The sequence below is a fragment of the Theobroma cacao genome, chromosome 4, assembly GCF_053813885.1.
Source record: "Theobroma cacao isolate CCN51 chromosome 4, ASM5381388v1, whole genome shotgun sequence".
Taxonomy (NCBI): Eukaryota; Viridiplantae; Streptophyta; class Magnoliopsida; order Malvales; family Malvaceae; genus Theobroma; species Theobroma cacao.
The window spans coordinates 37,450,508-38,012,979 of NC_142642.1; the positions used below are offsets into that span (position 1 = coordinate 37,450,508).

Genomic DNA, 562,472 nt, shown 5'->3' on the forward strand with positions numbered 1-562,472 from the left:
CATGAAGCAAAGGATATGCTTAAACATTGTTTTGTGGGTAAAAAAGATCTTTTTGTTTTTATTATTTTTGGGTTTTTGCTAATGCATGCGTGCGAACTCCTTCCATGATGGGTTTTCTTTTTAAATTCTATTAATTAAATCTTGAGCTTCGGGTCATTCATTCCTTCTAGTTGTGTATATGTCATCCCCTGGATTATTAATGTATTTAATTATCTTTTTTTAATATCGTAGTGTTAGTATAACAATGCTTATGTCATAGATCACATGTTACTAAAAGATAGATTAATCTTGAACTTATAAATAAAAGTTTTTCTCTACTTAATTCATATGTCTTTTACGTAAAAAATTATTCAATTTAATGAAGTACGTAAAATATCACCGATTTCACGTTAATAAAAAATGAAATGAGTCATAATCTTATAAATAGTCTTATTTCATCTAACAAACTTGTTTTTTTATATTGAAAACTTAAATAAGTGACACTTGCATATACTAAAATCTAGTACTTTTTTCATTATTATTAGTACTTAAAAAATATTATTCCAGTTCATGCGAAAGTCTATTTGAGTTGAATTACACAAAGGCAACAATTTTCTTAAAATTATTATTATGTAATATTCTTTTATTTGTTTCCTAGTAAACTTATTACCTAATTACTTCCACTCAAGGAAGAAACCAAGAAAAGACTCATGATTTCTATCATGGATTCATAGAAAGGGTTTATGATTTGCCGGATATCCCATCGGAATTCCTATCCTATCGATACTGATTTTTTAACTGATAGAAGAAGATTATATGCCGACGACAAAGTGTGGTCTTATTCAAATCATTTAAAAGTGGGAATGATATTCCATTAAGACTAATAACTACTTGAACCCTATTTTCTTGATGTAATTTGCTTCCTCTCATTGGAAAATGCTTTCCCATCTTTAACTAACCACCACCTTTTCTTTTCTTTTTTTTTAATGTTCAATGTGTACTTCAACATGCTTCTTGCTATGTGCAAATAGAAATTCAAAAGCATAAAGACAAATGGTTTTTCAAATTCCATCTTCTAAAAGTATGCTTCCAGAAAAAGTTTGTCACATTTTCAATCAATTCGGTTTATGAAATTTAGCTTATAAAAATATTTTTTCAGTATTAATTGCTTTGGGCCGACATGAAGGACAAAGTAATTAAGTGATAGGAAAATGTTTTCTTGATTTTATTTTATTGAGAAGTGGGATTTGAATTTGACTTTTTTAATAAAATAATATATTTATTAAATTATATATTTGAGATAAATAGAATATCGAGTTCATGAATTCTAAGAATCGTTAAGTTACATAGTGTTATGGGATATGTTTTTACCATCAACTCATCACCACCAACCAAATTGGGCAATCAACTATGGTTGCAGCTGATGTTGCCACTTATTTTTACTAGTGATCTAATTATCCACTGCTTTTTGTCATTGTCTACTCATCTACCATTTACGGAATAGATTATCTTTAATGGTATTACCGACTTATAAATGCTTTGGACCTTATCTGTAATAAATTCATACTAATTACTTTATCTTTTACCATCCATTCAACCATCTTAAAACATTATAAAACAAAAACCATTATTTTTATTCAAATGACATCTTCATGGTACCACTTAACCTAAACTCAAGTAACGCAAGAACTAAGCCTAATTCTACCTTTTGAATTTTGATATGAAAAGAGCAATAATGAACCACACCTACTCTAAATTCAATCAAGTTTAAAGCAAAATTTACTGCATACCAGACTCCTTGCAAGCAACATGCAGACCAAAGATCAAAGACAATAAGAGTATTGAAGATGCTTGCTACCAGAGAGCAGAGCCAACTGCTGACAGGGTAGGAACAGGTCTAGGGGATGGCAAAGTAAGTTTCTTAACTTACATTATTTATCACATCAGCTCTCAACTTTCAGTTTGTTTTTTTTTGTTTTTCTTTTTTCTTTTTTGCATATAAAATTTTATGATAAGATAATAAAAACAGGCAAATGGCAAAAATCTTTGGCGTTTGAGGGGTGTCAGATTTCCTTAAACAGTTAAAATGTGCAGAGCTGCCACTAAAACCCCTGTCCCTCCTAGGGTGGAAAAGTCCAATGTCATTGGCAAAAGTTTAGGTCTTTATTTACAAAATCTTTATCAGACTCCTCTGCTCTTGACATGTGTAAATGGGTCCAGCCTGAGCCAGCCACGAGTGCTAGTAGTTGAGAAAGTGATGGTCTGTTGGTGCATATTGTTTTTATCTGTTTTTTGCCTCTGCTTGTGTTCTTCCTTTTCAGTTCACCATAAACAAAGTTATACTCCCATCTCAAGAGAAGGAAAAAATGAGAACAATCACCCCCCACCCTCTTATTTTAGCAATCAATATCTTGACCATCATAAAGAGCTAATGGTAGAAGAGACCTAAACAAAACATTTGTGGGTGATAAATTTAAAAATTTGAAGCATGGTCGAGAATTTGATCAATAATTGATGTATGTATTCATTCGTTAAGAAAGTTAAATTCAATTTTTATTAAATAAAATAAAATTTTAATATGACATTTTATCTCATTAAAACCATGATTTTCAATTTAAAAAAAAAATTGAAATGTTTTTTGAGCATATCATTGGGGGGAGCCATCAACATGTTTATGATTGACGTAAAACACCTTTTATAAGTGGTGGTGCAGCAGGGGATGTAGGCAGGCAAGCCCATTCTAGCAGCTCCTTGAATAGCTGACTTGGGCCACCTCAAGAGGACCCAGTTTTAAAGGTAAGGGGAGTTAAAATTGGCTTTAAATGCTTTTCATTATTACCTCCCCAAAAGGGTTTTAATTATTAGCCAAAGCCTGTGAAAATGTTGCTCACTAGGACCCATTGAGGTCTGCATCCACCCAAATATTTTTACCAAATTTTTTAATTGGTATAAGCAAAATCTATTTATTTTGGATAATTAAAATTGTAATCGTTTCCCTCTATCAATAGTAGTGAAAAGTTAATAGAATCTCTTATAATTTGCAAATAAGATGTGTCTAGAAACTTAAATTGAAAGTAATTTTTTTTTCTTGCAAAATTTGGAAAAGGAAAGTTTTGATTAAAGAATCTTTACCTATTGCCTTGTCATAAAGATATAAGCCTATTATTCAGTACACCCATCATACTCTAGTGATCAAAAGAAAGAAAATATGATCCCCACAAATGTGTATAGCATGGCATTGGTACTATGGAGACTGTTATTTTGCCCAAGATACATGCACTAGGAGAACCAAACAATGATTTTTTTGTCTTTTTCAGCATAATTGGGGGTAATGGCATCTCTGTCCTTCGAACACAATCTTTCCCAAAACCTTGAGCAGATACAATCAAAAAGGCAAAAGCCGCCACCACCACCACCACCACCAACCTTCCATCATTCACTTCAAAAGCAAAGCTCAAAAAACATAAGGTACTTTCACATCCCCCACCCCTTAATCACCTATACGCTCCTCTATGAAAAGCCCACAATGGCATTTCTATCTCCAAAAGATTGATAAGTTCAATAACAAGATAAGCTTACTATTACTAGAAAAAAGAGAAAATAAAATTAGTTAATTCATTTAATATGTTTATGTATTTCAAGATTGTAATTCATCTACCCTTCAATCTTTGGTCATTATTGAGTCATATTGGGACCCACAAAGCATCATGAATCCATGGGCTAATCAGCAGGGGGCCCATCCATTGTGCAATCCTTTCAAAACCCACCTTAGGTTCCGTCCGTAAACAGTGAAAACGGGGCTAATAGCCTAGTTATTTTGTACCCTTCACAAGCTAAGCTGACTACATTTTGTATTTGATTTTTGTTACTTTTGACCAAGAATATGCCGTCTTTCACCAAAACAATCTGTCGATGCTGTTACTTGAAAACGATATTCAAAGACATTCAATGTTTTTCGAATGCAAAACAAGGAGGTGGAGGAAGGAAAGGGTTTGATTTTGCTTTGTCGTTTTAGGTTCAAAATCCTCAATCATGCATGGAGGAGAAGGTAAAAATTGTTACATCATTTTCGCCAAAAAGTATTTTGCTTAAAGGAGGGCAAAAAAAACCAAAAACCCAAAGCTAAAGAAAAAAGGGTTTCACTTTCACATTGATAAATTCATTGGAGATGACAAAAGGTGATTGTTGTTGGGACCAATAGACACCAAAAGAAGTGAGAGTTTCATGATGTGTTAAAGGCCAAACATCATCCTTTCGCTCTCTTTTTCCTTTGACTGCTGCCTATGCCTTATGCATATGCGTGCCTGACATTGCAGTATCTGCTTCACTACAACCTTTTCCATCCACCTATATTTTATTTATAGTTTATGAATCTTTTCGGGGTTTAAACTTTACGTATCCCACCACATCATGGTTTTAAGGTTAATACTAGTTTATTTTATTTTAACCTATTTGTCCCTAAGCCTCTCCCTATCCTTTCTAGGTCTACCCTAAACTTAAAAACATTAATTTAACCGTTAGGGTTTGAATACTGACATTACCCTTTCTCTTTCGGTGTGTACCAACGAATGTGAAGGGATAGGACGTTGGGGTACTTTAGACCTGAACTGGCCTAGCCTTTTTAATAAACTCGCCCTTTTTTGTATGCACAAATAGTAATTATAATAATCATTATTACTAAAGGTTAAATAATCGTAAACATGGTCAAATTTTGCCTTACCCTACTCGATACTCCTAATTATTTTAAAAATATGGGTGAAAGACCAGAATTGGAATTGGAAGGAATGGTTAGTAAGTTACTATTGAATTCAACAATGGGATGCACTCTTTTGGCAGTCAATTAGGGTGGAAAAGTTGTGTTTGAAATGATCATGAAATCATCATTGCATGAATATTTGTTGGTGGGTTCCCTTCTTCTTCTTCTTCTCTACCCCTTTTTTCCCATATCAACTTCAAATTATTGGTTGATGCAATCATATCCATATATGACTCTATCTCTGCCTCATTATTATTCTTCACCCCTTTTTAATTTTTTCGTTATCGTTAATTGGTTTCCAACAAGAAAGTACAAGGATTGGTGCCCAATTCTACCTACGATCATAATGTGGGGACAATAATGAATTTATTTGCTTGTTTTTAATAAACAATTGAGAGATCTAATAAGGGTTAATTGAAAAGATTATTTCATTAATAAACATATTTTCTTATCTTAAAAATAAGATCTCAGATACATACACATCAAAATTGATTTTTTTTTTATGATTAAATTAATAATTTAATGATAATCACGTTTTGCAATGATAAGAGGACCAACTTTATTGAGAAGACATAGATACCTTTATCAATTAAGGTTCAAAATACTTATGATTGAATCAAGAAAAATTGATAAAACTTGGCCAAAGTTAACTACTTTTGTCTCGATCAAAATTTTGTTTACTCCATTTAACCTAACCCAAAATATGGGTCATTTGTTTTTAACATATGAAGAACTTCAAAGCCCAAATCAGGGATTCCATTGGGCTTACATTCAGAAGATGATTAAAAACAGAAGGCCAAGTTCCAGCCCGGTATAGCCCTATATGCTTTTAGTGGTCATTGTCTCTCCATTTCTCATTTTTTCTCCGTAAGCCTCGGAATTCAATCACCCATTTACGCAGGTTCATTTGCTGATGAATTCTTCAAACCCTATCTTCACACACCCAACCTTAAATTATTTATCAAAATGCAAGACATTTTACTCTCTCAAGCAAGTCCATGCCCAAATGATAACAACTGGCCTCACTCTCCACACTTACCCTCTCAGCAAACTGCTCTACGTATCTGCCACCCTAGCCTTGTCCCATGCCCTCGCTATCTTTAACCAAATCCCAAACCCAACAATTTTTCTCTTCAACACTCTCATTTCATCAATTATAACCAACCAAAGAAGTCACACCCATCTGGCCTTTTCCCTCTATGAAAGAATTCTTTGTTACGAAACAGTTAAACCCAATTCCCACACTTACCCATCTCTCTTCAAGGCTTGTGGCTCTCACCCTTGGCTGCACCATGGTCTAGCCCTCCATGCCCATGTCTTAAAATTCCTTGAACCCACATATGATAATTTTGTTCACGCCTCATTACTTAATTTCTATGCCAATTATGGTAAATTGGGTGTGGCTAGATATATGTTTGATCATATTAGCAACCCAGATTTAGCCACGTGGAACTCCATTTTATCTGCATATGCACGTAGTGATAGTTCTAGTTATTATGTTAGTAATAATAGTAATATAACCAGTGAGGACTCTAGTTTATCATTAGAGGCATTATATTTATTCAATGAGATGCAACATTCTTTAGTTAAGCCAAATGAAGTTACCCTGGCAGCTTTAATCAGTGCTTGTGCAAATTTAGGCGCTCTTACCCAAGGTACATGGGCACATGTTTATGTATTAAAGTACAGTATCAAGGTAAATTACTACGTGGGTACTGCTTTAATAGATATGTACTCAAAGTGTGGGTGTTTGGGCTTGGCATATCAGCTATTTGATCAATTGCCTGAAAGGGACGTATTATGTTACAATGCAATGATTGGAGGGTTTGGTATTCATGGTTATGGTCAGAGGGCACTTGAACTTTATGAGAAAATGAAGTTTCAAGGGTTAGTTCCTGATGATGTGACATTTATTGTTATAATGTGTGCTTGTTCACATGTTGGGTTGGTCGAGGAGGGTTGCAAGATTTTTGATTCTATAAAGGAGGTTTATGGGAAGGAGCCAAGACTTGAGCATTATGGCTGCTTGGTTGATCTTTTAGGTAGAGCTGGGAGGGTTCAGGAGGCTGAGGAAAAGCTCAGGGAAATGCCCATGAAACCAAATGCAATTTTGTGGAGGTCTTTACTTGGGGCAGCACGGGTTTATGGGAATTTGGAGCTTGGGGAAGTTGCATTGAAGCAGTTAATAGAGTTGGAGCCGGAAATTAGTGGGAACTATGTGCTTTTATCAAATATGTATGCCAGCATTGATAGATGGGAAGATGCTAAGAGAGTGAGGAAATTAATGAAAGATCATGGGATTAACAAAATACCAGGAAGTAGCTTGGTTGAGGTTAACGGTGCCATGCATGAATTCCTCACTGGAGACAAGAGACATCCTTGTACGTCAGAGATCTATTCGAAGCTCGAAGAGGTTGGCAGAAGACTACAGCAATATGGCCATAATCCAAGAACCAAAGAAGTGTTGTTTGACATAGATGAGGAGGAAAAAGAAGATGCCCTTACTTATCATAGTGAAAGGTTAGCGATTGCATTTGCTCTGATTGCTTCTGATTCAACTGCCCCTATCCGGATCATTAAAAATCTTCGGGTTTGTATTGATTGCCATGAAAGTACTAAGCTTATTTCAGTAATATATGGAAGAGAGATTGTAGTAAGAGACCGAAACCGGTTTCATCATTTTAAAGAGGGAACTTGTTCTTGTTTGGATTATTGGTGACAATCTAATTAATTCTCTGATTATAATTGGTCGTTGCTAACATGGTGTGCCGGGGACTGTAACATGTCAATTTTTTTCATTTTTGATATTTCATGTCATCCTTAACAAATAGGCCATTGAGTGTTGCAGAAGATTTTCATTTTTTTTTTGCTGTTGCATTGAGATAGCATATGATCATATTAATTGATTTGTGTATAGGATAGGGATATACCTATAGGTCATATGTAGTTAGATTAGAGGTTGAACTTAATGAGTTTATTTTAATTTAAATTAATATAGAGTTATAGTGTTTTGGTTAAAATAATTATTTTTATAAGACGAGTTGAGAGATTCTTATAAATAATTGAGAACTCCAGGTTAGCAATTAAACCCATTGAAATAAGTTAAGGAAGAGAGGTAAGATTTAGAGGAATTATGAGAGATATTGTAATCTTAGACTTGTTTAATTTGATTTTCACCCAAATTATTATTACTTTGATTTTTTTTAGTTTAAATTGTGTTAATTAGTTTTACTTAATTAATTTAGTTATTTGATTTTGATTGTTTGGATAAAATTAAATTATTCTAATTTTAGTACTTAGTAAAATTTTAAATTAATTTTTTAGGAGATCGATACTCTACTTACTTTTATATTATTTTTTCGATACGTATACTTACGTACACGTATATAATATAAGAATAAGAAAGCAATGTGAGCACTAATTATAATCTCATGAATTGCACATTTTGTCACATTGAAAAAAAATCTTATCTAATCGTGTGGGTACATATCTCTTTTTTAATAGCTTAAACAATATTTAAATTAATTAATTAGTTATTTAAACATACGAATGAATGCTTAAGTTGGATGATTTGTAGATCCAAATGATTAAAACCCCGGAAGGGGCCAGCTTCCAGTGGGCTGGGTTTGTTCACTCAACGTGGGCTTCCTATTGCTTTCCTTTCTTTCTATGTCCAAAGCATGGGTTTCGTCAGTACTTGGCTCGCGTGTTCTGGACAAGTCACAAATATGAAAAAATTATACATCAAGACAATGATTTATGAACAAATTGTTTTAAGAGAAAGAAAAGGAAAGTTCAGGGACTAAGAAGGTTCAACTTCCAACCAACTTGAACCCTAGTAAGTAATTATACTGTGGAAATTGGAGAGCAGAGCATTTCAATGATTTCGTTTTCACTTGTCGTTTGTCTTTGGAGACCACTGCTTCACCGATTCCATTGGCCTATTATAGCAATTGGCCTATTATAGTTCATTTTGCTTACACTTTGCACCAACATCAAGCTTTTTACCTCAATGTAAGAAAATAAATAAATAAGAGTTTGAATGGAACCTGAGTTTTCTTTAATTTACTAAAGAACCTAGCATCACCAAGATTCTTTTTTTTTTTAAAAAAAATAAAGATTCCAACAAAATCACCAAGACAAAAAATTACCAAACCCACCTCTTGACAAAATCAGTTTTTAGTAGTGTAGGAATATTATTGAAAGCTCAAAAATATCTTTCAGTATCAGAGTTCTATGAGGTCTTTACATTCAAACAGTGGCTCTAAGATTTGCACGTATTATTCACCTTTCCCTTGCAAGTGCTGAACATTGTTGTCTTTGGCCAAAAAAAGAAACCAATATTCTTCTCCGCAGCTCAATGAAAACAGGCACTGTTTGGCTTAAGGCCTTGAGTTTCTCTATTGCAACCAGAACACAATTCAACAATTCTATCAGCCCTCTCCAAACCACCTTTACGCCTGAGTGCATTCCTTTCTTGGACTATGTAGAGTACGCAGCTTCACAAGTCCAAAGATTCCCGCTCTTGGCCACCCATGTGCCTTACACATGCTTGCCTAAGTCTGTAATTGATTCAGGTTGTAAAATTGTTTATCGTGGCAGAGATCCGAAGGATAACTTTGTTTCTCAATGGCACTTCCTGTGATAGGCTACAGGAAACAATATCAAAGAGCTCAAGGAGGGAGACCTCATATCAGTGGAACAGGCCTTTGAGTTGTATTGCAAAGAAATCTCCCTATGGACCTTATCAGGAGCATGTATTGGGATACTGGCACGCAAGCTTAGAACATCCTGAGAAGATATTGTTCCTTAAATATGAAGACATGCGGAAGGAGACTGAATCATACGCAAAAAACTAGCTGAACCCTTGGGGTGCCCTTTTTCCTTGGAGGAAGAAAGAGGGGGGCAAACTACAAGAAATTAAACAGTTTTGTGCTTTGAGAATTTGAGCAATGTGGAGGTTAACAAGGCCGGAATACATCAGGCGAAGGACAGGTTAATTGAAAACAATGCATATTTTAGAAAGGGAAAAGTTGGAGATTGGAGAAATTATTTAACTGTTGAGATGGGAGAACATCTTGATAAAATTATGAAGCAGAAGAGTGGATCCGAGTTTACTTTTTCTCTCACCTAAAAAAAATAATTGGTCACACAATTTGATTTTGTTAGTTGGCGTTATAACTAACTAACTGTAAGTTCCAATGATTAAAGTTACTGTTGTGTGTGTATATATATATATATATATGTGTGTGTGTGAGCACGGCGGAGCGTCTCTTTGTAATGGATTTTGAAATTTTTTATATATTATATATATTTTAATAATTTTTAAAATAATTTTTATTAAATAATTAATATAATTAAAAAAATAATAAAATGACCTTACAAATCTCATTCAATTTTACTCGAATTTTTATTTTAATTTTTTTAGTTTCTCCACCTATCTTTCTTCTTTTTCTTTTGTGTCCTTATATTTTGAAATTATAAAGAGGTAAAGTTTTTATTTATATTATTATTTTTTTTTTTCAATTCTATTCTATTTGCTCATATATTTTAAATTTCTATAGATTTTCTTTTTTAAATTTCTACAAATAATCAACTATATTCTGTTTTTTGTTACATAAGTTATATCTGCTACTTGTTATAGGTTTTTTTTTTGATATATGGATTTTATTTTTAATAATTTTGATTTTTAAAAATTAAAAAATTATTGTATATGTAATTCTCAAATATAAGTTCTAATGTTGCATTATTGGTTATTGTTTAAAATTTCACTAATATATTATTTTTTATTAATCCTAATTATATAAGAAAAAATTACCTTGAGTATATGTTTTTAATGTGCTTTACGTTTTATATTTAGTTGAAAGGAAATTATCTTGAGTATACGAAGAATTTATTAATTCTGTATATCGTATTTAATTATTTATATTTTATGTATTATAGTTTAATATTTAGTATTATAAACTTAAATATAATAAAATAAGAACATTGGATGTTGACTACATTAATTTTTTAGTCACTTATATTGAGAAAGACAAAACTTCAAAACAAAATGGATGATAAGTTTCTTACAAATAATTTAGTTGTTCATATTAATAAAGATATTGCCATCGTTGAACAAAACTTTTTTAGAACACTATTATAAGTTTTTTTCTTTTTATTTTTTATTTACATATTATATAAAATTATTATCTATTATAAATTTTTTTATTATTAATGGCTAAGTTTAATATATTAGTTTTAAAAAATTTTAATTATTATTTTTTTTAACCTTTAGCCTTCTTAATAAAAATTGGCTAGCTCCGCCCTTATGTGTGAGTATGTGTGCGTGTATATGTGTATGTAAGGACTTGATATGGTTTCAATCATGCCTGACCAAGCTCTCCAAGCGTTCATCGATCATGGCAAAATATCAAGGACAATTGACACAAATGTGTCTGAAGCTGAAGGCATCTATTGCGCATTTGAGAAGTTAGGGATTGACTGGGGCTATGTAGACTCAAAGCTCGAAGATGAGGGAGTTGAGGCTTTCAAGAAAAGCTTGACAGCCTTCTTGACACCTTGCAAGAGAAGGCAAACTCTCTTAAATTGGCTAGCCTGTAAAGCCCTTGTGATATGCTTGTTTTGCTATATAGCAAACCATTATTCTCCTAGTTATAGAGCTTGGGCACTTGATTTCCCCAGTTCAACATCATTATCAAATGGATTCATCTTTCCCCGCTCTTAAAAACAAATTGTGTCTAATATCTCTCAAGAACCCCTAAAACAAATACAAAGATATAGTATTCTTGCGCAGTTTGCTTGAATTTTCTATTGTTGAAACTACAAAAGGGTTTACTTTGGTTTGCTGTTGTGTTTTTTGTGTCCATATGCCTTTTGGGGTTTTTACGATATTGAATTGTTGAGTCATTTTAGGTTGGGAGTGTGTGAGCTTTGCTTTGATTGGTAAATTGAGATTCAACTTTAGGAGATTCCTACAGTTTTGAGGTGTGGTTTTGTTCAGGAAAAGGATGGGAATGGTGGATCCTACAGTATCATGATTTCTTATTTTACTTTATTTTTTTGGATGGTGGATCTTGGGGTTTTCAAAGGCGATGAATATTGATTTTGCTTTTCTATAGTGATTGCAGTCAGCATGATGAATGTGCTAACTAGATGTTTTCTGGTGATGACTTACTTCGAAATTTGTGTTGCAATGTAGATGCTTGTGTTGATGAGTTGGATTGGATTGGTTAAGATAATGGGCTCAGGGAGAAGGAATAGATAAAGCATGTTTGATGGGTTTTATGGTGATTCGCAGTTTTGTTGTGTCTAGAATTGAGATGATTGTTAAACACGTTTGGTGGGGAGTTTGTTTCTTTTTATGGGATTTTGAGTTGGAATTGTTCAAGAAATAGTTTGTAAAAAAGAAAATATTTTGTTTTGCACAAGGGGAGTGAGCAAGGCCCTCCCGATACGAATATATATTGTCTTGCCTTGGAGGGTTATGGAATTTAGTAACCTCTCTTTTATGAAATGCATAATTTTATGGCTTATAAAAAGAAACAAAACTCATATCGAGGCTCCTGGTTCTTTCCTTTCTTCTTGGAAGGAGCCATGTATGCTCGAGATAACTTCGGGGCTCGACCTAATGATATTTTCCTGTGTAGTTCAATGAAAAGCAGCATAGTTTGGCATAAGGCCTGGAGTTATGCTGTTGTAACCAAAACCCAGTTTGACTTCCACTAGCCCCCTTTAAACCACCCTTGCCTCACTGTTACATTCCTTTCTTGGAAAATGATTAATTCTCAATTGTACCATGGCCAAGATTCTCACTCTTTGCCACACATCTCCTTTACTCTTGCTTGCCTAAATCTATAACAGCTTCAGGTTGTAAAATTGTCTAAATATTTAGAGATCCAAAGAATACCTTGTTTCTCTGTGGCACTTTTTACGAAACGCAACACAAGATACAACACTAGAACCTATATAGAGGGAGACCTCACTTTCATGGAAGAGTTGTTTGAGTTGTTCCATAAAGAAATCTCTAGTTATGTATCTTACTAAGAACATGTTTTAGGGCATAGGAAAGCAAGCTTAGATCGTCGAGATAGGATGCTCTGCTTGAGATATGACGACTTGATGAAGAACACTAAAGTATGTTTAAGAAAACTTGTGAGTTCTTGGGGTATCCTTTTTCCCTGGAGGAAGAAAAGGAAGGCACAATGTAAAAAATTATGGAATTCAGTAGTTTTGACAGTTTAAACAATTTGGAGGTCAATAAGACCAAAAAACGCATCATTTGTGATGGGTTAATAGTTAATTGCAAAATTTAATTTAGAAAAGGTAAGATTGGAGAATGGAAAAATTAAGTTACAATACCAGAAATGGGAAAGTGTCTTGACAACATCATGGAATGAAGCTAAGTGGATCCAAATTGACCTTTCATGCTTCTTAATCAATAGTTTACACACAAATTTCTCATCAAAATTTTTTGACTTGAAAATTATGAGACAAATACAAATATTTAATGATGTGAGTTATAATCTCTGGAATTTCCTCTGATTAATTTCTTCACTTTGTCTTCAAGAGTCATGAGCTTAGACTTAGTCTTGATCACGAACTAAATGTGATATCTTCGCTTCAAGGATCTTTACGACTTGATCTTGATCACGAATATTTAACATCTTTGCTTCAAGGGTCTTGACAACTTAATCTTGATCATAAACTTCGCTTGATATCTTGATCACGAACTTCGCTGTCGCTTGATCTTGATCACGAACTTCACTGTCGCTTGATCTTGATCACGAACTTCACTGCTGCTTAATCTTGATCACGAACTTCGCTACCGCTTCATCTTCACTTCATAAATCTGCTACTCTTCTTAATTTCTGAAATACTCTCAATTTTCAAATGTCTCTCAATCTTCGAATGCCTCCGAATGAATGAAAATGGCTTGGAGGAGCTCCTTATTTATAATGCTAGGTGGGAGACTTTGATGAGAATGTAATCTTTCTGAATTATCTCTAAATTATTTTAATTTATTTAGAGATAAATTATGATGACTCATTGAAAGTCTTTTGATTGGTCGGACTTTGAGTTCTTAAATTTTGATTGACCGAAGCTAGGTATTATTTATAAATTATCTTAATTTATTTAGAGAGAAATTAAATAATTAAATTTAATTTTTATCTCTAATTAGCATAATTATTAGAGATAAATTAAATGACCAATAATTAAATTTTGATTAGTCAAAAATATAAATATTATCTCTAAATTATTTTAATTTATTTAGAGACAATCTATATTACCAATAATTAAATTTTGATTGGTACAATTTAAATATGATCTTCAAATTATCTCAAGAGATAAATATATGACACATAGGTGAGTTGGTTCAATCATGTATCTTTGAAATAATCCAATCAATATATTAATTATTTTATAATTAATAATATGATTATGGTGTTATCAAATTCACATGACGATATGTAATTGGCTCATAATTTTTCTTGTTCTACAAATGGCCCCTTAAGACTTGTTCACATATGATTTTGAATGTGGCAAGTGGACAAGTCTTGAAAATAGTTCCTAAGATTTCTTAGAATCCTAATATGCCTTGGTATACTTGCAATCCAAGTCAAATTTGAATTATGCTTACTCATAGGTAAGAGAATTATGATATTGGAAGATGTATATTACAATAAGGCTATTTGAAGAAGTATAGTGCAATAAAACTATTTGAGGAAATATATTGCAATTAGTATTACTTTCTTTAATCAACAAGGACTCTTGCTAGTAGAAAAATTATAAGACAAATACAAATATTTGATGATGTGAGTTATAATCTTTGGAATTTTCTCTGATTAATTTATTCACTTTATCTTCAAGAGTCACGAACTTAGACTTAGTCTTGATCACGAACTAAACCTGATATCTTCACTTCAACAATCTTTTACTCTTCTTGATCTCTAAAATACTTTCAATCTTCGAATGTCTCCCAATCTTTGAATGCTTTCGAATGAATGAAAATGGCATGGAGGAACTCCTATTTATAATGCTAGGTGGGAGACTTTGACGAAAATGTAATTTTTTTTAATTATCTCTAAATTATTTTAATTTATTTAAAGATAAATTATGATTACTCATTAAAAGTCTTTTAATTGGTCAGACTTTGAGTACTTGAATTTTAATTGGTCGAAGTTGGGTATTATCTCTAAATTATCTTAATTTATTTAAAGACAAATTAAATAGTTAAATTTGATTTTTATCTCTAAATTAGCATAATTATTAGAGATAAATTAAATGATCAATAATTAAATTTTGATTGGTCAAAAATATGAATATTAACTTTAAATTATCTTGATTTATTTAGTGAAAAATTATATGACCACTAATTAAATTTTAATTGGGCTAATTTAAATATTATCTTCAAATTATCTCAAGAGATAAATATATGATACATAGGTAAGTTGATTCAACCATGTATCTTTGAAATAATCCAAGCAATTTATTAATGATTTTCTAATTAATAATATGGTTATGATGTTATCAAATTCACAGACAGCACGTAATCGATTCGTAAGTTTTCTCTTTCTACAAATAGTTTTCAATACTTTCTATGTTTTCAATTTTAATATGCTGTCGAAGTCCTAAGGTTCATCCGTATCAACAATTATGCGTGAACGATGGTTTAGGGTCACTCACGAGCTGCTCTATACGGATAAGTTTAGATCAGTTAATAGGTCAGATTTTAGAGTAATCTTGTAATTTGTAATTTAATAAATGATTCACGATTTAAAATTTTTTTGGGTCAATATTTTTAAGATGATTTAGCATCCTAGTGATTGATCCATTCGTTTTGAATCAAAGACTGGACTATAAGAACAATTTTTGAATTGATTTTAAACATATAAAATGATTCGAAAATTAATTCAAAATGATCCGAGCTTATATAATCAATCTAAATAAACTTTAAAATTAATTAATAACTTAACCCTGATTCTGATCCGGAGGGTTATGAAAGAACTAGCTTTGGCTGGATCAGCATCCAATGTACAACAACCCAAATTGAAGGACAGATCGTACAATGGGTCCTTGGCGTCCTCATGGCTGATCAACAACCACTCAATTCACCAGTCACCACAACAATTGAGCTCATCGATTTCCCTGAACAGCGAAAAGAAAAGAAGACAAAAGAGGGAATTGTTTAACTACTACCACCCACATTTCCAACGTTGGTGAATGCACTTGTGCAAATTTGTACGTTTCACTACGAGCCACGACTATAGCTGAGATCTTTCTGCCAAAGTATGCCATTCCACACGTTTGTTAGGGAGGTGCACATCCAACAGGGCATCTCCATCAATGCACTACCTCAGGAATATTGGATCGGTTAATAGATCGATCTTAGAGTAGTTTTATGATTTGTCATTTAATGAATGGTTAATGATTTAAAATTTTTTTTGGTCAATATTTTTAAAATGATCCACTATCTTAAGACTGATCCATCCATCTTGGATCAAAGATTGGATTATGAGATCGAACTTTTGAATTGATTTTTAAACTATGTACATTTTGAATCCTACTTTTACCTGAGAAAAAAAAAGTATGCCATTACCCGTATGGTTTCATGGTTAGTCATTGAAGCGGAAAACCTCATCATATGGGTCAAACAGACCAATTAAACAGATGTTAATCAAACAAGATTTGGTGACATTTTCAATTGCAGGTTTAAAAAAGCCCCTCTTGTTTAATATAATCAACAGAAAATCTTTCCCATTTTTATCTATTAATATTATATAAATATAGTAATACAAGCTCTGTTTTCATGCATTGCACCCCATTACAAAATCACAGCTGTTTGCGTGCCTAACAGTAATGCCATGAACAACGCAAAATACACGTCACCTAGATGGTTCACCTACCATATGGATCCAGTCGAACTCTAATAGGATTATGATTCAATTCTTTTAATTTGTTCGAATCTAAATCTGATCGATTTTATTAAAAATTTTGATAATTTGAATTTGAAATTACCTACATCAGAAAGGATCTAAATGAAAATGATTTGAATGAGAAATAAGAAAAAAGCTATTAATTAGTCAAAATTTAGTTCTTAAAATAGATTTTAGTGTCATGAGTTTATATTTTTAATCCAAAAAATATGACTGTTAAATAGAAGAAGACCTTTATTTATAAATCAAAGACTCATCTTATCTCTTATTGCGGGATCAAGAAAAGATTCGAGTCTACTTCGACTTTGATAACTCTTATGAGGCCTATATTAATGAAAATTTAGGTATTAGTCACTTGTCATGACTATTAGAGGGAGGAAGATCCTTGTTTATAAACCTAAGGCTCACCTTATCTTATATTAATGTGTGATTCGTGATATTCTGAAAACATGGGCCCTTGCCTAATCAATGTAAAAAAAACATTTATTTATAAACTTAAGACTCACCCTATCTCTTACTAATATGAAATCTGTTTTCTCTATGGGTAAAGAGTCGGTGCAACGAGATTGTTGTACAATTTGGTGGAGTAGAATGTCATGATCTCATATAAGATATAGGATGGATCTTGGTTTATAAATAAGATAGCATTTGATATAAAGATTGTGCTCTCACATTGCCTACAACGTGTCAAATTAAAGTACCCTGTAACCCTTATTTTGAAATAAGCCAACGCAATTTAAGATTGTAATGCAATCACATTATAGTTAAGAGATGTAATTTAATTACACTATAAAACTAATGTACTCTCATATTGCAACTTACCATGTAATACTGTTAAATTTGAGTTGACATTTTTACACTTTTTCATTTGAAAAATCCCTTTTAATATTACCTTGCTTTCTTTTTTTTTTTTGAAAGAGATGCTTTCATTCTATCACGAAATATCAATATACAATATAAATAAAATAATTTAACTAACCAAGACCTCTCATATTGTAAAGTACCTATGGCTTAACCGTGCCATCCTAATGTCAATATTTATCTTGATATGTTGACAATGTCACTACGAATTGCAGCTTGAATTGACACCGGTATAGTGGATAGTTCCTTTCAAAAAATTTGAGACATACCCAGCTCTTGAATTGTCCTTGCAATCTCGTGAGCCACCGCATTAGCTGTCCTCCTGCAGTGCTTGATTATCGAGCAGTTTATTTGACTTAAAGCTGAGCAACAGTCTGCAATAATATGCCCCACCACTCCATTGAATTGTTGGTCCTTTATCCACTTGACTACTTGCTCACAGTCAAGCTCAATTTCTGAAATCTGAACCTGTTCTAGCTGACATATCTCCAGTGCCCTTAACAAGGCTTTGAGTTCGGCTACCGCTGCACTAGAGTAGCGTGCTATCTTTGACCCTCCTGTAATTAAAAGCTCCCCATTACAGTCTCTCACAATGAACCCTGCCCCTACATATTTATCTCCATTTTCAACAAAAGTGGCTGCATCACAATTCAACTTGACGTGAGCTGGAGGTCGCCATTTAAGCTCTGTAGATACATATGGTTGTGTAACCCCGACTAGTGAGAGCTACAGCCGACCTATATTGACAGCACATATCATAGCCCAATTCCACACATTCATTCGGTTCCTTCCTCTCTTGCTTAAAAATTGTTAGATTTCTTCCTTTCCAGATTGCCCACAAAACATTCATAATCTCCTCGACGGCATCCTTGGCAAGGTGTTGTAACAGCATATTTACCCATTCTCCTGTTGAAGAGAATTATAGCGAAATATTTCTAAAACCCCATTTTGAGTACAGCCAAGCAGCTCTAGCAAACGGGCATTCACAGAAAATATGAAAATCAGTCCCTATCTCATTTTCACAAAATGGACAATCAGACTCAACATTAATTCTTCTCCGAATCAAAGCCGCTCTAGTAGGGAGACAGTCAGACATTACTTTCCATATAAATAGAATTATTTTCCTTGGTAAGTTAAGTGACCATAATTTTCTCCAATTGGAAACTGCATTATTGGTCGATCCTGACGCGTGATTATTTTCCACCCCAGAACAAAATAATTGGTATCCCAATCGGACCTTGTATTCACCATCCGAACTATTAATCCATACCAATTGATCCGCTAGTCGTCTGATACTTAAAAGCAATGAAAGAATAAGGTCTCTTTCATATGGAAGAAAACATTCGCTGATTTTCACCTCGTCCCATATCATTTGGTCGACCAAAATAAAATCACTTACCTTTGTTGAGTTTGACACCATATTACTACATGCAACCACCAACCTAGGTGTCTCATAAGGGATCCAATTGTTCCTTTTAACCAAAATCGTCCTTCCATCACCAACTCTCCAATAAGGTCCTCTGTAAATAAGTTCTTGACTTTCCCGTAAGCTTATCCACAAGTAACTTGGATTAGATTCTAGTGGAGCTTCCATGAATGACGATCTAGGAAAATATCGAGCCTTCAAAACCTTAAATGCAAGAGTAGGCTTCTCCATTTGCAAACGCCATCCCTATTTAGCTAACATGGCAATATTAAATTTTCGAGTGTCTCTAAAACCCAACCCTCTAGAGTGCTTTGAAGTGCACATAGTTTACCAGTTCTTCCAATGGATCTTCGAATTACTTTCACTCCCTCCCCACCATAACCTTGCAATAACAGAATCAATTTCTTTACATAAGCTATCCGGTAACTTAAAGCAACTCATAACATAAGTCGGAATTGCTTGTGCCACTGCCTTGATCAACACTTCTCTGCCAGCTATCGAGAGTAACTTATTCTTTTAATTGGAGATTCGTTTCATAACTCTCTCCTTAACATAATTGAAAATTTGTTTTCTCGAACCTCTACAAATCAGAGGCATTCCAAGATACTTTCCTCCCCAATAGTTACGTTGTACGCCAAGAATTTGACACACAACGTCTACATCAGTGGGACTAGTATTTCTACTAAATAACACCGTAGACTTCTCAAAATTTATTTTTTGGCCCGATGCATGCTCATACCACAAAAACAGATTTTTAAGACTCCTAGCCTCCTGGCCTCTTGCTTTTCCGAATATCATACTGTCATCTGCAAAGAACAAATGAGTAATATTTGGTCCACTCCTATTCACCTTTAATCCAGTAATGTTTTTACTCTCTTTCGCAGCTGTCAGTAAACTAGATAGAGCCTCAGAGATAATAACGAAAATAAACGGAGACATTGGGTCACCTTGCCTCAAACCTCTGGACGGAATTATTCTCTCCCCTGGTACCCCATTGAGTAGGACAGAGTAAGTAACAGTTGAAACACACCTCATAGTCATATCTATGAATCTCTCAGAAAACCCAAGTTTCCATAGCATACCTTGTACAAAGGACCATTCCACTCGATCATATGCTTTGCTCATGTCTAACTTAAGGGCAAAGTCACCCACACGTCCCTGTCTCTTGTTATGCAGAAAGTGTATCACCTCATGCGCTACAATCACATTATCAGTGATTAATCTACCAAGAATAAAGGCACTCTGATTCTCTGCTATGATATCAGGCAATATAGGCTTCAACCTATTAGTTAGTACCTTAGATGCTATTTTATACAGTACGTTGCATAAACTAATGGGTCTGAATTGGCTAACTAGCTCAAGGTTATCAACTTTTGGGACAAGAACTAAATAAGTGTGGTTAACATCATTATTAATTCAGCCTTCAAGGAAATCCACCACAAATCGATAAATACTTACCCCCAAGACATCCCAATACCTCTGGTAGAATAAAGTTGGCAATCCATCCGGTCATGGGGCTTTTAATGGATGCATTTGAAAGAGTGCAGATTTAACCTCCTCAAGTGTAAAATCAGTAAGCAGGCCCTCATTCATGTCCATTGTCACTTTCGGTTGAATAAAAGCTAACACTTCTTCAACCATCGAAGGATTGGACGTTGTAAATAACTGCGAGAAAAAATTGTTTACCTCTGTGTAGATATCCTTTTGTGAATCCACCCATTCACCATTACTTTTCTTCATAGCCCAGATAGTATTTTTCTTTTTCCTCTCAGATGGTCTCTGGTGAAAAAAATTTGAATATTTATCACTTTCCTTGAGCCAATCAGCCCTGGAACGCTGCTTCCACATTATTTCCTCTTCCTTGGCTAGCTCTCTCAACTCTCTCTGCAAGGCTTTAATAGTTTTGGTTCTGTCAACAGTGGCCTCATCTTTGTGAACATCCTGTAGCTTTCTTTGCTTTTTTTTTTATTCTGTCATGCATTTCTTTCAACGGATTGGGCTTTAATAATTTCTTTCAATTGAAGATGCATCTGGTGTTCTCCATTCATCTGAAATAATCTGTTTACAATAATCATCATTCAGCCAAGTTGCCTCAAAATGAAAACAACGCTTCCATTGTACTTTTTTCTGAAAGTAAAGATCAAGCCTCAGTGCCAAATAATCTGATGCTCCTAGAGCTTCAGTGAAAACAACCACACGTGGGAATTTAGAAGCCCATTCATCATTAGCAAGAACTCTATCCAACCGGCACTGTATATGCACATCCTCTTCTCTATTATTCCACCATGTAAATCTAGGGCCCCTATAACCCAAGTCTCTCAATCCACAATCCTCACAAGCTTCCCTAAAAGCCTTCATTTGAGACACTTCTGTCTGCTTCGCCAGATTTTTCACTATCATAAAATATCTCATTAAAGTCACCTAAGCAAACCCAAGGGCCCAGGACCTGCGTCTTCAAAGTCCGCAGCAAACTCCAACTTAATGCTCTCTCAGAGTTATTTGGGTAACCATAAAATCCAGTCAACCGTCATGCTTCACCCTTCAACGTGATCTCTGTATCAATGTGGTGCAAAGAAAAAGACTTCACTGTCAAACTGTACCTTTATTCCACAACATTGCTAATCCTCCCGATCTACCTACAACATCCACCAAAAAGCAATAATAATAACCAAACTGCAGCCTTAGTCTTTCCATCTCAGACTTATGTCTCTTAGTTTCCATTAAAAATAAAATTTCGAGATTTAAACTCCTCAAGTACTTAAGGAGCATCTGAATTGTGCAAAGGTTCCCGAGCCCTCGACAATTCCAACTCACCATTCTCATTTGTCTAGGCGGTGCAGGTCATCCTGACCCTCTGGCACTGCCGTTTCAATAAGTAAACCTGGACCCATCTTACAACGTTTCTCCACCTTTTTCTTTTTTCCTTCCGACCCCATTGCCTTTCGCTTCCTATTTATCTGATTCCCTGCAGTTGAAAGACAAACCAAGCCTGCCCTTACCTCCACGTTTACTAACTGTTGTAGAAATTGACCAAGAATCAATAAAGATAAAACTCAAAAAAATTAAGTAAACAGAAAAATACAAGAATTTACGTGATTCGATCTCTTGTCTACGTCCACGGAGTGAAACTGTTTTTCTATTATTGAAAATTTAAAATACAATAAATTGACCTTTATGGTTCTTCGAATCAATCCAAGATCCCTTGCACACTCTTTTTCAATAACCTCCCAAGAACACTTACCCAAACCACTCTCGTTTCACTTAGAGCAAAAGACAGACAGAGTTATAAAGTGTTGCCTCTCTAGAGCTCTCAAAGCACTACTTGCAATTCTAAAGCCTAAAAATCTACTTTTATAGTATAAAAGTACAAAGTAAAATGTGATTAGGATTCGATGTGAAATAAAAAGTTTAAAACCATACAACTACTCAATGTTGTACACAAACAAAAAATCCTAATCAAATAAGATCTAGAATTCTAGTCAACCTAAAACTCAACAAATCTCCACCTTTGACTTGAATTCAAACTCCTTAAACCTTTTCCCTTAGTCGCACCTAATTGTAATTTTCTAACTTCACCTACTTTCCAACACCTTGAACAACTTTTCAAGCATAAGACTTTCTAAATCATTGGCCTTTATAATTATCACGATTACATATACCGAATCAAGCATGGTCCAACACTCGATTCTACAAAACGGCCAATGCACTTGTGTAGGCGTCAAGTCAATGGTACTAGTTGACTTCGAAAAGGGACCTCGATGACCCTTCCAATTCACTACTGGCAAGATTTTTTGTCCTTTCACCATCATCTACACCATGGGAATCTTTCATCACCTCCTCAACAAATGAAATCTCACTTTGGTAGCTACCATCCCCTGTGCACTGTTCCCATCCTTTCGAGGCCTCACATTCTAGACGATACAAGCCATTATGCAAATTCCCCCTCATCAAGACCATGTCACCTTGTGTGACTTTTACCACTCCATCACAAGCAGAATATCCATACCCTTTGGAGTCTAACAGGCTCAATGATATTAGATTCTTACGCATTTTTGGGACATAGGCCACACCACCCAAAGAGAGCACAACCCCATCAAACATTTTGATTTTCACCACTGCAAGACCCATAACCTTCACTATTGACTTATTACCCAAAGTCAAATTCCCAGCCATCCCTTCTTGAAGTAAATCAAAACAATCTTTTTGATAACATATGTGAGTAGCAGAAGCAGAATCTAAATACCAATCAAAATTTGCATCCATATCTTCTGAGATTGTAAGGACATCACAATCATTACCTTTAGCAACGAAAGCACACTCACCTTTGTTCTCGTTACTTTCATCATCTTTTGTAGGACAATCCCTTTTAATATGTCCAACTCTTTGCATTGAAAGCACTGAACATTATTGGATCTAGACTTGCCACCCTTAAATCCCTTACCTACGAGCCTCAGTTACTAATGCCAAGCCACTTGGATCTCTATCCCCTTCCTTACTCTTCTTTCGGGCTTCACGAGACATTAATGTTGCTTGTGCTTGTTCTAACGTTATTGTATCCATCCCACATATAAGAGATTTCAAAAATACCTCATAGAAGTCTAGAAGCGAAGCCAGGAACAATAGTGCCTTTTCCTCTTCCTCCACCTTCACATCAACCTTCTTCAACTGATCAATGATTTCATCAAATTCATTCATATGCTTCATGAGGTCTCCATTCTCTTCCATCTTTAAGCGATACAACTTTCGTCTAAGCTGTAACTTGTTAGAAAGACTTTTCGCTAAGTAAATTTTCTCGAACTTTGCTCATAATCTTGGAGCAGAATCCTCATCAATAACATAGTTAAACACATTATCTCCAATACAAAGCCGAATAGTGCTCACACACATTTGCTCCAACTCTGCCCATTTAACATCCTTCATGTTATCTGGTTGCCCTTCCTCCTATCCTAGCAAGGAGCGCATTAAATCTTGTTGCATAAGGAGGTCTTTCATCCTTCTCTGCCATTGCGTGAAACTAGTATTCCCACTAAACTTCTCAATTGAAAAATTCGTAGAACTAGTAACTTTTGACATCATTGTTGAATCTTGAATTTACCAAACCCGAAGCTCTGATACCAGTTTGTTGTGAAAATTACCCAAGAATCAACAAAGATAAAACCCAGAGAAATTAAGTAAACAAAAAAATACAAGAATTTTCGTGGTTCGACCTCTTACCTACGTCTACAGAGTGAAACTGTTATTCTATTATTGAGAATTTAAAGTACAATAAATTGACCTTTATGGTTCTTCAAATCAATCCAAGATCCCTTGCACACTCTTTCTCAATAACCTCCCAAGAACACTCACCCAAACCACTCTCGCTCCACCTTGAACAAAAGACAGAGTTACAAAGTGTTCCCTTTTTAAAACTCTCAAAACACTACTTACAATTTTGAAGTCTAAAAATTCATTTTTATAATATAAAGTCCAAAGCAGAATGTGATTAGGATTTGATGTGAAATAAGAAGTTTAAAACCATACAACTACTCAATATTATACACAAACAAAAAATTTTAATCAAATAAGATCTAGAATTCTAGTCAACCTAAATCTCAACACTGACCCTTCTTCCTGAATCTGTTCATGAAAACTATACTTCATATTGCCTAGTTCTATATTCGGTTGCATTGCATCAGACATTCCTCTCTGGGCTTCATTCTTCTCTCCATTATTTATTACATCAGTTTGGAGCATTATTTTCCCAGAGATCTTTCCCTGAGTTAAACCTAACTTCTCCTGTTCAGCAACTTTTGATGTTCCATCATCCGCATTATCCCTATTAGCCTCCTCCACCTCCTGCTCACATTTTTCAGTATCCATCTGCCTCACCGGGTCTTCCGTTGGCTCCAAGCGTTTGTCATTTAACACCCCATCTCCAAAACCACCCATGGGCCCTGAGTTTTCATTACTACTTTCTGCGATTTTTGGCTCAGCATTCAGAATTTCATTTAGTGTTTTTGTTGTAATCCTGCACCCTGCTTGTTGAACCCGAGATTGATCAGACATGAAATTATCAGCCCTATTCTTCTCTTTACTGCTAGATTTCCCATCATGCTCTGCTTCTGTAATTATCACTCTTTGAGTCTTCCTCCGTAACGGTGCTACTAGAAAAGGTCCATATTGGTTTGAGACTTCCTTGCCTTCTTCATCAAAGCAAGGGCTGCGGCAATCCTTCTCATTGTGTCCCAATACTCCACAACGATAACAAAACCGTGGTAATCTTTCATACTGGATATTTATCCATTTGAGTTGATTGTTATCACATGCTAACACAATTCCCCGTCTCAGAGGTTTTTTAAAATCCAATAATACCCTTAACCTCAGGAAGCAGTCCCTTAAATCTTCTTTTTCACCGTCAACAGCCACATATTGACCTACCAGATTCCCGATGGCTTTAGCTGTTTCTCCCGTCATGAGTTTTAGCGGGACGCCAGTAACTTGGATCCAGAATTCCTCCTTTGTAAAGTCGATCTCCTCTGGATCCATCAGATCTTCTTCAAACTCCTTTAAAGCCAGTAGACTTCTGTCAAAGCACCAAGGTTTACCCTTTATAACCCTCTCATAATGACCTTTCATCGAAAAAGCAAAGAGAAATTTATTATCCCCAATGACGTTGACTATTAATTGTCCCTGCAATCGCCACGCAGCACCCATTGTTTTACTCAAGGCTTCTCTGTTGACCGCTTTTGACTCCCATACTAAACGGACCAGGCAGAATTCTTTACCACGCCTAGTAGATCGTTCCCCATCCGACTTTATTTGCAAAGGACAAGCTTCTTCTTCTGATAGTCTAAAATTCCTCCACTTTGAATGTATGTCATCCATGACATCAGGGGATTCCTCAAGAAAAGAAATGATCTCGAAAGTGATGAAGCCAAATCTGGAAAGTCTCCTTTGGCGGCTACCTTGAGTTTCAAGAGTTTACTCCCATAAACCTAGTTTAGGGAGAGAATTGCCTTTGTGAATTCATTACCTCGCTTTTTTTATTTGACATTTTCAAGTGTTGTTGTGACATAGATAAAGGAAGTATTGTATAGTGGATTAATATAATAAATTAATTTTTAATGAATTTAAATATAGTTGCGATAAATATAATCATGTGTAACATTTACAATTCATATAAGTAAACAGACATATCAATCAATAAAATTTCAAAACTTAATTTCAATCACTTTAAAAATTAAAAAAGTTAGAAATAATTTTAAATTTTTTAAAAAATCTATAAAATTTCAAAAACATAAATAATTTTTAATTATTTAAAAAATTCTCAAAAAATGAAAAATATAAATAATTTTTCTTTTTAAGAAATTATAAGGGATAAGAAAATCCATAAAAAAATATATTCAGAATTTTTAAAAAAATTAAAGATATTGTTTTAAATGCTCATAATTTTTAAAATTATAAAAATTATTTCCTCTCTATAATTTTTAATGAACTTCTAATAATAAAAAATATTTCTTTTTTACTTTCAGATTTTTTCAAAAAATCTCTTTTTTTTTTAATTTTTTTCAAAAATAATTATTTTCATTTTTAATTTTTTAGGAATTTTTCAAATAATAATAATAATAACAATATATTTTAAAATTTTCAAAATTGCTATCAAATTTAAAATTACTTTCTAATTAATATTAATATGGATTTGCCTAGTCTGATGTTTGGTTATTTGTTGAAAATTTTATTTAATAGATGAAATCATATAAAAAATTTACAATAAAAAAAATACAAGCATATTAAATTTTCATTTTAATATGTTGGGGTAATTCTAGATATTAACATTATATTCCAAATAAATTGTTTGTAAACTAAAAGCTGTAATGTTATCTTATCAACATTTTAATCAGCACTTTCCTTAATATACCAAATGTTATAATATTATCTTATAAATAATCACATTACTTAATTCAAATAACTCAAATATCTAAAACAAAAAAGACTTGACTTTAAATGGTTCAATGTGAACCACTCAATTTAGACCTTGCATAAATGCATGATTGTTTTGGTCAGATCCAATTTTCGATTACCTACAAGTCAATTACCAACAAGTCAATTACCAACTTGACTTGAAGATCCAACGTGAACCACTCAATTACCAACTTGACTTGAAGATCCAACGTGAACCACTCAATTACCAACAAGTCAATACCAACTTGACTTGAAGATCCAACGTGAACCACTCAATTACCAACAATGTGATTGCATTTTAAGGCACCATATGTAACTTAAGGATCTTCTCCCATTTATCAAATATGTCCTTGAAAACATGAGTCTTTGACATTACCTTGAACCTAAATAACTCATATTTAATTCAAATAACTCAAATATCTAAAACAAAAAAGACTTGACTTTAAATGGTCCAACGTGAACCACTCAATTTAGACCTTGCATAAATGCATGATTGTTTTGGTCAGATCCAATTTTCGATTACCTACAAGTCAATTACCAACTTGACTTGAAGATCCAACGTGAACCACTCAATTACCAACAAGTCAATACCAACTTGACTTGAAGATCCAACGTGAACCACTCAATTACCAACAATGTGATTGCATTTTAAGGCACCATATGTAACTTAAGGATCTTCTTCCATTTATCAAATATGTCCTTGAAAACATGAGTCTTTGACATTACCTTGAACCTAAATAACTCATATTTAATTCAAATAACTCAAATATCTAAAACAAAAAAGACTTGACTTTAAATGGTCCAACGTGAACCACTCAATTTAGACCTTGCATAAATGCATGATTGTTTTGGTCAGATCCAATTTTCGATTACCTACAAGTCAATTACCAACAAGTCAATTACCAACTTGACTTGAAGATCCAACGTGAACCACTCAATTACCAACAAGTCAATACCAACTTGACTTGAAGATCCAACGTGAACCACTCAATTACCAACAATGTGATTGCATTTTAAGGCACCATATGTAACTTAAGGATCTTCTTCCATTTATCAAATATGTCCTTGAAAACATGAGTCTTTGACATTACCTTGAACCTAAATAACTCATATTTAATTCAAATAACTCAAATATCTAAAACAAAAAAGACTTGACTTTAAATGGTCCAACGTGAACCACTCAATTTAGACCTTGCATAAATGCATGATTGTTTTGGTCAGATCCAATTTTCGATTACCTACAAGTCAATTACCAACAAGTCAATTACCAACTTGACTTGAAGATCCAACGTGAACCACTCAATTACCAACAAGTCAATACCAACTTGACTTGAAGATCCAACGTGAACCACTAAATTACCAACAATGTGATTGCATTTTAAGGCACCATATGTAACTTAAGGATCTTCTTCCATTTATCAAATATGTCCTTGAAAACATGAGTCTTTGACATTACCTTGAACCTAAATAACTCATATTTAATTCAAATAACTCAAATATCTAAAACAAAAAAAACTTGACTTTAAATGGTCCAATGTGAACCACTCAATTTAGACCTTGCATAAATGCATGATTGTTTTGGTCAGATCCAATTTTCGATTACCTACAAGTCAATTACCAACTTGACTTGAAGATCCAACGTGAACCACTCAATTACCAACAAGTCAATACCAACTTGACTTGAAGATCCAACGTGAACCACTCAATTACCAACAATGTGATTGCATTTTAAGGCACCATATGTAACTTAAGGATCTTCTTCCATTTATCAAATATGTCCTTGAAAACATGAGTCTTTGACATTACCTTGAACCTAAATAACTCATATTTAATTCAAATAACTCAAATATCTAAAACAAAAAAAACTTGACTTTAAATGGTCCAATGTGAACCACTCAATTTAGACCTTGCATAAATGCATGATTGTTTTGGTCAGATTCAATTTTCGATTACCTACAAGTCAATTACCAACAAGTCAATTACCAACTTGACTTGAAGATCCAACGTGAACCACTCAATTACCAACAAGTCAATACCAACTTGACTTGAAGATCCAACGTGAACCACTCAATTACCAACAATGTGATTGCATTTTAAGGCACCATATGTAACTTAAAGATCTTCTTCCATTTATCAAATATGTCCTTGAAAACATGAGTCTTTGACATTACCTTGAACCTAAATAACTCATATTTAATTCAAATAACTCAAATATCTAAAACAAAAAAGACTTGACTTTAAATGGTCCAACGTGAACCACTCAATTTAGACCTTGCATAAATGCATGATTGTTTTGGTCAGATCCAATTTTCGATTACCTACAAGTCAATTACCAACAAGTCAATTACTAACTTGACTTGAAGATCCAACGTGAACCACTCAATTACCAACAAGTCAACACCAACTTGACTTGAAGATCCAACGTGAACCACTCAATTACCAACAATGTGATTGCATTTTAAGGCACCATATGTAACTTAAGGATCTTCTTCCATTTATCAAAGATGTCCTTGAAAACATGAGTCTTTGACATTACTTTGAACCTAAATAACTCATATTTAATTCAAATAACTCAAATATCTAAAACAAAAAAGACTTGACTTTAAATGGTCCAACGTGAACCACTCAATTTAGACCTTGCATAAATGCATGATTGTTTTGGTCAGATCCAATTTTCGATTACCTACAAGTCAATTACCAACAAGTCAATTACTAACTTGACTTGAAGATCCAACGTGAACCACTCAATTACCAACAAGTCAACACCAACTTGACTTGAAGATCCAACGTGAACCACTCAATTACCAACAATGTGATTGCATTTTAAGGCACCATATGTAACTTAAGGATCTTCTTCCATTTATCAAATATGTCCTTGAAAACATGAGTCTTTGACATTACTTTGAACCTAAATAACTCATATTTAATTCAAATAACTCAAATATCTAAAACAAAAAAGACTTGACTTTAAATGGTCCAACGTGAACCACTCAATTTAGACCTTGCATAAATGCATGATTGTTTAAGTCAGATCCAATTTTCGATTACCTACAAGTCAATTACCAACAAGTCAATTACCAACTTGACTTGAAGATCCAACGTGAACCACTCAATTACCAACAAGTCAATACCAACTTGACTTGAAGATCCAACGTGAACCACTCAATTACCAAGAATGATTGTTTAGGTCAGATCCAATTATCGAGGTATAACAAACCAAATTAAAAGAAGGGCAGAGCCCTTGGATAAAGCCATCCAAGCAAGAGCTTCAAGTCTCAAATTGGAGAGATTTCATAATTTTATAATAATTATAATATAATTAATTATATTAAAAATATAAAAATTGAGATAATTAATAAAATATTTATCTATTCTCTTATGTCTAATAAATATCTATTTCCTCTCACTTCCACATCGATATTAATTCTTAACTATTTATCTCATTTTTCATTAAAAATATGTAAAAGTCAAAGATATTGTAATTAATAAAATGATATATTTTCTCACTTCTTTAATTATATGTTAAATAAATCTCAATTTTTTTTATCACAATTCCAATAAATGTTGTTTCAAGAGAATGAAGTTTTTCAAAACTAAAATTAATAAAATCTTATTTAATATCAACAATGTCTCAAGAAAGATTAAATGAATTAGTTATATTATCAATTGGAAAAGAAATATTAGAAGAACTTGATTATAAAAATTTAATTAGAAATTTTGTATCTCAAAAGTTTGAAGAATAAAATTTTAGTAAAAAAGACTTCATTTAAAAATTTTACTTTAAGCTTTTGAAGTTATTGAGCTTGTTCTGATTAAGACAAATCACAAAATGGGTCCCTGGCAATGACCACTCAACCATTCACGAGACAGGGAAAGCAAAGATAAGAGCTACCACCACTATATTTCCAATGTCGGTGGATGCAATTCTGAAAATTTATAGGTTTATTTTTAATAGAATCATATCCAACAAAAGGCATCTTCAACAATGCAGTACCTCAGAAATATTAATTGCATTCCAATATTGAAGGGAATAAAATGTTAGAGAGGCCCGGGCATAAGCCTTTGGCAGTAGTCTAAATGTCTAATCGACTAATTAATTTTTTTGTCAAAACAATCTTCCAATTTGATGTCAAAATTCTAGTAATTAATAACATTTAAATTTTCTTGAGTTCCAACTGCGTAGTTTTTGTGTTCTTAATTTTCCTCCATAAATTTCTTTTTCTCATCTGCATAAAATCTCTTCATCTATCCGTTTTGAAGATTATATATGGAGAAGAGTTCTTTATAAAGAAAGCATTATAGTATATGTATAAATGAATAAATAAAGGGCAAAGGTATGTTTTATACTTTGTAAGCAAGCTCCAATAAGACCAAAAGCTCCAATTCTTTATAAACAAAGCATGGGTATACTCCATTTCCCATTTCCCATTTCCCATTTCCCATTTCCCATCCAAGTGCTCAACATTTTGTTGATCATCCTTCTCTCTCCAAGACAAAGGTAGCCCCTTCTGCTTCATAGTGTATGCATATTTCTCCTTTACGACATGGAAATCTCCTTCCCTTTTCAAACAAATCTTGCCTCCGATATCTCTTCTGAATCCCGAGAAAAATACCAAAAGCTTATTGCCACTCTTCCTAAAGAAAATGGTTGGACACCCATGCAGCCTCTTTGCCCATACCAAGGATTTTGGTTCTTCCCTATGTTCTTAGAAGGAGTCATGTATACTCAAGATCACTTCCAGGCTCAATCTACCGATATTCTCCTCTGCAGCTCAATGAAAACCGGCACTGCTTGGCTTAAGGCCTTGAGTTTCTCTATTGCAACCAGAACACAATTCAACAATTCCATCAGCCCTCTTCAAACCACCTTTACGCACGAGTGCATTCCGTTCTTGGACTATGGAGAGTACGCAGCTTCGCAAGGCCCAAGATTCCCGCTCTTGGCTACCCATGTGCCTTACACATGCTTGCCTAAGTCTGTAATTGATTCAGGCTGTAAAATTGTTTATATTTGCAGAGATCCGAAGGATAACTTTGTTTCTCTATGGCACTTCGTGCGAACGGCTACACGAAATAATATCAAAGAGCTCAAGGAGGGAGACCTCATTTCAATGGAAGAGGCCTTTGAGTTGTATTGCAAAGGAATCTCTCTCTACGGACCCTATTGGGAACATGTCTGGGGGTACTGGAATGCGAGCTTGGAACATCCTGAGAAGATATTGTTCCTTAAATATGAAGACATGATGAAGGAGACTGAATCATATGCAAAGAGACTAGCTGAATTCTTGGGGTGCCCTTTTTCCTTGGAGGAAGAACGAGGGGGCAAAATACAAGAAATTATACAGTTTTGTAGCTTTGAGAATTTGAGCAATGTTGAGGTCAACAAGACCGGAATACATCAGGCGCAGGGCAGGTTAGTTGAAAACAAAGCATATTTTAGAAAGGGAAAGGTTGGAGATTGGAGAAATTATTTAACTGCTGAGATGGGAGAACATCTTGATAAAATTATGGAGCAGAAATTGAGTGGATCTGGACTGACATTTTCTGTCTCACCTCAAGAATGAAAAAAAAATGATTGATCACACGATTTCATTTTGTTTGACGTTATAATTAATTAGCTGTAAGTCTATAGTAATTAAGGTTACTGTTTGGGGATATATGTTTGTGTGTAAGTACTTGATACGGTTTCAACCATGCCGGACCAAACTCTCCAAGCCTGCATCGATCATGGCAGAGTGCCAAGGACAATTGACACAAATGTGTCTGAAGCCAAGGCATCTATAGAGCACTTGAGAAGTTGGGGCTATGCAGGCTCACAGCTCGAAGATGAGGGAATTGAGGCTTTCAAGAAGAGCTCAAACAGCTTTCTTGACGCCTTGCAAGAGAAGGCTAACTCTCTTAAAAGTGGTTAGCCTGTAAAGCCCTTTTGATAAGCTTGTTTTGCTGTCACACTGCAACTGAATAGAACAAGCGGGCCTTAGTTCCTGCTGTAAAGTTAGTTGGTGAGTGTTTGTAAGACGTTGAATGTTTTGTATTATAAAACGATGATGGTGCTTGTTCATTGAAATTTCGTTGTGTACTTGTTTATGCTTAAAAGAAGAAAAAGAAAATTGTGAAAAATAACTCTCGTGAGAAGATTTTAGAAATAATTGTTTTTACTCAAAGTTAGACATGAGTTGAGTTGACAAAAATATCCTTGAAGATATTTTAAATAAATTAAATTATTTATCATAATTTTTTTTCATTTTCATTGTACTTTTGATTTCTCTCTTTCACCATTCATCTTTCTAATTTTATCGATTTTTCTCTTCAACATTCATTTATTGTTCACTTTCAGGATGCTAAGCGACAGTTTTAATGTGTTTGGGGTGAGTGGTTATTTGAAAATTTTGATTTTTAAGTTTTTTGGATGAAAACTAAAATGAGAAAAATAATTATAAATATTTGAAATAACTTTTAATTGGATCAATTTAGGATCTAGACACCAATAAACTTAAGGAATTTGAAATTAATAAACTTATGGATTCAAAGAAAATTTTTGGAGATTTTTAACTGAAATAGGTATTTTAAATAAAAAAATTATGTTTTGATTTATGAAAACTTAATAAAATGGATGATATTTTATTTTGTAGTTCAATGAAAACCGGTTGCATTGGGCTCAAGTCTTTTGAGTTTTTCCCCTGCAACGAGAGCCCACTTTGTCGATTCCGTGAGCCGTCTCCGGACCACGCTACCCCACGATTGCATTCTGTTAGAATTGAGATTGCTTTTGAACACTTTTAACTGTTCAAGTTTAAATATATGCCTTGTTTGATGCCTTAGTTTTTGGTTGTGATTTATGCAACATAATGGCAGACAATTAAGCATGTTTAGTTGCCTAGTTTACATTCTTCTTTTTGTTCCATAGTTGCCTAGTTTACATAGTGGCATATTTCTATGATCTTTACATTTAAACAGATACTATAAATAATTAAGATTAAGATTTGCATGCATTATTCTCCATTCCCTTGCAAGTGCTGAACATGTTCTTTGGGCAAAAAAAGGAACATTGTTGTCTTATTCATCGTAGCAATTCATTAGCAAACCATTCTTCTTCTAGCTACAGAGCTTGGGCACTTGATTTCCCCAGTTCAACTCCACTATCAAATGGAATCATCCTTCCCCGCCCTCAGAAACAAATTTTTTGTCTAATATCTCTTCGGAACCCCTAAGCAAATACAACGAAATAGTATCAACTCTTCCTTCAGAAAATGGCTATGCTCATACCGAGGCTTTTGGTTCTTTCCTTTCTTCTTGGAAGGAGCCATGTACGCTAGAGATCACTTCGACGCTCGACCCAGCGATATTTTCTTGTGTAGTTCAATGAAAAACGGCATCGCTTGGCATAAGGCCTTGAGTTATGCCATTGTAACCAGAACCCAGTTTGACACTTCTACTAGCCCCCTTCAAACCACCCTTGCCTCACTAAAATGAAAACAGTTCATTCTCAATTGCACCTGTAGACACCCGTTTTTATTTTTAATTCCTTTTTACCTTATTTTATTTTATTTTATTTTTAGTTAAAATTCAATTAAGATGATTAATGAACTGTAAGAGGTCCAACCTTTGTCCAATGCCCAATGTGGTTAAATTAAGCTAAAACAGATCAAACGAGATTAAAATTAAAAATCAGGATTTAAAATCAAATGAACTGAAGAGCAATCTGGAACAAACCAAAAACAACCTGGAAATTGACCAACTGGCCTAAAATTGAAAAGAGACAAGAACGGATTTGCACTAGGCCTCTCCGAGTGCCTTGACACCCTAGAAGAGGCCACCTCGTTGCTCCACTAGTCGGGGAGTGCATCCAACGACTGGCAAAGCAAAAAAAATCGGGGATCTACAAATCCCTATCCCATATAAAACGTAAAAAAAACCCTAAAAAAATTCCCTAGAGAAAGGGGTGCCGGTTTTCAGAAACCATAGCAACCAAAAAAAATTCGCAAACACCTAGCAACCAAATTTCAAAATCCCTAAAAACCTTAGAATATCCTAGAAAACCCTAGAACCAAAAAAACCTATTCTACCAGCCGCATACAATTCTACAACCGGAGACCACAACCAAACACCACAACTAGAAAGCACAAAATCAAAAAGAAAAGCCAAACCCAAAAAACGCTTTAAGACTGAAAGCTAAAATGAACAAAGTGAGGAAAGTTGGCATTTTTTTTGGGTGAGTGTTAGGAAGCTGGGGAAGCTATAAATCGAGATACGGAAGACAACGATCGGTTTTGGGTGGTTTTAGGCTTTCGATCTCCGGTGGAGAAAGAGAGAGAGAGGAGGAAGTGAGGTCCTTCTCGAGAGAAAGAAGAGGGAGTAGCCTCTAGAGAGAGAAAATGAAATTGGAAAATGAGGGAAGAAAGAAAAAAAAAGGTTTTCTACGTTAAGAGCTAAACGGCGTCGTTTTTAGGGAGTAAAAAGGATGTGGTTTTAGCCCAAAACGGCGCAGTTTTGAGAAGGAAGAAGTTCCTGTACAAGTAAACGGTGTGTTTTGGAGACTTGGTGGGCTGCAGCAGCTTGGGTCCTTTTCACAGGCCAACAACTTGGGCTACTCCCTCCCAGCCTACAAAGGTAAAAGCCTTTTCTCTTTTCTTTATGGATTTGTTGTGGTTTGGTTGTTTGGGTTTAACCCATTTCATTTGGTTATAAATGTATTGTTTGATGATGAAAGATCAATTTAAATTATTTTAGCATAACGTTATAAAAATTCTAGATGATAGTTTAGAGTTAGGAAATTATAACAAACATAAGAATATAAAAATAATAATAATTACAGAAAATAATAAAAATATTTTAAATATGTTTAGCTATAAAAAGAACTTGAACTTAAATGAATATTTATTTATAAAAAAATATATAGATTTAGGTAAGTGAAATATATATATATATATATATATATATATAAATAGGAAGTAAATGTCTAGGTAAAATATAGTTATGGTGATAGATTTAGTTAAGGTAAAACTATAAAAAAATAAAATGTTTAATAAAAAATAAAAAATAAATAAAAAGAGACTTAAATAGAAGATATGGAATAGATCTAGTCATAAAAAATAGAATAGACTTTTATAAATGAAAAGGCAATAGAGGAGAAAGAAAATACATATATTTAATCATAAATAAGGTAAGTTAAGTACGTCATAGAAATAAAATACTTAGTTATACAAATTTATATATATATACACGTATATAGGTATATATATAGAAAATAAAAGAATATAACATAGTATAAAATTATAAATACAAAAAAATAATTATTGTTTTAAGGTCAATATCGATGATGGAATGTTCTTTAAAAATACGAAAAGTTGCAATTCCGAATGAACATTTTCTAGGCTAGGGATCTCGTTTAAAACCCCATCAATACGATGGGTGGATTTTAATTTCAAATCCCGATGTTTATTGATTCTAAGCAAACGAAAAACCTATTAACCTAATCAAACAAAAACATAGAAACAAAAAGAAACAATGAAATAATGAAAATAATGAATATAATAATAATAATAAATACAGGAGGAAATAAATGAAATGTATAGCCTTAAAATATATATGGGACTATGAAAAAATGATGATATTCACAATGATAAATAAATAGTAAAAATAAAATTTTCAAAGATAGTAAACTCATAATAATAATGAATATAACTAAAATATTAAAAGCAACTGTATATAATCATAAAAAATAGATTTGTGAGAAAAGATAAAAAAAAGTTAGTCAAAAAGAAAATAGGTTAGGTAATTTAAAAAATTGAATTATAAGAAATATATGCATAAATAATAATAATTTTAAAATAAAATATTTGATTAAAGAAATAGCATTTAAGTATAAGGAAAATATACATAGCAAAATAGATAAATACTTAAATATATAAAAAAATGCAATAAAATAAAATTAGATAAAAATAAAATATTTATTCATGATATATATATATATATAAAGATAAATAATTTTTAAAGAAATAACAAAAGAGTTACGGGAAAGTTAAGAATGAATATTGAAATTATTTAGTCACATTACACATTATTACTGGATTGTTAAATGTTATAGCATGTAGACATATTCTGTACACAAATATAAGCCCTAATGACGGGATTTTCCAAAGGGGCTTGTGTAGGCGAGTTCTTTTGAAAAATTTTCTAAGTGAAAAGATACTTTTTAGTCCCACCAGTAGGATGGGAGGGCTCGGAGAATATCCTTAATAAAAGGCTTATGCTCATATTAGGTTTTGCATTGATGAAAAATATTATTTTCAAATGCAAATGACTACTCTAATGAGCGGATTTACTCATTAAGCTTGTGAAGGCGAGTTTCTCAAGTATTCCTCTAAGTAAGAGAATATCCCTGGATCCCACTAGTATGATGGACGGATTCGGGAAATATTCTTAATAAAAAGTTTTCGTTTGGCACTATCTAGATTTTATGCCATGCATTTCGCGACTGAATCATTTGCACAATGCAATAATAAGTTGTAACCCAATTTAATAAAATAAATAGATGATAATTAGGGAAACATAAGAATAAAGTTACTGGTTTAAAACAACATATGATTAAATGATACCGTTCATGAAACCAACGTCACAAAAGTGCTAATCTTTCCCTGTGTATAACCATACTCCCGAACTTAATTTTGTAACACGTAGACTAGTTTGTTATTCTTTTAATGAACTTAAAATTAATTTAAGACCTCGTCCATTAGAATAGAGTCAATAGGTGTCCAATCGCACCTAGATAAAAAAGGTTGGTGACAACTCCTTAGTTTTCCATGTATAGTGGTCGGATTTTGGACTTGCATGTTACGATAGATGTCAGGGCCAAGATTCCCACTCCTTGACACTTGCTTGCTTAAATCTATAACAGATTTAGGTTGTAAAATCGTTTACATATATGTAGAGATCCAAAGGATACGATTGTTTCTTTGTGAAACTTGTTATGAAAGGTAACACAAGATGCTACCCTAAAACCCATAGAGGGAAACCTCAATTCCATGGAAGAGTTGTTTGAGTTGTTCCACAAAGGAATCTCTAGTTATGGGCCTCATTAAGAACAAGTTTTAGGGTATAGGAAAGCAAGCTTAAATCGTCGAGATAAGATGTTTTTCTTAAGATAGGAAGATTTGATGAAAAACACTAAAATATGTTTAAGAAAACTTACTGAATTCTTGGGGTACCTTTTCTCCTTAAAGGAAGATAAAGAAGGCATAGTGCAAAAAATTATAGAATTCTGTAGTTTTTGTTGAGGAGTATTACTTGCATGGTTGCAACATGTAGATGTCTTTAAACTAACTTTGTATCCTTAGTTTATTTCAGTTTGCTTCGTTGTATTGTATTAAGAGTTAATGCCATCTTCAAGCTGTCCTTTTACGTGGAAGTGCACATGTAATTAAGCTTTACACTTGTTAAACATGCTTACAAGTGTTTCTTATGTAAACAAAATATATAAACCCTATTTTACCTTACATGAATGAGATCAGATCTTAACTTTATGCTCTTTTCTTTTTATTTTACTCTGTCTCATTTATATTAACACGGTATCAGAGCATTCTTAGGATCTTGTTAGACTTGAAAAACAAAAAAATCTTTTTTCTTTCATCTCCAAACCTTTCCATCATGTCTTTACCTTCAACTTCTCATGTGTCTCCACCTATGTTTGATGGCAAAAATTATTAAGTTTGGGCTGTCAAGATGAAGGTTTTTCTCAAAAGTTATGACCTCTAGACAACCATTGAAACTAAAGAGGAACTAGCTACATTGAAAGATAATGTAACCATAAATCAGATTAAGCAGTATTCAGAAGAAGTAGCAAACTGATATATGGCTTTGTTCTTCATTCAAGTTGCTATGTCAGATAAAATATTCAGCAGGATTATGAGTTGCAAAATTGCAAAGAAAGCATGGACCATGCTTGAGGAAGATTATGTAGGCACGACTAAAACTTTGCAAATGCATGCTCAAAATCTTCAAAGAGAGTTTGAATTGATTAAAATGAAAGAGTCACAATCTATTGAAGATTATATTGATCAAGTCAGTTGTTTGGCGAATCAAATGAGGCTGCTTGGAGATGATTAATCAAAGACTCATTTTGTTTAGAAAATTCTCATTAGTTTACCTGAGAAATTTGAAGCAACAATCACTTCAACAAAATAAACTAAAGACCTGTCAGAACTCACAGTGTCAAAGCTGATTAGTGCACGCCAAACCATTGAGCAAAGAAAGTCAGCTTGACTTGAAGCTAATGTTGAGAATGCTTTGGTTGCTTCAACCAAAAGAAAAGTTAATGTAGATTCTCATGGCAAGAAGTTTACCAAAAAACAAATAGAAAAAGTCTTCTCATGCAAGTCATTCTTCTACCAAGAAAAGTACGTTCAAGGTTTGTACTTACTATAAAAAAAAAACCATTCTGAAGATCAGTGTTGGTTCATATCAGATGCTAAGTGTCAAGCTTGTAATAAAATGGGACATGTAGAGAAAGTATTGAAGAAGAAGTCCTTTGCTACAAATAAAGCCCTTCAGATAGCTGAAACTGTTGTTAATCATGAAGATAGTCTATTTATGGCCTTGGAAAACTCAGTAAATGATGTTGATAATCATGAATGGTTACTAGACAGTGGGATTTCTAATCATGTTACTCCAACTGAAGCTATCTTTGTCAACTTAGACAAGTACTACCAGTTAAAGGTCAAAATAGAAAATGGAGTTTAGCTTCCTGCTGTTGGCAAAGATATAGTTCAAGTTCATACATCCAAAGGTCCCAGTTATATATATCTGAAGTTCTCTTAGTACCTTTAATCACTTGTAATCTGTTGAGTGTTGGACAATTAATTGAAAATCATTATGCATTATTGTTTAAAGATAATGCTTGTGTTATATTTGATGCCTCTAGTTCTTATTTAATGACAATACCAATGCAAAAAAGATGTTTCACTATGACCCCTGATCAGCTATGCCTATAAGCAAATGAATCATATTCAAATTTGAGAAATTTGTGGCACAAACACCTTGGTCATCTTTATTACAGAGGTCTCAAACAGGTTAATGATTCTAGTTCTTTAAGGAACTTACCTAAATTGATTGGTGAAGGTTCTGTTTGCAGTGCATGTTTGTATCATAAGCTTTCATGAAAGCTGTTTCCATCTGCAAGTAGCAATAGAGTTAAAAATAAACTTGATTTGGTCCATTCAAATGTAGCAAGACCAATGAAAGTGGAATCTTTGAATGACAACAGATTTTATCTGATTTTTGTTGATGACAGAACTTGTTGGTGCTAGATATACTTTATGAAAGCTAAATCTGAGGTCTTTGAGTTTTTTAAGAGATTTAAAGCTATAATGGAAGTTGAAACAGGCTCCAGAATCACGGTTCTTAGAACAAATAATGGAAGAGAATATGTTTCCAAAGAATTTACTGAGTTTCTTGCAGTTGCGGGTATTTTTCATCAATTTTCTGCACCTTATTCTCCTCAACAAAATGGAGTTAATGAAAGGAATAATAGGACTATTCTTGATATGGCAAGAACTCTGTTGTTCGAAAAGAACCTTTTTACTAAACTTTAGGCTGGAGCTTGTAATTCTACAATATACCTGCAGAATATACTTTCAACTCAAGCATTGGGTGGCAGATTACTATATGAAGTCTGGTTTGATCAAAGACCTTCAATAGAACACTTGAAAGTGTTTGGTTGCATCTGTTATGTACACATTCCAAAAGCCTTAAAAAATAAATTACAATATAAAGCTCAAAAAGCCATCTTTATTGGCTATAACACTCAATCCAAGGCTTACAGAGCCTATTTTCCAAATTCTAGAAGAGTAGTTGTCAACGAAAACCTATCTTTTTATGAAGTTGCAAGTTGGAATTGGAATGTGCAAGACATTTCAGAACCTCAAACTCTAAACAGAAGTCATTCTTTTCCTAAAACTGATGTTGATGTTGATCAAAATATTGATGATGAACTAATCATAGGTACTCGACCTCTTAGTGATATTTATCACAGGAGTTTTGTAGCAATTAAAGAACTTTTTACTTTTATAGATGCAACAAGTCATCCAGAATGGTTAGCTGCTATGAAAAAAGAGTTTCACATGATTAATAAGAGTGGTACATGGTCACTAGTTGATCGACCTCCAAATAGAAATATAATTGGAGAAGTGGATTTACAAAAAGAAATAGAATCTTAATGGTTCTCTCAACAAGTATAAAGCTTGGTTGGTTATGAAAGGCTATAGTCAATAACTTGGTGTAGATTATTAGGAAACATTTGCTCCTATTGCCAAGTATGCTTTGGGATGGAAAGTTTATCCTCTTGATGTAAAATCTGCTTTTCTCAAAGGTTTTCTTGAAGAATAAATCTATGTTGATCAGCTTGAGGGATTTGAAGTTAAGGATGAGCCAGACAAAGTCTACAAGCTTCATAAGGCTTTGTATGGTTTGAAGCAAGCCCCACAATCTTGGTACAAATTGATTGATGCATATCTGATTTCTAAAGGATTTACAAAAAGCAAGAATGAAGCTACATTGTATACACTCAAGTCTAAAAGTCAATCTCCACTGTTTGTTTCACTTTATGTGGATGACTTAATTATTATTGGAGGAGATGATATTACTTTGCAATTGTTCAAGAAGCAAATGCAAAGTGAGTTTGAAATGTCTGACTTAGGATTGATGAGCTTCTTTCTTGGTTTGGAGATTAAGCAATCTACTCTAGGGCTATTGCTGTCTCAATAAAAATATGTCAATGAAGTTCTAAAAAGTTTCCACATGCTTAGTTGCAAACTTACAACTACACCATTAACAGTAAATGAGAAGTTTTCCTTTAATAGTGGAAGCAAGCTAAAAGATCCTTCTCAATTCAAAAGCTTGATTGGAAGCCTCATTTACGTATGCTCATTAAGACTAGATATCATGTATTTTGTGAACTTGCTATCCAGATTCATGAAAAAACCTACTCATCTTCATTTTACAACTAGGAAACGTGTTCTTAAGTATTTGAAGGGCACTCTAAACTTTGGAATTTGTTATACTAGAAATCCAAATTTCTTTCTAACAGTCTACTCTGACAATGATAGGGCAAGAAATGTAAATGATTTCAAGAGTACTTCAAGCTATATCTTTACTCTTGGTATTGGAGTTTTCTCATGGAACTCTCACAAACAATCCATTATTGCTCAATCCACTGTTAAGTTAGGGTATATATCTACTGCTGTTATTTCCAACCAAGCAATTTGGTTGAGAAAATTGCTCACTGATCTGCAGTTTCCTCAAAAACTTCCTACTCCATTATTGGTCAATAATAAATCAGCTATTGCAATCACCAAAAACCCTATCTTCTAGGGCAAGACTAAGCACATTCAAGTGAAATTTCATGTCATAAGAGATGCTAAAAGGTTAGGTGAAGTTAATGTTCAATACTATTACTCTGAACCACAATTAGCTGATATCATGACTAAGACTTTGGGAAAGTCAATATTTGAGTACTTGAGAAGCAAAAATGAATGTGTTGGACGCAAGTATTATGGAGGAGTGTTGAGAAGTAATACCTGCATGGTTGTAGTATGCGGATGTCTTCAAACTAACTTTGTTTCCTCAGTTTATATCAGTTTGTTTCGTTGTACTGTATTAAGAGTTAATGCCATCTTTGAGCTATTCCTTTGCGTGTAAGTGTGCATGTAATTAAGCTTTACACTTGTTAAACATGCTTACAAGTGTTTCTTATGTAAACGAGATATATAAACTCTGTTTTGTTTTACATGAATGAGATCAGATCTTAACTTTATACTCTTTTCTCCTTATTTTACTCTGTCTCATTTACATTAACAATTTTGAGAGTCTAAACAATTTAGAGGTCGATAAAACTGAAAAACGCATCGTTTGTGATGGATTAATAGTTAATTGTAAAAATTAATTTAGAAAGGGCAAGATTAATGAAGAATGGAAAAATTAAGCGACAATATGAGACATGGGAGAACGTCTCGACAACATCATGGAGATGAAGTTGAATGGATCTAGATTGACCTTCCGTGTTTCTTAATCAATAGTTTAAAATAATACATCATTCCAAAGAGTGACTCATCTATTTTGGATCAAAGATTGAATTACAGTATAAGATCAATTTTTAAATTGATTTTAAATTATGTATATTTTGAATATGTAAAATGATTCAAAAAATTAATTCAAATTATTTGAATTTAAATAATAAGTGTAAATCCAATTCTATTGAACTTTAAAAATAATTAATAACTTAAACATGAAATAAACTGTTCCGCTCAATTACCACCTCTGTATAAATGCATGATTCTGATCCGAAGAGAATTGAAAGAAGTTGTTTTGGTTGGATCAACATAAAAAATATAGCAAACCCAAATCGAAGGACATATCATAATAAAATAGGTCCTTGTCGTCTTCTTGACTGATGGATGACCACTCAAATCAGCAGTCACCACTGTAATTGAGCTCATCTGGGTGAATGCACTTCCGCAAATTTGTACGTTTCCCTACGAGCCACGACCGTAGCTGAGATCTTTCGGCAAAATTATAGCATTACACACTGTTTTTCAAAAGATGCATATCCAACAGGGCTTCTCCATCAATTAGGGATGAGTAAACTTGGATTGGACTAATGATTTGATAAAATTGAATATGATTTGAATAAAATGACTAGATTCAATTGGTCTATTAAATTTATTGATCCAAAAAATTTAATTTAATTGATTTATTTGATTGATTTTCAAATTTAAAAATTTTTAGACTAAATCGATCAAAGATCAAATTAATATTACATATATATATTAATATATATTATTTTTAAATTTATATAAATTATATATTTTTATTATTAATTTTTATTCTATATTTTATAATTATCGATGAAGTTTATAAATTTTAATATTAAAATTTACAAAAAATGATAAAATTTATGATGAATATGTTGTAATGTAATTCTTTATAAAAAAGGTGTTAACTAAAATCAAGTATCTACATCAATAAGATTGGAAAATGCATCATTTGTGATGGGGGTTACTAGTTACTTGCAAAATTTAATTTAGAAAGGGTAAAGATTAATGGAGAATGGAAAAATTAAGTGACAATACCAAAAATGGGAGAGAGTCTCAACAACGTCATGGAGTTGAAGCTGAGTGGATCCGGATTGACCTTCCATGTTTCTTCATCAATAGTTTTCAGTACTTTCTATGTTTTCAATTTTAATATGTTGTTGAAGTTGTAAGGTTCATCCATATAAAAAATTACGCACGAGCAATGGCTTAGGGGTCACTCACAGACCGTCTTATATTGATAAGTTTAAATCAATTAATAAATTGATTTTAGAATAGTTTTGTGATTCATGATTTAAAATTGTTTTGAGTTAATACTTTTAAAATGATCTACCATCTCAAAGATGGACTTGTCTATCTTGGATCAAAGATTGAACTACATTATAAGATTAATTTTTGAATTGATTTTAAATTACGTATATTTTGAATATGTAAAATGATTCAAAAAATTAATATAAAATTATATGAATTTAAAAAATGAATGTAAAATCCAATTCAATTGAACTTTAAAAATCATTAATAACTTAAACCTGAAGTAAATTATTCCGCTTAATTGCCACCTCTGTATAAATGCATGATTCTGATCCGGAGAGAATTGAAAGAAGTTGTTATGGTCGGATCAACATTAAAAAGTATAGCAAACCCAAATCGAAGGACATATCATAATGTACTCGGTCCTTGGTGTCCTCATGACTGATCGATGACCACTCAATTCACCAGTCACCACCATAATTGAGCTCATCGATTTCCCTTAACAGCCAACAAGAAAAGAAGACAGAAAAAAGTAGACAAAAGAGAGCATTGTTTACCTACTGCCACCCACGTTTCCAACCTGGGTGAATGCACTTCTAAATTTGTACGTTTCCCTACGAGCCACGACCATAGCTGAGATCTTTCTGCAAAATTATATCAGTACACACTGTTTTTTAAGAGATGCATATCCAACACGGCATCTCCAACAATTAGGGATGAGTAAACTTGAATTGGACTAATGATTCAATTAAATCGAATGTAATTTGAATAAAACGGTTTGATTCAATTGATACATTGAATTTATTGACAAAAAAGTTTAATTTAATTGATTTATTTGATCAGTTCTCAATTTTAAAATTTTTAGACAGAACCTATTTAAGATCAAACTAATATTTTATATATATTATTTTTTAATTTAATTAAATATATTTTTATTACTAATTTTATTTCATATTTTATAATTATCAATGAAATTTATAAATTTTAATATTATACTTTATAAAAAAAGATAAAATTTTAATTTTTTTATCTAAAATTGAACCGATCGAATCAATTAAATATCTTATTGATTCGATTTTTTTTATGTTTAATCAATTTTGATTAATTTTTTAAAAATGTTTAATTTATTTAATCTTTAAATATGACAAATTGAACCGATTAAACTATCCAAATACTCACCTTTACCATCATCTCACTATCTTAGAAATATTAGCTCCATATATTCATGAGAAGGATTTTAGAGAGGCCTAGATATAAGCCTTTGGCAGTCTTTATGTCAAAATTAATTAATGACATGCAAAAGTAGGAATGCGACGTATTCACATCAACCTCACCTCCTCCCTAACAGCGACTCAAAACTATAGAAAATCAAGTCTTTCGCTGCAAATGTGTAGCTTTACACATCACTCGATCCTTTCATTACCCATATGGTTTCATGGTTAATCCAAAAGGGATAAATTATTGAAGCGGAAAAGCTCATCATGTGGGCCTAACCTAACATACCAATTAAACAGGTGTTAATCAAACAAAATTAGGTGACATTTAATTTCAATTTCATGTTTTAAAAATACCCCTCTTGTTTCAATGAATATGATTTTATTTTGTTTAAAGTAAGCAATAGAAAATCTTTCCCATTAATATCTATAGTACTATGTAATATAATATTACAAGCTTTTGTATTCATGCTATGCGTACCAAAGCCATTATAAAAAATTTGTGAGTAATGTCATGAAAAATGGAATGGTTCACCCACCATGGATAGACTCGAATTACAATAGAATTATCATTTTGGTTGTAATTTTGTAAATTATCATGAACAGTTATATTTTATAATTGTAAAATCTGAATATTTAAATCAACTACAAGTGTACGGATTTTATGATCGAAAAGTAAAATTTGATTTCTTCTTTCTCTTTAAATATATTATTTTCGTTTTGATTATTCAACTCTTGTTTTAGTTAATTAATTTATAATCACTTGACCGGTTGCGTAATAACGTAAATATGCTCATGTCAGATTATTTTGTTTCATCTTAATTTTCTAATTTATCAAATGGGATGCTCGGCGGAGGATATCACATCCATTACGCCCCTAAATTAATTTTTTTAAAAAAAGCAAATGGGAAGGCTTAATTAAGTTTAATTACTTGCTAATCATGAGATCATATCGGACGATCTCAAAGCACCGATGCCTCCTCCTAGTTGCAAATTGGTCGATGCCACGTGTCCATGACATAAATGCTGAACGCATCCTTATCTCACAAAGTCATAATCTTAGTACTGCAAATACAACAGTAAGAAGAGAAAATGGGGAATCACAATAATTAAGAAGAAAAATCGTAGGAAACAACTCCGATGAATGTGGCCCTGAAAGGGGGCAAGATTCAAGATCGGGAAAGGTTCAGTTGACACGTGCGAAATTAGACCACTTTTTCACTGTCCCCAATGTAATGGTATTAAGATAACATGGAAAAAGTGTCAATGCCGGATCTTTGAATTCAAAATTGTGAAGATTCCTGGAAAATGCAATGAAAAGCCTGCAGCGTGCACTGCACCCACTTTAAAAATTCGGAAAAAATTAAAAAGCTAATTTTTTTATTTTGTAATTATAATTTTTATATATTAGTAAAAAGGAATATTTTTCTCTCCCTATACATTGTTCGACTATGCATTAAATTAAATGGAGTACAAGTTGGAAAAAAGCTTTGGGAATTACCATTGATGCTATTTTAACAAACTAATTAATATAATCGATACCATTTTAACTTGGTTTTTTGAAAAAGAGATAAATATATCATTTTTGAGTTAAATATTCATGTTTTATTTTTTTCATTTAAAAAAAAAACTGATTTCAATAATTCATTACTTACACGACATGATATTCATTTCCATACGTTAATAGTATATACTAATATTATTACTGTAATATAATATTAAAAATAATTAATAACAAATACTTTCTAATTAAATGATGTTTTTAGGTTAACAAATATTTGAATTTTACTGTTAAATAACCAAAACAGAAACTTTTGACAACTGATAAATGGAAAAATAAATGAATCTATTTAAAGCATGGCAAGATTCTAATGGTGGAAAATTACACTAAAAACTGCCGAAATGGCTGGCCAAATTTGACCTAAAAAAGTACAAAAAAATAAATATTTATTTTATAAAAACAACAAGAAATCAAGCAATGTCCAGGTTCATCCCCCCAACACAACACAACTCAACTCAAACTCAACTTATAAATCCAACATGGATTCCTCCTCACTTGCAAGTTTCACCCACTCGTGATAAACATAAGCATAATCAAAATCATTTCCCTTGTCTTTCTCACTTTCTCATCCAAACAGTTTTTTTTATTCCCGAATTACCCTTCTACCCCACTCCCGTCCCGTTTTCCCATTACTATTATTTAACTCACCAATCAGTCTCCCAAATAACAAAACCAACAAAGGAAGAAGAAGACGAAGAAGAAGAAGAAGAACCAAAACCAAACATTTTGGTTCTCTCTTCCATAATGGCTTCCTCCCTTTTCACCAAAACTTCACTTCCTTCCAAGTCGTTCAACAAGTCCTTGAATGCCCATTCTATCTCTTCCTTCAAACTCCCCGTTTCCCTCTCTTTCAAGCCCCGGACTACCCTCCCTAAACGCTTCTCACTCCGAGCCGGGTTGATCGAGCCCGACGGCGGGAGACTCGTGGACCTCCGCGTGGCGGAGCCAGAGCGGGACTTGAAGAAGAGGGAAGCCGCCTTGCTGCCCAGGGTGAAGCTCACTACGATCGACGTGCAATGGGTGCACGTCTTAAGTGAAGGCTGGGCTAGCCCGCTCACCGGGTTCATGAGAGAATCCGAGTTCCTCCAAACTCTTCATTTTAACTCGCTCCGACTCGACGATGGTTCCTTCGTCAATATGTCGGTGCCGATTGTCTTGGCTATCGATGATTCTCAGAAGGAGAGGATCGGTGAGTCCAACAGAGTCGCTCTCGTTGACTCGGATGATAACCCGCTCGCGATTCTCACCGAGTAAGTTGATAAACTCGTAACATAGTGATCGTGATATAGTAACTCTACTTTTTTTTTTCCTTCAATATTTTCGTTTAGTTTCACACTCTAATTTATATTAGTTTTCTGTTTAGAGGAACCTCTTTTTTTATTTATTTATTTTTATTTATATATAAGTTAATAATTTGAGCTTTAATTTTGGGTTCTGAATTGTTGTTTCATTGATGTGATTATTCTTCTTTTTTCTATTAGTATGCTTGAACTTTCTTAGGAAAAAAGGTTTCTGATTTCTTTATCAAATTAATTTGACTTGCTCCGGCGAAGATTTCTGAAATTCTATGTGTAATTCTTTAGCAGTTTGATAAAACAAGGTTGATTCTTTAATGTTGAAGCTTAAATTTATTGCATTTCAATTTTATGCTGCAAAGGTTTTGTTAAATTGTGTTGCTTTTTGAGAAAAATGAAGCTTAGCATCGACTAGAGGTGAGGAAGGGGATAAAAAGAAAGAAACTGAAATGATGCAACCCTCATGTGATCATTCGCTTCCTTGAATTTCTATATTATGTTTTATTTATTTATTATTTTATTATTTTAGATAATTTATAAAATATTAGAAAAGAATGCTTGGTATCTGGTTTTTTTTTTTTTTTGAAGTGTGGTTAATCCTCATGAGAATGTTGGTAAACAGAATGAAATATGTTTTGTTGAATACATTTAAAAAAAAAGTGGAGGCCACTGTAAAAAAAATTAAAAATGGTGTTCCAACAAAGAGAATTAAGGCTGAATTACGTCAATTTCATACTTCAATGATCCTTGCCTACTATAGCAACTAAGGTTAAAACAATTCATACACAATGTGCTATCTTAGGTTAGAGTCCAGTTCTTTTGCAGTACAGAAGTAGGGTTAATTGTTTTAATGTTAGCTATTATGGTAGGTAAGGTTCATTGAAGTATGAAATCAACATAAATGAGCCTTACTTCTGTTTGTTAATACACCATTTTTAATGCTTTTATGGTGGCCTCCACATTTTTTTTTTGTCTATTTCTTCAAATTTTCTCTGAAGAGAAGCTTATGTTAGAGAGTTTTAAATAAAAGAATAAGGGAAGAAATAAGGTTGGAGTAGAAATGTGGAAGTAGAAGCTGTAAATGTTGATTGAAATTGATTTGTTCATTTAAGGTCATTTTAAGTTCCCGCTCTATTACTGTGCTGTTGTTTATAGTTTTCTGTTTTTCTTTTTTTTTTGGCCCCCTGACTAAATCTCCAATATGAATATTCAACCATTTGAAGGTTTCAAATCTGATATATAGACAAGTGATAGATCACTTTGATATCCTTTTGTGTAACACCAGTTTTCTAGAGAAGAAAGTGCTCCTGCTTCTTGCTGATGTTTATTGAAATTGGGGAAGGGGGGATGGTAATTGGGAGAAGAGGAGGGTGTGGTGCCCTCTGCCATCCGGTAAACCTCATACGATCCTTGGTGAAGGCAGCATTTTCCTACATCCTTAGTACATCTGAAGGAATTTTACAACTTGATGGGAAATTATTTGAACTTAAAAAAATTGTATAATTAAAACTTATTAAAAAATGTGGGTCATCTTATTATTGGCTGGGGATTTCTGCGTGCGAGTTTTCCTATTATAATGAATAAACTTATTGTTTTCCTGCTGACAATAACAGTTGTGTCAATTCTTGGGAGACCATATTTACATTGAAGCATAGAAACAAAGTTCATATAAAATAAACTTTCTTGGGCCTAAACAAGTTGCATGAGATTCCACTTTTCCATCTTGGATATTTTTTGTAGTTCATCGATTATAGGTGTCTTTTTGTTCAATTCAATGGCTATATTGTCTTATTCTTTGCTTTATTACTGGATTGTTTCAGCATTGAGATTTACAAGCACCCCAAGGAAGAAAGGATAGCCAGGACTTGGGGAACTACTGCCCCTGGACTACCATATGTTGAAGAAACTATAACAAATGCTGGAAATTGGCTGATTGGAGGTGACTTGGAGGTTATAGAGCCAATCAAGTACCATGACGGTCTTGATCGTTTTCGGCTGTCACCTGCAGAACTGCGTGAAGAGTTTGAAAGGCGCAATGCTGATGCCGTGTTTGCATTCCAGCTCAGAAATCCTGTTCATAATGGCCATGCTTTGCTAATGACTGATACTCGTCGTCGGCTTCTTGAGATGGGCTTCAAGAATCCCATACTTTTGCTACATCCATTAGGAGGCTACACAAAGGCAGATGATGTTCCTCTTAGCTGGCGAATGAAACAACATGAAAAGGTATTTGAAACAAACTTTTCAATCCATTATCATGTGACTCCATAAGGGATTGCTTTGTTAGGTATGCCATCTGGAGGGGGCCTGAAAGCCTGGCAATCTAGATTTTAATGTTTTTGCAGTTTCTATATCAAACGTTTTCCTTTTTCCGTTTTGGCCATGCATATCTCGCAGACAATAGCAGGAATCTCATTCGCCTAAGTCCACCATTAGATCTTATAAATTCTTAATTGTCTTTTATAATCCTTTCATCTGTTCTCTGACCCTCTCTTTGGTATAGAAAAACTGATAGAAACCTAGGTTCTGCATAGCAGAGTCTTGTGAAAACAGTTTCTCATAAGAAAATGGTTATATCTATGCTATACAAGGTCACATGCAAATGCCAGTCTGCAGGCCTATTATGTGACGGTTTAATTAATGATGAATATGTTTTATCAGGTGCTTGAGGATGGTGTTCTTGATCCTGAAACAACTGTGGTCTCTATATTCCCATCTCCTATGCACTATGCTGGCCCAACTGAAGTGCAGTGGCATGCTAAGTCTCGGATTAATGCTGGGGCCAACTTTTATATTGTTGGTAGAGACCCAGCTGGCATGGGTCACCCTGTTGAGAAGAGAGATTTGTATGATGCTGATCATGGCAAGAAGGTATTGAGCATGGCTCCTGGACTTGAGCGGCTGAACATCCTTCCTTTCAAGGTATAATTAATGCGCATTTGATTGCATTGTTGTTTTCTGGTATAGTGACACTACTTGTGGCATAAAATATGAAATCCCTGTTTAATACTTATGGGTTTTACAGGTTGCTGCGTATGATAGAACCCAGAGAAAAATGGCTTTCTTTGATCCCTCAAGGGCACAGGACTTTCTCTTCATATCAGGCACTAAGGTACTTATCCCTGTGAATATTGTTGGTTGCCTTTTAATGGGCCCCTAGTTAAAGAATCACCAGAAATAGTTGGGAATATAATGTAAATGTGAGAGAGAGCAAATATTTTGATTTCTATAATATTTTCTGTTTTCACACAACTGTATCTGAACGATGCTTGCCTGCCATTTACAGATGAGGACACTTGCAAAGAACAAAGAGAACCCTCCTGATGGATTTATGTGCCCTGGTGGCTGGAAAGTGCTGGTTGAATACTACGACAGCTTGACGCCATCAGACAATGGCAGAATTGCTGAAGCTGTTCCTGCTTAGATGAATTTGCTGTATCATAATGTATTGCCATCTGATTGGGAGAAACCATAACACTATTTGTCTCCATTGTGGGATCCAAATCCTGTAAAGTTTCTCTTAAAGTTTCTCTGTCCAGATCTCTTAATAAATCCGTGGGAGGCACTGGTACGGAGACATGGAAACTTGCCTCCCTGTAATTAGATGCCCAGTATGGCATCTAGCATTGGTGCCCCTGAGCATGAGGGGCACATTGTACTATATAGTGTGGTTGTGTTCTTATGAAGAACATGGATTGTAGGAAATGTTTCAAGGATTCTCATACTTTCTGGAAACCGTAGGCCAATTGCGTCAAGAAAATCTTAACAAAGTGAACACAGAGAGTGATCAGATCACCTGGGAGTTCAACCATACTTTGGCTAGTTGTAAATTTTCCGTTGCATTTTCTTTTTATGGGTGAAAATTGATGATTGTCATTATTAATCCAAAAAGGGCCAAAAGCAGAAACCACGCAATCAGTCTTGCTGCAAAAACCACTAACATACGTAATGAATGCATAAACGACATTCTTTGCTTTTTCTATTTTATCTCTGACTCGAGCGTTGATTCTGGCTTGTTTGATTAACCAGATTTGGCAATAGAGTTTCCATGTACTAAATTTGATCCGGCACCCCACCTGTTTACTTTCCTTGAATCCGCCAATTTATTTTATGTTCGTCACGCAATCTGCCAGCTGAAATTTCAATTTACATTTTTCCATCTAGAGACAAGCTTCTCTATTTACTCCGTTATCATCACTTTGCATTGGCTGTATGTCAGCTAAAAGCAGAAACAGAGTATGTGAAACAAAGGCTGCCGAGTCCGGCAAGGAAGGGATTTAATGGGAACACAAGGACCATGAAATTGCACCAGGTTGTCACAATTAAGTTGTCCTTAAGCAGCAAAACCAAATTCGAAACAGCCCTCAATTGAAAGAATGGTATGATTTCTTTATTGATGTAAAAAGAATTCTCCCTGTCAGCTGCACAGATGGGGATGCTAAAAATATTAAATTAGTTTACAACACAATATGAAAGAATTCTAAAAGAATAACAACAAGCAGCAATTCTGACTTCATGATGTCCTACTTCCTCCATTCGAGATAGCTAAAAAAGGGTTTCTCTGGAACTGGTATGGACTTGACAACCCAACCAATAGGCCAAGACACCACCGCAATTCCAATGCAGGCACCCCATTGGCCCCAATTCAACCTCTCCGTATCTGCAAACTTCTTCAGAAATTCTACCATCACCACTTGAAGAAGAATTGTTATCCCGATGATCCCCATAAACAACTTATTCTTGTGTATGCCCTCAAATACGTTCTTCTTTTCCAGCTTCCTCGCGTTAAATTCGTTGAACACTTGGCAAAGGACAAAAATATTGAAGATCAAGGTATCATTTACCTTCTCTGTTACGCCAAAGATTGATTCACCTCTGAATTGTAAGGTAAGAAGCACTGCTATCTGGAATAAAGCTTGTGCAAGTAGGTTCCTCCACATGATGTTTGTGATGAGTGGCTCTGTTCGACCAACGGGTGGTTTCTCCATCAACTCCTTTGTAGGCCTCTCTGTAGCAAGAGCCAGAGCACCCAATGTGTCCATAATCAAGTTCACCCACAATAACTGGACCGCTGTTAGAGGGACTTCACCTGCTGAAACTGCTGCTACAAAGTTGATACAAAGTGCAGCAACATTCACCGTGAGCTGGAATTGAATGAATTTCTGGATGTTGGTATAGACGCATCTTCCCCACCTCAAGACTGTGGCAACAGAAGCGAAATTATCATCCAAGATGACAATGTCTGAGCTCTCTTTCGCCACTTCAGTTCCCTGAATTCCCATGGACAGTCCTATATCTGCTTCCTTGAGTGCCGGTGCATCATTTGTGCCATCACCAGTGACTGCAACTACATGCCCTTTCTGTTTCAAGCACTGTACCATGAGAAGCTTATCAAAAGGAGAGGATCTTGCCATCACTCGAATTTTGTCAACTTTCTCCATCCTCTCTCGTGGTGTATAATTTCTGAATTCCTCGCCTTCTACCACCACACCACTGGACATGTCGTCACCAGGCCTGAGAATCCCACATTCAGTAGCTATAGCTCTTGCAGTGAAAACATTGTCGCCAGTAATCATTTTGATGTTTACTCCAGCATATTGGCAATCTTCCACAGCTTTCATCACTCCAGGTCTGCATGGATCCTTTATGCCCACCAGTCCTAACAGGGTCAAGCTGTCTTCTTTAACCTTTTTCTGCTCTTTTAGATTTCCGTACTCTTCTTCTGGAACTTGTTTATGGGCAAAAGCAATGCACCTGAGGGTGCTCGCTGCCATTCCTTCAATAATTTGCTCAAATTTCGTCCTTTCGCTATCATTGAGATCTTTCACGATTCCAGAAGCATCATAATAGCTTGAGCACATTGCTAGAATCATCTCTGCGGCTCCTTTCCAGTGAACATGGACAGTGTCATCCCTATTCTTTCCAATCAAAACCCCACTCCTTTTTTTCTGAGAATTGAAGGCTTCAACTTGGAGTATCGCACAACTCTGCTTCATTTTCCCCATATCCATCTTCAGTTCCAGGGCAGCCCAAGAAAGGATTGCCTTTTCTGTAGGACTACCTGAGAACTCGAATTCTGATCCTGAGGAAGCTCTGTAAACACTTCCAGTAGTGTTTAAAGCAACTCCCTGATGGATCAATTCAACAATAAATGGAGAAATTGAAGCTGAACCCTCTTCCATAGATTCTTGGCCGAGCCAAAATTTTGTCACCTTCATTTGGTTAAGAGTGAGAGTGCCTGTTTTGTCGGTGCAAATTGTGGTGGCAGAGCCCATTGTCTCACAGGCAGAAAGCTTTCTAACCATTGCTTGATCTGTCATCATTCTCTTCATCGAATAAGCAAGGGTCAGTGTGACAGCTAGTGGCAGCCCTTCTGGAATTGCAACCACGACGATGGTAACAGCGGCAGCTACGATTCCGACAACAGCATTTATTATATCATCAGCCTTAGTCTTGCTTCCATTGAACTCCCGGTTTCCATTCTCATCTGTTGTATTGCCTGTGAAGTAACGAACCAACAAAACGACAAGAACTAGGAACGCAACTGCTAAGCCAACCTTACCAATTGATGAGGTCAGCTTGTTTAAACGAGCTTGTAAGGGTGTCTGTTCGTTAGTGTCGCGGCTGATTTGGCTCATCATTTGGCCCCACATAGTATTCATTCCAACCGAAGTGACAAGCATCCGAGCGTACCCATCAGCCACCTTGGTCCCTGAATACAAGAATGGATTTTGGCTGCGATTTACCTCGACATGGTCACTTTCGCCGGTCATGCTCGATTCATCTACTTGCAAGGAATGCCCATCTAAGAACAATCCATCAGCAGGAACTTGATCTCCAATCTTTAAGCAAACAATGTCTCCAACAACGATATCAAATATTGAGATTTGTTGGCGCCGACCTCCTCGTACGACATCAATTTGAATATTGTTGCTGACTTTTGATAACTTGTCAAACTGTCTGTTTTGCCTGTAGTTACTTATAGCAGAAACTGCAATGACAAGAAAGACAGCTACGAAAATGCTTCCACCGTCATACCAACCTTCTTTGAGTCCATTTTCTTTGATTCCGAAGCCAAGTGAAAGTGCTGCACATCCTACAAGAATCATTATAGTAAGGTCTTTAAACGCTTCAATGACAAAATGGAAAAAGCTCTTTGTTGGCGGTTTCTTATACGTGTTGGAACCGAACGCTTCATGTCGGCGAGCAATGTCCTCGGTGCTGCCAGAAATGCCGACCTCGGTGTTGGTTCCAAGAGCAGAAGCCACACCATCAACTCCATCAAGTTTCTGCAGCGTATCGAAATTTTTCTCTTTGACTACCTCAATGAGAGTTGTTTGATCAACTTGGAAATGACCGTTTTCTTGTATAACAGCGAGTGAGACATGAGATGGGGGGTGAAGAATAACCTTGGTTTTTGCTTTGGCTGCCGGAGACTTGATGACAAGGGATGAAAAGGTTCTAGAACAATAGATGGTAGTGAAAATGGTGTGCCATTTCTTTTTGGGTTTGCTAAGGGTGGCAGGTACATGGATTATACATTCAATGGCAAGCAAGTTTGATCGGAGAATGGTAGTCATGAATAAAACACCCCGAATAAGGAAAAACGAAGAAGAAGAAGAAAGAAGAGTATGCCAAAAGAAGATGATAGACTATAAAGGAAACGAAAAGGTTTAGTATTTGGTTTACAAATATCTTTGTTGAAATTAAATCTTAGCTGATACTTTGATTACAGTACTTGATCACCAAAACAAAACATAGGCTGATATGGGAGAAGAGGAATGGTGTCGGGGCTTTTATAAATTGAAAAGTGCACGCGTTGATGACACGCTTGTGGGACATAGACGTTTCCTTCTTTTTGGAATGCAAATTCCCTGTCTCCACTTCCTACGCTTGTGGTGCCCCATCTTCGAAACTGTCAAGAAATGAGTTGGAAATTGCCTCCTCTTGTTTTATGCTCACCACCTGATAAAAACACAGGAAAAAAAATAATATATATGTGTGTGTGTGAAGAACAATAATAATGTTCAACTAATGCACAATGATCAAATTAATTATATACTACTAAAATCCTTTAATTTGAACTCTAGATCTGCAATAGCACATTACATCCTAAATATTTTGTTTTAAAGAAAAACGTACGGAAGAGTATGCTGCTAACATCAAAGGTTAATTAATCGAATATCATTATCATTTTCCAATCAATTAGAATAAACTTTGCATTTGATGACTTACTCATGGTGTAATTATTCATTATTAGCGTTTTCTTGACAAGGTCCACACTGCATTGGGTACAACAAACTGATGAAATGGTTTTACTAAATTAATTGTTATATTGAATTATTAGGTATATTAATTTCAGGGAAATTCCATTAAGAAATTAGCTAACCATATGACCAATTGCGCTGAAAATTTAGTGCAATAACTTTGAAGTTGATTCGTGTATGAATAACGAAAAGGGAACAGTTTGGAGTTAGATAGGGAAAACGGATGGAAGCAAAGGGTTAGGAACATAAGGAGAAACAAGCTCCAACGGATGTAAAATTTTCTTATCCTTGCATTTCGCTCTCCACTTTCGTCCTTACTGTACACTTTGGCTACTCAAGTGTAGATTGGCAATTGGCAAAGGGTTTTGAGTTTTGACCACAAGAAGGCTGAAGAAGCCGTCAAGAACAACTTTCTTTCTATAACTTTGTCATCCAAAAGTGAACCAATTCTATTTTAATTCATTTCTGCCCCAAAGAATGAGAATTCTTTCCACGATATCCTCGTCGACCTTTCTCTCGTCGCCTTATACATGATTAATTGGCATGCCATAGAGTAGACGCGGCGAAACGTGATGAAATTCTTCAGGGTCAACTTCATTGGGAAAAGAGATTTTTTTTGTTTTATTTATCGACGTTAATTATATTGACTTGGTCAATGGTCATTCAATATATTAACTTCGCAGGAATATACTTACCAATTCATGGTTCGAGTGAAAAGGTTCTCCTCCCTTGTAAAATATGCATGTAATTTGTAAATCAACTTGGGAACTGGGTTGGGGTGTTGTTCAACATTTGATCATTTTTCCAATACCAGTCAGTCTGGGTCTGGTGCCCGTACAAGGGGTTGATAAATATGGAAAACAGGACATAAAAGGAGACCAACTTGGAGGTGGAACGCACTACAAGGGCACCTTCACAAGGAAAATGACTTCACCACCCTCAACACTCAAAAGTCAACACTCTCAATAGTCAATAGCTATTTCATTTACACTGTGCACAATGAATACAGAGACATTATACTTTCAATTTTCTTTTTTTTTTTGGTTTTACAGGTGAACCTTATCAAAACTCGGTTTGATTGATGTATTTGAATTCTGTCATACGTCTTTGGTTTTTTATTTATTTTTATTCTTTTTTATTCATTTTTGAGAAGGAAAAAAAATAAAAAATAAAAATATAAACCAAATGTAATTTGAATAATCTTACATTGAAGTTATAAATATATTCGAGTTGTGGACAAAAAATAAAACTATTATTCAATTAAAAGGCTAGGTGTTCCATTAATTTCTTTTTTCAATTAAAAACTTTTTCTTATCAATTGTTCCGATTGCTTAATATGAAAATACTTTCAAGGAAGAAAGTTGGAAGGGAACCTGCCAAATTGTAAGTTAAGGGTTAATTTTTGTTCTTTTATATATATATATAAGTATTGAACAGTGGAACGCGTTGTCTTATAGATCACTGCTGTTCTATTCTCTGGATCTTTTCTGAAACTTAAAGGTGAAGTGAAGAAAACAACTTGCCACAACATTTCTTTAAAGCCCCAATAGCAGGACCAAAGTTGGACCACTGTTGTATTGACCAGTATTGCTTTTCACCTAACAGTTGAAAGATGAAAACTAACAGTTTCCTTAACGCGGTGAGGGGATTTGAAAATTAAATATATATAGCTTAATATGAAATATCTTAATACTGATGTCAGGCTCTCCGTGTAGCTCATTAAGCTATTAATGTCTTGGGCTCTAAGACTCCAAAGAACAACAATTTTGATATTGCAATTTTTTTTTATTTATTTTTGGGTATTGAAGTTACAACTTTCATCAATAATTAATTAATTCTGCTACTATGTGGGGAATTATAATAATGTTTAAGTAATGTACAATGTGAAACATTGAAGCTGGCTTTGGGTCGTAAATGGAGGAAGAAGAGCCCAGGCTTCCTTACTAATAATTAATAGAGGGGAAAACGAGTGGCTTTGTTTTATTTAAAAAAAAAAAACCCCTTTCAGACTTCTTTCCAATCTGCAAGGCCAGTAATTTAGAATTATGTACACATTGCTATGATCAGATGGGAAAATAAAAACATTGTTCCGATGGTGAGGAATGCAGGTTTTGACTAATGTGATGTCTATATTTTTATCAACAAATTTGAGTGGAAAGTATCATGCCAGGGCCAGGGAATAATTAGTTCATTCTAGCTGAAAACTTAGTGCAATATTAATTTTCGATTCTTCTTTTTTTTCTTTCCTTTTCTTTTTGAATAGTATAATTAATAATAGATTTTTGAAAGCTAAAAAAAGCAAGTATCTTTATGAACTTTGAATTTTATTCGTGCTTGAATGACAAAAAGGAAACACTCGGAATTAGGCGGGGAAAACAGATGGAAGCTATGAATTAGATTCCACATGAAAATGAGGAGACAAGCTCCAACTGTAATGGTGGGAGTAGCTCAACTTACTCAAATTAATTAGTGCTAGTATTTCCTCTAGGAGGGCACACATTAAATCTGCAGCTGAATAATTCACTATCACCAAGTTTTGTTTCATTTTCTTACCGATGCCTTCTTTTCTCTTAACTGCTCCCTTACTTACTCTACACTTGGGTGGTCAAGTGTAGATAGGTAAAGGGTTTTGAGTTTTGACCCTGAACACAAAAAGATAATTGAGCATGCATTTCGTTGCAACTTGTACTAAAGTTGGATGATGGTATCAAGAGGACAGCTGGGTCAAGGAAGGTTGAAAAAGTCTCAACCTTGCTCCGATCAACCAAAAAGTGGAAGGAATTCTATTTTAATTCATTTCTATCCCCGAAGAAAGAGAATTGTAGGTGTACCCATTTAGCAAAAAATAAGAAAGAGATATGGTATCCTGTTCAAACTTTGTCTCTTAGCCTTACCCATTCTCATTCCTACTAAAATTGAAACCGATTGGCATGTCTCGTTAGAGAAGATGCGGCGACACGTGATGCTATTCTTGACGGACGAGGAAAACACATTTTCAACGTGCACGTCGGTAAGACAGATTTTTGGTTGACTGTTTATTTCCCAAAGTATACTTACCGATTTATGGTTCTATTCAAGGGGTGTCCTCTCTTTTAAATAAATATGTAATTAGAAATTGATATAATATTTAAAAAATTTAAATAAATTTTTATATTTTTATTATATTCAATTAAGTTTTTATATTTTTATTTTGAATCAAATAAATTTTTATATTTTTATTTTAAATTAAATAAGATTTTGTGATTAATGATTGATTTAATCAAAATATATTTATCATTTCATGTCGTATAATGTTAACATGGTATATTAAAATATTATAATTGATATGACATGATATACTAATTTGACATAATAACATAATTATGGTAATATTTTTTATCTTTACATCAATATTAAATTAATGTCATATGAATATAAAATAATAAGTGATATTTTGATTAATAATAATTTATTAATCATTAATTATAAAAATATATTTAATTTAAAATTAAAATATAAAAATTTAATTGTATGTAATAAAAATTAAATATTTATTTAAATTTTTTAAAATAAATTAAAAAAAAATTTAAACCGAATGGCTTTGTAAATCGACTTTGAAACTGGGTCTAAAGCCCATACAAGGGGCCGATCGAATGGAAACAGAAAACATTAGAAGAACAACTCGGACGTGGAATGTACTTCAAGAGCACCTTTACAAGGAAAATGACTTAACCACCATCAAATGTCAATGGTCAACCCTATCAAGTTTACACTCCGAGTCAACATTTTTCGATAGTATAGAAAGACATTATAACTTCAAATTTCATTTGTTTTTTTATAAACGGATGAACCTTTTTAAAACTCCATATGATTGATATGTCATATATTTGTAATTTTAATAATCTTACATTGAAGTTATAAATGGATTCAAGTTGTTGAAAAAATAAAATAATTATTTAATTAAAAGTAAAGAACATTGATATTTTTATTTTTGACTCTAATTCAACGTGTAAGCCTATTAATTTTTAAAATGCAAAATTCGTTCTAAATGTGTAAATAATGTCAATGTCGAAATGTTTAAAATATTTTTTTTTCACTTTTTCTTTATCTCATGTCAGTTAGCGGTGCTCCCTTACACTGGCCACCTCATAGTTGAATTTGACTCGTAAAATGCTAGATTTGACTAGATCTTCACAAGGGACCACGAGATCTAGCCACGCAGCCCAAATCTCGGGATTTGGTGCTCTCCTTGAGAGCAGCATGCGCTTTTTAGGGGAGCGTCACCGATAGCAGCATGGTAGCATTAAGAGCTTTTTTTTTTTTCAGAAAAAAGAGAGAAAATTTAAAAAATTTTAAAAAATAAAAATTTTAAAAATAAAAGATAAAATTATTTTAAAAATATTATTACATCATCAAACTAATTAAAATATTAACGGTTAATTGACGGCAAAACTTATATGTCTAACAAATTTTTTTTTGAGTTGATTATTCATTTTAAAAATTAATAGACTCATATTTAATTATGATAAAAATTTGAAAGCGTTAATGTATTTAACCACTTTGATTTTTTTTTAATTAAAAACTTTTTCTGATTGCTTAATATGAAAACACTTCAAGGAAGAAAGTTGGAAGGGAAGCATGCAAAATTGTAAGTTAAGGCTAAATTTTTGTTATTCTTTTTTCATGGAAGTAAAATAAGATGATTTTATCATAAATTCAATTAAAAACAATAGGACTAATAAAAGATACCATAGTTTCAAATGTTTTTTCCTTGGGCTAATTGGATATCTGAGTGTTTTTCATTCTAGTATTAATCCAATAACTTAGGACCTAGAACCTAACTGAGTCCAATGTTTTTCAACAAAGCCCAGCTAAGCACAACCTGCTATTCAAACCTTTAATGGGTACTATCAGCCCATCATAAACAAAACTACTTTTTTCCCTTTTTTTTTTTTGATGTAAAGTTAATTATTTCAGTAATCTGCACAGATGAAGATGCTAAAAATATAAATTAGTTTACAAGAATTAATGGACTGCTGATCATTTCTAACAATTTACTCAAAAAATTACAAAAAAAAAAAACAATAAGCAGCAATTCTGATTTCATGATGTCCTACTTCCTCCATTTGAGATAGCTAAAAAAGGGTTTCTCTGGAACTGGAATGTACTTGACAACCCAACCAATGGGCCAAGACACGGCCGCAAATCCACTGCAGGCACCCCACTGGCCCCAATTCAACCTCTCCGTATCTGCAAACTTCTTCAGAAATTCAACCATCACCACTTGAAGAAGAATTGTTATCCCGATGATCCCCATAAACAACTTATTCTTGTGTATGCCCTCAAATACGTTCTTCTTTTCCAGCTTCCTAGCGTTAAATTCGTTGAACACTTGGCAAAGGACAAAAATATTGAAGATCAAGGTATCATTTACCTTCTCTGTTACGCCAAAGATTGATTCACCTCTGAATTGTAAGGTAAGAAGCACAGCTATCTGGTATAAAGCTTGTGCAAGTAGGTTCCTCCACATGATATTTGTGATGAGTGGCTTTGTTCGACCAACGGGTGGTTTCTCCATCAACTCCTTTGTAGGCCGCTCTGTAGCAAGAGCCAGAGCACCCAATGTGTCCATAATCAAGTTCACCCACAATAACTGGACCGCTGTTAGAGGAACTTCACCTGCTGAAACTGCTGCTACAAAGTTAATACAAAGTGCAGCAACATTTACCGTGAGCTGGAATTGAATGAATTTCTGGATGTTGGTATAGACGCATCTTCCCCACCTCAAGACTGTGGCAACAGAAGCGAAATTATCATCCAAGATGACAATGTCTGAGCTCTCTTTCGCCACTTCAGTTCCCTGAATTCCCATGGACAGTCCTATATCTGCTTCCTTGAGTGCCGGTGCATCATTTGTGCCATCACCAGTGACTGCAACTACATGCCCTTTCTGTTTCAAGCACTGTACCATAAGAAGCTTATCAAAAGGAGAGGATCTTGCCATCACTCGGATTTTGTCAACTTTCTCCATCCTCTCTCGTGGTGTATAATTTCTGAATTCCTCGCCTTCTACCACCACACCACTGGACATGTCGTCACCAGGCCTGAGAATCCCACATTCAGTAGCTATAGCTCTTGCAGTGAAAACATTGTCGCCGGTAATCATTTTGATGTTTACTCCAGCATATTGGCAATCTTCCACAGCTTTCTTCACTCCAGGTCTGCATGGATCCTTTATGCCCACCAGTCCTAACAGGGTCAAGCTGTCTTCTTTAACCTTTTTCTGCTCTTTTAGATTTCCATACTCTTCTTCTGGAACTTGTTTATGGGCAAAAGCAATGCACCTGAGGGTGCTCGCTGCCATTCCTTGAATAATTTGCTCAAATTTCATCCTTTCGCTATCATTGAGATCTTTCACGATTCCAGAAGCATCGTAGTAGCTTGAGCACATTGCTAGAATCATCTCCGCGGCTCCTTTCCAGTGAACATGGACAGTGTCAGCCCCATTCTTCCCAATCAAAACCCCACTCCTTTTTTTCTGAGAATTGAAGGCTTCAACTTGTAGTATCGCACAACTCTGCTTCATTTTCTCCATATCCATATTCAGTTCCAAGACAGCCCAAGAAAGGATTGCCTTTTCTGTAGGACTACCTGAGAACTCGAATTCTGATCCTGAAGAAGCTCTGTAAACATTTCCAGTTGTGTTTAAAGCAACTCCCTGATGGATCAAGTCAACAACAAATGGAGAAATTGAAGAAGCACCCTCTTCCATAGATTTTTGGCCGAGCCAAAATTTGGTCACTTTCATTTGGTTGAGCGTGAGAGTGCCTGTTTTGTCGGTGCAAATTGTGGTGGCAGAGCCCATTGTCTCACAGGCAGAGAGCTTTCTTACCATTGCTTGATCTGCCATCATTCTCTTCATCGAATAGGCAAGAGTCAGTGTGACAGCTAGTGGCAGTCCTTCTGGAATTGCGACTACAACAATGGTAACAGCGGCAGCTACGATTCCAACAACAGCATTTATTATATCATCGGCCTTTGTCTTGTTTCCATTGAACTCCCGGTTTCCATTCTCATCTGTTGTATTGCCTGTGAAGTAACGAACCAACAAAACGACAAGAACCAGGAACGCAACTGCTAAGCCAACCTTACCAATTGATGAGGTCAGCCTGTTTAAACGAGCTTGTAAGGGCGTCTGTTCGTTAGTGTCCCGGCCGATTTGGCTCATCATTTGGCCCCACATAGTATTCATTCCAACCGAAGTGACAAGCATCCGAGCGTACCCATCAGCCACCTTGGTCCCTGAAAACAAGAACGGATTTTGGCTGCGATTTACCTCGACATGGTCACTTTCCCCGGTCATGCTCGATTCATCAACTTGCAAGGAATGTCCTTCTAAGAACAATCCATCAGCAGGAACTTGGTCTCCAATCTTTAGGCAAACAATGTCTCCAACAACTATATCAAATATTGAGATTTGTTGGCGCCGACCTCCTCGTACAACATCAATCTGAATATTGTTGCTGACTTTTGATAACTTGTCAAACTGTCTGTTTTGCCTATAGTTACTTATAGCAGAAACTGCAATGACAAGAAAGACAGCTACAAAAATGCTTCCACCGTCATACCAACCTTCTTTGAGTCCATGTTCTTTGATTCCGAAGCCAAGTGAAAGTGCTGCACATCCTAAAAGAATCATTATAGTAAGGTCTTTAAAAGCTTCAATGACAAAATGGAAAAAGCTCTTTGTTGGCGGTTTCTTATACGTGTTGGAACCGAATGCTTCATGTCGGTGAGCAATGTCCTCGGTGCTGCCAGAAATGCCGACCTGGGTGTTGGTTCCAAGAGCAGAAGCCACACCATCAACCCCATCAAGTTTCTGCAACCAATCGATTTTTTTCTCTTTGACTACCTCAATGAGAGTTGTTTGATCAACTTGGAAAAGACTGTTTTCTTGTGTAACAGTGAGTGAAACATGAGATGAGGAGCGATGAATATCCTTGGTTTTTGCTTTGGCTGCTGGAGGCTTGATGACAAGGGATGAAAAGGTTCTAGAACAATAAATGGTAGTGAAAATGGTGTGCCATTTCTTTTTGGGTTTGCTAAGGGTGGCAGGTACATGGATTATCCATTCAATGCCAAGCAAGTTTGAGCGGAGAATGGTTGTCATGAATAGAAACACCCCGAATAAGGGAAAACGAAGAAGAAGAAGAAGAAGAAAAAAGAGTATGCAAAAAAAAGATGATAGACTATAAACGAAACGACAATGTGTACTGTTTGGTTCACAGATATCTATTAGCTAGTACTTTGATTGTGATTTGTTCACCAAAAAACGTAACCTGATATCGGAAAAAGAGAAATGCTGTCTGGCTTTATAGGTCTATGCAGCGTATAGTTCCTGCGGTATTCTAATTTCTTTGTCCATTCCACGCGTTGTGTACTGTTTTCCTTAATCTATTGTTCGGAACTTTTCTTAGACTTAAAGAAACGTTTCTCGGAAGTTTACATGCAAATTCCTTGAACCAACTTCCTGAAATCTCTCGCTTCGTATATTTTTGTACGTGGTGTATCCTCATCAAATTCATCTCACATAATTAGGAATTAATCAAATCTTTTTAATTAATTGAAAAACTATTGAATATTAATAAAAAAATAAAAAAAATTTCATAGAAAACAATATTTTCTTTTAAACTTTTTTAGATAAAATAATAAAAAACAATCAATGTACTATCAAAATAATAAAAAATCTCCACTAATAAATCCATCTTATCAGTAACTGCTATAACTATTTTAAAGATTTCATATAAAAAAGAATTACTTCCATACAATTTTACTCTAACATATTTTAAGAAACATCTTTAACAAAATTTTCAGAAACCAATTGGAACTCATCAATTTTTATGCAACAGACAATTGAATAAATTGTAATTGAGAGAATCCAAAAAAAAATTAGCAAAAACAAATTAATTAAATCTGTAAGAGGAAAGTGAAATTTGAATTAAATAGATTTTGACTTGAATTTCTTTATCCAAATATGGTGTCTTTATTTTTTATTATATATAGCTCAATTTAAAATTAAATATTATATAGTTCAATATGAAATATCTTAACTGAGCTCATTAAGCAAATGAAAATCTTGGGCTCTAAGATTCCAAATAGACCAACAATTTGGATATTGCAACTTGTTTTATTTTTGGGTATTGAAAATACAAATTTAATCAATAATAATATGTAGGGAATAATAATAATGTTTAACTAATGCACACATGTGAAGCATTAATGCTGGCTTTGGATTGTAGATGGAGGAAGAAGAGCCCAGGCTTCCTTTCTAATAAATAGAGGGGGAAAATGTGTCGGCTTGATCTTGTGTATTTGTTTGAAAAAAAAAACCGCTTTCAGATTTCTTACCAATCTGTAAAGCTAGTCATATAATAATTTAAAATCATGTACATATTGTTATGATCATAAAAATATTGATTCCCTTGGTGAGGAATGCAGATTTTGACTAATGTGGTAGCATATAGTCTATAGTCTATAGTTTTATCAACGAATTTGAGTGGAAAGTACCATGTTAGAGAATATAAATTAGTATATTTTAGAGCTAGCTGATCAAATTAATTACATAATACTACAAAGCTTAGCACAAATATGAAGTTTAGGGAAGGCACATCATGATCAATTTCTCTGAAAATTTAGTTCAATATTAATATTTAATTTTTTTTGTTTTATAATTGAGAGAAAGAAAATTCGAACTCTATTCTTTATATAAAAAAATTCTGTACCAATTAATGAATTAAACGTTCGGGTGTCATTTTCTTTTTGAATAGTATAATATTCGATTCTTGAAGGCTTAAAAAAAGTAATAAGCTTTTGTGAACTTTGAATTGGATTCGTGTTTGCATGACAAAAAGGAAACACTAGGAACTAGACAGGAAAAACGGGTGGAAGCTAGGAATTAGATTCCACATGAAAATGAGGAGAAAAGCTCCAACTGTAATGGTGGGAGTAGCCCAACTTACACAAAATAATTAGTCCTGGTAATTTAACTATGAGGGCACACATTAAATCTGTGCACCCAGTTCCGCTTATCAATGAATTTGAGTGGAAACTACCATGTTGGAGAATATAAATTAGTACATTTAAGAGCTAGCTGATCAAATTAATTACATAATACCACACAAAGCTTAGCACAAATATGTAGTTTAGGGAAGGCACACCCTGATCAATTCTTCTGAAACTTTAGTTCAACATTAATATCTGATTTTTTTTTTATAATTGAAAAAAAAGACAATTTAAACTTTATTCTTTAAGTAGAGAAATTATATACTAATCAATGAGTCAAATGTTCGAGTTTTTTTTTTAAAGTATAATATTTGATTTTTGAAAGCTAAAAGAAAAGTATCTTCATGAACTTTGAATTTGATTCGTGTTTGAATGACATAAAGGAAACACTAGGAATTAGACAGGAAAAAAGGGTGGAAGCTATGAATTAGATTCCACATGAAGATGAAAAGAAAAGCTCCAATAGTAACGGTGGGAGTAGCCCAACTTACTCAAATTAGTTAGTCCTGGTAATTTAACTATGAGGGAACACATTAAATCTGCAGCTGAATAGTTCACTATCTCCATTTTTTCTTACTATGGCCTTCTGGTTTAGAGTAGATAGGCGAAGGGTTCTGAGTTTCGACCCTGAACATGAAGAGATAGTTGAGCATGCATATTGTTGTAACTTGTACGTAAGTTGGATGATGATATCGATAGGAAGGTTGAAACAGTGATGAAGATCGCAACCTAGTTTCTTCTATCAACCAAAGTTGAAGGAATTCTATTTTAATTCATTTCTATCCCCAAAGAATGGGAATTGTTGGTGTCCCCATTTAACAAACTTTGAAAAAGAGAGATTGTACTTTGTTCAAACTTTCTGGCTTAGCCTTATCCCAAAGTGAAACCGATGGGCATGCCGCGTTAGAGAAGATGCGGCGACACGTGATGGTATTCTTTGCCTACGTACGTTAATTATATTGACTTGGTCAATATTTGCTCTTCCTCGAATATGCTTACCAATTAATGATCTAATCGCAGGGTCTCCTCTCTTTGTAAATCAACTTGGAAAAAAACTGGGTTCAAACATTTGATCATTTTAGCAGTACCAGCCTGGGTCTAAAGCCCAAACAATGGGGTGAGCAAATAGAAACAGAAGATCATACAAGAAACAACTTTGGACGTGGAATGGACTCTAAGGGTACCTTTAGTCCTTTACTATGACATTTTTTGTCTTTAAGCAACACTGCAAACATGGAATAAAGAGACATTATCACTTCAACTCTTCTTCTTCTTCTTTTTTTAACTAGTGAACCATATTAAAACTCTGTTTGACTGATATATTTGATGTCTGTTATATGTTTTTGAATTTTTATTTATTTTTATTCCTTTCTATTCATATTTCTCTGGGCTAATTGGATCTGAGTGTTTTGCATTGCTAGTAATTTTCTAATAACACAGGACCTAAGGCCCAATTGAGTCCAATGTTGTTCAACAAAGCCCAGCTAAGCATAAGCTGCAATGTTAAATGGGTTTTATCAACCCATCATACAATAATCGGAAGTCCAATAATTATTTTAAAATCGGAGGTTGTTTTTTGTGAATAAGTAAACCATAATATCCAAATTCAATTTAATATAGATTTCTAGTCAATGATTAGTTCACACTTCCATCCATTGTGAACTTAAGAGCAATTTCCATTTATTTGTTTATTTTTTGTCACAAGAATACTACTAAACAAGGATGATTAGTTGATTCATGTCACCTAAAAGATATGGAGAGCCATTCTGTTCCAATAGGGTGACCAAAAGCCCCTTAATTTCCGTGCACAAGCTTTACTAATTTACTTTGATTAGAGGGAAATGGCAGAGTCACTACCCCCCAGATGGTACAATCATTTCAATGGCTAATCTTTTGTTAAAGAAGTGATTATGGTGGATATCCACCCACCATCCCTGTCATTCCCCTCAATGAGAAAAAGAAGATGGAAGGGTCCTCTTACTTAGCTTTTGAGCTTGTTCAAAGGTAAAGGTTTATAAAAGCAAATACACAACCATGATGAGTTTAGCATTAAAATATACATGTCCTTAACCACCCTGCTGCAACAAGAACAAGCTTTAAGACCAAGATATCTTTGAAGAACAGACCCACCCTGTTCATGGCCTTATCAGAACAATTATTCCATACCCATTACAGGGTAAAGATTAGTTAGGTCACCTAAAGCTGGCCAATCCCAGATCAACATATTGCTTAAACAAGCCAATAGATATAATCTTCATTTTGGATACCTCCCAATCTGACAATAGACTACTTCATCTGGACCATAAAAGTTACAAAGTTTGCTGGGTTTTTTTAGTTGTCTTTGGATTCTAATCATGTCCCTTTGGCCATCTTTTGATCATAAGGGTCAGCTGTGGACAGCCATGTAGGTCCTTTCTCTATATGCTTTATCAATGTTCAGACTAAAATGAGGAGATGATCTGAGAAAAATAAGGCTTTTTATTATATTTTTCTTAAATGTCTAAGATCAGCCGACCTAAAATCCAACTCATTTATGTTCCAACATGTTTCTGCTTGGCAAAATATAAAAGGTATCCTAAAAAAACACTACAGCAGGCGGCGTTATGTACCTGTTCCTAGGACTAACAAATTGAGAACATGCCATCTAAACACCTCTATTGCATATCTACATGCAGACATGAATGCCTAGAAAGTTTAGACTAACCTATTTGTTCTTCCGAGATTACCTACAATTGGGAATAATCCTATTTAAGAAATCAGCTCAACATTAAATTTTATGTCCAAGACAGTAATAGGTAGATTTGAGTCGCCTACGGTGAACATTAAATAGTTAATGTTGTTCTAACGGATAGCACTCCTATAAAGTTTTATGGTCCCTGAATGTCAATGTCACACACAAAAGATAGGAGAATAAGGCAAATGTTGTGCTACCTTTAGTCAGATATATCAATTAGGCTGACAGGTGACCCGACTCAGGCTTATGCTTTAAGCAATACCAATGAAGTAACCAATTCATCAACTGCTCTAACACCCTGGCAGGCTCACAGAAATCTAGCTGTACTCAAATGTTTATAGTTACTTGCATGTGAATATCATCATCATAATGGTAAGGTTTTTTGGACACCGTTTATCTTGAATCAGGCTCCCTTTAGTTCATATAGTTCAACTGGAAAGCGTCTGGCTATCATAGTGGACTACCCCAAGCATTGATCTAACTGCTTCATTATATTCAGGGCTTGGTGAATTGAACATGGGAAATGAAATGGGGAACAACAACACATCTGGATTGAGAGGTAAGCCTATCAAAATGTGTTTTTGAAAAATGATTGCTGAAAAGTACTACATGTTTTGGCTACTTATAATGCTTGTGTGCTATTTCAGAAGAAGATAATACAACTCAGGTTATATCTCAAAAAGAAGTTGCTTATGCAGATGATTTCAAAGGACAAAATCATGTAGTTCCTACAGCTCAAGATAAGGGTTTTCAAGGAAAAGATACAGGGTTAGCTTCTAGTGATGTAGGCAGAGAAGATCCCAATGTTGACGACCAAAAAACAGAAAATAAAGGTTAGTAAATTCGGCATTTTAATTGCTAAAAATATGTTTTTTTTTTCTATTTACAATTCTGATGGGCTAATGCAGAAGAAGATGACATGAAAACTAAGGGCAAGAAATCTCTGCAAGAAGCTGCTCCAACAGATGATGTCAAGGGACAAAATCATGAAGTTCCTGCATTTGAAGATGCATATAAAAGTGAAAAAGACACAGGTTTGGCTTCTACTAATCTCGAGGGAGCGGCAGAACCTCATGATGACAACCAGAAACAGGATGAGAAAGGTTAGTCAGTACAGCATTTTCTTGCCATTATATAGTTGGCTATTTACAATCCCAATGATTGATAAATTGTTTTTTCTATGTATAATGATGGACTGGCGCAGAAGACCATAGTAACATAATTCCTGAAGCCAAAGAAAAATCCTTGCAAGAAGCTGCTTACACAGAAGAGGCAACAGGACAAGATTGTTTAGTTCCTGCAGCTGAAGATAAAAATATTCATGGAAATGAGACAGATTTAGTTTCGAGTGAACCTGATGGAATAGCATCGCCTCATGTTGACAACCAGAAACAGGATGAGAAAGGTAAAGCATTTTCTTGCCATTATATGCTTGTCTATTTCCAACCCGAATGATTGCTAAAATTTTTTTCTATGTATAATGATGATGGACTGGCGCAGAAGACCATAGTAACATAATTCCTGAAGCTAAGGAAAAATCCTTGCAAGAAGCTGCTTACACAGATGAGGCAACAGGACAAGATTGTTTGGTTCCTGCAGCTGAAAATAAAAATACTCATGGAAATAAGACAGATTTGGTTTTTAGTGAACCTGATGGAATAGCATCTCCTCATGTTGACAACCAGAAAAAGGATAAGAAAGGTTAGTCAGTAAAGCATTTTCTTGCCACTATATAGTTGTCTATTTACAATCCCAATGATTGCTAAAATATGTTTTTCTATGCATGATGATGATGGACTGGCGCAGAAGACAGTAGTAACATAATTCCTGAAGCTAATGAAAAATCCTTGCAAGGAGCTGCTTACTCAGATGAGGCAACAGGACAAGATAATTTAGTTCCTGCAGCTGAAGATAAAAATTCTCATGGAAATGAGCCAGATTTGGTTTCTAGTGAACCTGATGGAATAGCATCTCCTCATGTTGACAACCAGAAGCAGGATGAGAAAGGTTAGTTCATAGCGTATATCTTGCTTGCTGGTATATGATTGTCTATATACAATCGCATAATTTCAGCATCACCACTTGCTACAATATAGCTTTCTACTTATAACATGATGGACTGACGCAGAAGAAGATAGTAGCACAAATCTTGAAGCTGAGGAAAAATCCTTGCAAGAAGTCGCTAGTACAGATGAAACAAAAGCACAAAATCACCTAGTTCCTACAGCTGCAGATAAAAATACTCATGAAATGGAAACAGGGTCGGGTTTTAGTGATCCTGATGTAATGGCATTTCCCTGTGTTGAAAACCAAAAACAGGATGAGAAAGGTTAGTACAAACAGCTTTTGCTTGCCAATATGTTGCAATTCCAATGAACTACTGCAGAAAAACATAAGTTTCAGCATCTCACTTGCTAAATTATGTTGTATATTTATAATGCTGTGGAACTGGTGCAGAAGAAGATATTAACATAAACGATGAAACTAAAGAAAAATCCTCACAAGAAGTTTCTAGCACAGATGTAGCAGAAAGACAAGATGAAAATACTAATGGAAATGAGAACGGGTTGGTTTCCAGTGATTCTGAGCGAACAGCAGATCCTCATGGTGACAATCCAAAACAGGATGAGAAAGGTTAGTAAATGCAGCATTTTATTTGCCTATATGTGGTTGTCTACTTACAATCCTGATAAATGCAGAAGAGGACAACACAAATGCTGAACCTCAGGAAAAACCTCTGGCAAAAGATGATCATGCAGGTGATGTTGAAGAAAAAAATCTAACCATTCCTGCAGCTGAAGGTGAAGATTGTAATAAAACAGGGGCAGAGGCAGAATTGGCTTCTGGTTACCAAATGGCAGTAGTAGATACTCTTCATAACCAGACACTAGAAGGGCGAGGTTAGTAAATTCTCATTCTAGCATGCACTAGTTAAACTCCAATTTATTTCCTTTTGTTTGAGTTGCATATTTGATCTGTTCATCTAGCAACCCCTATAAAACATAATTTAGTCCGTCCATGTTTATAGAACAAGTTAAAACTGAACTTCATCCACTAGCTGAGTGTACAAAAGTTGAAGCAAAACCAAGTGAAGCTGCTGATGAAGGCAGGGAAACCCAACCAGCTTCTTCACCCGAGAACTTGAAAGATCATGAGAAGCAACAAGAATCAAATTTGGAGGAGAATCCATCTGGAATAAGTCATCATTTCGAGAATCAGAACTCCATGATGAAAGGTTAGCACTCTTCTGTTAGTTAGATTTAGAAGATACTGATAAATCATCAATATCTATTTGTTTTAATTTTTTTTTATTTATTAAGAATCAAAATGTTGGTAGAGTTAAATATAACTATAACACAAGAAATCCACCTTAATTCTTTGTTACTTATTTTGCAACAGAGGATGAGGGGACTAGAGATTCAACTTCCAATGCAGCATCTTCTACTTCACATGATTCAGTACCTCAAGAACCTAAAGTTCTAGAGCCTGAACAGTATGAATTGGCCAAAATCCACACTGAGCAACTGGTACAAGCGTGCAATGGGCCACAGAAAAGTGAGCATGTGATCATACCATATTTAACATGTCCAGATCAGGAAAATGGTTTCATTTCAGATCCTAGCATATCAACTGATATGGTCGAGAGTGTTTGTCGTGATTCCAGTTCGAAGATAGAAAAGGAAACGGTTGATTTTTGGGTGAAAGAGATGGCAACCAAAGAAGTGCGCAATGAAGAGAATTTTGAACTTAGGGATGGGGATGAGGCTGGGAACAGTTTAGGAAAAACAACCACCACAATGACGGATTTGCCTAATGAAGTTGAAGCCAAATGCAATGGAGAGTTACCAAGTGAGATGAAGTCAATTCAAATTGATTCCCCTGAATCACAAGCAGAAGTTATTCTGGCAGATGAGACACCGAATTTGCAACTGGAAGTTTCCGAAACTGAAGACAAAGGCATAGTTCCTATTCATAAAGCCATATTGGTAAGGGAAGAATCAGAAAATGGAGATAGCAAGCTTTCTCACTGCCAAATTCAATCTGAAGAGGAGTCAATCGAAAAATCAAATGGCATGGAGTCTGAAGAAGGATCAAACGCTGATGAGCCAAGTGCCTCTCCACCTCAATTTATGATGAATGGTCATGTGAAGGAGGAAACAAGATGTCTGCTCGATACTTCTTGTGATTCTACGAGCAGTAAGGACTCTCAATTTGAGGAGGCAAAGACTGTCGAGAACGGTCTCCTCATTGATGTGCCAATTAACTACCAGAATGGAGCTATTGAGGATCAACAAAAGGACTCACAAAAGAAAGAAATTCACTTGGTCACTGACCATGCAGTGATTTCTGCAGATATTTTTCTCACAGATCAAAAAGACAAAGAAGAATCAGAAGAGAAGAACATTATCGAAGAAATGCTGGAAAAAATTGAAGATTTAAATTCCATTGGAAATGATACATCAAACAGAGAAAGTGGAGAGCAATGTATATCTCATTCATATCCTATAGAACAAGCAGAAGCATTTCTTAGCCCATCTCATTCAAATCAAAACTTGACAGAGAAAAGTGTAATTTCCATGGCTGAATTGGCTGGTGAGAAACCTGTATGGGATCTTTCAAATCGTCCAAAAACAACTCCAGTGACAATGGCAGAGACTAAGCCTTCAGCAAAACAGTGTAGTGAACAACGTGCAATTGGTGAAACACCTGCTATTGCCAATGGTGATTATTACCAACAAGAAAGTGTGGGAAGGCTCAGCACTGAATCAAATTCTGATAACATGGGCATTCATGCTCAAATGCGGAAATCCCCGAGCTTTGATCTTGATCTTCGAATCCATGCGAGAGCAGAGGAATCAGATCAAACCCCTTTGCTGTATCAGGATAAGCCTACAATCGACAGCTTCTCAAGCCAGACCGATGATACTCTTGGAAAACCACTAGCAAACACTGAGCATGGTAAAAATTCATTACATTATGAAGCAATGCCAGTGGAGGAGAAAGTTGTTACATTAGAAAGATGTGATTCTGAGAAGTCAAAAACTCCATTTCTTGGTTTCTTGAGAGAAGAAGAAGAAGAAGCTCATATGTTGATTACTCCAAAGAAACAAGACAACCATTCTGCTGCAAAGAAGGCAACCAAGGTTTCACCTAAGGAAGTCACACCTGCTCCACCAAAAGGTAAAGAAAAGCGCAAGCCTAGGACTTCTCTCTTTGGCACCTGCATGTGTTGTGCAACTGTGATCAATTAAACACTTTTGGAATGCCTTTTTCATGTTCCCAGTTTCATTTTTTCTTTCACTATTTGTTTTGGTTGGGTTGGGGTTTTTATTTTCTTCTTCTTCAATTTCCCAATTCAAGTTTTTTCTCAAATGGAGTTTTGGGTGAGGAGACATCAGCTGTGGCTTAATTAATTCATTTGAGAGATGAAATGATATAGAGTGAAATAACCTTGTAACTATATGACTGGAATTGGTTTTTCTTTCTGTATTTTGTATAGACTTACACTGGCCTGTTGATGTAAGTTCCTGATGGTTGAGAGAATTTGTATGGTCTGGGAAGAAACTTTGTAAGTTAGGCAGCATTTGCTGCCTTTGAATGCAATATTTCTTTTATTTTTTATTTATAATACAGAATTGGAAGTTTTATTTCCTTTGCGATATCATGTTTTTCGTGACGCATATATCGGTCATACTATCACTTTAATATTTGATGTGCATGTAATTAATAATTGATTTATCTATTTATTTTTTTCCCTTTCAAATGTTTTTAATGCAAGAATTTAAAGGACTTGGTCATGAAGAGAATTAATTAGCACTATGAAAGAAACCTCTTATGTTTTTTTTTTTTTTTTCCTTTCTTTGGAGGCAAAGGGCACACAAAAATACAGAGTTAAAAGCTCATTGCAAAAGGCTAAATGTGAATGGGAGAGTGCTGAATAAAGAAGTAGTTGTTTTGCCAAATGGGAAAGGGGCCAAGACGGCCATATTACATACATTTCTGCTTGGAATTTTGTATGGTCAGACCGACCATTGATCCTCAGTCAAAGTCAGAAATTAATTGAGCAACAAGGTTGGAGAAATTTCACATCTATATGCCTCCCTTGCACTCAGATGGAGGAGGAGCTACCATTTAACCAAGCACCTCAAATTATTTTCTTCAAGAAATATGAAATTTTAAGTAATTTTGAAAAATGTATCCCAATACATAAATCTAAAATCGAGATATATATATTATTAAAATTTATGTTATTTACACGTAATATCTATCCCAATACATAAATCTAAAATCGAGATATATATATATATTATTAAAATTTATGTTATTTACACGTAATATCGTTATTTTACGTTTCCAACCGTTTTTAGTTAAACTCAAAATGAAATTTATATCTTATTTATCATTTTTGTGCTATTATAATAAAATTTACATCCAAATATATGCTTTCTATGGAAGAAAGACAGCTTTTGTTTCCTTTTTCCAAATTCACTTAAAATGAAACAATTGAAAATTTTCAACTAGAAATACAAGAATAAAATGGAGAAATATATTTAACAAAAGTTAAAAATGTGAGGTCATTCTAATTAAGCTTTTGGTCATTGGACATCATTTGACTTACTACAACAAAGAGAGTACACAACAAATAATAAGAGGAATTACTTCTTGGGGTAGGGGGGGTGGGGATAGAAACAAAAACGAATTTTGAATACAAAATTAATTAAAATATCTTTAATCAAATCGTTGATGTTGAAGGAGGCTTTTTTGTTTTCATCCAACGGTAGTCATCATTTTGACAAATTCTTCGTAGTTAACCTGACCATCACCGTCCAAATCAGCTTCTTTGATCATCTGCTCCACCTCTTCATCGGTTAACTTCTCACCAAGATTGATCATGACATGCCTCAGCTACACACAATCAAAGAAAATGGAAATTAATTAATTAATTTTTCTAATCTGGTTTAGATTCTTTTCAAACATAATAAAATAATTCAGATGCAAAACCCCAAATGCAATATATATTCATTGCATGCAAAAAAGGAAAAAAAAAAAACATTACAGCCTATCATCTAAATGTATGCCCACATGAAAAGTTACATGGACTAGGTGAAAACATGTGAAATACCCCCATAAAGAATTTCATTTTCTTTTTTGTTTTTTGGGGTTTGTGCAAATTCCAATGTAGAACATTGCAAAATAAAGATACTCAATATCTCTCATTTAACATATGATTTGTCTTGTGTTAACCTTTGGTCATCTTTTCCAATTCTTTTTCTCTCTCTCTATTCCCTCACATGCCAGCTATCATGGATAGTCAATAGCAACGGCCCCCTTTGCTAGTTGTATTTTTCATACTTTTCAATGTGAAAAGCAAAGCTAAAAGATGGAGGGTTGTAAACCCAAGTCAAAGTTTTCAATTGAATGCTTTAAGAGTTTCGGATTGAATCCTTTAATATCAACAATTCTCTCATCGAATAAACCTTGGAAGAAAAAGAGAAAAGTTGGGTTAAATTGTACGACTTGCATTTAAGGGAAAAAGTGTAAATAATGCATGGGAACCTGTTAATTTGGTTAAAAAAAGTGAAGAAAAAGATATCATAATTTACCTCAGTAGCTGAGATGTACCCATTTTGATCCTTGTCAAAAACTTTGAAAGCCTCTTTAAGTTCCTCCTCTGCATCAGTTTCCTGGTTTTTTGACACAGAACAAATATAATCTTTGTCAGTTCCTTCGCTAAATGCTAAACTTTTGTCTCTCGTTTTCCCGATTTCTAGTCATTTCTGTAGCTGCATATAATTAACAGGTAAATTGCTTATAGTATCAATTCATTTACCTTCATTTTCTTGGCCATCAAGTTCAGGAACTCAGCAAACTCAATGGTTCCATTCCCATCAGCGTCAACCTCACTTATCATGTCCTGGAGCTCTTCTTCCGTGGGATTTTGATCCAGGGATCGAATCACCGTGGCCAGTTCTTCCACAGTAATGCAACCTAATAAAACATGCAAAATATCATTAACAATAAGGACTGTAACAAAAAACTAGAATTATGCTGCATTTTAAGCATGAAGTGAAGAATAAACTCACCATCCCCGTCCTTGTCAAAGAGACAGAAGGCTTCTTTGAACTCAACAATTTGTTCTTCAGTTAGTATATCTCCCATGTTCATTTGTTTGGCTGCCTGGAAAGCTAAAGAAAGTTGGGAAGTTTGAGAGAGAGAGAGATGGAAGGAGAGAGAGTATGTGTGTATGTTGTTGAGTATAGCTCAAGCTTAGCTGGGTTTATGTAGAATTCCAATGCGGAGAAGTTTAAAGAAAATTTCTTAGTTAAAATTTTAATTAAAACTAAAAAGAGTTTAATAATCAAAGTCAAATCAACCCTATGACTTAAAATGGTTGTTACAGTGCTAATAGCTTTTCAGATTGCTCCCTCCACTGTCTAGCCGTCCAAGATTATGACCCTTTTTCCATTTCTTTAATTCTTTTTCTGGGTGAGATTAATGAACTAGTTAATTGCACTTCTCTTTGTATATTAGTGAATAAGATATGGGGAATTAAAATTTTAAGACAGCTGTAGGGTTTTAATGTTTAGGAGACAAAACTACAAAAGCATTCAAAGTAAAAGACTGGAGGGAAGTATGGGACTATGGGGAGATGTGTACACTGTTTCCATTACTATTTTTCAACCCCAGAAAGCACGCTGCGTTGCTTGCACGAGCCCATTGAGAGAAGTTTCAAAGGTTTACCCTCTTCTTTTTTCAACACGATAAGAAGAATCAAACGTGCTTTGGCGGTCCCCTTTTCTCCATCTTCTGGATATTTACTTGTCATTTAAGTTTGGGTTTGAGAAAAGATTATGAATGGTGGGATTTTGTCATTGTATAATTTAATGTAAGTAAGGATCTAAGGAAACTTAAGAGCGACAACCGGAGTCAATAAATAAAGAAAGGAGAGGAAACTATAAATGTGCATGGCTGTCCACGCGGTTTGGCTCAGCAAACCTTAGCTTTGAGTACGGTTGTACTCTTTGAAATTTGTGGCAAAGTGAGTAATAGAAAACTTGGGATATAATCTAAATGCTAATAAAATACTCTGCTTGGGCAAGGAGATCGACGCGAAATCAACACGTAAGAAATAAGCAGAGACAGAGACACAGTCTTGGTCGACAGTTTAGACTTTGATTCAACCTTCAAAGCCCATACTAGAAGATATATTAGGCATGGAATTGACTGAGGAAAATTTGCGATTTTTCTGCCTATGCGTTCTGACTAAGTCGCCTTCCGCCGGGTAATCAATTAGCAGGCCTAGCCTTTAAATGTGTGCTTGATTAATGGTCTTGGTCGGTCACGATTTGAAAACCCATTTTCATAGCCCAGTTGAAATTGAATGATCAGACATTCAAACTTGCAGAATGTTCAGGTCTCTGGCCTGTCTGAAGGGGACGGTTTCAGAGGCCCTGGCCACTGACCAAAATCCATGAACAGTATGACAAACAGTACGGGTCCTGTAGTGCAACTCTTCCAACAAAATCTTCAGCTGGTGAGGAGCTTCCCTTCCTGTCAAATATCTAGTGGTTAATATCTCCTTGCAATTACTCTTATTATACTTCTGATATACTTGAATATCAATCAATGAAACCATCATGAGCCATACTGTATATAATTGTAGGTGATTTAACCCTGAACAGAGATGCATCGTCCAGCTGAAAACGAGGAACCCTGTATGTTGCAACTGACTTGTGTAATCAGTGAACTAAAAAAGACTCTTTGAAGGAAAATGCTATGAATGCTATGTGCACTCCAGCATTTCTCAAAAGAAGGTTCCATCATTACTTTTTATATTTTCCTTTATATAAACCCAGCAAAGGTTCACCAGCACAAGAGCAATCAGATCAGACAATGATCCTTATACAATTTCCTGCCCATTTCCTCAGAACATATCTGTATCAGGATACAAAAGAAAAGGTTCCTCCTAGACAATCATTGAAACAGAAAGAGTTGACTTTTTTACAAGCGAAAAATTACATCTCGGGATCAGTTTTTTTTTTTTTTTGTTTTTTGGTGCAACACATACTGCTCTATTAAGGCAAAAGGTAGCTACAAAGTGAGGGTAAAGCTTCAATTTATTCTCCTAATTGGTTATCTCGCATGGCTAGTTACTAAATCTTGCAACGAGAAGCAAACAGATATAACCAGTCAGATAAAGCAGTCACCAGCAGAAGAATTTGATCATCATTTTCCATTTCTCTCATTTCATATAGGCTGGCCCTTTGGTACAATTTGATCTTTGAGCCACATGTAAATGGGAACCAGCACATAGTACGTTGCTGCTATTGCCCCAAGAACAAACCGCAAAAGGAACACAAAAGGATTAACAGGTTTCTGGACATCCTCTGCCTTTGGACCAAGCTGCAACAAGATTCATACCCCATCAGTACTATAGAAGGAACAAAATCTAGTAAAGTTGAAGTTTATAAAATGTATAGAATACTTTTATTGCTAGTTTTTGTTGTTTTCGTTTTCCCTGAGTAACTGAAGAAACTAAATCACACCGAGAATACGACAGAAGGCACTGAAAACATAGAGATGCAAGATGGGCATAACTTAATAAACTAGATGGAAAGAACAAAAAGGATTAAGAAGCAGAGATGAGATAAAAATCAGAACCATGATATCGAATTCCTAAGAAAATGTCTACCAATTCCCTCCTTTAATCAGCAGGGAAGAAGCAAGACTCTTAAATCTGAGAGCAGGAAGATGGAAAAGTGCAGACATATGGTAAAAGGTAGAGCAGAGATCTTAAATTTGAAGATCAAAATGAGCTAATGAGTACAAAAAACCAAAATGTGAAGGAAGTACAGAAGTAGAAGAACAATAGTAGCTTCTTTTAACTTGCTTTTTCTCTCCAAAACCTTCCATGCATAAATCTTAACAAATCCTTTGGCACCAATTTGAAATAAAAGGTGAAAAACAGGCCATCGCACGCTGTTATAAATGGCTAAGATGGTTTAAATAAGCTCAAAGCAAAAACTAGTAACCCCAAGTCTATATTCAGATATCCTCAGAGACAAATTATAAGATCTCAGGATGGGCTTATGAACCTCATAGCCAAAAACTTTCCAAAAAAATAGTTTGAATGATGCAGGATCTTAATTCAAAATGGGGATGAACTTTTACTACTAATTGAAACCAATTCTTCAACAACCATATGAAAGGTATTCTAATCATTTATCAGTTAATCACCCATCCTAAGAAAAATTTTTCCAGGTAAATAACAACAGTACTAAATAGATTATGCAGTATGATTACTTTGAAGAAATAGTAAGCAAGCACAAGGAGTTGAACATTGGACTTTCAACTTTTTTATTTAACTATATAATGTAAACTTGAGGAAACCACATATACTAGCCACAAGAAATTCATTTCCAGATACACAAAAAATATAAAGATGAAAAGTATACTACCTTAAGTGGAGAGTCTCCTGACAATGGCTTCACTCCAGTCACAGAGCAACCCATGATCAAGCCATGTCTCCGGACACCACGATACCATTTCGGACCAATCCTTTTTAGTTTCACATCTTTAAAACCAGCCTTTTTAAACCACTCTATATACTCTTCCTCTTTCGGAAAGAGCATCCACATATCCGCAAAAAAGCGAGACAACCAGAATGTTGGATACACAGGACCTATAATACAGGCTTTCCCTCCTATTTTCAATACCCTGTAAGCTTCCTTGATCCCACGCTGTGGGTCCGGCCAGTACTCAATACTGAGGAACGCAAAAAGAAAGCCACATATAATATCAGAGACAAACCTTACAAAGAACCTAGATTGAACATGCACCAATATATAATTGAACATCTAAAAAACTAAAAATATGAAAAGAATGCCATTGTTTAATGTAACAAATCTCTAAAGCTATATTCCTCAATTTCCCATTCAAAGCGTACAAATGACTATCACTACCAAAAGTGCTCTAAAAGGAACCCAATTTTACAATTCTCCAAAAACTGCTTATAGACATAAAGATTATTTTGCATAACTGAAAAAATTATGGGAAATTTTTAATATAAGAACGGTAAAGGGAGATATTACCTCCCTGCAGACACATATCGATCAGCATAATCAGTAGGAAATGGGAGATCCTCCGCATCACCTTCAATTATCTTGCATTCCTTCAAAGGTTCCTTCTGCTTGGCCTTGGCAAGCTGGTGAGGTGATTGATCAAGAATTGTGACATTCTTGGCATCCACATGCTTCACTATGCCAAGAGTAGTAAACCCAGTTCCGCCCCCAACATCTACCACTGTCAAATTCCTAGCATAAAGATCAGCAGGCTCAAGCGCCTCATCTCGCATATCCTCTGTCCAGTGACCAGGGTTTATGACATGATCATACACTATTGATAAAAACCTATAAAACCAAAACGCTTCTTTCTTGTGTTGTATGAACCTAGGCTGAGAAGCAGGCCTCGAGGATGATACACTGCATCTGGGTGCTAAGATTCTACTCGTTTGATTCTTGCTATAAGATAGTAAACCCTTCTGGGGCAAGCACCTAAAATGAAAATTTGACCCCACGAAGCCTAACCCTGTTGGGGCTGCTCCACCAATGAGCTTGAGATTTTCAGCTCCTGTAAGCATTGAAGAGGCCATGAAATGATACAATTGTGAAAACCCCGATACACCAAAGCCCAAATAGTCTGCTATCTCTCAGAGCATGTGATATTAATAATTCAACAGAAGGAAACCCTACCCCAATTTTATCAAAATACAAACGTTGGAAAGTAAGAAAGAAAGGAAATAAAACTGCCTACAAATGTAAGTGAGAAAGGCTTGTGAGAAACGAAAGGGTACAGAAAAGGAAGGATTAAGAGCTACCCATTTCTGTATTAAACTGGAACCACACGGTATGGTGGTTGTGATACAGTGATTGCTGACTACTCAAAGAATACAGGCAATGGGGGCCTCACATGAAACGACAGCGTGCTTGGCCTTTTCTTTGTCGTCGTCCTCCCGCAGACCCCTTGAATCAAAACGAACCGTATCAAGGGTCAATATCTTTGTCGTTGTCCGCTTCATTATGCTCAACTAATTGGCCATTTTCTTCACCATCAGTCATGTATTTCAAGTGTCTCTTTTTTAATTGTTCTTAATTGTTATCCCTCTTAGCCTCTAAGCTGAATCCAAGTAGCAGAAAGAAAGCATTTGCAACTTAAGAAGCCTCTCTACAAGTCAAAACTTTCTGTCCCACTGCCCCATATCTCTATCACGACTCTGGCATCAAACATTCAACTTCTCTTAAGTTCAGCTACATCATGAATTCAAGGAATCCTTGTGCTAAGTTCAGGACGGAAGCCGCTATGAGAAATATACAAACTTCAGCAATATATGTGTGATAAGGGATGCTATTATTTTTTCTTGTAAACACGAGATTCTGCGCGAGGAACAATTACTACTTATTACATTTTAGGTTGGTATGAAAGATGTACATGCAATACATTTAAATGAACAAACAAATAAAAGATCTATGGTTCAGACATCTCAGATGGCTTCTTAACCTCCCGAAGCTGCACGGAGTTGTCAAAGCAGTGATAGAAACCAAAGTGTGGGAATCTCTCATACCAAGTCTCCTGCTCCACATGGGTGTCCCAGTGCTCCCCACTACTACTCTTGCCATATTTGTGAACCCATCCAGAGCCATTGTGGTGCTCACCCCATGTGCGATTCCAGCGATCACCATGTTGCCCTTGCCACCATGTTTCCCCCTGCTTCACACCATGGCCATTGAGGTCAAAATGTTCATCCCATTTGTCACCCCATTTTGCCCACCCACCGCCTTCACAGCGCTCTGCCCATTTGTCTGTGTATTTCACGCTGCCACCATACCCATCATATTTTTCACCCCACCTGCCAAAGGTGCAAATTAAAAGATGTGATCAAACATGTAAAATCAAACTGGAAGAAAATAACATCTCCATAGATTGATCTTTAAATATGGCAATGTCTTCAAGCGTCCAGTTAAGCTGAGTCAAGAATGATTAGATCAAAAACATTGCTATAGAACTGAGCTCAGTAGCCTCACAAAGAGGATCCAAAAGTAACCCCAAAAATCAATTCCTCTTGCCAACTCTTTACAGGGACAAGGATTTAAGCATTTGAAGAATTTATAGAGGACTTAACAGGTAACAATATCTACACGGATCAACAACTAAGAAAATGCTCTAGTAAGAAAATTATGACCAGTTCAAGATTGCCACCGTAATCAAATTCCAGACTGTAAAAACAGTGCAAGATTATATCTAAACTAGATATGAAGTTTAGTACCTTTCATGCCAAACATGGGCATGACCAGCCTCAAGGGGTGTGTTTGGGTCAATGCTGCACCACTTATGAGCCCATTTCTCAGATTTTCCAGATGCATCATAATGTTCCCACCATTTTTCTTGCCACTCCTCACCTTTTGCATTCTTTCCCCACTTATCAGCAGTTTTTTCAAGATGCACAAGCCCACCATCCTGCACCAATGAACACTTTCAGATTTTTTTCCTATTTTTTTCCTACTAACAAGTTTGCTTCAAACAAGATTCAGAACAAAAATATTTTTACATACTTCATTTTTTAGAACTGCTTTATAAAAAGAACCTAAAACTTATTAATGGCGCAATAATTCAGAGAAAACAACCGAGGGCACAAAAAACCTGTCATCAATAGCCTGTGAACTAGATATGAGATTCTCAAAAAAAGAGGTGTTTGTAAATGAACTAAAAATAGATCAGTAAGAAAATAACTAGCTTACAAAAAATCTAATACTACCTCTTAACCTTATAATAAACGCTCCTTTTTCAGGTTTTGCTTAAGTTATACTTGATGTTGTATCTAAATCCACATTTGAATCATTCACTAAAACCAACCCATGCTAAACTATGAAATCCAAATTTTAGTTATCCAGTTGTGAATGGACATATGAGCTAACCCTATAAGGGATTTGTCTCACATTCAGTTATCTTACTACAAATCTACAATATCCAATCCCAATCAGTCATTGTATGGGGTTCCACATATACTTACATGGAGCCCAGATGGAATTTACACTCATGATTATGAATAGCTGAGATTTCATAGTTGTATCACAATTAATTATAGGTTATCAACCCCTGGAAGGTAAACTGAGAAAAGATGAAAGTGATGAGAAATGTATTAGTGTGCTGCATATATGCATGTTTTACTAACCTGCAACATTGATTCTCTCCAGTATTCGCTCCAAATATTCCCCAATGCATCACGTCCTGATTTCTCAGAACCAAGTTCCTTGTAATCAAACTCATCAGAAGCCTCCCAGAACTTCTCTTGCCACTCAACAGCTTGGTCAGAACTAACACCCCTGATCATTGTCCACCGGCAAATCACACCATCAGGTCTTTGCTCAATTCCTGTTTCTCTCCACCATCTCGTTCCATCTGGATGGACTCCTTGGGTTGATAATTCTTTGGCCTTATGAAGGGCGTCAGCTGCTTCTGCAGCATGTGCTGAAAATTCAACTTCAAGGTCATGCTCATCGTTTACAGAAGTCTTCTCTACAGCAATCTCAGATGCTTTTGTTTTATCAACCTCTATCAGTGATTGAAAAGGAGGAAGATTGCGGGTGGTCTCGTAAGCCTTACTCTCAAAAGGAATTGAGAGAAAACCAACAGACTGATCTTTCTCCAAAACCGGATTGCTCGATATTGGATACTCCAAAGTTTGTTTAGCAGTCTGCAAGCCATCCATATCATCTGAAATCTCATCAGTACTTTGAGGAGGTGTCCAGGACCAAAAATCTGGACCAGGTGTCCCATTCCCAGAATTTCCCGACCTAGTAACAAAAATGCTCCCACTCTGATTTCCTGTTAAAATTAACATTCAATTTCCTATAACATTGCCTCATAAAACTGAACACAAAAAGAGTAAAACAATAATAATTTAACTACAGACTGAACTCTGATGATCATTCCTCCTTTTGGTTCTGGTAAAACCATCAACAGACAACTGCTAAAATAAAAATAACAGACATGTTAATATCTTATTTCGAATACTAGCAATTATAAAAGTGGGTAAAAACTTACTTCTACTTCTAAAGATTGAAAATATGTTGACTTCTGACTATAAAATGTGTACGTGTTGCTTCACATGGAAAAGTATATTTAGCCACATCCTTGATGAGTAAGCTTTGCATCTATTTTCTTTTCCTAGTTAAACATAGTTAATGCTTTCATTTACCGCTCAAAAAAGATAAAAGCTTCTCAGATTCTTTTATTTGCTTCCAAGAAATGTCACTCCCTTTCAAAGAAATTACATCGCCAAATAAAATAAAAGTAATAAAATAACTTTAAACTTAAATCATTTATAAAGAAAAAAGAAAGCAAAATCGACAGAATAAATAACATTTTAAATTTCAAATTTAAAAATTTTAGTTCTCACCCTCTTCTTGCACTGTGATTGTTCTGTCATTTTCGTTCTTGGAATCCTCCTTTTCCGAAGAAGAACCGTTCTCCTTGAGAATCGAGCGAGCCGCCGCAATTGCCGCCGCAGCACGATCGATTACTTGCATTCTCTGAATCCGATCCCTTTCCTCCTTCGAAACTTCCAGAATCTTCTGGAACTCCTCGCTCTTCTTCTCGATAATCTCTTTACTCTCATCATTACCGCCAACGCTATCATCGTCAATCTTAGCCAGATTATTTGCGAGTTTCTGAAACTCGGTTTCTTTCCTTTCCCTGTCCACCGCTTTCCTCCACATATCGAGGTACGAATCACCGCCATCGACGACTCTAACAACCGTCAGGTTTGTCCTGCTTGTTCTTCCTTGATTAACAGTTTTTGGGGCGGAAATGAGCGCATGCTTACGGTTGTTGGAAGGGAGGGGAGGGGAGGCGCGTGGAGTGGCTCGTGAGAGGGAAGCCATTTTTCTGGGAGTTATGGAGAGTGAAGTGGAGTGGAAATGAAATGTGAGACTGAGACCGAAGATACACACGTTGGGACTCTCTTCTGACACTTTTTTGAAGTTAGCGCGTGATTCAGTGAGATTTACTCTCCTCCTCTTCCTTTTTCCTTTCCGGCTTTTTCTCTTTATTAATTTCGTGGCATTGAAGGAAAGTTCGGATGCGGTTTTCCCCGTGGTCGGTTCGCACGCAACGGATTTACCTGTTTTTTAAAACTGTGAAAATGAAATTAGACACATATTTTCGACACGTGGCAGCGGTTGGGATTGCACTTTTATTAACGACAGATTACAATTTCTTTTATTTGGGAAAGAAATTACTAACTACATAATATAACCTATAGTAGTATTTTAGTTTATATGAAAATCGCGTTTATATTATTTGAAAAATAATCATGGATTATATGAGAATTATTAACTGCTTTTAGCCTTTTATCAGAAAAAATTAATTGCACTTAATTTTTTTTTATTTTGATGATATAGTAATTAATTGTTTTTAGCTGATACTAATGTTTTGGGTCGGGCTACTTTTTTTGGCCCAGAACTACACTTTGGTTCAAACAGAGCTATTCCAATTCTAAATCCACGATCACATACCCAAGCCCATATGTCGGAAACTGGGCTTTATTTTTGAGGCCCAGATCTGTCAATTAGCTTCGGAATAGGATGATACACAAAGAAGCATCTGATAATATCTCGGGTGCGAACATTAATTACTATACAGCAATATACTTCATCCAGTTTTTCTCATTTTGCTTTAGGAATTGTGTATCACTTCATTGACCTTGCTTGCATGTGTTGTCGCATGAACATTTATTTATTTTTATTTGAAAAAGAGATTTGAATATGATTGGTTCGACCATCAACATTTCATTTTTAAATACCTTGAAAAGTTGTCACAGAGATTTGAAACTGGGAATAGGCATAGTGTCACTTAACCCGAACCCTTTGTCTTCCATGGAGCGTTACCTTGTTAGTCCGGAGATTGGCAATGATTCGAGCAGATTTTGTAAGACGGAAATCCCTATGTTGGAGATAATGCGGAAAGTGGAATCCAATTTATTACTGCAAAAAGGTGCTTCTATTTTTACAAGAAGTTTAATTTACACCCTATAAAACAAAACGTGGACCTTTAGTTGGCGGAATATCGGGAGGTACAGACGGTGGCGCCACGTAATCCGGGGGAGTTGATGGCTGCGGCACGTGATCAGGCGGTAAGGGAGGATCCACTTGAGGCGGCGGTGGCCTACCAGGTGGGGGGACAGGAATTTCGGGACCACTTGGTGGAGGCCCGAGTGGGGGCTTTGGAAAATCAGGGCCAGGGTCAGGCCTGGGACGACCAAGTGGCGGAGGATCGTTGGTGGTGAATTCCAGCGGGGTGTCGGAAGGGTCCAGATCAGGAGTCTCGGGAATCCTAGGGTCGACATCTGGCGGAACCGAAGGAGGGGTATAGTTTGGCCCTGAAGGAACCTCCCGTGGGGTCCTGAATGGAACTTCCTCTGGTGGCTCACCCTGGATTTTACTTTTAGCTAGTAGCCGCCGCCATGGTGATAGTTCAATGATCAGGATAGCAGCCGCATTGTTGGAATTTGTGGTTCTTCGCGAGATGGGAAATTTAGCTGTGCTTGATTTGAATGAACAAAATGGAAGGGACAGTTTCATGAGGCTGACCGCCATGGACATGTTGTGCTCGAAAGAACAGATACTCTAAAGAAACCTTTCGAGTTTAAGGAACAGAAAATCTAAAGGAAATTGACATGTGTAAGAACGTGGCAGTGTTGATACGTGCATCTCATGCAAGCTTGGGGACGTGGTCCGTGGAGTACGTGGAGGAGGACCAAGCATCCAAGTTCCAAGCCTAGTACACCTCCTGAAGGAATGGAATCGAATTCTTGTACGTGATGCGCGTTGCATGACATGACTATTTCACACTTTTACAAAAAGCAACCTTAGCTAATTGTGAGCTTATTCCCGAAAGAAGGGCTAGAGTTAACTAAGGTTTGTTAATCAAAGTATACCGAAAGCAAAAAAAATCTAGTGAATTAGGCTTTATATTTATTGCCATGAAATCATTGCAATAATAAGTAAATTAAGGGATAAAATACTCCAATTTTATAAGTTTTAAATAAAATTTCAAACGAGTCTATTAATTTTTAAAATAGATATTATGTTCAAAAGTGTAAACACCATTAATAAAAATTATAAAATGATTAAAATACCTTTTTTATTAATTTAAAAATTATTATCATATCTTAGTAGAGTCGATTGGTGCTTTTTATTTTTTTAATTAATAAAAAGTATATATTAATAGTTTTAAAAATAATAAAGAATAAAATTATCATTTTAAAATTATTACGTCATTAAATTAATAAAAACATTAACGATTAACTAATGATTGAACTTATATATCCAACATAATATATTTTTTTAAAATGAAGTGTCTGTTTCGAAAACTAATAAATTAGCTTGAAATTTCGATTAAAACTTAAAGAATAAGGTATTTTACCCTAAATTGAACTTATTAATTTGTACTATCAAATTACTTCATTAATGTTATCAAAAAATTCAAACGACACATATATAAATTATTGCAATGAATGACTATTTAAACTTTGTTCATCAATTTCTTTTCTTAATTTATACAGTGATTACAGACTTGATGGTTGACAGGGTTTAGGGTCACTAGCCTATTAAATTTCTTTAAGCGCTTGAACACTATTGGACATGGTATTTTTCTATCCCTCATGAATTAGGTAATTATTTAAATAAATAAATCATTAAAAATAAGGAAAAATACATTAAAAAGTAATTAAATAATATTTAAATTTACATTATAGCAATAATTATGGTCCCTTCCCTCTTTATTTTTTTATAAATAAAAAATTTAGATCATTTCTCGATTTGTGTATGCCATCCTTAGGCATAAATCATACAATTTTTTTATGTATCGTTTCAATTTTATCAATTATACTCATTGGCACAACCCCTTTCCATAAGTTTCTTTGGACAAGAAATTAACAAGATTTATAAAATACAATTTGAGTGAGAAAGATAAAGGTTTCACATATAATATAGTATAATATAATATATGGGTTTGTAAGTAAAAATAAACAATAACTTTATAATTTTAAGTAGACTATTTAAAACTTGATTCAAACATCGTTTAATTTTGCCAAAATGACTTTGCCTTTGTCAAAGTATAAAAGTTTATTCTTTCCCCAAAAAATAGTATATAAAGACTTTAGGATTAGTAACTTAGCTTCAAGTCATGATGAAACTTACCAAAACAATTGAAATTAGAATATCGATTTTAGAATTGTTCAAACTTCCTACCATTGAATTAGATTAAATTCTACCAAATATTAAATACCGACCACCCGAAATGGAAGTTTTTTTTTTTATGGGAGTTGAATGGGGGAAGGAAAATGATAGGCTGCCACACCGGAACTTTTTGTCATAGCCACGGTGGACGACACAGGATATATCAAGGCGCCCACGTGGCCAACGGAGACAGACGAAGAAGCCAAGTTGGCAAAAGTTAAGGTTGTAGACAGATGACAGCCTTGAAACAGTTTAAAAAAGCACGCGCTTCTAAATTTAAAACGGAACCGCGTGTTCTACACGACGTACGAGGACGGCGACATGTTAACCGTTCCATTAACTTCCATGTGTCCAGCACCGTGGCCCTACCGCCGCCTCTGTCACGCGCCATGTTATCATGTGTTTAAATACGCTCCAAAAGACCGGGGGGGGTCCACATAACACAATATTCTTTTTCCTTTTTCTAAGTACAGTATTTTAAAAAAAAAAAATCTTCCGATTAAAGTTTCCTTTTTAATCTTTTCATGGGGTTCTTTTTGACAAATTTTACTAACATCTTTTCCAGAGAATTATAATTTTTTTGTATTAAAAAAGAAATACTCAAATTCAATTTTTTAAATAAAGAGAAGCATGCATCAATCATTAATTTAAAAATTAACTTTTTTATATTAAATTTATATAGAAACATTTTAAGTTAATTCAAAATCAATAACGATAAACATTTTAAACTATTTTTAATTTGAATGGCATAATTAATATTATTATTATTGCGTATAGACATATGCCCGCATATATTAACATCTTACAACTTATTAATAGAGTCTAAAAAATAATTAAACGATATACACCTTTCCTTAAGTTACAATTCTCTTAAAATCTTAAGATATTTTAACACCATAATAGTATGTTCTTCTTTTCTTTCCTTCTTCCTCTTTTTCTTATTTCACTTTATATGAAAATAATGCTTTTTTATTATATAAAAAAAAACTTTGTTTTTTTATTTGTACTCACAAAGTCGTAATACCAGCTGATCTTCAATAGAAAAGTAATAATTGTTAAACTCAACATCAACTAATATTTTTTGTTTAGATGATACATGAGGTGATTTAATAAACTCTGTAAAAATTGATGTGAAATGAAAAAATATTTCACTCATTATGCATTAATTGTAATGTGATCACGTCATTAAGTTGTGTTTCGTGCCATATTGATAAAAAATATCAATTAATAAGAAGGTTTATCGTTATTAATTTTTTGTTAATATAAAAAATGTGTAATTATAAATCAAAAGATAAGATTTAAATATAATAAAATAAATTTTAAATAAATTTAAAAAGTAAAATTTTAAATGAAATAAAATAGATTAGAGATTTTTTTTAAGCACTTAAACCTTTCTCTTCCTCATCAACAACTTAAGGATGGAAGAGTCATTTACAAAGTCATCTTTGACTGATAACTCAATTTATCATTGCTAATTTGACAACTTCAAAGAAATAATCTAATCAATGTTCCTTTTTGTAACATCAATTATTCATGACTATGGTCTAAAGTCACGTTAATGTTTTCCTTTTTTTTAAAAATTAATTAATAAAAATAAAATAAAAAATTAATTTATTAGTTGGTATATGATTTTTTATTTAAAAAACAAATTTTAAATCTTCATTCTCCAAATTAAAAAAAATATTAATTTCAATTTGATTTTAATATTAAAAAAAGTTATTATGTATTTTCTTATGAACAAATGTTACCTATGTTATTGATTTATATTATAAACAAATACATATGTAATAGATAAAAAAAAGATTGATATAGTATAGTGTAGAAATTAATAGATTTAAATGTAAAATCAATTCCAAATTAAATTGATTTGTTCAAAAAGCAAAAGGAATGAAATCCAATTGATTAGGTGAAAACTTTTCACCTAATATCCTTTAAAAAGTAACTTAAGATTTGGAGTTCATAATTCCAAAATAATCCCAAAACTAGAAGGAATAATGAAGGGACCAAATCCGAGGAGACAACAAGAGCCTACAACTCACACTCGAAAAGTGAAAGTAGGAAACATGGCGTGGGAAAAAACAGGGGATAAAGAAAAAACAGAAAGAGACAAAAATAAATAAATAAATAAAGACACAGAAAATGAGAGAGGAAAATTAAATTTTAAAATTTTAAAAGCCCTCTCTGCTTTTTTGGTTTCCTTCTTTTTCATCTCTTTTTTCCTCTCTAAGGCCCAGAAACAGAAGAGAAAGAAAGAAAGAAAAAACAAAAAAAAAAAAAACTCTGTTTCAATACTCTCAGCCATCCCCACAGATCCATTTGTAAGACAAAAAAAAAAGAAAAAAAGAGGGTACTCTGTTTTTTGTTTTGTTTTGTGTTTTTGTTTTCAAAGAGAGAAGTACTTGGTTGACTAAGTTTAAGCTTTATGGGGTCCGTGAAGATTTCTGGGGCATCCTTATTTGCCTCTCTGCTCTCATGTTTTTTCTGATACAACAAGCTAAAGAGCTATAACTTTTGGCACTTCTTTTTTGTTTCTTCAAAGGTTGTTCTTTGTCCAAAACTAAAGCTTTGGCGTTTTGGGGTTTTTGCTTTTGGGTCAGTTGTTTTTGGATTGTATTGAATTGTGTTATAAAGGAGATGCAATCGGGTCGGTCACAATCCGTGGTGACTCCGATTCCCCAACGGGTTCAATCTTTTCAAGCAGCTGATACTAGAGGGAAGCATAGGATACAAGCTGAACTCAAAAGGCTAGAGCAAGAAGCTAGGTTCTTAGAGGTTAGTAAGAAGATCATCTCTCTTTTCTTATTATTGTTACTTTTGGGTTTTTCTTTTAGCTACTGCAATGTTGGTTTTCTTGTTTGGGGTGTTTGATTTTTAATTGCTTTGGATTGGATTGATAATCTGATTGTCTTTGTGAATTTGAACTGATAAATCTTGAAGTTAGGTTGTGGGTACTGCCAGTATGTTATTTATTGTAGACATACTGCATCAATTGCTTGTTTGTTTTCTCTGTTCAAGTCACCTGAGTTTTTTCTCTTGTTTTGGAATTTTCAAGTTCGATATGGAGCAAACGCCAGACCTTGAATTAAATCCTGTTCGCTTTTGCTATCTAAAGAAATTATTTTCACTTTATTTTTGCTAGACAGGCAGGGATACCCTGGATTCATTTATTTTTGATTGGTCAGGGGTATTAAATCCGGAAAATGGGAAGTGCATAGTATTGCTTTAAATCACCTTCAGTGCAACAGTGGCTTCTTGGTTTGACGATAACGTTAAGCCTTCTGCTATCAAAAGAATTTCTCTTAATTGCAGTAGCCCTTTTCTTCTCTTCCATCAAGTGAGCTTTCTCTGGTTTATTTCAGCAGGACCTTGGTAGACTTGTTTCAAATTGACCATTCAATTGCTTCTTTGTTTACTGGAACCGCTTTTGTTACTGTTCTCAGCTCTGTAGTTGTAATTGTCACTAACCCATGTAGAAGCCCTAATATTTTAAGGCATCTAACTGTAGATTCTTTCTGAGATAGAAGGACTTTAAGAACTTGTAGTTCCTGTTAGGCAGCTAGGTAGGTCTCCATATTCTGAAATTTGATTTTTGAGCCCTTTCTGGCTAATTAAGTTGGTTAATTTATGCTCACTTTCGACGGGTTATTTACAAGTCATCACACTTTCATTTTGGTTTGTCGGTTGTAACCAATAAGATACATGGTTGCTGTAGTTAGTTGTATCTGATTTGTTTGTATTTCCATTTCCGTGTTTTTTTTTTTACTTTTTGGGAACAAAAAATGGTATTCTGCACTTATGATCTATTGGAATAAAATATGCCTTCAGCAAAGAGAAGCTTCACTATTATCTATGCTAACTTGTAATATGGATGTTATTGCTTTGCCATTGCCCTCTTTTATATCCACAGCATGCAGGTTCTTTGTTTGCATACCCCAAGCATGATGGGAAAAAAATTCAATTGTACGTATTGTTTTTTCATGTTATTAAGGCACTTTAATTGTTGTAGGTTTCCTTTCCAAATTCCCTCATACTACAATCACTCCCACTTCTTTGTATGACTTATGTTTCCCTGCTTGTGACTTCACATCTTTGCCTTTCCTGCTGCAGTCAATGTGCCTCTACTGTTATGACATTTTTCTGAACTTTCTCTGGGTCAATTAGAGATTTATTACTTTATGTTTTTCTTTCTTTTACAAATTGGAAGGCAACTTAATTTGTTAATCAAATTAGAGTTGCTTTCGCATACTTTTTTTTTTTTGTTTTATGCTGAGAATCAGTTCCAATATCTGCAACTGTATGCAGTCTTGTATATTGAAAGGTGGAAAATGTTCACGGAACCATCTATGCTTAAGATTAGAACATAAAATGCTATTTTGGTCTATGGGTATCTGATGATTTGATTTAATCCTACTATCAATATTAGAATACTTGCTATTATTATTGACCTTCCATAATGCTCTGTGTACACAGGAGGAGCTGGAGCAGATAGAAAGGATGGAGAAGGCATCAGCTGCATGCAAGGAGTGAGTATGAAGAGTACTTGGTATTCATTTCCACTCTTAGCAGAAAAATTTAGGGCAAAGCTGATTTTAATTTATTTTATTGTGCATGACAGGATGCTGAGTAATGTAGAAAGTAGACCTGATCCACTGCTCCCAGTGTAATGCATCTATTTAACATCCCTATTTTCCATTTTCATTTTTGTGGTAATTCTTCCTAAAATGTTTCTTACAATACCTGAAAATTGTCTTCATCATTGGTTGGCAGAACAAATGGCCCTCTAAATCCCTTGTGGGATCGATGGTTTGAAGGCCCCCAGGACGCCCAAGGTTGCAAATGTTGGATATTGTGATAGTATTGCTGATTTGAAGAGTTGACTGTTATTATCTTTAATTTCGAGAGGCTTCGACTTACAGAGTTGTTGCAAATGTGAGAGCAATAGTGCCATCTCAGATGTTTGTGAGATATTTCATTGTGCAGAAAATGACAATTTTTACAGCAATTTTTTTGAATCCAATTTATAGCAACAATTTCTTCATTGACAATTGTTAGATGAAAAGCTTGATTGTGCAGAAAATGTCAAATTTTTTTTTCAGGCAAATTGAAATGTGTACAATCTACAAATTTTAATAGAAATAGCTCATACAGGAGATGGTACACAAGAGGTGACTCTGCTTCAGTCATCCAAATCCATAATATATGAAGAATGAGCTCTCTTTGATTGATAATCCCCTTCTCAACTTGGTGCTTTCCCAGTAACATGCTGGGCGATCCACCCTAAACCATCATACAACCCGTCTCCAGTAAGTGCACAGCAGGATTGGATGTGCCAATCATGATTTTTTATGCTGTGAAGTGAAAGGGCATCAGTGATCTCAGCAGGCGTCATTGCATCTTTGAGGTCTTGTTTATTTGCAAACACAAGGATAACTGAATGCTGCAGATCCTCATGTCCAAGCAACCGGAAGAGCTCATCCTTCATAATGGTGATCCTGGCCCTATCTGTGCTGTCTATCACCACAATAACCGCATGAGTTCCGCGATAGTATGTTGCCCACGATGTTCTTAGTCTTTCTTGCCCACCAAGATCCCAGACCTGAAGCAAACAGAAATATTTAGGCGCCCAGCAGATTTGTAAAATCTAAATGAAACCATCACATGCACCCTTCTCACCACTTTCTCTACTCTCCTTCACTTTTGCTTAGCACATAATTCAATGAAACAAAATTATAGCTACATTATATCGAGGTTGTGATCTCAAATTCTTTTTTAGAAAACAAAAAAACTTAAGATAAATCTTGCTATCAATGGATTGCTTGAAAATTGGATCTCCATGAAGGACAAGTTGAAAACCAAAGCAAGAACAAGATCTAAGTGACCAGATTAAATTTGTCAAGTCAAAGCTCACTAGCTAAACAGCATTCTGACATTAAGTGATTTCATATTATAGTAATTTGAAAACTAGATGAGAGAGAGAGAGAGAGAGAGAGAGAGAGAGAGAGTAATTCACCTTGGACAATTAAGGCTGCATTTGGTTGCTGCTTTTACTACTTTTTTGCTATTGTCTTTTGTTTTCCTTTTATTGTTTTATGTCTTGCCTTTTGCATTCTATTTATTTTTTTGCAAAATGAGCATATAGCAAATAAGAAAAGCATTAAAACAAATTAACCTAAATTAAATGAAGAAGAAAACCAAGTGTGGAGAAAGATCAAATCCTCCCAACCAACATAATGAACAAAGGCAGTATATGCCTAATTGATGTTATGTAACTCCTCTCAGATCTCTATACTTTCAAGACACATTTTATACATGAAGGAACATTCATGTGCCCTTTCAATACAATCTGCTTACAGCCAAAACATTCTTTTAAAGGGACCTATGATGTAAAAGGGATTAATGTTTACTTCGTATAGGGTACACATAGATTCTAATGAAACCACATAACGCGGCTTTCATTCAGAAAACTATGTAGCATCTTTTTGGAAACAGTAAAAGAAGCGTATAGGTTTGAAAGCAGATGGTACCAAGCCTCTTGGTGCATCATTCATTTATAGATAAACACGCACACATGGATGAACAAAAATGGGTAAAACAGATAAGTGACACATCACTGTCATCCAGCCATAGCCATATTGCATGACTAAATACTGTATCAGCTTCCTACAATAATCCACACCTCCATTGCCAAATATAAACACAAAAATACCTCCTCCAATAGAAAACGACAATAATCTGCTTTCCAAGTTCCCTAAACCATTACGAAGATAATTCCAAACAAAGGCATCCCGACCAAAGATCAGAGCTACCCTTGGCCTAAGATTGTGCATCGAACAAGTTCCAAAAGCTATGTACTAACTAACTTCCCTTCAAAATCAGATATGAGGGTTCGTTTTATAATGCTCATAAAAAATCACATTCAACAAGATATTCACCACGGTTCACAGTAAGCAAAAACTCCAATTTTGGTGGCTATATGATTTCGACATGGAAACTAAACAAAGAATTTCCAAGCTTCAACCTATTTAACTTAACCCTTACAACTTGTCCTTAAATACCAAAAAGCTATAAAAAAGATTCAAACCATTGAACCAATGCGCCAATAGACAAGCCCGCGATAGAAACTAATAGGCCCGTTAAGGGGAACTTGTTGAAACTATAACCCATCAAATTCTTCAAAAAAAAAAAAGAAAAGAAAAAGAAACTATTTCCACAAAATTAAATAAAAAAAGATTAAAAAATGAAAACCCAGAAATTAAATCATCTTGAAATTGGAAATAAAATCTCAAGAAAAAAGGAAGAAGAAGATTACCTCGAAGCGGATGTTTTTATAAACAAGCTCTTCAACGTTGCTACCAACAGTAGGATGAGTCGTAACAACATCTCCAAGGTGAAGCTTGTAAAGCGTCGTCGTTTTGCCTGCATTATCCAACCCCACCACCACAATCTTATATTCCTTAGCGGGAAATAGCATGAACCAAAACTTCGATACGAAAGCTCCCATCTTTATCGACTACCTTCAGAAAAACAAAAAAACATATTTCTTTATATCTTAAATTTGATATAAATCGATCAAATAAACGGATCTAAGAAGAAAATTTTTCATTTTTTCTTTTTACCTCGATTGGGAGATTCGGTTGTGATTATGATAAGAACGACGGTGGTGATGGAGGGGCTAGAGTGGATCGTGAACGAGGAGAACTGGATTCTTTGGGGGAATAGAGAGAAATTCCGATCTGGTTTTTTTTTGTCTCTCTTCTTTTTTGGGGAATGATCGAAGAAAGGAGGAATTTTGTTTGCGGGGAAGAAAGGAAAAAGAAAGGGAGGGGCATTTGCTGTCCTTGACACGGTCGCTGGTGACGTGTATGCCTAGTGCTGATTACGTGGCCACTTCGCCAATTATTTTTAATTATTATTATTTTTTGGATTCGGGTTTTTCAGTGGGCCAGAGAACCGACTATGTTCTAACGATCTGATCCATCCACGTCACCAAGGCCCAAATTATCTCCATTTGGGCATTGGGTACTTTTTTAAGCCCAGCTGTCCAGCTCATTTACAGGTTCACTCCAGTGATTTAATGTAATTGTAAACCTTTAAACAGCCCAGCTCATCTCTTACATCCCCTAATTCAACCAATTACAATTAGCCACGTAATGGAAAAGATTGCACCCGACCTCTTCTTATCACTCCCAATTCACAAACCCCACTACCTACTACCGCGAGTAACACAGTCCTAGTAGATTTTTAACCTTGAAAAATCCTGGAAGCTCTGTTTGGCAAACAGCAGAAAACAACGTTTTGTTTTGTCAGTTGCCTGCTCACTTGGCGACATTTCCCAAGCTCCAAACCGGGTTCTTCTCTTCGGTTTATCCGCCTCTCTCCTTCTCGAATTTGCCTTAAAACTCGATAGAATAAAGGGAAACTCCCATTCACTTGCTCCGTACATTTCCCGCCTCCGGCAACCGTCTTCTTTCCCGGTAACAATGTCGCAGTCCCTCAAATTCTTCACTCCCTCCCGTTCTCCTTATCTCACAATCTCGAAACTTCCGGCAACGTCCTATACCCGGTTCCCGGTAATTAACCTCCCGAGCAAAAAACACTCCATCACGATCACGAAATCTTTATCTTCGGATCTCGATGCCACGTCATCGCAAGTCCTGGCTTCTGGAAACGGCCAGAGCGGAGTTTCGGGGGTGTTATCGGCGGACAACGTGGGGTCGGTTCTTTCTCATGCGCCGTCGGATTCGGGAGCAGCGGCGATCGAAGTGGACGCCGTGACGGAGGCGGAGCTGAAGGAGAATGGATTCCGGAGCACGAGGCGGACGAAGCTTGTCTGCACAATTGGTCCAGCCACGTGCGGGTTCGAGCAGCTGGAAGCGTTGGCTGTGGGAGGAATGAACGTAGCTCGAATCAACATGTGCCACGGCACTCGTGAGTGGCATCAAAGAGTGATCGAACGCGTGAGGAGACTCAACGAAGAGAAAGGCTTCGCCGTCGCTATTATGATGGATACTGAAGGTAGCGAGATTCACATGGGTGATCTTGGTGGCGCTGCCTCCGCCAAAGCTGAGGTAAAAAACGAATTAAAAGGAGAGAATCTTTATAAAAATTGAAACTTTTTTTATTTCATTAATTGTGTAATATTTATCCGCGAATGTAGGATGGTGAAATCTGGACATTTAGTGTTAGAGCTTTCGGATCACCCCGGCCAGAGCGTACAATTAATGTAAATTATGACGGTTTTGCTGAAGGTTCGTAATCTTAATTTTTAGTCAAAAAATAAGTAATTATAAGCAAATTGATTGTTTGGTGATTTAAATAAAGATTGTTTGGTGTTGGTATATAGATGTCAAAGTCGGGGATGAACTTTTGGTTGATGGTGGGATGGTGAGGTTTGAGGTGATTGAGAAGATTGGTCCTGATGTTAAGTGTAGGTGTACTGATCCCGGCTTGTTGCTTCCGCGAGCTAACTTGACTTTCTGGAGGGATGGGAGTCTTGTTCGCGAGCGTAATGCTATGCTTCCTACCATTTCTTCCAAGGTTGTTACTTGTTTCTCTTTTTGGTTTTTTGAATTTAATTACGTGGTATTGAATGATTTAGCTAATGTTAAAGTTAGTTTGATCCAAAGATATTTATAATTTGTCTTTGGTCACATACGGTAACGATGGAATCATACATTAAGAACTACTGATATTATAGGATTTGGCATCTCTTTGAATTATACATGCATTTGTCTGAAGTTCAGTATATTCTACTTGCTGATATTAAATGTTTTAACTTGTTGAATATTGTCTTGCACTTCTTTAAATGCAAGAACAACTTATATGGCACTTTCTTTTTCCATAAAGAATTATAAGGAATTGGCTTACGTGATGTTGCAAAAAGAAGTCCAAGGATATTTAAAAGTTAATAAAAAAAAGTTCATAATTAATCACGAATTTGTTTCAAATGTGGTAGGGTAGCTAATCCAACTCTTTGAACCGCAGCAATAGTGTTTTTTGGGGTCTGCTTTCACTATTTATTCTGTAGGTTCTCATGAGTTCGAAAATGTGATGTTCAGGTATTTAAGCATGTGTCTTTATTCTATGTCTTGATGCATATGTAACATTCATGTAATTACCTTCTTGTTCTGTAGCAATGTTGGTCACCTGCATGGTGGTATATCTGTTTCTGGTGAAGCACTTATCTAGAAAAAAAATGTAATGCCTGGTTGCGTGATCAAGCTTTGTTTTCACTGCAGGATTGGTTGGACATTGATTTTGGGATAGCAGAAGGTGTTGATTTTATTGCAATATCCTTTGTCAAATCTGCAGAAGTGATTAATCATCTTAAAAGCTACATTGCTGCAAGGTCACGTGGTAGGTAAGTGTCATACGTTGCCTTGTACGCTCAGAAGTGTGGATCAATTCTGATATTTTTGAAAGGTTTCTCAGCTTCTACTTTTGACATACATGCATGTGCACTTTCAACAGTTGCAAATTAGAAACTGAGACTGAAACTTAATACTCTTTTACTAACATATATGCTAGTGTTCCAAATAACATGTCTGCTGAAAATGGCATCTCAATATTATGATGCAGTGACATAGCTGTCATTGCAAAGATAGAGAGTATTGACTCATTAAAGAACTTGGAAGACATTATCCAAGCATCAGATGGAGCTATGGTTGCAAGAGGAGACTTGGGTGCTCAGATACCTTTGGAACAGGTTCCATCAGCCCAGCAAAGGATCGTCCAGCTATGCAGGCAGCTAAATAAGCCAGTGATCGTTGCCTCCCAGCTACTTGAATCAATGATTGAATACCCTACACCCACTCGAGCTGAAGTTGCTGATGTTTCTGAAGCGGTGAGGCAGCGAGCTGATGCTTTAATGCTCTCTGGTGAGTCAGCTATGGGGCAATTCCCTGAAAAGGCATTGGCTGTTCTGAGAAGTGTTAGTGTGAGAATAGAGAAGTGGTGGAGGGAGGAAAAACGCCATGAGGCTATGGAACTGCCAGATGTAGGAACTTCATTTGCAGATAGTATCTCAGAAGAGATTTGTAATTCTGCAGCCAAGATGGGTAAGAATCTTTGGTTCTGATACACACACACACCTATGTGTTGGCACAAGCATTCATGTTTAAATTTATATCTGGTGTTTATGTGGCTTCTCTCTTCATTGAATGGCTTTTGCCAAGCGTGGAAAGAATTTTGTGCATCTTGAGACTTTTAAAACTCGGTTCCATGTTCGATATACATGGAATTACTCTTTGAGTATTTGAGGCAAAAATTTCTACTCCCTGGTAAGGTGGGTGTAAGTCATGTAAAGGATCTTTGTAGATCTCTGTCGTCTATTCCTTCTTTTTTTTTTTTTCCTCACGTGATTATGTTTTGGTTGGGGCATTTGGATGATTTGGGCAACTTTCATAAGTTCATTGTTTCAATATGAGAGTATTGCTTTTATTGAGCTTATTTAAAATGTTAATAATTCTTCTTCAGATAACAAATTTAGAAGGCAATCAACGTCAATTATTGGTAGATACTATATAGCTTCATTTTTGAAAGTATCTTGGTGAATTTGTGATAGCCTGTATAGTTTGCTCATTGTCTCCTAAAATCTGGTAGATTGAATAAGCTTTTATAAATGTTTAATTGCAAACAACTTTTGTCCTGGGATTATTATTGGTGATCTTCTCTTCCTCCGCCTCCCCACTTTTCCCCTGATGGTCCCGGTGTTCATTCTGTCTTGTTATCCTCTGTTTCTTCATATTTTTTTCCCAAAAGATGTGATAATAATCTATGGTTTAGATAAGTAGATGACACAATGTCAACCACCAACGAACTGATTGGTTATCCTTTTTCAGCTTTGCCTATGAAACTCAAGAAACAGGAGCTGATATTTCATCGTGAGTTTTCTTTAATTATGGTCTTGATGTGAGTTTGGTTGTGATCTGCAGCTAACAATTTAGAGGTGGATGCCCTTTTTGTTTACACGAAGACAGGCCACATGGCATCTCTTCTATCACGTTGTCGTCCAGATTGCCCGATCTTTGCTTTTACAACCACAACTTCTGTCCGCAGGCGTTTGAACCTACAGTGGGGTCTGATACCCTTCCGTCTGAGCTTCTCGGATGATATGGAAAGCAACCTTAACAAGACTTTCTCCTTACTCAAGGCTAGGGGAATGATCAAATCAGGTGACCTTGTAATTGCTGTCTCAGACATGTTGCAGTCCATCCAAGTCATGAATGTTCCTTGAAAACTCAGTATGATTCAGATTCTGGTCGTTTTTCAACCCTGCCTCTAGACTGTTTTTATCTATTAAACTTCCTGCATCCTTCACTATCAGTTCAACTTGATTACTGTTAGAAAGAAATTTATTGCCAGAGGAAAATGAAGAGCAATCACAATCAGTTCAACTACCGCCCATGCCTCTTAGCAGCAAGGACAGCAGCGAAATCTACATTATAAGGTACATCTCACAGTTTTCTACTTTAGATGTTTCATGGTGTTGTGGTTGGGGCATGCCAGCACAATTTATAATGCATTTATTTCACTTTGATAGTGTTATAAAATGTAGTCCTGAACCTGAAAGGCAGAGCTGTAATTTTCTTCAGTCTGTTTGATTATTGTCTTGGGATTTCAAAGGCAAACGGAGCTCATGTATGTTAGTATTTTTGTTATTCAGCTAGAATTTATGTTTAATAAAACTGTTTGTTTTCAATCTATGTATGCCTAATCAACACTTGCAGTTGCAGGCAGGCTTTTTGTAAAATTCTTACATTTTATCCACTCATTCATCCTTTCCTAGTTGATTTGAATGACTTCACCCATCCACACAATGCTCCAAAGTTGAATATCAAGTAACGTTAAGAGTTGGTATTTGTTAAATATTTGAAGCATTGAAGCCATTGACATTGATCAGAGCTCGACTATTTCAAAGTTCTGAATTAATGGCAACTACCCAGTTACATTTTGGAAACAAGAGAAAGGAAGGATTTCTGGGTAAAGGGGCAAAACTGGGCCGACAAATGGGCAACCATGACAAGTATTAAGGCCTGTATGATTGGCCTTGGGCTTTTAAGTTTGCCACTTGAATTCGCCTTCATTAGATTCGGTTAACAACATAAACTGCTATGTTAGTATAAGTAAATTTTTAAAAAAGTTACAACTCTATTATTAAATCATAATTACAACAAGCTGGTTCTCGGTATAATCATATAATTTTTTATTTTCTCGATTTTCATTTTCTTCAAAAAGTAAAAAAAAAAAAAAAAAAAGGAAGAAGAAGAAATAGAGGTGAAACTAGAAAGTTGAATTTTAGTCCACACTTATATCGCGAACACCAAGCTCACTAGTTTGTTGTATGGGAGAAACTAGAAACTGATTTTTCACTCGAAAACATCACAAGAAAGTAAAAAGTTGGAAGAGTGAAAAGGAAGAAAAAGAAAAAGAAAGTGGTAAGGTACAAACTAAAGAATGACACTTTTGTTGCAGTGCAGTTTTAGATAGAGAGCACGAGTGCTTTGGCAATATATGCAGAGATGGCTTAGATGCTCTCCTTCCCTGCAGGCAGGCAGGGACACTGCCTGCATCTCTGCATTTTGGGTATTTTTCCAGCCTTTTTAATTTGAGGACACCGCTTTTAAACCTCAACATTTGTTCTCTCTTCCTTGTCTCTTTTCCTCGCCACCATCTAATCATTGCTAAAAACCAAGATACTCAATTAATTGGCACACCAGAGACTGACTATAGTAATTTCTCATGTTTCTACTTTTATACCCCATTTCATTTTACTTCCAAATTTTCAATTTAAAAACTACAAAAAATATTAAAAATTTTGTAAAAAAGAAGAAAAAAAAATTATGAATTGTCTCTATTCTAAAAGGAAACTGAGATGGGTATTGGGTAATGACTTGTCTGCTCAAATTAGTTATGTCCATAGCGCAACTTACATGTAGGTGGGCTCAAAGAGCCATCAAACTTCAATTGAATGATTAAATGGACCCACCTTTTTCTTTTTCTTTTTCTTTTGTTTTGATGCTCAGATTTGCCAATACACCTACAAAAAGGGTTTCTGCAGGTTTACTTGAAAGCCTATGCAACACCTGCTGTACTGCTGCAACTGATTTTGTTAACAATTTTGAAAAAAAAAAAAAAAGTTTCATTTAAAAAAAAAAAACATAAATAATTCCTCATAAAGTTTCTATCCATGCATTCTCATGTATTATTATTTAATTACAAAGTGTCATATCATAAGTAATGCAAACGTAAATTTTTGAAAGATAATATTTGATTCACTAAGCCACTATTAAATCGACGACACGTGTGAGGTTTATGCTTAATTATTTGGCCTCTATTTTACTTTTCTTATTTGTGTCTTGTCTTCATCTTGAAAAAAAAGGAAAGAAAAATCCCGAAACACCTCCTAATATTATTTAGAAAATCCAAAACGTTCATAGGTTTTACCCAAATTACCAAAGCTGACTAACCTCTTCGTAAAATCCCGAATTGTCCTCCATTCAGCGACTAATTTACAATGTCAGTGTTACATTCTGCAGGTCTAATTAAAATCATTGTACTTTAAATTTGTAAAATTAGAAATAAAAAAAGGAGACTAAAATGAGAGGGTGTATGTACGTATAAAACAAAATAAAATTGTTTCTATAACATAGAAGTATACAATTGATTTGTGAAAGGATTGATGATGTCTTAAGCATAATGGAATAGATGTGTCACTCAACCTACCCCACAAGTGGGCCAAAACATGTATAATGGAGTCCTCCAACCTTGAATACTATAAGAACAGAACCGTGAAACAGTTAAATTATGCAATTATTTTTGTTACAGTGTGATAAGAAAACAATGTTAGTACAAAGTTCTGTTTGGCCTTGCCCGATTAAAAGAAAAAAAAAAAAAAAGGGGGAAATACCCAAAAGAAGAATCCAAGCACAACAGTCCTAAAAAGAGGGTGGGTTTTGGTGTTGGGAGGACAAAGACATAGCCATCATTTCACATGTAGCTTCCCTTATCTAACACCTTTATGTCCTCATCAGTCATCATCTCCATTATTAATTAAAATGGGAAAAAAAAAATTTCATAGTTTTAGACACCAACTTTGTTGTAATTGATACAAACAAACAGGGTAGTGTTATGATATTATGTTTTCTTGTGTGAAGAAGAGAAGAGAAAAGAATAATGATACAATTAAGCATTTTCCAGCCATGATATTCCTACATTGCCATGAATTTTTGATTATTATCTTCAAGTCAACTATATTAGAAAATAATTTAGCTAATCTCTTTGCCAAATATTAGTGGGTTTGTTCCATAATGAAGGGGAGATTTTAATTAATTTCATGAGGAACCATCAACAATCACGAAATCAGATGATGCATTGTTAAATTTGCTTGCCAACATGCAATCACCATTAATTTTTAATCTTTTGATCCACCAACTCGAATTTTAATATGATTATGAGGGGATTAAGAAAAGATTATCTTTAATCTCCTATGGATGTGCCTAAACAACATAGGCAATAACAAGGCAAGTATAAATATATATATATATATATAAATTTGTGGGTCCTTTGCTTACGGAATCTTAATCTCTAACATATGTAGATTTTTTAAAGGCAAAAACATTACATTAATGATATGATAGTGATACATACATTGACAAAATAATATCTCTTTCTTTCTCCTCCACATTAATTTTATATTACCGGCTGTTTATCACTAGCTTCAACTTTTCAATAAATAGTTAAAGAGAAAAGAGTAATTAACATGGGAGTTGATTTGGATTGCTTTAATTTGTATGTAAAATCAGATCAAACTCGTACATTATGAGACTCGAATTTAAGATTTAAAAATTTCAAAGACTTCATCATCCACGATAATATGGGGTCTTGATTTGCAAGATTATATTATTGTATGGATTTCTTAAGATAAGATGGAGATAGATTTGACTAGGTTATCGAAGAATTTAATGGTATGTTAGGCCAACAAAATGAGGGCTTATGGAGGAGAAGATAAGGGGGGGGGAAAATGGTAGGACTACTTTGTGACGTTTGCCCCCTGTTTGGTTTAATTGGTTGTACAGAGGATGACCCTTTCTTAAATATAGGCCATAGGGAAAGCTTCCTTGGGGTGGTGACCAAGGTTTGGTTTTGTGACATGATGACATCAACATAGCCTACACCCATTACTCTTCATAAGAAAAAGTATAAAATAGACTTGTTTTTGTAATTTTTTTTGTTTATAAATTGATTGGTTGATTAAATTAAAGAGGTGGGTTGGAAATGTATTGGTTTGGTTTAGGGTAGTTTGCTTACAAAGGATACACTAAATTTGCTCCAAATGCAATGCTACATATTAAACCAGGTTCCATTTCTTTATAATGCCTATCTTTATCCTATAATAATGACAGCTCTACTAGTTATTTGTTGAGGGTGGAGCACAGTTTAATCCAACATTGCAAATTGTTGAATGTAGAGTTTTATGAAGCTTCATTTTTTTTTTATGTCAAGAGTAAGATTAATCATGCATAAATTATCTCGATTGATTTATCAAATTCATTAACGTAATTAAATAAAATTGCATTTGATTGTTGTTTTTAATTTTAAATTAAATCGTGCCAAATATAATTACATGACAAAGCTAAAACTCTTTGTTCTTTGAATAGGAAGGATGTATAATTACGTTATAACAAATCATATCTTCCGAGCAAGTCTTTCTAATTAAATCGGGTTATATATTTAACACTTCCCTTAGCTTTTCTTGTAACTATGAATGGATAATTCTATTATCTGTTATACTTCTGCCAGCTTACTAAAAATTGACAAGCTTACATTCGCATGTTGATCACAATCTTTTTCATTACCCAAAAAAGAACATAAATAATACTTTTCCCACCCAACAAATCCATTTCCAATATATCTAACTTCCATTGTATGGTAAATTTGATATTAAATAAATAAGAAAAAACTAAGCTAAATAATAGACTTAGAATGTGGTCATGAGATTTTGTTATTATCACCGAAATTCAAAGCAAGAAATACCTATAGTCATGGCCAATGCAACGACTGATGACTGAAATACTAGCTTGTCCAAGACCCCAAGACTCAGAAAGACTCAGTAATGCCATTGTTTAGGGGTCTAGCAAGAGATTAGAGTCCTCACATCTTCTAAGAGAAACACATGTAGAAGGGAAAGAGAGAGACCTAGTTTTAATTGAAACCCATTCATAAGCCTCCTTCATCTGTAATGAATTGATGCAAAATGACTCATACTTTTTGGCCCACTGTCAAATCACAATAGCCTTTTCCAGACGTTACATGGTTTGGATTCCTAGAAAACAATAATAGGATTGAGTTTGGGTTTACTCCCCTCATTGATTTACCTGATTTAATCTTAGTTTGTCTAAGATTAAACCTTACACTCTTAGAAACAAAAATGGAGTTCAATTTTTCTTCCCCAAACAAATTTAAAAGAGAATTGTTTTGAACCTAACATCCTTTTCTTATTACAACTGAAATATAGGGGTGAAAGGAAGCAGTGAAGCACCCACCCACCCACCTATTAAGCAGAGAGTAAGAAAGGTCAACAAACTTGACAGTAGGAAGCAATAAGATGATTTAAATATATAGACTAGTGAAGATAAAGCAAGTTATGGGACTTTTAAGAGATAAGTTTATGGGGAAAACAAGATCCAAAGTACATTAATAAAGATTTGAGATAAGGATTTTTCCAAGCGAACAGAAACATTCAATTATGAAGGTAGGACCTCCTCATTTCCTTAGTAGCAATTTTCAAAAATATGTGATCACCAAGCCAAAATATTCTTCAAGTCTGCAACTTTTCCCTCAAGTCACAAAAAAGTAATCCTTATTCTCTACTACTATTTGGTAAATTAAAAGGCATTTGAGTTTCCCAAAGCTAAAATTAGTAGCCCATGTTCCAACCCCCCAAAAGAAAAGAGATACAATAATTTCAATAGACATCATGAAAAGAAGTTCACTAAAGGTGAAATCAATTGTCTTTGCCACATTAAAGTTCCAATATTATACTAAAAAAGAAACACAAATCTAATGGATTTGTGACAAATTTCTAATCTATGAAACATGAATTTTTTTTGTTTTTAATTAATTCTTGGGTTTGGGTTTTGGCTTTCTCATCATTTTTTTTTTTTCAAAGCATAAAGGAAAGAAAAAAGATTCAAAAGATAAGTATGGTAGGTTTTGGCCCCATTTGTCTTTGCATGAGGAAAGTGGAAACCAGGGGCTGGTTGTTTTTTTTTTAAAATAAAACTTTTTGATTATGGGTTGCTTGCACTTGAATATAGGGATTGTGTTGGCAAGAGCCCTACAGCTTTCAAAAGTGAAGGAAAGAAACAAAAGGCTTCACATTAATTAACAAGATGCCCTCTCCTTTATACAAATGCAAAGATGATCATTCATTCCCTGCTGTGCAATTTGTATTTTTCTGTGTCATAATTTGCTTTGAACCCATTATAGATTTTTGAACCCTTTGTCTTTTTAATCAACATTTAACCCAATTCAAATCATTCAGAGGTTGGCGTTGGCTACCACAATAAGATAAGGTGATTTGGAGCTTGTACATTCTGTTAAGCAAGTGAGATTTAGGAAAATTATGGGTGAATGAGTCTATTTAGTCTGAAAATTTGTTCTTAACTGGTCTGATGGTAATAAGGAATAGGTCTGCCAAAATGATTAAACTAAATAAAAAAATACCCATGTGTTGAATTGACAAGGCAAAATCCAATCCTCCACTCATTTTGCCTTTGAACTGATCAAGTGGGCAAAGCCCATGCTAATTTTATTATCTGTTGTCGCCTCTAATTCTCAGTCACCCTCACCCACAAATGGAACAGCCCTCCTCTCTTAGGAATTTAAAAGACAACAAAACAGGAAAATTTTGTACACCTAATTATGTCATGTCTTTTATACACACAACATTGAGGATAATGACTAGACATGCGTACACATGAAGACTCAGCTTCCGTTTGTAAGAATCTTGATTCAACTCTTTTCTTCAAGTTTTTTTTAACTCCCCGCTCCTAACGCTCCAAGTGCTTTCAAACTATTCACTGCTCTCTGCTTTCAGATAATTATGGTCCCGATCAGATCTTTCTACTCTGATATTTCTTCCAAACTATGAACTAGGACCACGTATTTTTTTTGCGTCCAAATTTATTTTAAAATTGAATAAAATTATTGACTAAAATCGAGTAAGATCTCGAAATTTAAATACAGAACCGATTAAACACGAGAAATCATTTTAAAAATTTTAAAATCAAATCATTAAATTAATAAAATAAAATCTTATTCTTATCATATAATTATTCTACCAATTTACAAGTCATATACTCATACTTTCTAACTATTTGTTCACAACAAAATAGTCATTGCATTTATTTTTGAACATGAATTCAACTAAATTAGTTGCAGATTTGAGTCACCTATATAGCAGCAAATTGTACTTTCCTACTCCGGTTTCCGCGTGACCAACGCTAAGACTTTTTTTGTACTTTGGACCACTTGTTTTATTCGGTAGAAATTTAATAAGATAATAATCCATTTTTAATTATCTTATATTTATTCCTTGACCATGATTAAAGCATGCCAGTCCACAGAAGCTAAACACTAGGATGGAGAAAGGTATAAATCTAGAAATATGTATTATTATAGAAAATTTACACCAATTACCTTGTTAAGCACGTTAATTGCTATACCAAGTGAAGTAACATTTCACTAATCAAAATTAAAAGTCGGTGTCTTGATGCAAATTCAATACCTTGATTAGTTGATTTTTTTTAAAAAAAATTATTAGACCTGACATATACAAAATTTGTTGTTTTCAATAATACATGATTACCGACATATGTACTTTACTTAATGTATTTTTTATAATATTATGCAGTTTTATTTACTTCTGTAGCCAAGAAAAAATTAAAGGATATTATTAAACATTTCAGTCTCCATCACCAGGAATATTTAAATGTTGCATTAAGTAGAATATTAAGTATTAAGAATTTGAGATTGTTAAATTAAATCACTAGAAGTGAGGTGAATGGGATGAAAGTTCATTTATATATATATATATATTATTTCTTTAAACTTTAAAGTTTAAATAGTTGAAAAATACTCACTCGTAACTTGAACAAGAACGTTGTAGCTCAGGACTTTCGTTCGATGGATGTGGGTTCCCTCTAAACTGATCATTAATAATAAAAACAACATGTCATGATCAAACGGTCCAAACCAATCAAGGATTCAATATTTTATAACTAACAAAAAGAAAAAACTAATTCAACATAAAAAAATTGATTTCGGTAAATTGGATCCTCTTACAGTAGAATACGTGTCACAAAATGTTAGGCGCGCAGTTATCAAGAGGTTGTACCACACTCACACTTTGAACCGCATCCCTTAATTTCTCACCCTCCACGATTTCAAATTTACCATCCTCTATTTCATCGAGTAACGGCAACAGCTCTAAATATCTCCGAAACCGGAGACAATAGTGAAAGGATAATAAGGTAACTTCAAAGTTTACTCTTCCATGTCAAAACACAGAATTGCCACGTCAATAAGGATAAATGATGACAGGTATGATTCCAGGTGGAGTACCAAGTCCAAGTCAGCTTTCAAGCCAAAAAAAAGAAATAAAAAAAAAAACTCTTCGACTTTTCCTATAAAAGGCCTCGGCGAAATTACCCTTCGCCTTCATTCTCCTTATCTTCATCCAGAAAACAACAAAAGAAGAAAAAAAAGAAAATCTCCTCCTGTAATCCTCCAGCTCCCTAATCACCGTCGCCGGAGAAATGTATATTCCGGCGAACAGTTATTTTCTGTCTATACGCAATGTTCGTATCTCCGATTACCGTCGCCACGTCTTCCACGAAAACACCTAACCTTTTTTGGGCTAAAGTAGCTTCTTAAGTTTTGGCTAATGTGCATTAATTTTGTTAAATTTTCCAATCAATTTTTTTGTTTTGGGGAGGTTTGTGTATTTGTGTAAATTCTTTTCCTTGGAGTAAGGGATTTTTGGATGTACATGCAGAAGAAATCAGAGTCATTAATTGATTAGACTCTTTCAGCTCATTTTAGGCTCTAAAGATTTTGATCGTAACTGAACATAGAGCAGCAGGGTTTTAGGGGAAAAAAAGAAAAGAAAAGGGAAGCTCTAACCTTTTTTCTGATGAAGGTTCAGCCGATCGACATCGATTCACAAGCACAAAATGAAACTGTTCCGGTACGAGTCGAACCGGTCAAGCCGGTTCTTAAATCGCGTCTAAAGAGACTCTTCGACCGGCAGTTTCCAAGTGTTCTGAGAATATCAACAGCGGAGAAGCCGAGTATTGGTGAAACTCAGTTTAATACTAGCAAAGATGGAGGGATTGAGTTTGAACCGAGTACGGTTTGTTTGGCTAAATTGGTTCAGAATTTCATCGAAGATAGCCACAACGACAAGCAACCGCCACCGCAGCCGCCTCCAGCTAAATGCGGGCGTAACCGCTGTAATTGCTTTAATGGAAACAGCAACGATAGCTCCGATGATGAGGTTGATGTGTTCGGTGAATCGATCAACGGTGGATCATTGCTTGCCGATGCTTGCGATACACTCAAGGTACAAAAAATTAATAAAAAAAATAAGAAATGTAAGTTCTCTTTTCTGCTTTTTCCACAGATCTTAACATAATTTTGTTGAAAATTTTGAAAAAAAAAAAACAGAGTCTGGTACCATGTGCCAGCGTCGTGGAGAGAAACCTCTTAGCTGATACGGCGATGATCGTTGAAAAGAACAAAAATTGTAAACGAAAAGACGATTTGAGGAAGATCGTAACCGACGGTTTAGTTTCTCTCGATTATAACTCTTCAATTTGCAAATCAAAATGGGACAAGTCTCCATCTTTCCCCGCTGGTAACCTCCTTTTTCTAGATTCTTCCAAAATTGATAATTTTTTTTCCACAAAATTGCAAATTGATTTTTTTGTTAAATTTTAGGTGATTATGAGTATATAGATGTGGTTGTGGAAGGGGAGAGAATGTTGATCGACGTTGATTTTAGATCGGAGTTTGAGATGGCGCGATCGACTGGAGCCTACAAAGCGATCGTCCAATTGCTGCCGTATATCTTCGTCGGTAAACCGGACCGTCTCGATCGTATTGTTTCTATCGTATCGGAAGCGGCTAAGCAGAGCTTGAAAAGGAAAGGAATGCACCTCCCTCCTTGGAGAAAAGCTGAGTACATGCGAGCCAAATGGCTCTCTCAATTCACCAGACCCTCTTCGGCATCCGAAGATGTTTCGGATAAAACTGATTGCAAGGAAACAAACGATTGCAGTGGTTGCGGAGAGCTGGATTTAATTTTCGGCGAGGAAAAAGAGGCCTCGCCGGAGGAAAATTCCGGCGTGAAAGACTTGCCGGTGACTCCGTTGACCACGTGGCAACCGCCGGCGGTCAAACCGAAGAGTGTAGAAAGAGGAACGAAAGTCGTCACGGGATTGGCTTCTCTGCTCAAAGAGAAACCATAAAAAGTTTTGCAATTTTTTTATTTGTTTTTTGTTTTTACAATTTTCACCGGATATAAAAAATATGGATGATATAAAAAATCGTATAATCCTTTTTCTGTTTACTTTCCCTTCGTTTTTTGTTAGCAAGGGTTATTTTCTTTCTTTGTAAGAGGCAGGAAATGTATTACCGTTGTAATAAAAATAGTTAAATAGTTATATAAAAAAAAGTAGTAGTAAAGATTAAAAACACCTGAGAAACAGTGCAGTTCTTGTTTTAATTATATGCAAATTTGGTTGGTGTTGTTTCTTGAGAGGGGAACAAAGGGGTATGAAACTTTCCTTTCTTTAATTTTTTTTCTCATCTTTTTAGGGTACTTACCTTTTTCTTTATTTATTTGTTTGAGAATTTCAATTTTATTGAATTTTTTTTAAGGCTCGACGAGGCGCTTGTTTATGACGGCAGAGAGAGAAGCCTCGTGGCGTCTCAGTCTTCGTGCATAAAAGAAAATTTTTTTAAAAAAAAGCTTCATTAGATTTGCGTGATATTCTCTTTTCTAATTTCTATGATATATATATATATATATATATATTTTATTTTTGAGATATCAAGGGGGCTCGTGAAACTATTCATGGATTTCGCGGCGTACGGGGCCTTCTTTTGAGTTGGTGTGAAAACGAGTATTAGCACGTGTGAAGTTTCCATTGAACGTTGAATGGTAGCATGGCACTCCTTAAAAACAGAGAGAAAGAAGACAATTTTGACCCTCTCCATGACTTTCAAACATCCGACGGCTCAAACCCAATTTGATCAAATCAGACAAGCCGAATGCGGTTCATCAAACTACCGATGAAATCTAACTCTGGTCAATGAAGAAGAATATCTATCTGTTACATTTTGTATTCCTCGCTTGCCTTACGAAGTCGGGGAACTCGGATAAGAATTTCCATTTAAGTAATTATGGAGATATTTTTTTACAACACAATTGGGAATAAAAAATTACTAACGTAAGTATTTTCTTTGAATAAGAGAAATAAAGCTGCATCCCTTATTGAGGCAATACCTGGACCTTAATTTTGGGCCAAGACAGCTGACATTATTCAGCAACAAGGCTCTTTTCCATATTCCTTTTACCAAAAATTAAGAAAAGAAGAATCTTTTTATTGCTTTTTACATTTACTTCTAACAAAAATATATCTCACAATCATTGTGGTGGGCCATTTGTAATCCGTCTGTCTATATATATATATATATATTCTTAAATTATTACATAAATATAATATTATTATCGAATTATTATTTTTCTACTGTATTACTTTATTCTATATCTGAATTATTATTTTATTTTCTTATGAAGTGGGTAGGGTCGGTTGTCTAGCTCTCAGAACTAATGAGGAGTTGTGGGGTCTCTGTTCCTTTTCTTATTTTCGAGTTTGATAAGACTCAGGGTGGGGTCTTCCTTTGCCTTTCCCCCTCTCTCTCTCTCTCAAAGCAAAAACAATAAAAGCAAATTGCCCCAAGTTTGACAATACTAATAATGTCTTCATGAAAGCAACCCTCCACCCACTTCTACTCTCTTTCTCTTCCCAGAAGGATGGTCTCAAGGAAAAAAGATTGCTTCTCGAGTGTAAATTTTGATTTTACTGAGTTTGCCCGTATCACACGAAATCGGAACTAGCTATCCCATTAATAATTTCATCAATTTTGTCTTTCCCACATTTCGCTGCAAAATTCAACAATTTCAGATTCCAACATAATCCTTCAGTCAAAATTATATGTAAATTCATAATAAATTGATTAACATGTTGTTTTCTGATTTGTTTGGAGAAGTTTTCAAAGTCAGTGAGGCTAAGCTTAAGAAGAATGGACTGGACTAACGCGACTAAGAAAATACATTCCTTTGATTTTGTGCTGTTACCTGAAACACAGACGTTGAGGAATGTAACCATCATCATCCCAATCCAAAACAGTGGTTTAAGTGTGTGTGAGAGTTGAGGAAAGGTCTAGTCATCTTTGCCCCATTATCCCAATCGTATGGTTCAACGTGTCCCCCCCTTCACATTTCTTCCTTTATTCAAGCATTTTTTATCCACTGTCACTATGGTCTCTTAAATATTAGGTGACATGTGGTCCTGCTTTGGACCCCTTCCCTCTTTTGCACTTTTTTATTCTTTTGCTCTTCCTCCTCTCTTTTAATTTCCCCTTTTCCCTTTTGTAACGTTATGATCTTTGATGGGTCAAAAATGGGCTTACAATTAGCTGAAGATCATATCGGTAATTCTGCTTGAGATTGAATTGAAAACTTGATGGGCTTCTTTGGCATCAATGCTAGTGGTGATGGAGAACTGGAACCAATTCATATTCCCATGGTCATGGAAATGGAGAATCATATACATATATTTTACACGTTTTGTCTACCTACAACTGGTTCCAATTTGATTATTATGTGACAAATATGTGTGAAAATTATGATTTTATAAAAATTAGTTGACACGGTGTTCATGATATATTTATTCTTTTATATTTTGATAAACGATATCATGTTACGAGAGGTTATATAACACGATTAATGACATATATAAAATTCTTAATGATTTTTTTTTCTGAAAAATTAAAACCCAAAGTTGTAATCCTCTCCTAGACCTCTCCACTAATAGAAGAAGAAAAAAAAAAGGAATGTGGTCCAAAAAGTAGGTTTTTCTTTCTTATTTTGGCCAACCTGCAACCATTGAATGACCTACCAGGCCGGTTTGGATAGGTATTTTCGAGGATAAAAGAGCAATTAATTTGGCCAAAACAGCATTGTGAATGTGGTGATAATTATATTTGATTTTTTGGTGTCAGAAAGGAATTGATTAGTCATATGATATTTTAATTTTTGATCCCTTGAACAAGGAAAAAAAAATAGGAAGGTACTTCAAAGTTTCAAATTTCCTGTTTTAGATGATGTAAACTTCTGCCAATTTGATCATCAATTTAAGTCACTGAGTTAAACTTAATGCAACTATGACAAAGAAAAAAGTGATAAAACCATAATTAATGCTCCATATGAAGAAGGGTTTTAAAGATATTTTCAGGAACAATATCAGAAAGCTAAAGACAGTAGTAAGAGAAAAAAAAAAATTGATGCCATCTATCGACTGACTCGAGACTGATATATGAAATGTAAAAATGCTGCAGTTACTGTTCTGATTTCTGATATTCAGCTATTCATTTGTAGCTGAAGAACCCTAGAAGGGGTGATGGATGGTGCTGTCCCCATAAATGAAATTTACAGAATTCCAGTTAAAAATCAACTCTCACACTAGAAATGATCCAATATAGGCCATGTTTCAAAAGGAGGAACACAAAATTATGATTTGATAAATGGTGGGGATGCAGATTTTGTGAATTTGGCATATTATCTGATTCATAGTTCATTCTACTTTGGCAAAAAAATAAAAAATTTGTTTACATTTGACACGATTTGATGAGGAATATGTAGCAGCCATGGCAGAATATGCTTAAGGCAGAATTTATGTTCACTTTCGATTCAATGGAAGCTAGATTTCCACCTTGGCTGCCATTTTGAAGAAGTCCCCGCTTGTTGTAGTTTGAAGTGCCTAAAGATGGAAATGGATGTTGATATCAGATTGGGCTCTCTCTTTCAATCTACAACGTGCAATTTTTCTATATCAAATATGATCAGGAAGCAGGTATGAAGGATTTCTCCACTAGTCAATTGCAAATGGTAGGTTACTTCAATATGAGTGAATTAAATTCATTTTTTTGAATTGGAAAAAAAGAAAGCATACACATCCATATACCTTTCAGGTGAAACCCAAGTTGGGAGTTTGTGAACAGAAATGGTGTTGTTGATGCTGATATCAAGTTAGCCACAAGTTTCCCATAACTTGGTAAAAATCATGGATTTGAGAATTGAGGTTTCAAGAAAGCTTGACCAGAAAAAAAAAAAATGAATACCCATGATTGATCTAGGACTGAGCTGTCAAGTGATGGCATCAGAAAAGGATATCCTTGTTTTGATTCCAAAATCACTTAAATGCAGTGTCTGGTTAGTTGGTTGGATCAAGCCACCTGTACCCACCAAGAAAACAAGAATCCAACTGCTCTTATTTATTTATTTATTTTCTTAGAGGTTTTAGTTCCATTGACTTCTCAACTATTAAAACTATATATATATATATTTTTAAATTATGTAGTTATAGAGAAGTGATTATAAGAGCATGACAAAGAGGGAAGGTTCCTTCGCAATATTGAAGTCAATGATTAGCTAATGATATTGATTTTCAAAGCAATAAAATATAATTGAATTGAGGAAGGTGTAATATAACAGAGTTTTGCAAATCAAGCAAGCCCCTGGTTTATCTTTCTTTTGAATGACTGTAATCTGAAGCCAGATTGTGTCAACACATATTTAATTTAATGCCAAATCTGCCGGCTGATGCAGGTGGGATATCAAACTATTCTTCTTTTTTCATGATAATGTTGGTTTGGCTTGGATTAACACTGAAGATTTTCTCACGTTTGGGTGGAGATCCTTCGTTGCTTACTGTTTCAAATCTCACGTTTTCATTGCAGCATTACTGCATGTGCATTTACCATTTTCATATGCTGCGAAATTTTGTGTTTCGTTCTCTTTTCTTTTAGGACCAAGCATTCCAATAAGCAATAGAAAGTGAAGAACAGAACTACTGTGTTGAAACCCAGAGGGCTATTTTACAGTATCCCACCATCCAATCTGATGTGGGTTCGGATTTCTTTAAAGAGCGAGGCCATTAAACCAATGGGCCGATGGGCTAGCAACCCTGGTTTGAGTTGAGTGGCACAGGCTTAGGAGTAGAAAATGAAAAGAAAATTAGACATCCTGACACGTGGAGCATTCAGGAAATCATTATTTTCTTTTTTTCAAACTATTAACATAATAAATGTATAACGTACATATGGATCAATTTTTTAAAATTTTTTTTATCTATTCGATACGAGATTGAAATATTTTATTTACTTTTTTTTGAAACATTTAACATAACAATTAAGCTATAAATAATAAATCTTGTTATGTTCGAAAATCTTAAATGACATTGTCTAATTAAATAGTAGATGCATGGTGTTGTTCACCGAACTTTTTTATTTTTTTCGATCGAACATGGTTTTATCAGAAGCATGTGTGTGATTTTCTAACGTCGTGATCCTCAAAATTCTATACTTAATATGGCAAATGGAAGTCAGAACAGCTAAACAAATAAACAAGAAATCAAATTCTATTACCTACATAGTTGCAATTTGCAAAGCGAGCTTTTAATTTTCACCATTATCTTCGACACGTTGCTCGTTACATGGTTTGATCTTTTTAGAAAGCAAAAAATCCATGATAAATTGATGGCTATATTGTTATCAACAAGTAAAACTTGTTAATAAAAACTAACTTTGATGATATCATGAGATCACAGGCAGCATGTGTTTACCTTCTGCAACAAAACTATAAAATGTTGAACACAAACTTGTGGTCAATATGCTATAGACTATGATATACCTCATGTGGATTGGGTCTGCTATGAATAAGTCCTCATGTTTTAGTTAATTTGACCATTACCAAATTTTTATCATATTTTGGTAATTTTATTTTATTTTTTATTTTTTTGGGTAAATACTAGATACCAATTTGTTCCGGCAATAGAGTCTAAGGTTGAGTTTTAATGTTTGTCAAAATTTTCATTTTGAAACTTAATTTATTATTTTGTTCAAAGTAAGATTTAATTTTTTGAATTTTATCAATTTAAGTTAAGGAAAAGAAAGGACAAAATTGAAAAATATAATTAATAAAATTAATGATTGTTAAGTGAAGGTAATTCTTAATAAATATATATATATTTATTAATTTTTATGATGAATCTTTCTTAAATGGGTAAAATTGAAAAAATTGTATTTTAATTTGAATGAAATAATAGGTGAAATCTGTAATGTGAATTTGACAAATGTTAGATCCAAAATGACTATTTAACCCTTAAAGTTGATAAAAAATGTTAAATTATGCAATTAGTTCCTATATTCTAACAAAGTGATAGATTTAATTCTTGTGCAATAATTTACAAAAATTAAGTCCTAATACTTTTTAGAATTGACAATGTCATTCCAATCATTAATAGTATTAAAATTTTTCTGTTATTTATGTTAATATGATAATTTTTTTACTGATGTGGTATTGACTTTTTATCTATTTCACAATACATTTTTCACTACTTTAAATTATAAAGCAACCAAACGCTATATCAACATAGATAACAGAAAATTTTTAACATATTAGATTAACATTGTTAATTTTAAAAAGTGTAAGGATTCAATTTTTACAAGTTATTATATAAAAACTAAATCCATTATCTGATGGAATACATGAACTAATTGTATAATTTGACAATTAAAAAAAAAAGTAATAAATAATGCTTATTTAAGCCCAAATCAATTTGGGCCTTCTTTTCACCCATATTACAGATTAGTCCCAACTCAGAGCTCTCACGTCATTACAATTTTGAGCCTTTTATCGGCCCAAACTAATGATAAGTCCATTACAAGTATTGATTATATGTTGGGCTAGCGGATTCGGGTAAATTACACAAACCCTATAGCGAATCGTCTGAGTCGAAAATAGGAGAGGAAAACAAATGCAGAAGAGAGAGCAGGGCAAATCAGGTGGCGCAGCTGGTGGCACCACCGCGCCACAGGCCAAGAGAGGCAGGCCATTCGGAAGCACCACTGGAAGTGCAGCCTCCGCCTCCACAATTGATTCAGTGGCTCCGTCAACTCTCCTCGGTCCTTCCCTCCAAATCCACAGCTCCTTCGCAGGTGATAAACCCTAAACTCAACATTATAACATAAATGGTAGAATTTGTTAAAAAAAAAAAGCAGCCCATTTACTAATTCATTTATCAGTTTTGCTAATTTGCAGTGATTTGCTTAATATATGTATTTATTTAATTTTAATTAACTTTTAAGCTTGTCATTGCTTTTGTAACTAGACCAAAACAATAAAAGGATAGTTCTAGCACTTCAAAGTGGGTTAAAGAGTGAGTTGACTTGGGCTTTGAACACTCTTACGTTGCTCTCTTTCAAAGAGAAAGATGATATGCGTAAAGACGCCTGCTTAGCGAAAATACCAGGCTTGCTTGATGCGCTTCTCCAAATTGTATGTGTTCTCTATGTCTTTGTAAACGTCTATTTCATGTTATAAATGTAAATTGGTGTGACTTTTCTTTTTTGAATTCTCGGTAGCATTGAAATTTATTAAATTGTCATTGATTTGGTGGTTGTGATGTGGAGCAGATAGATGATTGGCGTGATATATCTCTGCCTAAAGAGCTTAGAAAGGGAACTAGGGCTAGAACGTTGGGTGCGAATTCTGGTGTAACAGGATTTGGCAATGAATATGAGGCTTTGGGATCAAATTCCTTGCTGCCACAGTCAGGGTAGGCTTGAAAATCACTTTTTTAGGGTCATCTTGTTAGTTTGAGGGAGTGGAAAATGAATTTGAATTGTTTTTCGGGTATGGCAGGTTGGGGTCTGGATCCTCTGCTGTAGAAATATCATCACAGAAGAATACGAGTAAACTGCGTCCTTCAGAGTGGTGGTTTGATGAAGATGGTCTCTTTAATCTAGATGATGAGGGGCGAGCAGAAAAACAGCAGTGTGCTGTTGCTGCTTCTAATATTATTCGCAACTTCTCTTTCATGCCTGAGAATGAAATTGTTATGGCTCAACATCGTCATTGCTTGGAAACTGTGTTTCAGTGCATAGAAGATCATATCGTAGGTGAGACAATCCTTCTCTTTTTCTCTCTCATCATGTACATTTTAGTGTGTCTGTATGTCTGTATCCTTCAAAATATGTACTTTTTTTTTGGTTCTGGGATGATGTTGAAGAATTGTAGACTTAGATCATGGTTAGCTCATTGCTCTGACTGGGAATAATCAGGAATCATGTGTCAAAGGTATCATCAGATGCTGCAGTTAAGCAAAGGAAAATTATTGCATTTCTTGAATGGTCTTGAAATTTTTAATGTTGACTTTATCATGTGTAGACCAAAAGTGAATAATCAGGAGCAGTGGAATGGGAACTTTGTGGGCTATATTTCCTGCTATAGAAAATATTTGCATTTTTCTTCTTCTTATTACCCTTTTCCACCTATAAAATATAGTCTCTCTCTTTTTTTTCTTTCAAACTTTCAATCTATGCTTTCTTTTTAATTTTGTTTTCTTGACAGAGGATGAGGAACTTGTCACAAATGCCATTGAGACAATTGTAAATTTGGCTCCCTTGCTTGATCTTCGAATCTTTAGCTCACCAAAGCCATCTTACATTAAAATAACGTGAGAACCCTGATCTACTTCTTGCTTCAGTGCATGTTTTTCTAGTTTCCAACTTCTGGTTGATGATTGAATCCACCATTTTACCAAACAGCGAAAAACGTGCAGTTCAAGCTATCATGGGGATGCTTGGATCTCCGGTCAAAGCCTGGCACTGTGCAGCTGCTGAATTTCTTGGGCGCATGATTATAAATCCTGATAATGAACCACTCCTCCTTCCCTTTGTTCCACAGGTTAATAACATTCCGCTGACAATATTTTCTTACGTAAGAAAATGTCTTTCATGTTATAAATTCTAATAAGAACTTGATGGTGAATTGCAGATGTACAAGCGTTTAGTCGATCTTTTGAGCTTGCAGGCATTTGATGCACAAGCTGCTGCCATTGGTGCACTCTATAACCTTGTGGATGTCAATATGGACTGCAGATTGAAGCTTGCTAGTGAGAGATGGTAATTTTTGTGTTTTTCTGAATGTGGATGATGGGATAACGATGATGCCAGTCATGATAATTCATAGTCATGTTATTATTAAACTTTGCAGCCGAAGTGACTACTTTTTGTGTACATTTCACTAAATTTAGGGCTATTGATCGTATACTGAAAGTGATCAAGACACCACATCCAGTGCCAGAAGTCTGCCGGAAAGCTGCGATGATAATGGAGCACCTTGCATCTGATCCTCAGAACAGGCAATCGCTGCTAGCTTATGAAAATGCATTTGCGGAGATACTCTTTTCGGATGGTAGACATTCTGATACCTTTGCAAGGATTTTGTTCGAACTAACTTCTAAACCAAACAACAAAATGGCAGCAGCTCGGGGAATTTGGGGCATGTAATTGACACCCTGCTCTTTTGGTGGTTTGACTCTAATTTAAGTCACTGTTATATTGGGACATGGCCCCTAAGCACACTTGTACATACTGGCGGAGTCTAGATTTTAACTACCCATTATGTCTGTCCTGTAATTTTGTATTGATCCTGTATTTGTTAGCGCCAATCTAGTGACTGTTTTTTCTGCCTTTTAAATGAGCAAAGACCTCCCCCATTTTTGTATCTGCTCCAGCTCCTGTATTACGAGATGAGTTCACCTTATATCCAGCGTTTTCTTTTTATTTTCAAGAATTATGGTCAATCCGAATAGCCTACGGGGTACTACTTTCTTAAAAATATTTTATCATGCTTAATCGCTTTGTTAGCATCCCTATCTAAATTTAAACGTCAACCAATCTTTCACAGAATTCAAATCAAGCAAAAGGAGAATCGATAATAAGAGGTCAAATTGTCTCCCCGTGCATATGAAACAGAGGGCAATATTTCTATGGACTCCGGGCACACATGGTATTGGTGGGGCAGCAAATTTGTCACGCATCTCCACACACAACGACTTACCTTCAAATATCACTGCTTTTGTCCATAGGGTGGTACATTTCTTTATTTTTAAATTGCATTAGACAACGTCATTCAAACGAAACAAATTGGGGGTTGGTAATTAAAGTAATTAATGATCTTTGTTCTTCGTTGTCTCCACGTACGGAACTAATTAAGATCCTAGCATACTAAACCATGCATGGCAGAAAGTTCTAAAATAGAACGGGTTCAACCTTCGGCACATGGACAGGGAAATCGTCAATTTCATCCATCCAGGGATTCTTCTCCATTGCTGGATTGATCTTTCTTACCGCTCTCCAAACAGCGCTGTTACACTTGAATCATGATCCGAGCCCAATCTGGCATATCCTGTCTCCCTTTTTGACCCTTCCTTTAGCTTCTAAATAAGCCAGTTCATACCACAAAGAAGTGTTTGACGTGTTGCCAAACCTGTAAAGAGTCATCTTGGAAGGCTCCATGTGCCATTCAGTAAGGCCAAGGCTTTTTTGCAACTCATCTAACACTGCTCTCCCTCCAGGGTGGATGCAGAAGTGCTCTAAGGCCAACTTGAAATCAGGAATGTATTGTTTTACCTTGTTGTTGAAGACTTTCCTCGCTAGCAAAGTCGCAAGAAAACGGTGCTGCTCTGACACGGGAAGAACCAATGGCCCTAGCGTAATGATATTCCTTTTCAGGGCTTCCCCTGCAGCCACCACGAGATCTTTTGAGAGCGTGACGCCGATGATTCCCTCTTCATCGTCTTGTTGGAATACACATTTGTAACTTGTGTCTTTAGCCGCTTCATGGGTGCGAAGGGCGTGAACGAGTTCATATTTTGAGCGATGGCGGTCAGATGATAGGTTTGATAGAAGGATTGCAGCTCCACCCACCCTGAACAGGCAATTCGAGAGGAGCATTGATCGATTGTTGCCAAAATACGAGCCATGAGTGATGTTTTGGGTACTGACAACCAAGGCGTAAGAGTTGGGGTGGACCTGTTAAATGAAATGTGAAAACAAAGTCTAAGCGATTTCATCTTTATTCCTACATCAATCACGTTCACGTTTAGATATACCATGCATGTATTTTAACATGTTTAAATTTGCTTAAATTTAAATGATCAGTTCTTTTTGGAGAGGATAAATATAATTATATTTGTACATAATAATAGTAATTATACTGGCAAACCTTTAGGAGTTCTTTGGCAAGGTTTATAGAGATGAGTCCAGCACTACAACCCATTCCACCGAGATTATAGCTTAAAGTGTTTTCTCTAAGCTTGTATCGATTCACAACCATGGCCGAGAGAGATGGAATTGGATTGAACAAAGAACAATTCACCACAAGAATTCTAATATCTCTAGGCTTAATCCTCGTCTTTCCCAACAGCTCATCGATTGCTCCAAACACAGCTGCCTCTGCTTCATTCCTCGCGTCCGTCATAGGCTTTGTAAGTGGAACCTTCATTAAAGATTTTGGGAAATATGTTTTCTGACCCATCCCGGACCTTTCAAGAATTTTCTTTCCAAAGGCCATACTTTCTTCAGTGAATCTCCCACTCCATGCGGATATCTGCATAGCATGTTCTTTACTACAAATTTGAGTTGGGTCAGGCTTGTAACATGCAAAGTTCACTAGGAAAACTTTACTTGGCCGAGTTTTGAAGTAAAGGGTAGCTAAGAAAACAAGAGAAGCCGATATTAGAATTACTGTTACGTGATTGAATCTCTCATTTTCACTATGCTGCATGAAATCTTCAATAGAAAACGTTGGGAAACGAGCAAAGATGACGCCAAAGAGGGCCATGAACGAGAGGTGCAAAACATTGGAAACTAAGTAATGGTAACCAAGCAACAAGTTGGAGTATTTGATTCTTTCTTCTATGACCTGGCTGATCTCGGATTGGGTCAGGTTTACTCTCCGAGTTCGGCTCTCCTACATCCACCATCATAGCTGACAAGAGTTTCGGGCCAAGCCGACTCAAGACATAACCTTATTAGTGAGAAAGGGGAAAAGACCGATATTGATTGCCTTACAAATCTTGGAAACGTGTGAAGTTATTTATAGATAATGAGAAATCTTGAATTTGATATGAGAGATAATTAAAAAATAATTATATATATTAAATTTTATTAATATAATAATAAAAAAATTAAAAATTGAGAAATGACGATCGTCACTGTTTATTATCCTTTTGTTTTGCCTTTATTTATAGGCCTTATAGGTAATGAAAAAAAATATGAAATACAAACAAAGATTGAAAAATGCCCATATTTCCCCTCATTTGAACAAGGCAAATCTAATCAAATCTTGTAGGTATAGCCACTGGTTGTATAAGATTTTGTGGACGGCTACATGCACAATTTAGGCATCAATCATTTCTCTAGTATGAGTTAATTATGTGCCAAATTTTACCGAACTGGTTCAATAAAGGCAACTAGTGAGGTAAGGCCTGGCTGGGGGATGGTAGGGTTGAGTAGACAGGGCCTTCTTCATCCGCACCATCTCTAACTGACGTCGGGACGTTGTAAAGACACTTGGACGTTATGAAAGACCCCAATCGTGGAGAGGTTGAAAACTCCACTAAGGTGAATCACCAATCTTGACAAAGTTGAAAACCCCACTAAAGTGAAAAATAGCCAAAATCCCACTTTGGTTGGCTAGGTCAAAGATATTAAAACCTCTTATTCTTTAAAAAGAGCCAAGAGAAATAAGCACTCATACTTAAGAAAATATTATTTATTAATTCTCAACTCTGAATGTCTTACAACTAAGCTCAATGGTCCTATTTATAGTATTATAGGTCCAAATCCTAATAAAACTCTACTTCTAGTTTATCTAATACAATTAGAATAATTAATAAGAGATTTAAATAAAATAAGTGTTCTATTTCTAAATAGAACATGACTATCCTAATCAAATACTAATTCTTAAAAATATTAAAATAAAAATAAGAAAAGAATCATAATCTAAATAAAATAAAGAAAATAAATCCTAAATAAACTAAATTAGCAAAAACTAAATACAATCCTAGATGCTCATGCGTCATTCTCCTCGGGTCAGAAGAACTCGGCTCTGACTAGTAGGCCTTGACATACTCCATGTTTGGATCCACATACTGTCATAGTCCATACCAACCATTTGAACAATTTATCCATTGTTTTGAAGGTTGTTTTCCATTTATCTCCAAGTTGTATTCGAATTTGATGATATCCTTTCTTCAAATCGATCTTCAAAAACACTCTAGAGCCAATGAACATGTCATCCAATCGAGGGATAGGAAAATCATACTTAATTGTAGTCTTGTTAACAGCATGGTTATCCACAAAGCTTTTCGATAAGTTTCCCGAACTTTGGTTGACCAATTTTATTTGACCATATATGGGTGAAGATACTTCATTCTCCTTGGAGACTAATAAGAGACATAAATGGTTTGGCTCACAGTAAGCTTTGTTTAAGCCAAACATAGTGATGAGTGTTTTATCTTCTTCTTGTCTCTTTGGTCGGTCTTTTGGCTTTAATGGAGTTTACATAATTTTTACTCCATCCTTAATGAAGGAATAAGTATTTTTGTATCCATCATGGTGAGCTTGACGATCATATTGCCATGGACGACCTAACAACAAGTGGCAAGCGTCCATTGGGATAACATTGCACCAGACTTCGTCTTCATACTTATTTTCAATAGAGAATTGAACACAACAGCGCTTTGTTACCTTAACTTCGTTTTCTTTTCTCAGCCATTGTAGCTTGTAAGAATGAGGATGTACTTTAGTTGGAAGTTTCAACTTTTCCACCATGTAGTTGGCAATAACATTCTCATAGCTTCCATTATCAATAATGACATTACAAACCTTCCCTTGGGATGTGCACCTTGTATAGAATATGTTGTGACGAAGCCAACTTTCATCTTTAGTCATTATGGTAGTGTTAAGGTTACGATGAACAATAAGAGCCTCTCCATGGTCAGCAGAAACTTCTTCTATCTCTTCGTCATCATACTCATCATAGACTGGTTCTAATTTTTCCCAATTCACATAATCTTCTTTTTCTACTAAGGAAATAATTCTTCGATTCGGACAATCAGAAGCAATATGCCCAAATCCTTAGCATTTGAAGCACTTTTTGTTGACATTAGAAGTATGAGTAAAAGTAGTCTCTTTATTGTTTGGAGTTTTGGAAGAGTTTACCTTTGGAGGTAGAATAATTGTTGACTTTGACTTTCATGGTTTGAGGTGGATTCTTGTTGTCTAGATGAACTCATTGAGCTTTTTCGTAATTGTTGTTTCTCAACCTTTAATGCTAATTTGATGACATCATTTAGGTTCCAATATGGTTGTAGTTGAACAACATCTGCAATTTCAACATTAAGACCCCCAAGATAATGAGCTATAGTTTGTTCTTCAGGCTCATGAACATCGCACTTCATGAGAAGTTGTTCGAACTCCATTATATATTCTTCCACCGACATTGTTTTTTGCCTCAAGTTATGAAATTTGATAAAAATTTCTTGTCGATAATGCTCAGGAAGGAACTTACGCTTGAGTTCTCGACGCATCTTATCCCATGTTCTGATCTTGTTGCGCCCTTCTCTTTCTCGTTGCCTTTTAAGATTTTCCCACTAAATAGAAGCGTACTTCTTCAATTTAATTGCCACAAGCTTCACATGTTTTTCATCGGGAATATCTTTGAGCTCGAAAACTCTTTCCACTGTGTAGAGCCAGTCAAGGAAGTCATTAGGATGAAGTCTTCCTTCAAACTCAAGAATGTCGACTTTGATTCCCAAATATCTGGTAGCAGTAGTTCTTAGGCGACGTATATGTATTTCTTCTTCAGAGGACGAATTTTGATGAAACGAATTAGTGTCATTCTCTTTATCACTAGAGCTATTATTGTTGATTTGAGCATCACGTCTTGCGAGTTGTTCTTGTAATTCTTGAATTTGCTGACATAGTTTTGTAATCTCAATCTCGTGATCATCTCTTTGACGATTTTGACGTCTTGGCGGCATTTTATTGTATGATGATGATGATGTGGTGATGTAGAGAAAAAAAAAGATGATGATATAACTATAAAGCAATAAATAAAATTATTCGAACAGAGAGTATTGAAACTTGACAGTGAATCTTTATGCAACGAACAATGATCCTCCCGCTCTGATACCAAACTGACGCCGGGGCGTTGTAAAGACACCTGGACATTATGAAAGACACCAATCGTGGCGAGGTTGAAAACCCCACTAAGGTGAATCACCAATCTTGACAAGGTTGAAAACCCCATTAAGGTGAAAAATAGCCAAAATCTCACTTTCGTTGGTTAGGTCAAAGATATTAAAACCTCTTACTATTTAAAAAGAACCTAAAGAAATAAGCACTTCTACTTAAAAAGATATTATTTATTAACTCTCAACTTTGAATGTCTTACAACTAAGCTCAATGATCCTATTTATAGTATTATAGGCCCAAATCCTAATAAAACTCTACTTTTAGTTTATTTAATACAATTAGAATAATTAATAAGATATTTAAATAAAATAGGTGTTCTATTCCTAAATAGAACATGACTATCCTAATCAAATACTAATTCTTAAAAGTATTAAAATAAAAATAAGAAAAAAATCCTAATCTAAATAAAATAAAGAAAATAAATCCTAAATCAATTAAGTTAGCAAAAACTAAATACAATCCTAAACGCTCCTGCGTCACTAACTCAGACCCAAGTCTCTGTTTTCATTTCTATCTTTCTTATTAATCGTTCATTCATTAGTGTAAATGTGGTAAGTGTCCGTAGTTTTCAAATGTTTCATTTCATATCCCTTTATTAACCGCTGTTAATTACTAATTGATTTTTTTCATTTGTGTCTCAGACCTTGAATAGTTCAATGTACTTGTTTATGAATGCAACATATACTAATATTATTCTTGCCATACAAGCAGCTGGTATATATATGAAATTTAATTACATCTTAGGAAATCCCAAGGTCTTTAACCTCGGTAACTCTAATAAATTTGTGGCATAAAAAAATTTCATATCAACTAAATCATATATATATATATAAATATATATAAAAGGATCATTTTATCTATTATCAATTAATTTTAAAGTCATTTTATTTTCAGTGTTTTTGTCAAAATCGTGATATGAAAAATTTCATATCAATTAAATTTGATAATTTTTGAATATATCTACATATATTAAAAGTTGTCCCTAAATAGGGTAATTGTTTGACACCTGCATAGCCTAATTGTTTGACACATGATGGCTTGATTTGGGTTTAATTGTCCCTAAACATGTGTGATATTTTGTTATTTGTTGAAAAGGTTTGTTTGATTTTTTTTACTGATGAGGTTTTGCATGTTTGTTTGATTTTTTTTTTACTAATGAGGTTTTAGGTATTTTGAAAGATGTTGAGGATGATTTTGTTTGTTTATGTTTACTTCAACATATTACTTAATAATATAGATTTTTAAATAAAATATACATTTTATTTCATATTAATTTATTAATTAAAAGAACATATAGCTTCAACATATTGCTTAATAATATAGATTTTGTCTGTTTATAGTGTTATTTTGTTTAGTTTTTCTTCAAGTCAGAATTTGGTTGTTAGGTTTTTTTCTTTCATTCTTATTTTTGGTCTATTTTTGTTTTTTTTTAATGTTTTTGAATTTATGGATTTTAGGTTGCATGTAATTGATTTTTGCTTTTGTTCCTGTTGTGATTTTTTTATTTGTTCTTCATTGATGATTGTATGTTATTTGTTTTATTTTGTTTAATTATCATTATTAATTTTGAAGATATTTTATTTATGTTAATGATCAGGGCGTCTTAAATGAGAGACTATGGAGAGCACGATTTCATGATTTGTTAGAAAGGAAAGAAAAAGAAAAAAGAAAAAGAAAAGTTGAAACAAAATAGACGGGTATTTTTTTTTGTAAGTTTTGAGATTGAATTCTTTATTTAGTTTTTATCTCTTTTTAATTTTTTGTTATTATTTTTTAATATTTTATTTCTTTACTGATAATATTTATAAGTTTGTCTTTTTTTTTCAGAAAAATTGTCATACAAATAAACATTAACTACCCATTGTTTTTAATTTTTTTATGCATGAATTTTTCTGTTTTTTAAGTTGATTTGATTTTTGGATTAATTTTTGGACTATGATTGATTAGTGTTGCTTTATTCTATTGTACAATCTTAGTTTTTATAGGTTTAAGATAACTTCCAATTATAATTGTTTCAAAGGTATTTTATATATTGTTCTTATTTTATTTTTTAATTTCATGATTTTTTATTTTTTCAAATTTTTATTATTTGGGTTCTTTATTATTTTTATTCTTATAATATTGTTGCTTCCATATAGAAACTAGAAGCCTTTCATCCAAGTTTTTAAATTCTTTCTTTGATTTTTATCTTATACGATTAGGTGTATAGTTATACTTTCTATTGTAAACAATAATTTTCTGGCACCTTTACCCAAGTTGTATCAATCATTAACTGTTATTACCTGTTACTCATCTTAACTCATATAAATCATATAAGCTTATTTTTAATTATCTTTTGAGTAAGAATATGTCCTTTACTAGAAAATATTCCTTAATTTACATGTTTTTTATTATTATTTTGCTATATGTTTATCTTTCAACTCATTTGATATTTTTTTTGTAATTACTTTCAGAATATTCAAAAATATCATAGATAAATGTATTTTTACAAAATATAATATTAATCCACCACTCCCTTTATAATTGTATAGTATTAAAATCATATTGATAGAATATTATCAAGTTGCAGATTTGGTGAGTTTTGAGATTTGGTTAGTTTTTCTTTTTTTAAAATTTTTTTTTATTATTCTTTTTATTAATGTTTAATTTCTTTATTGATTGCATTTACAATTTTATCATTTTTTTAGAAAACATTGTCATATAAGTAAATATGAAATACCTATGGTGTTTTTTATGCATGAATTTTCTGTTGTTTAAATTGATGTGGTTTTTGGATTAGTTTTTAAGAATATAATTGATTAATATTGTTTTAATTTTATAAGATTTTTTTGGGTTTCTCTTTCTAGAATTGTTTGTCCTTTCTTATTTAGTGTTTCCGCTTTAGTTTTTCTCTTCATCCCTTTCTTCCTCATTTTCTTTGTTTTTCTTCTTTTGTTTCTTTCTATTTTCTCAACTCATTTATCTTTCAAACCAAATTTCTAATTTTTTTTGTTATATTTGTTATTTTTGTTTTCACTTTAAACTTTTTTACATGTAACTAATATATATATATATATATATATATATATATTTTAATTTTTGAACTTACTTTGTTTTTAATAGGAAAAATAGCACCATTTGTGAATTTTGATATGTGTTTTCAATACCAGAGTAGTCTCCAAGTTAACTTGACAGATAGTCATCAAAATATCTATTGATTTTTGGATATTTATTTTCACAAATTACAATATAATTGCATGTTTGCAAATGATACATAGATTTATTATTTACTTTTAGATAATTATCTTTATTATTAATGTAAATTAATTTTATATTTTATACATACATCGAATAGTTGTATCTTGAAAGCACAACACGGGTTATACTCTAGTTAATATAAAAAGGGTCATTTTACCTATTGTTAATTAGTTTTAAATTAAATGTTTGTTCTAACATTTAACATGGTATTAAAGTATATGTTGTCTTTGTTTGTCAATGTGATATTCAAGCCATACGGTAAGTCCATCATTCCTATATGTGAAGTTCATGTTACATGATAGGATCGTTGTACGTACACATGTGAAAGTATTAAAATAGTGATACGAGAAATCACGCATTAGTTAAAATGAAATATCTTAAACACATAAATATTGTAAAGTGGTGATAAAAGTTATCATATTTGTTATGTTTGATGTAAAAGATGAAAGAAAAAAAAAAAAAGAGAATCGGAGTAGAATTGTAAATAAAATAATTAATTTAGATAAAAGTAGTGTTTTATTTCAAATTTAAGAAGGATTAGATTTGAAAATATACAAATCTATCCAATTTTTCTTCCTCTTATTTTCCTCCTATCAAATGAAAGAAGGAATAGAGAATAGCATATTCTATTTCCTTTTTTCGTTCTTACCAAACACACTAAATCATGGATAGCAAATTGTTTTAATTTAACAGAAAATGGGTTCAACTTTCGGAACATGGACGGGGAAATCGTCAATTTCATCCATCCAGGGATTCATCTCCACGGTTGGACTGATCCTTCTTAACGCTCTCCAAACAGCACTGTTACACTTGAATCCTGATCCGAACCCAATTTGCCATATCCTGTCACCTTTCTTCACCCTTCCTTTAGCTTCCGAATAAGCAAGTTCATACCACAAAGAAGAACTGGAAGTATTCCCAAACCTGTTAAGAGTCATCCTGGAAGGCTCCATGTGCCATTCACTAAGGTGAAGGCTTTTCTGCAACTCATCGAGCACCGCTCTCCCTCCTGCGTGGACGCAGAAATGCTCGAAAGCCAGCTTGAAATTGGGGATGTATGGATTTACCTGTTAAAGAGATAATTAATTTTTTTTAAAAAAGAGATATTTAATTGGTAAAATCAAATCAATGTGGCAAGAGATGATCCAAAGTAATGTCAAAAGAAAAAGTGAGTCACTAATTATAAATTTCAACTTTTATAGCAGTATTTAGTTTTAATGTTACCTTATTTTTAAAGACTTTTTTGGCTAGCAAAGTCGCAAGAAAACGGAGCTGCTCTGACACGGGAAGAACCAATGACCCTAGTGTTGTGATGTTTCTTTTCAAAGCTTCTCCTGCCACTGCCATGAGATCTTTGGACAGTGTGACGCCTACTGTGCCTTCTTCATCTTCTTCTTCGAATACACATCTGTAACTTTTGTCGTTGGAGCCTTCATGGGTGCGAAAAATGTGAACGAGTTCATACTTCGAGCGATGGCGGTCGGACGATAGGTTTGACAGAAGGAGTGCAGCTCCACCAATCCGGAATAGGCAGTTCGCGAGCAGCATTGCCCGATTGTTGCCTAAATACGAGCCGTGAGTGATGTTTTCGGTACTGACAAACAGGGCATAAGTCCTTGGGTGCACCTGTGAAAAGAATGTTGAGATTGTTCTAGTAATAGTAATTAGTATCAAATCAAATAGCTGTACCAACTAAAATATGTTGATATTCCTTTAACATATTTAGTTAGGGGTGTATGAGTGGAGTGATATCCAGAAAGCTTTTATATATAAATAAGAATCAAGAAATAGAAAGTTTTTGTGCATTTGGCAAACCTGCAAGAGTTGTCTGGCAACCTCAACAGAGACAAGTCCTGCACTGCAACCCATCCCACCAAGATTATAACTCAAAATATTCTCTCTAAGCCTGTATCGATTCACAATGGCGGCCGAGAGAGATGGAAGTGGATTGAACAAGCTGCTATTCACCACAACAATTCCTATATCCCTAGGCTTCGTTCCAGTTTTCTCCAACAGCTCATCGATTGCTCCAAATATAGCTGCCTCTGATTCCTTTCTTGCCTCTGACATAGCCTTGCTAAATGGAACCTGCATTAAGGCTTTCGGAAAGTATGTTTTCTGACCTAACCCTGACCTCTCTAAGATTTTCTTTTGGAAGGCTAAACTTTCTTCAGTGAATATCCCAGTGCGTGCGCATGCCTGCAGAACAAGCTCTTTGCTAGACATTTCAGCTGGTTCAGGCTTTTAACATGCAAAGTTCACCAGATAAACTTTTCTTGGGCGGTTTTTGAAGTAAAGGATAGCTGAGAAAACAAGAGAAACTGAGAACATAATTCCTGTCATGTGATTGAAGCTATGGTGGCTACTTAGCTGACTGAAATCTTCAATTGAAAACGTTGGAAAATGAGCTAAGATGATGCCAAACAGGGCCACAGGCAAGAGGTGCGATGCATTGGAAACTAAGTAATGGAAACCAAGCTTAACGTGTTTGAGTTTGATGGAGAGAGAGTTGGGTATGATGTTATTTCTTCTACCAACCTGAACCGGAATCCGATCAGGTTCATTGTCTGAGTTCATCTTCCTCATTATCATCGCCTGAACCACCATCCTTGGAATAGCTTCAGAACCAATTTCCTACTCGAGAAATCACCTTACCAACTTAGAAAAAGTAGGGACACGATATTGAATTTATGCCTTGCAAAAGCTTGGAAATGTGAATAAATTTATATAGCCCTTAGAGACAGAAAGAGAGAGATACAGATCCAGCTAATATACATGTATTCTCATAAAAATTTTGGCATGAAAATACCCTGCTTATGTTGGAGATTGATTCTAAGTTTTTTATTGGTCAAAATATTTGAAAAATCCTGTATCCGAGATATTTTTTTTCAATTTAATCATTATACTCAAAATAGTAATATTTTAAATTTTTTTATTTTAAAAATTATTTTAATTTAATCTTTCTTATATTTTTTATTTAAATTAATCATTACGATAATGACGTCAGTGCCACGCAACACCAGGAGCACAAAAGGCGACAAGACATTGCCATGCCACACTTTGAGTTTAAATGCACATGACGCTTTTATTCTTCAAAACAAAAAGATGTGATCTTGCTGAGGTTCAAACCTAAAACCTTAGAGAGGTGTGACTTTCAATGGATCAGCCCCATGAAAACGCCCATAAATCCCTAAAATAAAGGAAGAAAAACGACGTATATCTTGAAGACGTACGGAGCAGAAGAATCCTTCTTTGCACTAATGGTGTTCGACGCAATGCCTTAATCGAGGGGTCCATCAGCATTTAGAACTGTCATTTAAGGCCCCTCTCCCAACGGCTCTGCATGCCCCTTGAAACATTGTCCGTTCCGTTTGCAAAAGCAGCTGTGTCCTCTTAGGCTCCACACAATGGCAATTATACAGATATTTACCTGCTCAACCCTTTGAATTTATGTCTGTCACTGGTTAATGCTTAAGAGTTGAGCTGGCAGATGGGTTGATGAATGTTTGAATATGGAAGTAGTTTCCACATTCATTGGCATGAGTTTTTCAGTATAACTAAGCATTAAACATGGCCAGCTGCCTCTTATCAGACCCTCTAGCTGATTGCTTCAAGCAAATGTTGTTATTATAGCAAAAGAAAACCTACTTTTTCCTATTCTCAATTATTGTAGGGATTAGAATTTGCAGTAAATAGTGATAAAATTATTGATTTGGAACCTACCTGGCCTGTTCCTCTTTTTTTAACAAAAAGTTCTGAACATAACCAAAATTATGAATATGTAGAATTCATATATCCTAGACAGATTATTATACATGTTGGCCGACATCAATTAGCCTAGACTTAGAAACCCATCGCATTTCAATTATTGGGTGCCTGGAAATGCCTCCAGAAGGTGCCTGAAGCTGTCCCAGCCCATTTTACTGTAGTAGTAGCTAAGGCCGACTATCTTAGAAAATTTTCATAGTCCATCTAGTTGTATAGGGCTGCTAGTCTGTAATGGGCCACTAAGGACCCTTTCAAATTTGTTTGTTTTGAAGGACTGCTTGAATCTTGAGCTGGGGAAGGGGAACCTATAAGCTGTGTATATCCCCCAATCCCCTGTTCAGTTATCCCCTGCTCCTCTTGCTCCAATTTAACAAGGAATTCCTTTTCTTTAAGGAAATTTTGGCCCTACTTCCTATTTTCACTGAAGATAAATGAACAGGATTTGATGCTATTTAACTCTTTTCTTATAGCTTAAAAAATAGAGGGTAGGGAGAGGAGAGAGGACTAAGAAGTTGGCTTCCTAATTCTCATTCCATTGCTCAACTAATTCCTCTTTTCCCATTTTTTTTTAAAGAGTTAAAACTTTGAATATGAATGAAAACCATGCTCATTTGTTTACTTGACCTACCACCATGAAGCATTACTTGATGATAAGAATCTTGAATATAGTAGTAATTTTCAAAATTTGAATTCTATGTTATTTATTGTTCTAGATAAAGAAAATGTTCGTACTTGGTATAGAACTCTTTTAAGTCCTGCAAGAGTTGCAATTTACTAGTACGTGACAGGAGAACTTGATCAAGTAATCAGCATCTTGCCTCCAAACTTCGGAAGCATTCCTACTTACAGTCTGCTAGAACTAGAAAGCCTAGGTAGAGCTATGAAAGGAAAGCATACAGGACCATGAAATTTTACAAGCTTTTGTAACAGGACAAGTTTCAGTGGTGAAGCAAAGCAGGGAGTGCATCCGAACAGTAATAACCTAGGACAAGACTGACGATGAGTTTAACAAAGGGGCCCATGATGATTGATCATGTTCCAACTCCGAGGTTTCTCAAAAGAAAGAGGGGCGTGGGGTGGGGTGGGGGGGGGGGGGGGGGGGGGGGGGGTGGGGGCTGTTCTGTTGATACAACCATGAAAGGTCATTGATGCATCGACGTGGCTTGACCTGGATCTGGCATTCCTCTTTTAAACTTTCGACCTTCAAAGCCCTGGCTTCGTGCTGCACTGCAAATCTGCCATATCATATCCGTAGATTGTCAATCAAAGCCTGACAGCGAGGGCAAACAAACAAACAATCAACTTCTGATCCCCCCGACATCAGAAAATGGGACGCTCTCTTTTGGGTTACCCTCTCGTGTGCTGGGGCCTACTTGACCAATCGGGTTGCATCAGCATGCCACACGTGCACATCCGGATGATGCTTCCTAGCTCCTACTGCTTGTTATTATTAGTATTGATTCTTTCACCATTGGAGATCAAAATCCTGGTTTGGGTTTTCTTTCTCTCTGAAAACAATACTGCTCCCCACGCGCTCCTGCTTGAAGCCTTGAGTTGTGGGTTCAACTTCCGATCAACTGGGGCCACTGCAGGTTCAACCGTGACCCGAACGCCTACCAGGATAATTTGACCCAATTATTGTTTCTTTAATGGAGATTGGGGAGACATTTATCATATAGTTTTAGATAATTGAAAGGTGTATTTACATGAGAGAATTCATTTGCAACTTTCATTTTATTTTCTAATGCTTCTAGTTTGACGATTCTTTTAAAACAAAGAAAATTCAGAGAAATTTCAAAGAGAATTATGGTAAAATGATCATTTCTTCATTAGTGTACTGCAGATATAAAGAAGGAGAAACCTTATCTTCAGATTCTCTGTAACTTTTCTCTTTTACCAGACCAAAAAGGAGGAAGTTGTTTTTTTCTGCATTTTGTCATGCACACTCTTTTCCATCCTTAGACCTTAATAGCATTTTCTCTTACCCACCAAGCATATTTTGTGTGGAAGAAATAGGGTAGAAAGAAAAAGAAGATGACAGCTGCCACATCCTTTCTTACTAACAGTAACAAGAAGTGAAAAATAAGACAAAAAGATATCATTAAAAGTGAAAAATGTATGTTACTTCTTTCTGTTTCTCCCTTAGTGATGAAGAGCAAAACATCCAACTCATTTCCCCTTGTTCATTTCTCCTTGATCCTCTTTTCTTTTTTGGTATTATTGCATCATCCATTCTTTTTCCTTTTTTTTTCCCTGCTAAATGGCATTAACTTCAGTTCATTTCATTCTTTACCTTGAATCTGTAAGTTATGAAGGTGCAATGCCAGATGAAAGAATTTGGTTAAATTCATGTATGAACTATGATTGCGGCAGAAAAAAATTAATGTGTTGCAACTTCAAATCAAGTCAACTTTACAATGAAGCTAGACTCATTTTCAATACAATTCTTTCTTAAGTTTAAATCATGTGCAAGTTCAGTTCACCAGAAGATAAGACCAAAGTTAATTTACCCCCAACGTCTCATCTGCCATCAGCACATAGTTTGGTTTTTAGCAGAAACATCATGACCTTCAAACTCTGACAATTCAATTCAACTTTATCACACTCTCCCTTGTGTTTATTACATTTCCAAAGAATTTATGCACACGTAGCAATTAATTCATGATATCCCAAATGCCTTGCTGTCCCCAATTATAAAAAGAAAAAGAAAAAATCGAAAACAATGGGTTATTGAATTTAGCTTTCAATAACATTATCAAGACATCTACACCGCATGCACATCAGGAATTGAAAGAGAGGGTGGGTGGGGTGGGTATATGTTGTTGGAAAACACACGGTTTGGTCCGGAAAAAATTTATAATTGAATAGATATCAAAGGTGGAGGTGCACAATGCAGCAGAAGAATTGGTGGACCCTTGATTGCCTTCAAAGTGGTCCTAAAACAAAAAGCCAGGTGAGTGAATCCCCACGGATTCAATGCAAAGAAAGGTGCCCTCTCCAACTCGGGCACCCCCCGATTTTGTCTAGTTCAATGCCCTTCAAATTTGGGTGTGGGGGTTCCTTGTGCAAGGGTCTGGTTTCCTTTGTGTGTTGGCACATTGGCCTGTTTTGGGACCACTTATTCTCATCTAAGTTGTATTTGTCATCTTTTTTCTATACTGTCATGGCCAGCTGGGGCACCCTACTGCTTTGAAACTCTCTCTCTCTTTTTTTATTTTTTTTACTCCATTTGAGCTTTAAACCTGACCCTGGTGTCCAATGTCGGTATATTTTTAATTCCAAGTTACTGCTCTTTTCCCTTTGTTTTCTGCTATGAAGTATGGAGTGAAACCGGAGTTTATGATAAAAAGGGGTATCACAGCAATTCAGCACCGACTGACTAAAACAAAGTTTATGTTGAAGATTGATTCAAAGTTTTTTATTGGTAAAAATATTTGCAAAGTCTCTGTATCAGGATTTTTTTAATTTAGTCTCTTTATTTAAAATTATAATATTTTAATCTTTTTATTTTGAAAATTATTTCAATTTAATTCCTTTCACATTTTTTATTTAAATTAACTGTTATAGTACTGATATCAAAGCTGACGTAACACCAATAACATAAAAAGTAACGAGACATTGTCATGTCACACTTTGAGTTTAAATGCAAAACCCAAAACCTTTAGCAAATATGCCAATGTCTTTATCACCACATCCAAGCCTTTACTAATAATTATAATTTGCTTGTGTTTTATTTCTTCTTTTCTTCTCTCTTTTTCTTTCTTTCTTCAAAACTACGTCGTTTTGTAGTATTTTTACACTTTCAAAAACCCTAGCAATAAAAACCCTTTGAAGCCTTTTTCTCCAAAAAAAGAAGGCTCCAAAATTTTGATGTGCTATGTGGCAATCTCTTAGTGTGCCACGTGACATCCTGAACCCAAAGTATAATGTACGTCAACATCAAGTGCTACGTCAGTGCTGATGTCGATATCGTAACAGTTAATTTAAATGAAAAATATGAGAATGATTAAATTGAAGCAATTCTCAAAATGAAGAAATTAAAATATTACGATTTTACGTAAGAGGAATTAAATTGAAGCAATTTTCAAAATGAAGAGATTAAAATATTATGATTTTTAGTAAAAAAAACTAAATTAAAGAAAATACCCTAATACATGAGCTTTTCAAATGTTTTAACTTTTTTTTATTAGATAAAGTCAAATAAATCTTTCACTTGAAAAGTGTAAGATAAGATGTTTTTTAAATTGTTTTGTTTCTAACTTTATCTTTAATTGTTTTCAGATAATTATTGAGTAGATATAATAAGAAAGCCAAGCCAATTATTTCTGTAAGCCTGTAAAAAGCATGTTAGTTTGTATAATAAATTGCAATGAATAGTACATTTTACTAGCTTTTGTCCTTTAGTTCTTTGCTTGTTCCATTATTTGTTCTTCTTTTTCTCAACAGCTTAGTTGAACTCCCTCCACTTGAGTGTAACCCTGGCAAGTACAGCAAAAATTTTCCCATTTGTTTGAGCTAGCCCTGGTCCCTGGGCCATGAAGACTAATTACTTTTCTTATCTCGTAGTCATTCTCACCTTAATTACTCATTCCAAACTAGAAATATTTAAGCCATTACTTTTGAGTAAATTGATGATTATTAGAGAAATTACCCAAATAAGGCATCAAATCATGCCGGTATTATATATTTACTTGTGTTGTAGCTGCACTCCAGCAATGTTTCGCTTCTAAATTGATTGTTGCTTTTAATACCCATATAAGAAACCTTATGAAATGGCGGTACCAATATCACAATGGCGACTTTACCATCAAAATGTTCTACAGTGAATTTGTATTGCTTTGCTAAGCTAGTTATAATAAACTCCATTTAATAACCAATCAATAGTACTTTTTCTTTTAAAACTTAATTAATTTCTGGTTATAGTGGTAGAAATTTTTTTTTTCTTTTTCTGCTCTCTTTTAATAGTTTGATTCCAAGAACCCATATATTCAATGTACCACCTATAATATCCAATTCATCATTAAGCAACATTGATACATTTAACGATATATAAGGGAATTAAGGTTATTTAATACTAATTATATTGACAACAATTTCATTGATCTAATTCAATTTTGACCAATAATTTAGTTATACTAAGGCGTGTAAAATTTAATTAATATATAATGAATAAACAGCGGTTATTGTTAAATATTGACGTAACAGTCCATAATTCATCTTAAGTTTATAAGGAGAGTGTGGTTAATTGTTTTTTTTCAAAATTTATAATTTAGGTTTGAAAATTTGATGATGGATTATTTTGATTAATTAATTTTAAGAGAAATTGGTTACAAATTTACGGAACTATGTGACAGGGAATAGCTCTGTTTCTTCGTCATTGAGGCTTCAATGAGATGGAAATTTTGTCATGGCAGGGGAATCGCTCTGTCTCTATGCATGTGTACAAGTCATATGAATGTAGCAAATGCAGATTAGCTTTTCTATCTTCTTTCTTGAACATATATATAGTGCTGAACTACACTACACTTAGAATCAATGGCAATAAGCCAATAACCACTTTTATTTCTTGCTAAGACAAAAGTAGAAACTTTTCATTGAATTGATCAAGGATTACAAGACGGTGGAGTGAGAAAAGCCTTGACACAGAAACGAAGCCTCAAATAGACTTCTGATTTTGACAGATTAAGTTCATGCATGATGGATGGTAGAAATGTTCGTGAACTTCAATAAACGATGGGTGCCACTTTAGGGACTTGCACAGGAAATTCATCAATTTCATCCGTCCAGGGATTCTTCTCCATGGCAGGACCGATTGCGCTTAGCGCACGCCAAACAGCACTGTTGCACTTGAATCCTGATCCGAACCCAATTTGCCATATCCTGTCACGCTTCTTGATTCTTCCTTTGGCCTCTAAGTAAGCCAATTCATACCACAAAGAACTGCTTGAAGTATTGCCAAACCTGTAGAGAGTCATCCAGGAAGGCTCCATGTGCCACTGAGTGAGGTCCAAGCTATTCTCTAACTCATCTAACACCGCTCTGCCTCCTGCATGAATGCAGAAGTGCTCAAATGCCAACTTGAAATCCGGAATGTATGATTTTATCTTCATTTTAAAAACTTTTCTCGCCACTAATGTTGCCGCAAACAATAGTTGCTCTGACAGGGGAAGGACAAGCGGCCCTAGTGTTGTGATATTTGTTTTGAGGGCTTCTCCAGCGACTGCCATGAGGTCTTTTGACAGCGAAACACCCACATTTTTTAATTCATCTTCTTGCTGGAATACACAATTGTAACTTTTGTTATCGGCACCCTTGTGGGTACGAAGGGTGTGAACAAGTTCATACTTTGAATGGCGACGATCACTCGATCGATTTGATAGGAGAATTGCAGCTCCACCCACTCGAAATAGACAATTTGTAACAAGCATCGATCGATTATTACCGTGGTACCAATTGTATGTGATGTTTTCCGTACTAACCACTAAAGCATATGAGTTGCTATGCACCTGGTACATATAGAATAACTTTTTATGTAATACAAATGCAACTCTCTTTGTTTGATACAAATATATATAGTAATGTTTAATCATAGAGCAAAATGTTTAGGGATCACTAAGTTAAAAATCTAGGTTCTACTTTTACCATTTGATTTTTAGTAATTTAAGTTAGATAAAGAATAAAAACATATACAAATTAAGAGGAATAATAATATGATATTCAAATTAATCTGTCATAAATGCAGCATAGTTCTTTTCAAAAATAAATAAATAAATAAATGCAGCATAGTTTTCTATACACAGGCACTGCACCAGTTTCAATTTTTCATATAATTTCCTATGCCCTAATTAATTGATCCCTTTAATTAGATTTTTAAAATTATTTATGGGGTAAATTAAGTTTATGATGAGCAGAAAAGATTAATTATATCTCATGTGAGTTTAACACCAATTAATTAATAGAGAAAACCGAAACCTGTAAAAGCTGTTTGGCAAGGTCTATTGAGATAAGCCCAGCACTGCAACCCATGCCACCAAGATTATAGCTCAAAATGTTCCCTCTAAGATTGTAGTGATTTACAACGGTAGCTGAGAGGGATGGTGTTGGATTGAACAAACTACTATTCACCACGAGAATCCCTATATCTCTAGGCTTCACCCCAGTTTTCGCTAGGAGCTCATCGATTGCCGCAAACATAACCGTCTCAGTTTCCTTTCTTGCCTCTGCCATACATTGGTTTCTGGGGACCTGCATCAAGGCTTCTGGGCCATATGTCATCTGGCCAAACCCTGACCTTTCTAGGATTTTCCTTTTAAATGCTAAACTTTCTTCCGTGAAACTTCCACTGACTGCTGATAACTGCATGAAAAGTTCTTTACTTACCATTCGAGCCTTCTCGGGCTTGTAACATGCGAAATTCACTAGGTAGATTTTTCGTGGGCGGCTCATGAAGTAAAATGTAGCTAAGAAAGCAATGGAAACAGACAACACACATAATGTTAAATAATTCAACCTAAAATTCTCACTCAACTGAACGAAATCTTCAATCGTAAATGTTGAAAGATGAGTTAATATGATGCAAAAGAAGGGCACAACCATGAGGTACAAAGCACTGGAGACCAAGTAATGGTAACCGAGCTTCACATATTTGAGTTTAACGGAGAGAGAGAAGCTAGATGTTCTCGTTTCAGATAGAGATTGAACCAAGTTTTGTTCATTCTCTGGGGCTCTTCTCTTTTCATTCATCATGGCTGCAAACACTGAACGGAGGCTAATTTCTAAGGTTTTGGGATGGAAAGAGTAAGTTTCCACCGTACCGGCATGAAGAGCAGCTAAGCATTATATATAGTTAGCTAGTAAGCACTCAAAGCTGAAGCAGAAAGCTGAAATATTATCAAAAGATCGTCCTTTAATTCTTTCCATTCTAAAGTATTCAAAATGATTATTGTACCATGTGGGGAGTATATATTTTAGGTCACATAAGTACCACGTTATGTATAATTTAGTTACAATCAAATGATAACAAATGCATAAATCAAGACATTTAACAGAAGTATTATTAGAATGTTGATCATTTGAGTGAGATGTGTGCAAACCCATCTTTAAAAGCCTTGAGTAATGATTTCTTAAGAATTCTTTTGATTTTTGACCCATGGTGTCCAAATTTTTCTCCCTCGTTTAGCCATGAATATTATAAGAAACCGGAGAGATTAAAAACAGATCAAAACTAATATTTGTCCTTGCCAATTGCCATAGTCATCCAACAAAAACCAGTTGTCCTTGTACCAAAATAATCAAATTCTATAAAGTAAGGGGAACTGAATATTATCATAGTTGGATGGTTAATTTGACTTACAAATATAATCATGATCACAAGCAAGATATCAGCCATTATCTGAATTATTGCTCAAAAGATCTTATTAAGCAGCCAAGAAATGTTTGCATTTGACTGAGACTTGTTTAGTAAAGAAATCAGCATACTGAAGCTGTCCCGATCACAAATTAGACCTTGCAAATCCCAAAAAAAAAAAAAAAAAAAAAACCAGATCCAGTTAATTATTATATCAAATTGTGCGCAAATATTGTCCAAAAATTCCATCATCTTTTAGATATGTCATATGTTATCTCGATGATTGCTCGAAAGACCCTGAAGACTTAATTCAATATATTGCAATAATAATTTTTGTAAGCAACAAAAAAACAGGTTTAAGTTCATACAGCAAATGACTTCTTTCTACCATAATTTTTCATTTTGGTTTTGCATAATGTTACAAATATTTTCCAAAACGTTGGCTATTCAACAAACTCATCTAGCACTGATCAATCCACTTCCCAGAGCTGATTTGCTTCTGGATTTTCCATTCTACCAAAAGTTTGAGTAAAGGCATAAAGGCCTAAAATCTTCCTATGTACGTTCTTTGGATGGGGATTCTCTCCCCACAGTGATACTCGTAGCTTTTATTTTTGGCTCAGTCAAAACAGGAGGAAAGTTCATTCTTAACACATAAACAGATAATTGAAAGGAAAAGCAGATAACAGAAACGGCTAAAAGTAGAACATGAGCACGAAAGAAGGCCCGCAAACTGCAAAGCTACGAGCACAAGCTTTTTTTTTTTTTGCTACATAATGTGTTGTTATGCGCTACAAGCACAAGCTTAATAGAGTAGAAATAGAAACCAAAATAGGGTCCAAAGTTTTGAATGTGTAATGCTGAAGCCTGAACGGGTGGCTGGTGAACCGAGAATGTGGGATGAAAGGAAGGAATCTTTGGGTTGCGATAGTATGACTTTGCTTTTTCAAATTCATAACATAAGCAACCTGCCATGAGTTCTCTTGTCCATTGTTTTGTGATAGCACTGATTGATGATGGAGTCTTTATTTTTGGTTTGGAATCCAAAGATTAGAGAAGGCCGTGTTAATGCTTCTGGTTTTAATTTACAGTTAACTGAATATAAATATACTATGACAGAACATAACCTTGAGGCTTGCTGAGTTTTTTTTGGTTAACCAGGAAGCTGCTTTGTGGAATTGTTGCACGACTACGGGTTGATAAGCGGAGACTAGGGTGATGGCTTTGCTTTGTAATGTTCATCTTCTGGTTGCTGTTGGCTTTAATTGTTTCTTTGGCATATTCATAGCTTGTTTCGTGCTAGGACTTGTCCTACTGAGCTGGCTAATTTACTACCACAAAGTGGATAGTTTTTGTACATGTTTTTTTTTTTTAAGTAATGAGCATAGCTTAAAAGCCTTTTCAAAAAAGAAAAACAAAATTTAATAAACTCCAAAGCACGCTCGTTTTAAGTTTTAATTCCCGTTTGTTTTGATAAATGATTTATTGTTTTGACATTTTAAATTCATGCATAATAGGTAGATGGTAGACATAAGTGTATGTCTCAATAAACAATAGGTGCCACTTTAGGGATTTGCACGGGAAATTCATCAATTTCATCCGTCTAGGGATTTTTCTCTGTGGCACTAGCAGGATCAATAGTTCTTAACGCACGCCAAACAGCACTGTTGCACTTGAATCCTTATCCGAACCCAATTTGCCATACCCAAACCGAGATTGAAGTTGATACCGTGAAGGCCCTCCTCAGAGCATCTGTCTAGTCCGTTGATGAAGAAGGTATGGTGAAGCCCAACCCAAATGGCCTTCCACGAATCAAAAGCCTGCAAAGCATCGAATCATCGGCCTGTCTAATAGCAACTCTGCATCAAAAGTGCACAACACATTCTCGACTCCTTAATCCTCATATATCATTCTATACCAAAATAAAGTCATTCCTAACCATCCATTTACTGTGAAAACAATAAGATACTATTAGATCACAATCTAAAGTAAATGCATTCCGCCTAAGTTAGAGAGAGGGATCGGACCATACTGAGGAAAAATAATTAAGCACTAAATATTGAAGGTATCAGCAAACCTTTTTACCCATATTCCTATAGACATACCTAACCCCCTGCAGTTTAAAAATTAAGTTTGCAGCAGATTAAGCTATTATCTTGTCTTCCAATAAGCAAAGATTAGCTTCAGCATAGACAGAAAACGTTAAACAATCAAAGCTACCAATATTTCTTAGAACACCACCTGAAACCTCCGCTCGGTTTCGATGCCATGATCATCTGTAATGTTTCCAGGAGACCAATCCATTTGTAATGTTGTTTCCAGGTTTTAGTTGAGAATGTAACATCCAAATTTCACTTTTTAATTCTGAAAAAAAGAAGAAGAAAGAACAGAGGAAACTTTCATTCGACAGATAGAGGAATGCAAATAAAAACCCTTTTCGTATTTCCGTCTATCAGCCCTATGACAGGTTCCGTTTGTAAAAGAAAGTCCTAGCTAGTTTAATTAGCCGTTTTTTTTTCACTGCAAGCTTACCTTGAGGCCACGGCGTTTGGTTTACAGGAACATAAAATCTCTTTGGGTATGTTTAGTTGGGGGGAATAGAATAGTCATTCATTCTCTATTCTTATTTTTGAAATAAAACTGCATTTGGTTTAATAGAATAGTTATTCTTCAGAATAACCATTCTAAAAAAAATCTGAATAGTCATTATCAAGGCTCCTCGTGGTAATAGCTATTTTAAATTGTTGGGAATAAAAAAAAATTGATTAGATAAATATACCTTTTTATAATTTAATAAATAACCTTATAAAAAAATACTAAATCCATTTTTTCTCTCTCTCTTCCTCACTCCTTCTCTCTCTAAAGCACAAAAGACAAAAATTTTTTTACTTCATTTTCAAAAAAAGGGAAATGAAAATATTTAAATATTATTTAATATATTAATATTATTTCACTATAATAAATATTATAAAGCATATTACTTAATATTATTATTTGAATATAATAAAAGTAATAAAGAATACTATTTAGTATTATTTAAATTTAATGAAAAATATATTTTATCTTTTAATATGAAATATTATTTAATTATAATAAAAGGTTTAATTATCTTCTAATACAAAATATTATTAAATTATAATAAAAATATATTTGTATTTTGATGAAAATATTATTTAATTATAGTAAAGTTATTTTGATTTTATTGCTCAGAATATTTTTATCTTTTAACAAATTAAATTCTTTAATTGTAATAAAGAGTATTTATTTCTCATCATAGTTTTTTTATTATTTAGTTAAAAAATCTTTAAATTTTAATAAAGGGTATTTTTATCATTTACCCATTATTCCTTAATCATTCTTGAAATTATTCCTGCCAACTAAATAATGGAATAAGTAATAATAGCAATTTCTATTTTATTCTATCTCATGAACCAATCAACATAATAGCTATTCTTCCTCTATTATATTATCTTGAAATGACTATTTTATTTTCACTCTATTCTTTCTAGTGAACCAAGCATGCTATCATTACCTTATTCTACTTGTAATCCTTTCAAAGCCAAGGCACATCAATCATCATCACTAGCACTCAATGTGCTCAGCAAAATTATCAAGAATTCATCGTAATAATTTTAATCTGTTGTTGTGTGAGCAGAATTTAGACACGATATCACTTTATCACCGGCAAAGATTGTAACAATTGATTGTACTTCATTGGTTAATCACCATTAAACCCAAAATCAAACAACCTTAATTTAAAATTCTTTAATTCTATAATTAGAAAAAGAAAATTCCAGCGTCATTGCTCCAAGCACATGCAATGGCTGCCATAGCTAAATGGGTTTAGTCTTGATAACCTAATTACTTCCTCTTTTTTCACCTTTTTTTTTTTTCAAATTTCCTCGTCATGTTAATTTTTATAACATCTCAATTATTGAATAAATAATTTAAATATATATATATATATATATATATATATATATATATATATATATATATAACTCATTCTTAATGTTCAAATTTAATTTGAAATTGATATCATAGTTTTCTTTTTTTAAAAGTTTGGGTGGAAGTTGTATTTTTAGATTTTTCACAAGCAAAAGGCTATTTCAGTTAATATTGCTTCAAAATTACCAATAATTATTATTTTACAACTAGTACATTTTATTTTATTAGTTGAAGATTTAAACATAATTGGCATCTATTAGGGGAAATAGCTTTGCCTCTATTGTATCAAGATCAAAAAATAAAAGACACAATATTCAAAAAAGTCTCAAAAATATTTAAGAAAATTCAAATAAGTTCTTATTCTACTATTACGTTCAATCAAAGCCTTAATTTTTATTTTGAGTGAAATAAGCTTTTATGATTAATAGGTGACTAATTACTATTAATCAAAATATCACTTGTTATTTTTATACTCACGAAAGTCTTTGAAATATTCAAGAAAATTCAAAGAAGTTTTTATTCTACTATTTCATTCAGTCAAACCTTTAATTTTTATTTTAAATCAAATAAGTTTTATGATTAATGGGTGACTAATTACCATTAATCAAAATATCATTTGTTATTTTTATACTTACATGGTATTGATGTGAATGATGAAAAATTGCTATCTTGTAAATCTTACAACGTTTCATAAAGTAACAAGCTTAATTATATTAATCTTTGAAAAGATTCATACATACATATATATATATATATATATATATATATATATATATATATATTGTGGTACGTGCTCATGGGCTCACCACATTAATTATTTGTTTAAATCCCTACCTGCTATTCTTAGAATCCAACTAACTAATGGCCACACGCCTATAACTACTTCTGCCATTTTATATATTTTACATACTGAATTCATGTAGGCATATGATAGATAAAAGGTAGCTAGGAACATTGAACTCCTAAATTTTAATACACGACGGATGCCACTTGAGGGACTTGCACAGGAAATTTGTCGATTTCATCCATCCAAGGATTCTTCTCCACGGTTGGATTCACTGTTCTTATTGCACGCCAAACAGCACTGTTGCATTTGAATCCTGATCCGAGCCCGATTTGCCAGACCCTGTCACGCTTCTTGATTCTTCCTTTGGCCTCCGAGTAACCCAGTTCATACCACAAAGAACTGCTTGAAGTATTGCCAAACCTGTATAGAGTCATCCTGGAAGGCTCCATGTGCCATTGAGTGAGGTCCAAGCTTTTCTCTAGTTCATCTAGCAGCCCTCTCCCCCCTGCATGAATGCAGAAGTGCTTAAATGCCAACTTAAAATCTGGAATGTATGGTTTTATCTTCATTTTCAAAACTTTTCTTGCCACTAAATTTGCGAAAAACAGGAGTTGCTCTGAAAGGGGAAGAACCAATGGCCCTAGTCCTGTGATATTTGCTTTGAGGGCTTCCCCAGCTACAGCCGTGAGGTCTTTTGACAGTGAAACACCCACTTCGTTTGCTTCATCTTCTTGCTGCAATATACAATTGTAACTCTTGTCATCCTGACCTTTGTGGGTAAGAAGAGTGTGAACCAGTTCATACTTGGAACGACGGCGATCATATGATCTATTTGAGAGAAGGATTGCAGCTCCACCCACTCGAAATAGGCAATTTGTCACAAGCATCGGTCGATTATTGCCAAAATACCAATTGTATGTGAGGTTCTCCGTACTGACCACTAAAGCATACGAGTTGTGATGCACCTATTGTACATGAGATCAAAATAAAATAAGTTTGGGAATTGTAATAATGTTGAAAACCAATATGGATTTGATTTATTAAAATGCTAAGAGGATGAATGAAATCGTTAAAAAAAAATTAGTATAGTTTGATTTTTATAGCTTAATAGTTATTATGAAGTTTTTATAAAAAAATAATTTTAGAATTAGGCTAAATTTGTTTGATAAATTTACTTTTATAAACTCTTTTTTATATTGACAAAACAATCTATATAAGCTATAACTTTAGTTAAAATTATCATAAAAGGTGTTTAATATATAATTTTTTATTAATTATGAATTCTTTTATTCACAATGGAAAAAAGTTAATTTTATTTTTTTATTTATGTAAAATTTTTTTGAAAATATAAAAATATTTTAATATAATTAATAATAAATCATATAAAAATGAAAATGGATAATGTTAGCATTATTTTTAATAGATGAGGACATTTTTGAAACAATTTTTTTTTAAAAGAAAACTGAAATGTTTATAAGAAAAAAAAAAGAGAAAGCCCCTCTTTGAAGCTCTTATTGAAGTTTTTTTTTCTAAATTTTGTTTTTTAAAAAAAGCTGTTTGTTTTAATAGCTTTTCAAAATTCCTATTAAAAAAAAAATCAAACCAAACAAACACTTACAAATTAACAAATATCCAATGATTAAATATTTTTACTGTTTGTAGTAACGATATACTCATAATTTTCAAAAAAAAAAAAAAAAACTATTTGAGTTATAGTACTTAGTTGATCTAAATTTTTCTTTCAATCTATCTACCTTTTAAAAGTAAAAATTAAGTCAAACTTAAAAAAACTAATTTTTTTTTTTAAAAAACACAATCTCCCTACGTCTAAAGGGAAAATTCAATTTTAGAAACCTGTAAAAGCTGATTGGCAAGGTCTATAGAGATGAGTCCAGCACTGCAACCCATGCCACCGAGATTGTAGCTCAAAATATTCCCTCTAAGCTTGTAGTGATTCACAATGGCGGCTGAGAGGGAGGGTGTTGGATTGAACAAACTGCTGTTCACCACGAGAATTCCGATATCTCTAGGCTTCACACCTGTTTTTGCCAAGAGCTCATCGATTGCTCCGAACATAACGGTCTCTGTTTCCTTCCTTGCCTCTGCCATAGTTCGGTTAGCTGGGACTTGAATCAAGGCTTTTGGAGCATATGTTGTTTGACCGAACCCCGATCTTTCCAAGATTTTCTTTTGAAAGATTAAACTTTCTTCGGTGAAGCGTTCATTTTTTGCAGATAACTGCATGAAAAGTTCTTTACTCACCATTTGAGCTCTTTCAGGCTTGTAACATGCGAAATTCACTAAGTACACGTTTCTTGGGCGGCACATGAAGTACAAGGTAGCGAGGAAAGCAATAGAAATTGACAACAACCATACTGTTACACAATTCAACCTAAGGTTTTCATGCAGCTGAATGAAATCTTCAACTGTAATCGTTGAAAGATGAGTTAAGATAATGCAAAAGAGGGGTATAACCATGAGGTATAAAGCTTTGGAGACCAAGTAATGGTAACCAAGCTTCACATATTTGCGTTTAACAGAGAGAGAGAAGCTGGATGCTCTTGTTTCGGGTAGAGCTTGAACAAAGTTTTGTCCATTCATCATGATTGCAGAGGTTGGAGGCTTTTGGAAAGGTGAAGGAATCAGTAACAAAGTTCCCCGCCTTGCCTTGCCGTTCGAGGTTAAGAAATTTATAGGGTCTTGAGACCGAAAGAAGGGAAATTAAGAACGATAAAGAGTTGACATCTACTAAGCACTCAACCACCAGCTGTACGTAGGTATAAATGGTTGTGTTAGCTCTCCATGACACGAAAGAAAAATCCAATTATTATTGGCATTTCCAAAGCAAAACAATATACAGGTGAAAAATATTCAAAACGAACAAATAAAGGGAATTTATTCTAGAAAAAGTAAAGGGAAACTAATTTTGGTTTCAACAAATTAGAGTTAGAGCTATCTTATGTCCATCTGACCAAACCATGAAAACAGTTTAAATCATCACAAGTATCATATTTTATATATATATCCTTTGAGTAATTGTAACAAATGCTTACAAACACTTGATAAAATTAACCAAAAGTAGCGTGAAGAGTTAAGTGCCGCTGTGAGCTTGGAGGTGCGCACACTGAAAAGGTGAAAGATATTAAGTTGGTTCACTGAGAAATCAGTTGCAGATATTTAATGGATAGGAATCTAAGCAGCTTTGCTTGAGGATTCTCCTCGAGACAGGAAATTTAAGTTGCCGAGTATGGTCGGCCTGTATTGTTCCCAAGCATGGCTGATTGGTCTGCTGAATACAGACAGCACCCATGCAGAGAGGGAGCCGGTTGTACTCTCATCAAATGAATCGGTTCAGAAATTTTCGGAGCCCAACGATAAAGGCCATACCCAAACCGAGATTGAAGTTGATACTGTGAAGGCCCTCCTCAGAGCATCTGTCTACTCCGTTGATGAAGAAGGTATGGTGAAGCCCAACCCAAATGGCCCTCCAGGAATCGAAAGACTGCAAAGCATCGAATCATCGGCCTGTCTAGTAGGAACTCTACATCAAAAGTGTACAACATATTCTCGACTCCTTAATCCTCATATGTCCTTCTATACCAAAACAATGTCATTCCTCTCCTAACCATCCATTTACTGTCAAAACAATAAGATACTATTAGATCACAATCTAAAGTAAATGCATTCCGCCTAAGTTAGAGAGAGGGATCGGACCATACTGAGGAAAAATAATTAAGCACTTAATATCGAAGGTATCAGCAAACTTTTTTACCCATATTCCTATAGACATACCTAACCCTCTGCAGTTTAAAAATTAAGTTTGCAGCAGATTAAGCTATTATCTTGTCTTCAAATAAGCAAAGTTTAGCTTCAGCATAGACAGAAAACGTTAAACAATCAAAGCTACCAATATTTCTTAGATCACCACCTGAAACCTCCGCTCGGTTTCGATGCCATGATCATCTGTAATATTTCCAGGAGACCAATCCACTTGTAATGTTGTTTCCAGGTTTTAGTTGAGAATGTAACATCCAAATTTCACTTTTTAATTCTGAAAAAAAAAAGAAGAAAGAACAGACGAAACATTCATTCGACAGATAGGGGAACGCAAATAAAAACCCTTTTCGTATTTCCGTCTATCATCCCTATGACAGCTTCCGTTTGTAAAAGAAAGTCCTAGCTAGTTTAATTTGCCATTATTTTTCACTGCAAGCTTACCTTGAGGCCATGGCGTTTGGTTTACAGGAACCGAAAATCTCTCACTGCCTTATTCTACTTGTAATCCTTTCAAAGCCGAGACACATCAATCATCATCACTAGCACTCGAAGCGTCCTCAGCAAAACTATCAAGAATTCATCGTAATAATTTTAATTTGCTGTTGTGTGAGCAGAATTTAGATACGATATCACTTTATCACCGGTGAGGATTGCAGCAATTGATTGTACTGCATTGGTTAATCACCATTAAACCCAAAATCAAACAACCTTAATTTAAAATTCTTTAATTCTATAATTAAAAAAAAGAAAATTCCAGCATCATTGCTCCTAGCACATGCAATGGCTACCACAAGTAAATGGGATCAGTCTTGATAACCTAATTACTTCCTCTTCTTTCACCTTTTTTTTTTTATTTTTTCAAATTTCCTCGTCATGTTAATTTTTATAACATCTCAATTATTGAATAAGTAATTTAAACATATATATATATATATATATATATATATATATATATATATGATTGTATAAAACTCATCGTTAATGTTCAAATTTAATTCGAAATTGATATCATAGTTTTCTTTTTTAAAAATTTTGGGTGGAAGTTGCATTTTTAGATTTTTCACAAGAAAAGGCTATTTCAGTTAATATTGCTTCAAAATTACCAACAAATAATTATTTTATTTGTTGAAGATTTAAATATAATTAGCATCTATTAGGGGTAATAACTTTGCCTCTATTGTATTAAGACAAAAAATAAAAGACATAATATTCAAAAAAGTCTAAAAAATATTTAAGAAAATTTGAATAATTTCTTATTTTACTGTTGTGTTCAATCAAACTCTTAATTTTTATTTTGAGTGAAATAAGCTTTTATAATTAATAGATGACTAATTACCATTAATTAAAACATCACTTGTTATTTTTACACTCACGAAAGTCCCTGAAATATTCACGAAAATTCAAATAAGTTCTTATTCTACTATTTCATTTAATCAAACCTTTAATTTTTATTTTGAGTCAAATAAGCTTTTATGATTAATGGGTGACTAATTACCATTAATCAAAATATCATTTGTTATTTTTATACTCACGTGGTATTGATGTGAAGGGTTAAACATGCCACATGAGCATCTCAATATATTATGTTAACATACCATATTATCATCTATTATGACATGTCGGTATATTATGCGGTTTTAAATGATTAGTGGTATTTTGATTAAGTCAAGCATTAATCATAAAAGTTTGTTTTTGTTAGATCATTTGTGAGTTTTTATTAACATAAGAGCTTATTTGACCAAATGAAAAATATAATGACTTGATTGAATGTAATAAAAGTATAAAGATTTATTTGAATTGTACTGAATAATTTAGAGACTTTTGTAAAGATTATACCAAAATAGAATTATTAATTAGCATATTCAAAAAATAAAAATAAAAAATGTAGTGTACGTCCTATGAAAACTATATAAAAGCAAGCGAATGAAATTGTAAGGATAAAATCAATTTTCGTTCCTCCATATATATAATTCTGAAAAATGCAACAAGTAGTGAGAACCTCAAAAAGGTGATCACAATCATAAAAGAGAAAGCATAAAAAAGAAAAGGACTCGGCTGAGAACTTATAAGGCAACGAGCAGAAAGGAAGAAATTAAAAGAGGGTGAGATCAGAGGAGTGACAAAGTGAAGCAATCAAATCTTGAGATCTTGAATTGCAATTATAATGGTAATGCACGCTAACAATTGAACTTTTTCCCCTTCTCACATAAGAAGTCTATGAGTTGTTTGAGCCGAGTAATTTGACAAACATATGTACTACCTCCAAAACCTTATAATTAAATAGCAAACTTAATTATATTAATCTTTGAAAGGGTTCATATATATATATATATATTGTGGTACGTACTCTTGGGCTCACCACATTAATTATTTGTTTATATTCCTAGCTGCTATTCTTAGAATCCAATTAATAATGGACTCACGCCTATAACTACTTTTGCCATTTTATATATTTTACATACTGAATTCATGTAGGCATACGATAGATAAAAGGTAGCTAGGAACATTGAATTCCTAAATTTTCACTAGACATGGATGCCACTTGAGGGACTCGCACAGGAAATTTGTCGATTTCATCCATCCAAGGATTCTTCTCCACGGTTGGATTCACTGTTCTTACTGCACGCCAAACAGCACTGTTGCATTTGAATCCTGATCGGAACCCAATTTGCCAGACCCTGTCACGCTTCGTGATTCTTCCTTTGGCCTCCGAGTAACCCAGTTCATACCACAAAGAACTGCTTGAAGTATTGCCAAACCTGTAGAGAGTCATCCTGGAAGGCTCCATGTGCCATTGAGTGAGGTCCAAGCTTTTCTCTAGTTCATCTAGCACCCCTCTCCCCCCTGCATGAATGCAGAAGTGCTCAAATGCCAACTTAAAATCCGGAATGTATGGTTTTATCTTCATTTTCAGAACTTTTCTTGCCACTAAAGTTGTGAAAAACAGGAGTTGCTCTGACAGCGGAAGAACCAATGGCCCAAGTGTTGTGATATTTGCTTAGAGGGCTTCCCAGCTACTGCCATGAGGTCTTTTGACGGTGAAACACCCACTTTGTTTTCTTCATCATCTTGCTGCAATACACAATTGTAACTCTTATCATCCGCACCTTTGTGAGTACAAAGGGTGTGAATTAGTTCATACTTCGAATGACGTTGATCACTTGATCTGTTTGATAGAAGAATTGCAACTCCACCCACCCGAAATAGACAGTTTGTCACAAGCATTGGTCGATTATTGCCAAAATACCAATTGTATGTGATGTTCTCCGTACTGACCACTAAAGCATACAAGTTGCGATGCACCTATTGTACATGAGATCAAAATAAAATAAGTTTGGGCATTGGAATAATGTTGAGAACCAATATGGATTTGATTTATTAAAATACTAATGAATGAAATCGTTAAAAAAAAGTTACTATCTAATTTAGAACCTGTTTAGTTTGATTTTAATAGCTTAAAAATTATTATGAAGTTTTTATAAAAAATAATTTTAAAATTAAGCTAAATCTGTTTGATAAATTTACTTTTATAAACTTTTTTTTTATAAATAAGTTGTTTGGCAAAACAATCTATATAAGTTTTAATTTTAGTTAAGATTATCATAAAAGGTATTTAATAAATAAATTTTTATTAATTATAAATTCTTTTATTCATAATAAAAAAAGTTAATTTTATTTTATTATTTATGTAAAACAAATTTTTGAAAATATAAAAATATTTTTATATAATATAAAGTTTATAATTAATAATAAATCATATAAAAATGAAAACGGCTAATGTTATCATTATTTTTAATAGTTAACGACATTTTTGAAACAATTTTTTTTAGAGAAAATTGACATGTTTTTAGAAGAAAAAAAGAGAAAGGTCCTCTTTGGGGCTTTTCTTGAAGTTTTTTTCTCTAGATTTTGTTTTAAAAAAAAACTGTTTATTTTAATAACTTTTCAAAATTCTTATTTAACCTGGCTTCTGCTTTTTAAGAGGTAGATAAGTTAAAGGAAAATCAAAACAAACACTTAGAAATTAACAAATATCCAATAATTAAATATTTTTATTATTTGTAGTAAAGATATACTCATAATTAAAAAAAAAAATTTACTGTTTGAGTTCTAGTGCTTGTTTGATCCGATTTTTTCTTTCAATTTATCTATCTCTTAAAGTAGAAATTGAATCAAATAGAATTTTGAGAAGCTCTTAAAAAAAGCTCTTATAAAAAGTAATTTTTTTTTAGAAAACACAATCTCGGGGAAATTCAATTTTAGAAATCTGTAAAAGCTTATTGGCAAGGTCTATAGAGATAAGGCCAGCACTGCAACCCATGCCACCAAGATTGTAGCTCAAACTATTCCCTCTAAGCTTGTAGTGATTCATAATGGCGGCTGAGAGGGATGGTGTTGGATTGAACAAACTGCTGTTCACCACGAGAATTCCGATATCTCTAGACTTCACCCCTGTTTTTGCCAAGAGCTCATCGATTGCTCCGAACATAACGGTCTCTGTTTCCTTCCTTGCCTCTGCCATAGTTCGGTTAGCTGGGACTTGCATCAAGGCTTTTGGAGCATATGTTGTTTGACCGAACCTTGATCTTTCCAAGATTTTCTTTTGAAAGGTTAAACTTTCTTCAGTGAAGTATTCATTTTTTGCAGATAACTGCATGAAAAGTTCTTTACTCACCATTTGAGCTCTTTCAGGCTTGTAACATGCGAAATTCACTAAGTACACGTTTATTGGGCGGCACATGAAGTAAAAGGTAGCTAGGAAAGCAATAGAAATTGACAACAACCATATCGTTACATAATTCAACCTAAGGTTTTCACTCAGCTGAATGAAATCTTCAACTGTAATTGTTGAAAGATGAGTTAAGATGATGCAAAAGAGGGGTATAACCATGAGGTATAAAGCTTTGGAGACCAACTAATGGTAACCAAGCTTCACATATTTGAGTCTAACCCCAAGAGAGAAGGTGGATGTTCTTGTTTCAGTTGGTAGAGCTTGAACCAAGTTTTGTTCACTCTGATCTGGTGCTATTTTCTTTTCATTCATCATGATTGCAGAAAGTTGGAGGCTAATGTTAATGGATGCTTCGTAAGGTTTTGCAAAGTTGATGGAAAATGTAAGTTTTCGCCCTTGCTACTATGAAGCGATGAGGTTAGGAAATTTATAAGGGGCTTGGGAGGTGTAGACACCTGAAAAAGAAAAATAATAAATAAATAAAAATTTTAAAATTATAATAAAAACAAATTAAAATATATAAAAATAATAATAATATAAAATTAAAAAAAAAACCCACTACGCATGATGGGGGTTCTGGCCACCAACTCCAGGGGGTGCCAGAACCCCATCGCCGGGTTGTCCAAATTTTTGGACAACCCGGCTCCTTAAAAACCACCTGCAACCTACAAAAAAAAAAAACAATGAGAACAAAAACAAAAAAAATCCTAGATCTACCAACAACTACCTAGCCACACAAAAAAAAAAAAAAAATCAAAAGGGGGAGCCAAAAATCGAATCGGGGTTTCAACTCGGGATTCGGTTCGGCTTGAGGGAGAGAGATCGGTGAGCGGTGAAGGGAGGGTTGGATCTGTGGAATGCCGACCACCGACAAGGGAAAACCTAAACTCGTTTGGGTCACCACCGACCGAAGAAAGGGGGTGCCCGATCTGTCGTTCGAAAGGGAAGAGGGTTTCAAGAGAAAGAGTGAGGAAGCCGGCGAGAGACTCGGGGAAAAAGAGGACGGGACGTCGACGCCGGCGAAGAAGGGAGGTTCTTTTCTAGAGAGAAGGCAGAGAGGGTGCAACTAGAGAGAGAAAATGAAATTCGAAAATGAGAAGAAAGGCCAAAAACGAGATTTATATACCCGAGGGTCTAAACGACGTCGTTTCAGTGGAGTGAAGAATTCAAAAGGTCGACGCCTAAACGACGTCGTTTGAGGGAGTCCCCAGAGCCCCAAAACGGTGCGTTTAGGAGAAGGCCAGGCGGACCAAGGAAGCAGGCTTGGGATGCCTCCGTGCAGCCCAAACAACTTGGGCCATCATTCTAGCCCAAGCAAGGTGAGGCCTTACCCGTTTATTGTGGATTTGGGCTTATCCAGTTTATTTAATTGTTTGTTAGCTAAAATAAAAATATAAAAATAATAAAAATAAAAATATATAAATAATAGCAATAATGATAATAAGTGAATAAAAAATATTAATATTATAAATATATTTAGAGGCTTGCAAATAATAAAATAATAATAACAATAATAATTCATGATGCGAATATATATATTTAAAAATAATAATAATAAATGAAAAATAAAAAAAATAAAAAATAAAAAATAAATAAAATAAATAATATAATTGGAATAATTATTTGAGTATTACCACCTAAAGGGGGCAAAGAGTTGCCTCTTTTGGGTGGATGTTTTTCGGGTGTGAAGTTCGAGACGGATTTTCACCGAAACGTCGAGATAAATTTGAACTCTAGATTTCAAAACCCATTAAGTCAGATAGTCATTGTTAAAAAATAATATATGTAAGAAAATTTTGTTACATTCGAATTAATTTAAATAAATATTACTAAATAAAGTTAATCCAATCGTTTAAAAATTAATTAATTATTTATTAGATAAGCTTTGTAATCAAGTAAAAAAATTGACCAACAACAAATATGGATTTAAATAGAAAACCAAAAAATAAAGTATATATAAATAAAAAATAATAAATAATAAATAATCCAAAATTTTTAAACACCTAAATCAATAAACGCGTGCACGTAGATATCATCATTTTATACTGTCATAGCACGCCGCATTTATCTTGCAAATGGTGCGGGAATCCCGATGATGGGAATTCCCCGATGAGCTTGTAGAGACGAGTTCTTCTGAGATATCTCTAGGTGAGGAAAATTTCGAGACTTCACCAAAGCGTTGGGATGGTCTTCGAATGATTTTTCAATAAAAGATTACCGACTCCATTACTTAAAATAAACAAGTCATGACATCACTTTACGCTTGCATCATGTGCATACGTAAAACCAAACAAAAAAAAACTCAGTCTGTCAATTTAATAAAAATGTAATTAATAAAGTAGGGATTAAACTAAGAAAAGGCTACATTAAGATAACTTAAGATTAAATGGTACCGTTCGTGGAACGGGCGCCACGGAGGTGCTAACCGTTCTCCGTGCGTAACCGCACTCCCGAACCCATCTCTAAAAAAGGTGGATCAGTTCTCGTTCTTTCGATGGACCTAAAATTAATTTAGGACTTCGTCGATTAAGAATTGGGTTAATAGGTGACCAATCACACCTAGATAAAAAAAAAAGATTGGTGGCGACTCCTAATAGATTTTAATTTTCGCCCGCGTCTGGCGGACGGGTTCCCAGACCCGCACGTCACGACAGATGGCGACTCCACTGGGGATTTCGAGAGTCAAGCCATTAATTAATCATAAGTTATCTTAAGCCTTAAATAATTTACTGTTTTCCCTAGCGTCAATTTTGCATATTTTTGTTTAATGTATTCATTTATTTTGTTATATTTACTTCACTATTTTTAATAATTGCGGGAAATTTAGGATAAGGGAAATGTGAAATTATTGGTCCAAGGTCGGTATATTCCTTTTCACACACTACACATCTTGCATTCATGCATAAGCCTTCCACCCGGGCTTTGTCCTTAATTAGGAGGGAGTTAAGTAGCTACGCTCTCGTGAGGTGATAACCTCTGCACGGGCTAGTGAAGACTCCCACTCAGATCGAACCTAGTCCGTTTGAAGCCTGTAATGGGTGAGGACCGGGGTGCCTTACTAGTCCGTGTGGACGACAATGAGGAGCGATTTGGGAACCTTTAGCTCCATTTTCAACCCAAACTCAACATGTAGAATACCGAGAGTCGCCTTTGCTTAGGTAGAGCTTCACCCGTGAGAATATACCTTTTGACTAGGTACACATGAAGGAATTTTCATAATCCCCTTGTTCTAAAATCTTCTCCGCGAATAATAAAGGTATCAGGTTATTAATTACTTCCATTCATCTTTTGGAATTTTTGTTTATAGTGCTAACTTGAATTTTTTGTCATATGCATATTTGCATCATAATAGGAAAAGTATTTGTCACCTGACAACCATTAACAGAGTAGATCCAGTTGCATTCATGGAGTCATCATGGCCATCCTCAAGTTACGATGGAATTTATCAAGTGACTCAGCATATGGCGAGTGCCCAACAAAGTGAAGGAGATTGCTTGTCAAAGGATCACTTCTCATCACTACCTGATAGGGTCCACCTTGATCTCAAACAGAACGACTTCACCGATTTGCTCAACATATGGGATAAGTGGGGGGCTACCACTCAGGCAAATTTTGATAGGAAATATGGCCACATAGCTCGACTCCTCAAGGTCCAGATAGATGAACAGTTGTTGAAGGCCATTGTGCAATTTTGGGATCCGTCGTATAGATGCTTCGTGTTCAATAAAGTGGATATGGTTCCCACAATCGAAGAGTACTCGACTCTCCTACAAATCGATCTTGATAATTCGGATAAGATATATTGGAGAGGACAGAAGACCGGACACAGGCGAAAGTTAGCCAAAATGATAGGTATTACCCCGGCGGAAGTTGATCAGAATCTAAGGAAAAAAGGGGACAATGAATGTATCCCGTGGAGTTTTCTACGTAGCTATATCATGAAGCATCAGGACACCGAGCAAAGACAGCTTGTGATGGCCTTGGGAATTTACGGGCTAGTGATCTTTCCCAAGGTCTTGGGACATATAGAAGTCAAAATTATAGACTTTTTTGAGCAAGTCATCAACAAGGCCAATCCTTCGCCTTCTATTCTAGCGAAAACTCTCAGATCACTGAATTACTGTCGAAGAAAAGGTGAAGGACGATTTGTGGGATGTGCACAGCTTCTTTCCATCTGGATAGTGAGCCACTTTGAATGCAAGGTCGATAAGTTCAGAAAGCCATTTCATCCGCAAACCGCCCCTATCAGAGAATTTTGCGAGAGTGAATGGCCAGAAAATAGGACTAAGGAACAATGGATCTCTAGACTTCGGGAACTCATGAGTGTGGAAGTAACATGGAGAGCCCCGTGGATGCCGCATCACCTTGTCTTGTACAAATGCGAAAATAAACCTTGGGTACCGTTAATAGGGCCATGGGGAGCCATCAGTTACGCCCCAATTATGGTGAGAAGACAATTTGGGTCAAAGCAGTTTGTGCCGATGACACACCGACTTAATACTTTGGAGTTTGCTTATGGAGAGCCGGGTTTTCTAAAAAGGATTGAAGAGATTGCGTAAGCTTGGAAGAAAATCAGCTGAGTGGATCAAGGGAGGTACACCGATGAAGTGACTATCGGATATCAGATATGGTATGACCAACGAGTTAAGGATGTGGTATATCCGAAAGAAGATGCACTACGTGGCCCAGTTGATCCAGAACCACGAGACGCTTTGCTCGAAAGTGAGTTGGCTCGAAAGAAGTCCGAAGCTGAAAATGCCAATTGGAAGCAACGGTATGAAGACCTCCAAAAAGAGTGTGAGAAAATGAAAAAAGAAGTAAGTGAGCAAAGAAAGAAAGTTCGAAAAATGGAAGGGAAGTATGAGAGCCTGAATGATAAGTTTTCTGCCACAACCAGTGAACTTCAAAGGGAAATACAAGTGAGAGAAAATCGAGGCAATGAACTTCAAACGCACAATGATGGGCTAAGAAGACAAGTGCGATTCCAACAAGAGTCCATCCAATTACTAAGACAGGAGTATGAGGAGCTCGAAGGGGTCATGACGACTTATCAACAGGAATACGAACGCCTCAAGCAACAAAGCACTAGAATTCAAGAATGGGGTGAATCTTACAAACAAGCTTATACAGAGAAATACGACCAGATGGATTACTTGGTTTGGCAAATGAGGGAGGTGGCTTACAAGGCGAGAAGCATGGCTTGGAAGACGGACATATTAAGAAGCCAGATCTTTTCAGTTTGAAAACAAGAGCAACAGTTGATCAAGCATTTAGATGAGGTGTATAGCCATTATAATAAGATTGGCGAATATTTCTAGATGGCTTCTGAGTTGTAATCAAAGACAAATATCTTATGCAATGGATGACTTTGTTGTTGGGTGTCATGTGACGAATACTTTTAGTACATAATCATTCATACATGCATAAATCATCATTTCATGACAATGAGTATTTGCATCTAAAAAATAAAGATAATGGGTTCATTCATGCATCAAATACGCATCTAATTCATGTTTATGATCAATAATAAGGTTCCAAAATAACTCGACCACCTAAGCCAAGTGACCAACGTGTTCATAATACGCGTCAACGAGCAAAGATCATGGAAGAAGAACAAAGAGAGCGAATGGACAGAATGGAAAGAGCTCAGGATGAAATGAGAGAACAGTTAGCAAAGATGATGGAATTGGTGATGAGTTTCTGTAAAGGAAAAAGAGCGATCGAAGAGCCAACTCCGTCAGAAAACCCGCCAGCATAAGACAGTGGAAACCAAAAGGATGATCCATCCTATCCCCTAGGGTTCACTCCACCATATGCCCAAACCTCTCAAAGGGTCCACCCTCAAGTGATGCCATCCGTCTATTACAATGCACCACCCCCGCTAAGCCATCAACCGACTCATGGGCAATTCGGGCCATATTCTGTGATAAATCCTGCTGAACCAATACCCGTCCCAAATTTAGACGATTCGAAAGAGCAAGAGAAACTAAGAAAGGGCTCGTCACAAACAGGAAAAACTGAAAAAGATCAGAAAAAGTACAGTCTGTTGGAAGAGCGTCTTCGTGCTATCGAAGGAGTTGATAGGTTTGGTACCATGGACGCAACCGAGCTATGCTTAGTACCGGATGTATTGATCCCTGCCAAATTCAAGGTTCCGGAGTTTGAAAAATATGACGGAACAAAATGTCCCATGGCACATATTACCATGTATTGTCGGAAGATGGCTGCACAGTCTCACGATGATAAGTTATTGATCCATTTTTTCCAAGATAGCTTGATTGGGTCAGCTGCTCGGTGGTACGTACAGCTAGATCGAAATCGTATTAAGACTTGAAAAGACTTAGCAAGAGCCTTCATAGCTCAATATAAGCATGTGGCTGAATTAGCCCTTGATCGGTTGTCATTACAGACTATGGAAAAGAAGCAAAGCGAGAACTTCAAGGAATATGCCCAAAGGTGGAGAGATACAGCAGCGCAAGTTCAGCCACCTCTCACTGATAAAGAGATGACTGTTTTGTTCATAAATACACTCCGAGCTCTATTCTATGAGCGCTTGATCGGCAATGCCATGAAAAACTTTGCAGATTTGGTCCTATCGGGAGAAATAATAGAAGGAGCTAGCAAAAGTGGAAAAATTGAAGGGCATGAAGTTGCCAGCTCAAAGAAAGGGAGTACGCCCAAGAAGAAAGAAGGGGATGTGCAAGCAGTCGCTCACGACAGCCAACAAGCCCACAACTTTAACCCATATTATCCGTACCCCCCATACCAACCCTTCTATCCGAACATAGGCAACATCACACAAAACCCATATGTGTACCAACCTGTCCCGCAACCAACATTTCAAACCAATGTTCTTCCACAAACTCCACCACCAAGACCGGTAGCTTCAACCAATAATCTTGGTCATGGTCAAAGAGGACCTAAAACTACCTTAGAAAGACCGAAGTTTGATCCTATTCCAATCCCTTACACTACATTGCTGCCACAACTCATAGAAAATTGACTCCTTGCTCGAACCCCTTTAGAACCACTTCTACCACCTTTCCCGAAATGGTATGACCCGAATGCGCATTGTGATTACCATTTTGGAATTCAAGGGTACTCCACCGAGAATTGTACTGCTTTAAAACATAAAGTTCAAGCGCTCATTAAGGCAGGACTTTTAAATTTTGCCAAAAAAGACAGTTTGAGTGTTGATGGGAACCCGTTACCTAATCATGGAAGACCGACTGTGAATGTCATACATAAAGAGATGATTCGAAGGGTGAAAAAGGGTATTGATGAGATTCAAACGCCAATGGATAAAGTGTTTGAGGCGTTGTCCAAGATAAATGCCATCACTCCAGAACCCATCGACACAAAAAAATTGGGGCGTGATCTCGCTTATTCTTGCAAATTTCATATGGGGGCAATTGGGCATTCCATTCAAAATTGTGATAGCTTTCGTCGTAAGTTGCAAGAATTGATGGATTCATCGGTAATTGAGTTTTATGAAGAAGCCGAAGAGAATTTGGTCGGAACCATAAATGGAGACACCCCAGCTGAAGTGGCATCAAGTTCATTCGGGGCAAACAAACCTAAACCTCTCACCATCTTCTATGAAGAAAACAGAAGCCCCGATGAATAATACATCCCCTACTATGATCAGAAGTGGTATTACCATCAAAGTCCCCAGCCCATTCCCTTACAAGAGCGATAAGGCTGTCCCATGGAATTATGAGTGTAATATTTTGGGCACAGCTTCATCCGCCCCCTAAGCATCTTCTGAAGATCTAACCGGTGTAGGGGGTATAATGCGAAGTGGGAGATGTTATTCCCTTGAGATAGCGAAAAGAGTTGGAAAAAGGAAACCAGCACAGGGAGAGGGAGGCCTAAAGAAAATGGATACCTTTTCCAAGGACCAAGTTGACGAATCTGTAGTGGCTCAGAACAATGAGGTCAAAAATCCTGTTACCGAGAAAGAAGCGGGTGAATTTCTCAAGTTTATCAAACACAGTGAATACAGCATGGTAGAACAATTAACCAAGATGCCCGCTCGCATCTCGTTGTTGTCCTTACTGTTGAATTCGAAAGCGCACAGGAACGCACTGCTCAAAGTCTTGAACCAAGCTTATGTGGCACAAGATATATCAGTGGAAAAGTTAGACCACATCGTGGGGAACTTCATTGCCTTTAATGATGAAGAAATACCATCGGGTGGTCGAGAAAGTAACAAAGCGCTGCACATTACCATCAAATGCAAGGACCATGCCGTACCTAGGGTCTTAGTCGATAATGGTTCAACTTTAAATGTCATGTCTCGCTCTACTTTAACCAAGTTGCCAGTAGATGTGTCGTATATGAGAACCAGCCGCATAGTTGTAAGGGCTTTCGACGGAACCACAAGGGAGGTGGTAGGGGACATTGAACTACCGATAAAAATTGGCCCTTGCATTTTTGAGGTCCAATTTCAAGTCATGGACATTGCCCCGTCATACAATTGCTTGTTAGGGCGTCCATGGATTCATATGGCTGGAGCCATACCATCTTCCCTTCATCAAAAAGTTAAATTCATAGCTGAAGGCCAACTGATAAGTGTATGTGCGGAGGAAGACATACTGGCTATTCAACCATTATTTGCTCTCTATGTAGAGGCAACAGAAGAAGTCCCAGAATGCTCTTTCAGATATTTTGAATTTGTTAATGCTACTTATGTGGGGAAAAAAAAGTGATACCGACCCCTCGTTTGTCAGTAGCCACTAAAATGGGAGTTAAGCAGACTGTGGGTAAAGGATGTCGTGCCGGTTTGGGGTTAGGAAAGAATTTACAAGGAATTAACCGTCCTCTGACTCCAATGAAGAATGAAGAAAGGTTTAGTTTGGGGTACAAGCCTACCAAAGAAGAGAGAAGGAAACTGACAGCTCAAAAGAAGATTAAAAGGATGGCTCAACTTGAGGGAAAGGAAGAAGAATTTGGGGAACGGACAATCCCACACCTATATGAGACTTTCGCTCTGCAGGTTCCATTCATCCCGAAGCACCACCAAAGGTCAATCAGGTTCTACGGATATTTGATGAGCTATCAATCCATATGATCAGAGATGAAGAACCTAATGAAAAGATCCCTGTGGTGTATCCAGTACTGCCAGGAGATGAGCTAAGCAATTGGACAGCCACAGAATTGCCCATCATCTTTAAGTTTTCCGAAATGTAATGAACAATTTTATCTAAATGCCTATGCCCAAGGGTGTTAAGAGTAATCTCTTGTTTAAGTAGGGCTTTCTGTTACTTTCATCATTTAAATAAATGACAATGCATAATGTGTTTCATAATTCATCAATCTTTTTGCATATTTCCTTTCATCTATTCTTTTAGCCAATAAATACTTGCCCATACACGCGTCCAACTTTACCTGTTTGTAGGTCTTTAAATAATGAACACGAAGACAATCTAGACAACGATTTGAATATTGATTTTGAGATGATTTCGAACATTGATGAATTGAAAAATGAAGAGGAGGTGGATGACTATAGCTTACCCCCTGATTTGTCGAGAATGTTGGAACAGGAAGAAAATGAGACTTTACCTCATCAGGAACTCACAGAAATGATTAACCTCGGAAATGGGGAAGAGAAGAAAGAAGTTAAGATCGGCACCTCGCTGTCATCCGATGAACGGCAGAAGCTAGAAGAATTACTCCGTGAATATGTGGACGTATTTGCTTGGTCATATCGGGACATGCCAAGTCTTGATACTGACATGGTTGTTCACAAGTTACCTTTGGAACCAGATTGCAAGCCTATTAAACAGAAGTTGAGAAGGATGAAGCCAGAAATGTTGCTGAAGATTAAAGAGGAAGTAAAAAAGCAATTCGATGCTGAATTTTTAGAGGTGGCTAAATACCCTGAATGGGTAGCTAATATAGTTCCAGTTCCTAAGAAGGATGGAAAAGTTCAAATGTGCGTCGATTATAGGGATTTAAACAGAGCGAGTCCGAAGGATAGCTTCCCTTTGCCACATATTGATACTCTTGTGGACAACACAGCAAAACATGCTTTGTTCTCATTTATGGATGGCTTTTCTGGTTACAATCAGATTAAGATGGCACCCGAAGATATGGAAAAAACAACATTCGTAACCATGTGGGGAACGTTTTATTACAAAGTAATGCCATTTGGATTGAAGAATGCAGGCGCCACCTACCAAAGGGCAATGGTAGCTTTGTTCCACGATATGATGCATAAAGAGATAGAGGTATATGTGGATGACATGATTACAAAATCTCATACAGAAAGGGATCATACTGTCAATCTCAAGAAACTGTTCGAGAGATTGCAGAAGTTCCAGCTCAAGTTGAATCCTGCAAAATGCACTTTCGGTGTAACCTCTGAGAAATTGTTGGGGTTCATAGTCAGTGAAAAAGGAATTGAAGTGGACCCGGATAAAATACGAGCTATTCAAGAGCTACCACCTCCCAAAACGTAAAAAGAAGTGAGAGGATTTTTAGGGAGGTTGAATTACATTGCTCGATTTATATCCCAGCTCACCTGCAAATGCGATCCAATCTTCAAGCCGCTTCGAAAACGAGACCCAGGAGAGTGGAATGAAGAATGTCAAATAGCCTTTGATAAAATCAAAGAATATCTCACAAATCCACCGGTGTTGGCGCCACCGATGGTCGAAAAACCTCTTATTTTGTATTTAACCGTGAACAAGAATTCTATGGGATGTGTATTGGGACAACATGACAAAACTGGGAAGAAAGAACGGGCCATATATTGCTTGAGCAAAAAATTCATGGAGTATGAGTCCAAATATTCTACGCTCGAAAAAATGTGTTGTGCGCTAGCATGGACCGCCCAAAGGCTCCGACAGTATATGTTGTATCACACAACATGGTTGGTGGTGAAATTAGATCCCATCAAGTATATTTTTGAAAAACCCTGCCTATCCTGAAGAATAGCTCGATGGCAAGTGCTATTGTCTGAGTATGACATTGTGTATGTGTCCTAAAAATCAATCAAAGGGAGCATCATCGCCGATTTCCTTGCAGATCGAGCTAATGAAGATTATGAATCTGTAAGTTTCGATTTTCTAGATGAAGATTTGATGGCCGTCTTGCATGTAGAAGAGGTTGGTCCCAATGAACTTAATCTATGGAAGGTGTATTTTGATGGAGCATCCAATGCTTTGGGGCACGAAATTAGGGCAGTATTGATTTCTCCAAATGGAAAGTACTATCCAGCCTGTAGACACTAAATTACAAATAAAAAACGGAGTAAAAAATATATATATAATAAAATTTTAAAAAGAATAATAATAATGAAAAAATGAAAAATGAAATTGTAGACACTAAATTACAAATAAAAAACGGAGTAAAAAATATATATAATAAAATTTTAAAAAGAATAATAATAATGAAAAAATGAAAAATGAAAAAAAAAAGGGAGAGAGGTACGACTGGCAGGGTGCGGACGCACCCTGCCAGGCACCTCTCTCACCTGCCAGACGTGAATTTTTCGCGTCTGGCAGGGTAGTGGAATTGCCCCCTGATGCCCGGGGACAAGGCAATGGAGAGTGCCCCCTCAAGAGCCCAGAAATCGGGTATAAAGGGGAGGGGGATCTGAGCAACCCAGAAAAAAAAGAAAATAGCAACAAGGCATCACCTGCAAAGAAAATCCCTAGTCTAACAGCCAAAACAAAAACCCACAATCCAGAAATCAAAAATAGAGATCGAGCAATACCAAAAGAAATCAGAAAATATGGGCACAAAAGGGGGAGAAAGCCCTGGGTTTTGGGGGTGGTTGTGACGCCGGCTTTAGACAAAGGTAGGGAGAGGGTGAACTGATCGGCGGTGAAGGGAGAGATTGGGCTTTGGGCGCCGCTAACGGAGAATGAGGCAGATCCGGTCGCGTAAGGGAACCGGTGACAGTGTAAAAAAATGGAGATCTAGTTTGGGTAAAATAGGGGGGTGCTGCCGGTCTTGGGTGCGACGCCGACGACGTCGGAGTGAATAGAGAGAAGGGAGAGAGAGCCGACGACGTCGGAGTGAATAGAGAGAAGGGAGAGAGAGCCGGTGACGTCGGAGTGAATAGAGAGAAGGGAGAGAGAGCCGGTGACGTCGGAGTGAATAGAGAGAAGGGAGAGAGAGCCGGCGGGTAGAGAGAGAAAGAAAAAAAAGAAAATGAAAGAGAAGGAAGGAAAGGAGGTTTTTATAGCTAGGGTTCAGAGGGCTTAAACGACGTCGTCCAGTAACCCATCCAAAGTCCGCTTTATTCCCTCCAAACGGCATCGTTTTGGGCGCACCAAGGGCTGCTGAACAAGACATCGAAACGGAGCGTTTTGAGAGTGGTCTAAAAGCTTTGGGAAGCAGATCAGTTGGAGGGATCCGGTTATCGTGGGCCATTCTAGCCCATAAAAGGTAAATATTTTCTTTTGATTTGGACTTTGTGGTTGTCTTTGGCCCAATGTTTGATAGATGGATAAATTAGTCATAGTATGTTGTTAGGTAAAATAAAAAAATAAAATACTTTTAAAATGATTAGATGCTAAGAGAAAATAAAAATAATAATAAATAAAAAAGAACAACAATAATAAAGAAGGAAAATATAAAAAATCAAGGAGGATAAAAATAGAATGTTTAATGATATATGAAAAAATGATGATAAAAAATGGTGAGAGTAGATAAAAAATATAAGAATATACCTATATATTTGTTTATATAATAAATAATAATAAATCGAGTGAAATAGCTATTTAACTAAAAAATACCCAAGCATAATACATATAAAGAGATAAATAAGCATTTAATTATTAAAAGATTAATGAATTTATTTAAGTAGTAAATATGGGAAAAAGTATACATTCAATGATAAAAATAGATTTATATAGATTGATAATGTATGTACATATTTGGATTTAGAACGTTTGTTTAAAAAAATACATAAACGTGGAAAAGATGAAATGTGGAACATATTTATGAGATTCATAGTCATGAAAATTTATGTAGAAATAATAAATTAGGGAGAACTAGAATTAAAATATGATGAAACAAAAATGTGGAAAAATCAAATTAGGTAAAAAGGTAGCTCTATATAAATGGAGAAAGAACAAAATAGGAGAAGATAAAGAACTATTTAATATAGATAAGATAACTGCTCAATTTGATGTCGATGATGGGATAATCGATCGAGATGCGAGAAGTCGCAATCCCGAGTTTATGTTCCCTAGGTTCGGAATCCGAATCAAGGCTCCACCAATATGATGGGAGGGCATCGATTTCAAGATTCCGAAATTCTTAGTAAATAAAGAGCTTGATTATACAAAAAAATTACTCGGTAAAATTTACTTGATAAAAATAATAATAAGTAATAAATAATGATAAAGTAATAACAATTCAAACATATGATAAATAATTAATTTACGGAAATATAATATACATGACATTAAATAAATAAATAAATAAATAATAAAAATAACTAATTTAAAATTAAGCATTGAGTATTAAGTGGCATAAACTATAAAAAATGTGCAGATAAAGATAAAAAAATAAAATAATAATAATATACATATGAAGTAAGATCTTAGGCATTAGGTTTGAATAAAAGATTGCTTATGAAAAATATGTAAATAATAAAAATATAAAAAATATATAAAATAAAAAAATAGTATAATAAAAATATATAATTCTTGTTTACTAAAATAACAAAGAATTATAAGCAATTTGTCTAAGTATAAATGGAAAACATAAGAACTTAGAACAAAAAATGTAAAGATAAAGATAAAAAAATAGTAATAATAAGAAATAAGAATAGGAAATATGATAATAAAATATATAATAAAATAAAAATAATTAATGATAATAAAAAATAAATAATTGCATTAGCATAGCATATACATATTGCATCATACATATCATTGCATATCAATATTTTTGTTTTCGAGTTTAAGCCCCGATGATGGGATCTTTCGGGGATCCTGCGAAGGCGGGTATTTCTCGAAAAGTTCCTTAGGTGAAAAGATGTCCTCGGGTCCCACCAGTATGATGGGAGGGCCCGAGTACCATCTTTAATAAAAGGCTTTTGCCCGAATTGGCTTCATTATGCACAAAAATATTATTTTAAAAAGAAAACGTACGATAGCTCCGATGACGGGAATTATTTGTCGAATTTGCAAAGGCGAGTTTCTCGGATAATTCCCTAGGTGAGAGAATATCCCGAGTCCCACCAGTATGATGGGTGGATTCGGAAAATATCCTCGATAAAAGGTTATTTGTCCGGTATTTTTTATCTCACGCCATGCATTTCATCTCGCCACCCATTTACATTCCATTTTAGGTTAAATAGGAGATAAAAATAAAAAAAATAATAATTAAAGAAATTTAGTGAAATTAAAAATTAAAGCCCAATAGGATAATCTAAAAATGGTACCGTTCATGGAACGGGCGTGGGGTGCTAATCCTTCCCCGGGCGTAACCGTACTCCCGAACCTAGATCTAGAAAATTGCAGACCGGTTTAAGGTTCTTTTCGATGGGCTTAAAATTAATTTAAGTTTCCATCGATTAGAATCGAGTCAATAGGTGGCCAATCGCACCTAGTAAAAAAAAAAAGGTTGGTGGCGACTCCTAGTTTAATTTTTTAGTGACTTTTCACATTCACGTCTAGCGGACGGGTTCCCGGACTCGCACGTTACGACACAGCCACGACGAGATTGAATTTCAATTGTACTAACAATATGGCGGAGTATGAGGCGTTGGTAATGGGATTACAAGCAGCAATTGAGATGAAGGCTGACGCGATAGATGTTTACGGAGATTCGGCTTTAGTGATATGTCAAATGAAAGGTGAATGAGAAACTAGAGATCCTAAACTAGTTCCATATAAAAAGCTGGTTACAGAATTAAGCAAACAGTTCAAAGAAATCAGCTTCAACCATTTGCCTCGAGAAGAGAATCAGATTGCTGATGCTTTGGCCACCCTCGCAGCGATGTTCAAAATAAAAGAGGCGGTCGATGTACGCCCTTTTGATTTAGAAGTCCGTGAAGTCTTCGCACACTGCTTGAATGTTGAAGAAAAGGTTGATGGTAAGCCGTGGTATCATGATATCATGTAATACATCAAGCACCAGGCATATCCTGAGAATGTCACGGATAATGACAAGCGAACTCTTCAAAGATTAGCAATGGGTTCTTCCTTAGCGGAGAAGTGCTCTACAAAAAGAGTCGAGATCAAGTACTCTTGAGATGTGTGGATGTTGCAGAAGCCAACAAAATAATGAAAGAAGTCCACAAAGGAACTTGTGGAGCTCATGCTAATGGACATATGTTGGCTAAACAAATTATGAGAGCTGGTTACCATTGGTTGACATTGGAATCAGACTGCATAAACTTTGCTCGAAAATGCCACAAGTGTCAAGTATACGCTGATAAAATCCATGCTCCACCAGCCCCATTGCACGTTTTCACGGCACCTTGGCCATTTTCAATGTGGGGAATGGACGCGATTGGACTTATTACGCCAAAAGCCTCTAATGGACATCGATTCATATTGGTGGCCATTGATTATTTCACGAAATGGGTAGAAGCAGCTTCCTATACCAATGTGACATAAAATGTGGTGTGCAGGTTCATCCAAAAGGAGATCATATGTCGGTATGGGCTTCTAGAAAGGATCATTACGGATAACGCAAGCAATTTGAATGGTGCGATGGTGAAGGATGTTTGTGCTAAATTCAAGATCAAGCATCATAACTCGACAACTTACCGTCCGAAGATGAACGGAGCGGTAGAGGCAGCCAACAAAAATATCAAAAAGATTGTCGAAAAGATGACTGAAGTTTATAAAGACTAGCATGAGAAACTTCCTCTTGCCTTACATGCATATCGAACTTCTGTGCGTACCTCCACCGGGGCAACTCCGTACTCATTAGTATACGGTGCAGAAGCAGTTCTACCTGTTGAAGTAGAAATCCCATCATTGAGGTGTTGATGGAAATAGAATTGAAAGATGCTGAGTGGGTCCGCTCCCGCTACGAACAGTTGAATCTGATTGAGGAGAAAAGGCTTGCGGCTCTTTGTCATGGTCAGATGTACCAACGAAGGATGATGCGAGCATAAGAGAAAAAAGTTCATCCCAGGCAATTCCGAGAAGGAGAGTTGGTTCTTAAGAGAATACTCCCTAATCAAACTGATTTTCGGGAAAAGCGGATGCCGAATTGGGAAGGGCCATACATGGTAAAGAAGGCTTTTTCAGGAGGAGCTTTGATCTTGGCTGACATGGATGGGGGAGATTTGCCTAATCCGATAAATGCGGATGCGGTGAAGAAATACTATGCTTAAAAAAAATAAAAATAATAAAAAAAAAACGGAAGGGGTTCGTGCTGAAAACTCGAAAAGGGCAACTCGTACCTAAAGAATGAGGCTCATGCTGAAAACCCAAAAAGGGCGGCTTGAGGCTGAAAAGCAGGAAGTTAGAATGGAATTTGAGGATGTCAGCCTAAAGGGAACACAAGATGGAGGTAGAAATACACAATGAATGGAGCTCCACAATTTCACAAAATAGGAGAAGCTAGGGAATCTGCAACCTACAGATTTGCTCAAAGCATCAATCAAGGACAATTCTTGAAGTCGAATATCAGATTGTTTTCTCTTAGTGGTCTGAGTGTTCATTATTTAAAGATCTAATGTTTGCCCTGTAAATTCTTTTTGCCTTGAATTATTTGATTTCTTATATATGAAATTCTCCTTCGCCTCTTTATTTTAACCCTTTTGTTATTTACTATCCCATGATTCACATAGTGGTTGTCATAAAAATGAATGATGATTGGTAAAAGAAATAAACTAATTAAGCAAGAAATTACACCCATTGTTCAGCAAAAGACTTAAGGATGAAAAAAGGAATGGCAGAGCCTTGAACCTAAGGCAAAGTCAGATGTCAAAAGAGAAGGTACTTAGGGAAAATCTGGAGTTACCTGAATTCTACAGGAGGAAAGAAAACAAGCAAAGAAGATCGAAAGTTGCAGTGAAAAAATCGGATGAAGCAAGAGAAAGGTCTTGGAACCTTAATGAATCATAAACATGAAAAGCATTTTATCATGTCAATCATGCATACATGCCTAGCCACGCACTCGACAAGAATCAAAATTAATTCATGTCCCAAGCGTCGAAGGTAGAAAGTCACTCGACCTAAATGGTGGAGATTGTAAAACTTTGATGGAAAGATTTGAGTTTTTTTTCATTTTATGTTAATCCAATTAAGTTAGCATTAAAGAATTTAAATTGAACATGTTGTGAGATAGGTCGAGCCTAGATTAAGTCTAGGAACCTCAATTTTATTTAAATCAAACCTGTTATGAGATGGGTCTAGCCTAGATTAAGTCTAGGAATCTCAATTTTGTTTAAATCGAACCTGTTGTGAGATAGGTCGAGCCTAGATTAAGTCTAGGAATTTCAATTTTAAATCAAACCTGTTGTGAGATAGGTCGAGCCTAGATTAAGTTTAGGAATTTCAATTTTGTTTAAATCGAACCTGTTGTAAGATAGGTCGAGCCTAGATTAAGTCTAGGAATTTCAATTTTGTTTAAATCGAACCTGTTGTAAGATAGGTCGAGCCTAGATTAAGTCTAGGAATTTCAATTTTGTTTAAATCAAACCTGTTGTGAGATAGGTCGAGCCAAGATTAAGTTTAGGAATCTTAATCGAATTTGTTCTAACATGGGTCAAGCCCAGATCAAGTCTAGAAATTTTATTTTTTAAAATCGAACTTATTTTGAGATAAGTCGAGTCTAGATCGATTTGATTAAATCAATTGGCTTCGAGATAAGTCAAATGCGGTGTCTACGTCTTTACACTATTCTTGATTCTCAAGAATGTACAAAGAGGGGTAACTGTAGACACCTGAAAAAGAAAAATAATAAATAAATAAAAATTTTAAAATTATAATAAAATAAACTAAAATATATATAAAATAATAATAATATAAAATTAAAAAAAAAGGGATGGCTGGGCGTACGCCCAGCCATCCCTTCCCCCACCCACTACGCATGATAGGGGTTCTGGCCACCAACTCCAGGGGGTGCCAGAACCCCATCACCGGGTTGTCCAAATTTTTGGACAACCCGGCTCCTTAAAGACCACTTGCAACCTGCAAAAAAAAAACAACGAGAACAAAAACAAAAAAAATCATAGATCTACCAGCAACTACCTAGCCACACAAAATAAAAATAAAAAAAAAATCAAAAGGGGGAGCCAAAAATCGAATCAGGGTTTCAACTCGGGATTCGGTTCGGCTTGAGGGAGAGAGATCGGTGAGCGGTGAAGGGAGGGTTGGAGCTGTGGAACATCGGCCACCGGCAAGGGAAAGCCTAAACCCGTTTGGGTCACCGCCGACCGAAGAAAGGGGGTGCCCGATCTGTCGTTCGGAAGGGAAGAGGGTTTCAAGAGAGAGAGTGAGGAAACCGGCGAGAGACTCGGGGAAAGAGAGGACGGGACGCCGGCGTCAGCGAAGAAGGGAGGTTCTTTTTTAGAGAAAAGGCAGAAATGGTGCAGCTCGAGAGAGAAAATGAAATCTGAAAATGAGAAAAAAGGCCAAAAACGAGATTTATATACCCAAGTTTAGGGTCTAAACGACGTCGTTTCAGTGGAGTGAAGAATTCAAAAGGTCGACGCCTAAACGACGTCGTTTAAGGGAGTCCCCAGAGCCCCAAAACGGTGCGTTTAGGAGAAAGCCAGGCGGACCAAGGAAGCAGGATTGGGACGCCTCCGTGCAGCCCAGACAACTTGGGCCATCATTCTAGCCCAAGCAAGGTGAGGCCTTACCCGTTTATTGTGGATTTGGGCTTGCTATTTTGGGCTTATCCAGTTTATTTAATTGTTTGTTTAGCTAAAATAAAAATATAAAAATAATAAGAATAAAAATATATAAATAATAGCAATAACGATAATAAGTGAATAAAAAATATTAATATTATAAATATATTTAGAGGCTTGCAAATAATAAAATAATAATAACAATAATAATTCATGATGCGAATATATATATTTTTAAAAATAATAATAATAAATGAAAAATGAAAAAAATAATAAATAAAAAATAAAAAATAAATAAAATAAATAATATAATTGGAATAATTATTTGAGTATTACCACCTAAAGGGGGCAAAGAGTTGCCTCTTTCAGGTGGATGTTTTTCAGGTGCGAAGTTCGAGACGGATTTTCACCGAAACGTCGGGATAAATCTGAACTCTAGATTTCAAAACCCATTAAGTCAGATAGTCATTGTTAAAAAATAATATATGTAAGAAAATTTTGTTACATTCGAATTAATTTAAATAAATATTACTAAATAAAGTTAATCCAATCGTTTAAAAATTAATTATTTATTTATTAGATAAGCTTTGTAATCAAGTAAAAAAATTGACCAACAACAAATATGGATTTAAATAGAAAACCAAAAAATAAAGTATATATAAATAAAAAATAATAAATAATAAATAATCCAAAATTTTTAAACACCTAAATCAATAAACGCGTGCACGTAGATATCATCGTTTTATACTGTCATAGCACGTCACATTTATCTTGCAAATGGTGCGGGAATCCCGATAATGGGAATTCCCAGAGGAGCTTGTAGAGACGAGTTCTTCCGGGATATCTCTAGGTGAGAAAAATTTCGAGACTTCACCAAAGTGTTGGGATGGTCTTCGAATGATTTTCCAATAAAAGATTACCGACTCCATTACTTAAAATAAACAAGTCATGACATCATTTTACGCTTGCATCATGTGCATACGTAAAACCAAACAAAAAAAAACTCAGTCTGTCAATTTAATAAAAATGTAATTAATAAAGTAGGGATTAAACTAAGAAAAGGCTACATTAAGATAACTTAAGATTAAATGGTACCGTTCGTGGAACGGGCGCCACGGAGGTGCTAACCCTTCTCCGTGCGTAACTGCACTCCCGAACCCATCTCTAAAAAACGTGGATCAGTTCTCGTTCTTTCGACGGACCTAAAATTAATTTAGGATTTCGTCGATTATGAATTGGGTTAATAGGTAACCAATCACACCTAGATAAAAAAAAGAATTGGTGGCGACTCCTAACAGATTTTAATTTTCACCCGCGTCTGGCGGACAGGTTCCCGGACCTGCACGTCACGACAGGAAGGGGACCCAAGGAAAGAAAAAAAAAAAAAGAGTTTGACAAGTACCAATTGGGAACTATTAAGCACTCAACCACCAAGCCATTTATCAAACACGAGGAAAATATTCAGAGTGAAAAACAATAGAAAATTCACTTTTGGAGAAAAAAATATTAATAACTTCATTTTTCAGTACTAAGATTTTGTTATTTGGACGTTAAACAAATATAAATTCAGCTTTGACAATTTGTAGCGTTGAAAATAGACAAGTTCCGTGAGGATACTAACCCTTTCTGTACTTCTTTCTATCAACCCTGTCAGAGGCTCCGTCTGTAAGAGAAAGTCCTAGCTAGCCATTATTTTTCACTGCAAGCTTTACCCCAAAGCCGCAGCTTTCGTGACAAGAGTGTTTGATCAGAACCACCTGCATCAGCCGTTCACAACCTTCCTTTTCCCTTTGCTTCGACCAATCACAGTTCAGCTCCCCCGTTGATGGCTAGAAACGGATTTGTGCAACAATACATTACATCTTCAGACACGCTATACTTATATCTTGGCTAAACAAGACGTTATCCTTCAAGATATGCCAATGAAATGAGCCTTTAATTAATTATAACACGGTTCTATTTTGTACATAATACTTTCGGTAGGTGGAACCTAAGTAATATCATCATTAATATTAGTAGCGGTATATATTTGTTTATTCATAATATTTCATTTGGATTGTATCAAAATGTTGGTTGTGATACGTGCAATTAGATTAGATTTCAATTCCAAATATTTTTTAAAATTTAAAATTAATAATATCTATCAAATCACAAGTTATATTAATTTATAAAGTCGTGTGTCTTGATGTAAACATTAGAGTGATAACAAAAGAAATCATGTCAATCAAATTGAGAATATTGTGCCTTGTTAGTTGATCCTTAAACAGTGATAATTTCAGCTTTGGCAATTTGTACCGCTGAAAATATATAGACAAGTTCCATGTAAATTTCCACGAGGATACTATTAATCATGGAACGGCCAGCTAACTAAGCTAGAAAGCCTAAAATTAAGTTTGCCTTAAATACGTTGGATAGAAGAGAGTCACGGATATCTGACCAAATATATTTCAAAGTTTTCTTTTTTTTTTTTTGGAGAAAAAATTTGATTGAGAAATTAAACAAGCAAAATTTTAAATCCAAAAGAAAGAAAAAAAATTAATAATAAAGAACTCAATATCCTCACTTGAGCTCAAAATTTTATAATAACGTTCATCAAGGTTTATATATTTTAATTTTTTTGGATACGAGATGAGGAATTATATTTATGATAAAATATCAATAAAAATTCATTTTATTAGCAACACTACAAAGAAATTACACCTCATACACTTAAATCCCAACAGGACTTTAGGTATACAAAATATCTAAATGTGCAAAAGTAGGCAACCCATAAGAAATCTTAAATGGCAAAAGATTTAACCCTTCTAATACAACAATAACATCCGAATATTTGGTCTATTAGTTGGTGTATGATATTTCCTGCCTAGAAAATGACACTCGAATTCCCCTTCTCCTAATTTAAAAAAAAAAAAAACCCATCCAACACAACAATAATGTTTTTGAATACAAAATAAAACTCAATAGAAAATAATTATGATGATAGATAAATATATATACATCAATCTCTTTAATAAGATATTGAAAGGATACATATACATACATACATACATATATATATATATATATATATATATATATATATTTAAGGGTTCTTTTCAAAAATACCCCTCATACATAAGGTGTTTTTGAAAATTGCTTTCTCTATAATTTTAACTATTTTTAGCCAAGAAAATTAATTTTAGACAAAATTACCCTTAATGAAACTAACCCATTAGTTTAGGCCCGCGTCTCAAACCGACTCATATTCTTTAAGTTTTTCTCACCAGACCATTCATATCTGGAGTATTTCTTGCTAAAAATAAAAACCTTTAAGTATTTTGAGCATTTTAGAGTGGTTTTTAATATACGAAGAAAAACTTTTAAGCATTTTTAAATATTTTGGAGTGATTTTTGATACATGAAGACAACCTTTGAGCATTTTGATCATTTTTCGTCAAGTAGGTATATTCGTTGATTATGTTGTTAAATAGAATATGGTGTATTGTTTAAAGTTGTTGATTTTGTTAAATGAAATTCAGCAATTTTGGTGGTTTTTAGGCATTGCATAATCAATTTTTGGGCATTGCGTAACTAATTTTTAGGCATTGCATTACTAATTTTTAGGTATTATGAAATTGATTTTTAGATATTGCGTAACTAGATGATATGATTTACGTGACTAGTTGATAGGCATTGCGCGATTGGTTAGTAAGGTATTACGTAACTAGTTTTTAGGCATTGTGTGACTTAGGCATTGCCTAAAAATCAATCACGCAATACCTAAAATCTAATCACATAATGTTTAAAACCAGTAATGTAATGCTTAAAAATTAGTCTCGCGACATCTAAAAATCAGTGACACAATGACTAAAAATTGATAATGCAATATCTAATAACTAATTGATTTGACTGCTCGCAGCCAAGTTTAAGTAACCAAAGTCATACAGTGTTCTAATTTACAGATATGTCTAATTAATTTTAACTCCTCAACTTTGAGATTTTATGAATAAACTAATAAATCTAATAACTTAAAACACATACCTTAATATTATCTCTGCTCTTTGGGATGACGAAATAGACAGTATTTGATAAGAGAGAGAAATCAAGATTTAATTTTGAAATTTTAATCTGGATGGCGAGATAGAAAAAACCGAAATCATTTTAATTTATCTGAAATTATTTAAAAAGCATTGTTGTCAAGTCATATAAAAAATTAATTAAAAATAGTTAAAATTATAATGAATAATATTTTTAAATTGAACTTATAAGAAGGGTTATTTCTCATAATTTTTTTCATATATATCTTGATTGTAGTACATAACCAAAATTAATTCTTTAAATTCCCACCCTACTACTTGAGAATCCAATTAATAGCTATAAGCCTATAACTACTTTTGCCTTTTGATTGAATTCATGCAGGCATGTGATAGATAACAGGTAGCTAGAAACATTGAATTCCTAAGATTTAATAAACGATGGATGTCACTTGAGGGACTTGCACAGGAAATTTGTTGATTTCATCCATCCAAGGATTCTTCTCCACGGTTGGATTCACTGTTCTTACTGCACGCCAAACAGCACTGTTGCATTTAAATCCTGATCCGAACCCAATTTGCCAGACCCTGTCACGCTTCTTTATTCTTCCTTTGGCCTCCGTGTAAGCCAGTTCATACCACAAAGAACTGCTTGAAGTATTGCCAAATCTGTAGAGAGTCATCCTGGAAGGCTGCATATGCCATTGAGTGAGGCCCAAGCTTTTCTCTAATTCATCTAGAACCCCTCTCCCCCCTGCATGAATGCAGAAGTGCTCAAATGCCAACTTAAAATCTGGAATGTATGGTTTTATCTTCATTTTCAAAACTTTTCTTGCCACTAAAGTTGCAAAAAACAGGAGTTGCTCTGACAGGGGAAGAACCAATGGCCCTAGTGTTGTGATATTTGCTTTGAGGGCTTCCCCGGCTACTGCCATAAGGTCTTTTGACAGTGAAACACCCACTTTGTTTACTTCATCTTCTTGCTGCATTACACAATTGTAACTCTTATCATCCGCACCTTTGTGAGTACGAAGGGTGTGAATCAGTTCATACTTTGAATGACGTCGATCAGATGATCTGTTTGATAGAAGAATTGCAGCTCCACCCACCCGAAATAGGCAGTTTGTCACAAGCATCGGTCGATTATTGCCAAAATACCAATTGTATGTGATGTTCTCCGTACTAACCACTAAAGCATATGAGTTGCGATGCACCTATAGTACATGAGATGACATAAAAATAAGTTTGGGAATTGGGATAATGTTGAGAACCAATATAGATTTGATTTATTAAAATTTTCAGAAGATGACTGAAATCATTAAAAAAAAGTTAGGATCTAATTTACTAATTAACAAATATCCAAGAATTAGATATTTTTACTGTTTATGCTTTAATGTATTAAAGTTTAAAAAGACATAAAAAGTATCTATCAACAGTTATTTCTATAAATAAAAGTAATATTACATTCAAATTAATGCAACATATAATATATAGAATTGGCTTCCATGAGCCTTGGTCGGCAAAAAAAATACATTTCAACTACTCCTTTCGTCTCATGTATAATGTCTAATTTGATTTTGTACAAAATTTAAAAATTTTAAATAAAATTTTGACTTTCATTAATTATAATTTTTTAATCAAATTACCTTTGACTTGAAAAATAAATGTAGCTATAAGAAAATAAAGAATGATTTTTTCTTAACTTTTTAAATAAAATATTAATTTGAGACAACTAAAAACATGTAAAAAAGACCCTATTTACGATACATAAGGAATATTAAACAAGAAAAGATAAATCATGACTATTACTTAGCAGTTATAGCAATAAATAAAAGAGACTAAAGTTTATTTGGATTTTTCTTTTTATAGTATTTTGAGCAATAACTCAGATATATTAGGTTTTTAAACGTTGTGAATGACAATTTATGAAATGGAAAATTATGTCTGTATATATAATTTAATATCACCTAATCTCCCTACGTCTAAAGGGGAAATTCAATTTTAGAAACCTGTAAAAGCTGCTTAGCAAGGTCTATAGAGACGAGGCCAGCACTGCAACCCATGCCACCAAGATTGTAGCTCAAAATATTCCCTCTAAGCTTGTAGTGATTCACGATGGCGGCTGAGAGGGAGGGTGTTGGATTGAACAAACTGCTGTTCACCACGAGAATTCCTATATCTCTCGGTTTCACCCCAGTTTTTGCCAAGAGCTCATCGATTGCTCCGAACATAACGGTCTCTGTTTCCTTCCTTGCCTCTGCCATAGTTTGGTTAGCTGGGACTTGCGTCAAGGCTTTTGGAGCATATGTCGTTTGACCGAACCCTGATCTGTCCAAGATTTTCTTTTGAAAGGTTAAACTTTCTTCGGTGAAGCGTTCATTTTTTGCAGATAACTGCATGAAAAGTTCTTTACTCACCATTTGAGCTCTTTCAGGCTTGTAACATGCGAAATTCACTAAGTACACGTTTCTTGGGCCGCACATGAAGTAAAAGGTAGCTAGGAAAACAATAGAAATTGACAACAACCATACTGCTACATAATTCAACCTAAGGTTTTCACTCAGCTGAATGAAATCTTCAACTGTAATTGTTGAAAGATGAGTTAAGATAATGCAAAAGAGGGGTATAACCATGAGGTATAAAGCATTGGAGACCAAGTAATGGTAACCAAGCTTCACATATTTGAGTCTAACAGAGAGAGAGAAGGTGGCTTGAACTAAGTTTTGTTCATTCTGATCTAGGGTTTTTTTCTTTTCGTTCATCATGATTGCAGCAAGTTGGAGGCTAATATTAATGGAGGGTTCGTAAGGTTTTGCAAAGTTGAAGGAAAATGTAACTTCCTCCTCTTGCTCCTTTAAAGAGATGGGAGTAGGAAATTTATAGGGGGCTTGGGAGGGGGAGCCAGGGAAAGAACGAATAAGAGTTTTACATCTACCGGTTGTTAATCAATAAGCACTCAACAACAAGACCAATTATCAGTAAATGTTAGCCCACCCTAAAATAAGAAGCCAATGTTTAGGGACATTTTTAATGAACTTATGCCTGAGGAAAGTATTCAAAATGAAAAACAATTAAGGATAATTAATTTTAGAGAAAAAAATATTTTATAGTTAGTTGATCATTAATCTAGGTTTATTGTCAATTGAAACAAAACCGATGAACCTGGAGACAAGATCTAACTAATATTAAGTTATATTTATTAATATTAATGATTTCATTTTTTATTATCAAGATTTTTTTAATTGAACATTAAACAATGATAATTTCAACTTCAGTAATTTGTACCGTTGAAGATATACAAGTTCCATATGAACTTCCACCAGGTTACTACTATACATGGAAAGACCAGCTAACTAGCTAGAAAGCCTAAATTAAGTTCGGCTTAATACATTGGATAGAAGAAAGAGATCTGACAAATATATTTCAAAGTTTTTCTTTTTTTGAAAAAAAAATATGATTGAGGAATTAAAGAAACCAAATTTTAAATCCAAAAGAAAGCAAAAAAAAAAAAAACCCTTAAAAAACTCAATATACATGTTAAATATCCTCACTTTAACTCACTAAGGTGTATATATTTTAGATTTCACTTTTGTTTTTTTGATACGATACAATGAATTACATTTATGGTAAAATATCAATAAAAAATCATTTTATTAAAGAAAGGCACATTAAAATTGCTATCGGTACAGATTAATTAGCAGCCATGTAAAGAAATTACACCTCATACACTTAAATTCCAACAGGGCTATAGGTATACAAAACATATAATGTGCAAAAGTAGGCAACCAGTCAGAAATCATCCAACCCGTCCAACACATCAATAATGTTATTGAATACAAAATAAAACTCAATAGAAAATTATCATGATGGTAGAGAAATATATATACATCAACAGCACAGATCCAATTGCCCTCCCAGCAAAATATTTATTAGTATCTATTTAGCTAATGACATTTGTTAAGGTGATATTTGAAATATATATATATATATATACAATTATTATTCAATACATTTGCTCTGTTTTAAATACATACTCATATGAAAACAATATATTAAATAAAACCTTAACTAAAGATGTCTACTAACAACCATCAACAAAACCCTAACGTTATTTATTTATTTAGTTTTGATAAATTATTAACTCTTTTGTATAACTTTCAAGTGTGAATATAGGGCAGGCAGATAGAATTTATTGCATCTCAGATCAGTAGGTGGCAAATCCAGCGTACACGCGTCGCAAAGCGCATGCTCTTACAGATCAGCTTGCGAAGGAGGGGGTTACATAAGATCCATGATATATGCTGGTGGTGTTTGATTCGTATGGGGTCCGTTGCTGGTTGTGTTTTTGTTTACTTGTGTAAATGCTGTACGGGGATATTATTTGGATGTGGCTGTGCTGGATTGAGTCAGGGCTGTGTTCTGTTTTGGTCTTTTGATTTTAAGTGAGTGGGAGTGAGGCTGGATAGATCATAGATGTGTGGTTTCATGCCAGTAGCCTGTTTCACTGTGCAGTCAGATAGGGGCTTTTTTGATCTCATACGCTAACTACGCTGTGATTGGGGTTATATCGTCTGATCAAAGTGTAGTGGCTACTTAACTACCATATGAAGTAGTAGTTTTGGTAAAGAACTCTTCGAAAGAAAAAATAATTAGCAACAGAGAGATCACACTTAACAGATTTGCTTATCATTATTTAGATCGACCTTCATTTCAAGCTTCAAGCTGTCAGTCTGAAGACAATAAGCCCTTAGAATATAGTCAATTTAAGGCAAGAAATTCGACAAACTATATCTAGGGTAGCTTTAGACTGGCTTAAAGCCAAACGTAATCTTTTCTGGATCTTGTAACTTGTTCCATATCCCATCTATCAACACTTGTCCAGTGTCTTAATTAAAAAAAAAACTTTGAAGAGTACCATTTTACCTGTATTAGCATTTTATCTCGAGTTACGTTGGGATCATATTATTATTTTGTAATCATGAATAGTTTTTGATAATTTCAAAACGATACTGAGAGTATTTTAATAATAATTGTTGGATTCATAGAAAGATGAGAGGATTCCTTTTAAAACTAATAGTTTCATTAAAGATTCTGAAAATATAAGAGTAAAACTGATAAAATCCCTCAAAAAACCAATGGATACATGCATAACCATCTTCATCTTTTCTTTCAAGCCTAATTGCCTAAACACAAAGCTTAAAACTTTCTCCAAATTCACCTCAGCTGTTAGACCAAAACCTTGAACAAAGCCCAATCAATCCAGTTGACGTGGCAAACACTGGAACCCAAAGGTGGCTCAACATATGATATTTAAATATAAATAAAAAGTATACAAAGATGTAGCCACTCTTTAACCTGACATATGACAAAATGAGAAAGTCCCTTTGAGACTTTTTTTTAAATATGTAATAGATGTTGTTATCTTCAAAAATTGAAGGAAAGCATAAAGATACGTGTTAGAAAGAGTAATTCTAACTACCCTTCAAGAAATACAAAAAATATTTTTTTTTCCATCAAAGATAATTTTTTTTTATGTTTACGGTTAAAGAAACAGAAAAAATTGTAGGAGTCAAGACCAAAAGGAAAAAAAAAAACTATATGAGCGTTATTGGATGAAAATGTGCAAAAAGATGTTAGTGTCTTGGGGTGAATTCACATCATGACAATTTTTAGACATTTTATTTTAATACGTCAAATGTCTTAATTTGTGAATTCATTTTTCAATTTTAATTATTTCTTATTTCATTTTTTAATTGAAAATCATCATCTCTTAAAAAAAATTCTAGTTATCTAATTTTACTATCAACTAAACAAATTATTTTCTCAAATATGAGTTTTTTTTTGAAAAAAAAAGATTTTGATCTAATAGAAAAAAGTTATTGACATTTATTTCTTCATATTTAGTGAAAGATCAGCAGAGAGTGTAGATGAAAAAATTAAAAACCTTTTATCAAGTTTAATTTTTTTTATCTAAAATACGAATGGTATAAGAAACGGGATCAAATGTGGGACAATGGAGATGATTTCAATTCCTTAAAGCCATGCACAAAAATATATATTGCCGTTACAACTTTCCAACTGCCTACCATATGCTAATTAAGCCAACCGTCATATATAACAAGGGAAGAGCCCATACCAGCGTGAGTACAAACCTAACAGATTGAGTTGGTCTTATGAGATAGATCTTGCTGGTTTTTTTTTTTTTTTTTGTTTGTTATCGATTCAATGACGTTACGAGAGTACTTCAACAATTAAAATCAATATTATTTGATTGTTGTACGTGCACCGATATAAATCTCATTTGAAGAGTAGGTCAGACAGTGCTTGTGATAAATGGTAATTACATTGACAAGGACAGGGTTGTTCCCTACTCTAATTAAAAAAATAATAATATTATTTATGTGGACAGAAAGACAGAAAACATTGAAGAATGATTGATACCGGATGTAGGTAGAATTACTTATGTAGATAGAAAGACGTGCTTGTGATAAATGGCGATTAAATTGACAAGGCCAAGGTTGTTTCCTATTCTAATAAAAAAAGTAGTATTACTCATGTAGGTAGAAAGGCAAAAAATATCGGAGACATGATTGATATCGGATCAAGGTAATATTACATATGTATGCAATATAACAAAAAAAAAAAACTGGAGACATGATTGATATCGGATCTATGCAAAAAATATTGGAGATATGACTGATACTGGATTAAGGTAGTATTGCTTATGTACGCAAAAAGGCGTGCTTGTAATAAATGGTGATTAAAGGCGTGCTTGTGATAAATGGTGATTAGATTGACAAGGCCAAGGTTGTTCCCTATTCTAATAGAAAGAAAAAAAAATCGAAGACATGATTGTGTGGGTAGCAAAAAATATTGGAGACATGTCTGATACCGAATTAAGGCAGTATTGCTTATGTAGGAAAAAAGGCGTGCTTGTGATAAATGGTGATTAAATTGACAAGGCAAAGGTTGTTCCCTATTCTAATAGAAAGATAAAAAATATCGAAGACATGATTGTGTGGGTAGCAAAAAATATTGGAGACATGACTAATACTAGATTAAGGTAGTATTGCTTACATAGGAAGAAAGACGTTCTTGTGATAAATGGTGATCAAATTGAGGTCAAAATATTTGAAAAGTTCTTGTGTTTTCTTTAATTTAGTTCATTTACTGAAAATTGTAATATTTTAATCTCTTAACTTTAAAAATTGCTTCAATTTATTCCTCTAAAATTTTTAGTGGCAATGCATGTCACCCTAACACGTTGACATGCACATGACACATTAAGAGGCTGAAAACAAGATGTGCTCTTTCTAAAGTTTGAACCCAAAAATTCTAATAAGTATATCAAAGCCTTGACCACCACACCCAAACCTTTACTTGTAGCTATAATGTGCTTGTGTTTTATTTTTTCTTTTCTTTTCTCTTGTTCTTTCTTTCCTCAAAACTACATCATTTTGAAGTATTTTTACACTTTGAAAAACTCTAGCTATAAAAACCCTTTGAAGCCTTCTTCTCTAAAAAGAAGGTTCCAAAATGAAGTAGTTTTGAGGTAAGAAAAAAAATGAGAAAGAAAAAGAGAAAATGGAAGAAGAAATAAAACACAAGCAAATTTTAATTACAAGTAAGGATTTGGGTATAGTGGTAAAGGCTCTATCATACTTATTAGAGGTCTTGGGCTCGCTCCTCAATAAGAGCACATTTGGTTTTGAATAATAAAAGTGCCATGTGTCAACATCGTGATGTGCCATGTGGCAACCTCTTATTGTGTCATGTGGCATCGCGTTGATGTTAGTACCATAATGATTAATTTAAATGAAAAATGTTAGAAAGACTAAATTGAAGTAATTTCCAAAATCAAGATTAAAATGTTGCGATTATAAGTAAAAGAACTAAATTGAAGAAAATACCTTAGTACAGGGACTTCTCAAGTATTTTGACCTTAAATTGACAAGGCCAAGGTTATTTACCGTTGCTTATGTAGGTAGAAAGGCATGTTTGTGATAAATGGACATTAAAGGCTTGCCTGTGATAAATGGTGATTAAATTGACTAGGCCAAGGTTGTTCCCTGTTCTAATAGGAAGACAAAAAACATCGAAGACATGACTGTGTGGGTAGCAAAAAATATTGAAGACAAGATTGATACTGGATTAAGGTAATATTGCTTATGTAGGTAGAAAGGTGTGCTTGTGATAAATGGTGATTAAATTGACAAGGCCGAGGTTGCTCAAAAATATTGGAGACATGAATGATATGGATAAAGGCAGTATTACTTATGTAAATAGAATAATTGATACCAAGCAAATCTACCTTATCTTAATACATGCTTGATAGGTGGAGGTAAGTTTTTATTTATAAACCTAAAACCCAACCTATCTCTTATTGATATGGGATCCGTGTCGCTTTGATAGCATTAAAGATATATGTTTGATGGTTTTTATAGATCAACAAATCATGTGTTGTTTTATTGATTATTGGTTAATTTACTTTTAGGTATTATTTTGTTGGTTTTAAATTGAATGTTTATCTTAGGTTGTGTTTGGTATATTACCGAGAATATGATTGTTGAGTATATGATTGCTGGGAATGTGATTGCTGAGAATATAACTTTGTAGTGTTTGGTATAATAAGAGAAAGTGATTATTACAGGGAATGTGATTGCTGAAAAAGTTACATTGTAGTGTTTGGTTTGTAAGTATTTTACTGAGCATGTAATATAAATTGACAAAATCACCTTTATGTATAAAAAAACATATAAGTTGAATAAATTTATAATTTTTAATATAAGATTTGACTTTTCAATTTTAAGCAATTAAAACAATAAATAATAACATTAAAAAATAATATAATATTTTTATATTAATTATTTAAATATTAAAATATGTAAAATTATTAATTATTGATATGGGATCCGCGTCGCTTTGATAGCATTAAAGATATATGTTTCATGGTTTTTATAGATCAACAAATCATGTGTTGTTTTATTGAGTATTGGTTAATTTACTTTTAGGTATTATTTTGTTAGTTTTAAATTGAATGTTTATCTTAGGTTGTGTTTGGTATATTACCGAGAATATGATTGTTGGGTATATGATTGCTGGGAATATAACTTTGTAGTGTTTGGTATAATAAGAGAAAGTGATGATTACAGGAAATGAGATTGTTGAAAAGGTTACATTGTAGTGTTTGGTTTGTAAGCATTTTATTGAGAATGTAATATAAATTGACAAAATCACCTTTATGTATAAAAAACATATAAGTTGAATAAATTTATAATTTTTCATATAAGATTTGACTTTTCAATTCTAAGCAATTAAAACAATAAATAATAACATTAAAAATAATATAATATTTTTATATTAATTATTTAAATATTAAAATATATAAATTATTAATTATTGATATGGGATCCGCGTCGCTTTGATAGCATTAAAGATATATGTTTGATGGTTTTTATAGATCAACAAATCATGTGTTGTTTTATTGAGTATTGGTTAATTTACTTTTAGGTATTATTTTATTAGTTTTAAATTGAATGTTTATCTTAGATTGTGTTTGGTATATTACCGAGAATATGATTGTTGGGTATATGATTGCTGAGAATATAACTTTGTAGTGTTTGGTATAATAAGAGAAAGTGATGATTATAGGAAATGTGATTGCTGAAAAAGTTACATTGTAGTGTTTGGTTTGTAAGCATTTTACTGAGAATGTAATATAAATTGACAAAATCACCTTTATGTATAAAAAACATATAAGTTGAATAAATTTATAATTTTTAATATAAGATTTGACTTTTCAATTTTAAGCAATTAAAACAATAAATAATAACATTAAAAAATAATATAATATTTTTATATTAATTATTTAAATATTAAAATATGTAAAATTATTAATTATTGATATGGGATCCGCGTCGCTTTGATAGCATTAAAGATATATGTTTGATGGTTTTTATAGATCAACAAATCATGTGTTGTTTTATTGAGTATTGGTTAATTTACTTTTAGGTACTATTTTGTTGGTTTTAAATTGAATGTTTATCTTAAGTTGTGTTTGGTATATTACCGAGAATATGATTGTTGGGTATATGATGGCTGAGAATGTGATTGTTGGGAATATTACTTTGTAGTGTTTGGTATAATAAGAGAAAGTGATGATTACAAAAAATATGATTGCTGAAAAAGTTATGTTGTAGTGTTTGGTTTGTAAGTATTTTATTGAGAATATAATATAAATTAACAAAATCACCTTTATGTATAAAAAATATATAAGTTGAATAAATTTATAATTTTTAATATAAGATTTGACTTTTCAATTCTAAGCAATTAAAACAATAAATAATAACATTAAAAATAATATAATATTTTTATATTAATTATTTAAATATTAAAATATGTAAAATTATTAATTATTGATATGGGATCCGCGTCGCTTTGATAGCATTAAAGATATATGTTTCATGGTTTTTATAGATCAACAAATCATGTGTTGTTTTATTGAGTATTGGTTAATTTACTTTTAGGTATTATTTTGTTAGTTTTAAATTGAATGTTTATCTTAGGTTGTGTTTGGTATGTTACCGAGAATATGATTGTTGGGTATATGATTGCTGAGAATATAACTTTGTAGTGTTTGGTATAATAAGAGAAAGTGATGATTACAAAGAATATGATTGCTGAAAAAGTTACATTGTAGTGTTTGGTTTGTAAGCATTTTATTGAGAATGTAATATAAATTGACAAAATCACCTTTATGTATAAAAAACATATAAGTTGAATAAATTTATAATTTTTAATATAAGATTTGACTTTTCAATTTTAAGCAATTAAAACAATAAATAATAACATTAAAAAATAATATAATATTTTTATATTAATTATTTAAATATTAAAATATGTAAAATTATTAATTATTGATATGGGATCCGCGTCGCTTTGATAGCATTAAAGATATATGTTTGATGGTTTTTATAGATCAACAAATCATGTGTTGTTTTATTGAGTATTGGTTAATTTACTTTTAGGTACTATTTTGTTAGTTTTAAATTGAATGTTTATCTTAAGTTGTGTTTGGTATATTACCGAGAATATGATTGTTGGGTATATGATTGCTGAGAATGTGATTGCTGGGAATATAACTTTGTAGTGTTTGGTATAATAAGAGAAAGTGATGATTACAAAGAATATGATTGCTGAAAAAGTTATATTGTAGTGTTTAGTTTGTAAGCATTTTATTGAGAATGTAATATAAATTGACAAAATCACCTTTATGTATAAAAAACATATAAGTTGAATAAATTTATAAATTTTAATATAAGATTTGACTTTTCAATTTTAAGCAATTAAAACAATAAATAATAACATTAAAAAATAAAAAAATATTTTTATATTAATTATTTAAATATTAAAATATGTAAAATTATTAATTATTGATATGGGATCCGCGTCGCTTTGATAGCATTAAAGATATATGTTTGATGGTTTTTATAGATCAACAAATCATGTGTTGTTTTATTGAGTATTGGTTAATTTACTTTTAGGTATTATTTTGTTAGTTTTAAATTGAATGTTTATGTTAGGTTGTGTTTGGTATATTACCGAGAATATGATTGCTGGGTATATGATTGTTAAGAATGTGATTACTGAGAATATAACTTTGTAGTGTTTGGTATAATAAAAGAAAGTGATTATTACAGGGAATGTGATTGCTGAAAAAGTTACATTGTAGTGTTTGGTTTGTAAGCATTTTACTGAAAATGTAATATAAATTGACAAAATCATCTTTATGTATAAAAAACATATAAGTTGAATAAATTTATAATTTTTAATATAAGATTTGACTTTTCAATTTTAAGCAATTAAAACAATAAATAATAACATTAAAAAATAAAAAAATATTTTTATATTAATTATTTAAATATTAAAATATGTAAAATTATTAAATATTTATTTTACCTTAAACTTATAAAAATAAAAAATATTATTCAAAAACAAATCTATTGATAGATTGAAAATTCTATAAATAGATCGCATTATCAATCGATAGATTATACTGTCTATCAATGGATAAATAACTACAATCAAATGTTTGAACGTAATCTATGATAAATGTTCTTATCTATGATAGAAATTTAATTTTAAGAGTTCCTAACTCTTTCTTTCTCTTATAATCGTGACACCAAACATATTTTCCTCTCAAATCCTCTCAATTCCTTTGGCAATTTTTCTCGATTCTAAACCATTTAAATGTTTCTCTCTCAAATTTCGACATTAAAAGCATAAATTTTTCTCAAAACACTTTCAAAATTTTTAAAAATTTGAATTAAGGTTTCATAAAACCTAAAGTCTCAATTTCTCCAATTATCAAATTTGGTGGTAAAATTTAACCCAAATGTGCTTGCGACGAGCTACCCCTCCTACGGATAGTAAGAAGAAGGAAAAGAAAGTAATGTGTGAAAAGGAGAAAAAGGCAAGGTGAGAAGAAGGAGAAAAAGGCAAAAAGGAAGAAAGTGCAGAAGGCAAAAAGGAGTAAAGAAGGATCGGGAGGTTAAGAGGGTTGAGTGAGATGGACAATTTAGGAAAGAAAAAATATGTAACTTTTCTTTTGCAGAAAGAAAGTTACTTTCCCTCCATGAGAGAAAGGAATTACATTCCCTTCTCTCATTGCAATGTGATTACAAATGTAAGCACATTACATCATTACATTCCCTTTTTTACCAACCAAACGTTGTTAAGTGATTGCAACCATTTAAATTATAGGGAATGTCTTTCACTTACACCATACCAAACGCTCCCTTATATTTTTAAGATTTTGTCTATTAAAAAAGTGAATATTCAAAGAAAAAATTTGTTATTAAAATAAGTTAGTATAATTCTAATTAATCATTATGATACCGAAAAGTTTTTTTTCTCGATCAAAGAGATTTGTCAAATCTTCTCACTTTTATTGAATGAAACATGAACCTGTTAAGCATCTTATCTTAACCTTCAAAAGAATCAAGCAATTTACCAATCTTAATGGAGTTTCTTTCTCTTTTTTCAGTATGGATGGAAAATTTTCAAAGGAATTAATTCTTTTGTTTTATCAATAAATTAAATAAGGTAATAAAGACGTGCAAGTAGAGGACATAAAACCTAAAAAAACCAACACATATTTTTTAATTAAGAAATTAACTCAAATTTATAAATAAAGATTTTTCTCTATTTAATAAACATATCTTTTAAGTTAAAAATATGAATTTGAGACACTAACACTCTTTTAATTTAAGAAAAAAATAATGTAATATTATTTAAGTAATCTTTTAATGATTTTAAAAATAAAAGGAAAAGTTTAAAATGTTATGAATAAATGAATGTGTCCATTGAATCTCTCAACCCTTCAAGTTTTATTCATAATCAATGTATATATTTATGATGGTTCATCTATATCCACATCTATGTAACCCTATAAATAGGGCTTTTGTACTTGATGAAAAATAGACAATCAATAATAATCAGAAATAGTGAGAAATAAATAAGAAGTTCTTCTCTCATGAGAAATAAATCAAAAGTTTTTTTCTCAATTCTCCTCTAAATTCTTCTCTCAATTATTTTCTTAGTATATCTTTCTTTATATTGTATATCATAAAATTAATTTTCATCTGGCTAGATGAAAATTCATTGGGCTTCAAACTCTAAAACTTTTGTCTCTTACTTCTCAAGATTCAAATATGAAACTATTAAGAAAAAAAAAAAATATATATATATATATATATATATATATATATATGATATTCAAAGCAAACTTCCTTTCCATCTCTTATATATAGATTTTGAATTTCTTTTTTTTTAAGTTACCTTGAGGCTCTTAAATAATATTTTAATATTTGATAAATAGCATCCTTAAAGAACTTATTAGGCCTTCAAGGCATTATTACCCATAAAATGATCTTGAACTGTTTAATAATTTTAAAACATATAAAAGGAAATTAACTGATATTATTATTAAAAAATGGTGTCCCTATCTATCTATCTATCTATCTATATATATATATATAGTTGCTTTCTAGAATTAGCCTTTGAAGATTAATTCAGGCATATAATACCCAAATGGGCCCAATCGTAACAGATATCCAACTTATTATCCGGCCCATTCCCTGATATAACGGGCTGGAGCATGGGCTTGACAAACTTACCTTCTTCAATCTTGGCGGCCTATTTACCTTTTGTTTCTTAAGGTCACAACCTCCTCAACAAAATTAACAATCACTAGAGTACATTTAAGTTGTCAATTCTTTTTTGAACAAAATTACATATATATAGTTATAATTAAGTACAACTTACAATAATCATGAAAATAATGTGTCTTGATAGGAGATATTTTCTTTTATCTTGAAAATTATGTTTTTCTCTTTCAAAAATTTGAACTGGAGACCATCAAAATTTAACTTAGGAGTTCGATATCTTCTTGGGAACCTTCCTCTAGTATTCTTTTACTAGTGCTTATCATGCCTATCAACTTTCAGGGCTGACCACACACAAACAGGGGATATAATTCTTGTGTGCTTGCTTAGTTTAGAGTTTTTTAATTAAGAAAATTCGGGGTTTTATTAACTTTTTAACAATATGCTTTTGTGATCTAAAAGTATTTTCTAAAAATACGAAAATTTTAATTAAATTATGGTTGCTTTAGATCATTACCCTTTAAAAAATAGATTAATTGAAAATTGTCATTGAAGCCTCCTTGGTCTTATTAATTGAAGTGGTTGGGAAGAAGTAATGAATATGATTTTCCTTGATTAGAACGTGATAAAATACATAAAATTAAGGTTGTTGATGATATCACGGAAAGGTTTTGTGATTCTCAAGATCAAATCAAAATCATTCTTATAAAAGAATCCAATAAATTAAGGAGAAGAAGAAGAAAAAGGAAAAGGAAAAGAAACTATGAAGTTGAAAGTCAGGTATTGGTATACCTATATTTTGATTGTTGGTTCAATCAAGGCCAAACAGTTTGATGGATTCAAGTCCCAAGAGGAAGATGCTTGCTTGGGTGCAAAATTTCTTTAACCCAAATTGTTAGATTAGCAACCATGGATTCCTTGCATTGCACCCATTGATCTTCAGCTTGTTTTAGAAATCAATTTCCTTGTTCATTACCATAGCTGGATTGACTTGTCTATAGAGAAATAAAACATATTAAAAGTTGACATTGACATCATCAAAAGATATTGTTCATCAATCAATTGATTAATTGTTTTTGTAGTAAAGTGAAGCCTCAAGTTTCATAATAATTCCAACAACAATTGACAAGATATAGGCAATAAGTTTGATTAAGAAATAAGCAACATTTCATTTGTGTAAAAATTACATTCACCAATCAATTGTTTTTCAACACCAAGAAAAATGAAAAGGAGAAAAAAAGAAAGTAATGGAATGGGGTGTGTTTTCTTTAACTTGGAATTAACATTCAGATTAACACACATTAAGCATGTATAAAATAAATCATAGTACTAATTGTACTAATTAAAGTTTCTCTCTCTCCTTAATGGGAAATTATGGTTTTAGGAAGAAGAGACTGTTGCAACCCTGGGCACATGAACAGGGTACTCATCGATTTCATCAATCCAAGGACTCTTCTCCTTGGCTGGATTGATGGACTTCAAGGCCTTCCAAACAGCACTGTTGCACTTGAATCCTGACCCGAAAGCAATCTGCCATGTTCTATCACCTTTTCTGATTCTCCCTTTGGCCTCAGAGTAAGCTAGTTCGTACCACAAGGAACTGCTTGAAGTGTTTCCAAACCTGTAAAGGGTCATCCTCGATGGCTCCATGTGCCAATCCGTGAGATCAAGGTTTTTCTCGAGCTCATCTAGCACAGCCCTCCCTCCAGCATGAATACAGAAATGCTCGAAAGCCAACTTGAAATCCGGAATGTATGGTTTGATCTTCATTTTGAAGACTTTCCTTGCAACTAAAGTGACAAAAAACAGGAGTTGCTCGGACATGGGAAGAACTAATGGCCCGAGCGTGGTGATATTGGTTTTAAGGGCTTCTCCAGCGACAGCCATGAGGTCTTTCGAGAGCGAAACACCAATTCTTTTGGTGTCATCCTCGCGTTGGAAGACACAGTTGTAGCATTTATCGTCAGCCCCTTTGTGGGTACGTACGGTGTGAATAAGTTGATACTTGGAACGGCGGCGATCGGAGAACCGGTTGGAGAGCAGGATTGCAGCGCCGCCCATGCGGAAGAGGCAGTTTGAGACGAGCATGGATCGGTCGTTGCCGAAATACCAGTTGAGAGTAATGTTCTCCATGCTTACAACTAAGGCATAAGAGTTAGGGTGCACCTGTTGGAACAAAAATATTTTTTCAGTCATTGCAGCAAAGAGCACATCTTCTTATTAATCTTTCTATAATTAAAAGTTATTTTGGAAGTGAAAAAGGAAACTCATTTCCAACGGGTAAAATATGCAGAAGAATTTTTCATTTTATGCTAGCTACCTTGTTATATGCATTGTTTATTCTTAGTTCTAACTTCATTTTCGGGACAAGTTGCGTATGTTCTACTATGATGATAATGCTGGAAACTAGCAAAGTTTACCCTAGTGGGTGGTCCGGACCCTCTGAGCTACAGCTGGAATTTAGTATCACCTTTTCCAATTTAATTGATTATAACAGTAACTGTCTTTTCCTTGAGTCAGTTGGCCTAATAAAATCACCTGCAGCCATCCTTTAATGTGGCTCACCTAATATATACAAAGTACCAGCTCGAGCACATGGGCTCAGCTGGCTGGAGTCATATATAAGATTTCCTTTAACATATGGTACAATTCCTCTATATTGAACCATCCTAGATGAGATTAATTGGTTCATTGATAACCAAAAGTGCAGGAGCCCTTTTTCACACAATGCATCTCATATAATAGCAAGCTAACAACTGAAATAAATAAATAAAAAAGAACATGTGGTTTAAACCTGTCAAAAAAAAAAAGAAAAGAAAAACATGTGGTTTGAAGGGGTAAAAATTTAAAAAGAAACTTACCTGTAGTAGCTGTTTAGCAAGGTCTATAGAAATGAGCCCAGCACTGCAGCCCATTCCACCAAGATTGTAACTCAAAATGTTCCCTCTAAGCTTGTATCTGTTCACAACCATGGCAGAAAGAGATGGTGTAGGGTTGAACAAGCTGCAATTCACCACAAGGATCCCTATATCCTTGGCCTTCACACCAGTTTTAGCCAAAAGCTCATCAATGGCTCCAAACATCACGGTCTCAGCCTCCTTCCTAGCCTCCGCCATACAGGGGTTTGGTGGGACATGCAGCACAGCCTCTGGCAAGTAGGTCTTCTGCCCCAAACCAGACCTCTCAAGGATTTTCTTTTGAAAGGCTAAGTTCTCTTCAGTGAAGCTCCCAGTGAGGCCAGATCTCTCCATGAAGATCTCCCTGGTGCAAGTACGATCAGCTTCAGGCTTGTAACAGGCAAAATCCACTAAGTAGACTTTCCTAGGGCGGCTCATGAAGTAAAGTGTGGCCAAGAAAACTAAAAGACCTGAACATAGGGTTACTGAGACGAGATTGAACTTGAGTTGGTCCCATAGTTGAACAAAGTCAAGGAAAGTAAGCGTGGAAAGATGAGCTGCAGCAATGCCTAGGAGAGGCACTAGCATTAAATACATGGCGTTGGAGATTAGATAATGGTAACCAAGCTTCACATATTTTAGCCTTACTGAAAGAAGAAAGTTTGGGAGATTGTTTGATCTTCTTTCTTCTGATGAAGCCGCCTGGAACCTTACAGGCTCGGCATTCGAGCTTTGCCTACTCTCTGCTGCCATCCGTTTTGCTATAAAACAAACCCAATATGAAGCCTGAACAAAAACCCAGATCAAACAAGTTGCTGAAAATCAAGAAACGAAAGATTTGGTGTAAAGAAACTCGAGAAAAATTGGTAGTTCTTTCGGTTTCGAATATGCTAAGAAAATGAAGGAAAGAGTGGGAAAAGAGTTACCGAGTTGCAAATTGTGGGAGGATGTTGGAGCAATTTAAAGGGGCGAGAGAGAGCGATGGGAGGATGCAACTACCCCAACGAACTTTTAATTGTTAAACCGCCGTGGCATTGAATTTTCCAACCGGGAAAATCAGCCGACCTTTTCCCTCAAATTTTGTTTTTTTTATATTCGTATATATCTGTATGCAACTATACTTTTTTTGGCCTTCTTTTAAGGAACGAATTTCAGCTTTGCCACTCCTATATGGTGCGAATGCATGGGAGAGAAAAAGGGTTGGGGGCTGACACGTCAAATGAATAATATAGTATTTGCATGATATCATTTGTTGGTGAACGACCTAGCTCACCCAAATTAAAAGACAATGTTAGTGTATAAGAAATTCAAATTAAATCATAATCCAAAATTAATTAAGAAAATTTGATAACACTTGATTTTGCCACTTTAGCCAACATCATCAGTACATTCCAACAGTTACGAGCTAATTACATTAAATTTGAAGTACTCATGCTAGCTAGTGTCACAAGTTCATTACGTTTTCCTAAAAAAACTAATTTATTAAGGTGTATAGTATTCACATATCAATATTTCTAACTTTCTTTTTTTATCTAAATCTGCGTTGTTCTTTCGCGGGTTAAATCATCTTGCGTACTCCATCTATTGGAGTGCTTAATGTGATATTGTAACATTCTTTCTCATCTAAATACGCATCACTCTTGTCACGAGCGAAATCATCTTGCCCTCCATCCATTGGAGTGCTTGATGTGAAATCAGAATTGAGTCTAAATTTAGTATGATACCACTTATTACAAAATCATTATCTTCACCCTTAAAAGCTAATCTTTTGAAATTTACAACATCCATGTATATAAGTTCAAGACCCTAAACTTAGCTATCCAATATGAAATTTTGTAACACCAAATAATAAACATTTATATATATGTCATGCACATTATTTGAAACATTACAAATTAACTCAAGCATGATTCTCTTGAGACAAGGCCAACAGCAAAATCATTCACGTGCACCATGCAATGCCACAAAAAAATTAATGCATCGATTTAATTATTCATGTTGGAATTTCAATTTTTGTAGGACTAATTAATTGATAATACTGGTTAACTGCTTGCTGGTTCCCTTATTTATTAGCTTTAGCTTTCATTATTGGTATCATATATGTTTAGGAAACCCGAGCAGACAGCTAATGCATTGTTATCAATGTGGTAGTGCTTTGGGACCAAGTCTAGAAGGAGACTTGGTCCCTAAACACTGCATCTTTAGGTATCAACAGCCAGCCGTTGTAAGCATTAAGGTTATGGTTTTAAATATTTGCCTTCGCTATCCTTTCGAGAATGCCTCAACCTTCTAATTAAAGACTGGTTTGAAGGATTCAATCATCCGTATATTCCTTTATAATCCCATTTAATTTTAAGACCAAAGTTTGTGGATCAGTCTGAAGTGGTTTATATTTGTGTCACTTGTTGCGTTCACTTGCTTTTTCAGCTTTAATTCCATTCAAACTTGACTTCTTGACTCGTAGCTAGCATACGAGCCTTCGATTCTTGTTTACAAAGAATTAATTTAAAATACAATTTAGAAGATTTTTTATTTTGATATATAATTTTTTTCAGTTAATTTATCATTATAGGTATGGGATTTTTTTATTTTGACAGAATATTATTACCGATTTAGTTTTATTCGACAAAATTTTCTACAATTAATTCTATCAAAAATCCGTAGAAAATAGTACCTTTTTTTGAGAGAAAAATTTCATCAAAAATAGTATATTATATTATTTTGTAATGTAATTTACTCATTAAAAAGAAAAATTAAAGTTTAAAGTATTTATTCGTTAACTTTGAGAAATGTTATATGTCATTATGATCTCTCTACTTATACATAAAATTCACATGGACAGAATAATAAAAACTGTGTATTTTTTTTCCTTAAAAAGTTAAGTACAAAATGCAAAATGCATATTAACTTTTGTTGATTCAATAATACAAAGTTATAATAAATGCAGTTCCTCAGTTTGTGAATGGAATACGTCAATGGGCTTTTAATCAAAATCCCCAACCCTCATTGGCTTTGATATTGATATTTTCTTCAATGTGTTTTCTTTTTCCCCACGTTTTCGTGTCCTTTTCTAGTTCATCTTGTTCCAAAACAAGTTATTACGTCTCAAACCCAAACCTTAAACCCAAAAATTAGCAATAATTTAGGCTTATTTCATTAATCTCCTCTGTTTTTGGTGCCTTTAGGTGATAAATTACATGCATAGAACACCTACCCTCCAATGTTTGTACCTTGTTTCATTGATGATATATTTAAGCTTTTATCATAAACAAATTAACCCCAATTTCCGCATTTTATTATTTTTTTTCTTATGCTAAACAAGTAAGGATTTCAATCCTTGTACCATTACTTAAGATTTCGAAAGGTTTTAAACCTGGTTTTGGTGAAGTTAGCTAGCTATGTCTTTAAACAAATTCATTAAACTCTAGTTATATAGATAGGTTTTAGTCTTAGGCTTTGAATATTCACAAAACCTATCTGATGTTAAGTAAACTCCTCACAAACCTATCTGAGTATTGATTAAGGTAATGATCCTCACAAACTCAAATTGAAATTATTTACAATCTCAATTATCTTGTTTGAAAATAAAGTAAAATACATTTGTTGACAGATAATGTGATTATTTTCATATAATTCATGAAAACATTACACTCATTGATAATTTTAACAAGTTTTAGAAGAAAAAAAAATCCCATCAAAAGGAAAACAAAAAAATTTATGAACAGACTGATCAGGTCGGCAGTCCACCAGCCTCACCTCCCAAATAAGAGAAAGGCAATAGAGCAGAAAAATATAATCCAAATGAACACAGAATCGCCCCACTCATTTGCGAGGGTACCCTAACCTTATCCAAGGGTGTTCCTGTATATAAGAAGGATAACAAGTGGCCTTCTTGGGATATCTCGACTAATTACTTCCTATATAAAAAGGGTAGGGTGAGATGGCCGGTTACAGCTATAGTACGTATGAAACAATTTAATATAGTTAGCTTCGCTTTGACTTTCAAACAAAGTCATCTCTAACTCTCAATCTTTCTCAGTCCTCTCTGTCGCCGATCCCATATAACAACGTTGAATTTTCATGTCAAACTTGGAGGCTTTCTTTTTCTTGTCCTTTCTGGTAAAGGGTTATTGGACAACTCAATGCCGTTTCTGTCTTTAATGCTCAAACTTCTAACCAAATACCCACCAAGTTTGCACTGACATTAAGAGCGTATGAATCACATCTGTGCTCTCTACAAGAAAAGATGTTATAATATTATTATATTTTGGTGGTGGTGGTGGTGGAGTGGGGGAGCGTAAGATTTGGCCACGTTATTTGGGAAAAATGGTTGGCAAGAAACAACCCTCACACGAAATCATCTAATGCTCTCTCTGCAATTGCACGGTTCTTCTGCCATTTGCAGTTTTCTTGATTGGAATAGCAAGAATTATTGAGAGCTAGATGGAGAAACCTTTGTCTTTCTTTGAAGCCTTAAGACTGACTATTCCTAAGATTTAATTAACAAATATCAAGGTCCATATCAGTATAGTATTTGATGCTTTGGGTTAACATATATATGCTGGCTGCCTGTATAGATGTTTTTGACTTTTTCTTCTTGGATTCCAACTTCATTATTAGGACCCTTTCTTTATATAAACAGTTTTTTCTTTGACAGGAATACATGTTGGAAACATACAAGAGACATTTCAGGCATAAAACTGAGAAAAACAAGAGATGTTCAAAGACAAACTTAAATACTTTTTATTGGACCTATAGGATGTAAATTCTAGAAAATCATCATACTTTAGATATCCATGTTTGCATACTGAAGTAGGTGCCAACTGCCAATGGACTACTTTTAATGAGGTAATTGAAAGCTTAAAATTTTTTTCTTGTGGTGGAAGATTAATGTGTATCTTCTTAAAGCAACATTTGCATCAGACACCTAGTTTAATGGAGGGTCAGCGTTGGCAGTTGGCGTGAGGGTTCCTGATTCTTCTGTTGTCTAGTCAGGAAATTGGGACTTCATAGCTAATTATATGCTTCATTTTTCATACATGTCTGATAACCTTGTGTTGCATCGAATTAAGTGAGTGTGGGGAAAGATGTTTTAAATTCAAACCATAATATATGTATAATTCCAATCAAATAATTGTGATAAAAGGCCAGAGCTGTAGATTATGAGTTTGAACCATATTATCCTTGAAAAAGAACATCTAATTCCCTCACACGATAGAGTAACAGAAAAATGGTTTCCATTAATGAAGGCAATGGACTAGAAAAGAAGTTAGTAAACCAAACTTTTCATTTAATAGGGAACAATGTCTAAATCAGAGAGTTTTTTTTTTTTTTTGACAGGTTAATCTGCGAGTGCTATGACATTAGTAACTTAATCTCATTAATTTTGTCAATGGACAACGAAAAAAGATAGCATTTCTTTTTTCGCTTGTACATTTCTCTGCATTCTAAAGGAAACTTTTGAACCTCACAAGGCTGAAAACTCAACTTCCTGAGTGCAAGGACGATATGCAACAAATGTGCTATCATCTGAGAAGGAAACTGGATTAAAGCAAGTAATTCCAGTGTATTTGAATGCCTTCTGCTCACTTCTATCAGCCAAGATGATCGTATCAGAGAGTTTGATAGACAGTTCAAGCAAGAAACAAGAGACATGAGACAATTTCTTCCATAACATTAAATGGAACCTTAAATGCGCATTGTCGGTATTGTTGCTAACAAGGCCATGTGGTGTAGCTGGCTGAAAAGCAGGAAAAAGAAAATGATATGGGTAAAGTGCCTTTTTCACTAAACTATCAGGACAACATAACATTTCATAAACTTTTCTTACTTTGACTCTGAGGTTAAAGTTTGTTGTTCATGAAGAATCTGAACTCCCATCTTCAGCTGGGGTTTCATCAAAATGTTGGTCAAGTGTAACCAATGAGCATTAGGAATCAGTTCCTGTAAATTTCATAAACATGATTACGTATCCATGGAAGTGTATGTACAGAAAGATGAACATGTACGAGTTTCAAAGAATATATAGCTATAACAAGACGGTCCATGCCAATAATCTGTCTAACAGGAACTGACAGTTGTAGTTTGGTAGAATTGATGCCAGCATCAAGGTTGTCATGTTACTGTGGAATATTAAAATTTGAAGAAATTGTCTATGATTTTAGGCTAAGAAGGATAAGTTTGCTCCATCTGGAAAATAAAAGTATACATGGTATGATTATATGAAAGTTACCATGCTCAATCTGATTACCAGAACTGGCTTTCCATCTTCAAAAAAATAAAACCAGAGTGATCTTGAGTCATTGGCTGCATTTAACTAAGCTAGGACTTGATTTTATGGACATTGAAATGAGAGTGCAGATGGAAATAATTAAATCAAACAAAACCTATTGATACTTCCAATACATGATCCACATCCAGAATCACATTTAACCCCTTAAATCAAACCATCTGTTCATGTTGATGAGCTTTTGTTTTCCTTTTTTGGTTGAAGAAGCATATGTCCATCTAGTGCTTTTTATGTAGAGGCATCCTGTTTACAATAGCAGAAACTAAAGATCGACAAGATACTTCATTGACACTCTCTTATCAGGGAACATCATTCATTGACTTTAAAGTTTCACACTCCACCTGTGTACTTCTAGCACAACTTGAAAAAGAGAGATAAAAAAAGTGCAAAGCTTAACAAAAAAGGAATCTATAAATACTGACAGGGACTGAAGAAAATTTTACCAATCAAGTTTGTTCTTCGCCTTAAGGCACAGGCAATACTATCGAATAGAAACACAGGCACTGTCTTCTTCCTACCATTTTCTTTTCCTTAATCTCTCTAGTTTGTAGGAACATGAAGTTGGTATAAACCTCAAGATTCCGCTTCCTCTATTTTTGACTTAGATAACATACATTTTCAAACAATTAAGTATTGCATTATAAACAGAGTGCACCAGGTGCACAATGCATTACATAAAGGTAACCTAATATCCCATGACACTTGTTGAGTAAAGGGTTCGGAGACTGCTCTGTGCCCTTATCAAATAATGGTATTCACAAAGAGCATGCCAAAAGCAATTTGCATCACAAAAAATATATATATATACATAAGTACGTGAACCAGATTGGAAAAATTCTCTGGGTTAGAAGAGTCAAAAGCTCACGATAAAGTTGGCTTAAACTTTTCTCTAACCTGATAACATATGTCCCTATCAAAATAATCCTGGAATAATAGATGTTGATGATTTTGAATAACGTTCGAGGAGTGACAAAACTTTTGCAACCTTTCTCCCTGGACGACCATCATCGTTAACATTCCTGCCAGTTAGACCAACCAGAAGGTATCTAGCTTTCGATCCATAGTTTTCCACCATTTCCCTTGACACAAAAACCTTCTCAAGGAGCCCCAGTGCCTCTTCCTTCAGAGAATCTGTTCCCCAACTCAAAATCTCTAACACAGGCTTTATGGCTTCAGCCTCATGCAAGACATTGACTCCTTTTTGCAGACAGCTATCCTGAACCAATGTGGAAACCGTCTGAATTGCTTCATAAGCAGTTGCTTCAACTTCTTCATGTAAGAGTTTTACTAAGTAAGGCAGCGCTTTTGCTTCCAACAGACAAAAAGAATCTTCTACATTGCATATACCACCATGTGCTGGGCATAAAGGAACACGTGATGTTCTAAAACACCAGCAACCAGTTTTTTTGGACACAATAGTGAGTTTAGGACTGCTCATGGATAGATTACCAATGAGAGCTGCTGCTCTTGCCTTTGCTGTTACCGTACCAACTCTGAGGAAACTTACAAGCAAAGGGTAAGCTCCTTGTTGAACCACAATCCGCTGTGACTCAACATTAGTGGGATCTGTAAACCGGAAGAGAGCACTTAAAGCATGTTCTTTTGCTTCCATTGTCCCTGATTTCAAAAGGTTTATGATTGCATGAAGTCCATCCAACTCGATTAATTTCATAGTTAGTGGTACTTCAGATTTTGGGAGGTTGGCTAATAGACCAGCGGCAGCCATCTGGACATCACTATTGTTGCCATTTTCAAGAAACCCCACTAAAGCCTCCAACCTTTTGGGTTTAAGAAGGTATTCCACTACTCCTTGTAGCTCATGCTGAGAAAATAGGAAAAGAAGATTTATAGAAATTTCTCTAACTACTGAGTCAGGATCATCAAGAAGAGGAAGGACCAGAGATACACCATTGGCAGTGAGAACAGCTGTCTTAACCAGCCCAGCTTCAGACTTGCAAATTCCTAAAAGTGCACGTAAAGCAGGCCTTCGGTAATTGTTGGATGAATTAACATTCTGCTGCAAAGCCAACAAATCAATGATGATGGGCTCCATTTCAAGTGGAACCCCTTTTTCATCAACAAAGAATTTAACTCCATCACCTTCAGAAGAAAGTTTCTCAACAATTTCAGAGCATCTGAGTATAAGAATTGCACGTACATGGGGAGAGAACATTAGCTTCAGAACAAGAGGAACTCCACCAGCAGCAGCAATAAGCTCTTTATTAGCACGGCAACCAGATAGTTTAACCAAAACAGATAAGGACAACTCTTTTGATTCAAGATTGCCAGAATCCACCATTGAAAGCAAAGAAGGCATAATGCCTTCCTCACCAAGGAGTTTTAAATTCGAATCAACCAATTCCATAGTAACTAATGCTTTCATCATTGACATCCTTGATGACTCTGGCCCTGAAAGTATTCAGAATGATCAATGTACATAACTGCTTTGTGGTTGACGTATTACGAGAACAGTTTCATTTTAATGAAATGGACATATGTAGCATCTATAGTCACAATAATATCACAGAACAGAGCCAGACAAAACTTTTAGCAATCCAATACAGACAACTACAATTAAGATATATCTCTGGAGTTTGCTGTGACATCCGACAGAAAGGATTAGGCCACAGTATTTGACTTGGGATTTAAGCTATCCCTCCTCCAAGCAGTTGACAAGTGCCTGCTCAATATCCTAGAGATTTCATAAAATAGCTTCAATATAAAATAAACTTTCCCTGTTTATTCATCATTTTTGATGATGGTCTATTCTTGAGCATAAATGTAAATCTCTTTTATATGGTGAAAATATAAGAATTATTACCACAGACTGCAACCTAATAACTAATACAATTCAAATATTTCTTCCTGAAGGGAAGTTTTCATGCTTTCATACATATATCTGAAGCCTTGATGGAAAACATCCCTTGCTCTTTCTATGAGCAAAAGACAGCATTTAGATAACCATGGACTAAATAATCATAACATTGACATAAAAAAGACAAGCTGTTTAAGAAAGCATACATGAAAGGGTTTTCTAACCTTGAACAATGCGATCAATGAGTGGTTTATACCACCCTGACCGGGCAGCTCGAGATATGTTCTCCTCATCAACATCAAAAAGCTTATTTAGTATTTTTTCAGCATATTCTGCTGACTCCCTGACTGGACCCTTTAGAAGAGTAACAAGAAAAAGAATTCCGCTGCATTTCTGAGAGAGTTGGTGGCAAACAGACACATTCCAATTGGATCTATCTTGCAATAACTCATATAGCAGTTCAACTGCAGCCATTGAGATGCTTCGGTCACGTCCTAAACAGGGAACAATGTGATCCAACCCCTGATGCTCAGTCACTTTTTCCTATAAATTTTTTAAACAGCATAGTCAATAATGAAAGAAGTCACCTCCTTGTTCACAAATTAATTCAATGACAATTGAAAAAGAAAAACCAAAAATCTAAATCTAAATGACTAAAAGCAAGGCATGGAGTTCTGCTCAGCGTAGATTAGATTTAGATAACCTCACATAGAGTGAAGCAAATCTAATTAAGTCCAAAGGGATCTTCCAGGTTTGCAATATGTTTTTGGCATTTTGCATGTGTGTATGTAGGCGTGAATGAAAATGTGTCTATGGGTGTTAATGAATGTATGTGCATGCATTTCATGAATGTATATGGATGCAAACATATGTGTACATAAGTATGTATCTTAGACGGTAGACCACGGTCAGGCTCCTTGGGGTCTGCTACATAAAAAGCAAGCACAAAAAGAAACAGTTATAGGAAAGGCATGAAGAGCACAGGGTGCAAAGATAGGGGAAAGCAGAAAAGTAAGAAAGTTGTTAACTGGCAGAAATTAGAATTCCATTATACTACTCCTTAGTTTTACATTAACAATGTATAAACAGCTTACCTTATTTCTTGCATGCCCTTCCACCAGATCTTTTAAAATGATTAAAATCTTCTTCTTGACTTCTCTGTTGTGTGAGCTTCCAAGGATAGAGATTATACTATCAGTAAGCCCTCCTATGGAAATCCAGTCCTTGTTTATAGTGTTTTCTCTGATAAGATCCTGCATTTGGTTCAGGGCCTCCAATGCAGATGAATCGACACCTGATGACAACTTTGCCTCACAAGCTCTGATTTTAAGGCAATAATTCAGTTCTCTCCACTCCTCTATTGATTGTCTGAGTGGAAGGTTAGACCTCAAAGAAGTAACTTCAAGAACATCTCCAGTTTCTGGATCAGTTTTCTGCCCACAATCAAACTGAGCTTCAATAGCAGCTCTCTCACATGTAGTACCAGTGCAAAGGCTTACAGGATCAACCATTACTGTCCCACTTATACGACAAATGAAAGATTTAAGTGGAGGAATGTCTTCTTTTGTTGCATCATATCGTTCTATAACTTGTGCCCTTTGGAAATACTGCTTCTTCATTTCTTCATAATCTCTTGCTGCATCTGCTTGAGAAAGCAGCTCAATAACTTGCTCCAAGAAGAGAACTTCAGCTCTTTCTTTCCTATTGCCAGCTTCTTCTATTTCCCTTCTGAAGCTTGCTAGCTCCTTGCTAATTTCAGATGGCTCAACAGGTACCCCAACTGCCCTTGCAATTTCTTCAAGCATGTCATTTGCAAAACCCTGGTCATGTTTCTGATCCCTAAGACCCTGGTTTAACTTGTCAACAATTTGGAGTTGAGAATGTGAAGTCTCGAATTCTACTCTTTGCATCTCACTCTGTAGCCTATTGACCTGATCAGATATCCCTGAAAGTACTTCAGTATTTGCAATGGACAATGAAGCCAAAGACCTTCCAATATCCCTTGTAACTTCTTGCACCTCATTAACAATGTGCCGGCACTTGACAAGTAAGTAGAAACGGCCTCGATTTTTGTATTTCTCAACCAAGTTATTTGCCTTCTTGACATCTGCTTCCAGAGACTCCAGAGCTAGTCTTGCTGCTTGAGAATCATTTAGTTGTTGAAGCTGCAATTCTTTTAAAACAGGCTCAATATCAAAGAGATGCTTTGCGAGGACCTTGAAACTATCCTTCTCAATTACAACATCCTTTGCAGCCTGAGCTGTTTTAATTACCTGGTTTGTTACCACAGCTAAGATGGTCCCAATCGGTATGAGTTCCATCGCCATTAGAACCAATTATTTTCCCGTTTCTTTAATAATGTTAAAGAAGACTGATTATCGCTCCCCAACTAGAGATCAATTATGGGATTTCATAATGCATCGTTTCTCCCTTTGAACAACCTCCTCTATTTACCCTATGCATTACAATAGTCTGTGTCAGCCAACACAATTAACATAGTCAAATGCTGATTTTATTGAAGAAAGGGAAGATAAATTTATCACAGAGCAAAGCAGCTTAACTTAAACATCAAATTTACAGAAAGAAAAGCCAGTGGATAAAGATTCTTTCAGCATTTTGTTATCACGTTGCTTGCACCACTTAAATTGTAAAAATCCAAAACCCTTTCCCGGTAGCCACTTCCTTAACCAAGGGTAAAGCAAAAGAATAGCTGACATAAGTTTGTTCCCCAGCAGATTCTTGATTATGTACTACAATGATAAGTCAAAGAATTCCCAAAACTATAAAACAATTCACAAAAGCCAGTACTTCAAAAGGGGTGCAAGAAACAAATAGGAACAAGATTTCAAACCCCAAGAATCACAGACACTGAAGTTTCATAATTTGAATTGTCACCCACGAAAGCAAAACCACTCAGCATCAGCTTAAAGAAACCAACAGAAACCAAGAAAGAAACCAAAAGTGAAAAAAAACAAGAGCGAAGCAGCAGGAAGTTAAGTTTTCTCTTACCTCTGAAAAAACGTCCTTGAATATCACCTGCGAAAGAAAAAGTGCTGAGATGAAGCCCTTTTATCTGTGACTGAACCATAACCTAATAACTCACTCAGGAATCTGAAACGAAAACCAAAACCATTTCCATGTTGTACGGAGGGAGACGAGGACTTGGATATCAAGTCAAGCTTTTCAAAGAAAAGAAATGACGTCCAGCCTTGTTTTTTCTTTCCCCTTTTTTATTAACGAGAAATTTCCTGTCAGTTCAGTTTAGTTTCCATCCCATTTGATATTTACAACAAACCCGCTGTGGAAAACATGATGCTTAACTACTTATTCCAGGAAATTTCAGCTCAGAAAAAAAAGAAAAAAAGTCAAGAGTGCTAGAATCTAACTAGAGTATGTTGCTGTCTCAAGTCTGAAGTCTAACTTTTGTTTCTTTCTTTTATATGGTGATGGGAAAACTCAAGTCCCATTGTCATTCCTTCCTTCTTCCTACAGTTGAGTGTCGGCTTTGTTTTTTTTTTTTTTCAAGAATCTATCCAATAGTTGAGTAACCTTTGTTGTATTTTTTTCTTTAATTACTTTTCAATACATACTTATCTATTACTACCAAACTTTTAGAAATGTTCAAAGTCATTGGCTGTGTGGAGCCCTTCATTAAAAAAGATAAAAGAAAGTTGAGCATGAGCATTTCACCAGCCGGCCAAAGCTTGTCCTCTTTTTTTCCTCCCTTCTTTTTCTTGTTTTATTTTTAATTAAATGAGTTTTATTGGTATGAGACAGGCTGTAGGGGTGGTGTCGAAAAGGGCGCCTCAGCGCTGAACCACTTCAAGAGTCGGATCGATTTGCTCGTTCGGGGGCCTCAGGATTACAGATATTTATGTGGAAGGCTTTGAAAAACCTTTTCCAGGCCATTGACAATGAAGAAGTTGGAAATTATCATGGTGTCGCTATATAAATTTAAGTGTCTTGTAATATAATATCTTTAGTTATTATTAATAAAGTTTTACGTTCATGCCTTGAACCCTCCCCTCCTCTTCAAATTCGATATTTTCACGAGGGAACAATTCCTCTTTCAGAACATATGCATGGAACAGGAATTCCTTACCCCATAGCAATAAATGAACATTTGGCCGGGCATAAGGTTCACTACTTCCTTCCATGATCATTACCAAGATCAGAAAGTCTATCACGTGACTTCGCGGCTGCCTTCAAATTCACGCTGGTCTAGCCGCCTAGGTGCCAAGCTGATTTGAGCAGCAGGTTCAAAACCAGGGTGAAATAAGTGTACGAAGCATAAATAGGGCATAGATACATCCAAGTACACAGTAAGAAAGATCTGACAAGGAATTTCCATGGTTAAATTACATCAAGTTTGGTAAAGACACATATGACACAAAATTCTCCAGGCGGTTCAATCATGGGAAATCGACTGCTGCTTGGGGTAGTGAATGGAATCACATGAAAGTCCAGCTCCCTCCTCCTAGCTTTAGTTCTGGGGCCCACGTTCCCTTGTAAATATGGCATGTTATGGGGCGTAGTGCCAGCCATTCTGTGTCAAATATTCCGCAATCTCATGGAAGAAAAGACTACGGAAGGATTGCCTAATGTTGGAATCAATTTGATTTTTTGCAGTGTGGGATTATGTATTGGGTGTTTGGCAACAAATTTGTACTCAATAGTTCACTTAACTAGTGAGCTCATTCTAAGCAAATGCTCATCTGGACCATGCTCATTCATTGTGCTTTGTATAAATATAATTAATGGTGGTTGTTTTGCTTGTCAAAAAAAAAAAGTTTGGTAAAGAAAATAAAGAAATAAGAAAGTGCTCCATCAAATATTTTAACACTTTACCAATAAAAGAATGTGAATTTCCAAGCTGAACAAGCAAAACAACAAATTTAGCTATAAACTTATGCTCCGTAATGTCATACAAACCAGACTTACCGTTTCCTTTTCCATATAAAAAGCACAATGCTTATTGCCGCATATTACATGTTGGTTTGTTGGAATAGTAATAGGTACAATCAAGAAAGCAACGTAGATCACTTATGGCCTAAAGAGCATCAGCGAATATTTTTCTTCCTAGCTAGCTCCCGTGCCATCTCCCTCAATTCCTCTGGTGATGGAGGTCTTGGTCCCTCTGGAGGATATACCACATAGGAGCGCTTCACATCAAAGGAAAACAGATATGATTTAGACTCCAATAATTAATCATCTACTAAAGAAAAAAGAAAAAGGTATAGATCAAAGGTAACACATCCAATCCTTAACAAGCAAAAGAGCCCCAATTCAAGCACTATAGTAACCTTTACAAAAGCATCAATAGCTAGATATAAATTCCAGTAAAAAAACTATAATAGCAAATCACTATTCATGACATTCCAATCTGCAGCCTATCTTGATCAACAGCAGCCACATTCAATGCCACACTATCTCTAGAAGACCTTAACAAGTTATCAATCCAATCATCAAATAGAAAAAGACATTTTACTAGGAAAGAAAAAGGAAGGGATTAAGAGGATCCATGCATAATTTTTAAGGTCAATTAGAAGCTGCGTTAGTATCTTAGACTGTATGCAGAAAATATGGAAAGGCATCTTGTACATGCAAGAATTCTCCCACTATTAAGGATGACATAAAATTTTGAAGCAATGCCATAGTAGGAAATTTTGGCGTCAATAATGGAGCATAAGATGATTTTCACTTCATATTCTTATACTATCTCCATAAGTGGACAACTAAAAGACAAACAAGTTTCTTAGACCAGAAAAGAAAATCTAACTCTAACAATCACATTCGAAAGATAGCTTCCAATCCTTCACGTGCAGATAGACAATATTATAAGCCTCCAACTCACAGGAAAGAGCAAAAATCTTTGAAGCTATACTTAGGGGCTTGCCCAGCTAATCTTTAAGGCTACATTCGTCCACCATAAAAAATTTCTCATAAATTCCCAGGCATGAACTGAAACAACTTTTAAATAGTTCATGGGACTTTAGTGATTGTTTCAGTTATATACAAGTTCAACAACAACAACAAACAAACAAACAAAGCCTTTTCCCACAATGTGTAACTGGAGTTTAGCTACATGTCAGGGATCATTTCACTTATATACAAGTTCATGGCTGAATTTCATTCATGAACTTATATAGCCCCAACTATGCATTTAAATTCAGAGTCCACTTGAAGCAATTTCAATATGATAAGGGGAGCAGGGGAGGAACCCTTACATACTTCCATGTACATTCTCAAGCCTGTAAGCAACCTTTACTTTTTTCCTTATTACCTATGCCAGAATCCAGAATATTAACATAATAAACATAGAGACCATCGATCCCTCCAATAACCAAACTACCCACAAATAAAGTTGCATCATATAACAACACCTCATATTGAACAGCAGCAATAAATATCTGAGCTTTAGCTATACCTCCAGACAAAACAAGCAAAAAAAAATACTAAATTCCTTGTTGCTAGTAAGCTGAACAAGAAACAAACACCCAAATTTCAGGAAACTCAAAGAAGTACCAAACTTTAACCCAATTTCAAGCCTAACCCAGATCGAAATATCTCAGTCCCTCACAAAATTCAATAAATCAAACAAATCCCTCCTACTATAAATACAAAAAAGAAAAAGTATAATAAATTTTAATATTTATAAATAATAAAGAGAAGAGGTAAAAGAGAGTTTACATTTCCCATAACTTTCTGGAGATTCTTGGTGTTGTTGGCGAAAGTGTACATAAGAACAATTGGGATTGTAACATAGAGACCAAATTTGGCGATTTCAAGAATACCCTTTGAAGTGCCTAAAGAAGACATTTCTTTTTCTTTTCCCTTTCTTTTCTTTTTTTCCTGAGAAAATTTGATGGGAATTTGGAAGAAAATTTCTAGTGAACCCTTAAGCAAAACCCCACCTCCAGAAAAGCTGAAAGCTGAGGCTGAAACGCTGATACGTCATATCCTATAATGGGCCGGTTCCTGTAGGAAAGATATTAATGGGGCTCATGAGGTCTCGAAAGTATGGCCCAAAAACACGACTGATTGCCCAGAAATGTTGGGCTTCAAGAGTTAGAGATGCCCATTCGGATCCGAAATTACTGATTTGGGTTCAGCAATTTTTCGGACCTGGTTTTTGACATTTAATCACAAGGAAACCAAATTCCATTCCCCTTGGACAATTGACTTTCAAGTTTGCAGCCCCCTTCACCTGAATCTTGCTTCAATGAACCTTAACGGGTCGAACACCAAATTCCATTCCCCTTGGACAATTGACTTTCAAGTTGTCAACCCCTTCAGCTGAATCTTGCTTCAATGAACCTTAAAGGGTCGAATCAGTAGCGGTGATAAACTACAGTTCGAGTTCTGTTTGAGCAAACCAGCTACTATTTCCACATGATAATCACTGCAATAATAGCGGGCACTTGCATTTGCATCCACAAAAAGAGGACGTCAAAGCAATGTTTTGGGAATGGTTTTAATTTTTCCAAGATCTTTCGTAAATGGATTTGAGCCACTTGTTCTGGGAAAGTTAGCTGCGAAGGAGAGAGGATTGCCGTTGCAACAATGGCTGAGAAATAGGACAGCAAATGTTGTGTGCTGGAAACCGTAGGGGCCATGGCTTGTCCCCCATACTCGCAAAAGCCAGTTGAGATTGGTCAAGTGGCCGTCAACCTATTTCGTCCTTTCGTACAAAGCAATAGACCATCCATTGAATTGAATATACTTCAGTGTGAGTTTAGCTTTGAGTTCAAGATTTTCTAGCTACCTCAATATCCTCACTCTCTTCCCATTCTCATTTAATTTTAGCCCAAGTGTTGTGTGTTGTACATATAGAATCTCGTAAAGTTTCAATCAATATCTTTATATAAGCAAATTTATTATGAGTTTATTGTAAGTAAAAAATAAACGAAGATTCACGCGTAAATAAGATTAGATCAAATCTTGATAAAATAACATATGCTCTATTAAGTGTAAGTAAAATTTTGTACCTTAATCCAAAACGTTAAATTTTAATAATGTATCAATCTCAAACTAGTTTTTATTATCATTTACTTCATTATTTTGTTAATATTGTGGAGTATTCATAAAGATATGTATAAATTCTTTAAAGAAAAAATAAAGTACTTGATCGAATCACTTCAAATCTATTTACTTATCATCTTCATACATCGATTTATCTATTGTTAATTAATACTCCTTATAGAGGTTCCTAACAAAGGTTAATTACTTAGTTAGGCACTCAATACCCTAAGAAAAAACGAGAAAAAAATATGGAAAACAGTCAATCAGGGCCTAGCCTACCTAAAAATGATGATTCACTTTATTTAAAGTAATTATTCCAACGCGTTTGCTTGAGCAAAGGAAGCTGGTATGGAGTAGTTGTAAGAGAAACCATGATATCAAGGTTCTGTTCCAAAGTTAAGACACAGATCTGTTCTTATTGCTGAAGTCTATCCTGTCAAGGGAGTGAAGTTGGCACTTGAGCATAGTTATAAAAAGGTGGAGTTTGAGATAGATTCTACCTTAATCTCTCATAATTAGTAATAACTCTAACTTTAATTATATAATTTGTATAATTATCTTAACAATATCATTTCTTCTTCTCTGTTGATTTTGTTCCATTGTAATTCTATATGAACTCTCTTTTATATCAATAAAAAGTTCTAGAGAGATTTGAATTATTTATTATTCTATGAACGTTCGAGATTGAAGGGGCATCTACCTTCTCGATTGCATCAAACATTTATTTCTAGCTACAATGTTTACCCTGTCCTTTTCTTCAAGGTTAAACTTATGAAAATAAATATTTATTAATAGCATAATAATGGTTTATAATTAATGAAGTATGAACTAATGTTTATGACAATGATTTTCCAAATCTAATACACTCTTTATAGAGGTCCAACGGGGTTAATTTTCATCTAACTACGTCTCTTCATTGGTCCACATGGATAATGCCATCAAATCATGACAAATTAGGAAGAGAAGGGCTATATGGTTTAAATTAAGATCATTATTAAAAATTATTGCTACTAATAAAATATAAATCACCCATTAATGTTTTTTTTTATATAAACTAAGGATCGTTTGTTTAAGATACTTTCACGGTTGAAACATTGCTGTTGACAAGTAAACTAATACATCCAATAGCAACAGTCGTGCTTGATTTGTCAATAGTTTAACACCAATTATAGAATGCTATTGAGCTACCTAATTGGCCATTAGCAAGGAAAGCATCAAATGGGTTTGCTCATAACTCTTATCACCTATTCTTAAACCTTGGGTTGACTTCATGATTCATGACAATTGCTAATTAATTAACCTCAAATTGTAATATATTATATAGATAATAGATATTGGTGTAAAAATTTTTAAAAAGTATTATATTTATGACAAATTATCAAGTTTATGGAAATAATATCACATGAATATGAAATTAAAGTACATATTTCTTTACTTTTATTTTAAAGGTATTCGATAAAAAGTGAGTCAATTAAGTCAAGTAATATCATATTTCTTTTCAAAAAAAAAGAAAAGAAAAACTCAAACTTCTTAAAAATGGGTTTCAGAATCAATTTTGGATATTCTAAAATTTTGATTTTTTTAATTAAAACAAATGGTGTCTTTTCAATTAAAAAAAAATCAACGTTATCTTTCTTCCTTTTACTATGTGCAAAGGCCAAAATTATGTTTTAATTTTACAATTTACAACAGCAAAAAGGGTTTTGTCCTCTTTCTATCTTCATCATTTCCCCCTATTACCTATAACCAATGTTAGATAAACAAATTAGTAATAAGTAAATAAAGCCCTAAAGACATTTGACATTAATAATCAAATTCCTAAAGCAAGTGGCCAGTCCGGCCCCTCCATAAAATTCAAGATATATATATATTTTAAGACCAAAGTATCCATCCTTTACCATCAAAGCCAACAGTTTTACATCAAATTAAGGTTACAGTGACCAATTATTTGATCTTGCCTTCTTAAAGAATTATTTTTAATCAATCTGAGACATCTTTTTCCTTGTTTCTAAACGAAAGTGACAGGGCTATGTTTGTGCAGATTGCTATAATAACTACAGTAAAAGTTGAGAGTCTTCATTTATCAATGAAAAAGATGGAGCTCCTACTGATCTTTGTTGGTGTCGACAACCAGCTTTTGCAATCGACGGTGGAGCTTGGATATTTTATGACTAAGAGAGGTTGGCAATAAGAGGGTTGATTTGGATTTGCCCGAGTGACAAAACCAGTTAAGCAAGCAAGTAGCTGAGATGAAAATTCCTATTTATAAGTCTTTCTTATACGGAGATTTGATTTATTTTTTTTATAATAAAAGATGGTAACAACCCTTAAGCCAAATCTAATTACATGTTATTTGAATACATATAAGATGAGGAAAATAAAAAGAGACATACCTTATTTACATGCAAGCATAAATTTCTCGAAGAAATTTGGTTGTGATGAGAATACATATAATTAACGTTGGTTATAGTATGATTTAAATGTAAAGAGTATGACTAAGATTAGTTACAATGGTTCTATCATTTAAACAATCAAATTAATTACTATAATATCTCTGAAACTACCTAATAAAGTTTTTAAAATGGTCTACTTAATAATTTCTTCTCCAGATAGATACATAACCATAACCTAGATCAAAACACCTTTAAATTCTAACCCAAGGCTCGTGTCGAGTTCATAATAGTAAACTAATGAAATCCACAACCATGTGTTTTGATAAGAAAGTACACAACAATCTTTGTTCTAGTTCCATTTATTTGTTTCACAATAAGAAAGAAAGAAAGAAAATGGAAAAGATGGGAACCTAGGTGCATGGATGTAGAGACAAATTAATACAAATAATTGAGCAAAGGATAGAGTTTATCTTGTTCATAAAACAGAAAGAAAATATCTCAAAGCTTTGGCCAGAAAAGAAGGGATTGCTTTTTTTCTACCCTAACATTTAGCTATAAAAGGAATAATTGTGAAATTAACTTCTTCCTACTTAATTAACATAAAAGCCTAATGTGACTAATCAACATTTACGTTATATATATATATATGATCATGGTAAGGAAAACAATATTAATGAAGAAATTAATGGTAGCATCACTCTAAAATGAATAGAGGACTTGACCTTGGGAATACCATCACCCACAAGAGACTGGAGGAATTGACATGGAAAATCTAATCCCTCTCTAAAGCAAGTGGCGAATCGGGCCCTCTAAGGAAATTCATTATTGTCTCGAAGACAAAGCCATCCCATCTTTCTTAATCAAACATGAAGAACAACAATCCGAAAATCTAACATCAAATTAAAATTAAAGTAGCCAGGTATTTGATCTTTGCCTTTGTTAAATTAAAAAGATATATTATTTATTATTATTATTATCGTCATCAAAATAGACATCAGTTTCCCTATTGTTTTATAAAATGGAAAGTGACAAAGCACGTTTTCTACATATTTGCCATTAATAATAGCAGCATATTGTACGGTCTTGTATGAAAAGTTGGCCGCTCATCCCCTATCTCAATAGTGAAAGCCAAATAGCAAAATTGTTTCTATTCAGATCGGTTCTTGATTTAGCTTTTCTTTATAGTAATGATAAAGGGAAGAAAAGGAATGAAAAGGGAACATGGGATATGGAGAAAAATGCTAAAAAATGTGAAGCAAGAATGCATGATTGTACAGAAAATATTTGTGTGCTTTATCCTGGAAAGAAGGGATTGGTTTTTCTATCATTTTGCACCCAACTAAAGTGATTTTCTTTTATTTTTTATTTATTTATTCTGAGAAGAAATGAAAAAGAAATGTCTAATTGGCACACCTATTATAATAGCATTAAGAATTTGTGAAGCTTCCTCCCCTCCTAACTTAAGATGCCCTGTCCATGATTTTTTTTTTAATTTAAAAAATTTTTATAAGACAAAAAGTAACAGATCGTTATATGGTAACTCCTTTCGAACTTGATAGTATTTAAAAGTTATTTTCGCAAGTTAAGAAATAAATAATAAAAAAAATTAAATAATTATTTTATATATGTGTATATATATATATATATGTACGAGAAGAAATTTGAAAAAGAAGAAAATGAATTTAAATTTTCAATCAAGAAAGAAGTAACAACATTGTTTCAATACTAAATTTGCAATACAAAAATAATAAATTGACATTGTAACATATTTATTATTTGTCCACTTACAAGTTGGCTTTCATGATGAATATATTGAAGGAACCATTTGGGTGACATCTCTCTCCAAATTTGAACTTCAACTTAGAAAACCCTCAACCCTTGAAATGTTCTTCTTTTGCAGAAAAAAACGACTACGACGTTGATCATTAGACGTTTATTTATAAAAAAGAAAATCTCTTATTTATTGGAAGAAAAACACTCTTGTAAACTGTTGAAATGTAGACGTGGAGAGTGGGGGAATGGAGCTATCACCTCATAATTTGCAAGTAGAAGAAATTATTGTTTTGGTGTGCTGCTGGCGCAAGCCAACATGCGAAGCTAAAATTTCGTTGCTGCTGCTGCCTCTAGTTTTCTAACTTATACCGTGGGTCCTGCGCAGCCTTAATAGGTCACCAGCATGCCTCCATGGCGCTTCCACAGCCGTCCAACTCAACCCAATAGCAATGCACCAACCTCCAGCAACATGACAATCTTATGCAACGCGCCCATCCAACCACACGCCATCTTCAGAGCCGTCAACGCCGTTATGCATACTTCACTTTGCTACCCAAGTTTACCAAAAAACCCATCACCCATTTTTTGTTAAATGATGATTAGTCCAATAATATTAGATCATATATATATATTAAAAGATTCGAGGGAGTTTTATATGGAACGTGAAATGTCACTCGTTACTTTGTTCTGGATGATCATGCAGAAGCATGCAAGGACAAGCTGTTGATCAGCTAGCTGTTCACAGTGTGTATCCCGTGAGGCGATGATTCTAAGAAAGAACGTAAAATGGTACAAGGAAACTGCAAAAAGTAGGTGATATATAATGATATTTTCAACAGGTGCTGATGAATTTTGACTAGCAGTAGTCCCAACTTGCAAAGGAAAATGGTCCCTAAAAAATATCTTGTCAAAGAGGAAAAAACAGAAGGGATTAGTGACGGCCAGTTAATACACCAATTTGATTAAGATAAACAGATGCTTTGCATATTCGAGTTTGTCACTCCATTTTCCATAGAAAAAGTCTCCTTGGGAAGAGATTAGAGCCAAATATAATAATAAAAGTTAGAAGATGGGTTAATGGTGGTTCGTTCCCATTTCATTTTCTAAAGCGTAGGGGGTATTCTTTTATATTAATTTCTATGGTGTGGCTTTGGCATCATGGTCTTAATTGTTAGTGGAAGTACTTTTCATTAGTAGTCTTTTGTAATATCAACTGGCTTTTCCATATTGCTTTGTTTCATCTTTGACGCCACTTTGAGAGCAAATTAGAGACGGTTTAGGCCGTGAGATTGGAAACTATATGATCAATAATTTTTATTCCATCTCATCAATCTTTCTGTCTCGGTATTGTACGTACCAAAATAATCCACCTCCCTTTACCAAAATATCTCCTCTCATAATTAAGACTTGGAACAGATTCAATCCAATTTAAGTAAGTATGCATCGAATTTGATTTAACAGGTGATGTTTGTATATCATTTACTTAAAGAAATTTCTTATGTCTTTAAATTTCTCTTATATATATATATATATATATATATATATGAGAATTTCATTAAAAAAAAGATTTATAAAACTTATTTTATAAAATGATAGTAGTGCAAGACTGTATAAGAAAAAACATAAAATTTCATTTGTTTGGTCTGTATATATAAAAACAAAATGAAAGTGGTCCAATTATAATGAGATCAAACAATAGCTGAAGGCAATCACACAAAGTTCCTCATCACATAACAAAACAAGCTTAAGCAAATAGACCTAATCATCCCACCACAACCGGAATAAAATCTTTTACATATATAAATTAATTAACTTGGCTATTACCTATTGCATTCTATAACAAGAAATAATCCTCTCTCGTTGTATAAAAAAAAAAAAACCTCAATATAATTCTACAATTCGATGATTGAAAGATATTTTGAAGGCATGCATTGTTAATAACGTTAGGGAAAAGTCACATACATAGGGGCAAGAGCATGGTTAGGTTGCCTCACCTCGCCGACGGTATGTTTAAAATTTTAGTATTTATTTAGATATATATATGCTATATTAATAATTATATTTATAGATTCTAAGATGAATAAGAGATTAATTAAATAATTCAATATAGTTAAAACAAGAAATGATTTCGTAAAAATAAATCATCCAAACAATGAATTCGGATAGGATTGTGTACCTAAATAAGAAAGCAAAATTAGAGAAGAAATTAAGAATTTTCCAAAAAAAATAAAAAAAAAAGAAACGTATTCCATACAACCGTTGGAGATTTATTAAGGAAAAAACAAGTTCAAAGGAATTTGCTACCTAATAATTATCCACAAAAAAACCACCTAAAATAAATGAAAAAATTGAAGTCCAAATCAAGAAGCAACAAATACGCAAAGCCTAAAGGGCAGTTAAGGAAATCTAAAGAAAGGGGAAAGGCCCAACCGGACCTGAGTCTTTGACAGTGGGAAGCCAACCAAACCAAACTCGCTTTTCCCCCACTATATAACCAAACTCCCCTTCCCAAGTATTCCTTGTTGTGGCAGTCTCTATTTTTGCTTCAGCCTCTCTTTTCCCCACCACCCACCCACCACTTTGCATCACCGTAAACCATGCCATCAGGGGCTCCACAGCCGCCGCCAGCACCAGCACCGTCTCCGCCACCACCACAACAAGCACCACTATTAACACTCATCCGTACTAAAACACCCACCACCATACTCTTAGGTAAGTACCAGTTGGGTCGCTTGTTGGGCCGTGGAAGCTTTGCAAAAGTTCACGAGGCAACATCACTAGAGGACAGCAACAACGTTGTGGCGATTAAGATTATAGACAAGACGAAGACAGTTGACGCTGCCATGGAACCAAGAATAATCCGGGAAGTTGCAGCTATGTGCCGTCTCCAACAGCACCCCAACATTCTTAAAATCCACGAAGTCATGGCGTCAAAGACCAAGATCTACCTCGTCATGGAGCTAGCCTCCGGAGGTGAACTTTTCGCCAAAGTGTTACGCCGTGGCCGCTTAGCTGAACCAGCCGTACGTAGGTACTTTTCCCAACTCATTTCCGCCCTCCATTTCTGCCACCAAAACGGTGTCGCCCACCGTGATGTAAAGCCACAAAACCTTTTACTAGACCAAAATGGTAACCTCAAAGTTTCAGACTTTGGTCTCTCAGCTCTCCCTGAACAACTAAACAACGGGCTTCTACATACAGCTTGTGGAACACCGGCGTATACAGCTCCGGAGGTGGTTCGGAGGAAAGGATACGATGGTCCCAAGGCGGATGCTTGGTCTTGTGGGGTCATTTTATTTGTTTTGCTGGCGGGTTATTTACCCTTCGATGATAGTAACTTGGTGGCTATGTATAAAAAGATTCATCGCAGGGAGTTTCAGTTCCCATCCTGGATATCAAAGCAAGCAAAAGCTATAATATGGCAGCTTTTAGACCCGAATCCTCACGCGAGAATGGGCATAGAAAAGTTAATGGAAACTTCATGGTTTAAGAAAACTTTAACGGCATTTACGTCATCGAACAACCAACAAGAAAGTTTGTTACATGACCGGAAGTTAAAACATGACATGGTTTCTAATGGAGTTAATGCTTTTGATATAATATCTCTGTCTTCAGGGTTGGATTTGTCAGGGCTTTTTGAAGGAGGAAATAATAAGAGGAAGGAAAAGAGGTATACAACTTCGATTGAGTCGCTGGATGGGGTGGTGGAGAGGGTTAGGGAGGTAGGGGAGAGATTGGGGTATAGGGTAGAGAGAGGGAAAAGAGGGGTTGTGGGGTTGGGGAAAGGAAGGGTGGTGTTGGTGGTGGAGATGGTGGAGATTGCAGAGTCGTTTGTTCTGGTGGAGGCGAAGGTGATGGAAGGGTGGCCGGAGTTTGAGGAAGGGCAGTGGTTAGATTTGGAAGCCGGGCTTGGAGACATTTTTGTTTCTTGGGGCAATGATGTTGTAGGTTGATGGTTTTGTTTGTAATACTAATGTACATGGAAATTTTTTCCTTCTTTTTCATTTTTGGTTTATTGTTAGTGTTATTGGGGTTTCTTTTTCTTGGATCTGAATCGATGTAAATAGTGATATTAAAGATTAATTTTTGCAGCTGGATAAAAGTTTCTTTTCGTTAATATCTTGGCCATTTTCATATATTCTCAGAATTTTATGTAGAATTGACTGTTTTGTAGGGGAGCCTTATTGCTATCAATTCCAGAAACAGAAAAATGTTGAAATAAGAAAATTTGATGCAAAAGTGATGTTGATTGCCAATATCGTTCACAGGCAGGAAAAAATCAATGCCACACAATGACACAAGAATACAATAAGCTATGAGAGTTTTCAAAGCTAGATCCTGTTCTTTTGAGTGCGCAGTTGGTGGTGATCACTGTTCACAGTTGTGATTCAGTTCATAGATCTAGGGTAATAAGAGACAAAGGAGAGATCAGATGAGTCAAATTACAGTCCAGGGACAAAACATATCATCTAGTTGTTCACGTAAGAAAAAGAACATGCTCTTGTTGTTCCTGGAAAGTCATGTGCAGATATGGATGCCACAGCACTGAGCAATGTGCTAAGGTGCTGCATATCAAACAGCAACATAGAACAATTACAAGTTGAAATTTTCATGTCATTGAAACCTCTGCAAATTAATTTACAAACCTGTTTGACCCAAAGAGCTGCCTATGAAACGCGTGAACATTGAGAAGTCAACAAATTCCACGCATATGGATGAGATGTGTTTGCAAACAACAAATAGATCAGCCAAACTAGCGGACTTCTTAATTCTTTCATTCATACTAATAACACAACATAATTTACATAATGCTCAATTAAACCTTCCAGCAGAAAACAAGGTGCTACGTATAAAGGAACACTATTTACTCTTCCAGCATCAGCCTAAGTTCTAGAACTTTTCCTCTACTAAATATACAAAATACAAAAGCTAAACACACTGTCATGGACATTAAATTTAACAGTGCATCTCAGCTATACATTTGTGAGGCTTTTGATTAAAGTTTTATCTATCAGTTCATCTCTAGGCTTCAATGATCCGACAATGAACTCAAACCCAAAAAGTCAGTTGCAAGAGAAAGCCTAAGCATAGTTGTCAGCATCGTCTTCGTCCGATCCAACTACTGAGGAAAGGGTGGAAATCCATGCTTGCAAACCACTCTGAGCATCCTTCTTCCATGTTACTTGTAGCCTGTTAACAGCCCGCTTTGGAACTCCACATTTCATGAGAACAAATCCAAGTGATTTGAATGTACTATCATCAGGTTGAATGCAAGCACTCATCATTTCCTTAAAAGTTCCAACTGCCTCCTTGAATCTCCCATCCATGGCATACAGCCCAAGCACATTATTATAACTCAACAAATCAGTTAGAAGTCCCAGGTCTCTCATCTGTTTTGCTATATGAATGGCTTCCTCAAATCTCCCATTTCTTTTATACATACACAGCATCATGGCATATGTAAATTCATTTGCATCTCCCTTTTGCTTTAAGTTCTTGAAAATCGCTTCTGCTTGACTAACCATTGAGCGCTTGCTGTAGAGGTCAATCATACAATTTGAAGAATACACATCAGGGTGGAATCCTGACAACTGAAGTAGTTCATAAACCTCCTGTGCTTCTTTCAAGTAACCAACTTTTGTATAAAGCTTAATCAATGAGTTGTATATAACAGCATTTCCAGGCAATCCAGCACTTTTCATTGCATTAACATAACTGGTAGCTTCTTTAACACTTCCAAGATCAGCAAAAGCATTTATCAATACACCATAGACAACAACATCAGGCTCCACCTTATACTGAATCATCTCGCCATACAGTCCTTCAGCCATTTCCAGTTCTCCTAATTTTACAAAGCTTGAGATCACAGCACAATAAGGGATGCAATCACTTATAAATCCTGCTTCCTGCATCTTCTTCAGGTAGCATTTTGCCACATGTGGTAAGTCTGCACTAGCCAAAATCTGTATGAGAGAATTATAACTGCATTTGTCTGGAACTACACCATGACCCTGCATGCTATCAAATAACCAACATGCTTTTTCAAAACTCTTCCCTATCCCATAAGCTTTAATCATTACATTAAACTCAAGGACAGTAAGCGTCTCCCTTTCTTGGCAACAGACAAAAACTTTTTCAGCTTCAAAAACATGTCCCCGCTCCCCAAATGCATCAATGTTTGCAGAGTAGCCCTCTGAACTCATATTCCCTGCAAGGTGAAACCTCCTGAACCATAACCACGACTTCTCAAGCATCCCAGCTTCTATGTACATTCTGGTCAGAGCAGATTGCGTATATTCATCAATTTCAAGAAGTTGGTCATCCATCTCATTTATGAGGTCTTCAGCTTCACTAACCATTTGCCTTATTGAGTATGCATACAAGAGGGTGCGATAACTCACAAGATCTGGTTCAAGGCAGACCTCCTTCATCTTTGCAAAATAGCCTGCTGCCATCTTTATATCATCATGCTTAGCATGGAGAGAGATGAGAATATTATATGTTCTAGTGTCAGGTAGGCACTGAACCTCCTCCATCTTCTTCATAAGTGAAGCCACTTCTTCTAACTTTCCATGATTACCGCAAATGTGAATCATTGTATTAAAAGTGACAGTAGTTGGAACAATCCCTTCTCTAAGCATCATTTCAAATGTTTCAGAAGCCTCTTGAAGCTGCCCTGCCTTTCCATATGTATCTATCAAAGTGTTATACGTATACGAGCTTAAATGTAAATCACTTCCCACTGCACTGAATGTTTCACTTCCATCATGCTTCAAAGATCCATTCAATGACCACTTCTTGAAAAACTCCTCAGCATTTTGAAACTCACCCGCTTTCTTATACAACTGCACAACGATTCCCATAGTCACCTCATCAGGCTCCATCCCTTGCTTATTCATCTTTCCAAGCCAACAAAGAGCCTGTTGCTTCTTCCCACCTTTACTATAAACATCAATCAAAGTACCATAAGTAGAATTAATCGGTTTGATCCCTCTAAAAGTCATCTCGTTCCATAACCTCTCAACATAACCCCATTTATGAGCTTTCCCAAGAATTCTAAACATAATATTGTAATGAATTACATTCAACTCGTAACACTGTTTTCTCTTAAACCACTCAAAAATCTCTAAAGCCCGTTCCCAACTTGATTGCTCCTTTAAAATTATACTCCTTTCTTTGTTACTTAACTTTTCAGCCCACGGCTTCAATGCCTCATCCAAATCCTTAACGTTATCCAAAGCTCCCAAAATCGCTGGAATACAACCTCCATAGGAAACCCATTTCGTCGAACACTTGGCCTGCATTTTCTCCACCAAATTTTTCCCATTAAATCCACCAAATTTACCTCCTTTATTTACAAATTTGAAACTCTGCCTCTTTTTTTCTCTCCTTTCTCTACCTGGGTTTTTCTCCAAAGTCTGATCACTTGGCTCAGGTTGATTATCAAGAGTTTGTTTTCGAACTCCATGGAATTTCTTGGTTCCTCCTCCATTGGGAGTCTCGAGAAGTCTATGTTGCTTGTTTCTGTTGATGGGTTCGAGTTTTTCTAGTGGAGAAACTGAAACTGAAACTCCTGAAATGTTGGGTGCTGAAGTTTTTGTGGAGCACAAAATGTTGAAGCAACTGGTGTCGAGCTGGAGTTTTGCAAACATTGCTATTTTTGCTCAGACAAAAATGGTATTTTGTGAAAATTGAAGTGAAGTAAGAACGGAGAATTATAGTGGTAACATGTTTTTCTGGGTAACGGGTTTTGATGCTAAAGAGTTTTTCAGTTTAAGGTTTTGGTGTCGGAAGATATCCAAATTGGTGCAGCATATGCATATCTTTGGTAAGTACTTACTTACTTATGAACCATCTACACGGTGGACTTTGGACAGACAGAACTCAGAACTTTTTCTGTCAGTACATTTTTGTTGTGTGTCTTTTCCCCTTTCTATCCTCTAAGAAAAAATGCCCTTTAACTTACAGCCAAGTGATAGAAAATTTCAGAACTCAGACATCTTCCAGACCCAAGATTTCTATCCAGATTTCAAGTTACCATGTTGCTTGAACTTAAAAAAGTTCCTCGTATTAATGGATATGTGCCCTTTAACTCTTAATGGGGTAAAATTTTAATTAAAATTAATATCAAAAGCTTTATTAGCAATAATTTTAAGTAAAGAAATTGTAAGATTTCATTTTTAACAAGTGCCCTATCAGGCTACTGAATTACTAATGCATCCAACACCCTTTTTTCCAGAGGTGCTTAGGTAAAAGATTCTATTAAACTTCATATATTCAAAGCATAAGAATGTCTTTAACATTCAATGCAAAACGATTCTTTCTAGTGCCTTATTTAGTAGTTTGTGACCGTCCGGTCAAAGTGAGCTTCTCTAGTGGATATGGTAGATTTCAGTCGGCCCTGCTTCACACCGGCTGAGGTCATGGCAAGTATTCTATTCTTCTTAAAGAAAACAATAACAAACAGAATATAAAGCCTTAGAAGGAATCCACAAATAGAAGTGAACATGATTATATTATAAGAAAATTCCACAGGTGTTTCTGTATGCAGAAAATGAGGGTACACCTAAAAACAAGAATCATTACATTATTGAATGTCTTGTACGGACAAGCCATCTTAAATAAGATTGCGATGATTAATTTCTTGATTACCAAAGGGCATGATCCCCAAGTAACTATTGGCTAAAGATCAAGGACTTAAGATTCAGACCATACAACAGCTGTGACACAACACAAAAACTTGTTCATTGGCAATACCTCTTGAACCACATACCAATATTAAGAAAGCTTTCGAAGTCAGATTGTGGTCTGCAGAGAAAGAGTATGTATCAGACTTCTACAGTATGATATCACCTTTAGGTTTTCCTTGTGATTAAGTTTAGCAAAATCGTAAGTTTCTTCAGGGCATGTGATTACCTCTCAATTGCATGAATGTCATTGGGAAACATGATAACTTTGGTCTCAACTCCTCTCTCTTTTAATGCCCGTGAATACTGCAAGTTTCATTCGTCAATATCATATGTGGGCACATCACACCAACTTTTAAATCAGAAAAAGAATGTGTGCATGCGGATGAGAGAATCATATTCCAGAAAACTTCAACTTTATCCCCCTTTACTATTATGTGTGATAACTGATAACTCAAGCTCCTACAGCAGTCTGGATATCCAGTATCCACATTAAAAATAAAATTAAATATTCATCATAGTTCATGCTAAAGAAAGGAATGGTAATCTTACTTGCAATCCGTTGGAAACTGGGACACGAAGATCCTGAGCACCTAAAAGAAAGAGGGTTGGAGCTTTAACCTGCCAAGACAAGAAAAAAATGACTTTATACCATCACATTATGGTGCTTACTTGAAGCAGTTAGTTCAAATTATACCTTTTTGAAGAGAAATCAATGCAAATGCTAGGATACCATGCATATGCTACTACAGCCTAAATAACCCTCACTCCTTCATGTTCCTACCAATATACACAACGAATTTGTTGATTCCGTAAACATATATAATATCTAATTTTGCATCAAATGATGCTAAGCTTGAACCAGTGGCAAAGCATGCCATGCTAATTAGTTTGATAGGCACGACTGCCACAGGCATCATAGAAGAAAACTAGTCTTTATTTAAGTACCTTTGAGATATGTGATATAGGCGACTTGTTGTAAAGGTGAGTCAGGTGCTCAGCTGAAGGTGCTTCAGTGTAGATACTTTTTCCATTGCTTCCATAGGATTCAACATAACACCAATCAGGGATATCTGTTATACCAACCATTGATGAAAGATTACAAACTGGATTCCTCACAGCAGCCGCAACAAACTTATCTGGTGCCTGTAGAAAGTGAGTAATTGGTCCAATTCTTAAGCCACTTCCCAATTGTGGAGACATATATGTAATAGCAAAAACATAAAGGTTCCCCGCTAAAGGACATTTGTTGATCACTAGAACACCTTTACGTTACTTTAAGAGAGAGCTCTACCTGGCCAATCAAGTGAGTGGTCAGAAAGCCACCATGAGAACCACCAAGAACAGTTATTTTAGATGGGTTGGCAAGTCCTTTCTCAATGACATAATCTATGGCTGTGAGCACATCATTGACATCCTGCACATGAGTCAAGGAGTGAGGGTTCAAAATTCACATGACAATGCTTTAATTACTCTCAACCAAGATGAGTTAATGGCCTGAACATGTAATAAAACTGATCAAGAATAAGCACCTGAGACCCAATTTTCCCAGGAAGTGATTGCAATGCTTCCTCACCAAATCCCAGTGAACCTCTGAAATAAATTAGCTTGTTAGATGAAAATAAAGGTTATGCCAGCCATTTGATGTTGATAAAATCGTAAAAGCTGATTTTTAAATTTCTTAAGCATGTGAAAGCAGAGATCACAGAGGATCTGCACAGCTATTTTAGTGTCAGCAATTTCATGATGTGCTGTACTAAAAGAAATCAGCACAGCACTCTCACCTTAATAAAGTACCAAATATGATATCAAAGCATATTATGAAGGAAAATTTAAGCAAGCATAGTGAAAATTAAATGGGAAGAAAAGAAGAGAGTTATCTTTAATCAAATACTCAAAGATAAAAACAAATGGATTCTGATCTCAGTTAAACTTTTTCTGAAGAAGTTATGATATATTTTCACTCACCTATAATTTACAATTAATAAGCTGTAACCAATAGAAGAGAGAAATGCCGATGACTTTGAGAAGCTTGACAAGGAGACAGAATGTGGGCCCCCATGAAGCATCACTATTAGTGGATCAGTTCCATCATTTTTCTTGGAAGATACAAATATTGCCTCAAAAGGTTTAGCAGCTCCTGAATCAATTGGACAAATAACATCATCAAAATCTTTTCTTTTTGCCACATTTGAATTTGGAAGTACTATGATTAAGGTTTCCAGAAATGAAGAAAGAGATAAACAGTATTCTTTTATCTGAAAAGAGATCAATCTCCACAGTTGCATTAGATCCAATACTAATCAGAGGGCAACGAAACACCATAGCAAAGAAAACATTTAGTTTAGCCTAGGAATCAATCACAAATATATGATGTCTTATCTTGTGCACTTTTCTTACAAAACATCCTACTCTGTATTGTAATACAAGTGCATTAATCAACTAAAATCAGAGTGTAAATGTTGCAAACATAAAATCATGCTTTTGTCTTTTCCTTTATGGATTTCAATGTGATTGAGGGAGCTTTTGGGAGCAGCTTTCAAGTTTTCATTTAAGTTTTTCCAGTAGTTGCCATCATCAGCACAAGCATCTTTTCGACCGTCACTAGGATAAACTATTTTTTTTTAAAAAATAGTTTAAACAAAGGAACACTTTTACTCTTAGCTGTACTTATTGGAGCATGTTGAGATATATAAAAATCAATGGCATTGAACCAAACAAGTTTACGCTACCTTTTGTTAAGCAATCAGAAACATCCTTAACTGGTATTTGCAGAATGCTAAACTGATGAGATGAAAGCAGAGACATGACCTGTAGCATCATATGTAAACATTTAAATAACAACTCCGGAAGAAATGCAGATCAGATGAACAAAAGCAAGCAAAATAAACCTTCTCAGAACATCTGAAAATGGGGCTCGACACATTTAACCAACGCCATCCGGTGCTATTGTTTGCTTTGTCAACAAGACAGCCGTACTTGATTTGAGGAACATCTATAGGACTGCTACACACTTTGAGATGACAAAAAAAACAACTACAAAGTTTATTTCTCTTTTTCTTTAAAAAAAAGGAGGGAGGGATCATTGGTTAAGAAAAAAAAAAAACATTTTACCAGCAATTACATTGTCCCCATCTAGTGTAAGAACATTCCACGAGAAATCTGAGTCAGCAGGGCTGATACGTAATACTTTGCCACTGTAATATGATAATAACATCATCAGGTAATGAAGCAAGAATATAAAATTCTATGCACATGATAAAAGACATATCACCAATAGTCACCTTATCACATTTACAGAAAGTATCACTTCACAGCTGTGCCAGTAGGAAGATAAAATCATAGTGCATCCATCAGAAAGCCATGGCTTACTAAGAAAACTTGAACAGTAAAGCCCTGGTAAGTGACCATCCTCAGCACAGTTCACAATTGGAATCTGCTAAGATTTGATAGAATGAGAACAGAATAAACAGTCATATGTGATTTTAAGATAGTAGAGAATAAATATAACATATGATTGCAGCATGTAAGTATTTCCATTGATAAAAAAAATCATCATAATGACCCAGTTTAGTTTTGTTATATTCTAAAACAGTAGAATATGGCAAAACCAAGTCCAGCCAAAGAGAAAACAAAGAGGAAAGAAAGAGCACCCACTGAAGAGCATGAGGCTGGGTATTGGGGGTTTTGGGTGCGTTGCTGTTTTAGTTTTTTTTTACTTTTTACCCTTTTCTTAAAATGAAAATTTTTCAATTAGTGCTGCTTATCACATTCAACTTAAGCAGAGAACAAATGGAGAGCTTACCACATCAATGATTTTTGTAGATGAGCATAGCTTGCCACCAGTTGGCCAATCAATTCGTTGAAGAGAATCAGTTGCAGAGTGTGCCCCAGAATCCACTGAGGCTTTTGCAGACAGAAACATGAGGAACTTTCCATCTGGGCTGAGGGAAAACAAACATAATTCAAATCAGCAAGGTCCGAAGAGGTAGCTTGTATGTAAAAAAAGGACTTTTAACAATTTATGCAGCTGCAGACACAAAGGTTCTAGTTAATTAATCAGTATTAAATGGATATAACGCAAACATTGACATTTCGGTAGTTGATGGAAGAATTTCATGGCAAATTAGGCAATTTTGGACAGCCATTCAAGGACTTCCAATCAACAATTTAAACAGTATTCTCTGCAGAGAAGCAACAGATAAAAACATTAAACCAAGAACTGAGTATTCCGCATATAACAGAGTCTTATTTGCACCATAGCAAGAAAAGATGGAACCCAGAAGAGAAAGAGATGGACAGAGTACTCTTCATTCCTAAATTGACCAGTAAAACAAGGGAACAAAAATTATGTACTGATCCACAGCTATCCAAGCAATTAGGAGAAGATAAATTAAAAGTTTAATGGCAATGAAGAATTTAACAAACTCATGTTTTACAAAAAAAGTTGATTTGAACTTAATCAATGCAACATAGATATGACATAGCTGGATGAACGAAAACAGAGTAAGGAAAGGAAGTTTTCCAAGTATGCTAAAGCGTAGAGTAAACATAGATACAACAACAACAAAATAAATCTTTCCCCACTACACAGTGTCAGCTAAGCATAGACATAAATGTTTTATGAAAATTATTCCATGACTTTAAACAAGCACTCTGCTCATGCTATAATGTACAAAATTTAAAAAGATGCTAAATTCAGAATGACGAATAAGAAAGATCATACACCTCAGGCACAAATTGAACAGCATACCTGAATTGTGGAAAGAATGCACTACTTATGCTTTGTGTTAAGTTGACTACTGTCGATTCTTCCGTTGATCTGTCCCCAGAAAATTATACATCATGATTAAAGGTAGCACAGTCAAGTTCCAATGTGAAAATATATGAATGAAGAAAACTTTGAGAAACCAGAAGCCTTTTAGTGAAGCGAGTAACTTACTTGAGATCAAACTCAGCAGCCTCTGATTTATAAAGTGGAGCCTTCACCGCATATAATGCACAGGGTCTGTTATAGCAGTATTTTATACCAAGCTTTCTCGGATCAGCTGACCACCCCACAAAAACCAAATATTGTTCTGTGCCTTCCACTTGTGGAGCCCAAACCACCTGGCCTACACTCAAAGACTTTGCAATTCCTTTAACAGCTTCTACCTTGCCACTGTGATATGCACGAAAGTTCAGTTAGGCTCCTGCCACTGCACAAGAACTCTCTAATATGCTATATCATTTATTAAATTGAAAATGATATGCGAAAACCTGTTAACATTGATCACAAATAATGCAGGCTGCCTTTTTCCTGCATAGCATTCCCCCCATTCCTCCTCCCAATCTCCTTGAGCTTTCCAGCTACTGCATTCCTTATCTTTTATAGCACCTTTCCTGTAACCCTGATCGTCAAAAGAAGGCTTGGAGGGAGATGGCTCCTCAGCAACATAAGCAATAAGAGATTCATCAGAGTTCCAGGAGATTCCCTCAAACCTAAACCATCCAGAAAAGTTCCAACTTTTCTAAGTTTGCAGGGATGATAGCTACCAGTACAATTACAGATAACAATGCTGCTGCGGTTGCAAACCCTACTACAACCATCAGTGATGCTCTTACAATTATTGAATAACAGTTTTAGAGTTTCTACTGCAATTTACATACATGAAGGTGAAAATTCAACCAAGTTACATAAGTATCATTTACTTCTGGATGAATGACAAGGTTAACATGATAGCACCAAATCTTATCATCAGAGAAAAGATGATCGAAAGATTCATTAAGTCATTTACCATCCGTCAGCATAGACTGAGCCATGAACAGACTGGGAAATCATGAACTCCTTCTCCAACTGAGATGAACTCCATATTTCAAATTGCGAGGGAGATTCATTTTCAGGATTTCGAATTACAAGAAGCTTTGAACCTGATGGTGAGGGAGCAAATAAAGACACTCCTGTCATCTCTATGGGAAATGGGGCCCATTGGAAGTTTACATTATTAATACTTTCTTTTGAAATACTACTGGACAGCATAAATTTTCGTTTCTTGTTTGCCAAAAGATTTGGTTGGCTAATTGAAAACATTGCCTGGGAGCCTATTCCTGCAGCAACAGTTTCACAAATAGCATAGGATCAGTAATAGCTCTTTGCTTTTCAAATATAAAGAAGGGTAGTAAGAAAGAGAAAGATAAAGAAACTTTAGCTATCCTACCACTGTCAGACTTAAAAATCCATGCCTTGTCAATGCTGGAGATACTAGTAAATTCTTGAAGTAATTTGGACTGGGAAGCATATTCTTCTTCAGTAGCTTCATCTAGCCCAACTGGCAATTCCTTCACCGAACATGCTTTAGAAGAATCCATGGCCAAAACAGCTGACAGTTTTTTGCTACATGTTGGATGGAAAAGAAAATCAATAAGGAAAGAACTAACAGCAAACTAGGCAGAAACATTGAGAATAAGACTTTGCTTCACATATTATAGCAAAAAAATTGTCAATTGATACAATCTATCTACCAAAAAAATCCCATTACCTCATCATCAGATAATAAGTGGCACTCATATAACATCAAAGAAGCACCCGCTATACTCTACTCTACCATCTTATCCAAAAAGAAACAATAAGATGTATTGATAAGTTTGAAATTTATCATATTAGGCCTCTGTTTCAGAAAGCACAGCATATGAACATTGCAAACCAACAAAATTACTACGTTAAAACAGATAATTTAAGAATGGCATTATAGATGCAAAGGAGAAAAGTGAGAAAAAGATGCAATGGGGAATGCTTTGAAAGAATATGGGAGAAGAATCACGGATGTGAAACACTGGTATCCACTGATATGATTTACATTCCAACTTTGAGTAATCTTAAATTCAATAGAGGCTGGTAATTGAAACCAACAGTAGATAAGCCGCCGTACTTTGACGTTGCATATTGTCCTTTTCCATTATCGTTTCTGCTAAGATATTGCCTCAAATACTTATCTAGTTGGCTCCAACCTAAAATCACAAGCAACTCTCAAGTGCTAAGGTAGTGTTTGGATAGAGATTCTAGGTTCATCCAAAACAACAGTCTCAGAAACAGGCATAGATTAGCAGACCTGAAATGATTCAATTCAATTCAAAAGGAACAAAGAAAATTCCTGGCACTCTGCATAGACTAAGTTGCATTCTTTGCGATCATTCCTTGCAGTAAGTTTGAATTACACTTCTTCGCAACTGCACAGGTCTTGCAGACCCGAAACAATAGAGCTTTTACGCAAAACCGAATTCCCAAAATCAATCTTTCCGAGATATTTCCACTGATTACCCCATCTAAAGGTGCTATAACCATTCAATTAATCAAGATATGATTAGAAGAAGAAACTGATCAGCAACTTTTTAGAATCGAACTGCAATGACAAAAACTAAAATTTATACTTAATAGATCACCCCAACTAATATGAAACAATCAACAAAGAGACTGAACAAAAGATACCCATCTAAAAGTGCTACAACCATTCAATTAATCAAGATATGGTTAGAAGAAGAAACTGATCAGCAACTTTTTAGAATCGAACTGCAATGACAAAAACTAAAATTTATACTTAATAGCTCACCCCAACTAATATGAAACAATCAACAAAGAGACTGAACAAAAGATACCCATCAAACAGTTTACCAGCAAAACAGAAAAAAATAGTTCTTCTCACTGAGGCGCAGGACGAAAATGTAGAGAAAGCAGAGAAACGAAGAGAGGGGGTGAGCTTACGTGTAGTGAGAAATGGGAGTTAAGTGAAAGAGTGAGGGACGACGAAGTTGAATAGACAAAAATGGAGGAGACAATCGAGGAGCAGTTGCCAAGGTCACGGACCAATTAGAGATGGTGCTGACACTGTGAAAGGATGCTAACGCCAAAGTCCTATTCATTTCAAGATTCCCACTTTGACATTTTTAATGTCTTCTACTAATACACTGATTTTTTTTCCTTTTTCTTGTAGAGAAGGAGTAGATGCCCCTGCCAAATATCCAATTCGATGGACAACCATGTAATAGTTCCGCTGTATTAGGATTGGAACAATATGATTAAGGTAATTTTGTTTATTACTATAAATAAATAATTATGATAATCAGCCAAACTTTGTGTGGATACGTATGTCTTTGTCGTTTTGCCATTGGAATATCATATTGCCCAGGGACAGGTATGGGCCCTTAACCATACATATTAGGCCTCTTCACTCCAGCCTTGACGGGGTGGGACGGGCATGGCCTGTCTCGTGCTAATTCGTGTGACGGGGCTAGCTGGAGTACCTCCGCTCAGCTTAGGCCTAAATACGACCCAAGAAAGTGGATAACGAGCCGGGCTTTCTGCATCGTTCATTTAACGCCAATTTAACGAACGCAAACTTACTTGCTGCATGACAGGGAAAATCTGAAAACCCAACCAAATTGCACCAAGTAATCCCAACCAAGATCCCACGTAAAACGTGGCTCAATGTAATTGGTCATTCATGTAACGCACACACCAAGCAGTCGGTTAGAAAGTTCAATCCGTTAAAACGAAAGAAGGCGGGCCTTGCATGCTGGAGCTGAAATCCTAAGGAAGAGGATAAAAATAGAGAAAGAAAAATGTCTGTTCATGCACCACTCTCGGTTGTCTCAGTGAATTCAGTGCCTAAAATCAGATCTAAGAAGATTGAAACTAGAGTTAAGGTTTTCAACCAAAGAGAGGTTTCTTCTGTTCATCTCAAGCTGGTTAGAAACCATGGTGGTAGAAGCCGGTTAACAATATTGAATGCTGCAGGGTTGTCTGAGATTGAACCTGATCTCAATGAAGACCCTATTGACAGATGGGCCACCAACAGTGTCAGCCCTGTAAGTTCAATTCGTCTCTGCTTCTAAAGTGGGATTCTGGATAGTATGAACCTGAGACTTTCAAGAATTTGATTAGATTGTCTTTGTTCATTAGATTTGAACTTGGACCTGTCAGGAGCATTTTTAGCATACGTGTACATGTTTTGGTTGATTCCAATGCTTGTGTTTGCTGATTGTAGGAAGATTTTAAGTATGGGGAATATGATGAGCACCACACATACTTTGAAGGAGATGAGAAAGGTACTTAGATATGTTTTCTTTTTTCTTTCCTTTCATAATATCATCATTCAGATGTGAAGTTTAGTATCTTAAAGAATGAAATTTGATGTTGTTCTTTAACCAATGGGGGTGTAGTTTTCTTGCTATCAATCAAGTTCCTACTTCTAATTGCAGCTTTATTTCAGGAACATTTTGGGGAGCAATTGCAGATGACATTGCCGCTGTAGAACCTCCTACAGGGTTCCAAGGTATCAATTACAAATCTCTAATCCTTGATAACTAACTTGGTAACATAGATTCTTCGTGTCATAGTAAAAAAAGACTAAATTACTGGAGTTGAAGGCCTATATTATTCCTTTTCTTGGACAATTTGTAACTGATTATCTTCAACGATTATGCAGGGCTTATTTCATGGCTCTTCCTTCCTGCAATTGCTGCTGGAATGTTTTTCAATGTTCCTGTAATTCCAAATCTGCCTATAGATTTTCGCTTTTATTTAGAAAAAAATAAAAAATCAGTTGACAGAGCTAAGATTTAGAAGAAAGCAAACTGACCGTAGTCTGTTCATAATGATTGACACGTTCTTCTTTGATGAATTTTAGGGGGAGTACTTGTACATTGGAGCTGCTGTCTTTACGGCTATATTTTGTATAATTGAGATGGATAAACCCGATCAGCCTCATCACTTTGAGCCTCAGATATATAACATGGAGAGGGGAGCTCGTGATAAGCTAATCAATGACTACAATACTATGAGCATATGGGATTTTAATGAGAAATATGGAGATCTCTGGGATTTCACTATCAAGAAGGATGATATAACAAAGAGAACTTCTCCTGAGCAAAGAGAATTGTAATTATTAGCTATTGCTATGTGAGCATGGAAGGTATAGTTTTCTTTTTCGCCATTTTTTTCCTTCTCTTTACTTGTTCTTCACAAGTGCAAATTCTCTGTTTTGTAAAGCTTGTGCCCTTATGCAGTGAGAGCAAAATGTTATCCCAAGTCCCCAACTCCAAACTGAAAGCTTCAATATATATAGTTTAATTTTGGTTCTTCACTAAAATTGACTGCTCAAATTCTGTTTGATAGCAATCTTAGTCTTAAGAGCTAGACTGCCACTGTCCATCATAGAGCTGAGAGTGGTGGAAGTGACTTTTGTTATACTTGCTTAAGAAGGTTAGTAAAATGCCACAGATCAGGATCCATCATTTGTTTTTGAAGTGATAAAGTTCAGAGAATGAAATCAGACGAAACTTTCATGCAAATTCTAGCAACTCGTAACTTTACATGGTAGCATTCAGAATAGTTCTCCAATTCTTTCATTTGCCATGCTCATTCTTGCCTAAATTTCTGCTTTCTTATCCACTGACAAACTTTCTTCATCATCTTCTGCCAGTAATGTTTTATGAAATAGGACCTTGAATGCAGCAGTACTTGAGTTTGTTTTGTAATGTCTAGGTCTCCCTCTTCTTTGAAAGATTTTCTCTAATTCTGGTCCTATTTTGATATGAGGACTTTTATGCCCCATTGCAGACAAAATTTATGTAAGCAGTCACTATTAGTCTTGATTTTGTAAGATGTCACCACCTTTCTTGTAGAACACTGGCATCTCCTGTAGAGACTACTAGAAGCAAGAAGCTGTCAATGCCAAAAATCCAACTCAACTTGGATATGAAAACTTTTCTTGCGTTTCAAATATAGAATTTGAATTTTCAAAAGCACCATCTTTTTCAAGTCTTCCAAAGCTTTATCACAAATTGGATCTTAGGTTATGCGTTCAGGAGTAGTAGTTCATTAGTCATTACCAAAACTTCACCATGACTAAATTAACCATGAACATAGTATTGTCAGCGTCAATGTATTAGTTCTCTGATGTGAGGTAATTAATTGAGATATTTGTTTGATGACTGATTCTCTCCCGACGGCAAGTACCTTATTGGCTACTATTTTTCAGCATTCAGCTCAGAAGTCACGGCCACCCAAAAAAATTATTAGTCAGTTGAATAACTTTCGGTTGAAACTACTACAACCAAAGACTTGACTTGGAGATGCCTAAACATTTCTAGTCTTTCCATTTACCAGATTCGTTTGCTTTCAGATTTGGCAGATTTCACTTTACAGTGAAAAGGGTTAGCATCAAGCCAGCTTGTGCAAAGATTGTTGCTTGCTTCAAATGCTGTAGAATCATCAAGAGTGAACAACTCAAACCTTATCTCATCTTGAATGATCAAACTCAGCATACTAGGTTTTCCATGGCGCAGTCAAAATTTATGACCCAAGCAATTACATTTCTGACGAAAGCAGAGAAATATACATATAAATATCCCTCGTGCTGGCATCTGATTGCCGTATCAATTCTTCAATTCTTGCAGGTGGGAACTCATCCACCATGTTGTAGGACCCAAACCCCTTAGAAAGTAATATTTATTTTCAGGGGCAGCTTGATTGTCAACAAAAGACTACAAGCGTTCCCAGTTTCACTTTCCCTAGTTTCCATACTTGAGGCTATTTGCAGATCATTTATAAACCAACAAGCTGAAGCTCGAAGCCGAAACAAGAAACAGAGCAAAAATGAGAACCAAACCCCACCTCGTCTCTTTCTCTTGTCTGCTTCTATTCTTTCTCTTCCACCGTTCGGTCCGTTCCCAACTCCCACCAAACATCACAGGCTACAATTGCACAGCCAACCAGACCACTTATCCATGCCAAACCTATGCTTTCTACCGAGCCACTGCTCCTGACTTCCTTGACCTGGCTTCCATTGGGGACCTTTTCCATGTCAGTCGTCTCATGATATCAGAACCCAGCAATATTTCCTCCCCATCCTCTCCTCTCATCGCTGATCAGTCCCTCTTTGTCCCCATAACATGTTCGTGCAACCCCACAAACGCAACTTTTGGTAGTCTTTCAGCTGCCAACCTCACTTACACAATCAAAGCTGGTGATACTTACTATATCGTGTCAACCACTAATTTTCAAAATCTCACCACTTACCAATCTGTTGAAGTTTTCAATCCTACTTTCGTCCCTACCCAACTTGACATAGGTGACAAAATTGTCTTTCCAATCTTTTGCAAATGCCCTAATGAAACACAGGTGCAAAATGGAGTGAATTACCTTGTTTCTTATGTGTTTCAGCCTTCTGACAACGTATCATCAGTTGCTTCAAGGTTTGGAGTTCAAACTCAGGCTATAACCAATTTAAATGGCAATAACATTCAGCCCTCGGACACCATATTCATTCCGGTCAATCAACTACCTGTATTATCTCAGCCTGAGGTAGCTCCTGCAGCCTCTCCCGGAAAGACTGAGAGGAAAGGGGTCATTGTAGGATTGGCAATTGGGTTAGGAATTTGCGGAGTGTTGTTGGTTTTGTTCTTTGTGGTGTTGCTTCATAGAGAGGTTTTGTCCAAGAGAAGGGATATGGAAGATGCGGAGAGGCAGAAGCTAAAGTTTAATCGGCCTGGGATGGGGATGAAGGGAATGGAAGTAAATTTGATGGCAGATGTATCAGATTGCTTGGATAAGTACAGGGTGTTCAAAATTGAAGAACTTAGAGAAGCCACTGATTACTTTAGTGAGAGTTGCTTGATTCAAGGATCTGTGTACAAAGGGTCCATTCATGGAGATATCTATGCCATAAAGAAGATGAAGTGGAATGCCTGTGAGGAGCTTAAGATCTTACAGAAGGTATCATTTCCTTGTCTTTTGCAAAATTTTCTAGTTTCTCCAGTGATATTTCAGCTTTTCTAGGTTTATTTTCTGGTGTTACATATTTTTGTTGAGGACTAATCTGTGAAGATTTTCCAAGGAGTCATGTGAAAACAATTCTAATAATATGGGAAATAAGTAGAGATAATGAGTTCTTTGATGGAAGGATTGAAAGCATTCTTAGCAGATAAGGACATCACTAGAAGGACCACATTAACAAATGCTGATAGCAATTGTCTAATTTTCTATTACCAATAAAATAATGGTTAGGTTTAAGTGACCTGTCTATTCATTAGGTTAATTAAGAATTTAAATTGTTTTTAATACTCCCTGGTAAGGAGTTTAAACTTTTTGTATTTGGTTTGGCAATTGGGAGTTGGGAGGCTCGTAAGTGCTTGACTCGAAACATTGAAACGTCAGGCTCACAGGTGAACTCACCCTGGGGGCCCTGCCCCATATATTTAGGTTTGGACAGTATTGTAATCAGCTAAACTAAGAAATGTTCAGAATAAAAACTGAAAAAAAAAAAAAAAAAACCCTTTGATGCCCTGTTGAAATCAAATGAAATCAGTGTCTGATGCCTGATGGTAATAGGATGAAAGAAGCCTAAAAATTATAAAATCATAAACCATAGGAAGGATGACCATCCTATTTATATTCTATAGCTATAACAGTATATTTTAAATTTCCACCTGTGTCCTGCCTGCTTTTTGCTTTGATAATTGGTTTCTGGCTGGTATCATTACCCTTGTTCTTTGGTGGGGAATATTCTTAGATGATTGCATTTTCTTAATGAAATAAAGTCATAGTAGTAGGTAACATAAACCTGAGGAAGGAAGCACATTTTGGTATCATTGCCATGAAGTAGATCCTAAAATTTTGAAATACCAAAGCACTTTGACTTGAAAGAATAATAATTGTTTTTGGATTACACTGATCATTGAATTTAAAGCTTTTCTTTCTTCAAAAAACATTATGTGAGTGGCAAAAATAACTAAATCATGATTCTGGCTCTGTCATCTGAAGGTAAACCATGGAAATCTGGTGAAGTTGGAGGGCTTCTGCATAGACCCTGAAGATACAAATTGCTATCTGGTATACGAGTTCATTGAAAATGGCTCTCTTTACTCTTGGCTTCATGAAAACGAGAATGAAAAACTAAACTGGAAAACAAGGTTAAGGATAGCCGTTGATGTTGCAAATGGTCTGCAATATATCCATGAGCATACAAGGCCACGAGTTGTACATAAAGACATCAAAAGCAGCAACATTCTATTAGACTCCAACATGAGGGCCAAAATCGCGAATTTTGGACTAGCAAAATCAGGCTGCAATGCTATAACAATGCACATTGTTGGCACTCAAGGCTACATTGCACCTGAGTATCTAGCAGATGGGGTGGTCTCAACAAAGATGGATGTTTTCTCTTTTGGGGTGGTTTTGCTTGAGCTTATATCTGGCAGGGAGGCCATTGATCAAGAAGGGAAGCTTCTGCAGGCAAGTGTTAATGGAATTTTGGATGGGAATGAGGAGAGGAAGGTGAAAAAAGTGAGGGAATGGATGGATGGACGTCTGCTGGAGGAGTCTTGCTCAATGGAGAGTGTGATAAGTGTAATGGCTGTTGCCATTGCTTGTTTGAATAAAGACCCTTCAAGGAGGCCTAGCATGGTGGATATTGTTTATGCATTGTCTAAGAGTGATGATTTATTTTTTGATGTATCAGAAGATGGATTATCAGCTCCTCCGGTGGTTGCAAGATAAATTGCTCAAGGTTAAGGACCTCTTCTGTTGTAATATACTATTATACTAAATCATTTTAGAGTAGTAACACTTGGCATCAAACTAGCAGTAGCTGTCCGGCATGTCTGAAACTTGACTCTCTCCAATTAGTATGCCTGTAAGGTTGTAGACTTGTAGTAGATGTAGTTGTACCTTTATAAACTTTTGAAGAGCATGAGTTATATCACAATTTATAAGGTAAAAGGACTGCAAATTTTTATTTTGCTTGAGGGAATTTAGGAGGAAGACAAGGGGTGTGGAGCACATAAACTTGAGAAAATCAAGTCATTTTCGTTTTTGTTAATAAATGCAAAGCAATATTTCACTGCATAAAACCGTAGAGCGTCTATCTACATGTTCTGAATAATAAGTCTTAAGTCTGGAAATTTAGCATTACAGAAGCTTCCTGAAATGCTTAAAACGAAGTTAAACAGTGCAGCTAGTTTTAGAGCTTTCAATTTAGAGGCAGAACTATGGAGGACTGGATTTTTAATCATTGACCTGAACTCAGAAACCACTGTTGTGGCCTAAATAGCAAGTTGAGAACCACGGCCAATTTCTCAACCTTGGGTCAGAATGACTTATCCATCTCCTATATAATAAACAAAATTATAATTGCTAGCATCCTTCTTATTGGGTTTAATGGTTATGGGCCATTGAAGATTTTGATAAAGCTACAACTGCTTCTAATGCGAAACCAAAAGTGGTTACAAATAACAATCATCGGATCAACCCAAGTACATCCTGATCAAAACAAAGTACCAAAACAGTCAAGATGGCAACATCATCTTAAACGTCCTTTTTGTATTGCTAGCAACGTTTGCCTGACAATCATCTAATCTAAGTATGGTAGCGTTGCAATAATTGACTGAGGGGGCCTTACCCACCACACCACCTACAATTGTTCATTAGCCTCCAAATTCTGTTGATGTATATACAAACAAGGCCATATTAAATACTTCATGACTGGACAACAAAGCCCATTCCTTCAAGAAATGTTTTAGCCACTGGTATGATTGTTGCAGAGAAAGCTAGAGGTATTGTAACAGCAAAACCCAGCTCTGATGCTCTAGTGAAGAAACCAGAATATAGCTAATGTCAGTCCATCTCCTGCTTGTGTCACTGGAGTTTTTTAAGTGTACTGTTTTATGTTTTCCAGAATTTGAAGGGAATCATACAGCAGTGTCTTCTTCATCTATTTCATTAGAAATACCTACTTTCTCATGTGGCATGATCATATGGAATGAAAATTTCTAATAGTAATTTGAACCAGTACAATCATTGAAAAGTGAGTGGAAATGGTAGATAAAATGATTTGTGCTGCAAATATTTTATGTTATCTGAATATATCATGAACAAATATCAAAGAGGCCTTATCCTTGCCCATCTTTCTCAGCTCTCACCTAGGGTAAAGGAGCATGACAAGTCACATCTCTGCCCCACTGCTAAGCCATCAAATAATCCAAAGCTCATATATATTTTCATGACTTCAATAGTTGAAGCTAACCCTGGAGAGCAACTGCTTCGTGGTGCAAAATGAAGGTGAAAGACATCCCATTGATGGTTCGGCCAGTGGTCCTATTGCAAGCAGAAAAGTTTCAGCACTATGAAAAAACACAACACAGAGCAAAAGGTTAGATAAAAGCAAAGACCACACGCAGCCAGAGACAGAGAGTGGTGTCTAGGTGGGTTTTGGCTTTGGCATTTGGGGCTATTTCCTTTATTCATCAGGGATCCAGAATAGGTAATTACAAAGTGCCATTGAGCAGGGGCATATGCTCATTGGCTTTGTAGAATTGCATACTCTGTATGAGGATATCAACAGTTTGGACAGGTAACATGCACAGTCACGTGAACATGTTTATTTGATCAATTAAAACTGTACTTTCATTGGAAGACCTCATCGATTTCATGAAAAACCAGCAGGCATAAACAGTAAAATATCCATACATGAACATTGTTGTCCTATCAACCTAACTTGTAAATTAATTTTAACTTTTGCTATAAGTCAAGATTGAGATTAATTTAAAACCAAAAAAAAAAAAGGAAAAGAGAGAAAGAAGACAATTGACAAGTCGGAAATTTTATTTTAAAACAATAAATAAAAACATGTCATTAATTCAGAATAATTAAACTCGGTCTAAAATATATAGCACAAATATCCGAGTTTACACTGAGAAATTTTCTTTAATTAAAAAAAAAAGACAGAATGCAAGTGGGCCAGAAACTGCCTTGGGGCCCAGGGGGCAGTGAGACAGAGAGGGTGGGCCCAGGATCTCTAGAATATCATTAAAATAACAACTTTAGTTTCGTTAGTTTCAGGATTGACTTGCAGTTGCAGGTGCTCCACTTTTAGGTCCCCTTTTTTTAATAAAAAACAATATTTTAAAGGTGTAATTAATTCTCAATAAATTAATATATAATATCATTTTTAAGCTTTTCTATTTACAAGAAATACAAAAATGGACTTTTAATGTTAAGATATTATTGAATTCGTACAAAATTTCCCTTTCATTCTCCTATGAAATTTTATTTCCTAAATTTCTACGTGACCATCACGTCATTGAAGCGGATAAGTGTTCAGCGGTCCATATATAGATAATTTATCTAAACTTTTTCTCTATTAGTCGAAACAAATCTTAATATTAATTTTTTGAAATATATATAAATAAATAAATTTTATATATCTAAATTTATATATATATATATATAATTTTGTTTATCAAGTAACCTTTATTGTTTGAGTCTGTGGCATAATTTATTATTAAATCAATCAAAATACTTATATTCAATAATTTGAAATTTTTTTATTAATGTAAATCAATTTGTATCATAACGTTGCACGGAAAGAGGTATACCATGTTTTCGAGGAAAAAGAGGTTCTGCAATGAAGTTTGTTAAGAAAGAAAGAGAAGGAATTATGAACTTATGCTTCTTTGTAGTACAGCGGTGAAGTGGGCAAGTGGTCCAGATTGGTGCAATGACTTCCCTCAATTGAAAACGACAGCCAACCTTCGATGTTTAGAGGTTCTCTGTTGGCCCATCTGACTCATCACCTGCCATCCTACCCCCTACTGTCCTACCTCTAATCATGTTTTCTTTCCATGGACAAAATCCAAATACATCTCACTCCACTTCTCTTTAGATTCTAATTACTTATTGTTGTCACTTTCTGTCTATTTCTTCCAATCCCATATCAAGAGTTTCTTCACTTTTTTTTTTTGTTTCTTTTTTCTCCCTCACCAAGAGAGAGAGACAGAAGAAAAGATGATTTCTTGTCAGTTGCAGAGCCCTCAGCCTTTGCTCTTGCCTCCAAGAATTTCCAGGCTGACTCAAACTTCTTCAACCAGGTACTTTTTCATGTTCAAGTCTCTATTTTTTCTTTGTTTGAACATTAATTAATTGGACTTATGCATTTGGGTCTTTTATTTTTTTGGAGTTAATGCATTGGTGATCACATGATTTTGGAAGGTTCATTTTTCTCTGAATCTTTATTGTAGATGGACTTAAAAGATTGAAATGAATTGGTCTGTATGGTCATTTACACTTTTAAAGGTTTCGTTTTTGGGGTCCTATATGTGTTTTTGATCTGCCTTTGGACTATGTTTGCCAAGTCAAATCTCCAAAGCATCGGCATTCTATGCACTATCATGGCGATAGTTGTAGCTACAGTTACTCAGCTAGCTGGACAGTGATGGCTGCTGAGCAGTGCGTATTATTCGTCCTATTAAGCCGTGACTGGTTCTCGATCATGCCATTTCTTCTTTTTCCTATTTATATATCAGAGGAGAGGGCTTTTTTATTTGGATTTGGAGTTAATCTAACGGAGTGAACCCTGTTCAAACAAGTGTTGGAACAGCATTGGGCTTAAAAGCATCCACTTTTTCGACTGTGGCAAGTTATCAAAGCTGAAGCGACAGCTAAATGAGATAGGTGTTGATGCAAAGTCTCCTTACAATTGGGTTGACATGTTCTGCATGGATGATGATGATGATGCCACTTCTGCTAGTAATGATTTGAGGTCAAATTGTTTGATCGGAAAGAAGATTGCCTTTTTCTTTCTCTTTCTTCCCCTGTCTTTTTGCTTGATCAATCACATAGCCACACGTTTCTGAAGGAAGACTTGTGGTTTGAGAAATAGCATGTGATGTGAAGAATTGCCTTTACTTATTCAATTTTTGTAGATGGATGTAGAAGAGCTCTGCTATTTGAATGCAATAAATATGCATATGAAGGTATGGAATGTTGTTGCAGAACACAAAGCACAAGAGGCGCAAACAATACAATACTTTTCCAGAAATCAATGCTATGCAGCTTTCGGTGGAAGAATTCTTCATCTTACAATGTACATAACTTTATGATACGCAATAGAGGTGAGTCCTAACCATCTGCATTAAGAGTTTGCCAAATAGATACCTATGTTCAGTTCCTATCAATTAAGTAATTAATCATTATTTATTGATGTTAACTGTGAAACTGTTACTGTTTCTGGATCACTCTTTGTTACTTCTATCAGATGGGGTTAAATAAGTGAATTTGGATTGTTCCATTAAATGAGTCTTCATAACCGGACTAATCATTGTTGTTGATTTGTAGTTGTGCAAGTTAATTCTGACTTGTTTCTTAAGCATGTTATGCGGGTCAATCTATTTTTGACCCCAATAATGTGAAGGTAAACCAAACTGTAAACTTTTGTGCTCGATTCAACTTATGATATGAACAGTTGTTACCCATGTTGGGATCGCTGAGTAGGAAAGAGGGTTAAGAAAATGAAATATGCTTGCTTGTGTTTTACAGGCTCATAGTTACACTTCAAATTATGCTTTCTAATTTATATTTATGAGGATTGGCCGCACTTTGAGTTTCTTTGAAAGTATGTTAGAACCTCTTCTTCTTCCCTTCTTTTTTCTAAAAAATTTAAAAATGTTTTCTCGTATCTCAAAAGAATTGTGATAGCTTTCCTTCTCCAGGAAAATGGAAGGTTACTTGTCAAAGAACAACAAATAAGTTGCATTATGTTTCAGATAGTTCAAATGTCAAATTCTTTAGGATGGACCTGCAAAATAGTTCTCAGGTGAGGCTTAAATCTTGGATGCTAAAAGAGTTGAAATTGATGTTCTATCTTAATGTTATAAATGGATTATGTTCTATCAATTTGTTATCAGGACCTGGATATATGATATATTTCTTTCCAATCAGTGATATCTTCTTCTACACTGATAGTTTGTTGTTATTCAAGTGATATACGCATCTGCTGGTTGGTTGTTTTTTGTCTTTCATCATTTTCTGGAGAGGAGCAGGAGTGAGCCATTTTGGCATATTCATGCTGCCTAATCTTTTGAAAGCCTGTTATTGACTGTAATATGACCAATATAGTTGCAATACCTCATATCAGTGTTGAGATGAGAGAGTATAACAAAAGAGATATTAAATTGTCAGTTAGGAATTGCATTATCGGATTCCTTACTAATTTTGTTTCCATGTTGCATTTATTTTAATTCTTAGACAAAAGTAGCTGGACTGAGGTCTAGCATAGAAGTCAGTCTCTGTTTAATCTGCCTCCCTATATACGGAAATGAGGTTGATGCTTTGTGGAAGCTTCATACATACAATGGCACCTTCCAGCAGGTGAGGAAATTTTAGCAGCTTGGTTATGGTGGTATACAGAAAAGAAGAGATCAGAGGAGAATTCGTGAAAGTCATATTTGGTTGGTTGTGGAGATGAAAGTCTCTGGTTGATATTGATTAAGTGATAGGAATGCTGGAAGAAAGAAGGTCGATGAGCTAATAGAGGAGGAGGACTGGTTGAAGGATGAATTTGATGTGGCACTAAAGCAACACAAGTGGGCAGGATGCATCAGAGAAATTTGTTCTCTGGATGGCATATGATAAAAGGAACCAAGGGAGAATAGATGTGAAACAAAAATAGGAATGCTGAAGCAGAATTTAAATTGCTTTAAGATTAAATGAAAGGAATAGGAGCTTTGTCAGTACATGCTACCAATATGAGTCTGCTTTGACTACAAAATTGTCTTCCTCTTTCCATTAAAAACAAAAAAAATAAAATAAAAAGAAAATCTTCTTCCTCTTTCAGTGAAGAAGGGGGAAAAATGATCTTGGAGGGTAAATCAACTTAGTCAAGCCTTAATCTGGTGCAAGCTTCATTGTGCACAATGATCCCTATTGTTTAATATATTAGTGATGGACTTATGGCTCTGGACATGAACCTAATGGAAATTATAACATAGAGTGGAGGACAAGAAGATGAGAATAACCTATTGTTGAGCTGTGGATGTAAATGAGAGGAAACCAAAAGAAGGGAGATATGCTTGCAACGCAAGACTTTCTTTCTTCCTAAGAAATGATAATGAAGTTTGTTGGCATTGTTTATTACAATATTCTGAACTTCTAAGATAATCGTAATTTTGATGGTTACTAAATTATTTGGTGATGCTCATAATTGCCTTGTTCATTTGGCTGCTGTCAATGTGGTGGAAGCTTGCACTAGTAACTGTTTGCACCTCTAATTTTTCATCTGTGTTAGCACACCTTTCTTTTGCTACAGTATGCTTTGACAGACAATGAGGGGTACACTTTCTGTGCCTGCTATTTCTACATTATCATTATTTTGTCTTGTAGAAACTTGCTGTGTAGTCATTCTTTTTCGTTTCTTGGAACAGGGGATCAGCTATGGCTTATGGTGTCCTTATTTTCTTGATTGTCATCACTGCAGGTGCAGGGTTACCAAGCTAAACTGATCACTGGAACTGTGTCATCATTTTTCTTACTGAGACTGATGCAATTGGATTTTGTCAACACATTAATGAAGATGGTCCAAGACTTTTTTCCACATCTACTTCAGACTTTGGGGGCTACAAGTTTGCCTCTTGCCTGCATGTCTAATTCTTTGAATAAACCAACCCCTCTTAACTTGGATGTGTCCTTGCCTTCAATTCAGGATATTAGATGGAACTTTGCACGGTTACTGTATTTATTCAACATTCAACTGGAGAAAAATGTTGCCACGTAAGTGAAACTTACCATTTATATTTTTCTGGTTTGTAGTGGTCAATTACTATGACTTTTGGCTGGACTTAGTAATCATGCACTATCATTGGTCATTTTCTAGTACAATGACAAGGGTCTGACAGTGATTGGTATAAAACTGCTGGTTCTACAATTAACAATGGTCACTTTGTGCAACAATATCAGGCACTTGATTGTGTATAGATGACACCTTCTTAGGACCTGCTTTACCAAGACTGATGAGTGATCCCTTTTAAGAAGCATGAACTTATTTTCTCAGAGCTTTGACAGGGATCCAAATCTTTTGGAGATATAATACTAGTTTGGCCACCATCTGTTAGTGTAAGCTTTTAGGTCTGTTGGCTATAATGGCATCAAAGCCAGGTTGACTTAATGGTTCCCAAAGATGAAAGCCTGGCAACCCTTGTCATGTTACTATTACTATCTTCACATGGTAAGTGGATTTAGAGCCTGTCTTGGACCACTTCCATGTGCAGAGCCTAGTGGGCTGGCAAGTGAGGGGCTTCTTATAGAGTCAGTTTGGCCTTGACCTATCAGTTTAAGCTTTCAGTCTGATATTTGGCTATTAGTACTGACTGAATAGTAATAAATTATGTTAAAAGCCAATAATGATTCTAATTGTGTATGGATGAATGAAGAAAACAATGCCTTTTCAGTGTCACATTATTCTTCGCTCAAATAAGTCTTAATAAAGAAGCATGTGGAAGGTTGACACTTGAAAATCTTCCTCAGAGCTTCACAAGAGATCTTGTATATGAATTCTGTTTTTTGTATTGCTAATGTAGTTTAAGATCTTGGAAGAACCATAAACATGTAAACTATGTACAATCATAACCAACTTGCTTTTGCTGAATAAAATTTGTCACAGGTTAAAAGTTGTTTATGTTCTATATATCCTGTTTAATATATTTAAATTTTATTCCCTTTGTGAGTCTGCATTGAGTTATAGTTCAGGATATATGTCTTCAGAATTGAGTGATTCACTTGTTTCAAACATTTGTAGGTTTCTTGTGGTTCTCCTTGTAGCATGCTTCTCATTTGTAGTTATTGGTGGTTTACTGTTCTTCAAGTTTAGGTAATGTACAATCAATCTTGATTATTGAATGGTAAATGTACAGTCAATCTTGTTTATATATGATTGTGGCATGTTTATGGTAAATGGGATGTTAGGCTTTGTGAAGTTTTGTTGTGTTTAATTTTTCTGCAATAACTTTTATACTTTGGATTATGTTCCTAAGAAAAATTCGAAAAAAATTACATTTTCCCTTTTGTAGCTTCTCTTTGTTATTTTTTATAATCTGACCAGGATTAAAAAGAAATGAGAAAAGAGAAAAGAAATAAGGTGTCATGCATGTGATACTTTTGCCTTAATGTGGTACTTGAACCAAGAATTTCTTCATCATGTATCATTATTCAGAGCCAAATGATCATTTCTTCTATTCATTTTGTCCTGGATATATCTTGGATTCATCGAAAGTACAAGACAATGTGAAAGGTTGTAGTGTAAGCATATCTTTTTGTCATGGTGAATGTTTGCAACATTAGTTGTTTCTCATTTGTTTATCATTCCCCTTTGGATTGTTTTAGTAATTTTCAGAACCATATTATCTCTCTTTCATACTTCTCTAATCTCTATGCTGTAACTTCGTTAGATAATGACAAATAAATTGTACAGTATTATGTGGAATCAATCATTGTTGATGGATTTACCTATTGTTGGATTTTGCGTTAGACAACCTGCACAACTTGATGAAATCTATATGGCACAAGTCAGATGGTAGTTGGTGGTGATGTAGTACTACTTGTGTTATCTTTAAACTTTTCTTAGAAAAAAAAAAATTCTGCTAGGAATTTGTTGATGGAATAAACCTCTGAAAGCAGGATGTCTGCATGCTACTCACCCACCCTTATTGTGGGTACATGGCCACTGGGTTCAAGCCTTTTGGTCAATGCTTGTTTTGGTTTTATTCTTTTTAGTCCATCATCTTCATACATCATGATTGTATGTTATTTGCTGCCAATCCACCAATCCATAATGCTACTTTTGTTTGCTAATCTGGTAGCTGTGCCTTGAATAACACAGGGGAAATACACAGTCTCTAGAGGACTGCTTCTGGGAGGCTTGGGCATGCCTGTGTTCATCATCTACTCATTTAAAAGTGCGTGGTGTGACATGTATCTAATAATTTGGTTGCTTTAAGATATGATTGCTTTCATGTTGCTTCCATGATTACAAAATCAAATTTGAAAACTTTAGCATCTGAAAAACATATTCATGTGTTGAACTACAGCAAAGAACGCGTATCGAACGTGTTATTGGCTTCATTCTTGCTATATGGGGCATATTATTTTATTCTCGGTTGTTAAGCACAATGACAGAACAGTTCAGAGTAAGTACTTATGACAAGAGCTAGTTTTACCTTTTCCTTTTCTTTTAATAGCTCCTATTATTTGCTTAAGCTACCCTGCATGCCTTGACATTTTGTTTTTGGGTGACAGAACAACATGCAAAAACTCAGGGAAGGTGCACAAATGCAAGTTTTGGAGACTGATCATATCATCATTTGTGGTGTAAACAGTCGTCTGGCTTTCATACTAAAGCAGCTAAATAAGTATCATGAATTTGCTGTTCGTTTAGGAACTGCTACAGCCAGGTAAGTATTATGCCACCATTGGTTTTTTATTTCTGCATGCATAAGTATTATGCCACCATTGGTTTTTTATTTCTGCATGCATAATTATTGGCTTCTATCATTGTACCTTCATTATGTTTTCATAGGAGGCAGAGAATTATTCTTATGTCTGATCTTCCAAGGAAGCAAATGGACAAGCTAGCTGACAATATTGCCAAGGATCTTAACCATATTGATATCCTTACGAGGAGGTATAAGAACTTGGTCCTCTTTCCCCTTCAAAATACAAACTCCAATTATGTTTCCCTTTCATAGCCACTTCCAAGCTTGGATAAATGACGGCCAACAGCCAGTGGATAACGTTTTTAAATCTTCATAAGTATTGATTAGATTGGGAATTGTATTAATAATAGGGCATTCCCTGTTGGTGATGCCTTTAATAGAGTATGCTATGTCGAAAGTGGGAGGAGAAGACCAAAGAAGATGTGCAGAAACTATTGAGGACCTTGCTTTTATTAATCTAATTCAAGATATTTTCCTGAATAGAGCACAGTGTGAAATAACTGACCCCTTGTGTGGGGAGCTTTGTTTTTTGGTTGCTGTTTATAGTATGCATCTTAATTTAAAATCTCAAGACTGTGCAACTCAGTACATAAGTAGTGCACAAGAGAAACTTTAGAGTTGTTATCTCAGTATCCTTTCAATTCTTAAAATGTTTTTTCTCGCTTCTTTGTTTAATTTGTAAACTTTGATCCTCCAAGGTTTTCGTGGGATAGATATAAATTCTGATTGGTTGATTTAGAACTATCTGTGGTCATTATGCTTTGATTCTTAAACATTGTTCTGCTTGTGCAGTTGCAGCCTTAGTTTGACGAAGTCATTTGAAAGAGCAGCAGCCAATAAGGCACGTGCCATTATCATACTGCCCACAAAGGGAGATCAGTAAGACCTCTATCAACTTAATAGGACAATATTCTTTGAACTGTGTTTTTTTTTTTCATTTTTCCTTTCTGCAGGTCTTGTAAAGGCATTTGAAAATGTTAGCTTCTTTGTCATCTTTTCTCAGTGTTACATTATATCATTTTGGAGTACTATGAGAATTGTTATTTTAACTCTTGAGTTCTGTTTGCAAACAACCTTGATGGGTAGATTATTAGTAGTTTCCATAATCAAACTTACACTGCAGTCAGTGACTCTTAAACTCAGACTTTAGGGTCTGGAAAACTAAGGTGGCTGGAAACATTGTTGGATATTGTATTGAGGAATGAAGTCAAGATAATAGAAACAGCAGCTAGTGCAGTTCTGCTTTGCTCATCCTATCTAGTTCTTTGCAAGTTCATTTTTAACAAGTGCATAATACCGACAGTTTTCTTTGGGGGAAGTTTAGTGACAGTGGTTCGTTAACTGTTTAGGTATGAAGTTGATACTGATGCATTTCTCTCTGTACTAGCACTTCAACCTATTCCCGAAATGGAATCTATCCCCACTATTGTTGAGGTATGTGCATCTGCATAACCATAAGATTAATAACATTCTACTGAGTGAACTCAAGTTTAATTTCGCGTTCTTAATGACGCAGGTGTCAAATTCCAGTACATGTGAGCTCTTGAAGTCAATCTCTGGACTGAAAGTGGAGCCAGTAGAAAATGTTGCTTCTAAATTATTTGTTCAATGTTCTCGGCAAAAGGGGCTGATAAAGATCTACAGGCACTTGCTTAATTATCGAAGTATAGTATGACTCCTTGTTGAGAGTTGTTATTATTATGATGCTGGAAAGACAATGAGAGCTTAAAGATTGTAATTCCCTGTTTATAGCCATTCTTTGTCTAAAGTTTAACTTATGGTGATATCATGAAGTTTTTTCCTGTCTTTTGATGAAACAAAACTGAGACACCAGCACTAGGACTTTCCCACTCTTGGATAGTTTGGGATGGTTCTGAATCTGAATACTGGTTAAAGAAGGGTAGTTTTTCTTCTTGCATCAATAAACCAGTTTTGGTTCTTTTCTAGTTTAATAGTACCATTTTAGCTCGACCTACAAAATTTCACCAGTGCTAACAGTTTCTTTCCTTAGGATATTCGCATAAAAGAAATCCTAAAGATCCATTTGTTGGAGTACAGAATTATTTTCAAAATTAGATTCTTGTCCATATCATTATATTTTAGTTTTCTGCTCCCAGAATAATTGGTATCATGTTATTGCAGAAAATGTATTCAATCTTTGCCATTTTCCTAGTCTAACAGGACTGACATATAGACAAATACGACAGGGGTTTCAAGAGGTAATGCTTTTGGCTAAAGTTAGTATTTATCAGTGGAAAGAACTCCCATGCAGTTTCTTTTTGCTGGTTTCTTTTCAGGCAGTTGTTTGTGGTCTTTATCGGAGTGGTAAGATATACTTCCACCCCAGGGATGATGAAATTCTTCAGCAAACTGACAAAGTATGTAGACAATATGACTTTTTGAACTTTTATATTCATATTCCTCCCCCTTTATAAAGTTAAGCTTCGTAATTTTGCATCATGAAATATTATTGTACTAAACTTCAAGTTTCTGCAAATCACTATGTAAAAGAGGGAATAACACTAAATAATTCAGGAATATCCTGCTTTTGGGTAATCCGAATATTGACTTCATTCTGTGATCAGCAGTAGGATGACTGGGTGGTTGGCAGGATTAGTTAGACTACTGAAACATAATCTCCTTTTTTTCTTGGAACAGAAATATATCAGATAGTCTAAACTTTGTACACTTGAAAAACTTATTTAAAATTGTTATGTCTGTATGTCTAAATGCTTGCAACTGTGGAGAGTTTCATAAACTAGTTGTGGCCACTTCTTGGAATGGAGAGATAGTACTGCTTACCAAGATTTTGCTTGGAAAGAACTCCTTTCACTGAAATTTATAGTCCATGCGTTCCTTCCCTGATTATATCTGTATACTTCCTGACTTATTGTGCTTTTATTTGTGTAGGTATTGCTAATTGCACCTATTCACAGGACAGGAAAACAACTTGCACTTTCAGATACTGTAAAAGATGATACGAATACACTCCAAAGTCTGGAAGTTTTCAAAAACAATGCTGATACTCTAAAGCATGCCTTAGAATTGAGAAAAGAACGAATTTTAAATGTTGTCAAACGTCCCAACAAACCGGGATCAAAGGTATGTTTCCCAAAGGGACAAGTGGTGTAAGTGACGGCATCTATCGAACATTCTGAAGTCCACTTATACATTCTTTTGGTCTCAAAGCAGGCATCAGACTGGAGTCTAGGACCCAAAGAATGCATACTTATGCTTGGGTGGCGTCCAGATGTTGTACAAATGATTGAAGAGTATGATAATTATCTTGGCCCTGGAAGCGTGTTGGTATGCTTTCATTTTCTTTCAGGATTTCTACAGTGTCTTCAATTTCAAACATAACCAGTCCCTGTTGTCTTGTCTTGAATTGGGATGTTAAGTGTTATGTACTTCAAAGTTTTCAAGAACATCTGTAATGGAGACAAGCTAGGTGTTTTCCACCACAAGTGCCTAGACATAAACCTGCAAAAATTATTTCTGACTTGAAGGAGATCAGTTGGCTATGGAATTATTTGTGAACTTGAATGAATACCAATAAGTTTTGCATTGAGGTGCATATTGTCAGACTGGATGCTCTTTTTTCCTCCCAACTCAATCATGTCACTTCTTGGACCTCAAATGAAATAGAATCATTATGAATTATTTATACTTGATAGGAAACAACTTTGTTACATTGCATCTGTTGAGTTCAGAATATTTATGTGCTATCCACACTTTACAGGAAATATTATCAGATGTCCCATTAGAAGAAAGGAAGAAAGCAAGCTTCATGTCTGGCCAAGGAAAACTAAAGAATGTCCAGGTTTCCCATAGGGTACTGCCTCATTCGGTTGATGATGTGGAACTTCTCAGAACTTTTTTATTTGGGTGGGGAAGGATGGGAATGCAAAGCCTTTTATCATTTCCTTCTAATCTGTTATATATTTTCATGCATCGCAGATTGGAAACCCCATGAACTATGATACCCTGGAGGAAACAATAACACATATACAAAATTCTGTCAAGAAAAGCAATCATATTCCTTTATCTATTGTTGTGATTTCCGATAGAGAATGGCTTCTTGGAGGTAATGATAATTGATAGACAGTGTTTCTATTGGTACATTCATCCTTTGACTAACTGTTTTCTTTTCAGATCCAAGTAGGGCAGACAAGCAATCTGCATACTCTCTCCTTCTTGCTGAAAATATCTGCAACAAACTTGGAGTGACAGTGAGTTTGGTTCAATATAATCTCGATAGTCTCATGGTCCTGAATTTTAGTATTTGAGTGTTAACCAAGAAAGAGAGTGTTAATATTTGAGATTTAACTAGTCAAGAGCAGCTGTGGTTGTTAATTTTAGGATTATTATTAATTATTATTTTGAAACTTAAGTATTAAGAGTTGATTGTCCTACAGGTGCAAAATCTAGTAGCAGAGATTGGTGACTCAAAATTGGGCAAACAAGTAATATTTTGTTTTCAGTGATTTAGACAGTTTCTTGTTTTATCATCTTTGATTTTCTAAGTTTTTTCACATTGAAATCCTGCAAACCCTGCAGATTACAAGAATCAAGCCATCCCTGACTTATATTGCGGCAGAGGAAGTGACGAGTCTTGTAACAGCTCAAGGTCTTGAAGTTATATTGCTATAGCAGTATTTCTATCGTTGCCATGTGTAATCTTAAGAAATAACAGTATGTGGTGCATGACAGTGGCGGAACACAGTGAACTGAATGAAGTGTGGAAAGACATTTTGAATGCTGAGGGTGATGAAATATATGTTAAGGTAATGTCATTTCTCAGATGCAGTACTTTTATTTTTGAACTTACTGAAAAATGAAGGGGATAACTAGGTGTCTGAGGAGGAGGATAGCCAAGGCCCATTTACCATAAAAGCAATCTGCTTTCTTATAGCATAAAACCAAGTACTCTAGTTCTCATCATGTCACAGGAGAGCGTTGTAGTGTCAAAAGTAGGTCTTTTAGGTAATGAACTCATCATATTTATCACTTAGGCAACGGAATCACATTTTCTTGTGATAATCTGGCATTTCAAGAAAGATACTCATAGAAATTTTTTGTGGTATTGTTTACAGTCAAATTCTGCTGCTACTTGACTATTTTCTTGACAGGATATTAGCCTCTACATGAAAGAGGGTGAGCGCCTTTCATTCTCTGAGCTATCTGAAAGGGCATGTTTGCGACGAGAAGTTGCCATAGGATATATAAAAGACAACAAGAAGGTATAATATACTTTTGTTTGGTTCTAAACAGGTTTGCTTTAATACCTAATCCATTCTTTGGTATTCTGCAGGTTATTAACCCGACTCCCAAGTCAGAACCTCTCTCCCTAGAAATGACAGATTCACTAATTGTTATATCCGAGCTTGAAGGAGAGCAACCCATTGCCGTCTAAAATACCAATAACTCCAGTCACTCTTGTTCCTCTTTGCGCATTTTTTTTCCCAATAATTTTCATGGTTCCAAGGGCATCGGCTTCATAAACTCTTTGCATAGTTAAGTTGAAACTATCGTCTTTAGTTTCATATTAAGGAGTCCTGTGAAACCATCATAGGGATAGAGAGAGATTCGAATTAACCCTATTGAAAGTCTAGATTGTTGTCACAGGAGTCTTTAGTTTCATGGTAATGAGTCCTGTGAAACCAGCATAGGGACAGAGATAGATTCTAGTTTTGGACCTTGATCCTAGTGAAGTCTAGATTGTTGTCATGGGAACTGTTGTATCCATGGATGTTGTAAATTTGTAAGAAAATCAATAGCTTTGTCCTCCCACAACAAAGCAGTTGCTATTTCTTTATCCAAGGAGTAGATTAGCTAAAGAGAGTGGGTTTAGTTCCCCATCAAAGAAACTTTACAGTCATAAGCTAAGATGTGTTTCTCATATCCAATATTTGTGCTAATTCTTGAGGATAGATGATTCAGTTGATGCTTCTCCAAATCTATATTTGCTCATTGTAAAAGCATTAAAAAAAATTCAATCCCAAGGCTATATTATTTTCAAATGGCCAAAGTTTTTTCAAGAAATTTTCAAATAAAAATGTGCTATAATCGAGTCGAGATCCGACGACATGCACAATTTAAAGCTAAAACCATCGAATGAATAATTAAAAAAAATAAATATTTATATATATTGATAATAGTGTTAAACTTTATAAGAATGTTTAGATAATTGATATGTTTTTATAAATTAATTATTTTTTTAAATTTAAAAACTTTATATCAGTTCATAAAAATATTGTTTCAATAATTTAATATTTTTAAGTTTAGATTTAGCTCATTGGTTAATGTATAATCTTTTTACTTGAAGAGTAAGTTTTAAATACTTTTTTCATCAATTAAAAAAAAATTAATGAGTTTTAACGAGTCAAGGAGGGAGCCCAATTCAACTTTTATTTGGCCCATCAAAGGCCCAGTTGACGTTGTTAGGGCAAGAACAAAAATTGAAACCCATCATTTGTTTTAACCCAAAGATGTCATAATTAAAAAAAAAAAAAAGTTAAAAACAAGAAAACGAAAACCCCAAACTCGCCATCTCTCTCTGGACAGTGACAAAAAGAGAAAAAGAAAAAAAGGCATGGCCCACGGTGGCTACGGTAAGCGGCGCGTGGCGGAGAGGAAGCGTGTAGGTCGGCGATCAAAAGGACCTGGCGTAGACAAGAAACCAAAGCCAAAAGCCGTTTCTCTCAAGAACCAGATACGCTCCATTGAACGCATGCTACGAAAGGTATTCTTAATCTCATTTTTTTTTCTCGTTTTTTATTTAATTTTCATTTTAGGGTTGTTAAGTTGTGTAGTAGATTCTCTGAATTGTAGTTTTTTCCCTTTTTTATATATAAAATAAGGATCTTCCACCTGAAGTTAGAGAGGCTCAAGAACGGAAGTTAGAAGGGCTTAAGAAACAACAAGAAATCCATACCCGACTCGCTGTGGAACGAAAATTATTCTTGCGGGACAGAAAGATTAAGTTTTTTGGTAAGAAGTAAGAATTAGTATAATTTGTTTTTAATTGTTGGACTATTATTTAGTTCATTATGAAATGAACCACTAATTTGTTAGTATCTTAATTGTTATTGAAGAGAGAAGAAAGATAGAGAGGAGAATAAGGCGTTTAGAGAAGCTGCAACGTACTTCATCTGGTCAGGCGCAAGACGCGGAGATTGCTGAGCAGCTTTCTAAATTGAAAGAAGATCTTGAATATGTTAGGGTAAGCTTATAGCATATTTAGTGGTAAATTTGCATTCTTTTGATTGAAAATTAGATGGTATTTTTGCTGTTATAATAGGGCAGTGTTGTTTAATCGACTATTTGAACTTGAATTCAGCATATCTCTGCTCATAGAAATTATGCAAAGCTAAAATTTATAATTTATTTCAAATGCAGTTTTTCCCCAAGACTGAGAAATATGTATCTTTATTTACGGGAGGTGATGGTTCAGACGTAGTTGATAGGAGAAATAGATTGCGGAAGCAGATAAAAGCCAACTTAGTTGCTGCTGCTGCCAGTGGGAAAGATTTGGAAGGTACATTCTTTCTTCACCGCAGCTATATAACACTATATGCAGTGACTTGTTTTCCTTGATTACATGGTCTAATGTTAACCTTTCTACAATAAAAGGCCTTCTCATCTTGATTTGAACTGAAACTCACAGAAAGGTAAAATTCAGCAAAGAAAGCTCTTCTGAGTAATGTTGGCACAGTACTGTGACTTTGTGGCTTAAAACTATGTTACATGTTATGGATGTATCATGTTTTCTCTTAATATATGTTGTTTTACCTGCTTAAATTGTATTTTCATGTTCAAAAGGACGTGTCTTCTGTTTGGACTTTCCTTAACAGAGACAGGGAGTGAGGATGACGGGCTATTGGATTTGAGTGATGATGATTTCTTTTTGACTGGAACCTCAAGTGATGAAGCTGATGCGGATGATGAATGGACAGATAAAAGTACCAGGTACGTATTGCATCTGTGAGTTGAACTATGCAACCTGAGCTTTGCTTCATATCCTAATGGGAAGCATGAACTATTAAGTATCTAGTTGATGGGTTTTTGTTCCCTCTTTGGTTTTGTTAGTCACATTTAGGACCAGGATAAGTTACAGATACGAATTGACTGATAAAACTTCCATTAAAACTTCTGTTGACATCAACAAAGACTCATGATTACTGTTGACTTTGTGGTTAGCAGAAGCTGTAGATTCTATTCAGATTTAACTTTGGCCTTTTACTGCAAGCTCTTTGTAGTTGAACAGGCCTGGAATCTTTATTCCCCTCCTTTTGACATGATTGAAAGTGCAGTTAAACATTTTGGCATTTGTGTACAGGGAGCAGGCTTCTAGTGCCTCTGGCAAAGCAGCATCTGGCGTGTCTAGTGATGAAAGGAATCAGGTTCAGTATCTATTTGAATATTCGCACTTTCAACTAAATAATTGATTTTAAATGTTTAGACATAGCCCCCTTCATCTCGCTCTTGCTTGCTGCAACTAATAACAGAGACAGGTTTCTGCCAGAGCTTTAATGCCACCTCCTAGGCCATCGACTAATTCTTTTTCAAATTCAGTACATTCAAAATCAAGGTTTGGGTCTTCATCTAGCCGAAATTCATCCATACAAAGAGCTGAAATGTCCACATCTAGCAACACATCCAATAGCAGAAGTGGTTCTTCCTTTAAGGCAGGGGGGTCTTCGAATCCAAAGACTGGAAACAGTAGTAATTTAAGTTCCAATTCTGATGCTCGCAAACCACGTAGAAAGAGGAGACCAAAAAAGAGAAAGCAACAGGTTTGTAAAGTCATGACTAAGTTTTAATTTAATTATAATCATATCCTTTTTGAATTTCATTTTGCCATAAATTGTTTTTTATTTTGCTAAGATGCTTAAACATAGATTCATTGGTGCTTTACTGACATCTGAAAATCGCTATTTTCATGGGAATAAAAATGGTTTTAATGGTTAAGAATGGTATGAATGTACTTTCCTTTATTCATCCTCCTACACTGTGTGCTGCAAAATTGGTTCTTGTTGTTGTTAACCTATCTGATACCCCCATCTTGCACTATTACTAAAAAATGCGAGCTATATGGGCCAATGGGGCAGGAATTAGGGGAGTAAGCCGGGGGGGTTGTCAAATAAGAAAGAGCCCTCCCTTCAGATAACATGAGCAAATTTGCAATTCAACCCCAAAATTTTTATTGTTTGTACATATTACTTTTTCTCGTATGCAGTTTACCCCTTCTGTTAGCTAAAAACATGTTCTGCATCAACTTTTTGTTTTTCCTAATTCTATGATTTAACAAAAATAAAGCTCAATATCACTTGCCATTCATTCATTCATTCATTTATTCCTAATGTTTCTTGTTAGAGTCTTTGGACCTGGAACGTAATTCTCTTTTGTATTTGCAGGCATGAAGTGGGCTCGGCTTTGGAATGATCCACAATAACCAATTGGCATTAAAGATGGATCTATAATGGGTGGGCAGCCAGCTGCCTCCACTGAAAATCTAAACTTTTTTTGTAGTATTATGTAATTACAGCAAGTTTAAGAATAGTTTTAATTTTGGTGTCACTGAAATTCAATTTAGTATTATTTTTTGGTGGATTTAATTGTAAGGTGTCGATGCTTTCCTTAGATAATTTCCATTCATAACAACAGTGATACATTGGAAACGGCTAAAGGGGCATTCATTTGAAGCCCTTGACAATATGGAAGATGTACCATTTGAAGCTTTGGTAGTATTTTCTTTTCTTTTCTTTTAGCAATAATTTTGAGCTCTTTTAACCGTTTCTATATATAAAAATTAAAACCAATCACTACCGTTGGAAGTAAAAGAAAATAAATTTACTTAATAAAACCTTGATAATTGTGATAAAATCAAGGTTTTTTGCTTTGCGTCAAGTTAGTTTTTATGAAAATATTTGGTTACTATTTACTTTTTCAAATATTCTTTTTAATTTGAAAGGTGAAAAACTTTTTACCAGCCTAAAATATTTTGTAAATTAATAAAAAATTGTTCTATTTAGCTTAAAATATCTTATTCAATTTGCATTACATAGGCATAATTTGATGTTTTTTTTTAAAAAAAAAAAACTTTAAATAGTTGAATTTCACTCAAACTAAAAAACTATAACATGCATTTTGCTAGTGGTAGAAGAAAATAATTATTCTTTAAAAAACAATACAAATAAAAACCTATTAGATTTTATTATCTTCTTTCTTTTTCTGTGTTTTATCTTTTTGATAATTTTCATTGCAACTTAAAAACCCGGCCAGCCAGCCAGCCGTGATAGTTTAGTTCCAGTGTTTAGATTAAGAAACAAAAAGCTAGCTTTTAAAAAAAAAAGAAACAAAAAGCTAAAAAGAAACACAAGAGCACTCCTAACAAGCCGATGTTGAGACCGAGATCATATCTTTACAAAGAAACGGAGATTGAATTCTAATCTAAAAATGAAAGCTTTGAACTTGATTCTTCAGTTTCTGTTATTTCTTTTGTTGTTTTCTTTACACAAAGCAGTCGCAGAAGGTGTCACTCCCGAGGAAGCCAAGCAGCTCAGAGATGAGGTAAAAAAGATTAATTTTTCGTCTTTAGTTTATTATTTGAATTCAGGGTTTTTGCGTTATAAATAGATATTATAAGGGTTCCTTTGAATTGGGTTTTTAACTTTATTATTGTTAGTCTCATTGTCTTTACTGATCTGGCGTTTTGGGATTTTTATAGTGCTTGCTTGATTTGTTGACTGATAATTGAGTGTTTAAGGCTTCTTTGGTGATAGAAATAGATTTTAAGGCAAAATTTGAAAGCCCATTTTTGGCAAAAGCATTAAAAAGAGTGAGTAACAGGTGTACTGTTAGTTCACATTGTATGTAGATACTTGGTTTCTATGTGCTGTTAAATGAAAGCTGAAGTCAAAGTTTAACCTTTAAACTACAAATTACCAATAACCTAATGGAAGTAGATTGGAGTGTATTTGCCGTTTGTGTGATGGCATTTATTGTGTTGCTTCTGGGTGCTCTAGGTGCGTGAAATGTTCTATCATGCTTTTGATGGATATATGGACCATGCGTTTCCATTAGATGAGCTAAGACCTCTATCGTGCGAAGGAGAAGATACGCTTGGTGGTTATGCCTTGACACTGGTAAAATGTTGATATTTCTTTTTTTTTTTTTTCAAAATTTATGTGACAGAGATTGTGTATTGAACTGTTTTTTGATGTTGCCACTATGCTGCAGATTGATTCTTTAGACACACTGGCTTTACTCGGAGACCGAGAACGCTTTACAGCCTCTGTTGAATGGATTGGTAAAAATCTTCAGTTTGATATAGTGAGTGAAATATTTTTTGCATCAATCTTTTGTGCTTATCAATTGGATTTTTGGATTTTTTTTTTGCTATAGAAACTTTAGTATGGACTTTGATAGGGTTGAAGGCGAAACTTTATATCTTTGTTTGGACACTCACTCTGATTTAAAGAGCTCCTGGATAACGCTTAAGACTAGTGCAATAGAAGCTAGGTCTTTTGTAGAGTGATTAAAGTTACCATACTTCTGTTTTTTTCTTTTTTTTTGTGACTTAAACGCAACATACAAAGCAGTTGGTTTACGTACTGTTATGCTAATAGATTATTGTTCTTGATTGCCATTGTCTTATTTTGCATATTGATAAGAAGTTTGCACCATTCTTTATTTTAATGCCTGCTTAAGTGTCCTGCAAAATTTAACTGGTCTTTCACAAGCCTAACATCTAAGGCATGCATTCATCATCTGTTGTGCAATAAAAGAGACAACTAGTGTAATTGCCATGATGGGGAAGATTTGATAAATTTGAAGGCCTTAATAAAGTTCTTCTATTATGACTGTTTCTTCCATTGTCAAAATTGTATTCTAAATCCAATATAAAGTTACAATCTTCATGAGAATCCAAAAAGACTGTAAATGTTATGTGTCTATAGTGTTCTCACATTATGATTTTCACCTGTGTAGTGGTTTATTTTAACTTGTCCTTCCCTCATCCTTAGTCTTTTCTCCCTCGGAATCACTGTTCAATTGGCTTTACATAGTACTTTTGTAATTTGGAAATATGGTTATCAATCTAAACTTTGGAGTTTACTTTTATTCTGCAGAATAAAACAGTTTCCATTTTTGAGACCTCCATCCGGGTCCTTGGAGGTTTACTTTCTGCCCATCTTATTGCAAGTGACTATGCTACGGTAATATTGATTTGTCGAGCTCCATCAGTCATTTATAATCATCTTTTATTCTAGTAGAATAAATATCAGGATCATTTCAATTTCAGGGCATGGGAATTCCTTCCTATGACAATCAATTACTTGACTTAGCTGAAGATCTGGCCCGGAGATTATTACCTGCATTTGACACACCTACAGGTATCACTTCTGGATCATTTTTCTATTGAGATGCACAAACATAAAAGTTGGCTGATAGTCTGATACTAGATTTGATATCTTATTATGACTATCTCCAGCTATGTTGTATTGCAGGAATTCCATTCGGATCTGTTAATCTAAAGTATGGAGTTGATGAACATGAAAGCAAGGCAATGCCTCTATTATCTCCTAAGTGATGATTAATTTTGTTAGTTTTTGTAAACTGCTTGTGCTTGTGTCACCCTGAACGTAGCTTGTGCTAATACCCCTTGTCCCCTAGAGTACAATGCTATCAGTACTTAGTGATGTGCATAGTTGCTGTATGTAATTTCAATAGATGAAGATGAAGGTATTAAAATTAATTGATGTTGTTCACATATTAATCTCTATTAAAGTACTAGTTACTTTCGAGTCCTGTATCTCTGCATTTTCATGTATAATATATGATATAGGTAATTTAAATTTCCATATTGGTTGGTTTAGATAACATCTACAGCTGGTGGTGGGACTTTGACCCTTGAATTTGGAGTGCTAAGCCGTTTGACAAATGATCCTAGTAAGTATTACTAACTCTCTATTTGGTGTTTTGCATTCTGTAGAAGTCTGTATGCCACAAAAAGTATGGTAGCAAATCTTTGGCTCTAATCCTTCTGTAAATTGCAATCTTGGATTTTAGAAATTGCAGTAATCCTTCTGTAATTGTGGATTTCAATACAGTGCTTGCTGTTGCTAAATTGCTCATAACTAGTATGAAATCACACCACTTTCCCCTTTCCTTGTCCAATCTTTAGTAACAGGAAAATTTACCTCACCTTGCTAAATTGTAAAGCAGCCTTGGATCAATCCAAACCTGCAAGGCCAATATATTGAGAACCTAAGTTTAATAGGCGGGGATCCTAATGCCTTTTTCTCTCAATGTGAGCATAGATAGAAGAAGAGATCTGGGTTCCATTGTTTTCCATCATGCACAAGTGTATTTACAATACAAAAACTGAGAGCCCTAGTAATCATGTTAGCTGTTTAAATTTTGGCCATGAAGATATGGTTCTAATTGTTGATAACTGAAAGGCATAAAATACGGAAGGGGAGACTAGAAATACTAGCCAGACAAGAAATCTAAAGATATAATCTGGATTTGTTTGCTTGGAATCTTAGTATAACAATCTGACAGAAGTGCCAAAGGAAGTGGCTAGGAAATGCTTAAATCAAAACTTATTAGTCTAGACTTTGCAAACTTTTATCAGAAGACTAGCGATGAGACTTTTTGTTACTGTTACCTACTGTAAGGACTGTTAACTTTTGCCTTCATTGCTGAAATAGATTTATTTCCTAAAATGAATGCAGTTTTTGAGCGAGTTACAAAGAATGCTGTGCGAGGCCTATGGGCTCGCCGTTCAAAACTTAATTTAGTTGGTGCTCACATCAATGTGTTTACTGGTGAATGGACACAGAAGGTAGCATGCTGTTTTACAATTATCACATGGTCAAGAGCCTTCCAATTTTCTGTTGTTTGTAATAGCTACATCAGGATGTTCTTCAGATTACTTAGTAGTTAAATAGATGGAAAGGGATTAAATCTTCCGTTGATGTTGCTTCTATTGAGTCATTTATTTGGTATATATGAAGTATTTTCTGGAAGAAAGATGGTCAGCTTTGAACTTTTTTGATGTGGTCTTTATCTGTTCTTTTAGAAATTTATTGTCCTCTCCTATCTTCTAATTCTATTGTAAAACTTTCTTTTTTCAGTAGTTTCAAAAGGACAAGTTGAGAATTAATATTTTCCTAGGTTGTATATTTCCCTTGCAAATTTTCCTTATTGATATGCAGATATTGAATAAGCAAAATCACAGAGTTAAGAATATGCATTAAACTAGAAACTAAAGTGCAGTTTCACTCATTAACCCATGGACGTCCTACGGGACCCATCTTCAATGTGAAGGAATCAAATTTATCAAATCTATATCTAGCCAGCTGCAATTAATTTTATGCTGCTTTGCAGGATGCTGGAATAGGGACTAGCATTGACTCCTTCTATGAGTATCTTCTGAAGGTCTGTCACATGACTTGAAATTCTTGTACCTCGTAACTTTGTGATCACAATTTAGTAATAGAGAAGAAACCTTTTTTTCCCTTCTTGATATCTTTTCAGGCATATTTATTGTTTGGAGATGAAGAGTATTTGTTCATTTTCCAAGAAGCATACAGTGCTGCTATGCACTATCTTTACAATGATCCTTGGTAAAAACTTGTGCTTTGTGAACCACTGTAAATATATGTTTCTTTTCCCTTATTTTATTATACCTTTTGTCATTTGACATTTTATATGGATCATGTGTTTTGAATTTATCATCTTTCTCTCTTTCTCTCTCTAAATTTTAGTTTTACTTCCTTAGGTATGTTGAGGTCAATATGGATTCTGGTGCTATTGTCTGGCCATTATTTAACAGTTTGCAGGCATTTTGGCCTGGCCTTCAGGTTAGTGTTTTTTAATATCATTTTCTGATTTAAACCATATAATATATAATTGAATTTTTGGTAACCAGAGGTTTACCATTTTTGGAAGGTTTTAGCCGGGGATGTTGATCCTGCTATTAGAACACATACTGCCTTCTTCAGTGTCTGGAAAAGATATGGATTCACTCCTGAGGGTTTTAATCTTGCTACACTTAGTGTTCAGGTATCTGAATCATAATATTGTACTACTGATACAATTCTTATTCGGGGTTTCAAATTAGAATTTTACTAATTTTTTTGTGCAGCTTGATGACACCTAGTACGCCATTTACCAAAGTACACAGTTTTACAAAATAGTGCAGTTGCTTTATGGAAAGATTCTCATTTAAGATCTTAAACATAACTCCACCTAAAGTTCCATTGCGTGATAACTTTTGTTTTTCTTCTTTTTAAAATTTGTCACATTTATACCATTTTCCTTTGGCAGCATAAGAAAAAGAGTTAGCCATTGCATCCCAAGTTAATAAAAAGCGCATATTGGGTCTCTATTTTTCTATCTGAATTTTTTATACCATGTTTCTTTGGCAGCATGGGCAAAAGAGTTACCCCTTGCGTCCCGAGTTAATAGAAAGCACATATTGGCTCTACAAAGCTACCAGAGATCCCAGGTCAATCAGATTGACCTTTATTTAAGTGCCTTTTCTTACTTTTTCCACTCTAGTTTTAAACATTTTTTCACTTGTAGTTATTTGGATGTGGTACTATTGCAAAGTTTAAACTTTATCAGTTCTTTCTATAAAGGTAGTAATTTTAAAGGGTGAAAAGAAAACACTGTTTATAGAAGCTAAATAAATTTGTTTATCAAAAAATGTCATTTAACTAGCCAGTTGATATTGTTTCTGAAAGGCTTTATTTTTTCAGAATTAAGAACTCTGATTTTTAGAAGCAATTCATGTCAGCATTAAATATTGAATAAATACCCTTATCTGAAGATAAATTCTATCTGAAGACAAAATTGCAAGTTTATTGCATAGAAAAAGGGAAAATGTAAAACGAACAAAGCTGATGCCTAATATCATGACATTTAACAGCAGTGATTTAAGATATTGCATAAAGTGAATGTGAGGAAATAAAACAGACTTGATACATAAGCTACCTTATTAAACAAAGAATTATTGTTGAGGAGAGTGCAAAGCTATCCATGCTGTTAGATGGTTTCCAGTTTACCTTTTCTGCTCTTGTTAACTGAATAACTTTTTTATATTTCCCCACTCTTTTCTTGCAAATTAAATCTTCACAAATCTCTTCCGACTGTAGATATCTGGATGCTGGACGAGACATGGTTGCTAGCTTGCAATACGGGGCAAGATGCCCTTGTGGTTATTGTCATATATCAGATGTTGAGTTTCACAAGAGCGAAGATCACATGGAGAGCTTTTTCCTGGCAGAAACAGTAAGTACCAATTAACATGTATTTCTTCATTTACCCCATTCCCTAAATACACCTTTCTTTAGATGGGGGCCAGCATTAAATTTCATGATTTCATTTCGTTTGAACTTGAATCCAATTTGACCTGTTCTTCAGCTTCCCCCTCCTGATAGTTTTTGATATTCTCATCATGTTGTAGTCCTTTCCTTTCCAGTATAATCTTGTTTGAAACCTCTTGATATTATTAGGTGAAGTATTTGTGGCTCCTTTTCGATTTGGCCGTGGGTCCAGACAACCTTGTTGAAAATGGACCATACAAGTAAGGTTTCTGCTTCCTAGTTTTTTCTTTTTAAAAAAATTATATTGCATGGAAGAAGCTACAATTTCTTATTTTTCATTTTTTGCGGAAAATTACCATTTACAGGTACATATTTACAACTGAGGGCCATTTATTGCCTGCAACTCCTCAAATATCTCTAGTGCAAGAGCATTGTTCATATTTTGGGGCTTATTGTAATCATGGTGACTTTAAACATGAGCCTCATGCATCAGACATGTCTGCTGATTCTCAAGAAACTAATGGTAGCAGAGTTTCTGGGGGTTGGGTTCGCACTGGATTTCCATTGGACTCCTCTTATCTTGAGGCATCTCCTGTATCAGGGCTGATTAAGGTTTGTATTTTTCTTTTGTTTTCCATTGGGTTGATGGTAATCTTGGATAATGAAATGTTACTAAAAGATTGATAATTGTCTATTCTCTCATTGTCTACTTAGTGATTTTCATTTAGAGGTGATCACAAAACCAATAGGCCAATTTTAGATGTCTCCTATAAGAATTTTGTAATTTCTAGTTATAGCATCATCACTTTAATGTGGTGAAATAGCAGAATAATTAAGGAGTAGCTCTGGAAGTTTGAGGCTTTTTTTTTCTCTTGCATTAACTCTAATTTCATGTGGATCACATTGATGTTTGCCCATTCTCTTAGAACTTTTGTTCTTTATTTCACAGGGGCTTTGCCCAGGACTAACTCATGGGCAGAAGTACGGCATTTCATATCTGGCTCCAGTTGATACACCTCATGAAGATTATTCTGTAAAACAAAAAGATACCGTGGTTCAAAGCCATGCTTTAATTGTTGTTTCTGACCATAGTGCTAATCAATCACTATCTGGTGACAGCAATGATGACAATGTTGAAGAATCGAGCGAGAGGGAACCAGAGCATGATCCATCTCAATCATGAAAAGGCTTCTGTGTCTATAACAAACTACACAATGAAACCAGGTCTCAGCTCTTTCCTTTGTGCTATTTTCCCTGAACAATCCGTGACAGTTACCGATGAATCTTGGCTGGTCCAACATTTTTATCTGATATAGGCTTCTAACCTGATGCTTACGACTAATCGCCCTTCTCCGCATTGACAGCATGTATACTATAATCAATAGGTTCAAGCAATTCAGCAACTGTCGATAGAATGAGTATATTTGAGGTTAGAGTAATAAAATGCAAGATGAAGCGGGTCTGCATGATAACTGTTCTGTTCGTTATGCTGGCTGTGATGTGGAGAAATGAAAATGGGCACCTGTTTACTTATAAGGGCCCTTGTAACTTAGCAAAACGTAACAGAACTTCTGTACATTTTTTTTTATAGTTGCTCCCTAAGTTTCATTACAGTGGTGAGGCAGTCATCCGGGATTGCTGGAAGACCACAGTCCGGAAGTTGCTCGAGGAAGACAACCAGTTTAATTGGAGATCATTGATGCAGCGATTGATGCAGGGCTCTCAAAAGGGTCGCTTTCGTTTCAGGAATTCAATCTTGGGAATTATCACACCATTGGATTCAAACAAACTATACTAAAACAATAAAGAAAGTTTGGTTAGATGATGGGTTCTCATATTCAGTTAACATTCATGTTTGATTCTTTTTGTTAGATTCAATCATAGGGATTGGTCGAGTGAAGACTAAAGTTCTTTGGTATTCAAGAATTTAATGAAAAAAAAATAATATTGATGATCCTTACGAAAGTTTGCTTTCTATCTTTGATATTCTCCTTTCTCATCAAATGACGGCATTGCATGATTAACTTGGTTGAAAATGTCATCGAGGCATTCCTCATAACTTACAATTCATAAAGGCAGAACATAAAAGCTAATGTAAAGTGGAGAACTGAATTGTACAAGTTTTTGTTTTAACTCACTATTGCAAAAATTTTAGCCCAAATCATTAGATGCCCATTTGAAGAAGCCCATCCATTGTTCAAATTCCAGAACATTTGAAAAGTAAGTTACATGACCGTTAAGAGTCATCCCTATTACTTTTGGCGCCATGAGATGGATCGCTCGAAGTTAGTGTTAAGCCTCCTCGACAGAGCCCAATCTCTCAAGCCCTTAAAATCTATCCACGCCCGTCTTCTAATCGACGGCTCTATCGCCTCATCTGACCTTGTCCTCAACAAGTTTCTAAGGTTCTATGCACGGTTTGGTTCCATCCAATATGCTCACAAGTTGTTTGATCAAATTCCCCAACCAAATGCGTTTCTTTGGACAGCTTTGATTCATGGGTATGTTGAGCATCGAAACTACCAGGAAGTTTTGTCTTTGTTTTGTCATATGTGTAAAAAGTCTGTTTTCCCCTTGAATTTTACCTTGGCATCGGTTCTCAAGGGTTTAGCCAGGTTGAAGAGGGTTATAGATGGGGAAGCGGTTTATGGCTTGGGGTTAAAATGTGGGCTTGGTTTTGATTTGATAGTGCAAAACGCGGTGATTGATTTGTTCATGAGATGTGGGGAAGTTGATTTGGCGAGACGGGTATTCAATGAAATGGAGGAAAAAGATTTGGTTTCTTGGAATTCAATGATTTTGGGTTATGGGAGAAACGGCAGAGTGGATCTTGCACGGGAGACATTTGATGAGATGTCTGAAAGGAATGTGATTTCTTGGACGAGCATGATTCAGGGATACATTAAGGCTGGGGATATCGAAGAGGCTAGGATTCTTTTTGACAGAATGAGTACCAAAGACTTAGCATCGTGGAACGTGATGGTTTCTGGCTATATGGATGTTGGTGATCTTGGTTCTGCTCAGTCTATTTTTGAAGCAATGCCAGTGCGAGATGCTGGGACTTGGAATCTGATGATTGCTGGGTATTGTAAAGTGGGGGAGATGGAAGTTGCGAAAGATTTTTTTGACAAAATGCCACGTAAAAATATTGCATCATGGACCATAATGATAGATGGCTATGTTAAGGCAGGGGATGTCAGTACCGGACGATGTCTGTTTGATCAGATGCCTGAGAAGAATCTGGTATCTTGGTCTACCATGATTGGAGGCTATGCTAGAAATGGGCAGCCTTGTGATGCTTTGGAATTGTATAAACAGTTTAAAAAACAAGGTGTTAAGCCAGATGAAGCGTTTGTGTTAGCAATCATTTCAGCTTGCTCACAGTTAGGAATTCTGGATGCAGCTGAATCAATTATTAATGACTTTACAGGACCACTCCTTTTTTCTAGTTTGCGAATTGTCACTAGTTTAATTGACATGTATGCAAAATGTGGATGCATTGACAAGGCTGTTCAAGTTTTTAAGATGGCTTATCAAAAAGATTTGCTTTGTTATAGCACAATGATCACAGCGTTCGCAAATCATGGCATGGCTCAAGATGCCATTTCTTTGTTTGAGGACATGCAGAGGACAAATATAAGACCGGACGGAGTTGCATTTCTTGGGGTTATGACTGCTTGTAACCATGGGGGACTTGTTAGTGAGGGCAGGAGGTACTTTAAACAAATGCTGGAAGAATACAGAATTCAACCCTCAGAAAAACATTATGCATGTATTGTTGACCTTCTTGGTCGAGCTGGGTGCCTTGAAGAGGCATATAAACTTATAAGAAACATGCCTATTTTACCTAGTGCAGTTGTTTGGGGAGCTTTGCTTGCTGCTTGTAGGGTTCATTGTGATGTGCAATTAGCTGAAATTGCTGCAGATGAGTTATTTAAGATTGAGCCAGATAATTCTGGTAATTATATTCTCTTGTCTAATACTTATGCTGCTGCCAGAAGGTGGGATGGTGTTGCTAGAATGAGAGCAATGATTAGGAAGAACCAAGTCAGGAAGAACAGAGCTTCTAGCTGGATTGAGTTGGGATGTGTAGTCCATGAGTTTGTCATGGGCGATGCTTTGCATATTGATTCAGAAAGAATATACTTTACCCTATATTTGATCAGTGAAGATATGAAACTTTTGGGATGTTTAAGAGATTCAAGAAGGGAAGAAGTATTGCCATCCCATGCTTTCTGGCTTTCTGATGTGTACCCGTATAACATTTTGGAAGATGGCTGATCACAAGAAATTTTTCAGGGAAAGATTGTTATTCTTTTGCAAAAGATCACTCTTCTTTGTTATTGGACATTGTCAACTGCTCCGTCCGCATTTGCAGCCTGTGAGAATCTAATGCATTGTTCATATTTTTATTTGGTTTTACAAATCAGGATGAAAACAACTCGACGAATGCATAACATGATTAAAAAACTCTTTTTCTTTGGTGGATGGACCTATTATTCAAGTATCCAGGTGCCAAGGAAACACAATTCAGGGATCCACCGGTAAGCTTTATGATATCTTTTGGAAATTTTTACATCTTTTGCTGCCAAGTCTTGCTTCCAACTTGTAACTTTATGAGGCAAAGCACCATAAAGTTGTGGCCAAGATGCAAGTGCCACTATTGTTTGTCCCAAAAGTTGATAGCTATAAGGTAAAAACCTGGTGTCCTGTATGCTGCAATTTTGAATGAGCCGGTTGAAAAAGAAAAGGTGTAATTATGTAGCCATCCAGAGTAATTGGCTTAAGGTTTGGGTTTGAGTATAAGAAAATTATATCTTACTATATTACCATTGCATCATGTATCCTTGTCTCTCTTTGATTTCATAATGGTATGAAAAATATGGGAACATAAAAGTCAGTTTTAAGTTCTCCTGTGTATACAGTTATCTCGTCCATCTGACTTGTTGAACCCACAGCAAATAGAGTATAATATCAAGATGAAATGAAGCAATGGGTGCAAAAACATTACAACGCATGTAAATGTAGGGAGATGATTCCATCTGAAAACATCTTGCTTATAAAAAAACTTTAACAGAAGTTCCAACTGACATGGCTGGTTGGTTCTCTGTGCTGTAGGCCTGGCATTGTGCTTGACAGGGTATGCAGCAGCCAGTATCAAAGCCTATGTGACAAAGGCATATTTTATGCATATGAACACATGTCCTAACCTTCGTTGTGTAATGATACATAGAAGCAACTGCTTTCATGTCCAAATCTCTCTCGTATATTAGTGTATCACCTAATCAGACCATGCTTGGCTGCCATCCCTTCCTATGAACTGCACATGGTATCTGTGATATGGCAGGTTGAGGCAATGACTTGGTTACATTGTCTATGGGTAGTGTGGTTGGGTAATGAGTGGCAACATAAATGTTACAAACTTTGTGTTTTAGTAACACATATATGAACACTTATCAAACATGTCATGTGCCTGTTTTAGACTTGCCTTTCAGTAAAGCATTGTCAGAAGTTTAGCTGTTATTGTTGAGGTATCCTGATTAGCAGTGGCTGCAAATTTAAAAATTTTAACTTTAACTGCAGCACAAGCATGCTGTCCAGGAAGTATCTGTTTACTGCTAGACAGATAACAACAACCAAAAATATCCATATCAATGAATAGTTAAGACAGATTTGTATTTAAACATCATGCCGACATCTAAATAAACTTAGGATCACTAGAGTCAAATCCTAGAATCTTGTCAGATCTTGTTTCTTAATACCTTTAGGCTTTATTACTGTTACATGTAGACTGATGGAGAATGCTTATATTTTTATAAAATAAAGCTTTAAAATGGATATACAAACCCTAAGCTAACAAGGCTGAATTAATTTAACAACAAGATGTACCTTACAGACCTCATTTCAAATGCACATTTTTATCTCCTCAAGCAAAAAAAAGCAAAGGGGACTTTCCTATACATTTAGAAAATTTCTTAGTTAATCTATCCTCTTAAGGAGCTAATTAAAATTATATTTATATATTTATATATATGCTCAAAAGAATCAGAAAGTAACAAAGTTATATTAACTTTATTATATAATATAAAACATCACTGAGGTAAATTCTAACTTCTACACTAAACTAATTAACATAAAGTAGCCAGTGGTCAGATACATTTGCTTTATGGTGTGGGGCTCCCAACAAAGCATTCTTTTGCCAAAGGAGCATTAGGTAGGAGCAATGTTTACTAAGTCCCAAAAATTTTCTCATAGCTCGATAAGATTTTCCTAACAAAAGGTATTATTAGTTTAATTATCTCACAAACCACTGACCTGCTGGCATGTATGGTTAGGAAAGATATTTTAGGTGTCCATATCCTAGAAAGCTATCCTTGAGAGAAGGACAACTTAATGCTAATTCTTTTGTGGTACCAACAAACTGTTGGCCAGTGCAGAAAAAGGCAATATCAAATGGATTATTCCTTCCATTTGCAGATTATGTCAATTAATCCCACCCAATCATAATTTTCACCTGTGGTAAAAATTTTCCATTTGATAGATATAAGACATAAATCTTTGGTGTAACTACTGTTATTTTCAGACATAAAGACATCATTAAATTCAATGCTTGCATATGAAGTCCACTGTCTTGTTATAGAACTGAGAGGATTAAGTATTGAAAGGAACAGAAAATTTCTGGTTATTAACTATATATAACCAGACTCTTTTCCTGCACTGGAACGTGCGGTCTTGCTTCTTGTGGTATGTTCAGAGCTCTGGTTCTCACTGTTTCCCGAAACCAACTTTCAACTTTGGGTGGGAAAGAATCCTATAATCCCAGTATCACAAAGGTTCCCTGTTGAAGGGCTTTGAATATGGCATGTTTTGACACTTGTAACCATCCCCAAGGAAAAAAAAATTGTCATCCAATTTTATTGTTTCTGGACTCTAGTTCTATTCAACTTTTCTTGGAAACAAACAACATTTCAGTTAAATGTATTTTCTGGCCTTTTTTGTCTGCAATCTTAGGCTTAATCAGTACTGATGGTCATAATCTTTGTTTAATAGACTTATGACAGGCTGTTTGGTATTGCTAGGACTACTTTAACTTTTTTGCCCTTTTTCAAAATAATTTGACCTTTTCTATGGAAAGCAACATTTCAGTTAAATTCAATTTCTGACCTATATTCTTGTCTGTAATTTAACGTACTGTTAATCAAATCAAGTAAAGGTCTATTCAGTGCTGTTTACCAAAAAGTTTATTTTATTATTCTTTTCTCATAAGTATCAATTACAGGTACTAGCTATAACCTATTTAAATTGTGGAAAAAGCAGATGTGTTGAAAGACCTGATTTTGGAGGTCTAATAGTTTGATTGATGAATCCATTGAATTAAGATGTAGCAGCAAGTTTAGTTCCTGTATGTTGAGAGGCAAATGCTTGCTGAATGCTTCTAACTCTTCAGATAGACTCTCCCAAGGTTCATCTGGACCTTAGAACTTCTGCCAGAAAACAGTACTACCTCAGTGAAGCAATATCCATAAGATCATTGATCCAAAGCAAAACCTTGAACAGCACAGCATTTCTTCCAGACCTATAATTAGTGACCTTGTTTGAGGTCTGGAGTACCTTAGTTTTGGGTTTGTTTGGTTTGGCTTCCTAGATATTTTTGTGAATATATAATTGCTCAGCCTAGAATTAAATGGGGGCAATGATCAGAATTTGAACTCTGGGCTATTTAGCAAAAGATATTATTACATTATATTAAAGACTATTCAGTAGTATAAAAGTTTTAACATATTGGGTGATCAAGATCCAAGTATAGGTGTTTTAATCTCTAAAAACTTAAGGTTAAGATCCATCCTTTTACCATTTCAATGCATATTTCTTAAAATTAATCTCAGACACCAATTTCGGATCATATTGAAATGTTTAGTAATCTGCCTTTGTTAGAAAGAAAATTAAACTTTGAGTTTCTTTGAGTTCTTAGTCCTACAAAGCCGGGCTGTTAAGTGAATTTAGCACAAGGTAATAATTTATGTATATGAGACAGGATTTAATTGACAACAATCTCTCTTGTGACGCTTGAATTCTGGACAAATACATGTCAAATGAGTTATTATTACTTCATAATAGTCATGACACATAGGCTTTCTTTCTCCTGTTAATGCTTGAATCCCACACAAATAACCTGTAAATGCTTTAATAATCCTTTAAGTCTTCTATTATAGGCGTAAAAGCAGATTCATGAACCTTAGTTTGCACTTTTCTTGTGCGGGAATTATGGAAATTATTAATCTGCTGAGGTCTGCAGCTTTCAAGTTTTGATCTCCCTCTCTTGTTCTTTATGCAGGCTTAACTCAGAGTAGGGAACATGAACACAAATGAATTGATGATGACGATTTATTTATGAAAAGAGAAAGCACACTCAAATTTTCTAGGTTCAACAATAACACAGACAAGTTTTAATTGTACAGAGACAACACAGCTGATATGCAACTTAGTTTGTTTGTTCGTATTAATACTACATAAACCAAACTTGGATAGCCACATCCTTTTTGTGATTTTCTTCCATCTTTTTTTACAAAGTTGCAGTTGAAGCAACAGATTCTTCTATGTAGTTTTGGTTTGATGGGTATTATAGCAAAACACATTAACATTACAGAATGCTCAAACCACCAAATATCTTTGCTGCAGCCAAATGTCTGAGGAAAAAAAATGTAACTCCACTTTATATTATCTGTTTTCCTTCTAAATTTCCCAGTCGACCGAATTTCTGACCAGACTACCTATTGAGGAGACTGAGAATCAGATCCAAAATCTCCTTCGAGAACCCAAGCTGAAAGATTTTCTCTCCATGAGAGAGATGGATCTTCTCCCTTTTCTTGCTCTTAGATGTGCTGTTGCTAGAGAGAATTTCTCATACACCACCACCTAAGCCCCTGGCTTCTGATCCTTTCATGATTCTTAGCCTCTTGCATGATGTGACGAACATACTGCAAATAAAATAGATAACCTTGTAAGTTACATAAAATATCTCGCATAACTAGCAAAGAGAGCAGGAGAGGGAGAGGGAGAAGGAGAGAGAGAGAGAGAGAGACTTACTCCCAGGGAACATCTCCAACTAGCATCCAGTCTCCATCCTTGTCTTCATAAGTAGGTGCATAATCTGATCCTTTGTAGCCTTCTCTTTCTGAGTACTCACCTGAAAAGGGGGAATCGAAGGTCATTTTCATAATATTCATCACAATTTCACCCCCAGTCACATCAAGTATGTCATAAACAACAAAATAACAGCAATAATCAAATATTCTTACCTATGGTGAACTTGAACATGTTCTCTAAAGCCTGCAGGAGCTCCGCGTACCCTGTGTAAACTTTCAGGTCAATCTTTCTTAAGTATGGTGCTCCATCCATGCTTACTTTCACGTAAATCCCAGGACCATCAGACTCACTTTTCTTTGGCTGAAAGTTATTCTTTCTATAGGACCGGATCGGTGGCCACCCCACAATTTGTGCTCTGTATGGAGCATATGCATCAAAAGAATCCATTAGTTTCCATCTAAGTTTATGATCAAATAGTAAGAGATTAAGAAGATCGGTCCTGAAGGCAACTTTTGTTTGTAACTTGTTATGATAACTTACTTGGCAGGAGGGGCAGTTTCATTTTGAGCATCAGATTTGCCATTTGCTCCAAATTCCTCATCAGCGTCCTGCAATGGTCGCTTCTTGTTTCTAACATTGGAAACTGATTGTTCCTCTCTTTCATCTGTTCCTGGCAACCCTAACCTTAGCTCGGTTGCCTTGAGGTTTAGATCATTCTCATATGCCACGCTGCCTTCCATTTTTCAAAGATCTTCACCCAAATGATACACCAAATCAACTTGTCTGGAAACCAAAGTTCCTTCTTCAATGTAGAGATGAATGCGACCTGATGCTGTCTAAGGTCTGAGTTCAGAAAAGTTCTTGTAGTTCCTTTGACGACGCAAAAAGTTTGAGAGAAACGAAAATGTTTGGAGTTTGTGGTGGAAATGGGAATGCAAAAGCAGGTATTTAATAGGACATGATGAAGTCATAAAGCAAGGGTATGGTGTATTAAGAGTAATGAGGAAGCCTTGATATTCTCTCAATGCACGAATTATGGACAAAGGCAAGCTAAGCTGTCGGTAGCAACAGCAGCAACTTTGAGGCAAGCTGCCCCAGCGATAGGGGGACAGGGTGGGACAAGCTCAGCCGCCCATATGGAAGACTTGAGCCTTCAGTGGGACGGTCAAGATGCGTTTTGGGGGGTTGTGGGAGTGAAATCAGGGGCGTTGGTTTTTCTTTAAATGAAGGAAAGAAGGCAGCATCCCCATGTGAACGGGGTCCATCTTGGGTGTTGGTTATGGGCACAGCATGGCCATGTGGGGCTAGAATTTAGCAGGGTTTTTGAATTGGTTAATTGGACTGTGGGGTTCATTTCATGTGGTCTGTCCCGTCATGTGTGCAGGTCAGCCCCTGAATTATTCCTAGCTAGACAAAATTCAAACAAGAAAAAGTGTAATTAAAAAGCTTAATTATTTTAATTACTATTATTATGCATCTCTGTTGGCTATCATAACTAAGGAAAACAAGTTCATTTGACCCAGTCTGTTTGTAGTTGATTGACATTCCACAATCCAAACCTTGCCGTTTCTGTTATTTCCTTTGATCTTTAGTTGTTTGACCCAACTCTTTTTAAGGGGAGACCGCCGGATTAGTAATATTAATAATTTTCCTAAGCATTGGAGCCTCCATTAATGTATCTGGATTAGTCTCAGTTTATGAGGGGAATAAGAAAATCTTCAATACTTTGGGATGCTGAATAAACTGCCGCTCTGCTTTCTGTCTTTCCTCATCCCAGAGCTAAAATTTTTACCTACTAAAAATCACTTTTAAGGAGATTATAGGGTTGATCTTTAGTCTATACATTGATCATTGTGCTTTTCATTATCAAGGCTAATTTTTACTATGCAGTCTGCAGGTCATCATTTAGGCTTTAGGTTGAACTAGTTTTCCCAGAATCATTTCATGAGCTACGCATTCCAATGGTTGCTAGTCATGTGTTGCCTAAGTGCTATTATTTCACCTTGATTATATCTTTTCAACAAACAGGTTCTGAATTTCCAATGTTTAAGAAAGCTGCAAGGCTAAAAAACTACATATCTTTAGCTTTGCTTTAGTTAAATATTAAAGCAGGAAACTACTAGTACTGTAGTAGCTATCAATAATATAAGGGAGTAGTAGGCTCATGAGGAACTCTGTATTTTTAGCAAAATAAATCAGATCAAACCTTAGAAAGGAGAACACATGAAGCATGGTTATCATTAGACGCTGCCTATTATTACCCTCCCGGGATGAGTCCCACCTTGTCCTCTGGTCTGAATGCGCTCCATTGGATGCTCAATTGACGCAAGATGGGCATTCAAAGTTATCAGCATCAGGGTCCATTTCAGCCTCACCCGTGCGCATTAAAATGCTGTTTGATCATTATTATTCTTGTTCTGCTATATTGATGCACATACCATCCAACGCCTAATATTTGATAGACTCTCTTGGTTCAAATCTCTTTCTTCCTAGCAAAAATGAACCAATTCATTTTACCGGCATGTTATTTTCCAGGTTTCATTTTCTATGGTTTGAATTTAGAGAAGCATGCTAGACAATCTATATCTTGATCCATGACGAACCAAACATGTTCACAAATGCAGATATGCATCAAATGATCCAAAAGGAAAGAGAACAAAAGAAATAACATCACTATATATATATAGAAACAATTCATGTCATACTTCATTAGAAATAATAGGGATGAGTGTTAGCACAGCAATAATTATCAAAATTCAAATAATAAATGATTTTTAATAAATTTTTTATATGGGGTTTCAACAATTCAAACTATGATGAAATATTTTATTTGAGTTTCTTTTATTCATAAGATGATGCGTAATATCTCATTTTATCTCATATCAAATATCATATATGAATGTAATTTTTAAAATTTATATAAAGATTTAAGTCAATTACTACTAGTAATTTGAATTTAAACTTTCGAAAGTCATCTAATTTTAACTCAAAATGTTATTCAGAAGTAGGAATGCTTACAGCCAACCACTCCATACATGGAAAAAAAATAGTCAAAGAATCAATTAATCCCTTCTAAGTTCAGCTTCCCTGGCAGAGAAGCAAAATATCCATTTTCTTTTTCTTCTTCTTAGGACAGCTGAGAGTTTTTCTTTGTCCGGCTGTCGTCTATCTTTTCTGCATTTCCCTTCAGTCCTGTTTCATCTCCCAAATAAAAACAAAAGAAAAGAAACAAATCGAAGATCGTGCATTGATATTGAAGTAGGGTTTGTTTTTTTTTTTTTGGGTTACAGTTGCTGATATTCATTTCATCCAGGAAAGCCATGGTCTTAAATGTATAAAGGGTTTCTATTACGACTTTAAGGAATCCAACAAGTTTTAGTACAGATGTTTGAGCTGTGCTATGCTGTCCGTGGCCATGGCATGGCTCACACCGTTAGGTCATTATTGCTCAAACAATGCAGCGATAGTAACAGGGTCTAAAAATCTTAGAAGGGGTTAGTTAAAACTTGTGGCCTCTGCCACAGCATCATCCCAATGAAAGCTGTAGCTGACTTAGCTTTGCACGTTTGTGGTGCCTGAGCGCCCTTCAATCCCAAAACGCCCCTACAGGGACAGCGATGCATAACAAATATGAATCCAGGTGTAGGTCTATTTTGCAGAATTTAATCCACTACCATTTCCAGGTTGGATATGCATTGAGATATGACTCTTCAATGGAGTTGGAAAATTCAATGCTTAATTGCAGTGGCAGGTCGTCGGTAAAAGCTTTGACTCTGAACTAATTCCTGTCTGATACGGACCATTCAGCATTTCTGGTACATTAAGATTCTGATTCGTGTCTGGTTCTAAGCTAGGAGACGTGTCCATGTACTGGTCGTGAATCAAATTTATTGCAGAAAGCTCTGACATGATTTTTGCATGTTCATTTCTTTATGCCTATCCTTCAAGATATAGTCTCTGATATTTTCTGAGGCTAACTTATTTGAACAACAAGTTACCTAAATTAAAATAGGTAAATTATGGGAAAAAACTGTTAAACTTTGTGCAGAATAATGAAAAAACATACGGATTGTAACTAGATTCAAAGCACTTTGACAGCAAATTGAACATAAGATTTGCTTGAATCAGGCTAAATACACCGAAAGGTTCCTGTAACTTTTAAAAGTAAAAATGTAGTTGCATCCATTATTGACTAGGGGGTTCAACAAACAAATGAGTGCCTGTTTTGAACTTTCTGATCAAATTTCAGCTGAAGAAAACGCGTGTTGAAAATTCATCAGACAAGAACACATTTTTTTTCTCATTAGAAACATGCAAGCAACTTACAGGAAATGAGCCTGAATTGACAATGTATCTTCTTATGTATATAAAGAAACTTTTAAGTAGAATATAATTTCGATTCGGCGGCCACAAACAGAAAACACACGATGCAAAATGTGTGCTTAATTATTCTTTAATCATATTCAACACTTTGATTACTAGGTATCTAATCTTGTTCTCACCAACACAAACACTCTGGCCCCTTTTACAGGTTATCATAGCTTGGATCTGTTTCTTTGTACTTTGTTTTAGCCAGTCGGTGCTGAATTGCTGTGATACCCCTTTTTATCATAAACTCCGGTTTCACTCCATACTTCATAGCAGAAAACAAAGGGAAAAGAGCAGTAACTTGGAATTAAAAATATACCGACATTGGACATCAGGGTCAGGTTTAAAGCTCGAATGGAGCACAAAAAAAAAAAAAAAAGGAGAGTTTCCAAGCTGTGGGGTGCCCCAACTGGCCATGACAGTATAGAAAAAAGATGACAAATACAACTTCGATGAGAATAAGTGGTCCCAAAACGGGCCAATGTGCCAACACACAAAGGAAACCAGGCCCCTGTGCAAGGAACCCCCACACCCTAATTTGAAGGGCATTGAACTAGACAAAATTGGGGGGGTGCCCGAGTTGGAGAGGGCACCTTTCTTTGCATTAAATCCGTGGGGATTCACTCACCTGGCTCTTTGTTTTAGGACCACTTTGAAGGCAATCAAGGGTCCACCAATTCTTCTGCTGCATTGTGCACCTCCACCTTTGATATCTATTCAATTATAAATGTTTTCCGGACAAACCGTGTGTTTTCCAACAACATATACCCACCCTCTCTTTCAATTCCTCATGTGCATGCGGTGTAGATGTCTTGATAATGTTATTGAAAGCTAAATTCAATAGCCCATGGTTTTCGATTTTTTCTTTTTCTTTTTATAACTGGGGACAGCAAGGCATTTGGGATTTCATGAATTAATTGCTACGTGTGCATAAAATCTTTGGAAATGTAATAAACACAAGGGAGAGTGTGATAAAGTTGAATTGAATTGTCAGTGTTTGGAGGTCATGATGTTTCTGCAAAAACCAAACTATGTGCTGATGGCAGCAGACATTGGGGGTAAATTAACTTTGGTCTTATCTTCTGGTGAACTGAACTTGCACATGATTTAAACTTAAGAAAGAATTGTATTGAAAATGAGTCTAGCTTCATTGTAAAGTTGACTTGATTTGAAGTTGCAACACATTAATTTTTTTCTGCCGCAATCATAGTTCATTCATGAATTTAACCAAATTCTTTCATCTGGCATTGCACCTTCATAACTTACAGATTCAAGGTAAAGAATGAAATGACCAGAAGTTAATGCCATTCAGCAGGGAAAAAAAAAAGAAAAAGAAAGGGTGATGCAATAATACCAAAAAACAAAAGAGGATCAAGGAGAAATGAACAAGGGGAAATGAGTTGGATGCTTTGCTTTTCTTTACTAAGGTGAGAAACAGAAAGAAGAAGGAACATACATTTTTCACTTTTAATGATATCTTTTTGTCTTATTTTTCACTTCTTGTTACTGTTAGTAAGAAAGGATGTGGCAGCTGTCATCTTCTTTTTCTTTCTACCCTATTTCTTCCACACAAAATATGCTTGGTGGGTAAGAGAAAATGCTATTAAGGTCTAAGGATGGAAAAGAGTGTGCATGACAAAGTGCAGAAAAAAACAACTTCCTCCTTTTTGGTCTGGTAAAAGAGAAAAGTTAGCAGAGAATCTGCAGATGAGGTTCCTTCTTCTTTATATCTGTAGTACACTAATTAAGAAATGATCTTTTTACCATAATTCTCTTTGAAATTTCTCTGAATTTTCTTTTATTTTAAAAAGAATAGTCAAACTAGAAGCATTAGAAAATAAAATGAAAGTTGCAAATGAATTCTCTCATGTAAATACACCTTTCAATTATCTAAAACTATATGATAAATGTCTCTCCAATCTCCATTAAAGAAACAATAATTGGGTCAAATTATCCTGATGGGCGTTCGGGTCACGGTTCAACCTGCAGTGGCCCCAATTGGTCGGAAGTTGAACCCACAACTCAAGGCTTCAAGCAGGAGCGCGTGGGGAAATCTTTTGTTTTCAGACAGAAAGGGGAGCCAAACCAGGATTTTGATCTCCAGTGGTGAAAGAATGGATACTAATAATAACAAGCAGTAGGAGCTAGGAAGCATCATCCGGATGTACACGTGTGGCATGCTGATGCAACCCGATTGGTCAAGTTGGCCCTCTCCTCTTCCGGGCCCCAGCACATGAGAGGGTAACCCAAAAGAGAGGGTCCCATTTTCTGATATCCTGGGTGATCAGAATCTGATTGTTTGTTTGTTTGTTTGCCCTGGCTGTCAGGCTCTGATTGACAATCTACGGATATGATTTGGCAGATTTGCATTGCAGCACGAAGCCAGGGCTTTGAAGGTCGAAAGTTTAAAAGAGTAATGCCCGATCCAGGTCAAGCCACGTCGATGCATCAATGACCATTCATGGTTGTATCAAAAGGGCCCCCCCTGCCTTTTGAGAAACCGCGGAGCTGGAACATTATCAATCATCATGGGACCCTTTGTTAAACTCATCGTCAGTCTTGTCCTAGGTTATTACTGTTCGGATGTACTCCATGCTTTGCTTCACCACTGAAACTTGTCCTGTTACAAAAGCATGTAAAGTTTCATGGTCCTGTATGCTTTCCTTTCATAGCTCTACCTAGGCTTTCTAGTTCTAGCAGACTGTCGGTCGGAATGCTTCCGAAATTTGGAGACAAGATGCTGATTACTTGATCAAGTTCTCCTGTCAGGTACTAGAAAATTGCAACTCTTGCAGGACTTAAAAGAGTTCTATACCAAGTACGAACATTTTCTTTATCTAAAACTATAAACAACATAGAATTCAAATTTCGAAAATTACTACTATATTCAAGGTTCTTATCATCAAGTAATGCTTCATGGTGGTGGGTCAAGTAAACAAATGAGCATGGTTTTCATTCATTTTCAAGGTTTTTAGCCTTTAGGAAAAAAATGGGAAAAGAGGAATTAGTTGAGCAATGGAATAAGAATTAGGAAGCCAACTTCTTAGTCCTCTCTCCTCTCCCTACCCTCTTTTTTTAAGCTATAAGAAAAGAGTTAAATAGCATCAAATCCTGTTCATTTATCTTCGGTGAAAATAGGGAGTAGGGCCAAAATTTCCTTAAAGAAAAGGAATTCCCTGTTAAATTGCAGCAAGTGGAGTAGGGGGTAACTGAATAGGGGATTAGGGGATATACACAGCTTATAGGTTTCCCTTCCCCAGCGCAAGATTCAAGCAGTCCTTCAAAACAAACAAATTTGAAAGGGTCCTTAGTGGCCCATTACAGACTAGCAGCCCTATACAACTAGATGGGCTATGAAAATTTTCTAAGATAGTAGGCCGTAGCGACTACTACAGTAAAATGGGCTGGGACAGCTTCAGGCACCTTCTGAAGGCATTTCCAGGCACCCTATAATTGAAATGCGATGGGTTTCTAACTCTGGGCTAATTGATGTCGGCTAACATGTATAATAATCTGCCTGGTACATATGACTTCTACACATTCATAATGTTGGTTATGTTCCGAACTTTTTGTTAAAAAAAGAGGAACAGGCCAGGTAGGTTTCAAATCAATAATTTTATCACTATTTACTGTAAATTCTAATTCCTGCCATAATTGAGAATAGGAAAAAGTAGGCTTTCTTTTGCTAAAATAACAACATTTGCTTGCAGCAATGAGCTAGAGGGTCTGATAAGAGGCAGCTGGCCATGTTTCTTCCTTAGTTATACTGGAAAACTCATGCCAATGAGTGTGGAAACTACTGCCATATTCAAACATTCATCAACCCGTCTGCCAGCTCAAATCTTAAGCATTAACCGGCGACAGACATAAATTCAAAGGGTTGAGCTGGTAAAGATCTGTATAATTGCCATTGTGTGGAGCCTAAGAGAACACAGCTGCAATTTGCAAACGGAACGGACAATGTTTCAAGGGGCATGCAGAGCCGTTAGGAGAGGGGCTTTAAACGTCAGTTCTAAATGCTGATGGACCCCTTGATTAAGGCATTGCGTCAATCGAACACCATTAGTGCAAAGAAGGATTCTTCTGCTCCGTACGTCTTCAAGATATACGTCGTTTTTCGTCCTTTATTTCAGGGATTTATGGGCGTTTTCATGGGGCTGATCCATTGACAGTCACACCTCTTGTCAATAATAGAAGGGTTCTTTTTCTTCTTTTTATTCTTCTTCTTCTGGGGAGATTGGACAAAGGCTCATAAATTCCGCAAAAGTTAAATTAAGTTCGGATATGCTAATGATAGAACAGTCCGCCTTCTAAGCTGATGTCAACATTTTGAGAGCAACTATTCCTTCATGATCTGCTTAAATGAAAAGCTCCTGCTTTATCTTTATCATTACATTACTCTTAACGGCATCCTCTGTTTTTCCGTTTTGAGGAAGTGCATGGCTTGTGTATAGAGGTGAGCAAAATCAATACAGACCAATTATTCATTCAAATTAGATGCGATTTAGGTAAAATGGTTCGATCTAATTAATTCATTGGATCAATTGGTCCAAAATATTTGGTTTAATTGATTTTTTAATCGGTTCTCGGTTTTAAAATTTTTGGACCAATTCACTAAAAAATAAAACTAATTTGTTATATATTTATATATATAGTCATATAAATAATATTTTTTATATATTAAAAAGAATTGATAGTAAACTTAATTAATAATATATTTAAAATATATTAACGTATTGTACATACATATATAAATCATAATCATAGTAATTTAATATTAATTATATATATATTTATTTATAAATATGTATTAATATGAAATTACAAGTTATATATTTTAAATTATATAAGTTATGTGTTAATATTATAATATATGATAGTAAATATTTTACATATTAATATGTTATAATTATTATACCTTAGTAGTGTTTCGTAATATAAAATGGTATGAATATATATAATTGTATAAATGTATTATATATAAATATACATGAGCATTACTATAATTTATAATAAACTTTATTTGTATGATTATATTTAATAACTTCATTTGTTATCACCTTAGATTTTATAATATATTGTTTATAATTAGTTATTATTTATACAAATTTTGATATAAAATATTATAACATATAAGTTATGTAATTAATTATATATATATAATAAAGTCATATATTATATATACATATATTTAATTTATATATAAGCATTATTATAACTTATAATAGACTTTATTTATATGATTATATAAAACATTTTAATATATAATCTGTATAATTAATTATATATATAATAATGTAATATTATATATATATATATTTAATTTATACATAAGTATTACTGTAACTTATAATAAATTTTATTTATATGATTACGTTTAATAAGTTTATTAGCTCTCACATAAGATTTTATAATATATTATTTATAATTAGTTATTATTTATACAAACTTTGATATAAAATATTATAACATATAAGTTATATCATTAATTTCATATATATATATATATAATTATGGATGAAGTTTATAAATTTATAAGTTTATATGTTTTAATATTATAATTTGTAAAAAAAAAAAAAAGTGATAAAATTTTGATCCATTGGTTCAAAATCGAATTAACCAAACCAATTTTATATTTAATCGTTTTGATTTTTCATTATATTTGATCGATTTTTTAAAAATAATTAATCTATTTGATCTTTAAATATGATGAATCAAATCACCTAATCCATCCATTTGCTCACCTTTTGCTTATATATCTAGTCGTAGCCTATAGGCCCGCTAGTAAATGCTTGACAGGTACTGTTTTGTATTCTTCTATACTTCTCTTATGCACATGCCTTCATTTATCCATTTACAAGCAGTTCTTTTCATAAATAAATCCTGAAATACTGGCTTATAACTCTTGGCAGGACATAAAGATCATCACAAGTCAGATATTCTTCAGTAAAATGGAAAAGAGAAATACTAATAATAATTACACGTTTAGTCCTCAAGGGAGACCAAGCAGGTCAAAAACACCACATCCCCAGTCAATATTACAGAACAGTTACCCTCACCCACTACTTAAACTAATGATTATGGTACCAGCAACTGTAAAGAAGAATAAGATAAAACTAAAAGAAATAAACAACGACTAAACTTTGATCCTTTCCAGTATAAGTAACAAAGAACTTGATTCATCTAATCTCCTTTTAAAAAGCTTGGTGATCCCTCTGTCAGCCACTAAACTGATTCGGTATCCTCTTTGGTTTCAGTTAAACATTAAGTAAATAGGAGAAACGTATATCTTCTGTAATCAATCCCTGATTACGAACCTTTTGTCATCGATGACATGAAGCTGCTGAACCAAAAAAAAAAAAAAAGCAAGAGCAAAAACTATCTTTCATATGCAGATACGGATTAGAAAAGGGTTAATGATAGGTTAGTGCAAAAACCGCGTTAGGAGAGAAATAATGAATCAAAGGGCAGCCTGGTGAGGGGTAAGGCCATATTTCTTTAGCTTAGACATTCCAAGCAAAGAGTGGCTTGGGTCAGCCCCCACCATGGCGAGCACTGTCCCAGGTTCCACCAACATTTGGAATAATATTATTGCGAGGAGATTCTCATATATTGCGTTTGTAGGACCAATCCTAATAAACTAGATTAGTGCTCATAATTAATATGTTAATTAACTTGTGGACTGTCACTTAATGTGACTTGTCTGCTCTGCTAATAAAGAGTATCAGTTTCAGATTTAATCCATTTGATCCACCAGGGCATACAGCCAGACAGCAACTTTGAAAATGCTCTCAAGAGTTTGAAAATGTCCACAGTGAACCGAATAAGTATGAGTAAACTTGTGTGACATTATAACATACATAGACATACAAATTAAATGAGAGGAAAAGATATGCTTGTGACCACATGAATTGTCATAATCTAGCAAAAGTTTTAAACCGACACATTTGTTCAAATTACTTATCATTTCTAGGGTTACATCTCTTACAGTCATATGTACATTAATTTTCCATATACAGATCATAAGTTTATGTTCTATCCTAAGTATTGTTAATGTTAAATTTCATATACTGTCAATGAACAATAATTACCTGTTAACTAATCAAAATTAACATTTTTTAATAAAGATTTTTATGTTGTTTTAAACTTTAATTAATTCAGTGAAAGATATTGAACTATGCAATAAACGATGTAATATAATGTAGCACCTCTATTCTAGCGATTTATTTAATTCATCCTTTGATTAAGTAAGTAATTAAGTATGAACTTAACTTGGTGATTAGCTTACTTATGTTCATAGTAAAAGAAATTTGGCCGATTTTCACTATATATATATATATAGTACTTTAGAAAATGTTTGAACAATCATCCACATAGTTTCTGTGACAAATGAAGCATGCCATTGACAGGTTCTAAGATTTTTTAAAAAATATCTAGGCATGCATCCCTATATGAGGGCATAGAAAGAAGCAAAGAAAGAGAGAGAGGGAGTGATATAAATAGGACAAGCTTATGGTAACATCGTGATGAAGAGGCCAAGGCATCCAAAGTCGTCCAAAGTTCAAGGGAGATCGTGAAAATCACTTTGTTTACTTTGGGAGCAAAAACAATATTGATCTTGTACTATTTGAGGTCTTCCAAGGCATTTTGTGGCAATAAAACAACCACAGGACAATCTATATTGACACGATATCTTGACTCTATCCTAGTTTTATATCTGGACCACACCGCAAAATCCTCTAAAAAGCTTAGTTCTTTACATTGTTAAAAAAAAAAAAAAATAAGAGTTATCCAAAGTGGGGGGCTTCCTTTTCCTTTTCCTGTAGAAAGTATAGAGAGGTTTCTTTGTATTCTTATATGATTTTGACTCTACCAAGTCCAAAAGATGAAAAGGGTATTCTCTTTTTTTTTTCCCTTTCCTTGAAAGGGTTGAATTAATTGGGTAATGTTAAAAGAAGATGTGGATGGGAATGGCTAAGAGTCATGGGCGGGGATAATTATACCTAATATCATAGAGGTAGGTTAGAAAGAAACAATCCAAAATGGGGTTGGGGACGTTGACAAGGCAAGGGCACAGCTTGGGTTAGGGATGTTTCCTTCTCCTAGGGATGTGACCTGTCTCTAAGTCACAACCATGGCCTCGAAGGGCTTTAGAATGAGTGATGTTGATAGCTTGCTATTGGTACGTACGTTTATGTGTCCTACTGGGGAAATAGGTAACACAATATGGCTCATGCCAATGCCACCCATTTTTTCATGGCTTAATTTGACCAAAACAAAAGAAAAAAAATTATTATTAGTCTCCAAAACTACTCTCCATTGCTTATCATTTTGTACTGGTAGTAACCCCAGCGGTAGCTGTTGTTTTGAGATAGTACCTGTTTTAGTACAGACAACCTCAGAAGGGAAAAAACTTAGAGCGAAATTAAGCTTTGTATGGAAAAATTGGTGATTTATTTCCAAACAAACATTAGACAACATGTAATTGTTTTTAATACAAAAGGGTGATGGAATGAGGCAATGGTTCTTTGGGTTTCTTAATGTTTAATGTAAGAATTTCAAAGGTAATTATTTTTATTTCATGACATAACCTCAATGATTTAAATAAAACAACTCGATGAACTTTACCTGAAAATTTCCAGTGGAAAGTATGCTGTCCTAGACAGAGAAGACCCAAATTGAGGATGTAATTATATTTAAAAAAATAATTAATCCCCAGGGGGTGGGCAAGTGTCAATTCAAGAAAGTTGTCTTCTAGCTGCAGCTGATCCAAACTTTCTTTTTTTCTTTTCCTCCTTTTCAGTTGTTCTAAGTCAATAATTCAACCCTTTTAAGAGATTTGTCAAGTAGTAAAAGAGAAGAAGAAGGGCAAAAACAAAAAAAAAACAAAGTTAAAATTGGGAGAAAAACAATTTTATTTGTGCAGTGAAGACATACTGCCGCTTTATCAGATTGATATATTTAATAAAACTGGGTGTTGCATGGGATGAATTATTGGTTCATGTGAGAATGTGCATAATTGGAAGGTTCTTAGAAGTATCTTTACTATAAAATAATCACCATTTTTTTATTTAATTTAGGCAATATAGTATAAGATTGGGTCGTGCATAATCATATGCTTCTTCTAAACACCCATCTGATACCATTAATTGGAATGGAAGATGCAAATTGGCAATACCTCAAAAAGAAAAAGAAAAACCTTCCACATGCATGTGATTAGTTAACCTTTTGTGACTTCTCATTATGCCCACAAGATGATAGTTTTCAATTTGATAATGGGTTTCAAAAATTAATGTGAGAATGATGATCAATTTTTTTCTTTCTCTGCAAAAAGAAAGATTAAGTAATGATTGATGTTCAAAAATTTAACTTGGACCTAGGGTATATTAAATGTAAAATAATAGAAAACTCTTCAAACTCTATGATTAGTGATCAAGGTTGTAGGTTTCCATAATTTTATTAAGTGAGTTTTATTTAAAAGCGTGACTAGTTAATGTGTTATTTGCCTTACTTTGATGTTAAATATTGGCGCGTCAGCATCCCAAATTTTTAACTTAATAATAAATTATAGTAATTTTTTTACATTAATTGCTATTCAAACTAATCCAATGTTTTTCTTTGAACCATTTTCAATCATATAAGTATTAAGTATTAGTTTATAGAATAAAAGTGGAGGGAAGAAGGATTTTAAACTAAACTTTTTAAGTAAAAAATAAATATACTTATATGTATTTATTATTGAATTAAATGTTCGAAAGTGTTAATAATCAAGTTTAATAGTATAATATATATAGTCAAGTTTAAGGACAAAATTGTCCTAGAGAAATGATATCCCATTGATTCATTGAAGTTTCCAATCTTTTGCAAGAAAGTAACCTAATAGGCATAATCTTTCATGTAATGATTCTAAAGAAAGGCTAACTGATTATTAGGTCCACCAAACGGCTAGATTATTTTTTCACCATGTTAAATCTCTTTTACCATCTCCCGACTCCCTTCAATCCAAGTGCTTTGCATGTGATGTATAGTTGACCAAACGAGCAACTGTGGAGACGACCTGCCCAACCCAAGAATCGAATCACGTACACTGTGCAATCAAAGTCGGTTGAAGTTCTTGGTTCAAGATGGACGTCCCATCTCCCTCCACGTGTTGACAAACCATAGATCATGAAGCTGATGTGACGTACACATGCAGCCATACAAGGAACACCCCACAGTTATATTATTGAGGATTCTCTCTCTTTCTTTGTTAGCAAACATAATAGCGAAAGAAACCAGACAGAAGAAGCAGAGGCAAAAGCTATATATCAAGAAAACACAAGAGAGAGAGAGAGAGAGAGAGAGAGATAGGAGCAAAAGAAAGGAATAAGAAAAGGTCAAGAGATTATTTTTTCCATGGAAGTTAGTCGCAAAATGGCCAACATGCTTGGTGCTGAGCGTGATTTGAACTTCAAAGAGACTGAGCTGTGTCTTGGATTGCCTGGTGGAGGTGGAGGTGGAGGAGGTGGTGGCGGAAATGAAGTGGAAACTCCAAAGACTACTGGGAAAAGAGGCTTCTCTGAGACTGTTGATTTGAAGCTGAATCTTCAGTCTAAGGAAACTGGCATGGATCTGAACAAGAACATAGAGAATGGTTCAAAAGAAAAAACTCTCCTCCCTGCTTGCACCAAAGATCCTGCAAAACCACCAGCCAAGTAAGTCAAATAAAAGAACCCACCATTTTTTTATCTCTTTATGCTTTCTGATATCTCTATCAAACTTTTTTTGCTCAGTTATCTATGTCAAACTTCCCATACTATATTAAAGTATTATATCTGTTCCTTTTCTACAAAGGATATTAGGGTTCTTTCTTGATTTAGTAATTCTTTGTTGTTTTTAAAGAGTAATATATATAATAACATTTGGGGTTGGATTTTCAGGGCACAAGTTGTGGGTTGGCCGCCAGTTCGATCTTACAGGAAGAACATTATGGCTAACCAGAAAAACAGCTGTGAGGAAAGTGATAAGAAAGCTAGCAGTGGTGGTGCAGCGTTTGTGAAGGTTTCCATGGATGGTGCCCCATATCTGCGAAAGGTAGATTTGAAGATGTACAAGAGCTACCAAGAGTTATCTGATGCCTTGGCTAAGATGTTCAGTTCCTTCACTATGGGTAAGTATACTCCATACAATTATGGCAGTTAGACAGAAAAAAGAAAATAATGCTAACAAGTACCATTTTTACTTTGAATAGATCCATCATCCATGTGATCATGTCCATAACCCCCCAAAACATATCCCTACTGCTTGAAATGACAAGCTAGAAAAAATATATGCCTGTAATATTTATTGCCTTCAAAAAGGACTTTTCAGGATTTTAAATTTCTTCATAAAGGAAAAATAAAAGGTAGGTTTTGACTTTGAGAAAAGATGTTTCATTAGATAATATTACATGCCAAAAAAGAGTGTATTTTTAGGCTACAGAAGGAGAGAAAAGCTGCCCGGTTACTGTTATCTTTTTGTAGTAATGAGGACAAGCTCCGATTTATATGCTGAAACCAAACTGTAAAGAACGCACGAAAGCAGTATCCTCAAGGTTGAATAATGATACAACTTTTAGAGTTGTCAGTGTAAGAGGCTAGAATTTAGGTTGCATGTCTAGCTTGGCATCTGCATAATTTCATGGTATTGTTTTTTCTTCTTCTCTGACAAATTAAAAACTAAATTTTGACATGGCTGTTTTTTGTGTTGAAGGTAACTATGGAGCTCAAGGAATGATAGACTTCATGAATGAGAGCAAGTTGATGGATCTTCTCAACAGTTCCGATTATGTGCCAACCTATGAAGATAAGGATGGTGACTGGATGCTCGTGGGGGATGTCCCATGGGAGTAAGTTCTAGATTCAGTCCCATGAACAAAATAACAAGCCCAAAGCTTCAAAATTATAATCAATCAAACAAGGAACTTTGCATAAGTGTGATAGTCTTCATTAAATGCCTCTATATCTACATCGTTTAGCAGCAAGAGAAAAGGCGGGCTAGGCCAGGCGCTGGGACATAGAAAGCTGCTACATCTATCAGTTTAACCCTTAACTAAATATTGTAATGAGGTGAAATTTTGCACAGCTAATCCTTGCTTAATTTTTTCTCACAGGATGTTTGTTGACTCATGCAAGCGCTTGCGCATAATGAAAGGATCAGAAGCAATTGGGCTTGGTATATGTTTCTTCATTCACTCACTCACTTATTTACTTTAGCTGGATTTAACTTTATGATCACTAACAAAGGCTAGTTTTTGTTAAAAATTTCAGCTCCAAGAGCAATGGAGAAATGCAAGAGCAGAGCCTAAACCATACACCTAGCGTTTGGCCAGCTGCTGGTTCTTTCCAAGTTCTGTATCCCTAAAGCCTGGATTGCTGCAACAAGATCCTGGAACAGAGCAAGGCTAGCTGGCTGCACCTTTGGATGTGTCTGTATTTTTATTTGATATTTGGTATATAGATATGCAAAAAGATCTGGGACATTTGTAATGGACAAGAAGCAATAAACTTAACCCTATTGTCTGGCTTGTTTATTGCTAATGGGGCTTGTTTAATAATCACCTGTTTTTGCTATTGTCTGGTCGTCCTTGCTGTCATAGTTGTTGTGTATGTGTTTTATTCCTTTCCCCCCAGTTTTAATGCTAATACCTTTTTCTTTCCCTCTACCTCCAATCAAAAAGATTCTTCATATCATGTAATTCCATATTCTTCATTTATTAATTTAATTATTTGCATTGTTATATTACTATTGTTTTATATATATATATATATTCTAGTGTATAATGGAGTACCTTGAAATTTGTTAGAATTTCAGGACCCCCATGAGGGAAGGGGGGAACAAGGCCATGTGCAGGCTGATGGGGGGCATTCATTCATGACCATTAGTTTATGCTGTTTACTGGTTATCAGTGTTTTTTTTTTTTTTTTTTTTAAATTTTGGGAGGGGGAGAAGTGTGGGGGAGATAATCAAAAACATAACAACTTGACTGGTGAATGTAAGGCTGCTGGCTGAATGTGGCTGAATTTTATAAAAGTAGAGACGGTGGTTTGTAGCAGCACTTGCCTCTGCCTGTTGTCTTTTTTTTTTTTTTTTGTATATTTTATAAACATATCAATTTAATTTTTCTGGGATCACTAACATTATTTAGGTTATTTCTATAATGCTGTTCCTTCTCTCTCTCTCTCTAATATTGTTTGTTATATATATATATAAAAGGGTTTTTCTTGGATCTGGCATAATGGCAATCTCATGTTCAATATCTCTGATAGAAATATATAATTTGTGAAATTTGATGTCACCTTATACACAACCAAATCATTATGGAAGGCACCAAAAACCTTTCTTTAATACTGCTCATTACTTAATAGTAATATACGTAAGTTCATTGTCAAAGCAAAGAGTCTGTGGTTAATCTACATATATACTTGTTTCAAGGATTATATATTGATAGACACATCACAATTTCATTAGATTTTAAGTTACATAACACGATAATTTATTCTCATCTCATTAACTTAAACTCCTCTTTTCAGATTTAAGTGTAACCTTTTTTGGAAATTGAAAGCTTCAAACAGGTACAAAAGGATTTGCAGTAAGAGAGGGGATTAAATGAATATCTTCATCGGATTGGAGAATTCATATATCATCGTGTTGATCAAAGAGAATATTACGACTCGAATCTGGAATTTTTACTCAAGTCTCACCCCATCATCTTAATCACTTGAACTAAGCTCAAGTGGCAAAACACAAAATTGGATAAATATTTCTCAAGTTTTTACTTCTTATAATTTTGTTTAAAATAAATGACAAAGGAAAGGATCAAACCTGGAAGCTAATTCTTTCTTATATCAATTGCTAAAAGCATCCAAGTAAAAAGATTGAACCATCCAAAGCCAAGGTGTGGAAAAGTGCTTACAAAAGTTCTGACTCGTTCATCTAAAACCCAGTAAAGAATTGTTTGCTTGAACCGCAGGCCCATCATCCCAAGCTCACAGATAGAGCCCAAATTAGACAGGAAACCCTGTGGACCAGACTCTGACTAGTTATTTCTATTATCAAAGCCCATGAGAGGAGGAAAAAGGAAACACTTACAACAATAGATAAACTTTCTTTTGTTCAAAGATAGGAACTTGCAAGACAAATTGTATAATATATAGACATCATTGCTTGTTTCCAAATGCTCTGCTGTTTCTATCCACCTTCCCCCCATGATGTCAATAATCAACAATTTGAATGTCTTCCATTATAAGTATAAGTGAATAACATTGGTCACATTTATAGTATTAGGAAACTGAGGTCATATGATGAGAACTTCAATAATTTGTAATTTTATAAATACACTTGGTCATTTCCTAATGAAAGAGAAGGCATTATAGGAGAACTTACAAAATGAGAAAAAGTCAACCCTCAACACAAAACTGATCAAGTAGCCCAAATTTGAGATCTTCATCCCCTGGAGCATGTGTTAAAACTTCCGAACATATATAACCATGCATATGAGGATTCGCCAAGTCTTGCACATTCAGCCTAACTGAAAGCGGCAAAGCAATAGACTTTAACATCTAAGAAACTTGATATTACAAACATACATCAATGAACAAAATATAGCAGTCTAAAATAGCTGTTTTATTCCTTGGATGCTCTTTCACTGAAAGAAAAGGAAACAGTTTTCGAGGCAGATTTAATTAGGTGTCCATCCCTCGTGCCTCAAATGCCTTTTCATTGAAAGTAAAATAAGTTTCCGAGGGGGAGAAGAAAGATCCATCCTTCTCTAAACTAGTTTTCTTTATCAAATTCCATAGTTGTTTTTCCTAATGTTCTCAAACTTCCGATGGTTACTACAACTTACATTCCTGCCACAGGTTGCAGAGAGGAAAACTTCCTGTTTCAGTGTTAGTCAGTTGACTTACAACAAATTAATAGGCTGGCTTTATTTTCTTATACTTAACTAACATGCAGGTGGAAGTAAACATGAGAGAGACAGGTAATTGTGATGTGAACATGTTAGAGACATTATCATTTCAAAATACTTTAAGAAAGCTGCCACCAGAAGCTCACAGAAAAAAAAAAAAAAAGAGAGAGAGAGAGAAAGTTATATGTTGTTTCTAGCAACTAGCTCAATGAAAATAATTTGAAGCCAGGTCAATGAAACTCATATGTAATCCCCTACTGAACTCAAATAAAAAACTCACTCTTAAAAATTCCAATATTGACTTGTTGAACAAGTCTTTCTCTTTGACTTGTTGAACAAGTCTTTCTCTTTCTCATATTATTTCCCTCTAATGTTATGTGCAAGACCAAACCCTTATTGACCAGATAAACGGTTTAACACTTTTGGTTGTTGGAACTTAGATATAAACAAGGAACCTGAAAGAGTGACCTAGACAATGACACGTGCAAGACCTAACCCTGATTGACCAGATAAACAGTTAGCACTTTTGTTTTTTTCCATTTGTTGGAACTTAGATATAAACAAGGAACCTGAAAAAGTGACCTAGACAATGACCATTACTACTATAAAAATTGTTTACATTACATATTAGTCCATCGGAGTAGTTAAATCTTATCTACAGAACTACCTCAGAAGTCCTTGATACTACAGAACTACCTCAGAAGTCCTTGATACATAAATTAAAAATAGAGGTCAGATAACAATCCTTGTTTGAATCCTTCATCCAATCACCTCTAAGGACAAGCCAAAAATAGAGGTCAGATAACAATTTGTTTGAATCCTTCATCCAATCATCTCTAAGGACATTATATAGAGCACATTAAACACCACATTATCATCTTCCTAACCAATACTCAGCCTCACCCCTTTTGATTATCCCTTTTACCAGCCTGAGCAGTTTATGAAGAATTAATCAATGGCCGTTCCTATACTTAAGATGGTATTGCTCTTAAATGGACATGAGCACAATACCTTCCTACACAGACATCATGTTCCAAGTCTATTCGTAGGCCAATCAAGAAGAGGAAGCATGAAAATAAACCAAATAAATAATAGTGCGTCAGCTGGAAATGAGTCTCAGCCTCTTCTCTCAGAAATTGGAACAGAGAGAGTAAAAGAACTTCAAGAAATTAAGACAGCAGAAGAGCCTGAGATAAAATTAGCAGACACTTGGAGAAAGTTACATGGTGAGGATGATTGGGTTGGTATGCTTGATCCCTTTCATCCCCTCCTACGATCTGAGCTTACTCGCTATGGAGAAATGGCTCAAGCTTGTTATGATGCATTTGATTTTGATCCATTCTCCATCTATTGTGGCAGTTGTAAATTTAGTCCTGGCAAGTTTTTCCAGTCTCTTGGCTTGACACAACATGGATATGAAGTGACCTGCTACCTCCATGCCACATGCAATATCAACTTCCCCAGCTTCTTCAAAAGATCATTAAGGTCTGAGAAATGGAGTCAAGCAGCAAATTGGATTGGTTTTGTTGCAGTGTCAAATGACGAAACATCAGCACATCTAGGAAGGAGGGACATAACAATTGCCTGGCGAGGCACAGTAACAAGACTGGAATGGCTAGCTGATTTTATGTACTTTCTAAGGCCAATTAAAGTACGCATGATCCCATGCCCTGATCCAAGAGTCGAAGTTGAGACTGGATTTCTTCATTTGTACACAGACAGGAATAGAAATTGCCCATTTAGCAAGTACTCAGCAAGAGAGCAAGTTCTAACAGAGGTCAAGAGACTAATGCAGCAGCACAAAGGTGAGAAATTGAGCATAACAATCACAGGTCACAGTCTAGGGAGCGCACTAGCAATATTAAATGCTTATGATATAGCAGAGACAGGAGTAGAAATCATGGATGATGGGCAGGCAGCCCCTATATGCGTTTTCTCATTCTCAGGGCCACGAGTTGGGAATATCAGGTTTAAGGAGCGAATTGATAAGCTTGGAGTGAAGGTGCTGAGAGTGAGGAACGTTCATGACCAGGTGCCTTTGGCACCTGGGATATTTTTCAATGAACGTGTACCATCCACACTACAAAAGCTAGCAGAAAGGTTTTCATGGTGGTATTCACATGTTGGAGTGGAACTTGCTTTGAACCACAAAGACTCCCCCTTCTTGAAAGAGACAAATGATCTAGCATGCTTCCATAACTTGGAAGCACACCTTCATTTAATTGACGGGTAAGTATATTCTTGTTTTTGGGTTGTATAACCAAAGATGAAGTTTTACTTAATCATGAGGTCTAACAGAATTGTGGAATTATAAAGCAGTCTTAATTCCAAGAGAATTCAACAAAAAGAAAGCAAAATTGTTCTTCTCATATTTGCATCCATGGATTAAGACCTAATAAGAATTTAAAGGTACAAATAGGAAGATGGTGTCTAGAATTCACAATATTCAACAGTCACCTACCTTGACAGAACCATTGAACCAAAGTAGGTTTTACTGCATGTTATGTCCAAATTCTTTTATATCATGTCTGCTTCTGTTTCTTTCTTTCCCTTGTCAATTTTCACCACCCATATGTTATTCACAATAGGTCACTACCACTCAACCCTGAATTTCGACATTATCATCATTTTTCCCTCAAAAAGGATGCAAAATATCATTCATTTATTTATGCAGTGCATGCTTTTCATGAAGTGCCTTTAAAAATTTAGAATTTATCAACCTAAATGCTGTACTTGCTAGAATAGGATTTTGTAGTAATTATTACAAAGAAATTATTAACAGCAAATAACTAAATACTTAGTCGTTTTCTTATTCTTGCAGTACTACAGATTGATATGATCCTACTTTTTAAAGATTTTGCATTTTTATAAAAGTTAATTGAATATGAAAATTCTATTCATACAGTAATAATTGTCATCATGGTAAATCGTTGACTTTACATATTAAACTGTTTCATGTGTTCACTTGATACATCAAACTGTGGGATGGTATCAGCAATTCGTGTATCCTGATTAGGACATTGCTATATTCTTCATAATAATGCCATTTGAAAAACCATGCAGACAATGGGCAAGCTTTGGGTTTAATTATAATAATTCTTTGGCCTTTTATTTTGAATATGAAAAGGTACCATGGGAAGGGAAGAAAGTTTGTTCTTGCCAATGGAAGGGACATTGCATTGGTGAACAAGGCAACTGACTTCTTGAAGGACCATTACCTAGTCCCTCCAAACTGGTGGCAAAGAGAGAACAAAGGACTTGTTCAAAACCACAAGGGTCATTGGATTCAGCTTGAACGGCAAGATCTTGAGGATCATCTAAAGAAATACGCCCCTACTTCTAGACATTGGGAATAACTGGAGAGAAGTAATACAGTACTCACTCAGAAGGCAGCAAAGCTTGTTGATTGAAGCAATGACAGCTCTTGCCCTCTTATAATTGATAGGAGATATTGGATGTTAGACTGAACAATACAATAACAACACAAGTTGCTAGTGTTGGATATCTAAACTAGAAGGTAAGTTGGTTGCTTAGTGAAATTATTGAATAAAGCCATTAGGTCGATTGTTGCGAACTATTTCTTCCTTAGGATTACTGTTCTAATGCATGTAAAATGCTCAACAATAAAGTCACATCGTTAGCAACTATATACACTGTTTTGTATGGGAATAGATTACAAATATTGAAACTAGACATTAAAGAGTTCAACTAGAAAGTTAAGAAAACTTCTTGAAGTAAATCATAAAGCAATCCAAGCATATGACAGAGCACAGAAGAAGTTAAAGCAATTTGCGATTATTAAGAGGCTACAAATTGGCTTGGATGAACAAGCAGGACTTCACATTTTGATTTTGAGGCAGAGAAAAGATATATGATTATACTGCTCAGAAGATAGCAAAGACTAAAAAGCACTACCTTCTTATTTATTGTAATTGATTTTGAGGAAGAGAAAAGAAATCTTTGGCATTCCGTGCCACCTCTGCCTCTAATACTGCTTCCAACACAATGTCTGATCCTTTTGCACTTTCTGTCACCACAATCAACAGCTACTTATATGAGCACATTCATTTAACATGACTCTTAAAAGAAGTAAATAGAAAAAGGTTGCAAAAGCAATTGAACATGCAAATATTTTCATTACATGGGATAAATGTACATTCTTTCCTGGAAAAGAGTTCAGATCTGTTATGTTTAGGCAACAGCTGAGTCCATATTGAAAATAGAAGAAGGAGGGTTGTATCAAGACTTCTTTATATTGACAGGAAGTTAATATCATAAGTTAAATAGATAGTAGGAGTTGCATTGCCTATTCTGCAATAAAAATATGATGCAGGAACCTGATGTTTTCATCAAAACATACACATTCATATACATACAACCCCAAAATGGACATGCATACATAAAAGCACAGTACTTTCAACAATTTCGATGCTAGAGAAGAAAATTTAGAAGAGAGCTCTGATCTTATACCACATAAAATCAAAACTTCTTCAAAGAAGAACATGATCCATAGAAACAGAAAAACAATATCTAGAAACCTTCAAATGCAGGTGCAAATAAACATAATTAATAAAAATAAAATTTAGTAAATAATTGATAAGAAATCTTATGACCTTTTTGATCTGCAAGGAATCCAGCATCTTTAGCTGAAACTGGAAGAACAGTGAGTTCACCAAATTCATAATTAAGATTTTCTTCTTCTACACTGCACTTCGCTGAATCAGCTTTAACAGCTTCAGATTCAGCCAATCTCGCATAGGCAGTTGCTTGGCTATGCAAATTAGTTGAAGCCAAAGATTTGACATTATAATCCTGAGAAGGATGCATGTGCGGAATCAAGACGATGCAAAGGAGACATGCTTTATGAATAAAAAAAAACAAATAAAACATGAAGAAAGGGTATCAGTAATAATGATTAGATTCAAAACCTTCTTCACAGCATCATCTGAATTCTTCTCTTCTTCACCTTTCCCAGGTGGAATTGTACCTGCTAAAAAACACACAGACAAAAGAAGAGGGCAGGGAGGAAGTTACGTAACATGAAGCAGAACAAGGTAGCAATGCTAACATATAATTTAAACCAAGATCACTACCATTACTATCAGAAGCAGGCTCTGGAGGACTATCCATCAGTCTTCGAGTCATAGGACCAGGATTCATGAGAGATAAACTCCGTATTTCATACCGAATTGCATCTAGTTGTGCCATTGTATCTTGAAGCTCTTTGTGAACCTAAACACGTCAGACCACCATAAGGTGAAACAGAAACCACCCTAAATTTGTCGCTACCACTACCTTCACAGATTATGTTCACTATACACATTTCCCTTTCTATATTACATACTATACAATCTAGAAATGTTACCTACAATGGACATTCAAGGAGTTTGAAATTTCTTGGCAGGAAGAACAAGAATAGCAATAAAAATAGAAATTTTATCTGGTAAAGTCTGGTTTCTTTAACTTTGTTAAATGAAAAAGAAGTACCTGGCGAGCTTGAGATTGTTGCATAACATTATCGAATTGGCCACGAGCTAATTGAACATACCCAATTGCTCGACCTGCTAACCTTCCAGCTGTTCTTGCAATTTTTGGGAGATCCTTTGGTCCTACAATGGATAAAACACTAAACCCATTTCAATTTTTGGCTTAAAAAAAAAAGCTTTCTTTTTAACAACAATGAGAGTATTTCTTGAAAACCCAGAATCCCAATTAACCCCACAATACACACACACACACACACACACACACATATATATATATATATAGAGAGAGAGAGAGAGAGAAGAATTACCTACTAGAGCAGCAGTGGCTCCAATCAAGAGGAAGAGCTCTCCATAAGAAATACCAAACATTTCGAGACAGTCACTCGATAGCCAGTCGGCGCGCGTTCTCTATTAACGACCGCGGAGCAAGAAGAGTTTCTGGCACAATTAGACCAGCCTTGCCACAGGTGATCAAAGTGGCCCCGAAGTCTTCCAAGATTTGGGCTACTGGGCTTGGTCGGAATTCGAGTATGACCCATCAGAAACTGCAGCCCTCATATATATATATATTTTTAATTTGCATTTTTTGTATCAACAAGGATTGAAAATCGAATTGCTCTCGTTGAGCCTGCCTGATAAGTAAATCCAATTCCCTCATACATTAACCACGACTTCATGAAAATCCTCAAAATAAAAAGAAAATGAAAAATTAAAGTTGCATGCTGCTTTAAGTCCTTAACTTCGAGAGCATATTTCAAAGGCTACCAGGCTATAAGATTTGTATATTATATATTTTTTTAATTTATGCAAAGCCTGAAGGGGTTGCCAAAAGTTTGTTGGAGACCACATGTTTGGATTGAATGTCCCGAACAACTGCCATTTTCAGTAAAGTGGAACTATCAGACCAAACTGCATCTAGCATTTCCTTTGAACAGGTGCTTAAATGTTAAGAGATCAAATTAAACCAGCAGTTTTGGTCTCTGCCATGAGCAATATGTTGCTTGGTTGAAGTTCAAATATGTGCACTGTACTGTTTGACTTTTGATCCCATCCTCATGTAGCTCGATTTTGGGACCAATCTTTCTTCACAAAATTTTCAAACTCATGGAATGCTCGTAACCATGGCGAGCAACAGCTTCGACAAACGAATTGTTTTTTGCCATGTGCCTTGCCTTGATTGATTTAGCAATATTCTCTGCAATGATATCAAACTTTAGCACTTACCCTTGAAATTCCCTTTCCGATCAATCTCTTCCCATGATACATATCCGGATATCATTGATCAATTCCAAGTAACCTAATCTTTCTCCTCCATGTCATCCCAAACATCCCGGGCAAACTCCAAAAGCAAGCCTTCAAAGTACATATTAATCAAACAATTACTAATTTACAAAGACATGAAATTGAAACCCCGGTTTGTTTACATGGCTATATGGATTTGTTCACCTTCAAAGTCTGAGCTAAGCCTCGGAGGCTGAAGAAGCCAGGAGAAGAAATGGGTACTTAAGATAACTGAGTTTAATGCCTTCTCTATCCATTTTGAGGTACAAAAGGAGGGAACTTCTAGGAGAGCTATGTTGGGTAAATTAAGCCTTTGATTATTGAATTCCAACACAAGTTATTTGGAGGAGGGATTCGGTTGAAGATGACGTGAGCATGGTCGGGGGAGTTGAGGGCTACCAGCTTGGTGATGAGATTGTTTTGGAGAGGGAGGCCATGGCGCAGGATTTGAGCGTGAATTCCGTGATGCCTATGAGATCTAAAGCTCCATTCTTTATAAAATCTTACGTAAAAAAAGAGTCCAAACATTTGCCCCTTGTTTACCGCCGCTCTGTGAATGAAATCGAAGGTTAAAAAACCATACAAGAAGTGAAAACGTTAAAGTTTGGTGAAGGAATATGGAAATAGATAAAAAAACTTCTTTTGCTTTTTGTTTGGATGATAGGAAAACAATGGAAAAGGATGGAAACTTGGACCGTTTTCGTGGACCATATGTTCACAATTTTTTTTCTCTCTCTCTTTGCTCCCTTGTTTGGTATAAATTGGAGTTTGGAAGTTGACAAGAAAGAAGTAATTTTTTTTCTTTTTTTAACCATATTTTTTATATTAACATTAGTGTTATCAAAGAAAATATTAATATTCATGTTATCATTTTTTAAAAAAATTTTATGATAATAATTTTAATCGTAAAATTAAATTATCATTCAATATTTGATATTAAATGAAATTATTTGATAAATTTTGATTCAATTACTAATAAAATATCATAATTTATATCATACATTATTTATATAATTATGTATAAGCATACAACATGTGTAACATAACATAAAATAAATGCATATTTAAAATCATTCACCACATTTAAATATTAATAATTAACATTAATTGAATATATTTATTTTTATTTCCATTAATCATATGATTTTTTATATAATTTTTAATTATAACATATACGTGTCACTTTGCATAAACCTTTTTCATTTGTAATTACAACATGCCCTTCCTATAAGAATACAATTTTCTTTTTTTTTTTTGTGCCAAAAAATGTTTTTTCAATTTTTTTACATCAAAATAGAAACTGAAATATAGTTAAAAAGACAAATAGTAAAGAAAATAAAGAATGAAATAAAAAAGGTTCGGGTAAACAGCTTGCTTAAGGCCAAAGCCAATACCCAAAAAATGAATAATATACTAGTAAAATACATGATCGGCCGGCCGCCAACGATAACTTCCGATCAAATCCATAAAAATCCCAAAACCCAACTCCTCCGATCAGGGTTTTTCACTTTCTTCCCCGTTTTCCCTCACTTTCATTTCAACCAAGCAAACCCCATTCCCTGCCCACCGAGCTAAAAAACCACAAATAAAAAACCCCACGAAAGATTTTCTGATATGGATTTTAACGAACTAGAGGCGATCGAAGGCCTACGATGGCCGTGGCACTCTTGGCCGACAACGAAACCCGACTTAACCATCCCACTCGCCGTCATGTGCACGCCGTTAACGGAATTCGCGGAGCTTCCGATCCTCCGTTACGACCCTCTCACTTGTTCCAAGTGTGGCGCCGTTTTGAACCCATACGCGCGCGTTGATTACACCTCCCGTATCTGGTTTTGCCCTTTCTGTTTCTTCAAAAACCCTTTCCCGCGAACTTACTCTTCTTCACTCCGTGAATCCAACCTCCCTGCCGAACTCTTCCCAAATTACAGCTCCGTTGAATACGCAAAAACTGTCAATTCCGTTAGTAATCCTATTGGGTCATCGCTGTCGTCGTCTTCGTTATCGTCAATGACGTCACTGAAAATGACGGCGTTGGCCGGAGAGGTGGGTGTTAGAGGTCCGGCATTTGTGTTCGTGGTTGATGGGTGTTTGGAGGAAGAGGAGTTGAGAGGGGTTAAGAGTGAGTTGTTGCGCGTGGTGGAACAATTGCCGGAGAGCGCGCTGGTTGCGTTGGTTACGTTTGATGCAATGGTGAATGTGTATGACCTTGGGTTTTCGGAGTGTTCGAGGGTTGTCGTCTTTCATGGTGATCGGGAGCTTTCGTCGGAGCAGGTAATGAGAATTGGAAACTAGGAGACGCTGAAGACTTCGTTTTCTTTTTGTTGGATAATTGTTTCTGAATAGTTTGTTATGCAATGTGATCAAGAATTGTACTATATTGTTAGTGTATTTAGAGAATCCTTTGGTTGTTTTGAATGCAATTATTATGGTCTAAAGCTGTGTTTTTCCGATGTAGAGTTGAATGATGGGACATTTTAGTTTATTGTGTTGTTATTTGAATGTTAAATTGAAAGTTGGGATCTATTGGTAGTGATTGTATTTTGTTGGCAATGGGGAGAACATTTGGTAATACAGTTCTTGTTTTGGCCAAATTTCTTTCGATATAAAGTTGAAAGATGGGACGTTGTAGTTTCTCATATTGATATTTGGATGCTAAATTGAAATGTGGGAGTGGTTGTTACTGTTGAATTAGTTAGATTATTTTTAAGGGAGGAGCTGCTGGTATGAGTGAAAGTCAAAATGGTGCTGCCGCCTGAGCTGCTCAAGCCTCCTAGCACTCTGCTTTTGTTGAACATTTTTAGTTTTAATGTGATTAACTGATTTTGTTTCCTTTGGTGCACTCAGATACAAAAGTTTCTTGGACTTGGTGGTACAAAGCTACAGCAACTTGGAAAGACCCCTGTTATCCAGAAGCAGAGTTTTCTACTGCCCATATCTGAATGTGAGTTCAATATAACGTCTGCAATCGAGGAGCTCCATTCTTTTGCGCAGATGACACCAGGCTATCGGCCTCAAAGGTCAACTGGAGCGGCAATATCAACTGCACTAGGACTTTTGGAAGGATGCTTGGTGAACACGGGGTCCAGGATCATGGTCTTCACATCTGGACCTGCTACTCTGGGCCCAGGGATTGTTGTAGACTCAGATCTTGGTAATGCTATTAGAAATCATAGGGATCTTATAAATGGTCAGGCACCATACTATCGAAAGTCTAGCACCTTTTATAAGAGATTATCACAGAGACTATGTGATTCATCTGTTGTTCTTGATTTATTTGCTTGTTCTCTGGATCAAGTTGGAGCAGCAGAACTAAGAGTACCTGTGGAGAGTTCAGGTGGATTCATGATTCTGGGGGAGTCTTTCGAATCAGATCAATTCAGAAAATCCATGAGGCATATATTTAGTCGTGATGAAGAGGGAAATTTGAAGATGCATTTTGATGCAACCATTGAGATAGTGACCACTAAAGATGTAAAAATCTGTGGAGCCCTTGGACCTTGTGTTTCTCTTAAGAAGAAGAATAATTTAGTGAGTGACAATGAGATTGGGGATGGCGGTACTTACATGTGGAAGTTGGGTACACTTACTAATAAAACATGTATTGCTTTCTTCTTCCAAATAAATGATGAGCATAAACCTCAAGCTGGATCTGCATTTCTGATACAGTTCATAACACGATATAGACATGGGAACATGGGAATCCGGAAGAGGGTGACAACTGCTGCAAGAAGATGGGTTGCAAAGCAGTCACCAGAAATTCCTGCTGGGTTTGATCAAGAAGCAGCAGCTTCAGTTATGGCCAGACTTGCCATCCACCGAGCGGAGACATGTAATGCTAGAGATGTTATCAGATGGCTGGATGATACACTTATCCATTTTGCTTCCAAATTTGGAGACTATATACAGGAAGATCCTTCTTCATTTCGTCTTTCATCAAACTTCTCTCTTTACCCCCAATTCATGTTCTATTTAAGAAGGTCCCAATTTCTTGATGTCTTTAACAGTACCCCTGATGAAACTGCATTCTTTCGGCTGATGCTGAATCGCGAAGGAGTTATGGATTCAATTGTCATGATCCAACCCACACTTCTACAGTATTCATTTGATGGGCCTCCAGTTCCGGTCCTCTTAGACATTCGCTCTATATCCCCAGATGTTATTTTACTCTTTGACTCTTACTTTTATGTGGTTATTCATTATGGATCCAAGATTGCTCAATGGAGAAAGCTTGGTTATGATAAAGACCCAAACCATGGGAATCTGAGTAAGTTGTTGGAAGCCCCAGAGCTTGATGCAGGGCAGTTGGTGGCTGGACGAGTTCCACCTCCGAAGCTTGTTAAATGTGACCAGCATAGCAGTCAGGCAAGGTTTCTTCTTGCCAAGTTAAACCCCTCTGTTACTCAGGATTCAACTTACACGGATGGGTCAGATATCATATTTACAGATGATTTGAGCTTACAAGTTTTCATAGATCACTTACAGGCCCTTGCGGTGCAGGGCTAATTATGTGGAGCTCTACACATAGCATCTCTTCTTCAGGAGGTATGCTTCATAGGGAATCAGACATACATCCTTCATATTGTTGTATATTGCTTTCAGGAGTAAGGCTGCCTAATTATCTTCACGCCATTTTTTCCTTCTAATTGTGAAATTAGGGCTACATAGATTGCTTTAGTATGGTTTTCCAAGTTGAGTGAGCTAAAACAATTGTCATTGGTCTCTGATCTTTTTGTCATCTCGTCTCCCACACTTGTTCTATTATAACTATTGCATTGAAGAGGAGCAAAGTGATGAATGATTGAGCTTTGTTGCGACTTTGCAAATCTCGTGTTTGCTCCAGATTTTGACATTACTCTTTACAGAACTGTTTAAATGTGGCAAAAGGACTAGTGCTAACTGGCAAGACTGGCAGTGGTCATAACTCCCACAGCGGCAAAAGGAACATTTCCTGGTGCTAACTGGCGGTAGCGATAACTCTGGAGTTCTGAAGTACAGCACGAGAAGATTCATTTCTTTATATAAATCATCATCTCTGATCTAATCTGAGCAATGAGCTTTCATAAAATACATAATATTTTGATGACGTTTGCTAACGGACAATGACATCTTCCAGGTTGTTTCTCTTATTCTAGGAACCCGTACATAAAAAAAAAAAAACTCCCAAGTGGTTTGCTCCAAGCCGAGATCAATGGACACGTCTCCCCATCTGAACGCCACGGTTAACTAAATTTGTCTTTCTCTCGAATCCTTGAAGTAAAATGTATTAACGCAGGAAGATGTTTTCTTTTCTTATTCGATTGAAATTTCGTATTTATATGCATATGCGCTGTTAGGAGTCAACGGAGGAATAATGTTAAACAAAGCACACAGCTTTACAAGGTTAGAGCTCATGTGGCCTGGCAAAATTTGTTTTTATTATTACAATTAGTTAATAAAAAGTCGTATGAATTGTCGCCTTCATCCGAAATAAAAGCAAGACTTTGTAACCACCTGACAGTAACTTGGACAACCAATTAATCAACTTCATTTCTTAATCAAGCTCGAAAAAGCAAACAAAGATAAGAGTTATTTTTTGGGTGTAGGTAATCAAAAAATTACTTTTTACATTTTGAACATTGAATTTATTGATAGGTGTATAATTTTTCTGTCCAAAAAACAAATTTGAATATCTCTTCTTTCAATTTTGTTTTTTTAAAAAAACTTTCTGCTTCATAAGTTATAATCCCAATTAATAATTTACAAAGTCATTTTTTTCTTTTTATTCCTCACTCTTGATTTTTTTTAATACATAGATAAAAATTGTTAAATAATCAAATGTTGGTATCACGAATTTTTAATATTGAAGAGAAATGAATAAGTCTTTGAATTTATAAATATTTTTTTGTATTTTTTGAGTTTTTTTTTAAATTCGTTTTTTGAATTAAAAATATGAATCTACCATAAATTAAAAAAAAAAAAAAGAAGACGGAGACATTGTATGGATGTTCAATTATTTTGTTTCTTTGATTACGTTTGTCTTTGGCATTAGATACATTATACCTATACATACATCACAAACCACTCCAATAATGCCGGTATTTTATAAGGTTTATTATGTAACTTATACCTAATTTAAATAATCCAATACCCAATCAATTAGACATTAGATTAATTTAAAAAATAAAAAAAAAAAGCATCCTTAAAAAAAGCAAATAAAAAAGCATCAACTTGCCATAGGGCTTTAAGGAACATTAAACTTGACTTTATTAGTCTTATATATATATATATATATATATATATATATATATTAAAAGTCTTTAAGGGTTTTCACTTTTTCTTTTCAAGTATAATTCTGTTTCTTTATTGTAACCTAATTCGCATATTTAAAGAAAATGAAAAGTTAAATTGCTGGGAAAATTCTCATCCAAGACTTTGTTAATTACACTGCCAGTGTCACATAGCAAATTGCATTATATAAATTTCTTAACATTCTTGCATATATATATATATATATATATATAATATGTAATAGTATTATTTTATTTTTGGAATAAAATTATTTGCAATTAAATTGACTACTTTCGAATTTTGGTCCGCCTCTTGGAGTCACGAAACGAAGGTCCATTTCTGTTGAAAAATTGCTGTGTCATTATCATAAACCTTATTGAATTTTTTAATTAATTTTTATTAATTCCTTTTAATAAAAAGAAATAATTTTAATTAATGTCACGTTAAGGATGGAAAACCACCTCATGCATAGTTTACGCAGTTATATAGTACTTTATTAGAGTTATTCTAAAAGGAATAAATTCCCAAACTCAGCCTTTCCTCATTCTTGATCCAAAACCCACAAAAACTGACCCCGAAAAGCCTCTGATTAGACATCAAAAAGGACGGAAAAAGAAACCCACTGTTAAAAGTTCTGTTGAAAATGGGGTTACGTTAAAAGTAGCTTGGGGAGAGAAAGAAAAAGTTTTTTTTTGTTGTTTGGTAGATTTTTGAAGGGAATTTTTTCCTTTTTCTCTGCGTGGGGTTGGGTCGGGGGATGTGAGGGTGATGGTAAGAGATGGCGCACGTGGTGCCGGCGGACCCACAGGCAGTGGTGACGGTGAAGAAGAAGGTGCAGCCGTCTCGAAGTTGGGTCCTTTTGGACAGCACGGGGGAGACCACCGTGCTCGAGGTCGACAAATATGCCATCATGCATCGAGTTAACATTCATGCCCGTGATTTGCGTATCCTCGACCCTCTCTTGTCTTACCCCTCTACCATTCTCGGTCGTGATGGAGCTATTGTCTTAAATTTGGAGGTCTCAAAATTGTCAACTTTTTTAAGTTTTTCTGAATTTTTAGCCCATTTTGTTATTTATTGTTTTTTTTTGGGTTTTTGGATTTGCAGCATATCAAGGCAATTATTACTTCTGAGGAGGTTAGTGAGTTTTTTCCCTTTTCCCAATTCAATTGAGTTTTGTTTTTTTTTTCCTTTCTAATTTAAAAACGTTTATTTTTAAGTTCTTGATGATATTTGGGATTAGGAGATGGAGCTATAATGCTATGGAGTGAGTGTGGCTTGATTGATTGGCTTGTTTGAATTAATAGCTTTTGACAAAACTTTTTTGTTTGTTTTCTAGATAATTTGTCTATTTTATATATTGTATATTGTAGACTACTGTCTGCTATTGGATTTTGGTCTTTTAATCTGTGGAGTGGAGTTTGTTTATTTGGTTTTATAGTGAAAGGATTGCAGCTGAAGGGATTATAAATGAAAGAAGTGATTCAGCCTTTTCTTAGGTGAAACTTTAAATGATTTTCTGGGGTTGAAGGATTCCTTGTATTAAGCAGTGGTTTAGGAGGGAAATCTAAGTTGATGAAGGACGTATTCTCCAAAGACTGCTGATGCAGTGAATACGTGAAATGGAAAGAACTTTAATTATTATGGTTTCTGAAACTAGAATTGAGTTCTTAAGTACGGAGTACTATGTCTTTTGAATCTTATATTCTACTCCTCTAGTCAATATGTGCTTCTTCAGATCTTTATGGAACGAGTTTCCTATTTAGATCAGGTCAATTAAGCTCTATGATAATGGTAAGGAATTTAAGAGTAGTTTAGATTATGATTTTGTATAGATACTGATATGTATTACTTTTGAAATAGGTATTGCTTCGAGATCCATCAGATGAATATGTTGTCCCTGTTGTTCAAGAACTTCAGAGGCGTTTGCCTCCAGTGAATGCCTTCCGCCAAGGTCAGGACTATACAGGTGGCCAAAATGATGTTGAAGCAGGTGACGAAGATGGTATGTCATATTGATCCAGTAAATCAAGCAGCTAAGTTGATAAACTGCGGAGAACTCATTTGGCATTCCCTGCATTTTCATCCTTAATATAACATCATAATGTTTTGATTTTGCTTCTTGAACATCTGAACCATCTGTGCCATGTAGAGTCTCCATTTGAATTCCGAGCACTGGAAGTAGCTTTGGAATCCATATGTAGTTTTCTAGCTGCACGTACACTAGAACTAGAGAGTGCAGCTTATCCAGCTTTGGATGAGCTTACCTCCCAGGTAATTGATATTTCACATTTACTTTTCTCTTTTGCAAAATTTGAAGAACTTCTCTGCCTATCTGTCCTCCGTGCCTGATACTGTATAACCATTTTTAAATTGTGCTGTATGCAGATTAGTAGTCGTAATTTGGATAGAGTTCGTAAATTGAAGAGTGCAATGACCAGATTGACTGCTCGGGTACAAAAGGTAATTATGTGCACTATATACCTGTTAATATGTGTATGTGAAACTTTTTTGATCATATGGAGTATTATCTTGTGGTATAGTCATTGATGCTTTTTCTTTTTAGCTATTATTTCATTGGAAAGGACAACATTTATAACTATTCATAATCAAAATTTTCACATCTAGAAAGGCTGGTTATTAAATGGACAAAGGAAAATATCTTTCGTAGGGGATTGATGAGTTTAGCTATTATTAACATAGCTAGCTTTTTACTGAAGGGGAAAGCGAGAGAGGTATCTATTGTTTTCCATATGGGTTGGTGAAAATGATTGATTTCTGAGAAAGATTATCAGGGCAAAGAAACTATTATATGTAAAACATGGAGCATTTAGGTAACTATAATTGTCCATTTCAGAGTTCACTATTTTACTGATGACATCTTCATGAAAGTCTTTAGTTCTGTCATCCCATAATCCATTAAGTTGCATGCACATTTCAGACTTACTTGCCTAAATTGTAATGGAGGCAACACATGTAAAATTTCTTATAACATTTCCATAAAGTAGCAAGAATAATATTGTGATCATCACCTTTTGTAGGTGAGGGATGAGCTTGAACAACTACTGGATGATGATGACGACATGGCTGACCTTTATTTGTCAAGAAAGTTGGCTGGAGCTTCACCTGTTAGTGGATCAGGTGCTGCCAATTGGTATCCTGCCTCTCCTACTATAGGATCAAAGATTTCCAGAGCAAGTAGAGCAAGTATAGCAACAGTTCGTGGAGATGAGAATGATGTTGAGGACCTTGAAATGTTACTGGAGGTTAAAACAATGATTTACTTCTTACGTTTAATGATTTATCTATCCAAAATGCTAAGTTGGTAGTATTCTGTTTCGCAGGCGTACTTTATGCAAATTGATGGAACATTGAACAAATTAACCACGGTGCTCTTCCCCTTTCCCTTATTTTTAAGTGATCCAAGAGCTGTTCACTACTTACTTTCTTCCTTCTTATAATTTAGATAAACTGTGCTTCTTGTGTCTGCATATCGAATTTTAGTTTTTGACCATGATTAGAAATAAATAGATTAGTTTGGACTTTTTCAGTTTATACAAGAAAGCTGTTATTCATGATCTGAAGTCACATTTCTAATTTATTGCTGCTTAATTTGAAATTCTGCAGCTGCGGGAATATATTGATGATACAGAGGATTACATCAATATTCAGGTAGCCATCATAAGCTTGAAAACTCAAAATTACTATTGAATCTGTTGTGCCATCTACTATGATTTTTTCTTTTTTACTTTTTTTGGCTGAGTGGAGCTTCTGCTTCCTTTTTTGCAGCTTGACAACCACCGTAATCAGCTAATCCAGGTACGCTATGCTTCTTTCTATTACATAATAGATTGATATCAATTGCTCATTTTTCATTCTGAAAAATTGAAGAAAGCTAACCCGTGTGCTGATTTTTTTTGTTTTTTGCTCTTTGACAATGTAACAATTGAAAGTGATCCTAAAATTTGTTTTACCTTTACTCGATTGTGCAGTTAGAGCTCTTTCTAAGCTCAGGAACTGTTTGTTTATCCATCTGTTCTCTGGTGGCTGGAATATTTGGGATGAACATACCGTATACCTGGAATACTGACCATGGATACATGTTTAAATGGGTAAGCAAAGTGTTTCATTTCTATGCCTGGTGAATGGTGATCGAATGTTCATCTGTGTTTTTCCATGACAGGTGCTCATCGTCACTGGGATACTTTGTTCGGTTTTGTTCATACTGATTATGTCCTACGCTCGGTTCAAGGGTCTGGTTGGATCTTGAGGTACACGACATCCCATTCTGTGCATGAAAGAAAGTTAGCTCCCTGGAGATTCTCTTATTGCACAATCAAGATATTGAGCAAATTAACATAAAAAAGCTTGTAATCTTTTTACTTTTATTGAAAAAGAAAACACAGGGAAAACTGTTTAAAAGCAAAGAAACGGTAAACACATAGTTCTATGCCATATTTTTCTCCTTATTTTCTTCTTATTCCATTTATTTCTCTTTTATGTTTATATTTTTACTTTTTAATTTCCAATAATAACAAATTTAAAGATTCAAACAATTATATAAATATATATATATATATATATATATATGTATATCAAAGCTATGAACTATTCACTTTTTAAGCATCAATCAATTTTCGCTACTGCAGACAGTTTTTTACCCGAATCATTTCATTGTATGGCAGGCCGTTTGATAACAGTGTACGTCGGTTCTTCTTATTTAATTTATGACCAATCCATAGCTTCCACGTAACGTGCCTCGGCTGTGCGTTTCATAACAGTGTGCGCCGTAATACCTGCAACGAAAGATGCATGGCTCAACTCAAAACAACACGAGAAACGTACACAAATTTCTCTAGAAAAAGAAGGATTAAACAGTTTGAGCTTTAAGGTGTATATATATATAAAATAATAATAATGTTTAAAAGTTAAAAAAATTATAATTATGACATAAAACATTTAATTACATAGTATATATTATGTTAATAGTTATTTTATTTAAAAGAACACGTTTTATATGTCGAGATGTTTTATTCAATTACACAAATTAAATTCTTTTTGAGGTTTAATTTAATTACATCTTTTATAATTGGAATAAAAAACCTTTTTTAAAATTTATGAAGGAGTATAACGTTAGAAGTTGGACAGCTATCGAAATAATAATTTAGATTTAAAAAATAAAAAAATATATTTACGATGGAATATAATACAATAGTAGTCTTCAATGACAAACTTTAGCAGTAATCACCCAGTATTTATTTGAGACCTAATATTTATTTTCGTTATATCTCAAATTGCTATATCTTTTTATAGTAAAAGAGAGAGAGAGAGAGATAGGGGGGAGCGAATGTTGATCATGGAGTTGATGTTTGGTTTGTAACTATTGAAAGCCTCGAACGGATCATCGATAACAACACAGCACATTGTCCAAATCGAACAAGACCAACGTCGTATACTCCAAAAAATCCCAAACGTTTTCTCTCTTTGTTTTTGCTTTTTTTCTTGCCTACCAAACAAACACACCTCCAGAAGCAGTAGAACCCTATTTTGAATCATCGAAAAGCTTCCCTTCTCGCTACATTCATTGTACTACTTTTGTCGTGGAAAATGAGGGAAAACCTCGTGATTCGTTTTGTTTTCGTGACATGCACAGCATGGAGTAGTTGAATAATGATAAGCTCCGGTATAAAGAGGAAGGCAGGAAGCTAGTTTTGCCTTTTTTTTTAATGTTAAGAGCGTTTTCTTTAAGCGTTAGTGTCAGTCGGTGAAGATTGAAGAAGAAAACAAAGATGATGATGGAAAGAGGCGAGGGGGTTTCGAAGGTTGCTAGAGAGAAGCTCGTGGCATGCATGACCTGTCCCCTTTGCGATAAGCTCTTCAAAGATGCCACCTCCATATCTGAATGCCTTCACACTTGTGAGTTTGTCTCTCATTCATCTCCTCCTATGTTATTCAATCATTGTGTTTTGAACATCAATTTTCCTTATCTGTTGTTTGGAGTTGCTTGTCTTGTGGTCCTTGGCATACATTGGTTCTTTTGTAATCTGGGTATCTCTTGATTTCTCATTCACGTTTTTATAATTTAGGTCTCATTCGTTCTGAGTTTTAATATTCAATGTATGGGAGTCTAGATGGTTACAGGGGAAAATATGCAAATTTCATTGATATTAGTATAGAGCTATAAACTTGAACTTGGCATTTGTAGCACGTACACTATGTTAAATGAATAGCTAACTTTTTTGAATGTTTTGTGGAATAGTCTAGGGAGGACCATTAATTTCTCACCATTATCATGAGAGAGTGTTTTCGATGAGGGATAGGTACAGTAAATTCGTTTTAATGATTCGTAAGTGCTTAAAGAAGTTTCTCAGAGCAATGCCCTGGCTCAGCCTCTGCCTATGTATTCTAAGTTTGAGAAATTGGAAAAGCTCACTGGCACCGCTGATTGGTTAGATGACTTTAACAGTAAATTCTTGGCTCTCTGGACTCATCTAAGTATAATTATAATATATAGTAATCTGTTCGAGGATTGGGACCTGGGATGTATGTTTCAACTTCATTTGGGACGTCTATACGGGGGATTACTAGAAGCTTCAGCTGGCTGCTTTGTTTGCATTACCATGAACTTGTAACTGTTCTGAAGCTAGGCCCAGGACTATTGTCCCATAGAGAGAGTTCAATTTGTCAATTTCATTGGAACTTTCATGAATATTATGTTAGAATTAAGGTTAAACAATCTGTGTTTTCATGTTGGCACAAGTGCCTTTTACAGTTTCATTCCTTTTATTAAGGTTAATCAATGTGTACTTAAGCTTGTGGTCTTTGGCAATGCCCTGTTTGAATAATATTATGCACATGAGATGAGCTGTAGCCAATGGTGTGTTACATTTAAGTTTCATGAACACTTTGATTGTAGCAAGTTTCTTACTGCAGAGTATTGATTAATGAATGATGTTTGATGCATGTTTCTGAAACTTTAAATACAGTTTGCAGAAAGTGCATATATGAGAAGATTACAGAAGAGGAGCTAGACAGCTGTCCAGTTTGCAACATTGATCTAGGTTGTGCTCCATTAGAGAAACTCAGGTATTTGAGCAACCTATTGTGACATGAATTATGAATGTCATATTCCGCTATTGCATGGTGCATATAAAAGAGAAATTAAAGAATGAAAAAATTTAAATGAAAACAAGAATTTTAGTCACTTCCTGAATTCATCCAGGCAATTCAGTCTCGATGGATTGCTTTTAGTGATATAGCTACATTTTTAGGCTACTAGACGCTACTAATTTTCTTGTTCTATGCTTTTGTAATGAAACCATAGTAGTCAACTTTGATGAATTTTATATGATTAGTTTCTGGTATTATTGAAATACTGATAACAATGAAGCAGCCTCCCCTGCAGCTTATCAATCCCCTGGCAGGGGAGACTTCTTTCTCCTATCAGAGTTGTGTATGCATACAACATTATTTTCTGAGTTCAATTTTCAATCATACTATTAGCACAATGATAGTCATTCCTCAGAAGTTCATTTTACCAATTTAAAGGCAAATTAAACATGGAAACCAAGTTTGAGAATATGACATTTTTGGTGCTTCACATATCTGCAGGGCAGATAACAATTGGCAAGATATAAGGATCAAAATCTTTCCTCCCAAACGACAGAAATCCAAGGAATCTGAAAATATGGCCCTAGTCCCATTGCCAGCTAGAAGAAAGGAGAGATCTCTGTCTTCGCTGGTGGTCAGCACACCTAGAGTATCAGCAAAGCCTTGTTTGACAGGAAGAAGATCAAAGCTTACTGCAAGAAAGACTATTGCAAGCCGAGAACCTTCTTTGCTCAATGAGGAACATGTTTCAAAGCTGGAAGGTCTCCCTCAAAATCTAAGCTCACCTGAGACCTACAGCAAGATTGCCCAAAATAGTAGGCAGGTAAATAACAGCATGCTTCAGTTGGTTTATGTTTATTGCCTGCTTACATTTTTATTTTTTTCAAATAAATTAATAATATGCCTTTCTTTCTGCATTTTTTTCCTCTGAAAAGGAGCGCTTTCAATTTTAAAATTTAACAGTTAACTACTATCTAGCAGAATTTTACTGTTGGGGAGTCATCCAAGCAACATGCGCCTGATAGAAGCACTGCTGAAGCATTAGAAGAAAAAGCTGATTTGTGGAAACCCTTAAATCACCTAGTGGAAGCAGCGAATAAAACAAAGCCTAACAAGGTCAACTCACAAGGAAGCATTGCCAAACCAGCACCCCATGCCCCTGACAATGAAGTAAATCTGCTCACTGTCAAGGAATGTGGTACAGGATCGAATATTCCCAGTAAACAAAATGACTCAGCACCAGAACCTTCAACTTCAGCTAGACCAAGAAGGTCTCGAGGCACCCAACAAAAGAGAGAAGCTGTATCTGAGAGGTTGAATATTCCAGCACAAGCTGTGGTTGATTCTAGCAATAAATATGATGGGAGATTCAGTCCAATATGGTTCTCCTTAGTTGCTTCTAAGAGCCAGTAAGATTATAACTTCAAAAAAAATTTTATTCTTCTACTTCAACGTTGAGTTTTCAATTCTTACACTTTGTTTTCAGGGAAGGAGATGCACCTCTGCCTCAGATATCTTCGTGCTACTTAAGGGTTAAGTGAGTTTCTTTAGCTTTACCTACTGCGTGCTTGAGCGCATTTGCATGTCAATATTGTTGCCCTGAAAAAGGAAATCTTATGATTGACTAAGTGTTTTTGCTGCACCACACTCTTCAGTTTGGTAGCATTCCATGCTTGATATATTCCATTTCTAAATAAAGGTGGTTGGTTAAACTTGAATATGGTTGAGATTCTTTGGTTGACATTAAAGATTTCTTACTCAGTTGGTCTATGTGTTACTATATGATTTTCTCGGATAGCCAATGCTTCCTGTTATATGATTCTGTATCTATGTATCCACTGAATATCAGAATGCTATTTCCAGATTGGTAGAGAATTTGTATGTACCAGTGTATGTGTATAGGTTTTGTTTCTTGATATTGTGTACACGTAGGTGCCAAAGGGAGTTCTTCACCTTATAATTTAAGATTTGAGACCAAAATATGCAATCAGGAAATACATAGAGTGGCATTTCAGAGTAGTAAAGGAAACACATGAGTTGAGGATAACTGTTAGTTGAATGAATGTATCTCCTCTACTTTCATGTACGCCAAAACTTCCTTCTGGTTCAATGAGGAAGCCTTGGTTAATATGCGGAAGTTGTCGGCTTTGGTTCTTTTACAGTTTTAAACTGAGGGATTGGATAGAACATTAGGAAAGAAACCTTCATTTTCAAAATTCCGGTGCCTGTCATCACGTGCTCACAAGGTGATAGGTTCACCCAGCTAGCATTCAATCAGCAATTAAGTCTCATGAGCACAGAAAGCTTAAAAGAGTTTAATGACTCAATATGGTCACTTTGATTATAGACATAAATAGGCAGAAGTTTCAAATGGGGTCACTAATTCTTTTTTGCCATTTGGTCATTATCAGTTTTAAGTTTCTGATTGTATCTTTGAATCTAAGCTATTAATCAGATATTCTTATGTCCAGTGTCTTTTGCTCTTCAACCATAATTATCGGTTATTACTGGCAATGGCATAACTGGTAAACTTAACACATACACATAACATGGATTGGCATCATTAAACACTACCTCATCAAGCATGACTGATCTTGCATTTCATCTCATAGGAACTTCTGCTATTCTGTTTCACAAATGTACGATATTATGCATTTTTAAAGCGATTGCCCAGTGGACCTTGTTATCTTGTTTCTTAATCCACTCCCAGTGTGGAAACCTTAACTGACATCATCATCGAGCAATTGTTAGTAGAGATGTTTCATATGGATTCTTCGTAACACTTGTAGGGATGGGAATTTACCCGTTTCATCAATCAAGAAGTATCTCGTAAGAAAACTAGGCCTTTCCAGTGAGACTGAGGTAAATTTAGTAACCCTACCCAGTTTTCACTTTTTTGTTTTAATTTTACCTGTACTTTTCCTTCATATGTGTTAATAACCATGAAGTATGAGAACTTGTAATTTTGATCTTAGTTGCTACCTGGAATTCTTTAGGTGGAGATCTCTTTGCGGGGACGTCCAGTGCTTTCTACACTGCAGCTGCACAACCTAGTAGACTGGTGGGTGCAGACAACTCCAGCATCAGAAAGAATACAAACATTCGTCGGCAGCTCAGCCAAAGATTTTGTGATGGTGCTGTCATACAGTCGAAAAGCTCAGCCCCCTTAAAGCATAATCCAGCGATGCTTTCAATGGCTTCTTAGACCAGGCCGCAGAGCAAAGCAAGACTTGCTCTGGGGAAAAATGAGTTAAATATTTATTTTGTCTCTATCTTTACAGTCATAAAACTACCAGGCATGCCATTCGGCTTAAGTCTTTGGCTCGAGTTCTTGTCCAGCTTAAAATTTTCTTGTTCTTCTCGACTTCCTTGTAATGGAATGAGATTTTAAGCGAAGAAATTCTAGTTTGAACCAAGAAAGACATTTATAAATAAACGAAAAACATTGTACTTTTCAATACCTCTTTGTCTTTTCATTTCTAACTTCTTGTTTAGCTCTTTTCAAACTTGAAAAGAAATTATAGACACAGAATTTCTGTCACATAAAAGCCACAGACGAGAGAGAGGGAGAGTGATTAAGTTAAACTGCCAAAGTCAGTCTACTCCAACTTTGACCTTATCCACCATTGAACTTGCTAAAGGAGAGAAAAGTGAAACGTTTTCCAAGGGAAAATTTTATGGTAGTTGGGACAGTTGGGAGGTATACCTTATATTATAGTATGTAGGCCAGTTACACCTTGCGTATGCATATAAATTATCCAGCAATAATACAGAACCAGTTCCTGCTATTTCCCTCAGCTGATAGGTTTTGTTTTGTCCCATGACTGTTTTATATGAAGGGTCGTCACTTACTGGGGCAGTCCTTAATGGGCAATGCCCTTGAAAGCTTTTGCTACACTAAGCTTCTAATCATATTTTCTGAGGACAAGCTGAAGCACCTGAAGCTTCAATCCTTGTAACCTCAAGCCCACGATGCAGGGCTCTCACCAAGAGCTGCTGCATGCATGGGGATTCCAGCAAAAGCTTTCCAAGCCAGTCCTGCATTATTTCTGACTAACCCTCAAGACTCTCCTTTAGCAATCCATACTATAATAGAGTAGAGAAACTGCCATAAGGAGCTTTCCATCTACAAATGATCATGTAAAATGTTTACAGCAAACTAGACTATTCCTAGGGGCATCTCCTAAGTTTGCACCAAGCTTCATTTGCACATGTTGAAAGCTTCTAACTATAACAGCCAAAACCAGTATACTATTCATATCAACAGACACTATCTTCAGAAAGATGCCGCAACAACCAACCTACCTCTTCATTCCAAGTAGTTTAACTCTATGTTTATAAAACATCCACATAAACCAAGCTTGCCAGACTTGAAGAAATCAAAATTCGACATGACAAAACAGATGCTTGACAGTTTCATCTTTCACAACTTCACAAATGCTACAATCTCATACTAGTTTAAGCCCCTTTACAGAGAAACAAGATGTACTCAGTTTGTCGTAGCTTGTACTCAATTCTCAACTCTTAGCAAGCTTAATAGCACTCTTCCTATTACCCTTACTACCATTAGAACTAATTCTAGAACATAACGGATTAATAATATGAAAAACATGTAAGAATTCGTAGAAGTAAAAGAACACAACAATTTCAACTGAATTTTCATTGCCAATAATTAGACTACATCAAACAATTTTTGCAAATGTACAATGTTCAAATCGGTAAATTCAACTTTAAGAAAAGTGTAAAATCCAAGAATCAAATACCACTGTAATCCCCTCTGGGGCTATCAAGCTCCTCATCCCCACCAGCAAGCACGTGTCCATACGGCGACTCCAAATCATCCATCACCAAGTCGTCCGTACTCCGCAAAGCCGCGTGCAAAATTACCATACTAGCCCCGATAGCAACCGCCCCCAAGACATTTAGCCAAACACCGGTCAAAACGAGTCCCGCCACCGTCAAGCCAAAGAGCGCAGCGATGACGAGACGTTCGTCTATTGTGAAGCCGAAGATCACGACGGGCTCCTCGCGATCACGGGCGAAGTAGAGGAAGAACCAAGCGAGGAGGATGACGAGGAAAGTGAGGAGAGAGAGAGGGTGGTAAATCAGTGATAAGAAGAGGATTAACAGCAGGATTACGGTGTAATTAAGGCGGAAATGGGTCAGGTTTTGGGCGATTCGTGTGGTGACGTCGGAGAAGGAGGATGGGAGGTCAACGGCGGTGATGTCGAGGAATTCTCGCCATGGGCGGCGGATAGCGGTGAGGGATTGGGCGGTTTCTTTTAAGCTAGAGATTAAAGTTGACATTCTTTTGGGTGGAGTAGATTTAAAAAAATAAAAGCACAAAAATCCCTAAAATTTGAAGTCAGAAAGGGGGAAGAGGTTTCTGCATCAACGTTCAAAGGTGTTTCTTTTGTGGAGCAGGTGGTCAAAATCAGCTCGTTATATATCAAAGCCCAACCAACATTTCTTTGGAATTTCTGGCCCAATATAATTTGTGAATTGGGCACAGATAGGAGGCCAAAGAGTCCAATAGATTCATAGACCTCTCGTCTTTTAAAAAGCCCGAGCTCAACATGATTCCCAGATTTAAGGTTGGGAAGAGGATTAAGGGGTGGGAAATGGCATAATCAAAGCAGAAGTTGGTTACGTTTTGGCCAATTCGAGTAATGGCATCGGGGAATGAAGGTGGTAGGTCGACGACGGTCACATCGAGGAAGTCTCATCATACCAATTAATGATCGGCAATTTCTTTTCAAATAGAGGTCTAAGTTGATTTTTTTTTCTTTAGTAAAATAGAAAACCTTCAAAATTTGGGAGTAAAATTAAGATAGGTTTACATCCAAGCTCACAACATTAGCTCTATTTTGTTTTGGGTTTGAAGCAAGAGACTGTTCCTTTTTATCGCCAGAGGGGTGTCTAAAGTTGCAATAGCAAAAGTGTAGTAAGGTTTTTTTTTTTAATTTTTTATTATCCTAACGGCAGCACTTTTTATCATCTAAATCAATAATATATATATATATATATATATATATATATATATATATTTAGACATGACACAATAATATTAAAAGGACATATTTTAGGACGAAAGTTAAGGATGAAAATTTTAAATTGGTTAATCTTCTAATTTTCAGTAAATTTTAACCTATCTTATGGTGCAAATATCTTAGTAACTTGAGTTTTTTTTTTTTTTTTATTAAGCCGAATGGATCTCATTCAGAGAAAAGAAAAGCAATGGACTGTAATTCTTGTTAGCTTGTGGTGGAGGTAGTTGGAAGCTTACGGAAAATATCATGGAGAGAGAGAGAGAGTTGGAAGAAAAGAAATAACTGTAAAAAAATATAATAAATAAAGAAAAAACTAGAAAAGAATAAAGTTTACACGTATCTGCCGCATGGCTAACATGTTGATTTGACAAGTTTTTTTATGATAAAGCAATGGATACATGATTTTGACATATTAATTTTTAATTAATAAATAATTAAAATTTTGAAATTTAATTTTGTTATGAATAGAAACTAAAACTTTGTAAAGAGGACATACCAAGGGTGTATATACTTTTCTGAAAGTTCGAAACTTCAATGACTGTGTGAAGGACAGCATATATAATTCATTAACTAATTTTATCCTGTAGTTAGACATATGTAAGAGTGAAGAATTGCATAGAACAAGCAAAGTATAAACTACACAAAGCATAAAGATAAAGTAACGTACTACAAATTAATTAAGTTCCCTTTAAGCTTTATTTCTCTTATATAAATTTCGTGAAAATGATAAGTTTTAACATGCAGAAAATTGACTGCATTTTAAAATTATTTTTTTAATTTAAAAGAAGGAAGGTTTCGAATTTAATTTGTTGAGTAAGTGATATATTGTATTTAATATGAGTCAAATGCTGGTGACTAAAATCATTTGTTTATTGTTTTTTATTTTGGACTTTCATAAATTTGTCTTTTATGTCTTGATCAGCCTGCAGATAACTCAGCAAAGAGGAGTTCCAGAGAGTCAGTGTGCTGACCTTGCCCCACATGGATCCCTCAAGCTCCATTTCCTCTGAACTTGCTATAGACGAACAAGCTGTGCAAGTAGAGATCACCACCCGTTTGAAAAGTGAATTATACAAGGCTGCATTTAATGGCAATTTGGAAGCATTCGATGCTTACCAGGGCTCTCTTCATTGCCTAATGACCCCAAACCAAAACACAGTGCTCCATGTTCATTTGGCATCCCCAGATGACGGGACTGGATTGATCATTGACTTATTTCCATTTCTATGTTGCTATTTTAGATTCCCAGCCAAAAGTTTAAGATCCACCAACTTTGTTGAACAAATTCTTAACAGGAGCCCATCATTACTACTGAAACCCAATGCCAAAGGAGAAATTCCTTTACACATTGCAGCGAGGTTTGGGAAAGTTAACATAGTGGAGCTTCTCATCAAGCACGCAAAAGCTGAACACAGAGGCCTAGAGAATGGGATAGAACCAGCGAAGCAGATGTTGAGAATGACAGATAACGAGAAAAATACAGCTCTGCATAAAGCAGTTCGATATGGCCATGTTGAGGTGGTGCATGCATTGATTCAAGAAGACCCTGATTTCTCATATTCCGTTAATAAAAGCGGAGAGACTCCACTTTACATTGCAGCTAGGAGAGGATATAATCGCTTGGTGACACTGATATTCGATAAATGCGAATTCGCTAATCATGATGGCCCTTGTGGTAGAACAGCTTTGCATGCAGCAGTTATGGACCATAATATAAGTAAGTTTATGGAAAGCTGAACACAAAAGCCATGCTAACATAGTGGAGCTTCTTATCAAGCGCGCAAAAGCTGAACACAGAGGCCTAGAGAATGGGATAGAACCAGCGAAGCAGATGTTGAGAATGACAGATAACGAGAAAAATACAGCTCTGCATAAAGCAGTTCGATATGGCCATGTTGAGGTGGTGCATGCATTGATTCAAGAAGACCCTGATTTCTCATATTCCGTTAATAAAAGCGGAGAGACTCCACTTTACATTGCAGCTAGGAGAGGATATGATCGCTTGGTGAGAATGATATTAGATAGATGCGAATCCTCTAATCATGACGGCCCCTGTGGTAGAACAGCTTTGCATGCAGCAGTTATGTCCTTTGATATAAGTAAGTTTATGGAAAGTAATTTGTTTTTTGCTTTAAAGAAAATCAAACATTAATAATAAGTCAATAAGATATAGGTTTTATGGCAAGTGACTTATTATTATTATTATTTAAAATTTTTCATTTAGAGAGTACAGGAGAGATCTTAAAGAAGAGAAAGAATTTGAGAAAAGCAGCAGATGAAAATGGACAGACTCCGCTTCACTATGCTGCACATTTCGGTTACGACCGAATTGTGAAGCTATCGCTGGAATGTGATGAATCTACAGCCAGGGGCAGAGCTAGTCAAATTTTATTGAGAGAGCCAAACACAATTAAATAAGAGTTAAAGGTTTTAAAAAACTAATATGTTAAATTCAATCAACAATAAAAATATTGATAATAGAAATATAAAACTAAATATAAAATTATAATTTGTAAAATATAAATAGTTAAAAACGATAATAAGATTAATAATTTTTTTATATAATCGGAATTATTTAAATACTATATATTCAAAAGAATTTCATTTTAACTAAACATAAAATGTAAAGCATATAAAAAAAATATATTCAAGTTAATTTCTTCTTACATAATCAGAATTAATAAAAAAAATAATACGTTAATGAAATTTTAAATAACAATGTAATATTACAATTTCTATTTGAGAACTATATAATAATTTATTAATTTTTAAAGATTAAAATCATAAAAAATAAAATTGATGTAATATAAAAAAGAAGAACATGACAAGTAAAAGGTAGATACTACATATTACATAACAAAAAAAAAAGAAAAAGAATATAGTTAATGGTTTGTGGAAATTTGGAAAAGAATATTTATAGAAACTTATAACATAGGAACAAATAAAATAAAAATGAAAAAAATAAACAAATATAAATAAAAATAATAATATAAATTGAAAGAAATTAAAGTTGGGTGAGATAAGTGAAATCATTTTATTATTTTTATTTATATTAATTATTAAATAAAATATTATTTTGAGAGAGCTAGTAATAGAATATATAAAAAATTTAAAAAATTTTATATGTTATGAAAAAAAATTTAAAAGTTTGGCCCCCACATCGCATAAGGAGGCTCCGCCCCTGTCTGCAGCCTACATAATTGATAAAGAGAAGATGACACCTCTTCTTATGGCAGCTAGGCAAGGCAGTTATCGGACAATGAGAGAGATTATCAACCATTGTCCGGGTTGTTGCGAAATTGTGGACAAAAAAGGCTGGAACTTTTGTCACTTCGCTGCCGTTTCTTTATTTATCATAGATCTATGTAAAATGTTCCTTCCAGCTAACAAATTATACAGTTGTAGAAGATTTCTGGACGAGGAAGATATCCATGGAAACACACCTCTCCAGGTGTTGGCTGCTTCCCGCGATTTAAGTTATTGGATTGGTCACACGTTTAAAGATGATGTGGTAACGGTTTCAAAGGAGAACCTTGATTCCAAGAAAAAGGTAAATACAAATAACATTTCCCACGTTCAGGGCCATGATATGTTTCTTTCATTTTTTATTTTAAAAAAACCCTTATGTTTCAAATTTCAAGTACAAATAATTTCAACAATGTTTTCAACTCTGTTAATGATTCCTCAAAAGGATAAGGAATGTGGTTGTAGGAACAAATCTCACAATTATTAAATGAAGTCAGTAGAGGAGAAGTGGCTGGTGTAGCAGTTTGTCCCCTACTCCATAATTCGATAGACCTGGAACGCTTTGATAAAGCAAGAGAGGCTCGTTCATTCGTTGCAGGCCTTATCGCCACCGTAACGTTCGCCGCAGCAATTACCTTACCCGGTGGTTACTATAGTGATCAAGGCACAGCAATCCTAAGTCATAACACTGCTTTCAAAGTATTTGTTATAGCAGATGCCATAGCCATGGTTTTCTCTTTGTTAGCTATCAACCTTAACTATCTGTCCGCGCTACCCATTGCAGTTGCAAAAAGAAGACTATCCGGAGCTTTTCCATTTAGCCTCATGTCGTTGTTCAGCATACTTAGTGAAGTAGCGCTCGTGATAGCTTTCGTCGCAAGCTTATATGCAGTGTTAAAATCTTCGTTGACACCTGCTATTAGCGCTTGCACCATTACCCCGGGCTTCTATTACTTTTATTTGTGGTTGAGGTATTGCGTGTCGCTTCTTAGCTATTAGACCAGTTGTTTTATTGGCTTGAATATATTTAAATCAGTAGCCAACCGTTATGTATAACATAACAAAGGTTACATGTCAAAGAGAATTTGCGTTCCTTTTTGATATGTACTCCCTCTCAAATTTGGATGTAGCAGCTGTTTAGCTTTACTAATTAATGAAATTTATTGTTTGAGCAAAAATAGCTTATCTTGAACGTAGCTAGTTTTGTTAAAAACTTACATATTACTGAATACAATAGCTTACTTTGAAGATATTAGAGTAAAATTATGGACCCTGCTTTCTTTTTTTACATTTATTATGTATATATTTTTTTTATTTCGTGTGCATTATATATGAGAAGATTAAAAGGGAAGACGGGGATTCGAATATTAGATCCTTAACCTCAACTCTCCTAAGGAGGAAGTAGCAATCATTAGGGATTTCATCTTAATCAAACGAAAAAGAAAATCAAGGCATTTCCATCAAAACAATTATTATTCCTTTATTATAAATGTAGCATCTAAATTCAATAATACTTTAAGAATTAAATGATTATCAATCAATATATTGGAACATTTATTTATAATTAAAATGATCATCAGTCAATTAAATAGATACGTATAAGGTAAGTAATTAATGATCATTATACTGTATAATGTTTAAAGTGCATGAAATTGTCACATTTATGCATAATATTTAAACTTTTTTTTTCTTTAAACAAGGTAACTTAATATTTTCTTCTTAAACAGAAATATAATAGTTTGTATTTATTTCTTTTGATACGTATAATAGCCGGTATATATGTTAATGTAGAGTTTAATTGGCGGAACCTGATAAATATGTGAAAAATAGAAAACCATTCTTTTGTCACTAATAAAAATCAAATTTTCTAAAATTTCTTTTACTCTCAATCATTAGTTTTATTAATTACATATAATATTTTATCTTAAATTATCTATTTATAATAAAACAAACAGCAAATTGTATGTAACTCTCTTATTATTTTAAATTAATTGTACACTAACTATATGCAATTTTAATCATTTATATACGTGAGATCTATTTAGATTTCATGCACATTCTATATAGATTTAAACAATTTGTGATTGAAATTAATAATTGTAAAACCATAATAATACAAAATTTTGAACTTGATAAGAATTTCTTTCCCGATTATAAATAACATTATTATGTGTGATTTAAAACATGTATAATATCTAAAAAAGCTTTTAAACTATTTTAAAAATAAAATTTTATTCTTTAATTGTGTTCAATCAAATTTTTATATTTTTATTTTAAATTAAATAAATTTTTATAATTAATGATTGACCAACTATTATTAATTAAAAGAACACTTATTATTTTTATATCAGATGTCGCTAATGTGACAAGTTGACATCATCCTCCACATGATAATAGATGATGACATGGTATTATGATGTGGTCACGTGATAGCCTCACCTCCACTTCGATGTCACATAATTCCTAATCAACAACATTTAATGCCATGTTGCTTGGCACGTGATAGTAACAACATCAAAATGACATGTCAACTTACCACGTAGTAGATGATGTGGTATAAAAGTACCAACTATACTGTTGACTAAAATGAGAATAACTTATTTGACTTAAAATAAAATTATAAGAATTTAATTGAACGTAATAAAAAAATAAATGTTTAATTAACTTTTTTAACATAGTTTAGAGATTTATTTAAGTCTTTAGTATTATAAAAATTACCATTATTATTTTAACTAATGATAACTAATTAACAATTAATCATGCATTTTTATTTAATTTAAAATAAAAATATAAAACTTGATTAAAAATAAAAAATAACAATTTATTTAAATTTTTTAATATAATTTAAAAAAATTTTAAACATTATGTCACTTTTCAATGACGATGGTGCAGGCCCCCTTTACATGATTTTGGTTTCCTTTAACATATTTAAGGAAATTACAACATATTTGTTGAATAATCTTGTTCATCTTCACCCACGTCATATAATAATAATATTCAAATGTCACAATTTCTTAAAGTAAGAAGTCCCACAGGCCTTTGGTAGGAATAACCCGCACACGCACTTATCCATGGTAGAAAAATTTTAAAATATTAACTTTTTACATTTGAACCTTTTTATTTTAAATTTATTTTAATTTTATCTATTTTTTTAATTTTAAATTTATTTTAATTTAGTGAGAAAAGGAGAGAGACAGTTTAATAAAGAGAAAGAAATGGTAAAAAATGAATAAATTACATTACATTACAAGAAAGTAGCCATCACCATTGCTGGATTTCTCTCTGAACTAGTGCACCAGTAGGGATGCTTCAATACCTCCACAAAACCAGCCCATTTGTACCCAAGATTCTAGCAAGAACTGGATGATCACTTGATGATTCATTCCACTTTCATAAACATCTTTATCTCTACTTAAAAAAGGTCAAGATAAACAGGACAAACAAAAGGACATCATCATAGACCAATGAGCCTGTTTAACAAATGCATCTTCCAAATGATTGAAAGGAATATCAATCAGCCAAAGCACATGCCACTAAATCAAGTCATTCAAATAAAGGTCTAAACTTTGAATAATTAAGGGATTAAATATTTAGGTAAAAAATAATGCAACCCAAGGCCAACTGAGAGACATCCAGCTATTTGGTAATGACAATGGTGGAAATATGTAGAAAGGGCCAATGTATAAATTCCCTGCATATATGAGATTCCATAGAATTACTCATTTCGAGTTTTCAACTCTTCACAAATGGCTAAAAACAGTTCATCTCAGCAGAATGAATCAGATCTCTGGTTTTCATCTTTTCTCTAGGAAGAGATAAAACCGGTGCAAGTCAGTTCTTAAGACAGCTGATTCTGAAACTTCCAAGAATCAAACTAAATTGTATCAGCATCCCCTAAGCCGTGACGACAACAACCATCTTCACAGGATTTCCAGAAGCAACGACATTACAAGGGAAAGCCTTGTTTAGTAATTAAGGGTCATGGAAACAAACCGTTGCAAATTGGATATCTCCAGGCAAAAACAATCAACACTCAAAACCCACATAATTAATTCAACTCCAATTGCTTTCAAGTGATACTCAAAACCCCCCAAAAATTATGCAATTAAAATTCAACACCAAAATAATTGATAATGCATAATAAAAATACAGTCTTTTCAGAAAAAAGATAAATAGATACCTAAATTTCGGATATTGGGTTTTAAAGAGGAAGTAGCAATGATTAGTTTAAACTTGAATAGTTATAGATATAATATATTAGTTGTGAATAAAACTTCATTATGATTAATGAATGAAACTTAGGCATTTCATCTTTATAAAACGAAAAAGAAAATCAAGGCATTTCCATCAAAACAATTATTATTCCCTTATTATATATGTAGCATCCAAATCCAATAATATACTTTAAGAATTAAATGATCATCAATCAATATATAAATAAGAACATTTATAATTAAAATGATCATCAATCAATTAAATAGATATGTATAAGGCAAGTAATTGAATCATTGTATAATGTGTAAAGTGCATGAAACTGTCAAATTTATGCATAATATCTATTTTTTTTTTCTTTAAACAAGGTAACTTAATACCTTCTTCTTAAACAAAAATATAATAGCTTATATATAGTCAGTATATATGTTAATGTAGAGTTTAATGGGCCGAACACGATAAATATGAAAAACAAAAATCGTTCTTTTGTCACTGATAAAAATCAGATTTTCAAAAAAAAAAATTTCACACTCAATCATTATTTTTATTAATTACAAATAATCTTATTATCTTAAAATAACACGCAAATGGGTAAAGTTTTAGGCGATTCGTGTAGTGACGTCGGAGAAGGGGGATGGGAGGTCGATGGCGGTGATGTCGAGGAATTCTCGCCGGGGGGGGGGGGGGGGGGGGGTGGCAGATTGCGGTGAGGGATTGGTCGGTTTCTTTTAAGCTATAGATGAAAGTTGACACTTTTTTGGGTGAAGTAGAAAAAAAAAAAGAAAAGTAAAAAACCCCAAAAGTTTGAAGTCAGAAAGTGGGAAGAGGTTTCTGCATTAACATTTAAAGATACATTGAGGTTAAATGGGTTAGATTTTGGACAATTCGAGTAATGGCATCGAATAACGAAGTGGTAGGTCGACGACAGTTACATTGAGGAAGTCTAATCATGAGCAATGGATTGCAGTTAGTGATTGAGCAATTTCTTTTAAGCTAGAGAGCAAAGTTGACGTTCTTTAAAAAAAAAAAAAAAAGTAGGAAACCCTCAATATTTGGGAGTAAAATTAAGATAGGTTTAGGGGTTGGGTTTTTCATCCAAGCTCACAATTTTACCTCAATTTTGGTCTGAACTTTGGATATAGTTTTTAAGCTAAAGCCTAACTCGATCCGGTCTCCTTAAATTATTTTATTAATAAATAATGTATGTTTTCTTTCATTTTAATTTTAAAATATTTATTTAAAATATTATTATATTCTGATAATTAAACAATATGTAAATGAGCAATACATGGTTAGGCTCAACTTCGAAAAGGAAGCCTCGGGCTTGGGTTAAACTTTAAAAGAAAAAAGGTTTAATGAGCTCCGTCTATGACCAGCACTTTAGATTCTGTCTTTCTTATATATGAAATATTATTTAATTCAAAAATAAGAACAATCAATTAAATATAAAATTTACAAAGATAGGTCATGAATGTATGATTTTAATTAATATTATTTATTTTTGTTAGTTCAAAGGGTAATATATAATTATTTTTTCTTATTTTCATATTATAGTGATTCATTTTAATTTTAATAAATAGTTATTTATTATATTCAAAATTTACGATTATAGTGAGGTGACTTTAAAATTTCAAGATAATTTTCACATACTCGAGTGCACAAAATTAATTATTACTCTATAATTAGCACATTGAACTTTACGACTTTGAATTAAACTCTTTTTATAATAAATTCGTTTGCAACTCCGCTGCCAATTTCGCCCAAAAATCCACGTCGTCCACTCTGGTTGGATAATATTGTCTCAGGTTTCACTACGGCTACCATCGTCCTCCTCCTCCTCCTCCTATCTCACCCCACGCCTTCCTGACGACAAACTCTTCTTCGGTCCTCTTCTCCCTATAACCACAAGCCCAAGGTAACGTCTTTCCAATTTCACTTCTCCGCTTCTTTTTTTTATAAAACTTCAGCGTCGAAGCCGAGAATGAAGCTACTTCGTTATTTTCTTCTCACCTCCTCCTCAAAATTTGACCTCAATTAGTAATTACAAAAAATTGTAATTAAACATTAATTGTGCTTAAAAACCATTTGCCATTTTTTTTTTTTACTTTTGTAATCACTTATGTTCGCCTTTCTGTTTGCATACATAATTGGGACTTAACCAACCCTGGAAACTTGAGATACTGTCAATTAAGTCCAGACTCACAAAACCCAAAAAGACTCCTGCTACGAACCCCACTACATTACTTAAAGAACCTCACAAGTATTTTGATCAAGTAAGCATCACCCTCCGTTCTGGTGATGGCGGCCACGATGCAATCCTTATAGCATGCCTGACCAACAAAAAGCTGCGAAGTCACTCACAAGGAAAACATGAGAATAAAGAGAAGACAAAGAAGAAACCCTCATATAAAAGGGGTTTTGATGGTTCACTTATCTTTCCAATGAGTGGTCATGGTGGAGATGTAGTGATTTATGCCGATGAAAGAAAAGACACATTACTGGAATTTCATGAGAAGAGCCGGTATAATGCAAAACGTGGTGGCAATGTTTATGCCATGGACGTTTTAACTTCTCGATTGCTTGACGGCCTTACTGCCTGTAGGTTTGTGATGCTTCTCTATTAGATACCATCTAAGACACCTGGCTTTTCATTTAGGGAAACTGAGTGTCAATTGTAAAACGTACCTAAGAGTAGGTCAGGGCATACAATGAAGCTGCACCCCTTTTTTTTAATAGTACAGTTGATTACTAAGCGATTTGGAATTGGACTTAAATTTAACTATTTGGGTCGTGGAAGATGAAGATAGGGGCAAATCGTGTAATTGGACTAAAAAAAGGGTTTTGCTGCTTAGGATTATAGGTAAATTAGTAAATGTTTAATATCGTTGATCTTTTGAGATGAAATATTTATTTTGAAATTAGATCTAAAGTTGAATTGTATGACAAAAGCTCAATGACTTGGATATATTTTATCCTTATTTAATATATATTATATTTCAAAGGTGATGAGGGCGTGAGGAGATTTACTTGTTGAAATGCATGTATGCTGTTTAATGTGTTGAGAGGAACCTATGGGCGAGGCGGTCTGAGGAAGAGCCATATAGTTCTGTCATGGTTGGATTAGAGGATTTCATCTTTCCAAATATACTTGTTCTCTTGAGAGCTTGTAGATGACATTGATCGTAGTTTAGCTTGTGCTTGATTCCTTGATGTGCGCGTATTCCTAATATTGGTTATAGTTCCTTGTTACAAGCACTGTTGCTAATCGTAGTCTACTTTTAACCTGTACATGAATAGTTAAGCTGCAGTTAGGCTATACCGGTTTTAGTCATGTTTGGTTAGTAACAGGTAAATTGATGATTTTAGATTTGTGGATATTTTGTTTATGTATTTATTGGAAACAATGCTAGGATGGTGCTTAAGGGGACAAAAAGAGTTTGATCTCAGCAACATGCCTTTCATCTTTTCTGGAGAGAATGCTTAGAGAAGGTGGGGCACTAGAGAATGCCAGGTTCCCATTACAGACAATTTTCAGCTTTTCTATTCCTTAAGGATCTTCAAACAGCTGCAAATGTTATCCACTTTAGTTTCTTCAATAGTGGCAAGTTTGGTTTGCTATGTGTTTTGTCGACATTGATATGTTTCATTTCATATGGTTCAAAAGCCCTTTGGTGGGCCTATAAATATTCATAAAATCTTGATTGTGGCATGCTCCATGTGCGTACACGGTCATATTGAACAGATGGCCTTTACGGACAGGAATCTCTTTCTTTTGTTACATTACTTTAAACTTGTTTGCTGTGGTTCACAAACCTGTCTTTTACTCTCTTTAAGTTATTTATAGATTTCTATCCGATCACCTTGAATTTTGCAGTCTGGGTTGCTGCGAATCTTGTCATTTTCTTAAACATTCATCGTACCACTCTATTGTGTTACTGTTTGGTGCCAACCAGTGACAGTGGATTCTTGGACTCTCATTTCTTTATTTTAGTTGACTGAGCCCAATTAGTTAGCCAGTCTGTTAAATGTCTTGACTTGCACCTGTGAGTGTTTCCACATCTTGTCAGCAGCCACTCCGAGAGCAGAATTTTTTTACCTGCTGTTCAAAATATATAGTCCAACCCTATCTAAGTTTTTTTCAAGCTTCAGCCGCACCTCATTACCTCTTTGGTCTTTGGCCTTAGCCGCTTCTCTGAATCCCCTTGCCGTGCTCGTTCGTTGTCGGAGGTGTGAGCCGCGCCTACTTGCTGCTTCTCTCTCTTTGTCGTGCACTGTCGTTCACCTTTTTACCTCTTTGCTGTGCGTCGTCGTTTGCCTGTTTGCCGCGTCTGCTGCTGTACCAGTGAGCCCTTTTGCATCTTTGCTTACATTGTTTGATTTGTGTTTTGAATGGTAAATAATGTAAACAATTTGTGTTTTGGGTCAAGTTTTTCTAATAGAATTTAGTGCATATTTGATTGTGGCGAACGGAAAAGTCATTCCCTGCTTAATCTTAATTCTTTTTTAAGAAGATGTTCGTTTTACGAAATGATTATTTTCGAGAGAGAAGTTGAAATAGTCATTATTGACCTCCTTTGATAATGTCTACTCCAAATGTGAAAAAATAGACTAAAAACATTATTAGACAAAAATACTCTTAATCAATTTTAAAAATTATTATGTTATATAAGATATAGATTATTTATTTATCCTCTGATTGCCATTTGTTTAGTGTCTTCTATTTTGGACTCCTATTAACTTGTCTTTTATGTCTTGAGCAGCCTATAGATAACTCAGCAACGAGGAGTTCCAGAGAGTCAGTGTGCTGACCTTGCCCCATATATGGATCCCTCAAATTCCATTTCCTCTGACGAACAGACTGTGCAAGCAGAGATCTCCACCCGTTTGAAAGGTGAATTATACAAGGCTGCACTTGATGGCAATGTCGAAGCATTCATTGCTTACCAGGGGCCTCTTCATTGCCTGGTGACCCCAAACCAAAACACAGTGCTCCATATTTATTTGGCAATCCCAAATTACAGGATTATAGCCTTTTGGCCTTTTAAATTCAGAATCCCACTCAAAAATTCAAGATCCACCAACTTTGTGGAAGAAATTGTTAACAGGAGCCCATCACTACTACTGAAACCCAATGCCAAAGGTGAAATTCCTTTGCAAATTGCAGCGAGGTTTGGGCATGCTAACATAGTGGAGCTTCTTGTCAAGCGCGCAAAAGCTGAACATAGACACCTAGAGAACGGGATAGAACCAGCAAAGCGGATGCTGAGAATGACGGATAATGAGGAAAATACAGCTTTGCATAAAGCAATTCGATATGGCCATCTTGATGCGGTTCATGCATTGATTCAAGAAGACCCTGGTTTCTCATATTCTGTTAATAAAAGCGGCGAGACTCCACTTTACATTGCAGCTAGGAGAGGATATCATCGCTTGGTGAAAGTGATATTAGATAAATGTGAATCCGCTAAACATGATGGCCCCTGTGGTAGAACAGCTTTGCATGCAGCAGTTATGGCTGCTGATAGAAGTAAGTTTATGGAAAGTAATTTGTTTTTTGCTTTAAAGAAAATCAAACATTGATAATAAGTCATAAAATATAGAATTCTTTGAAAAAAAACATATATGGGGTGACCTTTTATTAATATTATTGTTATTTTAAATTTCATATAGGGAGTACAAGAGAAATCTTACGGAAGAGATCGAATTTGACAAAAGCAACAGATGAAAATGGACGGACTCCGCTTCACTATGCTGCACATATCGGTTACCGGTACCAAATTGTGAAGCTATTGTTGGAATGTGATGAATCTGCAGCCTACATAACTGATAAAGAGAAGATGACACCTCTTCTTATGGCGGCTAGGCAAGGCCATAATCTGACAATGAGAGAGATTATCAATCATTGTCCAGGCTGTTGCGAAATTGTGGACAAAAGAGGCTGGAATTTTTACCACTTTGCTGCCGCTTCTTTACCTATCACAAACTTGCATGAAATATTCTTTGGACCTAATTGTAGAAGACTTGTAGACGAAGAAGATATCCATGGAAACACGCCTTCTCAGGTGTTTGCGGCTTCCCGCTTATCTCCTCCAATTGGTACTCTTGATTTTGTTACAGATGATATGGTAACGATTAGAAAGGACAACCTTGATTCCAAGAAAAAGGTAATTGCAAATAACATTTAGGACACTTTAGAGCCATTATATTTCTTTCATTAAAAAAAAAAACCTACTGTATATGTTTCTAATTTCGAGTATAAAAATTTTAGGGGTTACAAATAACTTCAACAATGTTTTCCAACTCTATTATGATTCCTAAAAAGGATAAGGAATGTGGTTGTAGGAACAAATCTTCCAATTATTAGATGAAGTCGGAAGTGGGGAAGTGGCCGGTGTAGCAGTTAGGCCGCTACTCGTGCGTAAGAAGGGAAACCACCAGGGCTTTGATAAGGACAGAGAGGCTCGAGCAGTGGTGGCAGGGCTTATCGTCACCGTAACATTTGCCGCAGCACTTACCTTACCCGGTGGCTACAAGAGTGATCAAGGCACAGCAATGCTAAGTCATAACTATGCTTTCAATGCATTTGTTATAGCAGATGCCATAGCCATGATTTCCTCTGTGTTAGTTATTAACTTTAACTTATGGTCCTCGCGACCCAATGTAACTGGAAGAGAACGTCAATATTCAACACACCTCATGGCGATGTTCGCCGGTATTGCTGAAGTAGCGCTGGTGGTAGCTTTCGTCACAGGCTTATATGCTGTGTTAAAACCTTCCTCGGCACTTGCTATTAGCACTTCCATCATTATCTTGGGCTTCTTTATATGCTATTATCGGTTGAGTCTTAAAATTGTAGATGTTCTTTAGATCAGTTGTTTTAATTGCTTGAGCATATTTAAGTCCGCAGAGAACCACTAGGTATGACATTTTAAACAAAAATTACTTATTATTGAATAAAAGGGTTTACTTTACATGTTATTGAATAAAATAACTTACCTTTAAACGTAATGGAGTAAAAATATTTACTCTGCTCTCTTTTTTTTTTACATTTATCATGCACATTTTTTTTTTTGTGTGTTTTATATAAGAAGACAAAAAGGGGAGACGGGATTCTAATATGAGATCCTTAACCAACTCTCTTAAGGAGGAAGTAGCAATTAGGTTAAACTTGAATCCTTATAGCTATAATATATATGATTAAGGAATGAAAATTAGGGATGTCATAATATCTTTAGAAAAACGAAAAAGAAAATCAAGGCATTTCCATCAAAACAATTATTATTCTTTTATTATATCCTTATTATATATGTAGCATCCAAATCCAATAATATCCTTTAAGAATTAAATGATCATCAATTAATATATAAATAAGAACCTTTATAATTAAAATGATCATCAATCAATTAAATAGAAATATATAAGGTCCGTAATTGATGTCCATTGTATAATGTTTAAGTGCGTGACACTGTCACATTTATGCAAAATATCTAATTTTTTTTTTTAAACGAAGGTAACTTAATATTTTCTTCTTAAACAGAAATATCAATAATTTGTATTTATTTCTTTTGGTACGTGTAATAGTCGGTATATATGTTAATACAGAGTTTAAGTGGCGGACCATGATAAATATGTGAAAAATAAAAAACATTCTTTTGTCACTAATAAAAATCAGATTTTCAAAAATTTATTTTACACTCAATCATTAGTTTTATTAATCACCTATAATAGTTTATCTTAAATTATCTATTTATAATAAAACAAATAGCAAATTGTATGTAATTCTCTTATGATTTTAAATTAATTGTATACAACTATATGCAATCTCAATCATTTATATATGTGAGATCTATTTAGATTTCTTGCAAATTTTATATTGATTTTAAACAATTTGTAATTGCAATTAATAATTGTAAAACCATAATAATACAAAAATTTGAACTTGATATGAATTTCTTTCCTGGTTATTAATAACATTATTATGTGTGATTTAAAACATGTATAATATCTAAAAAAGATTTTAAACTATTTTGAAAATTTTAAATAAATTTTTATTTTTTTATTGTGTTCAATCAAATTTTTATATTTTATTTTAAATAAAAAATGTCATTATAATTAATGATTTATCAATTATTATTAATTAAAATGACACTTGTCAATTTTATATGAAATGTCGTTAATCTAACAAGCTGACATCAGCCTCCACCTCAATGCCACATAATTCCTTTTTTTTTAAAAAATGAATTTATTAACCTTAGCAGTCAAAAAATGTCATTATTAGTCTAAGATTGTAATTGTCAACATTTAATTCCACATAATTCCTAATCTATAATATTTAATATCACGTCATTTGCCACATGACAATGATAACATCAAAATAACAAATTAATCTGTCACGTAATAGATGATGTGACATAAAAGTGCCAATTATATCGTTGATTAACAGAATTAATCAACAGTTAATAAGAATAGCTTATTTTATCTAAAATAAAAATTTAAGGACTTAATTGAATGTAATAAAAGGTTAGAGTTTTAATTAACTTTTTTGACATAGTTTAGGGAATTATTTGAGTATTTAGTCATATAAAAATTACTAGTATCATTTTGATTAATGATAGTTAATCAACAGTTAATTATGTGTTTCTATTTAATCCAAAATAAAAATATAAGACTTAATTAAAGATAAAAATAAATTTATTTAAATTTTTTATATAATTTAAATTTTTTTTCAAATATAATGTCACTTATCAATAAGGATGGTGCAGGCCCTTTTTACATGATTTTGGTTTCCTAACATTTTTAAGGAAATTGCAACATATTTGTTGAATAATCCTATTCATCTTCGTCAACGTCATACACAATAAAACCTCAATAAATTAATACTTGATAAATTAATAATTTTGATTAAATAATATTTTTGATCGGTCTCAATTTAGGACTAACATGGTAAATTAATAATTTGTTAAATTTATAAGATAATACATTTAAAAAAACCATTGATCCCACTTAATATATAAATTAATAATCTCCTTATACATTAAAATTAGATATACATGACTCAATTAAAAGGCCTTTGTAAAATATAAATCCAATGTTATTTGCTTCTTCTTGAAATTGATGTCTCATTAGACTTCATCTTTAATTATTTTTAGTACATTAAAAGGTTTTGATGTAGTATTCTCGTATTGTAAGAGAAAATTAAGTAATGTGATTGTTGCTTTGAATGCATCTTGATCATATTTGATATTGTTGTTTGGCTTACTTATAAGTTAAACTTTCTGACACCCACTATTGCAATTGCTTTTGGGTGCAATTTTGATTTTTTATACTGTACATGTTCACATAACACTTTATATATTTCATTCGTCATTATTGATTTCTTTACATATTAAGAAGGTTATTGTGTTTTGTTTTACCGTTTGTGATATTATAAGTTCTTTTTATAGATGTTTTTATTTGACTTAATATTCATGAAATATATTAATTAAGTATATATCGAATGAAATTTTAATTTCTTGTAAAAATAGATAGATTCATGACTTCTATTTAATAAGATTAATTACATTTATGAACTTGTTTTGATTAAACAAATATATAGAATAATGATAATTAATAATTCGATAGCATTTGTATAATCACAATACACAATACATATATTAAGTTTAATGTTTTAAAAAAAATAAAAAATACCTTAATAAATTAATTTTTTATTGATTAATATATAAATTAATAAATTATTTATTTGTCGATTAAATAATATTTCGTTTAATTAATAACTTTTCATGATCTCAATAGTATTAATTTATAGAAACTTTATTGTAATAATATTCAAATGTTACAATTTCTTAAAGCAAGAAGTCCGACAGGTTTTTGGTAGGAATAACCTGCACACATACCTATCCATGGTAGAAAAAGTTAAAAATATTTATTTTTTATAATTTATAATTAAAATTTAAATATTTTAATTTGGTGAGAGAACGAGAGAGGCTGAATGAGGAAAGATCATATCCCTCTTAATAATTATTTTTTATTTTTATAATTCAAATACCAATCACAGCAATTATCTGAAAATATATGCTCCGTATAACAGCTGCATCAGGACAACATCATCATGTTGCAGGACATATCACTGAAATTTGGGATTCCGCTCACTCAACATCGAAGCAGGAAGTAACAACAATTCCTTTCAATATCAACGGTGACCAGAAAATTATGCAAATTTCAAGCACAATGAGAAAGGAAACACGCATTCACCTCAATATTGGCTCATTTGTTCAGAGTCAGACTACAGAATTCCTATATTGAGAGGACATCCATCTACATGACCCCTAATCTTTACAAGAAGGGTGGAAGGTAATTTAACAAATGTACATATATTATATATACTGCTTGCATTACCCAGAAACATTTCTTCATCACTGTGAAACCACAAGAACAAATGTATAAACACAGTAACTTTTGCTATACAACCATTCATTCACAGGTCCACTTCATCAGACCATGGCAATGAAATTGGTCCAAGTGAATCGGCATTTAGGCTGGCTAGCAACTCAAAGTCCCTACTTGCACTTATCCATCTTACTGCAAGCACCAAGAAACAAACCACAACATCCTTCTCTATCTTTGAAAGGTCATCACTTATGAAGACTGGTTTCGCACCAGGCACATAGTGGTAATTCGGCATTTTCCAAGCTGACAGATAAGCTATTCTCACAGGTCCACATCTCAAGAACACACCACGATGACATATGTGGTGTACAACTCCTTGCAATACTTCTCCCTTGAAGGGCTTGAAGGTCCGACAAGTAAACACCACAGTGAAGACCATATTCCCTGACTCATCCACAACATCACCTTTACCTATGCTCTTCAAGCTAGTTACAGAAAGGAAGTAACCATGATCCTCACTGGCTCTCTCCTTAAACAGGTCCTCAAGTAGCAATACTAGAATGGACCTCTGTGAAACCAGTCCTCTTTTATCCAAGTTTCCAGCATGCACCTTCACATCCCTTTGCAATTCCACTTCAGAAAACATATCTTGTATCAACTTCAGAAAGACAAAAAAATCAGAATCAATAGAAAGGTCATAACAAATTAAACATCTGCTTCTAGAAAAGAACTTGTAAGACTCAATGATTAAAACAGAAATAAATCAGATGACATACCACGTAAATCAAGTAATTACAATAAGTGTTCAAACTATGAAGAATTAATGGATTAAAGGTTACAGAGAAAAATAAGAAAGAAAACAAAGTTGGACCATGACATAATGATATTCTTAAGAAAGCTGGTCTGAAATTTGAGGAAAGTAAAATAGATTATGCTAGCAGCTCTGTTAACAATTATACCAATGCCCCCCTCCACTCCCACCAAGCATCATGCAAGTGGAATGGAAGTTCCACGAAAGTTCACATATGCAACAAGTTTATACTTTTATCAGAAAGCTAGATCTTTCAATAGGAAGCCCTTTCAATATAATGAATAATGGGCTTCTCTCATGCAAAAACACGATATACATAGGTCATAAGCATGCTCTCAATATTTTTAAATTTTCTTATAATTTTTTGTTGTTTTGGCAAGAACAACTTCCTGAAATACTTCTGCCAGAAGGGTATGAAGAGATGAGAACATAGATGCACACATCTACATCACCCATGACCCATCCTTTGGCTATAAAATTATACACCAAGCTATTTAATACAAGAAAGAAGCCATCACCATTGCTGGATTTCTCTCTGAACTAGTGCACCAGTAGGCATGCTTCAATACCTCCACAAAACCAGCCCATTTGTACCCAAGATTCTAGCAAGAACTGGAAGATCACTTGATGATTCATTCCACTTTCATCTCTACTTAAAAAAGGTCAAGCTAAACAGGACAAACAAAAGGACATCATCATAGACCAATGAGCCTGTTCAACAAATGCATCTTCCAAATGATTGAAAGGAATATCAATCAGCCAAAGCACATGCCATTAAATCAAGTCATTCAGATAAAGGTCTAAACTTTGAATAATAAAGGGATTAAATATTTAGGTAAAAAATAATGCAACCAAAGCCAACTGAGAGACATCCAGCTATTTGGTAATGACAATGGTGGAAATATGCAAAAAGGGCCAATGTATAAATTCCCTGCATATATGAGATTCCATAGAATTACTCATTTCAAGTTTTCAACTCTTCACAAATGGCTAAAAACAGTTCATCTCAGCAGAATGAATCAGATCTCTGGTTTTCATCTTTTCCCTAGGAAGAGATAAAACCGGTGCAAGTCAGTTCTTAAGGCAGCTGATTCTGACACTTCCAAGAATCAAACTAAATTGTATCAGCATCCCCCTAAGCCATGACGACAGCTACCATCTCCACAGCCTTTGTAGAAGCAACAACATTACAAGGGAAAGCCTTGTTTAGTAATTAAGGGTCATGGCATCAACCCGTTGCAAATTGGATATTTCCAGACCAACATTTCTGAAAGAAATTATGGGAAAAAGAGATTCTCTTTCCATCTTAGTGCTAAAACAGCAAACTCCAATCCTTTGAACTTGGACCAGATAAGTTTCAAAATTTAATATTTTCTTTTGCACCAAAAACAATCAACACTCAAAACCCACATAATTAATTCAACTTCAATTGCATTCAAGTGCTACTCAAAACCCCCAAAGTTATTCAATTAAAATTGAACACCAAAGCAATTGATGATGCATAAACAAAATACTGTCCTTCCAGAAAAAGATAAACAGATACCTAAATTTTGGATATTGGGTTTTGCGGGAAACAACCTGGCTAGCTGCAAACCGCTAAATAGGCTTTCTTATTCTTGCTTCCGCCAAACAACGGTTTCTCCGCCGGGGGAAATCAGAAAACCGGAACGCCGAGCTCAGCGTAGATAGTGCCAACTATGGTTCGATAAAGTGCGCACGTTTTCTTTTGGGATTTGTTTAGTTTAGTTGGTTTTCCAAAACCATAGGCCAAGCTCTTACCAAAGGCACATTTATATCAATGTCACCGATTTTATATTAATAAATATCTTTTAATTTATAAATGTAGTAAAATTTTTATAAATTAATAATTTGGAGAGTAGGAAAATTTATTAATTAATTAAAATATTATTTAATTAATAAATTAATAATTTATTATTTTATATATAAATTAATAAGATATTTTTTATTTTTTAAAACTTTGAACTTAATATTTAATTATCGAATTACGAATTATCATTATTTTATATATTTATTTCATCAAAACAAGTTCATAATTAAAATTAGTCTTATTAAATAGTAATTATAAATTAATTTACTTCTGCAATAAATTAAAATTACTTTTGATATATACTTAATTAGTATATTTCATGAATATTAATTTAATCAAAACTTTATATAAACAGAACATATAATATCATAAACGATAAAACTAAATAATATGATTTTTCATCTTAAAAGTGTAAATTAATAATGACAAAGGAAAAGTTAATGAGACATCAATTTAAAAAAATAAATAAATAATATTGAAATCATATTTTACAAAAGCTTTTTAATTAACTCGTGTATATATATAATTTTAATATATAAATAAATTATTTTGATGTATGAGGCTATTATTAATTTATATATCAAGTGAGATGTATATGTTTTTTTAAATATATTATCTTATAAATTTAACGAATTATTAATTTATCACGTTAATTTTAAATCAATATTGATCAAAAATATTATTTAATTAAAATTATTAATTTATTAAATATTAATTTATAAATTTTACCAAAAGTGAATTTTTTCACCTACACGTGTAGGATCGAGGTAAAACTAATACAATCAAAACTTAGTTAACTCTTTTGATATATGTTATTTATTTGAATATTGTGTTATTTAATTTATTTTGTTTTTATAATACTTTAAAAAAATCATATTTCATAAAATGTGTAAATATTAATAGTATTAATCAATAGTATTTTTTTTTAAACAAAAGAAAATTTGCACTTCCTCATCAGTAAAATTTTAATTTTTAAAAGTATTGATTATTATTTAAACCTATAGTTTGCATTTTAATTTTTAAAACTAAAAAAAGTAATAAAATAAAGAGACAAATTACTATGGAAAAGGTTTTATACCAGCACTGTTTTTATATTTCTCCAGGATTAAGATTTGAGATTAGTTAACCTGCTATAGGAAAACTCCAAGCTATATTTGGATTAGAATCCTCGTGCAACCAAACAGGCCTCAGATATTTCTTCCCCGCCATGGATAATAATAGTCACCAGACACAAGCCTTTAAACCCTCCCCCCAAAACCTCCAAATCCAAATATCGTTTGTTAAAATACCAGTCTCTCTTCCCCTCTGATTCTTTTATGCATTTTTTCTTCAACTAATCAATGACTCTATTACCCACTCGCCAATTCCATCCAGCAACAACAACAAAATCAACCTTCTTGGATTCGTTTCAAACCCGTCTCTCCAAGTTCCATGGCCTCCCTCTCCCTTTTTGCAGTTATGATTCATCAAATTTCCCTCTCAAAACCTCAACTTTGTATGCAGCTAACTATACTGTCACTTCAAACTCACTATTTCACCAATACCCGAAAAGCAAAACCAAAGCTTTTCCCACCAAGGATCCTACCTTTAGAAGTAATTGGTTAGATAGTTGGAACAAAACCCACAAAGGATTTGGGCCTAAACCACCCAAAACAGTGTTCAATTATAGAAAAAAGGGGGATGTATGGAGCTTGTCTTATTCTCAGAGTGATAACAATGGGAGGAGTAGTAGTAGTACAATGGAGAAAATAGTGGAGAAATTGAAGAAATTTGGATACATTGGAGAGGAAAATGAGCAGAAAGAAAAGGGTGAGGAAGAGCCAAAGAGAGTGATTGAAAGAGGGTCTATAGAGGATATTTTTTATGTGGAAGAAGGAATGTTACCAAATAATAGAGGTGGATTTTCAAAAGAGTCACCTTTGGGGATGGAAAATGTGTTTGGAAGTGATGGGGAAGTGAGGTTTCCGTGGGAAAAGAGAAAGGAGGACGAGGAGGAAGGGGGGTGGACAGCGAGAAGAGATAGTAAAACTTCGTTGGCAGAATTGACTCTGCCTGAGTCTGAACTTAGGAGGTTAAGGAACTTGACGTTCCGGACGAAGAGTAAGGTGAGAATTAAGGGTGCTGGTGTTACTCAGGAGGTGGTGGATACAATTCATGAGAAGTGGAAGACTGAGGAGATTGTCAGGTTAAAGATTGAGGGGGCACCTGCTCTTAATATGAAAAGAATGCATGAGATATTGGAGGTTTGCTTCTGATGAACTTTAATTGCTTTTGTTTAGTTCTGTTTTTGTAAATTTGTAGAAAGTTTTTAAAATTTTTCCTTGGAATTTAGTCCAAATAAGAGAGGAATAAACCAAATTGATAAATGAAAATGTGAAATTAAGTACATTTTTTGAGTCCTCACCAATAATTGAATCTTGACTTTTGAGAATTTAAATACGTTTTCGAATGCCATGTTTACTCCAAACTTTTGCTGGTTGGGCAGTGATATGATTTCACCTGTTGACTGTTGTACCAAAAAAAAAAAAGGAAGTATAAGTAATAGACTAACAGGATAATTTTAGGGGACAATAATATGTAAGAATGTTATAATACTATCTCAATCTCTGAAAAGTTTGTTACTCTGTCTTTCGCTAATTTTGCTTTTTCATCTTTTTTTTTATTGCAGAGAAAAACTGGAGGATTAGTAATTTGGAGGTCCGGGACATCTGTTTCTTTATATAGAGGCGTGAGTTATGAGGTTCCTTCAGTGCACCTAAGCAAACGAATATATAAGAGAAACGAGACATTTACATATGCCTTACCATCCGTGTCTGATAAAACTAAGGATCTTTCTAGCTTGGGCTCTCATAAAGATGTGGTTTCACCTCAAGCAAACTCTGAAACTGCTGCTGAAGGGAATAAAGATACAGAATCATTGCCAGAAATAAGGTATGAGGATGAAGTAGACAAGCTGTTAGAGGGCCTGGGTCCCAGGTACACAGATTGGCCAGGATGTAATCCATTACCAGTTGATGCAGATTTGCTTCCTGGAATAGTTGCTGGGTATCAGCCTCCATTTAGAGTACTTCCTTATGGAGTAAGATCTTCTCTCGGACTAAAGGAAGCAACATCTTTGAGAAGACTTGCCAGAGTTCTTCCTCCACACTTTGCTATAGGTATGCTACATTTTCTTGGGTCACCGCATATGATCTGAAGGTGGTTCTTTTGAATGTTTAATGAAGTATACATCTCCAGGTAGAAGTAGGCAGCTCCAAGGTCTGGCTGTGGCCATGATTAAATTGTGGGAAAAAAGTTCTATTGCAAAGATCGCACTCAAACGAGGAGTGCAACTGACTACTAGTGAGAGAATGGCTGAAGATATCAAGGTATTTGAACTAAATTGTCTAAATCACTCGGTTTTAATCTCTATGTCAACTAGTATATGATACTTTGGATCCTATTTTTTTGGGTCTGTTTATGTCCCCTGAGCTCCAAAATGTTTTAGGGGAAACAGCTTAGCTTTTTGGATACTTACCGGATAGTGTGCTTATTCATGGCCAAAAGAATGATCTGTGAATGTATTTTATTTTCTTTTCAAGCACATAAGCCAGTGTTAGAGTCTTACTGCCTCTATGTTAGTGGATGTTGTCAACTGTCCCAACTCTCATCTTAATGCCAACTTGCCCTATGTTGTTTGGAATCTAGGTTTCGAAGTCCTTGCCATTGGACCCATGAGGAATAAGTTAAATCAACTTAACTATGGACTAAGCATAACTATTCTTTTTTGTGTGCCATAAGAAGTCCACATTCCTTCAATAATTGGTTAATTCATTCAACTAAATAATGCAGCTTGATCAAACTTCCCATATTCTTCTGTTCTGGCTATCATTATGATTTTAAGAATATATTGGTGATACAGCTGCCTGAATAATTTAATCAGTGTTTCCATTTAATTTTTTTAGAAGAAAACAAACATGATATGTCTTGGTGATGTGGACACTTACTGGTATTGGTATCAGTTACATTTGATAAACTTTTAAGGGCAACTATTTGGATTCTGAAAACACCAGATTGAACAGTTGATAACATACTTCTGTTGATTGGCTGCAGAAATTGACAGGGGGCATGCTTCTCTCTAGAAACAAGGACTTCTTGGTCTTCTACAGGGGAAAGAACTTTTTGTCAGCAGATGTTGCTGAAGCATTAGTGGAAAGGGAGAGATTGGCAAAGTCCCTACAAGATGAGGAGGAGCAAGCACGGTTAAGAGCATCAGCTTTTCTTGTCCCAAGCACTGAAGTGGCTGAGCAATCAGGAGCTGCAGGTACCCTTGGAGAAACTTTGGATGCAGATGCTAGATGGGGAAAGAGGTTGGACAATCATCATAAGGAAAAGGTGATGAAGGAAGCAGAAATCTTGAGGCATGCCAACCTAGTCAGGAAACTTGACAAGAACCTAGCTTTTGTGAGTTCCTTGAATTTTGGGTCACTATGTTTCCATGCATTATTTTTTAGTTTTATATGCTGAAATACTGCCATTACCTGCAATTTGTAGATTTATATGCTAAATAGGTTTGAGTGGGTAAATTTTTCCTTTCAGGCTGACCGAAAGCTATTGAAAGCTGAACGAGCCTTAACTAAGGTGGAAGATTATTTAAAACCAGCAGACAGGCAGGCAGATCCAGAAAGCATAACTGATGAGGAAAGGTTTATGTTTCGCAAGCTTGGGTTGAGGATGAAAGCTTTCCTACTTCTTGGTATCTCTCTTTCTACAAGAATTATACAGTCTTCCATTTCAGAGTTTGAGATTTTATAGGAGTTTAATTTAATATCTTGCTTCAGGTAGACGTGGAGTTTTTGATGGTACTATAGAAAACATGCACTTACACTGGAAATACAGGGAGTTGGTTAAGATCATCATGAAGGCTAAAACTTTTGACCAGGTAAAAAAGGTTGCATTAGCACTTGAAGCTGAAAGCGGTGGAGTTTTGGTTTCAGTTGATAGAATCTCCAAAGGATATGCCATAATTGTTTACCGAGGAAAGGATTATCAGCGACCTTCTACAATAAGGCCAAAGAATCTTTTGACAAAGAGGAGGGCTTTGGCACGTTCAATTGAGCTTCAAAGACGCGAGGTATCTCTCAGAAACTCTTTCTTTGGAAAACACGGAACTACATAGCATGTTGCTTATGCTTTTGATTAATTTACCTTTTAAAATTGCAGACACCTCTGAAATGACTCATTTTCCTTCATATTCCATTTAACAGGCTCTCGTGAAGCATGTTTCAGCTCTGCAGGCTAAAGTGGATAAAATAAGATCTGAAATAGTATAGTTTTCTTATGTAGTTTATTAGCTTTTGCTGTGCTTTGGTTAGCCAGTTTGGTCATGAATATTAATATAGTAACCTTTCATGCACTTTTGATAGGATCAAATGCACAGCATGGAAGAACAAGGAGACGAGGAGTTTTATGACAGATTAGATTCTTCATATCCTACTGATGATGATGACACAGAGGTCTAAATTATTTTTATCACTCTAGATCTGCTGCTGCTTGATGTAAGATAGCTGATCTAACGTGTTGTTTCATTTATTTTTTCTGCCTTGTACAGGAGGAAGGAGATGAGGCATATCTTGAGACATATGAAAGTGAAAATGATGCTGAAGAAGAAAATGATGAATTGATTCACAATCTCCACTTGGAAACAAAATTTCCTTTCCATGACCAACATCATCAGGAGTCAGGAATAGAATCTGATGTTCCTTAAGCAGTTGCAAACACATTTTTCCTCACATCAAGCTAAGAAACTAAGTAGAGACAACAGATGATTTGTCAAATTAGTGGGGAAGCAATAGAAGATCAATGCTTCTTAGAGCTTTGTCATCATGTACAGATCTTTTGGGGCAGATTATTATGTAGATATAAAAGCTATGCAAGACTTCTATCCTCTCTGGTTATGATTTATAAGCCGTTTTTGGTTATTAAATTGGATAGTTTATGGGAAAATGTTTTCACAGATAAATTTTCTGATTTTCAGCAAATTCACACTAATTAGCTTCTACAATCAACCAATAAGTATTCAACTCCACTAACGGGCGAGGGAGCCAAAGACAGCCCCTTGGAAAGTAAAGACAAACCATGATACAGTCGACACCACTGCTGACTATTTGGCCAAAACAGGGTGGAAAGAATAGAGGGTTTTATATGGGTTTCAAATGAGGAGGATGACGTGCAGCAACCTGATTGATGCTGTGGTTGGAGCTCTGCTTGTTGAGCTTATGTTGGAGGAGCTTTCTGATGAGGCCATGGTTTTTATGTTGCTGAATGTTTCTGTGTGCAGGGACTTGGGAGGTACATGTGATGTGTGTCACTTGCCTTAAGTTGCTGGTGCTTGAGGGGTAATTCGGGCACTGTGGAGAATCCTGAAAGGATCCTGGACGTGTACGGGGGAGTTTTTTAACTTTTTGATTCTCTCTGGTCTTTGAATTCTTCTGTGAATGATTGTGTTGATTTATAGGGGTTCTTTTTATGTTTTTGTTCCTAGTTCACCTCTGTTTGTGTTTGGCTAAGGTTGTGCTAACCTTATTGCTGGTTGGGGATGTAAATGTGTTGCTTTTGGGGCATCTAGAAGTGTCTTGGATCTGCAGATTGTTTTTTGATGTTCTTTGCAGGTGGTTTTTTGGTGGTCGGAGGTTGACCTTCCCTTGGTTACATTGATATATTTATCATGAATTGAATAAAACCCAGCTTTTCAAAAAAAAATGTTCAACCCCACTCCCAAAAATGGAAGAATAAAATACAAAAAGTGAAAAAAAGAAAAGAACTATAAATTATAAATAATTGTTCTTTCAAGAAATAGACTAGAATCAAGAGGAAGAGGACCAGAGGTCAAGCGAGGTCATCTTATCTTATTGCGTCCTATTCACCCTCGCAGCAGAAACAGGCAAAACAATTTTCGAAATAAAAGCTCTCGGAAACGTAGCATGTGGGTTGTAACCTGAGGCTTTAATGTTGACCACAGAAGGTTTAGCCGTTTAGGACTTCATCTCGTTTATGTAAAATGACAAAAATTGGGTCCCATACTTCTAGTTTCCATGGCCAATTCTTGTGGGCTAACTAAGCGCGGAAAAGAAAGCCTCACCATTTGACCGAGCACAGTTCGTCCACAAGACCCAAAAAACATATTGAAAATGAACATATTTTGACCACGTTTTCATGATGTCTTAAATTTGTTTCAAGCAATTCAGGACAAAGCAGACCGTTATATATATAAACGTTTCAAATCGAAATTCGAAATTCCCGGCAAGGCAAAAGGAGGAGAGAAGGCATGGATCAGTTGATAAAAGAGCTGCTACAGGGTGAAATCTTCTGGTATGAAGCTACTCCTGCTCCACCTGTTAGGCAAAGTGCTTTCGTGCCTTATCCAAACACACCCAGAATTGGATTGGGGTTGGAGAGAGCTGGTTGTAGTAATGGAGTGAATTCTGGAAACATGAACAAGAGAATGATTGAATTCTTGATGAAGAGTTGGCCTACAACGAGAGAAACCAGAGACACCGAGCAAGATAGGTGTTTCCGTCACATGATGAATGAGAGAATGAGAAGAGAGAAGCAGAAGAGAAGCTACTGCTCCTTGCATTCTATGCTCCCTCCTGGCACCAAGGTTGGTTCAGTTAATCCATTTGACGCGATGGGGTATTTTTGTTTTGATATAATTACGTTGTGTTCATTGCCATTTTGTTTGATCTTTCATTGCAGAATGATAAGAACTCGATAGTTCAAACGGCTGCTAACAGAGTTCGAGAGCTGGAATGGCTAAAGAAGGACTTAGAGAAGAAAAACCACGAGCTGGAGTCAAATTTGGCTGCAATGACTGATGTTAAAATCAATGAAGGAACCCAGATTACAGTAAGGTTAGACAATCCAACATCTGGGATCGATTCCATGTTGGGGGTTTTGAAATGCTTGAAGAAATTGGATTCAAAACCCAGAATGATCCAGTCAGAGTTCACTAATCAAGAATTCGTTGCAGTGATGGATATTGAAACTGAGGTTAGTTGTTTCATCTCTTTTCTTACAGTGGATTCAGCCTCTGCATTTAGAATTATACCATAAATTTGCCCTTTCATATAATTCCTTTGATCATCAGCTATCTCATTCTGCCCTCCAATTCTTTTGAAATTTAATACCAATACTATAAAATAAAACAAAGATTTGAATAATATATGCTTCAGGAATAAATGAATATTTAAACATTATTTCACATCTCAGGAAGTTTAATGCTTCTATTAATAGTAAGAAGCAACTTTTTTGACAGATAAGAGCTGCCGAAATAGAAAAGGCTGTGAATAGAACATTGCAGGAAGCTGAGAGGAAGCTTCAGCAACGTTGGACCAGATGCTAAAACCAATGGAAAGTTGATCAAATATTTCTAATCTTACACCAAGGGGAAACACTACGCGTGGCACGAAAGAATATAAGATTAGGTCAATTGACCAGACCGAATTTTTTACTTAATAAATTGTAGCACAGTTACAAACGTGGGAAGCATGGGTCAATTCAGTTTCTGATTACTGGCTACAATTTTTCTTGTTTAAAATGTAACTCACCTGCTCAATTTTAATTGGACTTTTTTTTTATATGTGTTGGTTTTAAAATATAAACGTTTAGCTTACACTTCCTAGTCGGATATTTAAGCACGTTGAAGGTGTGCGCAGCTAATTGACTGGATTGCCATACGAGCTGACGTGAGAATGCCTAGCTAGTCAAAACTTAGTACCATGGTTCTTTGATCTTGAAATGTTGCAATTTACCGTCAGTGTTGGATTGGTCGTCGCTGAACAGTAAACAGTTGGACTTTCATCCAATTCTATTCATCATTTTTACTTTCTTTTCTTTATTTGTTTATTTTATATTGCAGTAAACACCAATGAATTTGCTAAGCATAGCGTTGATCAAGATTGCCAATCATACAAGTAATAAGCAGTTATGCCTCAGCAGCTAGGTTTTCTGATGAGGTGCTAGTACAATGATGGACAATTTTTAATGCTACAGACTGAGATGTTTATCATTTCGTTTAGGCTGAGAAACAAGGCCTGAGCAGTAAGAACACTCGAACAATGTTGCCCACATCAAAATTAGACCTGTGTTAAAATCAGATACACTGCAGCAAAACATTTATTGTGCCGCTTACATCAAGACCAATTCGAAAATGCTGCAAACAGAAACTGTTCTTCCTAATCCTTTTGAAAGCCTGCGCGTTAAGTTAATTCCAACAAATATAACCTGAAATACCAATAAATTATTTAAACATGCATGGCCGTACGTAGCACGAGTCTTCATCAACGCTCAAAACTTAAGCGAAATACACATGTTGAAAGAGTTGTTGCACTATGAGCAGAGCCCTTCAGATTCAGAATTCAAAGATCCTTTACGCCCCTCCTAATTGTACCAACAATGATTTAAGTATCCACACTCTACAAATAGAGGCAATCAGATGAGGTGAAACTTCAGAAACTATGTATCAAATTTTGAAGACAACGCAGTGGGCAAAATACCAATTCACTGACAAGCTTAACTACCATAAAAATTAAATGTATCATTCAAAACACCTCTTTAAAACATGACTAAGATTCATTATCTGATAGAACAATAGAAAGGGCATAAAATTTCCAGTAAGAAACTAAAAGTGCAACAAACAAAATTTGATTAACATAAATGTTTCTCCATGGTAACACCAGATAAAATATCCAGGCTGCGAGAAGGGACTTCACTTCAGAGGAATGAACCGAGATGAGTGGGTAGCACCAATACCAGGTCTACCGTGCTTGACTGGCTTGTATGAAATAGAGAACTCAGCAAGGTAATGCCCAATCATTTCAGGCTTGATTTCAACCTGGTTAAATGTCTTGCCATTGTACACACCAATAACGCTTCCAATCATTTCGGGTACGATGATCATATTTCGCAGGTGGGTTCTGACTGGTTCTGGCTTCTCACCAGGTGGGGCCTCCCTTTTCTGATTCAATACATCAGAGCAGAAAATATTATGTGAGTATACCAGTGAACTTAACAGAATGATCAAGCAATAATGATGTCCAATGAAAACAATATTCTCTAAAGCCACAATTACAATGACAATTCAGCAATAAATAAAAGTTTTACTGCAAGAACAGTACATTGAGTTCTAACAAGGATCAAGTAGTCTTTGTAACACTAATAAAATAACTCCTAGGACTTTAATCAGCCTATAATTTGACAAGTAGCACCTTTCAAAAAAAAAAATTGACAAGTAGCCTTTAACTATCTGACAATAAATCTGAGAGTGGACAATTAAAATGAAAATGAAAAACAAAATGAAGCCGATAGCTACCTTGAATGCATCGTAGGTTAAGAGTTACTTGCAAGTAGAAAAGAATAGGTACTTCTTCGATCAGAAGTTCAAGATTACATAAAAATTTTGCGCATAATTTGAAACATAATCAATCAACTGAATGCAATCTCCCTTGTTAAAATCATTAAAATAACAATTCCATCAAACACTCTTTGCAAAAGACTCAATTTCAGCTACTAGAATTTGCTACAAATACATTTCCTATGATCTATAATAAAAAAGCAAAGACATCCAATCAAACACAAGCTAAAACATATTGGGTATTTTCAAGACATAGAATAATAAATTGTAACAAAAGACATCCTCTAATCATATCTTTCTTTATAAAGAAGAGTTTCAAGTGACAAATTGACAGTTATACCTCAGGCAAAGCTCCAAATTTAATAAAAAAAATTAAACACTCCCCAGAAACTCAGCATCAATGATCAACCTTAGATCTAAACATGAATCCAATAGATATAATTGATAAAAATAAATAAATAAATAAAAGAGCAAAGTCAAGATTAAATTACCGCCTTGCGGAGCTTCTTAATCAAAGCCATGGGCTTTCTCTTAAGACCCCTCTGGAACCTATAATCAAATAACAAAATCCATTTCATATTTTATTGGTATAAACAAAGAAAAAAAACTGTTTTGCAAAAATAAATCTCTTTTCTGTTCTTATTACCTTCTGCGAGCACGAGCAGGGAAGAGCTTGACAAGCTCGTCAGTGGACATATCAAGGAGAGCATCCAAATCAACGCCTCTGAAGCTAAACTTCTTGAACGTTCTCTTCTTGGGCACTGCAGCGGCCGCCACCTCTGTCTCCACATTCGCCTGTCAAAATTTCACCCATTCACCCCACAGTAAGAAATAAAGGTAAATGCAAAAAAAAAAAAACAGAAGAGAAGAGAAGATGAAAGGCATAGACGTTACCATGGTTGAAGGTTTTGGGTTCTGAAGCTGAAGCTGTAGCCGCTAGGGTTTTCTGGAGGAGGTGGAAGAAGTGGGAAGGTTTTTGATAAGTTGCTTATATATATATAACAGCTGAAAACCCTAGAAAAAGATTTAACAAGCGTTTTGCTTTTAAGGGCCTGTGATTTTTGTTATTTGACATTAGGGAAATTGTGGTCTGGGCCTGCGACTTGGTTTGGTTACGTGGTTGGGTTTCAAAGTTGGGCCAATTTTGGTCAGAGTAACTTTCTCTCATATCAGTCTAAGCCCAGCTCAATATGGTCCAATATTAGTGAATGAGTCTTGATTTTATTTCTCATCCTTACACCTAATATTATAGTTTTTTTAATCATGAAATTCTAGCTGAATATCTAAATATTGGTTTTTTAATTTTTAAACAAATTCAGATCTGGTTTTGTTCTCTTTCTTTTTTTTTTTTTTTAACGAGTGAAAAAATAACAAATTTCTTAAATTTTTATCCTTCTCAATCACTTAATAAAATTTTGATATCAAAAAGTTTCAAACATTATTTAAAATTTAATAATAAAGAAAAAAATAACCTCAATCCATTGTTGATCATTACATAAGCTAGAAGGCATTATTGGCTCTAATATATATTCTTATTTATAATTGTAACCTAATGCGTATACCCTTGATGCAAACTCTTAAGCTAAATGACTTCTCATTTGATAGTCTACCGCTTTAATTGGCCAATATTTGAGAGTTTACTTTACTTTATTATCTCTTACTCAAAAAATAAATTCACATTTCTTTTTCTTTTAAATAAAAAAGAAAAAAAAAACCCTTTATCCATTCATTGTTATCATTGCTTAAGGCTAGAGGGCATTCAAACTCTGAACCTCTTATTCCAAGGTAAGTAGGGTTACCACAAAGTTATGCCTTAATCCTTTGGGCCAAACTTATTTCCTTCACATGAATTTGCATGTGTTGAATTTCCGTAGCTTCTTCTGTTTTATAGCTTTGAATCCAGTAGGAGCACAAATCCATGGATAATTGTAAGTAGACCTTCAATTGATGGGTAGATGCACACGCATGATAAAATTCCTCTGAAGAACAAAAAAGAAAAAGAAACAACCATTTTATCCCTTAAGAAAATCTTTGGACATGAGCTGAAAGAAAAATCCAAGGCTTTTGTCAATGGTGATATGCATATATAGCCTGCTGGGGTGGATTATGTTCATCTTATTCTTGTGTTTGGATGTTGGATTTTTCGATTCTTTGAATGCAAGTCCTTAGCTCCACTTGAATGTTGGGTCTTGAAGGGGAGAAAACAATGTCTTTCCAAACCGAGCCAGGCTCGTGAACTGGACTTGGCTCTGTGTAAAGCTCGTATACAGATTCTGCTCCTGGGTTCAAGCTGCTGACATTTGACAAGCATTTGATGTCATCTGGATCTATCAGAAGCGGGTTATCTCCATCTTTCCATGCTATCAACTGCATTTGTTTACAAATTACATGCAAGAGAAAACACACAGATTACTCTACGAAGAAGAATTCACTGATGAAAATTCAATCGTTAGCAGAACAGACAATGTCGAGACAAGAAAGAGATAGGAAAAGTGTAAACAGGCCTTGTTCAAGGCGCCCGAGTTTATCAAAAACATTCACAATTCTTAGTTTCATGTAAAGTATTAAAGTCTCACTACATTTTACTTCCTTTATCCCTTAGTGGTTGCAGGTATAACCTCGATAATGAGATCCAAAGTGAAAGAAACATTGTAATCATTTCTTTAAACTATGCTAGCACATGAAGTTTTATCTCATTAATCAGTAAGCTCTTACCTTAGGGGGGCCTCCCACAGCGTTGGTGCAATAAAGCCTGGCATTGTCAACAAGTTGGCAGTATCTTGGAAATACATTTGCAAACATTTTGTGGGATTTTAACTGTGAATTTACTCTCACCGCTCTTTTCACCATTATAGCCCTCCTGTGTAACAATTTTCAAACATATAAGCCAATCAAACCAATCCAAAATTGGAAACAAATTCCTTCTGAATGAGATGATAAGTATTCAAACTGGCAACTGTCATTTACCTTATTCCTCTGACAACAGCTAGATACGCATCACAAACCACCCCAACCAGTTCTATCCTGTATGGTTTCCGGTGTGTCTCACCATTTTCTTGTTGTCGATTTTCCTCCTCTTCTTCGACCTGTTCCCAATAGTTCTCGGTAATGGTGCCATCTTCGGCCACCTTGTAGCCAACCCCCATCCTATAACGGTGTTTGTGAACGTTTCGAGCCATGGCAATTGTCTGCTCGACGAACGGCTCCCATGATAAAGTCCCATCCATGATCACATCACGACCTTCATTCAAAGCTGTTACTAGCAACGACGATGCAGCATCAGTGGAGGATTGGTGAACCTGGTTTACGCATTTCAAACGTAAGTAACTTTGACAATTGATGTTAAAAGTATCAATGGAATGGAAACAGAGAAAATTTGAAGAGTTGGAGAGAATGTTTACCAGTTCAGCTGTTTGAAGCATATCATTGTGGTGACCCCTAGAGCTAAGAGCTCTGTAAATAACATCTGTTTCCTTGAATGCATCCGCCTCCACCACCACCGCATTTGCTGCTGCTCCTGCCCACAGTGGTCTGCCAATGCCCCATGTACAACATCAAATATACTTGGTATAGTATCTCTATTTAATGAAGCTCCATTTTGTTCAATCAAAGTCTTTGGCAAACTTGTTTCATACTATAATATCTCTAGCTAGTTTTTCTTTTACTAGGTCCAAATTACGCCACGCAATCATTTGAATAATGCTGATCATGCTACTCACTCTTTGAGTATATCTTTGAGGACAGTGCTTTTGCCAGCCCCCATACCACCGCCCATGAGCAGCAGGATGGGGCTCCGCTGGCTGTGGGCCACCGGCGCCATTACGTCAGTGTATTTTGATTCGTCATCGACACGTTCCATAGCTTTCATCTCCTCCACCAGCGTCGAGAACACCCTAGTCACCTTTAAATCCTTGGTCACCCTCTCAAATCTCTTCTGTCTAACCAAAACCAATCAAAATTTTCAATCCAAAAATATTTTCTAAAATAAACAAATTGATCATTAAATTAATTAATCTTCAAAAGCTTATCCTATCTGCCAAACTAGCATTAATTGATAAATTGCAGCAATTTTTCTTAATTTTTGGATTGGGCAGTGAACTGCCCAGGACAAGATAAATATGTCACCTACAAGAGGAGACAAATAAGATAAGTAGGGTCTTAGCCAGCCATGGAAACCTGAATTTGCTAGCCGCAAAGTCGTGTTTTAGTTTGACTTGTCATCCCTATTTGTCCCATGATCGTACTCTTCTGACAACACTGCTCAATAAACATTACTTTTCTAAATTTTTTTAATAAAATTTCCCTCAATATGAATTATTTGGAATTGTGTACTGTAATGATTCCAATTTTTCATTGAATTGTACTCATTCTATATCACAGTAGTAGTTAAAATGGCAAAAGTAGCTATCAAATGAAGCAAATAATGTGAATAAACACATTTTTAAGGGTTCCTTTTAAAAACATTTTTCATAAATAAGATATTTTTTAAAATAATTCTTTTTATAATTTTAATTATTTTTAGTTAACAAAAATTAATTTTAAATAAAATTACCTTTAATGAAATCGATCTATATGTTTAAATCTGCGCTTCAAATCGATTCATATCCTTTGAACTTTCCTCACAAGTTCATTCATCTTTAAAGTATTTCTTACTATAAAGAAAAACTTTTAAGTATTTTGAGCATTTTTGAATAATTTTTGATACACGAAAAAAAACTTTTGAGCGTTTTGAGTATTTTAAGTATTTTGAAGTAATTTTTGATATATGAAGAAAAACCTTTGAACATTTTGAACATTCTTCGTTAAGTAGTCATATTCGTTGATTATATTGTTAAATGGAATATAGTGTATTGTTTGAAGTTATTAATTTTGTTAAATGAAATTTAACAGTTTTTGTGGTTTTTAAATATTACGTAATTGGTTTTTTGATATTATGTGACTAGTTTTTAAGTATTACGTAACTGATTTTTAGATATTACGTAACTAGTTTTTAAATATTACGTAACTGATTTTTAGATATTACGTAACTAGTTGATATGACATTGCATGACTGGTTGATGAACATTGCGTGACTAGTTTTTAAACATTGCTTAAAAATCAATCACACAATGCTTACAACTTAGTCACGTAATACCTAAAAATCAATCATGTAATACTTAAAAATAAAAAATACAACGATTAAGTCACACAATATTTAAAAATCAATCTCACAATACCTAAAAATTAGTGACACGATGTCTAATAACTAGTAATGTTTAAGTTATCAAGATCATACATTGTTCTAATTTACACATATATCTAATCAATTTCAACCCCTACATACCTTGATGTCATCTCTGCTCTTTGGGATAGCAAAAAAAATTTAGATGACAAAATAGACAATATTTGATAAGAGAGAGAAATCAATATTTAAGTTTAAAATTTTTATCTAGATGACGGAATAGAAATAATCGAAACTATTTTAATTTGTCTGAAATTATTTAAAACGTATTGTTGTTAAATCATGTCAAAAATTGATCAAAAATAATTAAAATTATAATAAATAATATTTTTAAATTAAACTTATAAAAAAAATTATGTCTCACAATTTTCTCTATTTTTAACTTAAGATATCTAACCCACAAGAATAATCAGATGTGGTTATGATACCTAACTACATATGGTTAGTTCCTTACTAACCTACTAATTTATCACTAACTTGTTAATTATACTCCATATCCTTATGATTATTAATATCACAATTTGTTGGCCCAAAGATTAAAAAAATAAATTATTGTCATATATATATATATATATATTGTAGTAATTTAATACCCGGCCCCTTGCGTGGCTAGTGGGTACAGATTTTGACTAGTGAAAAGAAAAACAAATTAGCTGTTCTGTCTCCAATTAATATAATATACTAAAGAATAATATTATATTCTAATAAGTTTTGAAGGAGAGGGACAAAAGGATAATGAAGAGGTTGATGGGAATATTTAATTTCAATTTGGTTAGGTGGGTTGCTATTTTAGAGATGATAAAGCAGCCAGTAATAATTATGAGGAATATTATTTAAAGACAATAATATTAATTAAAATATATATTGTGAAGGCTAATGGGAATGAAATTGATAACCAACCTTGTAGCTGCCATTACAAAGTCCTTTAGCTTTGTTTTCTTGTCAGATTCAACGCTTAGAACCTGCAAATCAAATTAATTAAATCGTTAATTAATCAATTGCCAAATGAAGATTAACTCATGGGATTAATTTGTTCCACAAAAAATTTGGGTTCATGCCTGGCTGATCATATGAGAAGCTTGGCTCCAATGGAAGGCAAAATAACTGAGGATGCATCTCTCAAACTCCTCCATCAGCTTGACGTACAAAGTCTCAGCTTCTGGTTCATTAGCAAAATATTCGAAGATGCTAACCTCACAATCTTTGGATTTTTTCAGATAGTTATGAGCCAACCTGCACAGCTGCGGACACTCGTTTGCATCTGCAAATCCCAGTTGTCTAGCTGCAGCCCAAAATCAAAAGATAAATAATTTCTGTAGACCTTGTTATGGAAAAGAAACTAAAAGGGTTAAATCTGTTTTGTATCAGCAAAGCAACCCCCATAAAGTTGGGAAACTAAAGCTAAATATATAGTATATACCAACAAAATGGGAGAATCTTTCCAGGTTTCCAACACGGCCTGACTCTGTCCTCTCTAGCAGTGGAATGATATTTTGATCTTTAACAGCTTTACTCTTTGGCCGGTGGTAACTTGCGGCGGCTGCTGCTGCTGCGATGGCTCCGATAACTGCAATGATGCTGGTGACGATGACTTTGCCATGGCCAAGCTCTGCAGAGAATCTAACAGAAAGTTACAAAACCAGGAAACTTCACTATCAGAACGAGAGAATAATTAATTAGCTTAGCTTACCAAGATGCATCTTTGTTCTTGTCGTTGGAAAATACCCAGAGAATGAACACAGGTGGAACTTGGGGAACTGGCTAAAATGAAATTTGGGGTTGGCTTTGATTGGTTGAGAGATGGATATGAAGCTTTAAACACTAAAGAGGAAAAGATAAGCCAATAGAAAGAGAAATCTGGAAATGAAATTCCCACTTCCAGCGGCTGAAACATAAATGGAAATAAAAAAAAAAAGGGGCAATTAATATCACGTGGAATCTGCTGCAGAACCAAGAGAGAAGCTTTCCTGTTTTGTTTCCGATTTACAGATCGTGATTAAAAAGAAAACCCATCATCTTTTTATGCATTAACGTGTAAAGCATGTTGTTTGCTAATATTATAATATGGCAACTGCTATACTAAGACTATATAAGACAATAAAATGAAAAATCGATGCATGATTTTACCCAATAATTTTGATAGTCCCATCATTTGGATGTTTGCAATAATTATTTTCATCTCTCAAAATGAAAAGCAAAAAAAAAAAAAAAAACTACAGGTTTTTATATTAAATAGTAATTTATCAATTGTATTTGTTTTTATGTTCAATTTTGCTACAAATAGAATGAAAACTTTAGTGATAAACACTAAATATAAAGGGATTAAGGCCAGATTTTTATATGAGTTAATGTTAAATTTTGCTACTATATTTAGATTTGATTGAATTTTGTCACTATATTTTTATATTTTTTTATGTTTTTGGATAAAAATAATCGAATTAATGGAAATTTATCACTTATTAACAATATATTAATTTTTTTAATTTCATTACTTTTTATCCAAAAATCAATCAAATTGAAAGGATAGTAACGAAATTTGTCACTTGCGTTAACAAAATATTCCATTACTTTTTATTCAAAATTAACAAAGACTGAAAGTACAGTGATAAAAAAATTAATAAAATTATAGTATATTGATAAACTTCAACATTGAATTTTAATACTGTGACAAAATTTAACCCTAATTTCACAAATAAATAATGTTTACAATAGAAATTTTTTTTTATTGACCAGTTTGTGTGCATATTATACATATTTTCCACGATTAATTCATTTCCAAATTCAGCAAAATTGAAAATAAATGGTACGAACATACTAGACACTGAAAGTAAAAGTATTAATATTTTAATACCAATTTGCAAGTGATGAACTATTATAGTGTCTAATCATATACTACATTATATTATGTTACCGACAAACAAAATTGCCCTCAAAAAGTAATGCATAAAAGATGTGGTAGGAATAACTTTGGTCCCCTCAGCCTCTATCTTTATAATATTCAATTAATTCTTGCACGTTTTACATTTAAGTCTTTGTCTAGTCATCACGTTTTACAAGTCAAAGTTCACATTTGATTGGGGCCAATGGAACGATCATTCTTTCTCTATGCTCATTCTTAAAATGTATTTAATTTAATAAAATATATATTATTTAAAATAATTATTTTAATAAAAGCTTGAATAGTCATTGCTAAAATCGCTCTTGATAATAACTAGTTTGAATTGTTGAGAATAAGAAAATAAGTTATTAGACAAAAATACTCTTTTTTAATTTAAAAAATTATCTTATAAAATAATATTAAAAATACATTTTTACAATTTAACTATAATATATATTATAAATAATATTATTTAATATTATTATTTGAATGTAATAAATGTAACAAAAATATTATTTAGTATTATTTAAATTTAATGAAGAATATACTTTGTCTTATAATATTAAATATTATTTAATTATAATAAAAGGTTTAATTATCTTCAAATACAAGATATTATTAAATTATGATAAAAATATATTTTGTATTTTGATGAAAATATTATTTAATTATAATAAAAGGTATTTTGATTTTATTACTTATAATATTTTTATCTTTTAACAAAATAATTTTTTTAATATTAATAAAAAATATTTTTATCATTTACTATTTATTTTTTAATTATTTTTAAAATTATTCTTGTTAACTAATTATAATAATAATTTCTACCCTATTCAATTCTTATAAACTAAATTATATAATAAATATTTCTCTTTTATTACATTCTTAAAGAATAACTCTATTTCCTCTCTATTCCTTCTTGGGAACCAAACCTACCCTAAATTTTAGCCTACTCATCTAGTTTTCAAGGACATGTCAAAGTCCACACTATTGAACGTTATGAAGACAAAATCAAGCAATAATAGCCTAGGAAAAGACAAAATTTTAAGAATATAATTAAGGAGTACTTAATTACTGGATTAACATACCTAATTAAGATCCACAATTAAGTTTAATTAAAAAATAATTGGATTAAGATGCATAAGTCTAGTATTTTTCTTTTATCTATTCATATAAGCACGACTTAAACCTTAAGCCTTAAACTCTAAATCTTAAATTATATGTTAAGTAATTATATCTAAATTCTAATATTCTATTTTTTAATTAGATTATAAATTTAATTGCTCCAAATTAATCTTTAAAGCGCAAATAAAGCATTAAAACACATGCACTTAAGGAACAATACCTAAAACAGAAGTCTTTTCAAGTTGAATTTAATTACAGTTTATCACGGTGAGGAAATCGTTGCAGAAAATTTGCGTTCTATATACGATGTCATTAACTCATTATCGCATTGTTGAATTAATTAATGGATGTGATTATACGTTTAATTAATCAAATCTAAATTAATTTAATTGTTTGAAACATTAATTTGTGTGTCTTAAATTGTTAATGGATTTTTTCTTCTAAATGTTTAAGGTAAGGATGATAAGAAATGTGAGACTGGTGATCTTTGGTGTTGTTCTATTTTTTTTTTGTAGGTTTTTCTTATTTCTGTTTTAAATTTACTTTAAAAGCTCATAGGTTTCATATGAGCTGATGTAACTTAGGCTAGAACTATGATAGGCTTAGATTTGAATTGCAATGTTTTTTTTTTAAATGAAATACATAAAATTAATTGAACTAGGAATATATTTAGGAAAGGAGTTTTCATATAATTATCAGAATAAATTTATCATCTTCAAATTATATGAACCAAGAGTCCATAAGAAAGATGAGATTTATATAATGCACAAGAGAAATGAGAAAATTATTTTTTACATCAAAATATTAAATTAAATGTCCGAAAAGTTAATCTGAGAAAAAATATAATATCCATATTTATAGATTTTTTAAGATTTTTTTATCTGTCCGATCGTATTATTGACCATTTTACTTACCTCAACTCTAAAATACTTGACATGATTCAGATTTAGATTAGATTAAATCTATTCAAATATTATTTTGTGACAAATTATTATATTTTCTTTACAAAGTTAACTTATTCGGATGCGTGCCTTTTTAAGCTATCCAAAGTACTTGTTGGATGTGATTAGAAAACAGCTTGCTTCTTTCTTTGAAAGGATTGACCATCAATTCTTAGATATGTTGTTTAAATCTGTCCATCAATTCTTATGGGTTGGCCATCCATTCTTTCTGGGCCTTGATCACCAAAATTTCTTTATGGGCCCTCTCCAAAGCCCATGAACATATCCTAGGCCTTGTTTCCAGCCTTTCACCCATTTTCTCTATATAGGGAAAAAAAAAAAAAATGAAGAACTTCCCTCACAGACAGGAAACCCTTGAACTTGAAAGTGTTTGAAGCACCAGCAAAGAGGTTCGTTTTCATAACTTTTATACAATCGCTTTTTTTTTCCTATTTCTTTTCTGGGTTTCAGTTTATCTTCCCATTTCTTTTTCTTTTTTCTTGTTCTGATCGTAATACTCGTAAACTTTTTCTGGGTTTTCGTTTTTTTTTTTTTTAGAATTAACGTTTCATTGAAGATGGAAATTGGTTCTGAGTTGGAAAAATCAAATGTTAAAGCCCCAGAGGAAGGCACTTCAATGCAAATGGATTCCCAGGAATCCTTGGAAACAAAGGTACCCAAGGAAGTCTTCCTTTTATAACTGATTTCAGTTTAAGCATTTGAAAGGACAAAAGAAGATTTATCATTTTTTTATTGTTGGGTTGTTCCTGTAATTACTATTCGGTTACTGGATTTCAATATGTAGGGAGACACTGATGAAAAAGAGAAGCTTGCTGATTCTATGGACAAATTAAACATTGAGTCATCTTCAAGCGGTTTCAAGAGAAAACCAGTTATTATTATTGTTGTTGGGATGGCAGGTAATCCAGGAAACCCAAATGGGGTGGTTTTAATGTTTTTTTATATGTTGCATATTAGGGCTCTAATTGAAATTCAAGTTATTAGTAAGTTTTTTTTGGTGAACTTGAATGTTGTTATATGCTGTTTGATTTGATTAGGGAGTGGGAAGACAACATTCCTTCATAGGCTGGTTTGCCACACTCAAGCTTCGAATATTAGGGGTTATGTGATGAACCTTGACCCTGCTGTAATGACCCTTCCATTTGGTGCTAACATTGATATAAGAGACACGGTTAAATACAAAGAAGTGATGAAGCAGTTCAATCTTGGACCTAATGGAGGAATCCTTACATCTCTCAACTTGTTTGCCACCAAGTTTGATGAGGTAAGTCTTCTGAATTTTCTGCATTAGATTCGGAAAAAAATTTGTCATAACAATGCTAAGCTTTTTAGGGCTCTGAAGAGCTATCCCCATCGATTATGTGTCCCAAAGTAACCTCTTTAGATCCAAAATGTTGAAACTGGCAAATGGCTGGCTTTGTCTCATAGTGTATGCTTCTTAAATTTTAATCTATAATGGTGCTTGCATGTGCATACAGAGTTGTAGTTGCTGTTATCTTCTTTATTCTTTCTATTGATGTGCTTGTTATATTCTTACATCTTTTGTGCTCTTGAAAGTTTTCATGTGTAATTTCATGCGAATGACTCTGCAAAAATCCAATCTCAGGTTATTTCAGTGATTGAGAGGCGAGCAGATCAACTTGACTATGTTCTTGTGGATACTCCTGGGCAGATTGAGATATTTACTTGGTCTGCTTCAGGAGCTATCATTACAGAAGCATTTGCTTCAACTTTTCCTACTGTAGTCACTTATGTAGTGGATACACCTCGTTCAGCAAGTCCAGTTACCTTTATGAGCAACATGCTTTATGCTTGTAGCATCCTTTACAAGTCACGGTTGCCTCTTGTATTAGCATTCAACAAGACTGATGTTGCACAACATCAGTTTGCTTTAGAGGTATGATTAAGTTCCCTTTTAGATGCAACTATTTTCTTTTGGATTTGGGTAATATATTTTCAATCATTTAGTAGTGGTTTATCCTGAACATAAGGTTATAAATATCTAAAGGATTGAGGAATAACCGAGGTGTTGGAGTTGACGTATGAAAAAGAAAAGGGTAAAATACCCTAAGCTCCCTAACTTTTAGCTATAATTCTATGTGGGTCCATTAGTTTTTAAAATAGACAATCCGTCTCAAAAAAATATTTTCCATTGGACACATAAGTCCAACTGTTTGTCAACTATTAATGTTTCCATTAGTTTGATGACATGACAAAATTGAAAGGACAATTTTACCTTTCATTAATTTTAAAAATGATCACTATATAAATTATAATTTTTCAGTTTTAAAATTTTTCTCTTTTGCCAAAAAAAAAAAAAAACCTTTCAAGCCACCCACGGTTGACGGTGCTCCCCAAGGGAGGGGAGCACTGGATCGGTGTTCCCAAGGGTGCTCCCCTCCCCTGAGGAGCCCTAGATTGGTGCTCCCCTCCCTTGGGGAGTGCTTGCCATGGGGTGGTTGGACGGTGAATGGGAGCACTGCTGGCCGGCCACATTGTTTGAGAGAAAAAAAAAAAAGAGAAAGAAGAAAGGGTATTTTAGTCTTTTGATATTTTCCGTTAACGGTGTTTGTATTTTTGGATCTCATTGTCCATTTCGAAAATTAATGGACTCGTGTGGAATTTTGGTTAAAACTTAAAGAGGTTTGGGTATTTTACCCAAAAGAAAACATGACTGCTGGTTGCTTTGGGGCTGAGGCCTACTTGGCTTGCACTTGATACCTAAACCCACCACTTTTTTCCCCTCTCTTTTCCTTTCCAAGTTTGTGGCATTCTTCCATTTCGTTCCCTTGCTGCCTTATCATTACTACTATATTTAGTATTCAATGTCATAATGTTCTTCTTATCACTATAAACACATGCTAAGAATCTGAGGCTTGATCTGCTGTAATGAGCCATGGTAGGGTAATTGTCAAGCTGCCAAATGATAGTATCAAGGAGTTACCAAATTTTGCAGGCTTATGTGGTGATAATCTTTCCTTGTTGCTTTAATTTTAGCAAGCTGATCGCATTCGATCTTGAATTTTAAGTTTTATTAGATATTTGTCGTTTTCTTTTTTCTTGTTCGGTTTATATATGACGAAGGAATAGACTCTTTGATGTGAGTCCTTTTTTCCCACCTTTTTCTTGTTGTTTAAATTGCTTTTCCTATGCTTGTTTCTCTTTCCTCTGCATGCACATGTGCAATATGTATGTAATATACTATCTTCTATGCGTTATGAAAGATGCATATGTTACTTATTTTGAAGGACATCTGTGCACACATGATTGATGTACAACCATCCTATTGGTGATCGAACTTTTGTAGTAGATAGATTTCACACACTCTCTTGCTCCAATTCCAAAATGACCCACATTTGGGAGAGTTCAAAACTTTTAGCTTTTCAGGATGATCAATGTTAGAGTGATGTTGAGTTACATATTTTGATATGATTGTTGAATTATGATGTAGTAGTCTTCCCTATTCTTGTTTTTACCCATTTGTTCAGGTTCCAAAGTTTTATTCACTTGTAGCCTTTCCTGTTGGGATGCAATATAGCTTTGTTACCATGTTATTGTTTTGAAAAAGGAAACCAAATGATTTGTGCAGTGGATGGAAGATTTTGAGGCATTTCAAGCAGCAATAAGTTCAGATACTTCATACTCGTCAACTCTAACTCAGAGCCTCTCCCTCTCTCTTGATGAATTTTATAAGAATTTACGATCTGTTGGAGTGTCTGCAATTTCCGGGGCTGGAATGGATGAATTCTTTAAAGCTATTGAAGCTAGTGCAGAGGAATATATGGAAAATTATAAGTATTGCCTTGATGCTTCCCTGTCTTTTAATTTATCAAAACTGATTGGGGTGTTTTATGGTATAATATTAACTAAAATTTGTTTTCATCTGCTTACCCTTGTTTCTATAGGGCTGATCTTGACAAGAGACGAGCAGAAAAACAACGTCTAGAGGAAGAACGCAGGAAAGAGAGCATGGATAAGTTGAGGAGGGATATGGAACAATCCAGGGGTGAAACTGTTGTCTTGAGTACCGGTTTGAAGGACAAAGATGGAAGAAGGACGACGATGGATCCAGAAGACGAATTAGAAGAACAAGAAGAGGAAGATGATGACTATGAGAGGTTCACTGAAGAAGAGGAAGATCTAATAGACGAGGATGAAGACGAAGAAATTGCCAGGTTCTCCTTCTAACAAATGTTTAGCACTGGCAGGTTTGGCAGCACAAAAAGGTTTCATATGGCATTAAATTCTCTTAAACTAAACTTTGTTCAGTATTGACTGAACTATTGAGCATTTTTGGATGAAAGTTGTAGGTATTTTGTTTAAGTTAGTGTTATCCCCTGTCAAAAGAAGAAGAAATAGTACCATTGCTTGCAAGTGCTTTGTATAGTTTAATTAATCACAAGAACCTTAGCGTAAGTGTTAGCTTTATCATCTGATCGAACTTAATAAGTAGGGGTTGCAGATCTTTTAGATGCTCGTTTAAAGCTTTCTGAAAAGCCATTGACCGGCCTGTGGCATAGTTTTCTCAGCTAAGTATATAGCCCAGCTCGTAAGCAGCCAGGGTAAGATATCTAACCATTTTGACTAGTTTAGGAGGTAAGGATACAATTCATCCTCAGACCTTCTTGACCCTCCGATGGAGGTAACAGTTGCTGATTAGCCATAAAAGCTGGAAGTATGTGTGAAAGGGATAACTTTGGATTATGGAGAGTTGCTATAATCCTCTCAAGACTTTTTCAAGCACGAATATTTTCACGTGAGATTATACCGTGACAATAGCATTCTATGATTCTTGCCAGTGGATTTTGCTGGTGGACCAAATGTGAAAGAACATCTTCCCCGTTGACTTAAAATTATAAGATCCTCACCAAAGGTGATAAAAAAGAAGGAAAATCTCAGATTCTGATCCTAGCACTCCTATATTCTAGAGCTTGAAGTGGTGAAGTTACGTACAAGTGCAGAAAAATGGTGGTCCAAAGACTCCAAAAAGGAGAGAAAAAACGAAAGTGATTGCAAAAAATAAAAAATTTGTATGAAATAGAAAACATAGCTACCTTGATATGGTGCAGACAAAGGTAACGCATATCAACAGCTGAAACTATTAAAAAGACAAAAAGGGGTGCCTAAAAGCCTAACATTCTTCTCTCTTTAACTTTTGATGTCAATTCTTCTTCGGATGGAATCTTGCCACCACTCCTTGTGGTTGCACTCCACCATGCCATAAGCTCATCCTGTGAAAGGCAATAAGATGGTTAGACTGCTTCCTGGAGCAATATATGCAATGCCAAATGTGAGTTGGAATGGGGTTTTGTCCGATCAGAATCCTTCAACTTACATAATCTCCCTAGGAAGTTGGGGTTTTAATCTGTCATTAGGCTAATAATCTAAAAATTGATTGTCGTCTTAAGAGTAATGCTAATTGAAGCTCTTGACTACTGTTGTTATCAGGAATGGAATTTCAGTGGCTGCTAAGAGCTACTCAAAATGATAACAATATCCAGAAATGCAAATCAGGTGTGAAAGACCTTTCACTCTCCTTTAGAAGAGGCCAATCATAACTCAAATTCACAACAAGCAGGTATGAATGCTTATGACTATAATTTTGAAGATCTGGAATGTCTTGACATGTCTGCATTGCCTGTGAAAGTCTAATCGTAAAAAATTTCTCCGGCAAAAGTGACTAGAACTACATCAAATTGAATGCTAGTGACTCCCTTGTCACTGATGACTAAATCATGGTACAGGAAAAACAAAATCTCATGGCTTATATTGAAAGAAACACAAAATGAGCAGTTGAATAGGAGGTAGAAAATGAGGTAAGCTTTTTACCTCAAGAAAATCGTGGTTGGAGATGTATTGGCTCTCAACCAAGCATTTGATCCCCCCGACACTAACAGAAACAGAACTCTTGGAATTTCGCTGTATACTCTGTCTGTGTGCCCCTGTGCATTTAGAAGAAGGAAAATGAATACATAAAAGATAAAAGAGAAAATGAGGATACATAACTTAGGCATCAATAAGTGCATCTAAATGAGGCACTAACTTGAAAATGCAACAGATTTGACAACAAGCATTAAAAATCATACTCTACTCATAGTGTCATACCAGTTATGCAGGCAACATAATATCCAGTTCCCCCTAATCCTTCTTCCCACTTTCCAAGCCGCAAACGCAGGAAAAAACCTTCAAGATGTGAGATTGATATTTGCGAATTCGTCCACCTGATGTCCACATAACATTAAATATTCAAATGAAGTAGTTTTAAATTTGAAGTAACATAAAAGACTTTTAGCAACATACAACCCCCCCTCAATGAATCATTTTCGGTTGCACTCTTATGGATGCTTCACACTCAAGCTTTTATGGCTCAAAACATGCATAGGAAAGAACGGAGATGCCTTTAAATTTATGCAATTTAGTGTCCCCATGGTCTTCCTATTTTCCTGATGTCATCAGCCAGAATGAGAAACAAACTGGAGAAGAACTTCTGATTTTACAACCATTTGTCCTTTAGATTGAATCTGTGACCGCTACCTTAAAGCAAGATTCCTTTCATAGCAATAGTTAAGAACATAAATTTACCAATGAAAATGATGGTCTACTTACTTTAGGATATCTGTCCGTGACAAACGAAGCATCCTAACAGCACTGAAGATTGCCTTCGGCATACCTGAAACCTGCTGATTGATGAAATTACCCCAAGGTGTGATCTGGTTTTCTTTCAACTCAATTTCCTTGGAACTGTAAGCTACATATTTCTTATTCACATTGGTGTTTGATCTCACTTTTTCTGCAGTAACCCCGTAATCAGTACCGGGGCCTTTTCCAGTATCAACCCCATCGCAAACTGTAGGTGAAGCAATAGCATCTTCATTGTCATCTAAAAGTCTTTTATGCTCTTCAAATCTTGCATAACAATGCAGTTTACAGAGATTAGCCAAAGAAGCCCTATGCGCTGATTGATGTTGACCTCTTGAGGATGTATTAGGGCATGCAACAGCCCAATGATTAAGTTCAAAGCATCTAATGCACACACAAGGTAATTCTTCCAATCTACTAGATGACTTCATATTCCTTAGAAGATCTTCAATCTCATTATCTGTTATCTCTGGACAATATTGCAAATGATGGCCTTTTCTTCCACAAAAGAAACAGGTAATAGTTGAAGAAGCTGTACTATCTGATACACCAGAAGGCATGATGTGTTTGAGGGCATCTAATCTCCTAGCAAAAAGAGAAGCCATTGCCTCTGAATCTTTTAATCTAGGGGATGGTAAAATGGTGCTCACTTTATATTTGGATTTCTGGTCATTTTGGACTGTAATTTTATTGAAACCAATGGATGCCTCAATTTCAGTAGCACAATTCGGTAATTCTTTACCAGAACTGGTTAGTGGCTTTTCAGCACATTTCTGACTAGCCTCCATAATCTTGAGGTTGCTAGAAGCATTAAAATTGTTCTGGGAGCAAGGGATAAGCTTCATGCAGTCACTCAAGCACTCAGCAGGCCCAGCGGTATCCTGGTTTAACAAGGAGCTAGAAGACTTTGGAGTAAACCGAGTTATCCACAAGCTCCCAAGAAGGTTGCTTTTGTAACCAATGCTATGAACTGTCTTTCTTTCAGATGGTGGGTCAGAATCAATGTTCTCAGGGTTGATTGCCTTACGTTTACCCAAAGAAGAACTGGAGCTTGCTCTATCTTTCTCCATTCCTACTGCCAAGTTGAATGAATTCTTATTCTCTGCAGAATTGCCCTCACTACTTCTCTTAATGGGAGAAAAATTCATGGATGAAATCTTTGGCTGGGTTGATTGACCTGCTCTGCCACCAGAAATTGGTTCTTTGAACCTTTCATTTGATAGCAGAAATACTTTGCGGAAGTTAAAATTTTCTCCGTGACAGGCGATTGGAGTAGCATCAATGTCACAAATCTTGTCAGTCGGCTCAAGTCCTGTTTGATAATTTTCATTTTGTGTTGTTGCTCCTAGGACCTTAGTCTTTGGAGAATATATTGACTGGAAAATAGATTGAAACCCAATATTTCTGCATCCAGGATCTTGGTTCTTATTGTTTGCATCAAGATTCTTATCAGGACCCTCATGCGACTGTTTAGGATTTGCAACAGTAAGCGCCAAAGGTGGTGTCTCATCTTTTGATTTCGAAAATCCTTTCATCATGTTTGATATCCAGTTCATGAAGGAGCTATCTTGTTTTACAAATGATGAGGAGCAAGGACTTTCATCAATTTGCTTTTTCACTATTTTGCTCCCCACAATCAACTCCTGCTCGAAGCCCCATCGTTTTTTGCCTGTAGAGAATAATCCAGTGCTGTTACAACTTTCAACACTCTCATGGCTGTCATCCTCCTCTTTTGACATCATTCCTTTAACATCTCCATCAGATAAAACTTTTTCCTTTCCTTTTCTACTAAATCTATGGATTCTGCTGTTGGTTGGAGAGTGTTTATCAGTAGACATCTTCTTTGGAGGTATCCCCTTATGGTGCTGAAAGTTCTTTTCAACTTCAGAAGCCGATTCTGAACCTGAAATTTTGCTTGTTGCAACACATACATTATCACCTATCAGAGTCGGCAAATCATTTTCAGCAGTTGCCTCAAGTTTTTCCAAAGGCCAAAGACTAGAAGAAATGCCCCCCTTCATCTTTCTTTTTCCTTTTTTTTCCATTAAAGAAGCTGATTTCTCTTGTTTTCTACCAGGGGATGTCAGATGTTCCTCTGGAGGTGCAAGTGCTTCGCATTTTTTATAAGTATGAACTTCAGATGCCAAGACCATCTCCATTCTTGACAACTGAGTCCCACTGCCAACATCTCTGGCTTCAAGATAGTTGAATGAAGATTCAATTTGTGCCACATCAGGTTTTCTTTCATCTGTTCAAGCACGAGGGGGAAACAGTAAAAGATCAATCCTCTTCAACTAAAGAAAGTAAAAAATATATCATTTCTTTAGCAAAGGCAAAAATAAGCAAGAATAGAAAGTTAGAATGCTGTGTATATTTTGTTTAGCAAAAGTACAGAAACTGCTCCAGTGTTTTGCGAAGCACTCGTGGTAACATGTCAAGTGTGATGTGGAAAAAGAATTAAAGAAAATGGATCTTAAACTAAAGAAAGGAACAATAAATCATTGCTTTAGCAAAGACAAAAAGAAGCAAGAACATCGATATAGAGTGCTTTATAGCTGGGGTTTAGCAAATGTATAAGAACCACTCCAGAGTTTTCTAAAGACTCATGGTAAGCATAGGATTTTTATAATCCTGTTCCAGAATATATATCAATTCAACACCCTTTAATAGTATATCATACAAACCATAAGCTGTGAGACTTTCTAGGACATAGTACTTTCTCAAGGTACTAAAAGAAGTGAAAAAGATAGCATCATCAAGCACCTGGTGAACTTGGAAAATTGTTTTCCATTGCCTCAGCTATTTCAGCCACTTGGCTATTGTTTGGACAACAGACATATGCTCCTTTAGAATCTACTAGATCATTCTTTTCCATAAGATTTTGCTGAGGTTCTCCTCCCTTTGTGCTTATCTCCTCCAGAAAGCCAGCAGTTCCTGCACTCCTTTCTTGGCCATGTTAGGGCAAAGGGAAGAGACAGATACGATATAAAAATAAACAAAGTCTGTAAAAACTTAACATGCCTTGCAAAGAATTATCATTGTCTGTCTGCTGCTCATGACACAACCTGATGCCATCATTATCCCTAACAGATTTGTCTGAATTATCTATATGGGCAACTTTAGTATTCATATCATGAGACGTGGATATGGATGTATTGAGATTTTCTTCATCTATAGGCTTGTCATCACTTGACCTTGAAGATGTATTAATTTGTTGTGGTGAAAGAATCACATTGCTTGGTCCTGCACCCCAAACAAGGGATTGTTTCTTATCAGAAAAGCAGCAGTCAGTACATTTGAGACTGGGACCATTGTGTGGAGACCAAACTAATTCTGACAGGGGGTCGGTGGTCACAAATGTCATGTCAATCCTTGAAGCTGCATTTGCACCTGCACCGAGATCATTGCTTAATCTTCTCTGAATGCTGTAACTGGAATACCCCAGCGCAAGTCCTAAATCAGTCACTGGTTCTATGTTCTCATTCTCCATGTTCATTTTTGTTGGATGATCCCTTCAGTTTGCAATCCTGAAATCGCATGGAAGTTAAGTGTCAGGTCTTCTTTATGGTGATAACTTATAGAATGGTTTCCAAAAGAACATAATATTCACCATTCATTCACATGCATTCTCCAAAAAAAAGGTGTGTTAGAATTTGAGAGAGTTATATGAGAAAATTGTTCAATGAAATTTCTAGCAGCATTAATACTACTTGAAACTTGAATTGGATCTCATAGAACCAAAACATGAAATTCTCTTTAATTTGCATTCAGAAACGTCAGGGGCCATATATAATTCAAGAATGAAGAAGAGAAGATATTATATGGAAATTCATTTATCAAAAGGGCATCATCTTACAGAAGATATTATATGGAAATGCGCATGGCTTAAATGTTATTAAAACATGACACTCTTTATCGACATTATGCATCACTAGTCAACAGGAAGGAAGAGTAATGTTATTGTTATCTAGAATCAGAGGCACCAAGCCAAGGCAAGATATTATGCAGAAAAGACTAATTTTTGCTATGTTGGCAATCATCTGATTCTCTATTCTACTCCATATAGGACATTAGTACTGCAAGATAATGTCATAACTTCATGCATTCCTCCACCACCACCACCACCTGAATTTCATTTAAATAAATATATATGCTGCTAAAAGGACAAGCTGCACCAAATTTTCAAATGCATTGATGAAAGCTAATGTTATCAGGAACATAGCAGGTTAATTAGTAGTTTGGTCTAATAAAATAGCAAGTAAGCCACCATGAATATGCAACCTAATTAAGAAAGTTATTGGAGTTATTGCAAAACATCTTGATGCAACGAGGATACGGAGCATCGAGAAGAAAATCTAAATCAAATGCAATTCTATCATGAAAATCCAACTAAAGCATTCTGATTTCATTCTAGTAGCTGAATGCTAGTCAAAAAGCTTGACAATTTGAAGATGAAGTGGAGATAGAAAATTGTAATTTTGCCCAGCAGTTGGAAGCATTCTGCAGGATAATGTTTACAGTTCTCACAGTAACAAAATTCAAGTCCTTTTGCCTATAAATTTGCATTTTAATCAACATATTCCTTTTCTTCTATGCATTCCCTAGCATTTCCACCACTTAATCCATGCATGTATGAGCTCCAAAGCAGTGTGATTCCGGACACACTATTAGCAAAGAACAATAACGAAAATGATAGTGATAATGATATTAAGATGCTGCTAGTGACTAACCTCTTATCCTCACAACCGCATAGAAAAGAATTCTACTGAAATGGTACAAAGAGTTCAACAAATACCCAAAAACAAGATATGGTCCTCTACTCTAAAATATTTTGCTCAAAAATAGATATAAGTTGTGATGTTTGTCTATCATTAAGTTTATATTTAGTTTCTGATAAGGGATCATTCGTTCAAGTAAAAACTGCATGTGGTTGATTGACCAGGCATTTGTTACTACTAAGAAAGCAGGTTCATGGAACTATGAACACTTTTGATGCCGTTTATTTGTTATTTACATTTGTCACAAGATTGGTGGGAGTTAACCTTAGCATTTTTAACATAAAATGGCTTCCCTTGAAACTCAATCCTGTAATAACTTGAACAATTGCAGCCGAAACCAGTCCATTCTGTAAATGTTTCCAAAAGAACAACCTGATATCTACTTCCCCACAAAAATATCAAGTTTGATGACTGAATTACTTGAAACTCTCCATGTATTGAACATAAGAGGAAAAAAAAACTAAGAAACATGAACATATAAGAAAATCACAGAGGCCAACTTCTTATGTTCATGGAAGATATCTTCCTAATATGATTCAAACTTGGCCTGCCTCACAGATGAAAAGATTCAATGCATTGAGATAAGCATGCGAAAGAGAGGGGAAGGGAGATAACAAATTATCTACTTCATATGTACAAGAAAAACAGTTATCCACTACATAAGTTAACTGCACCACAATAAGGCAGTAAAATTTATAAGTAAAAAAATTCAGAAAGAAATCAAGCAAAGTTATGAGTATAACATAGAAAAACCTGAGGAAAATTAGCAAAAGAAGACCATATTATGTTCAGACAAATGCAGATTTAAGAAAGAAGCAAGAGTTGAACTGAAGAAGTTATAACCCAAAAAAAAGAAAGAAAAAACCATGAAAATTGAGAAATACCCGTGTGAGAAAAAAGCCTGATCTATGGAGATCCACATACCTCTTGCACCCTAAATCCATGGAAAATGTAGCTTTTCGTTTTGCAGCTTCTTTTTTGTTAACACCCCTTGAAGAAGAAAAAAGGCATACTAACAAAAGTAGCTACCAAAAGAAGGAAAAAAATGTATATGAATTTTATGTGAGGAAAGTGAGGGGCTTCAGTTAAAGTGAGTGCCTGCCATGCTGCCTGTTGCAACAGTTACATGAAGCTGCTTTGCAAGCTTTTACTAAGATTCTCAAGCATGAGGTTCACAACTGGCCACGTGGAGCCATCGCATGCCAATGGCACTAATCAGGACATTATATTATCTCTTTTATAGCAAAAACAGAGGAAACTACTTTCGTTATTAAAAGAACACTGTTCATATCTACAACATGCCCTTAACTTTACGATTTTCCTTTCTTGGAGAAAAAATTAACTAAGTACATACCATTCTTTAATTTGCCAATGATTACTTTTGCATTATTTTTTTATTAACTCTCAAGCAGAAAGAAAGGGATTATGTCTTTCTTTTGGCTTTTCCAAGGAGATCAAATCAACTGTTGGTATTAGTTATTAATAGATTCTTTAATACCTGGCCTATCAACAGGAAATGTCAAATGGCTCTCCTTTACTTCCCTTCTTTCCTCTCCCCTTCAACTGCCTAACTCAAAAGTCAATGCTACATTCTCTTTGGAACATGGCTTTTCCTTTCTTATTTTTTTGGAGGAAGGCACTACAGATCCAAGGACCATGTTTATTTTTTCCTAATTCTAGTTAACAATCATTATCTGAAAACAGTGTTCATTTTGGTAAGACCATTTATGGTAAAAAAAGGTGCAGTGCTTACATGGTATATATTGGAGTAATATTTGCAATATCTATTGAATCACAAGTTGGATTTCAACGAATAATTTCAACACAGAAATGAGAAATCTATCACACAATTGCTCAGTTTTTCTTTTTCCTTCTTAAGCACTCAATCTCAGTCACAGATTAAACAGTCTTTAGACCGACATAAGAACTGGATTTTTCAGACGATATCTTAAGAAGTAGATGAGCACAACTGCTTTCACCCTTTGATTCTCATTAATTGAGTGTGGGGATGTGCTGACTAGCAAGAGTAGTAAAGAAGATAATTATAGTCTTGAAAAATATTTATGCATGAAAGAGTACAAGCATTCTATTGTCGTTATCAGCATGTAAAACACATGTATATATAATAATGAATTGTCTTTTGGTTTTCTATGATTCTTCATAGGACTACATCATGTGTTCGTATGGCTGCATATGCATATATAAAAAGACCATATTTACTTTGTTTTTCACATGCTAATCAATATATATCATTTAATTTCATCTCTAAATTTCATACGATATACATATGAAACATAATACGTTATAATAAATTAATAAAATCTTCATATATATGTATATATATATTCATAGTCATATCTATGTGACCTGTTTATATATATATATGTGTGTGTGTGAAGTATGTGAGAACAGATAATAAAGTAATTTGATAATATGAATGATGTTGATATTCAGATTGTTCAACCAAGAGGGGAGTCCCAATAAATTTCATTACAAGATAATGGAGTTAAGGGATCTGGAGTTTGCGGTCCTATATCCACCACCAGCCTTAAGAGTCTGGACCATCTCAACACCACTAGCTAGAAGGTAAGAAAGTGGGATGGTCACTGTCAAAGCTTTGTCTATCCACTGAGACATGACATGAGGCATAGGGACCATGCATTTCTGAAGTTGCAAAATGATCCACAACACAGGTTTCTGTCACCATAAAGGTTCTATAAAGATTGGTTGTTTTTGAAGGTTTCCAATGATTGTGACCATCGACCTTGATAGTGCTTAGGTAGTTCACGCACAGCCTATGAAAAGTAGCAATCATTGTTATTCATGGTTAAAATTAAGATCCCATTTAATTACTTAGTGTAAGATTAGTTGTAACTTGCAGCCAAGCTAATTTAAAACCATAGCCTACTAGTTGAAATGTCAAGTAAACATGCTTCACTTTGGAATTTTCTATTCATTAGAGCACGGATTCAAGTCATCCGAATTTGTTCATGTAAGTGAGTTCTTTGTTTAGTTAAAACAGACCACCATGAAAATGTTTTCTAAAGAATTAGATGGAGCTTGAAATTTTGAGATCAACTTGTTAAAAAAACTCTTTTAGCTTCATTTATGGTGGAGGGTATTGGTCAAACCAGCACTATAACTGATGCTTTCAAGGGAGCAGGAATTAGGAAAAACGCGTAGTGGCGATGACAACCCAAGGTTAAACATGGCTGTGCAATCAAACAGTGTTGGCTGATGGGGTGGTCTCATCTCAACCATCCCATTTAATGTCTCTTTGAATAATACCTAATAGTCAATCATAAAAAAAAGGCAGTAAATCAATGTCTTTGGGTTGATATTAATTGGCCTTTCGAAGTGTCAAGAGAGGCAGAGAAACTGAGAAAGATTTGCAAAATCAATGCTGCAAATGAATGTTTATGATAGCATGAATAATTTAACCTTGCTCAATACAAGGCCAGACCCCTCTTAATTAAACAATAAAGATCAAACCTTAATGTTTTCTTTAAAACATGGGTACATTGCAGACGACAGTAGCAACCTAAGACCTCTATCATTCAAAATTTGATGATATCTTTGCTTCAGAAGATGTCTTGTCATTGGGCAAATTGACAGCAAAATACCGTGTTGAGCTGAGCTTTTTGTGAAGTATCCAAAAATTTGGACTCATACCCTTTTCAAATGGCATGGCCCAGCTCCTGCGTCAAGTAGAACAAAGCCAACTTCGGCAACTTTGGTCCACCATGCTGTAGGTCGGCACGAGGATTCCAAGCATCTAGACCCTACCACAAACGAAGACAACCCCTTTTATCATTCCAATGGGGTTCTTTCTATCTTCTGAGTAAATAGTGCAAGATTAAAAGGTGCAGCAATTCAGCAAGTTCATTAATTCGCACATAGAGGCTAGGACGTTGGAACCCTTACTATTGCAGATGACAGTAGCAACCTAGGGCCAGGTGAACACGTCAACCGACATGGAAATAAGAGCATGTCGGAATCTCGCAATCTTTGAATCACAAGCTGCAGCTTGGGAGCTTTAGAGTGATAAGCATGTGAAGTCCTTTGCTGGCCATTTGTTACCCGATCATATTTGGTCGGTTGAGAAGGACTCGGCATTTTTTTGACGTCATCTTCTGATCTGCAACGACTTGAATGGTTTTTACCAAGTGGAATTACAAACATATTCCATTACAAGGAATAACAAGGTTGGCTGGAAAAACAGAAATACATCTACTTTAATGTATGACCACGGTAAATAAAAACAGTACATAAGTTATCTAAATTAATAAGAATTGATGCATTATGTTAATAAATTGTTATGGAATCCTCAAAAACCAGATACGAATACAATGTCCTCACTGGAAACTCTCACCGTCGGGCAATTCTCTGCCCTGCTCCAAGTAACAATGCCTTCCCAATTACACCCGAGTGAAGTCCAAAAACTAGGGCCACAGTTCCACCCACAACGATCCACTTCCAATCTAGCCCATTATCATTCTGCCTCCTAATAACCACAGTTTGATCTTTTTCATCTTCCCCCGAAATGGGACAAAGAGAATCCATGATCTCATCAGAAGAAATTTTTGTGGTAATTCTAGCCATCTGTGCGCTTCTAGACAGGGAAGTGTCTGTTTTCCTTGCATTCTGGTATGCCCTCAGGCCAGAGTGCAATTTCTTTAAAGCTCCCCACATTCCATGACGAAGACCTAATCTTGCCACATCTTTTGGGATCCCCATGTCTTCATAATGGACAAGAGTAACCTCACACGCAGAATGCTGTCCATCTCCTTTTCGGGACTCCACTGCATCACAAGTTAGATAACAATGATGTGACTGTCAATTACAATGTCCCAAATAATGCCGCTAGAATCAAAGGGTTGACTGATTAACACTTACCAGCCCTGATAACCCAACTCGAGAAGTAAAGCTCCACACGCCTTGGCTTGTCGCGCTTCTGCAAACCAGGGTATGGCACCCCCTGGAACATTATAGCTTGAATGTTAATGTTTTTATTACCCTCATGCCAAAAAACACACCGCATTAGATATAATAATTTACTTAATCCAGAATTTAAACCATCAAATACAAACACACATGTGACATTGAACAGGCTCAAGAGACAGGCCATTCGAGCATCTTCAGAAGCATGCTAGAAGAATGCATGAGATTATGCAAAACACAAAGAGATCCAGAAAGAATACTACATAAAAATTAGTCTAGGTAGGTTTACTTATTGTCATAACAAATCGTTAGTCATGCTTTCTACCACTATGGAAATTCCAATCATCTTAAACTTTACAGCAATCGAACCTACCACTCCTAGTCTCCACCCCCCACACCCTGCCTGCTCCAACCCCACTTTATGTAGTAATACCACGAGGTCCCCTCACAGCAACTCCATAAGGAGTATAGATTTACTGAAAGTTAACAGATCAAACTAAACACCATAACATCATAACCTGTACCTTTGTCACACAATAGTAAGTCTTTCCAGCGTCCCATATTCTTCGACCAATTATGTATTCTCGGTCACTGCAGAAAAAGGGGAACTGCCAAAAGATAGAAATAAGTCAAGTTATGCAAGACCATGTATAGTCTGGAAAAAGATATGTGCTTAAAACTTATGGCACCAAAACATCATTAAACAAATTTATATGAACCATTCATTCCATCCACCTTTTTTATCCAGTGAACAACCATTGTCCCTGTATGAGGGCACTCCTTCAAAATTTTGACATATGCAAGCATAGGATCCCACTTCGGTCGAAACTCATCATCCCAGAAGAAATCCCTAACCACCTCTGGAGTTGCATCCTCAAAGACAGTTCTACTACGTAAGACTGCAGGGCCACTCTGGTAAACAAAACCACCATCAGGTAGCAATAAATGCTGTGGTCTATGCAACCATCAGGTTTCATATAATGTATGATAATACATGGAACTCCATCTAACACAAACAAAAAACAGAAATGGTAAAGTAACATGTAAGCCATCTGGCATTTTGTATCCTTGGAACTAATAACCTGAAAATTTTTTGATAAATAACAATAGCTTAAGTTCAGCCAATAGTCAAATGCTAAGTGACTAACGGAATATGATGCCCATAAGATCTCAGGAAATGCAGTACATAATACCACAAAGAAGAAACTTCCAGAAGAAAGTTGGAAAGCATTCAATATCATAGGAAAGCAAACTGCAGTGGATCTCCCAAATTCCACCCAACCTTCTTTCTCTCTTAGAGAGATAATAAAGAAAAAAAAAAATCAGCAAATTTCTTTATAAAACTATAATGTTGTATGCGGCAATTTTGACTTAACAGAGTAAGATAGATCCTACAAGTTTTCATGGGCACATTTTATTATAGTGGAAGAACATAAATAAATCAGAAACCTACCTCAGGCTCAAGCCGCCATGCTTGGTAAGACAAATTTGGGGTAGTCCTTTCCATCATACTTTGCCATTCCATCTCCCTATCCTTCCCTTCAAATAAATGTAAGAGGTGCGCTAAGTCATTCTCTGTGACAATATCCTGCTCTCCTTCTTCATCTTGACTGCTGAGGCTGTAAAGGAATAAGTATAAATCATAAATACACTCATGCATGAAACAGCATTAACCTTGCCAGTAGTAACATAACAAGGTTACAAGTACTGCAACAATGAATATGAGTTAAATTTAAAAAGAAAAAAACAAATTCTGGAACATACAAAAATAACCAGAGAATTACAACCAAAATTTAAAAGCATCCATGAAATTCACCTTACCTTGACTCAGCAGATAAGGAAGAGGAAGATGCAGAGATAGAGAGTTTGAATGGAAATTCCATTTGATAATAGTCAAATACGCAAGCACTAGCAAAATAACAGGCAAGGGGGAAAAACTCTAAAGTATGTAGTCAAAACTGGTTAGTAACTTATATCAAATCACTCACTGCTTGTAGCTATAACCATTTAGGATATTTTCTTTTCACCAAACAAGCTCTACAAATGAAATGTGACAACAGCTTTTTTGGATATTAAAAGCTTATCAAGAAAGAACTACAGAGAAATATGGTAGGCATCATCTGTCAATACAGATTTACTGAATGCGAGCCCAGTCCTAAGTTCTAAAACACTGGCAAGATAGATTCTCAATGGACCCATAAATGTACCTAAGATTTCTACGTTAAATCCTGCTGTAGCAAAGTAATGAAACATGTTTTCTACAATAATTCAATTCTTTTGACCTTAACCATGGGTATCTAGCAAATTTGTTCAAATAATTCTCTGGGCTTCCATACCAATTCCATCAAATAACTTCATGTGGTATATTTCAAATCATATATACGCTTTTTTTTTTCAAACTATTTCCTCAAAAGTCTTAGTTGCTCTCTTCCCTATATCTTAAGGATGATGCTAAAATATTTAACATAAGACTTGAGCACTTCTATCACCATTTTTGAACTCTGTCCTGAATATTGATGAATTTCATGCAAACACCTTTGAGGCATGCTAAATATTAAACTGCGTACTAAATATTGACACATATTAGATAGGAATTCTCATAAAACTCACTTATAGAGCCCCAAACTTGGAAGGGCTAATCCATACTTAACTATCGACTAGCTAAGTGTCAAGATCAATTTTGCATTTGTAACTTGAACCATAAATTACCTGCATTAGAGTAAGTTTTAAGGGAAAAACAGTTCCTTTAACAACTAAAGAAAAGGTTTAAGAAAAGTATCTCCTGACGTACAGCAAGTCAATATCTTCTGCAAAATGTATAAAAAAAAAAAACCTATCCTGATTCCTAACCATATCAAATATACATATTCTTCTCTTATATAACTCACAATGATGGTAATTACAAAGGCCCCCCATATTAATGACCATAATGCTTTGAAGTTAATAACCTTAAACCTCGCTTCCAGTTCAATGTATCAAAAATTTTCTCATAGCCCCATTTTCATAATTAGGTCAAATTTAAGCTTAATTAGAAAGCATAATTCATATTTACCTTAAAGCAAATCATATGAAATTAAAGAAACGGACGATCCACCAAATATGCAGAGATTCATCCAAAATTCTTCAACGATAATAAAAAAAATTGGAACAAAATATAGAATTTTTATAATTACATAAATACAAAAAAAAAAAACTAAATAAGTGTACTAATACTAACCTTACAGCATCAGCAGCTCCTTCCTGCGAAATCCTCGCCACAGGCGACGATGGCCGTGGCAGCGGAACGGCAGAATTAGAAGCCGAAGCAGTTGATTTCTTGGATCTCCCTTTAATAAAGTTCGAGAAAATCGTGCGGCAAACAGGCAAAGCGGAAAGGGCGGTGAAGGCGAGCCAGAGTCGGCGAGCTCCGAACCCGGGAGGGGCGGTCCAGATGAACCGGAACTTAGACCGGAGACCAAGAAAAACCAAGCTGGTCCACCTAGGACGCCAAGCCCAGCCGATCACGAGCCCGATCATCACGGCTAGCCATATCGGCACTGCGCATAGCAAAATGTCGACGAATGTTTCGGTAATCGTAGGTTTCTTCAAGAACTCCATTAGATCGAAGAACGTCTCGTCCATTTTATCGCGAGAAAATAAAACAATTTTAGGGGGTGTTTTTCTTTATCGGCGAGATAACGGACATGGATCTACCTCAACGGGAGATCCAGGGGAGAGCATTGCTTCGGGGAAGAGGAGAAAATTAGGAACGTGTTTTGTCTATTTTATTTTGATTTATTTTGAGCGGGGGTTGGCGGTTGATTGGAACAGCGTAGATATGACGTGGCGGTGTGAAGGCCGTTGATAGGTATGGTAACGTGAGTTGAGGCGCGTTACGGAAAGTGCAGAGGGGTTTTGTTGGGGGTGGCGTGTACGGGAGGGTGTGAGAGTGGGATTGGGACGATGCGGTTGAGGTGGATTTCGGTTTGGGATAAGATTTTTTTAAGGAGTAGTTTTGGTTTCTGCTGGAGGCTGGAGAGATTCTTCTGTTCTGCTCCAGTGTCATTTTTAAATCAGATTGATGGTTCGGCTGGCCGAGGTCTAGGGTGCCATCGCCGATCACAATTCTCCACGTGCTAACGTTGATAAATTACCGAAAAAATATTTTTACTTTCTTTTTTGGCAAGGAAAAAAAAGGATTTATTTTATCATTTATTTTTTTCCTTTATGGTGTTTTGTCGGAGCTAAATATTTGACAAGTTATCATCAGATTTACATTTAAAATCCTCAATTGTGTACTTGACCTTAGCCAAAAGGCCAATTAACTTTTAGTAACATTATTATAAATTATGTGGTTTGAGGGACTTTTCAATCATTTTTTATAAATCATAATTATTTTTACCTAAAAAACAAGAAAGTCCACCTCTTGAGTTTAAGTACATATCTTGAGTTTACCATTTCAACCACAATACATTTTTAATTTCTTTATGCTTAACAATAACACCTAAACTCACGCCATCATTCTTTGAAGAATGACAAATTTTTTTTTTATTTGAGTAAAAATATTTATTCTAAAAAAAAAAGAAAAAGAGACCATAAATTTACCTCTTTAGCTAAGCTATGATTGTTTTTTTCCTTTTGTTTGTTCCTGTATGGGGATTCACTTTGCCGCTGCGTGTTACTCGGACTTTCCTTGAATTGGGCCTAAAAATCGTTCCACCGTGGTTGGCCCAATGGAGTTATATATATTTCCATTTATACAGGATTGATAATCTTAGAGATTATTATCCAAAAAAATAATCTTAGAGATTAATTTATGGCTAAAATTTGTACCTAATATTTACTTGTTTAGGGATTAGACCTGCATGTAAATTGCCAGTTCTCATTTCATTTTGTAAAGTAAATATGTGACACTTTAATTAAAAATTAGGAACAAAGCATATGCCTGAAGAAAACTTCAAGTAAATATCTAATCACATCATACACCTAGTTATAAGAAATCCCAAACGTGTGTGTTCATTTTATTTATTAAAATCATCTTACAATTTATAGTATTATTAATATTAAATACTATTATCCTGAATCAGCTCTTATGAATATCATATTTTGAGTTGGAAGATGTTAAATTGACGATTCTTTTATATAAATTAAAATGATTAATGTGAATATGAAAAAAACTAGTGAAGGATATAACGTGATATTAGAAGAGAATTACGTCAACGACTTAATAAAATTAAAACCTCAAACCAATCATAATTATGTGGTTTGGCAGCTAGCTTGTTGCATTTCTCTATCTGTATTCGGCATTGAAAATGGCCTGTAAACTGCTGGTTGGCTTTTAAAGTTTTGAACACCATTGCAAGTAAAAGCCAAAGAGGAAGGAAACAAAACTAAAAGAAAACATAATGTAAATAATACTAACCTCACAGCAACAAGAGCTTCTTCTTTAACGTTACACCAAATCATGCATGCGGACAACATCAAAACCAACGTCTCTTTAAAGTAATAACGAAATACCAAATCATGCGGCAGAGAAAGAAAGCGGAGATGACAGTGAAAGCGACCCCGATGCTGCAACATAGGGACCCGGTCGACGGTGCGTTCCAGATCAACCAGAAACAGGACAGTAGGTAAAGGAAGATATTGGTCCAACAAAATCGTCGTTGATGAGGGAAGCCGGTCGCGAGCCCGAGCAACGCGGGCAGCGACATCCACCTCTAGCAGAGCACAGTTTTGAGAAATTGTTCAACTTGTTCGGTGAGGTTAGGATTCATCTAGAACGCCATCAAATTATGTACATCCCAACCAAAAAGGTTGCATACTGAACAAGAAGGCGCCACTCACCAACCACAGTGAGTTTCATATATTTAAGAACCAGCCTCGTTGTAAATAGAGTTGACTGGACTTTTCACAAGCATTTTCTTTTTCCTCGCTTACAGCCATGTCCGTTCCTACAGCTTAAGCCAAGGAATCAAAGGCTTTGGTGTTTATTTGTTATAATTGGGATGCCAGTGTTCAACCAAAAAACACTCGTGTAACCCAATATCAGGCCCAAAAGAAGAGGAATATTGGAACCATCGGAGTCCAAGTCCACAGTTCTCCATGTCCTTTTATGCGCAGCAAAGTGACAATTATTTAGTCTGACCAAAAACACAAAGGGTCTGTCCTTAAAGAATTAAAAGTCCATCCAAGTATATTGGACTCTGTTCATTATCTCGTGCTCCGAAATGGTGAATACATAATATATTGTTAGTTTGTTTTCCATGTTTTGGTTTTCACCCAATATAGTTAATTATGACTCACATTTATAGGACATAATCTTCAAAAAAAACATATGATTAAGATTTTCATTCGATGGTTAATTTATTTTTTCGATATAATCACTCAATGATGAATGATTAAAAATATGTATAAATTATTCATTACAGTCATTTTATTTTATTTGACAATATATGTATGAGAACGGAAAATGCAAAAACTCGAGTAATTAACATCAAAGCACATTGCATACACCCTTCCCGAAGAAAGAAAGCAGAAAAGGAAGAAACAAAAGGCATAGCAATTCCAATTAGGTGAATTGGAACTAATGACTTCCAATTACAACATTGTCTTCTTGACTAGTTTTATGGGAAAAGGTGGGGATTTTTGAGATATAACAACTTTATGTTTCCAAAAAAACATAGTGATTGTTATGCCCAACAAAATCTCTCTTTCTCTCTTTCTTTCTTTCTTTTTTTTTTTTTCCAAGTATTTTGAATGCTTTTTAACAAAATTTCAAATGGGTCAAGTCACCCGAAAGTGCTCTTTGGGAATCCTCCTCATCTTCTATTTTGTTTTTTGTTTTTATAAAAAAAAAGGAAGAAAAGAAGAAAAAATCACTATGTGACTTTATCGAGCATAGGAATCACTTTTCCTATCATACATACTCAAGATGTCTCTCTTATCTTTTGACTACTGTTCCATGGATTATTACAAATTTACAAGTACATTGTTTACATATGTTTGCTAATCGTATCATTGCATAACCATACCATAGTCATTTCTTACATGATTGTACGGGAAAAAATAATTTGACGTGTGTGTGTTTTTTATGGCAAAATCTATGAAAAGGCTAAAGTTAGATTTGTCTGGTTTACAATTTGATATCCGTTTGCTTTTCTTCTTCCTTCATTAACACTAAAATGAAAATTCCAATTTTGTGTGCCAAGCAATTTCACAAGAGACAATTTGTAACTATGTTTCTTTTAGTCAAGATTATGCACATTTTGAAATCTTACGTTTGACAAAGATAATCGAGTCAAAATTATCTGAAAATGATAGGATAGAATTTATGAAATGATATTAAAAAAGAACCGAATTCTGATTGTTTTAAAATTAAAATTTAAATTCAATCATGATTATTTGGACGACGTGATGCTTTTCGAATTGATTAATCGTATGTAATGGTATACTGAAAGAAACAAAATCAAAATTTCGCAGCTTATTAATGTGATCAACTTTTTTTTGCATGATTTTTTATCAATAATTTAATTTTTTTTCCAGTCAAGGAGAGATAATGATGGTATGACTTTATAGATAAAAACACCACCACCAGTAAAACCCAGAGGAAGAAAACATAATATTATATATATATAGAAGTATTTGCTAGCTGTCTGTTTGACCCCATTTTGGGTTTTTCACACAATGGACTTCCAATTTGCAAAGATCCATCCAAAATGAAGGGATGATTTTTCAAGTTAATCCTTCATTATTGGAAAGGAGTTAGTCAATACATTTCATTAATTAGTACCAAAAAGAATTCTCCATTTCAATTCAGATGAACAAAAAGAACATAATTTAATTCTTATATCTGTAAATTCGGCGCATACCATCTTTTATTTTTGTCTGGATAAACCATAGCATAGCATTTCCCCATCTACTCATTAATGCCAAAACCAAACATAGAAGCTTTTGTATTTATTGCTGAACCCCAACTTGCTTTATCAGGTTAAATACTGGTTTGTTTTTACATTTTTTTCCCAATTAAATTCATTCTCATAGGACAATTTTCTAATGAAAATTTGGTCCTTCCATGGTCCCCTAATTGAATAAGGCAAAGGAGTATTTGATTTTCAGTCTAGTAAAGGCCCTCAAATGATCTTTGAGGGACAGAGTCTGGGAGAGAGAGCAGTAAATGGTGTAGCATGGGGCTGGTATGGTGAGGGAGCAGAGGGTTTTTTCCATGCACAAAATCTGACCCACATTGGGCTAGGATACTGACCCAAGGCATTAAAAGGTGAGGGGTCGACAATGACTAAGGAGCTGGTTATGATGGCAGTCTTAAGGTGAAAAAAAGGAGTAAATTCAAAGCTTAACTTTGATGGGGTACCCCTCCTGGAGAGAATATCTCCCTCTCATGCAACTAATAAAGTAAAAGTTCCCCTGCTCGAAGCTTATATTCTTTGCAACTCTCCACAAGCAAAGCTAATTTGGAACAAAAAATTTTCAACTGCAAAAAGATGAAACACAACTTTTGTTTCTTGTGCTGTTGTTTTTCTTGTTTTTCTCTTTTCAGTCTTGTTTTCACACAATCACACTAGCCCCATACAAAACTGCTGTTTTTTCAACGAATTTGGTAAGAAACAGAGAAAGGTCGGCAGACTTGGGGTGCATTTTTGAACTAAACTACGAAAGAGACAATGCGCCATTTTTCCAAAGACTACACCTAGTGAAATGAAGTTAGTAAAGGGCATTCCTGTTTTGACATGGTCCTAATTTTCTTATCAAAGCAAGTGGGCTGCACATTCCTTTGTTAGAATTATATCATACTATTTTCATGGCAACTTGCTTGCATTGACAAATTCTTCTCAATGATCAACTTGAATTTGACAATGAAACAAAAATGCATATTACTTGGAAATCCAAATCTCTTTAGGAATTCAGAAGAATGTTTGCCTCCTCTTTGAGCCTTGGGTTTTCCTGTATACCATCCAATAGTTATAAGCATTCTTGATAAGAAAATTATACCACAGTTAGATTTGAGGCATAATTCAAGAGCGGAAAACCCTTTAAGATTTGCTTCAACCCAAATAACAGCATTATGAATACCTGCTTAGATTCATGAATTCTGCCGGATTCTATCCTCTCTATAACCTAGAGTCTTCCAAGGCTACAACAGAAAAGAAGAAAAAGGATATATAGAGTAATGTGAGGAAACAAAAATGAATTTCAATGCTTACACCTTGAAACCATCAAGGAAATGCGACGGCTTCTTGAGATTTTGTTAACTGATCAATAATTCATGAACGTAACATATAGCAACCAGGGTGAATTGTATATATTCCATAAGTTGGGGGGAATGAAGCCTGGTCCGAGATCATTCTGATGAAGTCTAGAGCTTCAAATGAACGGTCTCGAACCAGACAGCATTCCCCTCAACTGTTCAAGACTTCAAAGAGAGAGAAGAAGAAAGAGAGAAAGGAGAAGAGAGAGAGAGAGAGTGTGTGTGTGTGTGTGTGAGAGAGAGAGAGAGAGAGAGAGAGAGAGGACTGTTTGATATTGATTTGGCCATGCAATGCTTTTCCCATGGGCCCTTATATACGTGAGGATGAGTATCTCCTTATGTGGGTCAGATGACATTAGAATCCCCGCTTTCTACAGCTTCCCCCTATCATGCTTTACACACAGATTTCAAGTTTTGCAACTTTGATGTTTAAACTTCTTTCTAGGCTGCGTTTGGTTTTGAAAGTCGAAAACCCTCTTACCATATAACTCTGAAGAAACAAATGGAAAGGTCATTGGTTTATACAGAAAGTTGAAAATACATTGTTGGAGATTAAAATCTTCAACATGGTATGACAGTTTTTTTTGACTCAATGATCTACAGTTCTTGAAAGTCTTTATTTTGTTAGATTTTAGTGCAAAGAACAGGAGGGATTTGGCTTTTTATAATCCAACTTTTGTACTATATATATTAGTTTGATTAATCATCTATAGTGAGATGAAATGGATATGGACATGTTGATGGGGAACGCTGCCAAACACACCGCTGTAAATAGAAAAATGAGATGTCAAAAGAACTGAAAATGATGCTATAAAGTTTGGTGGATGAAATTAAAGCCATTGTTACAGATTGTAAATGGGGGTTGGAATTTAAAAAAATGAAAAGATTGGGTGAAATATTGGGGTCAAAGCAATAGCTTCTTTTAGCATCTGATACAAAAGACTTAGCAAAAGCTCTCTTCTACCTGTCAATCCTCCTCCTCCTCCCCTCCCAAACTTACCTGTCTGAATTATAAAATTCATAAAAAAAAGGGTACACGTGTCGTAACGAATGCCGGTTGATGGAACAAGGTAAGCCAAGAATTATCAAATGAGTGAATGATCATTGCTTGGAGAAATTGGTGTTATGATTATAGGATTACCTTTTAACAGTGAGCTGAAAACTAAAGAAATATGGGGGCAGCGGTAACTTGCATCATCATCTTGACAAAGGGTGTTTAAAGGATGTCTCTTTTGCTTCCCACTTGAGGAAAAAGGGGAAGATTGAGGTGGGAGAAGCTTCATCAATGAGGGCAATATGCCACAAATAGTGTGATTCCAAGCTTAAATGGAAAGAAATACAGGTTGGCCTGTTAAAAGCTTTAGCAGAGCCAAAGGAGGGCATTAGGAGGAAAAACAAAGCTGAAAGAAAAATAAAAAGAAAGGAAAATCTTCATGCAGTGATGTTACTGTGTTTTTTAAATATTTAAATGTAACTTATTATATGACTAAGTCATTTCCTAATTTCACCAAAAGTCATCCACTTTGAATTATTAATATGACAACTAAATTTGTTTGAGATAATGGCAGACATCTATCTATCACATTTTACATGTGTTTAGGATCAAGAACCAGTGTGCACCAGGGAAAAAAAAACTATGACAAGAGTTCTATATCTCTGCAAATGGCGATAAGCTCACTTCAGGCACCTAAATTGATTAGCTACTATATATTAGGTGCTTGAGCATACCCATATAAATGAATCAGTCAAATTACTGTGGTACATTAAGAGACAGAAAGGGCAGATGTGTTAGAGGAAAAAGAAGAAAAATCTAGCTAGAAAAGAGAGGTAGGAATTGCATTTAACCCAGCTTCAGAAAGTATTTTGTTGGGTAACCCACATTCATTGCTCTTAATTAACATAACATTGTAATGCAATTACAGCTTGTTAAATCTTTTTCCTTATAATGGAAGGTAAAAAGCATTATCTTTGACATTTATGTTTAAATTAAAAGCATCCCTAAGTTCCATGTATATGATTCATGACTGAATAAATATGCTGCTCGTCATTAAGCTCATGAAACATTCTCAAATTTGGTGTTCGAAACTTGCAAAACCCAGTAACTCAGATAGTATTTAAGCATGAAATAATCCAGGACTCAAAGTTAAGCTAAAATTTAAAGCCAGGATCCTTTTTGACTAGCAAAATTTGTTACCACAAATGAGGCGCATGTTCATCTCAAAAAGTCGTCTTTTTCTGTTAAATCACTGAAAAAAAAATAAAAAAGAATACCCACAACACTATGTGCTTTACGCTCCATAAGCATCTTTTCCTCTTTTTCTTTAAGACCTTTTCATGATGAGGCTTGCTGTAACTATTCAACACAAGGATTTCCATTCCATAAAAAGCACAACTTCCACCCTAACAAAGCGGCCCTTAACGGCCCCTCTACCTCAACTTTACATTCATTCTTCATCTCTTAATGGAGGCAACAAGCATAACTCCTCACACATTACCAAAAAAACACTGACAAACCGAGTACACAATCTTCAGTGAGTTCAAAACTTTTTATTAAGATTACAACTTACAACCTCTGCTTTCTACAATTCTGCACCACATAGAAACAATGAGTCCATCTGGGTTATGTGGCAGCAAGTGCAAGTCATGTCCGACGGCTGTTTTAGCTGACATACACTTTGAAAATATGCACCAGCACTGTCACTGTGAGTAAGAGACAGCAGCAAAACAAAAAGATCACAAGAATGGAAAATTATACAGGAAGTAAGTAGTCAGTGCCTCCTCTCCTCATGAGCTCATAACAAAGAGTTGGAAATCTAAAATGTTCAAATTTATTGAATTGTTCAAAGAAGCAAAGTGAAGTCTCTTGACTTTGTCAAATATTACAACAAATCAGGGACTTTTTATATATACGAAAATGTTATAACTTACAGAAATTTACACTTAATAACAATACCGAAAAAGCAACAAGTCTTTGCAACTTAAAGGTAACGAAATACACATTCTGTAGAGCGGTCCCAAGAAAACATGAGAATAAACCCTTTCCTTCTTTTAAATTAGAAAACTCACCAGAAACTCAAGACAGGAAATTAATGTCTGAGTCAGTAATGCCATTAACCTTGGGTGAAACTGACTCACTCATCTCTTGCACTTTCATGGATTCATCTTTGAATTTCAAAGGAGCATGGCCATACTGGAAATTGTTTGGATTCTTTTTGTTTGCTGAACCAAACATGGTGGCAATGGTGTCTTCTCTTTGACTAGCCAAACTGTGCCGATTTCTGTGATGGGAATCACCTTTCACCTTCTCTCCTTGACTTGAACTGACTGCATCACCACTGCTCTTCCTTCGACCTAGCTTTGGAGACTTTGCACGAGTTGGTGGCATCTGGCATTCATTCAAAACAGCATATCAAACTTTAACCAAACATGCCAAGAAGTTGCTGTAACTTATCAACAATAAATCAGAAAATTAATATTTATGATATCTGTTTAATAGTGAATTAGTTGTTTGACCAGGCCAAATGACGTTAAAGATTAATAAAAATCTACACTATACCTTTTTCAGCTCAACTTTTGGTGGAGGTCCCTCATGGTAGAAGCTTGGCATTGGGTTTGCCTTGAACGTTAAACTCTTTCTGAATTGCCTGATGGCTGCCTCCCTCTCTTCCTAGAAGATTTTCAAAGTTTTATCAGAAAAGAAGCAAAAAGGAAAAATAGAAATACCCGTATTTTGAATTATAATTATCTGCCTCAAACAGTAAACTTGAACTGGTAGACATGAGAGCGAGTGAGAGATGTAGGTAGCATGGTGAGTTGCCATACCTTAGTCCTTGCTTCACTTTGGGTTTTCTCAGCCTCTAGCGCTTGCTGTTTCTCTTCTAGTTTTGAATAAAACTACAAGAAAACAACAAAGTCAGACAAGGATTTGCCTTTCAGATTTTGCAGATGCAGGTAGCATGCTAAAGTCAAGGCAAACACATGCAGCATATTGAAGTCAAGGCAATACCTCCTTCCTCTTCTCTGCACGTTCTGAACATCTAAATACAGGAGCTGATGCAACAGTTGCCTTGGGCTTAGCAGTCTGTGAAGACACAACAGTGCTTTGTACAGTCGAGGGGTAACATCAGTGATTTGTGGACAGGGAGATGATTTCATGCTTTGCCATGGGCATGCAGTGTCCCTGTCCCTTAATACAGGAATAGGGCATGCAATCTAAATGATTTTTTAGAACTTTATAACCATAAAGATTTGCATTTAACTAAGGTTTAGTGCTCAAATTTGACAGGTTTTTTTGTTAATTGAGCAACTTCTTTTCACAATTACAAGCGCAACACACGTGGACATAAATTAGAAGATCATATGAAGCATTCAAGATACTAGCTTTTTAAACAGAATAGAACCCTATAAATCAGGAGGCATATCAATTCAAACAGAAAGGAGCATTTCAAAAATGTAGAAACGGAATGATTGAACTTAATTCCAGGTAGAAAGAGGATACGTAGAAGTAACAGAACAAGTTTCATCATCATCAGGATGTTTCTTGTTATTAGGTTGCAGTGGCTTCCTCAAGACCAATTGCGGCTGCTGACAAACATATAGAGACTTCATGAGCAACTATAAGGGGGAGAAACAAAGAAAAAGAAATTTCTAAGCCTGTATTTGATCAATTCTATCATACCCTGTTAAGTATTTATTAAGTTATATATTCGCTATTGGAATCAACGTTTCCATTTCTGAATTTCTCATTCAAAAAAGAAAAAAAAAACCTACAAGCTATTAGTTGTGGCACCATGTGATTCCTTCAGGTTTTCATAATATCCAAATACATCAAGATTCAAGAGGAAGAAAAATTTGTTGATATTATCAGTCACTATATTGTTATCAATTTATGCAACTTCTAACAAATATAAAACTTGATGAAAGGCCTGTGCCTCGTACAACAGCATTTGCTTAAGTAAAATTTATTACTATGCAGTTGCAACGAGCATGAAGTTTAAAGCAAGAGAACAGATGGCCAATAGTGAATTAAAACAACCCATAGAGAAATCTCAATAAGGAAGGTTACCTGATTCTGTTTTGTTGTATTTGGATGATGTGCACCATTCGTGTTGGAGGTTTTGTTCACACCAGATCCAGCATCAGGTTCAGCCACAGCAGGACGAGTTCCACATGAAGCACGCTTTTCAGTTGCAAGGGCAAATGGCTGTGGAACAGTGTGCTTCATTCGAACATTTATTGCAGCAAGTTTTGGTACATGCTTGGATACTCTTGACTTATTATTCTTTGTTTTGGCTGCTTCTTGTTTGACCTTCTCCTCAGGCAAGCCTGCCTCAAGATTGGAGCTTAGCACTCTCTGCTCTTCCTCACTGTTCTCAACTGAGTTTTCAGTAGTGCATTCCTTCACCTCGTATTCTTTTGCTTCAGTGCATTCTTCTGTGTCTTGAAGCTCAGGATCCCCATTCACATATGACTCCAAGGCATCATGATGACTGGGAAATGTTATGTTATTTGGATCTTGTGAAATACCATTTGAATAAACTATTACACAATCTGGTTCCTTGTCCATGCAAATGTCTGTAACTTCTACTCCCATTGAACTGCACAAATCAATTAAACATCCATATTGCCATCAGTAACTTCATTTTGATTTTGATTTACGTATAACAATCAACAAGTTCAATCACATTAGATTGATAGAAATCATGCTATCTCAAAACAATCTGTCAATCATTTTAGATGCAGCTGGTACATAAATTTGCTTCTAGAAAGATTTATCTCATCCTAGAGATCCTGCCAAAAAAATACAGATCAGAAGGAATAGTATAGATTCCAGAGAATCTACAAAAGCTATAACATAATTTCTATAAATGTGATTCAAAAGCCACACAAAGAGAACATCAGATATGATATCGGGGGAAAGCAATTAGAGAAAGAATTCATGACAGTATCACTCTTCCTTAGTGCTCAATTAAGTCCTGCACTCTGACAGGACAGTTTCAACTATACTTACTCATCAACTCCCAAACATGCTACATACGCCCAATGGTTTCTCCTCTTCAACAAACTAAGCTCAATTATGACAGTAGTAAAACTAGCCACCAAAATGGAATTGAAGAACTTTTTTGGTGGAAGATGAATGGATGATGGAGTACTTGCAATTACCAAAGATATTCCTATTAAGCAAAAGAAAGCATGACAAATAGAAAATACCTAATTAAAAAAAAAACAAACATAATGGCTCTGCCAGCATGGAAAGATTTCTTTAAGAAAAAGAAGCAACAAACAGAATCATTTGCATCTTAAAACCTGGAGTTGTCAAAGGACATAAAAGGAAGTATAATTGAGAATAAGAGAGGGATATTACTCAGAGGAATGGCGTGCTAAGCACATAATTATGATAAGAGTCCAATTAACCAACTCAATCATACACCTAAAAAGCAACAATCATAGCTCAAAAGTCAAAAGAAAAAAAAAAAACAGAGAAAAAGAATACAGAACTTGGTTTTGGTAGAGCAAAATAATATTACTATCATTTAAATTTAGAGACAAGGAAAGTTCAAAAATTCCAGAATTAATTCTAGAATCAACACGTCTCACCTCTAGACTGTAACATCTAATTATAAATCTTACTAATGAAAACTAATACACATAAAAGCAGAGATAAAATTTGTGTTTGGATTCATGTAGTATCTATTTGAAACACAGATATGCACTTCAAGGCCTCACAATCTGCTTTAACACTCCAGAGAACCACAAAAAAGATAATAATACCAGCAATGGTCACTGACCCTCCATTTGATTCCTGGAAAAGCAAGAGAAAAAGAGAATCTAAAATGTTATGCATAAAAAAAATCTTGCTTTCGAAGAAAAATCCAAAATTGAACCAAACTAAACTTACATTAAAATTCAATTTGTTTTTTCACATCACAGATATTAAATTTCAAATCTAACACTAACCCAACATTTCTTAGCCATCAAACGCTACCAGAACAGGAAAAAAGATTCAAAGACTTTGTATTCTACAAATGCTGGTTTTACTTCTTTTTCTCTGCCAAGCACAAAACCAAAAACGCCCCTACAAACTCTAACACCCCAAAGAAAAGAAAGACACCCACTTTCAAGAACCAAGAAGAGAAGTGAAATCTAAGTTCGGATCAAACAAAGAAACCAAAGAGAAAAAAAAAAGACATCTTCTATTTCGAAGAGTGACATTCAAAGGCAAAGATTTGAACTTTAAAACTCACATTTTGCACGTGCATGCGATGCAAGAAGGAGGATAAGAAGACGAAGAAGAAGAAGAAGAAGAAGCGAAGATCACAAGTTTTGAAGAGTGGTAACTGTGGTAAATTACTTACAGTTTTTATCTGATCTAATCAACAAACGAAGGCTCTCTGTTTTGCCTTATCGAGCTGTGTCTTCTGTCTTTCTGCGTCCTTTTGCATCTGTTTGAGAATGTTTCTGTTACTTTCTTTATATATATAATAATATATATGTAAGCTGGCTCGTCGGTGTTAACGGTGTTACTTAACGGCGTTTATCTCATTTATCTTTTTCTTTTTTTGGGTAATAAATCTTTTATTTAAAGACAAAAAAAAGAAAAAAAATATAAAAAAGGTGGGTTTGATATTGGGAATAATGGAATCTTTTCCAAAAGATATTTCCCCAAATTTTGGCTTTTGTCATTTTGGCTTTCTTCTTTCTTTTCACTCAATTTACCATTAATAACAATTTACTCCCTGTAGAGTAGTAGTTCTTAAGTATTCTTTTCTTTATTTTTGGTACATTCTTTAAGGTATTATTTTTGTCACAATTGAGGAACAATGGACCAATGCAACTTAGGGAAATTTAATATTCAGACAATGACACATCCATTTAAATTCAATTACTTATATAATACTCTGACTACATGATCAATTAACACAAGTTTAGTAACTCAAAGCCTACCTAAATAAGAGGAGATTGCTATTCAATTGCAACTAAAGAGTAAAAGCCTTTCACAATGTTGTTGGAAAAATTATAAAAATTTGAAAAGATTGGATTATAAGTCAATTTCATTTTAATCGGTTGGATTATGAGATTCAAGTAAAGTTTTTTTTTTTCATTGTATAAATTTTATTTTATTTTTCTTAAACTTTAGAGACCTAACATAAATTGATAGAGAAAGACATAGATGAATTTAAAGTTATTAGAATCTAATTTTGGCCAAGTGTGACTTTGGAGCAATTAATTGGAAGGATCAATTCTAATTAAATAGGAATGAGGTATGCAAACAATTGATTAGAATAACAACTTGAAGAATTACTCCATTAAAACTACATATAAGTGTCTTGCCATCAAATTTTGCATATATATATATATATATTGATATGGAAAAACCCAAAAATATGGTGAGGAATAAATATATATATATATTTAAAATTTTTCCCAAAACAAATAGTAGGAAATGTAGTCAGCAAGACTATAATATAGGTGCTAAGCTAAAATATTACTAAAGGGCTAACTCTGTGGGAGCCTTTAACTTCTTCTGCAAGTCCTCAGGCTTTCAAAAGTGAGATAACAATTGTTTAACTGAGAATCTTATCCAGTTATCCCTATTACAAAGCACTGCAACTTATCATTTCAATGTCTACTTGCCTTGGCAACACATGGAATCTATATACAATTTAAATCAAATTATCAACACCCAAATTTGGGTTAGCTTAATTTGCCAAATTTTATACTCTCTGAATAATAATTTTTTAAGTTTTAATGTCCAACATAACCAAAATTTTCCTAATAATTAGACTTGTAATTTTAGTATTAAGGTCTGGGATTTTTTTTTACTTATTCAAACTTTGTAATCATGTTATGTTTGAATTTGCTGCCATACTCTACAATCACACTATGATTATTATAATTTAACCATGCCCACAAAAGGGAAATCATAAACTATTGGTGGGGTATTAAGCTCCTGTTTTACTTGCAAGTCATGACTAACATTGTCAATAAAAGTACTTATATTATCTTAAACAATTTATAAGATTCATAGTTTAAACATAATTTTAGCAAATTAGTTGGGAAGTTTAATTGCTATAAACACATGGAGTTGTCAAATATGTCGAGAGATGTCCATAGCTTACCCAAAAAGTTTTGAAAGAGAAGATGTGTTTCTATCCAAATAATTATTGAGGTCCCATCTTTGATTATTCCTGCTTAACCCTTTTGATAAAGGCCTAACACCCTCTAAATTAATTTGATACCCACTCCTTTTAGCTTACAATTCCCATCTTACCCATACCCTACAAGTTTGGTGAATAAGGGGGCTCTTGGTTTGGGTTAGGCACCAAAAATTTGTCCCATTTTCTCTACTAGTTTCAATCCCAATGTGTCTGATATATATCTTTCCCCTTGCATGAAAATTTCCTCATTCTTCTCCTTGTTTGGCTTGCCTTGTTAAAGAGGTTAGTCAGTTTTCATAGTCACAAGCCAGTTGTTCAATCACATACAATATGCATTTTTATGATAAAGTGTTAAAGAGTAATTCTTTTTCAAAGTAAAACAAGTACAAGTTCCCCCTGCCACTTACTTGGATATGGCTTATAGTAATGAATGGTTTTGTGGGCAAACTTTGGCTGTGGAGGGTATGCTTTCAACAGCTTGTGGGCTAAGAGAGCTCTTTGTTAGTTGCATGCACATATTTGATATCTCTAGGTATGTTGGTTAAAGACTTTGGGAGGCTTCTTGCAATTTCCTTGTATGATTATGTCTCCCCAGAATCCCAGGTGGGATCATTTATTTGCGGCTGCTGATCATCTTTTCCTTGATGCTTACATATGAACAGCAATTAATTGCCATACAGCAACTTCTCCTTTTTTTTTTTTATATTTAAAAGCTTTGAAAATTTCTTTCTATTTGATTAAGTCATTGATCTTGTAACAACGATAATCAACATTTTTTATTAATTTAGAAAAAAAATTATGGATTTCAGAATATAAATATGCACATTGTTTTTTTAAAATGATATTGAATTTAAATTATGAATTTCGGAATATAAGTATATACATTGCTTCTTTAAGATGATATTGAATTAAATGATTGTTTTTATTAGTTGAAATAACAAGTCTTTGGAGAAATAATTAGTCATTGAAAAAGATTTTGTGGGTTAAAAGGGTACATCAAAGTATATTATATGCATGAGATGACCAAGTTAAGGTTGATAGTAAGAGGGGAATTAGGGGCAATTATAGATAAGTAAGATTATGGAAGACAGGGTGAGCCCAAGGGGGGAGCATGGATGAGCTGTGAAACTATGACTTTAGGTGGTAGAGGGTGGAGGAAGAGAAGGGAAGTGAGTGGAGTAAAAGGAAGGGTGCCATTTACAAAGCATAAACATAGAGGGAGAACAATGATAAGTGGGAGCCAGATATCCCTGGATCACGCCTTTTAATCTTCAATTTCAAGTCAATGATTGATCATCTTCAAAGGGTCCCCCACCCCACATCCTAGATTGTACATGCCAACGGCCATGATTGATGACCATCACCTCCTCCATCATCATCCACTCCTCTCCCTCACTTCAACTAAAGACTCACCATTGAATCATTATGCGTGTCAAATGTTATGTGTATCAAATGTGAGTACATATTGCCTTCTTTTTTATTAATTTATTCAAATTTCTGTTCTAATAAGAACTATGCAATAAATGGTGAATTCTGAAGCATTTTCACAAGACATTTACTTATAAGAGCTTTGTAAATAAAATAAAAATAACCCTTTTTACAAGCAAACTAGAGGAAGTTAATCTTGCCCAATTGATAAGCAAAGCTGTATCCCTTTCAACTTAGAAGATATTTCTAAATTGTGACCTTAAAGGCGAAAAGTTGGACTAACCTTTTGTAAATGTTTCAAGATAATATAGCTCAAAATTTGAAGGGACAAACTTCTTAAAGTAATAACCTAAAGTGGTAATGATGCATTGAAGTGGGTAAAAACAAGGTTGCCACCACCTTAACTCAAATGTGAAAGTGACATTGGACCACTGTGAAGTATGATGGTAAAATACATAGCCTTTTTAAGTCAAGCTCGCTCAAACTAAGTGAAAATTGGCTCATGGGCTAATTGAGCTCAAGTTATGACTGTTATTATTAAGCTTTGCTATTTGATTCATGGTCTTTTCTGCCTCAACGAGCCCAGGCAAAGCTCAGTTAACTGCCAAAGCCCAATTAACAGAGGTCCATACCCTGAGACATGGTCTGCTCCTTGAGCCCAAAGATCTGCACGGCAATTAAACACGCGTCAGTTGTTCATTGGAGGTTGCCATAGCAATTTCCCTATAAGATCTCGTCCCAGTCGCAATTCACATTTTCACAAAGCAAGTCTCCTTTAACTGAATAACAAACTTTCCCGCCATTTTCACCAAAAGAGAGAGAGAGAGAGAGAGAGAGAGAGAGAGAGAGAAGCGAGCTGAATCAATGGAGTCGATTACAGCAGTTGTTTCAGAGAGCCCTAAGGCCAAAGAAGAAGCCAATAACGTCGGAAGCGGCGGCAACATCAAGATCAGTGAGAAGCCATATATTGTTGCTTTAACTCTAGTTCCTACTGCTGCTGCTCATCATCATGACAAGGTTCCCTCTATCACTTCTCCTGCAGAAACTGAGTCCCCCCAAGAGAAGAAGATGAAGAAGAAGCAGAAGAACAAGATTCAAGTCTCCAATACCAAGAAACCCTTCATCTTCTATCTCAATCTTTCCAAGGTAAAAGAACTTATACTTTCTGGGTTTTCTTGGGGTAGAAAGGTTGAGATTTCTTTGTTTTTATTGGTTTTCTATGCTTTCTTGTATTTGTTCTGAAATGGGTTTGATATATTTCCAACTAAGGTTTCTTTCTCTGTTACTTTGCAATGTAGAGTTAGGTTTCTTGGTGCTTATACTTTCATTTCCCCTGAATATGTCACGGGATCTTTAATAATTAAAAACTTGGTTGTGATAGATTTTGTTGTGTTCATTTGATCTATCCTCCTCTTTAGGACTTTACGGAGTTTTGTCTAATCTAATCTAATCTTTGCTTTGTTGCAGAGGTACATAAATGAGCACAATGAGGTTGAGCTCTGCGCCTTGGGAATGGGTACAAAGTCTTCAACCCTTTTTCTTTTCTGTTTTGATTTTGTACGTTGCTCTTCTTCTCTTTCTAAGGCAAAATGAATCTGAATCCTTTACTTGAATCTTCTTGTAATCAAACTGGATCATCAATCTTGTTTATATCACACTGAACGCATTCGTCTTAGGATAACTGACAGCAATCTTGTTCAAGTTTTGCTTTGAGAATTAATTAGATTGTCTTATATATGTATCATTCTTTTGGAAAGATTATGACATGCTTGTAGTTGATGACTATGAAATTGCCTGGCATTTTAAATTCACTAGTAGATTTCCTGTTAAGCTTGCCAATGGCTTAATATGTAAGGTAGAAGAAGCATGGTCTTGGTCTATATTCATGCATCAATGGTTTATACCTTGGACTATATGGCAATTGAAATCCTGTTTCATCGGAATATTTGCTGATATTTGTAGTTATTTTCTCCCAGCTATTCCTACTGTTGTCACAATTGCTGAGATTCTGAAGCGAAAAGGATTGGCAATCGAGAAAAGTAAGACGCATTCAATATCTTATGTTATAGTAGGTGGTATATGTACTTCGTATGTTGTCACTGATTCTTATCGTTTGGAAATGCAACAGGAATAACGACATCTACTGTACTCAGCCCGGAGGAGGATCTCAAAGGTCGTCGGATTGAGAAAGCTAAGGTTAGTGCCCTTGCTTCTATTACTGGGGTTTGTGCAAATTTTAATACTCATCTTTCTCATCCACCACTAACCCCTAACAAGTTTTTGTTGGCCATGATACCTGTCTAATTCTGTGTGTGTGTGTATCTCCCTCTCCATAGATTGAGATTGTGCTGGAAAAAGCTGAGAAACTTGACAAGACCAATGCGCCTGAAACCCCAAAGAAGGCATAAGCGAAGCAATAGCACTGAATTTCACTTCTAAAGCATGATCTTCCCCTGTTTTCCCCCACCTTTTACAGTTTCATGTAGAGAAAGGTACCAGTTCTAATTTGATCTGTTGCTAAAATAAGCAAGGGTCAGTTTAGTAGGAGCTAGTCCAGTTGGACCTTTCTGAGTGTTTTTTCTTTGTTGTCTTCGATCACATAAATGTTTACCCAATAATGTAGTCTCCATTTACTGTACAGTGTAAACAGCACGTGTAAAAAAAATGTACTTTCACAGTGTGAATTTCATTTTGAGCTACGACACTATCGTGTTAGTTAACAGAAGCACTGTTATTCTATTAGCATGAGCAGCAAAGAGAAAGGGTTATGGCAGATGATAAATTCAAACAAGCAGATTTCTGAGGAAGTTCTAAAAAAAGGGATGATTTGTTTCTTTAAGTATCAAAAACCAAAAAATCTCTGCATTTTTGGACAAGTGTGTGACAAAGTCAGAGCTTGAAAAACCATTAGTCATAAGTATCGAAACCCCCAAATGTTTGCCGTAAGTATCAAAGCATTGCATGTTTACCTGAGACGATCAGTCAATGGTGGAGGCTTGGAGCCGCTAAACCACTTACGTGGAGCTGGATTCCGTTTCTTTATAGTTTGTAGGATATGAAGCCAACATTTTATTCTAAGCATACAACCCTTTTAAGACTTGGGAGTTCCATTATCTTTGAGATTGGATCCTCAAACATGATGGAAAGTTGCATAGTTTTGAGATGAAATGGTACGATGCAATTATTCATGACAAAGTTCTTTATTGAAATTACCGACACAAAGTTCTACATGGCACAGTGGGTGGAGAATACAGCATTGACCTCTATGAAGGCCTAAGCAGGTAGTTTACAAAATCTATAAACAGCACATCATCGCAGGGACAACTTGGCGAGGGTTAGTGCTAACACCTTGACGCCATTTGCTATATCCTGAGTGGAGGCATATTCTTCAGGCTTATGGCTGTAACCTGCAAAAGCAAATAGATTAAAAATATTTTAGCTTGTTTTGATGATCATATGCAGAAAAGCTGCTACTGTGTCTAGCTACAGTTTCTCATATTCTTTTGGAATACAGAGCCACATTAGATGTCTGGTTTAAACCAGCATGCTTGCTTAGGCACCTATTTTAAAGCAACAGTGACATAGAACTTGTGAATTAAATGACATTTTGCAATACTGTAATTACAGTAATCAATTGGTTTACAAGGATTAATTGAAAAAGCAAAATTGAATATTTGAAATATAGCAACAGGAAAACAAATCATACCTTTGTAACATGGAATAAATATCATGCCCATAGGAGATATCCTGGAAGAATTGAAATGTGAAATCAGCAGCTACTTATAGCATACAATCATGATAACAATGATGACAAGAGTGATTTATGAATCTTTGACATGTCAATTGTGTATTCATCGCAAATTGTCGCTCTTCTAACTAACCCCTCAACCAGGCCTTTCCCTTAAAGTGAAAGTTTACTCTCAGGAACAGGATCCAAAGTCAGGATCTTTTCTTCCAGCATGGGAGGAAGGATAGGATGAAAAGTTTAGATGCCAGTTTTAGATCATGAGAATTCCAGTGCCTTTTCCAGGATGAAACACATCCCCCAAAGCCATCTGAAGATAGTATCATCTAACAGAATTCAGAAGCCTGATATTCTCTATGATTCAATATCTTGGAATGCTAAGGTCAAGCATTTACCCTTCTTTTATTCTCATAAAGTTTGCACTCTATAAGACATAGCAACTGCAGAGTTCTATGTACTAGGACAATTCTTTTCCTCATACCCGCTTTTCTTTTTAATTTCATAAGTTACAAATCTGATGGGTCCAGGGACCTGATCTTCAGCCCTGTACAACATTGTGTGGTGCTTGCAAAAGAATTAGTTGCTAAATATCTTTCTTTAAACATCTCTCACTCCCTTACCTGGCCATAAACAATGAATCATGGTAAGCTCTGCTAATCATAAACTTTTGCGTCAAGTTCAGCTCTTTTGATGCAGCTTCCATTGCTTCAATTATTGATTTTTCAGAAAGGGCTGGTGGGTCCTGATTTATGATCCTGAATTCCGATAGGTTGACCTTACGCTTTGTTGCAATTGCAATTGCAGATTGATGGATTTTCTCAATAATGACATTTCTTCTCTTTTCATCAATATCTCGTGTGTCTGCCAAAAAGACAACACAAGTAATAACAAAAGAAAACATATCACATCATCACATAGTAGTCCAGACATAGCCCAGATTATCCAAGGGCAAGGTCAACCTCATATATGTGAAGTGATAAATAAAAATTTTAAAAAATAATGGTTCCAGCTTTTTGGGAGTAGGTTTTCTTGATATAGATAAGGGACAGATAGTGTATTGCACAAATAACCTGTGAGACTAAACATTCTCAGAGTAAACTTATGTTCTCCTGGAAGAATATTCATTAACATGATACATACCAATTTCGAGGTGTGATTTACTAGGGATGCTGTTGATTGCTCCAGGATGCAGCTCTAGAATCCCTGGGAAAACAGAAATTCTAAATTTATAGAAGGTCCACAAAAGATTATTTATCTGAAATAGAGGAAGCTTTATTCAGTACAAACAAGAACTTTGCATAAGATAAAATGAGGAAAAGAAAAATATTTGCTCTGGACTTACCTACTGTACCAACAGTATCAATTGATCCAGATTCCAGTACATGTTTCTCAACAGATAGCGCTAACTCAGCAGCTGCCAGTCCTGCATCATTTCTGCACTTTATAATAAATTTACAGGTTATGGATCTTTTTGACTTAATCACATTCTAGCAAAAGTATAACAAGGATGATCTCATGCACAATAAAAAATCTAAGTCAACCAAATTACTCTAACACAAGCATATATTATATAGACAAAATATGCACAGCATCAATGAAACATGAAAGCTGCACAAGGTGGCACTAGTGTTATTACACTCTGAAGCATGCAGGAAAGAAGAATTTCAATATTGATAATATTCACCTGCTTGGCATCAAGACTGCACCTGCATGCCCACCATTGCCTTCAAAATCAACTTTTATACTTGCAGGGGCTGCAATGGCAGTTACTATACCAATAGATACACCTGAATTGAGGAATAAGGCAGATTAGGGGAGCCTCAGATATTGAAAGAAAGAGACAGCAGTGACAGTCAAAAGTGAGCAACCTTCCTCCTCCAGAATGGGCCCTTGCTCTATATGCAGCTCAACAAAAGCAGAGTAACTGCCTTTCTTCAGAAACACACTGGATAAGTCATCTTGATCTTTTGCATATCCAGCAGATCTTGCGGCATCTAAGAAGGATATGTTTTGACTATCAACTGTTGTCTTCAAAGCTTTAGCAAGTGCCTCACCACCTGCCAATAAGCGACTGCACATCAAAGAAACATATCAGAGACTTCAAACTAGAGTCCATGAATGAGTCCCAGCTGTGAGACATAATATTTTGAAGACAAATATTCAGGACTTAAATCTGCAAAGATATGGTGCCAGGAGATTCAAACAGAAAATAAACCAAAAAAACTGTGCATGCATACTATTTGTTCATACTAACCTTCCCAAACAGCCGATCCCAAAGCGTGTTGGCTCTTCGGAAGTGAACAAAATTATCTCCAATGACCTTCTAGGTTTGAACCCAGACCTATGGAGATCCCATTATCGTGGGACAAAAATTTTAGCCACAATGTAGTAAACTGGAAAAACAAAGATCTTAACATAAAGCTTATACATTTATCATAATGACGATAATTTTTTAGGTAAAAACATATAATATATTTTAAAAAGTGACTATTTTATTGTATTATATTCATAACCATTTGCATTAGGGTGGAAGGATTTTAAAGGTTCACATTTACATTGGTGAAATAAAAAATCACAAACCTCTTTAGTGCATTAATGGCTTCTATTGCACCTAAAACACCAACAACACCATCATACTTCCCAGAGTATGGAATAGCATCAATATGAGAACCTGTTGCCACCGCAGCAAGCTCTGGTTCATAGCCATCCCTGCATGGTAAAAAGCATCTACAGAATCAGAATGAAAGGAACAAAACATGTGGTCAAAGAAAATGAAGGTATAGATATTAGTGTGAGTTTGAAGAACAAATGCAAATTAGAAATCAAGTGAAAGGGAGAGAAAGAACAGATATTAGATCAGTGGAACGGGTGACAGAGCAAGGGAACAAAAAGGACAACTAAATCAATCATGGAGCTCTTTGTAAAATGGAAAAACAGCCACCTATTCTTAAAACTTTGTTATTATCGACGTGAAGATTGACGCATTTCATTATCAATGAGTTAGCAACAGTGGGTAGTATAAAATAATCAACATTAGTGTAACTGGCCTAACCAAGATAAAGCCCCATTTGACATTCAAGCCATAATAGTAAAGTAGGAAGAGAGAATCAATCAAACAAATGAATAGAGAACTAAGCAGAAAAATAATGAATTAAAATATTACATAAAAAAAGATACCTAGTGGTAAATAATCAGCATCACTTATTTGAGGTGGCATTGAATCCCCAGCAATAATAATGACAAGACAAATCTTAATTAGATGGGAAAAATGGATTATCAAAATGGAGCAAAAACCTACCACCGACCAAATATGTTACCAACAGCATCCTCTCTGACAGACAGTCCAGCTAGTCCCATCAAATATTTTATGAACCTGTAGTTAAAATGTTGCAAACAATTTACATGAAGATACAGGTAAGGGAAAAAAATGGATAAAATTGAAAGCATATACACATGAAAAAACATTGTGCCAAGTCCTATGCTCCTTCATCGCAAAAGAATATGCCTATTCATTTCCTGCTATTTACAATTATTCCTAAAATTACTCAGCACCAGCAGCAACCACATAAAAAGATTCAGTCTTTTGATGAAAGCAAAACCAAGAAATGAAAATTTCGTTACATTACCTGCGAGCCAATACATCTTTCTCAGTGTAGAGGATCCTAGTAACCGATGGGGCAGGTGTATCCGAGAAAGTTGATAGCTCATCAATCTAAACCATCCCATTTCACAACATTAAACCCCATAAAACAAAAAACCCATATTTAAAACCACTCCCTAGAGGCCTATAAAAGGAAAAGGAAAAGATTAGTTTTTACAAGTACCTGTTTCTGTAGAGTTTGAGCATCAACTGAAAGTGAGTTTGATACAAAAGGGTGAGGTGGTTCAACAACTGGGTACCCAGAGAAATCTTGCATGGTTTTGATTGTTGGGTCTTCATTTTGTTGAGTTAAGATTGAAGGAATGGAACCAAGGAAGAAGAGAAAGAGAAGAGGTAGGGAGAGTGAGTAAGAGAATCTCAAACACATCTCTTTTTCCTTTTCTTTTTACTGGTTTTTGGAGTTTTTTGGATGGTTACTAATGTATTAGCGTATTATAATTTGGGAGTTCGATTGAAGACAGAGCTGCTCTCTGGGGCAAGTGCAAACCCGACGTCGCTTCTCTTTGTTGTCTTGTGTAAAGAAACTCAATTATGGGTATTTAGCAAATTCTAAAATCAGTTTTAGACTGCTATATTATTTTAGAATTTCAAGCAAACTTTTATACGTGAAAATCTTTTTAATTTTCAAGCAATTTTGTCATGTAATAGCAGTTGCCGATGCCTAATTATCTTTTTATAGCTTTTCACTTTTTTATTTTACTTATTACTGAATAAATTTTGTATTTTTCCCTCGAAATTGAATAAATTTTATACATTAAATAAGATTTATATATAAAAATAAGCAAAAAGATATTTTTGACCTGTCACTATTTGAATAGAAGAGGAAGATATTAGAATATTTTATCTATATTATTTAATATGATTAATTAAAATTAATGTATTTTATAATCGAATTTATTATGAGTATGTTAAAATTTGAGTTGTGATTTTAAAATATATATTATTCGAATGCGATAATATATAATAATTTTTAATATAAAATTTGTTAATTTAATTTATTAATTATTTAATTATAGAATAAAATTTCTATTTATTCTATTATTTACATAATAAACAAAAGATTACATGATAAGCTTTCTTCTTTTTTTTTAAAAAAAAGGAAAATATTTACAAATAGTAGCATAAGAAGAAGGGGAGAGAAGGCGGGAAGACTCCACAAACTCTTTGCGAAGAAGCAAAAGAGAAAAAAAGAACAGAAAAATGGAAACTAGTTCAAGTTCAACGACGAGACACACTTGCCTGAAGCTAGAGATCCCGAGCACTGAACCAATCTTCGTCAAAGGCACGTGGTTCGACGCTCACTTCGACATCTCCATCACCGACGGCCTCCACGCTTGGGTCTGCAACGGTAGCCACTAACTAATTGATCTTATTTTTGATGAAAGAATGAAATGTTTCTTTTTTTATTATTATTTTAATGATTTTAGCTTTTGATACTATTTTTTTCTTTTGAAAAATTTGAAATTGTCGTGTGGCAGCAACGGAGGAGGAGGTTAAGGAAAGAGCGGCTCAGTGGGATCAGCCGGTCACTGAGTACATTGAATTAGCCGAACGTTATTTAGGGTTCCAACAGTCCGGTTCGGTCTACCGATTCGCTGATGCTGGCGACGACCACAAAAGAGTTAGCTTTTCCTCCTCTTCAAATTTGCTTGATTGAGAAGTTGAACTTTGTTTTTCCGCTAGAAAATTTGAATATTGAGGGTTTCGACGAGAATAAAATTCAATTATTGATTAATTTCAAACTTGAAGTTTGTGGTGATTCCATTTTCTTTTTGGTAGCTTTCATGGGCGTTCGAAAAGGAAGGGACTAAGCTGGAATGGAGGTGGAAATTCCGGCCGTCGCCTGATAGCCAGAAGATTACAGGAGGAATTTTGGACTTTCTTATGGACGCAAACATTAGGCTAAGTGTAGGATTAATTTGCCATTGTCTTGTTAACTTGAACAATCTATTGTCCGTGTTTCTTATTGCTCCCATTGGAAGTTAATTACTATGTTTCTTTGATATGTTTAATCTTTTGTCAGAATGATACTAATAGGAAACAATTAATGTTTGAGAAACATGTGTGTGTGTGTGTGTGTGTGTGTGTGTGTTTGCAGGAAGAAGTTTTTAGAAAAACTCAATCCTTTGAGAAGCTGAAAGTGGAAGCTGAGAAATGTTTAGAACAAAGTGAGAGATCTACCAATGAGAAGATGGAGTTTGAATCAGAAATTTATGCAAAGGTGTGTGTTACTTAAAAATATTTGACATGTTCATCCTTCTTGTTATATTATTTTTGGCATAAATTTCGAATTATTGTCCCATACTTATATTTGAGTTCAACATCAACTCTACTCCAACAGTTCAGGGAGACAGCCACATTTGCCAGCCATATCTGATAAATATGTTCTACAAGTCTCCCTTGGGCTGCCTGTTTCCCTCCCAATGTTGTCATGTTGTCAATTTCTATTAGGTTCGGAACATATATGAGTACTGTTTGCTGATTTGCCTGGCCATTTTATGCTTGATATCTTCTTGGTAGGCAGACCTTTTACCTGAGAAAAGGTTTAGCAACAAAGGCTTCTCTTTTGTTGCAATAAGAGGATCGAGGAAGATACCTCTGTCCAGCCAGGTTGTGAGAAAGAAACTGCTGAGTTCTGTGTCTCTACATTTTTATGTTCATTTTGTGCCTAGACAGAGTAAGCAGGGGTGAATCCAGGAATTCATTCTTGGTGGAGTGGGGATAAAAGAAAGATGAAATGATGAACTTCTTCAATGAAAAAAATTATTAACAAGATTACTGAGCTTCAATAAAATAATAGTGTAATTATATAAAAAGTATAAATTTCATTTCACAAATATTACAAAAATTTATGTATATGTAAAGGATGGATATGATAAAGCTCTATTTGAATATAGACTACACTATTATCAGTTTTTCATTTTTCTTTCCTTCAAATAATAATGACTGAGTTCGTTTTACTCCTGTCTCTAGTTCCTTGGCGTCTTGAATTCAAAGAAGGCAAAACTCAGGGAGCTTCGAGATCAGCTTTCAAAACAGGAAACTACAGGAAAAGCTCTGATGGAAGAGGAAGATTCCACTGACAAAACTGAGAGTTACCATACTGGAAGTGATGCTGAGGGAGGTGAAGAAGAACCTGAAAAGAATCTTACAAGCACTTGCAAGGATGTTCCAGCAGCAGCAGGCAGGGGTCGTGGTCGTAAGAGAGCTACTCGCAAGTAGCATGTAGTTGAATGTAGAATCTGGCACGCAATGCTATGCCAGCCCTGCTTCTCCTTTTGTCTTTTTATTTATCCTTTCGTTGGAATATCTGTAAATTCTTTTAACAACTGTACCAAGATTCTAAGGAGCAATAGAGATACCCATCATTCTGAGCAGAAGCTTGTAGGGTTTCTTGAGTTAGAGCAAATCCTGTAAGTACTTTAAAGAGCATGGTATTTATTGCTGAATAACAAGGACAACTGCTTAAGAAAACAAATAGAACCCCCCAAAGAAAAAGAAACAAGAAGATGAAAGTGAAGCATCATGCAAAATTTATAATTAGCACTTCACACTTCATGAACTAAAATCATTTGATTTGTATTTACTAGAAAAATGAAAAAGTGGTTAATATACAGTAAAAGAATTGAAGTTGCTAAAAATAAGTTCAAACAAAAAATGAGTGCTGAAAGAAAAATCCCCTAATAATGTACAGAGAGCATAAACTCAATGAACTTGGAAGAATCTCTTTTGCTTCACAGGGTATTAGTGTTACATGCAACACCACCTTTTTCAGATAACATCTGGAACTGGAAGTGACTGAAGGGCTGCATGACATTTTGTATCCTTCATGGCAAGGCGTAGCAGCTTTGAAGTGACTGCTTCATCTGGTGAGAAATTCCTTCTACGCATTTCTTCTAAACGATTCATTGCTCTTTGGACCTCCTTGTCCCGTAGAAGTCCATGAATAATGATATTAAATGAGATGGAGTCTGGCAAACAACCTTTTTCTTCCATCTCCGTTAGCAATTTATCAGCCTCCAATGACATTCCTTTCCTGCAGAGGCCGCTGAACATTATGTTATATGTCACAACATCAGGAACCAAACCTTTCTCAGAGATTTCAATGAACATTTTCCTAGCTTCTTCCAATCTTCCAGCTTTACACATTCCATCAATAAGTATGCTGAAAAACTCAACACCAGGTTTGTACTCAGTACTTTCAAGGGAATGAAACAGATCCATTGCCTCCTCAATATGGCCATTTTTGCATAGCCCATCCAACATGACAGTATATGTAGATAATATTGGAAATTGACCATAAACATGCATCTCGTTGAACATCTTTTGTGCAGTGCTAACTCGCCTTGCCTGGCAAAGTGCTCCTATAAGCGTGTTGTAAGTCACTGTAGTGGGCTTAATTCCCTTGTCATGCATTTTTTGAAACAGTTGAAAAGCTTCATCAATCTTCCAACTCTTGCAATAGCCATTAATCATTATATTGTAGCTAAAAGCATCGAGGTCAAGACCTTGATCAGCTATCAACCCAAAAAGTTTTGTTGCCTCATCTAACTGACCTGTTGAACAGAATCCACTTATTAGTGAATTATAAGTTCGTATGTCTGGCTCTTTCCCCTGTTGAATCATCAGATCAAGTATCCCCTGAGCTTCTCCCATCTTCCCTTCTTTGCATAAACAATCTATCAAAATTGTGAAGGTTACTACATCTGGAGAAATCCCCTTTCGAACCATCAAGTTGAAAATTTTTGTAGCTTCTTCCAACATTCCGGCTTGGCAAAAACCATGAATCAAAGAGTTATACATGACCAAATCTGCAGTAAGTCCTCCACTAACCATTTCATCAAAAAAATTAACAGCTTCTTTCAACCTGCCTAAACGACACAACCCATCGATCAAAGAACCATAAACAACAACATCAGGAGTAATTCCTTTCGAAACCATTTCCAAAAACAAACCCACTGCCTCATCAACCATCCCATCTTTACAAAAAGCATCAATAATCATACTATATGTAACCAAAGTCCCCTCATAGTTACTCTCTTCCATCTTCCTATGCAATTCAAGACCCAAAGCTGGCTCCCGAATCTTACAAAGGCCATTAATAAGAATCCCAAACGTAACACCATCCCCTTGGAATCCACTTTCACGCATTTTATCAAAAACTTGAACTGCATCTAAACCCTTACCATTCGCACACAGACCCTTCAACAAAATACTAACAGTAACTAAATCCGGCTCGAATCCCCTCTTTATAATCTCACCAAAAACACAAAACCCACAATTTATTTGCCTTAATTGACAACATCTCATCAAAATGCTTAAAGTATACAAATTTGGCTTAATTCCTTCATAAGTCAACCTGCTATACATTGAAAACACATCTGAATTGCATTTAAGCTTTAAAACTGAACCCAATACAAAATTAAACGTTTCAATCAACGGTAAAGGTTGAGTTTTTATTAACCTGTCAAAGTAGGTGACTGCATCATTGAGGTTGATTTTACCTGATTTACACTGATGCCTGACGAAATACTCGAACTCTTTGGGACTCGAAAGGTGGCCTTTTTCTGGGTTTTGAAATCTGGGTTTGGGTTTTTGTGAAGAATTTTGACGAGGGTCTTTGGTGAATAGAGAGGAGAGAGAGCTAAGGGGTTTAGTGGTTCCTTGAACAGCATGGTTCGTATAAGCTTTACTCTTGAGCAACATTAAGGGAAGGCGTCTTGATAACGAGTTTAGTTGAAAATTGAAAGAACAGAACTTCCTTCAAGTATGTTTCTTTGACAAGCTTTCTTCAAAGGGTGAAAAAATACGGGGTGTCTGAGGCTCGGAGCCTAGGGCAGGGCGGCAAACGAATTTATATATGTGGTACAATTATTATTTGTTGTTGGATTATTCTCTTCTCATACGAGGGTAGCAATTTTATTACGTGGAACTAACAGTCAATCGTCATCTCCTGGCAATACAAACATTGTTGAAAGCCTTAAACAAGCTTAAAATTAATTACCTTTACAGCTATTTGCATCCATTCTTTATGCTTTAGAGGGGAGGGATAATGAAGAAGATTATGAAATTACAATGACTGAATGGAGTCTTTATAGGGATACAGATTAAGCTGATTCTATATCCACGTACATGGAAGGCTGGAGTTTCTACAATGGCAACTCGAAGTAAGCAAAAGGTTCGAATTCACCCAAAAAATGCATTTGACGGAGGAAGCTATGAAGCTGAAACTGAAGGGTCGGGAGTTTTCTATGAGGGGAAAGGAAATGATAGCATTCGGAAAAAACTAAAGCATTAAACTTGGCATTAGCATTACCTCCATGGGAACTGCTTAAGAAAGTCACAAAGTGTTAACCTCAAAGAAATAAGCAAGAGAAAGTACAACGTCCGGTAAAATACTTGAAACTTCCGTTGGATGAAACTGTAAAATTGGTTTAAGATAGATATCGTTCAACATTAGCATAAGTTATTTATCAAAAAAGAAAAAGAGACTAGTGTGCATCATCTGTACAAAAATATAAAGCTAATACATGGTCTTTAAATTGTTAAAAACCAAGAAAAAGAAATCTCTACATCAAATGGCCACCGCCGGAAGAATTGAATTGTAGTTGTACTACACATGTTATAGGGGCATCTAAGTTATAACCTTTGAGGATCTTTCGCTTCACATTATGCAGATTTTACTTGGAAAAAACATCCTTTTGGAGAGCATCTGGAAGTGACTCAAGGGCTGCAAGACACTGGGAATCCTCTACAGCAAGGTGTAGTAACATTGAAGTGACTGCTTCATTTGGTGCAAAATTCCTCCTACGCATTTCTCCTAGAAGATTCATAGCTTTGTGGATGTTATTTTCTTGAAGACAACCTTGAATGATGATGTTAAAGGAAATGGAGTTTGGTAAGCAACCCTTTTCTTCCATGTCAATGAGCAGCTTATCAGCCTCAAGTAACATCCCCTTCTTGCAAAGACCATTGATCATTATGTTATATGTTACAACATCAGGAACCAAGCCTTTCTTTGGGATTTCATTAAACATATTCATTGCTTCTTCCAATCTTCCTGTTCTGCACATTCCATCTATAAGTATACTGCAAAGCTCAATACTAGATTTGTACTTGGTACTTCCAAGGGAATGGAAAAGAGCTATTGCCTCATCAATATGACCATTTTTGCATAGTCCATCCAGCATTACAACATATGTAGAAAATATTGGAGATTGACCACAAGCATGCATCTCATGGTACATCTTTTCTGCTGTTCTCAATCTCCCTGCCTGGCAAAGTGCTCCTATAAGTGTGTTAAAGGTTACTGCATTAGGCTTACAACCCTGAAAGTGCATTTCCTGAAAAAGCTGGAAAGCTTCATCAATCTTCCGACTCTTGCAATAGCCATTAATCATTATATTGTAGCTAAAAGCATTGGGCTCAACACCTTGATCTGCAAGCATCCCAAAAAGCTTGGCTGCCTCATCTAACTGACCTACCATACATAATCCACTCATGAGTGAATTATAAGTAAATAAGTTTGGCTCCTTCCCCTGTTGCCTCATCAAGACAAATATTTTATGAGCTTCTCCCACTTTCCCTTCTTTGCACAGACAATCTATCAAAGTCGTGAAGGTTACTACATCTGGAAAAATTCCTTCTTCAACCATTCGATTGAAAATTCTCATGGCTTCTTTCCACATTCCCACTTGACAATAACCATGAATTAAAGAGTTGTACATGACCAAATCAGCAGCAATCCCTCGACCAACCATTTCATCAAAAAATTTTACAGCTTCCTTCAACCTACCTAAACTACACAATCCACTAATCAAAGAACTATAAACAACAACATCAGGATTAATCCCTTTGGAAACCATTTCAAAGAACATATTCACTCCCTCATCAACCAACCTATCTTTGCAAAGAGAATCAATAATCATACTATATATAACCAAAGTCCCCCCACAATTCCTCTCTGCCATCTTCCTATACAATTTAAGAGCAAAATTCGTCTCATGAATCTTACAGAGGCCAGTAATAAGAATTCCATATGTAAAAACATCACCTTGAAACCCTCTTTCATTTATTTTATCAAAAACTTGAACAGCTTCCAAAGCCTTCCCTTCCATACATAAACCCTTCAACAATCTATCAACAGTAACTAAATCAGGTTCAAAGCCCCTCCTTATTATATCACCCAAAACACAAAACCCAAAATTTATTTGCCTCAAATGACAACAAGAAGTCAACAAAATGTTCAAAGTACATAGATTTGGCTTAATTCCCCTATAATTCAACTCCCTATACATTGAAATCACATCCGAGTTACATCTAAGCTTTAAAACGGAACTCAATACATGATTAAAAGTATCAACAAATGGAAAAGGTTTAACCTTTATTAACTTTTCAAAGTAACTTAAAGCATCATACAGGTTGATTTTACCTGATTTACATTGATGCCTGATATAATACTCGAATTTGTTTGGACCCAAAACAGTGGTCTTTTCCTCATTCGATGAAGATATTTGAGGTGGGTTTTCAGAGAAAAGAGAGGAGAGAGAGAGTTGTGTTTTGGTAGTCGTTTTTTGAGCTGCATTGTTTGAAGAAGTTGCTCTCTTTAGCAACATGAAAGAAGAGATATTCGTTGAAAAGGTAATGATTTCATGTAAGTTTGTCTAATGATGAAAGAGGGAGGGATGCAATAAGTTGTTGAACTAATAAGTCGAACTGCACAGTTGGATTTTATAAGAGGAAGGCGCCCTGTTCGAAGAGATTGACATTTGATGTTATAACTACGCTGGCGGCGGGTTCCAACAGTAAAATCCTTGGAGGGTAAAGGCCAGAAACAGGTGGATTGCGATCGTTCAAGTTGGAGCATCTTCAGTTTTTTTGTTGGATTAAAATAAAACTGATAATTAAATTTTGAATTTTGTGAAATTTTTTAATTATAAATTTTATCATTTTAATTTTTAATGTTAAATGTAAAGATGTTAATGAATACTTTATAATTGGGTATTTTCTTTTACTCTTCTTGATTAATTAAGATTAGAAATCTAAATCTTCTACCTCATTCTTTGCTCCAATTCTCCTAAGTTGTCATATGTCTGGTATTTATTATTGGTTAATACATGTTTAGTTATTAAACATGTATTAATAATTAGTAATAAAAAAAACAGACGCATGGTAATTTATGAAGGTTGGGGAAAGGAATGTGGATAAAGGATTTGGATTCAAATTATGCTTATAATCAGATTTGGCTAGATTTTGAGTAGTAAAATCTACTACTCATCACGAGTTTTGGTAAGACCAGGTGATAGTCTTAAAGTACTTAATTGCTACCTAAACTTGATTATAGATAATAATTTTTAATAAAAAATTTAATTTTAAATATATATTATTTTTTATAATACAAAAATTTAAAATAGAATAAAATTAAAATTTAAGGTGAGAGAAGAAGCTTAAAATTAATATACAAATTAAAATGCTAATCAAATACGTTTTTGAAATGCGAGTTTGGTTCAAGTTACACAAATTATAATTTTAATTAAATAAGATTTTGTATTCTAATCAACACAAAACTCAATGTATCTCTAGTTAAGTGTAAATTATTACAAAATTGGTTCGAGTTGTTCAGAATATTTTGAATTTAATTTTCTTTAGTTATTTTTTGTCAACTCAAATATAATCAGATTTAGATTTGAATTTTTTCGAGGAATTCTGGATAACCAAATAGATCAGATGGAGATTAATGTTGACAGCCTTAACAAATGGCTCTACAAAGATTAAGTGCCATTGACTTTGCACATTGCACTTGCTAAATTATTCAATATTTTATAAAAACCTAGGGTATGTCTTGATAACATATAAGTATGTCTATTTGGACACATTTCAAGCTCTAAATGTTGAACTGGTTTAATATTTTCTTACTTGATACCGGTTTATATATCAAACCAGTCTTCTGGTTTATGTTGAACTGAACCGGGCTTTACCATTTGTAGCCTGTTATCGCAAGAGAAGAAGCCCAACCAGAATCTTTACAGTTCGTTCAGTTTGAATTATACCAAGACATAATCATGCACATTTTTGAAAATTTTGAGACTTTTTTGGTGTGATTCTTGCGGTTTTCTCTGTTTTACAGAATGCATGATTTCATTTTTTGACTAAACCCAACTCGCCAATGTTGTCCTAAGAACCTTATCCCTTGTCAGTTGTACAACAGCCAACAAGATTTCATGGCTACCGATCCCCGATTTCTTCTATCCTTCAATTCCCGTGGTTGTGTTCTTAATCTTTACACGATACTTACTACTTTGCAGAAGAAATCCAACTACTACTTTTTGTTTCTGTTAGCGAATAAAACCAGACGCTAAAAACAGATAGAAAGAAATGAAGTACAACGAATATCGAAAAAGGCGTAACTCGAAGCTGGAAAGCAATGAGCACACGTACGACGAACGTGACAGACCGAAGCCAACGCGTTCACCACTCTTGCAAGAATCAAGATCTAGAAACATCAAAGGAACAGAAAATCAAAGGTTGAGAAAGAAATTGATGAACCAGTACATCTGTTTGGACAGAGTAACACGGTGGATTAAACAAAATCTGTTAATAATCCAAATCCAAACAGAACAGAGGAAAAGCTAATCGACCGTGATTACTCTGTCCAAACAAAAGAACTGGATCCGAACAGAAACCCTTGATAGCCCCCGCAGTCAGCGAACAAAAAAACTGGCACTTGACGGGATTTTAGGGTTTTAGGGACGAAGGGTTGGTGAGATCTAGGGTTTACGAGGGGGCGTTGGGGAAGGTTTTGTATTTATAGAGGTATGATGAGTTGGCGAATCGGTGTTACCGTTATACCGGAAACAAAAAGAGGAAATTGTTTATAATGGACAGCAATGTTTTGCCCTTTTAAAGGCAAGGGTGACCGTTGGATTAACATCAAAATTCTTACCAAACATCGTGAAACGTGACGTGTTTGACTGAGATCCATCAACTCCACAGTTTTCACTGGAGAATAAAATAAAGCTGTTTCGTGGTCTGTCGGCGGAGAGACCGAAGTATTCAACTCGCACGAGATTCATCAGTTTCTTGTCCTAAAGTAACTAATTACCCAAAAAAATGAACTATGTTCATGTTGCGACTAAGTTCTAATCCCCCGAACTAAATTTCCTAAAAGAATTATAACAGAATTTCAAAATAATTTAATCACAATAAAATGAACAGAACTGGCCTTCTCACTTTTATTTTTTTATTTTATAGAACCTTCTTTTTAAAATAACTAGACTATAGTCAGTGCGCAACGGACGGACCTCTTTGTAGCTCTCTTTCTCTTTAATACATTTTCTCTTTTTTTCTACAGCCTCCGCGTGGTCAAGTAGGAAAGCCCTTTTGGGGCTTCTTTTACATATATATGAAGAAACTTACATTTACAAAGCATATTCTGGCTTCGAGTACCCATTTGCGGGCACACCCTTGGATTTTTAACCGCGTCAAATGCCAATCATATTCATGACCGCCATGAAACAATTGTAGGTAAGGATGCCAATGCCAAATATCCCATTGAGCTTTCGATTGCTACCTGGATGCAACTTCGCTGGATTGCTGCAATTCCTACTTAGTCAAGTTGTTTTGTCCAGTCGAAAGGTTCCCAGTCGCGCGCAAAACTTGCCACAGCCTGCTTTTGATCCTCCACAGATTGATACCTCCTGCGACGGTACATGTCCTCCTCTGGCAGTTGTAGCATGCCTCTAATAACATTGAGACCAAGGCTGCTCTTGAATTGGCTTTCATCATCAATTACGTGAACAAATCCCCTGTTTAGACCAAATTCGACATGGAAGTATGGGAAGTTTTTGGGAATCGAACCACGCAATCCCTTCTCACTTGTGTCGATGAGCTTCTTTGCATTGTGCTGGCTCCACTCATCTTCAGCTTCATCAATAGCCTGAGACAAATTTCTTTTAGAATCATTCACAGATGACAAAGGCACTGTATAATCTATTGCATAATCCAGTGCTACTCAGCTGAGTAGATGTTAACGAGCCACTTCTGAGAAAAATCAAGTTCCTATGTCAAGAACAACAGAAGCTGCTGCTGCCTTTATCTCCACCACCATTGTTATCAATTGTAGTGAATACATTGACACAGATGACAATAGATAAAATGAATAGAAGAAACCTAACCTTTTTAAAATACACAGGAGCCTGTTTTGCAATTTCCCGTGGTATAGGAATGCATTCAATCAAACAATGGCGACGTTGTTGCGCCAAGCCCATCACCGTTTCCAAGAACACCAACTCCTTATCTTGCTTGGCAAACATCATAATTAAGCATTTCTTGAAGTTACGAATTTCATCCCACACATTATTGTCAATTGTTCTTGTGGCTGACTCATGCTGTGAAGGCAAAAGGATTGCATTTCAAATTAGGACACATCCTGAGGAAAGCTCAAGAAACAATGTAAGCGTCATTTCATTTCTGCATTCCAAATAAATGAAATCATGAAATCACTGTATCATGCTTTACAACACATCCCAAATGAGTTCATTTTGCTCCTAGTTTCTTAAGGTATCTGAGCAACTCTGCTTCATATTTCAATGTTACAGATAAGTAATTTATGTGCCATGAAATGCAAATGGAAAGACTATTGATAATATATAAATCCTTCAAAGCCATGACTTATACTTAAAAGACCACTCAACATGTTACTAGTCTAGTGTAGTTAGCATTAAAGCACAAAAGCCAGAGATGAGGATACCATGGATAGAGACTACCTGCATTGGCAAGATGCAGCAGTGACCTGGCACAACAGGCTGACATTGTGGCAACATCAAGTAAGTAAAATTGGCTATAGCAACAACAAGATGTTTTGGTCTGTTTGGGTTCTCAAAGCAGAAAAGGCAGCGCTCTTGCTGAGTCAATATACGCCTTGACAAAATATTATTTCCAGAGACCTTCTGATCATTTCCCCCACCCTTCTTTCGAGACTTTCTGCTTGGACCATCTTCATAATCATATTCATCATCTGCCTGACCAGATACATTATATTGTTTGTTGTGCATTATTCTTCGAGCTAGATGCTTATCAGTATCATCATCATCCTTCCTTTTTCTCATTGAGACATCATGAACAACATATCTAGATAAAATAGAAAAATTGTTTATCATAAAAGCAAAATTTTTTGTAAGATCAAAAAAAATGTTAAGAGATACCGAAATGCAAGGCACAAAATATTACAATATCAAAGGCAACTCAATTTTTTATTTTCTAAAAGGGAAATGAAAAGAGAACCTATACACTTTGCGATTTGCTCAAATTTGCTATCCCAACCGATTATATAATAGCAAGCTATGAACTTACTGCTTTAAGCTCCTTTGAAACAGCATTTCTGGAGAAGGAAAACCAAACATAGAAATGAAAAATTACCTGCTTCCACTGTCGACATTCTGCTGCTTATTTGTATGATCTCCAGCGCTCTGCTTTGCTTTCATGCTCTCAACTTCCAGCTGATAGAAATGACACAAAATTGAAACAAATGAAATTAACTATAGATACAAAAGCTGAAGCCCATAGTTAATATATAAGCAAGAAATGAGATTCCCTTTGGAACATCAATTTATTTCATGTATATGGCATCTCTGCATAAAACTTAAATTTATAACCTTTTAGTCCTGCACTGGAAAATGAGATTCCAGTACCTAGACAATTGATCATAATGTACAACTACTTGTTACCCTCAAGGACAGGAGAAACTTCAGTGCAAAAAAATAACCAAAGTTTGATAGTGAAGTAAATGACTCTTATAACCTTGAATTTAAAGATTTGGTTCAGTGTTCATCTTTCTATACCAAATTTTAGGCAAGTGTTTGAGAAAGCCCTCAGTAAATCAAATTTTCATAGCGTCAAAGCAGAAAGTTTTCTTACCAGAAGTTTCTCAGCTTCTTCATGCTTTCCCTTCATTCGAAGCTGCAAAGCCTTAGCTGCCAATTGGTTTGTGCTCAAAGTCTCCTTAAGCAGTGTAGCAGCTTCAATTGTTTTATTTGTCTCTGCAGCTACAACTTCTGAGTTCACATTTCCATCATGATTTGTACATGAACCAGATGTACCAGTATCAGTGCCCTGCTTACAAAGAAATTCTTGCATAAAGTTTCCATCATTGGCAAACTTATTTGCAGAAGATATAATGCCAGCATCTTTAGCAGGAGTATTTTGGCTTTTTCGTTTTCCCCAGGATAATGAATCACGGACTTTTGGGGCCCTCATGTCAGAATGTCGAAGAGATACATCCCGCAAATAATCTCGAGCAGTGTTCTGACAACCAAAACCGTAGGGAAGCTTAGCATATCTACCATTGCTTAACTGGAAGAATGAACTCACTCTGTACAATTTTACATTTTAATACTACCAGACTATGGAACCCAACTAGGTGTCATTGCAAGTACCTTTTTAGAATCTCTTCCGCTTTCATTGCCTGCAACTTTTTCTTTCTCCTCATCTTGCCCTTGCTTTCTATTTCTTATGGCATGTAGGTGAGCACGAGGTGCAGCAGCTCTACAAGATGCTCCATATTCAGCCAGTATATCAAGAGAACCCCAGCGTTCTTGCACAACCTGTATAATTTCGACAAGTGAAGTATAATGAAGTAATGCTTATATGGTATGAAATGAAGGTAGCACCGTTCCAGTACTCCAATTTTTCCTTAAATCATACACATTATAACATTGTAGAAACTTACCTCCTCAAGCCTTTGTCCTTCTCGAGCAGCTTGCTCTTCTGCACGCTTCAAAGCTTTAAGTCTCCAACTAGCACCTCCATCCCCGACAAGTGAAGAAGATAAAAGTCGGTCTGCACCAGAACTTTTTTCATCTGCTTCCTCTGGATAACCAGTTCCATTATCTTTTAGATATGGATTCAATTCTCTGGGATTCACCTTCTTTATCTGGTAGACAGTGCATGTCCTATTGTCAGCTATTTATCATGCACTACTAACAAACAAAGACAGGCAGCAACTAAAGCATGTGTTCCACTCAACCATGAATCAGATATACATGCAAACACACTCCTAACACTCCTAAGTGAACACAAATTAAGCAACTCAGAAATAAGAAAGAGAAGGAAGTTTATCAAGTCAATTAATAGAAGAGTTGAATTTGTGTCTAAACACAAAGAGCTTTGGAAATCTGACAAGATATTTTCTCCTTTAAAGTAAAAATTAAAATTTCCATCATTACAGATCTATTTTGCATTAAACCAGAATCAAAGAAAAATTAAAGTTATAACAACAGCTCAAGTGCTATACCTCTTCAGCAGGAGGCTCCTCAGGTTGCTCAACAGGTACTGAAGGTTTCTTATCAGGCTTAAATGCAGGCCTAAGCATCCACTCCAATCCCATTTCTTTCCTCTCAATCTCCTTGTCCTTCAAAGAGGGAGATCCTCCACCATCATCTGCAAACCAAAAGCAACAAAAAAAAAACATTTAATTAATCAGTATCCAAATAAAAAAATTCATCAATCACTCATAAAAAAGACTTACCGATTCCCTTACCCTTTTTCCTTCTATCCCTTGCATTTCCTCTTTGATCCTCCTCTTCAGATGAAGAATATGATGATGAATATCGTTTCTTTCTCCTCGACCCTTTCTTTGACCTATCATTGAATTCATCCCCTGAACTATCGTTTTTACCTCTCTTATCCTTTCTTGTATTCCTACTCCTCTTTTCATCCCTATCAGAACTCCTTTCGCTTCCACTATCGCTCGAATACTCCTCAGACGAATACCATTTATTATTTCTCCCAGACCCTTTCTTTATTCTCTCAAGATCATCATCCGAAGAACTACCACCGTATCTAGAACTCTTCTCTTTTCTCCTACGCTTTTCCTTTTTACTACTAGATTTCTTCTTCTTCACATCTGAGTGCTCATTTTGTTCCTAGTACCAAACAAAAAAATTACAAAAAAATCAAACTTTATCCTAACCTAGTAACTTCACTAATAATGAATTAAAGCACAGTGAATATTAATGAATTTTACCTTATCAATCTGATCACGAGGTATAAACTTGACCCCCGAAAGCATTTTCTACAGTGTCCTGCAAAATTAAAATTAACGTAAAAACGAATGAATTTTCATAACATGAATAATATAGAAAAAATATAGCAGCCTAATTGTCAAAATAGAAAAAAAAAAAAAAAAACGCACCGTTTCACAGAGGAGTTCGATTTTTGGATCTAGTTTTTGAGAAGTTTGAAAGTTTTGAATCGGTGAAGCGGAACAAGTATTGAAAAAGAAAGCTAGTAAGGAAATCCACGGGCCATACGAGGCGGAACCCACGGCCAAGAGACGGTGCTTTGCTTTAAGACTCTGTAGAGCCAACAGACGGTGCGTTCCTATAAAGAGCCAAGAGAGGGGAGAGAAGAAAACACCAGCGGCGCACGAGAGAGAGAAGGGGAGGAGAGAAAGTGAGCTAGGCTTTCTAAGGGACCTTTATCCGTTGCAAAAACGGCGCCGTACAAGGGAAAGGAATACTGAAAATCATAAAAGTAAAACGACATAATTTGGCGATTGGCAAAACGACATCGTATTTATATTGGAGGGTGGTTTGCTGCGGGCCAGCCTTGACCAGGCCCATTTGTTTGTTTTAGGAATGCACTCACTTAACAGGTATGGGTTTGATGTTTTTGTTATTTTTCCTCTTGTTTTTTATTTTGTTTTTGGTATTAAAAATACAGAAAAATATAATAAATAAAATAAAAATTTTAGGTTATAGTTATTTTAGGCTGAAATTTATAAAGTTATGATTTTATAAAATATAAAAAAATAAAAATAAATGAAAAAGAAAAAATTAGATTGAAACATATTAATAATAAATTTATATTCTCATAAATTATTTTCACAAAAATATGTGTTTACAAAAATTAGTCAAAGATACAAAATAATAAATGATAATCATTTTCAAAATAGCATAAATTAAGTTTTAATAGCTTGATTTTTTTAATTTAAAAATTATTATGAAGCTTTTATAAAAAACAATACTTTGTAAAATTAAGTTAAATTTTTTTGATAAATTTAATTTTATAATTTTTTTACTGATAAGCTGTTTAACAAAAAAATTTATATAAGCTCTAACTTTATTTAAAATTGCCATAAAGAGTAATGTTGAGGTTATATTTAATAGATGAAGACATTTATGAAACAAAAAGTAAAATTCTTTTGAAAAGCTAATGTTTTTAGAAAAAGAAAAGAGAAAACTTTGTTTAGAGATTTTTTCTGAAGTGTTTTTTTTTTCAATTTTATCTTTTAAAAAAATGTTATTTTTAAAAAAAATTTCTAAAAATCTTATTTAACCTGATATCTACTTTTAAGAGATAATAAGCTGAAAAAAAAAGACTTGACCAATTAGGCATTTAGTAAATTTTGTAATTATTAAATGGAATTTTTAAGGAAAGTTACATGTGGTAATTTTTATTAAATTTTTTAGAGTAAAAATAATTATGGGACCTTATTATAAAGGTTGGGAGGTATTCCTATTAATTATTTTATGACAAAAAGTATATTTGTAAATAATTATTACAAATAAAAATATAATCAAATAAAGAAGTAAAATTTTGTAAATATAATGTTATAATAAATGGAAGTTTTCTAATGTTGAAATTTCAAGAACATTATAAGAATTTTTTCTTTTTGAAAATTTCTAAGTGAGAAATATTTCTAAATATTACCAAGGGTTGGAAATTTTAAGAGAAATTTCAATATCATAGTATTTTTATTTATTTAAAAAATTTAGAAAATATTAAAATAAATATATAAATGAGTAAATAAAAATTCTCTATTGATAAAATTTCAATAACCTTATAAAGGATACTTTTTTTGAAAATTTTTAATTGAGAACATTTTTCTAAATTTTATCAAAAGTTTTGGGGAATTTAGGAAAACTTTCAATATCATGGGATTTTTTATTTATTTAAAAAAGAAATAAAAATAAAATTGAAATAAACAATAAAATAAGCTTAACATAAACAAATAAATAAGATAAATAAATGAGCAAATAAAAATTCTACAATAACGGAATTTTAAGACTGTTATAAAAGATAATTTTGCTGAAAATTTTTAAGTGAGGAAAATTTGCTGAATTTTATCAAAAGTGTTGAGGAAGTAAAGAGAAATTTCAATAACAATTTTTTTAAAATAATAATAAAATGAATGAATAATTAAGGGAAATAAACTTGAATATTGAAATAAAATTCATTTATCAAGATTGAAAATATAACACATAATTAATTAAGTATATTTTTAAAGTAATGATAAAATAAAAGAATAGTTACAAGAAATAAACGTAACTGTTCTTTCAATCCTAATTTATTTAATAAATGTGAACTTATTTTTTTATTAAACCTAAATTTACATTGTAGTCAATTACACTAAACAAATATATTATTATAGCGATCTTAAAGACAGTATTCGTTAGGGTTTGCACACAGCGATTGAGGCAGTTGATTTAACCTTTTTGGTATGTTTCATTAAAGGAGAGTTATTCAGCGAATTTTGGATTTGGAGCATTTTAACAACGTGCTTATTTAGTTGCAGAGGTGGCTGATCTTGCTGGTTATGACGGCGGAGATTGTTGGCTGTCTTTCTTCTCGTAGTGGCTTGCCGGCGCTGAAATGGCTTTTCGTCACTTCAATTTTTTTCTTTTTTTGTTCTTAATAATTAAAATTCATTTTCTTCATTTGGAAATTGGGCTGGATGCTTATGTTAGAGGAAGACCAGGGACCAACGGATTCAGAGCTACGCGAATATTTATTCCTTTGAAGCCCAACAAAAAGAAGGCCCAATTAAACATGGACTCGTGCTATCTCTTGTTCTCCAATTAGAGATACTTAAATTAAATGGTCAAAAATTTGTGACCAACAGATATAATGAAAGGTTAATATTATTTTGGGATTTATATTTGGCATATTAGAGTATGACCCGTGCATTGTATATGGGTCAAATATAAGATACTTGTGCATGCGGCCCACGCAAAATTTATACCTCTATAACCAATGTAAACAATTTCAGATCTTTTTTGAAAATGTTATTCTACTTTTTTAAGCACTTTTTGAAATCGAATCCTTTTGAGACTTTATGTTATAGATTATAAATATAAATATTTTATTCATTATTATTGAATTAAATATTATCAACTCGTTCAACTTATAATTATAGAAATATTTATTTTTGAAAAATTTTGAACTTTTATATTTACACATTTTTAAAACTGACATTCTATTGTATGAAATTTTAGAGTCATAACATTACTTATTTGCACACGGCTCTTCGAAGAATACACATTAAAACGATTTGGGAAGATACCATTTTGCTAAGCCCAAGGCTGCAAACACTGATAATTAACTTACCAACTGAATATGTCTCCTCGAAAAGCGTGAAAAAGATAGAAAAAACTTGTGGAGCTTTAGGGATCAAAATCGTGCGAAAGTTGTAGCAGTGTTACATTGGACTGTCGAGAGCACTAAATCAGGCACCGCCCAGGATAAGAAACCTAGAAAAGTTTTTAACAGATAGTACCTTTGAATGGGGTGGGATGGGATTCAATTCAAAGCTTTCGCCCTCTAAATCTGAAAAGCATATATTCTTTCCTTGGATAACGATCGATCTCAATCTAATAAAGTAATGTCTGTTTCACACTGCACTAGAGTTCATGCAGGTATTTGAGTCCCCGATGTCCCCTGTATTTGGCATTATTGGTAAGACGACCTTTCCAGGGAAAGGCGCAACTTGTCGGCGTGGTGCTTTGTATATTAATCCATTCTTCCTGAGAACAATATATGCTGCGTTACTCAACTCAAGTGCAAGGATAGGCTATATCACTTCAATGAAACACTTCTCTCTCCCAGCATTTAAACCACTTTCGACAGTACTAGTGTTGTCAAGTACTTTTAACTTAAGGTCTCAACATATTCTTTCTTGATGCTTTAATAACTAGCATTGCGATAAATTATCAAACGTACCAATTCTGATTTCGCCCATTGTCTCCATTTTGCATTCACAATCTTGTCTACAAACACCACACAGATTTTGATTATTTGGAGTACGAAAAAGTGGGCATCAGAAAGCATGTGGCTACCATAATTGTAACTGATGGCAACCAAAGAATCTTATTGATACCTTTAAATGTGCCTTACTTATCGTTAAAGCATGTGGATTCTCTTGTTCGATACAGATAGCTTAAGTTTTCGTTAAAAATATGACCTACTCATGCATGTTTGATGATCAAATCTTTTTTTTTTTTTTTTTGAAAGGTGGTTTGATTAGCACTAAGCCATCATCGGCACCACAAAACAAAAAAAATAAAAAAACAAAGAAAATAATAGCAGCCCTAAACACAAAATAAAAAACAAAAAATGGCAGCCCTTTCCCAGAAGGGAACCACAAAACAAAACCAAGAAAAAAACCAAAAAAAAAAAAACCTCAACCAGATCAAATAAGCGAGATCCGCAGAAAAACAAGACCTGGAAGTTACAAGTCTGCTGTTCCTGCCACCACAAAAACCTTATCGAAATCCTGAACCAGCCAGAACAAACTTTCAATCCTTTCCAAATAGTCAGCAAGGGATATCGTCAAATCTTTAGTCCAGGTAATTACGTTATAGTGCATGGCATATTGGCATAGTAGTGATAATACATAAACAAACATTAAACTCCTAGCTATACCTAGTCTCTATTCTCTCATTAGCCTCATACCTTGCCTTAGAGATATATATAATATATATGAAAGTTGCCTTCAACATCAAGCAATAATATGGAGATGACAATAACCCTAGTTTGAACAACCACGATGGTGTCTCACTTTCCAATTGAAACATCAATCATTATCGCCAGCTCTGCCTGTAGAAAAAACTAAAATGCTGCCAGAATTGATAAAGCTTTTGGATTAATGTATTGGATCTATATACAGTAAAAGACAATCTGTCACGTTAGAAAGATCTTTCTTGGCCCACCTAGCTACCTATATATATTGCAACCTTGGCTTTAGCAAGGCATGCTTCAATTTTGTTTACCCTTCATCCCATGTAATTCAGTTTGCTCTCTTTCTCAAAATGGGTGAAAGAAAATTTGTAAAGATTGCTCAAGTTATGATGATGCTCGTACTGATCATATTGAGTGCAATTCTGGCTCCGACCACAGCAAGACCTCTGAATATTGGACAGGCAGTGGTAGGTGGTGTGGCGCTTCACCAGGCTCCCGTCCCGCCAATTGGGCCTTCTGGCTGCACCCATCTTCCAATTAGCAAAGGCATATGTCCTCCCCTTACTCCAGTTCATGGGTAAGCGCTATATATATAATACTGGCAATTATTGGAGGTGTAACATTCCAGTCAATTTTCGACTAAGATACAATAACATGGTAGTAATAATTTTATTTTTTAAAAGTGAATTTTTATTAACCTCTTCACTAGTATGCCATTTCGAGTCTGAGGCTCTGATGCCTTAGATCCTTGTGGCATAGCGAAAGTGAGGGTGAAACTGCCTGTACAATTGCCAAAAGATCTCTGCTACACTTAAAGAAATGGTAGCAACTGAAGATGGAAACCACAAGGACCCAACCTAGAACAAAGGGTCTCCGTAGAAAAAATCCTAGACTTTACCAAAGGGAGCAAAAGATCCAAGAATCGCAAAGATTCAGTCCAAATCGCAGAAACAAACCATCTCCTTTAACTAGGAGAGAATCCAATCCAAGCACCAACCAAAAACTGGAGGAATCGCCCCCAGAACCAATCATCCTCAACAACACCAAAAAAACCTCCAAGAAAGATCACGTTCAGTGCATCTCCTCCAAATGCCTTCCACCTCGAAACTCCCCTCAACCTCCCATCAAAAAACCAGTCTTGAAGAAGCTTCCTCCCCTGGGGAATTAACTAACTTGATACACTTGAAAAGCAATTGATAAATTAAGTTGTACTATATCAAGCATTCGCATTTTCCATATATTTTGGCTTTGAAACTCTTTATTTGCATAATAATTTTCTTCATCCTCCATGGGGGATTAAGATACTGGATTAAGCACCCACTTAACGACATTAGTAGAATCACTCTTGGAGGTGAGATCATGAGAGTTAACTCAAGTAGACGTTGCAAAATGTAAACGTATATACGAAGATCGATAATAATGTAAGAGGATGGCCTTTGAAAATTGCACTGATTTTTATTTTTCTTTTTGAGGGATGCAGGTAGCATGGCAGATTGGTGCAGATAAAAAGAGAAAGGATCGCTGTTTATGTTCTATTATTATATTTATTATTATGCTTAAGTTTTTGTTTCTTTTGTATGGAAAGGGTGGGTTAGAGTAATAGGGGCTTTATTATTTAGTTATGAAGTGATTTCTGCTTTTTCTACTTTTGTATGTGATCTTTATCTTTTATAATAAAAGACCAAAACCAATATTATCTATAATATATCTTCATCTATTTTTTTTTTCTCAGCGTATATCTTTTATAATAAACGTATACAAACGGGAAAGCGAGCTTGCTCACTCTTTGAAGGTCCCAAATTAGCTTGTGCGAATCATGATGGTTGGTGATTAGACGTAGGATTAAGACTTAGGAGATAAAGAGAGACACATATCTATTTTACGGAACAATATAACACATTCAACAAGCCAAGAGAGATGACTAATAAGAAGGAAAGTTCCAAGAAATATATGGAGAGATATATTGTTTTTGCGAGCTCTAGTCACATAGAGATGAATACGACTTTGATACCCAGCGTGTTTGAACATCTAAATTGATCATCAAAGTCTGCTATCCATATTCCACCACACGATGCCACATGCACCGTCCCCCCAAGCTGACAGGGTTTGCAGTCTTTTGCAGTGATCCCATATCTCTGATCAAATGTGTACATGGCTACTGCTTTCAAGCAGCACAAGTTTTCTATCTGTTAGTTTTCTTTTTTATTGCATTTTTTAATATGACTCTTAATTTAGGAAAGAAAACACACATACAAAGTCTAAGGGTCAAGTTTTCTAAGTATTTGATTTCAGATTTTAAACTTTGAAACTGTTTAGAACATGCGGCCAGAGTCAAAAATAAGACTCCATTGTAACAAGTCATGTCCAAGTCAAGTAATTAACCAAATTCCCATTAAAATAATGGTAAACGAATTCCATTTCCCTTCACAGCTAGTCTGCTACACACAAATCTATATATACACATCCCCCAAGCTGGATAACTCATTCAGATCATCAATTGCATTAGTTTCTTCCTCACAAACAAGCAGCTAACCCCGTAAAGTTTTCTTCAAAGTAAGAAATATGGAGTTCCCCAAGGCTACAACTCTTTCCAAAATTTCATTGGTATTTGTCATCGTGTTCATTTCATGCACAGCACAATTTGGTGCTGCCATTAGGCCTTTCCACGAAGAGCAAGTATTGTTAAAAAAAATTATTCCTAATTTGGAGTCACTTCAAATGGGGCCAGTGCCACCATCTGATCATTCTCATTGTTCAAACATCCCTGGCACCGGTCAATGCGGGCTAAATGAAATGAACATTGCTGGCCGTCACATTCCTTCACCGCCACCCTTCCCAGGCAATGGCATGGATGTTAAAAGGTTTGCTGCTGCTGCTGCTGCTGCTGCTACTTCCATGGAGAACAAGAGTAACAACTAACAAGCAAGAATTCCCCAAGTTCTCTACGTTTTATTGATCGGGATGCAATAAAGTTCCACGTTTTTTTCCTTATTTTCTTTATAATCATAATTCACAAGTGTTTTTTTTTTTGTGTTGTTGTTTTTAATTAAGGGCTTCTAACCCTTGCCTTAAGACTTTATATCTAAAATTGTAATACCAGCTATTGGCCTTTAAGAAACTTTTATCAATATTTAAATTTGTTGGTTTAATAATAAACATGATGAAATATGATCTATATGCGATTTTGAGTCAATATATTTCACCATTGAAATAGAAAGGTTTAAAATCTCTCTGTTTTATAGGGAGAACTCTCCTTTTGACAATGAAATTTTAATTTAAAAAAAATGATCTATATGTGAAGATTATATAGGATTTAGCAGCATAAAATTATGAGAATTAGACAATTTTCATATATTTATCAATTTCCTTCTTGAAATATACTTATTACTTCTATCTTTCAAGAAACAAGAAAAAAGGTTATGTTAATAAAATAAATATTTGTGAAGAATGTTTTAAGGACATCCACATTACTAAACCTATTCGTGAGACATTTACAAATTAATTAGCTGTTGAAACTATACTATTTGAGCCCAAAGTAGTCAAAGTTATAATTGAACAAAAAAATCTCCTTCAGATTGAGACAATCAATGAAGTTATACAATTTCAATAAATTAATTAAGGTACTGCTCAAATAACTTAATTAAGGTAGCTACTAGCTACTCGAGCATTGTCATGTACTAATATATGTACCAGTTGCTTGTGCACGATTCCTCGGTAAAAGGGTATCACCATGAATATAAATTAAAACCATTGTACTCATCAATTTAAGTCTGTCAAAAGCTATTTTGTATTCATTCCGTTCATCCCACGGTATGATTATCTCAAGGTGCAAATGTTTCAACTTAACAAGCACTAGCAATTTGGTCTGAATATTCTGATTCTCCTCGAATCTGCTGCATTTGTCTGTGCATAATAAAGCAACAAATGCCCATAGACGTCTAACACTTCTTCGGCGGCACGAAATCAACCTTGACCTCTGGTTGCTAGGGAAGAGGGGACGAAAGTCGCAATCATCAGCCATCAACAACACAACTTTCGATTCTTTCGAGGCTGAAAAAGTGGGTAGAAAAAGGCATGTTGATAACGTAATCATCATCAATGGCAACCATAGATTCTTATTGATACCATAGTTGTTTGATAGTGTACGTTTTTGTTAAAAATTTTGTTCATGAAATCTTCGAAGTTAAGGAAATTTTGTTAAAAATATGACCTATAAATGCATGTTTGATGATCAAATCTTATGTCCAAGCAATTACATTATAATGCACAGCAATATTAGTAGTGATAATATAACACACACTAAACTCTAAATATATAGTCTTTATTCTCTCCTCGGCTTCATTACCAAACAATAATATGGAGATGACAATAAACCTACTTTGACCAACGAAGATGGTGTCTCACTTTTTAATTGAAACTAACCATTACTACAGTACTATCATAGCAAAAAAAGTGCTGCTAGAATTGATAAAGCTTTTGGATTTTGTCATAGATGAGTAGCTAGTATGATCTGAGAACCAAAATTAATATTATACTATCAGACAATTTGTCCAGGTAGAAAGATTGACCTAATATATTACTTTTATTTATGGCTAAGCTATGCATGCGTGGATTTTTTTTTTATTTCAATAAATACTATAAGACAAAACAATCTGTCACATTAGAAAGATTCTTCTTGGCCAGCCAGCTTTTTTTTTTTTTGTTTTTTGTAAAACCATATCTTCATCAAATTAATGAAAAGGACCCTCCATTCTTGGCCACCCACCTCTATGGAGATATCTTCAATCACCTATAAATACAACCTTTTATGGCTTAGCTAGGCATGGTCAATTTTGTTTACCCTCCATCCAATATAGTTTAATTTACCCTCTCTCTGTTTCTCAAAATGGGTGATAGAAAATTTGTAAAGATTGCTCAAGTTATGATGATGCTCCTACTGATCATTTGGAGTGCAATTTTGGCTTCGACGACCACATCAGCAAGACCTCTGAATAATGGAGAGGCAGTGGTGGGTGGTGTGGCCCTTAACCACGATCCCATTCCGCCAATCAGTAGTTCTGGCTGCACCTATGTTCCAATTAGTAAAGGCAAATGTCCTCCCTCTACTTCAATTCATGGGTAAGCTAGCTATATCTATATATATTAATACTATCACAAGTAGCAAAATACTTTGATTTTTTTTTTATAATTAATAGAAGGGGATTTGAACCTTACTCTTTAAGTAGGAAAAACATACACCAATCAATAAGTCAAATATTCGGATGTTATTTTAAAATTTTGGTTGAGGTATTTTTTTTTTTATTACTAACAAGTATTGGAGGATTAACATTCTGGTAAATTTTTAAATAAGATACCATGGTAGTAATAACTTAACACTCTTAAAAACAATTTACAAATTAAGTTGTCCTTTATCAACTATTTGCATTGTCCTTATATTTCCGTATATTAATTAATATTTTTACAAACCAAAACAACACTGAGGTAAATGAAAAAGATAATAATGTAAGAGGAGTGCCTTTGAAAATTGTACTGATATTTTTTTCTTCTTCGGGATGTAGGTAGCATGGCAGAGGGGACCAGCCAGATCCTGAAGGGATAAAGGGGAACAATGTTTTTTTTTTCTTTTTTATGTTGATGTTTTTTATGGGACGGGGACTGGAGTTATGATATTGTTTCTGCATTCTACTTTTGTCTGATCTTTTATCTGTTTATAATAAAAAAACAAAAACCAAATGTTATGTATGGCAATATCTTTTTGCAGAAAGTATTATTTTAACACGCCACCCTGGGTTAACACCTAGTAGGAAGGGCTTGGGGTTACTCTTCGAAGGCCCAAATTAGCCTGTGCAAATCATTCATGGTTTGTGATTGAGTGTAGAATTAAGACTTGGGAGACAAAAAGAAACAACAAATCTATTTTACGGAACAAGATTCAACATTATTCAACAAGCGAAGAGAGATGACTTGTAAGAAAGGAAACTCCCAAGAAATATATGGAGAGATATATTGTTTTTGCGAGCTTGCCAAAGGGTAGCTAGTCACACACGGAGATGAATATGACTTTTGATACTCAGCGTGTTTGAACATTTAAATTGATTATCAAAGTCTGCTATCCATATTCCGCACGATGCCACATGCACCGTCCCCAAGCTGACTGTCTTTGTAGTGACCCTGTTTCTCTGATCAAATGTGTACATTGTTGCATGCTTTCAGGCAGCGCAATCAGCAGTCATGCCTAAGCACATGCACCCTAAAATCCCAAGGTTAGCCAAGGAAAAGGCAGATACCCTGGCCAAGGGTGGTGTTCAGAGAGAACAAGGACTATTCTGGGTGCATCAAGGTCGGTCGCTGTTTTTGCGGGTCTACTGCTGAGGATTATGTGAGCAGTAGTAGGCTGTTTAGTGTACAGTTTTTTTGCCAAGCCGGTACTCATTCCAATGGGAGTCTCTGGCAATTTTGGCTTGAGACTTATAATGGCATAGCGATTGAATGACCAATAAAATTCACCTTCCAAAAACAAAAAAAAATACCGCTGCTGGGGATTTAGGTCCTGTTCTGATTTCCTGCTCTGGCTAATGCTTGGAAATGGTCTTGCGTTTTTTTTTTTTTTTTAATTTGAAAGTTATGATTTCAATGTTCAAGTTGGCTCCAGTTATGGTGATGTTGATGCTGATGATGGTGGAAGCACTTTTTCGGAGTCGTGTTCTTGCGTTTTACCGGCTGATTGCGTTAGATTTGATTTTTTTGGTTTGTTTGTGTCCTTTCCATCATTCGTTTGAGGTTATCTTAACCTTGGATCATTGATTTTGAAAGGTGTGTGTAAGGGCTGTGAGTTTTTGTACAGGGGAATGATTGGCAGAGCAGTAAGTTTTGACTGTGAAATGAGTCTGCATTGTTGCTTGGTGGGGGTAAGAATTTTTTGTGTTTCTTCCCTCCCGCATACAATCTTATGAAAATCTTTGCATAGCAATACGAATCCAGCTTTTCAGCAAAAAACGTCAAGCAATTATCCAAATGCCTATTGAAATAGTATTAAACTAATTCCATGTGTTCAGACCGTTATTCTGCTACACGCAAGGCTATATATATATATATATATATATATATATATATATATATATATATATATATATATATATATGATTAATATTTGATACATTAACAGTGCATAATTTTTATACATTATTAAGTTATCAAATTTTGACATCTTATTAATGAGATAAAAAAAATACTTCAAAGGGCTTAACAATAAATATTAAAAAGATTTTATTAATTAATTAAAAAATAAAATATTTTTATTTTTTCTCAAATCAGAGTCACGCTCTTTTCTTCTTCTTCACCAGGCCATTTAAAATACTTTCTTTTTCTTCTTCTCCAAAATGATAAAAATTAAGTTTGAAAAAATTATACAACTTTAAGAGTAATACTATGATCAAATATTTTAAGATAATTTTTACTTGTTGATTTTAATTATATATTTTTCAAGTGAACTTTATATTTAATTTAGGGCTATATAGATTTTTTTTATTTGTTAGTTGGGTGTTATTTGATTGTTGACAAATATGCATCATTATGGAGTTGGAATGCTGATGGATTTTGTCTCATAGCATGTTGTTTCATTATTTATGAAATTGCGATCAGTCATGATAAAATAATAATGCCTAGTTCTTAATTATACATCATAGATCCCATATTTTTATGATCCTTGCTTAAAACCACTTACAGTCTTCTGTCTAGTTTTGAGTTTTAGTTATAAAGTAAGGTTTTAATTCATTTTATAATTTTATATTTATTTTTATCTGAGACATAATTTCAAACTATTTAGTTGTTTTTTTTTTCTTTTAATAACCCAGACTAGTTAGATCTTAATTGCTATTTTCTGGGAGCATTGCATGCATATATCAGCAGTCAATAACTCAATTCACATTATCAAATTGCATTGATTCTGCTTCTTGGTCACAAACAAGCAGCTAAACCCTTAAAGTTTTCTTCAAATTAACAAAGGCTATATCTCTTTCCAAACTTTCATTCATATTTGCCATCGTGTTCATTCCGTTTACAGCCCAACTTGTTGCTGCCATTAGGCCTTTGCACGGAGAGCAAGTACTGTTGAAAAAATTTATTCCTAATTTGGAGTCATTTCAAAGGGGACCAGTGCCACCATCTGGTCATTCTCATTTTTCATGCATCCCTCGCAGCTCCGGTAGATGCGTGCTAGATGCAATGAACGTTGCTGGCCCTCTCAGTCGTTCACCACCACCCTTCCCTGCCATGAGTTTTAAAAGGTCTGCTGCTGCTGCTACTTCCATGGAGAACAAGAGTAACAACTAACAAGCAAGATAACCCCCAAGCTCTTGATGTTTTGTAATAGACTTCCATGCGTTTTAAATATATGTTTTTTTTTTCCTTATTTTTTTTCTTTTCTTCAACAATTACTTTAATGCTAAATAAGATTTAGGATAATAAAATTACAAGAATTACATAATTTTCAGAAATTTATCAAATTTTTTTCTTGAAATATATTTACTACTTCTATCTTTCAAGAAACACGACAAAATTTATGTACTTATTTTTAAGATAAATCAATTTTATTATAGACCCAAAAACTAGTATGCCAAATCAAATCTTTAACTTTGGTGAAAAAGACTTCTCTTGGCATAAAAATCCTAGCTCGTGGTATGAAAGTTGGTGCTGCTAAAAGGCAATTGACACCATATAAACTACTTTCTAAACCCTTTACATGTGTCAACAACGTTACCCCCATCCCAATTATAAGATCAAACTATGCCAAACAATAAGAGCTGCTCAAAAACTTACCCAAAAGCAAAGACTACAAGCTATTCATGAGAACCTAAAAAGGTTGTCTCTCAGTGTATCCAAAACCCAAAAATGAACAAACGATGCAGCATGTGAACCGGCAAATGAACACTCCGCAAACAGCAAAAAGACCCCGTAAGCGTGGGCTCCTTGTCACGACAAAAGCTTATGTTAATACAAAACTTAATTTATGAACAATTCCTTTTAGGATATATCCCAATTACCTAAATTAACCTATTCATGATACATGTTACAAATCAATTAGCTCTCGAAACAGTACTATTTGAGCCCAAAGTAGTCAAGTCACGAAACAATCTCCTTTCAAAGTGAGACACAGTCGATGAAGTTAAACTAGTGAATCATCCTCAGAGCATTAATTGTTAACGAGAAATGGCATTAATTCCTACTTGTTTCAGAAGAATTTTTCAATAGCAATGCTACATATGCATAGACAAGTAACTGTCAAAATGTGAAATATCTATGTCTGCTGACTCTCTCTTTCGCTATCTCCTTAACTAGTTGTTCCCTCCTTTCACTGTTTCCCTTTCCTCGAGAAATTTAAGTTTGGGCGTGATAAGCATTTAAAACACCCATGTTCGCTTTAATTGTTCTAATTCAAATATCGCTTATGAACTGCTCAGCGTTGATATAGAAGAATTCATGGCAGCTGAGTAATCTTACAATACTTTCCACACACCAAAGAGAAGAAGAGGGAGTAGCCGAAATTAGTCCAATCAGACACAATGACACGAAATGTGATAAAACTTAACTTCAAGGACTCAAACTAAGTCAGATTTCTTTTTTCCATAAGCAACGCCAATCACACACCAATGAATCTCCTTTCATAAAATGAGTTGGGCGAACTCAAAATTTCTTGCATATTACAATGAGAATACAACCCCCACAAATATCCATGTTCCCAAAACAAAAGCATATGTTTCTTGCCTATGTTGTTGTCTCCTTGAGCATGAATCAAGAAGGCATAGAACATGACAAGTGAGTCACGAGAAAATACATATTGCGGCTATGACACTGTAATAGCAATAGTGGAGATATTGTCAATACGACTTGTGCGTGTTTGACCATTTCGCCTGATATAATCAAATCAAAGTCTATTCACCCGTTCCACACGCCCCCGCTTTAACCTCTTTACCAACCATTCAGTCTCTCCCATTTCAGAGACCGCTAACACTCTTTTTTTTCCTTTGCCTTTTCCTTGCGGTGGAATCCATCACTTTTAACGTGACTCAAGCAGCGCCCAATCAGCTGCTTCTCGTCAGCAAATGCCCAACAATGTTCCAAGGTTGAAAAATTAAAAATCCTTTTGTTGGTGAAAATTGAAGAAAAAAACAATTTGAATAAGTGATATGTGTGCACCCAAAACCATTTTCTTTTTCAACTTTCTACAAGTTCATAATGAATTTATTTTATCTTTTGTATCTAAGCAACGTGGATAAAAAATTTATTAAAAAACGCATAAGATATCATTTTATATCCAACACAATTTTATTAATAAAGACATCTAAAAACATAGATTGGTGTGTCATATTTTTTGTTAATGTCATTGTTTTCGTTAAGATCTATTACACAACTTGTTTACGTGTCTTGTTAAGATTAACTAGAAACTCATTAAAATTTTATTTTCATATTACAATTTTCTTTTGCATCTAATTAAAGAAAGAGAATGAATCCAGTTATACTCGAATTTTTATAATTTTTTATATGGTTAATATTTTAACAAATCGATCATTAAATTGAATGATCTATTCGTATACATCATACACGTTTAGAGTTAACTCAATATCTTTGTCATGATTTAGCAATCTAAATTTTATTAGATCAAATAAATAGTTAATAAGTTTTAATTAATTTGACATTGGACATATATAATCTAAATGAAATCGATTGGGATGATTAGAGCAGAAAACCCTGCTTGGGGCTCCGTGTGTTTTTACTTTGATCCACAATATTATGGACTTTGAAAATTCATACCATGGCCAGGTCAAGACAAGACTCCGTTAAAAGTTAACTCAAGCCAAACGCCGCCTAAAGTCAAACAGCGAACTGTCCCTGCAATTACTCCATGCTTCTGCAACTGTATATATATCTGCATCCCGATCTTCACCAAGCACACATATCCAAGCCAATTGTTTTAATTTCCTGCTCATAAACGAACAACTAGCAGCTAGCAAAGTTCTTCAAAAACAAATGGCCGGGTTCCTCAAAGCAAGAACTGTCTTCAGGATTTCATTCCTCTTCACCATCTTGTTCATTTCATTTACTGCACAGTTTGGTGCCGCCGTAAGGCCTTGGAAAGATGAGCAACTATTCAGGAAAATTGTTCCTAATTTCGAGTCTCTACAGCAGGGGCCAGTGCCACCATCTGCTGGTTCCCCTTGCACCCAAATCCCTGGTGGGAAGGGCCACTGCGTGGTCAATGAAATAAACGCTGCTGGCCATCTCCTTCGTTCGCCTCCCCCCTTTCCTGGCATTAACGTTATAAAGTTTGCCGCTGCTAAACTAAGAGAAGAATAAAGGCAACAACTAACAAGCAAGATTCATCAACTTCTTCACAGTTACTCTGTAAAGCATGCAGCAGGCCTTCATATACTATATGCTGGAAACTGTAACTACAACCTTACCTTAAAGTCTTGATTCTTTTCTTCTTCTTTTTTTTTTTTTTTTCTCTCTTTTATTTTACAACTGTTCTGTAATGCATCCAGCATCCTATTAATTTTACTCCCAAGTTGTTTCAATTCTACGTAGGTGACTTTCGCCACCTTTCTTTTTGCCCTTAACCTTTGGGCTTTGCTTAATAAATTCTATTTCCAGAGTCAAATTTTTCCTTTGCTACCATAGGCTGAAATTAATTATACAGTTGCTCTTGGATTTCCCTTGTAAACAGTTCAAAAATATGATTGGTCTAGTTTCCTTTTCGTGGAGGAAAATGCATGAATTGTAAAACCCTTTTGATAGAAGAAGCTAATAATAAACTATATGAAAATTGACATATGAGCAGATGCCAGCACCCATTATCTTTGACTGTTGAAATATTTTTGGAAACTAAAATATAAGCCAAGAAATTTTTTTAACGTGTTAAAAACTGCGATGCTATTTTAAACAAGCACTTTTCTATTTTTAGAACTTTTCCACGGCTTCTTTTTGTAACTCAAAAAGGTAGTGGGAATACAGGCCACGAGGGAGAGTTTGATTTTTCTTTTTCTTTAATTTTTTTAATTTATACTATATTAAAATTATCCTACTTAGATAATTTCTAGTCATTTTAATTTTTCTCAATTAATATTTTATAATTTTTTTCTTAATTAGCATCATGTGAATTTTTTTTTTCTCAATTAATATCTGACCGAAAACTTATATTCTCACAGAAGTTAGACAATTAGGTTTTGCTCAATAAAATTACTATAATACCTTCAATTCAAATTAAAGTTAAAGCTATTTATTCACAGTTAAATGTATTTTTATCAATTTAACTCTTTGAAGGAATAAATAAACAAATTTTATGAGGTGTGTTAATTGAGAATAAAAACCAAGACGTGTCATGTTAAAGAAATTGAAACTAAAAAGGATATAGGTGGAGTTTTAACTTTTAAAAAAATTACTAAGTGCTATTATTTTAATGAATTACCTACACTTATATTTTAAGATGATCTTAATATAGTATAATCTCTTTTTTAATGATTTTTGGTTGGGATTAGGGGGACAGAAAAAACAAGAATAAATTAATTGAAAGCTTTAGTTAACTGCAAAAACCAAGATGGTTCCTATGTTTACCATGTCAAAAGCGTAATTGATGCTGGTCAAGAACTAGCTTACAAAACTTGAAACCTAGTACATTATTTCTATTTTGCAAGTTCACCGTCGGTTTTGTTTCCCCTAAGACTAGTCAAATTTTGTTCCAATTCAAAGTTCGACATTATTTTTCTGGTAAAAGAAATGTGATTCATATGAGAAATTGCCCTATCAAACAACATGAAACAAAGCTTTTGACTAAAAAAGGACAAACAAAAACAATTTTGTTCATTGTTTTTTAAATTTCAAAGACTAACCAAAACATGAGATTTTAGCAGGCGAAAGATGTTCAATGCAACTTAATTACTATATATATCTTAAAATTTTTTTTACATTTTTTATTGTTTTTTCCATAAGTTTTTCGTCGAAAATCTGTCCATTATATACTAATTTTTTTATTAAGTTTATTTGAATTAAAAGTTACAATTTCTAAAGAAGAAAAAAAATCAGATAATGAAATTTGACTTGATGCCCATACCCTAAACATGACTTGAAAATCGAATGGCATATGATAATGATAATGATGACAAGCTAGCTGGCTGTTGATCGAAGGTCAACCTAAAATAATATTAGACCATCTGTTTTTCTATTGGCTTTACCAAACCAAGGAAGACTGAGGACTCATGTACATGCACATGCACATGAAGCTTCTTTGGTAATATATTTTATTGGTATTATGTTCTTAATTAATAGTGATAAATCAAGAATGTTTCATTATGACATATTGCATTACACGGCAACAGAGGAAACCCATGTTAAGGATTCAATCATACCAAGTATCCCAATACTTTTTTTTTAAGAAGAAGATCAGCAAGAAAGGTAATGATAGATCAAGTTTAGGCTATGAAAGCAGAAAACGTCAATCTTAGTATTTTTTTTTAATTGAAAGAAAGAAGATTTGAATTTTATTCTTTAGATAAAGAATTATATAGTAATAAATAAATAAAAAATTAACATGTATGTCAATTTTAGTACGTAATATATTTGTATTTACAATCTTTAGATAAGGTGTACATTTATTCAACAAAACAACATTATCGATAATTTTCTATATATTTGTTCTTAGTTTAATCCGTCATTTTCTTCATGAAACAAGGAATGAACCATTGGTGGAGAGAAATTAAAAGCATAATCTGCGGTTTTTCCCCTTTAATATCTTCTTCCTTAGCGTATACTCAATGTGTTAACTTAGTCACTTTCCACAAACTCTCATTTTTCTATGTAAGAGTATGATTAAATTTGTTTATAAAATACCTAAGGATATTAACGGCTAAGATGTTTGTTATTATTGAGATACTCTGATTTGAATCTTATTAATGCTATTATAAAACCTGCAATTATGTTTCGTTTTGACTAGCTATAGTCAAAAGGAAGCTGCTTGCCCACCAAATCTGGCAAGACTGGCATCCCATTTCAGTCCAAACTCTGACATTCTCTGATTCTTCAATTCCACCACGCAATTTTAATCTTAATCTAAAAGATTAGCCATCTCTTAGTCAGATTCCACCCATAATGATTCCAGTTGAGGATCTTAGAAGGAAGCATGAGAATGAGACATATAGCAGGCAGTAGTTTAAGCCATTAATAAATAAAATTATATGTTGTTTGTCCGTTTTGTTCCACTTTCCTGGCAAACAAACAGATTTGGTCGTTGACCAAGAACAGGAGAGCAATATTTGTTCAGAGAAACCCTTGTTTTCTTTTAACAAGGAAAGGAAATTTTATTGCTTCATTAAGTCTTTGAAGATGTACAAAAGATTTTACTTTACAAGGAAGAAGGAAAGAACAAATTAAATTCTCTGCATTCTAAGGAGAATACAATTTAAATCCAATTACAATTGAAAGAAAGAATAGAAAAGCCTATAACAGGAAGGTATAACTTTGTCAGGACCTGTAATTTTGGTCCAAAACCATCATTCTCCATAATTCAATTGGCAAACGAACCCTGATCAGCTTCAAGTTCAGATTCCAAAAAAGATGATGAATCTTTAATTCAGCTTTCCGAGCTTCATTTCTGATCGGTGGCAACAGCGAATTGAACCATTAGACGTGGATAAGCGGTGGCACGAGGTAGGGCACCGCCGGCATAGTGCTTTTCCTTCAATGGACAGTCTACTTCACCAGTTCCGGCGGGAATGTTGGTGCAAGAGGATCCCTGTGATGGAGGGACGGGACCCTTTTGAAGAGACTGCAAGCCTAGTCCTTTACTCCCCAGTTTGGTTTCTTGATGCAAGAGCCTACTAGCACTCGATGCATGGACTTGCAAAAGGAGGAGAAGAACAAGAGCTACCAAAGCAATGTTGAGAAGCCTCATGATTTTTTTTTTTCTTGGTATCACAAAAGCCAAACTATGAAGGAATTCATGCAGGAGTAGGGGTACTTATACTAGTTATAGCTATGAGGTAAAAGAAATTGTTTTCAAATTTATTTGCTGAAAGGTTTTGACTGTTGACTATTTGGTTTATTTTCTTATCAAAATTGTTCAAAAAAAAAAAACAAAGAGGGATTGAATGGGGGATTGGAGAGGAGGCTGCTTGGACTTGAATCCCAAGGTTTTTGTTTTTCTACATCCATATCTGATTACTTATGGGATTGATAGGCGTCTCGATCGGCCATTTTCTTTCGGTCCACGGTTTTTATTGTTCTTGGGATAGGAAGTTTCATGGTACTGCAGATGCTTGGAAGTTCAACCTTGAACGTTTGCAGTTGAAACTAGAAAATGACTGGGTCTGAATCTTCCCACGAGCAGTGGAATGTGGTTTTCTTCAACATTAAGATTAAATATTTTATTTCTCTTTCAATTGGCAAATTATGACAGGTGAGCTGAGATCACTTGTTCGTGCACTTGTAGATTTAATCTTTCAATATTTTGTATAAACAAAATACAAGATTAAATATTTTGTATTTTATTTCTCTTTCAACATTAGGATTTATTGTAATAAACAAACATATCACTGAAAGATTCCAAAGAAAATGATTCAACTATTCCAAATCCCAATTCTGTTCCTTAATTTAATCTTATCTAGGGATACTTTGATTATTATCGCCTTCGGGTGACTCCGACACAGCCATTTTCTGGGCAGATAGTACACCTGACAATACTTTGTCAAATAATTTAACATGATGATGCCAGGCAGCAACGTGAAGCAGTAACAAGAAAACATGAAAGGAGATAAACCAAAGCCTCATTTCTAATAAAACTAAAAATGCTGAATGCAAAGAAGGCAATATCACTCTTTACAAAATGTTTTCCTTATGAAACGATTACAAACTCACTCCAAATCTAAGACCCAACAGATTTCCCCAGATACATTATTACGGATAAGCAACCATCTAATTTGTGGGCAAAATTCAGTCATCGGTTACCTTTTTCAGTGTCCATTGGAAGGCCGGAATACCGTATAGCCATTGACGCCACATGCTAGATTGGAATAGTCTGGGCTGTAATATGGGTAACTGTCTCCCTCTGCATTCCTCATGCCAAGTAAAGACAGATCGGAAGAGGCCATTGGCCACTGGGTTGGGACCAATCCATCAATTTGTCCATTGGCATACGTTAGGGGGCTAGCTTGCGGAATAAATTCCCTCAGTGTATCAAAATGGTTGCCTGAGGAGCTACTGTAACCCCGTTGGAATCCATCATCTTGGTAACTCCGTGCTCGCTCAAACCTGCAAGAGCCACTCGATGATCCCATCTCACCCGACATGCCAAAATTGGATGGAAAAGAAAAATGCCGGTTTAATAAATGTGACCCATTGCCAAGAGACTGGAAGCCTGTTCCTGCCCTCCCAACATTGTGTTCCTCATCAAGCAAGTCATTGATGATATCAAGGTGTGGAAACTCATCTGCCAAGACACCTTGTGTCTGAAGTCCAGATGTACAGGCTGGAAACTCAGTCGAGAAGTGTTCCCGATATCCATTATGCACTGGCTTGTACAAGTCAAGATTTTGGATGTCGCTAAGCAATGAAGAAGGATCAGAGTGCATATTTCTGCTGCCATCCCTTTGAGAACTCTCCATCCACTGAGGTGCATTTGGCAAGGTATCTCTAGCTACCATGCCATATGGAAAGCCTGATTGGACAGAATTTGGCTCTATCCTCTCAGAGCTCTGGGGCATATACACTGGAGCAGATACCAAGGCAGGTGGTTGTGAGTATGCTGGTGATGGGTTGACACCTGAGTTAGGGGAGTTAGGATGAGTAAAACCAGCTGAACTAGACGCAACATGGTTACCCATTATAGCATTTCTGTAAGATTGAGGAACATAGCTAGTAGCTGGTGATGGGTCAGGACCTAGACGACCAGCTGCACTAACTGAACGAGCAAGAAAAGGAGTTGTTTGAACCATAGAAACAACAGGAGCAGTTGGCCTAGGACCAGGAATTAGAGGAGCACTGGAGGGCCTTGACATCACAGGCAATTGTGGGGTCATAGGTTTTTCCATTGGTTTTGGAGTTGCAGCCTTCTGAGTCTCAGATTTAGATATACCGGTCATTTGGAATGAAGTACTTGAAGATGCAGGTTGATCGCTCTGTTGCAGGCTGTTTGAAGATGCCTTCCTACCTGGCATAGAATCTACACTGCCAGCACTCCTGTACTCTGACCTAAACTGGGCAGTAGGTGGCAGATTTTTGGGAGGGCTTCTTGGAGAGCACGGTATAGCAGCCGTCTTCTCTTTAGGTCTTTCTAAATCAACTGCATCTTGAGTGCTCGGTTTCTTTTGCAGCAAAACAACTTCTTCCTATTACATTGAAAAGATAAATGTCAATTATATAGTCCATCAAGCTGGGAAAGGCAGTACAATTGTAAAGTCAGAAAAAACTTTAAGAGCTTAATGAGATGGAAGAGAAATAAATAAATACGCCACCTTCTTAACAGCATCCGGCTCAACCCACTTTGTCTGATCTGGTAAGGAGGAAACGGCAGCCTCAGACTCAGATTCACCAGCCTTGCTACTTTCAGAAACATCATTATGGTCCCCTGCATCTATTGCAGGAAAAGAAGGCCGATTATCAATCTCGGTGGTCCAACTACTGCCATCACTTGATGTTTTACTTCGCTGGTAATTTCCTCTACAAGTTTGAAGAGCCAAAGGAGATAAATACCTTGTCTTATCATCTAAAAGCATGAAAAGAAGCCTAAGCAATACTTTACCTGCTAGGTGATTTTTGATTTTGGTTGTTTGAAAATGAGTTCCCTTTATAGGGCCCATTCATTACCACTGACGGTACTGAATCCGTCGAACATGTTGATGAACTATCATCCATTATAGATAGGCTCCTTTTATCAGCTATTCCATTTTGTACACATGATAGTCCACTTATTCCACTGCTACTAGCTTCTGCGGGAGGATGAATTTCAGATGTATCTGTATCCCAATTAACAGGACTAGCATCTCTGTCTTCTGAGTCAGGCTGAAGAACTTCAGTGGCACCATCAACTGAGTCAGAAACATCGGAAACATCACCCAGAACATCAGACTTTTCAGGCACTGGTTGCACCTCGACCATCATAGACACTTCCTTTTCATCACCAGGGTGGTCTTCTTGGTGCTTATCCTGTGCTGCCACACTCGCCTTCTCCTCCCTCCCTTTATCTTTGCTTTTCCTATTATTCCGTTTTTGCTTAGCCTGCAGTATGTGAGCAGGGGAAGATAAAACTTTACAAACTCAATCTCCACACTCTTAATTAATTCAAAATGGAAGTAAAACAAATATACTTCAAATTGCCTCCAAAAGTAAATTGAATAATCACCAGAAAGATAGATTTGAGAAACTGTAAAACCTTATTTTATCTCATTGTGTTGTGCTCAGGTGGTCCAAGAAGAGTGTTCATTCTGATATCTGCTAATATTCTACCATGCTAATAAAAAAAAGGACTATACCTGTTTTTTCTTTGATTTTTTCTCCTTTACAGATGCTCCTCGTTTAGCCTTCTCGCTTTCAGCCAGCCAAGCAGCTTCTTCACGGATGAGTTCTTCTTGCCTCTTCAAAGCAACAGCTTCCTGGTAGGCAACTTCTATTTTATTGCTGTATGTAAGCAAAAAACTTAGGTCATCTATGGGTACAAATAAGGAAGTATCATCCCATTAATATCCTGCTGAGATTGCTGAATAGAAGTTTGAAACACCAGTGATAAGAATCCAATCTTCTCACCAAGCTGACCAAAAAGGTCATATAAAGGAATCCAAAAAAATGACTAACTGCATCACTACCTGATTTTGAGCATATAAACCATCAGAATATAAGACAATACCCTATGTGCTAGAGAACTATTTTAGCTGGAAAGTTTACTAAGATACTGCCCTCTCCCACTAAGAAAGAAGACATTGCAGGCTAGTCTGCAAGAATTCCGGATAGTGTTATCATGATGACCAATCACATCATGCAGATATAGGGATGCCCTGTGTATCAGAATGCACAATTCCAAGTCCCAATGAAAAATATACAATAACTTGATTTTGTAAAAAAGCTACATGCTAAACTGGATTTTGAAGCAAGAGCAGATAAAAAATAGTTGAATCCATAATGCATTTTTAGTCAGCACTAAGAAAATTCTAAGCACAATTTCAGTAACTCCTCAAAATAAGTTCAACCCAAACAACAGGTCTTGATATCACAAGCTTGAATTATATTATCAAAAAAAAAAATCATCTAAAATTTGCAAATCAAAAACAAAAGAAAATATTTACCATCCATTTCTTTCTTTTAAACTGCCGTCCTACAGACAAATGTTGAGATACATTCAAAAAAATCAACAAGCTATTACCAGTTGACTGCAAAGTCAACAAATATGATACCTGAAAATATGTGCGAGAACAAATATTTCCACTGTCCTGCGACCCAATTCAGTAAGACGCCTTTCATCACGCTCAATTGAATCCTTGTTGAAATCCTCTCCGGAATTCCCATCCTACATTAAACAGAAAGGCTTGCTAAGCAAGGAAAAAACTGAAATACCATTTTCATACTCAAAAAACAAAAACAAATTCATGTACAAGGAAAAAGCTTTGTTCATTGTTGCTGCAAGAAACAAAAATAAATATGCCAAGCTAGAGGCTTGAGTTAATTTTCCCAAGCAGGTATGTGATAACACCATTAGCTTCCAGAGAAGAAAAAGCACTCTATTCTTATAGACACCAAGGCAGGACTTGTGTATGAAAGAGATGTAAAGAAATTCCACTAAATATGTTTTCATCAATCTACAAAATTTAAAAATGGAACTTTACAAATTACCGTATACTTGCTTAAACCCATGTAATGCTCTTACTCATTATATCCTATCATCAATATTGAATAACTTACCTTTGTTCGGTTTTGAGGACCTTTCTCATCTTTCGGAGGTAATGGTTCCAAAGCAGCCCTTTCTAGAAGTAGTAGCACATCATCCACTAACACAAACATATCTTTTTCCACACGAACAATCGGAGCTGGCATTTCTTCAGCATCCAATAATTTTAGCTTTGCTTTCTTGCCCTTACTCTGGCCTTCTAGAGCCTTCAACCCACTATAAAGTGAATCCATTACCAAAGTAGATGTCACTTCCTTCTCTATAAAAAAGTGCTTCACAACTACTTTCAAAATCACATCTGCTTTCTCCCTGGACATTCGGCGCCTAGCATTTTGGTCAATTCCCAGCCAGAAAGCACAGAAGCTGCAACAATTGCAAACAATTAGTTGGAGAAAAAAGTTCACAAAAACAATGGTAATGACTAGATGAGAAACAAAATCACCAAATATATGCCACCCAAAACATGAATAAGATCACAAAAATAGAAAAATCACTTAGTCAAAAATAATAGCAGCCACCGTCATACATAATGCCAAGAGAAGAAGGAATTTGATTGTATATGAACAAAGATGAAACTTAAGCAGAACATCTGGCAATCGTAATAGGAACCACAGAAACCAAATCACAGAAAAACATTCAAATAATTCATATCTTTCAAATACAGATGTTGCAAAGAGTTAAAACTGATTTTCAATGTTCTATGTGAGTAATATGTCAATAAAAGTACTGAGTATAAAATCGTTTACCTTGACCACCTAGCTTTGTCCTCTATCAACCTCCCTAGCTTGCCTCGTCTCTCATCCAGAAAACGGCGACAAATTTGCTCTACATTTGTCAAATAGACCCTAACAAGTTCTCTCCTATACTGACAATCAAGGCAACGAAAAGGGCGATCTGCTTTCTCCCTACAAATCCGAAACAAAATATTTAATTTGCCCATCAAGATGGGAAAAAGTAAAAACTAAAACAGATTTACACAAATTAAGTAACACAACACATCAATTTGGCTGTAACCTACCAAGGCCATAATTTCAAAATGAGGAAACAACTCCATGCAAGGAATCTTACTAAACTATAATGACCTCATCATTAAGCCAACTTCGTCATCAAAGATATAATACAAAGGCAGAGTGAAACAATTATCAGTCAACAGTTTCACCCTGAGGATTATATTTGCTGAAAACAGAGTTTACAACCAAAAAGAACAACATTCAAAGTGTACATTTAATGCTACAACTCATATAGACACAAAAAGGAAATTGGAAGGACTTGCCTAGCTACAGAGGCTATGTAATAAAGATCAGTAAGAAAGGCAGTTGACTAAACATTGAATGAAACCCCAATGGCAGAGGTATGCTTATCAATAAATTACTGATTACCTGATGACTTGAACTTGAGCTTTTATGATTAGCGTGTCAGATTCTATAAATCCATCATAAACTTTTGAGAGTTCCATAAACTTTTTCCACCCCCAGTCATGCTCTTTCTTACAGAACCGATGTAAAGTATCTGCAAGGGCAGCATGTTACTCATAGTTCGTGATCTCTGTCAGCAAGAATAAAGTAAATTTGAGCCAGCCAACCTGAATATTTTGATTTCTTTTGATCTTTATTCACAACAGCTATCGTAAACTGTGCAAAATGACTCCAACCTGCTCAGAATAGAGCAAGGAACCATATAATTTCAACAACAGAAATACAAGATTGATGAGAATGAACCCAAAGTGGAATTTACTGATAATATCAAACCTGGAAGAAGTTTGTCATGATTATTAACACAGAGAAACAAGGAGAGATGATTGCAAACATCACATCCTTGTGGATAAATTAAGATGTACCTGTCAACCATGGAAAAAGGCACAAATCAAAACTAAGGAATTTACCCTGCTAAAAAGCCATATGTTTCTTTATGACCAATAATATAAGGTTTAAAAGATTTATCTGTGGGTGTAAACGCAAATATATTCCAAATATAATTTCAAAATAATATGAAAGAAGAGGAATTCCAGCATAACAATTATGAATTTGGCAAAGCAAAGTACAAACTTCACAGCCAATAATATTTAAGTCCCATACCACTTGTAGCCACCAACTTCAAATGCATTACTGCGAAGTTCTCTTTTGTTAATCTGTGAAAATTTCTCTATCTTCCATGTATACTTTCCATATAATTCAGAAGGTTTTGGCCCTATAAAGAAGTAAACTCAGTTTAAGAAGAAGTTTTGATAATAAAAAAAGGGAACAACACAAACAAATTCCAAACACTATATGCTTAAAATGTTAATATCAAAAAAGTACTGGTTGAGAAAACTTCTTGGTAAGTATTCCCTAGCCCAGCTTAATCTGTACTTTCAGTACACTCAGATAGTTCAGAGCAAGTATCACGTATTAGCAAGCTAGCCTATTCAACTCTCATGTCATATATTTCTTCCATGGCATTATGCATCAGGAGGAAACAGTTTCCAGTCGCTAAGACTTTGTAGAACACCAGATGACATTAAAAAAAAATCTAAAGTAAATAACTACTTATAGAACTACAGATGACTAGTGTTGTCAAGGGTGCAAGGCACACTCTAGGCACTAGAAACCTTAAATTGCCTGAGGTGCAGTGTGCAAAAAAGGTGCTCGCCTGAGTGAAGTTAGGAGCAATATGTGTGTGTGCGCGCACGCGAGCGTGTGTAAATAAGCTTAAGACATATAATTTTGATAAAAAACTCTAAAGAATGATCTATTTTTTATCCTACAAAACATGCAAAATTTCCTTTTTCTTTTTTTGGCCAGTATGCATGATATCTTTATGGTCCCAAGTTCGATGTTGAATACTCAAACTTTGATAAGTAGAGTGTTTGATACTGTCCCTTTTTTTACTATTAGAGGTACAGCTAATTGAAAAATTAAAATGAAAGAGAACATCAATCAGGCTTTTTGGTGCCTATCACCTAAGGGAAAAGCACACCTAGGCACCAAGCGTGTGCCTGATCAACTGAACCTCACCCGAAAGGGTCTGAGGAACTTTTGTAGTCTGGCACCATGCCTTAGCAGCTACGCGCACACCTCTACAACACTGTATATAATATTTAAAAGAACCAATAAATCTAACGTAAATAATTCCTGAGCCCTCAAAACCCAATTGCTTGACTAGATATCATGAGTCTTCAAGTTCTATGTGTCCGCAGACAAAGCTTTCCAAACAAATCCCTCCTTTTCATCCAATTAGTCAACTTGCAACGGATGGGAACTGGAGATGAAGGAAACAGGATAGTTAAAGAAAATATTTTCTTAATCTAACTTTTAAGAGGTGAATGTGTAATGAGAACCAGATATTAGTACTTCGCCACCATACATCAATAAGGTAGAGCTTCAAAAGCATAACTTCACAAGAAGACAACAATAAACAAGTCAAGACCATCTATGCTAAAATTAATCTCAGGACAACAGTGGCTCCATTTATACCAGCTTCAACAACCAAATCCACCAATTACAACTACGATTATAAATAATTTCTAAACATTAGAGAACCCCTCTGTCGCATTATACTGGATTTAATATGTAAAGGATTCAACCTAGAGCTTCAATAGACCTTATAACGCTTGAGAAATAACAGACAGCATACAAACAAATATCAAAAGAATAAAAAGCAATCAACCGAACATAAAAGGGATCCAAAAGCATACCACCATCATCATCGTCATCAGTGTCCCAATAAGGGGGTGAGGTTGAAGGTGTTCCATTTTCCACCTGCTCAGAAGACCGCCATTCTGCCAATGCTTCCCCTAATTGGCAACGTTGCCCACTCGAAATCCCCTCCACAGACCTTCCCACTCCAGACTCCTCACTTGCAACCCCAGCCATTTTCCCACTTCAAAACTCCTCGCCGCACTCCTTGAGCTCCACTTGCTACAAAATATTAAATCCAGATAAGAAACCACTCAAAATTAACTCCTAAACCGAGGTTCAAAATTGTAGAATACCCTCTATTAAATTGTTTTTCACCCGAAGTATCCAAAACCCAAAATTAAAACTGCAATTACATCAAAATTTCCACGGCCTTTAAGTATTACTATTACCCAAAAACCAGCTGATACATACACGACTTTTAGGTTCATATGCTATTGATACCCAATTTTTCGGAAAGTCAAAAAATTAACATAAAAACCATATTAAAATTAAAAAAATCTATCATTAATTAATTAGACAAATTCATCGACTACAATCAGTCAAAACCAAAAGCCACCAATAAAATACCAAAATCAATAAAACCCTAATCAAAAACTCTTAACAAAATCAATAATCTAGCAGAAAAATAAACCAAACGGAACCTTATAAACAACCCATGAGACCCAAATTAAAAAAAAAAATCATCTGATTAAAACCCAATTGCACGAACCACAAGCCCAATTAAACTCCTAAATAAACAACAAAGATCTCCGGATTGAAAACCCCCATACCCCGATCAAAATCAAACCCTAAAAAAGACAAAAACCCAATAAATAAATAAAATAAAACGATTCTGACGACATCGTATAGATCGAATGGTGAAAACGAACCTGGAATGTAAGAGTCAATACAGTTTTTCTTATTTTTTTGGGTTCAAATGGGGTTATGGCAGCACTCTTTGAGATTCTAGAGAGAGAAAGAACGAGAGACCAAAGAGCAAAAAAGGGGAGCAGCTCAAGAGAGAGAGAGAGAGAGAAAGAAAGAAAGAGCAAACAAAGAGAGAAGAGAACCCAGAAAAAAAAAAATTATTTATGATAGTAAACTCTTAAATTTTAATTCAATTTCCGATTATTTACTATTTTTTTCCCTTTTTTTAAAAAAAAAAATGGTGTGTCCGTGAGGAGGAGGAGGAGGAGGAGGGAGGAGGAGATATGAAAAAAACAACGCACACAAAAGGGTCGTTTCGCTTGCTTGCTCCAACCCTTAATCAATTAATCATTTTTAATTTAACAAAGAATACAATTGCGTGGGCTGAGAAACAAAAAATAAGTATTTGAGGGGCAAAGAGAGAAAATAAAATAAAGAAACGGGGTTTTATATATTTTAGGGTCGGTGACAAATGCTGCAGAGCCGAAACAAAGTTACAAAGGGATGGCTGCCCCTATGCCTTGACTCGTTTTGGGTGCCTTAAAACTTGTTGATTGGCTAAACACTTTGTGGGGTCCACTTTCCTCTTTCTTTTTTTATTTTCATTTTTACTCTTTTTTCCCCTTTTTATTTAGTGTTCCTCTCTTTTTTTTTTTCTTTATTATATGGGATTTTTCCCTGCTTTCTTTGGTCTTACTAATTTAGGGTTCGGTTCGGGGGAGGTGGAAGCCGCAAAAGGGGTTTTGGGCTTCTTTCGTGTGTGGGCTTTTTATTTGTTTTGTGGTTGAGTTGTGTTTGGGTCAGTCACGATTGTTTGATTGTCTTTTTTTTTTTTTTTTTTTTGTTTAGTTTAGGATTAATTAAAGGCTTAGAAGTTTGGAACTTGGAATTTGCCAATTAGGTCACCCTTAGGTGGATGGGAAGATTGTGTTAGGTCATGCACTCTTGCTGCTTGTGTCAGCTTATTAGCTTGTGTGATTTCATTTTCTTTCTTTTTGATACATATACTTGATTTTTTACTTTAATGTTTTACCGATGTACACTTATAATTCATTATAGACAAAAATTAATCATGATGATCAAATTGATCAAATAAATATAATTAATCAAAATGTCATCTAATAATGAGGTTTGATTTCATAATGAAATAGCCATTGTCAAGTTTACTAGACTTCTTTTTCTCATGTCTAGCTTTTATTCTAATTGTGATTTCTTTGATTTCAAGTCCGATGACATTAAGGGCATGAATGACCAATTCTTCCTCACTTATTGAAGAATTAACAAGTGCAAGCTCATTTGTACTGCTTTTGAGTTGTTGAAAATATTTTGAGGGTCTTTAGGTTTGGTAAGCTTCTCATTGAGGTTCATTATCCTTGATCTTGATTTATTTGCATTTAGTTTTATGATTTTGTTTCATGCATCGTATGTTGTTTCATTAAAAGCAAAGAAAAAGGGTCAACTCTTTTCGTTATAAAAAAAAAAAAAACTAATGTAAAAGTATTTTTTTTAAATATTGAGAAATGAGATTTAACCCTATTCTTTAAATAAGAAATTATATACCAATTAATGAATCAAACGTTCGAATGCCATGCAAAAGCAATTGATCATGTATGCTTCTTGTGATTAAAGGCTAGATTTGACACCATTATGGGTGGATTGGTGCCTTTTAAAAGTATTATTATATGTGAACATGGTAAAGTTCCATCAACCTAACATATTAAATTATATCAAACTAATAAGGATTTGAATGTGTTCTTAATATGAAAAATTTGAAAGATGTGAGTTTAATGCAAATGTAAGTTAATACGTTAATGGTGATGAAAAGTTGTTGTTGTTGTTGTTGATTTGAATAAAAAATGGTTGGATAAGGATTTATAGGCAAGTTAATGACACTCAAAATTTGAAGAGAGTTATTGCAATGTTCATAAAAAGCTTTCAAGTTATATATATTCTATAAAGATTTTGATAATATAGTGATTAAGAATGAAGAATGGCTTACATGTAGCATTATATTGCAACCTATTTATAATACATGAGTTTGGATACATTTTAATACATGAGATCAATATTTAATTTAGTTATTTAATCTAATTAGGTTGAAGATAAAAACTTTCTTAATTTGTCTAGAATTGACAACTTATTTATTGTCTTTAATAATAACATGTGATTGTTACTTGTTAGGGAAGAAAAGAAAAAACAAGAAAAAAAAAGAATGTAAGAGCATAATTTATTTACTTAAATATTTAATGAGTTTAGATAATGAATGTTCACATGCATTGAATAAAAATAGTTAAATTATTATTTTTAAAAAAGTTTATTTAATATATTATTCTCATAATTTTTTAAATGCAGTATATCTTAATTGTAATTTTCCCTATAAATATTGCCTTAATAGTTTCAGCAAACATTTATTAACACTTCTCAATTTATAAATTATACATTGTTAAAAAAGAAAATTCAAAATTAAATTATAAATATTTTAAATACACGATTTTGTATAATTTATAAATAAATATTCAATTTAAAATAAAATAATAAATGTAATTACAAAAACAACTTTCCTCGCACTTCATCGTTAATTATGAATTTTTAAATAATAATATAATTTTATTTTAACTTTTTAGATAAAATATAAATTTATTATTCTCACATCTCTTTAAATAAATATTTTAAATCATATAAATTATTTATTATTTTAATTATCATTTTGAATTAAATTTATTACTCATAAAGATGTCAACGGGTAGAGTATTCGTTAATTTCGAGGTACCAAAACCCTAACCGTATAAAAAAATTAACTACTATAACTCTATTAACTATCTGAATAATTTTAAAAATTACTACTCTAACCCTAACCCTATTTCATTTTTACTAAATATTAAAAAATTATTAAAATTTTCTTCATAAGTACCAAATTACTTAAACTCATATATATATTTATCTACGTATTTTATAAAATTAATTACTAATTAAATTAATAAAAATAAAAGTAATAAAAATTAAATTTAAATAATAAAAAATAAAGATCTTAAACCATAAACTTAAATAACTAAAAATAAATATCCATACAACGATATAAACTTGAATAACTATATATAAATATCCAAATAATAACATAAACTTAAATAACTAAACACAAAGATCCAAACAAAAAACATAAACTTAAATAACCAAAATTATAATTTTTATAATGTTAACACAAAATAAAAAATAAAAATATTTATATTTAAAGTATATATACTGAAAGTATTATAGTGTATATACAAAATAGTAATTATATTCTTTATAAATGAACCAAATGTATATAAAGTATAAATATTAAAAGACATTACAATTTAATTAATAATAATTTTATTAATTAATTTAATTAATTATATGAATTTGTCTTTAGTTACATGAAATTTAAAAAAAAAATAGTTAAGTTTCAAAACTATGATAATCTCACAACTTCTTTTTAGATAATTAAGTTTATATATTATAAATTTATATAAGCAAAAGGATATATATTATTTGATAATTAATTTATGTAATAGTAATTATATTCTTTATAAATTAATATAATATATAATATAAAGTGTATGTGTTAAAAGATATTATAAGTTATATACTATAAAGAGTATATATATATATATTACAATTAATAATTTTATAAGTTATAATTTTTATAATGTTAACATAAAATAAAAAATAAATATATTATATTTAAAGTATATATACACTAAAAGTATTAGTATATGTATAATATAATAATTATATTTCTTACAAATGAACTCAATATATATAATGTATATATATTTAAGAACATTCCAAGTTAATTAATAATCATAGTTTAATGAATTAATTTAATTAATTATATGAGTTTGTCTTTAATTACGTAAAATTAAAAAAATAATTAGATTTTAAAACTATTCTAAACTCAAAGACTTTCTTTAAGTATATATATTATAAGTTATAATTTTTTTAATCTTAACACAAAATAAATAGTAAATATATTTATATTAAAAATATATATAATAGTAATTATATTTATTTGTAATATGATATGATATTCATATTATTTGAATATAATTAATAATCTAATAATTTGTTTATTTATATATACTAATGTCATCACATTAATAATTTGACTAATTATATTTTTAATATATTTATCAATATTTAACAAAAAAAATTATTTGTTAAAATGGTACAAGTTTTTGGTGTTTTATTTCCTTACTTGAGCTCGAATCACATCAACAATAAAGTGAATTAATTTTATTCAATTATTTAAATAGGTATTATAATCAGATTCAAGTCTAGTATCTGCGAAACCCGAATATAAAATAATCGAATTCGGATAACAGGTCTCCAAAGAGTTACACTCAAACCCTTTAGGTCGAGTATATGTGAAACTTGAATATACAGTAATCGAATTCGGATAACGGGTTTCTAAATAGTTATACTTGAACCAAATTCGGATAGTAATCACTATTTAAACTCGTATCGAACCCATTTATTGAGTATCTTAATTCAATATAATCGGATTGAGTAACTGTTGATATACCTAATTACTCAACTTTAATAACATGTTTGGTTGGATGAATGGTTAAACCATTTTCCCTATTTCATAAAGAACATATATTCTTTTATTTGGTTCTTACATGATTCAAGGAATAGCTATTCATCTTGAATGACTATTCCTCAAAATAAGTTAAAACTAAGGAATAGCTAATACCAACACCTCCCATGGTATTAACTATTCATTAGGTAAGGAATAACCTCAAAAAATTATAAAGATTAAAATGTTTTTTATAAGTTTAAAAAATTACATATTATATATTATAAAAAATAATATTTGAATTTTAAAAATTAATTAAAATTATTAATATTTGAATCATAATAATGTTTAAATTATAAATAAAATATTAATATTTTAAACTATTAATGATTAAATTATATATAAAATATTAATATTTAAATTATCAATTATTAATATTATTATAAAAAAGTTTAAATGATCAATTATATATTATGAAAAATAACATTTTAATTTTAAAAATTAATTAAAATTATTTATATTTTAATTATAATAAATAAAATATTAATATTCTCAAATGTTAATGATTAAATTATAAACAAAATATTAATATTTAAATGATTAATTATTAACATTATTATGAAAAGAAAAAAGTTTAAATTTGTAATAATATATTATAAATATATATTTTAAAATTAACAATTGATTAAAAGTATTAATATTTTAATCATAATATCATTTAAATTATAAATAAAATATTAATATTTAACTGATCAATTATTAAGATTTCAAATTAATTATAAATTATTAATAATTTAAAATAAAATAAAATAAAAATAAACAATCATAATAATATTTAAATTATTAATTAAATATTAATATTTAAAAATATTAATTATTAAATTATAATTAATTATTAATATTTTAATTAAATTTTAAATTATTAATATTAAAAAATATAATAAAAATAAATAATTAAATAAATAATAAAAAATATTTTTATCTTTTTATTTCTTATTTTTTTAATTATTATTATCAACTAAACATTACTATAAGTTATAATAATTATTTATATTTTATTTCAATTATCACACTAAATAAAGTAATAATTATTTTATTTTATTTTTATATAATAATTATTTTATTTTTATCTATTCCATTAATCAATTAATTTAAATAATTTTAATTTTATAATTTAATTAAAAATTAAAAAATATATTTTATGGATGCTTTTGTAGCAAGCAAACTCTCACAAAAAAAATTTAGACTCATACCTCGTTGCAACCGCTAAAGCAGCCGGCTTTTTCGTAAAAAAATTAAATATAAGGGCTGGATTCTTTGAGGTAGATGAAACCCTTCACTGTTTTTCTGCTTCACAATCTCTACATTCAGTTTCTTAATCTGCGTTTGGATGATAGCTTTTCCATTTTTTTTTTCTTTGGAAGGAAAAGTCACAATCTTTGGCTGGAATTGACGGCGCCGGAATAAAAAAGGGGAAAAAGAAACTAGAAAAGAGGCTTTTCATTCCAAAACAAGCAAAGGTTATTCTCAAGAACTCTGAAAACGCCTCCGGTCCATCTTTTCAACGGCTTCAATTTACTCCTCAGCTCCCAGAGGGACGGATTCAGCCAGCTCGCGGTACATCATTGCAGAAATATTGAAGAAGTCCCAGATCTGAATCGCAAAACTCGAAACGCCATTTTGCTTTTTACGGAAAGCCTAGAATTTGGTGTTCTCCAATCGGTTGATTGAAGAGGCTAGCGAAACATCAAGATGTTATAAAGGTAGGTTTTCATTTACTTTTCTCTCTCTTCTCCTTGCCTCCCCTTCTTTTCGTTTCCATTTTTTTTTTTAAAACTCTAATAATCAAAGAGTCAAGAGGAAGGAATTGTTTGTTATCTTTTATTTACCCTCTCTTGATATTATTATAATTATTATTAATATTTAATTTTAAAATTTTACATTTAAAAATGTCTAAAATCTTGTATCACAAAATACTTTTAAAAATTTCTTATTACTTTGAAATTTTTATCCAATAAATCTCAATTTGAGAGTAGATAAAATGTATATTTCTTATTACTTTGCTTGGAGGTGTAAATAAATTATTATTATTATTTTATATATAAAAAATAAAAATTTTAAATTTTATAATTAAGTTTAATTTAATAAAGATATCAAAAATTTGAAATTTTATATGTTTTTATAAAATTTAAAAACTTTATATATAATATACAAATATAGAATAATAATTGGTTGATCTTAGATGAATTAGATTTTTTTAGACTAGAATAGTTAAGTGAAGTTTCCCATTTGGGATCTTTGGGTAAGAGGATCAATATTTTTTTGAGCGAAATGCGACAAAAGGAAGGAAAATTCATGGACCAATCTCATCATCTTCATCTCGTAGGAACTATGAGATCACCCCAAGAATGTCATAAGTATTCAGGGGTTGTGGACTGGCCATAGAACTCTGTTTAATAAGTGGAATGTATTAGCTGTCTATTCTCAGGTTGGAAGCAAGGATCGAAGATGAAAAAAGATGTCACAGTCTTAGCGAAGTGTTTTGAATCCCACATCTTATAAAATACATGATCTCAACAGGAAGCCATAAATCCAACATTGACATTAAAGAAAAACTCCCAACAGGGAGTTAAAAGAGGATGTTATGGTTCTATTGATGAGTCATGAATTCCTCATAGGCTATATTCATACCACTTTCAACTTGTGAGGCATATTTTGTGGGACAAAATTGTGAAACTAACGAGTTAAAGTAGACAATATCTTGCAGAGGAAAATAAAATCCTCAAATTTATTTTTTTGTTTCTGATTGATAAAAAAAAAGATAAGAACTAGTAATAAAGGCAAATATATGAAAATTTTTCATACTTTTCCTTAAAAGAAGTGAGAAGGAAGGCAAAATTTTGAATCTAATGTTGCTAGTAAGATTCTTACATTTGGCCATTTCCTTTCTCATAGAATTTGTGGATTTATTGACACATTGATAAAGCACCAAAATGTGTAATCAACAAAGAGTACATGAGTCTTCACTAGTGTACTTTAACGCTTAGAGCTTGAGATTTGAACTTGAAAATTTTAAATTTGAATTTTGATACCGAAGGGTGATAGGTGGAGAATGGAGACAATGGATGAGATTAGTAAAGTGTAGACAATTGTCATCATTGATGGGGTGAATTGCGTGTAAATTGGGTTGCTTGAGACTAGCATAGGATGGGGTACTTGTGGGACACAAGATATAAGAAGGCGAGGGGGGAGAATGCTAATGGTAGCAAGGAAAGAAGTTTAGTCTACCTAATGGAAGGTGGAGTCTTCTTGGTTGTTTTTTTGCAATGCTTGGATGAGGTTTAGAAAGAAGAGGTTATTGTCGTTGTTTATAAGGAAAGTTGAGTGCAAATGGGTTTCTTGAAACTTAGCACCAAGATGAGTTACTTGTAGGACACAAGATACAAGAAGGTGAGGGAGAATGTTAATAGTAGCAGGTAAAGTAGTGGTTCAATTGATTTAATGGATGGTAGTAAGCAAAGGATTGGTTGAGTCAACTTAATGGATGGCAACGAGGAAAGGAGTGGTTGAGTCCACTTAATGGATTGTAGAGCCTTCACGGTTGATTTTTGAAATGCTGAAAGATTTCTTTGAGTTTGTGGGATACAAGTATCCATAGTGGTTGGCGCTTATGTTGAGTTGTTAAAAAATATAGTTTTAAGGGTAGCTTGTTTAGTTTATCTTTGAGAGAACATTTTTCTTTGTCTTTAAGCAAGTTGAGAAATTATTATTCTCCTTTTGTCTTCATTTAGATATTTTTTCACAAATTTTTCACAAATCAAGGAAAGCCATATGACTATTTCATAGTAGATATAAATGGTAACTTATTCATGAATCAACACTTTTCTTACCTTTCATTCAATCCCTTTTGAAAAGGTTGAATAAATTGATTTCAAGGGAGAGAAATGGTTTTCCCTTTTCCTTTCCTTCTTATCCACGAGAAAAACTTTTCTTTCCCCTCCATTCCTCTAGTTTAAATGTCTAATAAGGTGTTTTTATACACCTTAATTTTATATTAGACACTAATTTGAAAGAATTAGAAAATGTAAAGTCTTTGACCTAATTTAAAAGAGCAACATCAATCTTTTGCTATTGATTATTGTTCCAAATGGTCTCAAATTTAGAGACTATTCTTAATATGGAATATTTTAATCACTTTGTTGTATTAACTCAAAAAGTTCTATTTTGTACCTTAATGTTGAAGTTGCTTCTAATGTTGGAAGTATTTTCATTGTAGCTCTATTCTCATTAATGTGCTATAATGGATCCTCGTAATCTTCCATTTGAAGTTGGGCAACAGGTTGAGACAAGATCTTTTTTGGCTGGTTATCGTGGTGCATGGTTTAGATGCAAGGTATATTTGTGTGCAATACAAACATTGTGGTTTTTATTGTTATATGCAGAATTGCATGTTGGTTTTAAGGAAAATGGCTTAAAAACATTAAATTTTAAATTAAGATGTGTCAGATCGAGTTAAGAAGGAACAATATTGCCATGTCAAATCTTAAATCCTTTCAATTTCTTAAAATTTTGCTACATCTAATTCATTAAATCCTCTTTTAATTAACAATTTTAAATTTATCTCATCCTAGTCTTTCTTTAGGTCATTTATTTTTGAATTTAAACTTATTTGTCTTTTAAGGTCCTATTGAAAAATGAAGTGAAATGACTTAGAATTTAGTATGAAGTGATCTCTTTAAAATTCATGGTGATTTGCTGCTAGTGATTAGATTGTTATGTTTGGTAGAAACTTGATGAGCATGCATGGTGGTGTTAGATCGTCAAAATGTCCAGTTTATATTGTCTAATTTTTTTTATAGCATGGTGTTTGAAAAAGCCCTTGACTTATTCAAAAATATTCTAATAAGTGTTTATTTTTCTATTGTACTTAACTAGGTTCTTATATTTTTATTTTAAATCAAATAAGCTTTTATAATTAATGATTAATTAATTGTAATTTGTTAAAATGTTACTTGTCATTTTATGCTCGTGATATTTATGTGGATAGTGAAAAATATCACATGGTCATGTTGTCATGTCACATCAGTAAGCTACGTCATTTTTTATTATAAATATTAATATCATGTCAGTGTCATATGACATAAAATGATAAATAGTATTTTGATTAAATCTATCATCAATTATAATGACTTATTTGACTTAAAATAAAGATATAAGTGTTTATTTGATTCAAAATAAAAGTACAAGGATTTGATTGAATCTAATAAAAGAATAAAAATTTATTTGAATTTTTTTGAATAGTTTAGAGTATTTTAAAATTTTATGTTTTTACTTTTTTAGTATCTTTTAACATTTTTGACTAATAGTTACTAGTGCAAAATTTCATTGAAACTTGAAGGAAAGTTATAGGGCATGCATGAAGAAGCTTTGAATGCGTGCATAAAGGAAAAGTTGGGGGTTTTAGCTATGATGGACAAAGTGAAGAAATATATTTAAGGTGGTTTGGACACATATAGAAGAGAACTACAAATGCACTATGAAGAGATGTGATTTAATAGAAGATATCTGTTTCAAAAGAAAGAGAGCAAGATAGATGAAGATATCTATTTCAACAAAGCTCTTATCTTTTTTATCGTACCAATTGAGGCTTAAAGTGTTACTTTTATTTAAGTAAGTCCTTATTTGGCATGAAAACTATTAAATTTGGTATTTTTGCTATGTCAATGTCTAAGTGGGCATTATCTTTGCCAAATCCATATCTAATAGCAAAATATGAAATTTTATATTGAGTTGGCGCTAACGTGGTGTGTAACATTGGCTTACACAACATGTAACATCAACTTACATGGCACGTTTCATTAGTGTCTATAAATCCCTTTTTTGCCATCTATATGCCATGTAGATGCTGATGTGGTAGAGATAACAACTTATAGATGCTAATGTGGCAAAGATGTTGACTAGCTCAATTTTCAAATGCATTAATGGTTTATATTTGATATACTATCCTTATATAGTATTTATATACTATCACTTAATCATAGAATGCACCTCATAAATGTATAAAGTTCAAAAGATCAAAAGTTCAAAAGTCCTTCGAAATAAATATTTTTAAAATGAATATTTATTTTTGAGGATTTACAATTTCTAAATTTATTTATTAATGAGGTGGCAACATTTGGTTAACTGATAATGTATGGAATTAATATATTAGCAATGCATCAAATATAAATCCATACATTAAAGGATTTGATTTTCTTTAACATGTGTTATGCATTGGTGGAACTAGAAAAACTCAAAGTTTGATATTTGAATTAGGTAAGATTTTTAAGGTGAAGTATTTTTAAGGGCAAGCAAAAGGACCATAAATGTAAAGAAGTTGCAAAAGCATTGTGGTTATTTCAATGACAATGAAAGTAGGGTGAACCTTGACCAAGTCCATATTTTGTTGGGAGAGGTAGAAAATTTTGTACGAATAATAATGATGCTAGCTAGAATGTAGTTAAATTTTTTATTGGCCAAAATGAAGGTTGTTTTGGGTAGATTTCTAGCATCTCAAGTGTTTTAAGTGCTTGGTTTTGGCTCTATCACATTTGAATTTAGTTGTAGGGCTTAGTATTTTGTGTTTACTCGAGGAAGAAATATTTTGTTTGGCAGCCCACATTTGATATTTAGGGTGATCAGGAATGTGATGAAACTATATTGATTGATAAAGTGCTAGAAATTAGAGTTCAACAAGTGATCAATGTTGTCTGCTTGGATAATGATTAATGATGGAGGCTTAGTACTTTTTAGACAAGGTGTATGATTATTTAAAAAGTTTATAATCTCATCTTCATACTTAATACTCGTTTGGTAGTAAAATGTGTTGTCAAGTTTGAGTATCAAGGATCAATCAAATGTGGCACTATCAAGTGCTTGTCCTCTTTGGGCTAATCCATATTTCACTTCAAAATTAAGTTTCTTGTTTAATTTAAGTGAGACAAATTTTTTTCATGAGTTATGTCACATATTCCACATTTTTCTTTTTTGTTTTGACCTATACTTCTCTTCCGTGTGTTTTCTTTCTAATATTTTTTCTATTATTTATCCAAGTCTGGGTTACTTGTATAAGTTCTTGTGTACATAGTCATATTTAGTATGTTTTTGTTTAGTTTTTAATGTGAAACTCACATTTGATTAAAATATGTGGTAAACATGCTTAGAATTGATCATTAAATAGAGAGGGAAAGACTCATCGGGAGAAAAAGGGGTGATATAGATTTTGGCCATCAAATTTTTTCGAATTGTTACTTTTGAACTCCAATCTTAATTAAATAGGAGAGATATGCAAAAAGTCATATAAAAAATATTTTGAACTCCAATCTAATTGTTTTCACTCTCTCTCTCCCTACATATATATATATATATATATATTTGTAAATTGTAATATCTCTATAAGAGGTCCTTGGATTTGCTTCCTGTTTGTACAGATCTTTCCTTCTTTCTCTTTGATAAGAACTGTAGCCTTGTGGAATACAATAAAGGAATCTCCTTTTAGAAACTGTGTTGTATGCCATCTTTTCATGTATAGTTTCAGAAATAACATTGTTGTGGAGTCAATTAAGATTGTATTTCTTGTTTACACTTGAAAGGTTGCTTCTTTTTGGGTCATTCCTTGTTAATTTTGAGTCATTCAATAAGGCCCCTTAACTGTCTTATGTGTTTTCCATCAGATTAAGGAATTTAGTCGGAGGAACAAGGAACTGTATCAGGCCTTGGAATATATTGATTATCCAGATGAAAGTAAGTTGTCTCTCTATCTGGCTAGGCTATTGTTAGATTTAAAATGTGTTTCAGATATAAGCATTATAAAATGACAATTTGGTAGAGATGGCCTTATTGAATGAGAAATTAATATTTGTATTGCTGTTTATTGAGAGAAATTTTAGTGTTTTAATTAATCTATTCTCTTTTACAGAAATACGCTGGACAAAGTTATATCAAAAGGGTAGTACTTCAAAGTATGGGAAGCGAACACTGATGGTGCGCCCTTCCTATCCTTCTGTTTATTGTGAAAGTCAAATGCCTGATATGAATACCATCTCAGAGGTGGTTGTCATTGTCAATGATGTCTGGAAGGTGGGTGATTTGGTAGATTGGTGGACTGATAATTGCTTTTGGTCTGGAAGGATAACTGAAAAATTGGGGGAAGAGAAGGTTAAGGTGACATCTTTTGGCCTATGCGTTGATGCTTCTAGTAGTTTGGATTTTTGAATATGGCTTTTTTCTTGCATTTCATTTTGATTGTCGTGAAAGGGCTTTTGCATTTTCTCCATGTAATTGTAAACTCATATTATATTAACTATGCAACAATTATGGTTGTATTTCCTTCTATAAGATATTTCAATGCCCACGTATCGCTTCTATCCTATTTGGTAGTCACACCTCTCCTTATTTCTCAAGTTCAAACATCCTCTCAGGTTGGGATAGGTGGTTTAAGTCTCTAGTCAACAATTTTCTAGTATGGAATATCAATTTTTTACGTGAATTAGTTTGTATTGTTTTTGAGAAAATAATGCAATTTTATATGGTTCCCATCTAGCTATAGTATGTTAGCATCTAGCTGTAGGATAAACAGTTTACTTAGTATGTTACCCTCTTTTTCAATTTGAACTTTAAACATTTTTCTCGATGAGAATTACTTATTATGGTTGTTTTTGTTCTAATGTTTTTGCTTTTATCTTTTGCTACTTGTTTGCATAGATTGAGTTGCCACCTCCTCCTGTGGGTGAAGGGTCTTCATATGAGGTTTTTTGCAAGGACTTACGCCCATCATTGGATTGGTCTGTGGATGAGGGCTGGAAGTTGCTTATTCCCAAGGTAGCTGCCTCATGCTCTTGCTCTCCCTTGCAGTTTTATCTGATCTAATTGTGGTTTTTTTTCTGTCTTTGTATTTGTATTTTTTTTTTCAACCCCAATGTCCATTGATGTGAGAAGGCATAACAACTTGTTTGGAAACAACATGAAAACTGAGTTTAATGTAATAGAGAAAGATGAAAACAGAGTTAGAGAGCTTGGGCACATGTATAGATTTGTATGGAACTCTCACCTATTTTGTCTGCGTAGTTTAACCCATGACCTTCAGTATTCTTTCTGTGAAGTTTCTTTAATTTTGACAAATAATTGCTCTTAGTATTTGGAATTTAAAAAGCAGTTCTTTGGTGCAAAATATGCTTGTCATCTGTGAACATCCTTTATCCTTTGAGGTTTGAGCATGGAGGTGTTTCTTGTTCTCTCAAATGCTTATTTATTTTCTCAAATTTCATTGTTGTTATAGGAGAGGAAATATCATCTTTGTTGTTCTCGGATAGTCAAGCCTCTTAATCAAGGTAAGAATGCTTCTAAACGTTCTTTTCGATGCTCAGGGTTTTGACTTTTGATACTGTGTATGCATAGAAAGAATTGTGTGTTTTCCTTTTTATTTATCTGTTTTAAACTTTTGGCTAGTCACATTTTGAGTAAGCTTATCCCAACTAGGTCAGAACATGTTGTAGCTGTTAACTGGCAGTTTCTGTCTGTCAGGGGGTAGTTAGGAAACCTAAATCCAGGTCAATGAGGTGTAGGAAACCTGTGTTACTTTAAATTTCAATGGTCTTCTTTGTGGAACTTCTTAAGGCATTGCCTAGATGAAGGATTTCACTGTTTCTTGTACTTTAGCTGTTTCGTAATAAACCTATATGAATCGGTGCATATTTGCATTTTGTAGCATGATTTTGGTATTTGTTCTCTTTGATGTTTCACATTTGATCTCTTGTTGGTTTTTTGGTCCAAGTTGGTTGTTTAAGTATGTTACTTTTACATAAAAAGCTTCCAGTTTTCTTGCTTGGCTGTAGTGCACTCATAACAAGCTAAGTGTAGAAGTTGTTCTTTGTGGCTGTTAACACACTAGCCTCATCTCTTAATTTTGTTTGATCACCCTTTCCCATCATCCTATGGCTCATCAATGTGATAGTGTTTTAATACTGTCTTTCAACTTTATCTTTGATGTTCTTCTGCAATCTTTCTTATTGCTTAGGTAGTTACTTGTTTAGCAAGGTGACTAACCTGACATGGGAAGTGATGGTTGCAGGGGGTTCCTCGAACCTGATAGATTACACTGTCACTGAGGGGAAAAAGGATGTTCAACCAACAGCTGGAGCAACAATTGAGCATGAGGGTTATTTATCTTCTCATATTTCAACTGGTCCTTTACCTCTTTCAGACAAACCAGAGCACTTGGCGGTGAAATCTTTGATTGAAAAACAGTCAAAGATAGGCCTCAATATAATGGATCATGGCCCTAGAAAAATCAGTTCCTCAGATAGTGTTTCAAGTTTACATGTTCAAGATGCCTCAGCACAAATGCCTGGCAATGCAGTTCAAATGGACAAATATGATGACAGTGGATCTTCAAAGGAGATGAAAATTGATAAAAGCATTTGCTTAAATTCAAAATCCTCTGATACAATAGAAGCTGCAATTTTGGATTTGGAGGAATTTATTTGTCGGATTAAATGGCTGAGGCGTATCATAGAATTTGGGACACCATTATCGGATGGTGTGAGGCCTTCTTGGAAGTTTGTAGAACACCTTGCATTATCTAAGCCAAAATGAGTGCTTCTGCTGAAGGTTAGTTTGCATGATTAGTTACTATTGCTTATAGAAAGGCTTAGATTAGATTAAGATGGTTTAAAACTAGACCTTGTGCATTGCATCTGCAACTTTAGTGATGAAATCAGTGTAGCAAGGCTTATGCAGAAATTTTTTTTTTTTGATTCAACATATACTTAAATAAGTACCACGTAGTTATATCGGTAAAAATTTCCGGTTTGTCTTGTGTGTTTCCCAAGCAGGCTCCATTCATGAGATTACACGATTGAGTATGGTGATGCATATTAAAGTAAAAAGAGTGGCTAGGCATGTAATTTTTCCATTTTGTAGTGAATTGCAAATATGAATTTCATCAATAACAAAATTATTTTGCTGGTCAGGGATATAATCACAGCTTGGGCCCTGTCTTGCCTGCGTAATCCTACCTATGTTGGTTGCCATATAGAGTAAGCTTTGTTTTGCCATTTCGCTTTTATGTAAATTATTATTTAAATTGTATTTGAAAGAGTTAGCTCTACAGGTATCACTCCACATTTCCAGCAGATAGTATTCATCTGCTATCATTTTTCTTACCTTATGAAGATGCTCTTTCCTTCTCTCATCTGCATTCTTAGAAGTTCTCAGCCTTTTATATACTTTTTCGTTTTTCTTGCAGAGATTGGTGTAGGCAGTAGCATTCATATCAGAAGGGGCTAACTGCATTGGTTTTTTGCTGACAAAAATTTCGTACCTTAGACGTCTCACATTTTGCTCTAAAGTTTTTGCCAAGTTCTATTTTTTGTTAATCCTCTCTCCATCCTGACATCTGTCGGTCGATAGAATTGTAAATACTGGGTTTTGACTACTAGGTACCCAGCAAAGAAGGTGAGTTTTACCTTCATAGATGCCTAATAAGAAAAGGGTACCTTTTGCAATGTTGATAGTTGGTGATCGTCATGCATGGAAAGTCTGAAGTTTTAGCTTAAGATATTTTCTGTAATAATATTGTTTGCGTCTGCATAAGCAGCTGGGAAAGATGGTCATCCTCATGGGACAAGCATCTGCACTTGGCATGTCTCACAGCAAAGCCATACAAGGACCGGCGTAGCGCGACAGTTGTCATGTTAAGCAAACAGAAAAGAAAATGCAGTCTTCAATCTGTAGGAATTGGGTGGAGATGGCAGAAGCAATGGCACATCGACTCTCACTACCTAATAAAGAGTTCAGTAGGTATGTTTGGAGGGTTTCAAATTACCAAGGCGTAATACCCAGCAGCAAGAATACCATCTGGCTTTATGATAGGGCAGGAGTTGCGGTTCTGCCATGCCTAAGCAACATTTAATTATCCAACACGAAAATTTGTTTATTAGTTTATTGATGGAGACTTTCCAGGTTGTTTAAAGGGTTTCGGCAATGATTGAAAAAGAAACAGAAAAAGACATACAAGAAACATGGAAGAGATTTAATCAATCAACTCCAAAGACGCTTAAGTTACTCCCCAAAATGACAAGCTTCAAGGATTGAGAAATGGGTTCATTGTTTGACTCTCAAATCTTTGGTTAGGAGAGTGTGCCATGGTTACTCAACCTATACTCTTCTCTCTCGACACTGTCGACGATGACAGCTTGATGAACAATTTTATTCCTTAATTATTTTTTTGGGTTTTAGCAGTCGGAGGCAAAGCTCGATGATGTTTCGGGGCTGCCTTTTTGTGATAATTGATATGCTTTAATAATGTGTTTTCGGTATTCACAATGTGGCGTGACTGATAGATTATGACCACTTTGATAGGGAAAAGATAGTATAGTTTATTACTATATTTCTAGTCAATCAAGACAGCCTAATCTTTTTTTTAATAATTGCTAATAGCCATCTGATTACTTTGCTTATTTACTTCTCTTAAACTTCGTCCAATATTATCCATATGCACAAAACAAAAATAATAATAATAAAGTTTAGGTGCAAGAGCAATAATTGATTGGCAATGTTAGAGCATAGAACCTTTAAATGGATTTGTGTGGCTCAAATACAACCGTAATCAGAATACTTCCCATCACACACGTTGGACTAAAAACGTTGTTGTCAAGTTTGAGGCAGCATTACTCTTAAGATAACCAGATCACCTTTACAGAGTTGTTTTATCGACTGATGAAATTGGCAGTGCTGGTCTATAAAAAGGAAGCTGCTGCTTTGTCAAGCTCGTGGTGAAACCATTGATTGCATACAGCTACGGAAAAACAGATATGGCTTCCTCTAAGATCCTTCACAGTTGTACCACTCAGAAACGTCGTACTATCCTTAACAGGCTTCACACTCTCTTCCACTTCACGGCCACACTGTTGTTGCTTTACTACCGGGTCTCGCATTTCTTTGATGGAAATAACATGCCTGCTTTAGCATGGGCTCTCATGACCCTGTCTGAGCTCATTTTCACCTTCATTTGGGGGCTTACGCTCGCCTTTCGCTGGCAGCCTCTGTCTCGTAGCGTCTCTGTGGATAAAATTCCTGCTGACATGGATTTGCCAGGGCTTGATGTGTTTGTATGCACAGCTGACCCGCAAAAGGAGCCTACTGTGGAGGTTATGAACACAGTTTTATCAGCCTTAGCACTTGATTATCCTCCGGAGAAGTTAGCTGTGTATCTTTCGGATGATGGGGGTTCTTATATTACCTTGTATGCTCTAAAAGAAGCTTTTAGGTTTGCGACATGTTGGCTTCCATTTTGTAAGAAGTATGGAATCAAGACTAGGTGCCCCGAGGCTTTCTTTTCCTCGTTAGCAAAGTATGAACAGCTTCCTACGACTGATGAATTTAGTGCAGAGAATGAGGAACTTGAAGTAAGTGTTGTTAATTGGTTCAACTAGCATCTTCTGTTTCTGCTATATCCCAATCAATATTTTATTGTTTCATGTTTTCCTTGGACCTTGATTACTCATCGTCTCAATTCTGCTTGGACCTTCCTCTTCCACATCTTGTCAGAATCCTTTGTTTCATTTCTTGACAGTACTCCATGATCATCACTGCAGATGAAATACAGATTGGTCAAGAGAAATGTTGAGAAAGTTTGCGAAGAAGCAAGCATTTATGCTGTACAGGATCGGCCTGCTCATGTTGAGGTATGCAAATGATTGTACCAGCCAGGGTTCTAATTTCGCTGAATAATCCATCAAGGGTGAGCACGTTAGTGATAAAAAACCGTTCATATTGTGATATAAACGCCAATGAAACTTCTAATATTCTTAAAAGCATTTGACTAGGATCAGAGATGCTTTAATGGAATGTCTTGACAGCTTTTGGTTGATTTTTTTTCTTTTGAAAATTAAGCATTTCACTCATCAACAAGGGATAAGCAATTCCCTGGAAGAAAAACAGTTCAGATCCAGATTTTAAGTTGCTATCATATCAACTTAAAATCCAGGCATTACAAAAGGATCACACAGCAGAGGTTTCCCATCCATTCCCAGTACAGAATAACCCTTTCCAACAGAAAACACAATATACATGACGGATCCTAAACATCAATTCAACCTACATATCAAAGATCCTGACGCTACCAAACCAAATCAGATTTAATCATTATCAAGAGAGCACCACTCAACTCGTTTCAGCATCAACCAAGAAGCTTAAGCTTCAACACACAAATCAGCCAAATCAAATATCCAATTCCCATAGGTCTCACACCAGACCGTAAACAACCATACCTGCAGTGGAGGACCAGCACCTTGCAAAACTTACCAGGTCACCAGCGCACAGGTACATCTTGATGGAATCCCTTGACAGTTCCCATGATCTAAGAGCCTCCTGGACGATCTCCCCCTGCATGCCTCAGAACATGATCAGAACTCTGTTTGAGGCAAGAAATCATAACCCTCAACTCCCCAGGATGCCTTGCCTCCCGCATTTGACAGCACCACAGCCTCCTCAACACTCCTAAGACCCTGATCCCCCATGTTGTAGAGCCCACCCATCTATTCATCATAGATGTTCAGAACATCACTATGGCGCAGCACCCCCTCCTTGGCTAAACTGTCGGCTAACTGGTTATTCTCTCGACATATATGATTGACTTCCCACTTCCTAATTCCCTTCTTTAGCTTCTCAATGTGTAACATCCACTTCCTGAATCTCCGCGGTGCTTCCTCTGGTGCATTAATCCATTTCACTGCTTTTGGTTGATATTAAGGCAAGAAAAGGAATAACTAAATCAGGAAAACAAAAAGACAACACAGAAAAGAAAAAAAAAACTGATAAAAGGAACCAAAAATATATGATGGCAAAGCTACTCTGGCTGCAATGCACTTCTCAACAGATAAAGCTTTTAGATGCTTGTTATATTATATCTTGTTTGATTGCTATCTTGCTGTAGATTATACATGGTGATACTGATATGAAGGATGAAGACAGAACTAAAATGCCTCTCCTTGTTTATGTCTCTCGCGAAAGAAGACCTTCTAAACCTCATCGTTTCAAAGCTGGAGCTCTCAATGCGCTTGTAAGTAGTAGCTCTTTGTATCCTTGGCACTTCCGTGTGCTTGATTGCTAAGTGCTAACTAGCGCTTGTATTGCAGCTTCGAGTTTCAGAAAAATTTAGCAATGGCCCCTGCCTCTTGGTATTGGACTGTGACATGTACTGCAATGATCCTACTTCTCCTACACAAGCAATGTGCTTTCATCTCGATCCAGAAATGTCTCCATCTCTAGCTTTCGTTCAATTCCCACAGATGTTCTATAATATCAGCAAGAATGACATATATGATAACCAAGCCCGATCAGCTTACAGGGTACCATTCTTTGCCTCTGTGTTAAACCAAAGACAGCACTTCTTTGTAGTTAATATTTATTAGTAGTAATATTTTCTATTTTCGCAACAACTTTGTCAAAATTTGCATCTAATGACTCAGATAAAGTGGCAAGGAATGAATGGGATAAGAGGGCCATCACTTTCAGGTACCGGCTTTTACCTAAAGAGGAAGGCATTATATGGAAGTCCTAATTTTGAAGGTATCATGCAATATCTGTTTTCCAGTTGCTTAGGCCATCCAACAACATTCGTAAACATATTATTAAAGGTTTTATTTTTTTTTTTCCAGACAAGCATCTCTTTGAGCCTCAAAGCAGTTTTGGTATGTCTAGCAAGTTCACAGATTTGCAGAAATTTAGCAGTGAACAAGAAATTGCCAGATTTGAAGGTCCATCAGATGCTATCTTAAAAGAGGCCAAACTTTTGGCCTCCTGTGACTATGAAAGAAACACAAAATGGGGTGAAGAGGCAAGTATCTTACAGTCATAGAGTATAATTTATCTTTTTAGAGCTCCATTTTTTGGATCAAATAAATGAAGCCTAAAGAAATGATTGTTGGGTACAGATAGGTTTCTCCTATGAAAGTCTGTTAGAGAGCACATTTACAGGGTACCTTCTGCACTGCAGAGGATGGACTTCGGTTTATCTTTGTCCAACCAGGCCATGTTTTCTGGGGTGCACCACTATTGACATGAAGGATGCCTTAGTTCAACTTGTGAAATGGAGCTCTGGGTTGTTGCAAATCGGTCTTTCAAGATTCAGTCCTCTCTCGTATGGCGTCTCAAGGATGTCCATTCTGCAAAGCATGTGCTATGGATATTTTACTTTTCAACCCCTTTTTGCCATTGCTTTACTGATATATGGCATAGTTCCCCAACTGTGCTTCTTGAAAGGCATTCCCTTGTACCCCAAGGTAAAATCCCTAATCAATCTGTCTTCTGGCATTTGGCATATCTTTTCTTGCCATTGTCTGCTGCAATGAATTACCAAGAAGAGTTTTAACATGTCATATTTTTGTTGTCTCAGGTGTTAAGCCCATGGTTCGCTGTCTTTTCGACTGTTTATCTATCTGCACTAGGACAGCAGCTACACGAGGTCTTATCTGATGGAGGCACAATATGGACATGGTGGAATGAACAGAGAATTTGGGTGATAAAGTCAGTTTCTGGTAGCTTATTTGGATGCCTAGACCTTTCAATGAAACGGTTGGGAGTGAAGAAAACAACTTTCAGGCTGACAAATAAAGCAGTGGACAAAGAAAAGCTCGAAAAATACGAAAAGGGTGAGTTCGATTTCCAGGGGGCTGCAATGTTCATGGTTCCATTGTCAGTCCTGGTCATATTGAACATGGCATGCTTCATTGCTGGAATAAGGGGAGTTATCATCAGAAAGAATTATGGAGAGATGTTTGGGCAGATTTTTCTCTCCTTGTTCATCATGGTTCTTAGCTATCCCATGATTGAAGGATTACTGAAAAAGAGCAAAAAGGAGCAGTGAGAACTTAGGGACTAGAGAGATTCTAAAGTAGATATTTTCTGTTTTTTTTTTTTCATAAATAAGAATATGTTTGACTTGACTTTTTTTAATTTAAAATTATTATAAAGTTTTTATAAAAAATAATAATTTTTAAAATTAAATTAATGGTAAAATAATTTATATAAACTTTAATTTTGATTAAAATTGTGATAAAAAGTATTTAATAAATAACATTATATTAATCACGAATTTTTTTGTTCAAAATAAAAAAAACTAACTTTATTTTTTATCTATTTAAAATAAAATTTTGAAAATATAAGAAAGGATTTTTATATAACATAAAGTTTATAATTAATAATAAATCATAAAAAAAAAGTTCTACAAATAATTTATAAGTAACACATAATTTATAAGTAACACATAATTTATAAATAACTTATAAACTAACCATTGACTTATTTGACTAATTATTTCAATCATAATTAACTAATATTATATACATCATCAAAAAGTTAAAAATAAATAAACAACACATAATTATCATATCAAATAATAAACTGATAAATGTTAACCAATAAAGAGAGTTTTCAAAGTCCCAAACAAAAATAAAAAATAAAATAAAAAAATAATACCTGAATATAGTTTTAAATTTTAAATTATTTTTTTAAATTTTTGTAAAAACAAAAAAAATCATAAAATGATGATTTGCGGAGAGGGAGATCGATAGGAAGAGAGAAAAGAGGTATTTTTTGAGAGAGAGAATCTTTTTGAGAAAAAATAACTCTCTTAATAAAGTGACATGTTTTTTTTTTAAAAAAAAAATTGAAAGCTCCAATTAGAGCTTTTTTTAATTTTTTTTAAAAAATGATTATTTTTTAAGAGTTTTTTACAAAATCTTATTTTATTTAACTTCTACTTTTAAACAGTAGATAAACTAAAAATAAATCAAGCCAAACGAATACTAAGTAATGCTTGCCATAGTCAATACAATTTTAATTGACTCTACAGTTTGCTTTGCATTCCATCTTTGCTAACTCATATTAGTATTTTATTTCCAATTTCAATAAACATGCTACTTAAAAAGACTTTAATTATTCTAATCTTACTTACATTTTAATTATTTCAGTCTAATATGCGACATCCCATCTCAAGATTTAAGTTAATTATAATTAACAATTTAAATTTTAAATTTTTACGGGTCATATTCAGAAAGTTATTAGATCAATGATGTTATGTGTCTTTTCGGTAAAAATTTCCATATTACACAAGTTAAAACTTGATCATAGACAGTGAGTCTTGATTACATGATTTAAGTTGTTAAAAAATACTAAATGCTGACAATACACTTCTATATTGTGCTACTTTATTATAAAAGTAAATTTAAGAAATTATTTTTATCTTATATATATTTTAAAATATTAATACTTAGTTTTAAATTTTTAAAACTTTAAAATTTAATTTTATAACAATATGACATTATTTGTATAGAAATTATATATTATCAGTGTATAAAATATAAATTCATATTTTTATATAAATAAAATTCATAATATTAAAAGATGAAAGCCTTATTGTTAAATCTTCAAATCTTCTTAAAAATATTTCAAATTACTAGTAATTCCAATTTATATTATATGCTTCATGACATTACCGAAATGCATTTAAATGAAAATATTTAATGTACCAAATTAAATGAAGGTAAGTATGACTTACAGGATTTTTACTGAATAAAATTCTATTAAATCATAATTTTATTATATTTACAAAATATTATTGAATTTTACAATTTAAATTAATTTAGTTATAGATATGAACAATCTAATTTATTTTTTTCATCATGTATATATTAAGTTAATTTTTTAATCCTATGAGTTATTTACACTTTAACCAGTGCCGCGACCGGGTCCACACCCAAACGGGATAACTTGGGGGGAGGAGATAAAAGGAAATTAAAAAATATAGACCGCCTAAACCCAATTCAAATTATACGGCCAAAAGAAAAAACCCGATTCAAATTCTTTCAAAACACTTTTCCTTCTCACTCTCAATTGCTCTCGCCGGAGCCCCAAAATGGATCCATTGCCGATTACTCTAATAATGGTTCAGGGCCCACGAAAAGGGGAAACAATAGGATTCCCACCCGGATCCACCATCCGGATCGGGAGGGTGATGCGCGGCAACAACGTCCCGATCAAAGATGCCGGCGTTTCTTCGAAGCATCTCACAATTGAATCTGAATCGGGAAAATGGATCCTCCGAGATCTCGGGTCCTCTAACGGCACGGCTCTTAATTCCATTGTGCTCCCAGCCGAAACTCCATTTGATCTCCACGACGGCGATACGTTGAAGCTGGGAGAGACTACGTCGATCCTGATCAAGATTGACGGCGGCGGAGAGGAGGTGGCGGAGAGCAGGAGGAGGAACCCGCCAAGGAGAGGTAAGGCTATGAAGAGCGAGACGGAGAGTTTTAATAAAGAATTGGAAAAGTTAGAAAAGAAAGAAAATGTTAGGGTTGCGAGGAATAAGAAGAATGAAGATTCCGTGAATTGCGGGTTAGTTATCCAGAAGGTTCCAGAAAAGCAGGAAATTGAGGCCAAAAAAGGGAGAGGCCGCCTCCGGGGGAGGAAAAAGAATCAGCAGGAAGAAAATTTAGATGAAAAAGAAACAAACTTGATCGAAAAAGATGGAACTATTCACATAAAAGATGGAGTGGATGAAGAGGAGGAGTCGAGTTCGTTGCAAAACAAGGATATTAATGCAAGAAAAGATGAGGAGAAAGTGGAGGATTCGAAGAATGGGGTTAAGGAGAGTTGTGATGAAGGGATAGATGTGAATTTGGAGAAGATGACATTAAGGAGAGTTCCGGAAAACCAGGAAATTGAGGTAAAAAAAGGGAGAGGCTGCAATCGGGGGAGGAAAAAGAATCAGCAGGAAGAGAAATTAGAGGAAAAAGAAGCAAACTTGATAGAAAAAGATGGAATTATTAACATAAAAGATAAAGTGGATGAGGAGGAGGAGCCAAGTTCGATGCCAAACGAGGATATTAATGTAAGAAAAGATGAAGAGAAAGTGGAAGATTTGAAGAATGAGGTTAAGGAGAGTTGTGATGGAAGGGTGGAGGTGGATTTGGAGAAGATGACATTAGGGGAGTGGTTTGATTACTTGGAGGTTCATTTGCCTAAGCAGATAATTGAGGCAACAGAGCTGATGATTGAGGGTATGAGGAAGAAAGCTGAGAGGGTTCGCGAGTATATGGCGGAGCAGAAGAAGGAGAAGGGTAAAGTTGCTGTGGGGTAAAGGTAGGTATCAAGCACTTTGCTTTGTGGTGATTAGTGACTTAAACAAATGTGCTTAATTGTTTTACTGTTGAAGTTTGAATTTTTTGCTGATATATATTTTTTCAATATGGTTTTGAATGTATATATTTCTGCTGCATGCATTTCTCAGTGTCAGAAACTTTGAGATGATTCTGACAGAAATGTGGGTTGTTGTATGTTCCTAGAGCAGAGCCTTAGTAAACAAACAGAAATATTGTCCTGATGATTTGATTAGATAGTGTGATAATGGTAAACTTTTATCAAGTAAGCTGACAGTTTGTCTACACAATGATTGCATAGCTTTATATTTAGTTTGATGACATTGATTTTGTCACATTACTCTTCGTATCAAGAATCAAGATGATTGCTTTATGGCGATTTTCAACCAAGCTTCCTGCAGCCATGAAACTGTGATATTCTGTGGCCTCTATGGAATGCTGTTGCCTGTGTCATTTTACTTTTAAAAACTGTCAAATGTAGCTACTTTGATGTATGCCAAGTAGGTAGTGAGTGTTAATGCTTGAATTGTCTGTGCTCTTATAAAGTATTAGTGTGAATCAAAGTCACTTTGTTCTTTAGGATATGTGTTGCTTAAGTCGCATCTATTTTTGAGTAATACTGATTTTAGAGCTTGGTGTTTGGTAAGTTCTTCTCTCTGAATGAATGGATTATGGCTTCTAAGAGAAAATTGAAACTTTCTATATGATATCATAAGCCATAATGAAGTTCTTTATGTCTAGTACAAGGCGTGGTGATATATGCTACCCCATGGCTTCCTTTATAAAGAAAGGAAATCCCAAGGCTTCCTCAACATATTCCTTGACAATCTTTAGTATTTTAAAGTTATTATTGGACTTGTAATCAGCTGAAGCTTTCCACAATGGCAACAAAATTGGATGAAAATCCTTAGCATTCCTTTATGTTTGCTGCTTCATTCACCAGTATTTCTTCTAGAGAGTGGGATTGTTTGTTTTAGTAATTGCACCTGCTGGTTACTTTAGAAATGATTTAATGATTTATTTTGCGTTTGTCATATCTTCTTACAAGTTCTCTTTGTTTCTTTGTGTTTTGTTATTTTTCAGAGTACTTGTAAGTGTTATGTGGCTCTGTTCCTGACTTTTAGAAGATAGGCCCCTGATGAAATTGTCTCGGAATTCTCCGCTGGACTGCACATTACATTATGAAGCCACTGAGTACATAGAGCTAATGACTAGATGATTTTGGTAACTGCTTTACTTTCAACCTGGAAATGTGCTAACTGACAGGTTGTTACTACACTAAATTCTGGGAAATTATAGGTTCTAAATGAAACCTCTTCCAAAAAGAAAAGGTTACTTGACATCCATTAAAAATTGTAAAATTTAACCTAGTAGAGATTTAGTGTTGCAATCCTTGAAACATGTATGTCATTTCGTGACCCTGAGGTCAAATATACAGTAAAGGGAGCACATTATGTATATGTATGGATTATAATATTTTGTAATATTGATTGTCAATATATTTGTATTCTGAGAACTTTGATCCCATTTCATATATTTGCTGGTATAGTTACAGTTCAAGAAATTTGATACTATGCCCCTATATGTAAATTATATACTTTGTAGAGAAAAATGCCCGTTGACTACAATAGAAAGTTTGATAGGTTGGTCAAAACTGGATTTGATGGGACTTGGGTGCCAAGCTACCCCAATCGACCACCAAAAAATTAACAGTGAAAGAGGGGCGAGAAATTTCTCCTTAAAATTTTAGATATGCACCAATTGAGCTGATATATGATGTTATATGACTTCTGCCTATCATAATCCAGGCTTGGCAGCTTCCTTTTGCTAGCCCATAGAAAACATGAGGCCCTTTACTTTTCATTCTTGGCGTGCCTGTAATAATCACAAGAGTCCTCCATCTTGTAAATACTTGTAGATTTCTCGTCAACCTTACTTGGAAGATTACGTTTCCAATATAAACTTGTAAAGATAGAGGTTAGAATTTTCAAAGGATTGATATATTTACGTAAAACAAATGAATTTTCTTCATGTCAATATCTAGTCAACTTAGGAGCCCACCAAAGTTTACTAAGTTGTTGACTGGTAATGCTATCAGTATCGCTTTCTGTTCCAGATACTTTTAATGAAGTCTCCTAGGACACGTTTGCAAGAAATATCTTTATTGCTTTTCTCTTTCGTGACTTTCTCCCCACGCATGTCTCACTTTTGATTAGTTATATATATATATTCGAAGGGAAGGTGATAATTTCACTATTGAACTGACAACAAGCAGATCAACTGGAGGAGCAAAGGGGGCTGAGAAAAGCCATGGCGAGCTCAAGCTCTCTTCCTCTCCATCTCTGCCATGTCCACAAGTTCACAATGATCATCAACAGATCACACGCACTCCTCCATTCAATCGCCATAGCTTTCTTGATATACTACAGGGTTTCTTTTCTTTTCCAAGAATCTAGAGCCAGAACCACGCCCATTATACCATGGCTTGTAGTTTTTGCTTCCGAGTTGCTTCTTTCTTTCATATGGCTCCTTGGAAGAGCTTATGCTTGGCGTCCTGTTTCTCGGACTGTATTTCCCGAGAGGTTGCCAAATGACAACAAACTTCCAGCCATTGATGTTTTTATTTGCACCACGAACCCAGATAAGGAGCCCACGGTTGGGGTTATGAATACTTTGTTATCAGCTATGGCTCTTGATTATCCACCAGATAAGCTTCACGTGTATCTTTCAGATGATGGTGGCTATCCTACAACTTTACGGGGTATGAGGGAAGCATGGAAATTTGCAAGGTGGTGGCTTCCATTTTGCAGGAGGTATGATATCAAGACAAGATGCCCTGAGGCTTATTTAAATTCAAGAGCTGAGAGTGACCATGCTGACTCTAAAAGTTCCGAGTTCATGGCAGAAAGGCAAAAAATTAAGGTTTGCTGACAACTCATGGCTTCTACTTTTACAACTCAATTTGAACTTGGGGCCTCCTTTTTGAAAAGCCTATTGTCTTATCTGCCACGAAAATGATGGTTGATTCAAGTGGTTTTTGGCGCAGGAACAATATGAATTGTTCAAGGAACGTGTAATGAGATCTGGAGAAGATAGTAAACTCATTGGCAGAGGTGTCCACACTGCTCGCGATCACCCTTCTTGCATTGAGGTATCTTTGTTCCACCTGTACATATGCTATAGCATGAGTGGCTTTAATGACTAAAGACTTCAAGCACAGAATGAAAATGGCAGAAAAAAGAGTATCATTCTCTCTAGATAAGGAAATGCTAAGGAAAGATGTGGCTGCTACGCATTGCACCTCAATCTCATGTAATGTAATCCAATCAAGGCTGCCCAAATGATTAGTTCCCCTCTTTAACTTTAAGGGGTGGCTTCTGCTTGACTGGGATTAAAATCAACCCTTAGTGTAGATCAATGCCAATGACATGAGTGAGCACTCAAATCTAGGTAGGCTGCAGGGGGTAACCAGTAGCACTTTTTCTTCTAGAGCATGGAAGTCTAAAGAAAGAATAATTATACCAAGAGAAGAAGTTGTTCACAAATAGTATGAGAAGTTGTCAAAATTTATGCAGGTCATACAGGAACATTCCAAAGAGGGATTGCAGGAAGACCAAATTAAGATGCCTCTCCTTGTCTATGTTTCTCGTGAGAAAAGGACTTCTCATTCCCACCATTTCAAGGCTGGAGCCGTCAATGTCCTTGTATTTACTCTTTCTCTCGATACATATATATGACATCTTCCTTTCTATATGCATGTTTGTGAACGACTTGTTTTTAAACTTGCAGCTTAGGGTCTCTGCAGTGTTGAGCAACTCCCCTTACATTCTGATGCTTGACTGTGACATGTATTGCAATGACCCAACCTCGGCTAGGCAAGCAATGTGTTTCCACTTTGATCCTCAGATGTCTTCCTCTCTTGCATTTGTTCAGTTCCCTCAGACATTCCATGACATAAGTAAAAATGATATCTATGACAGTGAGGTCCGGTCAGCATACACGGTATGAGAGTTGAAATTTTGGATGTTCTGTTTAGAGCTTTGTCATTGAGGCCTTAACTGAAACAAAATCTGGATTGAACTTAAAGACAATTTGGTGTTGAACAATTGCAGATAATGTGGCCTGGCTTGGATGGATTGAGAGGACCAGTCCTGTCTGGCACCAATTTTTACATTAAAAGGGAGGCATTATGCGGCAATTCAATTCAAAAAGGTTGGCTTGCTCGTCAAACATCTAGCTTCATTATATTCTTTTCTTGTTATCCCTCTTTATATTAATGAAACATTGAATGAATATTTCTTTTGCAAACCTAACAGGTTTCGACCTTAGAGAACTTAAGAATTCCTTCGGCCCTTCCAATGAGTTCATTAAATCCCTTCGTCAAGACTATAAGCCTAATGTCAACAATGATGGGGAATTTTCAAACATGTTTCTGGAGGAGGCCAAAGTTTTATCCTCTTGCTCCTATGAAGATAATACAGCATGGGGTAAAGAGGCAAGTATATTACTACACTGATCACAAAGAAGAAATGATAATCCTTTATTTGTATTCAATGATTGTTAACATTGACAGGAGGTAAAATTAAAATTTCTTTGTTATCCAGGTAGGTTTTCTGTATGATGCAGTAGCAGAAGATTACCTTACAGGGTTTACTTTACAATGCAAGGGCTGGATATCAGCTTATGTTGCTCCATCAAGGCCCCAGTTCTTAGGAACTTCTACCACAAATTTAAATGACCTATTGACTCAAGGTGTAAGATGGGGGTCAGGGTTGGTTGACGTAGCTATCTCAAGGTTTTGCCCTCTCTTATACGGACCACCAAGGACATCTTTCCTTCACAGCATGTGCTATGCGGAGCTGTCTCTGTTCCCTCTCCTTTACTGCCTGCCTCTTTGGTGCTTTGCCACTATCCCCCAAATTTGTCTGCTGAATGGCATTCCTTTGTATCCGGAGGTAAGGTGTAAAGCAAAAGAAAAGACATTGCATCAAATGACTTCCCTTGGGCTAATATGTTCCCTCTTTCTTTTGTCTCACAGGTTTCAGATCCATATTTTAGTGTATTCTTGTTCATATTCGTATCAGCCCTTTCAAAGCATTTACATGAGGTTCTCATAACTGGAAGACCAATTCGTAAATGGGTCAATGAACAGAGGATATGGATGATAAAATCAGTTACATGCCATTTATATGGAAGCTTGGATGCCATATTGAAAAAGCTCGGCCTGAGGGAAGCCAGTTTCTTGACCACCAATAAAGTCGCGGACGACGAACAAATCAAGCTATACCAGGAAGGTAAATTTGATTTCAGAGCATCAACCATTTTTCTTGCTCCATTGGTTACAATAATACTAGTGAACATGGCCTCATTTGCTGGGGGAGTTGTTAGAACCATGGTCGTGGGAGATTGGAAGGAGATGTTTGGACAAGTTTTCCTCTCGTTTTACATCATAGTCATGAATTATGGCATTATTGAAGGGATGATAGTGAGGAAGGACAAGGGTCGCATTCCTCATTCTGTCATTGGGTTATGTGTTGCATTTTCATTGATTTTATTGTCATTGGGATCTCTCATCATCACTTGGACTTTATTGTGAGCTTAACATGATGTGTAGGTTATGTTAATTAGGTAAATGTCGCCTAATTATTTGTACTTCTATTCAACACCATCTTAATTAATCAAACTTTTTATGCTTAACAGTGCTAATTAAGGTGGAGTTAGCACTTAAAAAGGTTCCTTCTCTACCTTTCATTTAATTTCATGTTGATCTTGTTCTAGTCGTTTTGATAATTAAAATAATAATAAATTTTACGTTCATGAATTATAATAAAATAGTAATTAAAATTTGACATAATATCTAAAAATGTTTGTGAATTATTAAAGAAAATTTAAATAAATTCTTATATTTTTATTACGTTTAATCAAGTTCATATTTATTTATTTTAAATTAAATAAAATTTTATAATTAATAGTTGATTAATTATCGTTAATTAAAATAATAAATGTGATTTTATAATCTTGTGGTGCTGATGCAAGATGTTAACTTGTTATAGTCGAGGGTGATGTTGTATATTGATATGATTATGTGATAAACTCACCTTATGACAATTCAATGCCACATCAACTTTGACTAATGGTAATGGCTTCATAAAAACTTATTTAATTCAAAACAAAATATAAAAATTTTAAATTTAATAAAAAAAATACTTATTTAATTTTTTTAATAATTTACAAATTTTGTTTAATTATTATATTCAAAGTTAACAATATATATATATATATATATATATATATATATAACTTCTTTATTAATTCAATAAAGCTCTTTTATATAACTCATCATTAAATTTTCAGGGTTAGAGTTATACTATATGAATATACATGTGATAAAAACATACATATGTTATAGTTAAACTAACACATGGCAAGAAACAAGTGTACAGCACATGCAAGGACGGATTCCAAAAACTAATTTAACAAAAAAAGAAAAGAAAGAAATAAAGAAAGGAGATGGAATTGCATTAGCATAATACTCAAATAAACTCATAAATTATTTAAAAAAATTTAAATAAGTCTTTATTCTTTTATTACATTCAATTAAATCTTTATATTTTTATTTTGAGTTAAATAATCTCTTATAACTAATGATTAATTAATTATCATTAATTAAAATATCACTTGTCATTTTATATTTATATGGCATTGACATGATATTGATATGGAAAGTGAAAAATATCACATGATCATATTATCATACCAAATTAGTATATTACATCGTTATTAATTATGATATGTAAATATATTACATTGTCATTAATTATGATATGTTAATATGCCACGTCAATGCCATATGACATATAAAATGACAAATAACATTTTGACTAAGTCAATTATTAACCATAAGAGTTTATTTGATTCAAAATAAAAATATAATTGAGGACTTACTTAATTTAAAATAAAAATATAAAAACTTAATTAAATGTAATAAAAATATAAAAATTAATTTAAAATTTTTTAAATAATTTAATTTTTTTTTGAAAATATTATATCAATTGCATTCATTTCAATTCTGCACCTTGCCTTTAAATGCTGTAACAAGAAAGTTGTACTACTGGTTTTGTCGGGAGTTATTTTGGTTTGCAAATAATTCAAATTTGTGCAAGCGCCAGAAAATCAGTGAATCATCACCCACATGGGCCTCCAACCATTTAATGCAAAGGATGGAGACTTCTCTTCTGCTTTTAACGGGCTACCCAACCTGTTCGCTTTGCAAATCTTCGCCTAATCTCTAGAGAATGCACGGCATTTGCCATTTGATAGTACAATACATGACTCAAAATTTACTCTAATTGATGCAAATGAAGTATAGAATATATGGTGCCATTATTGAATGAAGTGGTAAATATTTTATCACAAAAAAACAAAAAAAGATTGGGTTTCATTGGATTTAGTTTGGATATTACTCCCATATAATTTAATTATCAAACTAATTGATGAAACCCTCTCTTGATTTGTTCCAATTTTGAAACGAATCATGTTAGGGTCCTATCCCAACTTCCTCAAGCATGTAGTCACGACAAAACTTGCCACAGTCCCTTTCACATTTCGTCCTTTATATATCTAACATTGCTCTGGACTCTTGCATAATTCAACCACCTATGGAGTTTTCCTTTTTTTTTTTTGGACAGTCAAACATACCTTGTTTAGTTTTGAAAATGAAACATTGAAATGTCGTTTTTCACGATAATCAATATTATAATGACAGCACTTTGAGACGTACCAAATTCAACTTTGAATATCATTTTTAAATGGATGAGAATATAAAATATAAAGGACCTAACCAACCAATCAAAATCAATATCATTTTTAAATAGATCAAATGGATTAATCATTTTTAAATAACCGATCAAAATCAATCAAATATAAAGGACCTAACCAACCAAATATAGAATTGGTTTGGTTGGTGGATTTTTGACCAATAGATCAAAATTTTATTACTTTTTTTTATGTATTATAATATTCAAACTTATAAACTTTATCCATAATTATATATATGAAATTAATGATATAACTTATATGTTATATGTTTTATATCAAAGTTTTGTATAAACAATAATTAATTATAAACAAAATGTTATAAAATCTAAGGTGATAGCTAATAAACTTATTAAGTGTAATCATATAAATAAAGTTTATTGTAAGTTATCGCAATACTTATGTATAAATTAAATATATGTATATATATAATATATTACTTTATTATATATATATATATATAGATGAAATTAATGACATAATTTATATATTATAATGTTTTATATCAAAGTTTGTATAAATAATAATTAATTATAAACAATATGTTATAAAATCAAAGGTGATAACTAATAAAGTTATTAAGTATAATCATATAAATAAAGTTTATTATAAATTATAGTAATGCTTATGTATAAATTAAATATATGTATATATTTATACAATTATATATATATATATATATATTCATAACATTTTATATTATGAAATATTATTAAGGTGTAATAATTATAACATATTAATATATAGGATATTTACTATCATATATTATAATATTAACATATAACTTATATCATTTAAAATATATAACTTATAATTTCATATTAATATAAATTTATAAATAAATATATATATATAACTAATATTAAATTACTATGATTATAATTTGTATACGTACGTATAATACCTTAATATATTTTAAATATATTATTAATTCAGTTTACTATCAATTCTTCTTAATATATAAAAAAATTACATATATATATATAATTAGTTTAGTTTTTTGGATGAATTGGTTCAAAAATTTTAAAACCAAGAACTGATTAAAAAATTAATTGGACCAATTGATGTAATGGATTAATTAGACCGAATTATTTTACCCAAATCGTATTTGATTTGAATAAGTAATTGATCTAAATTGATTTTGCTCACTCTTATTTACTATTGTTGATTGAACAGTGAATATTTGTGTGGCTAACTATCTCACAAGAACTGATTAATACAAGTGAAAATGATTTTCCACATTTGTAGCATTTTAGGAAAAACGACTAGTTCGCAAATGTTTTCTTTTTCTTTGTTGATTAAGCTTGAGCTTCGTGCTTTAACTTGTCGGCATTCATTTAGGTTAAAATTGTGACCTCACCAGAAGACTTTCGTGAGCAAATGGACAAACATGTACCTATTGTCAGTCATTACTAGGTTTCTGTAGTCAATATTAGATTTAAATATGACAAACACTCTCAATGTCCTAGTCAACAGTCAACTTACGTTTCTGTTACACATAATAATTACAATCAATATTAGGTAATATTTTGCATTTTTACGACAGATTATCTATGAGTTCAACATATAAAAATGTGACGCATCAACATTTTAAAATATGTGGATGAGTTTAACTACTGTTTATTTATCTAATTTGGCAGAGTATAATTAATTAATTTGTAAACTCATAATTCTTGATTGTAATAGTTTTTATTGATACGTCGTATTTTAATTGGTTTGACTTATAATTATGTGATAAGGAAGTGTTTACATATAATTTTTTTTGGATTTTCAATTATTATCATAGAGAAGGTTGTAGCTCTTAAATGAATTTATTTTTGTGAAATGTTAATCTCTTTAAAATTATTGTTATTTTTTTTCTGGGTAGGGTCCAACATTTTCTACTCTATTTAGGAGTGACGGTTTAAATTTGTGCTCATCTTTAATGGGTACAATTTTAACATTTTACTTTCTAATTTGGTTAAAAAATGATAACAAAAATAAAATATTCTTTTATTTTCTAACATTATAGTCGTTTTATCGTTAATTTTGATTATTTTTAATCAAATTAATAGATACGATAGTAAAATTATTCTCGTTCAAATATGAATATTAAATTTGATTCACCACTTTAAGTAGAACGATAAATTTGGATATTACCTCTTATTTGCTTTTTTTTTTTTTTTAATTTCAACTATTTTTAAATAAAAAAATGAATATATTTATTATCGAGTCATGTACATAGGAGAACTCTCTTTATTTATTTGATTCTGGGGCTAAAGCAAATCAAGCAGCAAGCAAGGAGCCATGGAGAAGTCTCTTCCTCTCCATCTCTGCCACGTCCACAATTTCTCCATAATCATCAACAGGTCACACGCACTCCTCCATTCAATAGCTGTGGCTTTGTTGATATACTACAGGGCGTCTTTCCTTTTCCAAGAATCCAAGAACAGAACCGTACCGACACTACCATGGCTTCTAGTCTTTGCCTCCGAATTGCTTCTCTCTTTGGCCTGGCTCCTCAGACAAGCTTATGGTTGGCGTCCTGTTTCTCGGACCGTATTTCCAGAGAGGTTGCCAAGTGACGACAAGCTTCCAGCCATTGATGTGTTTATTTGCACTGCGGATCCCAACAAGGAGCCCACCGTAGAGGTTATGAACACTGTGATATCAGCTATGGCGCTTGATTATCCACCAGAAAAGCTTCATGTGTTTCTCTCTGACGATGGTGGTTCCGACATAACTTTGCGTGGTACGAAGGAGGCTTGGAACTTCGCAAGGTCGTGGGTTCCATTTTGTAGGAGGTATGATATCAAGACTAGTTGCCCTGAGGCTTATTTTTCATGTTCCGAAGATGATGACCATGGCGACTTTAAGAGTTCTGAATTCAAAGCAGAGAGGCAAAAGATTGAGGTAATTTGATTATAATTTGAGGCAACAACTATATATTTATCTTTCTGAAAATGAAATCCGTTAAATATAAATACAAGATCGAATATAATTTTTATAAATAGTTATTGATAGATAATAAATCAAATATAAGTTTTACTATATCTTACATTATTAAATTTGTTTTTTCTATATACTTTAAAAATATTTTGTCTTGTGTCATTTATAATGAATCAACCGATAAGTATAACTTTGAAACATAAATGATAAATATGAAGTGATCTTTTGTGTTAAGCAAAAATATGAGATGTTCAAGGAACGGGTAAGGAGGGTACGAGAAGAACATAGCAAGTCGGCGGAGGTAGCTGCTACCGTTAGCAATAGTCGTGATCACCCTTCTGTCATTGAGGTATCTACCCACAGTCGCATGACTACATTTCTCATTACATGGGAACATATCCCCATTTCATTAGTTAATAACTCCAATGCTAGCTACATGTTTTTTCTTTACACTCAAAACATACACTTAATTAATTTATTAATAATTCTTAAGAAAAAGACATTAATTTATTAATCACTATTTGAGATGGTAAGACAATTGAAAATAAAGTGTTTGGTTGATGGGTTTCTTTGGTACATTGACATATATATATATATATATATATATATATCTATTTATAACAATTATTGACAAAGATTAGACCAATTCGATAAAAAAATTTTTCTTGACCCGTTACGTTATAGACTTTTACAAAAGTAACATTATGTCAATTTTCTTCTTAAATTTAGTTGAAGATTAAAATTAAATAAGGACTCAAACGAGTAAGTGAAATATTGATATCTTATAATTTATTTTATGATTTTAGATTATTCAAAATTGCATATAAACAAGAAATATTTACTATTAAAACAAGTACTTAGGTTGCCTCGCATATACTCCAAATCTCTTCTAAGTGATTTCAGTCGTACATTGCTGACATTAAATAATTACTTGCCGGTTGGTTGGTTGACAAATTAAAAGAGAAAGGTACGTCACACATAAATTTTCTTTGTTGAATTAGTGCCACATATGGGTTTAATGGTAAAGTACCCTACAGTCCATATTTGTCCAAAGTGATGATTTGACAAAAAAAAAAAAACAACGAATTTAACTTTTATTTTGAATAAATAAGTCCCTCTTTTATTTCTATCAAATAATGTATATTTACAAATTTTTTCTAAAGATATATATGTAATTACAAATTAATATCACTCTCAAACGTTTGCTTTAATTAATTACAAGCACTTAATTTGTTATAAACCTGACATATTAATCTCTGTCATCATCACTATCCCTCTCATAGATAATTGAAAACTAAGTAGAACCAAAAAATTGGATTAGATCAAAACAAAAAAAAAGTAGTTGATCGTAAGAAAATATATAAATGTAATATCATCAATTCATTTTGTAGGTTATACGAGACAATTCCAATGAGGAATTGCAAGAAGACCAAGTTAAAATGCCTCTCCTTGTTTATGTATCTCGTGAGAAAAGGCCTTCTCATCGTCATAATTTCAAGGCTGGAGCCCTCAATGTCCTTGTGTGTACATTACTCTCTCTTCTCACACAGTAGCACTATTCCCCCACATGTTCTTGTGTATATATATATATGTATGTATGTATTTTCTGCTAACAAGTGGGTTATCTTACTGCCGTTGGCAGCTTCGGGTCTCGGGGATGATGAGCAATTCTCCTTACATTCTGGTGCTTGACTGTGACATGTACTGCAATGACCCAACTTCTGCTAGGCAATCAATGTGTTATCATTTTGATCCTGAGATATCTCCCTCTCTAGCATTTGTACAGTTCCCTCAAAAATTTCGAAACATTAGCAAAGACGATATTTACGACAGCGAAATCCGAGCTGTATTCAGGGTAGGTGATTTCAATTTTGTGCAAGATTAATTAGTTGTTAATGGCTTCAAAGAAAAAATATCTATATTTGGAGAAACAAATTAACCTTTTAATTAAGAATGAGCATTTAAAAATTGTTTTACTTTTCTCTCTGCCTTCAGATACTATGGCACGGTATGGATGGCCTGGAAGGGCCTGTTTTGTCTGGTACAAACTTTTACATCAAGAGGGAGGCATTATTGGGCAGTGTTACCCAAGAAGGTCGGTTAATTTGTTTGTGAATTATTATACTATGTTGTATCTAATTATAAGATTTTGCATGGGTTGGAATTCTTTAATACTCTTCTTTAAAAAGTCTCTTTTTGTCTCTCTTTTGTTTAGAAAGCGAAATATTAGTTTTCTACATCAATTAATGTCATAAGCAAGATATTTACATACTTGACTTGCTGAATATTTAAAATCAACTCATTTAATATCAAGCTGAGATCAAAATTAAAAGAGATCTTAAGGACTCTAAGTTGAAAATTTTAATAACCATGACTCGCTAATGTGGAGTATGTGAAAATATAATTGCAGGTATAGACCTTATGGAACTTAAGAGATCTTTTGGTCCATCCAACGAGTTCATAAAAACCCTTCGTCAAGACTATAAGCCTAGTTTCATCAATGATGGGGAATCTTCAAGCATGTTGCTGGAAGAGGCCAAAGTTTTAGCCTCTTGCTCCTACGAAAATCAGACAACATGGGGCACGAAGGCAAGTACATCAACCAGGAAAAGAAAATGAAATTTTGTTTCGGATTATAGTGACACAATAATATCATACCTATGATTTGTTGTCCTCCAATTCATATGTCTGCAGGTCGGTTTTATGTATTTTTGTGTTGTGGAAGATTACTTCACAAGCTTTACTTTACACTGCAAAGGCTGGAAATCTGTCTATCTTAATCCGCCAAGGCCCCAATTCTTGGGAACTTCTACCACAAATATAAGTGACCTATTAATTCAGGGCACAAGATGGGCATCTGGATTGACTGAAGTTGCCATCTCTAGGTTTTGCCCTCTCATTTATGGACCATTAAGGATGTCTTTGCTTCACAGCTTGTGCTATGCAGAACTTGCATTTTGGCCTCTTCTCTTTTCCCTGCCTCTTTGGGGCTTTGCTCTTATCCCTCAACTCTGTCTACTCAATGGCATTCCTTTGTATCCGGAGGTAAAGTGACATAAATTGAAAGGATGGTGTTTGAAAAAGACAAGTAACTTTTTTAGTGAGGAAACCATAAAAGTAAATGCTCTGAGTGCATTTCTTTTTATTATTGAACTCTTTGTTTACATGTTTTTAATCACTAATCTTTTCCTTTGCTTGTCTCACAGGTATCAGATCCATATTTCAGCATATTTTTGTTCATTTTCATATCAGCGCTTTCAAAAAATTTATACGAGATTCTTGCAACTGGTGGGCAAATTCGGACATGGACAAATGAACGGAGGATATGGATGATAAAATCAGTTACATCTGATTTTTATGGATGCGTGGATGCTATTCTGAGTAAGCTTGGTATGAGTGAAGCCAGTTTTTTGCCTACCAGTAAAGTCACTGATGATGAACAAGTTAAGCGATACGAAATGGGAGTGTTTGATTTCCAAGCGCCAACAATGCTTCTTGCTCCATTGGCTACAATAATTCTAGTGAACATTGCATCATTGGTTGGAGGTGTCGTTAGAATGGTGGCCATGGATAATGGAGATTGGAAAAAGATGGTTGGTCAAATCTCTCTCTCATTTTACATATTAATTGCGAATTATGCGATTATTGAAGGGATGATAATCAGGAAGGACAAGGCTAGTATTCCATCATATGTTACTTTATTATCTGTTGTATTCTCAATGATAATTTTGTTAGTCGGATCTATCGTTCTGTGTTAAATGAGATTGAAATAAATTTATAAGTTGCATTTGGTAGTTTATTGGGAATTTGATTATTGATGATGTAATTGCTTGGTATGTGATTGCTGAAAGGTTAACTTTATAGCATTTGGTATAACATAAGAAAGTGATGATTGTATGGAATGTGATGTCATTATAGTGTTTGGTTGAAAGCACTTTACTAGAAACGTAATGTAAATTTACAAAGTTATAATTATATATGAAAATATAAAATTGAATAAACTTACTTTTTTAATATAATTTTTTAATTTTTCAACTTTATTTTTTAAAGTAATAAATAATAACATGATAAAAATAATATAATATTTGAATATTAATTATTTAAATATAAAAATATATGAAATTATTAAATATTTATTTTTACTAAATTAGTTAAAATTTAAAAAATTAAATTAATTAATTTAAATTATTTTATAAAATTATTAATCAAATAATTTAATTGATTTATATTCGAAGTGTAGCATGGCTACATGTTCTTCAAGTTATATCTAAGTATTTAAGTTCTAGGTTGCCACACAATCCACCACTTTCTTTCTTTTTCTTTTCTTCAATTTTTTCTCTTAGTCCACTCTACTTTCCCTCTGTCACGGGAAAGTAACATTCCCTCCCATCCAATAGGGAATCACTTTCTCTCCCACTGTTGTAATCTTATGTCCATATAAAATTACATTCCCAACAACTTGACATATCAAACAGCATTAAATCTTTCTGATTAATTAAAATTCCTGTAAAATAATTCACTCTCCACATACCAAATGCTTCCAAAATTTTCTTTGGCATTTGGGCAATTGCATGCTGCTTTGTGTAAGTTCGATTATTGAAGGGATGATTTTGTATTCATCACTCTATTAATTATTGTTGTCTTATTCAGTGATGTTATTCTCAAGTGACACTCATTGATGAATCCCGAGAGTTTAAGTTTCTTGTTTCTTTTTTTTTTTAATTTCTAATTTCATTGAAATACCTATGAAAATGACAAACAGTCTTTCCCCAATTTTATATCAAAATAATTGTGTTTTCTATTTTTAACAGATTAATAAATCAAAAAAATAAAAAATTTTCAATTTAGAGATTTTTATTGAATTATTGAAACCTTCAAAAAAAAATGGGATTCATGGCATTTGAAATTATTATATAGAGTACTGATATCCTGTCTGACCAATTAAAAACAATCAATAAAAGTTAGCCTTTACCAGCTCAACTTGAATTTTAGCCTATGATGTTATGGCATTTTTTCAGCTTTAAATTTGAACATTCTATGTAATTGATCAACAGCTAAATTGCAAGCTTTCGGGCTCTATTTTTTTTTTCATCATTTTTTTTTGAATTTATCATTTGTAACAATTTTTTTATATCTAAAAAATTAAGATTGATTATGAAAATGGAACAGATGAGAATTTTTTTTAACAACATAATGTAGAACACTATCATCTACCACAAACCAGCATTAAATCAATCACAAATCAGTAAGAAATCTCTCACAAAATAGCACCAAATCACTCACAAACCAGTAGCTAATCAGCAAGAGATCAGCAGCAAGATTAGCAGCATGTTTTGCAATATTTTCTGTAAAGAGACGTTGCACCAATTTTGGAAGACTAATACACCATTATTGACCTTATAATCTCTCCCTATTGGCAGACAAAGTTTTATTGTATAACATGGTTTGTAAGCTATTTAAAGAGAGGAGAACCAACTAAGTTCTTAAGTAGAAAAAAAAATACAAAAACTTATACGTTTGTTTTTTCTCTTACTCTCTTGTCTATTATCTCTCTCAACCTCTTTCTCTCCCTCTCCTTTCTGTTCCTAAACTTCTTCATGGTATTAGAGCAATTTCTGGGTGAATTTTAATTTTTTTCCCCTCTGTTTCAAAGTTGTTTCTTCTGCCTACTACCTTACTTGAGTTGTTTTTTCTGTCTACAATCTTACTTGAGCAGGTTGAGTCAAAATCTTCTATTTCTTATACTTCCTTTTTTGATTTTTTTTCTGTTATACTTATTCTTATTCTATCATCCTAATCTTATCCTAATTGCTCTTCTTATCTTATAATTCTGTCATTCTACTATTTGGTGATTTAATTGTTCTTCCATTCTAGATTCCTTCTTAAATATCTAAATTCAAAATCAAATCAAAACTTTTAACTATTTGATAAACTTTTACCCAATCTAAATCTCTTTCTTTTCTGAAATTTCACTATCATTACAATTTATTTTTTTTCTTTTTACTTATTGTTCTTACTATTATGTTACTATCACATTTCTTTTTTTTTTTTTTTTCTGAACTACTAATATCATCACACTTTTTACTATCAAGCCTTTTTTACTGTTTCTAAATTTCTACTATCACTATATCTTTAATTTTTTTTCTTTTTCTTGACCATTCTTCAATTACCTTATTAGCTATCTCTTCTCCCTCAATGGCCTCATCTATTAAATATCCATACTCTTCAACACTAAATGTAGGAAATTTTGTTTCTATCCATCTCAATCAAAAAAAAAAAAAATTCTTTCATGGAAAACTCAGGTCATGGGATTAGTTGAAAGCCAAGATATGCTTAGTTTTCTTGATGGTAAATATACCATGCCTGATCAAACTAGTCCAGAGTATATACTTTGGAAAAAATCAGATTCTCTTCTACGAGGTTGGATAACAAGTACATTATCTAAAGAAGTGCTCCGACTTGTTGTTGGATTAGAAAAATCATTAGATGTATGGAATGCCTTAATGGATGCCTTTGCCCAAGAATCACAAGAAAGGGATTTTTATCTTCTACAAACTCATAGAAAAGATAATCTCTCCATTCCTGACTACATCAAAAAATTCAAAGCAATCTGTGATGACTTGGCTGCTATTGGAAAACCAGTAAGTGATCGAACCAAAGTGTTCCAATTGCTCAGGGGTCTTGGTCATAGATATGAGTCATTTGTAACAACTATGATGAAACCTCTTATACCATCATTTTGTGAAATTGCTCTTTTACTTCAAGGACATGAGACAATGAAGTCTGTCAACTTTCCTAAGAGTTTTGGTTCTTTAAATCAAAAAATGGCTTTTGTTAGCCAATGTTCTCAACGTCAATCTAATCGAAGGATCTTCAACAATAGATCTCGAGAACCATAAATTAGTTTTTCATCTCAAGGTAAAGGTTTTTCCCAATCTACTCATTCACATGTTAAGGATGGCATTCTAGGCATAAGATCCTTCACATCTACAACAAATGTCTCTACCAAGCAAGACCAAGACACTGAAGCCTGTTGTCAAATCTGCAACAAACCAAGGCATACTGCTCTTAATTGTTAGCAACGCTTCAATCAACTTTATCAACTTGGAATTCCTTCACAAGCTCTAACGGCCATTACTATATCAGATATTCAAGATGAAATCTAGCATCCGACACTAGAGCCTCGTCTCATATGACTTCTGACATTGGTAAGCTAAATATTTTCAATTCATATCATGGATCTGACAAAATTATGGTAGCTAATGGACGCATACTAGATATTTCTCACATAGGATCTGCATCACTTAAAACTTGAAAAAATAATCTACATTTACAAAATGTTCTTGTTGTCCCTCAAATTAAGAAAAAATTATTATCTGTCAGTCAATTAACCTCTAATTATCCTTATACTTGTAAATTCTCATATAATGGATTTGTGATAAAAAAAACAATGAGACAAAACAGGTCATAGCAATAGGAAATAGAAATGGAGGCCTTTATGCCTTGTAACCAAATAACAGTTCAACAACAACAGCATTGTTCTCCAACAGATTTCGAATTGCTTCAGCAAAAGTTTGGCATGCAAGGCTAGGACATCCTCAAATGATCATCATTGATATGCTCAAACATCAAAATTTAATCTCCAGTAAGACTAATTCTAGCAATAAAGAACATGTTTGCTCCAGTTGTCAAATGGCCAAAGCATGTAGGCTGTCATTTGCATGTAGAAAGGATTTAAGTAAGAAACCTCTTTCTGTCATTCATTGTGACTTATGGGGAAAAGCACCCATTGCTTCGTATCATTACTTTAATTGTTATGTTATTTTCTTTTATGAATGCACAAGGTTTACATGGTATTTTCCTTTGAAGAATAAATATGATTTTTTACAATGTTTTATTAAGTTTCATAAATATGTTGAAAATTAGTTTGAAAAAAAGATTAAAGTGTTTCTATCTCACAAAGACCAAGTTTAATGCCTATCTATCTAAGTTTGGCAGTAAACACCAAATGTCTTGTCCTCATACATCACCATAAAATAGGATTGCAGAAAGAAAGCTTAGGAACATAGCTAAATTAGGTTTAACTATGATGTTTCATGGAAAAATTCCCAAATACTTGTGATATGAGGCATTTGGAACTGCGGTTTGGTTGATTAATAGACAACCTTCTAGTATATTATAATGGAAGAGCCCTTATTAGCTTTTATACAATAGAAAACCTGATTATTCATCCTTAAGAGTCTTTTGTTGTCTTTGTTTCCCTAACTTAAAACCTTGCAACAAAACCAAACTTGACCCTCACTCCTTATCATGTGTATTTGTTGGATACAATGAAGTATACAATGGATATAAGTGTTATTATCCTTCAACAAAAAGAATATATATATCTCGACATGTGGTTTTTGATAAGGAAACTTATCATTTTCAAGAACCGACCAAGTTTTTCTCTAACAATCGGACTACTAATGAAGTTACTTCTTTTAGTGAATGGTCTAAAGGTGCAGGTACTACAAACTTTATCACAGCCTCATCAACAATACCCTATTTTAGATTTCTACCAATTGTTTATGAACAAAACCAACAAACTAGTTTTAAAAAAAAACATGGAACCTTCTTCCTCTATCCAAGACAGACACTTAAACCAATCTCATCTTGAGTGTTCACTAAACACAATCCCATTATCCACTTTCATACAATCTGATCACACCTTGTCAACCACAAGTGAACATTTCAATCCACAACAAGGCTTTCCTACCCATGATAGTCCTTTAGACCAACTTAACCATGAATTCTCTTCCATTGTCATACCATCTTCCTCAACACCACAAACTAATATTCTTTCTTCACTATCCAATTTTAACAAATCTCTCTCACAAACAACTCAGTCTCCATCATGCACTCAAACAAAATCACATACAATGACAACTAGATCTAAGAGTGGCATTGTCAAACCAAACCCCAAATATGCATCTTTAGCATACATATTCCTAGCCCACATACCTCCTAAACCTAAAACACTTAAAATTGCCCTTCAATATCCAGGATGGCTAGCTACAATGCAAGAAGAGATTGTTGCACTCCATGCTGATGAAACTTGGGAACTTGTTCCATGAAAATCTGATATGAATTTCATTAGAAGTAAATGGGTTTACAAGACAAAACTCAAGTCAAATGGCACTTTAGAAAGATTGAAAGGTTGATTGGTGGCAAAAGGATACTCCCAAGTGCAAGGTTTAGATTTTTTAGAGACTTTTTCTCTTGTCATTAAACCAGCTACTATTAGAGTTGTTCTTACTATTGCTCTAGCACATAATTGGGATATCAGACAATTAGATATAAAGAATGCCTTCCTCCATGGCACCATCTTTGAAGTTGTCTATCTTAAGCAGCCACCTGGCTTTCAAGACACTAGTAGGCCCAATCATGTCTGCAAACTAAAGAATGCCTTATATGGTCTCCATCAAGCTCCACGTGCCTGGTTTGATCGTTTTAGCTTATTCCTCTTTCAATTGGTTTTTCTTGTAGTACTGCAGATTTCTCACTCTTTATTAAACACAACACACATAACATCATCTATCTCTTTGTATATGTTGATGACATTCTTCTCATAGGTAGTGACACAAACTCATTGCATGATTTTATTCAAACATTAAACAAAGAATTTTCAATGAAAGATCTTGGATTCATTCATTACTTTCTAGGTATAGAAGTTTATAAGTTTCCTTAAGGGCTTTTTCTCAATCAAACCAATTATGCTACCGATCTTTTTACCAAAGCCCAAATGCTTGATTGTAAACCATTCTCTACCCCACTACCATCCAAACATATCCTTCCCACCATTGAACTTTTTGAAGATGACCATCTTTATTGAAACATTATTAGTGGATTACAATATTTAACATTAACTAGACTAGATATTACCTTTAGTCTTAACTATGTCTCTCAATTTATGCATTCACCTTCTAAATACCATTTTCAATTTGTTAAAAGAATTCTTAGATATGTTAAAGGCACTATGTCATTCGGTATTCGATTAATATCTCAAAATCCTTTAATTCTTTGTGCTTATTTAGATGCAGATTGCACAGGTTGTCCTTCCACACAACGATACACTACTGGCTTTTGCACATTTCTTGGTGGTAATTGTATCTCTTGGAGTTCTAAGAAGCAATCTACTATTGCTCGATCTAATGCTGAAGCTGAATATTGAGCTTTAGCCTCAACGGCAGCAGAACTTACTTGGCTATTCTACTTATTGCATGATCTCGGTCTCTATATAGCTCGCCCATCTTTACTCTTCTGTGACAACTTATCAGCTCTTCATCTCATTATTAATCTTGTGTTTCATGCTAGAACAAAACACATAGAGATTGACTATCACTTTGTTCGAAAAAAGGTGGTCTTAGGATCTCTCGAAACCAAGTTTATTCCTTCAAAGTTATAAGTAGTAGACATACTCACTAAGGCATTACCTCGACACACTTTCGAAGCATTTCATGGCAAACTTGGAGTATGGTCTCCTTCCATGTCAAGTTTGAGGGGGAGTGTAGAACAGTATCATCTCTCACAAACCAGTAGTAAATCAATCACAAATCAGCAAGAAATCTCTCACAAAATAGCACCAAATCACTCACAAACCAATAGCAAATCAACAATATATCAGCAACAAGATTAGCATCATACCTTGCACTATTTTCTGTAAAAAGACGCTACACCAATTTTGGAAAATTAATACACCATTATTGACCCTATAATCTCTCCCTATTGTTGGACAAAGTTTCATTGTATAACATGATTTGTAAGCTATTTAAAGAGAGGAGAACTAACTAAGTTCTTAAGCAGAAAAAAAAAAAAAAAACTTATACATTTGTTTTTTCTCTTCCTCTCTTGTCTACTATCTTTCTCAACCTCTTTCTCTCCCTCTCCTTTCTGTTCCTAAATTTCATCACATAATACTTAAAGAACCTCTTCAACTATTTATAAAAATTCAAATAAATTATTTTTTATTAAATTTAATTAAATTTCTATTTTTTTATTTTAAATTTTATAAATTTTTATAACTAAAAATTAACTAATTATCTTAATCAAATTTAATATAACATTGTTGTGCTACATTAAGTCATCACAATAAAAAATAAATTTGTCATATGACTACATCTTTATGCCACGTCAACTTCAAGTTTTTATTTTTATTGGCATATTACATCATTCTCATTTATAAACTTTCTTTGTCTTTCTACACTAAGACGGCACAATGAGTGCCCCTTTGACCAAAAATTTTCAGATTAGTACCCTCTATGTCGGTTTATTATAAGAAGAATATACACACACACACGTTGTTTGACATCGTTTGTTTCCAATATACGGGGACAGCTCCGTATAGTGACTTAATCCGAACTTTGCCTACTTCAATAAATATATTAATCCTATAATAAGGTAATTACCGATTCTATTTGCGTTTCGTTTTGCAACTCCTTTCTTGAGAAATCCCACCACGATTCTAGACACCTTGGGTAACCTTATCCAGCTATTTTCACCCTCCACGTTTCATCCGTAATCGCATCATCTTCCTACCCACTAGCCCCAATGTTTTTGTCCACTTAATCTTCTCTATTTCATTTGATCCGATTTTGTACAATGGGGAGTTAATTTTTTTCTAGTACAATTTTTATATTTATATCTGCTCCAGTTAATTAGTATATGAACATAGTACATGTAGAATCTGTCTGTATTAAATGGTAATAAATTACTATACAATTATATATAATGAAGGTGATGAGAGAAATTTAATATTGCCTGGATAGGGAGCAAATGTTAGCATGCAAGATGAAGCCTCTTCCCTTCAATCTTTGCAACCCCAAGAAAAGACCTGCCATAATCAACCGTTCTTACGCTCTCCTCCATTTCATAGCTGCAACTTCCCTGATTTTCTACAGAGTTTCTTCTTTGTTGCATTCAAGACCTTCTCTCCCTCACCTCCTGGTGTTTGCCTCTGAGCTTATTCTATCTCTTCTTTGGCTACTCAACCAAGCTTATCTATGGACACCCGTTTCTCGAAAAACTTTCCCCGAGAGATTATTGCAAGAAAAGGGGGAAGAACTACCGGGAATCGATGTGTTTATATGCACTGCAGACCCCAAGAAGGAGCCGCCTTTGGAGGTAATGAACACTGTTTTGTCAGCAATGGCACTGGATTATCCGATAGGGAAGCTCTCAGTTTATGTTTCGGATGATGGTGGTTCTTCCTCAACTTTACATGCTATCAGAGAGGCTTGGAAATTTGGTAGGTCTTGGCTTCCATTTTGTACGAGGTTTGGGATAAAAACCAGATGTCCCAAGGCCTATTTTCCAAGGTACGAGGATGATCTTGGGGAAAAGGGATACCACGAAGAAAAAGAGAAGATCAAGGTTTGAACATTTTTTTTTTGGACTTAATATAATTTCATTACCATTTATAATTCCTTTTTTATATAAAAAAAAATACCGCTTAAATCAACTTCACTTCTAAATATGAATTCTGTGTAGCATTTTGTACAGCTTTCTTGGTTCCATGTGTAAGACCTTGTTACTTTCATACTTCAATAATTATTGTTAGTCAAAATAAGCGTTCTTTATAATTGAAAGAAAACTACCCTCTACAAGTGTGGTACATTTTAATTAACTCTAATATGGATTTAAAAAACAATAATCTTATAATAAAATAACACTTCCAAAGAAGACGACTGATCGTGAAGTTGTAAGTTGGTTTTACTTCTGTTGTAGCTTAGGGTGTCCAGCATGATAAGCAACTCGCCTTACATATTATTATTAGACTGCAACATGCGCTGCAATGACCCGACATCCGCATTACAAGCAATGTGTTTCCACTTGGATCCTAGAATCTCTTCCAACCTAGCTTTTGTTCAATTCCCTCAGAAATTCCACAATCTCAGTACGATGGATATATACGATGGCAAATTAAGATCAGTATTCTTGGTACGTGAATGAAGTGAAACTACAATCATATTGTGTTACACTTACATGTAATAATGGAATGATCCCTTGGCCTGCATTAGGCACAATCTTTTTCAGAATTATGTTATAACTGGTTTAGTCTTTAAGAACCATACGTGTAATCTTGCATGGGCATCGGTTTGTGTAATCTAACACTTGTTTAATGCTGATGACGAGTGTTAGTGCAATGAAACTTGTTCTACTGCTATGTTTACTGTAAGTAATGTGGTTGTAATCACAAGTGTATGTGTGTGCAAGAAATATAAGAAAAATGTGCTCTGTTTGCCCCTGTTTTCAGGTTCATCCTGGAGCAGAGCCTTAGTAAACAAACAGAAATATTGTCCTGATGATTTGATTAGATAGTGTGATAATGGTAAACTTTTATCAAGTAAGCTGACAGTTTGTCTACACAATGATTGCATAGCTTTATATTTAGTTTGATGACATTGATTTTGTCACATTACTCTTCATATCAAGAATCAAGATGATTGCTTTATGGCGATTTCCAACCAAGCTTCCTGCAGCCATGAAACTGTGATATTCTGTGGCCTCTATGGAATGCTGTTGCCTGTGTCATTTTACTTTTAAAAACTGTCAAACGTAGCTACTTTGATGTATGCCAAGTAGGTAGTGAGTGTTAATGCTTGAATTGCCTGTGCTCTTATAAAGTATTTGTGTGAATCAAAGTCATTTTGTTCTTTAGGATATGTGTTGCTTAAGTCGCATCTATTTTTGAGTCATACTGATTTTAGAGCTTGGTGTTTGGTAAGTTCTTCTCTCTGAATGAATGGATTATGGCTTCTAAGAGAAAATTGACACTGTCTATATGATATCATAAGCCATAATGAAGTTCTTTATGTCTAGTACAAGGCGTGGTGATATATGCTACCCCATGGCTTCCTTTATAAAGAAAGGAAATCCCAAGGCTTCCTCAACATATTCCTTGACAATCTTTAGTATTTTAAAGTTATTATTGGACTTGTAATCAGCTGAACCTTTCCACAATGGCAACAAAATTGGATGAAAATCCTTAGCATTCCTTTATGCTTGCTGCTTCATTCACCAGTATTTCTTCTAGAGAGTGGGATTGTTTATTTTAGTAATTGCATCTGCTGGTTACTTTAGAAATGATTTAATGATTTATTTTGCGTTGGTCATATCTTCTTACAAGTTCTCTTTGTTTCTTTGTGTTTTGTTATTTTTCAGAGTACTTGTGAGTGTTATGTGGCTCTGTTCCTGACTTTTAGAAGATAGGCCCCTGATGAAATTGTCTCGGAATTCTCCGCTGGACTGCACATTGCATTATGAAGCCACTGAGTACATAGAGCTAATGACTAGATGATTTTGGTAACTGCTATACTTTCAACCTGGAAATGTGCTAACTAACAGGTTGTTACTACACTAAATTCTGGGAAATTATAGGTTCTAAATGAAACCTCTTCCAAAAAGAAAAGGTTACTTGACATCCATTAAAAATTGTAAAATTTAACCTAGTAGAGATTTAGTGTTGCAATCCTTGAAACATGTATGTCATTTCGTGACCCTGAGGTCAAATATACAGTAAAGGGAGCACATTATGTATATGTATGGATTATAATATTTTGTAATATTGATTGTCAATATATTTGTATGCTGAGAACTTTGATCCCATTTCATATATTTGCTGGTATATTTACAGTTCAAGAAATTTGATACTATGCCCCTATATGTAAATTATATACTTTGTAGAGAAAAATGCCCGTTGACTACAATAGAAAGTTTGATAGGTTGGTCAAAACTGGATTTGATGGAACTTGGGTGCCAAGCTACCCCAATCGACCACCAAAAAATTAACAGTGAAAGGGGGGCTAGAAATTTCTCCTTAAAATTTTAGGTATGCACCAATTGAGCTGATATATGATGTTATATGACTTCTGCCTATCATAATCCAGGCTTGGCAACTTCCTTTTGATAGCCCATAGAAAACATGAGGCCTTTTACTTTTCATTCTTGGCGTGCCTGTAATAATCACAAGAGTCCTCCATCTTGTAAATACTTGTAGATTTCTCGTCAACCTTACTTGGAAGATTACGTTTCCAATATAAACTTGTAAAGATAGAGGTTAGAATTTTCAAAGGATTGATATATTTGCTTAAAACAAATGAATTTTCTTCATGTCAATATCTAGTCAACTTAGGAGCCCACCAAAAGTTTACTAAGTTGTTGACTGGTAATGCTGTCAGTATCGCTTTCTGTTCCAGATACTTTTAATGAAGTCTCCTAGGACACGTTTGCAAGAAATATTTTTATTGCTTTTCTCTTTCGTGACTTTCTCCCCACGCATGTCTCACTTTTGATTAGTTATATATATTCGAAGGGAAGGTGATAATTTCACTATTGAACTGACAACAGGCAGATCAACTGGAGGAGCAAAGGGAGCTGAGAAAAGCCATGGCGAGCTCAAGCTCTCTTCCTCTCCATCTCTGCCATGTCCACAAGTTCACAATGATCATCAACAGGTCACACGCACTCCTTCATTCAATAGCTGTAGCTTTGTTGATATACTACAGGGCGTCTTTCCTTTTCCAAGAATCCAAGAACAGAACCGTACCGACACTACCATGGCTTCTAGTCTTTGCCTCCGAATTGCTTCTCTCTTTGGCCTGGCTCCTCAGACAAGCTTATGGTTGGCGTCCTGTTTCTCGGACCGTATTTCCAGAGAGGTTGCCAAGTGACGACAAGCTTCCAGCCATTGATGTGTTTGTTTGCACTGCGGATCCCAACAAGGAGCCCACCGTAGAGGTTATGAACACTGTGATATCAGCTATGGCGCTTGATTATCCACCAGAAAAGCTTCATGTGTTTCTCTCTGACGATGGTGGTTCCGACATAACTTTGCGTGGTACGAAGGAGGCTTGGAACTTCGCAAGGTCGTGGGTTCCATTTTGTAGGAGGTATGATATCAAGACTAGTTGCCCTGAGGCTTATTTTTCATGTTCCGAAGATGATGACCATGGCGACTTTAAGAGTTCTGAATTCAAAGCAGAGAGGCAAAAGATTGAGGTAATTTGATTATAATTTGAGGCAACAACTATATATTTATCTTTCTGAAAATGAAATCCGTTAAATATAAATACAAGATCGAATATAATTTTTATAAATAGTTATTGATAGATAATAAATCAAATATAAGTTTTACTATATCTTACATTATTAAATTTGTTTTTTCTATATACTTTAAAAATATTTTGTCTTGTGTCATTTATAATGAATCAACCGATAAGTATAACTTTGAAACATAAATGATAAATATGAAGTGATCTTTTGTGTTAAGCAAAAATATGAGATGTTCAAGGAACGGGTAAGGAGGGTACGAGAAGAACATAGCAAGTCGGCGGAGGTAGCTGCTACCGTTAGCAATAGTCGTGATCACCCTTCTGTCATTGAGGTATCTACCCACAGTCGCATGACTACATTTCTCATTACATGGGAACATATCCCCATTTCATTAGTTAATAACTCCAATGCTAGCTACATGTTTTTTCTTTACACTCAAAACATACACTTAATTAATTTATTAATAATTCTTAAGAAAAAGACATTAATTTATTAATCACTATTGGAGATGGTAAGACAATTGAAAATAAAGTGTTTGGTTGATGGGTTTCTTTGGTACATTGACATATATATATCTATTTATAACAATTATTGACAAAGATTAGACCAATTCGATAAAAAAATTTTTCTTGACCCGTTACGTTATAGACTTTTACAAAAGTAACATTACGTCAATTTTCTTCTTAAATTTAGTTGAAGATTAAAATTAAATAAGGACTCAAACGAGTAAGTGAAATATTGATATCTTATAATTTATTTTATGATTTTAGATTATTCAAAATTGCATATAAACAAGAAATATTTACTATTAAAACAAGTACTTAGGTTGCCTCGCATATACTCCAAATCTCTTCTAAGTGATTTCAGTCGTACATTGCTGACATTAAATAATTACTTGCCGGTTGGTTGGTTGACAAATTAAAAGAGAAAGGTACGTCACACATAAATTTTCTTTGTTGAATTAGTGCCACATATGGGTTTAATGGTAAAGTACCCTACAGTCCATATTTGTCCAAAGTGATGATTTGACAAAAAAAAAAAACAACGAATTTAACTTTTATTTTGAATAAATAAGTCCCTCTTTTATTTCTATCAAATAATGTATATTTACAAATTTTTTCTAAAGATATATGTGTAATTACAAATTAATATCACTCTCAAACGTTTGCTTTAATTAATTACAAGCACTTAATTTGTTATAAACCTGACATATTAATCTCTGTCATCATCACTATCCCTCTCATAGATAATTGAAAACTAAGTAGACCCAAAAAATTGGATTAGATCAAAACAAAAAAAAAGTAGTTGATCGTAAGAAAATATATAAATGTAATATCATCAATTCATTTTGTAGGTTATACGAGACAATTCCAATGAGGAATTGACAGAAGACCAAGTTAAAATGCCTCTCCTTGTTTATGTATCTCGTGAGAAAAGGCCTTCTCATCGTCATAATTTCAAGGCTGGAGCCCTCAATGTCCTTGTGTGTACATTACTCTCTCTTCTCACACAGTAGCACTATTCCCCCACATGTTCTTGTGTATATATATATATGTATGTATGTATTTTCTGCTAACAAGTGGGTTATCTTACTGCCGTTGGCAGCTTCGGGTCTCGGGGATGATGAGCAATTCTCCTTACATTCTGGTGCTTGACTGTGACATGTACTGCAATGACCCAACTTCTGCTAGGCAATCAATGTGTTATCATTTTGATCCTGAGATATCTCCCTCTCTAGCATTTGTACAGTTCCCTCAAAAATTTCGGAACATTAGCAAAGACGATATTTACGACAGCGAAATCCGAGCTGGATTCAGGGTAGGTGATTTCAATTTTGTGCAAGATTAATTAGTTGTTAATGGCTTCAAAGAAAAATATCTATATTTGGAGAAACAAATTAACCTTTTAATTAAGAATGAGCATTTAAAAATTGTTTTACTTTTCTCTCTGCCTTCAGATACTATGGCACGGTATGGATGGCCTGGAAGGGCCTGCTTTGTCTGGTACAAACTTTTACATAAAGAGGGAGGCATTATTGGGCAGTGTTACCCAAGAAGGTCGGTTAATTTGTTTGTGAATTATTATACTATGTTGTATCTAATTATAAGATTTTGCATGGGTTGGAATTCTTTAATACTCTTCTTTAAAAAGTCTCTTTTTGTCTCTCTTTTGTTTAGAAAGCGAAATATTAGTTTTCTACATCAATTAATGTCATAAGCAAGATATTTACATACCTGACTTGCTGAATATTTAAACTCAACTCAGTTAATATCAAGCTGAGATCAAAATTAAAAGAGATCTTAAGGACTCTAAGTTGAAAATTTTAATAACCATGACTCGCTAATGTGGAGTATGTGAAAATATAATTGCAGGTATAGACCTTATGGAACTTAAGAGATCTTTCGGTCCATCCAACGAGTTCATAAAAACCCTTCGTCGAGACTATAAGCCTAGTTTCATCAATGATGGGGAATCTTCAAGCATGTTGCTGGAAGAGGCCAAAGTTTTAGCCTCTTGCTCCTACGAAAATCAGACAACATGGGGCACGAAGGCAAGTACATCAACCAGGAAAAGAAAATGAAATTTTGTTTCGGATTATAGTGACACAATAATATCATACCTATGATTTGTTGTCCTCCAATTCATATGTCTGCAGGTCGGTTTTATGTATTTTTGTGTTGTGGAAGATTACTTCACAAGCTTTACTTTACACTGCAAAGGCTGGAAATCTGTCTATCTTAATCCGCCAAGGCCCCAATTCTTGGGAACTTCTACCACAAATTTAAGTGACCTATTAATTCAGGGCACAAGATGGGCATCTGGATTGACTGAAGTTGCAATCTCAAGGTTTTGCCCTCTCATTTATGGACCATTAAGGATGTCTTTGCTTCACAGCTTGTGCTATGCAGAACTTGCATTTTGGCCTCTTCTCTTTTCCCTGCCTCTTTGGGGCTTTGCTCTTATCCCTCAACTCTGTCTAATCAATGGCATTCCTTTGTATCCAGAGGTAAAGTGACATAAATTGAAAGGATGGTGTTTTAAAAGACAACTCACTTTTTTAGTGAGGAAACCATGGAAGTAAATGCTCTGAGTGCATTTCTTTTTATTATTGAACTCTTTGTTTACATGTTTTTAATCACTAATCTTTTCCTTTGCTTGTCTCACAGGTATCAGATCCATATTTCAGCATATTTTTGTTCATTTTCATATCAGCGCTTTCAAAAAATTTATACGAGATTTTTGCAACTGGTGGGCAAATTCGGACATGGACAAATGAACGGAGGATATGGATGATAAAATCAGTTACATCTGATTTTTATGGATGCGTGGATGCTATTCTGAGTAAGCTTGGTATGAGTGAAGCCAGTTTTTTGCCTACCAGTAAAGTCACTGATGATGAACAAGTTAAGCGATACGAAATGGGAGTGTTTGATTTCCAAGCGCCAACAATGCTTCTTGCTCCATTGGCTACAATAATTCTAGTGAACATTGCATCATTGGTTGGAGGTGTCGTTAGAATGGTGGCCATGGATAATGGAGATTGGAAAATGATGGTTGGTCAAATCTCTCTGTCATTTTACATATTAATTGCGAATTATGCAATTATTGAAGGGATGATAATCAGGAAGGACAAGGCTAGCATTCCATCATATGTTACTTTATTATCTGTTGTATTCTCAATGATAATTTTGTCAATCGGATCTATCGTTCTGTGTTAAATTATATTGAAATAAACTTATAAGTTGCATTTGGTAGTTTATTGGGAATTTGATTATTGATGATGTAATTGTTTGGTATGTAATTGTTGAAAGGATAATTTTATAGCATTTGGTATAAAATAAGAAAGTGATGATTGTATGGAATGTGATGTCATTATAGTGTTTGGTTGAAAGCACTTTACTAGAAACATAATGTAAATTTACAAAGTTATAATTATATATGAAAATATAAAATTGAATAAACTTACTTTTTTAATATAATTTTTTAATTTTTCAACTTTATTTTTTAAAGTAATAAATAATAACATGATAAAAATAATATAATATTTGAATATTAATTATTTAAATATAAAAATATATGAAATTATTAAATATTTATTTTTACTAAATTAGTTAAAATTTAAAAAATTAAATTAATTAATTTAAATTATTTTATAAAATGATTAATCAAATAGTTTAATTGATTTATATTAGAAGTGTAGCATGGCTACCTGTTCTTCAAGTTATATCTAAGTATTTAAGTTCTAGGTTGCCACACAATCCACCACTTTCTTTCTTTTTCTTTTCTTTATTTTTTTCTCTTAGTCCACTCTACTTTCCCTCTGTCATGGGAAAGTAACATTGACTCCCATCCAATAGGGAATCACTTTCTCTCCCGCTGTTGTAATCTTATTTCCATATAAAATTACATTCCCAACAACTTGACATATCAAACAGCATAAAATCTTTCTGATTAATTAAAATTCCTGTAAAATAATTCACTCTCCACATACCAAATGCTTCCAAAATTTTCTTTGGCATTTGGGCAATTGCATGCTGCTTTTTATTGAATCATTGAAACCTTCAAAAAAATGGGATTCATGGCATTTGAAATTATTATATAGAGTACTGATATCCTGTCTGGCCAATTAAAAACAATCAATAAAAGTTAGCCTTTGCCAGCTCAACTTGAATTTTAGCCTATGATGTTATGGCATCTTTTCAGCTTTAAATTTGAACATTCTATGTAATTGATCAATAGCTAAATTGCAAGCTTTCGGGCTCTATTTTTATTGAATCATTTTTTTTGAATTTATCATTTGTAACAATTTTTTTATATCTAAAAAATTAAGATTGATTATGAAAATGGAATAGATGAGAATTTTTTTTAACAACATAATGTAGAACACTATCATCTACCACAAACCAGCAGTAAATCAATCACAAACCAGCAAGAAATCTCTCACAAAATAGCACCAAATCATTCACAAACCAATAGCTAATCAGCAAGAGATCAGCAACAAGATTAGCAGCATGTTTTGCAATATTTTCTGTAAAGAGACGTTTGTTTTTTCTCTTCCTCTCTTGTCTATTATCTCTCTCAACCTCTTTCTCTCCCTCTCCTTTCTATTCCTAAGCTTTTTCATGGTATTAGAGCAATTTCTGGGTGAATTTTAATTTTTTTCCCCTCTGTTTCAAAGTTGTTTCTTCTGCCTACTACCTTACTTGAGTTGTTTTTTCTGTCTACAATCTTACTTGAGCAGGTTGAGTCAAAATCTTCTATTTCTTATACTTCCTTTTTTGATTTTTTTTTCTGTTATACTTATTCTTATTCTATCATCCTAATCTTATCCTAATTGCTCTTCTTATCTTATAATTCTGTCATTCTACTATTTGGTGATTTAATTATTCTTCCATTCTAGATTCCTTCTTAAATATCTAAATTCAAAATCAAATCAAAACTTTTAACTATTTGATAAACTTTTACCCAATCTCAATCTCTTTCTTTTATGAAATTTCACTATCATTACAATTTATTTTTTTTCTTTTTACTTATTGTTCTTACTATTACGTTACTATTACATTTTTTTTTCTGAACTACTAATATCATTACACTTTTTACTATCAAGCCTTTTTTACTGTTTCTAAATTTCTACTATCACTATATCTTTAATATTTTTTCTTTTTCTTGACCATTCTTAAATTACCTTACTAGCTATCTCTTCTCCCTCAATAGCCTCATCTATTAAATATCCATACTCTTCAATACTAAATGTAGGAAATTTTGTTTCTATCCATCTCAATAAAAAAAAAAATTTCTTTCATGGAAAACTCAGGTCATGGGATTAATTGAAAGCCAAGATATGCTTAGTTTTCTTGATGGTAAATATACCATTGTAGACACCTAAAATAAATAAATAATTTCCCATTTTTTCTGCAAACTCCATGTCTTATAAAAAATCTACCAGAAGCTACCTAGCCACAAAGAACCAAAAAAATAAAAAAACCACAGATCAAAAGTCCTAAATCTACCAGCAGCAAGATCTAGCCACACAAAAAAAAATCAAAAAAACAATCAGAAAAGAACCAAAAAAAGAGAGCTGAGAGATCAGTGTTTGAAAAGGGGGTTCGGGAAGTGGGTGAAAGGAAAGGAATCGATCTATGTAGGTGTTTGGCCGGTGGTGAAAAAGAAAAAAAAAGGGAGTTTTGGTTGCCGCCGTCGGTGAAGTGAAAGGAAAAGGGAGGTCTTGTGGTGGCCTGCGAGAAGAGAGAAAGTGGAGAGGCCAGCGGGTAGAGAGAAGGTGGAGAGGCCAGCGGGTAGAGAGAAGGTGGAGAGGTCGACGACTAGAGAGAGAAAATGAAAAATGAAAATGAATAGAAAAGGCTAAAAAGGGGTTTTTATACCTAGAGGCAGGGAAGCAAAACAGTGCCATTTTAGTGGAGTGGCAGAAGTTAAAAGGTCCAAGCCCAAACGGCGTCGTTTTGAGCAGCTCCACAGGCACCAAACAGTGCGTTTTGAACTCTGCTTTGTGGACCTTAGGAAGCAGGCCAGGTGTAACAGATTTGGGCTTTTGCGGGCTAGCAGGTTGGGCTAACTAGAGCCCAGTAAGGTATAATCCATCTTCTTTGGTTTGGACTTGGCTCAATTAACTTTGGATTGGCCCATTTGGTTAAATAAATTACATTTTATTATTATGGTTTAAACCATATTAGGAAAAATCATTTATATATATATATATATCATGAATGCTTATATTTAATATTACAAATAAAATAATAATAATAATAATAATAATAATTCATAATACAAATATATATTTTAAAAAAATAAGAAAAATAAATAAAAAATAAAAAAATAATAAATAACATAATTGGAACAATTATTTGAGTATTACTACCTAAAAGGGGCAAAGAGTTGCCTCTTTCGGGTGGATGTTTTTCGGATGCGAAGTTCGAGACGGATTTTCACCGAAGCATCAGGATAAATCTGAACTCTAAACTTCAAAACCCGTTAAGTCAAATAGTCGTTGTTAAAAAATGATATATGTAAGAAAATGTTGTTGCATTCGAATTAATGTAATTAGTTAATGAGCTTAAATAAATATTACTAAATAAAGTTAATTTAATCATTTAAAAATTAATTAATTATTTATTTGATAAGCTTTGTAATCAAGTAAAAATTAACCAACAACGTTAAATAAAGGATATGGATTTAAATAAAAATAAAAATATATATATTAAAAATAATAAATAATCTAAAAAATTTTATTAAACATATAATTGGGTGAATTATAAATCACCTAAATCAATAAACGCGTGCATGTAGATATCATTATTTTATCCTTTCATAGCATGCCACATTTATCTTGCAAATGGTGCGGGAGTCCCGATGATGGGATTTCCCCGAGGAGTTTGTAGAGACGAGTTCTTCCGGGGATATCTCTAGGTGAGGAGAATTTCGAAACTTCACCAAAGCGTTAGGATGGTCTTCGAATAATTTTTCAATAAAAGATTACCGACTCCATCATTTAAAATAAACAAGTCATGACATCATTTTACGCTTGCATCATGTGCATACGTAAAACTAAAAAAAGAACTTAGTCAGTCAATTTAATAAAAATTTAATTAATAAGTAGGGATTAAATTAAAAGTAGGCTATATTAAGATAACTTAAGATTAAATGGTATTGTTCGCGAAATGGGCGCCACGGAGGTGCTAACCCTTCTCCGTGCGTAACCGCACTCCCGAACCCATCTCTAAAAACGTTGACCAGTTCTCGTTCTTTCGACGGACCTAAAATTAATTTAGGACTTCGTCGATTAGAATCAGATTAATAGGTGACCAATCACACTTAGATAAAAAAGATTGGTGGCGACTCCTAAACCATTTAATTTTCGCTCGTGTTTGGCGGTCGGGTTCCCGAACCCGCACGTTACAACAACCATGCCTGATCAAACTAGTCCAGAGTATATACTTTGGAAAAAATCAGATTCTCTTCTACGAGGTTGGATAACAGGTACATTATCTGAAGAAGTGCTCCGACTTGTTATTAGATTAGAAAAATCATTAGATGTATGGAATGCCTTAATGGATGCCTTTGCCCAAGAATCACAAGAAAGGGATTTTTATCTTTTACAAACTCTACAAATTCATAGAAAATATAATCTCTCCATTCCTGACTACATCAAAAAATTCAAAGCAATTTGTGATGACTTGGCTGCTATTGGAAAACCAGTAAGTGATCGAACCAAAGTGTTCCAATTGCTCAGGGGTCTTGGTCATGGATATGAGTCATTTGTAACAACTATGATGAAACCTCTTCTACCATCATTTTGTGAAATTGCTCTTTTACTTCAAGGACATGAGACAATGAAGTCTATCAACTTTCCTGAGAGTTTTGGTTCTTTAAATCAAAAAATGGCTTTTGTTAGCCAATGTTCTCAACGTCAATCTAATCAAAGGATCTTCAACAATAGATCTCAAGAACCATAAATTAGTTTTTCATCTCAAGGTAAAGGTTTTTCCCAATCTACTCATTCACATGTTAAGGATGGCATTCTAGGCATAAGATCCTTCACATCTACAACAAATGTCTCTACCAAGCAAGACCAAGACACTGAAGCCTGTTGTCAAATCTGCAACAAACCAAGGCATACCGCTCTTAATTGTTAGCAACGCTTCAATCAACTTTATCAACTTGGAATTCCTTCACAAGGTCTAACGGCCATTACTATATCAGATATTCAAGATGAAATCTAGCATCCAGACACTAGAGCCTTGTCTCATATGACTTCTGACATTGGTAAGCTAAATATTTTCAATTCATATCATGGACCTGACAAAATTATGGTAGGTAATGGACGCATACTAGATATTTCTCACATAGGATCTGCATCACTTAAAACTTGAAAAAATAATCTACATTTACAAAATGTTCTTGTTGTCCCTCAAATTAAGAAAAAATTATTATCTGTCAGTCAATTAACCTCTAATTATCCTTACACTTGTAAATTCTCATATAATGGATTTGTGATAAAAAAAAAAAAGGAGACAAAACAGGTCATAGCAATAGGAATAGAAATGGAGGCCTTTATGCCCTGTAACCAAATAATAGTTCAACAACAACAGCATTGTTCTCCAATAGATTTCGAATTGCTTCAGCAAAAGTTTGGCATGCAAGGCTAGGACATCCTCAAATGATCATCATTGATATGCTCAAACATCAAAATTTAATCTCCAGTAAGACTAATTCTAGCAATGAAAAGAACATGTTTGCTCCAGCTGTCAAATGGCCAAAGCATGTAGGCTGTCATTTGCATGTAGAAAGGATTTAAGTAAGAAACATCTTTCTGTCATTCATTGTGACTTATGGGGAAAAGCACCCATTGCTTCGTATCATTACTTTAATTGTTATGTTATTTTCTTTTATGAATGCACAAGGTTTACATGGTATTTTCCTTTGAAGAATAAATATAATTTTTTACAATGTTTTATTAAGTTTCATAAATATGTTGAAAACTAGTTTGAAAAAAAGATTAAAGTGTTTCTATCTCACAAAGACCAAGTTTAATGCCTATCTATCCAAGTTTGGCAGTAAACACCAAATGTCTTGTCCTCATACATCACCACAAAATAGGATTGCAGAAAGAAAGCTTAGGAACATAGCTAAATTAGGTTTAACTATGATGTTTCATGGAAGAATTCCCAAATACTTGTGATATGAGGCATTTGGAATTGCGGTTTGGTTGATTAATAGACAACCTTCTAGTATATTATAATGAAAGAGCCCTTATTAGCTTTTATACAATAGAAAACCTAATTATTCATCCTTAAGAGTCTTTTGTTGTCGTTGTTTCCCTAACTTAAAACCTTGCAACAAGACCAAACTTAACCCTCACTTCTTATCATGTGTATTTGTTGGATACAGTGAAGTATACAAAGGATATAAGTGTTATTATCCTTCAACAAAAAGAATATATATATCTCGACATGTGGTTTTTGATAAGGAAACTTATCATTTTCAAGAACCGACCAAGTTTTTCTCTAACAATCGGACTACTAATGAAGTTACTTCTTTTAGTGAATGGTCTACAGGTGCAGGTACTACAGACTTTATCACAGCCTCATCAACAATACCCTAGTTTAGATTTCTACCAATTGTTTATGAACAAAACCAACAAACTAGTTTTAAAAAAAAAACATGGAACCTTCTTCCTCTATCCAAGACAAACACTTAAACCAATCTCATCTTGAGTCTTCACCAAATACAATCCCATTATCCACTTTCATACAATCTGATCACACCTTGTCAACCACAAGTGAACATTTCAATCCACAACAATGCTTTCCTACCCATGATAGTCCTTTAGACCAACTTAACCATGAATTCTCTTCCATTGTCATACCATCTTCCTCAACACCACAAACTAATATTCTTCCTTCACTATCCAATTTTAACAAATCTCTCTCACAAATAACTCAGTCTCCATCATGCACTCAAACAAAATCACATACAATGACGACTAGATCTAAGAGTGGCATTGTCAAACCAAACCCCAAATACGCATCTTTAGCATACACATTCCTAGCCCACATACCTCCTAAACCTAAAACACTTAAAACTACCCTTCAATATCCAAGATGGCTAGCTACAATGCAAGAAGAGATTGTCGCACTCCATGCCAATGAAACTTGGGAACTTGTTCCATGAAAATCTGATATGAATATCATTAGAAGTAAATGGGTTTACAAGACAAAACTCAAGTCAAATGGCACTTTAGAAAGATTGAAAGGTTGATTGGTGGCAAAAGGATACTCCCAAGTGCAAGGTTTAGATTTTTTAAAGACTTTTTCTCTTGTCATTAAACCAGCTACTATTAGAGTTGTTCTTACTATTGCTCTAGCACATAATTGGGATATCAGACAATTAGATATAAAGAATGCCTTCCTCCATGGCACCATCTCTGAAGTTGTCTATCTTAAGCAGCCACCTGGCTTTCAAGACACTAGTAGGCCCAATCATGTCTGCAAACTAAAGAATGTCTTATATGGTCTCCATCAAGCTCCACGTGCCTGGTTTGATCATTTTAGCTTATTCCTTCTTTCAATTGGTTTTTCTTGTAGTACTGCAGATTTCTCACTCTTTATTAAACACAACACACATAACATCATCTATCTTTTTGTATATGTTGATGACATTCTTCTCATAGGTAGTGACACAAACTCATTGCATGATTTTATTCAAACATTAAACAAAGAATTTTCAATGAAAGATCTTGGATTCATTCATTACTTTCTAGGTATAGAAGTTTATAAGTTTCCTTAGGGGCTTTTTCTCAATCAAACCAATTATGCTACCGATCTTCTTACCAAAGCCCAAATGCTTGATTGTAAACCATTCTCTACCCCACTACCATCCAAACATATCCTTCCCACCATTGAACTTTTTGAAGATGACCATCTTTATCGAAACATTATTAGTGGATTACAATATTTAACATTAACTAGACTAGATATTACCTTTAGTCTTAACTATGTCTCTCAATTTATGCATTCACCCTCTAAATACCATTTTCAATTTGTTAAAAGAATTCTTAGATATGTTAAAGGCACTATGTCATTCGGTATTCGATTAATATCTCAAAATCCTTTAATTCTTTCTGCTTATTTAGATGCAGATTGCACAGGTTGTCCTTCCACACAACGATACACTACTGGCTTTTGCACATTTCTTGGTGGTAATTGTATCTCTTGGAGTTCTAAGAAGCAATCTACTATTGCTCGATCTAATGCTGAAGCTGAATATCGAGCTTTAGCCTCAACGGTAGCAGAACTTACTTGGTTATCCTACTTATTGCATGATCTCGGTCTCTATATAGCTCGCCCATCTTTACTTTTCTATGACAACTTATCAGCTCTTCATCTCATTATTAATTCTTTGTTTCATACTAGAACAAAACACATAGAGATTGACTATCACTTTGTTCGAAAAAAGGTGGCCTTAGGATCTCTCGAAACCAAGTTTATTCCTTCAAAGTTATAAGTAGTAGACATACTCACTAAGGCATTACCTCGACACACTTTCGAAGCATTTCATGGCAAACTTGGAGTATGATCTCCTTCCATGTCAAGTTTGAGGGGGAGTGTAGAACAGTATCATCTCTCACAAACCAGTAGTAAATCAATCACAAATAAGCAAGAAATCTCTCACAAAATAGCACCAAATCACTCACAAACCAATAGCAAATCAACAATATATCAGCAACAAGATTAGCATCATATCTTGCACTATTTTCTGTAAAAAGACGCTACACCAATTTTGGAAAATTAATACACCATTATTGACCCTATAATCTCTCCCTATTGTTGGACAAAGTTTCATTGTATAACATGATTTGTAAGCTATTTAAAGAGAGGAGAACTAACTAAGTTCTTAAGCAGAAAAAAAAAGAAACAAAAACTTATACATTTGTTTTTTCTCTTCCTCTCTTGTCTACTATCTTTCTCAACCTCTTTCTCTCCCTCTCCTTTCTGTTCCTAAATTTCATCACATAATACTTAAAGAACCTCTTCAACTATTTATAAAAATTCAAATAAATTATTTTTTATTAAATTTAATTAAATTTCTATTTTTTTATTTTAAATTTTATAAATTTTTATACCTAAAAATTAACTAATTATCTTAATTAAATTTAATATAACATTGTTGTGCTACATTAAGTCATCACAATAAAAAATAAATTTGTCATATGACTAAATCTTTATGCCACGTCAACTTCAAGTTTTTATTTTTATTGGCATATTACATCATTCTCATTTATAAACTTTCTTTGTCTTTCTACACTAAGACGGCACAATGAGTGCCCCTTTGACCAAAAATTTTCAGATTAGTACTCTCTATGTCGGTTTATTATAAGAAGAACACACACACATATACACACACACACACGTTGTTTGTTGTTTGTCATCGTTTGTTTCCAATATACGGAGACAGCTCCGTATAGTGACTTAATCCGAACTTTGCCTACTTCAATAAATATATTAATCCTATAATAAGGTAATTACCGATTCTATTTGCGTTTCGTTTTGCAACTCCTTTCTTGAGAAATCCCACCACGATTCTAGACACCTTGGGTAACCTTATCCAGCTATTCTCACCCTCCACGTTTCATCCGTAATCGCATCATCTTCCTACCCACTAGCCCCAATGTTTTTGTCCACTTAATCTTCTCTATTTCATTTGATCCGATTTTGTACAATAGGGAGTTAATTTTTTTCTAGTACAATTTTTATATTTATATCTGCTCCAGTTAATTAGTATATGAACATAGTACATGTCGAATCTGTCTGTATTAAATGGTAATAAATTACTATACAATTATATATAATGAAGGTGATGAGAGAAATTTAATAGACTGGATAGGGAGCAAATGTTAGCATGCAAGATGAAGCCTCTTCCCTTCAATCTTTGCAACCCCAAGAAAAGACCTGCCATAATCAACCGTTCTTACGCTCTCCTCCATTTCATAGCTGCAACTTCCCTAATTTTCTACAGAGTTTCTTCTTTGTTGCATTCAAGACCTTCTCTCCCTCACCTCCTGATGTTTGCCTCTGAGCTTATTCTATCTCTTCTTTGGCTACTCAACCAAGCTTATCTATGGAGACCCGTTTCTCGAAAAACTTTCCCCGAGAGATTATTGCAAGAAAAGGGGGAAGAACTACCAGGAATCGATGTGTTTATATGCACTGCAGACCCCAAGAAGGAGCCGCCTTTGGAGGTAATGAACACTGTTTTGTCAGCAATGGCACTGGATTATCCGATAGGGAAGCTCTCAGTTTATGTTTCGGATGATGGTGGTTCTTCCTCAACTTTACATGCTATCAGAGAGGCTTGGAAATTTGGTAGGTCTTGGCTTCCATTTTGTACGAGGTTTGGGATAAAAACCAGATGTCCCAAGGCCTATTTTTCAAGGTACGAGGATGATCTTGGGGAAAAGGGATACCACGAAGAAAAAGAGAAGATCAAGGTTTGAACATTTTTTTTTTGGACTTAATATAATTTCATTACCGTTTATAATTCCTTTTTTATATAAAAAAATACCGCTTAAATCAACTTCACTTCTAAATATGAATTCTGTGTAGCATTTTGTACAGCTTTCTTGGTTCCATGTGTAAGACCTTGTTACTTTCATACTTCAATAATTATTGTTAGTCAAAATAAGCGTTTTTTATAATTGAAAGAAAACTATCCTCTACAAGTGTGGTACATTTTAATTAACTCTAAGATGGATTTAAAAAACAATAATCTTATAATAAAATAACACTTCCAAATAAATATTTAAAAAATTATTTGGAACTTGGATTTTTATCACTTGCAGCTGTTATTTATTAGCTATAATTATATACAAGCATATATCGGAATCTGTAATGCTTGTGCAAGGGGAATTAATCTACTAACTGTTTAAATTTAATAATTGAGATTTGGGTCAACACTGGTGCAGCAACAATACAAATGGTTGGAAGAGCACGTGAAGAAAGCAGGAAGCAGTGGTGGGATGCTGGGAGAAACCTGCAGTTTGAATTCTATAAATCATCCTGCACATATTGAGGTATTTCTTTAATATATCTCTGTAAATCACTAAATCGTTGGCCACTTTAAGAATATGTCCATGTTTTGTTTTTGTCTAATCTTTTGGATCATGGGAAAATTGATTTTGGGGGAAAAGGCCGAAAAGGAAAACGAAATAGAGAAGTTTATTATATATATATAAATGATGCAGATCACGATGGTTGGTGATGGGGGCTTTAGCATCTGGTTTTGGTATTTCTTTGGGTCGCTAATACATAGAAAGGGCAGATACGAAATAGGGTCCATTAGATCTGGCCTTTTGTAACAAAAACATAATCGATCCACTAGCTCCATGGACCAAATTCAGCTGAGAGGCCCACGACTGACCTGCCTTAGTAAAGCATTCAAATGCATTGGGAATTCTTTTGCAGGTGATACAGGATGAATCCCATGACACCAATCAAGCCAAGATGCCCCTTCTCGTCTACGTTTCTCGTGAGAAAAGCCCTTCTTCTCCTCACCATTTCAAAGCTGGAGCACTCAATGTTCTTGTAATTTCTCTCTTCCCTATATGTTTTGCCAAAACACATTTCTCATGCAGAAGACGACTGATCGTGAAGTTGTAAGTTGGTTTTACTTCTGTTGTAGCTTAGGGTGTCCAGCATGATAAGCAACTCGCCTTACATATTAGTATTAGACTGCGACATGCGCTGCAATGACCCGACATCCGCATTACAAGCAATGTGTTTCCACTTGGATCCTAGAATCTCTTCCAACCTAGCTTTTGTTCAATTCCCTCAGAAATTCCACAATCTCAGTACGATGGATATATACGATGGCCAATTAAGATCAGTATTCTTGGTACGTGAATGAAGTGAAACTACAATCATTGTGTTACACTTACATGTAATAATGGAATGATCCCTTGGCCTGCATTAGGCACAATCTTTTTCAGAATTATGTTATAACTGGTTTAGTCTTTAAGAACCATACGTGTAATCTTGCATGGGCATCAGTTTGTGTAATCTAACACTTGTTTAATGCTGATGACGAGTGCTAGTGCAATGAAACTTGTTCTACTGCTATGTTTACTGTAAGTAATGTGGTTGTAATCACAAGTGTATGTGTGTGTAAGAAATATAAGAAAAATGTGCTCTGTTTGCCCCTGTTTTCAGGTTCAGTAACGGAGGCTCTTATATGTGAGAATGTTCTTGTTTGCTGCTTAGTTGAACATTAAACACAATTGTTGGATCTCATTTTTTAGGTAAAGTGGCCTGGTATGGATGGACTGCAGGGACCTATGTTATCTGGAACGGGCTTTTACATGAAGCGAAAGGCATTGTATGGAGATATAGTACAAGAAGGTGGGTGGAAAAAAAAACCAGTTAAGCAGAATTACTCAGAAAACTCATCATATTGGACTTAAACGTTGAAATAGTTCTACTCGGATTTTGTAATGTGTAGCATTTTTCATTTAGACTGTATGGCTTTAATTTTCATTTTCAATCCAGATACCGACCCCATTCAGTTAAAACAATATCTTGGTCCATCAAATGAATTAGTGAAATCACTTCATCGGAGCAACCATCACAACTCTGTCAACAACATGGACTCGCCAAGCAGATTGCTAGAAGAAACCAGAAATTTAGCCTCCTGCACATACGAGAAAGAAACTCAGTGGGGAAAACAGGCAAGCATCGACATTCAAATATAATTATTTCTATCATAGACTAGTTGATGTGCCAATAAATTTTCAGGTTTTGTTTCCTAAAAAAAAAAAAAACAGGTTGGATTCTTGTACAATTCCGTGGTAGAAGATTATTTGACTGGGTTTATATTGCACTGCAAGGGGTGGAATTCTCTCTTTTGTGATCCCCCAAGGCCAGCATTCTTGGGCACCGCCACAACTAAGTTGAATGACACGTTATTACAAGGTGCAAGGTGGAACTGTGGGGTGCTCCAAGTTGCCCTCTCACGGTTTTCCCCTCTGATTTATGGATTATCAAGAATGTCCCTGCTTCAAACAATGTGTTATGCCCACCTTTCACTTCAGCCCCTCTATTCCTTGCCTATGTGGTGTTTAGCTACTATTCCTCAACTTTGCCTCTTGAATGCCATTCCTTTGTACCCCAAGGTGCGTTCATTAAAAAGCAATTCTATTTTAACCAAACTGGATTTTCTTCACTAAGAGGATCTGACTTTTTTTTTTTTTTTCTCTCTTACAGGTTTCAGATTCATGGTTTATGATCTATTCATATATTTTTATCATGTCACAATTGAAACATTTAGAGGAAGTTCTGTCAACGGGTGATCCAATGTGGACATGGTGGAATGAAGAGAGGATTTGGATGATGAAGTCAGTTACATCTTATTCCATTGGAAGTTTGAACGCTGTGTTGAAGTTTTTTGGTTTGAGGGAAGCCAACTTCGTGCCCACAAATAAAGTTGCAGATGATGAACAAGTTACATTCTACCAAAAGGGAATATTCAATTTCCAAGCATCAACAATCGTTCTTGCTCCACTGGTTACATTAGTCTCCTTAAACATGATTTCCTTCGCCGGAGGGCTTGCCAGAATAATTGTCAAGGGAAGTAATTGGAATGAGATGTTTGGACAAATTTTCCTCTCCTTTTTCATCCTAATGGTGCATTTCCCTATAGTTGAAGGGATGATGTTCAGGAAGGACAAAGGACGGATTCCTCCTTCGGTTACCCTATTTTCTCTTGCACTTTCCACTTGTTTCCTGTGCCTTGGATCCTTGATTCTCATGCCCTGAACTGTCAAGTTCCTCTGCTGCTATCAGCCTACTGCTTTTCAAGTATCAAATCCTAAACTTTTGTGACAAAGGAGGCAGAAATTTTTCAAATAAGAGGCTGTCAGGGGTAAGTCTTTGGTATTTACCAGTAACAAATCTAGTTATCAAACTTGTTAGCAACAAATTAAATGGCTATAAGGTAGATAAAAGGAGATCTTAGGAACTGAAGAAACAGATTTGGCAAGAAATAGTACTGCTCTGTTTTTTGCTTTTGCCAGTATTCCATTGAATGGTATGCTAATTCACTGTTTGGAGCTTGGAAATTGGAGAAAAGAATTCCAATGCGTAATACTCAATGATTGATGTTAAACAATTAATCATTAATTCAGAAAGCAGCAACAAAAAACCAAAAGCAGGGGACTTACATAGGTAATTACATTTTTTAAGTTCTTGGTAGATCATCTCTGATCGGCTCGTGGCTACCCTTTTGGAGTAAAATTTGAAGCAGCCTTGAAAGTGTAGCCCAAGGACCAGATCAGTCTGGAAAAGATGAGAGCATATCCACTTATCCAAAATTAGTTTTCTTGGATTGGTTTATCATTGCTTTCCTTATCTTTCACCAATTGCATCAAACAATCACCTCATTACTATTTTTCATATTTTCATTAACTATATAAAATAATCACATCAACTCTCTATATATGCTGATTATAATGGAGTCTCCAATGCTTTTTGGTCCAAAAATAGATTTTATTAATTGCAACAAAGATATAGAACCAATTAATATTAATTAGCTCCAAATGCCCATTGGGGCAACATCCCATTGCCTTTGGCCTTTGCTTCTTTTTATTTAATGCTAGAAGCCTGAAGTTCGTTCTCTTTCTTTTATACAGATAAAGTAGTTGTAGATTCACATGTATCCCCTTTACCCTCTCATAGATAAATATATCACCGCTATAACAATGTCTTTCCTTTTCAAACCTCACAAGAAAACCGCCTAAAACCTTTCTACTTTTCTTTCTCTTCCCTTCATCTATATTCTTCAAGAATCCTCCAGAAAAACCCCATCCCAAACAACAAGAAGAATTCTGTTTCACTCAGAGAGAAAGCAAAGAAAAAAGAAACTCCATGGCTCATGAACAAGAACATCATCCTAAGCTTCAATTCCCATTAGAATCAGAGGCTTACAAGATCATTGATGAAATCGGAGTTGGTGTTAGTGCCGTAGTTTACAAAGCCGAATGTACTCCCATGAATTCAACTGTTGTTGCCATTAAATCCATTGATCTTGACCAGTCCAAAGATTTCGACAACATTCGACGTGAGACCAAGATCTTGTCGCTTCTTTCACACCCTAACATCCTCAATGCTCATTGTTCCTTTACAGTCGACCAACGTCTCTGGGTGGTGATGCCCTTTATGTCTGGCGGTTCTTTACAATCCATAATCTCATCTTCTTTCCCTGATGGCTTACCAGAGCAATGCATTGCCATTGTTCTCAAAGAAACCCTAAATGCATTGTCGTATCTTCACAACCAAGGGCATTTGCATAGAGATATAAAGGCTGGCAACATTTTGATGGACTCAAACGGGTGTGTTAAGCTTGCCGATTTTGGCGTTTCCGCTTCGATTTATGAGTCCAATCCGGGTTATGGATCAGGCTCATCAACATCTTCATCACCGTTGATGCTAAATGACGTGACGGGAACCCCATATTGGATGGCTCCAGAGGTGATACACTCGCATACAGGATATAGTTTCAAGGCTGATATATGGTCGTTTGGTATAACTGCACTTGAATTAGCCCATGGAAGGCCTCCTTTATCTCATCTACCTCTTTCAAAGTCTTTAATCATGAAGATTACCAAACGATTTAGGTTTTCTGATTATGAAAGTAATAGCAAAGAAGGTAAAAGCAAGAAGTTTTCCAAGGCATTTAAGGATATGGTTGCCTCGTGTCTTGATCAAGATCCTGCAAAGCGACCCTCGGCAGAGAAACTTCTGAAACATTCTTTTTTCAAGAGTTGCAAAGGTTCTGAATTTCTTGTGAAGAATGTGTTGCATGGATTGTCTAGTGTTGAAGAAAGATTCAGGGTAAGCAAGATTCTTGGCAAGGGTGTTCATGTTGAAGCAGATGATGATGATGTTGATGGGGAGTCAGTGTCTCAGCTTGTTAAATATAGAAGGATTAGTGGGTGGAACTTCAACGAAGATGGGTTCGAGTTAGAACCCGTATTCCCCGATGAATCAAAAGAGGATTCAATTGTGAAACAGGTTCGTTTTGGTGGCGAAATGATAATTCCAGGAACGGTAGGCGAGGCGGATGGATTAAGTAACTCTGGGAGGATAAATTTGAATTCACCAGAAACAGAGTCAAGTTTGCTTAGTTCAAGAGGGGAGGGAGGAGATGAGGCTTCTTCACCATCATCATGGCGAGTTGGGGGTAAAGAAGAGTCAGGCATTGAGGGAATTGTAGGAGATGAGGCTGGAATTGAAGGTACTGTTAATACAGATATAATGGTGGGTGGCCTGACAGCACTGATAAGGAGTTTGGATGATCAAAGGCAGAGGGTGACAGATCTAATTACCCTGTTTGGAGGGGATGTGACCAGCAGAGAAGATCAATTGTTGCAATTAATTGAGAGGTTGAGGTTGGACTTGGAGAATGAAAGGCAAAAGAACTTTCAATTAGAGATGGAACTGGAGTTTCTCAAAATTCATATTTCTGGTGCATCTAACACTGATGAAAACAATTGAAGTTCGCACAACTATTATATGTGGAGTCGGTTGAAGACTTTCGGATATAACCGTGAAATTTCAGTCTATTTTCATGTTTTCTTGCCTGGAACCTGTTCTTTGGGTCTGGGTTCTAGTATTACGTATCAGTTGTGAAAATTTGTGCTCTAGGATAGTTTGGGGATATGCCAAACAGGCCTAATCTGATTTCATCTAATAGAAGAAATTGAGATAATATGAGATCATCTTTTGACGTCCTTTTAATGCGGAGTTCAATCGTCACTTAAAGCTGGGTTTATGAGCTACAGAAACTTGTTGGGCTCGAAAGCCCATTTTTCTTTTGAGGGGTTCACCTGCGGACGACACAAAACTTTCACCATGGTCCATAGGCCGCTCCATTGGGCTAATCTCAAGCGAATAGCTCAAATAGTTCTTAATTTTTGTGCGTATTTTTCAAATGCCAATAGCAGATTCTTAATCTTCCTTAATTGACTACATAATGAAATGGACCATGAACTAATAATTTTTATCTCGTTCTTTACAAAATAAAAGAATGAAAATAATAATTTTTCTTTTGGCTATCAATTCTTGATATAGCAAAAGTCTTATCTTTATTTTCCCAATGATGCATAAATTCATAGTTGTTTGATAATAAAATTTGTACAAAGAAAAAAATTTGACAGGGTGCCCTGATTTATGAAATAGTTAATTAGCGGCCAACATGAAAAATGTGACAACAGGACCATGGAAGATCTGCTCAGATCAGTGAACATTTTGCCATTTTCTTCTGGTCTCAGGACCTTCTTCCCCGTTGGAAATTGGAATCTCTTATCAACACAAAGAGCTGTGAACAGCGAATGGCAAGCCTTACCGTAATTCAGAATCCAAACGAAAAGGAGTTCCCAATCTGTCAGCCTCTCAAGTCTCAACCCGCATAAATTCAATGCACATTGTAAAGAGCATTTGAGCTTCTGCTTTACCTGTTGATACTTTCCATGTGCTTTTCAGGCGGAGATTAGAAAAACAATGACAAAAAAAAGAAGACTCGAAATGATTCAAAGCTGATGAGACAAGCAACCAAATGGCAAAGCCTGTTTAATTCCCATCAGGACTGTAATTCATTAACAGCCAACAAAACCACAATTTAGCCTGTACTAATTAACTACTTTCTCCACTTCCATTTTTGTCATATGTAAACAAAGTAATTAAGCATTAAAGGAAGCTGTAAACCTCAGATTCTAGTGAAAATATACATAACAACCTGCAATCTTAAACTATGAGTGGAAGAGACGGCAACCTCTTACACTGCGGGTAAACACTGCAATTTCGGCTGCCGAACCTAATGAAATCACGGCTATATATAGCATGACACGGGATCACCCAATTGGCTGCTAGTCTTTTAGTAAATCTCAGCTAAATGGGGCAGTATCTTTTGTCTAAACGGCTTCTCTGATGAACCTTGCTCCCTTATTCTCAAAGAATAAGGAAAGGAAATCATGGGGGGGGTGCACTGGGATTTCCTTCCTTTGAGATAATGTTGTGTAAATCAAAGCTTTTTCGAATGATATGATATTGGCTGCAGGCATTGTTGCATCTGCGTTGTGCTGGCAATTATATACAGCTACTACCTTTTCTCTTTTTTTTGTTTTTTGGTACTTTTTAGCGGTAGCTATTGTAGCTAGCTCCATTCCATTTTCAACATCCAAGTAAAGCAGGAACAAAAGTTGAAAAACGTAGGGAATGTTATGACCTTGTTTTCGTTATCCCAGTGTTCCCATGTTAACGATTTCATGTCTTTTCTTCCTTGGTTTTTCACAATTTTTTTAGCAAAAAAAAAGAAACCCTTTTGGGGCATTAATTCAGTATAGTTTATTATGGCTGGCATAGACTTAAAAATACATTGAAAGATCTATTTTATATGAAGGGTTTGTGTTGATTTTAAATCAATTGGGTGTGACTTTTGTCGACTTTTCCTTCTAATGGTAAAACAGAACTATCACCGGATTTTGAATTGTGTTTGTCATGAAGCATGTATAAGGTTGGCAATTTTTAACTTTCCCCTTCAAACTACAACAAATTTAACAATTTAAAAATATGCTATTAAAAATATTTTCAATAATACTTTCTGTCTGTATACTTTTACAGTAATTTTGTAAATTTAATTGTTCTATAAAAATTTATAAAAGCACTATGAATAAAATGTAGTTATAGAGCTTACATACATTAGTAAAGACTAAACGTTTGATATGTCTACTAAATGTAAAAAAAATACAATTAAAAGTTTAAATAGTTACACTTTTTAAGATTTCATTATATAAAAAATATATTGTTTAAAGAAATGTAACTGAAGTCCAAATTTATTGTACTATTTAAATTTTAATCTTATATTTTTGAACAAATAGTTTTCAGATTAATTATTTATGAATTATATACGTGTTGGACTCTAAGAACATTAGTAAAACTTGAATACTAATGTATTAGCAATTTTCCATTTCCAAGAAAATATCTTAGAATTTGAGAACTTCAATTTGCAACATTTAAACTAGTAGTCTGAATTCTGAAAAAGATGTTTGGTCTAGGAAATGAAAGAGACTTAGTAGTCCTCGTTATATTATATATAATAACAATAATAATAATTTTAGAAGTGATAAAGCACATTAATTATCTTCTTTTTGACTTATTGCTTCCTTGTTAATAAGTTAGAAGTAATGTGCATGTATGTCTCATTAAAGCACAATAATTATGAATTTAGCCGCGCCATTGATAATTTTTTTTTTCTTTTTTAGAGTAACTGATGAAGGACAAATACTCTAGTATATTCCTTTAGTTGAGGTCCAACACTAAGGGAACATCTTCAGTTTTTTTACTAATTAAATTAAGTTTATTTGCAAATGAAACTTTACTAATCACTAGTATGACATCAAGAAAATTTTGATTATGTGCTCTAAAAAGATATTCGTTTATCATTTAAAATAAAATCTAAGCAAAAAGGAAGATGCAAGGGTAGGATAAAATCTAAGGATAATGAATGTGTCTAAGAATAAGCTCCATGTACCAGTCATTTGATTATCAGTTTGATGAGTATTAATGAATGATTAGGGCAGTTGTGGGTATCAAGATTAATGCTTGTTCATGCACGGTGAATTGGTGATTGATTCCGTACTCAATTCATTCAAGTTGCCATTGCAGACATTCAATATTAATTGTAGCCATAGTACTTCTTGTCGATTGGTCCAGATATGGATGAGAATGATAACTTGTACTCCTATTAGTCCATTATTAATTAGGTTCTGATAATCAATGAGCCTTATTCAAACATTCAGTACACAGAGTTCTTGTGTTAATCTCATCATTTATTTTTCCTTTTTCCACAGAGGTACAAAAGCTAAGAACCATGGGAAATCAAGCATTCAAGCTAGTATGTATTTTCTCTTTCCTCTGACTTGTCTGATTTTAACCAATGGCATCTGGCCATGTTGTATGGTTCAGTGTAAGGTGTCCATCCACTGATCTCATCTCCTAAATTAATTTCTTTGGAACAGTTACGTATAAAACAATTTATAAAATAGTTGGAGAGTTTTTTCTTCATATGGCAAAAAGGCGAAACATGGCGGGCCGAGGTTCTACATATAGTATGTAGTGACCGAAAATATGGATGGGTTACCCCTTCAATGGGATTTTCAGCTTCTTGGCTTAGAATTTGATGGCCTGTATTGTTGCAACTTTAATCACTTTCTTCTCTGAGACCGAGAACCCAACTCCATATCATCACCATAAATCTCAGGTCAGTTGCGTTCCCCTCTCTTTCTCTCTCTCTCTTTCTTTTTTCTAGTCCCAACTTTTGAGAGGTGGGGTTCTTTTGTTTCTTTATAAATTGACATGATATGAGCTAGACTGTTCTTGTCTTTTTGATCTTGCCAGGTCTGACTGAACCAAAAAGAATCCATGGAGAGGAACAGTTTTAGTAACAGCCTGAAAGACCATAGTATTGGAAGTAAAGCCATTAAAGACAGCAGCAGCAACTACGACAACCAGAACAACTTCAAGCTTAAGGATACACGGAGCAGTAATAATCAAGGTTTTGGAGAAGATTATCTAGCTGGGTTTTCATGGCCACCAAGGTCTTACACTTGCAGCTTCTGCAAGAGAGAATTTAGATCTGCTCAAGCTCTGGGTGGTCACATGAATGTTCACAGGAGAGACAGAGCCAGGCTAAGACAATCACCTCCAAGGGATCATGGTCAGCCCCCTTGTCTGAACCTTAACCTTTACCCTAACCCTAACCCTAACCCTAATTTCTCTTCCTCATCCTTGGTTTCTTCTCCATTCTCATCCACATTACCTTCCCTGGTTTCTCCTCCTCTTTCTTCTTTATCTTCTTCTTTTGCTTCCCCTAGTCATGAAATGAAGAAATGGCGAGTGAATGGTACCCTTATGGATCCTTTAAGCTCGAAAGGCTCGGATTCAACTAACATGACCAAGGGTGCAAAATCGTTTTATGGAGTTAAAGAATTAAAAGATTATGAGTGTAATAAGTTCCTAAAGAAGACTGAGTATGTAAGGTTGGACTTGGACTTGGAGATCGGTCTGGTTAGTGATTCCAAGAAAGATTTGGATTTGGAACTTCGATTGGGGTACTCTTAGTTCTTTGATGAATTTGTTGCAGCTTTATCAACTAACATCCAAGGACTGGGTGCTTCCAATTTGGCATATTGAAGTCTGTGATCAATTATAAGCTTCATTTGTTTACCATGCACTGGGAAATCAACTCAATCATGAAGCTGCAATGCTACATAAATATGTCTTATCAGTTTGCTTAAATGTTAGAATATCATAGCCGAATGTGCTAGTCTCTCATGACTCTCATCTTCCGGCCCCTCAGCAGTAGGAATCTACCATGTAGTATATACCTACCATATATTGACAATTTAGTTTTATGTTTAAATGAAGTATGCTTAATTAATTCTTCATTATATAGCATTGCACATCTTTTAAGCTAAGGAAAAGCCATCTTGTTAATTAATTTTGTATGAATATTATCTCTATTGTCTCTCCTTACATATACGTGTGTTAATTTTATCCTGATTTTTCTTATTGGCTTTGGTTATTAACGTTGTTGGTGTACAAACTACAAAATACTCTTGTTAGGTTAACTGTACTTAACTACAAACAGTTGGTTTAATCAAAATTTTAAAACCCAAAGTAAAATAGTTCAAGTGGTCAGCTTTCTTTTTGTGTAATTGACCTACTTAGAAGAGAAAACCTGATGATGTTTTACTAGTGAATATATGCCAAAGAAAATATAAGGAGAACTAATGTTTGAATGATTTTCTTAGGTATATTAATTATATCAAGGTAGCTTGCTTTAGTTAGAAAACATAACTAGCTAGCTCTTGTTTTAGGTGAGGAACAAATTCAAATAAACCCCCTCTCCCCAAAATATATAGTACATATATGAAGAAAAAATTTTGCTTGGCTGCCTAGCCAAAAGGAAGATGAGGACAAAAAATGTTCCATAGTTGACAAAACAATCGAATTTGAATGGTAATTAAACACAAAGAAGGGGGAAAAAGGCAAGAATAATTTGTTCCGATTTGATAATATTTATTTAGTTTCTACTCTTAACAAGTTAGAATATAAACAAAAACAAGAGATTGATTTCATGACAGTTTGTCAATTGTTAGACAAATCTTAAAATTGCTTGCTGCATCTATAAATTAATATTGCTTTGAATAGATTATGTTGATAAAAAGGAAAAATATGACAGTTTAAAGTTTGTTTTTGAATCACTGGTGGATGGAATGTCACATTATTGAAAATAAAATTTGTAGTGAAATAGGGAAAAATGACTTCCTGGTACTTTTTGAGCAAGTCATTTTCCATACAGTCACTTATACTCTGCATTATTTACAATCACCATGGCAGATCATTATTGGAACCAAGTTCCAACACAGGCATGAGTGTATACTGAGCAGAACCCATAATGCCAACTTCGTTACTTCAAAATTTTAACAATTCAACAAAAATTCATAATAATCTCTAAATGTTAACTACAATTTTTTAGCATACAAAAGCCAACAATATCTTTTTCCTTTTCCTTCTTATTATACCTCTGCGAGTACATATTAGGTGATTGCAATGATTTAAATTTAGTTAAGTGGAGCATATATACTTACTCATATCAATTTAATGATGAACTATATGCAAAAATGTTGAAGTATTCATAGTAAATTGAATGTCAGCTCCAACAGAAACTCATGCAAAAGAGAGAAAAAAGAAAAGCAATGATAAGGTTTGAATATCATAATGTGATTCCTCCTTCACAAGATATCTTAGAATAAACCAAAGAAAGATTTTTCTCAGACAAAAGTTGCAAGATTTTGGCACACCTTGGACAGTCAGTACAAACGTAATAAAATGAGCAATTAATGAAATAAGAAGTTACATATGAGAAGGTGAGTGAATGAGGATGAAGATAAAGATGAATTGGAGGAGTAATCTCTATAATTCACATACTGATACCGAAATGGTCGCCATGTCAAAAGGACATGCTGAGTGGTGAGAGAGGGTTTGTTTTTTTTTGGGGGGGTTCTTTGGATGCTTTTCCCAAAATCTGATGGTTTGCATGTTCCCGACAATGTCTGGGTGTCAAATGGTATGATGGCTTTTCCTTAAAGGGAATGAGAGGTTTAGGTCAGTTCAAAGCATTACAGAGAACTGATAGACCCAAACTCTTTCCCAACATGGCATTCAGTCAGGACACAACACTCACATACTTACAAACCACTCCCCTCCCCCCAACCTCCTCTCCTCTGTCATTTCATTTCATTTATAACATTTCAGTACTACTATTTCTCCTCCTAAATGCACTTTTATGTATTGACAGCCCTCTTTTTGATTGATAGGGCACTCTTTCCCCTCCTCTTCATCTCTCCTGTCGTCTCCACCCTCCCTCCCCCCCCCCCCCCCCCCCCCTTTTTATATTTTTTTATTGAAGCCCTGAATTAAGGTGCATGTACTATGTTGTATTAGAGCCTTATCAAACAGTTCAAAACCATAAGTTGAGAGATTTTATCTTTAAGGGTTTTGATTAAGGGAAGCAAAAGAATTCGAAACAAACATATACACGCATCATTGAATCAAATGCTGTTTTGCTTTTGACAAATAAATTGAGAATATTTTATAAGAGGTGAAAACTATGGCATGCCCTTAAGAAAAGGAGGTCAAAGAGAGTGGCCTAATCAAATGTAATGTGAAGGGTGAAACCGAAAACTGTTAAAGCTGTACTGAAGAGAGAAAAGATGGGGCAGGGCACATCCAATCCAATCCAACACATCTGTTACAAACATGTAGCATGTACAAGCACTCCTCACTCAAGTCAGATACTGAAATGTGATTGATTATAGAACCTCAGGGGAGGGGCCAGAAGCCCAGAACCGACGTCACCTTCTTTATCATTGTCCATTCAAACTTCTTTTAGATACTGTCTTCGCCAAAGACAAATGAGACCAAACGCTTGCCAAAGTACTCAAAAATTGTTACATGTTCAACTTCTGCCAACCGATAAAGGATCAATATCCCATGTTCCTTGCATATTGAATGAAAGAAAAATTAGGTGGCCATGGAGGGAACCTTTTCTTTTTCTTTTGTATATAAAGTTTAAAGTGTTATAGCAAAATATGTAGAATCAAAATGTTGTCAAATCTGAAGAAAGGGTTTGCATTTATGTAAAAAGGATGATTATTACTTGAAAACACTTTAAGCAAATAAATATCTTTTCATTGCAAATGCAATAACAAAAAAGAAATCCCACACCACTACTCTATTTGTTAAAGTACCAATTAATTTGTCACGTCTCACTTGAATTTAACTCAAATAGTAAGGATAAGGTGAGATTTTGATAAAAATTTTAAATTCGAGCCATAATTTTGCAGAAAGAAAAGAGTAAACTACTTTGTGATTTTCATTAAAGGAAAGTTTTTAGATTAAATACTAATATCTTTTGGTAGAAGGGATACCCTTGCCTATATACCACATGGAATTAGTCCATGGGAAAAAAATGAACAAGAAATATAGGTATAGGTTTTTGATTGGGAATTATATCTCTATTTTGGGTGAGAAGCATTGATATCAAATACAGAGACTCTTTTTGTAAGTATTTTGAAAGGGTGATATCTCTTCTCTTTAGGGGTGAGTAAAACTAAATCAAATTAATTATCCATCCAAATTAAATACGATTTGGATAAAATGGTTCAGTCTAATTGATCAATTGGATCAATTAGTCCAAAATGTTTGATCTAATTAGTTTTTTGATCGGTTCTCAATTTTAAAATTTTTAGACTAATCCATCCAAAAAACCAAACTAGCTTTTTATATATATTAAGAAGAATTGATAATAAACTTAATTAATAATACATTTAAAATATATTAATTTATTATATGTACGTATACAAATCATAATCATAACAATTCAATTTTTTTTTATAAACCTGTATTAATATGAAATTATAAGTTATATATTTTAAATGATATCACTTATATGTTAATATTATAATATATGATAGTAAATATCCTACATATTAATATGTTATAATTATTACACCTTAATAATATTCAATAATATAAAATGTTTTGTGTGTATATATATATATATATATATATATATATATATATAATTGTATAAACATTATATATATATTTAATTTATATATAAGCATTACTATAATTTATAATAAACTTTATTTTTATGATTATACTTAATAACCTTATTATTTATCACCTTAGTTTTTATAACATATTGTTTATAATTAGTTATTATTTATACAAAATTTTGATATAAAACATTATAACATATAAGTTATGTCATTAATTTCATATATACATAATAATAATATATTATATATATACATATATTTAATTTATATATATGCATTACTGTAATTTATAATAGATTTTATTTATATGATTACACTTAATAATTTTATTGGTTATTGTCTTAATTTTTATAACATATTGTTTATAATTAGTTATTATTTATACAAATTTTGATATAAAAATTAAAATATTATAACATATAAGTTGTGTCATTAATTTCATATATATAATAAAGTATACATATATATTTATTATATACATAATTTGCATATTTTATAATTATAGATGAAGTTTATAAGTTTTAATATTATAATTTGTAAAAAAAAAATAAATAATAAAATTTTGATCAATTAGTCCAAAATCAAACTGACAAACCAATTCTATGTTTGGTCAATTTGATCTTTTTTTATGTTTGGTCGATTTTGATTGGTTTTCTAAAAATGTTTTGTCTATTTAGTCTTTAGGTATGGTGGACCAAACCACTTAATCCACTCATTTGCTCATCCCTATTTCCCTTGGTGCAATTTCAATAAAATTCTAATTTAAAAAAAAATAGTTTAAATTATGTTTATAAGATTATTTTACAAAGTGGTATTTAGGCATCCTCTAAAAACTTCATAATTTTTTTAAGCCCTGTTATTTAATAGCATAGACTCTCTTGTATCGGATCAATCCTCGTTGACTGACTTTTAAAAAAAAAAATCCTCGTGGACTCACTTTAACTATAGTTAAATTATCTAAAATTAACACTTAAATTAAACAAAAAAATAAGGAAAACCGATTGGAAAACTCTTGATGTGTGACATCTGTATTTAAGATTTACCCATAAAAGATAATTTATCATAAAAAATATAAAAATAAAAATAAAGAACTTTGATGTGCGACTCAATTACTTTCAACTAAGCAAATTGTTGTGCGTACGTTTATAAGCAAATGAGCATGCACAATCAAAGCAAATTATGCATGCATTCACGACTCATTCAATCAATTAAATGTTATTACAAACTTTATATTATGCCATTGTTGAGTGATTGACTGATTATGTCGTTTTGAACTAAACTTGCATTCGTTTCCCATTAATAACACACACCAAAAAGTGCTTCTTGGGGAAAATCAAATGCGAAGCTTGCTATCTCTTTTCATATGTAGCTAGTCACTTAATTAATTTAGATCTTTAAGTAAGAAAAAGTTCAAACAAAAACTCGTTTTCTTGGTCCTTGGGTTGTCAGAAGACTAATTAAGACTTACCAAATAAGGATGGTAATATATCATACTTCAAGACCCAAGACTAGGTATTGCAAGTGAGTTTTTTCCAATAATACAATGTGGATCTCAAGATACTTGTACTCGGGATCTTCCCTATTCCATTGTATGGTCAAATTTGAGATTTACATGTGAAATGTGAAATGATGCATACCCTGCTCTCCCATCCATGGGAGTAGACTAACATAAAGTGGAGTGGTACCAGGTACCAGATACCATCACTAAACTATCAAAAATTCTTATTAATTATATTATTTATGTTAGAATTTTATATAGTTAATGATTCTAATTAATCCATTATTTTTTTATAATTTTATAGGGAGTGAGGTCAAAAACTTGAAGTCAAATAGATTTAGTTATAACACCACTCAAAAAAATTTTTAAATCCGCTCCTATTCAGGCAATAAAAAATGTGATATAAATTAACATTGGTTTCAACTCGGCAATCTTTTAAGTTAATGCATGGAGTGTGGGATCAAATGAAGCTTAACCTCATTGATATGATACCAACTATCTAAAAGTTAAAGGAATTGTAAAAAAAGAAAAGGAGAATTTTTGTTTTAATTGAGGGAGAGGTCCCCACACGTGGATGGTGAAAGGAAATACAGAGAAAGGAGGAGAGACAAATGGGAAGGAGGGTGAGGCCGTAGAAGGTCTTGTTTTAGTGAAAGTGAAGAAAGCGAGACGCATGGCATAAAGGAAAAAGGGCAAAGCCTAGCTACAGTCGGCGCACATCGCCATCCACCTTGGTGCTCAACCTGGCCCCTTCTACGCCTGATCTCCCTTTTCTCCCTAGTTCCCCCTTCTCCATTGCTTTCACTAACATGGAACTTATTTTAAAATCACTTGATTTTTCTAACCATCTCTTCTTCTTTTTTATTTTTTAATTATAACATGGCACTGAATTAATTGCCATTTTTTCAAAGTCATAGTGCTATCCCATTTTCTCCACCAAGCATAAGCTTTGATAAAAACTCAAAGCAATCCAGAAGAAGCCCAATCTCTAATCTCTTTGGCCCAAATGATTGTCCAGGAACAAAATTCGACTTATTAAGCAAAACTTTGGACCCATAATTAATAGATGCACTATGCTTCTTAATTATTGAAGCCCAGTTTTGAAGCTTGGGATTTTCTCAGGAAACAGAAAACAGAATCAAACAGGAGGACAAGAGGATCGGTCAAGGTCTCTCCCAATTCTTTTGTGTTTTTTAGATGAAACAATGAATGAACTGGCACTAGGTAAGAAGTACAGCACTTACGTTGCTGTCATTGACGCCCATCTTCCATTTGTACGAGACTGATTAACATCTTAACGATTTATAAATTAAACAAAAACTACAATTATTCTCAAAGAAGCAAACACCTTATGATCCTGAAAAAAGAGCAGCTGTGTCAAGGGACGATGTCAAAGATTATGTGTCTTAAACGCGTTCTTATGGCCGTCTTTAACCCCCAAATTACCAATCTAAAAAGAAATCAGCATACACTAAAAGACATAAGGTATGTTAGAAAGATGTCCAAATAAAAATAATTAATGGGTTACATCAATTTATTCTTTTTGAACTGCTCCCTCCTTTCCCTTCTCAGCCTTTTTATTAGATTATAGACTGGAGTCAGTTGTTAGTTGTAGCTAGCTTGCATTAAATGAATGAGAATAAAGCATGTGGCTAATAGGACATGAGCCTCAACAAAAAAAAAAAAAAAAGAATCCCCCTTTGATGATGAAGCATGCCATCAGGTCACATGAATGCTGCCAAATGCTAACTTAATTTGCCTCAGAGTTGTTCATAAGAATTGAAATATGGAAATATGTCACATGATCTCTCTTTCCCCTTCAGCAAGGAAGTCTAAATAGGGGAAACAAACGGGGTGATGTTGAATTGAAAGTCCATTTTCCTTACTATAGGGAGTTGTTGGGGGGGAGAAACAAATTTTAGAAACTTTGATTTTTGGCTTACCTTTCAAACCTAGCTATTGGAAAATAATGTCAAAGATGCTTGAACGACGCGGTTTGATTACATATGTCTTTCATTATCATCCTTTCTCCTCCCTATTGTGAGGGATTTGCATTCACATATAAATTAAGATGAGGATCATTCCATTGAAATTTAGAATATCTCCCACTCGTGAACTAGAAATATTGTATGCAAAATATATTTGCATGTCAAGATGGGGCAATTAATGATCAAATTTTCCTCAAAAATTAGAATACAATATATATATATATATGTATCCTCATGGAATCTTTCACTTTCTATTTGTAACTTAATAATAAAAAATATACAAGTTCATGGTATTTAGGTTAAGTCCCAAGGGAAGAGGTACCGCGTTGAGAAAACCTCGCTGAAAGGAACATGAGCACAAATCAGAAGTTCACAACCAAATCAAAGTGTCTGTTTGTGAGGGTGTGATCAGGGAGAGTTAATTATATACTAAATAGTTTACTAAAGATGGATCCATCTTAAAGCCGACTGAAAGGAAAAGTCCGTATGCAAACGCCAAAACCTAGTCTCTCCCCCTAAATACAAATACCAAGAAAATGCAATGACAAAGCCAATGTCTTCTAATTGTCTCTATGTTCCTTCTTCTTATCTTTTTCCGCTCTATATAACCCTTCTTTAATACCATACCATTTTCTCTCTCTTCCTGGGAGCGTAGCCATCTCCATATCCTAAGCCAATACCAAACTTTAGGTAGAAGAGTTTTATAAATTTTGGTTGGGAATGGAATCAGGGAAACAAGGAAGCTCGGATGCTTCAAGTGAAGAAAACGATCGGGTTGATCGAGTCAAGGGCGACACGGCCGCAACCACCAAACGTTCCTACGAGTGTACTTTTTGCAAGCGAGGCTTCACCAACGCTCAGGCCTTAGGGGGACACATGAACATACATCGCAAAGATCGAGCCAAGGCCAAGCAACCAACGAGTTCTTCGGTCCCAAGTGAGCCAATGAATGAGGACTACATGAACCCTGGATATCTGCCACCAATTTCGACCGAACCGCCAAAGTATTACCCGGTTTTGGAGGCTCAACGGAACTATCACATGTATCTTCAGCCACCAGTGTCTAGCCCTACACTCCCATATGGTTACTATGAAAGTGATTTTCTTGTCCCTGCCAGGTCGCAATCTCTGAGCATGAATGAAGAGCTTTTGGGTGCAAATTTGAGCCTACAAATTGGCCCTACGCATGTAGATGATCGTGAAGTGAGGAGGGGAATTATAAAAGAAGATGAAGTGGATTTGGAGCTTCGACTCGGTCACCATCCATAGTACACAGTATACTGTGTTCTATCCCGAACCGTGTATTAATTCTAGTGTTAAAGGAATTTTATTGTACAGTGGAGAAATATTTAGTCAGCTACTGTTTCATAGGGCAAAGGGATTTTCTTAAGGGTTTTTTTTCAGCAGAGAAAACATTATTTGTTAGATTCTTCCCTTTAGGACGTTCATTGATATTGGATCGACGAAGAAAAGAAGAGGGATTCTTAATTTTTCTGGAATTAATTGAAAGATGAACGATGGAAGCATCCGCTGAATGAAGCACATATAGTCAATGCTCTCTGAGGGTAAGTGTATTATTTGGTGTTTTTAAGTAGAAATCAAGCAAAAGTTTTCTTTTATTTTTAATTTATTAAAAATTCCATTTATTTAAGTGTATGTTTCAGATTGTAAATGAATATTAATTTAAGATAAACATGCATGTTTTCATTTCTTCTTCCTTAAATTCCTTCCCTTTTGAATCTGATCAGGCAACATATAACTCAGCATCTGCCTTCATGTTTCTTCTTCCTCAATTTTAATGTAGTTTTCCACTTGAGGCTCGACATTAATTAATTAGTTTGACAAATATAATTTATTATACAGTCCCCATAAAATTAAGCAGGATGATACCACGTTAGTTTGGCTTTACATCTAATTCTTAAGATCATTTCTTTTAGGGTAGCATCAACAGTGAAAATGATTGAATTGAGGGATGACATTGATGTTTTTTTCTTCCAATTCTATGGTAGTACTATTGTTAATGTATCTAGAGACTATGTAAGTTACCCTAGGGTTCTTTGACATGCATGTGAAGTTTATTTATAGAAATGTTAGATGAGTTTTCTTTTTGTCATATGTGGCTCTAGTCCTATATAGAGGTACTTAAAAACTAATTATATGTAATCCTTAATTAGAATTAGGAATTCTTGTCTAGTCATAGAACCTGATTATTCAATGAAGTTCGTAGCAATTTTTAACCTTAACACATTATATCATTGGTATTAATTAGCATTAGGAACGCAGTTAATCTTTCAAATGAATTATATATAGGAAACATCAATATTTTTAGCTAAGCTTAGTGCAAATTTGAACAATGAATCAACATGAGTTAAGATTACCTTCATATATATAATATAGCTATCTATGCAGACAGCTTCCTTAAAATGTTCGGTGGACTGTGCCTAGTTAATTAAGTTGATGCAAAGGTCTATTTGCAGGGAATATTATACATACCTTTAATTATATAGAGGGAGAGATTGCTCATTCAATAAGTATTTTCCCCATCTGGTCACATAATTCCCAAGTATGATGACCATCAACAATGATCCTCGAGTTAACTGCAGTCTCTTCGAAATTTACTCGTTCAGGTTTGCAAATGCAGAGAGTGACAGACATGTGAAAGAATTGCCAAGAAGGCATACTGGTTGCAATAGTCAACCGTGGAAATGGTATACTTTCCACTTTATATATAGCTATGCATATAATTCTATGAAGCCTAGAGAATTACATAGCTTTAGTACATTTAATCTTCTTCACTGGATTCCTATAATACCAACTTGCTCTACCTAGGGTGAGTGATGAACCAGTTTTTTTTTTTTTTTTTTTTTGGAACCACTTCCATTCGAATGCATGCAATGGCATGGAACCATTATTTAGTGAATTATCATTTTTTTCTTCGATCTGTGGAGGATATATAAGTCATAACTTGAACTTGAAATCTTGTCTTTGGATTGCAGGAAAGATATATTGACATTTAAGAAGTCTATACCACTGCCACTAATGAGAACAATATCATTTAAGTCCATTTTAAATTACAAAAGTAAAAAATTGGAAATCAACTCTTTGAATAAAAAAAATGTATTTACAAATTAGTTAACCAAATATTTAAAGAATTCATTTTTTATCACTTCAGTTGGCTTTTTGAAAAGAGTTAGTAATGAGCGATATAAATTGGTGTAGGCACTAGAGTCTTATTTCTTAGGCACCATGTTGTGCAATTACATTTGCAACGTTGCTCAAGAGATCTGCCTTCTCTAATCAGTCATTCACATATAGTTGCAGGGAAATGTGCATATATAATCTCCAAATTGAACCTAATTATCTTAACACGTGTATCTTCAATGCAAGAACTTGAATATAAATCGACTCAATTTAAATCAAATTTTAAAATAATATAACTATTTTTTTATGATAGTATTGTCGTAAAAGTCACGTAATGGAATGTTTCACTCATGAGCCTATGTAACTATTTTGCAATCTTCTCCACTTACCTAACATGCATGATCCACATTTAAAATTTCGAATGAAAAACCAATTAATTTACCATACCAAGAGATCCAGAGAAATTGGATAAAAATGTGAGATATAAATATAATAATTCAATCATTTTCTATAAATTTACACTTAATTTGATATAAATATCGATTCATCTATCAAGCATCTGTAATTATTTACCACTTTCGAAATCCCCATCAAGGATTTCCTTAAAGCCCTATTGGTTGCATATTGAAAGCAAAGATCATATTCGATCCCAACGTATCTGACAAACAGCAGAAATTTGTTGAAAAGGACAATAACAATATCAGCCACAAAGAATTTTCGTTGTTTTGATTTTTCTTCCTCTTTTTTTTTTTTTTTGTTTTTTTCTCATCTCTTTTGGGCCACAACAGAATTACTGGCCCAAAATACTCTTCTCTAGGACAAGGGTGTCTCCTGTTAGGCTGTAAGAGATGAATAGGTGGATTTGGAGATGCATATATATGGACCATCAGTTTTTACTGCCTGCTTTAGCACTTGTTGGCCCAATGTAGCCCAATCCGCTGCCCTTCATATGATCAGATTTGATGATTGCAAAGCTAAAACAAAGGAGGGTCCAGCAATTTGGTTGAATTGCAAAGTTTCAACAAACCATGAAAAGCATGTGCCTATTAATAATAAGTGCCTGTTAGGTCCTGGGCAATGAAGCTACATTGGCTGGCTTTTAATTGGACCCTCTTTTCTTGTTAGAGATGACTGATGGCCGGAACCTGCTTGGTGCCTACCCTGAAACACAAGGTAACGGAGCAATAACTGCATGTCATCTCCTTTAAAAGAGAGTTCAGCATTAAAATCTGAGCAGTAACTCTAGTGATTAATTAAGAAAGAAAAAGGAAATGCATTTACCGCACGGCCCTCTATCCAATTTGAAAGGGTTAGAGAAAAGCTTCTCTGGACATCCAGCAGTCTTTCTATGACACCAAATCCATAAGCTTGGACGAAGAGAACCATGTCAATTTAGCTCAGCAGCACAATTTTTTTTTAATGAAGAATGAAACTCCCACCAGATTATAAACCATTTTCATACCGTCTGCAAATGTCATCTACAACTTCAAAGATTTTCTCAGGCAAGATTAGATCAAACGTGTTCTGTCGGCAGCGACTATGGACAGGCAATAGTACCTCCAATGTTAAACAAGGAAATCTCATTGGAGTATTAGTTATGATTTGTTGCTAACCACGGGCACCTAAATTTCATAGCCTTACAGCGAAAAAGCAGAAGAAAGCAGTAGCAGAAAAATGTCAAAGGACAAGAATGCCTCCCCCCCAACAATTGACTTTCTAAAGCACACCCCAAACGCCCTTTTATTCAAAGATCGTGCTTAGACATTCCGTGGGCAATATCCTGCCTTCACATTCTCATATCAATTTGTTGTACGTATAAAGCACTTAAAAGGTGTTTTGTTCATGGTATTGGGCTAAATTTTTATAGCCAATCATGTTGTATTTGGTATTACGGCTATCAAAGCTTAAGATTACATTATATTGTAAGTTCAATAGAATGTAATTCTTGACTTCTTCTTCAATAAATGTATAACATGGTTTGCTCCTCCCGCGTCCTAATTATAATTATAATTACTAATTAAATATAAACTTTAAAGGTAAAGATTTAATGTCTCACATTTGGATAACTACTAAGAGATTTTTCAGCATTTGTAAATTAAGATTTTGATATCAGCAGAAAGCAAAAGAAAACAAAATGGTTAAGCAGCAGCAGAGCAAACCCTTTAAAAAGGAGCAGAAAATGTTGGCACAAGGCATCGTTGGTGAGGGGCGTGGGAGGGCAAGGATTTGACCCCTTTTCCTTGAGACACATGGGGTGTGTATATAAGCATGTGGGCGATGTTTGGGCATGTGCTATTGTGCAGGGGACCCCTCCACCAGCTTTTGCCCAAAAAAAAAACAGAGCATGTACCATCCACAACAGCACATGGAAGGTAATAACAAGAAGAAGATGAAGAAGAAGAAGAGGGAGGGGGGTTTCTTTTCTTAGCGTGATCTTGACTTTCCCTACCTCAATTATATTTTGTCCACAACCAATGAAGCAATTTCCCTTTCCCATACTTTGTTTTGCAGTGAGATACAAGTATTTCCAATAACGCAAGCCGTCCCCTCCCCTGTCAGCTAGCCGCCTAGCCCACAGGAATTTGAATTCTCTATATACATGTATCAAAGGGTTCTTCACCTTTTTCTTTGGACACCAATTTTTCTTAAAACATATGAAAATCAATCATCATTTTCTTGCACCGAATATTTAACTAGTTAATTGATACATTATTCTCTTATCTAGAAAGTAAAAAAAAAATAATGTTTTTGTTTTTGTCAAATAATTTACTTATTAATTGTTTTACTAAGCATTGGACATAATATTTCTTAATAGTTTAAAATTTTTTTTAAAATATTATGTCTTTTAAGTTTCATTATGATACCTCCTCTCACAAAACATATGATAATTTAATTTACAAGTCTCATCTGACGGCTAATTAAATGAAAATAATTGAACAAACCATCATAGCAAATATGCATGGCACCTTCCATGTAATTCAAAGTAAACGACATGGATAAGACTTTGGTTTTTAATCCCCACAAATATCTGTTGATGTAATGGCAAATTGTCTTATGGTATTTTTCGTTTTTCCAATTCCTCTGTTTACCTCTTTATCCACAGTTGACAGGGCTCCCTCCTCCTACCAGCTCATCAAATTATTGTTACTTCCTGCCTTAAAATCCAAAAAACCATTGAAGTTAAAACATGTCCATCTTGTTTTATTGTTCTGTAAGAGCAGGATCAATCAATCGAGGATGGTGAAAGGAGACTTGATCGCTGCCCTTGCATGCCCACAATCCAATTTGAGTAAAGAAAGAAGTTATATAACTTATAAAGTTAAAACAATTTGTATTTTGGAATTTCGGAAGCAGGGATTTGTAAATGAAAATTCGTGGATAAACAGATGCTCTCAACGAAAAAATGTGATTTGATTGCCAAAAGAAAAAGAGTGATTGAACATTTTCTTTGTGCACCGAACGTGGCCTACTAGTCGATGGCCTTAACCCCAAGGCCAGTAAGCTAATTTTCTTTTGGGGATTTGATGTTCATGAACCTTCCCTTAACAGTAGTCTTGATGGAACAGAGCATAACTTTCACTTCACATTTACTAAAAATTAGTAGTTAAGAAGATTGGGAACTGTCTAGTAAAAGGAATTTCACTTGTTTTTCTCGCTCTCTTTTTATTTTTAAAATCTTTTACTCTGTATGATTCATCTTCCTTGCAATATAGTCCATCTCTTGCATTTGAGAACACAGTGAAAAAAGTACCAAGGCAGATTCCCTCTTTTCTCTACCCCTACAATTTCATCAGCCTAGGCCCACTTGTTGGGTACTTGGTGAATTTTCCCGAGATTTGGGTTTGTTCACACAGGGACATTTAGTTTCGGTATAATTGTTGGGGTTGAAAAAAAAAATTTGGATTGAGAATATTTTGAAAACAATTAAATGTGAGAAATTATTGCAAACTATTGTGATATTCTCATTATATTTTTATTATTATTTTTAAATGCATTAACATATTTTTTTAATTTTAAAATATTTAAATAATTAAAGTGGTAGCATTTGAATATTTAGTTCAATAGTTGGTGTATGATTTTTTTGTCTAAAATATAAATTTTGAATTTTTTTTAATTTAAAAAGTATTAAAATGGTAATTTTAATAATTAAAAAATATAAACAAGTTTTTTTGGTTATTTGATATTTAAAAGGTGTTTTTGAGGATAATCATAAAAAGGCTACCGTGGAAGAAGCACTAACACTATACCAAACAAACCCTCGAGTCAATTGATTGATGTATATTTCAGGGTCAACACCCATCATTTGATTCTACAGCACCTCCAGTTTTCTTCACTGAACTTGATCCAAAAGGAAGATGACGAGGACAATTGTGCCTTGCATTGCATGAGTGTGCAAACTTGTGAGTGTACAATTTTCTCTTGAAATACTTAGAATGTTCAAATTGCTTTGAACATTCTTTTGATTCGGTAGAAAAGAAAACACTAAAAGAAAATCACAACAATTCATAACTTTAAAAATATTATTTTAAAAGATATTCAGTATCTATCATTTCTGATATCACTGTTATAAGTAAGATTTGAAAAATAATATGAATAAAGTTTTTTTATCACTCGATTGTTTAATTTCGTTGTTACTAATTAACTCTCATCATTATTTCATTATTATCTTAATCTTAATTTTGTCATGAATTTCTTGCTTGTGCTGGATTTTAATTTTTATTTTTTAAAAGAAAAGGGTAGTCAAGAATTCATGGCATTAAAAATAATCTTCAATGGAAAATTAAATCTTTCAATGAATATTAATATTTCAAAGTCGTCGGGTCACAGAGTAAAGCTGAAACTATTTATAAATAACGTTGACTCTTCACCGCATATAAGTTGGTTCAAATATTGTTGATTGAAGAGGCCACCATAGGCAGCAAATGCACTTGGATTGGATTAGGTAAAGCACAAACAGGTGTTGTGCAATCCTAAACCCATTTTCTCACACTTAAAATTACAAGCAAAAAGGATTAGCACAACAATGAATGGGGAAAGTGATGACTAGGAAACAAATGACAAGGCTGCTATCCACGAGAGGGGAAGGAAGGAATTATGTGACAAAGCCCATGATTTGAAAACGAAGTCGGATGGATTTTTAAAATTATAAAATACATGGAAAGTAATTAATTAATTATTGGGCAGATGATAAACTTAAGAGGGACCCAATCCTTGACGGTGATAATCAAAATGTTGAGACATTTGAAGCTTCGTCTCCGACCAAAGGCTTGGTGCCGCCCACTTGCAATGCTAGGGCTCATGACCAAGCTAATTACCAATTCTTTTTGTCAAAGGGGACATCTACTAAGATTTGACAATTTGATGGCAGACTTTGAAGCAGCATTTGGGTTGGAATTTTTACCACTCTCTCCACCTTTTCTTTTTCCTATTTTATTCCTTTTTTCGTGTAATATCTTTGGCCTACAACGGTTTACCACATCTTCTATGTTTTTATTTTTCTTTCCTTTTTTTTAGCTTTCAAAGAGGCAACAAACAGTTTAATTTTGGAATTTTAAAATGTTTTGATAGTAAAGTGACATGTGATGACTGATGAGGGGTGGCTTCTGTTTCTATAATCTCCAAAATCATAATGCTAATTTTTCACCCCTTGAAATTGTTTTAGAGAGAACTTATACATTAAGGGGCACCAAAATCCTGCTTTTAGTAAATTAGATAAAATAAAATTGTTAAATAAAAAACATTAATTGATGAGATTCATTCAGTATTTAATATCCCCTTCAAAAAAGATCATATTATATCTTTTTTATCTTAATTAATTAAAATTCAAATTCTTTCATCAATGTTTTTTAGTATATTTTGAACAAAAATGAAGGAAGAGAAAAATTAATTTGAAGCTTATGAGTATTTTGTAACCAAATTTTGCAAGGATTATTTTATTTTGAAAGGTACCAAGAATTTTAATTTTATGGATGAAGAAAAAAAATCAATAATAATTAACATACTTAACATAATAGATAAAAGAAAGAGAAATTACTACAAAATAACGTTAAAATCTCTAATTCAAGGAGTTTTTATTGTTATTAATCTATCTATCATATTATATTATTAATTGCTCTCGATATATGATCGAAAAGAAATCAATAATTTTGCACTTGACACTTTCGATATAGCTTGATACATGATTCAATATTTATGGGACGGTAGAATGGCTTGTCGTGGAGAGCATAAAGGTGAATTACAGAAAAGAAACTTGTTTATAGCATTTCAATAATTTTTCCCCTTTTAGTTGAATTTTTAAATGAGAAAAACAGAATGAAAGAAATATATATCTCAAAGTCAATTTTCCGCCATATAGAAGTTAAACGTGACGGCTATTTGAAAGTCAAAAACAAGGGATGGTTTCTCCCCCAGTTTTGCAAGAGACAAAGGACAAGAAGTTCGATCTAGGACGATAATGAACTTCATTTCCTTTGTTCTCTCCTTTGCTTTGCCCAAAAGGTGATAGAGTTCCTTTTTTTTTTTTTTGGTTTTTTTGAAAAATAAAGGAGATAGGATTGAAAGAGAAATATTATCAGCTCTTCCATTTAAAAAAATAAATGAACAGACAAAAACCCGTTAATCCAAATTTGGATTTTTGAAGCTTATAATCATCAATTGACACAGTTTTAACACAGTCTTTTAAGAAATAATTAAGACATTAACTTTAAACTTTGACTCTAGCTAATTAAAGAAAAATAAACAAATGGATTAATATAAAGCATGTGGCTATGAAGAACTGTCTCCAATGAGATTAGGCAAGTAATAATTAGGTTTGTGGGTGTGTCCACCTTTGTGTTAGATAGAGAAAAAGGATAGGTGACTAATAACAAATTAACATCTAGAAGACAGAAATTCAAATGACAAAATACATTAGCTTTTGTGGTCAGAGTAATTTCCAAGAAAAGAAAATAAATGATTAAGACAATGTGTCACTAGGTGCATGAATTTTCTTCTGCTTTTCTTTTGTCCTCCCTCTTTTGGGAATACCAAAGTGATGCCCTTGTTTTTATAGGTTGTAAAGATGATGATGATGCTTAGTTTGTGTACACAATATTCCTCGTTTTAACCTACCCCCCAACTTTACCTTTTATATTGTTAACGATCTTCTTTCTCTATATAGCTTGTTTATGTGATGTTTTGATTTTAGTATTTCAAAATAGACAAGCACTTAAATTTTTTTTAATATTTTTTTCTTCGAATCTTTTCGAATTCTTTTATATTTTTTTTTTATCAAAAAATATATATCGATAGAACGAGGTGAATAATATTTATCAATACTTTTTACACCACTAAAATGAAAAATATTAATATTAAAAATAATTTAGGCAACAAATGATAAATATTTTCCTAAAAACCCGTTGTAAGGATTAGAAATATTTTCATAAAATGACTGAGTCACGACCTAACTTCATTTTTGTTGACAATTTAAAAATATGATTAGACCAAGTCATTAATGCATGTATACAACAATCTTAAACCAATTTTACATGCTTAGAATTAGATTAAAGAGAAATTTTGAATCATAATTCATTGCACAACTTCCCTTTTGTATTGATTAGACCAAGGAGAAAATTGATTTGTAGGCTCTAATCATCAAGTATCTAGCTATCATCATCCCCTTCATTTGGGTCATGTTATTATCAATGTTAATGCTCATCCCCGGTACATTGCATTTATCTTCCTTTATTTTGGGGGTTCCCCAAGGTATTTATTATCTTACTTTTTTGACTAAATAAAACCCATTAATTCCAAAGCATCAATGGATCACAATTCTAACTTCTAAGCATTCTTTCTCATGTCTAATCACGCATATCCAAATGCCACTTACTAATACCGTATGCTAATGAAACTTATCTTTGATTGCACTAAGCCAAAAGGACTTTTATGATCAAAAAAATCAAAGCAAGATGAGAGAAAAAGAAAAGAAAATGCCATTGTCAAAGAATTCATTCTCTATGAAAATTGTTTTCCATGTTTTAGGTTAATTTCGAACGGAATTCTCTTTGCATGTTTTAATTGCAATGGGGCAATGCGATTGGGGGGCATTTGATAGAATTAGGTAAAATCTTCAATTAGACTAAAATGTAAAAGATGCTTTAGATTTATGGCTTGTTTGGTTGTTCCGCTTTGTAGACACCTATTGCAGTAAATAATATTTTGTCGTCCCACCTTTTATAAAAAAATCTTGCTTTTTTTATTTTATGTTCTTCTAGTCTTACTCACTAGAAAATTAATTATATATAACACCCATTTAAACCTTGGTATACATGATTTACATAAACAAATGAGCAATACATAAGTCTTACATCTATAGATCATGAGATCCTCTAATCAAAATTGATCTGATCTAAATGATTAATTACAAAACATTATTATGCAAAGATAAAGTAGCTAAATATATGTATATATATATATATATATATATATTTATGAGGAACATATTTTTCTTTTTACTCAAACCTAAAGCAAGAAATATAATAAAAGAAAAATAGTGATAATAAAAGTCAATTAAATAAAACTATTGAAATAGAATGAATACCCGAAGGAAAATTGGAAACCCAACAAAAGAACTAAGAGTTTTTTTTTTTGGATCAAATACGAATAAATCACGTGAGAAATGCGCACATGTTGGCTTTTGAATATTTCGATAGCCCGCCTACCATGAGTTATATAAATGAAGGCAAACATTTAGGTACACGTTTATGCATGTTCACATGGGGAAAATAAATTAATTTTTCTTCACCTATTCATGTCCTTATCTCAATTAAGGTAATTATTACCATCTTTAAAAGAAAAAGAAAAATTCAATCTCAGAACATAAAATAAAATATAATAAAAGAATCACTTTACTTGGTTTATTCTTTAAAGCACGTTTGCTTTAAAAAGCAATTTTTTTGGGTAAAAAAAAAATTTGAACCTTTTTCTTCTTTTAGCTGAGAAGGAAAGTGTTCAATCTTCTTTTTAGAGGAAATCCCATCATTTTCAACATAATGGAATTTGCCACAAAAAAAAAAATAATGTGTTGAAATATTTGACTAGTCGGGTTATTTTCATAAACTGTTGCTAAGTATTGAAATTTTGTCATAACTAATAATGCTGAGCTTGCCAATGGTGACGTAAAAGAAAAGAGAAAAGGAGATGGACTATGTTTGTTTAACCAGTAAAAATCATCAAAGCTTCCTCTCTTTATTTCAACCTCGTAAATTCAACATGTGATCATTTCAATTCTGCTTTTCTATTGTTCTAATTGAGAATTGTATGTAAATAATAAAAACAGGGATTTACTTTTTAACATTTTGACTTCTTATTTAGGGTAATTAATTGAATTACTTTTATCTTCATAAGTTATTTAATCAAAAAATTTACGATATCGCGATAGCGATAAAAGTAGGAGAGTGATTCAATGAATTAATATAACGTTGAAATATCATGGTTAATTTACTTTGTCTTTTTGTAGACTTTTTAATTATAATAATTTGTTCTTTTATTCAAATAGGATTGATGTTTAAAGTCAAATGTTAATCATGAAAGAAATGAGAAAAAAATCCATATGCATGAATTAAATCCAGTGGTCTATTTGTGAATCTAAAATCTAGATTCTTTGTGTGGATATAATTTAAACCATGAGGATTTTAAATTATTTGTGTGGTTAGAATTTTAAAATTCTAATTATAACTTTGAGAAATTTAAAGATCTATTAAAATTAAAAGAGTGACAAAATGATTTAAAAAGACAAATAAGGGACTAAGTGTCTCAAAAGTTTACGTTAGAAGCATGAATTATTGTTTTGTAGATTGGCAGCCGAAGCTTTTGAATTGCACAACATATTTATTTAACATTCAATAATAACTATTATATTAATTGATTAACCTTATCAAGTTTAAAATTTTAATTTTACATTTAAAATTTTTTTGAAAACAAAAATCGCTATGAATATAATAAATAAGTATCGTATCAAAATTTGCCCACCTATAATTTACACTAAAAACAAGAGAAAAATCCCAAAAAAAATAAACAACCTCAACCCAAAGGTTCAAAAGCTAAAATGAACAGCAAGTTCCACTAAAACTTAAATTAATGGCTGAAAGGGAATGAAAAGATCAAAAAAGACAAGTGCTTTTGGAAAAAGCTAGTGTTGGAATTGGAATTGGAATTGCTGTTGCGGTTGAAAAATCTGCGTTTGAAAAGTGTTGCAAAATTAATGTGGAAAACTTTGATATTACTCTGAATAAATAGGATAAAGAGTTAAAATGTATGAAAAAGACGTGATGTTGAAAAATAAAAAATAATTATTTTCTTATATTATTTAATAATAATTATCAAGACGTACTCAAAAAAATTATTACGAAATTTAATTTAAATATGTACACGTAAAATATTATTTAGATTCTTTTAAAATTTTAAAATTACTTTGAATTAAAAATTAAATAATTATATCCTCACTATTTTTTTAATGCAATAAATTTTTTATTTTAAATAATTCAATAATTTTGATTATTTGATATTTAAAAGTGGTTCTAGTAATTACAAAAACACTTTTTAAGATTGTTTTGCAATTATTATTTTTTTAAATAACCAACAGAAATGCCAAACAGGCCTAAAGTGAGAAGGAGAGGGAATTCCCTTTATATTTTGTGAGCACATTAAAACTTTTTCCCTCTTTTTCTGCTCATTTCTATATTTGTTTTCTATTTTAAGTAAAAGATGCCAGTCAAAAATCTCTTTGGATCATGATTTTTCCTTATATAGAATGGCTGGATCTTGCTGGACCATCACCGTCCCGTGCGGCTCACCATTTTTAATACTCCCGAAAAAACACTCAGATAATAATGAAAAAAATAAAACCAATCCACCCGCGCGTGAGCTGGAAGCGTCGTCCTCCTCCTTCGGGTCGGTGATCACGTGCTCCACGTTACTGTTGGTTTTGCTTATCGAAGGAGAGTTGGGTATTTTCCACCAATCTTGACCGTACGCATTGTGGAAAAAAGTTAGACTTGACTTACTCGGCCTCCGTACGATTTGGTATGGAATTTTAAGGCCACGCTTACTCTGAAGATAAGAATTTTTACAATATTTTTCAAAACCGAACATGACTTTTGTACAAATTCGCAAATAATGGGTTTTATTTAAATGACTAAATTCGCCCTCACCACACATTTAATTGCTTTAATTGTTTGCATGTAAGGTGAAATTAGTTTTTTTAATAGGTTTAATTTTTAACAGTCAAATTTTAATCAATAGTTAACTATAATTAAGAATGTAATCAATATTTTATAATCAGGTGACTTGCATTTTTTTATATAATTAAATAAGATTAAAATATCATATAATTGAATTTGAGTAGTAAAACTATTACCTTATACAGGTTCGAGTAGTAATGTTAAAATTCTCATTACTTGAACCAGATTATAAATAATATTTTTTAATACTAAATTTTAATTTTATATTAATTTAAACTTAAACTATTCAATACTTTTAGTTTTTAATAATCAAATGTTAATGAACAGTTAAATGTAAGTATGTAACCCTCTAATACCTGAAATAATTTCATGATTTTCAATCAAAATATAAATGAATTAAGCCCAATACTCCACGTATATTATTTTTAACATTCAAATTCGTTTAAAAAATCATTTATTATTACTTTAAAATTTATCAAAAGTATTTGGTTATTGACCATTCTTTCTTTTGATCAAGAAGCGTTGTCTTTATATGGTCAATGCACTACTCTAATAATCAAGAAGGTCCCAACTTTGATATTTTTTTCCTTGAACATTTATCAAAATTCATACCATATTTAATCCACTCAGTAGTAGGTTAGGTGTGGATGTGCCCACACACACACACACACACGTAATAAAATTGTACATGATTTCCGATCCAACTTAATTTTTGTTACAGTTGAATTGTTTGATTAATGATTTGAGTAATCAAAATCGTCTTTGCTCAAGTTTTGAACTTAACGAATTTAGTTGAAAGTTTGATTGAGAATTTTGATAGTCAGTTTCTTTTTTTTTTTTTTTTGTCAAAAAGAAAAATCTACAAATTGTTGAAACTTAATGTGCATTGAATGCGTCCATAAATTGCTAACCTTGTTAATTCACGCAATGAATGACTCAAATGTAGATATGGAAAAAAAATTCCTCTTATCCTGTCTTTTAGAGGAAAATAAAATTCAGAAGAAGAACATTCCTTTATAAGATGAAAATTTGACTATTAGTTAGTCTTTTATATGCTGGTAGAATATGTCAACTTTTGCGATATCAATTTTTCTCAAGTGTCCCTTTATCTCACAAGGATCAAATTTCTATAAAAGAAGACAAAAATGGAACCTAGAAAACAAAAATTAAGTATTCATTTAACTTCTAATCCAAATCTTATATTAAATTATTGTTTTTCTTTTCATTTTTTACAAGGAACTGTCTTGGTTCCAAATTTATGAAACCAAGTGGTCTCGAGTAGCACAAATTGTCAATTAAATTATAACCAAAAATAGGAAAAGATATAGACCCATTTTTTAAAAATTTTAAACATTAAATTCAAATTGTATTGAGTTATTTTAATGTCACGAATCTGACATTAGTAACAAATGAAATGAATCTTGATTTATAAATAAGAAATTTCTTTTATCTAATAAACATATTTTTTAAATTAAAAATACAAATTCTTATAAAAATATATTCAACTCTTTATTAATATGAAACTTTTATAAAAATATTAAAATCGAGATAAATCAAAATCAAGGTAAGTAGCCTTGACTTTATAAGAAAACATGAAAAATTAGATGACAGCTTGCTTACTTATTAGGAATTGGATAGCAATTGGATTAAGTTCCTAAATCAAAAAAGTTTAAGGCGTAATTAACAATATACTATTCTAATACGATCACTAATCACAAGAAGGACCACTCCCTTAAAAGCGCGTAGGAAACACTCTCCTTTTTCTCTTTCTAAAAAATCTATGCTGCAGTGTATACCGTGTGCCTAATTATGTTATGCCTTGTTTGTCTAGCAGGTCATTGAAATGTTTACTAACTACAATTATTGTAATTCTTGTTAGTATTTTTAAGGAATGTTTCTTTGAGATTGATGAATGTTTTCATTAACTGTACAAAGAATTACATTTATTCACAACATTATCAAATTTGTATAACCTAAACATGTAATAATTTGAATGAACAAGATGATGGTAGTCATAGAGATGGTAATTCTAATAATTTGAGATATTTAATTTATTTATTAAGTTCAAACCCTTTTTATCTTCATTTTAGAGCAACACATCACTTGACGTAATGACAATTCAGTTATAAAAATATTATAGAGATATATAGGGTCATATAAATGATATATATATATATATATATATATATATATAATTGCAATAGTTGTCATTTTTGCTTTCCTATGCGCTTTGCCACAACGATGGAAGAATTTGTGAATATAAAATAACATCATAATATAATAAGAATGAATTATAATTGTTTATGAAATTACCTTACATGTAAGATTACATTCGTTTAATCATAATATGATAAGAATGAATATAGTTATTGATATGGATGTATTTGTTCACATCCGATAAGACGTATTTTTAATACAAAATATATTTATGGTAGATGAAATTAAGAGACTAAATAGGGTCATTTTTAGAAATAAACAGTAAAATTGAAGTATGACATATCTACTACTATATGATTAAAACATGGTGGATGGAGATAAGATGGCATGGATGGCAAGTTAAAAAAAAAAAAATCCCAATAATGAGTGCGCCCAAACAAGGCTTGAGGATTTGAAACATGTTGCATTGTAAAAGGACGATATCCCACGCGCCGTAAGTTGAAAATGAAAGAAAAGACTATCGTGGCACCAAACAACCAATAAAAGGGAAAATGAAATAGGTTTGGATTGGGAAGCTTAGATTGAATTGCAAGAAAATGATAAAAGAGAAATATAAAGTACTAAAATTAGCACAAAAAAAAAAAAAGAAAGAAAGAAGGAAAGTAAAGCCTCGGGGTGGGGGGTGGGAGGGGGGGAGAGAGAGAGAGAAATAAAACAAATCTTTTGGGGTGTGACGAGGACGTTTTGGTTCGAAAGAGCGTCCAAGTTCTCTTCATGTAAGAAGGTGGGTCCCAGGCTTTTCCCTCTCTTCTTCGCCTTGTCTCTCTCTTCCTTTTTTTAATTTTTTCAGCTTCTTACAAAAACAACGGCGCTAACTTACATATATACATACCCCTTTTCCTTTTCCTCTTAAAACCTCTCTCTCTCTCTCTCTCTCTCTCTCTCATTTCTTCTGAGAAACTGTTTTTCGGTTTTTGAGTTTTTTGGGGTGTGCTTCTCTGCTTTTGTTTGAAATTTGAAAGAGAATTTAGAGGAAAAAACAAATATTAAACAAAAAGAAAACCAGATTGTTTGCTATATAAAGGAAAGCTTTGAAGAAGGAAAAAAGAAGGGGACCCAAGTCGACCAGACCAGACATAAAACTCAAAAACCACCTTGTTCTAGCCGCTTCTTCTTATTCTTGTTTGTGTTATTGTTGTTAGCTTCACCGCCTCCTGGTTTGGTTTTTGTTTCAGCGGTTGAAAAAAACAAAAAATAAGGAAAATACCCCGGAAGCTTTTGGAATAAAAAAACCATCTTTTGTTTTCGTTTTTTCTTCTTTGGTTTTGGTGCTTTGAACCTGTCAAATGAACGGCGAGTGATTGAATTGGAATGTGAAAAACTTCTACTTGGAGTCGTCGAAGATATGTCTCTGGCTTTGCATGTGGTAGAAACTCAAAAGATCTGAAGGTGGTTCTTGTCCTGGCTTCGAGTTTCAGGTAAGTTTTTCCTTTTTTGGTTTTTAAATTTCCGGGTTTTCTTTTTTGGCATATTTTGAGGCTGCATTTCTGGGATTATCAGTCAGAAGAAATGGGTTGGTTTCTGTTGCTTATACTGGTGTTAAGGTTTTTTTTTTTTTTTTTGGTTTCTGGGTTATATTGTTTTTAAGTTTTTTTGTTTTGTTTTGTTTTTGTGGGGGCTGCCCTTCGAAAGCTTATTCCTTTTTCCTTTTTTTTGGGTTATATAAGCTATAAAAAATTGTATTTCTTTTGAGTGAAGAAAATGTCGTGTTCTTTTGTTACTGTACTATTTGATAATTCATATTATATAAGCTAATAAAAATCAGATAAGATTTTTGGGCTAAATTATTTTGACCAACCAAAATTAATTAAGTTTACTAATTCTGGGATGTACAGTGTTTTAGATCTTAATTCAATGCTATTAAATCTAATATTTTGGTGGGTTTTTAATATTTTTCGACAGTATTGAGTCGTCTTTCTATTACAGGCAATGAGAATTGAAGCTTGGAATTCTAAGTTTGTAGCTCAGGTGAGCTGTGTTTCAGATAGAGGCGTTAAGTGTTTAGAAATAACTGAAATGGTTTATCAATAAATGGATTGAAAAAGGGTAGCAGTCCGTTTGGATGCAATGTTAAAAGCATTAGCTCCTGGGCTGTTGATTTCTTCACTTCTCATATCGGTATCAACGGCAGATAATGGCTTTCCGAGGTGTAATTGTGATGATGAGGGAAGTTTTTGGAGCATTGAGAGCATCTTAGAGACTCAAAGAGTGAGTGATTTCTTGATTGCTGTGGCATATTTTTCGATCCCTATTGAGCTGCTTTACTTTGTTAGCTGCTCAAACGTGCCATTCAAATGGGTCCTCTTTCAGTTCATCGCCTTCATTGTCCTATGTGGATTGACCCATTTGCTAAATGGGTGGACCTATGGCCCCCATCCTTTTCAACTTATGTTGGCTCTCACTGTGTTCAAGATTCTCACTGCTTTGGTCTCATGTGCCACTGCTATTACTCTTATCACGCTCATTCCTTTGCTTCTCAAAGTGAAGGTGAGAGAATTTATGTTGAAGAAAAAGGCTTGGGACCTTGGGCGGGAAGTTGGTATTATAATGAAACAGAAGGAGACTGGATTGCATGTCCGCATGCTCACTCAAGAAATTCGTAAATCATTGGATAGGCATAACATTTTGTACACAACAATGGTTGAATTGTCCAAGACATTAGGTTTGCAAAATTGTGCTGTTTGGATGCCTAATGAGATTAAGACAGAAATGAATCTGACTCATGAACTCAAAGGAAGGAACTATTCATTTAATTTTACCATTCCCATTACTGATCCAGATGTTGTAAGGATTAAAGGGAGTGATGGAGTGAATATCCTCAAGCCAGACTCAGCACTTGCTACTGCAAGCAATGGAGAGTATGGTGAGCCAGGACCAGTGGCTGCAATTCGGATGCCAATGCTTCGTGTATCCAATTTTAAAGGGGGAACTCCTGAGCTAGTTCAGACATGCTATGCTATCTTGGTTTGTCTTCTTCCAAGTGAACAACATAGATCATGGAGCAACCAGGAGCTAGAGATAGTTAAAGTGGTTGCTGATCAGGTTGCTGTTGCACTTTCTCATGCTGCAGTTCTTGAAGAATCCCAACTCATGAGGGACAAGTTGGTTGAGCAAAATCGGGCATTACAGCTGGCAAGGCAGAATGCTATGAGGGCAAGCCAGGCTAGAAATGCATTTCAGAAGGTAATGAGTGATGGAATGAGGAGGCCTATGCACTCGATTTTAGGCTTGCTTTCCGTGATGCAGGATGGAAATTTGAATAATGATCAGCGCATTATTGTTGATGCGATGATGAAGACCAGCAATGTCCTATCAACTTTGATAAATGATGTGATGGATATTTCAACAATGGATAGTGGAAGATCCCCATTGGATAGGAGATCTCTCCGATTACATTCCATGATAAAAGAAGCTGCTTGCCTTGCCAAGTGCTTGTGTGTTTATAGGGGATTTGGTTTTTCAATTGAGGTTGAGAAGTCCTTGCCTGATCTTGTTTTCGGTGATGAAAGGAGAGTTTTTCAGGTGATACTGCATATGGTTGGGAGTCTCTTGGATGGCAATAATGGAGGGGGAACTGTAACACTTCGGGTGTTTTCAGAGAATGGTAGTCAGGAACGGAATGATCAGAGACGGGCAGCCTGGAGGCAAAGCTCTTCTGATGCAGATGTACATATCAGGTTTGAAATTAGGATTGAAAGCAATTCTCAATCAGAGGGCTGCTCAACGTCGGACGTACAGCACAGTGGGAGAAGATACCACAGCCATGGAGCTGAGGAACGCTTGAGCTTCAGCATTTGCCAAAAGCTAGTGCAGGTAAGAATGGTAAATTTTTTCTGCTGAGAGAGAAAGAGAGTAATAGAGTATTAAGAACATATAAAATCTGCAACATGATAGCGCATTAAGTAGGATAAAGAGTTTTTATCATCTGATAAGTTGCTGATGAAACGTCCTGCATCTGGTTTTCTATTATTAGTTAATTGCATGTATGGCATGTCATGCTCGCTGTTCCCTATATATGTCTAAGGCTTTGGATGCTTGGATATATTCTGAAACCATATTAGAGTTTTCCATTTGGATGCTTGATAGTTTCTTTAAGGAAGTGGCTAAGCGGGAAGTGTTGATTTTTTCTGCAAGTGATTAGTGCAAGCTGAAATTTTTAATTGTGATGCAGTAAAAGAGGCTATACCCCTATGATAATAATATTTTTTTAATACTACTTTTTGATTAATTTATTTCTGATGATCTCAAAAAAATTTGCAGCTGATGCATGGGAATATCTGGGTAGTACAAAATCCTCAAGGTTCTGCTCAAAGCATGGCACTTGTTATTCGGTTTCAAGTCCGACCATCCATCACCATAACAATGACTGAGTCCGGAGAATCTTCAGACCAGCCACGTTCCAACTCTCTTTTCAGGGGCTTGCAAGTTTTACTGGCTGATAATGATGATGTGAACCGTGCTGTGACTCGAAAGCTTCTTGAGAAGTTGGGATGCACTGTTTCTGCTGTGTCATCTGGATTTGAATGCCTTAGTGCTATTGGGACAGCCTCATCTCCTTTTCAGATTGTTATTTTGGAGCTTCAGATGCCTGAGTTGGATGGATATGAAGTTGCACTGAGAATTCGTAAGTACCGAAGTCGAAGTTGGCCATTGATTGTTGCCATGACTGCTAGTGGCGATGAAGATGTCTGGGAAAGATGTTCGCAGATTGGAATGAATGGAGTTATTCGAAAACCAGTGCTATTACAAGAAATTGCCATTGAGCTTCGAAAAGTCCTGACGCAGGCAAACAAAGTTGTGTGATGAGACCTGCTTTAAGTTGCAGAACTCTGGCAGCCTTGAATCTTTCAAATCAATTTGGGGTTTCCATAGACTAAGAAAACATCTTTTGGCCCCTTCAATTCCCCTACGTGCTTCCTGCATAGAGATGTTACACACACAACCTTCACAGTCAAAATGGTATACAAAGTTAGCTCCTTCACCTTTTCCCCCCTTGATGTGCTCAAGCTCTTGTGCAATTGCATAGATAGTTTCAGATCTAATCATTAGTTTACTAGAATTCTCTTCAACACATCATTCTAATAAAATAGATTACATGCACAGTGCAAAACTAGCTAGATAAAGTTATTGCAGGTTCGAATTCAGTTGGTACAGCAATTTGGGAACATACTTAGAGTGCTATAGTATAGATACAACTTGGCAATTGTAAGGCAGTTTATTCTGTGCCATTTGGAAAGAAATGGTTCATAGACAATTGGAAATCTCTAGGTGAAACATTTCGCAGAAGTTGTATTTGTAGAAAGTTGTTCATCAGCCTGCCTTGTGCCGTGCTAGTTCTGCCTTCTGTCATAATTGAAATTTCAGTTGAACATGATGTCTACTTGCAATCTGCTATAGCCTAGCCTAACAAGTCTTGTGTTGAGTGTCAGTGTTATGTTCAATTTCCTCTTTGATCTTAGTACAAAACGGCTACTCAACATGACAATTGTCAAAGCTGACATTCTTGGAAGATTTTTACCTTAAGAAACGGTCAAAGCTTGAAATCCCAAGGGATATAACAAGTTCAGCAAAGACCATATTCTACATTCTCTTCTCTCCCTTGGGTTAGGGTTAAGAAAAATGTAAATGGTAAAAGCATGCAATGGAATGATCGACCATGTGAAAATATTCAGTTGATGTTGGTTGACGGCGTGTGGTCTTCCCACCAGTGCTTTCGTACCAGGATGGCAATGGCAATACCCTTGCAGCTCACGCATCTGCGGACCGTATTAAAACCCAGCAATTATTTCATTCAGGAAAAACCTATGAACAATGACTGGAATTCGTCCTTCTATCCAATCCATGAACCTGCAATCCTTTCAAACGAGGTTTTACATTGTTTTACGGATTTTCTTCGCTGACATAAAGTGAGCCCGCTGTTCACATTCCCTCCATTCGGTTCTTGAACAGGATGTGAAGACTTGGAGGAAATATTTTTTATTAGGTTTGGAAGAAAAAAGAATGGCACACCCATGATATTGCAGACAAAATTTAATTCACAAGATATGAATTCATGTGCCTTTTTCCAAATACTGGTTGCGTTGAGAAAGTGGGAAAGGATATGATGGGAGAGTATGGGTCAATTTAGACTATTAGCTTTTGCTGTTGTTTCTTTGCTTTCAAGTTCATGCATGAACCCGAGTACGTATATAGACTTAGGTTCTTCGTTCTTTATATATATTTCTCTTCTCCCCTTCTGTTTCAATAATATCACACCACGTGGACCGCTGTCTTATCATACGAACCCCAACCCCAGATTGGGAAAAATATATTAAGTATTATCGGTAACACACCCAGGGATGAAGTTGGTCTATACCATACAAATTTTCTATTCGGGTTATGATTATTTTATTTGGAGGATTTGACCTTTAGATCCTTTTGGAATATTGACCATCCCCCCTTGCCAAAAATTCTTCCATTTGCTGGCTGTCGCTTTTGCTCCCATCAACTTCTACTGCAGGTTCTTCGAATTAGTATTAAGTTGGTGGCTCACTCAACAATCATGATTAGGTAAACAATGCCTTTGGTTGGTGCATTTCAACATTAGCTTGACGGTACCTATGGCATGTTTAAGTTCTCCCTCTCTTTCCTAATTTTAATTCCATTCATCCCTTTCCTATCCAACAATTATTGATTTTTCAATTCTTCACATTTTAAACTTTTTTTTTTTACTTTAAATTGACAAATTAACACTATTATATATATAAAAAAAAATCCGTTGTCGAATTCAGATCTCTACTCAAAATCATACTTTATACAATTACGCGAGTTATTATCATATAAATTTTATGCAAATTTTTTCGTAAGAGTGAAATTATGTGTTTAGTTCCTTATCTAAAAAGTTGAGTTAGGTCACATTTGACAAAAGGAAAGAAAAATTGCCCCACTCTAGAGTTGTAGTCTTGCTCCATAATTTATCATAGAACAAGAAACTTATCAATGAGTGGTGTCTCTAAGAAGGTGGCAAATCATAATGAAGGTGATAGCATTGCTTCTTAAAATATCTAAGGGAATATGATTTCAGGACCAACAACCTGGTCAAAATAAAGAAACATATGCAATGGATCCCAGTACTAAATTATGGCACAACTTGCCCAAAACTTTTATATTTATTGCTCAGAATAACAAGTTGAGAATATGATTTTGTACTAGCTAGTAAAAAAGTGTTCTGCCAGGGGCTCTGCACCTTCACCAAAAAAAGAAAAAAAAAATACAATCAATTTGTTCTTTTCATGGGAACTTGATTGTTTGAAGCAGTGAATCTAGGAGAAATGGCCTGGCAAACCTCAAACCCACTTGTTCATATATTGCTTTATCATAGGGAAGCTAATATGGGCCAAATGGCTTTATGTGCAAGCAAAGTATAAATTAAAATAAAGTCAAGAGTTGCATTGGGTTTTAGATGAAGGATTGGCAGGACTTCCTAATTTGGGGGTTTAAGAACTTAAATTAATGGTTATTGAATTCTTTATTGCTTTTTCACATGCATATTTCCATTTATATGCTGCCCTAATCTGAGCATAAGAAAGAACAAAGTACAAACCTACATTATAGATAATTGAAATTCGAGTTTAATATTATTAAGAAGAGATCAGAATAGAAAAGCAGCTCTTGTCCCAATGGGATCAACATTCAAATATCTTCTTAATATATACAAAAACAAAAAAAAAAAAAAATTAAGTTTGCTGAATTGAAAAAAATTTGGACTTTGCTGTCTGCATGTGGGCTTATTAATTAAGTTATTATATTTACCTAACATCACGGCTAGGATCTAGGGGCCATGTTTACAACCAAAAAGAAGTGGCAAAAATTATTAGTTTTTTAACTATGATTCAGCCATGAAAAAGTTTAATTTAAACATGAGAATTAGGTGGTAATAATTTACTCAGCTTTTTCCCCATTCCTCTTCCAAAAGTCTAATCATTTGATTACAATGGTTGAACTTATAATGTGACAGACTTATCAAGCACAAGTCAAAAAGGAATATATGTATAAAGTTTCTATTTTTTTAAAAGGTAAATTAAAACTTTCTTTTAAAAAAAATTACAAAAACTATCTTGCAAAATTGTAATGTAATAATACATTATAAGAAGGGATATAAAAACCTTATTTTTTATTTGATTTGCGTAAATTAACAGAAATAAATTTATTCGACTATAATAAGATCATTTAACAATTCACCACGAAACACACAACCAAATAGAAAATCTCATAAGCAGAAAACTCTTCCAGAACACGAGAGACTCATCCCACCACACTCAAAAGTGTATCCTTTCTGTTTTTAGTTCTTTTGTTTGATCTCCCTTTTTTTTTTTTCCCTCAATTGTTTGTCCATTAATTTTGGTTTTAGAACTACTATATCTTGTTGGTCCCTATTCCTTTGAAATGAACAATTTTAGCATGTTTGAGTAATGAGAAATTGTCTTAGAATTTTTTCTTAAGAAACAGACAAAAAAAGGGACGGTACCTTTCCTCTTTGTTAATTAATTTGTAATTTGCTTTTGTCAATTAACAAATTAGGGAAAAAAGAAAAAAAAATTAGCATACTTTGAAAAGTGACAATCCCATAGAAAGTGGGTTTTTTCTTTTGTTCCTCTTTAACAAAAAATAAAGGCCTTATACTTACCATCAATTTTGTAAAAGTGTGAGAATCACTATAAAGAAATGACATTTTATTATTCGTTTGTTTCTTGTCTATTAATCTTTCAATCCATTTGGAAATTTGTTTCAATTTCCATCTATCAAAATCAAAAGCAATTAATATCTTAAGACAAAATAAACAAAGCCGTGGATGTAATTGTGATAAAATTTATTGCTTATAAATTTTTCATTTTTTGTGTGTATATGTAAAGATTTATTTGGTTACAAACAAAGTGCGAGAAGCTTCCTCTTATCTTTTAAACCCCATTTTACAGAGTTTGCATACGAATTTGTAGATGAAAATTGTGATTTTCCAACCAATGAAATATTCCAAGTAATGTTATTAAAAGTAAGAAAAGAATGTACAAAATCATAAAATATCTCATTGGAAAGGAATTTCCAAGGTTCCAATTTGAAGGCATGATTGAAGCCTATTGGCGCACTGAAGCCCAATTACTGATCATAAAATCGCATGACAGTGAGAGATTGGCTTTTTTGTTTTTCGCCAAGGACAACTACTGTAGAGATTCAGAGACAATGGAAGAGAGCATCTCTAAATTTGACTACTTTTTGAGTTTTCTTTTGTGCGTAAGATTACTTGAAAGAGTTATGCAACAGACAAGTAGGCACTAGGCGGGCACTGCTTCTTCTTGACTTGTTTGAGAAGAGGGCTGATGGGCCTAATTGGATTTGGAGCTGGGTTTTTTGAACCCAAGAAAAAGCTTTGTGGTTGATGGGCCATGTTGTAAGAAAATTAATGGGCTGGCCTTGATCCTTACTCATTCCATCCTTGGGCCAGCAACTACTTTTGGCACCAAAGCATGACCTTGGAAATGTGAGCAAAGCTTTTGAGAAGGAAATTCCAGGTCAAAACAATCTCTGGCCCAGATATGGCAATTAATTAAGTTGTTTTTTCATTTGCTCAATTGGGCTTCGTCGTTTCTTCATAAAGGCCCACCAAGCACTATGAAGAAGGAGGCCCAGATATACCAATCTTTAATCTTGTTTTTTTATTATTGGTTTTTGGTAGAAAGGAAGGCCGAGACACCAAACTCCAAAAGCAAGAACCAGGTGACACTCATCGAGCTGGTCAAGCCTTTCGCTCAGGCTATATTGTGAAGTCTTTCTTTTAGACTTCCAAAATTGTTTTGAAAAACAATTGTTAACGAGTGCCAGAAGGGTAAAGATTATCATATTTAGTTTACACGAGTCATAATCAAACTATAAATGTGTTTACATTATCATATTTAGTTTAAACGGGTTATAATCAGATTATAAATGATATTTAAATGATAAATTAAATGAGTAATAAACGGATTACAAATTAACAAAATATAATAACACGATTCATTTAATGAGTTAAACAAATTTGACACATATAAGACACAAAATTTTAATATTTTAATTATATCGATATAATTAAAACAGGAAATATAATTATCTTAAATCTAAATTTATTTAATTTTAAATCATATTCGTGTTATATATAACATTATCAAGTCTAACATTCATTAACAAAATCTTTAAACAAATAATATTAGTAGTAATAACTTACCAAACTTGACGATCGAAGGAAGTTTTCAAGGTCGGAAATGTCTGCAACCTGCTGAAATATGACTATCATTTAATTTTTTTTTTAAAAAAAGAGGTCGCTGCTTTTGAATATATTATGTTTGTTGAATACAATTATTTACTACCGCTTGCTGATTACATAAGATTAAGATTAAAATTAAGATTAAGCTGAAGAGAGTCAGTCCAAAGAAATTAAAAAAAAAGAAGTCTACATCAAACTTTAAAACCCAGACATGATATTTTTTTTCTTATTTTGCTGATTATATACATAAAAATAATAGTTCTTTAGTCAATGTAATTACAAAGAGAAAACAGCCAAAAACCCTTTCTTCAAATTGTCATCTAGTGATGACAAACTTATATTAAACTAATTATAAAAAAAAGGGAAATAACAAACCTCAATTTAATTAAGGAACATGTTAAATAAACTAATATGGTTGATTCACTAATCTCCAAGCCTCCCCCCTAGTTGTTAAATAATTTTTCCTTTTTTTAAAGCCGGCATTTCTGCAGCCCCACTCCATGTCTGTAGTTGCTTGCTGACAAATTCAACATGTATGAGCTGTCCTTTTGATTAATTTTATCATTATCTTCAGCATTATTTGGGGGAAAAATGTTTAAAGCCCCCTTGGTCTGGCAGATGGAAAAATGTGACATTTCATTATTTGACTCATATGATCAAGGTCAAATCTGAGATTTAATTAAATCAATTTCTTGTAACAAATACTAAACCGTTTTCACATCTCTAAGGATTTTGTTGGGTTTTGAGTTTAATTATTTTCAACATTCTAAGATGTGTAATTGGCTATCTTGAGATGGTAACCCACAATATTTGAACATTATTACATTCTTAAAAAGGGCGATTTCTTGCATAATTGAAACCCAATCTCAAGTCTTACTTTCCAAAAAAGGAATATGCCCTTCGTTGACTAAGAAAGTAGGGAGGGTAGAAAAATAAAGGGGAGAAAGCCTAGTTGATGTTCATTAACTTCAAGGAAGCTGGTCATGTCAAGGTTGTTCATCACTTTGGGTTTTGCAATTTGATTAAGAAATGATGTAGTTTGGGATGGTTTGTAGCCGTTGGTTTGATTTAAGAGTCAATAGGTGACTAATAAGCTGTCAGCTCTAACAACACCAAATCCAAGTCACTACTGCACTATAAGACAGTACTTTGACCACCCATCATCTCCAAATCTTATCAAAATTTATATAACTATATATAATCAAGAAAGGAGAATTCTATTTTTATGT

The 562,472-nt window shown here is 34.5% G+C and overlaps 64 protein-coding genes, 5 long non-coding RNA genes, 1 other non-coding gene and 6 pseudogenes across 115 annotated transcripts; 40 read left to right on the forward strand and 36 right to left on the reverse strand.

Moving 5' to 3' along the window:
* The first annotated feature begins 5,596 nt into the window (after positions 1-5,596).
* LOC18603073 (Pentatricopeptide repeat (PPR) superfamily protein) lies at positions 5,597-7,494 on the forward strand. Its single transcript, XM_007034831.3, has one exon. It carries the CDS (start codon positions 5,649-5,651, stop codon positions 7,452-7,454), a length of 1,806 nt encoding a protein of 601 aa, XP_007034893.3. The 5' UTR covers positions 5,597-5,648; the 3' UTR covers positions 7,455-7,494.
* A 23,707-nt stretch (positions 7,495-31,201) lies between these two features.
* LOC148763368 (flavonol sulfotransferase-like pseudogene) lies at positions 31,202-32,966 on the forward strand (annotated as a pseudogene). Its single transcript, XR_016025967.1, has one exon. The product of XR_016025967.1 is annotated as a flavonol sulfotransferase-like pseudogene (transcript).
* A 14,545-nt stretch (positions 32,967-47,511) lies between these two features.
* APS1 (ATP sulfurylase 1) lies at positions 47,512-52,040 on the forward strand. The gene is made up of 5 exons (XM_007034838.3): positions 47,512-48,260; positions 50,126-50,531; positions 50,967-51,227; positions 51,331-51,417; positions 51,592-52,040. Exons 1-5 carry the CDS (start codon positions 47,755-47,757, stop codon positions 51,727-51,729), a joined length of 1,398 nt encoding a protein of 465 aa, XP_007034900.3. The 5' UTR covers positions 47,512-47,754; the 3' UTR covers positions 51,730-52,040.
* Positions 52,041-52,673: 633 nt separating this feature from the next.
* Positions 52,674-56,056, reverse strand: LOC18603081 (putative calcium-transporting ATPase 13, plasma membrane-type). 2 transcript variants are annotated; one of them, XM_018119776.2, is made up of 2 exons: positions 55,482-55,732; positions 52,674-55,401 (listed from the first exon to the last, which is right to left on the reverse strand). In XM_018119776.2, exons 1-2 carry the CDS (start codon positions 55,585-55,587, stop codon positions 52,829-52,831), a joined length of 2,679 nt encoding a protein of 892 aa, XP_017975265.2. In that variant the 5' UTR covers positions 55,588-55,732; the 3' UTR covers positions 52,674-52,828. The 2 variants fall into 2 exon arrangements, with proteins under 2 accessions (XP_017975265.2, XP_017975264.2); XM_018119775.2 differs by having other exon boundaries at positions 52,674-56,056.
* A 5,192-nt stretch (positions 56,057-61,248) lies between these two features.
* Positions 61,249-64,900, reverse strand: LOC18603082 (putative calcium-transporting ATPase 13, plasma membrane-type pseudogene; annotated as a pseudogene).
* Positions 64,901-69,586: 4,686 nt separating this feature from the next.
* Positions 69,587-75,000, forward strand: LOC18603083 (uncharacterized). 7 transcript variants are annotated; one of them, XM_007034841.3, is made up of 12 exons: positions 69,587-69,719; positions 69,847-69,906; positions 69,995-70,180; positions 70,256-70,450; positions 70,552-70,752; positions 70,848-71,048; positions 71,154-71,354; positions 71,476-71,676; positions 71,805-71,981; positions 72,047-72,247; positions 72,376-72,582; positions 72,747-75,000. In XM_007034841.3, the coding sequence occupies exons 2-12, from the start codon at positions 69,864-69,866 to the stop codon at positions 74,597-74,599; spliced, it is 3,666 nt and encodes a 1,221-aa protein (XP_007034903.3). In that variant the 5' UTR covers positions 69,587-69,719; positions 69,847-69,863; the 3' UTR covers positions 74,600-75,000. The 7 variants fall into 7 exon arrangements, with proteins under 7 accessions (XP_007034903.3, XP_088661536.1, XP_088661532.1 ...); XM_088805410.1 differs by having other exon boundaries at positions 70,046-70,180; XM_088805406.1 differs by lacking the exon at positions 69,587-69,719 and having other exon boundaries at positions 69,727-69,906.
* Positions 75,001-75,897: 897 nt separating this feature from the next.
* CML11 (calmodulin-like 11) lies at positions 75,898-77,625 on the reverse strand. Its single transcript, XM_007034845.3, has 4 exons — positions 77,432-77,625; positions 77,179-77,336; positions 76,952-77,032; positions 75,898-76,253 (listed from the first exon to the last, which is right to left on the reverse strand). The coding sequence occupies exons 1-4, from the start codon at positions 77,511-77,513 to the stop codon at positions 76,116-76,118; spliced, it is 459 nt and encodes a 152-aa protein (XP_007034907.1). The 5' UTR covers positions 77,514-77,625; the 3' UTR covers positions 75,898-76,115.
* A 1,099-nt stretch (positions 77,626-78,724) lies between these two features.
* On the forward strand, positions 78,725-79,404 carry LOC18603085 (uncharacterized). The gene is made up of 2 exons (XR_016025926.1): positions 78,725-78,916; positions 79,012-79,404. It is a non-coding gene; the product is annotated as an uncharacterized LOC18603085 (long non-coding RNA).
* On the reverse strand, positions 79,249-82,171 carry LOC18603086 (2-methyl-6-phytyl-1,4-hydroquinone methyltransferase, chloroplastic-like). The gene is made up of 3 exons (XM_007034848.3): positions 81,440-82,171; positions 80,807-81,113; positions 79,249-79,751 (listed from the first exon to the last, which is right to left on the reverse strand). The coding sequence occupies exons 1-3, from the start codon at positions 81,997-81,999 to the stop codon at positions 79,596-79,598; spliced, it is 1,023 nt and encodes a 340-aa protein (XP_007034910.3). The 5' UTR covers positions 82,000-82,171; the 3' UTR covers positions 79,249-79,595.
* Positions 82,172-82,733: 562 nt separating this feature from the next.
* On the reverse strand, positions 82,734-86,419 carry LOC18603087 (protein LIKE EARLY STARVATION, chloroplastic). Its single transcript, XM_007034849.3, has 4 exons — positions 85,804-86,419; positions 84,577-85,229; positions 83,671-83,861; positions 82,734-83,253 (listed from the first exon to the last, which is right to left on the reverse strand). Exons 1-4 carry the CDS (start codon positions 86,285-86,287, stop codon positions 82,872-82,874), a joined length of 1,710 nt encoding a protein of 569 aa, XP_007034911.3. The 5' UTR covers positions 86,288-86,419; the 3' UTR covers positions 82,734-82,871.
* A 933-nt stretch (positions 86,420-87,352) lies between these two features.
* Positions 87,353-88,006, reverse strand: LOC148763369 (uncharacterized). Its single transcript, XM_088805908.1, has one exon. The coding sequence runs from the start codon at positions 88,004-88,006 to the stop codon at positions 87,434-87,436; it is 573 nt and encodes a 190-aa protein (XP_088662034.1). The 3' UTR covers positions 87,353-87,433.
* Positions 88,007-89,201: 1,195 nt separating this feature from the next.
* LOC148763370 (U6 spliceosomal RNA) lies at positions 89,202-89,304 on the reverse strand. The gene has a single exon (XR_016026057.1). It is a non-coding gene; the product is annotated as a U6 spliceosomal RNA (small nuclear RNA).
* Positions 89,305-92,133: 2,829 nt separating this feature from the next.
* Positions 92,134-94,689, forward strand: AGG2 (G-protein gamma subunit 2). The gene is made up of 4 exons (XM_007034851.3): positions 92,134-92,416; positions 94,115-94,167; positions 94,260-94,304; positions 94,412-94,689. The coding sequence occupies exons 1-4, from the start codon at positions 92,279-92,281 to the stop codon at positions 94,494-94,496; spliced, it is 321 nt and encodes a 106-aa protein (XP_007034913.1). The 5' UTR covers positions 92,134-92,278; the 3' UTR covers positions 94,497-94,689.
* A 20-nt stretch (positions 94,690-94,709) lies between these two features.
* Positions 94,710-97,424, reverse strand: ARFC1 (ADP-ribosylation factor C1). 2 transcript variants are annotated; one of them, XM_007034852.3, is made up of 3 exons: positions 97,261-97,424; positions 96,954-97,158; positions 94,710-95,240 (listed from the first exon to the last, which is right to left on the reverse strand). In XM_007034852.3, exons 2-3 carry the CDS (start codon positions 97,143-97,145, stop codon positions 94,881-94,883), a joined length of 552 nt encoding a protein of 183 aa, XP_007034914.1. In that variant the 5' UTR covers positions 97,146-97,158; positions 97,261-97,424; the 3' UTR covers positions 94,710-94,880. The 2 variants fall into 2 exon arrangements, with proteins under 2 accessions (XP_007034914.1, XP_007034915.1); XM_007034853.3 differs by having other exon boundaries at positions 96,954-97,154; positions 97,261-97,402.
* A 459-nt stretch (positions 97,425-97,883) lies between these two features.
* On the forward strand, positions 97,884-102,346 carry PKP-ALPHA (Pyruvate kinase family protein). Its single transcript, XM_007034854.3, has 6 exons — positions 97,884-98,712; positions 98,802-98,892; positions 98,988-99,181; positions 99,883-100,004; positions 100,223-100,701; positions 101,578-102,346. Exons 1-6 carry the CDS (start codon positions 98,125-98,127, stop codon positions 101,877-101,879), a joined length of 1,776 nt encoding a protein of 591 aa, XP_007034916.1. The 5' UTR covers positions 97,884-98,124; the 3' UTR covers positions 101,880-102,346.
* A 6,066-nt stretch (positions 102,347-108,412) lies between these two features.
* On the reverse strand, positions 108,413-110,248 carry LOC148763371 (uncharacterized). Its single transcript, XR_016025949.1, has 3 exons — positions 109,991-110,248; positions 109,789-109,853; positions 108,413-108,733 (listed from the first exon to the last, which is right to left on the reverse strand). It is a non-coding gene; the product is annotated as an uncharacterized LOC148763371 (long non-coding RNA).
* Positions 110,249-110,366: 118 nt separating this feature from the next.
* Positions 110,367-112,404, forward strand: LOC18603092 (uncharacterized). The gene is made up of 3 exons (XM_007034855.3): positions 110,367-111,269; positions 111,374-111,563; positions 111,647-112,404. Exons 1-3 carry the CDS (start codon positions 110,841-110,843, stop codon positions 112,174-112,176), a joined length of 1,149 nt encoding a protein of 382 aa, XP_007034917.3. The 5' UTR covers positions 110,367-110,840; the 3' UTR covers positions 112,177-112,404.
* Positions 112,405-118,548: 6,144 nt separating this feature from the next.
* Positions 118,549-126,351, reverse strand: LOC18603094 (3-ketoacyl-CoA synthase 11-like; annotated as a pseudogene).
* On the forward strand, positions 118,760-121,565 carry LFR (ARM repeat superfamily protein). Its single transcript, XM_007034856.3, has 8 exons — positions 118,760-118,993; positions 119,167-119,333; positions 119,471-119,613; positions 119,700-119,956; positions 120,408-120,513; positions 120,605-120,743; positions 120,834-120,961; positions 121,093-121,565. The coding sequence occupies exons 1-8, from the start codon at positions 118,813-118,815 to the stop codon at positions 121,346-121,348; spliced, it is 1,377 nt and encodes a 458-aa protein (XP_007034918.1). The 5' UTR covers positions 118,760-118,812; the 3' UTR covers positions 121,349-121,565.
* A 4,508-nt stretch (positions 126,352-130,859) lies between the features above and the next one.
* LOC18603095 (3-ketoacyl-CoA synthase 20-like) lies at positions 130,860-133,091 on the reverse strand. 2 transcript variants are annotated; one of them, XM_088805830.1, is made up of 4 exons: positions 132,881-133,091; positions 132,158-132,645; positions 131,567-131,968; positions 130,860-131,409 (listed from the first exon to the last, which is right to left on the reverse strand). In XM_088805830.1, the coding sequence occupies exons 2-4, from the start codon at positions 132,566-132,568 to the stop codon at positions 131,029-131,031; spliced, it is 1,194 nt and encodes a 397-aa protein (XP_088661956.1). In that variant the 5' UTR covers positions 132,569-132,645; positions 132,881-133,091; the 3' UTR covers positions 130,860-131,028. The 2 variants fall into 2 exon arrangements, with proteins under 2 accessions (XP_088661956.1, XP_088661955.1); XM_088805829.1 differs by having other exon boundaries at positions 132,158-133,091.
* Positions 133,092-139,719: 6,628 nt separating this feature from the next.
* Positions 139,720-141,856, reverse strand: LOC18603097 (3-ketoacyl-CoA synthase 11-like). The gene is made up of 2 exons (XM_018119116.2): positions 141,083-141,856; positions 139,720-140,616 (listed from the first exon to the last, which is right to left on the reverse strand). Exons 1-2 carry the CDS (start codon positions 141,854-141,856, stop codon positions 139,834-139,836), a joined length of 1,557 nt encoding a protein of 518 aa, XP_017974605.2. The 3' UTR covers positions 139,720-139,833.
* A 5,317-nt stretch (positions 141,857-147,173) lies between these two features.
* Positions 147,174-149,843, reverse strand: LOC18603098 (3-ketoacyl-CoA synthase 11-like). Of its 2 annotated transcripts, XM_088805861.1 has the most exons (3): positions 149,047-149,843; positions 147,962-148,157; positions 147,174-147,697 (listed from the first exon to the last, which is right to left on the reverse strand). In XM_088805861.1, the coding sequence occupies exons 1-3, from the start codon at positions 149,794-149,796 to the stop codon at positions 147,375-147,377; spliced, it is 1,269 nt and encodes a 422-aa protein (XP_088661987.1). In that variant the 5' UTR covers positions 149,797-149,843; the 3' UTR covers positions 147,174-147,374. The 2 variants fall into 2 exon arrangements, with proteins under 2 accessions (XP_088661987.1, XP_007034923.3); XM_007034861.3 differs by having other exon boundaries at positions 147,174-148,157.
* A 3,623-nt stretch (positions 149,844-153,466) lies between these two features.
* Positions 153,467-153,946, reverse strand: LOC18603099 (3-ketoacyl-CoA synthase 11 pseudogene; annotated as a pseudogene).
* Positions 153,947-155,197: 1,251 nt separating this feature from the next.
* LOC148763372 (3-ketoacyl-CoA synthase 11 pseudogene) lies at positions 155,198-155,647 on the reverse strand (annotated as a pseudogene).
* A 23,259-nt stretch (positions 155,648-178,906) lies between these two features.
* Positions 178,907-181,338, reverse strand: LOC18603100 (3-ketoacyl-CoA synthase 11-like). Its single transcript, XM_007034863.3, has 2 exons — positions 180,508-181,338; positions 178,907-179,712 (listed from the first exon to the last, which is right to left on the reverse strand). Exons 1-2 carry the CDS (start codon positions 181,261-181,263, stop codon positions 178,930-178,932), a joined length of 1,539 nt encoding a protein of 512 aa, XP_007034925.3. The 5' UTR covers positions 181,264-181,338; the 3' UTR covers positions 178,907-178,929.
* A 12,469-nt stretch (positions 181,339-193,807) lies between these two features.
* Positions 193,808-196,503, reverse strand: LOC18603101 (3-ketoacyl-CoA synthase 11-like). The gene is made up of 2 exons (XM_007034864.3): positions 195,525-196,503; positions 193,808-194,829 (listed from the first exon to the last, which is right to left on the reverse strand). The coding sequence occupies exons 1-2, from the start codon at positions 196,311-196,313 to the stop codon at positions 194,044-194,046; spliced, it is 1,575 nt and encodes a 524-aa protein (XP_007034926.1). The 5' UTR covers positions 196,314-196,503; the 3' UTR covers positions 193,808-194,043.
* A 4,740-nt stretch (positions 196,504-201,243) lies between these two features.
* LOC18603102 (U-box domain-containing protein 43-like) lies at positions 201,244-208,154 on the reverse strand. 3 transcript variants are annotated; one of them, XR_016025867.1, is made up of 6 exons: positions 207,674-208,154; positions 205,759-207,119; positions 204,889-205,207; positions 202,744-204,258; positions 201,391-201,503; positions 201,244-201,300 (listed from the first exon to the last, which is right to left on the reverse strand). XR_016025867.1 is itself a non-coding variant. In XM_018119476.2 (4 exons), the coding sequence occupies exons 2-4, from the start codon at positions 206,989-206,991 to the stop codon at positions 202,763-202,765; spliced, it is 3,048 nt and encodes a 1,015-aa protein (XP_017974965.2). In that variant the 5' UTR covers positions 206,992-207,136; positions 207,674-208,154; the 3' UTR covers positions 202,465-202,762. The 3 variants fall into 3 exon arrangements, 1 of the variants encoding a protein (XP_017974965.2); XR_001927537.2 differs by having other exon boundaries at positions 205,759-207,136; XM_018119476.2 differs by lacking the exons at positions 201,244-201,300; positions 201,391-201,503 and having other exon boundaries at positions 202,465-204,258; positions 205,759-207,136.
* Positions 208,155-209,538: 1,384 nt separating this feature from the next.
* LOC18603103 (sporulation-specific protein) lies at positions 209,539-211,606 on the reverse strand. Its single transcript, XM_007034869.3, has 2 exons — positions 211,355-211,606; positions 209,539-209,826 (listed from the first exon to the last, which is right to left on the reverse strand). Exons 1-2 carry the CDS (start codon positions 211,481-211,483, stop codon positions 209,725-209,727), a joined length of 231 nt encoding a protein of 76 aa, XP_007034931.1. The 5' UTR covers positions 211,484-211,606; the 3' UTR covers positions 209,539-209,724.
* Positions 211,607-219,361: 7,755 nt separating this feature from the next.
* Positions 219,362-220,969, forward strand: LOC18603104 (CBL-interacting serine/threonine-protein kinase 7). Its single transcript, XM_007034870.3, has one exon. The coding sequence runs from the start codon at positions 219,450-219,452 to the stop codon at positions 220,803-220,805; it is 1,356 nt and encodes a 451-aa protein (XP_007034932.1). The 5' UTR covers positions 219,362-219,449; the 3' UTR covers positions 220,806-220,969.
* A 625-nt stretch (positions 220,970-221,594) lies between these two features.
* Positions 221,595-224,885, reverse strand: LOC18603105 (Tetratricopeptide repeat (TPR)-like superfamily protein). Its single transcript, XM_007034871.3, has one exon. The coding sequence runs from the start codon at positions 224,502-224,504 to the stop codon at positions 221,934-221,936; it is 2,571 nt and encodes an 856-aa protein (XP_007034933.3). The 5' UTR covers positions 224,505-224,885; the 3' UTR covers positions 221,595-221,933.
* A 463-nt stretch (positions 224,886-225,348) lies between these two features.
* On the reverse strand, positions 225,349-233,531 carry AARE (acylaminoacyl-peptidase-like protein). 5 transcript variants are annotated; one of them, XM_088805915.1, is made up of 18 exons: positions 233,278-233,531; positions 231,737-231,912; positions 231,317-231,626; positions 230,799-231,020; positions 230,482-230,700; positions 230,293-230,361; positions 229,345-229,483; positions 228,824-228,978; positions 228,654-228,736; positions 228,431-228,552; positions 228,272-228,350; positions 227,508-227,679; positions 227,072-227,132; positions 226,834-226,956; positions 226,488-226,685; positions 226,092-226,160; positions 225,769-225,845; positions 225,349-225,660 (listed from the first exon to the last, which is right to left on the reverse strand). In XM_088805915.1, the coding sequence occupies exons 1-18, from the start codon at positions 233,433-233,435 to the stop codon at positions 225,597-225,599; spliced, it is 2,496 nt and encodes an 831-aa protein (XP_088662041.1). In that variant the 5' UTR covers positions 233,436-233,531; the 3' UTR covers positions 225,349-225,596. The 5 variants fall into 5 exon arrangements, with proteins under 5 accessions (XP_088662041.1, XP_007034934.3, XP_088662042.1 ...); XM_007034872.3 differs by having other exon boundaries at positions 228,824-228,975; positions 233,278-233,529; XM_088805916.1 differs by having other exon boundaries at positions 233,188-233,314.
* A 547-nt stretch (positions 233,532-234,078) lies between these two features.
* PNSB5 (NAD(P)H dehydrogenase 18) lies at positions 234,079-235,663 on the forward strand. Its single transcript, XM_018119481.2, has 5 exons — positions 234,079-234,380; positions 234,560-234,620; positions 234,785-234,847; positions 235,001-235,059; positions 235,202-235,663. Exons 1-5 carry the CDS (start codon positions 234,135-234,137, stop codon positions 235,454-235,456), a joined length of 684 nt encoding a protein of 227 aa, XP_017974970.1. The 5' UTR covers positions 234,079-234,134; the 3' UTR covers positions 235,457-235,663.
* Positions 235,664-235,810: 147 nt separating this feature from the next.
* Positions 235,811-240,294, forward strand: LOC148763373 (serine/threonine receptor-like kinase NFP). Its single transcript, XM_088805427.1, has 2 exons — positions 235,811-238,290; positions 239,338-240,294. The coding sequence occupies exons 1-2, from the start codon at positions 237,172-237,174 to the stop codon at positions 240,070-240,072; spliced, it is 1,854 nt and encodes a 617-aa protein (XP_088661553.1). The 5' UTR covers positions 235,811-237,171; the 3' UTR covers positions 240,073-240,294.
* A 2,868-nt stretch (positions 240,295-243,162) lies between these two features.
* Positions 243,163-255,648, forward strand: LOC18603110 (ion channel POLLUX-like protein, putative (DUF1012)). Its single transcript, XM_018120081.2, has 24 exons — positions 243,163-243,440; positions 244,345-244,463; positions 245,061-245,164; positions 246,824-247,116; positions 248,141-248,212; positions 249,221-249,296; positions 249,429-249,527; positions 249,637-249,791; positions 249,917-250,021; positions 250,626-250,712; positions 251,183-251,267; positions 251,350-251,497; positions 251,976-252,052; positions 252,131-252,211; positions 252,744-252,935; positions 253,026-253,139; positions 253,573-253,665; positions 253,791-253,917; positions 253,986-254,062; positions 254,249-254,296; positions 254,391-254,460; positions 254,544-254,617; positions 254,963-255,073; positions 255,145-255,648. The coding sequence occupies exons 1-24, from the start codon at positions 243,358-243,360 to the stop codon at positions 255,244-255,246; spliced, it is 2,592 nt and encodes an 863-aa protein (XP_017975570.2). The 5' UTR covers positions 243,163-243,357; the 3' UTR covers positions 255,247-255,648.
* A 4,443-nt stretch (positions 255,649-260,091) lies between these two features.
* On the forward strand, positions 260,092-268,135 carry LOC18603112 (Glycosyl hydrolase family 47 protein). Of its 2 annotated transcripts, XM_018120195.2 has the most exons (18): positions 260,092-260,405; positions 260,861-260,980; positions 261,075-261,167; positions 261,965-262,051; positions 262,138-262,228; positions 262,343-262,398; positions 262,712-262,784; positions 263,573-263,682; positions 264,228-264,278; positions 264,378-264,466; positions 264,622-264,703; positions 264,792-264,905; positions 265,271-265,350; positions 266,000-266,135; positions 266,360-266,430; positions 266,536-266,782; positions 267,120-267,394; positions 267,535-268,135. In XM_018120195.2, the coding sequence occupies exons 1-17, from the start codon at positions 260,292-260,294 to the stop codon at positions 267,351-267,353; spliced, it is 1,848 nt and encodes a 615-aa protein (XP_017975684.2). In that variant the 5' UTR covers positions 260,092-260,291; the 3' UTR covers positions 267,354-267,394; positions 267,535-268,135. The 2 variants fall into 2 exon arrangements, with proteins under 2 accessions (XP_017975684.2, XP_007034948.3); XM_007034886.3 differs by having other exon boundaries at positions 267,120-268,135.
* Positions 268,136-268,257: 122 nt separating this feature from the next.
* Positions 268,258-270,996, forward strand: LOC18603113 (pentatricopeptide repeat-containing protein At5g15300-like). Its single transcript, XM_007034890.3, has one exon. The coding sequence runs from the start codon at positions 268,400-268,402 to the stop codon at positions 270,449-270,451; it is 2,052 nt and encodes a 683-aa protein (XP_007034952.3). The 5' UTR covers positions 268,258-268,399; the 3' UTR covers positions 270,452-270,996.
* A 3,531-nt stretch (positions 270,997-274,527) lies between these two features.
* Positions 274,528-276,239, reverse strand: LOC18603114 (auxin-induced protein 22B-like). The gene is made up of 4 exons (XM_007034891.3): positions 275,798-276,239; positions 275,470-275,672; positions 275,258-275,357; positions 274,528-275,148 (listed from the first exon to the last, which is right to left on the reverse strand). Exons 1-4 carry the CDS (start codon positions 275,995-275,997, stop codon positions 275,073-275,075), a joined length of 579 nt encoding a protein of 192 aa, XP_007034953.3. The 5' UTR covers positions 275,998-276,239; the 3' UTR covers positions 274,528-275,072.
* A 5,652-nt stretch (positions 276,240-281,891) lies between these two features.
* On the forward strand, positions 281,892-283,942 carry LOC148763374 (uncharacterized). Its single transcript, XR_016025911.1, has 2 exons — positions 281,892-282,394; positions 283,336-283,942. It is a non-coding gene; the product is annotated as an uncharacterized LOC148763374 (long non-coding RNA).
* A 5,913-nt stretch (positions 283,943-289,855) lies between these two features.
* On the forward strand, positions 289,856-292,301 carry LOC18603117 (auxin-responsive protein IAA14-like). Its single transcript, XM_007034894.3, has 5 exons — positions 289,856-290,319; positions 290,545-290,774; positions 291,356-291,491; positions 291,756-291,817; positions 291,913-292,301. Exons 1-5 carry the CDS (start codon positions 290,021-290,023, stop codon positions 291,948-291,950), a joined length of 765 nt encoding a protein of 254 aa, XP_007034956.3. The 5' UTR covers positions 289,856-290,020; the 3' UTR covers positions 291,951-292,301.
* A 1,429-nt stretch (positions 292,302-293,730) lies between these two features.
* Positions 293,731-301,766, reverse strand: LOC18603118 (uncharacterized). Of its 2 annotated transcripts, none has more exons than XM_018120124.2 (7): positions 300,349-301,766; positions 300,042-300,163; positions 299,648-299,786; positions 299,483-299,541; positions 299,168-299,366; positions 298,470-298,581; positions 293,731-294,173 (listed from the first exon to the last, which is right to left on the reverse strand). In XM_018120124.2, the coding sequence occupies exons 1-6, from the start codon at positions 300,407-300,409 to the stop codon at positions 298,478-298,480; spliced, it is 684 nt and encodes a 227-aa protein (XP_017975613.1). In that variant the 5' UTR covers positions 300,410-301,766; the 3' UTR covers positions 293,731-294,173; positions 298,470-298,477. The 2 variants fall into 2 exon arrangements, with proteins under 2 accessions (XP_017975613.1, XP_017975612.1); XM_018120123.2 differs by having other exon boundaries at positions 299,483-299,544; positions 300,349-301,763.
* LOC18603119 (phospholipase A1-Igamma1, chloroplastic-like) lies at positions 295,379-298,234 on the forward strand. Its single transcript, XM_007034897.3, has 2 exons — positions 295,379-296,783; positions 297,682-298,234. Exons 1-2 carry the CDS (start codon positions 295,510-295,512, stop codon positions 297,908-297,910), a joined length of 1,503 nt encoding a protein of 500 aa, XP_007034959.3. The 5' UTR covers positions 295,379-295,509; the 3' UTR covers positions 297,911-298,234.
* Positions 301,767-302,688: 922 nt separating the features above from the next.
* Positions 302,689-306,147, forward strand: LOC18603120 (Sec23/Sec24 protein transport family protein). The gene is made up of 2 exons (XM_007034898.3): positions 302,689-303,595; positions 304,169-306,147. The coding sequence occupies exons 1-2, from the start codon at positions 302,936-302,938 to the stop codon at positions 305,825-305,827; spliced, it is 2,319 nt and encodes a 772-aa protein (XP_007034960.3). The 5' UTR covers positions 302,689-302,935; the 3' UTR covers positions 305,828-306,147.
* Positions 306,148-308,231: 2,084 nt separating this feature from the next.
* Positions 308,232-312,060, forward strand: LOC18603121 (magnesium transporter MRS2-2-like). Its single transcript, XM_007034901.3, has 11 exons — positions 308,232-308,609; positions 308,699-308,728; positions 309,455-309,596; positions 309,744-309,865; positions 309,980-310,054; positions 310,633-310,857; positions 310,936-310,980; positions 311,219-311,263; positions 311,381-311,410; positions 311,584-311,703; positions 311,775-312,060. Exons 1-11 carry the CDS (start codon positions 308,370-308,372, stop codon positions 311,859-311,861), a joined length of 1,161 nt encoding a protein of 386 aa, XP_007034963.3. The 5' UTR covers positions 308,232-308,369; the 3' UTR covers positions 311,862-312,060.
* Positions 312,061-313,373: 1,313 nt separating this feature from the next.
* Positions 313,374-318,035, forward strand: LOC18603122 (E3 ubiquitin protein ligase DRIP2-like). Its single transcript, XM_018119282.2, has 7 exons — positions 313,374-313,507; positions 314,578-314,677; positions 315,203-315,524; positions 315,683-316,110; positions 316,188-316,238; positions 317,491-317,563; positions 317,698-318,035. Exons 1-7 carry the CDS (start codon positions 313,381-313,383, stop codon positions 317,869-317,871), a joined length of 1,275 nt encoding a protein of 424 aa, XP_017974771.2. The 5' UTR covers positions 313,374-313,380; the 3' UTR covers positions 317,872-318,035.
* A 1,295-nt stretch (positions 318,036-319,330) lies between these two features.
* MPI7 (CAMV movement protein interacting protein 7) lies at positions 319,331-320,123 on the reverse strand. The gene has a single exon (XM_007034904.3). It carries the CDS (start codon positions 320,006-320,008, stop codon positions 319,457-319,459), a length of 552 nt encoding a protein of 183 aa, XP_007034966.3. The 5' UTR covers positions 320,009-320,123; the 3' UTR covers positions 319,331-319,456.
* Positions 320,124-321,732: 1,609 nt separating this feature from the next.
* Positions 321,733-324,996, forward strand: LOC18603124 (protein ACCELERATED CELL DEATH 6-like). The gene is made up of 4 exons (XM_088805796.1): positions 321,733-322,468; positions 322,976-323,131; positions 323,943-324,301; positions 324,463-324,996. Exons 1-4 carry the CDS (start codon positions 321,733-321,735, stop codon positions 324,994-324,996), a joined length of 1,785 nt encoding a protein of 594 aa, XP_088661922.1.
* A 7,304-nt stretch (positions 324,997-332,300) lies between these two features.
* Positions 332,301-335,212, forward strand: LOC18603125 (protein ACCELERATED CELL DEATH 6-like). The gene is made up of 4 exons (XM_018118936.2): positions 332,301-332,551; positions 332,970-333,736; positions 333,880-334,373; positions 334,552-335,212. Exons 2-4 carry the CDS (start codon positions 333,031-333,033, stop codon positions 335,074-335,076), a joined length of 1,725 nt encoding a protein of 574 aa, XP_017974425.2. The 5' UTR covers positions 332,301-332,551; positions 332,970-333,030; the 3' UTR covers positions 335,077-335,212.
* A 3,213-nt stretch (positions 335,213-338,425) lies between these two features.
* Positions 338,426-341,177, reverse strand: LOC18603126 (DNA-directed RNA polymerase V subunit 7-like). Of its 8 annotated transcripts, none has more exons than XM_088805969.1 (3): positions 340,985-341,177; positions 339,925-340,018; positions 338,426-339,253 (listed from the first exon to the last, which is right to left on the reverse strand). In XM_088805969.1, the coding sequence occupies exons 2-3, from the start codon at positions 339,925-339,927 to the stop codon at positions 338,684-338,686; spliced, it is 573 nt and encodes a 190-aa protein (XP_088662095.1). In that variant the 5' UTR covers positions 339,928-340,018; positions 340,985-341,177; the 3' UTR covers positions 338,426-338,683. The 8 variants fall into 8 exon arrangements, with proteins under 8 accessions (XP_088662095.1, XP_007034969.3, XP_088662093.1 ...); XM_007034907.3 differs by having other exon boundaries at positions 340,950-341,177; XM_088805967.1 differs by having other exon boundaries at positions 339,925-340,055; positions 340,950-341,177.
* A 1,233-nt stretch (positions 341,178-342,410) lies between these two features.
* Positions 342,411-347,199, forward strand: CFM3A (CRM family member 3A). 2 transcript variants are annotated; one of them, XM_007034912.3, is made up of 9 exons: positions 342,412-343,477; positions 343,903-344,392; positions 344,472-344,602; positions 345,327-345,677; positions 345,813-345,969; positions 346,055-346,347; positions 346,481-346,540; positions 346,640-346,729; positions 346,825-347,199. In XM_007034912.3, exons 1-9 carry the CDS (start codon positions 342,575-342,577, stop codon positions 346,978-346,980), a joined length of 2,631 nt encoding a protein of 876 aa, XP_007034974.3. In that variant the 5' UTR covers positions 342,412-342,574; the 3' UTR covers positions 346,981-347,199. The 2 variants fall into 2 exon arrangements, with proteins under 2 accessions (XP_007034976.3, XP_007034974.3); XM_007034914.3 differs by lacking the exon at positions 346,481-346,540 and having other exon boundaries at positions 342,411-343,477.
* Positions 347,200-348,392: 1,193 nt separating this feature from the next.
* Positions 348,393-350,080, forward strand: BHLH92 (basic helix-loop-helix (bHLH) DNA-binding superfamily protein). The gene is made up of 3 exons (XM_007034916.3): positions 348,393-348,876; positions 348,972-349,265; positions 349,531-350,080. The coding sequence occupies exons 1-3, from the start codon at positions 348,541-348,543 to the stop codon at positions 349,615-349,617; spliced, it is 717 nt and encodes a 238-aa protein (XP_007034978.1). The 5' UTR covers positions 348,393-348,540; the 3' UTR covers positions 349,618-350,080.
* A 693-nt stretch (positions 350,081-350,773) lies between these two features.
* On the reverse strand, positions 350,774-352,673 carry LOC18603129 (Ribosomal protein S19 family protein). The gene is made up of 4 exons (XM_007034918.3): positions 352,522-352,673; positions 352,274-352,422; positions 352,119-352,176; positions 350,774-351,231 (listed from the first exon to the last, which is right to left on the reverse strand). Exons 1-4 carry the CDS (start codon positions 352,522-352,524, stop codon positions 350,983-350,985), a joined length of 459 nt encoding a protein of 152 aa, XP_007034980.3. The 5' UTR covers positions 352,525-352,673; the 3' UTR covers positions 350,774-350,982.
* Positions 352,674-353,550: 877 nt separating this feature from the next.
* On the reverse strand, positions 353,551-358,880 carry LOC18603130 (P-loop containing nucleoside triphosphate hydrolases superfamily protein). The gene is made up of 9 exons (XM_018120117.2): positions 358,539-358,880; positions 358,269-358,457; positions 357,907-358,130; positions 357,749-357,810; positions 355,347-355,565; positions 355,029-355,158; positions 354,595-354,926; positions 354,343-354,487; positions 353,551-353,994 (listed from the first exon to the last, which is right to left on the reverse strand). The coding sequence occupies exons 1-9, from the start codon at positions 358,546-358,548 to the stop codon at positions 353,743-353,745; spliced, it is 1,563 nt and encodes a 520-aa protein (XP_017975606.2). The 5' UTR covers positions 358,549-358,880; the 3' UTR covers positions 353,551-353,742.
* A 3,245-nt stretch (positions 358,881-362,125) lies between these two features.
* On the forward strand, positions 362,126-366,229 carry QQT2 (P-loop containing nucleoside triphosphate hydrolases superfamily protein). Its single transcript, XM_007034920.3, has 7 exons — positions 362,126-362,202; positions 362,351-362,465; positions 362,598-362,712; positions 362,851-363,077; positions 363,420-363,710; positions 365,403-365,608; positions 365,719-366,229. The coding sequence occupies exons 2-7, from the start codon at positions 362,370-362,372 to the stop codon at positions 365,999-366,001; spliced, it is 1,218 nt and encodes a 405-aa protein (XP_007034982.2). The 5' UTR covers positions 362,126-362,202; positions 362,351-362,369; the 3' UTR covers positions 366,002-366,229.
* Positions 366,230-366,636: 407 nt separating this feature from the next.
* Positions 366,637-374,347, reverse strand: TZP (zinc knuckle (CCHC-type) family protein). Of its 2 annotated transcripts, none has more exons than XM_007034923.3 (7): positions 374,155-374,347; positions 371,474-371,979; positions 371,216-371,386; positions 368,420-370,700; positions 367,919-368,034; positions 367,643-367,755; positions 366,637-367,044 (listed from the first exon to the last, which is right to left on the reverse strand). In XM_007034923.3, the coding sequence occupies exons 2-7, from the start codon at positions 371,946-371,948 to the stop codon at positions 366,937-366,939; spliced, it is 3,264 nt and encodes a 1,087-aa protein (XP_007034985.3). In that variant the 5' UTR covers positions 371,949-371,979; positions 374,155-374,347; the 3' UTR covers positions 366,637-366,936. The 2 variants fall into 2 exon arrangements, with proteins under 2 accessions (XP_007034985.3, XP_007034984.3); XM_007034922.3 differs by having other exon boundaries at positions 374,115-374,347.
* A 3,139-nt stretch (positions 374,348-377,486) lies between these two features.
* Positions 377,487-381,920, reverse strand: LOC18603133 (uncharacterized). Its single transcript, XM_007034927.3, has 6 exons — positions 381,389-381,920; positions 379,625-379,790; positions 378,907-379,083; positions 378,696-378,779; positions 378,127-378,208; positions 377,487-378,032 (listed from the first exon to the last, which is right to left on the reverse strand). Exons 1-6 carry the CDS (start codon positions 381,790-381,792, stop codon positions 377,599-377,601), a joined length of 1,347 nt encoding a protein of 448 aa, XP_007034989.3. The 5' UTR covers positions 381,793-381,920; the 3' UTR covers positions 377,487-377,598.
* Positions 381,921-389,764: 7,844 nt separating this feature from the next.
* LOC18603134 (protein WVD2-like 3) lies at positions 389,765-394,877 on the reverse strand. 7 transcript variants are annotated; one of them, XM_007034933.3, is made up of 8 exons: positions 394,768-394,866; positions 394,184-394,214; positions 392,478-393,009; positions 391,911-391,996; positions 391,419-391,512; positions 391,235-391,306; positions 390,969-391,079; positions 389,765-390,797 (listed from the first exon to the last, which is right to left on the reverse strand). In XM_007034933.3, the coding sequence occupies exons 3-8, from the start codon at positions 393,003-393,005 to the stop codon at positions 390,486-390,488; spliced, it is 1,203 nt and encodes a 400-aa protein (XP_007034995.3). In that variant the 5' UTR covers positions 393,006-393,009; positions 394,184-394,214; positions 394,768-394,866; the 3' UTR covers positions 389,765-390,485. The 7 variants fall into 7 exon arrangements, with proteins under 7 accessions (XP_007034995.3, XP_017975531.2, XP_007034994.3 ...); XM_018120042.2 differs by having other exon boundaries at positions 394,139-394,214; XM_007034932.3 differs by lacking the exon at positions 394,768-394,866 and adding an exon at positions 394,657-394,759.
* A 3,900-nt stretch (positions 394,878-398,777) lies between these two features.
* Positions 398,778-400,693, forward strand: LOC18603135 (uncharacterized protein At2g34160-like). Of its 2 annotated transcripts, XM_088805636.1 has the most exons (6): positions 398,778-398,950; positions 399,041-399,144; positions 399,466-399,514; positions 399,975-400,037; positions 400,127-400,194; positions 400,335-400,693. In XM_088805636.1, the coding sequence occupies exons 1-6, from the start codon at positions 398,863-398,865 to the stop codon at positions 400,404-400,406; spliced, it is 444 nt and encodes a 147-aa protein (XP_088661762.1). In that variant the 5' UTR covers positions 398,778-398,862; the 3' UTR covers positions 400,407-400,693. The 2 variants fall into 2 exon arrangements, with proteins under 2 accessions (XP_088661762.1, XP_017975535.1); XM_018120046.2 differs by having other exon boundaries at positions 398,778-399,144.
* Positions 400,694-401,179: 486 nt separating this feature from the next.
* UAH (ureidoglycolate amidohydrolase) lies at positions 401,180-405,891 on the reverse strand. The gene is made up of 12 exons (XM_007034939.3): positions 405,568-405,891; positions 405,370-405,455; positions 405,042-405,116; positions 404,324-404,452; positions 403,998-404,084; positions 403,612-403,814; positions 403,428-403,530; positions 403,086-403,177; positions 402,884-402,946; positions 402,364-402,604; positions 401,705-401,745; positions 401,180-401,405 (listed from the first exon to the last, which is right to left on the reverse strand). Exons 1-12 carry the CDS (start codon positions 405,769-405,771, stop codon positions 401,308-401,310), a joined length of 1,422 nt encoding a protein of 473 aa, XP_007035001.3. The 5' UTR covers positions 405,772-405,891; the 3' UTR covers positions 401,180-401,307.
* A 612-nt stretch (positions 405,892-406,503) lies between these two features.
* On the forward strand, positions 406,504-408,784 carry LOC18603137 (DNA repair protein XRCC4). The gene is made up of 5 exons (XM_007034942.3): positions 406,504-406,752; positions 406,883-407,025; positions 407,184-407,312; positions 407,503-407,625; positions 408,378-408,784. Exons 1-5 carry the CDS (start codon positions 406,605-406,607, stop codon positions 408,624-408,626), a joined length of 792 nt encoding a protein of 263 aa, XP_007035004.3. The 5' UTR covers positions 406,504-406,604; the 3' UTR covers positions 408,627-408,784.
* Positions 408,785-408,962: 178 nt separating this feature from the next.
* On the reverse strand, positions 408,963-411,292 carry LOC18603138 (uncharacterized). 2 transcript variants are annotated; one of them, XM_007034945.3, is made up of 2 exons: positions 410,869-411,292; positions 408,963-410,763 (listed from the first exon to the last, which is right to left on the reverse strand). In XM_007034945.3, the coding sequence occupies exons 1-2, from the start codon at positions 411,108-411,110 to the stop codon at positions 409,176-409,178; spliced, it is 1,830 nt and encodes a 609-aa protein (XP_007035007.1). In that variant the 5' UTR covers positions 411,111-411,292; the 3' UTR covers positions 408,963-409,175. The 2 variants fall into 2 exon arrangements, with proteins under 2 accessions (XP_007035007.1, XP_088661636.1); XM_088805510.1 differs by having other exon boundaries at positions 410,909-411,047.
* A 523-nt stretch (positions 411,293-411,815) lies between these two features.
* On the reverse strand, positions 411,816-414,269 carry LOC18603139 (uncharacterized; annotated as a pseudogene).
* Positions 414,270-415,278: 1,009 nt separating this feature from the next.
* LOC148763375 (uncharacterized) lies at positions 415,279-416,306 on the reverse strand. Its single transcript, XR_016025912.1, has 2 exons — positions 416,042-416,306; positions 415,279-415,896 (listed from the first exon to the last, which is right to left on the reverse strand). It is a non-coding gene; the product is annotated as an uncharacterized LOC148763375 (long non-coding RNA).
* Positions 416,307-416,611: 305 nt separating this feature from the next.
* Positions 416,612-421,851, reverse strand: LOC18603140 (CwfJ-like family protein). 2 transcript variants are annotated; one of them, XM_007034949.3, is made up of 11 exons: positions 421,594-421,851; positions 421,426-421,483; positions 420,940-421,324; positions 420,694-420,839; positions 420,130-420,333; positions 419,837-420,004; positions 419,319-419,705; positions 418,821-418,900; positions 418,169-418,532; positions 417,578-417,790; positions 416,612-417,339 (listed from the first exon to the last, which is right to left on the reverse strand). In XM_007034949.3, exons 2-11 carry the CDS (start codon positions 421,468-421,470, stop codon positions 417,010-417,012), a joined length of 2,322 nt encoding a protein of 773 aa, XP_007035011.3. In that variant the 5' UTR covers positions 421,471-421,483; positions 421,594-421,851; the 3' UTR covers positions 416,612-417,009. The 2 variants fall into 2 exon arrangements, with proteins under 2 accessions (XP_007035011.3, XP_007035009.3); XM_007034947.3 differs by having other exon boundaries at positions 420,928-421,324.
* Positions 421,852-426,488: 4,637 nt separating this feature from the next.
* Positions 426,489-427,843, forward strand: LOC148763376 (uncharacterized). The gene is made up of 2 exons (XR_016026004.1): positions 426,489-426,717; positions 427,621-427,843. It is a non-coding gene; the product is annotated as an uncharacterized LOC148763376 (long non-coding RNA).
* Positions 427,844-441,940: 14,097 nt separating this feature from the next.
* On the reverse strand, positions 441,941-450,993 carry LOC18603146 (TRAF-like superfamily protein). Its single transcript, XM_018119750.2, has 13 exons — positions 450,608-450,993; positions 449,735-449,957; positions 448,137-448,248; positions 447,810-447,898; positions 447,644-447,712; positions 447,441-447,570; positions 446,808-446,966; positions 446,076-446,424; positions 445,571-445,683; positions 444,656-444,800; positions 443,926-444,401; positions 443,639-443,843; positions 441,941-443,512 (listed from the first exon to the last, which is right to left on the reverse strand). The coding sequence occupies exons 2-13, from the start codon at positions 449,910-449,912 to the stop codon at positions 442,139-442,141; spliced, it is 3,399 nt and encodes a 1,132-aa protein (XP_017975239.2). The 5' UTR covers positions 449,913-449,957; positions 450,608-450,993; the 3' UTR covers positions 441,941-442,138.
* A 5,409-nt stretch (positions 450,994-456,402) lies between these two features.
* LOC18603148 (uncharacterized) lies at positions 456,403-467,648 on the forward strand. Of its 5 annotated transcripts, none has more exons than XM_088806034.1 (10): positions 456,403-456,503; positions 456,606-456,944; positions 459,458-459,574; positions 462,894-462,963; positions 463,139-463,383; positions 463,924-464,040; positions 464,498-464,549; positions 465,236-465,828; positions 466,191-466,256; positions 466,466-467,544. In XM_088806034.1, exons 3-8 carry the CDS (start codon positions 459,482-459,484, stop codon positions 465,811-465,813), a joined length of 1,155 nt encoding a protein of 384 aa, XP_088662160.1. In that variant the 5' UTR covers positions 456,403-456,503; positions 456,606-456,944; positions 459,458-459,481; the 3' UTR covers positions 465,814-465,828; positions 466,191-466,256; positions 466,466-467,544. The 5 variants fall into 5 exon arrangements, with proteins under 5 accessions (XP_088662160.1, XP_088662161.1, XP_088662159.1 ...); XM_088806035.1 differs by lacking the exon at positions 456,403-456,503 and having other exon boundaries at positions 456,516-456,944; positions 466,466-466,674; positions 466,817-467,648; XM_088806033.1 differs by lacking the exon at positions 456,403-456,503 and having other exon boundaries at positions 456,516-456,944.
* A 241-nt stretch (positions 467,649-467,889) lies between these two features.
* On the forward strand, positions 467,890-472,166 carry LOC18603149 (quillaic acid 3-O-glycosyltransferase CSL1-like). Its single transcript, XM_007034961.3, has 8 exons — positions 467,890-468,626; positions 468,816-468,905; positions 470,156-470,281; positions 470,358-470,570; positions 470,691-470,790; positions 470,880-471,058; positions 471,156-471,503; positions 471,617-472,166. The coding sequence occupies exons 1-8, from the start codon at positions 468,033-468,035 to the stop codon at positions 472,085-472,087; spliced, it is 2,121 nt and encodes a 706-aa protein (XP_007035023.3). The 5' UTR covers positions 467,890-468,032; the 3' UTR covers positions 472,088-472,166.
* Positions 472,167-474,053: 1,887 nt separating this feature from the next.
* LOC18603150 (FHA domain-containing protein At4g14490-like) lies at positions 474,054-500,718 on the forward strand. 2 transcript variants are annotated; one of them, XM_088805565.1, is made up of 2 exons: positions 474,054-475,365; positions 500,325-500,718. In XM_088805565.1, exon 1 carries the CDS (start codon positions 474,137-474,139, stop codon positions 475,361-475,363), a length of 1,227 nt encoding a protein of 408 aa, XP_088661691.1. In that variant the 5' UTR covers positions 474,054-474,136; the 3' UTR covers positions 475,364-475,365; positions 500,325-500,718. The 2 variants fall into 2 exon arrangements, with proteins under 2 accessions (XP_088661691.1, XP_017974995.2); XM_018119506.2 differs by lacking the exon at positions 500,325-500,718 and adding an exon at positions 476,466-476,909.
* On the forward strand, positions 477,659-481,079 carry LOC18603151 (quillaic acid 3-O-glycosyltransferase CSL1-like). The gene is made up of 8 exons (XM_088805169.1): positions 477,659-478,304; positions 478,429-478,533; positions 478,958-479,086; positions 479,172-479,384; positions 479,495-479,594; positions 479,699-479,881; positions 479,991-480,337; positions 480,421-481,079. The coding sequence occupies exons 1-8, from the start codon at positions 477,693-477,695 to the stop codon at positions 480,976-480,978; spliced, it is 2,247 nt and encodes a 748-aa protein (XP_088661295.1). The 5' UTR covers positions 477,659-477,692; the 3' UTR covers positions 480,979-481,079.
* Positions 485,427-490,027, forward strand: LOC18603152 (quillaic acid 3-O-glycosyltransferase CSL1-like). Its single transcript, XM_007034965.3, has 8 exons — positions 485,427-486,089; positions 486,361-486,474; positions 487,517-487,645; positions 487,768-487,980; positions 488,121-488,220; positions 488,536-488,714; positions 488,820-489,170; positions 489,332-490,027. The coding sequence occupies exons 1-8, from the start codon at positions 485,484-485,486 to the stop codon at positions 489,881-489,883; spliced, it is 2,244 nt and encodes a 747-aa protein (XP_007035027.3). The 5' UTR covers positions 485,427-485,483; the 3' UTR covers positions 489,884-490,027.
* LOC148763377 (quillaic acid 3-O-glycosyltransferase CSL1-like) lies at positions 497,935-506,079 on the forward strand. 2 transcript variants are annotated; one of them, XM_088805564.1, is made up of 8 exons: positions 497,935-498,533; positions 502,432-502,545; positions 503,569-503,697; positions 503,820-504,032; positions 504,172-504,271; positions 504,587-504,765; positions 504,871-505,221; positions 505,382-506,079. In XM_088805564.1, the coding sequence occupies exons 1-8, from the start codon at positions 497,937-497,939 to the stop codon at positions 505,931-505,933; spliced, it is 2,235 nt and encodes a 744-aa protein (XP_088661690.1). In that variant the 5' UTR covers positions 497,935-497,936; the 3' UTR covers positions 505,934-506,079. The 2 variants fall into 2 exon arrangements, with proteins under 2 accessions (XP_088661690.1, XP_088661689.1); XM_088805563.1 differs by lacking the exon at positions 497,935-498,533 and adding an exon at positions 501,510-502,160.
* Positions 506,080-515,311: 9,232 nt separating this feature from the next.
* LOC18603153 (quillaic acid 3-O-glycosyltransferase CSL1-like) lies at positions 515,312-519,787 on the forward strand. 3 transcript variants are annotated; one of them, XM_007034966.3, is made up of 8 exons: positions 515,312-516,219; positions 516,694-516,801; positions 517,193-517,312; positions 517,410-517,622; positions 518,026-518,125; positions 518,273-518,451; positions 518,548-518,895; positions 518,987-519,787. In XM_007034966.3, exons 1-8 carry the CDS (start codon positions 515,623-515,625, stop codon positions 519,536-519,538), a joined length of 2,217 nt encoding a protein of 738 aa, XP_007035028.3. In that variant the 5' UTR covers positions 515,312-515,622; the 3' UTR covers positions 519,539-519,787. The 3 variants fall into 3 exon arrangements, with proteins under 3 accessions (XP_007035028.3, XP_017975685.2, XP_017975687.2); XM_018120196.2 differs by lacking the exon at positions 517,410-517,622; XM_018120198.2 differs by lacking the exons at positions 517,193-517,312; positions 517,410-517,622.
* A 782-nt stretch (positions 519,788-520,569) lies between these two features.
* On the forward strand, positions 520,570-522,488 carry LOC18603156 (Protein kinase superfamily protein). The gene has a single exon (XM_007034971.3). It carries the CDS (start codon positions 520,646-520,648, stop codon positions 522,272-522,274), a length of 1,629 nt encoding a protein of 542 aa, XP_007035033.3. The 5' UTR covers positions 520,570-520,645; the 3' UTR covers positions 522,275-522,488.
* Positions 522,489-526,198: 3,710 nt separating this feature from the next.
* Positions 526,199-526,897, forward strand: LOC18603158 (transcriptional regulator SUPERMAN-like). Its single transcript, XM_007034973.3, has one exon. The coding sequence runs from the start codon at positions 526,199-526,201 to the stop codon at positions 526,895-526,897; it is 699 nt and encodes a 232-aa protein (XP_007035035.3).
* An 8,147-nt stretch (positions 526,898-535,044) lies between these two features.
* Positions 535,045-536,087, forward strand: LOC18603159 (C2H2 and C2HC zinc fingers superfamily protein). The gene has a single exon (XM_007034974.3). It carries the CDS (start codon positions 535,114-535,116, stop codon positions 535,660-535,662), a length of 549 nt encoding a protein of 182 aa, XP_007035036.1. The 5' UTR covers positions 535,045-535,113; the 3' UTR covers positions 535,663-536,087.
* Positions 536,088-551,801: 15,714 nt separating this feature from the next.
* Positions 551,802-556,344, forward strand: LOC18603161 (ethylene receptor 2-like). The gene is made up of 3 exons (XM_007034976.3): positions 551,802-552,388; positions 552,897-554,783; positions 555,231-556,344. Exons 2-3 carry the CDS (start codon positions 553,038-553,040, stop codon positions 555,771-555,773), a joined length of 2,289 nt encoding a protein of 762 aa, XP_007035038.3. The 5' UTR covers positions 551,802-552,388; positions 552,897-553,037; the 3' UTR covers positions 555,774-556,344.
* Positions 556,345-562,472: the final 6,128 nt, after the last annotated feature.

What these genes read in the sequence shown, in the direction of transcription:
- LOC18603073 (XM_007034831.3), top strand. Translation starts at nt 5,649, where the DNA reads ATGAATTCTTCAAACCCTATCTTCACACACCCAACCTTAAATTATTTA.
- APS1 (XM_007034838.3), top strand. Translation starts at nt 47,755, where the DNA reads ATGGCTTCCTCCCTTTTCACCAAAACTTCACTTCCTTCCAAGTCGTTC. An exon ending in TGAACATCCTTCCTTTCAAG is followed by an intron (nt 51,228 to 51,330) that starts GTATAATTAATG and finishes TGGGTTTTACAG; the next exon opens with GTTGCTGCGTATGATAGAAC. An exon ending in TCTTCATATCAGGCACTAAG is followed by an intron (nt 51,418 to 51,591) that starts GTACTTATCCCT and finishes TGCCATTTACAG; the next exon opens with ATGAGGACACTTGCAAAGAA.
- LOC18603081 (XM_018119775.2), bottom strand. Translation starts at nt 55,885, where the DNA reads ATGACTACCATTCTCCGATCAAACTTGCTTGCCATTGAATGTATAATC.
- LOC18603083 (XM_007034841.3), top strand. Translation starts at nt 69,864, where the DNA reads ATGGGAAATGAAATGGGGAACAACAACACATCTGGATTGAGAG. An exon ending in CAACACATCTGGATTGAGAG is followed by an intron (nt 69,907 to 69,994) that starts GTAAGCCTATCA and finishes GTGCTATTTCAG; the next exon opens with AAGAAGATAATACAACTCAG. An exon ending in CCAGACACTAGAAGGGCGAG is followed by an intron (nt 72,248 to 72,375) that starts GTTAGTAAATTC and finishes CCATGTTTATAG; the next exon opens with AACAAGTTAAAACTGAACTT.
- CML11 (XM_007034845.3), bottom strand. Translation starts at nt 77,513, where the DNA reads ATGAACATGGGAGATATACTAACTGAAGAACAAATTGTTGAGTTCAAA. An exon ending in CTTTGACAAGGACGGGGATG is followed by an intron (nt 77,337 to 77,431) that starts GTGAGTTTATTC and finishes ATGTTTTATTAG; the next exon opens with GTTGCATTACTGTGGAAGAA. An exon ending in GGTACATCTCAGCTACTGAG is followed by an intron (nt 76,254 to 76,951) that starts GTAAATTATGAT and finishes GATTGTGTGTAG; the next exon opens with CTGAGGCATGTCATGATCAA.
- LOC18603086 (XM_007034848.3), bottom strand. Translation starts at nt 81,999, where the DNA reads ATGGCCTCTTCAATGCTTACAGGAGCTGAAAATCTCAAGCTCATTGGT. An exon ending in CGATATGTGTCTGCAGGGAG is followed by an intron (nt 81,114 to 81,439) that starts GTAATATCTCCC and finishes TGCGTTCCTCAG; the next exon opens with TATTGAGTACTGGCCGGACC. An exon ending in CAGGAGACTCTCCACTTAAG is followed by an intron (nt 79,752 to 80,806) that starts GTAGTATACTTT and finishes ATCTTGTTGCAG; the next exon opens with CTTGGTCCAAAGGCAGAGGA.
- LOC18603087 (XM_007034849.3), bottom strand. Translation starts at nt 86,287, where the DNA reads ATGGCTTCCCTCTCACGAGCCACTCCACGCGCCTCCCCTCCCCTCCCT. An exon ending in AATCACAGTGCAAGAAGAGG is followed by an intron (nt 85,230 to 85,803) that starts GTGAGAACTAAA and finishes TAATTTTAACAG; the next exon opens with GAAATCAGAGTGGGAGCATT. An exon ending in GGAGAGAATCAATGTTGCAG is followed by an intron (nt 83,862 to 84,576) that starts GTTAGTAAAACA and finishes TCATTGGTGCAG; the next exon opens with GATGGTGGGCTTGTGCATCT.
- LOC148763369 (XM_088805908.1), bottom strand. Translation starts at nt 88,006, where the DNA reads ATGTCCATGGCGGTCAGCCTCATGAAACTGTCCCTTCCATTTTGTTCA.
- AGG2 (XM_007034851.3), top strand. Translation starts at nt 92,279, where the DNA reads ATGCAATCGGGTCGGTCACAATCCGTGGTGACTCCGATTCCCCAACGG. An exon ending in GCATCAGCTGCATGCAAGGA is followed by an intron (nt 94,168 to 94,259) that starts GTGAGTATGAAG and finishes TGTGCATGACAG; the next exon opens with GATGCTGAGTAATGTAGAAA. An exon ending in CCTGATCCACTGCTCCCAGT is followed by an intron (nt 94,305 to 94,411) that starts GTAATGCATCTA and finishes ATTGGTTGGCAG; the next exon opens with AACAAATGGCCCTCTAAATC.
- ARFC1 (XM_007034852.3), bottom strand. Translation starts at nt 97,145, where the DNA reads ATGGGAGCTTTCGTATCGAAGTTTTGGTTCATGCTATTTCCCGCTAAG. An exon ending in ATAAAAACATCCGCTTCGAG is followed by an intron (nt 95,241 to 96,953) that starts GTAATCTTCTTC and finishes TGTTTGCTTCAG; the next exon opens with GTCTGGGATCTTGGTGGGCA.
- PKP-ALPHA (XM_007034854.3), top strand. Translation starts at nt 98,125, where the DNA reads ATGTCGCAGTCCCTCAAATTCTTCACTCCCTCCCGTTCTCCTTATCTC. An exon ending in CTGCCTCCGCCAAAGCTGAG is followed by an intron (nt 98,713 to 98,801) that starts GTAAAAAACGAA and finishes CCGCGAATGTAG; the next exon opens with GATGGTGAAATCTGGACATT. An exon ending in TTCCTACCATTTCTTCCAAG is followed by an intron (nt 99,182 to 99,882) that starts GTTGTTACTTGT and finishes TTTTCACTGCAG; the next exon opens with GATTGGTTGGACATTGATTT.
- LOC18603092 (XM_007034855.3), top strand. Translation starts at nt 110,841, where the DNA reads ATGAAGGTTCAGCCGATCGACATCGATTCACAAGCACAAAATGAAACT. An exon ending in ATGCTTGCGATACACTCAAG is followed by an intron (nt 111,270 to 111,373) that starts GTACAAAAAATT and finishes AAAAAAAAACAG; the next exon opens with AGTCTGGTACCATGTGCCAG. An exon ending in GTCTCCATCTTTCCCCGCTG is followed by an intron (nt 111,564 to 111,646) that starts GTAACCTCCTTT and finishes GTTAAATTTTAG; the next exon opens with GTGATTATGAGTATATAGAT.
- LFR (XM_007034856.3), top strand. Translation starts at nt 118,813, where the DNA reads ATGCAGAAGAGAGAGCAGGGCAAATCAGGTGGCGCAGCTGGTGGCACC. An exon ending in AATCCACAGCTCCTTCGCAG is followed by an intron (nt 118,994 to 119,166) that starts GTGATAAACCCT and finishes TTTTGTAACTAG; the next exon opens with ACCAAAACAATAAAAGGATA. An exon ending in TCCTTGCTGCCACAGTCAGG is followed by an intron (nt 119,614 to 119,699) that starts GTAGGCTTGAAA and finishes CGGGTATGGCAG; the next exon opens with GTTGGGGTCTGGATCCTCTG.
- LOC18603095 (XM_088805830.1), bottom strand. Translation starts at nt 132,568, where the DNA reads ATGTCTAGCAAAGAGCTTGTTCTGCAGGCATGCGCACGCACTGGGATA. An exon ending in TTGCCAGACAACTCTTGCAG is followed by an intron (nt 131,969 to 132,157) that starts GTTTGCCAAATG and finishes TTCTTTTCACAG; the next exon opens with GTGCACCCAAGGACTTATGC. An exon ending in AAAAAGTCTTTAAAAATAAG is followed by an intron (nt 131,410 to 131,566) that starts GTAACATTAAAA and finishes TCTCTTTAACAG; the next exon opens with GTAAATCCATACATCCCCAA.
- LOC18603097 (XM_018119116.2), bottom strand. Translation starts at nt 141,856, where the DNA reads ATGATGAATGAAAAGAGAAGAGCCCCAGAGAATGAACAAAACTTGGTT. An exon ending in TTGCCAAACAGCTTTTACAG is followed by an intron (nt 140,617 to 141,082) that starts GTTTCGGTTTTC and finishes TATATGTACCAG; the next exon opens with GTGCATAGCAACTCATATGC.
- LOC18603098 (XM_007034861.3), bottom strand. Translation starts at nt 149,796, where the DNA reads ATGATGAATGGACAAAACTTTGTTCAAGCTCTACCCGAAACAAGAGCA. An exon ending in TTGCCAATCAGCTTTTACAG is followed by an intron (nt 148,158 to 149,046) that starts GTTTCTAAAATT and finishes CATGTACAATAG; the next exon opens with GTGCATCACAACTCGTATGC.
- LOC18603100 (XM_007034863.3), bottom strand. Translation starts at nt 181,263, where the DNA reads ATGATGAACGAAAAGAAAAAAACCCTAGATCAGAATGAACAAAACTTA. An exon ending in TTGCTAAGCAGCTTTTACAG is followed by an intron (nt 179,713 to 180,507) that starts GTTTCTAAAATT and finishes CATGTACTATAG; the next exon opens with GTGCATCGCAACTCATATGC.
- LOC18603101 (XM_007034864.3), bottom strand. Translation starts at nt 196,313, where the DNA reads ATGGCAGCAGAGAGTAGGCAAAGCTCGAATGCCGAGCCTGTAAGGTTC. An exon ending in TTGCTAAACAGCTACTACAG is followed by an intron (nt 194,830 to 195,524) that starts GTAAGTTTCTTT and finishes TTGTTCCAACAG; the next exon opens with GTGCACCCTAACTCTTATGC.
- LOC18603102 (XM_018119476.2), bottom strand. Translation starts at nt 206,991, where the DNA reads ATGGCGATGGAACTCATACCGATTGGGACCATCTTAGCTGTGGTAACA. An exon ending in AAGGGCATGCAAGAAATAAG is followed by an intron (nt 205,208 to 205,758) that starts GTAAGCTGTTTA and finishes AAAAATTTATAG; the next exon opens with GAAAAAGTGACTGAGCATCA. An exon ending in CATTGATCGCATTGTTCAAG is followed by an intron (nt 204,259 to 204,888) that starts GTTAGAAAACCC and finishes GAATACTTTCAG; the next exon opens with GGCCAGAGTCATCAAGGATG.
- LOC18603103 (XM_007034869.3), bottom strand. Translation starts at nt 211,483, where the DNA reads ATGTCTTCTTTAGGCACTTCAAAGGGTATTCTTGAAATCGCCAAATTT. An exon ending in TCCAGAAAGTTATGGGAAAT is followed by an intron (nt 209,827 to 211,354) that starts GTAAACTCTCTT and finishes TTTGATGTGAAG; the next exon opens with CGCTCCTATGTGGTATATCC.
- LOC18603104 (XM_007034870.3), top strand. Translation starts at nt 219,450, where the DNA reads ATGCCATCAGGGGCTCCACAGCCGCCGCCAGCACCAGCACCGTCTCCG.
- LOC18603105 (XM_007034871.3), bottom strand. Translation starts at nt 224,504, where the DNA reads ATGTTTGCAAAACTCCAGCTCGACACCAGTTGCTTCAACATTTTGTGC.
- AARE (XM_088805915.1), bottom strand. Translation starts at nt 233,435, where the DNA reads ATGAATAGGACTTTGGCGTTAGCATCCTTTCACAGTGTCAGCACCATC. An exon ending in TTATTAATTGTAAATTATAG is followed by an intron (nt 227,133 to 227,507) that starts GTGAGTGAAAAT and finishes AATTTATTTCAG; the next exon opens with AGGTTCACTGGGATTTGGTG. An exon ending in CTGGGAAAATTGGGTCTCAG is followed by an intron (nt 226,957 to 227,071) that starts GTGCTTATTCTT and finishes ACTCATGTGCAG; the next exon opens with GATGTCAATGATGTGCTCAC.
- PNSB5 (XM_018119481.2), top strand. Translation starts at nt 234,135, where the DNA reads ATGTCTGTTCATGCACCACTCTCGGTTGTCTCAGTGAATTCAGTGCCT. An exon ending in CCACCAACAGTGTCAGCCCT is followed by an intron (nt 234,381 to 234,559) that starts GTAAGTTCAATT and finishes TGCTGATTGTAG; the next exon opens with GAAGATTTTAAGTATGGGGA. An exon ending in CTTTGAAGGAGATGAGAAAG is followed by an intron (nt 234,621 to 234,784) that starts GTACTTAGATAT and finishes GCTTTATTTCAG; the next exon opens with GAACATTTTGGGGAGCAATT.
- LOC148763373 (XM_088805427.1), top strand. Translation starts at nt 237,172, where the DNA reads ATGAGAACCAAACCCCACCTCGTCTCTTTCTCTTGTCTGCTTCTATTC. An exon ending in AGCTTAAGATCTTACAGAAG is followed by an intron (nt 238,291 to 239,337) that starts GTATCATTTCCT and finishes TGTCATCTGAAG; the next exon opens with GTAAACCATGGAAATCTGGT.
- LOC18603110 (XM_018120081.2), top strand. Translation starts at nt 243,358, where the DNA reads ATGATTTCTTGTCAGTTGCAGAGCCCTCAGCCTTTGCTCTTGCCTCCA. An exon ending in ACCTGCAAAATAGTTCTCAG is followed by an intron (nt 245,165 to 246,823) that starts GTGAGGCTTAAA and finishes TCATCACTGCAG; the next exon opens with GTGCAGGGTTACCAAGCTAA. An exon ending in TTACTGTTCTTCAAGTTTAG is followed by an intron (nt 248,213 to 249,220) that starts GTAATGTACAAT and finishes TGAATAACACAG; the next exon opens with GGGAAATACACAGTCTCTAG.
- LOC18603112 (XM_007034886.3), top strand. Translation starts at nt 260,292, where the DNA reads ATGAAAGCTTTGAACTTGATTCTTCAGTTTCTGTTATTTCTTTTGTTG. An exon ending in CCGTTTGACAAATGATCCTA is followed by an intron (nt 262,785 to 263,572) that starts GTAAGTATTACT and finishes AAATGAATGCAG; the next exon opens with TTTTTGAGCGAGTTACAAAG. An exon ending in GCTTTTTCCTGGCAGAAACA is followed by an intron (nt 266,136 to 266,359) that starts GTAAGTACCAAT and finishes TGATATTATTAG; the next exon opens with GTGAAGTATTTGTGGCTCCT.
- LOC18603113 (XM_007034890.3), top strand. Translation starts at nt 268,400, where the DNA reads ATGACCGTTAAGAGTCATCCCTATTACTTTTGGCGCCATGAGATGGAT.
- LOC18603114 (XM_007034891.3), bottom strand. Translation starts at nt 275,997, where the DNA reads ATGGAAGGCAGCGTGGCATATGAGAATGATCTAAACCTCAAGGCAACC. An exon ending in GAAACTGCCCCTCCTGCCAA is followed by an intron (nt 275,673 to 275,797) that starts GTAAGTTATCAT and finishes TGCTCCATACAG; the next exon opens with AGCACAAATTGTGGGGTGGC. An exon ending in CATGTTCAAGTTCACCATAG is followed by an intron (nt 275,358 to 275,469) that starts GTAAGAATATTT and finishes CCCCCTTTTCAG; the next exon opens with GTGAGTACTCAGAAAGAGAA.
- LOC18603117 (XM_007034894.3), top strand. Translation starts at nt 290,021, where the DNA reads ATGGAAGTTAGTCGCAAAATGGCCAACATGCTTGGTGCTGAGCGTGAT. An exon ending in GTTCAGTTCCTTCACTATGG is followed by an intron (nt 290,775 to 291,355) that starts GTAAGTATACTC and finishes TTTGTGTTGAAG; the next exon opens with GTAACTATGGAGCTCAAGGA. An exon ending in GTGGGGGATGTCCCATGGGA is followed by an intron (nt 291,492 to 291,755) that starts GTAAGTTCTAGA and finishes TTTTTCTCACAG; the next exon opens with GATGTTTGTTGACTCATGCA.
- LOC18603119 (XM_007034897.3), top strand. Translation starts at nt 295,510, where the DNA reads ATGGCCGTTCCTATACTTAAGATGGTATTGCTCTTAAATGGACATGAG. An exon ending in CACCTTCATTTAATTGACGG is followed by an intron (nt 296,784 to 297,681) that starts GTAAGTATATTC and finishes GAATATGAAAAG; the next exon opens with GTACCATGGGAAGGGAAGAA.
- LOC18603118 (XM_018120123.2), bottom strand. Translation starts at nt 300,409, where the DNA reads ATGTTTGGTATTTCTTATGGAGAGCTCTTCCTCTTGATTGGAGCCACT. An exon ending in AACAATCTCAAGCTCGCCAG is followed by an intron (nt 299,787 to 300,041) that starts GTACTTCTTTTT and finishes TGACGTGTTTAG; the next exon opens with GTTCACAAAGAGCTTCAAGA. An exon ending in GCCTGCTTCTGATAGTAATG is followed by an intron (nt 299,545 to 299,647) that starts GTAGTGATCTTG and finishes TGTGTTTTTTAG; the next exon opens with CAGGTACAATTCCACCTGGG.
- LOC18603120 (XM_007034898.3), top strand. Translation starts at nt 302,936, where the DNA reads ATGGATTTTAACGAACTAGAGGCGATCGAAGGCCTACGATGGCCGTGG. An exon ending in GGGAGCTTTCGTCGGAGCAG is followed by an intron (nt 303,596 to 304,168) that starts GTAATGAGAATT and finishes TGGTGCACTCAG; the next exon opens with ATACAAAAGTTTCTTGGACT.
- LOC18603121 (XM_007034901.3), top strand. Translation starts at nt 308,370, where the DNA reads ATGGCGCACGTGGTGCCGGCGGACCCACAGGCAGTGGTGACGGTGAAG. An exon ending in CTATTGTCTTAAATTTGGAG is followed by an intron (nt 308,610 to 308,698) that starts GTCTCAAAATTG and finishes TTGGATTTGCAG; the next exon opens with CATATCAAGGCAATTATTAC. An exon ending in TGACTGCTCGGGTACAAAAG is followed by an intron (nt 310,055 to 310,632) that starts GTAATTATGTGC and finishes CACCTTTTGTAG; the next exon opens with GTGAGGGATGAGCTTGAACA.
- LOC18603122 (XM_018119282.2), top strand. Translation starts at nt 313,381, where the DNA reads ATGATGATGGAAAGAGGCGAGGGGGTTTCGAAGGTTGCTAGAGAGAAG. An exon ending in ATCTGAATGCCTTCACACTT is followed by an intron (nt 313,508 to 314,577) that starts GTGAGTTTGTCT and finishes CTTTAAATACAG; the next exon opens with TTTGCAGAAAGTGCATATAT. An exon ending in GCCTTTCCAGTGAGACTGAG is followed by an intron (nt 317,564 to 317,697) that starts GTAAATTTAGTA and finishes GGAATTCTTTAG; the next exon opens with GTGGAGATCTCTTTGCGGGG.
- MPI7 (XM_007034904.3), bottom strand. Translation starts at nt 320,008, where the DNA reads ATGTCAACTTTAATCTCTAGCTTAAAAGAAACCGCCCAATCCCTCACC.
- LOC18603124 (XM_088805796.1), top strand. Translation starts at nt 321,733, where the DNA reads ATGGATCCCTCAAGCTCCATTTCCTCTGAACTTGCTATAGACGAACAA. An exon ending in AGTTATGGACCATAATATAA is followed by an intron (nt 322,469 to 322,975) that starts GTAAGTTTATGG and finishes TTTTTCATTTAG; the next exon opens with AGAGTACAGGAGAGATCTTA. An exon ending in TACAGCCAGGGGCAGAGCTA is followed by an intron (nt 323,132 to 323,942) that starts GTCAAATTTTAT and finishes CCCTGTCTGCAG; the next exon opens with CCTACATAATTGATAAAGAG.
- LOC18603125 (XM_018118936.2), top strand. Translation starts at nt 333,031, where the DNA reads ATGGATCCCTCAAATTCCATTTCCTCTGACGAACAGACTGTGCAAGCA. An exon ending in AGTTATGGCTGCTGATAGAA is followed by an intron (nt 333,737 to 333,879) that starts GTAAGTTTATGG and finishes AATTTCATATAG; the next exon opens with GGAGTACAAGAGAAATCTTA. An exon ending in ACCTTGATTCCAAGAAAAAG is followed by an intron (nt 334,374 to 334,551) that starts GTAATTGCAAAT and finishes ATGTGGTTGTAG; the next exon opens with GAACAAATCTTCCAATTATT.
- CFM3A (XM_007034912.3), top strand. Translation starts at nt 342,575, where the DNA reads ATGACTCTATTACCCACTCGCCAATTCCATCCAGCAACAACAACAAAA. An exon ending in GAAAGCTTTCCTACTTCTTG is followed by an intron (nt 345,970 to 346,054) that starts GTATCTCTCTTT and finishes ATCTTGCTTCAG; the next exon opens with GTAGACGTGGAGTTTTTGAT. An exon ending in ATAAAATAAGATCTGAAATA is followed by an intron (nt 346,541 to 346,639) that starts GTATAGTTTTCT and finishes CACTTTTGATAG; the next exon opens with GATCAAATGCACAGCATGGA.
- BHLH92 (XM_007034916.3), top strand. Translation starts at nt 348,541, where the DNA reads ATGGATCAGTTGATAAAAGAGCTGCTACAGGGTGAAATCTTCTGGTAT. An exon ending in TGCTCCCTCCTGGCACCAAG is followed by an intron (nt 348,877 to 348,971) that starts GTTGGTTCAGTT and finishes CTTTCATTGCAG; the next exon opens with AATGATAAGAACTCGATAGT. An exon ending in TGATGGATATTGAAACTGAG is followed by an intron (nt 349,266 to 349,530) that starts GTTAGTTGTTTC and finishes CTTTTTTGACAG; the next exon opens with ATAAGAGCTGCCGAAATAGA.
- LOC18603129 (XM_007034918.3), bottom strand. An exon ending in CCTGCTCGTGCTCGCAGAAG is followed by an intron (nt 352,177 to 352,273) that starts GTAATAAGAACA and finishes ATTTGATTATAG; the next exon opens with GTTCCAGAGGGGTCTTAAGA. An exon ending in TTAAGAAGCTCCGCAAGGCG is followed by an intron (nt 351,232 to 352,118) that starts GTAATTTAATCT and finishes GTATTGAATCAG; the next exon opens with AAAAGGGAGGCCCCACCTGG.
- LOC18603130 (XM_018120117.2), bottom strand. An exon ending in AAGATTCTCCCATTTTGTTG is followed by an intron (nt 358,131 to 358,268) that starts GTATATACTATA and finishes TTTGGGCTGCAG; the next exon opens with CTAGACAACTGGGATTTGCA. An exon ending in TGCTTCAAACAGCTGAACTG is followed by an intron (nt 354,927 to 355,028) that starts GTAAACATTCTC and finishes TGCGTAAACCAG; the next exon opens with GTTCACCAATCCTCCACTGA.
- QQT2 (XM_007034920.3), top strand. Translation starts at nt 362,370, where the DNA reads ATGGAAATTGGTTCTGAGTTGGAAAAATCAAATGTTAAAGCCCCAGAG. An exon ending in AGGAATCCTTGGAAACAAAG is followed by an intron (nt 362,466 to 362,597) that starts GTACCCAAGGAA and finishes TTCAATATGTAG; the next exon opens with GGAGACACTGATGAAAAAGA. An exon ending in TTGCCACCAAGTTTGATGAG is followed by an intron (nt 363,078 to 363,419) that starts GTAAGTCTTCTG and finishes ATCCAATCTCAG; the next exon opens with GTTATTTCAGTGATTGAGAG.
- TZP (XM_007034923.3), bottom strand. Translation starts at nt 371,948, where the DNA reads ATGAACATGGAGAATGAGAACATAGAACCAGTGACTGATTTAGGACTT. An exon ending in CAATGATAATTCTTTGCAAG is followed by an intron (nt 371,387 to 371,473) that starts GCATGTTAAGTT and finishes AAAGGAGTGCAG; the next exon opens with GAACTGCTGGCTTTCTGGAG. An exon ending in CAATTTTCCAAGTTCACCAG is followed by an intron (nt 370,701 to 371,215) that starts GTGCTTGATGAT and finishes GTGCTTGAACAG; the next exon opens with ATGAAAGAAAACCTGATGTG.
- LOC18603133 (XM_007034927.3), bottom strand. Translation starts at nt 381,792, where the DNA reads ATGGACGAGACGTTCTTCGATCTAATGGAGTTCTTGAAGAAACCTACG. An exon ending in GGAGCTGCTGATGCTGTAAG is followed by an intron (nt 379,791 to 381,388) that starts GTTAGTATTAGT and finishes ATTCCTTTACAG; the next exon opens with CCTCAGCAGTCAAGATGAAG. An exon ending in CATGGCGGCTTGAGCCTGAG is followed by an intron (nt 379,084 to 379,624) that starts GTAGGTTTCTGA and finishes TTTGTTTACCAG; the next exon opens with AGTGGCCCTGCAGTCTTACG.
- LOC18603134 (XM_007034936.3), bottom strand. Translation starts at nt 393,005, where the DNA reads ATGGGAGTAGAAGTTACAGACATTTGCATGGACAAGGAACCAGATTGT. An exon ending in ATACAACAAAACAGAATCAG is followed by an intron (nt 391,997 to 392,477) that starts GTAACCTTCCTT and finishes TATGTTTGTCAG; the next exon opens with CAGCCGCAATTGGTCTTGAG. An exon ending in ACTTGTTCTGTTACTTCTAC is followed by an intron (nt 391,513 to 391,910) that starts GTATCCTCTTTC and finishes GACTGTACAAAG; the next exon opens with CACTGTTGTGTCTTCACAGA.
- LOC18603135 (XM_018120046.2), top strand. Translation starts at nt 398,863, where the DNA reads ATGGAGTCGATTACAGCAGTTGTTTCAGAGAGCCCTAAGGCCAAAGAA. An exon ending in TCTATCTCAATCTTTCCAAG is followed by an intron (nt 399,145 to 399,465) that starts GTAAAAGAACTT and finishes GCTTTGTTGCAG; the next exon opens with AGGTACATAAATGAGCACAA. An exon ending in AGGATTGGCAATCGAGAAAA is followed by an intron (nt 400,038 to 400,126) that starts GTAAGACGCATT and finishes GAAATGCAACAG; the next exon opens with GAATAACGACATCTACTGTA.
- UAH (XM_007034939.3), bottom strand. Translation starts at nt 405,771, where the DNA reads ATGTGTTTGAGATTCTCTTACTCACTCTCCCTACCTCTTCTCTTTCTC. An exon ending in AAAGATGTATTGGCTCGCAG is followed by an intron (nt 405,117 to 405,369) that starts GTAATGTAACGA and finishes TTTTAACTACAG; the next exon opens with GTTCATAAAATATTTGATGG. An exon ending in GGGATCGGCTGTTTGGGAAG is followed by an intron (nt 403,815 to 403,997) that starts GTTAGTATGAAC and finishes TTTGATGTGCAG; the next exon opens with TCGCTTATTGGCAGGTGGTG.
- LOC18603137 (XM_007034942.3), top strand. Translation starts at nt 406,605, where the DNA reads ATGGAAACTAGTTCAAGTTCAACGACGAGACACACTTGCCTGAAGCTA. An exon ending in CTGGCGACGACCACAAAAGA is followed by an intron (nt 407,026 to 407,183) that starts GTTAGCTTTTCC and finishes TCTTTTTGGTAG; the next exon opens with CTTTCATGGGCGTTCGAAAA. An exon ending in AATCAGAAATTTATGCAAAG is followed by an intron (nt 407,626 to 408,377) that starts GTGTGTGTTACT and finishes TCCTGTCTCTAG; the next exon opens with TTCCTTGGCGTCTTGAATTC.
- LOC18603138 (XM_007034945.3), bottom strand. Translation starts at nt 411,110, where the DNA reads ATGTTGCTCAAGAGTAAAGCTTATACGAACCATGCTGTTCAAGGAACC. An exon ending in GCAGTCACCTACTTTGACAG is followed by an intron (nt 410,764 to 410,868) that starts GTTAATAAAAAC and finishes AATGTATAGCAG; the next exon opens with GTTGACTTATGAAGGAATTA.
- LOC18603140 (XM_007034947.3), bottom strand. Translation starts at nt 421,470, where the DNA reads ATGCTTTCGGGGGTCAAGTTTATACCTCGTGATCAGATTGATAAG. An exon ending in AAGGACAAAGGCTTGAGGAG is followed by an intron (nt 420,005 to 420,129) that starts GTAAGTTTCTAC and finishes GAAATTATACAG; the next exon opens with GTTGTGCAAGAACGCTGGGG. An exon ending in AATGTCGACAGTGGAAGCAG is followed by an intron (nt 418,533 to 418,820) that starts GTAATTTTTCAT and finishes TATTTTATCTAG; the next exon opens with ATATGTTGTTCATGATGTCT.
- LOC18603146 (XM_018119750.2), bottom strand. Translation starts at nt 449,912, where the DNA reads ATGGCTGGGGTTGCAAGTGAGGAGTCTGGAGTGGGAAGGTCTGTGGAG. An exon ending in GTTCTCGCACATATTTTCAG is followed by an intron (nt 444,801 to 445,570) that starts GTATCATATTTG and finishes GCTTACATACAG; the next exon opens with CAATAAAATAGAAGTTGCCT. An exon ending in AGCCGGATGCTGTTAAGAAG is followed by an intron (nt 443,513 to 443,638) that starts GTGGCGTATTTA and finishes TCAATGTAATAG; the next exon opens with GAAGAAGTTGTTTTGCTGCA.
- LOC18603148 (XM_088806034.1), top strand. Translation starts at nt 459,482, where the DNA reads ATGGATCCTCGTAATCTTCCATTTGAAGTTGGGCAACAGGTTGAGACA. An exon ending in GGAAGTTGCTTATTCCCAAG is followed by an intron (nt 464,041 to 464,497) that starts GTAGCTGCCTCA and finishes TTGTTGTTATAG; the next exon opens with GAGAGGAAATATCATCTTTG. An exon ending in AGTCAAGCCTCTTAATCAAG is followed by an intron (nt 464,550 to 465,235) that starts GTAAGAATGCTT and finishes CTTATTGCTTAG; the next exon opens with GTAGTTACTTGTTTAGCAAG.
- LOC18603149 (XM_007034961.3), top strand. Translation starts at nt 468,033, where the DNA reads ATGGCTTCCTCTAAGATCCTTCACAGTTGTACCACTCAGAAACGTCGT. An exon ending in ATCGGCCTGCTCATGTTGAG is followed by an intron (nt 468,906 to 470,155) that starts GTATGCAAATGA and finishes ATCTTGCTGTAG; the next exon opens with ATTATACATGGTGATACTGA. An exon ending in ACACAAAATGGGGTGAAGAG is followed by an intron (nt 471,059 to 471,155) that starts GCAAGTATCTTA and finishes TGTTGGGTACAG; the next exon opens with ATAGGTTTCTCCTATGAAAG.
- LOC18603150 (XM_088805565.1), top strand. Translation starts at nt 474,137, where the DNA reads ATGGATCCATTGCCGATTACTCTAATAATGGTTCAGGGCCCACGAAAA.
- LOC18603151 (XM_088805169.1), top strand. Translation starts at nt 477,693, where the DNA reads ATGGCGAGCTCAAGCTCTCTTCCTCTCCATCTCTGCCATGTCCACAAG. An exon ending in CGGCAATTCAATTCAAAAAG is followed by an intron (nt 479,595 to 479,698) that starts GTTGGCTTGCTC and finishes CAAACCTAACAG; the next exon opens with GTTTCGACCTTAGAGAACTT. An exon ending in AGCATGGGGTAAAGAGGCAA is followed by an intron (nt 479,882 to 479,990) that starts GTATATTACTAC and finishes TTATCCAGGTAG; the next exon opens with GTTTTCTGTATGATGCAGTA.
- LOC18603152 (XM_007034965.3), top strand. Translation starts at nt 485,484, where the DNA reads ATGGAGAAGTCTCTTCCTCTCCATCTCTGCCACGTCCACAATTTCTCC. An exon ending in CTGGAGCCCTCAATGTCCTT is followed by an intron (nt 487,646 to 487,767) that starts GTGTGTACATTA and finishes TGCCGTTGGCAG; the next exon opens with CTTCGGGTCTCGGGGATGAT. An exon ending in GCATTCCTTTGTATCCGGAG is followed by an intron (nt 489,171 to 489,331) that starts GTAAAGTGACAT and finishes CTTGTCTCACAG; the next exon opens with GTATCAGATCCATATTTCAG.
- LOC148763377 (XM_088805563.1), top strand. Translation starts at nt 501,549, where the DNA reads ATGGCGAGCTCAAGCTCTCTTCCTCTCCATCTCTGCCATGTCCACAAG. An exon ending in CAGAGAGGCAAAAGATTGAG is followed by an intron (nt 502,161 to 502,431) that starts GTAATTTGATTA and finishes TTTTGTGTTAAG; the next exon opens with CAAAAATATGAGATGTTCAA. An exon ending in CTGGAGCCCTCAATGTCCTT is followed by an intron (nt 503,698 to 503,819) that starts GTGTGTACATTA and finishes TGCCGTTGGCAG; the next exon opens with CTTCGGGTCTCGGGGATGAT.
- LOC18603153 (XM_007034966.3), top strand. Translation starts at nt 515,623, where the DNA reads ATGTTAGCATGCAAGATGAAGCCTCTTCCCTTCAATCTTTGCAACCCC. An exon ending in AAGAAAAAGAGAAGATCAAG is followed by an intron (nt 516,220 to 516,693) that starts GTTTGAACATTT and finishes ACACTGGTGCAG; the next exon opens with CAACAATACAAATGGTTGGA. An exon ending in CCATTCCTTTGTACCCCAAG is followed by an intron (nt 518,896 to 518,986) that starts GTGCGTTCATTA and finishes TCTCTCTTACAG; the next exon opens with GTTTCAGATTCATGGTTTAT.
- LOC18603156 (XM_007034971.3), top strand. Translation starts at nt 520,646, where the DNA reads ATGGCTCATGAACAAGAACATCATCCTAAGCTTCAATTCCCATTAGAA.
- LOC18603158 (XM_007034973.3), top strand. Translation starts at nt 526,199, where the DNA reads ATGGAGAGGAACAGTTTTAGTAACAGCCTGAAAGACCATAGTATTGGA.
- LOC18603159 (XM_007034974.3), top strand. Translation starts at nt 535,114, where the DNA reads ATGGAATCAGGGAAACAAGGAAGCTCGGATGCTTCAAGTGAAGAAAAC.
- LOC18603161 (XM_007034976.3), top strand. Translation starts at nt 553,038, where the DNA reads ATGTTAAAAGCATTAGCTCCTGGGCTGTTGATTTCTTCACTTCTCATA. An exon ending in TTTGCCAAAAGCTAGTGCAG is followed by an intron (nt 554,784 to 555,230) that starts GTAAGAATGGTA and finishes AAAAATTTGCAG; the next exon opens with CTGATGCATGGGAATATCTG.